This window comes from Atractosteus spatula, chromosome 16 (genome assembly GCF_055471065.1).
Source record: "Atractosteus spatula isolate fAtrSpa1 chromosome 16, fAtrSpa1.hap1, whole genome shotgun sequence".
NCBI classification, from domain to species: domain Eukaryota; kingdom Metazoa; phylum Chordata; class Actinopteri; order Semionotiformes; family Lepisosteidae; genus Atractosteus; species Atractosteus spatula.
In genome coordinates, this window is record NC_142721.1 from 2,991,013 (window position 1) to 3,519,493 (window position 528,481).

The following is a 528,481-nucleotide window of genomic DNA, read 5'->3' on the forward strand; positions in this document are numbered from 1 at the left end:
TACAAAAATAGATCCACAAATCAAACAGTGACTCCTTTCAGACAACAGAAGACATTAACAATTGAGAAAACATAGTTTTAGTTCTACATTTCCCCTCCATTGCGGCATCCCCCGGGTAGCTAGGAGTAAAGTCACAGAGTTCATTAAAGGCAGGCATGCTGTCCCTCATGCTAGGCAGCAGGAATTATTTCTCAAACCCAGTTTCAGTTAAAAGAAGTCAGCAAATCGAAAGTTAGTGCCAGGTGCTGTATTTGTATTTACAGGAAAAGAGAAGAAGGAAGGTTTATGTCGGGAAGCATATAACAATGAGAAGAACCGCAATCAGTCCTTGACTGTAATAGCTAGGATATTCTAATCTTTGGACGGATGACACTAGTCAAGTTCTAGATTTTATGGCTACAGTATTACAGTATTTCAGTATTTCAGAACCTGTGTTCCTGTCCATGGTTTAGATTCCTGTCGTTTCTTTAGATTTCAAAATATTTAACATTTTCCTGTGCCTTATGTCTACTAAAAACATCAAGCACAACTCATGTTAATTGCTGAGAAATATCCTGCTTTATTTAAGAAATTACAACCATTTAAGGATAAGAAAATCTATAATAAAAACTTGTAATGCAGTCATAGATAATTGAACAGTACCTATTTTTTCCCATTAAAAACATTATTCATATACTGTATTTAAAAAAAAGTTACCAGTCACATGTATATAACTGTTGACTTAAAACAAAAAAAATGGGTTTAAGTCTTAAAAAAGTTTAATCAAACAGAAAAACATTTTATAGGTTTTCTTTTTTCCAATTGCCATAAGAAAATGTATTTTTCAGTCTATGCTTCAGTACTAATTTTAATTAACGAACTTCAAAATATGCACAAAGAAATTAATAATCTGTGAAGATGATTAAAATGTAATTTCAGTTTTCTTTTCTGCCTACATACATCACTTATTTATCTTAAGGGTACATATTTTATTTCTGCTACAGTGTGTATGTAATGAAGTTTTAGGGTAATGCTCCAGTTACAATCTAATTTTTAAAAACTTATTTCATCAGTGCTATTTATGTAAATCAAAAAGTCAGAGTTTCAAAGGTTTGTCCATAAAAAAGTGCATCCCATTCATAGTTTTAAAATTCAAATCTCAAAATTATTTACCCCCTGTGGAAAACCTACATGAGCTCCGGTGCACAAAATTACTCTAATAGGTCACAAAATTAATAATTGTGTTACTTTTTTACAGTAATATTGGTTTATACAGGATAATTTCAAAGTAATAAGTCCCTCATTATATAGTATAATTTTAGACCTGTTTCTTTAAGGTCTCTCAGTCAAGTACTGAATTTCAACCATGGATTCAACCATGAACACCAAGGAGTCTTCAAAACAATTAAGGAATAAAGTTGCAGAAAGACCAAGAGAAGGGTTTATAATTTTTAAAGTACATAAATATCCCTTTGAGCACAGCAAAGTCAATCATTAAAAAATGAAAGGTGTATCTGTACCAGAAACTGCCTAGATCAGACTGACCTAGGTCAAACCGTCTAGATCAGAATGAAATGAGCAGCTGGGCAAGGAGAAACCTGGTTAGGCAAAGGTTAAGGCCTATTTCATCTTTGAAAAGAAACACAGAGATACATGGCAGAGATTGGAGAACATGTCCATGCTGTATGTCAACGATGTCCTCGAGTCACTCATCAAAACTGGATTGTATGTACTGAAATGAGCCTATATGAAATCCTTTATAGAGTTTGTACCATTTCAGTGATTCTTCAAACATACTGTAGCAAAATGATTTGTGGTTAGATCACACAGCATATCACCCAATCAACAGCATCCCTGTTGTCAACCATGGTGGTGGCACAATTATGCTATTGGTTTCTTCTCCACAGGGAAGCCAAATGAGCTAATATGAGTTTGCATGAGTGTCAACTCGTGGGCAACTCCACCCAATATTTTGTCAAGTTCAACTTCCACCCCACTCCCTTACTGCCATGGGTCAAGGCAGGTGTCACCACTGTAGCTTGCAAATATTAATTTAAGGTAATGTTCACCAACACAGTATCAGCTAAATACCTACAGTACGCTTATTCCACGCATTCTTATAATGCTTGAATGTTGTGGGTTCAGATCGCAGGTGAGACTGATGTTATTCCAACAAAATAATTGGGTACAAATGTCTTGAGTACAAAATAGTTTTGGATGAAAGTGTCAATGAAATGAGAAGCTTAGTTTTGGTTATCATTTAAACAAACTAAACAAATATTGTTTTAAAAAATGAAGTTCTATATGATTTATATACTTTACTTTGTCAGCTGTTAAAATGCAGCTCATTGAAAATGTATTGACTAAATAAAAAGCAAAATCAATCAACATGATAATAGGTTTTTCCAGAGGTGGCCATCCCTGATCCTCAAGACCAAGTCATCAAAAGTTTTCTCAAGTATCATGTGATAACGACCTGATTGAGATCATACAAAATAAGCAGATTAAGGGTTCAATTGGAATAAAAACTGGAAAACCCATAAAAATGTCAGACTGGCCTCCTCATCTCCTCGATTTGGTGTAATTTATAGTTGTTAAAAACTTTGAAGTTTTACATTCTGCTACTAGGAAATTCTAGTTTTATAACTCCCAGCGATGTATCGTATTTGAAGTGTGTGGAGGGTTAAATAAAACACATGGAAAATGTTCTGACTGTTGGGGATATACATACATATATTTATAGATTTAAATATTGTTTTGACAGACAGAAGAGAGGAAAGATACAGCTGCTAGCTAGCAGCTGGCAAAATGCTTAGAGAAGCTTTGAAAAAAATTGTCTTCTGAATGTCAGCTATGCTCAGCAGAAAAAAAGAGAGAAATAGAAAAAAATAGCACATGATTTTTTCCACGGGCAACAGTTATAATTGTTTTGGTAAGAGACTGACCAGATATGAAGGACTGAAAAGACACCTGACATTCACTCATGCTGACAGTTACAAATCAAAAATCGACTCCTCATGTCAAGTACCCATTGTCAAAGATGCCAGCCCCACTCTACTCACCGCCAGCCAGTGACAAATCACAATATTCTGTGTGGAGGACACGTTAAACTGAATTATTCCTCATCGAATGACAAGTCAGATGCTCAAGAATAAGTCAGAATCCGAAATGTGGAAAGATATGCAATATCAGTTGTCACAAATATCTTGAACGTAAGCCAAAAATAAAGAATTAACTGTAAGGCTAGTTGTTGGATGGTCTGAAATAAAAATGAAATATTTTATGCACTTAATATCTTGATAATGGTGCAGCACAGTGGACACAGGGCTCGGACTTTGATTTCTGTGGTAGTGCCTGTGTGGAATTTGTATATTCTTCCCTTATTTATGTATGTTTCCTCTGGGTACTCTGCTTTACTCCCACAATTCAAAGATACTGGTGGGTTTTTTGGTTTCTGGGAAAAACATTTCCCTGCTGTGAGTGTGCTTGTGTCTGTGAGTGCCCTGTGATCCTGGCATCCTGTCCAGGGTGTATCCTTCCTTGTGTCCATTGCTTGCTGGGTTAGGCTCCAGCTCCCCAGCAACACTTTACTGGATAAAGTGGTTGGAAAATGGATGAATGGCTGGATATTCAGGAAAAATCTAGGCACTGATACGGTGTTATGGTTAGGATTCTTAACTCCTGGCCAGATTTCTGTAGGAACAAATTCAAGGTAGTATAGTGTTATTTTTCCCTGGAGCAAGGTGCTTTGTGCAAATTGTTGTAATAAATGCCTTTAAGTATAAAGCTGTACCTTCCAGATCATGATTGTAAATGGGAACATTATAACACTCAATTAATGTACTGTATCAGCTTAGATAAATAATGAAATGACAAAGTTTGGATATCTTTTAAGAGATGAGTCCTTTAAGCAGTTTTTGTTTTGCTTACTTGTTTTTTTACCGCTTGAAATTGTCATACAGAGCAGTTGGCAATTCATTGCATATAAAGGTCTTAGCATGACTGCAGTTTTCATAAATGACCTCCCGACTGTCCTCAGCAATTGCAAATTCAGCATTTTCATGGCTGGCATGACACCTCTCTGCAACTGTGTGCATCCAAGCATTGAAGGAAAAAAAACATCAAGCTGTTTTTTTCAATAAAGCACACAGCTGGATTATTAAACAGTGGAGAAAATGAGCACTATTATTTCAAACTCAGCACACTCTTGATAACCATTGAAAATTTCCCTGTTTTAATTTGGAATGGAGAAGTTGATTTCAATATAAACACTTCAGCACAGATAACAAGCATTTCACTGTCTAACTTTATCAAGGCAATCTTGCAAAACAATCTTGAAGTTTATGGTGTGTTAAAATTATTCCAACACTATACCTTTATGGTTCTTTTCCAAAATTAACCTCTGTGCACTGCTTTCCCCCATACCAATGTTTTCTAATTTAGTTGTCCTACATGCTTTAGAAATAGGCAATGATTGGAGGATGTTACCCTGAGCTGATCATAGCAAAAAACTATTTTTTTCATGTTAACAAAAGAGGGAGGGGGGATTAATAAAGGAGACCTGATGCTTGACATTTTGCTACTAATGAAAAACATTTAAAATGAAGGTGGATACATGATTAATGATATCTTCTTGTTCTTGTTTACAATAGCACCCATAATATATGCCAGTGAATTCTATTTCCGATAAAATAATCTGTTTTCTGCTTTGTAGTTAATTTACACTCTGTCACTTAGTTTATAAACCCCAATGTTTTGGATTTTTTTTTATTTACAACAGAGGCTCTGTGGTTCAATACAACTAAATTAATATAGAAAACACATAGTGCTGCATCTTACTGTAAATTACAATTTATATACAATGAATAGATGGCTATTAAATTGTACAAATGACAAATGTTGATGGTTAAGCAATAAAAACATTTTGAAAATATAATTAGGAATGGGTATGGTAACTATCTATCATCACATGCCTTATTGTGTTTTGAATTGTTGTCTGGTTTTATCAGAAAGCTAAGAATTCCAAAAATAAAAGTTGATTTGGAAAAATCATGATTGGTGCCTTCATTATGTCTGCTTCCTACATGCAAAGGAATTCCTGATGTTAAGTTTCTCCCCATTTCATCTGATCCTAGTGCCTAGAGGAGGTATAGATTTAACTGAAGTACAGAAATAGAGAGAGGGGAGATGTGTACTCCAGGATGTGCGCAATATATTCTTCAGGGATGTTGCCAAGCCATTTTTCTGCAGCTACAGTACATGTAATAAGATGAAATCAGACAGGCTGATTAATTTCTCCTTTCTTTTTTGATTTGGTTGAAGTGCGGACAAAGATACCCAAAGAGTCATTGGCTGGTATAATTGGGGAGAAGAAGCCTGCATGAGTAAAATATTTCACAGGAGATGGTGGGGGGACTGATAAACGGAGATGGGGGCTTAAGCTCAAAGAGCAGTACTCCAGAGAAGATTTCTAATTTGTTGCCTGCACAATGTGAGGAGCACTCGGTTAACCTGAAGAAAAACTCTTCTTCCTTATTGAATGTTTAACACTTTGTAAAAGTGTAAAGCGAGTTTAGGTTTGTTATGTTGATGGAATAGCAATGTGAGGGACCTTGACACTAACAGACAATGTCAGTTAAAAAATTCTATGTGCTCAGCAAAGACCTAGCCCACTGAGCTTCTAATGATGTTATGAGTCAGGGGTATACCAGTTATACTAATGTGGTATTTTGCGTACACAAGGAGAATTTTGACTACCACTCAGATCAGCACAGCCAAATGACAGCTGTGAAGTTGTGGTAGATTAGAGCATATATACTAAACGTTAAGCCTTCTTGGAGTGACAGGTTTAAAGAAGTGGGGACTTGTGTATAAGATACCCTAGTATAATTAACTCATAAGCTATTTCTCTGCCTCTGATGACATACTGTGAGCAGTTTCACTATATAAGTGCCAACCTCTTTTAAATGCCTCACTTCCAGCACCTTGAGCACCTCCTTGAAATACAGATCTGTACTAGGAAATTGAGAACTAAGAAGAAAAAATTCAAATTTAGAAAGGGGGCTGTATTCTTTGATTTGCTTTTTGATAAAATCCGCTGGGCAGAAGAATCCTTCAATGTATTTTGATGGATTTATTTTGTTGCAGGGTTAAAGATTCCCCTGGTTTAGCATCCACTGTGGAAAAACAAATTTGGTCTGCATAAGGGCTTTTGTTTTAGAAGCATGATTTTATCTTCCTTTTATTGGATTTGTGTCACTTTCAGATATGAATGGGATTGAGACTGGTAACTTTTGCTTCTCCAAAAACCGCTCAAGCTTGGAACCCACGCTTATCATAAATATTTGTAAATAAAACTGCTGTGTTTTACTGTAAACAAATGCATGATCTGTGTCTTTTAAGTTGTTGTCTGCTGTTTTACTTTGAAAGCACGCTGTGCTGGGAACAAAAACCGCCTCCATGCCCACATTCTTTCACTAGAGGGTTGTTTAATTATTTATCTTTTCGAAATTAGTAGCCAAGCATGTATCAGGATCTGTTTTAAAAGCTTTCATTTTATCTTCATTTTGAATTTCCTTAGATCCCCTGTATTACAATTGGCAGATATTAACCTAATCCTGAGAAAACCTTAATTTTTAACAATAATGCAAATGTGAATTTATATCAGTGATACTGAGAAAATTGTATACATTGTTAAATTATAATTGACTTAGGGAACTGGAGTTAAATATCATAATCATTCTAGTAACATTACACAAAAGGATGTTTTATGACAACAGTTAGCTTTGTATACAATCTGACAAATGCCCTGTCCTGTAGCACAGCCTCCTGTCACTGTACCATTTCAAAATGTAGGAATTCTGTTCCAGAGGGAAGCTGCTCCTGGTCCACTAATAGTCTCCTTACTGGTTTTCCATCCCGGTACTGGTGAGGCCCAGCCCCACAGAGCTTATATGATCTTTTGCACTTTTGCTTAAAGTTAATATTGCTGCTGAATAACTACAATGACAGTTTTTTTCTTAAGTTAATTTTGTCAGTTATCTAATGAGCTCAACTTAGCAATTAAGATTTGAATCAAAACTAAAAGACCATGAAAGGACTTGACTATCTCACCAGTGAGCTACAATTTGTTTGCCTAATATATTTGTCTTCCAATCAAATATTCTCATTTATTGATATGGGGTAAATGCAAATTGAGATACAAAATGCTTAGGATAATGGACCCCTGTGTTACTGCTTTCGGGTTTTGGTAGTTCTGTATAAAGGCCTTATGTATTCCTTTATACAGCTAACCAGAATGACACTTACAGTACATATCTGTAAGTGTAACAAAAAAGCAGATTCTTAAGAAAACTCTGAACTTAATAATAAAATTGTTCTAATCGTATATAAAAAAATAGCAATCAGAATAATCAACATATACTGTAATTTTCCTGCACTGTTCACCTTGCTTTAACTGCAGAAAACATGTAAAGGGATCTGTTTCAGTGGACTTATTTACTATTGCAGATAATTGGTTAAAGCATTGCAGTATTTTCATTGGGTTTAGTGTAAAACTGGACTTCTCAAATAAAACTTAAACAATAAGCAAAATGAGTTTTATAGTGTAGGTAAGGGTATTTTAAAATACAATAGATTGTAGTGCATCAAAAGAAGTAGCATGGAGTTTTCCATGCTAGGGTCTTTTATACTGAGTCAAAAGAAGAAAGCAGCCAATTTAAATACACTCTAGGGGATGATTTTGATTGAGTGAATAAGACAAGAGTGTTAAGCTACTAAAACTGCATGACAGACTGCTAACAGCAAAACTAGCTTTTTCTTGTGATATTTAGTAATTTAACTTTTTTCAGTTTACAGTAGAAAAAAGCCAACTTAATGTGCCCTCTGTTTCAGGAAAATAACATTCCCTGTGAATTTTATTTTTATATAAAATATAACATATATTACAATTTTATATTTTAGTTAGATTTTCCAGGTCCTAACAATGTGTATTTGCATAATATAATAGGAAACATCTATATTAGATATGAAACTGCTAAGAAACCACTTGTAAATTTTGACATTGACATGCAGTGGTAACAGAAATAACAATAGACAGTGCAAAGAAAATGCCAATTGGTTAGATTCAGTCTACGTTAATAAATCAATGAATGAACTGTAGATGTTAAAGGACATAAACTGAAAAACATGAAAAACATTAAGCAAAAATTGATCTTTGTAGCTTCTTTAAGATGTGATGGATGATCACTTTGTTATTACAATAATGAAGAGAAATGTTGAGAGATTAAAATAAACATTGCTGAATTTTTTTGAAAACATGTGACTATTTAAGCACCCCTACAGGTTTTACCACTTCGGTTAAAGTGATGGTGAGGTACTCAAAGACACACTGCCAGAGAATGCTGGGATAAAAGATCCTCTGGAGCTTTCAGCTAGAATCCCTTGTCAGTCATCACACAGTCCTGCGTCAGCTCCTTGCTAATTCTGTTCTGTGGTAGGGGACGGTACATAGAACTTATTAGGTGAAATAACATTATAGAAATGCAATAAGGGATGTTGGGATTTTATTTTAGGAACAATAGGATTACAAAGACTGTCATTTCACACACAGCTTAGGGTTTAGAGGGTGGTACGCTGACAGAAGAAACCATCGATTCACTAACCCTCATGCACGATTCAGATTAAAGCAAAAAAAATAATTTTGCGGTACAACACAAAAGTTTCAACAACAAAAATGTACATTCCATGGATGGCCATGGAAAGTCGAAATGACAATTTTTGTAATATTATTTTACAAAAGAGTCAGAAGCACAAAGCAACCCTTACTCAGACTGAAACTGAATGGTTATAAATATACAGGCCTTTCACCTTCTTTTTCACTGTCAGGCATCCGATTCACCTGCCTAAGACTGTGTGTCTGTATCTTACATGTATCCACCTCTTTACTCCATCCACAGTAGTCCACCTGCTGCTGATGCTTGCTCTGTCTCTGAGTGGACTGCAGATCAGAATGCATCGGGGCTCCTCTTTCAAATCAAAGGTATTGATGCAGTTCTCCTGCCTGCATTAATGAAGACATCTCATGCAGTACCTCTTACTTCTTTCCCCTGCTCCACAGAACCTTGCATGACCCACTAAGTTATATACTGTACAACCACCCACATATACTGTATTCTGTTTAAATACACTTTGTTGTTGATCTCTTTCTGCTTCATAACTTTCCTGTTTCTTCCTTCACGATGCAATTAGTTGAGTTGAAAGAGTCTCAATTTTGTTGATCAAGCAAAAATAACAGTGGGTTCACAAACACAAGATTTCTTCAGTTTCAGGAAGAATATCGTGGACAGAATTCTGTACTTTACTGACTCACTATCTCAGCCTGGCGTCTAGAAGAAAAGTTTAAGTCCTGACTTGGACTGCTTGCAGTCACGTTGCAGTAAAAGTCAGTTGGCTAGTTCAGAGAGAGATTTTAAGTCAGTGAGTTAACAGGAAAAATGACTTGTATTCTAGTTTACATGGAGCTAAATCAGCATTTGGTGATTGGCCAAGATGCTATCAGGTTTGGTTCTGGTACCCACTGTACAATCCTCCAGTGGGTGGTTCTTCCTTTGGGTGATAGATAGTGACCTTTAACCTGTGGTGTATGGGAAGAAACCAGCCTGGAGACTTGTTGCAGCCCATCTGCACTATATCATTAAATGTACAGCATTGCTACAGATTTCCAATGTCTCTTATCAGAGATAAGAGCCACATATATAGCCACATTCTTGTGGCATTCACAGATAGCATCAAGCTGCTTAGTCAAGGCACTAAAATCTTTAATGAAATTAATTCAATTTAATTTCAGTGCTTTTTATTTTACATTATTGCAAAAACAAACTGAAAAACACAAACCAAATGCCTAAGCTACAGTATCTTCTTCTTCCAAACCACAGTGGCTCAATGAGTTGACAGTGAGTGACTTGCCACTGGTTCTTGCACCACTTCCCTGAAGTACTAGCTAAGCCATCTTCAACACCACATGCACTTCGACCATTTCTTGGATTGGTGCAAAATTCTCCACTGTTCACTGAGTAATGACAAACTGTGTTTAATCTCTTGAGAGCTGCTCCTCTGAAATTACAGAATTTACATCAAACTCGAGCCCAAACCACTTTAAGCATACTCACCATGTTCTGCAATAAAAGATTATCCTTTGCTGTTAAAGGCTTCTCATGCATTCCCTTTACCCTCATGCAAACACAATTCTCTGCAGCAGCAGATTCCAAACTTTCTCCCTGGTTGATTTGGAAATGCTAATAGAGCTTCCTTCGAAGCTTTTATTTCTGTATTATGCATTTGAACTGCTAATTGCACCCTCATTCATATTCTGACTTCAGTTATTTTTAGTTTAGTTATTCCTGTAACTCACGGATTCTGCTTAAGCGTTAGGGGGTGTCTGTTATTTCCTTTTGGCGTTCTGACAGCCCCAATTTGTATTACCCAAATAAAGTTAGAATAAACCCACATATATTATAGAATTATTTCTGCTTTACAGGCAAGAGATTCCATTCCACCAAATCCTTCACTTGTCTAAAAACAGAAAGTACATCAGTGCTGATAGATAAGTGGTCAACTGCAAAACAGTTCTATATGTGTGCAATTAAATACCTTGCAAAAGAAATAATCATGTCTAGATTGCTTGTGCTGACCTGGAAGCAAGGTTTTTTTGTGAGTTTAAGATTATAGGATTATGCAACACCTTTCGGTATTAAAAACATTTATGCAATGTTACAGTTCGCTTGTATTCCATATATCTAATATCACATTTCCTAGTTTCATTAATTCTTTCCTGAGGCTTTTTTCAATGCACTGATGATTTAACATCTGGTTAAAGTGCAGTCGAATGCCTCTGAAAAAAAGCTCTCATGAATGTATTCAGAAACCTGGTTGCTTAAGCAGGGTTTAGGTTATCTCTTTTTGCTAAACCAAGACTCAGGGGTGCCTAATACATACTGTAGGCTCAATGTGACATTTATTCTGTTTTAAAGCCTTTCAGAGATGGGAGAACAAATCAAACAGCTTTCACACTAGTGGTTAATGTCTCTTCCTTGTGATATTATTATACAGGATATGCATCTCTACCAAAATCAAATAAAGATTTTTTTCCAAGACCTCAAAACAATTCACCATAATTTCCTTAAAAAATATTAAAGCGAATCCTGTGGTTACTTGATTTTCAGCCAACAATAGATCAAACTCATGTTTGATAAACATATGATATTATAAAGTGTCTTGGTTCAGTTTAAGAATCACGTGTTTATTAAGTAAATAAATGTATACAGTAAATGCCTTATTTTCAGCAGAAATAACTGTAAAGTTATATTTTTAAACAGTAGCTAGTATTTTATGTGTATAATACATTTTTATTGTATGTAGCTATGTATTTTATGTGTTGAGAAAACATGTGAATTATATTTTCAAGAAGCAGAATTATTATACTAGGAATAAAAGATTAAATGAAGCTATCATTGCACTAGCATTTAATGCAATACAAGTGCCACCTATTGATCTTCTTTGAGCAGTAAAGAGCTACATTCAGTATGCTGGAGCAGAGTGCAGTATACAGCAGTTTGCTTACTGCTGACACAAGATTTGATGTGCATTGTACATGGTTGCATCTATATGAGAGAACATTTTTAATATTAATATTACACAACACAGGAATTCAGAATTTACTCAATTTAATAACACGGGAAGCTCTCTAAAATAAGATTTTATTTTCCAGATTACTTAGCCAGAATGTGGTTTCCAAGACTGATAAGAACAAGGTACTTTCACATGGCACACGTTTCGAGGAAAAGGCAGGTGATGGTGATGTTCCTTCTTTCCCTTGTCTTCTCATCTCTTTCTCTCTTTTGCTCTCTTCTTTTGTCCTTTCTTGTCTTTACTCTCTCGCCTTATGTTCAGTGCTATGGCTGTTTAATGTTTTACCCTTTATTTTATTCTACTGATTCACTATAAAGTTAATTATCTAGAGCAAACCATTAGAAACTCCCTTTGATCACCTGTTTCTACTTTCCCCTTAACCCATCTACAGTACAGCTACAATATCCATTGTTTTACACTTTCTGAGGAAACCCTCAAGAAGTGCACTCAAAATGTGAACTGCAAACAACATGCCCTAGGGACATAACAATATATGCATAATATACATCTGTTTGTGAATACTGATGTACTGCACAGTACCTCTAGGATGTGTGCTTTCTCCATCATTCTATTCCTTGTACAGTACCTCAACGACTACACCTCCAGCAACTCTTTCATCAAACTAATTAAGTTTGCAGATGATATCATTCTTATCATCATCACTAATGATAATATGATCAAGTACAGGAGGGAAGTGAGTCAGTTGGCATCATGGTGTGTTTGCAACCACTAGAAGCTTAATACCATTAAAGATAGCTGATGACCCCTCCCACCCAGGTTATTGCATGTTTCATAAACTTCCCTCAGGAAGGAGCTTCCTGTTTATTAAGACCAGAAACCTTGAAAAGCTTCTTTCCTTTTTGCTTTAACAGAATTCCTAGCTATACAGTATGTGCACTGCCTTAATGATGTCTATTGTCATGTTTGTGTATGGTTTATGTATAATGTTTTTCCAGCACCAAGTACACCAGACTAAATTCCTTGTACAGTACATGAAAACTACTTGGCAAACAGGTGATTCTGATTCTGAAAACAATCATAATTATTTCAGGAACGATGGACTAAAGGCATACGTTGACAATTAATTTGTGCTATAATGTAAACAAAATATCAGGATGGAAACGTACGGTACAATTTGAATACACTGTATATGATCAAATGTGTTTTCTGCATGTTTGATGTATTGTACAGTATGTACTCATTTATTCTGAGTTCTCTTTTTATAAATTGAATTCAACAGCAGGAGCTCATCATCTTAGCCATGGTGCACTTATCCTGATAATCATGATAATCTGCTTTTGGGCCCATGACATTAAACAGATAAAAGAAGAAAGGAAGAGTGGTTAAGTCTTCTGTTTCCTTTGATCTCAACAGCAGTACAAATAAATGAGTAATATAGCAGATAGGTGCCTTCCTGAGAGATTTCCATTTATCATGTGACTTAGGGTGAAGCTTTAAATGCCACAGGTGTATATTGCTGTATAAAACTCAAATAGGTCAGACACTTATGTGTTGGTCCTTAACACATCTTTCTATAATTGTACTATCCTATGTACTTTGAAACTATTACAGTACTTCTGCAGAAATCTACTTCTACAATTTGCAACCTAAATTTTATTTTTGAATACAACTTAAAAGAACAAAACACTGTTGAAAGCCTAGGAGAAAAATATGTTTCTAGCGATAGTCTGAAATATGTCTGAAATTTCTTTTAAAAATGACTGTACCTAACTTTTCAGAGAAAAAAGAAATATCAATAGCAAACAACTGACTAAATTTTAAACCAAACACTGGCCCGTGGCTAAGCTTAATGAAATGTTTCAGAGGCTGTTCAATTACAGTAAATCAGACAGTGACTAGAAAACTGAAATGTCCCCTATCCAAAGTAAAAAATATCAACTAGAGAAAAAAAACTAATCTGCACATATAAAGTATAAACATAAAAGGCTCTGTGGAATCAGATATATCTCATTGCCATTGTCATGAGGTTCCAATCCTGTCACTAATGAAATTTTCAAAAATGAAAAAAATGAAAAATAAGTGTATTCCACTAGGACTTTAAAACTAAAATTCTTTTTTAAAATTAATATTGAGATTTCTGTTCATTGACAAATATATGATAAACTCCTGACAATATTTTCTAAAAGTCTGAGCATTTTTTTAATAGTGGACCTTTCCAAAATGTGTTCTTTCCTATTAAGTCTGGAACAGCCAAATGCTTAATCACTGTTCAGGACTCCCCATGTGATGGAAGCTTTGTCACTTCAGCTACCATTTTCTTTTAAATACGGAGAGATTTTTCAGTATGGGGCAATTTTCATAGCAGCACCTTGTAAGCGAGAGAGAAATGCAAATCTAAAGGGGAGAAAGCTTTGGAAGCAGCTCTACACTCCCCGGTGGTGATTCAGGAAGAAAGCGGCCATGCCTCTTTGATACAGAATTCTGCTCACTGAGGGATTTACTGTGTGATCCCTCAGGGACTTTCTGAAAAACTGATGCTAAAGCTGCATGCAACACTCTGGGGACTATCCAAACTGCCTTCAGAAGTTGGAGGAGAGGAATTCGGCAGTTCTGTCATTCACCAACAAAGACATTATGGGGATGGACATACTGTAGGTGGCACAGTACTGCAACGGTGTCAGAGTTAGAGAAGGATAGATTTCTTCTTAAATATCATTTGGTCGATATAGTGGATAGAAGCTGTCACTCTGATTGTATTCTGTTGCCCTGCTGAAAGACACAGAAGGTTATGGTCCTACTATGTTCTTACAAATGTTTCTACCAAAATGTCTGTTCTTGCTGGCCACCATCAGATTGATTGAACATATGGATTTGCACAGGATTTACGACCTTCTAGGGCACAGATAGGCAATTGAGTTTTATTATATATAATCTATTTTATGTATCTCAAACTCAAAGTTGAGTTTGGCACCTGCCGGTTACCAGTTCAGCAGCTAACCTGATTCGTTCAAAAGTTCAAACTGCAACAGGTTTAGTCTTACTGTATCTCTAAGAATTTCTTCTCTTCTCTAAAATTAGTCTGTTCCGACAGTATTTATCTGAGAGAATAAGATAAACTAGATAGTAGTCCTGATCTGAAAGCAGTATGGGACAATTCCTCTTCCTCTGAGGAGATGCCAGCTAATCTGTTTAACAATTTAACCTAAACGTAGGCTGAAAGCACCACAATACCGGTATTTCTAAATGAAGTCGCTGTCACTGGGAGAGTGACTGCAATCCAAAGAGCTACAGGCTCAATTCACAAAACCACCATTTAATGAAATACAGAAGAAACTGTAAGGAAAACAATGCATTTTTATGTTGATTACGTGTAATTGCAGAACAGTCATTTGTAGTGTTAATTTTCTTTTACACTTTTGTTTGGCCAGGTGGCACCAATTTTTAGGCAGACGACCCACAAGGCATGCACTGTATACAACTGTGGGAAACGTTAGCCTTTAAATATCTAGTAAAACTCCTCAAGTAGTTTATGTGTCTAGTCATATGTCTGTCATTTGCTATTTACATGGATCTGAAAGACCACATGAAATACAATTACATTATTATGCATATTATGCATTATTACAATTATCTGATTTGCATTCTTACTGTACTTTGAGATGGCTTAGCCCCCTGTGCTTTTCTGCTCTTCAGAAACATTTTACGTTTTTGATTATGATGGGTCATTTTCTTTACTGTTCTTCCATTAGAATAATCCACAGCAGCAACATAAAGAGGCACTATAGTGAATATTTTGCTCATATTTGAATATGCCAATTAAAAAAGTGTTATTTTGAACATTGAGGGGCCCTCTGGTGCCTTAAGGGCCCTAGGCAGTCACCTAGTTCGCCTGTGCCCAGGCCCAGCCCTGTACAGGGGAAAACATCATCTAAAGCAGTTCTAAAGCTACATATTCTGCTCAAATAAAACAACGAGAAAGCACTGCAGCATAGAAACCAGAGCAACTGACAGCTCTGGAGACAACCTTGTCCATACTTCTGTGGTGGCTTCTGTCTGCTTCCTGAGAACAGAAGAAGTACTGTAAGAAAGGCAGCCCAAGCAAAATGTTCACAGTTGTCCCAGCTGCCAGGTCTGACACCTGTCATAAATGAAGCCACTAATACACAGATTAACTAATCCTAGGTGTCAGAAAGCAACTAATGCAGCTAATTAACAAATAATTTATGTAAATGGTTGATGATTGGGTAGAAAGCCGAGAAATTGGCTGCCAGCCTGTTCCTTTCCCAGGGTTCTGAAATGGAATATTATTTGGAGTTATCTTTTCGCGGATTATCACAGAGGTCAGGGACTCTCTAAACAGAAAAATATATTTTTTTTTATATGAAAAAGTGATTCCTGAGAGCGATTTGATTATCAAGGGATTGACAAATTTGGCACCATATTTAGGTCAATTAACAATAATGAAAAGGCCCCATTTTCATTTGGAATACAATAGATTGCCATAGACTGCCTCTATGACAGAAATAAAGAGACACTGTATTTAAATGAGAGGGGCCACTCTGTATACAATTCAAAAAACACATTTCTAGGTGAAACACCCTCCTTGCCTTTAACTCTTTGTGGTCTCACATCAAAATTGTACCCCGATCATATTAAAACTTCAACCCACCTCCAAATTGTAGATTGTTAACCTGGTCATTAATATGCTTTTCATTAGGTAGAAGCAATAATTCACCTAGTAAACAAAAAATATTTTAAGGGATAATCAACATGAAATTAGAAAAAAAAGGCAAGGCTTACTTAACTAACTTGACAGAATACTTTGAATAAACAGCAGTCTGTTCAGTAATTAATCTTTGCGTTATTTGTATTCATAATTCACAATTAGATTTTAAGATATAGTAGATTTAGGATTTTTGGAAGGTTTCTTATGAGAAGATTAAGTTCCTCACAAAGGATTAGTTCTCATATTGCAGGTGGTAAGCATTTTAAGGTCATGTCTGTATTTAGATAAAGAATTGGTAACGGGCAAAAAAAGGAGCTGTATACAGGTAAGGGGTTAACACTCAAACTGTGGTGATGTGCAGTAATTAGTGGAATGCCTCAAGATTATGTATCAGGACCACTGTTCTTCCTCATTTACTGTATATCAGTAATATTGATTGTAGTTTAGATATCAAACTAGTCAAGTCTGTAGATGATATAAACATAAGAGGAAAATGTTAAACAAATTCAAAATAATGTAGATCAAATCACAAAGATGTATGCATTAATAAAAAAATGAAAAAGCAGAAAGACCTTTGTTTAATAAAATCCTTTCTCAAAGTCATTTGCTTATAAAAATACTTTATTAAAAAAGCCAACAGGACAGAGCAGAATTAAAGAAATTAGTTTAAGCACAAGTGTGAGAGGCAAGCTTGGTTATGACCTCTCATTTAATTTCACACTGCATTAATGTAAATAGTTCATAGTCTATGCAGAGGCACTAGCTGATGCATACTAATAGCCTCCTGACTAATGTTATCTGTGTTCAGGATCTAAGGACTTTGCATAAATTAACCCCTCATTTCTTAATATTTCAGCCCCAAAGGAATCAAAAGGGCCCCAAGTTCGGACAAGCCCTATGGACACATCTTTTCCTTCACTTAGAATATTTCATTTTGCAACCTGCAGTTCAAGGAAAAGACTATATTTGAATTGTTTTTTTTCATAGGATTGTATTTCATTTCATTTTTAATACTTTGTATTCCCATTAGGTATTCTCCTTATCTAGGTCAAGGGTATGGAAAGGAAACAGGTTACTTGAGTGTGTGGGGTTGAAGGAGTGTTTCTACCACTCAGACTTTGAAAAATCTCACATTTGATCAGGAACAAAAGATAAAGTAAATAATCCTGCCATGATTATAGATACAAAATCTTTGATTTTTTAGACTTAATAATAATTCACGCACATGCCTTTTTTCCTGCATTTTCTTTGATAAGTAAACAAAATATACTGTTTCTCAAATAAAATATCTAAAATTATCTACATATATTTGGCCTTGGCCAGTAATTTGCCCTGGAACAGATAAATAAAAGCAAATTTTGTGAGGGATATAAGAGGTAGGATAAGGGGTGTCAGCTGTGGAATATAGTACATCACTTTCTGAAATACATAAGTCCGAGACAAGGAACCCATAGTTCTGTTGCTTAACAGCAGTTGTAAGTCTTACTAAGCTAACATTATACAGATAACAGACAGAGATAAAAGGCACAATTGAGATTTAGGTCAGACCTCGGGATAATAAAGAGAACAGTCACTTCTGTTTCAATAGATTACACCCTAGAAACAATGTGACGTTCATACTTTGGTTTAGAGCGATCCAACAACTATAAGAAAGAATAATTGTTTATCATCTCTAGTTTTTTCAAGAGATAAAACTTCTGTTAATTTTACACACACCAATAACTGCATTATCTGTCCTATTTCAATCAAGTGACTTTGAATCATCTTCCTGAGAGCCAGATGTAATAAACAATCAGCCTAATTCTCAAACTTTAATTTTCCCATCAATGCTTCATGAATAAACTCACCTCAAAAAAGCTTTCTTCCTGCTTTTTTTCCAGAAGTTCCAGAATTTATATACTTTAATGTATACAAATATTAATTTGTAATTTACATCTGCACTTCTATAATAGAAATAACCTTCCCTGAGATAAAATAACAGTATTTAACACCACAGGGTTTTCATCACAATATTAAATCAAATTGTGGCCATGAATTTCTCTTTTGGACACCAAGATGCTTTCTGATCAGTAACATAGAGCTTGTAAATAAGCATGAAAACAATTGGTATTCTATTTAAAACAAATTTATATGGACATGAATTAAGTAGGAGACCAAAAAGAGAAAGCATTGTCCTCTAACTCTTTATTAGGTCATATTATAGTTCCCCTATATTTCTGACTTACGATGATTTTGGTGATCAGCAAGTCAAATATAGACACTATGTTGTCAGGCAGAAAATCTGCAAAAAGTGTGTCTAGTTAAATTTACAGTTATCTTTCTGAAAATGAAAAGACCACAGAGTACTGGAGATTGTAGGTGTACTCTTAGAATCTTAAAGGAGTATCATCTTAATTTTCAAATCAGTTCTGAACAGTTAAATGTGTGATCAGTTTGCTAAAATATGTCACCAGTAGAAATGCTGTCAGCTAGGTTTACATATAAAAATGTTTTTTATGGTTGCAGTTAAAGTATGTAATCCTCAATCTTGATTGAACATAAATAAGGAGTTGGATGTCTTTTTAAAGCTCTACAGGAAAATCATAATAATTGATTTACTTATAGCTTTAAGCATGTGAGGAAGCTATGAAAAGAAAGCATTTGTAATGATATTCAGGTAAAGGAAACTGTCTATTGAAAAGTTTGACAATTTAAGAAGCACCCTAAATTACTACAGAACTTTGAGCATTGATGTTTAAATTGACTTCTGGATCTCATGAAGAGTGCCACTCAGTATGAATAGATACATTATTACAGCTGTGCTTTTTCTGAAAGAAGCATTACCTACTTCCCTCAACAACTATTTTGCAGATCAAGTAGTATAAACCCCCTCAAAATCAATCTTGTCCTCTGGTAATCAGCTATACAGTAGCTCAATCAGCTAATGTGAAACAGAATGACCTTGCAGCCAATGCAGAGATAAGAAAGTACTGTATCTGTCTGCAGAGACGAAATTGATGAAACATGACTGTGGCCTCCTGACAAGGGGTTTGTGCCCTGTTTGACAACCCATCGATGAGACAAGAGAGGAGAATTAAGAGATTTAATGGTTAATTGAAAGGTTCTGCTTCCTAATGATTGAAATCTACAGTACATTAATAAGAACCTGCATTTTCTCTTCTGGGACTTGTGTAGGAAATGTTACATATGTGAATTTTCATCTACTGTGCATTAAAATATTTGTAGGGGAAAGTGAAATCTTTCCTTTCAACACTGAAAGCTGTGAACAAGAAATCATAAAAGACTACAGTACGTGGCACCAGCTCCGGGATCTGTCATATCATTAAGAATGGATCCATAGGCTGACACACATCAGTAGCCCTGGAGCCGCAGAATCTTGTTTTCTTTCTCCTGGCTGATAAATTAGCACAAAAGCAATGACTAGTTTTAATAATGCTTTAAAGTTATGAGATATGAATGGTTTCATCTTCATGTCTACAGTATATCAGACAATATCAATTAACTTCTTTATTACATTCTTTGTTCTCTGTTCTTTAATGAAAACTTGGCTAATTAGATGAAGTACCCGCTGAGTTAAATAGAAAAGACCCAGGAGGTGTCCATCCCATTATTCTTGGGAAATTATTTCAAATGCTTTCTCTAAATGATGAAAGAGCTGACATGGCTCAACAACTTCTTGCATTAACAGTTCCAAGGGTGCATTCCAACACTTAAAACAGATCTGTGACCATGTTTAAATAAAATGATCTGTCCTTTTTTAATGCTCTGTGCATACACAATGACCTTTCAGCAGGTAAACAGCATGAAAAGAGGAAACTGCAATGAATCTGTTCTCAATCTAGCTTCTCCTTTTTCTCTGTTGAGCAAGAAATGGAAAGACATAAAATGAAGTATCTTTCAAATCTTTCTAAAGGTCACAAGATTTGGACCCATATTGGTTGCAGACAATGTCTGTCACTTACAGGGAATTAAGTTGTGACCGAACTCTGGTCATCAACAAGAGGCTTTTATCTCTGAGATCTTGAAAATTGAGTTACAGCAGAGTATGGGTCACACAGCAGGTAGCTTCGGAGTTGAAAGATTTTCCATCACCATCTTAGAAGAATCCTGAAGGGACCAGAAGGCTGAGGGGAAGATGTTTAAGTACACAATTCAGGTCAGAGTAGCAGCACCCCTCTTTGAATTTTCACTAAAAAAAAAGCTGCATTACATTCATTTTGGTACAGTAAGCAGCAAAAGTAAGTACTTGGCAGACATCTTACTGCATACTGTATATCTTAACTTGGTTAACTTGTGTGGGACATCTCTGGCAATCCCTACAGTGGCCATCAAGTCATCAAGTAATAAGCTAATAAAATTGTGAAGTACTTTTTATCACTATAAACATTTGTTCAACAAAGTTTTGGAATCACCAGTTGTTTTATGAGTTTGCTCTATGGTACTCAAAGAACAAATGGGTTTAGATAGGTATTATACTGTATATATTGATTGGCACAGTGGTGCAGTTGTTAGCGTTGCTGTCTTGCAATGCTAGGGTCCAGGAATCAATTCCTGTGCACCTGTGTGCATGAAGTTTGTATGTAGTTCCTGTGTTTGCATGGGTTTTCACTAGGTGATCCGGTTTCCGCCTACAGTCCAATGACGTATGGTCAGTTAATTGACTTCTTTGAAAATTCTCCCTGGTGGTTACATGCTTGTGTCTTTGCCCACTACATGGCTCCCCCCAGTCCTGCACTGGATACAGCAGTTAGAAAATGGATGGATGCATATATATTTATAGTACAGTATACATACTTTTAAATACTATTTATATATAGTATAAATACAGTATATAGTCAATAATTTGTTCTTGATTGTCTTATTTGTTCAAATAAAGGATTTAAAAAAGGAGTTACTTCCTACATATTTTTCAGAAATGCTCACCAGTGAATCAAAACTAAAGAGTGTGTACAGAAACATCTAACCACAGTCAGAAGTCTGAAAGTCTTATATGTCCGAATAAACATACTGAATGTCTAAAAATTAGAAGATCTCTAAATGTATATGCTCTGGATCTGTTAAATGATTGCCAGTACGTTCAAACAATACAGAGAGAAGGAAATGAGGATATAAATTGTGTGATTAGACGTGTCTGATTTGCATGGAAGTTCACATGAATGAAGAGAAGGTATAATGAAATTATTCATAGTTAAAGGTGGTGTGCAGCATTATAGATTTACCTCAACATAGAAACACTCCAGGTACACAGAAGCAGCTGCTGCTTTTAAAAGAAAGAAGAACAGTCCACGGACTGAAGGGCAGAGATATTCAGAATTTATCAGGTAAGGCAAATATTAATGTAGAAATAATGCCAGTGGAAGAACTGGTCCCGAACACTGTTAAGGCAGTATAGTGAACAATCACCTCATCTGCCAGCTCAGCTTCATCATCTTTAAATTCTGGCCTCTTTTCCTACTTCTCTCAGTTCTGATATGTGTCTAATTCATTTTTCTGACCAGCAATTGCTTTTATACATTTTTTTCTGGCATTCTCAAACTCAGCACCACCATTTATAGTCAGTAGCCAAGATTTGCATATCTTCAGGTGCAGTGTTTGATAGGGGAAAATATTCTCTTTAAAACTGTGTTTAAGTTACACATTCTTGTAAGTTGAATGCATATAGTTGTGTTAATGCCTTTCAGTGTATGCTAATGATTTAATTTGCACTTGAATACATTAGGAACGCTCACCTTTGTGAATACAAGCTTACGTGGGGTTGTTACATGTGTCTAACAGGATCATGGCTACAGGTGTCTTTTTCAATAAATCTTTTTGAATTTGAATGCATGTGTTGCAATCTACAGTTTAAAACAGTTCATTTGAAAAGGACTTTAGACCTGTATTAAAATCTACAAATCTTGTTTTCTATTCAAATAATTTAAAATGATGATGAAAATAAATGATAATGAACAATAAAACATCAAGGTCCAAGTAGGTACAGTATGAGAAAAGTCATCCTGCACAATAAGTGCAGGGAAATGAGTTCCCAGCTGACCTCTGTTATCATGCTGCTCTAAATAAATATACCAGAAAAATTAAGATCAAAGCACTTGGAGATTATGTCAGTACGCTCATTTTCAAAAATACTGCAGGTTTTAACCATATTGGTGTGAATCTTGAAGTTCCCACTCTGCACCTGCAGGATTCCCCTCCTGATCGATAGTAATATGCAGGAGCTTAAATTACCTCCTCCTCTGTATTTGACTTTATTACCATCCAGCGTTCAATAACCTCCCTCAGTTTGGGACCATAGATTAATGTTATCACATTCCTTATTCAATGAGCTGTTGCAATTTACATGTCTGAGGTGAAATGGTAGTTGGTATCTCCTGTGCTGTAGGTTTTTGAAGCCTGCAGATTTTTAATCTATTTGGTTACAGGTAAAGTAAATGAGGTGGGCACAGATCAAATCTTCACTATTAGGATACAGAAGTCTTTCAGGACAAGAATGACAACAAGGCATGGACAGAAATATTGAAATTAATAGATTGACTGGAAGACCCTGACCCTAATTGTGTCTGTAAGAATCAGGGAAAGAGATTGAAGAGACTGCGCAGTATAGAAAAAAATGCACATACAGTATAACCTGTTTTTCCTAAGCCGGTGAAGACTTTGTGACTGACTAATGGACATCTAAATCAAGAATTAACGCTGACATTTGCAAAATAAGTCAAAATATAGTGGTATAAAAAATATATACTTCACATGAGTTGTGACAGTTGTGGAGAGTCCATGCTGTCTTCCCAGGGGTCTGGGAGACAGCCTAATGAGATACACCCTTCAGAAGCAGCAGAGGCTGGCAGGAATAGTTTCCGGTGAAACAGCAGGGCTGGGCAGCAGACTCATTGTCAGCTGTTGAAGCTCTGGGTGATGAAAAACCCCCCATGGATCTTCTCTCCCATGTTGTCATGCCTGAGGATAGTAGGTCAGTGCAGTTTGGTGGGATTATTGCGAATAGAGTTGATATGAACTGGGAGTGTGGATAATGAATATGGGAAGGAGAAGATGCAGCCTATATTCTCCCATCTCAGATGAAAGAAGATTTGGAGGGACTAGCAGTGCAGCTCCTGAATCTCTGGTGTTGAGGGGAAGTCTGGCATGTCTTCACTGCAGGGACAGAGAAGGTCTTTGTCAGGGGTTGAATACATGCAAGACTGGATGTTACTGTGAAAAAAAGTGTAACATGAGAGTTAAGAAGAATTAGAGCTGTTTGTAAAAGGTAGTAGTGCTGTACGATTGAGGGTGACACCTGTCTGGCACAGTGGTGAAAAAAGTATAATGAAATGCATATTGTCTTGATTTGGAAAGCTACAAAAACTCATAAATGTGCTCTTTGAATTAATTAATAAACATTGGCACAGCATTTGTAAAATAGGTGTGGATTTTTTCAAAAAGTTTATTTAACTTTTCATATGTAAATACATAAACGCTGGTGCAACTCCTTTGTGCCCAGGCCTCGCTGTCTCCACCGCATGCCTACCACCAGAGATCAGTAGCCAGATAGTGTATTCCACCTGTATTGCACATGTGGAGTAAGGACTCCTCTACTACATGCCTGCCCTCTGGTCCTCAGACTCACATGGTGTAACTGAGCACCTCAGACCTCACTGTCATCACTGTGTGCCTACCTCTAGGGGTCAGAAGTCAGATTAGCCCTTTTTTGCCACCTTATACCCCATATTTCCAGGATGAGGGCCCCTCTGACATCACCAGTTCACTCACTTCATTTGTAAATCTCACAATAACTTACACAGCAGACATTTCAAACAGCCCTTTTCTCTTAGTCAAGAACAGACTGGCTCTTTAAATTCAAAAGATGTTTAACTCTCCATTTACCTTTGAAATATCTGCTCTTACTCGGCCCCTTCCGGGGTAGCATTAACTATTGCTCATATTGTAAATGCACAACTCAGTTCTCTCTGCAATTGCTATTCTAAATCCTCCCCTTGTGGGGCAACATTAGCACCATAGAGACAAAGCCTGTTATGTTTAACACACAAGAAAATGATCTTTATGCAAAGCTCTACATATTTCAATAAACTAATAACTGATAACTTTTACCAGCTTTCATCTATCCAAAATGAATGATTGACAATTAACAATGACTGCCATGAGTGCAAGCTAGAAGTCGTGGTAAGAATGATGAAAGACTTCTGTAATTACTGGTCTTTTTCTAGTGTGCCTTGCACTTCGGGGGCCACCGTATACAACAGATCACAACTATTACCTGTACCTGTTAGATCACCAAGTCTACTATTATCTCACAAGATACTGTACAATTTAAAACACAAATTCGGTTAGATAGTACAAATAACTTTTTATTCTTGTTCTCTTAACTGCACTACATCTGCTCTCAGTTCTAAACATTATATCAAATCAAAAATTTAATACGCCCTAATTTTCATTAATGTACATACTTTTAATTGCCACTCGTGATTAATAAAATTATCATGTACTGTTGAGATTATCATTTGCAACATTTGGTCTTTCAAATCATCTACCTGCATTGCACTGTTTTAATTTTATAATTTTCTGCTCCCTTACAGAGGCTATAACCTCACAGAAGTAACTTTTTACTTTTAAAAATATGTGTAATTCACTGGCTAATAGATCAATTACAGAAGTCACAAAATCTGAAAACGATACACTGTAATGGGAATGTTTCCTCATGCAGGGAGAATTGGTACCTTTTTAGTTAGATAAAATGGAAAGGAAGATATCCCTCCTTATTCCCAGAGTACAATGGTCTATCTGCAATTCCTTTGGCTCTAGTCATACTAAGACAAGTGCAAATAAATGTTAGTGAAAACACCTTGGAGACCTAAAATGGCTTTACATTTTAACTCATGTATAACTGTCACATCCTACATAGAACTGCCTTTAAGAGTAGTAGTTAAGCTTTTATGTGTAAGCAGCATAAAATGTGCTCTTGAATCTAAGCTTTTGGAAATAACAGTCCTACTCCATGGGAGGAATTCCTATTGCTGTAGCTAGTAAATATGAAAGGATATATTAGTATTATTTTTTTGCTAAACAGATGCTCTTATCGAGGGCATCTTAAAAATAAATAAAAACTCCCAAATTAAATTAAAAAAAATCAAACATAATAAACATTAAAATACTGCTGACAAAAACAGGAAGACAAAAGTGAAAACAAAAAAGTCCATCAAGCAATAAATAATGTTTAGCTCAGGATTAAAGAAGTAAAGAAGTAATGACACTAAAAACATGGGCAGTCAGTAATGGAATGGGAGACCTCCAAGGAAGTCCTCGTTCCTGGTCTTCTACAGCATGGGGACCAGGGACAATGTGCAATGCTTCTGATGAGAGGCCAAAAATAGGCCCTGACCACCTGACCATTAAAAATCCAAAGACTGTGTTTGAAAATGTCCTAGTGCCCTGCCTAAATTCTACTATGGGATTAACTTATAATTAAACGGATACTGTAAATCTTCTTGAGTATTTACAAAAAGGCGGTTGGAGACAGAGCAGTTTTAATTTTAATGGGTAGATAATTCCCCCACTGCAGAGCCGGTACAAGATTAAATGGACCCTGGAAGTGAGGAAAATACAGTATATCGAGAACCACAATAATGGTGTGAAGGAAAGGAGGCAGAGAAAAGACCAGGTGGGTGGCAGTATTGAGAATGGCTTGGTGAGAGTGAATAGTCCAGGCAGGAGAGCACTAGCACCTGAACTAGAGTGTAGAGACTTTAGTGAGGAAGGGGTGGATCTTGTGGATATTTTTCAGGAAAAAATTGCTGGAGGGTAGATGTGTTAAATGGGAGAGAAGGAGTCAAAATGAAACAAAAGTTTTTGGCATAAATAGGGAGAGGGTGAAAGAGTTAAGGAACAGAAATGGAAGATTTTATACAGAATAAGTCGAAGGATAAATGAGGTCAAATTTAGAAAGGTTTTGCAGCTTGGGAGGCTATAAAAATAATTTGAATTTTAATAATACTCCAGATCACAAACCACAATCCCCTAAGAATGTTAAACTTTGTGCTGAGCCTCTGCTTTGACAATCATAAACACACTTTTGTTCCTTTATCAGTAACATCTGTCAGCTCAATTAAGCTTTTCTAAAGTTTGTTTAATTTATTTTATTAAATCTATTTTGAGTTTTTTGTTTTCTCAATCTTCGTCTAATTCTTCCTTCACACATCATTGCTTTATGTGGATTAATATTGTGGCTTGATTGCTTAGTTTACTTGAGAGGGCAACAAGATAATGAAGCCATTAGGGGTTAGGGTGTTAATAGAAACCTTCCTTAGGAAGATTCAGTTGTTCCTCAAGTTTGTACTTTGTAGTAATTTCAGCTCAATAGTGCTGTTAGGTGTCCTTATGAATATTGTAATATTGAATATTGAATTGTAAGATCCACCACTTCAAAAAAACGGTACATACTGTTTATAACTCAATGTGACTAATAATGTGTCCTCAATGACTTGCATATGTTGAAGTACAGTATATACTGTATCTGTTCAAAACTATACAGTCTCCACCGACAATTGTCGATAGTAATGTGTCATATTTCTGTTTGTATGTGTTCCAGGTCTCTGTCCCACATTGCAGTTTTACAATACAATTTTTGCAACAGGCCAATTTCATACTTATCCTGCTTTTGAAAAAATATTTTTTTTGTAAAAATAAACTGTGTTTTTCTTGACAAATGCATGTCAAGCTGGAGCATTATTTGGGCATGTCTTCTCTGGTGTGCATTGTATGTTACTTTATGAGTGAGTTCTTAAGAGTGGCTGAAGCCACTCAGAAAGCATCTAGATCAGGTCTTCTGCATAAAGGGAGGCCAAGAGGTGTGGGAGAAATGTACAGTATGCTTTGAACATACAATGCCCACCTGATGTACTTCAGACTTGAGACCATTATGACAGATGCACAAAGACAATACATGCGCAATGCCACACTATTATACTATACAGTATATTCCTGTACTCCTTGGTCAGGATTTTCTTTTTTTGTTATTTTTAAATTTAATATTTTATAATTTCCTGTGCAAAAGTTCTAAGTACTGTAGGTGTAATAAACCTCTGTATATCACAATAATAAAAACCTAAATTATAACAAAGCTGTTAATACCCGATTACTACCCATCACCTGTCAAAATGGTGTCCCTTGAAAATGCTGCATGTTCACATTTTGAAGTTTCATTAATGTAGAAATTCCACAATTATAATTACTAAGAACTATTTTTTTTTCTATTTGTAGTTAGTCAACTTTTCTAAAAGGTAACAGAGCTTTACTGGAAATTGCCTCAGCAATAGTGCATGTGAGTTGAAAAGGGTTAGGATATTGTAATATTTTGGTTGATTCTTGGAATCAACACTGTATGCAACTGAAGATGAATAGCGATAAAACCCTGAGAACAAGGACATGAAATAAGTTTCAAGTCAAATTTTAAAAATGATAAATTTTGGCCCACATTAATACTTACATAACATGTAAAAACAGAACAATTTAAGTTTTGTTTTAAAAAATGAGATAGAACATGATTGGTTACAAATAAGAGGAGGCTCTTCAGCCCATCTACAAATAGGATGTTATTTGTTCTGTAGAAATAATATCATGGTCACTGCTTAACTATACTTTTGAATGTGCCTGTGAGCATGATTAATTGTTTACTATAATTAGAACAAGAATAAGAGTTTTAATGGGGACAAACCTAAAATTGACATCAGCATTAAAAGTGCTTATAAATGCACACAAGTCATGTTAGTTAAATCATGATTATTTGGACTGAGATGACTCCTAAGACAGGAGAACAGTGTTTTTTTTACTTTCAACTAAATATCAGTATACATTTGAATTTGTCCCATATTACCTCCTCAGTAGATGCATTAAATAAATACATTGGCACATGATAATTGATTATAATTTAAGATAAAGCAATTTAGTTTCATGTGGTAATCTGCATAAGTGCAGTATAGTGCACTCAGCCAAATGTAATAGTACACCACTGAGGCTAATTAGCTTAACAGAAGCAATTTCTATCCATTTGTTCTGTTGAAAGGATAGACTTGCATCTGACATTGGTTCTCATTAATTCATTCTTCTCCAGCTGTCAGGGTGAGACAGAAATAGGGAATACAAGTAACTGGTAAATTCTTCACCATCCTCCAGTAGGAGCAAAGCAGTTGGCAGCTCAAAAGAAGGACTTGATTCTTACCTCTAACAGAAGAGCTTCAGTAACACAAAACAAACCTGCATGATGTCAGAAAATAATTTAACAATCTCTCATCTTTTTTCCTCTTACAATTGCACAACAGAAATAAACCAGTTTGGATACTTTTTCAGTTAGCCCGGACTCCTTTATTGCAATGAATAACACATTTTGCTTATGCTACAGACTATGGTAGGCCATTCTGCGCGTGTACAGATGAACGAAAGAAATACTAGAGGTATACTTGTTGTGAAAACCTAGGCTCTTCATTAGCAGTTGGCTCTGGCTGACAGGGAAAGAAGATGAATGAGGAGTGCAGTATAAAAAATAGAAAGGATAACATGGCTGTGATAAGTGCAGTGCGTTGAGCTGCGTGGAGAAACATAGGAAGGGTGAGCCTTCAGAAACTGCTGTGTGCTTGTCAATAAAAAAACTGATGAAAGGAGGCACCGGCTTGATAGCTCCTGCACTCCTGATGTTTGTCACACTCAGACTTCAGGGAAGACAGAGAGCAGAAGCTCATGCTTGGAACTTCTTTTCAGTCCGCACAGTGGACCAGGGGTAGGAGGTGAGGAAGCATTAAATTGCACGCCGGCTTCTTGTTTTGTCTACACTGGGACCTTTGCTGGACACGGCAAAAGTATTGTAGAGGTGGTTCATCGTGTTAGGGACCAGAAAGTTGTGACTTACAGCAAAGTGATGTATATAGACGCAGGCATACAGAATGTGTGTCAAAACCTGTATCTGCAGTAAGCTATCTGCACCATACCACAGTATGATTCAGAATGCCGAATTTAGCTTTTCACATCTTCAAGAAGATCAATAGGTGGTGCATTAGATGTTAGTGAAACAGTTGCTTCATTTAATCTGTACTACTTCTTTACTGTAAATCCACTTAATATGGAATATTAATATGGCATCGTGTAACTAAAGGAAAGTTTTTTTGGCTGAAAATAAAATAGAAAATAACAGAAGTGTGACACATTTCCAGAATGTTATCAAAATATTAATTTATGAAAATAAATCTAAATTTACAATACAGTATATACAGGTAGCATTTTCTGCATTCTTTAACTTCTTTCTTTAATGAATTAACTTGTTATGAACACAAGGCTCAGATTTAAAAAAAATCATACCTAAGCAAGTTATAAATTAAAAATAGTTTCGATAATATACTGTTTTTAGTATTTCTCAATTTGTGTAAGTTTTCTTTTAGTATTTTTAATTCATAGTGTTTTATTTCTAAATACTTCAGGTTCATTTGGTTTCACTTGTTCTGCAAGCAATTATAACTTCAGTAATGTTAATTATTGGTGTCAATATATAATGTTTATATATTATATCTAATGTTTCTTTGTAGTGTAATAGATTTGATTTAACTTCTGAGCAGAGTGACACATTTGTGGTTCAGTGGTACAATTCATGCCTATTCTTATGTGTCATGGTATAAACTTCTATCTTTTGATGGTGATATTTCCACTCTAAATCTGACACTAAAGTAACTATCTGTGTGCCCATACTGTAAATTGCATGGTTTAGGAAACAAAAATGTTTTTAAATTGACCAAAATACTGTACATCTGAATGGGGTCTCCACCTCAACTACAAAAATATAACTTTCTATGCATTACTATTGATGTCTTTCAAACTTAACTTTCATGGTCATCTTTGATCCCAGTTCAATATAATGACTGAAATATTTCAATACCCTTCTTGTTGGGACATAAAATAATATCTTACAGAAAATACAGAATATATATTTAAAACTCTCAAACTATAGCACTGCTAGGACCCTTCACTACTTTGCATTTTGCAATTCATATGACACCTGTCTTGAAAGTGTCTCTACACTGGCTTTCTTTTAAAATCGTTTTTTTTTACTAATGAGACCATGAAGAATACCACGTATCTCCGTTTGTATTTCTGACAATGTCTTCTACAAAACAAAGTTTTCTGTTCTTCTATTTCTTCTAATTCTTTGCATTGTATTGTGGTTGGAAATTGACTGGCAGTGTTAACAGGTGCAGCAATCAAAAGTTGTCCTCCTCTTTCCCTCAGTAAATCTTTTTTATTGGTTTTACAAAGGTATTCTTGGAAAAAGCAACTTTGTTAACACCATTTGCATGAAAGCAACTATGAAGAATTGTCTCACTGGACTCCTATCAGCCATCAGAGAGCTGGGCCTGCATCATCACACGTTGGCAATCAATACATTCCCATGGAAACCAGGGAAAAATCAATGTACTGGGTGCTCACCTCTAGCCTGGAGAGTCACAAAATGTGTATATAATGTGCATACTGTACCACCTAACATACTGTAGCTCATTTTTACTTGTTTAATTTGTACTATATTTTTATCAGACTTTCACAGGGATTTAAGAGTCTTTAGCAAGGTTCTTAAAATTCATAGCAACGTACAGTACATCACAACAAGCTACTATGATATTTTAAATAACCTGTGGGATTTTTAAAATATTTTTTTATCACTGAGATTTTTTTCTTTATCTAATAAGCTTATAAATTTGTAAGAATACGGACCTCAAGGTTTACAAGATGACAACTTTTGTTCAGGCAAGGGGTGTGTCAGTGAGATTGCTGTCTGTCTGGTTTAATGGAGAAACTATTGGAGAAACACCATCTAAGGCACTGGTGTGTGGTAAGAGCTGCTGGGGAAATCAGACTGACCGCAACCTTGAGGTCACACCTCAATGAATGTAAACTAACTTGAACTTGAAAATTACTGCAGCAACTTAATCATATTATCCAATAATGTTGACCATAATTACTTATAACAAATAATTAATTACTGATAATGAATATGTATTCTAATGTTGAGTTAGGTAAAGTAAGTTCTTAAACAGAGTTTCTATCCACTATCCTATTCTATCTCATAATAATTTCAAATAAACTACAGTCAAACTATACAGATACTGAATATATTTAACAATGTCTACCCTAATATGTTTTAAAAATATGCAGCATGTGGACAATAAAAGGAATAATTATAGACATGTTAAAGAGTTTTAACAGTGTCCTGTAACTTATAATCTTGCTCTTATAAAGAGACCTACAAAGCCTGCTTTACAGCCGCCTTCAGCTCCACTATATATTATTCACTATATATTATTCTCAGCTAACAGAAGTTTCACAAGCTATGACCACAGCACCTGGACTGGATTCATTATAAAGGACTGCTTTACTGTATGTATGGGAATAGCTCAAGTAGGGATGGTGACTTAATAATTGAGATTCCATGGATGGGCCCATGCCAAGTGTGTCGGGTTGAACTGAAAAAGCTTGAAAATAAGTAGAAGAATAGACATCTTAATAGAAACTGCTAACAAAAAAAATGTTTGCTTCCCATGATACTGTCATAAGTGGAACGCCTCTATTCACAGCACCAAACTTGAACATACCCTTATACTGTGCTCTATCCTGTGTTTCTCCTCATCTTAATTTTAACTAGAATCTCAATTCTAAAACCTAACCCTATAACACAGTAGGCATGCCATCAGTAGGATCTCGGATACTTCAGCAGAGTTTTCAAGTTTTGCAGTAAATAAAATAATAGTATTAATAATAGATGCATTTTATCCCCAAAGGCACATTTCCTTCATTGACAAACTGTAGATTCAGTAGATTTCTAAGAAAAAAAAGGTACATAAGATAACTTCCCAGTAGGACACAATGTTAGGTGGGTTCAAATCTGGGCCTGGCTGACTGATAATGGAGCATCAGTCTCAATCTACAGCCTCCCAGAGAGCAGATCTATGAACAGCACTCCTCATTGAAACACTCTTTCTTATTCCTGCATCGCTCAGAGGTGAGCAGTTTTAATGCCCTGTCAGTGTCAGGCTTCTGAGCAGATGGGATCAGCTGTGTGTGCACTTAAAGGCAAAAGAAACAGCCTTGACTGCAGAGTGATGGTTGTTTGAGAGCTTGTGGAGATGTCTACAAGGCCTGAATTTGAAACTGTCATTATTTTCTAACCACTATATCCAATATAGTGTCCTAGGGGAGTTGGAGCTTTCCCAGCAAGTAACTGGCGTAAGGGAGGATACACCCTTCACAAGACACCAGTCCATCGCAGAATCTGAAATTGTGTGCAACAGGAAAAAGTCTGTTGTCTTTGTTATGGCTGAAAGATTGATAGCACTGAGAATGGAAATATCTTTCTCATAATACCTGAATCAGTGTCCTTGTCAGAATGACACAGGCTGATAGCAAGATCAAGAATTTTAAAGTGTTGACCCCAATGTACTTTCACAAAAAAAAAAGACTGAAAAAGAACCATCATCTTTGGGGAGCCGTATAAAAATAAGGTTGATAAAGAGGATTTTTGCAATATATTTTAAATTATGGTTTAGAAATCCAGGAAATTCACATCCATTATTTCTTCCATGAAACTCTGGGGAGGCTCAGTAAATCTGGAGCTGAAGCAGTCACCACATGAATGAAAGAATAACCTTTCCCTGTTATTGAAAACCCTTTTTGCTCAGATTTGGCAATATTCTATTAATAAGAACATCGACTCTAAAAGATTAGCATAGCATTAAATAAATCAAGTCAATCAGAGGAAAAAGACACACACAAAGATGTTAGAATGTAATTGATGTGCCATTTATGATGTTATGTTGTTATTCTTGAGGGAAAGGATTGATATTTTGAAAACTTTTCATGTTGTATTGAAGATTCAGGACACACGATCCAATGCCTTTTTTACAAGACAATAAAAAGGAAGAATCTGACATGCTGCAAAATTTGTTTTTCCTCTGTATCTTTTCTTTAGGATTTCTAGTGCTTGAAACTGGCTAGAAATATCACTCACACTTAGGTACCATGTAACTACAGTATGTCAAACACTAGATCCCTTTAGTCTCCATCCTAAGGTGCAGAAGTAACCAATATACTGTAAAAACCCTTTTCAAATGTCCTTAAAATGATCATGAAATATATACACTTCTGTTAACACAATCATATCTCAAAATATATGTTCATTTAAATTTCAAATGCCCATTGCTTTCAAACAGCCAGTGGTCATAGCACCTTTTAGGCCTATTTTCTCAATGTTACAATACGAAGCAGGACTGGTTCTGATCGCTGTTGGAATGGAAGACATCACATACTCATTCTGAAATTGGACCTTTTCAGAGACATCCCTGAGTATTACTATAAATATTTTCATATTTGTTTTGCTGCACTAGACGATATTATAATCTGTGTATAAAATCATGTAGTGTAAATATTTACAACCCAGGAAGTCCAGTTAAATCTAAATTATTAAGAATATCCTGCAGTGTAACTCAATAAGTTAAGTACAAAAAAGATTAAATCTATAATATAAACACTACAATTGTAAAAAAAAGAGAGAGGCAAATTACCCAAAGGGCCAAGCCAATAAAAATGGTGAAATTGCAATGGATGAAGGATTTCCAAAGAAATCATTAGGGTAAAGTTTCCTTCAGTTATTCCTTGTAACCTAATTTCTACTTTTTTTGTGTTCATTGGATTTTTGTGATAGATTATGTCAACTAAGACCTTAAACTAGAAACAAAATCCTCCATCTCCCTTTAGACACTGATTTTTACAATCTCGTCTTTCAATCATGACAGCCAGCTTTTTGAGTCTTTTACTCTGATGCTTCCCTACCAGCAGCCTCATTATAAAAACAGTGTTAGTCTCGCTGATGTCAAAAAGGTTTTATTTTCAGTTTACGGAGATTGCTGCAAAGTACTTGAAAGGATTTCTTTGACAGTTTAATGGATTCACAGTGAAGGAGTTAATGGTAGTGGTTTGATTCCCTAAGGTGATTTGAGAATATTTAGAATACTGTGTTGAGTTTTTCCCACTGCATTAAAGAAAAATCAATACATAATCCTTGGAATCACAATTAGACAAAACTCAGCACTAAAAGGAACGTCATGGACTGACAACATAGGAGAAATTACATTTCTTTAACTTAAAAAATAACATGTAGAAAACCATAAGATCTTTCAAAAACATGAAGCAAAAGCTGATTTCACCTTGAAATTAAGTTTAACACTGAGCATTGAGGCCTGAAAGTAAACCTGTCAATTAAGTCTGAAATTGAAAATGAATTATGTCTGACATTGAAAACCATTATGTTAAATACATTGGAGATGGTTGAATGACAGTGATTATCTATGTTATTATGGATGTTGCTTTATTTGAAAAAAAAACATTTTGATGAGGTTCCTTGCTCAATACAAACCTAGCAATGCCAGTGTCCAGGTGTGTGTCTTGAAAAAAGTTCAATATATCATGAACAGGGAAAGGGTGCATAAAACACTCAGACAATATCAAAATCATCCTAATTAATCCTTTAACTAGAAACCTCTAGCCAGAGCCAGTTTATTGATGAAAATTAACTGTTCAAGTAAGGCCCTCTTTATTTGGCCTATCTTATCAAATGATGGTCAGATAATTTAAAGGACTAGACAAATTTGAGAGAGAGAATGGCTGATACAGAGACTTTGTTTGCATAGAAGCAGAGCAGGTTGACAGATTTACACTTTGTTCTTTTTTGTCCAACTGAGTGATTGAACAGCTGTCTTGTGGTGCTAGGGCAGTGTGTGGGGCCTGTCTGCAGTCTAATCCATTGTCCAAAAGTCAAGGACGCCTGCTGAATGTAAAATCCCAGCTCTGAGGCAGAGTGAACAGGCAGAAAAAGGTAATTTCAAACAGTTATACTTCACTAGTTTTGTTCATTTGACTCCTATTAGCTCTGATAATGTATCTCTGCCAATAAACTGCTAATAAAGAATTGCGAGTGTGTTCATCTCAGGGGGGAATAGGGGTTTAATTCTTGTCTAAAAAAACTTCATGTCAAAGGAGTTTTAAAAGCAAAATAGAGTAAAGGTGACATTGTAAAATCTTTAACTGGATGCCCTTACAGAACTGAAAAACACTGAGGCTTATTATAGAACAAAGTTTAAGACACAGTGTATTGTACTTTCAAGATATACTATACAATTTATTGCATAAAGTAAAAAAATAAATTATTTAATATGCATTCAGGATTTCCATCCATGCATTTAACAGAAAGCCACTTATTTCTGTATCCGTAAGGTTTAAGGCAACTTAAAGGCTGTCCCTGAAGCATAGAACACAAGGCTGGACTGCATGTGGAGTGAAATGTTAGTCTATTGAAAGGCATACAGTACATGCAAGAGTACTATAGACACACCTATTACTCTTGCCAGATCGTTTTTAGAAGTTGGGAGAAAAGCAGAGCAGTTACAGAAATCATTTGTGTTTTTTGCACTACACATTTACCATTTTATTTATTGTTGTCTTCACCTCTCTGTAAACAGAGAGATCAAGCACGCATAGGAATTCAAATGTAAATGTTACAAATGGCAAATAAACTTTGGTCTTGAACTTGAAATCCCATGAATCCCATGAAGATGTGGAGAACAGACTCCAGCAGAAGCCAAAAGTCACCACAGTCTGGAATAAAACCTAAGAACCAAAGCTGTAATTATAAGTGCTATCTGCCACCATGCTGCTTCACCCACCCACATACAGAACAAATCATTGTCTATGGGACTCTCATGGCATATTTAATTAGATATATCTCATGATATGTATCCTATAGATTTATCCTTTTTTTTGTTTTCAAAGTACGTCACATAAAAATGTGAACCATCTCTAGTATGCCTTGTAAACGTTCTATTTCAAAATGGCCTTTCTGTATTCAGTTTTCTCAAGGACAGTTTGAAAAAATAAAATAAAAGGATCATGAGTCCCACAGGCTGCATGAGTTATTCACTTTTATGTCAGTGTTTTTTGGAATTTCTTAATGTTTTATTTTATATGTGCTTTTTCTAATATTGTAGGAATGTAAAAAAATTGTGCACAAGAAACATTGATAGATAAATACTCTAATTTCTAATGAGCATTGGAATGTAGATTTTTACATATTGGGTAATGCATTTTGTTTATAGATACAGTATTTAATTCAAATTCCAGTCACACAGATTGTATCCTACACAAATTCTCCTGATTTTCAGATTGCTTCATCAGTACACTCTACCTGTAGGATCACTCTTCAGACATACTAACAATATTCAGTACATTAACAGGTGTGCACCCTGAGACCACATACAGTAGATTACACTCTCTTTATTATTTTAAATGAAATATTTAAAATGAAAGCAACAATATTTCCATTAATTCAGTGCAACTATTTCTCTTTAAATGATAAACAATTTCCATGTGATTATGCTAGATCTATTTATATAATGGCCTTTATACTTGCAATTTGTACACCTATATTTATAAAATTATTGCCATTTCACAGTTTAATCAAACATAATTGACAAAATGGGTTAAAAAACTTAACTTAAGCTGCATAGTTTATAGCAAGCAATTTTCCCTGATCTTATATTAAATATTGTATAGTTATAAAATCTGTTGGGTAGGAACCTATTTTTATTAACCTTACAGATCTATAATGTTATCAAAATGACGTTTTCGTTTACAATATATGACTCAGAAACAACGGGCATGACGTAGTGAACATTCTTAGAAAAGACAAAAGATCAAGGTAGAACAATAAATCAGTATATAAACCATTTCACAGTTTTGTAGTAGCAAGAAAGAAATAAAACCACTTTCTAGGATTCATTTATTTAAATTATGACATTATGTAATGATGTCTTTATCTAAGGTGACTTACAATATAAAAATAACAAAGCAAAACACCTTTGCCTTCGCTAGAGTCAGTAAATGTGCCACAGCAGACATGGCAAAACCTGCTTGAAAAATCACAAAATGTTTCTGTTTTTTGTCTTTTGAAATTAATAATTTAATATAATTTACACCATGCTGGATATGAAATCACACCAGATGAGGAATCAAGTCATAAAGTTTTATGTGGAAGGCTCTGAAATTCCTCACCTACAGTACACTGGTCTTCAAAAAGATTGATTCTGTACTCCAGACAGGACAAAACTAGTACAGTATGTCACAGCTCTGTCCGTGAGACTGAAAAGAGAAACCTGCTATTATTAACTTCCTCTTCTTGATTCAATCCTTTTCATTCACACATTTTAATTTTGTTTCTTTTCTGCGGTCATTGCACCCATTTTGAAAGTCTTAAAGTACTTCCACCAGATTTTTTTGATGTTGTGTAGTAGCTCAGATTTTTCCTTTATGTGAATTTAGGCCAAGCAAGCCTTTTAATCCTGTATATCAGATCATTCTGGATTTACTTCAGACAGCAACCCAGAGTTACAAAGAGGGTGTTTGGATTTCTGACAGGTTTATAAACTGGTTTAATGGAAAGATTGGAAAGAGAGTTGATGCATATTAGCAGGAAGCTTAGTTGTATTGCCATTTATTTAATTTTGTACCAGAAACAGAGACTATATGATACCAAGACGGGTGTTATTATAGCTTCTGCACATGAAAAATTCTATGTTAATCTAACAAGTAGCTCACATTAACTGCAGATCAAGTTTTGCGGTGTTATTATAGTATTACAAACAGATCTTTTATTTAATTTGAGATTGACTTAACCACGAACAATTAATGCAGTACTCTGAAAAACAGCTTTTACTTATTAGCTCTCATTAGAAATTAGATTCAAGGGCATTTGAACTTTAAATCCTCGAAACAAAGAAAAGATGTTATAAATCAGTGGGAAGATTTAAAAAAGCTTCAGATTTGCAAACAAGATTCCAATTCCAGACAAGAGCAGACCATTTGGCTGTCAACATTTTTTCAGTGACACCAGGACAAGAAAATGGTAATTGCTGAAAAAAACCCAGCAAGCAGCAAGAGCATACAGCACGTAATCAGGGGTGTAAAGTAATGAAGTATCTCTTTCTGAGATCAGCTCTTAAGTACTTTATGCTGGGGATATAGTACTTAAGTAAAAGTATGTTTGCTTGGAAAATTCTTCCTTTTACTTCACTACATTTACCAGTCTTGTCATTCCTCATTCCTTTATCATCAGGGTTTTTTTCTCTGGATGCTGATTAGGTAAGTGTCACACTACATGTAAAATGAAAGTATCTGAATTACTTTTTATTTTCTGTTTTACTTGACCATGTACAGCCATTCTTTTTTAAAAGGTGCTATCCTTCCAAATTGATTCCTTGTGTGCATTGGCTGTACTTAGGCACATCCTTATTGTGCACCAATATCTCTGTTGTACATGTGTGATATTATTATTATTGTAGTTGACAGTGATAAATAAAGACATGCTACAAAGAAAATAATGTTTTGATGTTTCAGCAAATTTTATAATTTTATAACAGCAAAGGTTATAATACTAATTAATGTGAATATGCTGATATTTATTACTGCCAAAAAGTCAGAAACAGTTGTGAAGGGATAAAGTTGAGCTAGAGTATATATATCTATCTGTGGGGAGGCTTGGTGGTACTGTGGTTAGCATTACTGCCTTGCAGCAGTAGGGTCCTGTGTTCAATTCCAGACCAGGAATGCTACAGTACCTGCATGGAGTGTGTATGTTCTCCCCATGTTTGTGGGTTTCTTCTATTCTTTTTCTGTTAGAAAACAATTTATTTTCTGTGTTCAAATTGTTTTGAGCATTCATTTACATTCATTTATACTGAGCGTTTTTTAAATTTGCCTGAAGTTGCGGCTGGGATGCTGAACATAACTGTCCTCTATTGTACATTCTAGTACTTTTTAGCAGTGCCAAGCAAAAAGACACATGGCTAGCCACCAAGTCATTTATGCAAAATATAATGTTACACTCTTGTGCCATCACAGATGTTTTTCATTTTACTGTTGTGGTTACATGGAAAGCAAATAACAGATGTGGAGGAAGTTATTAAATATTTTTTTTAACTAAATAGTAAATATCTGCTAATTGCTGTAGTCTTACAGTAAAATTAGCCACACTTAGCAGTTTATTAAGTAAGTGTACTGTATATATTGACAGTTTTCAAACAGTTTTACAATACAGTATCACAGTTGATACATATCTACACTTGAGGCATACAAAATAGTATGAAAACACAAAAAGATTTTGTATGCTTTTGTATTGTAATGTTTCTTTCAGTTGAGTTAAATAATGCTTTAGTTTCTACCTCTCTCTTGCTACCTATTTTTCTTGGTTTGGACAGCTTTTAATTAAAAGGAAGAGGTAAAATGAATGCTTGATTAGTCAATTGAGAAAGAGCCTAAAATAATAATAAACAAATTGGTTTCATCAAATAACCCTTTGATGTTGTCATGATTTCTCCTCCAGTGATTCTTAATTAAATCAATAACCCCTCGACTTAATTGAAATTGTTTTTTTTCCATTTTGAGAGCTTTCTTTAATTCAGAACATCGGAGGCACTTCTATACAAAAGGTGGTGTGGGTGAACTGGAATCTTTACCCTGCCACGTACTCTGCAATTCTTCAAGAAATGATCAGATGAAACCCACAAAATTATATTCTACCAGCCAAATGATGTACATAGAATAAATGGCCTCCTTTTACAGTTCTAAAGTACCTTTTAAGGACTTTTTTGTTCATATCTTTATATTTTGTTTCTTTCTTTTCCAACCACACAGAAAATAATGCATCATTCTTTGCTGCCAGGTACAGAATTAAATATGTAGAGATTGCATTCAGATATTAGAATTCAGAATTAAAAGATTCAAGTGTATTTACATGTAAATTGCCTTAAGCGACTACTGAACTTTGGACCAAGCAAAGAAACTAGGACCAGAGGACACATAATGAAGGGATATGGAAGTGTTTCTAGGAAAGAAAAAAACATTATTATATGTGGAGCACATTACCTAGATATACAGTACTGAATGGTGAAACATAACTTACTGGAATCCTTCAAAAACATTGCGATATGATCAACTGACAACTGCACAGACAAGAATGGACAATATGAAAATACTATTTTACATGTTACTTTCCTTGACTATAATAATGCTTACACTTAGTGCATTTCTGGACACTTTGCTCAAAGCACTTTACAGGTAATAGGGACACCCCTCCACCACAACCAATATGTAGTGCCCACTTGAATGAAGTGCGCCAGTACAATCACCACACATCAGCTACTGTATCAGTGGGGAGGAGAACAGAGTAATGAAGCTTGTTCGTAGATGGGAATTTAGAAGGTCATGATTGGTAAAGCCCAGGGGGTAATTTTTCCAGGATGCAGGGGTACACCCTTATCTTTTCAAAAAAGAAAGTCAGGACCTCTGTTTGCAGTCTCACTTGAGAGACAGCACCATTTTTTTACAGTATAGTGTCCCCATCACTAAACTGTAGCATTAGCACCCACACAGACCACACGGTGAGCGCTTCCTACTGTTTTCACTATCAAATCTTTGAGCAGCAACCTTTGCCTTCTCAGGAGGTCTCTCATCCAGGTACTGACAGGCTCTAGTAAGATACTGTATGGTTTTAAAGCCACTGTAAAACCGTATGTGTGAAATATATTTTTGTAGTTAAAATCTAAAATATCTATATTCCATAAGACTTGTTTCCTAATTACGTGTTGCTGAAATTAACATTAAAGATTAAAGACAAGATATACATTATTCTTATGCAGACCTGAAAAAAGCACATTATGTTAAGAAAAAGCTATAATAATAAACTATTTTATATATACACTGTATATTGTCTATCCAGATGAGTAGTTTTGCTCTGGTAACCAGACCTACTTTTATTTTTAATATTAATTTAATATTTAATATACTGTGATGTATAGTACAAAATTAATAAAAGTCAAAACAGTATAACTTCAGGGACAGAGGAGGGGCCTGGCATGGGAGAGTGTATGCCAGACTGGGATATGCATATGATTTTTGTAGTAATTTAAAAAAGGGAGTGGGGTGTGAATGAGGGGGTGGATGGGCTGAAAGGGTCACCCACTGAAGTAAGGAATCTGCATCTGAGGCATCAGAGGGCAGGAGTGGGACAGAAAGGATCCCAGCCCATGTAGCAGAACAGTAGCTGGGGTTGCCTGTCTACCTCTGGCTCTCTAATAGTGCAATTTGTCTGAGAAACATGACCAAGGTAGGTGGACCTGGAGTGTGTGAGAAGCAGACTAGCTGGATGCAAGACCAAGGCATCAGCAGTCGTGAGATAACTTGCAAAAGAAAAGAGAGAGTGGAATTTTGGGGTGGGGGCTGCAAGAGCATGACAATTTGGTCTGTATTGAGTTGGAGTTTGAATAAAACACAAATAGAAGAGCAGTCTGAAAAGAGTGAAAACATAACAGAGAAATTATATTGGAAGTGCAGGAGATTCAAAAGACATGTATAGAGCAGACTTACAACAAGCTCTCTCATTGGGGTGGGGCCAGTGTCTATGACAATATATTATTTTATCATTTATAATTTCATGTGGTGTTTACTCTGTGAAACTAATACTGACAGTTTTCTGATAAAGGAGTTTTTAATTTCACAGGAAAGCATAATAGCTGTGATCATCAAACACTCCAGGAAACAGAGCTTCACATAAGCTTGCTTTTGTTTCACTTAATTAAGTTGAGGAATTAAGATCTTAAACGCATTATCCACTGGAGTAAATACACTGTGTTTACTTACATGATGGCCCAATTAGCTGCATAGATATGTTCATATTTCTCAGGATTCAGCATGTCTTAAAGATGAGAGTGAACACGTTAAATATCTACTATACTTAAAGTAAACAGTACATAAGAAAACTGACATTATACAGGAAGGTAAAGTCCATTGGTGAAAATACATTATTTTGAAAGTACATTAATCATTTAAAACTGAATGATGTACTGTACTTTAAACTTTCATATGTTCTGCTAAGTTGAAATTAGGTTCCATAATAAACTTGTAAAAATGTAAGTTGTCTCCCTTCTCAGAACTTGAAAGAGGATATTATATTACTCCCTCAGACCCATAATTGCATACAGACTTTCTTCAGCAAGAAGTCAGCCATTTAGCATAGAGGGTAGAATGTGCAGACTGGGCCATGGAAGGTCGAATCTGAGGTCTGAGAAAAACAAACCTCATTGACCAAAAACTCCTTTGCACACGGAACTTTTTTAGAAACTAGAAAGGATTTTTTTTTACAGTAGCTTAAATGTTGTTCTTACTGCACATCTCAGGTGCGATGCAGCCATCAGCCTTGACTAGATGACTGCGGACATCTCTCTCTCAGACCCCTGATGAATAGCCTAGACTCCTTCATATTTCAAATGAATTTGATATTTTATTCCTGTCAGTCTTTTAAAGTGTCTGGTCTCAACTGAATCCAAAGCAGCAATATTTTGCTCTTCACTTGAACTTTATAGTTCAAGTAGTTACAGTAGCTATAGTATGTCAGCATGTGTAGGCTGCAAAGGAACAAGTCAAGGTTTTGGCTGTGAAGCCTTCTTCAGGTGTGATTTTTTAATGTATATTGTAGTGAGCAAAAGTGAACATAATACTAAAAGAGATTTTATTACAACTTTTTACAATTATAATAGAGCATCCTTTGTTTTAAATTCTATGTTAAATTATATATGTTAACATTTTATTGATTCCTATATATATATTTATTTGGCCTTTAATTTGCAATTCATAAAGATTAATTCAGAAGTTAAAGTGTGTATTAAACTACTAAAAATCTCAGACATTAAACAGCAATTCTCGAGTCTCAGATTTCTACTCTTTTTCCCATAAAATCAATTGTACAAGTACCATATTGGTGGTTTTACAAACTTTGACACTGCGTGAGCTTTTGACAGCTACAAGATGTAATATTCACAGTTCAGCGCTTTGCATTTGTAACTTCAGCCTACTCAAGTATATTTCGCACAAAACAGCAGACTGGAGCTCATTTCCACTGGAATCCCTTATGTACCTTGAAAGTGCATGGGCAGTGATGCTTATGCTAGAAATTTTTAATCTTATGGTCGGTCTCCCAATTGTTCCGCCATCATAAGTTATTTTTTTTGTGACAGGCAAGAAATGACTTTTCATGTTGAGACATCTACTCTCTGCATTAAATTAAACAGGAAAAACACCTTTGTAAGGGGTGAGGGTTGAAGAAACACTGAAATTACAACTTTGAATTGAACTTAGCAAATATGCATACATATGCAATATACAGCATGTACGTTATACACATGTATATGCTGTATGTATGCAATTAACAAGCGCTTCAAAAAACATAGAACATAGGTAGTAGTATAGACAAATGCAAAAGCAAATGGATTAACTCTTACATTTCAAGAAATGCAGTCTGATTACCAAAGAAATATAAAGTACTTTAATGATTAAATTGTTACATAGAAAGGAAAATTGTATTGTTTCAGTATTCACTTTAATTTTATTTTAAATTTAGTAGGACAATTTAGGGTTGTATCCTACTGCAATGGTAGACCTTCATCAACTTGCCTAATGTTACATTCTATCGTCCATCATCATCCTCAATAATATCATTAGCCATTAAATCATAACATCATTTTACATAATAAGAAGATAAGAAAGGTTGCAAATGGTCATTTGGCCCATTTGGTAGTAATTGATCCAAAGATCTAATCCAGCCGTTTCTTAAAAGAAGCTACAGTAGACCTCCACACCTGTGGCTGAGTATCTTGTTTCATATTGGACCTACAACCCTGAGTTTAAAAATCTCATAGTCCATTAATATGAGCTAGCAGGATACTCATTCTTTTGTCCTCTGGCTCAATTGGGTTGACTGTCAGTAATTTTAAGCAGTTTGAATACCTAAATTGAACTTCCTCATAGTCCTCTTTGTTGAGGACAAAAATGGTTCAGCTCTTTTTGCCTATCAGAGTAGGATATTCCTTTAAGCCCAGGAATGTACTGTGCATGGTTGCTTAATCCCTGACTCTTTCAGGAAGAACATGAAGTGAAATCCCAAGTTGTTTACATTATCAGCACAAGAAGGGCCTTATTTGCCTAGCTTGTGTCGAAACACTGCAATTGAAGTGCATCTTTCTCGCTGTTGGAGGCTAGATTGAAGTTAGACTGATAAATTAAGGGAAGTTAATGTGTTCAAACCTCCATGGGATTATCTGATTACTGCACTGGTAAAACAGGGTCACCCCAACTGACTGTCCCTAAAAGCCTCTGCTTCCTGGTTTATAAACAGTCACCTAACCAATTGTCTCCCAGGAGCTAGTCAGATGACTTAGAGCAGCAGGGGTTTCTGGGGAATGTGGTCCTGACAAAGCTGTTATCTTGTATGGACTGGCTGTGCTCTTACAACATTCTAAGCTTTTTACGTAGTATTGAGTATTTTATAATCTCCTTTATTTTTGTGGTTATCTCTTCAGAAATGTTTTAGGATGTATTAGATACAGACCTTACACATATGCAAGTCCTGTATACAGCAGAAGATGGCGTTACAGCAGACTAGATGGTGTAGTACCCTTTGTTAATGTTCGGTAGCGTAGTCATATACCAGGCAAGAATAATTATTCTTTATTATTGTTTGAGAGCTTTCCCCTTAACACGACACCTATCCACTATGCAATACAATCAGTCACAAGAAGTTAACTACAGCCAGCTCTTAGGTGTACCATTTGAAAAGGACTTGCTTTATTGTTTTCATTTATATTAATTTAATCTTAGTACTTCATTCAGAGGAGACACCCCATGTTGTCTCTGACCAGAAAATATTTGGATCTCTTGCTTAATACAAACAAAAGAGATTTGTCACCAAGACCTTTAATGGGCGGTTGAGAAAACACTACACTGAGACACAAGTATCTGTCCAAGATTTGCATAAAATCCATGACCATCATTAGGTTGTCACAGAAGACAAAGCAGGGAGTTGTGAAAATCATAATGTTATTACGTACACAAATTATAACTCCCTTCAAGCACTAATCAATAAACAGCAAAGAATAGTGGTTATTAAAATTGCAGAAGTACATATGCCTAATATTTCCACATCCTCGCCTCATAATTCACCATGTGAGAAATAGAAGAGCTGTTTGACTGTCAGTCATCCCTCTTGAGATTTACTATTGAAAAACTAAAGTCTATTAACATTATAGTGACTGTTTGTCACCTAATTCAATACGTAATTAGTTATATGGCATTTCAGTTGGAGAATACTAATTGTTTCTAAAAGAGCTCTCTGTCAGGAATAAGAAGCTTTATGCTAAAAGAGAAGAAAGACCGACTGCAGATGAATGAACAGAACATACATGGTTGGAAATTGGGCTGGTGCATATTTTATCAGTAGTGTACTTTGCTAAGTGTTATGTAAAGGTGATTAGACATACTGTAAAGTATTTTGTAGTGCTGTATTAGCAATAAGGATAACTACAATAATTATAAAAATTCTGTTGTCACTAAACTCTGAACAGATAGTTCTGTTTAATATTTTTTGCACTTGTCTTTATTATGAGCTGGGGGTGTACAAACACTTTTTCTGCAACAAAAGTTTTAGAGAAAAAAACATTGTCTCCCTTTGTTAAGCCACCTTTCTCATTTCCAAAGTCTTGTTAAATTCATTCCTCAGTTCACACATTAGATGAAGCAGATTGTCTGGGGTCCCACTTTTTAATTAGCCAAGGAAACTCTGCTTCAATTAGATGTTTAATGAAATTCAATAATCATAAAACACAATTAGTGCTTCTATGCGGTTGTTCATCGACACCAATTACACTTGGGGTAACGAGAGAGGAACATGGCTTTCATCATCTACAAAGGAAAAAGAAAACAACAAAATCCTAAGATATTAGGATTGCTGCAGGCTGTACTCACTCAGAAAATAGTCAGAAGAAGAAATGATCCAATTCAGCATGGAAGCTGATATCTTAAGACATACAATTGAAAAGCAACCAGCTTAGCAGTAAGGCTTGGTCAAAGCAATTTATTGTCACGTCTTTGGCTTGGCATGAAATAGACTTTTTCAAGCCTTTTTCAAGACATGCAAATCTACTCAAAGAATCAAAATCTATATTTTTTGTGCCATTTATGTCAATTTTGTGGTTATTTTAATTTTAATGAGGTATAGTACACTATGTGAGATAGAGTCCATACAAGATTCTGTTACAAATAAGGTTTTTGAATATAGAGAATATCAAAATGGACTGCGTGGATTAATCAACACATAAATTAAATTATCATAGCCCCCAGCTTGTAAATGCTTCAGGAAAGAATGTACTGTACATGAGCAGTTGGTATAATTAAATGCACACAAGTTCTAGAGGTGGGATCAGTAATATCAAGTAATAAGTAATATTAAGTAATACTGTGAAATGTTAATGAATGGTTTTTGCAATCCCTAATCTAGAACATTATTTTAGCTTCATTTAATATAATTTCCAAATAAGCCCCCACTATAAAATTAAGTTGTTTATACTTAATTCCCAAATCATCCAACAGGATATGCTATCATCGCACTGTATCACAAAATGAAAAAGGTATCATGAATATGACAGAAAGTTTGAGACTATATTTTTAACTGTGAATAGAATATCATTTTTTTTCACCCCAACTGGGATTTGAAAATTAGTCAGACAACAGCACCAGTACAAGAGGAGTGAGGATCATGTTCCCCCTCCTCTGAAACATGCATTTGTCAGACATTTTCCTCATGCAGGCTGCCATACTGACCTGTGCACTGATGACCAACCTGTTTAACTGTAGCAAACCCACTATGGCACCACTTCACTGATTTTGTGGGAGACCCAGTCAGCTTTCTTGTGATTTGCCCTGACTGAAGTCAGAGATATTAAGACTACAGAGCCTTGCTAGTCAAGGTACTGTGAAACTCTTTACTACCCTAAACTCTTACTAGGAAGCCTGTTTGTGTTTTATAGTTTGATTCATATGGACCGATGAAGAAACAATTATCTCATTCAGGTGTCATTCTAGACTCAATCTTATTAGAGGCAATATCTTGTTAATAAATAAAGTGACCGCCTACCTCTGTTGTCACCGGTAAAAAGCTCATTTAAGCTCAAGGAAGTGAAAAACACTTTTACCAAACAATTACTGTCTTTTCAGTTTAATAAAAAACTAGAATGACTTAAAATGTGCTGAAGACATAAAAAGAACAAGTGTACTAGGTGGTGGATCTGAATCAGTGTAATCAGTAGTCTTACACACTGTACATTGTCTGTTTGCTGAAAATCTAATACCCTCTTCTGTGATCTACTGTAAACTAAATCCAGACATTGAGTAAAGTTGATACAGAACATAGCATGAAAGAAAATGCATCACAACAGCAAACTATGTTCCACAGATAGAGTACCTGCAATCATCGTGAATGATTGGTCAGTCTTGTTTAGGAGCCAAAGCAATTTTAACAAATGGGGCACAATATAGGAGGAATCAATTTCTCCCATGGGCAATGATGGATGTACACATGGCTTGACAGTTACTGATATAATACTACAAGATGCCCTGGGATATATTCTATTCAATATTAATCAGCCTCAAATTGCTTTCCAATATCTCAGATTTCTACTGCTTGCCAATGGGCTCCCAGAAGAATCATTTAAAGGGAGCATATCCACTTTTTCAATGAGTCAGTATTATATTACTATGGATGAATAGTGGACAGACTCATATGATATCATTAAGAGAGCAAGGGAGCTAAAATATGAATTCACATCATATCTACTCTCACTAGTTTGGTGTGATGACACACATAGAATTTCAGCCGCCAGTATTTATTACAAACTTCTCTTTAAATTAGGGAAAAGATCAATCTGCTCTTCAGAGTAAAATATTAGGAAATGTTCTAAAACCACTACTCAAAGTAATGTACTAGAATACACAATGTGTGACTGAACTTAAGAAAAGCATCTGTTGAATGAATCACACAGGTAAGAAACACCTGCTAGCAGAAAAAAAATTGTCCAGGCTAATAGACATACGAATCAAGAACTTGGCCAGAATATGTCCAGTTAACCATTATTTAGAAATATTAGAAGAGAAAAATAGACTATACCTTAAATCTAAGTATTCGGTTTAGCAAGTCCAGAAAGAATGCACTGGAGTGGGGAAGGGAGTTTTGGAATCCCAATTTTCTAATAATTAACCACTCATCACCTGTTGAGCCTATTTACAAGAATAGAGGCCCTCTGGAATCATCTAGTGGCAGGACTGGTGTTATCTAATTCTCTTCAAAGACTGGCCTGTTGCATAGTGATTTACATGTATTTAAATATCCAGAGTTAGTTGGGACCTTCTTAGGCATCCCATACTGCAACATCACAAAATGATGCGGACAGTTTTTTTTACATAATATTTTATTCAAAACCTGAATACTCAGTAGCTGGAGACTTGAAAAAATAAGATACCTTACAGTGAATGTCAGTAATATCTAAAGAGAAAAAATGAAATATGCAGACTGCATAGCAGCATAAACTGCAAACACCTGGTGGAAGCAATTTTGGTACCATTTATAGCCACAAGTCTCATCAAACATGTACACAGGCTGAGTACAATGTGTGCACCATCCATTCTTTGTTTTTTGCTTTGAATCTTTGGAAAAGGTTGTTTATGTAGCAACACCTGAAGAAGGCTTCACGGCCGAAACGTTGTGTTTTCTTTCTTCATTTTTTCAGCATGGAATAAACCTATTACTTATTAATTAGTATTACTTCAAAGAAGCAAAATGTGAAACCCGTACAATGGTCAAAATATGTTTGCATGGACCTGTGTGTATTGGAGGGAACGTACATTAAAGTAAGACAGAGCAAAAAAGACTACAATAATTAATCAAAGTAAGACAGGTTTTAACTAAAGTAGTACCAAATGGTAAATAAAAAGTAAAGTATATTTATAAAATATTATTTTAATGTAAAGCTAAGAAGGCCCATACATTTATGTCCCTGTGCAACAGGAGGATAATGTGAAGGATGACTGGAACCAAGTATTGGAGTGCAGCCACTTAAAAAGTACTGATGCTGGATAGAGTGGAGGTGAGAGGAGGATGGGTGCAATAGGATAAGACCCTATCCATTCTCTGAGGGAGGAGGTGAGAATCATGTCTCACCACAATGATGGATAGCCATTCTGTAATGAAGCTGTCTGCTGTAATGAAGCTCATTCCTGCCTGACTTGCCACTGCTACATGTGTTCCCATTGATCCGAGGATGGTCCCCTTCTGTTGAGTGAAGATACAGTCATGATGAAGTGGTGTCCTTTCCGTGCTTCAAACTACAGAAAATAGTAGGCAGCGTTCCAAAGGCCAGGCTGAGCAGAAACACTTCAGTTTATAACATTCATGTGTTTCTGTGAGGGCATGTATCCCATGGGGATAGCTTTTGTGTCGTGTATGTTGAGCTTTTGGTTAGATAGTGATGTGTTATAAGTGTTAGAAGAATAAAAATGGCAGTCATGTGACACATCTTGCACTGGTCTGTGGCTACACTGGTGGTTCTGGAAAACATAAATGTTGCAGGGGAAAGGGGTTCTAAGGGTCCTAACACCCTTAAAATTGAAAGGAGGCGTAGTTAGCTACAAAGGTAAAGTTTCAAAGTTAAAAGCAATTTCTGCAATTAGGAGTTAAAATCTGTGACATTATAACACGATCTTTTAAATTGACAGGTTTATTTAAACACACACTAAACACAGTTGTAAGGTAAAAACACCAGTGCAATTTATTAATGGTGCAGGGAAAATATTTAATTTGAGTTCCTGACTATACTTCTTCAAGAAGTCCCTATCATATCGACGAACTACAGTAAGCTGCTATCAGCTTCAAAACAATCACAATACCTCAGTCTCTCCTCAAGACTCCTCAAGACTGTTCTCAAAACTTTCAAAGATGTCCACAAACTCACAGTTCCTTCTGTCCCCAGCCAGTCCTTGTCCCTCTGGTGAAAAGCACGCATACAGTACCGTATGTGCCTTCTGACATCCAAATAGCAGATGAATCCACTGACTGATCCAGAAAGCCTCAGCTTCCTGCTTTTTAAAAACTCTTCTGACAATTGTCATTGCCCTAACTGGTTAGCTGACTGAGTACAGCAGCTCATTCCCCCAGAAGTTTCTGAGGAATATGATCCAGATGAGGCAGTTATTTTGTCTGGCCTGACCATGCTTTTACAGCACACACATTTGCCTATTTCCAATGATAAGACATCCTTGTTCCACAGGGACTGTCTTGGCTGTTCTCTACTACCTGCAGACTTTCTGTACTATATTTGCAAGGTTACCTGGAGTACATGAGCAAGATTTGATGTAATATTGATTGTTTGCACAATTTTATTTGGCAAATGTAGAATATTAATGCAATGTACCATAATTGGAATGGTTTTCTCTGAATTGCAAAAATGCATGTTTTGAAAATGATATGAATCTGATAAAATATTGAACTAAACAATATACCATTTTAATTGAAAGCTGAGTTTTAATGTTCAACTTTGACTATACAGTAATGAAAAAATTCATAGTTTCACAAATGAGTACAGGGTTTTGGTATCCTTGACAATAATTTATGTAACTTTATTAAGATAATAGAAAACAAACTATGATATACTGCATCCCATTTTTATATGTAATCATATGACCATAATCCATTTGTATTTGTTTAATACATATTTTTTAGTTTTTTTTTTTCTTTCTTGGCTTCAGGAAATAAGAAAAAATAATTTTAAAAAAGAACACATAATATAACACTTTATTTTCCCTTTTTCTTAAAATCCCTTTGCAACTTTGATTTAATACAATGCACTTTTTAATAGACATTAAATCTTAGTTACAAAATATTCATATACTGTATACAGTATAAGGTTTTTTTTTGCACCAGGAGTGCTCGTAAAAACACTTAAAAAAACACAGTAAAAACAAACAAAAAAAAACAGCTAGGAGCCTTATAGTTATAGTTTTAGAGGAGCTTTCCATAGGCATTCAGTGATCCTGTAAACATCAAGAAACATGGGTTGCAATTTCACAATTTGTCCCTGGAGTCTAGTGAGTAGATTACAGTATTCAATGCTACCCATGGTTACCCATGTGCACATCCTGTCTCCTGTGCCTTTGTGTTTGGCAAACACTACAGCATTTCCTGTCCAGTGTCTTATGCAGATTACACATGGTTTATGCCATGTGTATAGCATAACATTATCTTATGTTACAAATACTGTATCAAAATAAGGTCTGTGCTACAAATAATGAAAATATTTAATATTTTATATATACAGTATATATATATTTGTAAGTGCATTTGCTAAATAAACTTTGATTTGATGGAGATGTAAATTTCAGCTAGAATTAGACTGTTTGCACTTTCCAGTTTGACTTATTTTTAAGAGTTTGAATGAAGGGTTATGTTTTCCTATTTTTAAACAGCTTCCAGTAAGAACAGGAAGGGAAAAGGTCATCATCCATCAAACTTATTTTCCTTTTTTCCAAATTATATGTTATAAGATCGCACCTCTTTCTAATCAGACTGTAAACCAAATTCAAGCAATCTGAATGCTGAATGAGTATTATTATACAATAGCTTGCATTCTTATTTTTTTGGAAATTAAGATTTTTTTATTGTGGAATCCTCAGTCTAAATCTCCTATTTAAGTAATGCATTTGTTTAGAATATGGAAATTGTTTCCCATTCAATCTGTTTAGAGAATGAGTTTTAATCCTGGGTAGAATCTATTTTATTAAGATGTAGGTTCTGTGTTAGGCCTGTTAAGGCTTTGTGATCTTTAAATTATAAGAACAGAATTCTAGACTTTCTAAATCAGGGTTCTCATCAGTAAACACTGATTTTAGGGGGGGAATTATTAATTATCTTTACAAAATTCCTTGTGTAGCCAAGTTGATGTCAGGACCTGATTTTAACATTCATTTAATAATCTCCATTTTTTGTAATTTTATCACATCCAGGAACTGTAACAATATAAATAATGGGAAATGATTAGGAACTTTTTAGCAGACATGGCCCTGTGTAATAAGTCTTCTGTTGGAGGAAAAAATAATTGCATGCTGTGACACATTCTAAAAAGAGGCACTGAGATACACTTTTGGCCTGTCTGCCCACAACCTATTCCATTCGGAAGTCAGATACTGACTTGTTGAAATACAGTATGTGCCAGTTGTTCTATTTCACTTCCTCTGCACTGCCAATCCAGTGACGCCAGTGTAAATGTGGTCTGATATTAATTATTGCTGCTGGTTTGCTCTTCAGTTGTGGCATTGTCTAAAGTTACATTAGGTGAGTTGGGACTGCTAGTCAAATTTCTGATTCAGTGTTCTGTGTTTGTCAGTGTGAATTTCACTTTGACTGGCGTACTGAATTGCTATTGTATTGGCATGAATGTTTGTTGCTGATGAAGAATCGCCCTGCCTGCACCTCTGCTCACTACTCTTGGATGCTGCAATACTTTCAAGACATCACAAATTCTAAACGCTGTCTGCACACTGGCCTTCTAAGCCATCCCCATCATCTATCTATTACCATTAATCACATTTTCAGTTTGGATTTATTTCTGTTGGCATTCCACCATCTTATTCACTAGCATGGATACAGTGCAGTTGAAGTGAATGAGAAAGCCAGCTGGACACTTCCACATTTCTGTCAGCTTTCCAAAAGACTGAATGCTCTCAGGTATTATTTTTTCAAAGTTGACTTCAGTTATGACAAAGAAAAAGAGAAATAAAGTGCACTGCTGAATTTTATTCAGAAAAGAAGTAGACATCTGTAGCACTTCTTTGAAATTAAAGTGCTTCCCACAGTGTGGTCTACAGTACCCCTTTCTTCAATGTTATACTTTGTGCACATTATCACTAGTTTTCAATAGAGGTCACACAATGACATCTCTGTTTCACTGATTTCTAACTATAGCCCAACATGAGGCACAGTCGTCCTCTGTTCCATGATGATCATAAATTCTTAAAATGTACAGAAATAGCTCACTTTTCACAAGTTCATACATCATATGAAGGGTGTCTCTAATCATAGAAGAGTTGTCATGATGTGCAGCTTGAACATGAGGTCAGCAGAATACTGAAGCAAAAAATAATGAACATACTGTAGCCAAAAGTAGGAGACTATTGATTTGCTAGCCCATTTTGTTGGAATATATCAACTAGTAAAACTACCTAAACCCCGGTCTGATTTACACCATTTAAAATGTTTGTAAGCATTCTACTACTTTAATTTTTATCTTTTAATCATTCAACAACTATCATTTTGTCAGCTTTGCTTGGAAAAAGGTTCCCTAGAAAATGTGTGCGGAGTTTTGGTCCCTTTGGTATAGGGGAGCATTCTTTACAGTATTTCAAAGATGAGACATGCAACTGGGTCTTTATCCACATTATTAAAAATTTTAAATATAATTTCAATTTTAAAAATCTGATATACTTTATTTGCACAATGTAGACACTAAAAATCAATTGTTTTTGTCAAATAGACATAATACCATGTCTTTTCAGCTTGCTTTCCGTTTTTCACTGTAGTAGTTATTTCAGAGGAAAAGTGTTGCTACTGTAGTGAGTGGGAAAACAACTGTCAATTACATCAATAGGGCAAACATTAAAACACAACACACTGAAAAATATTCTTTTAAATAAGTAATGTCTATTTATGATATGCATCCTCATTTCCAAGCACTGAGCAAAGAGAAGAGACATGTCCCTTCATGACTGGAGCAGCACCTACCATGTTGCATGGACACCTGGGTCAAAACCTGGGACAGATGATTTAAAGCAGCTAATCAAGCTTACAGTATATTTCTTTAGGGAAAAAAACCCACAAGCTTCAAATGGACAGACTTTCAATGCTGGAATTACCTGGGTTATGAGGTATCATCCATGTTGCTCATACTGTATTGTATCATAAAACGTATTGTATTATTCATATTATAAACTTACATAAAACAACACTTCCACAGACCAAACTGCAGAATTTATTGATGCTAGTCCGTACTTACTGTATGTAATCAACGTAATTTTAATTGCTCCCAATTCATTCAAATAATTCGTGTTTTCTTGAAGTAAGATGTGTCTTGAGTCTAATATGTATAAGTGTACAGTTGTAGAACGAGACTTTATGTGGGAAGCTGTTTTTTTCAGGGGGTTTGAGTGTGAGGCTACATGAGAACATGAGAAAGGTTACAGATGACAGGAGGATGTTCAGTCCATCTAGCTTATTTATATGCTGGTATCTACAGATGCAGATATCTAGAATGCACATAAAACATTTGTGCCAGCAGAAAGCACACTGCAGTTGTCTTCAGAAATGTTACAGCACATACAAAACTGCATTCCACCATCTTCATAAACATTTTCTGCATCAAATACTTTAACTCTGTCACTTGCTGTCATTGTTTTTAGAAAGTTTTGATGTCCTCATATTTAACTATATTACCCATGAACACCTGCTAGTTTTAAATTATAAACAACAAAGCATATAATTCCACAAACATAAGTTATGTAACCACTTATAAACCAGTATGCTTAGACACATCCAAGGAGGCAGAAATGTGGATTTCTGGGAGAGTAGTTTTTAAGGGCACTAGAAAGACTGGGCCATCTATATTTATTTGTTACAGTTTATTTTTTTAAACTGAAAAATAAGAAATATCATGGCAGAGTTTTATTGACAAACTGTTACAGTAACCCAGGACACAATTACAGCTTGTGGGGAATGCTGATTTAGATTATAGTTAAGATTTTTGCTACTTATAACAAAAGTAATAAACTTTATTTCCACCTTCAGGGATATTTTAACCTGCAAGTAATGCTTAATTGGAATATAATAGCCAGTGTATTACAAAAGAGAAATGTACCATCAGCTACACATTAATCAGGGATTGTTAATTAGGGTTGAATCACTTATCTTGACTGTGGTAAAATGGGTTCATGCTTGCTAATAAGCTTCCTGCTGTGTGTGTACCTTTTGAATTTCAATTGCTTACCTTCATTGAATTTATGCATTAGGAACCATCATTACTCAGTTTCTTTTGTTTCTAGTCATGCATGCATTCCTATAAACAGTCTTGTTGTGAAGGAGTCCATGAATTGATGGGCACTGAAGTAGCATTTATTCTGAGGGAATGACTGTCTCTTTGCAACTCTGATAACAAAGACACAGCCACAGCGTTAAATGTTATTCATCGAACACATTGATAGAGTCACATGCATAACAATGTTTGAATATGTTTTTAACAATATAATGTTCAGAAAATAAAAATGTAATTACACAAGATGATTTTTGTCTTTCACAGTGATTTAATTAATAAAAATCAGTCACAATATTACCAACTCCAAACTGATCGTACAGTTCCCTTCCAAACTTTGATTTAAAAAAATGACAAAATTTGGACAGTGGAGTTTAAAGTGGGATCTTTTGCTTACTGTGATTGAAAAAAGTACACTTACAAATAATTTTTTTTAATAAAGCAAATTCTCTTCTACTATTTTGGATCAATTTCACAAATTTATAGTATTAGATCTCTTGATTATGAAGGAAAGAAAATTAATTAGGACAACTGACTGGCAACTGACTGACTGAGAGGTGTCTCCTAGTTGGTTAAGTCTTTATTAATGGGTAATTAGGCTTAAAAAATATGTGGACGTCTTATCAACCGGTTTTGCATTGATACATAAAGAACAAAGGACAGAAAAGTCAAATTAAAATTTACTCTGAAGTACAAAGATGACTGAAGAAAGTTTTGGAATAAAGAGATGAGACCAATGTACACCTTTACCAACATGATAGGAAGGTTTAAGTGATGCTCCAGAGTACAGTATATCAGCTACTGTATGAAGCATGATAGATGTAATGTCATGGCTTGGGCTAGAATTTATTGACAATGTAGCTAATGAAAGCAGAGACACAATGAAATATGAAGCAATCAATTTACCTACTTATGGACCAAAGACCCAAAACATCAAGTGTATGAAACCAAAGATTCCATAAAGTTTATTAACAAAAGTTCATAAAGAAAAAAAAATGGAAAGTGGTAGACTGACCAAATTAAACTGACATACTGTTAATCCAGCTGAGCATATACTTTACAATACTGTGACAGAGGAGTCTGTCACGGGGTACAGATAACAAAGAAAATACAACATTCATACACCTTTCATTGAGCGGTTGCTAGATAAGTTCCTGAGGGTGCACACTCAGGGCTTGACTAGTAACTGCTGTTACTTAATTTCATATACATTCACGTACATAGACATACCTAATTTCACATACATTCAAATACTTATACACAGGTATGAGTGAGTATTGTGGTGTGAATGGAGAGCGCTGTCAAAATGGATGATACTCACTGTTTGTTTGGTGTCAGTACTTCTGGGGTGAGTCAGCCTATGGTGGCCTCAAAAGGCCAAACCTAACCCCAGTTCTCAAGGGTTATTTATGGAAAGGGGAAAAACTACTTTGAAGTAGAGAAATGGTTTGTTCCAGGGGGGGAGAGAGAGAGAGGATTTACCTTTATTTGAATAATTTGTTTCTTTTGTGGGGTTTTGTTTTCTGGTGTGGGGGACTGGGAGCACTGTGAATAGACTGCACTTGTTTGCTTGGGTGCTTTTGCGATGGAGCCAGTTTGAGATAGAACGGATCTACTTTGGCCTTGCTCAGGACATTGTGTGACAAGTACATACTAAAGAGCAAAATGAATTTTAAAAACCTTAAGAACAAGCAGAAATCCACAGTGGGTTGGAGACATCATAAACTGTATTTATTGCCCCAATGGGCATATGCAAATAAATCCTTAAATGTATGCTCCTTTTCAAACCCTTATTGGGTTGAACACAAAACATGTTGTTTTCTAATATGGTTAAATATACAGTATGCCTGAGATTGCCCAAATATAAAACATTTTGTATGTTATTTATCATTCATATTTATTTTATGATCACAAATACAAATTAACTACAAAGCAAAAATTGAAATTGATTCTGGCTTTGCTCTCCTAATATCTTTAAAAGGCTCTGTACATACACATTAGTAACCTGGACTGTTTTTCTGAAATATCCAACAGAAGAATGAATCAACATGAACTTATTTATAACAACTATATATATATTATATAACTGTATTTATCTTTTTGTGAAATAGTACGTTTTGCACCTTGTTTTACATTAAACCTTCCTCATTAAAAAACCTCAATACCGCAATATGTCACAGCTGCACCATTTATGGGCATTCTGTTGCATAGCTGTAGAAGTGTATTACAATTTCTTATTGTCTTCATACTGTAGTAGCACTCATCTTTCAGAGTATATTTCTACTGATTGTGTTCCTTTGAGCAATCTCCCATCAAGCTCACCCAGCCAAAAATGTTGTTTTGCTAAATAATTGAGATTAAGTGTTTATGGTTATTATCATGTTCCAGAATGAACTTTTCTCCCTCGAGTTTCTTTCTTGACTTTGAAAAAATGTAATGGAGAAAAGTATGCATGCTGTTCACCTATTTACATATGTTTTTTAATAAGGGAAAACATTTACAAAATGTAAAGTATACTTTGTAAATGGTAGGTGGAATGTTTTGTCCACAGCTGTCTGATAGTAAAATAATCCTTTAAGTGCTTTGCTTTCTCTGATGAGCCGTAGCACATAATAGCAATACATAAGAGACTAATAACTTTGAGCAGGTACCCTTTACTGAAGGACAATATAATCTAGCCTGCTATTCTACACTAGAAAAAAAGTCAGTTTATGCCTGGAATGATGTCCCCTAAAAAACATTTTGTAATATCTCTGGAAGTTTATACAGAAGAAGTTGGGTTTATGGCTTTAATTCAAGCTAAGGGATCAGCTTTGTCTGACTGAAAGAATAGACTATGGCATTGGGCTTCTTACAATATATAAAAATAGAAAAAAATAGACATCCTTAGTTTTCATGTGCATTTATATATTTCTGCATGTCTCTAATGATTGTATGTTTCTACTACACGAGCATTAAAACCATTAAAAAATTCACTGGTAAAGTGTATGTAAAAAAATTATTGATAAAACATAAATACTGAGCAAAATTTTGAACAAGCATTTTCAGTTGTAGACAAATGCAGTGTTCTTAGTAGTATCATTATCTTTTCACAGATAATGCTGAGATCAGCAATAGACAGCTCCATTAGGAACTTAGCCTTTTGGATAATTGGTAAACAATTCTGGACATTCCAACTCTGCACTTAATTCAGTGGGCATGCATTAAAGTCAACAGACTACAGGCTATTGAGGAAACAACATTATTAATTCATCAGAATCTGACATTCGGTAGGTACTTTTACTCAAAGGACATAGTGAATACTCACTATGAAATGAATGCTCCTCAGATCTATACACAATTTTGCTTTACTCACATTCTCGTGCATAATCTTTTTGACCAGAGGTGCACCCATTTTGAGTCTCTGCTCAAAGTACTTAATATCACATGAATCACATGCTTCAATAACATAAAAAACACAGAATTAATCATTTTTCTTTGGCTCTATATATGAAATACCTGTAAATCCAAAACAAGGCTTACAGGAAATTGTGTCTCCATTATGTCGGACCATTCCTGAGAATAACTGAATATATTATTTTATTTTACAATGGCAGGCTTCTTAAAACATGTTTTTAATGTTTGATTTTTCTGGATTATTTAACTAAACTGACTGGATTAAGAAATAAGCATTACAGGAATTAGTTTTGCATGTACCAAATATTTTATTAATTTTGTCCAGTGATTTTTCTTTCTAGACCTTCTTTTTTTTATTTTACACCCAAAAAGAATAGCTGTTTTCCTGAGAATTGGTCTAAATGCAATACATGAACTTCTCTAGCATGGGATATGACAGGTGGAACAGAACCTGTGCACACTCTGCTGCAACATGACCAATATTTCACACAGAATAGCTTAAATGGTGACTTTCTAATGCAAAAATGAAATGTACTGTATGTTGTAGCTTAGCCAATTCCCCTGTTTATTCACTAACAACAACTAATTCTAATTACAACGAAAATCAATGTCATTGTGAAATAACAAAATCACTGTTATTGTGAAATAATCTATACAGTATAATCAAGTATTCTTATTTTTCATTTAACTTATCATTGAGTCCAAAAAAACATTTATTCAAGGCTTTCTCTTTTTTCTCTTTTTTGTTTTGCAAGGTTTGAGACTGGATAATTATGGAATAGGGAGAAAAATGGATGGCAACAGTGTGAAGATATTCTGCTTAAAGTGCCAAATAGATTCATACTATGAATAAGTAACTTTAATTACTGAAAGCAGTGGTCAAAATAGTTAAATACAACTATTAGGAAAATAAGGTTAAAGAAATAACTTCAAATAGTAATTAACTTGATACAGTTAAAGAACTGCAAGAAGAGGTAAGGATATTAAAAAGGTCAAGAGAGAAAGGAATATTGCAAAGGACATTAAACTAAATAATAAACCTTTTGTTTCAATAATACAACAGGTAACAAATACAATAAAGGATGAAGTATAATAGTGGGTTATGTTTGGACAATGAAAGGGAAATTACTAAAATATTTAATGTATACTTTATTCAGAGGATTGTCTGTATCAGGGTGAGAAAAGACAAAGATCACTTTATAAAATATTATCATAAAAGAGGCAGGTACAGGTACAGCATGGGAACAAGTAATAGGTTTATTCCATGCTGAAAAAAAGAAGAAAGAGAACACAACGTTTCGGCCGTGGAGCCTTCTTCAGGTGTGAGGCACACCTGAAGAAGGCTCCACGGCCGAAATGTTGTGTTCTCTTTCTTCTTTTTTTCAGCATGGAATAAACCTATTACTTGTTCCTTTGCAGCCTATGCATGCTGACGCAGCTCCCCACCTGAACTACAGGTACAGCATGTTACATTGTAGATTGGAAAATTGCTAAATGATGTGCCTGTCTATAAAAATGGTTACAAACCAAGTAATTACCAATTAATAGTACTTTAGTTAAAATGCATGGTTATGGAAACAATAATTTGAATAATTGAACTAAACTCAAGGATCACCAGGACGACAGTAAGGTTTTTAGAAAAAAATCTATATGGATTTAGGAAACTTGGCTCTGATTTAACAGCCTGTTAGAGTTCATTTATTGTAATGGGTCCAAACAGAACATGTGATACAGTTGTAAAAGAAAGAATTCTACAGATTTTGTGAAGTTCCTCATACAAACCTAATACTGCAGTGAATAACACAAAGTGGAATTATGATTATTATAGCAGTACATGAAAACTGCTTTTGAAAAATAAGTGCTAAAAGATTAACTAAACCACAAAATTTAGGTCTGAAATGACATCCACCATAAGCAGATAAGTGGCTAGTTGCTATTTTTAGATATGTGACTATAAAGGTTGCTGAGGCACTTCTAAACAATTGGAGAAAAATGGGTTCCCGGATGTTTATGAATGCAGCAGGAGCTGCGCCCACTCTGATTAATGGAAGTGATTTGTCTACCTCACTATGGTTTAATATTATTTTTCTGTAATTCAGCAAGGTATTGCCGACCACGCTGGACTGATTAAATTCCTTTCAAGCTGAGCCTGATAATGACAAAGTGTCTTCATTTCCTCTCCTGCAGAGAAACGCAACCAAGCATTGAAAAGAAGAGGTAAAAAACCTGTAGCCTGAGGGAAGGCGAATGAAGGTTCAAGACCTTATGTCTTAGACAAAGGACCAGATTCAATAGCCACACACTCATGGGTTCAGACAGTGCAAACAATTACCCATACGGTACCAGGACAAAATCATGTGGTAGCAGAATCGGGAGCACTTTCTACCTGTCACTGTTGTAAAACAGTCTGCTAGCATCATCTCACGTTAATCAATCTTAAGTTTACAAATGCTAATAAGCCGTATAAAACCACAGATGACATCTTTAATCCACTTTGTTTCTGGATAAATGGGAGTCAGGTATCACATCTTGCATGGGAATGGTGCAACATACTGTACGTGAAGAAGGTGTTGAATCCCAACCCATGGCATACAGTCTCAGAGCCAAGTCAGGAGTTACAAATAGCTACAGGACATCTGTTTCGAGCTTTTCTCTCAGATTTTCATTTTTGCAGTTGCGAAACACCTGTTGGTCCTGTTGACTAATGAATGATCCCCAAAACAGGTGACTGGAGAAAAATGGTCTCAATTCTAGATGAGCCTGCCACCCTAACAATGTCTATATAAAAAAACATGCTGTTGGTTTGATTATAATGTATTATTTATTTAGATGGGACCATTATGTAGAGGCTAATTAAATGAAAAAAGTAAGGATATTTTCTGGGTAGTTTAGCCACAATGTGTAGAAGGTTACATGGTGTGTAATAAGGTTGCCGCTGAGCATGTTAGATAAGATGTGAAACAATGTTTTCAGCAGGCATGCACACCTGCAGTATCAAAAGGTTGTCTCAACTGGAGAGGCTGTCAGCACAGTGAATGGATTCTGTATATCTGCAGCAGCTCACCATCTTCAATCGTCTCCCTCTCAATTTACAATTTCAATGAACTTCACAACCCCTACAGTCAAGAAATGTCAGTTCTTTGTTACAGAGACATTGAGCGAAACTACATCCACCCATGAAACAAAACAATTACCTTCTTGAACTTCACTTGCACTTTCATGCTTTGTTGTTTTTATTAAACTTGACAGAAAAACTTTTCTTTCATGTAGGGGGTAAACACACAACTTCTTACATTTTTTTAAGAAAACAAAAGTTTCGTATCACAACTCCATGCCTACCAAAAATGAATGTGTGAAATGCAACAAAGTTTGAGAATGTTTGATGAAGACCTTTTAATGAACCAATAGCATTCTTTTCTAATTTTGCAAGGAGAAGAAAGCTCAAGTTTGGTACTGTATATGAAAGGTTAAAATTAGTGAATTTATTATAATAAAGCATGTAATTTAGCTTCAATACCATGTTATTGTGATATATTCTTATTGCTATGCTTTTGAAGTCACGTTACCATCTTTGTGCTATATACAGTTCCATATTGAATGTGACATTACAGGTCTTCAGCTCATCTAATTAATTATGTTCATGTGAGAGAAAATGAATTTGATAATTACACTGAGCTGGATGTCATTCAAATATGGGGCCTGCAATATAAAAGTCAACATGAGCAGCAATTTTTAAAGCATGCAGGCAACATATTTTAACAAATAGGCTTGTGCGATTAAATGAACAGTTAGCTTGTCAACTCTATTATCACTGTATGTTGATTTCTGTTCAATCCTCTTTTTTAAATTGGCCAAAAATGTCTTCTGTGCCTGAACACCTGAGGGCAATGACAGGAGAATATTTGTAAATTTCAAATTCAGTCTAATAATAAAGGAAAGACCTTAAGAGCTGTTACAAACCTGAGAAGCCAAGTAATATGAGATTATAATTATAAATGAAGTTTAAAACTTTTTGACCTATTAAGAGAAAAATCATGTAACTGAGCCTTGCAGCCAATTTATTTACAGTTAAGTTTTATACTGCTATAAGGAAGCAAACTTTGAATGAGGAACCTTGAAGTGTTGCTGGAATCACAGGTGCATTTCAATCTGATATTCTTTCAGTCTAAAATAGTCTATGTTTTAATTTAATAATGTGAAGATGTTGCATATTTTGGATATTGGCTAAATATAATAATAGGTTGAATTTTTAAAAAATGTTTAAAATTATAATTGTGAAAAGGGGGAGACTTTAGTACTGATGTCAGATTGGGAATCCAATGTGGAAATTGTAGATTAAAACATGATTTGGGTAGGCTGAAGAACAAATCTATCCAAAAGCATGACCAATGTCTCCATAATCCATGCTGTCATTACTTTCGCTTTTATTATTTGAGATGGAGACCTGTTCAACCTAATTCATAAAAGCATGTTTTGCAGAGGTTTTTACTGTCATTAACATATACTTTACCTATATACTGTAATTATACCTCCATGCAAATATTTGAAAGTTACATTGCGTTTCAGTGAGTTACATTCACTGAAGCTATATTTCAATTGCCAGATACAGTATATCTACCCACTTTTATACTGTCCAAATCCCTACATATCAACAATTCTGTTTGTTGGCCAATCTTCCAAATTTTTTATTTAACTTTGTTAATTTGTTACTGACACCTTGATCAATATATTCTAATCACAGTATACTCTATATATATGGAGAACACCAATTCCAGCTCCATTCCATGTGGGATTCTAATTTGCATGTTTGCCAATCCTGGTGTTTCTACAGATATTGTTACTCTTCACTGAGTTTCTGACTTCATTCCCTGTCACCTTCCATCCCAAATCCATCCATTCCATCAGCAGGAAGTAATGGAAAAATCAGTAAAAAATATGTCAAAGTTGTGGATTCAAATCCTGGGTGGGACTTTGCTTTGTACCCTTGACTCAAGAATGGAAGGTGCTTTACTAAGCAAAAGGTTAAGGAAATATAAAATAAACTACCCAGCCATGTCATCTGTCAAGAAATAACTGTGTCATATCTACTCCAGTGAGAGAAATTAGTTTGCACAACCCAAACACCACAGCAGCCAGTCAAGCCTCTACTCAACCTGCCAATCAGCCAGTTGCCATGACAATGTGCTCTGGCAGGAGATCGATTCCATCTGTTCACAATTACTGCATCACTTAACTTTAACCAGCAAGATATTCGGCCCGGCTTTGGACTGTCTCGTGTGATATGAACTTGGCTTTATGGCATTAAGAGAACTCCAAAGTACAGTGCACACTGACAGTTAACAAAGTAAAAAAACAGTAAGATCCATTTTAAAACCTCTGTTCCTATGCAGAACATTGGCGAGACAGACTTTTCAGCTGGGGCTTTGCATATGCAGTATATAAAAGGTATAAGAATAACGAGTCCTTCATTGAAGCATATACTTTGAAAAGAGTATTTGCACTGTTGCATTCAGTTTATTTATAGTTACACTCAAGGTAGAAATCTAGATTGGACTGCTGAACAAAAAAAAATAACACTTTAATAATTTCCTGTACTAGAAGTAAGAAAAAGAAAGACAATGAGTTTACTTCAAAACATTATGGTGAGTATTATACCCCTGTTGAAAGAATGCTAGTTTTTCAAAAGTTGTCTTTGAAATAATTACTGCTGAAAAGTAGGTTATATTTCCTTTGTTTTGAATGAAAAACAAGTCATTATAAAGATCCTGCAGTAACATAGCAGAGTAGACCTGGGGCAAAAAGTTTCCTTGTTACTACACAGTCTCATCCACTGCTTTTATTTGTATGGATTATGTGATCCAGGACCATCACATTTTAAGGAGTTGTGTTTATGTGAAAGAGGTGGTTAAATAACAAAGTCAAAATGCATTTCCTTGAAGTTATTAAAGTAAATGATATGAATCATGCACAGTTTATTACAAAAATGTAAAACTAGGACTTCTCATTTTACTAGAACCTGACTGAAAGCACATTAGACTAAAATAAAAAAGACATCGGCTTTTCTTGGGATCGGGTTTCATTTGGAAAATAAAAATTACATACCATAAGGAAAAACAGCAAATGATAAAGTAAATGTAAATCCAGCATCAGTGGAAGCAATAATAACATAGAAACATAGAAACATACAAAGAATAATTAACATTCAATTTCAAGGACACCTCTGCTTCCCTGCTTATACTTTTTATTTTCAGAGTGCAAACCGTGTCCTATTCCTTTGCAGACCTTGACAGCTCTTATCTAGACACTGTTGGAAAGAAATTAACAAGACCAACATAATGTTTGGATATCTAGACAAAAACCAAGACAGCTGAAACTGACTAAACGAAAGTTAAAATTATACAGTGAACTGTTAAGACCTCAGTTTGCATATTTCTAAGTTGAAAAAAGAAAGTTTCTCCCCTAGAAAAAGTCCAGATCTATTGTATATCACGCATAGTCAAGTAAAAAAAAAAACAACAGAATATCTGGATTATGTGGATACATGATTAAAGTGTTCAGAATGCCTCTAAGACAAATTAGTGAATTTACAAGACTATTTAAGCCAGAAAAGGCAGCAAGGACCTGAGGACAGAGGATTAGCAGAAACTGAGTGCAAGTTTTTATAAGACTGAAAACAGAAGACATGTACAGTAGTTCTGTGTGTATTTGTGAGCATGGGCATATAAAGCAACAGTATGACTGGGAGAATAAACAGACCATCTCTTTTTGATGGGGTGGCATCACCACAAAGTAAGTGACTTTCTTATAGACCATATCTCCTTTTAATTCTAAATCTATTTAATCTTTAGGTAATAGAATTTTAGAACTATTTGTAAGTTTTTACTGATTCTTCACAAAGAAATGTGAAGTTCTTTTTAGTGATGATTGGAATGGTAAATAAATTACCATAAATGAAGGTTTCTAGATTATTTCCAGTGATATGATATTTATATATATTCAGGAATGATGTGATGAGAGTTATGGATTGGGGAGCTATAAAGAAAACAAGAAACAGTAAAATATTTTCCTTGATGTCCATAAAATAATAATTATTATTATTGATTTGTTAAACTCTGTTGCAACCCAACATCATGACAGATTCTTTCCTTGCACTAGCAATAACAAAATTGACTAAATTCAGTTAATCACTTTTATGAATGCAGAGTTTTCTCCATCCCTTCCATTTTGTAAATTCACTTGACATTAGTATCTTGTGCTCCAACAGAAATTATTTCCATTTTCAAATACAGCTGTGAAAAATATATACATATACATATAAAAAAGGAATACCAAAAGGTGGGTGGTGAGAAATTAACTAAGAATAAACCAGGGCCTCAAAACACTTCTGTCCAAGAAACGGACAAACAATCAAGGTAGTGATAAACATGACAAAACCTTGAACAGAATTGTTAACGGAAGGATATCCCATAATGTGACTTATCCAACTCCTTCAAGCATATCCTGAATCAAACCGGAATATTACTTTAGGGCACAGCACCTTCTGTGTCATTTTCATGATTTCAATCAAATTTGAATAGTTCACACTCAGCAATACCTAGTGGAAATCCATTAATTATTGTAGCAACTTCAGAATGCATTCAGATATTCTAATCAGACAATACACTGCTAATTACACAATTGACATGAACATTCACAGGGGTGTGCAGTAAAATTCAATAACCAGTGGGAGCTGGCTACGTTAGTGGATTAGTAAATGCCTAATCACCTGATCACCCTAAATTTAATTACATTTTTACATGAAAAAATGTCATGTCATGTCATGAAAAAATGACTGTATCAAAATAGCTACTGCTTTCTTCAACAGGCCTGTGTTTTCAAGGAATTCTGCTAGTCTTTCTCCTCTTTATAATGTGTTGTATTGAAAAACACTTGCTTTTTACCACACTGGCTTCATGGTTTAGAAACAGTAATCCCTTCAATTTACTTGCACCACAACAGCATAAATCTTTATATACACCTAGTTTGAAAGGTACAGCCCTATCTTTTGACTGAATGATGTACTTTTTGTCTACTTTTCCCAGCTGTGGGAATTCAAGATTTGGCATGTTTTTCTTTTCGGAGAAAATAAGAAGACAGCAGGGAAGAGAGACAACTTTATCTCAAGGAATATATCTATTTGATGGTTGTTATTTGAATGAAATATGCAAGTGCACAGAACTGTTGGAAAAGCTCTAAAGGTGTTACCTAGTATCTGGGGACGGAAATGACTTTTCAAAAGCCCAGGAATGTATCTGGACTGATTTCAGGCTGCAATACATTTGTAATATTGTGGTGAATATAACTGTACACATTGTTTTAAAGGAGTACAACTGTTTAATAATAATTTCACAATTTAATATCCATGCTTTAAACTTTATACTGTATACCATGAATTTTGTCCAAATATTTGTTCATATTCTTTGCAGCTCCCAACAGTTCTTCTTAATCCTTGTACTTTGGTATAATCTACAAACTTCACAGTTCACTAACTATACCAGAGCCTGGGTCATTGATATAAATTAGGAAGAGCAGTGGTGCCAAGAAATGTGCATTACCTTCAAAACCTATTGCTTTCCATTTAAGAAACATAGCTTTAAAGAAAGGTTTGGAAGGAAATCATAACTTAATCTCACCCACTGCAGCCTATCTAATAAATATCACCGCTTTTACTTGCTTGCATGTTTCATTTTCATATCCCTCCTTCTGCCCCATCATCACCTTGCAATAGCTCCCTGGTTCCTCTCTCAGTGGGGGACAGCTCTGGGGATAGCCCTTTCCTTACAGATCACTTTCTGTCCTTCTATTCTAATCACTTAGGAAGATTCTGATAATAGCCCTACCCTAACAGATCAGTCCCCCTTCTCTTCAGACATGTGATTTACCACAATAACTGTTTTTATTCCAGTCATGCCTCCTCTCTTTTAATTAGTTTGTAATGGAACTTCTTTATTGAACCTTGTTCATTTATTTTTGTGGAACTATTTTAAGTTTCTTTTTGCAAATTTACCAGGCAGAGTTTGTGTGTCATGTTTAATTGGTTTGTTAGAGACCAAAGGTTCACTACTTTTAATCATCAGTCAACCCATGACCCTCTAGTTCAATTGTAATTATAAAGAAAAAAAACTACTGGTCTATAATTACTTGATTTGACTTGTTGCCCTTTTTATGGATGGATGCTACACAGGCAATTTTCCAGTCCTGAGTGACTGCTGATAGTGTTTCCTTAATGGCCTTTGACTATTATTTCATGTCTCCTTAAATACTGTACATTTTGTAGAGTATCATCAGACACTACAGACTTACAGTAGGTGATTTGTATATCCATAATACTCTTACCTCTTGTATGCAAAAAATTATTTTATGTAGAACTTTGTCTTTGTTCATAAAAGGACTTTGTTCAATCAAATGTTTGTTGTCAATTTCTTGCTAGATATAAACTAACAATTTAATCTCACTTTTATTCATGATAAATTTTATTTCATTCTTTACTTTTCTTTTACAATTAGTATACTGTAAAAAGTTAATATTTATTTTAGTCTCTGTTGCACTATTTCTTATTTTCTTGTGCCAATTCTAATTTTTATTATTTTAATATTTTATTAAATATTGTTTTACTGTATTACAATATTTTTCTCCTTTAATGTGACTTGATGCTGCTCATTTTGAATTACAATAAAGTCCTTTCTTTCTCCTCATTTTTTAAAAATAGATGAATAAACCATTCTATCTTTCTAGACTTTAAGAATCTTAATCTTGAGATGAATTTGCTCTGTGATTAAATCAGGGCATCTATAAATTCTTTAAATCTGTTATCTACAAAGTCCATGGCCATAGAGTTTCAGTCTATTTCTTTTAAAGTCTCTAATTTCATAATATATTCTAATATAGAAAATCTTTGTTTGGGGGGGGGTCCCAAAGTAAACATTTTTTAATTAGGTGAGAGATGTTGTGTTAATGAGAGAAAAGGGGCACCACATTCAAATCCACAAGGTTTATTTTGAACAGAGTGCAGGTGTTCAGTCCTGGAGGACTAGTGTGTGTATGATTTTCATTTCATTCTAGCTTAGCTCTTTAATGAAACCTACCTAAACCTACTGGTCACTATCCCACCTGGAATAGTGTATCAGCTTCTCTTTCTTTTTGTGGTGAAAGAAGATTACTTGCAGATGGTAAAGTCCACCAGGAGCAGTATTTGCCACCCTGATTTATGTTCTTTTCCTGGCCTGCCTTTCCTCTTTAACGATTAATGAATGTGTTGTGCTGTGTACTATAATTATCAACCACCCACTGTGCAGAGTGTCCCAAACCTGAACACTGGAACATGAGTGAAAGCACAAACAAGAGGGGGCCACTTGGCACATATTGCCCATTTGTTGGAAAGGAGCTCTGTGAAACAAAATTCTCATCCAGTGTCCAAGAAACCTGCTTTGACAAAATGACTGTGGTTTGTTCTAGACCTCCACGCCCCTTTGTGTAAAGAAATAGAAAAGAAATCCTTAATTCATTCCTAAAAGAACTCACTAACTGTTAATCTAAAACTGTATGTTTTGGTCCTTGTTTCAATGTTGGTCCTGAATTAGTCCTCTGAATTGGCTATAATGATCCTTTTCAAGATTTTAAAAAAGCTGTATAACGCTGAAAGAAACCTAATGTTTGTGTGTGTGTTTTCCATACAACAAACAACTCCTACCTGAATACCTACAGTAAATACTGTACAAGGTTATAAGCTTGAATTTTATTTACTCTGCCAACAAGTCGATGCCAAGGCCAGCAAACATGTCTTGTTTTAATGTGAGCTGTCTGTGCATTCATTAAAGGAAGATGCAGTGCATTCGAACATCAATACACAGAATGCTGACTAATCCCAGTATCTCAACCATAATACCTGAAATGATTGTTTGATATAAGTCCACAATATAATATTATAATTAAGTACTTCTAATATAGAAATACTTCTAATTATTATTTATATATAATGTACTTCTAAGACTCCTTGTCTTCTGGTAAATTAAGCAATCTACAGTACATTTCAGTACTTGGTTTACACATATCTTTCATTTTTTAATATACAGTTTCAAAACAATTTCTGTTTTACAGTCTTGTGAGATAATACAGCCAGGTGGCAAGCCTAGCTGCCTGTCTCATCAAAACTTAACCACACCTTCTGAGCAGGTGCTCAGTGCAACCAGGCAGAATACAATCCAACTGTGAACATTCCCCCAGGGTGCAAAACTTGGCAACATCTGCTGAATTACAGGTTTGTTGAATTGAAAAATAAACCAAGGAACCATCATCTGCCTTCATCCAACTTTGCTTTGACATGGGCAGTGGTTTAAGGAATGTCAGAAGAGAAAAAAGCACATCTTTCTTTTTTTAAGAAAAGGTATGGTGGCTGTTGTTAATTTCTCATGTAAAAGGTATCATCATTTTGTATTTTTTAGAGTGTTTCTTCATTCAAAAACAAAAACAATATTCAGTTTATAGCCAAACAAAACATTTGAAACAAATGCTAAATTTATTATTTTTCCATTTTTGTGCTTGGCCTTCTGTACTCCTAAAATATATTTTTGCTTATATACCTGTTTTTTTCTGTTCTGCATCTTTTTTCCAGGTAGTCTGATTCTCAGCCATGCTTTTCAAGTATCACAAATCCAGATGGAATTCTTACCTATTTCAATATGGTGACACAGAAAACAACTCCTCTACAACTGCCTGCTCTCTCTGAGATATCAATAGGAAGTTTCATGCCCTAGGAAAACAATTTCATGTAATGGACCCTGACCAGGAGTGTAAAAAGCATTTTTTTTACACTGATGATTAGTGAGAGCTTATGATCTATTTGTATTTTTTCTCTGAGAAGAGTCCTAAAAAATTAAATGTGAATATGTAAATATTGTACTTCTCCACATGTTGCCACAGCTGTTTAGTATTCTACCCGTCATGAGATCAATTCTTGACAACTGTTTATATTAAAAGCTTGATGTCTTATTTTCATTTCAATGTCTCCTCATGCTCCTACAGTATAGGACCTCTGTGTACAGTATGAGAGTGGGGTGCTTTCCCAGTGGAATGAGACAGACTTTAAACTTGCACTGAAAGTGCAAGAAAGCCACCTCAGTGATCTTCTGTGTCTGGTGGAGAAAGCTGAAGTTGGAGGAGCTCTGAACTCGCTGGAGACAGCTGAGGATGAACAGAGATGGTGATAAGTAATGGCAGACAGGAGTGTAGTTGTGAGGAAGGTGAATGCTACAGGACAACAGATGGTTGAGGGGAAAGACACCACTGGATTGATGCTGTTCTGGACTCTAGTGTTCTAGGTGTCAAGATTCAGATTCCAGGTTGATGCGTCTCACAGGCAAGTACTGAATGTAGCACTACTGTGAGTATCTCAATGTCAGAGCACCATTCCAGTGGTGTAACTGGGTTGAAATAAGGAGGCAGAAATTGGGTGATTAATTGCATTATGAGGGTTGCACCAGGTTATGTTCTGGTGGTCTCAGGACTAATGCACTCATGGGAATGACAGGAGTACAGTAAGACAGTACAGGGCATGACAGGAGTACAGTAAGACTGAAAGTTACCCCAGCTTGCTCTCCATGAGACACACAGATACACAGACAGGGAGAAAGCCTGGGGTCAGAGCGCAGGGTCAGCCATTTATACAGCACCCCTGGAGCAGTTGGGGTTAAGGGCCTTGCTCAGGAGTTCAATGGAGTAGGAATCCCTTTGCCGGCCACGGGATTTGAACCAGCAACCTTCCGGCCACAGGAGCAGATCCTTAGCCACAGAGCCACCGCTCCACTTAAACAGGTAATATGAAAGAACTGCCCTGCACATCTATAGAGCACAGTACAGACTCCCTTAACTAGAGTATTTCATTGCTAACTTCTGAATATACAGTTGTTATACTTCATATTGTATATTTTTCTTAATAATGTAAGAATAATTAATATAAACTAAAGGAACATAAAAATGGCAAATTTCAGCTGGATTCGACCTATTTAGCAACTTGCCAAGCATTAATAAAACTATTTTTAAAGCACAGATGAGAAAAAATTTGCTTATGCCTTTGCAAATTCAAGAGCAGCAACTTACAAACAGGGACACTTCTCAGGCAGGATCTCTTTTTGCACTCTTTATTGAATCAACCCAGCCTCACCAGTCTTAGTCCATGTCATTATGTATCATATGTTCTGCTGAAGAGTCAGAGTCTTGTTGAAAAATACAGTATGAATCAGTGGATTCAATGATTCATGCAATGAATAATATTAGATGCCAAAAAATGATTTATTTTGCTCAGAATGCTGCAGTTCCCTTGTTTAAAACTAATTTATAGCCTCCAGAGTGGTTCACCCAGTACATATTTGCCTGAGTATGATCACAGGTCTGAGCCTCTGTTCCAGTTGGTGTTCATTCATGGGGTTGTGTTGTCTGTTATGGGTTTAAGGCCAAGTGGTTTGAATTGGGGGGCATTGGTGGAGGCTGCCTACTGTGGCAGCCTGTTGGCATGCCATAACGGGATCTTTAAAATACACAAGTCCAGGACAGCAGACACATACACACATAGCTGTAAGGTTAAAAAAAACCAGTGCTCATTACTGTATATACTGTATAGTGTGGGAAATCCAACTAAACACACCATAATAAAACCTAGGCTCCTTTAGAGCTACTAACTGTCCTCCAGACGGATGGCATTATTCCACTGACTGACTCAGGGAGCCTGTGCTTCCTGCTTTTTAAACAGTCACCCGATCGGTTTTCTTCCAGCAGCTGGTCAGGCGACCGAGAACAACAGCTTATTCCCCCATAGGTTTCTGGGGATTTTGGTCTTGACAGGGCTATGTTCTGACACTACATACAATATCTTTATTCTTACTAGTGTATTTACAGGATTCATAGCTATAAACCAAGATGTGAAAAACACATAACTGGTTCTTCCAAGCTAGATTGGTTTAACAAAAACAACTGTTCTAATTATTTAAAAATATCCCATACTTTGGCCAAAGCTTTTTGATACCTCTTGGGAGATGCACCATCAATACCTACCATTAGATCCCTTTTAGGTCTAAAGGATATTTTGAGTCTTGTTGATCTCCAACCCTGTGCATCATGTGTGATACTGTTGAAGCTTCAAGGACATTTCAAGCTCAATTGTACCTCTGGACCTTGCTCTGCCTTTTGTGAGCCTAGGGTCATAATGCCCTTTGTGGGATTCTGAAATTTGTTCTGTAGTTACAGCAATGATATTTCCTCCTTCTGCTCATTATAAGTAACATGGAGGTCTTGCAAGATCATATTCCACTCTCCCTATTTTCAATCAAGCCCCACTACTCAATATATCTAGTGCATCTGTAAAGGAGAATCCTCACTGATTACATAACAGATTAGTCCTTATAAACCTGGATTGAAAGAAAAGGTTTAGATTTGTACACTTAGGAACACAATCGCATCCTTAATGAGAAGCCATAACCATTTTCTGTGTAATGAAAAGAAAGATTTGATAAAAAGCAGTTATACTGTAAATACAAGTCATTATTCTATAAAGGTATAAAGTCAATTTCTGTACTTTTGCCTCATATTAATCTTTTCACCTCAAATCCCAATACCTGGGTATACAGGAAAAAATAGCATTTTTTACTTCATTGTTCCAACTCTTATGTAGTGCACTGTATGTGTGTAGTATTCAGTGCCTTGCAATAGTGTTCATACCCTTCCTATGATGTCTCATTTTATGAAACTACAAAAAGATTCATACACATTTTTAAACTCAATATTTTATTCAAAATCTGAACACTCAAACTGAAGGCTTCAAAGCCTTCGAAGATTTTCCCTGTTTCCCTGCATTAGTAGCGGGTGCAAAAAGGGGGACAGAATTTATAAGCCTCACAGACAAAACTGAGGGTCTGAGTACCTTGTTGCTACTGTATATGCAGTTGACTCTTCATAAATCCCAATCTCATACATCCCCACCAAAGTGCTAAACCTTGCAATGGAGGGGGCAGGGTAATAAGGGGGTGGTACTGCAGAAAAAGGTCACATTGGAGAGATAAACTTACAGTATGTGTAAATGTGCCCAGCAAGTAAAATAGTAGAAATAATAATGTACTGTACAGTATAAAAAATTCAATGCTACTTTTCCACATTACCTTACACTTACAACACATACAGCTCCATTTTCTAACTGCCTCTTCAGTGTTGCAGGGGAACTGGAGCCTATCCCAGCAAGAAAAAAGCATGAGGCCATCACAGGGCATGCATGCAGATACAAACGCAGACACAAAAGTTCACACCTAGGGCCAATTTACAGATAGCACCCCAGGTCTGCAATTGAACCCAGCACTGCAAGATAGCCATGCTGACCGCAGTACCACTGTGCTACCCCCAGCGCACACTGTACAACTACACCTGTATAAAAGAAAGGCTTTTTGTTGGGGAATAATGGTTAGGGCTCTGGACAGTGAAGCCACTGCTGTTGTACTCGTGACTATAATACTTCAGTTAGTCTGTTCCACTAATGCACCCATTTGTTTAAATACAGTAGGTAGAAATGTGAACACTCTAGATTAAATTGTCAGCCTAAATAATAATGTTGTCTTTATTTCTGCTTCACGTTTTTGAGAAGGATAGACAGACAATTTAACATTTATAAATGAATCTGTGGGTTTTTAATAAACATTCCACTTTCTAAAGTTTAGAATTCAAAATAAATAATGAGTCATAAAAATAGATTCTTTTAGACAACACTTTGATATTGCTCTGGATAGCTTTTTACAGTCATTTATGTTGCTGCTATGATAGTAACTAGTGTTAAAACATACATTTTATTTGAGACATTTTCATAGTTCCATTTTGTTAATTACAACAATCAAGAGATAACAAGACACCTACTGATTTCACTGGATGATTACTTTTAAAACTATTAGGAATGACAATGAGTTATGAAAAGCAGCAAGTCCTGTTTTGATAGCATGGAAATGTACTGAAACACAAACAAGCATTCGATAATTCCGGAAATGCAAATCGGCATGATAAACACAGCACATTCACAATATTCCCATAGATAGATTCAGTCTCTGCACAAATCTGATATTTTTGGACTGATATGTTATCTTTTTCTCAGAACAGAGAAAGGGGGTAGCAACTGACTTTGTTCTCGCTTTGATGCAAATTGAGCTTAAAAATTGCTGACTTGTTTGTTTCCTTTTTTTTAGGAGTATGTCATGGGATGATTTGTGCTACTGCAATGTAATCATTACCATCACTGTCTCAGGGAGATAGAGATCCAGAGCTGCTATTAAACAGAGATTATTACTTTTGAGCTGATAGAGAACATGAATGAAGCGTGAAGAGACTTTATTGTGTGCTGATTACCCCAATTCCAATAACCCTTATCCACTCACATGGGAAGTTGATGAGGTATGACGATAATTACCCACCTGATTTGGAAAAAGGCAAAACTGCAGAATGGACAGAAATTGTTGCTGTCTGGGTACAAAGGACATCTGGCACTTAATATAACCCCTCACTTGAGGATCTCTTCTTCCAGTGCCCCTACTATATGTTGTGTTGGTTTCCATACTGCACGTGTGCAGCTTAAAATTAACAATATGGCATCCTGCTCACTAAGAATGTCAGACACAAATATTTAAATACCTTTATCATAAGGACTGTGATAAGTAAGTAAATAATAACCAAACAAAATAACTTGTTGTTTGTTCTTTGAGCTGGGGTAGAATTATGTCATTCTACAGTCTTAATAGCTGAGATTGCTATTTAAGCTGAATGACATAATTCAATTTCTGTGTGTATTACTGAGGTAAAACAACATCATATGCCTTGGAGTTAATTACTCCCTTGCACCAGGAGCAGTACTCATGTGGTACTCTGCTGACCAGGTGCTCAAACGTCTACCTCTGACAGAGGTTCAAATCCAAAGCTCAACAGCACATGTTGTTCTTACCGTATGTTATGTAAGCTTATTGGTCTGATATTTTTCCATTTTATTTCTGTAGCTGCCCTTTACATTAATAAATAATAATAATAATCTTCCATTGCAGTTAAGTGATGCCGAACTACAGAAGTAGTGTTATTTTTATAACTAGAAAGATTTTGTAGCTGGGAGGAATGGTGAATCCGAAGATAATTTTGAAAAAGCCAATGTAAAATAAAAGTAACAGTCTACAAGCAAAGAATCATTGAAAATTGTCTATTTTATTCTCTTCTCACATTTTATTTTTTACTAGTAAAGAAACAAAATGCCCCACCCACCAAAAAGCACAAAATAATAAGACAACTGCCAATACCCATGTGGCAGGGTGTCCCTTGAAAGCACTCTACTGACAACAGGGCTGCCACTAAATGTTGCCATAAATACATTAAAGAAGAAACATTGGAGTTGGGGTGTGTTTCATGTGCAAAGGTCCTGATCCATATTACCAGCGATAGGGACCTTTCACACCTAAACCTTATCAGTATATTGATAGTATATATGTATTGTACTGATATCCATTGTGCTGATAATTCTAATGGTCACTCACTTAATACTTCTCACTAGGCAGTTTTAGCCAGTTTATTTATGTGTCTTTAAACATGAACTGACGTGCTAATTCCGGTTTTTGAATGATTTACAACTTGGCTTTCTGAGCAAGGAAAGGTCACTCTCTAAATCAAGAATTCTAAATAATTCAGACAGTTTGCAGTTGTGTTAAAAGATATTCATCACTTGACTGCTGTTTGTTTTGTACAGAACCTTTTTTCTTTCTTATTTCGCAGAAGCTTTTCTGCGGGCAAGCATCTGTGCATATAAAGTGCTCATGTACCACTAGATCTAATTGGAGAAATAACTTCTAATAAATAATAGCTAGTGGTTTAATCCCCAGGCAATGTGTATGCCAACATCCTTGTTGCAAAAGGCAAAATGAAAAAAAAAAACATGAATTGCAAGTTAGTTCCACCTCATTACCAAGTCCATGCATATCAATGGCTGTGCATCAGATGGGGCTGTGATTGTAAATGAGCCAGGGCTGTGCTTCATGGCAGTGCACAGCTTATTGAAAAGCAGTGGTACTGAGGTATTGAGAGGGGTGGGGGACTTCACTCTGATGTTTGAGGCCCAAAAATTAAAATGGCATCTGTCATGTTTTACTTAATTGTACAATCACTGATCATAACAGCCACTGGGTGAAATGACAGGGAGAATAATAAAACCTGACAAATTCCAAGTCCCTAGTGTTTCTCAGAACAGGCTCATTGGCAATGATCATTTTCTCTCAACAAATATTTTTTTTTTGTAAAAATACCCCTTTGGTAAGGTTTAACCTGAGTTAGCACTTAAAGTACTGTATACTTGGACTAATCTTAATGCTAAAAAAGTATATTCCATCAAAACTGCAAGATTTATGTGGCCTAGTTGCTGAGCTAATGTTGTGCAAGATCAAAATTTCTTTCGTAATTAGTGACAACACTTAATTACATTTAATGTAAGTAAATGTATCTAATGTATTAAAACATGTTGTCTGGTGGAAGTTTCAGTTTAAACTGGTGTATAATAAATGAGTAAACACACTCCAGCAGCACAAAACAAGATCAACAGAAGATTTATCCCATAATCATTGTTACCAATATACTAACTAGATTAAAAATAATAATAATAATATAAACATTTTAATTCACTTAATAAGATTTGTAACAGTTTTCATTCTTTCTTGTGTCATCTTTAAGATTGTCAGGATGGAAATGTTGTAAATAAGTTTACAGAACAAGGAAGATGTTAACCCCTGTCTTCAATGGTACAGTATGTAAAGTAATTCCTTTCTTTCAATACAGTAGGCTTTCAACCCCATTTGAAGATTAGGCTCTTTAGGTGAAAAGGCAAGGAAAAATTTTAACTTAACTTTGAGCTTCATTCACTAATTTTCTGATGAGTTCAAAAAGCAGAGCAGCTCTGTTTTGATCTATGCTGTAAAGGCTTCTGAAAAGACTCCAGTGCTCTCTTGAAACAGCAGGAAAGCAGACTGAGAAAGTGAGATTGAGGTGCGTGCAGTCAGAAGACAAGTTACAAGTCTCCCACTTGAGCCATGTCCTTCTCTTCAGGTACTCCGGACCTACGGGTTTTTATTACAACTTTAAAGTTACATCATTATTATCTTAATTGGTTAATGGTTTCTCTCAGCTCTTCTGCTGCTACTGCTTTAAAGTATCCTAGGAAACCTACAGATACTTCAGCCTTCAAGGACAATGATTTAACATCCCTGCCTTAAATGTTGTTTACTTATTGATGAATATTATTTTCACTCTGCTCTGCACAGGTATTGCAATTCTAACATGTTTTCCTGCAGCAAAGAAACATGGGTCAATTCCCCAGGGGCAGGGACATCTCATTTAGGAGAATCACATTCTTCGGATTCTCATGGGGAAATCATTAAATTGGCTGCACCTAGTGACTTTACCTCCCTATAAAAGCAGTTCCTAGGACAATCATAGGTCACGGACTTTCATCGTTTAGTAAGACAGTGAGTTTTCAAAGAGACAATTCAGAGATAATGGTTTTGTTAAGCACTACAAGTCAGAGAGGACTTATAATGAGATAAAACTGGTAGTAGCCACGGTCGTTTTCTGGGTTCTGGCTGGTAAATAAGAAGTTAATGAGCATACCTGGCCAACCAGAATGGACCGAGAGAGGTTATTGCCACTGCTATCCAGGGAAAATACAGTTATGGTTCATGTGGAGACCCCTTGCCACGCTATCTAAGAGGGTGATCTTCCACATTTCCCTAATGCCATTTATGATGTATAATGTATAAAAAGTATTTCTTGTAAGTCACCATAAATAAGCGAATCTGCTAAGCAAATAAAGCACAACCTCCTTCACTAAAATTGTTTAAAGCCACGACACAGCTTTTCCTCAACATGCTTGCAATTATTTTTAACTAAACATCTTGTGATGCTGTGAGGGGTGTAGTCCTTAGGGGGTGGTACTTTCCCAGAAACTTGATTATTTTCAAGAATCAAGATGGTCTCTAAAGCACAGGTAACAGCTGCATGCCCAAATTAAGTAGACAATACACCCAAACATACCAGTAAGTAGTGTTGGAGCCCGGTGTTCATTCAGGAAGAAATAAGGTTTAGTCGGGAGCTAGACAAAGAGATAAGTTTATTTTAGTTTTTTTTCAATTTTATTTACTACTGTACCAGCAGTATAAAGAAAAAAAATAGAGGACATATTTTCTCTTTTCTGGAAATGGAATCATTGGTACAGCAACCGGTTCAAACCACCTCACCTCAATCAGAGGCTCTTTGAGTACAATGAGACAAATATATTAAAATTGGAGGCACAGCACGTGAATTATCAACAGTTACAGGCATTTATGTTTCAACGCATAAATACAGAACCTTTGAGGCCAGGAAGCAGTTCTCAAACTCAAATCACCTGCATATTTGATTCTGACCATGTTACTGTCTTTATCAAGATAGGTGACTCCTATTACATGTTCTGCTGGTTTGAATCTAATACAATCCTGTACCAAGTGGATCAATAATGCTCTCATTTGCAAACTTTGTTCTCCAAATGTGAATGACTATTTGTGTATACAAAAACCAAGAAGGACTTCCTTTATAATGTGGCAAAAACAGAATTTGTCCACTGTGGAACTATAGTCTATATTTCTATTGTGTTTCTGTGGTGTTTAATACCTTGTGAAGCTGCTCAGGCAACATACAGTAAGTAAAAAAAAATGTTTGTGGTATTGTAATGTGTGAAAATAAATACATTTAAAAAGATGCAAAGTTTAATGTTTTCATGAGGATCTGCACTATGTTATAAACAGCTTGACATAATGGCTTCCAGTTCTCTTTAAGCTGATATGTAGCAGGGTGGCCAAAGGCTAACAACAGCCAATGTATATCACCATTAGTGTGAAGCCCAATGCAAAGTCTCTCACTAATATATGGAGCTGGTTGTGTAGAACTGCTAGACTGGCCATCACTCTTCCCACTCGCTCCCAGGAGCTCTCTAATGCTGCCATTTTCTCTTGTCCTTTCAAACAATAGAAGGGTAATGGCTTCCCCAAGGCTTTCTATTCAGCCTTATTAGGCAGCTCACATCAGGCTCTGGCAATAAAACAATTAGCTCCATTCGTCAAGCTCACCTCTAAAAGGAGGAAGGGAAGAGAGGAGTGTGATGAAGAGGCTATTGCTGTACCTTTACCTTGACACACTTTACTCCTTCCTGTCTGTTAGACCCCGATTTCTGTCTGCCTCATCTTATTCATACTTTCATTACTGATTCTTTGGGGTTTTTCCCAACTGACCACTTGATACTGAATTCAATTAGTATTTTCATTTTTTACTAATTAAGACATTTTAAGAACCGTGTATCTACATAATATGTAGAATAAATTTAAAAGCTTCCTTTTCTTTAATGTGAAAAATTTGTTCCACTATTTTCTCTAACCCAAATTGAATAATAAAACATTAAGCAGGTAACATATTTTCCTTTTGAAACTTTTGTTTTCTGTTCTTTTTTATAAGTATTTTCAGAAAATAATGACTTTTTTAAATCAGAATGGTAATGCTTTATTTCTTTAATTGGATGTTATCACTATTGATTTACATAATTGGCATTATTTAATTTATACTAAAATACAGAGGAACTGTTGTTAAAAATCCAAGGAATTCATTAAGCTAACTTCCAAGCCGCACTGGAATAAACCATCGGATTATTAAAGTGACATTTTACAACTTTTTATTCCAAGGAAATTGAGGTCATTAATTGGCATTAAGATAGAACAGGCCAAAAATTAGGTTTAAGAAGAAGTAAACCAGATACACACAATATGAAGAGCAAATACTTTTTTAGAGTTTAGAGCACTTTTAGAAGATTAGATACATTTACAAAGAGAAATAAGCTTTTATGTTTTAAAATAAATATCTTAGACTAATACAAGTAGGTAGCTGCATCAGCATGCGTCGGCTGCAGAGGAACATGTAAAGGTTTATTCAATGCTGAAAAGAGAAGAAAGGAAACACAAGAATTAGAAAGAAAAACAAGAGAAGAAGAAACACAATGTTTCAACTATGGAGTGTTCTTCGAGTGTGACACCCTTCCTTTCTTCTCTTTTCAACGTTGAATAAACTTTTACCTGTTCTGTAGACTAATACCTACCACCTGTATTAACACATGTATGGAAGAGAAATGTGTTTGGATTTAAAGAAGGAGACAGAAATAGTCACATCTTTATGTTAGTGGCCTAAACAAACAATACTTACAAATCATCTTCATGGAAAAGAAAATATACTAGAATATCAAAAAAAACAAAACCAAATGGTAAACTACCTGTTGGCCAGGAAGATGACATCAATATTCCTATGAAATCAGTTTGGATGAAGACAAGTCTGTGGAAAAAGTTTGGAAAGGTCTTGATCTAGTAGTGAATCCATAAATGCTAGATACAGTATGAGAGTGGTAAGATGAATTTTGTCATAGAAGCTATTTTTTAAAAGAAATCCTTGCATAGTACTCTTAGGTAAGAATGAATATTACGTTCATTTACCAATGTTAGAAATTGCATAAACTATTACTAAAGGCATATGGAAATGTGTTTTATTTTTCCTAGGTCTTCTTTCTGAGAAGTACTGTAGTTGCTTTGGGTCTATAACTTTGATTTGGCTTTAGAGCTTGTTTTATTGAATATAGTATCTTATTTATGAGCCAGTGGTCCTTTCTCTACATACGACAAAGACAGAACATTAATCTGTGCTATGACAACCTGCTTCTGAATTTCAGACTAGGATAATAAAATTAAAGGATGTCACCTGGTCAATCTAGCTCATTTGACTGCTTGTACTTAAGTGATACAAGAATCTCCATATTGTTGTACAGAAACCATGTATTTTTTGAATGAAGTCAAAATATCAGCTTCAACAAAATGGCTAGGTATAGTAGCTTGTTCCAGACTCCCACAAACATTTTGTGTACAATGTCTTAGAAGTTTCAGTTTTCATCATCAGGTCCTTGTGTCACTGATGATCTAGATCTGGCACACTTGGATAGTTCTGTCAATATTTTCTTTGTCAATACAGGATTTTAAATGTTTGTATCACATTTAAACAAACTTTTGTTACAGGGCAACAGTTTTTGCTGATTGAGGCATGTGGAGAAATATATTTAGGTTGTAAGTGTTAAAATAAAGAGGTTTTAAGGAGATCAGTTAAGTGTTTAACATTCTTTCATGGGCAGAAGGTCAAAGACCTTAACTTTAGAAAACGAGAAAATCTGACCTAAGTCATGTTACGAAACCTAACATGGACCTAACATGAATAAAATAGATGGGCTAAAAGTGAGAAAAGAGCCTTAGGCCCATGTAATTCATTTTGTTGTTACATATAAACAGTTAAAAATGAGAGGAGGCCATTCTCTAATTCATGGTGGCTAAATGATCCAAGCATCTCATCCCACTAAATTTCCTCTTTTGTCTTCAGGTGGTCCTACTTCATTGATGAGCTTGAAATAAATGTAGTAGAGAAGACAAGAAAAAGATGTTCATACCTTGCAAAAAGGAAGATAGTTTTAACGTGTGCTTCATTAAGAAAATCAAAGAGACAAAATGACTTAGACAATGAAGGGAATATTCATCTTCACCTAGACGTCCTTTATCAGAAAACTACTGTACTCATTCCTGGTAAGAGCCATGATAACCTTTAATGGCAGTGCAATTGGGGCTCATGCCTCATAAGTAGAAGGTTGTGGGTTCTAATTCCATTCTACTGTATCTGAGCAGGTAAGAGGCCCCAGCACAAATTAAAGTCACTTTGCATTAAAGCATCAGCCAAAAAATTAAGAGCAATGACTCAAAGGCTATTCTGAAAGTATAGGGCTCTTGGCTAGATGGCATTCTGGGTGAGACAGCAGTTAATTACAGGGCACATATACACAAACACACAAGTGCACAGGGACAATTAAAAGGAGACACCAATTAACCTAGCCAGCATGTGTCTGAGAAGGTAAAAGGAAACTGGAACACTTGGAAAAAAACTGACATTAACATACAAACTCAACACAGAACTTGCTGAATTAGAACTGGAGAACTACCAGAGCTGACAGCTGTGCAGGTTAGTAATCTTATTTATTTTAAAAAATGTGTTTTCTTACATTACCGATTCTTTGGCTGGGCGGCATGGTGTTGCAGTGGTTAGCATTGCTGTTTCCGAGGACTGGGGTCCTGGATTCAGTTCAATTCTGTATCTGTATCGTTCTGTGTATCTGCATGCAGTTTGTACAGTAGGCTCCCCCCATGTGTTTTCTTTGGTTGCTGCGGTTTGTGTGGGTTTCCTCCAGGTGCTCCACTTTCCTTCCATAGACAAAAGACATCCTGGTTGGTGAACTGGAAGGTTGGCTTCTGGTAAAACTGTCTCTGGTGTGAGTGTGTGAGTACCTGTGTGTCTGTCCTGTGGTGGACTGGTGTCCCATCCAGGGTGTACTCTGCCTTGTGTGTGATTAGATTTTCAGATCTTTTCTTCCAACTACTTTTCACTTTCTATACACTGTCTCCACATTACATGTATTTGACTCTAATACTTATTCTGATCAGTCTTTTCTTATTTTGATCAGTCTGGCAATTCATTGGAAGTCTTGACTTGCAAAGTATCTGGAATCAATGCAATCTGAAAGCTAATGTCATCTCCTCCTGCATTTACAGCCAGACTTCAGGTCACAGAACAATACAGGACTAAAATAAGAGGATTCTTCTTGCTGGCTTCTGCCCCTAAATCCTCTAACTATACTTATTGAGTGGGGAATCTGAACAATACTTGCTGGGAATTTATATGTATTCATACCTCAATGCATCTTTCTCTATTGCTCTTCCTTAATAGCCAACATTAGCTGCCACAGAACAGGAGGAGGCTATTTTAGGCTTTGGCAGTGAGCTTAATTAGCTACATCTAAGCTTAATTAGGCACATTCTTGAGGTCACAGATTGACAGCAAGACCTGTTCTCTCTACCTGAAGAGAACATAAAGCAAATGAGTGAGCACAGTGCATGAGCTACAAAAAAAGAGCTGAGCTACATGAGCTCTGTGACATTGCCGACCAGAGCAGTAATTTGTAACAATATATAAAGAAAAAAACGCAAACAAAAATAAACACATCCGCTCCGAGCTTCCGAAAGATGAATAGCTGGCAAGACCTGTCCCTCTGTAGAGCATTTCAAAGATTTATGATTCAGACTTTAAAAACTGAAGGAGATTTTTTTTTCTTTTTGGTACCTAAGTGTTTATTGTAACAACAGTGTAAAATGTCAAAGAAAAATGAGCAGTGTTGCTTTCTGCTTTATTAGAGTCGGCAGAGCATTACAGAGGCTGAAGGGAAGTGTGGTGGCCTTCTTTTTCAAAGACACCCTTGTAAATGATTTTCCATTCTGGCAGTTTGTGTATGTTGGATTTTTGCTTTCCAATTTGTCTTATCTTCTTCTTTCTGAATAAAAATCCCTAAATCACATTATGTTATGATACCAAACACATGGAGTAATTATTACGTCTTGTCCTGGCAGGAAATTTAATAAAATATTTTACTGCAAAGTTAAACCCTAGACTGAAATGAACAAAAAACAAATTTGCCAAAAAAACAACATGAAACACCTGAAATATACTCTATACCTCGGACTAGATGGTCTTACTTGTCATTCTAAAATAGTAAATGGTTATTTAAAGTATTTTAAATTTATGATCCTAGTTTATTGAGCAAATGCTTTTATTCAAGATGATATGCATTCAAAAAGCTCAATGGACTGTAAAAATGTGAAGAAAACATGTACTGTATACTACCATAGATGATATAAAGTAAAGGAGATCAGCCATACAATAATTGAAACAATTAAAGTATAGCAATTACACTGTTGGGATTTATGATAGGCTATAAATATTTTCTTTACAATAAATTTATATTTTTAAAGGAATTAAAAGCTATTCTATAGGTGAGCCATAAGCACAGGCTGAAACAGATCAATAAAAGCTCAGCTGAGAACAGGGATCTTCCTGCACTAAAGCTTGTAAAGAAAAGTGTGACCAGACCTGTAAATGCAGACATTGCAGACATTCCAGCTCTTGTTGCTTTTTTAAAAAAAAGAAATCACAAAAAATAGTGATTAAATAATTAACAGTTTTGTAAACCATACTGGAAAAAGGCAGGGAAATGCAATTAAATTTTGTATATCATTTTTAGTTATACTTACCTTTTTCATTAATTCATCAAATTCATCAATCTGTGAATTTCTACATGGATTTCAAACTACGTTCGGGTGTGAGGAACACTAACCAGGTCACTCTTGTATCTTAAACTTCCCCAGAATTATTTTATGATATTAAATACAAGACCAAAGTTTTAATCTGCAATAGATCTTCATTAGGACAAAGGACTTTTACACAACTTTCCATTTAATCAAAATATTCAACTAAATTAAAGCCACATCAAAGGGTTTGAATACTTTTGCAACTGTGACATTTCCATTTTTCTTTCAGATTAATTAATAATTATTTACTTCGTTTTGCTTTTTCTTTGAACATGTGGAATAGGTTGTGTATACAACAAATATTAATGACTTTTTAAAAGTTTCATTGCTGCAAGCTTTAATATAACTTAATGTGAAAGGGGTCTGAATACTTTTATATGGCACTGCATGCACAGTATATGTATATCTCAATTTTTATAGCTAGAATTTAATTTAATTACATCTGTCCTTTTGTTGACTTAAATATTATTTTTATCTTAAGTTCTCGCACTCATATCTCAATACCCCAATATTAATTAATTGGAATCCTGAGAACTACTTTTTTGGCAGTGCACAGCTTTGTTAGTATTCAAAGCCTAGGAAGAGCCCAGATTGTGATTTAAAATAACTAACCAACAAATCATGAGGAAATATTTAAAGTCATTTCAAAACTATTAAAATACAACTAATGAAAAATGGTAAAATTTGCACAGGAATCCAACAAATATTTTAATTTGTACTGTTAATGTACACTATGACTTTCTATCACAAACTCTTGCTTAGTGTTTAAAAAACATAATTGATATAAATAATATTAGTTTCAAAGAACTAGTTTAAGAAACATACTGTACATATAAAAAGACAGTTATCATACCTATTTTTACAATAACAACAAAGTTAGCAAAGCCATGAAAAAAATACAACAATTACAATACAACAATCTCCAAAATTCAAACAATTGTCAACTTACAGTATATGAGGTTTTGTTTTTAGAAATTAAACATAATGTTGGCGTTTCTGTGATTCATGTATTTAAAAACCCTTACTAGACAGCAGCTTTTTCATCTTCGAGGGCTTTTTGCAGAGGCGTCAAGTACTGGGTTTTGAAATTTGCATCTGGTCATTGTTGAAGTTTTGATTTAATCGGAGCTGAAGTGTGAACATCTTGGTTTTTCGACCATATCAAAATACAACAAAGCACAGAAATTCCCACTGGACTGTAGATTTATCATATCTTTCTGTTGCCTGTGTAACAGGGGTCATTAGGCACTGAGCATCTTAGAGGTGACACCACCCCCCTTGGAACCTTAATAGCACTGAAATCTCCCATAGCAGGAAGCCAGGTCTTTTAGCGGAGCAGAATTCTCTGCTGTCTGGGGAGTGGTGCTGCGTAGCTCAGAAGCCGGAAGTTGCCATAAGAAGCCATGATTGAATCCCGTTGGGGACAGAGCTACACTTGTCACATGTTTTCGGAAAAATGATTTATTGCACCTGAGGCCCTCCCTCTCAATTCCCTTAACTGCATCCTCCATCATGTCTAGTAGATAAAAACAAGTGATTTAACAATGTTATTTATAAACTAAAAACAATCACTATGTTTGTATTCTTGTTTCTTGTCTGAATGCAGCTCCAATTTCACAGCTGAGCTGCACTTTGAGATGTACATAGTTGCCACAGAACAGGCATAAATAGATTTTGCCACTTGAATGGCAGCTAATGGTACAGGTTGTGGCAGCTGGGAGTTGCTCGAGGATGTGTTTTTCAAATTATGTAATTTTTATTATGAATATTTTTATAACCAAGCACAACCTGACATTTCATTAAATGATGCCTTGGATATGACAAGTATAGTGCTTGATAAAAAGGACTAATTTGAAAACGTATTCATCACAATGGCTATGATAAAACACCAACCAATTTGTTGGCAGTTGTTCTCAGATTGTATTAGTCCCTCACACCTGCTGCAAGACATCCTACTGGGGAGATCTCTAAATTTTTATCCAAGGCTGTAGGTACTCAGTAGGTACTTATCAAGGCAGGCACCTGAGTTGACATTAAATGACAAAATGCTGTCATGAAAATGTATTTGAGTTTCTTTATGTCAGTATAGAAATGTTTTACAAAAGTTCACTTCAAGTCATACTAAATTGTAGTACCTAATTTCTAGTACTAATTAAATTTCATGTAATTAGTATCACTTGGTGGTATTCTTGCTAACCCAAGGGTTCTCCATTTGCTTTGTTTCCTTTAAGCTCTTCAGAATGGCATGGTTCAAAATTCTTCACTATTTTGCTGTAGCTTTTAAACAGGGTTAAACCTGTTTCAATATGAGTTACTGACCAAGAAAATATGAGGTCTAATGACCAAGGAAACAGAGGAATCGCTGTATTTTAGAAACTATCCAGAACTCTGCATTCTCACTGTAAGTTGGTCATCTTTAGCCTGTGTGCTCCTGTGTGCTCCTTAAAAATGGTAGTGCTGATTAAATAAACTCATAATACATTGAACAAAAAATATCAGATATAGATAAGACACATTTCTTGTTATCAATTTCCAGAAACTGGGAAATGAACTACCAGCAGTTAATGTCAACAGCTGTCAGAGAGCCACTGACTGAAAGGGCTCAGGTTTACACCTCCTATGGAAGATGGTATCTAGGAACCCGATCATGCCATGGGTGTATGGTGGAGCTCAATGGCAAAGCTGGGTCTTGAACCAAGAATGTTCTGCCTTTTCTTTTCTCCAGGATTTTTTTCACTGATCCAACACTTGTATTGCTCACCTTTGCCTTAGTTGGTGGGTCCTCAAGGACAGGAGAGCACATGATGGAACAATGTCCTGTCCTTTACTTGTAAAGAGTCAGAAACTCCACCTCACATGCAGCTCTGTAATGCTCACTGTCACTAAATCCATCCCTGGGCCCTGATCTGTGGAGGAGTAGACCGACAGATTGAGGGTGTCAGTCTGCAATGATGGCACTCCCTCACCTTTCAAAAGAACAACAGTTCTAGCAAGATTAATTTTTCCTCAGGGCTGCTTCTTCCAGTCAAGCAGGCACCCAGTGGTTGCGTTCACCTTCGTGTTGAAACACTGGCAGTGTCCGATATTATTTCTGGAGGGCCTGGGGCAATCTTCGCCCTCCTGCAATCCTTCACTTCTGGGCACTTTGACATGTTTTATATAAAAGCAATACATCAAAGGAGTGATATTTCAAAGGTGGCGCTTACCACTGACTCCGGAGCCAAGCAAGGTGAAGCCAAATAATGGCAGTGATACTTCAAAGCAATCCTTTGCTACTTTTATTAGCTGCTAAAAAAGAAACAAAATATATAAATCTAAACCCGAAGAAACAGTCGTGAAACATGCTACAGTTATTTTCTTCTCTGTATCATTTTTAAGAAAATATACCCTGGGCATGGCTGTTTGTGATCTCCTGGTGTTTAGAGACACACAGAATGTCCACTTCACGTTGTTAAGAATTGAGGTCTTTTAATTTCTGTAAATATTTGTTTACAAATATGATGATTATATGCCTCTTCTCTATGCACAGCCATGACCTTCTTTGCAATTTCATCTTTTTTATTTTAAGTTCTTAAACATGTAATTAACTAGTATGCTGTGTGGGAAATCAAACATATGTATCCATAATTCAAAGCCTCAGTTGCATTATTTGGGGAATTAATAATAGAGGCTGTTCAGTGGATGTCATCAAAGCTTTGAAGAAGGCTTGTACTTCAATACTTGGTTTAGAAGAGCTTCCTTTTTTAATAATTAAAGCATTGCTCATGCTTTATAAAGAGGTCCTCAGAAGAAGCAGAATTATTAAAAGTATTTCTCAATTCAAAACTAGCCCAGACTCAACCAATGCAGGTCTATACTGAATCCAACAAGTGCTGTGAGCATACAGTACTCCTAGGAGAAAAAAGACACACCATATCTGACCTGCTTTCCCAGAGGTGTTTGCATAACACAATGGATCACTAGATTTTTCACCCTTCAGTTTCTACCATACTCTTGGAGATATGGAAACAAAAAACAGATATCATAAATAGATTTAGGTATACAAAATATTAACATAAAATAGAAGATAAATTCTGTGCTGTAAAAAATCAAATTTAAAATGACACTTTAAGTTCAGATCTTTAAACTAAGTGAACATTTACAGTATACTGTACATGAGTGCACCTACAGTACGTAAATAGCATTAGTCCATATGCCAACAATGGAATATGGACTAAGTGGACAAAGTGGACCCTCCTTTGGTAATTTCTAAATGTTGTACTTTCTTTCTTTGTTGATGACAGCAACTTTTGTGCATTCAGTAAGCCCCACCGTCAAAATGGTATATTCATAGCTTTGACTTATAAGTACCCTCTGAAATGCTAGAAATAACAAAAACATATCTTTCCCTGTCTAGCTCCAGCAGCCTTTTAGATGATGTCTACATCTGGCTTTGTCTAGATACCAGAAGTAGATGTAGTGCTTGTGACCTAGGCTTTCAGTTACTCAAGAGAAAATACGTGGGCCAGGCCTTTTTCTTACTGAACCAAGGTAGATAATCATACACAACAATCTTTAAACTGAATGGACATTAGTTCTATTTAAACAGAAGTACTGTACAGATGCCTTTCAGAACATTCAATCAGGAGAAACATTTAAAACAGTTAATCTGCTGGATTTTTAAAATGAAGAAAACCTCTTCACATTCCAGACTCCAAAGTCAGAAAGTTTGTCTTGAGCCATTCAGCACTTAAAAATTCTTGTGCTCTAATTGGCAATTATAATGCAGTCTAAAAGACAGCTACTCGTGCATCACTTACCGATTAGGCGCAAGATGTTTTTTAATGATAAACAATCTTTCAACAGCTGGAAATTATCATTACAGTGGTCTGTTTCAATATCATCAAAAACATTCTGCTTCTTCGGCCTTTGATGTTACAAACTCAGGGTTGAAGCAATTAAGAGGTCCTAAATATGGATTTTGGATCACATGCATATTTATGTACATCTATAGAACTATATACTGCACATACAGTATATTTCCAAATGTGTTCTAAATCGTCTGTATAAGGGATAATAAGAATTATCAGTATTTTTGCCAAACAGAAAACATTATTTACAGAACCTGCTATACAGTAGGTAATTCATTGAGACTAGTTAGAAGAGAAGTATAAAACTCAGCCAAAGGTGTATTAATATGCATAAAGATAAGGTCCAAACATTAATACACTAGTGAGAATAATGAGGGCAAAATGAACTGGAGCCACAAATGTGATTTCACAAAGGAGGGTGGGGTAATGTTCTACCTGTTGCTTGGTTTAGAGTGATTGTTTTCTGTTGGACATGCAGTACAATTTAGAGTCAGCATCATGTACAGAATGTAAAAGAGCTACTTTGGTACTTCAGTTAAATAGGTTGATTGTGGTTTAGTTTCTATGTACTTAATTATGGATAGCTCTGAACACACCTCTAGGTATCTGATCTACACAGCCAAACCTAATGTTAAAAACACTGTGGCACACACCCAGTCTTTCACCACAGGGGGCCTAAAGGCTATCAGAACTTCAGAAGTCCTGGGGAATGACATAATCATAACAGACATATCGTACAATATGAGACCCCCTTACACAGAATCATTGTTTTCTGTTGCTTTCTTTACTTCTGCTACAAGATTAATACAAAATTGATTCGAAACTTGAGAAACAGACACAGGGAATATCTTGTTTTTCGATTTGCAAGGCTGCCTTCCTTTTCTTATCTTATCTCTCTCTACAGAGCATATGAAGTTATGTAATGTTACAAGTACTAATACTGCTTAATATGTATAAATATAATAATGTATTTAATTTGAGGCAAAGCACAAACTGTACAACTCTCAATTTACTCTCCACTCTTTCAGTTCTTCACTATCTTGCTCTTTTTCTCCCTCAGAAACTTTGTTCAGACATCTCCTACAGTATATCTTTGGACTACAACCCTACCCTTCACATGTCTGTTTCAGCAAACTGTCCTTTGTCAGCACTCACCTGGGCATCACTGGCTCTGCTCCCATCTGGATCTCATTCCTATTCCCATCACATTTCAACTCCAGCCCTCTTACGCCGTTTTTTACTGAACCAAATTCTCTTGACCCACCCTTTCCTCATTAACTTGTCGGTACCACTTTTAGCTCTGTCCCTTGCCTGGACTATTGCAACACTTTCCAAGCCAGGCAGACGACTGCTGCTAATCTGTATTTTTTGTGCCTCTTTTCATTATGCTACATTGTTTCTCCAGTCCCTCCATTTGCTCCCTGTAGCTGCACACATCTGTTACAAAACACTTGTTCTCCCCTACCAAGTCTTAACCTTTGCCCCAGTCTATCTCTTGTCCCTCATTTCCTCCTCTACACTCTCCACTCCTCTGCCAAAATATCTGTTCCTTCTCTCCATTCCCCAACCTCCGGGGTCATTCATTCTCATCCCTTGTTCTGCAGTGGAAAAATTGATGACATTAAAATCAGAGCTGCTCAGTCCCTGACCTCCTTTTGGCATCTCCTCAGGACACATCTGTTTAGATATCACATGTGGCTTCTCTCATACTGCTGTGAATTCTTACCACTAGGTGATACTGTACAACACCCTGTTTAAATTCCTTCTTTGCTGCAATCAATGACTCCTTTCCTACACAATGTTTACGGCTCAGTGGACATTGATCTGCTCAAGCTTCTAACGTGTTATATTTTTCTTGTCATTTGTAGTTTAACCTGTTTTTTTTATTTTTTGTTGTATTGGAATTATTTCCTTTTTGTATTTACTTTATGTCTTATTGCGTACTGCATATCATAAGTCAGTGTGAATATGGACACTGGTTAAGTTAACAATAATAAGAACAAATTGATCGAGTTGGATTTAAAAACACCAGTCTTCAAAACATGACCATTGCAACTTTATGGCTATTATAAGCTTAAATATGCATTGTTATAATTATCTAACTCAACTTAAGTGAGGAGAATTACTTCATATTCCATTTCATAAACTGATATGGCCTTCACCCCTGCTTTCAATGGCCTTGAAAATGCAGGCATCTGGTCTTTCAGGCTGCAGCATGAAATAGACATTAGATTCCCCTTGCTATCTACACAATGCAGAAATTGTATTAATCATTCACACGCATTCTACATCCTTCTCGAGAATAATCAGTCTTAAGAAATACAAAACAGCATGAATCCTGTATTTTTCTCATCAATAACATTTAATGCATATCCTACTTTCAGGTTCCACTAAAAAGTGAAATATGACCATTTAGAAACTGACGTAAGTCAAATATTGAGCAAAAGCTTGCAGGTTTGTAAAAGTGAGTATGGCAGCCATGCCATGCTGCTCTTCCACAAGAGCTGCTAACCACTGCTTTCAAAACAACCAAAATTCAGAGCCAGGCACTCACCATGACACTCTGAGTTTTTAATAGTTATTAGAAGAGCTTTGAGATGCCACCTTTAAAGGCGCTATATAAAATAAAGTTTATTATTATTATTATTATTATTATTATTATTATTATTATTATTATAATTCACTGCCAGAAATGTAAGACTGTTGAGACATGCAATCTTTTTGAAGAAAATAATGTAAACCCCACATTTTATTTGTTTTCATTCCAACTTAAATTCCAGTAACTTTCCACTTAACTGAAACCTTTTTCTAAGACTGTTATCTACTAAAAATGGAAGATTTTAAGTTATTTCTGAAATGTATCATGAAACATGTTAATGAGCAATTGTTGGAGTTTTAAAGCCATGCTCAGTAAGCTAATGGGATCAGGGCCAGACCCACAGAGACCTCTTTAGTGTAATCCAGTGGCCAATCTAATCTAACTTGTATGTCTGTAGTAGACACCCATGTAAACGCAAGGTAAAACATGCAAATCAACACAAATAGTGACCCAATCTTGAATGAAACCCAGGACCCAGGTGCTGTGAGTCAGCTGTGCTGAATACCAAACCAAAGTGCTGCCCTTTTTTTTAGGAGGTAAAAACAGTTAAATATTTCCAGCAACTCACATTATTATGTGTGTTCATTTACATAAATGAGAGCTAAGACGGAAAACAAAAAATTCTGCAATAAATACTCATACTTGAATTTAGTCCTTTCTGCTAAACTTCATGTAACTGTCTAAAGATATTCTTCTTGAAGCACTGAACTGATTCAAAACAAAGAGTATGTAAATCAAAGGCTATGAAGCAGTGGCCCAGAAGTCAGTTAAGAAAAATCAGAACATAAAATGAATAAAAAGAACATCCTTCAGTTAAAGAAAATGAATGTAATGGATTGCAAATAGTGGTAAAAAGGGATATTAGAAAGGGAGAGAGGTGAAAGAATGATGAAATATAATCTGACAAATTACATTTAATGCAGATAAGTGCAGAAATATAAATGTAAATGAAATATAAATGATAAATATAAAGTAAAAATAAAGAGAAACATTGATCTGAGGACCCTATGTATATAAGTCTTTGGTGTTCATACAGATACAAATTTAAATCAAAATATGTTTGTTAAAATTGTACAAAGCAAGTAAAATCTCTAGATTATAGTTTACAATTTTGATCATAATGATACATTTAAGCATTTCTGCTCCAACAGAAGAATAGAATGATCGTGTGTGGGACTTTGAGTGAACCTGATTCAAGTATTCATAATATTCAGAGTGTGAAACCATGTGGCCATCACTTTAAGGGTATGATTCAACCTGTTGGGGAAACATTTTTTCACATTTTTCCCCTATTACAAGCCCTCTCCTCTGAGAGTGCTGCTCACCTCCTCTTTTGGGTAACTAGGAAACAAGGCATGTTTTATTGTTTTTTAATGCTTACTACATCTGTAGTTTGTCCATTCATTAAGGGTCTCTGAGCCACTGGCTCACAGACTCTCAGGCTCGATATCACATACTCATGACACTGCCCTCAGAGTCATCATATAATTCTCACATGCTTCAGTTCTTTTATGACCTCCTGCAAGATCACCTTGAGGTTCTATCACACTGCTTAACCCTTTAGCTCATGGATACCTGGGCTCAACAAACCTCAAACCTCTGGTACTCATGTAGTCCCTTTTGGGAAACAGCAGTAGAGGACCACTAACTTGGTCATTCCTCTATGAACGGATCCACTCTACCAGCCTTCATTGCCTTCATTACCAGACAATGACCAAGGTTTCTACTCTTCATGAGGTTTCCTTGAACTTTGAGGACTCTTTACCTTATCTGTAGGACCCTCACTTCTTCTAGACATCTCACATGGGGCCTCCTGATCTCGATATCACACATGCAGAGTCCAGTTCTAATCAAGGGACTCTGCTATCCTCCCTCTCCCTGCTGTAACTCACTCACAATGGCTATTGGCTCACTCTCTTCCAGTCAGCCCTCAGAATCAGGTCCGCCTCCAGCTGCTGAGGTCTCCACTTTACGCCATCAGGCTTGGTCTCAGACTCACAAACCACTAAGAGTCCCCAGTGCTTCAACCTCGTGCCCCAGAGTCACATAACTCACAACCACTCACAACCTCCCAGTGCCTCGGCCACACACTGCAGGCTGTACACTTGCAGCTGCCGGCACACCTCTCTGTTGTGCCCAGCCACCTCTGCCTTAACTCTCAACTTACATTACTCACAGTTTCTGGCTCAACTCCCTCATGTCTAGACCTCACTGTCTTCACCACATGCCTACAGCCAGAGGTCAATAGCTAGATAGACTTTGCATCACCACATAAGTTGTATTTCTAGAGTGAAAGCCTCTCTACTACACCTCTACTCTCTGGTTCATTCATTGCCAGAGGCCAGTAGCTAACTTGCTGTCTTTCTCACACAGCCTGCAGCTGCCACCCTTCTGATATAAATAGCTGCTGTGCACACAGATAGCGGCTCGCAGCACATAGCCTGCACACAGACACTAACAAAACCCATTCTCTCCAGTAGCTTCTGCCCAGCTGCTCTCACTGCTGGGTTTCAGCCTGCTAGGAGGACTCAAACACACACACACCAGAATCTCACTCGCTCTGCTCAGCCAGTTCTTCTACCTTGCCTGTGTGTGCTGGGTGAATTACTCAAAGACACTACATATAACATGGTAGCTATGGTCTTGACCACCTCTGGTGTGACTCTAGCACAGATTGACTCCTTAACTGTTTCTGCTCACAGGAAGCATGCAGCTGGTGATTATAAGACTGCTTACAGCTGTGGCTCGTTAGATTACCAAGTCTCCACAGTCATGGTCTTTTAACAAGCGATGTTTCTCTAATTCTATGCCTTATATTCTATCACAAGAGGTATTGACAATGTCAAGCCAATGGAGCAGACTTACAGTCAGCTGTGAAAAATGTAGAAATGCATTTAGAACTAAGAACACATGGCAATTCTGCAAAGCTGGAGGAGTCTGGAACAACATATCCAGGCATGATGATTGGTCCTCAGATTAATTATCAGTTAAGTATAGTACTAGCAACCAAATGAACTAAATAGTAACACGCTTGTTACAATTCGTATGTTCTCATGAAAGGGTAATTTAGCAAATTACAATATCTAGAATAATGTTAGGACCTTCCAGGAGCTGCATTTCAGAGAGATGCGAATATGATTAAAATATTAAGTCATCTCCTCCAAACAGGTTCATTTGTCCATCGGTAAATTTCTATCACTTCCCTTGATATACATGGCACTTCATGTTTCATGTCCCCTCAGTCTTCACCCTAACCTAAAAATCCTGTTTTCCCTTGAAACCTGTTCATGTCTCTTAAAACAAGCATCAGCCACCTTCACCGTCTGTATAAAGCAACAGAAAACAACATTAATCTGTTTTTGCTGTACTTGAAAATGTTCTGTTTTCAGGCTTAGACTGAACTCATTTTACATCTTATTGCATAATTGAAATATTAAAGTACATATTTAACATCACAGTGCTTCAGAATATTATAAAAGGGCCCAGCTAGCCATGGCTGCTCTATGTTAGTGGTAGCTTTTCAGAATGCTATCTACTGTAGTTCTAAGATAATATATTCAAAATGACTCAAGAGTATTGAGATTAATCAGTGGTATTCCAGTGATCCTGGTTCCGTGCCAAGTGTGCCAGCTACTGTAGTTGTATATTTTATATATTTTTAGGTTTGGAGTATTTTATATTTTTAAATAATTTAATAACCTCAGACAGTTTATTGCAGAATACCCTGATTTTGATTAAATTTACCAAAAGGGCTCTGTACAGTCTATTCTCAATGGGTTTAATATAGCTACTGTACCTTACTGCTTATAACAGATTAACAATAGCTGGAATCAAATTTCTGTAATCACTTCAGGTCCTGTGGAGCTTTTTTGGTTTTACACAAGAATTTGATTGCTTAAGCTAATTCAACACTTGTCTGAAATATTGTCTTCATCAGATATTTTTTTTAATTGAGCTGTGCTTCAGGTATACAGTAACTGTAAGTAAGAAATTAACTAATTTGTTCAGTTTGTCCTCACCTCCATAAACTGACATTATTTTTAAAAAATACTGATAGGTTAACAATGCATACATATCAAGATATTTAACATGACGATCATTTAAGCACAGTTTTGCAATAGCTACTGTAAGTCATTTATTTTTTTGCAAGATCTTCAAATGATAAAATGTTACAAATTCTAAAAGCTGGTAAACTTAAAGGCATTATCGTGTAAAAAAATACTGTAATAAGAGGTTTAAAAACATCTTTGCTATACGAAACTAAGGATATTGTTATATGCAGTTACTTACAGATGAATCTGTTTAAAGCATAACCGGCACACAGGCTCGAATTCAACCACTTTGTAGCTCTGTGCTCATGAGATCTCAGAAATAAGGAAAGACTGGGACAACTCCGTACTGGGATAAGAGACCTCTAAGCAAACTCAGGTTGCTACGGCACTTCCTTTTTGACCACAAATTCCTAATGACTAAACCACAGTACGTGTAAATACATCAGACACTGTCATCCTTCAGATAAACTTATAACTACTTTCTCATTACAACCTATGCCACTTTTAGAAACAATACAGGTGTTAACCCCTATCTCCTTATCACAGCCCACTGTTCTCTGCAAATTACTTAATTCAATTAGTGAATATCTGAACTAATTTATAGAGGGGATGCAAGCACATCACGCAGGTGGTTGCTGCACTTCAGTGGTAGATTGTGTCCTGTAATACTAATGCTAAACACTCTACTAAGCCATGCATTTGACTAACATTATTTGAGCTTGGAGGCAAACTCAGCTCCTAATTTTACAATCAATTCTTAAAGTGTGCATTCCTGTCTTCTGCAGGTGGGCAAGGAACTGACTGCCATTCCTCAATTGTTTTTTAGCACTCCATTTTCCTCAACCAGCCATTTAGCTTACTCGTATACAATGGATGACATGCAAGTCCACACTCAAGGATGAGGTTGCTTCCTTGCAATAATGGCAGTTTTCTGTTTATAAGAGGTACATTCCTTCTTCCAGGTGGAAATTTACTAAAAAGTGCTGGGTTTATGGTTTGCAACAGGCAGCAAGCGGCACATTATTTTTTTTTTTATTTATTTGGTTCGTGTACCTTTGTGAGGAACCAGTGGCTGCCGATAGTTATCTAAGTCAAGCTATTTCTGGAAAAGCAAGGTTTGAAATTTGGTACACACAAAATGGACCATGGGGAATACATATCTATGAAAGGTGACAGCACACACCTGAGGATGAAAAATGAACTGAGGTGATGGTGATGGCTTACCTTTAGAATACACTGTGAGCCCTCTGCTGGTGACTGGTGATATCAGTGCCTTCTCCTGAGTGCTATTGTTTACTGCTAAAATTTCCTATATAATTTTATATATATATAGTCCCCGTGTTCCAACTGAAAAAAATGATTGGATTTTAAAATGAACAATTTGACGGGTAAACATTACTAAAGGTATTAACTTATAACTTGAATTGTAGTGAATTACCAAGACCTGCTGATGACAGATATTGCAAGCAAGAGCAAAACCCACCATTACCAAGGTGTTAGTATCTTCTCATTTTTTCCAATTTATAGTTTTGTCTTGGTTTATCTGGTTAGGTTTATTGTGGCATATTTGTAAAAAGTCTTCTCCATATGAATTGTGTGAACGAAGCTTTCCTTTAAATATTCTAATACCAATATTTATTCTTACATATCCTTTCTTCCTAAGAAAAGAAAAGCTCTGAAAAACTGCCCATTTCCGATGCAGTGATAAAATGCAGAATAAGAGAATGCATAAGATATGTAAGACAGGGCTGAGAGTGTTCAGGAGATGGTGGTGATCCAGAGACAGTGTGACAGATACAACAACCTCCATTACTTACTGAAATTGATCTTAATAAAAAAAAGGCTGAATTTTCTGCAGCCAAAAGTGGAAGGTGAATTCTCCTTGGCAGGATAAATTAATGATGAGCGGAGTAGCTGATAAAATAACAGAGCCTGAGACAATGTGCTAATATCCCTAAGGCATACTCCAGCATAATGAAGCATTCCTGTATCTTCTGTCTGTATCCTAATGCATGGTGATTAGAAACTTGGTCCCTTTTAACTTCCCCAAATATGGGAGACCAAACCATTGCATATTTTTATTATTTGAGCAGTGCCATGTAGTATTTCTATATTTACAAACTATTTTGCACATAATAAGCTCAGGCTTTGGTCACATAAGGAGTCCATGTACAATTCTAAAGCTTTAATTTCAAGTTATTTTTACTATACCTACTTGATCTGGAATACGCAATAATGTGTTTTTATACATCTTGGCTTGTAACTAAAAACCCTTCAACACAGAGGAGAACAAGGAATTGAAGACTCACACAACACAGAACCCTACCAGATATTGAGCTCCATCTGGAGGAGAGGGGTGTCTCTCGCCAACAGTGACACGTGATTGCAAGTACGCTTAAGGCTGCAGGGCTGGGGTCACAGAAAGAGCCCTGTCTGACTAATCCTCACCGGTGTTCAGCCATTTGTGAAACACTGTTGGAGAATCAAAGTCAGCTATTGACTTAGCTTAGGCTTAAACCCAGGATCACAGATCTCAGCCTGTGCTCTGATGAGCATCTCTACTAGATACAATACTTGGAGGGCCATTCACAATAACTATTTATTGATATCATTCTTTCAGAAAAAATGTGCCAGCTGTTTTATAATTACACCAAAGCACCTATCATACTGTACATGTGTTTTACAAGGTGCACTGTAGCTCCTATGCAGTGTTGCTGATCTTTATCAGAGACGAGTAAGAGACGAAAAGCCCTGTGGACAAATACTTCTGTATACAGTATTACAGTAGCTGTAAAGAAAACAATAGTCAGCACGAGAGGAATCTGCTTCACACATAACAGCAAAAACCAAGGTAAAGATTTCTGAGTGGAATCTGAGCTCTAATAAGACATCCAACAAATTAATTAAACAGATTAGAACAAAACAGATTAGAACCTATCCAATGCAATAAATATAAACCTGATTAATTAAGTTGGTGCTTTTATCCAAAGCAGCTCACAATTGTAACCATTTTTTTTAAAGTTGAACATTTTACAGGAACAATCTGAGTAAAGTACCTTGCAATAGCAGAGCCCAGTCAGGGATCTGAATACACGTCCTGCACAGTAACAGTCAGGAGCCCAGACATGTACTACACCTTATGGCATAATCAAAAGAAAAGAGGACATTTAGAAATGCAAATTCCCAGCATGCCAGTGCTGGTAATAATTATCTCCAACAAGTCATGTCACGAGATGTGTCCAACATTTTAGAGCAATGGCTGAATGGTAACTGATGGCTGCACATTACATTACAGTACTGTTACAATACATGCAGTAAAACTGAAACCTTTGTCATTTGATTTGTGGTCTATAATGCAAAGGTTTGGAAAAGTAACAAGGAATGTTAAAGCATTTGGAAAGCGTGTTCCATTGAGATGGAAGTCTTTTATGAAAGCAGAAACCTAAACAATGACAATTTCTTCTTTCTCTCTAAATTGCACAACCATTTACACTCACCTTATCTCAGAAAGTTCAACAAGGCGGTGCTCGGCTAGGAAGAATACAAAATAAGATTTAGTAATGTTGCTCTTCTTTCTGGAACAGAAATTCCAAACTAAGGATATAGTGAAAATTATAGTGTACAGTATATTGTGAAAGGGACACTGAGCTCTTGAAGCTCTTAAGGCACTGATTTCTTGATATGATGGCAAACTAAGGTTCTGACTAACCCAGGGGTGTCCAAATCTGGTCATGGATGACCAGTGTTTCTGCATTTTTGTATATCCATCTCAGCTCTCAAGGAGCTAAACATACCAGTCTTGTGGTGTTTAGTTACAGTTTTTGCCTCTCTACACTTTCTCCAGTAGTTCAGTTGGCAAAATAATTAGTCCCCCTGATTCACTTCATGATGAACTGTTTGAACACAAGAGGCTAATTACTACCTCAGGGAGTAGGATGCTGTATAAACTGAGACCTCTCCTACCTGTAAGGTGGTATGGAAGTCTTTAGAGTGATTAGTTCTGTGTAAAACCAGGAATTATCATCATTAAAATGTGTGATCGATTACTAACATCTTAAAGGTGTTTAATTTACAGAATGAGAGGTTATATAGGAGAAAGGTGACAGGGTTCAATGGAGAAAGACATCCATTTTCAGTCTATTTGTTTTGATGAGGGTTGAGGTGTTAGAAAGACAAAAAAGTGAGTCGAGGGAGCATGATATAAAAATAAAAAATGCACTAATGAACTACTGTACAGTATGCCTTTAATCTGAGAAACTTTTTTTTCAGAAATGGCAAGTTAAATTAACAATTATCTGCAGATATGTTCACTTTGCAGGTCAATCTGTGCTGGCGTCAGTACACAACCTTGGAACTGTGGGAGACTATTTGTCTGAGACAAGGACGGATGTCTGGGTGTGACTGTAGATGATAGATGAAATGGTTTTAATTAAATTCTTTATTTCCTTTCCAAGCTCACCTCCTTTTCCTTCGTTTAAAGGAATTAACACGTCTAACTGCTTTATGCCTTTCAAGAGGTCCTTTATCTTTTAAGCTCGCTCATTAATGGAAACAGCTCTACAGAAAATAACCACAGGCTCAGTTATGAATGATACATGACTTGGCTGACCATATATTGAACAAAAAAAATTCACTGTCTCTCCCAGTCCACCTCACTAAGAGTTCATTTTTTTAAATGTATTGTACTCTGCTGCCATCTTCTGTTTTCGTGTATATCTACATCAAATTTAAGGTCTCGGGCAGATTCAAGCAAGTCTCTCATAGTAAAGAAAACTTTTTTTTTCAGAAACATTTTCTAACAGCACTTGATTTATAAGGAAAAGGCATAGAAAACATACAATGTGTGCTGAATTTGAAACTGCTTTTCCAAAAATTACACTTGTTTTACAGAATTATTTTTCTGGTTAAGGTCAACCATGCACTGAACCATATTACTAAACCAAATTCAGCGCCTATTGTTGCTTGGACTATCCAAACGTGGTGATGACCATTGCCCATTGTAAATACAGTAAAAACAGAAATATTCTACAGGATATGATACATTAATTGTTTCAAGAATCAGCTAGGAATGATTCAACTCTACCACCAAAACAAAATATTTTATGATGGAAATCCCAGTTGTCAGCTGTTAGGATTACAAAAGAGACTATAAGAAATGACCCTAAAGACTGGGAACAGTCAGGCTTATGGATGCATTTGATCTTAACTGATGCAATGAAAGGGAAGCAAGGGCAAGGTTAACTCTACACTGATAGTATTGTTTCACAGCCTCAAATCACACTCATCTTATATTTTGGAATGGACTTCCTACGCAAAGTGCGTACCTCTTGGTACCTGATTGTGCTCTTACCAGTATTGTTTTCTTTCTCTTTTGTGTATGTGATGTAAAGGTAAAATTATTCAGATTCAGGTGGACTACAGGAGGTGGTAATTATCCTGGTTTCTGTAGCATAAATTGACTTACGAGTAAAAAAGCTGGATAGGATGGTATACTCCTTTGCAGGTTAAATTCCTAGCATAGATAGCACTAATGTACACCTTCATCAAGAATATGATTGCAGTGTCTGCCCACATCTCTTTGATATGAAGATCAATGCTCTGCACCACTCAGTATAAGAGTAAGTATAAGAAATATGTCTTATACTGTATTTCTGTGTCTTTAGAGCTATTAACTTCTGGGTTAACCATAACAAGTTACTCTGGCTGTGCCTTTACATCACTAGCAAGAGGATTTTACATAAAATCTCTCTCAGACCCCCTACAACTCAGAAAACACCTCAGTTCATTTCTTGCTCTGAAGTTCCCAAGAACTGCAAATGTTGACCATTGTCTCTAAGAATCTTAAGACACTTCAATTGCCACTTCTAATAACTGGAACAATATTTTCCAAGATGAACAAACCAAAATTAAAAAATATATATTCTCTACCTAAATATCCCTGTTAAAGTATACTGGAAACCAAAACATACAGTAACACATACTGAATAAGAACATCATTCTCCAAAAATAAAACAAGTACATGATGGCTGCTTAGGAGGCTATCAAGAATTTGTAATATGGATGTCCGATGTTAAAACTGTTTTTCTTCCATTTATGGGATCATGAGAGCATACAAATATAATGTATGAAGAGTGGAATCCTACATGTTTTATGTGAGTCACTTTAGTCCTGCTTGTGTAAGATTGTGAGTCAATTTAGTAACACAGAAAAGTTAAAACAAAAAAGATTCCACTGGGCCCCAGAGGGCTGGATTTAAAAAGCCCTACTATAAGCTTATTACAGCTCTGAATTTCATAATATCTCTTTTTTTTGTATTTTATAAGCTGGACATTGAATTACTTATTAGGGTAAGCATTAGCTGCAAATGAGATCTGTTTGTCATTCATGCGGTGGAGCAGTCTTTTCAGGCTTTATTCTCTTTTTTAACAATCATTTAATTCATTTTGAAAATGGACCAGCAAATTAAAGAACAAAAACAGGAGCTCCATCCCAAGGATGAAAAGCGGCTAATTATGCTATAAAAATGAGAGAAAACATTTGACCACTTTTGCAGTATTAGGACTTGCAAACTTGTGCAACTAAGTGTCACTTAAAGTTATTATAGCTGCCACCCAACCTTCAAAACAACTTTTGTGGCAAACAAAAGTCATTGTGCCTGAAGACTGATAATAACTTGGGACTCATCAATGAGAAGGAGCGGTTGAGCACTCAACAGTACACTGGCCTCATCTAAAATCACATTACGGCTTCTTAAACTTTTATAGACAGACCTCCTCTAACTGAACTCTTGAAGGTGTTGAGAGTCTGTGTGTTATACTATGCTAATGGAAAAAAGAGGAGCAGGAGCATGGTTTATTCCTGATCAGAAATATCTTCTAAAGACTAAAGGATCTGTATTTAAAATGTTAAAAAGCATTTAACAAAAAAACAGTAACTAACTCACTCAGGAATAATAGTGCAATGCACTGCAGGAAATGTTTATAGGGACACACCTTCTTAATACAGCAACTAAATAATTAATGACATGTTCCCCTGTGTGTCGCAGAATGCCCAGTTTAGATTTTCACGTTTTAAGAGAGTTTACCTAACAGAATGTGGCCTAATGATCTGGGATCTGATTTGATCAATTTCACTGTGCTAAAAGAGACAATATATTTATACCTTTTTTGTGGTCTGTGTCTTTATACAACATTATCACAGAATTGTTTTAAAAACTCCTTAATCTTCCTGGTTGAACAAGTTAATGGTTACTTTAAAGTATAATGACTGCAAATTTTAAGGCAACAAAATGTGAAAGCTGATGGATTTTCAACTTTTTCAACTTTTAGGGTTGAATGGTACTGTCGTGCTAAGCAAGGGGTCACAGTTGTCATCTGCGTCTGCTGATTTCATGGCTCTTGGTCTTCTGCTTCAGCAAGATCAATCACACGTGGAAGAAATCTGCAAGGACAGGTGTCAGTGTGGCGGTAGGTTGAGCGCCATGCCTGGGATGTGAGCATGCAGGAGAGAGATATACATCCCACTGCTGCTGAATTCCTTCAGCACTGTTTCTGCAGAATTATAGAGATATTAGTGCAGCTTCAAAACCGAGGTACATTTTTCTCTGAGCCATGCAGCACCAGACTGTCCTGCAATCAGGCTGTGAATTTAAAAAGTTACTATCACTGATTGGATCTATCAGTCAGCTTCTAGATCAGTAAAAAATACACAATCTATTTCTAAATCAGGGACCTGGAGCACATGTACAGTATATGAAAATAATCTTTCTAAAAAAGGCACTGAGATTTGAAGTCTCTTTTACCTACTTATTAGGTGAGTTTTCACATATAGTATACAGTACAAATTATTATTTAAGCATTATTTACCAATACAAAATTTCAATTAATTTTTAACCTTAATTGTGCTTACAGTGTGTAACTACAACTGCTAAAATAGCTGATTTGTTGTGAATGTATTTTTGATTAAATACAAGAACATACAGTACTGTAGGTAAAGCAAGTTAACAAAGGAGAAAGCATTTTGTTAATTTTGTTGCTATTAGCTTAATTACCCTAGAATTTCATTGAGCTATTTCCTAAAAGAGTGAATGGAGTTTCCTCCAAAAATGACTAGGAGCTGATGGCACACTTCTCAGCATAAAATCATAATTCCTGTGCTCTCAAATGTACTCCCCAACTAAATATGTTGTGTCCCTTTACATTCCTGCTGATCTTTAGGAGCTCTCTTGTGTTGTCTTGGTAAATGCCTTTCAGGCTTAAAAAATACCTGAATCAAGTCAACATATAGCCTTTCCTATTTAAAAATAAGATTTACCATGTCCTAGCGGAGCATGAAATTCACTTTGGATCAGGAATTTGCCTGTTTATTGTCCTTTGTACTGCCACTAGAACAGCAATGTACAGTATTCCTTATGGAGTGGTGACCAACACTGACCACAGTGTTTCAACAGGGGTCTGTCAGATACCTCCCTCTATCTCAATTTTCTAATTACTTTATGAAGTAAACAAATTAGATTTTTAAATCAAATCACCTTTAAATTTCTGTTCCAATGTCTTTTGAACACTCTAGATTTCAGCCAGCAACCAAACACCACCTAAAAAAACCCTTTATATACCACAACCTGGCTGACTGATACCCATGTGAGAATGGGGCTCTCACCCTTAACCAATTATGTAATTAATTAAATAATTAATACCATGCAAATCTATGTACTGTACATGTGAACAGCCTCCAGTGGCTGGTTGGTTGCAACTAATATAATTGCTGCTGGTCTACAAATGTGCTCTTGTTAGAGTATTTGCAATTACAACTAATTCTGAATAATCTGGAAATATGAAAGATTTACAGAGCCTACTGTGTGTAAATAATTTTCTGTACATTAGAAAGAGTACAGGTCCTCATACTGTTTCCTGTGCTACCCCATAATGACCTCACTTTCAGTCTGAATTACAGTAACTCTCCTTACTAGTATCCCTCATTATCTGCACTTTGCATCAGCTCGAATTCTTACAGCTTTCAGATGGAAGATCAATCTGTCATGCAGGACTTACATCATGTTGTCTTAAAGCTGAACTGTATTACTGTATACCACACACTTAAGACTAAACACTGCAGACCTAACAGATTTGTTAGGCAATATCTTTTTAAAACAAGGTGATCATGTCCGGCAAAAGAGTTTTCATTCAGATGATCTTCTAAAGTGGCTCTTACCACTGGGTTATAGTGACTGTTGACAAAGTCTGCACTCCTGGGATTACCATGTGCCAACCGCTGGTCGCTTTAATAAACCAACGGATAACTCACAAAGGAGATGATGCTTGGCAATAGCATGCTAATTGCTAAATTAGATTGATCTGCTTTTGCCTTATTGTCAATGTTTGTGGTGTTTTAACTAATTCTCCAGTGCTTGGTGTGATTGTCACAGTTTTTATAAATTTGTGTCATGATTGTCTGCATGTGTTTATCAAATTGTATATGCTAATATTGTGTGAGAAGCATTATAAATATTGTAGTTATTATTTTCATACATTGGAGCTGTGAAGTCAACAGATGTTAACAATTATGATTCAGATGTTGGCTGCTGTAAGAAGCAGGTGACAGCATGTCTCATGGTTACAAAATGAATTGGATTCACTACCGGCTATTATAAGCCATTTCCTTGCATACCTCACATATAATGCAAATAAACTGTAGCCCTTATAACCATTTTGTCTACTTAAAATTCATGGGGAAGTATTATACTTCAGATTTATCCAAAAATGCATTATATAATATCAGTAATTAGCCTTTTATTAAAACCAATGCATGCACTGGAACCAATGGAAATGTGTAGAATTTAGTTTAGAAATTAGCACATTGTTGGCGAGTCTTACCTCCACTTAAGTGTTTTTGTTGGTTTAAAAAAGATTCAAGGGTTGTCGTGTGGCAATTCTCCAACATCAAACCAATCTCTTACAGTGTGATCTTAGCCGATTAGTCTGTAGTTCCCCGGACTGGTCTTGTCCCCTTTTGTTTTCCACTTTATTTTATAAATGTGCATTCACAATTGTCCAGTGTGTGAAGTTGATTTACACACACTGGACACTGGTGTGTAGTGTAGTTGCTTGTGGCATCATTGTTCATGAAAAGCATTGAAAACTGTAGGGATTCTAGGCCTACACCAGAGGTTCCTATCTTATAGTATGGGCAGAGAATCTGAGCTCCCTGTCACTGTCATGAAGAATGTTTTCTGAAACTTCCACATTTAAAAACTTTAAAATGGGTACCAGTTTTATAGTTTCATTCAACTTTTAAAGAAGGTGTTAACAGTGACAGTGACACCATTCCCATCCATCATCCATTGTATCTATTACAGGGTCGTGGGGATGCCGGAGCCTAAACCAGCGAGCAATGGGCACACATACTGTACTCACACCACGGGCGACTGTTGTTTTTATAGAAACTAATTAACCTTACAGCATGTCTTTGGACTGTGATAGGAAACGGCAGCACCTTGAGGAAGGAACATGGCAAGAACATACTGTACAAACTCCACATAGACAGCACTCCAGGGACTGAAAACAGGGCCCCAGTGCAGGCCACTGTGTACTGTGCCGCCCCAAGGCAGCTATAAAACTACCAAGATAGTCATTCATGAAGGGCTCCTCATGTCCAAATGCTCATGCATTTGTATCATACTGTATATGGATATTTAACTTTACCCTTGCACATACTTTTATTAATTTGAATGCTTTTATTATCATATGCTCTTTCTGTTCATAAAAAAGAAATAGCAGCTCATTTTCTAAAAAAAAAATATTTCTATATAAAATTCTATAAGTGGTTCTTAAATAGTGGCTTGTTGTTTTTACCTTAAGTTGAGTTTTAGAAGACTCAATTGCCATCATTTTACTTTCTGGAAATAAATTTGATGTATGAATGATATTTTTGACAGGTATTCTTTTTTGCATCATGTGTTTCTTCAATGAGATGGCTTATGTTGTCAGCTTTCCATCATTGTGATATCTACCTTCCCCATTTTCTCTTTTTACGGTCTTTAAAATCAAAAGGTTTTTTTTCTCCAGGGCTGAGTAATGAACAAGAGTGAATGTGGAGAGCAGATCATTGATGTCAGTAAGAAGGAGTGTCGGGATACTCCTGTCTGTATGATTTACTAATCCTTATTTTAACCTTCCAGTTTGCCTCTTTTGTTAGTATTTGAGTTACAGTGGCTGTGAAAGTAGAGAATTTCTGTAAATGTAATTTACACAGAAGTGAATATGTCCAAACTTCTTTTGCACAAATTGCATGGTGAAAAACAGAAGCCTATTTTCAATTGACAATACTTTTCAGTAGCGATCCATCATGAAAAAACTTTCTATTGGTAATCTGTATTAGATAACTGTCTCATCCAATGCTTATACTTACATCTGAGATATTTAGTTTTTATTTCTTTCAGAAGTTAAAAGTGACACAATGAGCAAGGTGACAAGCAAAAGATACTCACAGAGTAAGTTGATCTATTGAAATAACCGAATTGTCCAGGGTGTATCCTTGCCTTGTGCCCGTTGCTTGCCGGCATAGACTCCAGCTCCTCCAGGACCATGAACTGAATAAAGCGGTTAGAAAATGTATGATGGTAGAAGAGCTGCCTGATTACATTCCATTACCATACATTTGTTTTACTCAGGCTAACAGGATATGGGTACTGAAATTCTGTGAGGCTCAATTGTCTCATGGTTTAAGCATAAGAAAGCAGTTTGACCTACTGTACCTGTCACGTGATCCATGTGCCATGCTTCTCCTTCACCAAGAGCAGTTCGTGCGATATGTGCTGTGTCGCAAAGTCCTCACTTTGTGAAGGTGATTTTCAGGTGCATGCAAACCCCAGGACAGCTATTCATCATAACCATCAGCTTCAGATACTTCATCAAAAACTCCCCATGCAGAGAAGAAACATAAAGAGAGTACTTTCAAAGAGGACTGCAATATTTTAAAGAGTGACCTGGAAAACTAAATATACTGTAAGTACATCTAAAAAAATTCAATACAACCAGTATATATAAAAGTTTTTTAAATATGTTTCATTATAGTTTCTAATATGTCTGTTGTTGACATTTTCTTTTTCACATATGGATTTTCTTACTGTCTGTGGGTCTGTTTTGTCACCCCGAAACCTATACCCTCATTTCAGCTTACTTAGGTCCACTGTTAGGGACTTTGATTTTGGTCACCAAGTCTCTAGATCCCTTCCTGTCTTCCAGTTCCCTCAACACAGCTCTACGTCTTCACTGATCACCATAAGTGCTTCATCTGTTTCATTGTTTTATATATGCTTCCTCTCCACAACCTATTTATAACATTTAACCAGCACCTGTATCACCCTGCAACCCATAAGTGGCAACCCACAAGCCAAGCAGGTGTGAGCCTGGCCAGCATCTGAATAGGAGACCTTCTGAGAAAGCTAAGGCTGCTGCTGGAAGAGGTGTTAGTGGCACTAGCAGGGGGCACTCACCCTGCAGTCTGTGTGGGTCTTGATACACCCGTATAGTGATGGGGACACTATACTGTAAAAAAAGGTGCAGTATTTTGGATGAGATGTAAAACCGAGGTCCTGACCCTCCATGGTCATTAAAAATCCGAGGGCATATCCCCACATCAGTGGTAGTCTCTATTGCATGTAAAGCACATCGAGTGGATTATCACTTTTTTGCTAGTACTGTAAGTAGCTGACCCAAGAATCTAATACAGCCCTTTCTTGAGAGAAGCCAGGATATCAGCTTACACAACATGGCTGGGCAACTGTTCCAGTCCCCCACAACCGTCTGTGTAAAAGAGCACCCCCTGCTCTCAGTTTTAAATGCATTTGCACAAAGCATCCTCCTGTGCCTGGGGCTTAATATTTCACTGATTCTGAAGTCCAAAGAGTTGGCTTTGCCAACTATTTTAATACGTATTAAAAGTGAGTCGGTTCCTTAAACCTGTAAGTGCAGGACATTATCTTAAGCCTTTTAATGGACCCACTGCTCTTCTAGACTGATTCCAGAAGAGCAGTATCATTTCTAAAACTTGGTGACATGATGACTAAAATTGTATTTGCCCATAATCTGTGGCTTTGCATTGCATTATACAGTAGAATTCTAACAGAATATCTCGTGTTTTAATTCTACACTTTTGATTATATATCCTAACACTTTGTTTGATTTTCCTCTTTGTCTACTTGTGAATAATGTGTCAAATTTCATCAGTAACCTCTTGTATTTATAGTTTATGTTTTTATTATCTGCTTATAAAATCTTGCACTTTTCTATATTAAGCATCACCTGTCAGGTGTTTGCTCGGTCTTAAATTCCGTCTATTAAAGAGTTACAGTGTCTTGGAACTATTTTCCCCTTTTGGATGGTGTTCTATTTTGTTGAATTACAAATTATGTACAGTATACATATTATTAAAGTAATGTTTTTAATCAAAACGTTTTTAATCAGAACACATATATGAGTGACAGAAGGAAAATGTCATCAAGGAACAACAAAGACATGAAAAACTGTCTTATATGTGTATAAGAATGTGTTACAAATTCAAGGATGGTTAAATTCAATTTTTTTTCAAAGACACTAGCACAGCAATACACCAAGCCTATCTTACCTGTCGCTCATACCCAGTGCGGGATTTTCACATTAAACCCCCAGATGCTTGCCACAGTTGATCTAGCCATTATCTACCGGCAGCATTTATTAAACATTCATCTTGATGGTTCACCTTGAAAGAGATGGTGTGACCCCTAAAATAGCTCCTGAATTATTAAAATCAGCAATAAAGGTTTATCTTTCATCTTCATCAAGCCTCTTTCCTCACGGATACAGCAAAAGATCCACTGGCTTCAAAGTAGTCATTTCCAGTTGTCTTAAACCAAAATGAAAACCATGAAGCCCACAGAGCCCTCCATTAAACTTAGACCAGCAGTGTTTGCTTCAGACCCTTAAATCGTGATTCTGAGCTAATTAACTTTGCTCAGAAAACAAATCAAAGCCACAGCTTACTTAAAAGCTTTTCACACAGGGTAAGTAAGGCAGTCAAAAACAATTTTTATGATTGTAGTGTTGCATTTTTGCTTTAAAAATTAAATGAGAGGCTTTTTTTTTAAAACAAGGTCCACAAACTGTTTTCCAAACAGTATTAATAGATGAAATATAAATAGGTTCAATGAAATCTTACCTGACTAGGCTCTTCATTAAGAATTATGTAACAAAAATGCTTGTTAAGATACTTAAATTTCCACTGCTAACCAAGGACAGTGAACACACACAAATTCAGTTTTGTTTGAGTACTGATTAGGAAGATATAGTTTGGTACAATACATCCCATATACTCACCCAGAAATTTACAAGTTCCTTAACTACATTAAAGTTCTAAAATTGCATTCCCAAGTACTGTACTGTAAGTCATATGAAGCTAGGAAAAAAATCCTGAATTCCACACTATACTGTACATAACAGTACTGTCACACCCTGTACACTTAGAGAGCGCTCAACTTCTGCCCTGTTCCTAGTTCCCTGTGATTATTCATGTCTTGTGAATAATCAGCCAGTGTGTCTGGTTGTGTAACATATTTACTTTCTGTGTCTGTTCTGCTCCTGGCTCAGCACTGAGGGTACAGATGTCCTGAGACCCGTCTAGCACCAGGTCACCCCACGTCCATGGCCTGAGGGCATAGGTTTAGTGTTTGTGCACAAGAATCTTTGTTATGGCCTTATTTTGTTACTTATATTTCTGGACATAGAGAGCCTTTTAGACAATATATGATTTATAGTAGGTAGACCGATTTAAATGTTCAAAACTTTTTTAGCATTAATCTGTTGGTCATGAAAATAATTTAACTTCCTTCTTTATAAATAGACATTGTTATGTTAGAAAGGGACAGTAGATGGCTTCATAGAAGCATAGTGCATTTCTTCCTTCTTTCTGCTCTTCAACAGAGTGCTTACACACACGTAGTTTCTTAGGACCTCTTGGCACAGTGTGGGAAGTGTTAATTACAAGTGGCAGCATAAATTTTGCTCTGGTGCCGCAGGTCAAGCTGCAGGCACAAGGGCACATTGCGTGGACCACATCTGCAAGACCAGAGACAGACAGAAAGGGAGGCATCATAGTATTTTTAAACACCCATCTGCACTACTCACAGCATTCTCCTTCCAGCTGGATGTGACAGTGCATCAATCAGATGGCTCCTCTTTCGTCGGTCCCAGAGGTGTCCTGCTGTTCTCTGCACTTCTTTGCGATGAAAGGCCTATAACAAATTCAGCTGTATCAGATCGAAGGAACTCAAGCAGCTGGACTTTCAACTGATTCTCAGCAGTCCAAAGAACAGCAGAACTATCGGTTCCACTCTTTTTTAGCTAGTGCAAGAATAAAGATAGGACAAAGTGGATCAAGTATTTTCCAGTTGATGTGGCAGACCCAGAACTATAGGTGTACTGAACAAAAGAAAAGAGAAACAATTTTATATGGGGAAAAAATGTTTAACAGCCGCAATACATTAATGAGGAACTTTCCTTAATTCTTTGTGAAATAAAAAAGAAACACCTGATCCAGTAACAAACAAAACATTAATTTAATTAATTAAACTTTAAACATCAATTTAAGCAGCATGTACTGTAAATATTAAGTTTGTTTTTTCCAAATCGATTTTGAGTTATGTTTTTATATTGTTTCAGTGTGCTATTGGAGCTTGAATCTGAATTGATCTTGGGCAGATAGGGAATAAATTGACAGCCTATAGAACTGTGGACACGCCAACAATATCAAAACAAATTTAAAACATAAAAAAAGAATGAGAGAACTACAGTCTAGCTTTTGTCATAATCTCAAAGGTTATTAAACATGGTGCCCCGCTATTCTAGGATAAAACTAATATGCACTTAAAGATGGGTTTTAAACACCATTGAACCTGACTCAGATTAAGACAGCCCCATCCAACAAAATGGGCTCAAATAGCATAAGCAGAAATAAGTAAATGGTTCAATGATGTTAACTGACACATAATGGCAGAAAGATGCAAAGAAATAAGAAAGATGTCCATTGGATACACCTAAATACACCACAGATCCCATCTGCCTCCCATTTGGCATCTTATACTGGTGGTTCCACTCTGCACCTTGGTTTTATCTTATGCTTGTTGTTAGGGAAAATGAGCATCTCTAAGCTTCTTAGCTTTAAATCTCTAATGCTTTATCAAGCAGTAGCAAAGAGAGTGGCATTAAAACAGCAGCAGCTGTACAAGCGGCACAAGCTCTGGGCTCTGAACAGTGTTTATTACACTGACAGTTTATTTTATATTCTTACTTCAAACAGTGACCATTGTTGAGTGAGCCTTAGTCCAACAACAGAAACCACTTAATCTAATCAATAAGTGTTGGCAATTCAATCTCTTTTGCGTCTGCATGGTTTGATAACACCCAGTCCCTCAACTTTTCATACCTTCAATTTTGTATATCCCAATGTATTCAATCATGATAACTTCACAACATGTGGGGGTGAGTTATACTATTGTGAGTTAATCACTTCTAGTCTATCTGGGCCAAAACAGATCCTTTCTTTGTTTTGCACATTTTTGAGGAATTCTTACTGAAGTCTGTCCTCTAAGAACACTGATTCTTTAAGTTCCTTTCCTTATACTAGCTGTAATTGATAAGAAATTAAGTTATTTTGGTGGGATTTCACTGCAGATAGGACAATGGTTTGAAAAATTATTTTTGATAAACATGTTTTGATAAACCATTCAACAACAGGATTTGGATCTCTCTTAAAATGAAATAGTTTTAACTTCCACTAAGATCAGTTTTATCAAATGTTGAATACCCTAAATCACTTTTTCCTTCTCTTAATTGATATTATTCACTCTATTTAACCAGTTAAACCATATTCCAACTTTAAAGCAGATAATGGTCTAAAATGCTCTATAAATCCTTCAGGACTACAAGCCCTTGAAGATTGTATGATAATGGTTTTAATATAGCCTGTTTGCTCAGAAGAAAAACTGTTGCAAAATTACTGTATCTTTGCAGAGATTGTATACATTAAGCAGCTGCAGTATGTCAACAGTCAAAAAATGTATAGCAATTCTTAAGACAAATTGGGCTGACTGCCTACAAGTACATTGACATGCACAGTGCACAACATGTCACTGTTCACAATCAAAAACACTTCTTGAACAAAACATGAAAATTAGATACAGATTCTGGGCCACTGCCTTGATATGATGGATTGACATGCTGCTATTTCTGCAAATGGTGGTTGACATCTTGAAAATGAATATGATGCATGTATAGCATGTAAATTGAAAGGGTTGCCAGAATATGAAAAAAAAAGACAGAAAGACTCACAGAAACAAAATGCAATAATAATGTAGCATGATGTTTTCTGAAATGTTTCTACCTGCATTTGTACAATAGTATTTGCTGTATAAAGTGAGCAAACACTTGCAGACATGAAGCCCTTGATCACCAAAGCAGCACTCATTTGAAATTTTACCTTGAGAGTGACATTACTTCCTGTTTTGTGATTTCTGGAATTTACGATGACTTTATCCAGACAGCTTTTACAGAGGCTCCCTCAAAGCATACATAACAGCACAGAGAACTGTACGGGAGGGATTTCTGGAACAGCAGTTTGGAGGTAATGGTTTAAACCATACCATATGTCCCTGGCTTTATTAATTGAGTGGCAGCCATTCAGACCCAAATGATAGATAATCTTTAGCAGTTAATAAACTGGCATCTATTGAAGGACTGAAGCTTGAGCTCTTACTGTCTAGTCTGCCAGGTGAAGTGAGGTAAACACTGTCAGGGGGATAGGTGTTATTTTAACAGGCTTAGCTCTGTCTAGGACAAGCATCATTGTTTATCAGGATTTATAATAGGGTATCATCTCTAACAATTGTATTTCAAACACGCTTTTTGTATTCTGGCAAATTTTGGTACTGTAATGTTCTCATTTTCTTAGGCCAGATCTGTAATACTGTATGAATAAAGCTAAGAGGTGGTCTAATTATCTTTTTGTATTTGTTCTCAGAGACACAGGCTTCACACCTGTGTGGCAAATATTAGAAAAGCTGAATGCAATTTCATGAATTGCCTTTTAAAGGTCACTGATTTAATACCAAAAAACAAAAAAATAAAAAAGTACTAACCTTGCTGGGGTCACAAACACTTGCTCTGTGTGTGCTCTGGCCCATTACTCCATGAAGCTCCATGGGTTATTTTACCCTCTGTTATGCACTGTTGTCAACTTGTATGTGCATGTTCAGTTTAGAATACATTTTATATCTATTCATTTTGATTTTCCAATAAGATTTTATATGCCTAGATTGTAGGGATAATCTGTACACTGAACAGCATGTGTATTGATTGAGCACCAAAAATCTACTAATCTACCAAAAAAAACAAAATATACTAATGCATATCAGCTTGCATTTTAAATTTTAAAACCGAAGTCTTAACTCTCTTGGGTCATTAAAAATCCCAGGCCATTTCTCTAAAAGAGTAGGAGTGTTACCCTGGCGTCCTAGACAAATTTCCCATTGGCCTTTACCTCTCATGGCCTCCTAATAATCTCCCATCTCTGAACTGGCTTCTTCACATTGTTCTCCTCTCTACTGAGAGCTTGTGTGTGGTGAGCATTCTGGAGTACTATGGCGGCCGTTACATTATCCAAGTGGATGCTGCACACTGGAGGTGTAAAGCTCTTTGAGTGGAGTGTCCAGGAAAGCACTGTATAAGTATATGGAATTATTATTATTATTATTATTATTATTATTATTAATTATTAGGAAAAGAAATCTGAGAGGGCATTCACCTTAAGAAGATTAGACATGCTTTATACAATTTGATTTCTACAGTATATTCAATCAACTCCTATTTAACCATTATCTTATCTTGTGGCATACAACATCTTTCCTTTTCCTTTCTTGAATTCATTTTAGAATGCCTCCAAGGTTCCTTTATCTTGTTTGCTATTTCTAATCAAGGTATCATTCTAGACATTTCATATTACTGCTCAATAGGAAAGTGCTCTTTGCTCTGACATACTGTACAGTCAAAGCTTGCAGTTTTTGAAACTTTCTAAATGAAAGCTGGATTATATAAACTTGAATAAAACTGAATAATAAGGACAGTTTATAAATGTTATTACAACATTGTTATAACACATTATTTGTTTTTTTCCTCTCTGCCTTTTTTAATATGTGGCAACTACAATGCAGCAGATAGGAAATGGTCTATAGGCTTTTCCTCTGCCAAATGTGAACTGTAACAGGTCAGTGATCACAACACACTTCTTTTCAAAATGTGACTTTTTTCTCATTTTGCTGTGAATTGTGTAAGATTTCTACCTGCTATTACCGCTCGAGGCTGTGAAATTGATAACAAACTTTTTAGTAGGGTCTCAGCCTTGAATTGAACGTGAAAGACAACAATATTTTTCAGAGGGACATGTACTGTAAGGCTCAGGTTTAACAAAAAGTTGGTCACATAAACCTTTCTTGTGACTTTACTACTGGGCAGTAAAGAAAACTGCTTCAAGGCACCATAAGTAGATAAGACAGCCAGATTAAAGAGGGGATAGAGAATACAACTCCCACAAGAGAACAACTGTGGATGAAATGCTGAAACATGGATTCCCCAAGATCAGAGACTGAAACAGTTCAACTTGACATGATGATGTACAATAGTTTACAGCTGATGATAAGTGCTCTGGTAATCCTGCACGTACAGACTAGGTTAATGGAAAAGCCACAGGGAAAATTTCAGAATGACAGCTGTGATTCCCTCACTCAGCCCCCACATCCCACCACACACATACTTGCACATTACAGACCCCTGGTTTTAATCCATAGTCTCTTCCCCCTCAGAGACCTAGAATGCCGTACAGTTACTTTCTTCATTTTAATGCTGCATGACATGACTTGTCACTTTGATGGCAGGTTAAATCAGCGATAACTCTGAAAACCTTCACTTGTGTTGACGTGACTCCTTGAAGTACACCGTTTTCAATTAAAAGATGTAAGCATGTGTTATTGCTAATTGTCACATTATCATGCCTACACACATTATCCGATACAGAAGAGCAGCCCTATGGGGATGTATCATTCCTGGCACTCTGGAACTTCTCTGGTGCTTTAGAGAATTAAGATGTTTTTAGCATTAAGTACAGCTTAGTGTCAAAAGCATTTGAGCTCAAAAGCTCTCTGAGTGATATTTTCTTCTGGTTTCACCTGTCATCATCTTACTCCTGCCTCAACACATCTCTCTGTTTATTTACCTACAGTATGTACCTACTGTATCTGTCTATTTGTTTTGTTTGGGACTTTTTTCATGTAATTCCAGACCTTATTTATCCATTCACTTCATCCAGGTCTTTTATACTGTAAATCAGTACTTTCTAGAGTATAATAGAGTATTTCTCTATTCATTCTATTCATTCAGTTTACACTGTAAATCTGTAACTTACAGTATGTCCTGTGGTTGCCCGTACTGTTTCTTGTGTTTTTGAGTCACTGTGATATTCACTGCCTAAAGCTTTGCTGTATGCCGCAGATTGCTGAACCACTTCACCTTGTACTAAATTGCACAATGTTGTTGCTACATGAACAAGAACAATTTTGTTGTTTTGGATACATTTGTCAGAAAATAATTGCCATCAACAATTGATCTATTTGGATATAAGGTCCACTGTCATTTTTCTTTATTTGGTGATCAATCTTTTTGGAAAAAAAACTGCTTTGACAGCCGCTAACAGTACAAAATAGTGTGTGAAGCAAAGGATTCAATTATGTTATCTACTCAGTTATGAAACGTAATATACAGTATTACAGGAACTGGAAACACCAGTTAGGACCCTCTGAAGCGTCAGTGACTCGAGGAAATATATTCACTTTCAACAGTAAAAATATGCTATTTACTGTTCATAATGTTCTGTGTGCACTAATTACCAAAATGTTTTAAAAGATTAGAGCAACTAAAATGATGTATCCTCCATAAATGCAATGCTTCATTGACGTATAAATTACTCCTGAAAGAAAACATTATACATTAGTTATGGTTAACAATATCTTTAAAAACTCTTGGATAAATTCTATCATTTTACTGTGACACATTAAAAGCAATATGATAAAATGTTCTAAATTAAATGCACCACCACAAAATAAATGAAATTAAGATCACATTAATTAGGATAATGGTTAGATTAAACCATTAGATGTTCACTGATAGCTTGTTCTGTTCATTCTAAAGCCAGCATTAGAATAGAAAATGTCACTTCATCGGCCTGTAGTTCTATGTCTGTATATAGCCATCAGCTTGTGTCTGATTAAAAAGCCACAGCAGTGGGGAATAGATGGCTTGATGAGCTACAGCTGTGGGCTGTCCTATTTCTTCTCCTTCTCCTTAAATAGCAGTGTGAGTTGATGGAGAACGCTCTTGAATCCCACTGAGAATGAGTGTTTGTTTGTGATGCAGACATGCATGCGTATGACAGAGGCACTGGTGATACAGGAGTGTCTTTCGTCACCAGAGTAGACGCCGGCGTCTACAGCGCAAGAAAACATTAATTAATAATAATCGTAATTAACCAGGTTATTTTTAACAACTTACAAGTGATCTCCAACATCTTCTCAAACAAACCATGAATCCAGAACAGACAAAAAGTCTTGTTTCATTTTAGTAAAAAAGCTTTTTTAATGAACCATCATCATAAACCGATAACAACAACAATCCCACACACCAACATACAACATCAAAATCAATCGCTGAGCAAAATATATAAAATGAAATGTTATACGGGACTGAAAAACAGGTTACATACCTGCTAAACCACTGGGTCAATGGAAACCGAAAGAGTAAATTTGTTTGGCTAACCACCATGACCAAGGGGGTCTAATTGATTCAAATTGCTGTCATTCATTATTTTTTGACCATTTAGAGCATGAGGAGAAGCGACTGCCTCTGTTACATGACTCAGGAAAGAAAAACCCTCAGCAACAGCAACCCATAGCAACAGGGGTTGTCTATGGTCAACAACTCACACCTGCTGATAAGCTGGCATTTAAAAAAATGAAAAATTGGCTCGCACTGCCTAGAGACTTTCTATAGTAATTGCAATATCTACTATAGCTTTTACTATTTTAAAATATTTTTTATAAATGTTCTGGGTATGTGAACATTATCATTACATATAATTTTATATTATAATTTAATTTTGTATTTGTCCAATTTGTCTCAAATTTGTATTCAAGCTAGTAGACACATCTAGATGGCTGACAGGGTCACAACTTGAAAAATTCATGTTTGAAGACAGGAAAACAAATTCTGTTTCTTGTTTTTTTTTCTGGATATTTCTGTCTAGTGAGTGGACACAGGAAGCTGGTTTACACTTAATGATCAGGGGCTTAGCTTGAATTCAAGCCATAAACCCGGCCTCTACAGCATAAACTTCCATAGATATTACAAAATTTTTGACATAATTCCATGTGGAAACCGATTCTTTTTCTATCATTAGGATCTTGTCTCCATCTCATCTTCCACCCTGATAGCTTGCTGTCCAGGTTCTCAGTTCCAGGTTCCAGTTGCAGAGATGTGAATGTAGTTTCAGCTGCAAATGCCATGTTACAAGGAGAGCTATAAACCACCTTATTGCTTTAGAAACGAATTTTATTGGTATTGTTATTCCTTTTCTGGTTCTCATGAAACAGACATTTTTCTAATATTGCACCAGAGAGTAAGGTCAGTATGAAAGATTTAACAAGTAAATTGGTGTTTCTTGATCTAATATAGGAAATAGATTGGAAAAATATCTGAGCTAATTGAGGGTCATTCTCAGCTCACAAAAGTAGTTCCAAGGGTTGGGCAGAGATTATGGCTTCTTATTAATGGCTTCTGAGCAGGATATATCTAAAATCCATCGTTATCTACTTCTACCCATATTTCTTAACAAAAGCCTCCTTCATTTGCCAGCATAATCTGAAAAATGCAGGAAGCAGATACTTTTAATTCAATTACCTCAGGATTTCAAATGATGCTTCTCTGTGATAACACTGTTCTGTGCAGTTTTGATAAAATACAAACTTCTCTGTGGCCTTGCCAGAAATTCAATTGAAATTGCCTTTCTGTTTGCCTTGTGTGGCCTGCAGGCAGAAAAGCCTGGATTCAGTCCTGAGAAAAACAGATGCAGTGAAGGAAAGAACATGAAAATGGGGCATTAACAATACCATAATTGTACAATGGGAGGAGAAAATATTCTTATTGGAAGATCTAATAGACATTAACTGGTAAGCAAAAACATTTAAACAGAACCCTTCAACACCTTTATGTTAATTCTGACTTCTACAACCACCATAATGTGGTAAAGAAAAAGCTTGTAGGTAGAGTTACCAATGGTAGGCAGGATTTATAAACGTAATGAAATCAGAAAATCATTGTGTTGAGTCTTAAATACAGAGGTGCTTACCACTCCTTTCCACAACTGTAACAGCCTACTGCTGTATAAACCTGCAGAACCCAAGAAAGAATGGGAGACACCTTCTTGCATTGCATCCGGAGCTATCTGATCTATGATTGTCTCCTGTAGGAGTCTGAATGCATTTTAATTTATGAAGACATTTTATATTATTTTGGTTTTGTTATTCTCTAATTATGTTCTTTCTTTTTAGGTCTATTAGTGAATTGAATAACTTATAACTACTGCTGATGGAAATACTGTCTTGAAGTTAGAGCCCATCTGATCTCTGGTGCTTAGGAAATACTGTACGTACAGTACTCGCAGAGTTGACTTTTATGAAGAAATCTCATCATATATTTTGAAACAATCCTGATTATTACAATTATTCACTGCAGTTTTGCAGAACAGGTAAGCAGCAGTCTGTAAGAGATGTGAAATTATAAACCACATGCACATACAGTACTGTATCTTCCTCAGATCACACATAGATAGAAACAATATCTCTGTACCTCAGGTTATTTAATTTACTTCAGCACACAAACCTTTCTTTGTTCTTGAATATTCTGCTGGAGGTTGATTTAGCTGGGAATTGTAGCTGTGACCTCAACTTTACTTGTCCTTGATATTCAAGCCCAGCAAGACCTGTGTTAGCATAGACATTTTTAAACCATGACCACTGATCCCCAATAACATGTCTCTCTGATGTAATTAGTGATGGCAGCAGCAGAATGATTTTGGAAATCAGAACACTCCCAGAATAGGAAATAAGGCATAATGGCTGCAGTAAATTAATGAAATACAAATTTATAATTTCTGCTAATGAAAAAACAAATTTCTTGACTGCAAAGCAAAAATAAGTGTTCTTTTTCTCTATTGGGATGTCAACATAGTAGCCATTTTTCTAGGTGGAGCTGGTGTTTTGACAAAGCTATGACAGCCTTGCATGCAGTGCTGGTAATTGGATACAATGCCAGCCCCATATTGCATCTCCCTAAAGTGTCACAGCATTTAAAATATTGCCTGTAATTTGATATTGCAACACTGTACCGACAACAAAACATTTCCATGCAGTGTCATATAGTCCAAAATGTCAGAGGAGGTTTCTTAATGGAATGTAGAACATTTTCCAACCTTGTTGATGGAGACTGGGGAAATTAGTGGATACAGATCAGTGAACCACACAGCTTATTCCAAAGATACTGAAATGCGCCTTCTTTATTGTTCTTCTTCTGAAATCATGTATCAACTTGCTGTGGACCCCTCAGGAATTATTCAGAGTATTCCCTCTTCCTATACAGTATATTCACAAGCAGAAAGATGAATGTGTCCACAAACAGAACAGCAAAAACTTTTTTGCAGCATTTTGCTGGAAAAAATAACCCAACTTTTCATTTGGGTTTAGAATTATTAGCCCCCACATTTGATAAAGGATGACCATAAAATTCAAAATCAGAGTGTTTTGGATTAATTATTTATTGCTTATTTGCCGAGCAGTCGCTTAATCCAGGCTTCAGAAAAGAGCACTTCTCAAACAAAATTTCGCTGAAGTTGACCAGTGATCAATGTCATTGCTAAAGTGTGACAGAATGAAATTTAAAGAAACCCAAAAATTAAAAAAAAACATGTATTAAACTCTACAATACTCCAAGTGCACTGCCTTTCCCAACAGGCCATCAGACAGTATGTCTTTCTACAGCAAGAGTGATCTGCACAGATGCAATGGCTTGCCTCTGAATGAGAAGGGTGCAAATCAGCCTGGGGCAGAGATTTTTAGAGGAATTCAAAAACGGTTAAATTGGAAGAGAAGTGGAGATAATCCAAAGAAAAAGTGCAAGGGACACACATAGGGAATATAATCCAAAAGAAAACCCAAGGGAAAAACAAAACTTGGAACGACAGAAAAGGCTAACAGAGTGATGGTGAAGAGTGCAGCATCAGTGGTACATAGCATTCTGAAGAAGAAAGAAGGATGCAAGAGGCTGATATTTAGCTCAGTAAAACATAAACACCATTCCAGTACAGAAAACCAAGCTAGAGACATTGAGGGTTTCAGAAACGATATGCGTCAGATCACAGATGAATCATTCAAAATCAAATCAAATCAAAATCAAAAAAGCATAATGTTAGGATAATACCTCAGGTCACCATATTTAGACAAATCATCACGTATATGAAAAGCTGGGACGGAAACTGAAGACATAGCTATTGTTTGCTTTTTTTAAGGCCCTATTAGAAGTGAATGCCTAATGACCTAGTCTTGAAAAATGCAATAAAGGAGATTTAAATTTGCTTCATATTTTCAGTCATGAAACTTCATGACTCCATTTTCTGAAATTAGTCACTGTTGTGATCATCACTTAAATACACAGCTTCTACAAAATATATAATTGAATAAAAGCAGGCAAGCAATCAGATTGTAAATGAATGAAAAATATGTGACAATTCCCCAAGCACTGGAGCTTGAGTGAAAACATTACATAGTTTGAAAAGGAAACAGAAACAGAGCAGTATCTTTACTGATAAAGGGTGACAATGTTGTCATGTATTGCCTCCTTTAATGAATATCTGTCAGTTTTAAAACTGAGGTCTGGGGGTTGACATGTGGCAATACCCTGACTGCATGCTTTTCAATAATCATGGCACACCACTGGTACTACATGGTAATACTGTACTAGTGTGCAGTATACGATAAACAGTTCTTCAGTGTCTACAGTACGTCTATTCAACAAAAAATACTAAGGGAAATGAGAGATGCTAGTTACAGACCATTAACAAAACTGTCACCCAAGACAAGGGCTAAAAATAACAACTAACTGGAAAAATGCTTTGTAGTATCCATTCAAATAAAAAAAAACCAAAGTGATTGTATTTTAATATGCCTTCTCTTCAATGTGAAATTATAGACATATCATCTTAAAAGGGTTGGTCATAACTAACTTGTAAATGTTGCTGACAAGTGACAGCATTTATGGATAAAAAAAATATATTAGTTTTTCATTGCCTTATTAAAGCTCCACATAGAATATTGCGAAATTGGAGACAGCAGGGATCCTAGGCAAACCATAACAAATGTGTTCTACAAATTGGACTGATAACCCTAGCCAGTCAGCAGAGCATTGTGTTGAGATTGTCTTTTACAACTATTTCCCTTTACCCCTGAGTCTTTACAGATGGCACAGCTCACCAGCAGTCAGAAGAACAAGAGAAGAGCTGTTGTGCTCCAGGCAAGAGGTGGCTAAGTGCCCTGGCACTGGAGAAATGGAGAAAGCCATTACCCCCTACTCTGTAAAAGCTTTTCCTTATGACTTTATGTAAACAACAGATGCTGCCAGTGCCTACCTGAACTTTAACTTTGTATATACTGTATATATGCAGTGCTGAGAATGAGGAAACATAGTTTCCATACAGCCTTCATTTATTATATATTATGTACTGTAGGAGTGAGTCAACAGCTACATTATTTTGTGAGTAATCAGAGATGGTACTTAACCTCCAGGAAAAATGTGTATCAAAATACATGCTACTTAAATGAGTTAACATGAGTCATTTCTGACATTTGCGTAGCTTTACGGCTACATTATGTACAATAATTCTAGTTTAATCTATGGATATACAACAGTGTATCGGAGCATGTGGCTTGTAACAGGGTTGAGTTTCCAGAAGATGGAATCACCCCTATCCAGAAAATGTAATTCATGTAATCCTGCCCTGATATATCTACTGTATGCGCAAACTGCCTCTTCTGTACCTGCGTGCAGAACACTACCACTCAGAACAAATCTGTCTTTCTCTCGTTCACAAACCCATCCTTTTTTCCAGGAAGGCATAGGGCATTTGAGATGTCTGTGCTCCCTGTCTTGGGCTATGGTGGTATGGTTTACAGAAATGCCTCTAAATGGCCTTTAGGAAATTTAATTTCATGTACCATTCTGCCAAAAGATTTATGACCAATGCCCTCATATACTGTAGCACTCATCATTATGACCTTTATTATTTTATTGATAGTACTCTCTGCAAATGCTTAACTAGTTTAAATTAATTTTCAAATCTTTATTTGGGGAAAAAACCCTTCCCACTATAATGTAATGTAGTTTACAATTATTGATGACGTTTTTTTTTTAAAAAAAAGTTACAAAGAATGACATTTGAACTTTGAGTGCAAGTCTCTTCAATTTGCCATTGAGGATGACTGGAACAATCTGCAAAGTGAACTGAAACTATCAGTTTGGTTGTTTTTAGTTGTATGATTATTTTTTTATGATGACTGTTTTTCTAGTTAACACTGCCACATCCTGTAATGTTATGTCCTGACTGGGGCACCCAGAGAAAACAGCACAAACATGGAAAGAACATACAAACACCACACAGATAGCACCCCAGGTCCAGAATTGAGCCTAGAGCCTCATTGCTGCAAGACAGCAATGCCAACCACTGGCAGGCAATACTTACTCCAAAAAAGTTTTATTTAAAACATACAAACATGGGTAAATTGAGTGAGATTATTAGATTATAGACTACATTTTTACACTTTTTACAGAACACAAATGGCTTTTTAGTGACTTATGATTTGAACTTTTTTCATCTGATTTTTTTCTTCCTCTTGGCTTAAGATGAGCACCTGCTGTTTAAGCCTTGTGCCCACAGAGATCTAAATAAAAATGTCCTCAATTAAAAGCCACCTGTTTACTTTAAGCTCTTTAACTCCCTGCTCTCCCATTATGTGATGAAGCCTGCAGAGTTGCATGCTGGGCACTTGCACTCATCTGATGGATGAGGTGAGCTTTAAAGGGTGATTACATGTTTTTTTCTTTCAGGAAGCACCCTGAGACCCCGCGCTCAATGCTCTGTGCAAACACCATTATCCCCAGGTTGTCGAGCACTTATTGCAGTCTCTTAGCTTGCTCCTCTGCTCACTAAAACTACCAATCATGGAATTAGAAATTAAAAGAATGTCATCAATATGGAACAGGGTGGAGAGCAATAGGCAGATGGTAATGAAAACCACTGGGTCTGGATGCATTCACATGCCTTCTGAAGCACAAGAGAATGATAAAAAGAACAATACCAATTAAATTTCTGTGCTTCAATGCTTCAGTGGCCCACTCCTTTTCTCTGATGCAGGAGTAAAAACATACAGTCAGCACACTTCTTAAAATTCTCGTATTGTTAAGTCATTACACTTTGTTTTCTGCCCCAGGAGGGAGGTTGTACTGAACAGAGGTACTGTAGCTCCAGAAGCTTCTTTTATAGCCATTTTTGCAAAGATGTTTGAATTCTAAAAAAAATAGTTTTCTTAAACAGTACAATTAAACACCAATTTGACTGTCATCTCCTGGCTGCTTTGAATTTGTTATGATGTGAAGTAATGTTAAGATTCAGGGAAATATTGTTAAATATAGTAATACATTATTGGCATATAGGTTTCTTCAGGTTTTTTTTCTGGCAAATATCTATAACATTAAAATATCAATATTTTTTTATATTCTTGATATTCAGTTATAGTTTGAAATATATGCATTCAAGCACCAGTAAGCCACCATTTAAATTAGATTTAAAAAATGCAGAATTGTGTTGCATTTAAGATTGAATGCTTGGTGTTTTTTTTTTCATTATAAAAGCAAAGCATGATCTTGCAGCCTCAATCAAAAGGCATCAAACAGTCCACAAATGTGCATGCATGGGAAATAAGATAAGCTAAAAAAATACCTTCAGAAAAATTGATGGTGTTTATGAAGAACTGCAGAATGGTAGATAGTTTCTGCCACAGTACTGTACATTAGCATTAATGAAGTGTAACTGATGAATACCATGATTATACTAATAATGTATTGCCACTCTCTAGAACTTGTATATAAATCAGCAAACTAAAGGTACTTCCACATTATTATGGCCTTTAATACCATTTTAAAGTATTTCAGTTGTGTATGGCATTCATTTCGCAGTCTTCAGACAAAACTCTACAGAGCACATGAACAAGGAAAAGGCTCACACATTTCAATTTTTTAGAGCCGGCTATTGCTTTTCCATGATTACCAGCAGACAAATCCAAACCATCATCTTAAAAGATTCAAAGTTCGTAACATCTGTCAGGATGTGAAAAACAAAAATAAAAATTATATTGTAATGCTTATGGAGCCCAAAGTCTAATAACAGAATTTCTATTATAAGTAATTCATGTTTTTCTTCCCCAGTGTGTTGCTGTGTTCTATCCTGCAGTGGATGCTGGGGGATGTGACCACAGTGGGGGACTGTTCAGCACATGAGACCTTGAACTGTGAGCATCCAGTAGTCTTGAAACACCACTGGGGAGAGAAGGATGTAATTTAGAGGATCTCCCATCATAATGTTGATGTATCGTTAGCAAAAGAGGGTCTTCCTGGAAACCTTTTTTTCCACTGTGCTGCTTCTCACATGGGGTGGACAAACAGGGCCAGGCTTCTTCTTTTGGAAGTCCAGGGTGGGAGTCCAGGGTCTAGATTGCATCTTTGTCTGTAAGGTCCCCATCCTGCATTGTGTGCTGAGTTCTGAAATAAATGTTATTGTCACCCATGGACATCATGGAAGTTTTATTACTATTGGCAAATTATATAAACAGCTTTAGCACCATGTAGTTATGTAAAAACACTTCAGAAAATTCATAACCCCACAATTTGCTTTTTAAAGCACAAGCTGATAGAGCTATGATAACAAGGAATGTGGCATATATTGTATAGAATTTAATTTTACTTTGGCCTGTTGAGCAGATGGGTATAATTACTTGGTCTTTGTTACCATTTCTTATGGGCCTGATGTCTTGTGGGACTCTATGCAAAGTCATGCCACAACGAATTACATTCTCTTGTTTCTAGTTAATGATATGGTGTATCAAGAGGCACAGTGCCAGTAGCATATTTTAATCAGTCTTGGCATTTAAAGATTCACACTCTTACAAATGTAAATTGTGTCCTCTGACAGGTCATCATCTTAACACAGCATTTTTGTGTGCATGTGGACTAGTTTGCATAAAACCTCAAAGTAAGACCCAGTGGCCTCAATGTGACAGCCTTCATCTTTTCAGGCCTCTATACAAGAGCCAAAGGACAAAGGAGAAAGTTTTAACTACTGTACTTCAACAGCCAAAAACTATTCAATGACAATAGAGAATTAATACATAAATTAGAAGTAATATACTTTTCTCTATAATGTGAGAAATTGGGCCTGTCATATTTAGTCTTCGCCGATGGATTGTTATGAAGAGTGACATATGCAAAAACAGATGAGTGAGAACAATGCTGCTAAACTACGACCTTTCTCTAAAGACATGAGACCAGACTTTTAAGAGTTAGAGTACTGTCAACGATGACTTTTTGCTTCTAAAATTAAGATCACTGCCCTCTTGTTTCATAAAACTGAAACTGGACAGTTTATTAGAAATTGCCACTAAAATTAAATTCATGGATGCATAACTAATTTGTTGAATCTAAGTCATGGATACAAAGAGGCATCATTCTGATATACAGCTGTATAAACCACAGAATGATTTTTATGTGTCAAGTTCTTGCTTACTTCATAGTTAATGTTTACCCTGGTACCTTCTTTTAAAGGATTATGGTGGTAGTTGTGGTAAGAAAAAACTAAAGCAATCTCAATTTAATTTGGGTATTTTCACTGCGAAAGGGCTGTGAAAGGGCTAAACTGTCTAAAAGTTTGAACTGATCGTTTCAGAATTATTGGTACTATGGATGCAATTTCATTTAATGCCAATACATTCTGTTCAAGATACCACATAATGATTGCTAATGATGATGCAGTAGAAAATGTATGACACCACCAAGACCCTGCTTTTCAAAGTTCTGCACACTTAAGGCTACTGAAAGTGATCATAGCATCTCTATCACGACCTACTGGAAGTCTCTGCCGGTGAAATTAAACTGTTTGAAGAAAGTGGCATCTTCACTACTCTCGGCATTTGGATCAAACTATTCCTGTGAACAGGTATTGTATTTTCACACATGAAGTCATACATGAAGTCAGGTCTTTGTCCCTCCTGTAGCCAGTTATCAACTAAGTACTCAGAAGCTTGCTTGCTGCTTGGAGTGTTAAATTGTTTGCCTGAAATTGGATAACTCAGTAAGAGCAAGAATCACACTAAATGGTAAGACATGCATATTAATATATTAATTTTAGATATTATATTTTGATATTTGATTTTATTAATCAATATGTAATTGTTTGTGTGCAATTTCCCAGCTATTCCCAACTCTGCTTACCTTGACAACGTAATGAGATCATGTTCATATTAAAGGTCTTTTTGCATAAATTAAGAACATAAAAACAAAAGAAAAAGTACGCAATTCAGATGTAAAGAACACTAGCTGATAGTTTTTAGTTTAAGCGTGCAGATGATTTACCTTAAGCATAGACATCATATTTCTATATCATAACAACAGTTTCACAACTTTCAGGCATGCTCAGAGAATGCATTTATTCAGCAACTTATCACCGTTTTAATGTCACTATGGGTTCCTAAATGGGACATAACTGTACTAGCAAGAACATTTCTAGTATACTAGTATACTAGAAATATATACAAGAAAATACCTTTCTTCTCCTATCTTATTTTAGTCTCTGTGCTCTACTGGAAATACACTGACAACACTGTTGGTATTGGTGCTGCAGCCTGCCCCAGCATCATCCATGGGAATCTCTGCATCACTTTACCACCTTCCATCCATCAAATTCAATTTCACTGTTGATGTTTTTCCCACTATCTTTTCAGGGCATTAATCTTTCCATTATAAATACAGGTCTGAAAACCTCTGTGTATATCCATTGATTCACACAGTTATCTAATTTGCATCTCCTTCCATCCCAAACAGACTATTCCTTTCTCACAGTTCCTCAATTTTCATCATTTCTGCTACAACGAAACTGACGTCCAAAATAAAGTTATCAAAATGCAATATTTTATCGTTGACAGGGGATATCTTCCACACACCATTGACAAAGCCCTCATCCTAGCCTTAGCAGCATAGACCCCAAGAAGATTTAACATATTTAGAACTGAATTCCACTTGCTCTTGCCTTTCTCCCTTTTCCCAAGGTTATCAAACAAAACTTCTTGTCCACATTTCTCTTAACTGTTCCTGGTCACCATCCACAAGAGACACAACAGAAGTGGCTATATCACCTATACATACTGTACCTATTCATCAGCACACATACAGTGCCTTGCAAATATATTAGGAGCCTCCCTATGGTGTCCCAAACTGCTATATACACATTTTATAAACATAATATTTTATTCAAAATCTGAATGTTCAACCTGAAAAATTCTAAAGTCAGTATAAGTTACAGTAAATGTACTTGTAGTCACTTGTAAATGTAATCACTAAAGAGAAAAATAATGTTTAATTTGTTTATTGCTTATATATTCAAACCTGTGAACTCAATATTTAATGGAAGCACCAAAGCAACAAAATATATACAAGGAACTGAATACTTTCTAGACTGTATACATGGTCTCTCTGGTCACATCCGAATTCAGTGCATCAGTGTATAACATGCTTGTCCAGCCATCTCATTTGTTGCATCTTTTCTGTTTATTCTGCCATTTGTGTCAGGGCACTTGTCAGAGCACCGATGCACTGATGATCAAAGGTGTCTCAGGTGGAACGTCCAGCATTTCACCAGCCCTAGTCATGGTGGGATTGCAAAAACTGGTTTTGTGTGGTAGCGTGATTATTATCAGGCTGAGGGCTACAGAGCGCCATGGTGGGCCAAAACTGACAGCTGTTGTTGGGGTTATCTCCCTTTCTGTGACATGCAGAGTAGGTAATTGTGAGCAGGACTGAATGTTTGTATTGGTGTGATCGGAACGCCCAAAAAGGAGGATTATTTTGCATGAGCTAGTTTACCCTTGGTGAATTATAGAGGTTGATGTGCTCCAGGTTGAGTGGTACATGAGCTGTTGACACAATTTGGACACTGGATTTCCAGAGAGTACGAATAGATCCTGTGGGGAGGAAGTGAGGACTTATACTGTAGGTACAGTGCGAGTATGTGTCTATACTGAAACTCAATATGATTTACAAAGGACTGACTGATAGACTAAAATTTATTTTCTTTTAACAGTTTCCAAATGAGGTCATCAGTTAAAAATAAAGAGTTTCACTTTTTTAAAAATACATAAGGCACAGAAACTCTGGTGGGGAAAGTCCCATTCTCAGTTAGAAGTCATTAGAGGTGTCTGTAATTACAGTAAGTCCACAAACAAGTACCCTTAAGGTTTTCTTCATGCCTCTTCAAAGGCTTCTTAAAATATTCTGTCTTAAATCTCCATTATCTGTAGTAGATCTCTGTTGTGTTTGAACAGAACCATGTATCTAAAGTTATGTTTATTCTTCTCTTACCATTCCAAAAACATTTTGCATAATACTGCTAATGTTTCTGTGGTGAACATTTTTTTATGAAAGCATTGTTTTTACATACAGACTCCATCAACTATCACCTGAAAGTCAACCCACCGCAGCTCCATCAAGTCATCAACAATGATCAAATTCATTTTCTCACGAGGTGTAAATCATCACTGTTAAATGTGGCGAGTAAACCTTTTTTTAAATTGAATGAATGGAAACTTCATGAGTAAATCAGAATAAAGAGGTGAGCAACACCTGTGATGTTTTTAGGGGCCATGTCCTCGAGAGGTGCCGCTCTCCCCAAGAATGTTTTCAAAGCTTTTCCTCTACCTAGGATGGCAGACACATGATGACAACTGGCTAACACTGGCAATCACTGAAGCAGTGATCAACAGTGCTCCCTGCTCCAGCCCACATAAATGGAGCGCCAAACCAGGAATGGTAGGAGACAATGGGGAGAAAAGGTCAGAACATCAGCAACAATAGTCCCTACATAAGCCTCTGCCCCTGTACAGGGGCTGAAGATTTGCTGTGCTGCCATTGCCTCAGCCTCCCCATAGCAGCATTTACTGCTGATACAAAAATACAGGCACCAGGCTGAAGGCTTCAGTGTCAGGGCTGAAGAACTGGCTGTGCAATTATCAGACCAGCTGCATGGTGATAATGCAAGCTACTGGCTACCCGACAGAGCCATAGAGTGTAAGACATGTGCCCTTACTACTATTTTGGCAGCCTCAGAGAGGACATCAACCACCCCTGTTGCTACATGATTCATAACAAAAAAGAAGTTTGATTTTAAGACTTGTGTGCAGGGTGTGTCTTTGTTTGGTGTCCTGCCTAGAACTTATTCCCCAGTTGTGAGCCGCCTCACACTGCATCACACATAACACAACATTGTCAGGCTTTCAGTACAACACAGAAAGTATGAGTACAGTTTATTTATTTAAGCACAATTTATTTTTGCATTTGTAATTTGTAAAAGTATTAATCCCAACAATGTTTACAAAATGATTTTGTCCCACACTTAATCACACCAGAAGCTTTTCTATCAGTGTCTCTCCAGACAAAAACAACTCCTACAAAATTTTAGTTTTCTGACTCAATTTCCCATAACAATGGATCTAAAGAGGTTTTTCACATTTTAACATACAAATATGCATGTCTGTAGGCAGTATGGCAATGTTTGCAGAAACAGCCTGAACCCACAAAGCCTTTGATATTTAAAACCCTGTAATAATATTCATCATGTAAGAGAGCAAACAGAATTTTAGATTCCTTAGGATTGGGACAGGTTGTAAAATATTTCCACTCTCTCTGGACTCATTGTAGACATTGTACAAAATTCAATGGTGAACTTTAAATTGATTTCAAAAGCTGCAATATTGATGAACCAGTTCTCTGCAGCTTTAAATGGTTTAAATGAACATAGGAGAGTATGAGAGAAAACAGCATTAATGTCTGAACGTTAACTGTTTTTGTAAATATTACATATAACGTTATACAGTAATTATTTTAAATAGGTTATTTTTTACTACTCACAAATTGCAGATAATTACCTTCAGACAGCTGCTTTATTTTTATTTTGCTTTATTCTCTCAGTATTTATTTTTATTTTTGTATGTTTATGTTTCTTTTGAATTTGTTCTGGACTTCCTCATAAATACTCCAAAACCATAAGACAAAAAAAGGGTGTGACACCTGTCAAAAAGTTTCATGGAAATGTGTACATCTTCACTGCTCCAGTGCTTGCCCAGACCTACAGACTGCTAGTAAAAAGTCCAGATACAGGGTCAACTCTTTTGAAACTACTGTATAGTTGAAGAACCTGCAAAAAAAAAAAAAAGAACCTGCAAAATGCTGACCAAATTACTCTCAGCTTCTTCGACAACTTTGTTATCTGCTTTATCAGTGCAGCATTCATCGTTAATGTGAATAGCTAGGCTTTTTATTGTAGAGTTTTGTGAAAACATAAGTACACCCCCTTAAGATTTTATGGTTTAACATATTTAGACATATTTGATCTCCATCTAGTCCTCACCATGTCCTAATAGTAGGCAAAACTAACCTAATTTCTCAACACACACATATTGGAACTTTGCTGTTATTTATTTACAAAAAATTAGCTAACATTCAGCATTCATCTCTGTGTGAAAAAGGACAAACTGCACCTTTTGATTCAGTAACTTGAGGCACACTGCCTCAACATTATGATGTTTGAGGGTTTTCTGGCTTTCTGATATGAACAGCTCTTTTTGTGGTTCCACCACAGCGTGTCTATGAGGTTTAAATCCTGAATTAGATTTTTTTAACCATGCCAAAATCTCACATTTCTTTTTCTTTTTTTGAGCCATTCTGTCATAGATTTGCTTGGGTGTTTTGGATTAGTGGAGGTGCCAGCAACTGCATGTCGGCACAAGGTCGAAGGGCAGCTTGACATTACACCAGGTGAACCTGTAGCTGCTAGGACAGTATTGTTAAACTAGGAAGCCAGGAGCTCTAAAACTAGTAGCAGATGGAATTATTGCTGTGTTGGACTGCTGGTAAAGAATGGGACTGATTGAGAGTCTGGGTTTGAAGTGCTACTATCTGTGAAAGACCGGTGTGCAATACAGCTTTTGTACCCTGAGTCCGAGAGTCTGCAAGTAAGGAGACAGGGGGCACGGGCAGTGTCAAGGGTAGTGCCTACAAGAGTTAGGAACTAATGCCCAGGACACTCAGCCTGCGAGACCGCGAGTGAAGGGCTCAGTGATCCTGTGTTCTGATCTCAAGCATGATCCTGGAGGAGTGCCAGAGCATTTAGAAATAAGTAATGTCTTGCCAGCAAGAGCGGTATAGCTTGGTGGATGCATCTCTAGGCCTGGGTAATCTTGAGCGAAGAGCTCAGAGATCCTCAGAGCGTGGAAAAAAAAGCCTGGAGGCAACATGGTTAAAATATTGGAAGCCTTGAAACTAGTGTATACCTCAGAAGGGGCCAAATATAATACTACTCTTGGAGGACAGTATGTGAAGAGGGGAAATTAGCTCCAAATTGGAGCAAACAATTTTCCTGCCAGTCTGTGGTGGACTTCAAAACACTTGGACCTGTCAGGATCAATGCCCCTAAGTGTGAGCCGTACCACGTGACATCACAATATGTATGAACCTGCTGTATATGTGCTAATATAGACATAAAAGCAAAAATTAAATTAAGTCACCCAGATAGTATACTGTATTTTGCATGGATATTTCAATATTAAAAAATGCCAAAAATACATGAAAGTGCATTTCAGACTTATTTATTTGTGTATTTAAACATGATTCATTAGAACAGTTTTTTTTCTTCTGAAACGACATACCCAACCATGTTGAGGAAACTGATACCCTGGACGAGGCTGGACAAGATCCTCTGATAAATTAGTTTCTAGCAACAGAACAAACTAAACGGGCCAAATAGCCACCTACAAAGCCACCTTTGTTATCTTCTTATCTTCTTACAGTATGTTGCCCACTGCTCCATGAACGTACTCTATAATATCGGTATTTACAGTATTTAGTATAAAATCAGTATTTACAAAATGGATGTGTTAAATTTTTAAGCATTTTCAGATGTATGCCTACAGTACATACAGTACAATACATGTATATCTCATTCTAAAAACTGGAATTTTAAACACAGTAAACGCGTGTCTTAAGCTTAACGTTTACAGCATATTAGTTCACATGTTTGGGTCCAGTGTACTGTTCTAGCCTGTTGATGAGGAGACTGACTGGTATCTAATCCAGTCACCTTCAGGATGATGTCTCTGGAATGTAAAGTCTAGCTCACAAGAGCAGAGTGAAAGGGCCAGAGCAGGAAAGGTAATTTCAAGAGTTTCACTTCACTGGTTTTCTTCATTTGACTGTTATTAGCTCTGATAATGTATTTCTGTCATTAAACTGCTAACAAAGGGAGAAAAGCCAAAGTATCTGTGTATGTCTGGACAGCTACTGTGAGTGTTCTGTCGAGATACTGAGGGGATTGTGGTGTTGTAGCCAGGTGACTCTTTGTTTACTGGATCCCCTCTCCATTTTTTTGATCTGTGAGGTCTGCAGTCAGTTCAACTAAAACATTTCTCTGTGTCCATGCTACCTGAATTGCCTTGTGTTTAACTTTCTGTGTCCTTCTAGGTGCTAGCTGTAAATTGAATCTTACAGGCTATTTCCAATTTTCCCTACAGAAAGGAAATAGGAATAAGAGGAGAAATAAGCTCCCAATAATTCAGAAACTTGAGAGAGGGGGTAAGGTAGCTCTTTCAATCTCATCTTGAAATTATTTTCTAATTCACTTACTTATAACTGCAGTCAAACTCCTGAGTATGTGTGTAACATGTGTTTCATGTACAGTACATGTAATATTGCAGAGCTGGGAAATAAGTTACATATTCTTAAGCTAGTGTGTTTAGCATTTAGCATGTGTTTCAAATTTTATTCTACAGCTCTATGTGAAAAAAAAATCACACTTATTCACTGACAATCCTGGTAATTTTAAATAGTTAAAAAATAACTATTACTTAAGCATGTAAGATTTTTAACGTGAAAAATGATAGGAATAAAGCCAAGCATTTCACTGCATCATCACATGGTCCCCATCAGATCCCCACCACATGTCAGATGGTGCAACTCCAAGGGTACTGCATCTGTCAGCAGACCCTGAGCATTTCTTCCTCTACCCACTCATTGTTATGTGTTTCTATGCACAAGCAGAAATTCTGTACTACAAGGTTCCCTAAAGTGTAATAGACTATTTGTCATCAAAAGCAAAATAACGTACCTTGTGGGTTATATGTTCTTGTCTATCTCTACTCCCACTGCAAGTGGGTGGTCCACACCCTCCAATTCGTCTGATTTATTCAAGTAGCTTCAAATCCCTACACATCTGCATCGATTTTTGAGTTTGGCACACCCACCTGTGGCCCACCAGGCCCTTAAATCTAGCCTTCACACTGTGTTCCTATTAGTTGACACCTGTGCACAAGACAATATGTGTCTCATTTTAATACACTGCAAAATATTGCCTCTATAATGTAAGGGAAAATATACTTTTGCAACCATCTATCATGAAAGGGTATTTAGATTTTATATATACAGTAAATAAATAGGTATTATTAGGCTAGAATAAGCACCCAATAATAATAGAAAATAATAAATAATTTTAATAATAAAAATAGAGGAACAGTTTCATTTTAAAATAGAAAAAGAGAAAAATAAAGAAGAGAAAATGATATGCAAGCACAAAATTCTTTTTTATTGTTAGACTTGTTAGAATTTTAGTAATTTCACTAAAATTCACTTGCATAGTAATTCCTAACATAGTAATCAAAGTATCAAAACTTATCAAAACAAATATTAAATTTAATTCTTTATATGATTTAGTATTCTGGATACAATCCAATATTTTTTGCAGATAGTTTATGCATTTGGTTTTTGAGCATATTGTTCTCATAACACTTTAATTTGTGTACTTACAATATCGTCACATCCAGATAAAGGTTTTATTACAGTTTTATGTATAGTATGTAAGAGCCCTCCAGAATGTTCTTATGTTGAGTACCAAATGCAATAACAGCACAGTGATGGTAAATTTATTCTTAAAAGGTTAATCTTTTCAGAGAACATGCAGGGTCATCTCATCATACACATATCCCTGTCTTACACTATTTGACTCATACATTCTTCCTCCTCCATCTCTTCATTTGTATATACTCTTTGGTTTCCACGTCACTCTGCATGGTGTTCCTAGACTTCTTGTCCTATGGCCAGGGGGCTGGCCCTCAGCCAACAGGTTAAGCCAAATCTCTCTGTACCTAAACACTCATAATATAACCTCAAAGATATGTAATTCTTGAGAGCCGTTATTCCTTGTAAAGTCTGCTGCTGCTCTAATGTGGTCAAACGCATACTCGAAATCACAAAAAAAAACCAAATGTACAGTATATTATATTGTACTTATCATTCATAATAATCTCATCTCAAAAATACAAATTGCTTGATTGTAAAACAAAAAAGAGACCTTGTGGTCTAAATACATTTGAATTTATCTTTATCTATAAAATGTACAGTAGAGCACTTCATAGTACCACTGTTTGGGTAAGTCTATTGATTTAAGTAGATGCTACTATTGGATTTGGCTCCAGGGAATCAGATATTACTGTATATTTAATGAAGAAAAAGGAGGGGAGATAAAAACGTTTTTGTCACTTTAAGATGTCCAACTGTTCAGTTTAGCATAACAATTCCTTAAATTTAAGCACTCCATAAAAATGTTAATTTCACAGACAAGAGCATCTCCTGATAATTATGAATCAGTGAAGCATAGAGAGATTTTAGCATGTAAACAAACACTAGATAAAACAACAATTATTAATATTATTATTTTACAGGAACCCTACAGACTGACAGCAACTGCTATTACGTTAAGAATCGTCACCCTGCATTCCAGGGATTAATTATTTGTTCTGACTCAATGATTTGCTCCACCAGAATGAGAAATATATTTGTTAGAATCTTGTCAACAGTTAAGATTAAGATATACATGTTCATTGGGTTTAGAATGTTTTTATGTTCAATATAAAAAATATTTTAAATTTTAACTGACTCTATGTCCTTGTTTTACTATTGAGCCCCCAGGTCTGACCTTGTCTATACTCCTTAGAGTTGTACACCATATGCTTGAATAAAATCTGTCAATCTCTATTGTTCTAGGCTAAAGAGAATGTGGCTGTCTGTATCTAATACCCCCCCATAATATAATAAGGTCATAATATATTTTTTGTTGTATGGTGACCAGAACTAAACACAGTAATTTAATTCAGTAATAAGGTCTTAATAGAGTATTGGAAAGCTTTAGCATAATGTCACTGGATTTGAATTCCATACATTTTGATACTGTTCATCACAAGCATTATTTTTTTTTCTATTTCTGCTACTGTACATTGCAATATTCCGCTACAGTTCCACATTGTATTGTAATAAAGAATATACATGGAATATACAGTATTGTACATAGAAGTACAGTATAGTTTCCTGCAGCTCAGAAAGCATAGTGTTTCCTCCTGCGAATGGTGTGGTCAATTTATACCTACCACAAAGTGTACTCCATTTAATCTCTATTGCCTTGTCTTTGTAATAACTGGCTCTAAAATACAGTTTATTATTAACAGTAATAATATTTCTACTTTATTTATCTTAACAATACTCAACATTGCAAATCACTCTACAGTGACAAACTATTGTTACAAGTAGAGATAGTGTCTCCTAAACCATGCCTAAACTGCAAACTATTTTTTGATGATTCTGGTGCTCTATTAAAGTACAAAATAAATGGTTTAATGCCTGCACTGTTGCTGTTAAATTGTAAAAAAGAAATCTGATTGTGCCACTGATTTAAAATTTCAGGTTGTAAATATGTAGATACACACATTTTCCCAATTCTCCTCAGGATTGTGTTTCCTTTATAAATAGTACTGTATGTATATCTTCGCTTGTTTTTTTTTTAATTCTGTGATTTCTCTTTCTCTTCCCTTAGGGTATTGGGATAGAGTGCATGCTGAAATTTCTCATTTCAAATGGATATGAAAGAACTGTGTACTAAACTCTCCTCTCTGCAGTGCGAGGGATCTGCAGAGGGCCAAGCTGTACCAAACACTCAATTTTATTTCTACTTCTTTGTTTTGACATCACTGTTGAGTTTAATCCTGACATGTCTGTATCTCAACGTTCACTTGAAGGAAGTTTTATCTCTCCATATAAACTTCAGGATTTCTATGTGCTTCTTGTGTGTGATTTTCTTCCCAGGAGCCATCACATTACCCTCAAGATCTATGCTAAAATTATATCACTGCCTACTATTCATATATATAGGCTTTGTGCTGGTTTGGCACTTTGATTGGTTGACAGACAAACAATCATAATGTTCCATGTCAGCATACCAATTTATTAGATAAGATTTCGTTCTTATGTGAAATACATTCATCACTGCACTGTATTTACACCTCATCCTCTGTTTCAATATTTTTTGTCGAATATCTCATGTTCCCTGTTTTGGAACAATGCTTATGTTGTAATGACAGATCCTCAGTTTCTTTGCCTGCTATTAGGATTTGCCCCAAGATGTACAAAGCACAGGGGTTTGTGTGTGTGTGTGTGATACTGAGTGAATAAGCTCTATATTGGATATCAGGTGCTGGGCAGTCCTCACTGTGCAGCTTTCCCCCAGCTGCGACAAACAAAGTCATTAATAAAACACAATGCAAATGGAATAGTAATGCCATAGTACAATCCCAAACACTTTTCTTATTTGTGTGGTAATACACAAAGCAAAACGTAAGTTCCAAAATCAACTATGGAAATGGTAAAGCGCTGTTTTATAGTTTATATTCTAGGGAAGCTGTGAAGCAGTGTCAGAGCTTGCTCATTAACTTGGAAGTTACAATTAATTTAGCCTTTACTGTAGCAGCACGGTATGAAACAGCATTCCCCCTAAGGCTGTCTTAATCCTGCTCCCTCACACCATTCCTGTCTCCTGTTCTCCCTGTCTCCCTTATTCTCTTTATTGTACAGCCTCCTTCTCCTCGGGTCGTTTGTTAGCAAAAGTACAAAATGTTTTTTGGTTTACATTTTCGTGTTCAGAATGTCTTCTCTGCAACTTATTACTTGGTTGATTTTGGTTTTGACCTATTTTTACAGATTTATTTTCTGCACTGCTCTATCTGGCTCCTCTTCTATGTGGCAACAGTGCCACCCAGGGGCCATGTGGTTCTATTAATTGGATCAGTTTCCTTGCTCTGCACAAGCTTTGGCAGGCTAGCGCACACCTGGGAGCTGCAGGTGTAACACAAATAAACAGGGATCCTCTTGACATTATCCAAAATACGTCATGGTAGAAACTTGATTTAACAATTTCACTTCTTTTTTAAAATGTCCTTACTAAATCCTGGATAGCTGATATTTCTTGTGCTGGAACGATCTTGTGAGTCAGATTCTATCATATTGGAAGTACAGGAGTTGACGCCAGGTTGACATACTATGTGGTCTAAATCGAACTGACAAAAAATTAAATGTTAAAATATAAAAACTTCATTATAGGTAATGTGTGTCTTTACATACAATAGGTCCTGGACAGCATTGTTTTTCAAATAAATTATAGTTTTTGCACAGCGTGTCACTACCAGAAATGAGACATAATGCTTTTAAATTTTAGCTCAGATGTGAAGCATGGCTTATGCTGATGAGGACTATTACAGGAGGGCTATTTTTTAAGCCAATAAATTTAATGATAAAGTGGGCTCCATTCTGATGAAATACAATGCACAGAATGCAACAGATGCCTGGGAGATACTGGCTAATGACTGGGCCTGGGAAATGCGTTACTGAGTCATAAACACTCATAGCACTGTGCTTCTTTATTTTTTTTGGTTTCTCCCTCATTTAACCTACCTAGAGAAATTTAGGAGAATCTTCCTTATTAACATACAGAAAAATAAAGCTCTCAAATACTTTTCTCTAGACCTTGATGCGATGAAAGTGCCTCACTTCTTTGAGGAGTAGTGGGTGACATCAGCAGGCAGTACATAGGAGGCTCCTCTGTGATGCTGTTAGAGTTGTCTCTTATAAAAGCATGTCTAGATAGGAACAATAGAAAAATACCATCAAGGACACTGCTGAAGTAGCGGTGGCAAAGCTCTTGTAAGGGGTCAAAGTAAGGTGATTTGTGTGCACCACTCCTGAATTACAATATTTGATTTGTGTTGTGGTGTTGTATACTGTTTTATGGTGATCTGTCTTATTCAGGCCATTTGAAGAGTAACTTCTGAAGTTAGTTGCCCAGCTAGTGCATCTTTGAGCCACTGTACTATACATTATCTAAAGGATATGGATCTGTTGAAGAGTATCCTATACTGTATATTGCAGTTACATAATAAACATAAAGAAGAAATATATGCTGGAAATATTGAAGAATATGTAGTATGTTAATAAAGGATTTTTTAATGCCGAATGTATTTATGAAACGCAGTCTCAGGGTAAGATTGTAGAGCAGTAGTGTATCAGAAATTGTGCAGCAATAATAGCATTTTAATTAAATATTTGAAAGTTTCTTTCTGTGTAATAATATGCCTCGGGCTAAGAAAAACATTGGAACTCATTATGATTCCCAGGGTTTTGTTTATATTTTTCCTGGAATCAATTTCATTGTTAATGTAGAGTCTCTTATGTTTTTGAGATTTAATAAGATATTTTTTAGTCAAGAGTGCAGCTTTCTGTTGTATTTATTCTCATATTTTTTCAAACCTCCCACCCCAATAAGGCTTTTTGTTTTCATTGCTTAAAATGTAATAAAATGGTCATTAAACAGACCATAAAGCAAAAAATTGATCAAAATTAAATACAAATGTCATTCTACTCAGTCTTGTTAAAACACAAAAGCAAACAAGGGACACTTTTTCACTAGGGGGTTCCGATGAATCACCAAAAAGTAAAGATGAATATATGAGTGCCTGTGTGTGAATTGGTGCATCATTCAGGGTTTTTCCTGCCTCATGCCCATTGTCTGCTGAGTTAGGTTCACCGTGACCCTGTACTGAAAAGAATTGGTACATAAATGTAATAGGTGTTGTTTGGTACTAATCCTGTTAGGCAAAGTATTATTATCCCCAAGGAACCTGGATTGCATTGAATTATCTTGGTATAGAATTTGATCTGTGTGAAAGGGATCGTTCTAAATTTCCTTTTTTCAAACTGAAGCAGGGAGACAGACATACAGTGTGTGTTGTACAGTATGTGGCATTTCAGAGTTACAGGAAAGTGGGGATAACAGGTGTCAAAATTAACCACTGTACTATGTATGGAAATGTTATGCATACAGTATGTAAGGGTCTCTTTCCTAAATGCAACATTTATGGTAACACAGTGACCAGGGCTGTACTCCGATTATAAAAATCCTTTGAGAATGATTGAATACAGAGCATTGCAGGACGATGTACGGTACTTTCTGTGTGTGTTCTTGTGTGTTCTCTGAAAATAGCCTTTTTCAATTAAAACTAATTTCAATCCATTGCTTAACAGAGCTCTGACTTTTTCCAACCCTACACCAGCATGTGGGCATGGAGTTGACTCCATGATTGACTCCCAGCGGGGCAAACCTGAACTTGTCACATTGATGTTGTTATATGGAACACGCAGACTGGAGCCTGTCAACCACCGATGTTGCTGCAGATAAGAAAGAGGAGTTAACTGGAGAATGAAACAGGTCCATTCAGTACTGAATCTATCAGAGAAGGTGAACACATTGTATGTGTCACGCCCTCTACAGCTAGAGGGCGCTCCTAACATCGTCTGACCTCCTGTGCCCGGGCTAAACCCCGTCTCGCTGCTACGCATAGAGTCTTTTTTCACTCTCCTGCCATTCCACGGCATGCTTTCTGACATCTGTGACAGTATGATGACTAAGGCACCTGGATAGTAAAGAATTCTCCCCCAGCAGGAGGCCTAGCCCTTTTGGAATCCTAGAGTTCTCCACTGTCTGGATAGTGGCACTGTGTGACTCGGGTACCAGAGTGAGGAAGCCCGGGGAACTGTGTTCTGTGGAGGAAGTAAAGCAGTGGCCAACCCACTTTTGTGCTCTGGGTCCAGGTTTAACAACCTTCTGTTCATTCAGGTGGTCAAAAATCTTCCTTTTAAGACACAAAGGCCTTTTTTTCATTTTGAAATCATAAGCAATCTTCTAAAAGCATGCAGTACTGTTTTAGAATAATCACGTTCTGCTCATGTACTGTACTTAACCAAACCTTCTTAATAACTTTGCTTGCAGCAGGCCTTATACTGGACTGATTTGGTAAATGAGGAGATGCTTTACTTTGCCTTATCACCACTTAGCAGTTGCAGGACATTGACTACTCCATACACATGTCAAACTAACAAAATCCTATTACATTATCAGTACATACATATCTTCTATACAAAATGAGATGATATACCCATAACAGTATTATATAATGCTAATAAGGTGTGCTGGAAAATAATTTGTTGTTGAACAGCTGTTGAATGTACCAGTTCTATGGCACACAAAAATGATTGTTTGGTGTTTCTAACACATATATTATTGAGACAGTTCTAATAACAAACCATGTAAATTGTGTAATTCATTTTTCTACCTATCCATCCATTTTCTAACTGCTTTATCCAATACAGGGTTGCGGGGGAGCCGAAGCCTATCTCCTCAAATGTAATTATTTTTTGTCAATTAACATTTATAATAGCATGATTTTATGTTGCCATTTTTAGATCATCTGGAATATATTTGCAAACATTGTGGCTGCCTTGTCTTCAGCTTTGGAAACAGATAAACTTCCTCAACATGATATGGACATGAAAACTTGTTTAGAATTTACAATGCCAATACTCTCATATTCATTGGGCTAAAGCCATTGGGTGCCCTGTGTGGTTTGATTGGTAGCTGGATCTGACTCATTTGCAGGACGTTTAAACATGATGAAATGAGAACTTTTCAGGTGCCTTATGTACACTGCAAATCCACAGCTTTGACTTGGGTAGAACAAAAAAAACACCATCAATTATTGAAAAGGGATAAACTGTACACTAATTAAACTCACAGAAACAATCAAATTGGGTGAACTGGGAAAACATAGTCAGAGTCTGCTAACATAGCCTAGTTACAAACAGTAATGTCTGGATGAGCTCAGTCTCTGTAGTAGAACCCCTTAGCAGCACCCTGAGGCATACGTTGAGTCAAGCAGCAATTTTTCATTTTTTTAATTCCCTACATTTGACCATTTTCTCCATGTAGTCCTCTGTGAAAGGGTCTGACTTAATTAGTTTGAAAGGGACTGTGAAGGCATAATTTGTAATTGTTTGCTGAACTTTCCTTATTAGCAGCAGGAAACAGCTGGGGAAAGAAAGAATTGCACAAAGCCCGCAGGCTGTTGGTACTCTTTGTTGTCACCCTGCTCCTGTTTTGATAGCAAAATTAATCTCTGTTAAGTAAAGGATGATGACTTGTTCACAGTGGGATAGTGCCAGCCAAAGAGAGTGCTCTAAATTATACACAAGAGGAAATTTAACCTTTAGAAACAACACAGGAATTGCCCATAAGTATCTAAAAATATGTACATCTGTGTTTTTTAAAAAAAGCTGAATTTCCAGTAATCATTTGGGGATTTCACAGAAATGTAACAGTGCAGTTTTTAAATGATTGGGCTATGTGTGTGTTTAATGAGACTTTAGTGGTCAACATGCAAAGTTTCCTGTCTTGAGGTTATTCAGACCTGTGTGATTCCTGTTTTTTTTATTTCCTGGGCCTGAAGAGGAATTTTAAGGTCAGATGTATTGCAGATATTTGATTTAAATATTTTTCTTAAAGGCAAAGGCAGAATATTTCGCTCTCTGGGAGAGATCTAATTTTTATTTCAAGCCTTCCACAGTGGTAGAGCCTCAGTGCTCTATAATTATAAGCAGCCAAACAAAATAGTTTAAAATGGCATTTTCTGCATTCTGGCTTTATGCTCAGTATTTAAGAACATATGAATGTGAAATACAGAAAAAGTCATATAAGAGAAGAGACAATTTACGTCCCTGCACTTATTCAGTCAAACCTTATACAGTAATAAGATAGTCTGAATCTTTATTTCTCTTTTTGTTCATATTACTTTTGATATATAATCAAATTGTGCATCATATACAGTATACTAGATTTACGAACATATTTTCTTCTACATTTACTGCATTTTACTGGAGAGAACACTAAAGAAATAAGGTTTTAAAAAACAATTAAATTGAAAAACTAATAAACCACTGGGGTATGATGTTATTTTCCTTGTCATACCTAAGAAAAAAAGGGATGATATTCATAGACCCTTGGCTAGGATTTTTCAAATTTCTCTTAGAATTGAAGTGGTAAAGAATTGCAGATTTAGTACCAATTTATAAAAACGTGGAGAGTACTGACCAAGAAACCAATTAATCTTATTTTTTTTTACTGTATTTACACTTTCAGAAAACATTTGATAAGGTCCTTCATAAAAGGTTGACTCTTAAAAATCATAAGAATCCAAGGTAATGTATACAATTGGGTTTGGGTGGTGTACTGTTTGACAAACAAGAAGCAGTTCACAAAAATTAGGGGCTCAGCTTCTAATTCGGCAGCAGATGGAAGCAGTGATGTACCGAAGGGATCTCGAGGGAATTTCGGTGTATTTTTACATTACATTGTATAAACCATCTCCAGCTGGAATAAATAGAAATGAGTTATAGTGCCACTTGTAGAGATTCAGTTCATACAGGGTGGGCTGAGGGCATGGTGGTTAGCAATACTTTCTCATGGCTCCAGGGTGTGATTCTGGCCATGTGTGTCTGTCTGTGTAAAGAGTGCCTTTGTGTTTGTTTGCATCCCACACTCAATGTTCTTTTGACTAGGATGGTTTGACAACTCTAATTGTCAGACGGGTCAGGTATGAAATACTGGCTTGGACGCAATTGAATAATGTAACAAACTAAATTAAACTCTTTGTTCTTTTCTATGTGTATGCATTGCCTTTTGGCTCAAACATTCATATTTTCTTGAATCAGGCTTTTTAAGTAATTTAAATGTACTATCTGTGTTGTTAGAACAGGAAAGTATTGTTATAAGTGGGATTAACAAAAATGGTAAATATCAGGAAATCGGCGAGCAGCTTAGTTAATAACTAAAATAAATAATCATAACCCCCAACTTTCTCCAAGAATGCATCCAAGCAGTTTGTATAATTAGTGAAATATGAATTTGTTGTTTTCTGGCACATCTTTGGTGAACAGAAATAATTCAGGCACATCTGGTTAAACAAATATCTATTAATGACTAAAACTACACTACACACAACACGAACATACAACACACAAGTTTCTCTATGTACAGTATACAACACGTACAGGAAAGGCATTTCAGAGACCTGTGTCTAGGCCATCAGGGAAAACCCAGACTGCTACCAAGTATTTGACTCTTAAATAATGGCTACAGAGGCCCAACTAAGAGATAAACTGCCTTCTAATCTAAATGCAATACAACCTATGATTAAATCTCACTCTGCAGATCAGGATTCCACAAAATAAATTTCCCTTTCCTAAAAATCCACCCAACAAGCAGTAAAGGCCATTTTAACTGAAGTATTCTTCTCTCAGGAAATTCATGTTCTTTAAAAACACAGAATAGCAAGCTCTCAAATACTCAGCTCCAATCAGGTCCTTTCATCTCAAACAAGGACATCTAGCTAGGCACACGCTTCAAGTTCCATCCCTTCCTGCCTCCTCTCTCTTGTGGTCTTTTTTCTTCTTTTCTCCCTTTTCTCTGTCTTGAACTTATCTTATATGGTGTTTCTCTATACTGTTGATCGACAATCAGTTACCCAGAACCTAATTAATTAAGATAAAGCAGGAGCTTCTTTTGACTCACACCCAATATCACTAAGTAAATATCTCTTGGTTTGAAGATCTAGGAAGTGGAAATATTGACAGTAGTAAGATATTACCCATCGTGTCTAAATTTTTAGGATCCCCTCCAATGTCAACTACCTCAGCCTATAACAGTATCATAGGATTAATAAATAAAGCAAATTTGAAAGAAATGGAACAATAATTCCATGAACCTGTTGCCCTCTCCATCCAGGAATACTGCTGCTGTGCTATAGATGCTATAGCTCAGGTTTTATAGTCACTAAAATCATCAGTTGTCTTGTTTTTTTTTAGAAATTCTTGATTCCGAAGGGACAGGACTACTATCCCTTGGACTGCTGCTGTACAAATTAAACACTGATACTGTATGACTGATTCAGCTGGATGATAAATTAACGAACATGTATCTGTTACGAAGCATTTTCAGGACCCAATGCAGACAGCAGAATCCGGAAGGAAGTGAACAGACACGGGGGGGAGACGAGAAACTTGCTGGTAGACGAACAGGAGGGCGTGACGAAGGTGCACAGGTGCTTGAGGGGGCATGGTCCAGGCAAACACTCCAAGGGGAGTCCGAAGGGAAATCCAGTGTAGGCAAAAGTCCAGAGCCGGGCGATCCAATCCAAGACAGACATGACACAGTTAAAAACCAGAGCGGGATCTGGCGAAGGGTCGGGGAGATAAGTGGGGTAACGGGACCAGACGCTCCAAGTCCCGGACTCGGCAGGTTCGGGACGCCGATAGAAGGTCTATGCCCACGAGCCGCAGACATAGGGCGACTCAATGGGAGGCGGGCCTCCGGGCGTCCGTGTTCCAATGCAGAGCCCAGAACAGAGTGTGCGTCTGGCTTTTGTAGGGAGGAAGGAACTGGGAGCAGGTGCACAAAATCAACTAAACCGTGAAAGAGCCAGAGCGCCCTTAAGGGGGAGGGACTACAGTTGTGACAGTATAATTTACAGTGTAAGCAATTCATTTATTTGTTTAGTGGGAAAATTATATAAAATCCCTTGTGACCCATTTCCTTGTGTTACAATACTAAAAGTCAAGAACTGGGGAGTTTATGTGGGAAACGTCTAATTATCTTCTTATCACATTATCAGATGAATTGGCTTTTGTGAAATGATAAGAAAGAACACAAAATAACCACTGTTTAGAAAAAGGGACAAATGAATACAAAGAAGAAAAGATAACTTTCATAGATAACTATGAAAAATGCTTGAACATTTAATTGTTTCCTGCTTTCCTGCTTGTGATAAATGAGTTTATTTCATTAGTAATTGCAACTTTTCACAAGTATAAAGCCCCATGATCCAAATCTTATGTCCCTGGAAGTACTAAAGAAACCTGAATGGTGGCGATTGTTACTACATTCAAAACAAAAGGTAAGGTAACATTATTGGGAAGCTAATTTTCTTTTAAGACATTTAAACTACTCTGATTAACTACAGTACTTACTGTATACTATTCTGTGCATGACTCAATACCTAGTCTGGTTAGTCTAATATCTGTTGTGAAAAATGCATTAATCTCACTCTTTATAAGCATTTAATTAAAATAACATTTTAATAGGTAATAATGCTGTTCCTGAAGGGCTTAATATCTAAAATGTGCATTTATCCCCATCTAGTGTTCATATTGAATAAAAAAGTAACATCTTGATTTAAATTAACAAAGGACATGCCACCAATACAATAATAAATATGTACTAAATATGTACATATGTTGTAATACAGATTGGGTTATTTTTATGACCTCTTTGCAATTATTTTATATATGAATATATATTTACCCAAATTAAAGCAAAGGAAAAAGTGTGTAACTTCTATGCCTTTAAATATGCCCTGACTATGAAGTGTTACATGTTAGAAAATGGGACTTATAAAGCACAGTCACAGTATACAACCACATATATTTAAAATTATTATATCTATAATTATCTCTTGAGTGCCAGATGGTATAAACTTCCCAAGTTTTCTGAAAAAGTAGACCAATTTCCACAAATATAAAAGATTTTGAGGTTTTAACGTCCTTTACCTGTGTTTGAATATGTTTCCAAATTCCTAAATACTACTAGTAACATACAGTACAGTATATATCTGGGAAAAGTATGTTCAAAGCTGACTTTTCCCAGAAGGCGAAGGGGTGTCACCCTGGTAAAAAGAGTTTAACATTATTGACTGTAAACCTTTGTACAGAGATTTCTTGTACAGCTTTTTAGTTAATTAACTGTTGAGCTTTCAAATCCGTCACGCAGTATCACGTCTACATGTGCGTATACTGTATGTGTACAAAAAAAGTGGATTACAGAATACAGTTTCGATCTTTTCTATTTAGATTTTTTTTAACCTGGAATTGTCTCCATGGAAACCGGCCACATTCGCACAAGGAGTGAAACACCTTCCGGGGGTATGAGGACTCGCTCCAGCTACTTGTCCCAACCGCCTATCTCTAAATAATGGGTGATTATCCCACCAGTCCTGGGTATTGATCTTCTACTGATCTCCATGCCCTGTCATTGAGATCAACGACCAGGGTAGTGTTTGCATCACAACAAGCCCGCTTTCACAAAGGATATCCAGTCTGTCTTCAGCCCCAATATTTGTCTTGTTTGAATTCTTTACTGTAAAAGAATGAACTGGAGATCTCCGTTCAGTTTTTTTTAGCCTTATTTAAAATTAGATCAGCCCAGTTCTGGACTTGCTGGGGTTTTATATATTATTTTCTATAAACAATCAAAAAACATCATGACTACAACAATGATAAGAATATTAAAACACATGGAACATACATATAGAAAAAAACTTAAAAGGTCACGTAACTAATATAATTAAAAGATAATTACTAACTCTTTTGATTAATTATCAGTGTTTTAAGGCTATGAATACAGGCTATGAAAAGCTGAAAGGTTTCAAACAGGTAATTAGACTTTAAATGTGTCAACAGTTGGAATCCTACCACACATTCCAATAATTATGCTAAAAATGTCACCCTTGAAATGGTCCTAAAATTTGAAATTTTAATTCAATTTAAAGCAGAGATTTTTTTTCAAGGGTTTTGGTTATTTTAGCCACTTTCAACTGTGGAGGAAATAATGAAGAAGGCTGGAAAAATGTATTTTAGTGCAAATAATAGGGGGCATGCTGAGAAACACTCCATGAATACTGGTGGAAGAGCTGATGACAGTTGGTCAAATTCATTTCCAGAGCTTAATGAGTCACAATAGAGGGTGACAAACCAAAAATCTAAAAGCACTGTTCCAGGGTAACGTTGAGAATAAAAAAATATGCATGTAATGCAAATTGCAAAATTGTGTGTATCAAGTGTGTTGGTTACACTTGAGTTAGTAACCCTGATTATGTTGATCTTATTCTGTAAATAATCAAGGAATGTTTTAATAACTCCTCAAGGGGAATTTGAGATAAAAGTATTAATCCGGTTTAGACATTGGTTTACCACAGTAAGCAGCACAAGCTGAGCTTAGGGCCTTATTGCAACCAGATAAATGGTGTTTATAAGCCTCAAGGTGAACACAACAGTTTTCTTCCACAAGCACTCAACTCTGCGACCATGTATTTTCATAAGGCAGAACTCATCACTGAGCCAAGGAGATGACCTAGTTTTTGATATCAATCAAGTTTTAAAAGCAAAAGAATGAGGACTGAGTTCAATGTTAGTAAAATATTAAAACAGCTTATTTAGAGAATGTTGACTTGCTGGCCGAGACATATGCCCACATATACTTTAAGTGAAAAACACAGCTTTGATTATAAAGTGGAGGAGCAACATGCTTCACATTCCAGAAAGTGACTATCTGAAAAGAAATACAGTAAGTCAAACTGCACCATGGTGATCAGAAATGCCACAGAAATGTTTTTTTCTGGACACTCCACTCAAAGTTTTTTACAGGTAATGAGGACTCCTCACCTGTTTGATGCGACAGTGTTCAAAGTTGTCAGTATGCCCTCCACACATCAGTGGGGAGGTGAACAGAGTGATGAAGCCAGTTCATAGATAGGGATTAGTAGGAGGCCGGGGGAAATTTGGAAGAAATCCTAAAGTTCTTCCAACAAGCAGAAAATATAGTAGATAAACCTTAATCCTATTAAACATAAAAACTTAAAGGTTACAAAGTGGACGATTCTATTTAGCCAATTCGTTAATTTGGTAGTTTGCAGCGGCTTGATTTGACAATGTCATGCAGCTGTTTCCTTGAGAAATCCAGGGTATAAGACTTTAACAACATAGCCAGGCAGCCTGTTCCAGACTTACAATTATTTGCGTAATGTGCCTCCTGTTCTCAAATTTAAATGCACTCCTACATATAGTTGTACTAGTACGTACAGTAGTTATTAGTTTGTTATATTACATTTTAGATTCAATGAAAAATGTTTTTTGGGAGTTCCTCATATGCAAGGAGGCACTAATATTATCTTCCTAAAAATCAATACACCAAATAAAATGAACTGCCACTAATGCTTATGGGTATGTTTTTAATCATCTTACATTGTGACTCTTAATGTAATGTTGTATACATGGAAAAACAATCTTTTCTGGCCTTCTTTTACTCACCAACTACCCGTTTTCTGGCCCAAGATGTTTTTATCTTTTATCCACCTCTGTTGACATGTGTCATTAACCATTTCCTCATTTTAAATGTGCTTGATTTTTTCTGAGTATCATACCACCCACTCCATACTTGAATTTAAAGTGTTTGTTTCCTGCTTAGAATTTCATTTAGCACATTCCTCCTAGGCCCCTTGCTTTGCTTGTGCTGTTGACTATTTGCAACATGCCCCCTATATGTGTATGATAAGCGCTCATAATTCTGCCTAGATTCTAACTAGAGATCTCTGACCCACAGAAGATCCCCTGTATTATCCCAGTTAAGCCACTTTGGAGTCCCTTGAGATTACCTCTTTAAAACTATATAGAGGTGTTACTGATGTAGGAAGAGCAAAAGATTTTTGTTGTTGCTGTTGTCTGAAGCTGCTGGCAGATGGCAGCCATGTCCTACTTAAGCACCAAGGACATTGTCACATTCTCCGTTGAAGTGTTCAGCTTCAAGAACCACAGTTTAGAGAATCACAGTTCATTTCTTCTGTTTTTCTCCTGTTTCTTCAATTCTCTTACGTCCTCATTGGCAATTGTTATTGTGCCTTCATTCCTCATGGATCCTAACAAAATGAGCTTGTTGCAATTAAACCACAGTTCTCTATTACTTTTCTTAAAACAACTGCAATAATGAATAGTTTTCCGAGTTCCTCAAACCCAGAACTATTAATTCCATAAGCTACAAGCTGCATTCTAAAAAAACAAAATTGTTGAAGATTCATGAACATTTGTCTGTGTAAATGCACTGCCCTGGATGTCAAAATCCTAGGCTTTTATTTTTCTGAATGTGATAATACACTCCCATAGAAAGTTGGCATTCCTCAGAATTATATTGCCAATTCAATTCTTCTTTTAGCATCACTGCTATTCTTGGTAGTATCAATGATTTTAATTTGGCTAAAACCTAGACAAAAATATTAAATTCTGTACTTTCACTACCTAATTGGAAGCTTTTAATTTACACTTCTGCTCCTTCTATCTTTGTTTTCAACAAAACTGGAATATTGCTTACAATTACTATAGATTTTTTCTTTCTTTATAGAATTTTCTTCTTTCTCATACTCACAAAATTAAAAAAAAAGCTTTGTTACATGTGTTCGTCAGGATTAATATAAGATTGCATACATGGAAACTCAACTTTCGTGGATTTACACAGGCCCTGACATTGCTCCAGGAGCTACAGTACATCTAAAATTTGTTCTTTTCCCTTCCTCAGTTCTCTGTTTAATTTCTTAGCTATTTCTTAGCTTTCCCTTCGTCATTACACAAGTAATAATAATTCTTAAATTCTTCCACAACACCCCAGAAAACATCCAGCTAATTTAATATCTGATCTATAGTACCTTCACCTACCACAGAATAGACATTCAATGGCATTTCAACTCTCATCAAGGCTCAACAGTGTAATATGAGATTTATGACTTATGTAATATGAAAGTTTTGGCACAGAAATTCTACTGTTAATTTTCAAAATGTTTTTCAACATGTCCTTGACACATTAGGTATGTCTTTTTAACTAATTGTAGACAACCTGTGGTTAAGGCACAACAGAAGATTCATTATTATGTGATTGCAATAAGGATACTGGAAAGACCAATGAGTAAATCTGACTGAGCTAACATGTTTAAAAAAGTATTTCCTGGTCTGAAGGGAATGTGATTCACAGACAGATTAAGAGAACCTGAATTGTTTAAGCCTGGAATATAGAACATGACATGGCAACTTGATTCAGGTGTTCAAAATCCTGAAGATCAAAGTCAGGGGACTTAAACTATCAAAGGACCCAGTGTTACAGATAGAAGATTACAGAGTTTTGGAATATTCAAGTCAAAACCTAACAAAGGACAATTCCCTACAAAGAGCTTTTTAGGAGTTTAAATGGAGATGGAAGACCATAAAATCCTTAGAAGAAATTTCTGTCTTGATGGAATTCATGGATTATTATGAATTATTATTCTGCTGGAATCAACACAAGAAAGATGGCTGCATTTAGATTACAACCCTTTTATGTTCTTTTGACAAACATTTTATATAAGTACAGAAGAGGTTATCTTGGAATTACTAGCTGGTAAGACCACTAGAGTTTTTCTCTTTTGATAAAGGTCGACATCCTCCAAAAATGATCAAAACAACTTAAACATTTGATTTGTTTGGCTATTTACGAATCTCATTGTACATTTGGAAGAATTAAGTGTCATGTGAAATCCATTCACATAACATGTGCAAAGTAGTATTTAGATCAATATATTAAGCACAAGGTAATATTATAATTAACACCTGAACATACAATATTATAATTAACACCTGAAAATACAATATTTTGACTTTAATGTATTGAAGTCAGTACACCATCTTAACATCATCCAGTATCTCAACCAAAATCTCTTTTCTCCAGTCACATTAATTTTTATTTTACATCACAACAAATGTTCTCTCTGGAGATGTACCTAGAGAAATCAATTGCTAAGGCATGGCCAGGCTCCTGCCCAAATGTCATCACAGACACCTTCCCTAACCCTGTCATAAGGCCAGCAATGATATACTGCAGTTAAAGAAAAACAACTCACCTGGACTGAGGTAGGGAGTGCAGCATAGAAAGAAATGTGCGAAAAATCACTGTTGTGTTTTCAGCGTTACTATCACCTACAGCAAGAGAACATCTACCTTGATCTTGTAAAGAAAATTGTAAATGCACTCAAGAGTTACTGTATTGATGTCTTTATTACTGAAAATGTCACAAGCATGCCCACTGCTACAGAAAATATGCAAGCACAGAGAGCTTCGAAATAGCAGAAACTGAGATATACGCTACAGACAAAATTTCTAAAAATCAGACAAATTAATTTCCAGGTCCTGATGGAAGATTGCATCAATCACATCAATTTGTAACCGTAATTTCCAGGGCTCATGTGCTGGGCAAGTTACAAAAGAGACATTGCCCCCGTCTGTCAGGTACTGTAGGTAGTGTAAAACCCCATCTAGATCATGGTACCATTTGGATCTGGCAGTGGCAGAATAGAGCCACATAGGTTAATGAGTCTGCTACATTTTGTGAAGAATACAAGTGGAACACAAGAGGCCTAAAAGAATGAATACGTTTTGCATTTGATATTCTCTTTATGAATTTTCACCTTTGACAAGATTCCTTACTCATGATTCATTCGTAAACTTTGAACTGTGGGAATTACATTAAGAGTTAATTATTGACAAGACGGACACTGTTCTGCTTACAAAATAATAACTCTATTCTGAACTATGATATATGTTTAATTAAGATGTTATTCTTTTTTTATTTGATATACCCTGAATAAATCAGTTACTGCTAATTTTATAAATAAAGTATAATCTGTCATTCACTACATGCTTAGTTTTGATACTTATCTTGGAAATTATTCTCAGTACTGCCTTTTTAATACAAATTATTATACAAATAATCAGGAACTCCCGCCGTAACAACCGCATTCCTTTGGTGCTTCCTTACCACCCCAACACATTTCCTATCCCCAGGACCATTAACCACAACTTTTCCATCCTACAGGATGATCCCTCCATTGGGGCCCTCTTTTCTGATCGCCCTATCATCTCATATCGCCGACCACCTAATCTGCGTAACCTACTTGTTCACAGCTCCCTTGACTGCCCTCAACAACCATCCACACCTGGCACTTTCCCTTGCAACAGAACTCGCTGTATCACCTGCAAGTACACAGCCACCACCACACTCATTCAAGGCCCCTCAGGACAATTCCGGATCACCCAGACAGCATCTTGTACCTCCAGCAACCTTATTTACTGTATCTCTTGCAGTAAAACACAGACGGAGAGATTAGGGTGGTCGTGGCCGTCAGAGGTGAAATGAGAAACAATGGGCTTGGAGAGATCTTTAATCTTCACAGCCCTGACGTGTTCTCTGAAGCGGTCTCCGAGTCTCCTTCCTGTTTCTCCAATGTAGATGGCTGGGCATTTACTAACACGATATAAAACTTACCCCAAACATACAGTAGATATCACAGCCTTAAACTTACATCTGGTCTCTTTTGTCTTCAGAAATACCATGTCAGGTGGCTGACTAAAAAATTTCTGCTCCTTCCTCACAGAAAATGCACATTCCCTGGGCAGATGTTTTCTGCTTATACGGTACAGTATACTGTATGTTATTGGGCATTTTCTTCCCTTTATTCGTGTGATTATACAGCTCCAGGTCTGCATCAGAGGCATCCATTTGAACAATTAATTTTTGAGAAATCAGGACAAATCCATACACAAAATGCTACTTGTAAATCCAGGAAGGCTGCATCTGACCATTCAATGTCCCTGGACTTCCAGTCCCTCGAGATATCTGTAAGGGCTTCTTCCAATAATAAACTGCCTATGATAACCTATGAGGTCCCAGATCACTGAAAAGCTGTCTAATTACGGTACATCCATTTTGCCGAGTTTGGGTTCCTCCAGGAGTGCCTGTCACCTTAACAGATGAGTTTCACAATCTGTACTGTAAATAACTAAATGGTTTAAAAATGAAACTGTGTTCTCTGCATATGAACAGAGAATACAGTCCATCATCCTTTGAATTTTTAATTAAAAGGCAATAAATTGGAGCAGCATATCTGGCATAGCAAAGGCAGCTATTTTTTTCTTGAATGGTTTTCTAGTGACACTTGCCAATAACTCTTTAGACTTAACCAAGTTGACGGTGCCCATTTTTTCTATTTTTGACCTTGTTTAACTTCCTGAAATCATTCCAGATTCTTCTTGACCCAGGTCAGGTCTTTGAACTAGGAAAATAAGGGAGCATCAATCACTCTAAGAGTTCTTCACCCATTTCTAATTCTAACATTGCCTGAACTTCTTTGGAAATGGTTCTAGCTTCAGGACTCCTACATAATTGTAATTTCACTACTTTTACTTCTGGTTCAGTAACAATCTTGTGTTATATGACCTGCTTTCTTTCTAGCTTCTCTGAAAAGACTTCTAAAAATCATTCAATCTGTTTTGGAAAAGTTTTAATTTATATTGTTCACACTTGTTTTTAGATTTCAGGACCATAATCCAGTTTGACTGGAGTATGTGAACCAAAAAACAAAAAACAATCTTGAGCTGATCATGTAATGTAATGAACTTTGTAGTTCACAGACCTAATATTTCAGTGATTTCAAATGCTCTCTGGCATTTTTCCAATACTTTGCTCTCGGTGGCTGGTAGCAAAAATAAAACCTGATCCCCAAATCCAGACTGCCACTCTCCTGTCCTCTTGTTGTATGTCTTGTTCCTCCTGTCGGGCTCATTTCTACCGTTTGTTGTACTTTTGACATACATTCTTTCGTTTGGAAAATTCACTCAACTAAGATTTTGTCCTGATTTGCTTGTCCTTCCCAAATTTCCTGTGCATTGTCTAGGATCTCATGGGGCTGTCTATCAAATAATTTGGAAGGAGAGAAATCAATAGAGGATTCAGGTACCTTGTGAATAGCAAAAAGAATATAAGAAACAAAAGTATTCAAATTTTTAAAGTTCAGTTAAACCATTCTACGAGGCCATCAGTTTGGGGATAGTAAACTGATGTTTACAGCATCTTAATTTTTGAAAGCTTACACACTTGTTTCAACACCATAGAAACAAACGGACTGCCCTGGCCTGTCAGTATTTTCTTTTTGTAGTCCTTCATGAGAAAATCTTTCAATTAAAGCCTTAGCAGATGTCTGGGATTTCATGTTTCTCAATGCTTATGTTTCAGGATACCTTGGAGCATAATCTACTAGCACGAGTGTAGACCTTTCTAGGAGACCTACCAAAATCCATACCTCATGTCTCAAATGAGGTACAATATAGATTATAGGCAATGGAGCTAGTGAGGTTGGAATATGAGAGGATAGTGCCATTACTTGACATTGTCAGCAACTCCTACAGATTTTTGGTTCCATGGTTCTACAGTATATACTGTATATGTTTGGTCTGTAAAACCTGAAGAAAATGCAGCTTCATGCCTTTTCAAGTCCCAAATGTCCTCCCAGTAAATGGGGTAAATTATGGGCCCGTTCCAGCACCCTCTGTCTCAATGGCCAGGCCACTACCATTTGTTTCAGTCAGTTTCCAATTTTTCTACATAGATATTCTATATAACAAATCAGGATATAAGATAAAATGTGGAGTAATTGGAAAAAGGTCAACAATATTATACTTTGTTGAACAGGGTTCTGTACTTGAGATCATGTGGTTATATCCAATCTAAACAAAGCTCCAAAACTGAGAAGACCCTTTTCCATTACAGGATATTTTAACTATACCAGCACAGGCACAGTTACTTTTACATTCCTCTGGTCTACTACTAGAAGACCGCTGTAGGAGTAGACACTCTTGTGTCCATTTACAAATGTGATCTTAATCTTAATGTGATCTCACCAGGATGATGAGAAAATTTGCATTTAGAAACCAACTTTGTCCAGACTAGGTTTATTAGTGTCTTCTCCAATCATCTTCATTGTTGTGATATACAGTATGGAGGTTTGTCTATTTTTGAAACCCCTTCAAACATGCAAGAATTTAGTTGGACCAAAACAATGTCCACATCCACCTGATTTGGGCAATGTTTTGCCATATGACCCCAGCCTTTAAAGTTGTAATAATGTATACCACATCAAGGAAATGACATGGGTACAGTATTTTAGATTTATAGGAACTTTGTCCCTTTGGTGTTCTCTTGATGTTCTTCAAATCCTAAATGTTTAGGAACAGACTTATACTTGGTTTACTGGTTCCTTAGGTGGCTTGGTGAAAAGTCTGTCTCATAATTATAGCATCTGTGACTGGTATCCAGGTATCCAGCATTGCAAGACCATGGGCAGACAGTCCGTGATTTGTTCAAGCAAAACCTCCACTAGAGCTTCTGGTCCCCTTCTTGGAATGTAGCCAAATCGACACCCGTATGCAAACATGTTTGCCTTTCATTAAAAGAACTGTTCATAAGTCATTTTACATATGACATTTGAATAGGCTGTAAAAAGACTGCTATTGACTGCTTTTCTCAGAGCACAGAGTCTCATTGATAGTATCCATGACTGTTTATTTGGAGTGCTACTGAGTTCTGAAATACAGAGGAAAGGGACAAAGTTGCATAAACTGCAAAGGCAATTTTAAAATAAAGACCTTATACTGTAATTCACTTGAAAATCCTCCTGAAGGTTTCTATGTCATTCTGAATCGGATACATATTATTAATATTAATATTATAATATTTTACTTGTTAAAGTGCAGTTTTGCAAAGAACAGAAAACTTAAGAATTCTGCTTCCGATAATAACATATCTTAAGTTGTCCTGCATGTTCTTAGGTAAAAAGATTCCCGGGACAGTTTAAGAAACTCGTGCAAAAAAAAAAGGGAACTGATACACCTTCATTGCACTGATGGTTTAAATGCACATACAGGTATGTGTTAATGTGTTAAATGTTACTATGCTCTTTGTTGTGATGTGTGTTTACAGTGGTAGCTTATACCTGCAGTTATTTACAGAGCTGTACAAATGACCGATCACTGTTACAGTTCAGTGTTTGGATACATTAGAGTATACAGTATACATTGGATACTGTGTGCTTTCTCTGCCTTTAAATTTAAATTATGTCTTGTTTTTTGCTAGTGTATGAATTTTAATGCACTCGTCCTCTACTTTTGGTTTTATTCACAAATCTACAGAACCTTGACACAGCTGGACATGGTATTGAAATGTTGAAATCTCACAAACACAGTAGTTAGAATAGATAAGAGTCCACAGATCCCCAATTTCTGGCTCTTCAAGTTCTTCACATCCTAGTTAGTCCCTCAGACTTCATCTTTCTGTTGGCTGTGAGGCTACCCTGTTTGGTCTTCTGGTATCCATTTCAGAAGTTCCTTTCTTTGCTTCTAGCCTTTTTGCCCTTTTAGTTTCAAAACAAAGTAAAAAAGTGCAACAGATTAAGTAAACTTTACTGATCACTACCGAGAACTGCTAATCAAAATTGTCAGTGAATTGACTATAAAGTTGTTTTGAATCAGTTCACAACAATTGACTCCTAAAGAGTCTAATAATGTACTACAGCTGTGAGAGCGAGGAATGCAGCTGCTCTGATGGAAAAGATGCACACATTCTGTAAAACCTGCAGGAATGCAAGCATGCCGCTGACGTTTCTTCAGGGAAGCCTGTCGTATGTTTTGAATACTAAAGTATTTGAAATGTCAATTTTCCAGTGCTACACTAAAGAACTGTAAAAGCAGCAGTAAAGATTTTTATAATAATATTAAAAGACAACAAAGATACAGAGAAAACGCTGAATATATATTTTACATGGGTTTTTACAATAGCAGACTTCAATAACAAGCCCCAAAGTAAAACACGTTACAGTACATAAGTATTGATGTATTTTAATGTAACTAATATTGTGATTTACAGTAGTTTGCATAGCTCAAATGTAATAAATCACTAAGGTCTGGTGGTATTTTACTAGTCATATTTCTGAAACAACAACAAGGGAATTACAACATGACAGACAAGGTCATGGACTGGGCCGACAGAAAACAAAATTTAACAGTGACAAATGCAAACTGATCACACATAGTATACTGTATCACATGAGTTAACTGGAACTGCAGAAAGTTACACATGAAAAGAATCTGGGTGCTTATCTAAATTTGTTAATGTCCTCATTGAGAAGTGAAACACGGACAAAGGGTCACAGCTGGATGTTGAGAGGGAATTTATTTAGTATGAAGAACTGGATACAATTTGCACAAAAAGTTGTCTGTCTGGAATAGTCTTCACAGTCATGTTGCTGAGGCATAAACACTGGGAACGTTGAAGAAAATTTTAGTTTCAATTAAGCTACTGAACTAGGAAACAATCAAGGTGTCCTTATATAAATGTGTCTTGGATACAAATGTAGTGTTGGCATTTCATTCAAAAATGAGGCTCTGAACTTTCAGAGAAAATCCGCCACACTTTTACACGTCCTTTGGGTAGTTATTTAGCAGGTTTTTTATCATCATTCTGAAAAAATCCAACTTTGTTCTCAGCTAATTTTGACCAAATAATATTGTCTTTCTGCTACTGTCCAAGATGGAGCCATCGTTTTGTTGCTTTGGCTGGTATTGAGGATTGAAAAATCTCAGGAAAGGAAAGTTACAGGTATAATCCATGATCCCTGGCCATGTTTTTAACTGACAGTGACTGAAACTACCCAAGTGACAGTGCAAATCTACATGAATATGACAAGAGCTGGGTAGGCTTTTGTTAGGAGGGGTTTCCAGGTTTTGAAATTTGTGGGACCTGTCAGGCACCTAGACCCTTTAATTGGTTAGGGCCTCTGTCAACTGACTGATGTACTGTAGGTGAGTTGGAGGAGTATGAACACAGATTCTCATTTTCACCAGGAGGTACAGGGGCTAATAATGCAAAGCTGATTAATAAAACAAATACCTAAAATGGATGGGGATAAAATAAGAAAGACCTGCAGATTTTAACTTTTTTTAACACTAAAATTGAAGATACCGTTTTTACTGTCAACTGTCAATGTCAACAAATCAGCAGATGGATATCAAAAGATATTGTGTAAGTTAAAATGTCTTTCAAAGGTGCTCTGTTCTTTACAATCAAATAGTATCACAACCTGTAAACTATTACCAGAGTGAGTGCAGCTTTCCAAATCAAGTACAAGGGATAAAACGTGAATTGAGGGAGATCTGGGAGCTGAGTCCAGCATTTCTGGAAAAAAGGGAGTCCTGGCAGTATTTATACAGTATTTCTATAAGACTGTCTTCAGTAGATTCTTCATTCTCGACAGGAAACAAAACTCACAGTCATTGTTTCAACATTCACACTCCCTTAAATAATTACAGTATATTCAATGAATACAGTACAGTATATAAGCTACAGTATTTCATTAGAAACACAACTAATCCAGTTTTTGGATTGGTTGCCTTTTAAATACTTCTCAGACACAGAGCCGCATGCTCTAGCTCTGCAGCCAAGAAATGTTGGGACATGCTAGGTCTTGCACTGTCATCTTTGCAGATGTTAAACAAGGTGAATGCTTACTGTATTCCTACTCATTTTAATACTCAGTCTAAATGTCAACACTGATACTAACAACTACAAAGTAAATGTGTGTTTATTTTAATCAGTATAATTAATTTATTTTAGTGGAAGTCTAAATAATTTTACTGTCAATTCATAAAAGAGCACCTGTGTTTTAATAGAGTTGCAAAAAGACGGGGCATTCACTTTAAATATAAGAACATGTTTGTCTTAGCACAGAGAATGAAAGTAAGACAGAGAGAAAGTCCACCTGTGTCAGGTGTGTTTTCCTTTTGCCTCCCTATGCAAATGATTACCTGGTCTGAAACTGCAAAGTAACCAATGAACTTGAGAAGGAAGTGAGTACAAAAAATCCGATTGGCAGAAGAGCATCCCCTTTAAGCTGTCACATTTTTAGAGTTGTACAACAGAAACAGACCTTCAGCAATACGTGTGTGAATCCACACTGACTTGTTGCATTGCAGAATCTCTGTATACTCAAACAGGACACCTTCACAATAGACATTCTAATATTAGACCCCATTCTTCAAATCTGGTAAGTCTTGGTTTCTATTTTACTGTCACTTCATCTCTTCAAAAAATATGACCAAAAACTCTGCCAATGTTTCATTAGGCTGATACTCTTCTGATTAGCAATAAGAGGTTATTTTAATTTATTAGAGCAAGGCATTTTCCATGGAACATTTTTAAATTAATTTTGATGTGAGTAAATACAGTATATTATTTAGGATTTATAACAATGATTGAAAGTTAAGACTATAAACTTCATAATAACTTTAATATCGTTACCTGCAGTCTGTAGGTAACGTCAACTTATACATCAGGCATAATTGTAATTTTCAGAATGGATGACAATTGTCTTTGTTTCTAATACTAATAATATTTGTTGAATACCAGCAAACTGAATTAATATAGATTGTTACTTAGTGTGTGTTTTACGTTGCTATTGTCCATGCATTATTTGTACTCATACTGTATATTGAAAAATAAATGCAATGTCAAATATTTCCATTTCTATCCAAATTGGTAGTATCCTTATGTTCTTGCTTCTTATTCTTTCTAATTCTCCTTCTAACTCATCTTCTGATAAACTTTTTTTTTCATGACCTCTAACAGCATAACTCTCTGAATAAGTCCTCTAAAACCACAGGCAAATAAAGTTTATCCACTTAAGGTCTGGATACTTTGTTCAGTTGTTCTAATTAAGTACATAATTAGTTCAATTAATTAACAAGTGAAGTTAAAACTAGAAGACCTTTTGTTTGTAATGGATTAGATCTGAAAAACACTGTCTGGCACAATACATTTAAGTATTCATATTTAAAATGTATTCCAGATGTGGAGTTTGCATATTGTCTCAATGTTTTATGTGGATTTTCTCCAGGTGATCCATTTTTTTCCTGACTCCCAAATACTTCCTTTGGTTCACAGCAGCTTAGGGGAGTGGTCAGGGTTTTCCACACAGGAACTGGAAAGATGTGGGTTGAAATCCCATGTAGAGCAATGCAATTGGACCCTGGAGCAAGGCTCTTTACTCAGATTGCTCCAGTAGAACACTCAGCTGTTGAAATGGGTAACACTGAATTGAGCTTTGAATAAAAAGCACCTGCCAAATTAGCAATAATAGTAACATGCTGGCCAGGTTAGATGGTGTTAATAAATTGTGTGTGTGCCCTGCGATTAGAAAATGCAATAATACAAAGAAACAGGACTTTACAATTTGATTCAGGAAATAATGGCGATGATCTGTTTTACACCATTGATGTACTGTGTTTGAAACAGTCCTAGTTATTGGAATACATCATGAAATGTTGTTAGTAAAAGTATACTTATCACTAGTATCATACAGAATTACACAGTTTATCACAGTTTACAAAGTGTTTCATTCTGTTGACATATTAATTGCATCAATATTATTTTCTAAACAATCTTTCCAGAATTGCAGTCAGTTTTTCAAATTTTACTCAACATCCAGTATTTTCATTTGTGTGTGCAGTAATATAAAAAAGCAGAGACCCTGACCTGTAACAGAATCATTTTAAACTGTACTAAGATTAGATATACTATGCTTTACAATGTAGATGATGGAACCTATGGAAATACACTTTCCAAAGGCCTCTGTACTAAGCAATGTCTCCTAATTTAGCCTTGGTTCTGTAAAAAAAGCACCTAAATTATTTTATTGGCCTTAAATAACATGTTTTGTGGTAGTTCTTTACTATTGAACTCTTTGCTTGCTTTGGCTGTCATTTTACAGTAATTGACTGTGGATTCTGATTTCATGTCATTTTTCTCATACTTTGCTTTAGGATTTATTGCTATGAAATGTCTGAAACATAAGAAAATAGTCTGAAACTATTTTGTATAAGAGAGTTTGTAACTAAAAAGAGGCAAATCAGGCCATCTAGTCCATTTGGTAGTCAGAGGCTTTGATTCAAAGTTCTCTTCCAGCCAAGAAGCCAAAGCCTCAATAACACAGATGGGTAACTTGTTCCATACGCCCACAGCAACTTACAGGGTTTTATTTCCACTCCAGTTCATTTAATCATTGCACTAACCATACTACAGTACAATAGTATTCCAAAACTGACTTTTACTACAATAAACCAACAATAAACTTGCTACAGCACACTATCCCAAACTTTTCTGCAGTACTCCAACATTAACCTTTCTACAGGACACTAACGTAAGCAATGGGCATGAAGCAGACAGAAGTACTCTATTCAATAGCAGGCACATGAAATGTGACCTTTAGAGGCATAGAACATTACTAGTTGTGACAAAATTAGAATTTTGTATTAGAGAATATTTTCCCAAAGAAATGTTATACTTGGCAGGTTTTAAAACCGTACTTGAGAAGAAATAAAATGCTCCCTTTTTGTAAGGAACGAAGAGGAAATGAGAATCACTCAGGAAAGCTAGCTAAAATAATATTATAAATTCTTTAGCCCAAGATATTTAAAATTCCTTCGTCGTAGCTTTTTACAGACAAACATAACAGCAAAAAGAACATATGAAAATGTGCAGATGATCCACTTGGCTCATCTAACCTGTTTAGTAGTTAGTTACTATTAATTAACATCCAGCCATTTCTTGAGAGGATCCAGGGTATTGGCTTCAACAACAACAACAGTAGTTGGAAAGGTTGTTCCATACTGTCACAAACCTTTGGGTAAATAAGTTCCTCCTGTTTTTTGGGTTTATGTGCACTTCTACGTAGATTCCACTTGAGTTTTGTGGTTCGTTTCACTATTTATTCTGAAGAAAATGTACAGTGGAATACTTTGCAGTATTTATTGAGAATTTTGAATCTATACAACAAATTGTTTCTTAAGGACAGTTCAGGGGTTTGAGAGTCAGTACAGCAGTACAGTGGTATTTAAGGCAATTATGAGGAGATTTGAATCAGATTTTCTCATAGTCTTTTCTGTCCCAAGACAAAAACAAGTTCAATTCATTCAGCCTGTTAGTGCGGGGCATTCTTCATAGTTCTTTATACATTAAATGTTTGATTGATTGTGGTGTTTGATTCCATTGATGTTGTACAGTTTGAGATTTTTTATTAAAAAGTAAAGAATGCTGTTATAGACATTGTTGCAGGTTTAGAAGAACAGCGGAGCTCGTGTGGAAAAGTGCAAAAGCTGAAAAATGACATGATATGATGGCCTACATAATGAAATAATATTGCTGTGTCAAGGTCAAGGTTGAAGTTGCCTTAAGGAGTTGCGTTGAGGTGAAGGACATACCGTCCAGATGAAATCTGTATATTATTTGGTTGCTGTATTGAAAATCTGTAAACTGAGAATATGTTTTTTTTCAAGATTATTTCACCCATGATGGCACATGTATTAGATTTCATAGCAAATGTAAACTAAAGGTGTCATATTATTAAAGACAGACATTCCATAACTTCCCTGTAGTCAGGTATTTCTGGTGAACTCAGGTATTGTAAAACACAAACTTTTAGTCTGATGGGCTGTTAAAAGAAAAATAAGTCAGGAAACTATTTATGAAGATATGAATAAGGAAACAGTTGAGTGCTCACTCATTAAAATTTAAGGAAAATTTAAATTTTATTAATAAAACTAGAGATTCTAGATGAGGCTGTCCCAAATAAATAATTTTAGCAGTCTCATTCACTCTTTCCATTTTTTTAATTTACAAATTTTTCTACATTGAGTCAGTTGATTTCTGTTTTGAATTTTTTTTGATTCTGAAGACCATAGTTCAGGAGTTTGTGATTCAGTACATTGGTAATTTTTGGAAATATGAAACTCATAATTTGAAACATACTTTAAAGTTCTTGGTTTCAACACTTTTGATAAATGTAGGTTTCTCCAAAAAATTTATCAAACTGATGCAGCAACTTCAGGATCACATAAAGTATCACTGTCATCTTGGATGTCCATGCTCTTCACTGAATAGCAATGAAAAAAACTATGACAACTTTCTGTCCATGTCCTTATTCATTGCTTGAGGTTCATTGATGAGTGAATAAACCTGGGAAACGAGTGTGATAATCTTTAAAAAAAATAGATCATGCACATTCACAAAATAGTTTCTGAGCTGGGCAGACATTAAAATTATCCTAAGGAACAAAATAATTTTAAATTATTTTTTCTTCTAATTTATGTCTTGTTTTTTTTTTATTTTTAAAGGCTGTTAAAACAGGTCAAGTTGGTTTACTCATAAGATCTTATTGAGATAGAAATAGTATTGTTTCCTGGTATCTACAGTGAATGAGAAAATGTGAATGTTTTTTTATCTCTTCAAGTGTGACTCTTTGAAGTATGCGTGGAGGAAAAAAATAAAAATAAATTAATTAATGATTTGTTAAAAAAATAAAATACTGTTTTTAAACTTTAGTTTTAAATTTATTTTATAAATTATTTTATTAAATGCTTCCAAAAGTAATGAGTGCAAAATGGCAATGTCAAAGTTTTCACTGTGGTTGAATGTATTGGTATATTTGCAGTTGTGACATTACGGAGAACTACAGAAAGAGCAGGAATCTTCCTTCCATTCATTATCTAACCACTTCATCCAATTCAGCTGGAGCCTATCCTGGCAAGCAAGTACACTCTGAATGGGATGCCAGTCCATCGCAGGACACACAGACACAGGCACGTGCAGTACACACTCACCTATTTTGAATCTTCTCTTCTCTTCTCTTCACCCAGAAGACAATTCATGAGATATTGAGGAAATTTTGCAAGGGAGCCATGAGCTTTTGAAAATGATTCCTTTTTGCAAGTGTCTTTTTAACCATCCGAGAAGTCATTCAACTGTATAAATAGTACAATAAAATGAATATAAATAGTACTGTTTCAAATACAAGTCCATCCAGACATTTTTTTTTGCCTGCTGGGGAATACTTCTTTCATTTCACTAAGAGACTTGTTATAATGTTACTCTTCTTGACCCATGTATATATCAAGAGCAAGAGTACCACCGTCACAATCTGCAGTAGGAGGTTACAAAAGTAATTTATTACACGTGAAATATAATAATATGTATTAAATATAGTGACTCCATCCAGTGAAGGTCATACAGAAGAGCTGCAACAATGTTTACAATAAAAACAGCAGTAAGAGCAAAAGTGCTGTAGGAGCTTCCTGGGTTACTAAGCTTGTTTCACTGACATTCCAGTGGACAATAAGAGTGGTACAGTAAACCCTTCAGTGAAACCAGGAAGGTATGGGGTTTGGGATGTTCCAAGAAGCAGCATATAGTAGTCGGTAGGGCTCCTGACCTCCAAATGCAGGGCCTTAGTCTCTATTGCAGACTTTCCTGCCTGGAACAAGGCACCTTACCTTGATTGTAATAGTCTGACCGGCATGCAGAAATGAGTCCCAGTATTGCTGAGGACCCTTGTGATGGACTAGGACCCATAAGGAGGTACTATGTACTCTATACTCAGGTCAGATAACACGACAGAACCCCAGATAAGCTCTGGCCTGATGAGGCAGACTGACCACAGTCTCAGCATGAAGGCTGTAAATTGCATTTCCATAGATAACACCTACACCATAAAACAAAATGTAGTATATTTCACTCATCACTTTTTATGTGTTATAGTCTGCTTCTGTTTGGCCTGAAAATAAAATAAACCTGGAAGTATTATATCCATTAATGTGTGCTCACAATTGAGAAAACAATGAATAAAATACCACAAAAAAATGTAGAATCATCACAGCCTGTGAGTTTAAATTGAAATTCCTTGATCGTATTGAGATCATATCGGGCTTGTATTTTAAATGACAAATTATATGATTATTACAATCAAATAAATCGATTTCCATTTTTTTCTAAGCACTCCTCACATTAAATTGATGCCAGCTTTATTCTCCTCCCTATTACTGTTTCCACAAACTAAAGACAGGTTAGGAGTTAGACTCTCTGACTCAACACAAACTGTAGCTTTTCAGTCAGACTAATGTGAGTGGCCCGCTAAAGTAATCTTGACTAGAAAAGCTCTCACTTTGGTCAAAAATGTCTAATGTGGTGATAAACAATATAATGAAACAATTTAGTGTTTCCACAAATGTACAAAAGAAAGTTTGTATTGCTCAGTATTAGAAACTGAAGTTCACTTGTTTGTATCCCTATTAAATACAACAAACCTTGTTCTTTGTGTAATTTCCTCATAAAAGACGATCAAATAGAATAAAAAAAAGCAGCAATGAAGTCTCAAAGAAAGAATAAATCTGGCAAATCTCACAAGTCTTCGTGCAAGGGAAACGTTCCTTCGATGAAGTTTCATCTGATCTAATTGAATGTATTCGCTTTGGATGAGCTGTGCCTTTAAAGCAAAATGTTTTCTTTGGTTGTTATTACTCTTATGCCTCATAGGCGAACAGAAAGTGTGTAAGACTAACTGAAAGAAAAGATCTCTTAGGTGACTAATTTAAACATATTTAGGCAAAGCAAATGTAATTATGTCTGTAGAGGGCTATGATTACTCCTGTCACACAGGCTGCAGGGTGTATGAAGTTTCCTTTGTCGATTTACACTTAGCACCTGCCAGTAGAGCACATCACGAAACAGAGTTTAGAGTGTCTTGCGTTCTTGGCACTGACATTGCATGCCGATCTGTTCTAGAGAACAATGTTTAACACACAGGTAGATCTTCTTTAAGGGGGCTGATTTCTGGTAAATTAGACACTGTTACACTGTCTATGTTCTTCCCACACATGGGAAGACAGAAAACAAGAAAGCCAACAGTGCCAAAAAAAATGACAGATTATTTTATAGCATTAGAAAACAAGTACTAAAATGTGGCTACTGAGTTTTTAACAATCAGAAGTTACACAACTTCACATATTTAATTTATATTTAGTGCTATTCTTTACTGTGGCAACTTCCCAAGTCATCCCCATAATAGGTTCACAATTGTGTAATCATCGAAACCACTACTTTTAGCTTAAATGTAAAGCAAAGTGTTAAATGAGGAAAGATTGCGTGCAATAAGATCCTTCTTTTTCAGGGCCACATATGTTGTCAGAAAATTTGTAAGCATTCTAAATGCCAAGAGACAAACAATAATGAAAAGAGAAATGAAATGGAGGGGAACTGAAGTCTTGTAAAAGGTGTTGTGGGTCTGGAACTACCCGCCTAGCCATGTTATTGAAGTCAATACCCAGACTTCTTTCAAGAAAGATCTGACTGAGATTCTCAGGTAAATTGACTAGAAGCTAACAAACACTGAGATGGGCTAAATGGCTCATTTGTTACCTTTTTTTGTTTTTGTTTTTGTTTTTCTGTAAAACAGTTCTACAAAGTAATTTTAAAATTACTGTATTCCTTGTCCTATGGGATATATAATATTTTTTTTCGCTAGATTTCCTTACTGACTGTCATTTCCTCCTCAGATTGCAAAACGGGGAATTTTTATTTCTTCTCAAGTGTAGGACTGTCAAGTGTAAAATCTCTTAGGGAAAATATTCTCTAATTCATAGTTGTCATAAAAACAGTGCTGTTCTATGCCTCTTATAGATCAAATATTAGGCTATTAATATTGAATTTGTCTGTTAGTTGCTTAAGTTTTATGTACTGTACTAAGGTTATAATTATAATTTTATGTTAAACTTGATTAAGTGGAAGAGCAAAGCTCTTCATTAATTCTGTAGCAATGCAGGTTGCTTATGCATTGCAATATTGGATTAAATTTGTAGACACTGGGAGCTTTAATATGTAGCTAAATAATTTGCATGCTAATCTTGTGTATCATGCAAAAAAGGGCATGTTTGGAAACAGTGCTGATACTGAGAAATACATAAACAGTATGTTATGTAGTGTGAACTATATAGTAGTGTAGTAGTGTAAACTGTTACACTAGTTTAAACTAAAATAAATAAAGTAATTTATTTATAACCCTTAGGCATTTTTAAGCCAGTGAAGGACAAAGTAAAGAAAAATGTTAGGGGACCTTAAGAAAGATTTCTTTGTTTTTGCCTTTTTTCAGTGTGTCCTTGCCGGATGTAAGATGAGCAACTACTGTGCAGGGTAACAGACAGTTGATCAGCAGTTGCAGTAATTTGCCACAGGGGAAATTTGCTCCTACAAATGAAGTACATTAGAGGTTTGGTTGATTTTGAGTTTAGTTTTATTGCAGTCATTTCAGGTGTCATAGGTAAAAATGGGAATGCTGTTTTCATTTAAATCACTCCCAGTAATTAAACATTACTTATTAAATTTGCTTTTAATACAACATTTTCAAGGGTGCTGAAGTATGATTTAAAGATCCATTGTTGTGGGGGAACCTATCTTTACTGCTGTCCTTGTGATAAGTGGGACAAGTCTAGAGATATTATTGTTGTTTGTCATTCTCTTTGTGTTGAACTGGCAAACAGTGTTCTTAATCAGATAATATAATTCTGGGCAAAATGTATCAAACATACTTACAAAGTGGATTCTCTTGCTGCTCCATCACAGATGCTATGTAGAGTAACTGAAGAGCATTTTAACACCAGGAAAGCAGTTTTTCTTTTCTCTCCTCTATCCCTGCTGGTCACACTATTACTCTAAGATATGCTGAAATTCTTTACATTGCTTACATAATTTCCTTTTGATTAATTTAATTGTCTCTGCAAATAACTGCAAAAGCACGTTGTAAAGACTTGTTGTGAAGGCACTATACAAAAAAATAAATTGAAAATACAAAAGTGTTCTACTTAATATTTGTGAGCAAACTTATTTATGCATTTCAGAAAACTACAGATCAGCAGTGCTGATTTTATGATAATGTACTACACAGATATTTGTTTTTCATCCATAGAAAAAATAAATAGCAAATCTTTTGGCCCAATCTTTTTCCAGCAGTGCACAGGAACACTTTTCATAAACAGAACACAATCTGGAGCAGTTGGCTTGTTGTATTTGTTATGTTTGTTACAAGCAGTATTTAAACATAATCATACTTAGGTTAAACAGGAAGCATGCATGTAAAGTAATATGCAGTAAACTGCAGATGATTACTGAACATGCTTAAATATTAATTTAACTCTACAAACATAGGTAATAATCTTCTAGATTTACAACAGATTGAACTGTTGAACTGAGAAGACTGAACTAAATCTATTTTAAGTTGCAACATATATTTTACTTAAATTATTACAATAATTACATACAACAACAAAAAGACAAAGTATGCTTCAAAGTGGCAAAAAGACAACTTTGAAGAAGTTCACATATGGAGCTGCGTCAGCATGCGTAGGCTGCAAAGGAACAAGTAAAGGTTTATTCCAGGAAGAAAAGAGAAGAAAAGAAACACAACAAACACAGCCGAAACTTGAATTTATCAAGTGTAGGCGCAAGGTATTAATGACAGCCTGTGTGTGTGGAAAAGAAACATATCCTTAAAGATTTTTTTATTGATGTTGCAGTATCTTTGGGGAAAAAAACAAAATATAACAAAATACATTTTCAATGTGTGATACCCTCTATAAATATACTGTATGTATGAAAACTAATGAATATAATTCAGATATACACACATATCACTGACAGATTTAAAACATTTTGTTTTAGAAAACCCAAAGACTTATTAAAATTCCCAGTCTCCCAGTCTCCTTTATTCAAGTCCTACAGTAGGTATCCAATGCTGATCCTGGAGGATTGATGAGACCGTGAGTCTTTAAGTCTCTTTAAAGCATTTGAAGAGCTGAAAAGAGCTGAAAAACTGCCAAATTGGTCCAATTAAACCAATATTGTGTTAATTTAGGTCATTAAGAATTGAATCGGAAGAAAAACCTACAGACACACTGGTGTGCCAGGAACTGGATTGGTAACCCCAGTTCCCCCAGTTCAAGAGGGATTTCTTTAACATGCTCTATATGACAAACCGCCAAGTTCTTGGTACTCTTATCTTAACTCTAAGACTATAATATCCATTTTACTTTGTGGTGAACACTTGCAGGCAGTGCTGTGCAGTTGGGGCAGTGCTGTTGGAGAGGGACCTGCCTCTCTTCCAACCTATCTGAGACTAATATGATGAATAACTCTGATTACATGGCTCTGTTGGGGTGGGATGTTAGAACAGGGGTTCCCAACTTTGGTCTTGGGGACTCACACACCTGCTGCATTTCATTCCAGCTAAGGATTTGAAGGTGGGTGGGATCTCAAATGTGGGTGGTATCTCGAAGGTGGGTGGGGTTTAGAAGGTGGGAGGTATCTCAAATGTGGGCGGGATCTCGAAGGTGGGTGGATCCACCTACACTTCCTCCCCTGTGGAAGATCACAGGGATCAGAGCTCTGAGCCACAACGTGAATCCAAAAACACACAACTGACTGTCCCAAATATGACAGAAATACAAAAATAACTGGTGACTAAGATTGCTTTAAAATAAAAAATTAAATGGGGCTAATGAAAAATATTTAAGATACCATTTCCTTTTACAGTATATAACAAACTTCATTTTTTCATTTAACGTATTATTATGTTGTCTACAAATAATTAGGTAGTTTCTTCCATCTAGCAAACAATAATATTCAACATATGTGTTGACTATTTTACATTTAAAGGCAGAGAAAAGCAACTGCAGTCTGAAAATGTCTGGCTAATCCATTTGGCAAATCTGTCTGTTTTAGATATGTTGAGTTAAGGTTTGTGAAGGGAACATTCCATATTAATAACATTTTAAAAGAAAATATTATCAACATGATTCAAAAACGTTAGAATACAACATATACTGTGTATTTATATTTAGACACTTATGAAGTTGTGATGTCACTCTGGCTTCAGTTTTTCAGAACCATGTTCACGGTCTTCAAACAGTGTAATGAAAGTTAACAAACAATACAGGGGCAGTTTGAGAACAGGTTGTGCAAGTGTTGCTTTCATTATCAGTTGCTTGTAAACGTGCAGTACACAATTTAGCCAAAAACAAAAAAAAAAACCCAACTCCACTTTAAAGTGCTAAACAACCAAACTGGAAATTAATAAATTGCTGGATTGATCATCACACTTCTTAGCAATCTTCAACCATATAAACCTTTCAGCTTGCTCTGCGCCTGCAGCATAGTTTTGCAAACAGACGTCTCTTTTTCCTTCTCTCAGACGCAGGACTGCCCTACCCTTTTTAAAACCTGCATCCCTTTTTATTTTAAACTCGGGGTTTTCCATAGCTGGCTCAGGTGAAACTCTGAGGGCTTGTTGGGAAATTTACTTTTTTCATTTTCACGTTTTTCCAGGACTGTACTATATGTCCACTTGTTTGCCTTAGTCCTACAAGGAGTATGTTGTGCACACCATATGTGAGCCAAAGTACCAACTTCCTATATTCCAGATTCTGTTCTTATAAATATATACTGTATGTGTAGGACACATACAAAATATTGTATATTATATATACACTTATATATAATTATTCTACATGTATAATTTTTATTTTATGTGAGGTTTAACAATTATTATGAGTTATGAATGTGAGGTTATGATCCTGTTTTGTATTGTGAGACAGTTCTGCTATTACAGTAGCAATTTAAATGAAAATATTTAACACTGTTGCTTGATGTTTTAAGCTGTATCCTGTTCCTTGCATATCTCTAGTATAAGCAAAAGACTAGACAAATAGAAAATGAAAAGGAATTTTTGTTTTCCACAAAGCATATTTTAATATTACATTTGAACATATAAAATATATGATTGTTCTAAAAAAAAACTATATTTTAAAATATTCGAAACATGGTCACATAATAAACCAGCTGTTTTACTATTATTTTTTACCATCAGATCCATGGACTTCTTTATATTCTTCGAAAGAACCCATCGTGCGTACATTTTAAACCCTTGTTAATTTTACTTAAGTTAACAACTTAACATCAATATTAAAAGGTCACAATACGCAAACTACCTACTTTGTCATAGACTGGCGAAGTGGTGTGGCATTTAAAGTAGCTTCCTTACAGCTCTTGGGTCCTGGGTTTGATACCAGGTTTAAATGTTCTTTCTACATCCATGTGGGTGTTTGCCCTTTGGTCTGGTTTACCCCAAAGTCCAAAGATACACTAAGTTAATTGGTTAATTGGCATTTCTCCATTGTTCATTGTTGGTGTGTCCTGGTTGTATTTGGCATACACCATAAGTCTGATAGGTAAGGCTCTGACCCTCTATTGGACTTAGTGGTTATTAAAAATGGATGGATAATGTATCGTGCAAAATATATAAACTGTACTCAGATACATACTGTATACATACATGACTGTTTCTCTGCATGTTTGAAAGTGTATAAGTAAAACTAAAATGCAATTATGTTAAATTCATTGTGCAGAATCAGCAAGAGTGTGCACTTGCAGAGTTTCAAGTTTGCTCCTGCCTCTGGTGTACTGCACTGTGTCATTGTACTGCACAAGAATGCTGCTGTGATGTTTTTTTGTCTCACTCATTCCTAAATCTGTCTCTTCTAGAGTGCTAGTTCAAGTGGAGCTTGAATTTTACTTTGCTTACTGCCCTCACCTAATTGTGAAAAAATGCCCCCTTTTGTCTCCCTATTCATAAAAGAAGACCCCTCTTTTTATCATGTTTTTCCTTTTTGTACAGCCTTGTGTATGAAGGCTCTTCATGTGATCTCAAAAGTGACACTTTTGCCACCATTCTCCAGACTGAGATTTAAATTTGAGTGATTATTTTATTATTGCAGTAGTGGGTGTAGCAGAGGTCCTGAAATCCTTCCTGTCTCACTCTTTCAGCAGCACTGGACCATGGTCCGAAACACCAGCTGTATCATGAGCATCCCCTCCAGCGCCAGTGTAGACAGCCAGCTGACCGGACCTTGGGGTTCACACTACACCAGCACAGACGGTATGGGCTCAAAGCCCGAACGTGTTCTCTCATTCATCCTCAGAAAATAGACTTCCTAAGTGTGACATTACGCGGGGCCGTGTCCAGGGTGGAGGCGGAGCCCTGGTAGAAGGGGGACACCTCGCTTTTGTAGTCATAGCTGTCCCGGCTTCTAGATGATGAGCCACAGCTGGGCAGGTCCTATAAAGGCATGCTGGACACCCCCTGTTGGCAGGAGCAGGGACACCCCCGGAAGGGGGAGTTTTCACCAACAGCCCCGGAGGGGATTGCACCTACGTAAGGTGTTCTTTTTCTTTTCGTTTTCTTTTTTTGCCTGTCCCAATGTGCAGTACCACCGGGGCAGGCTGTTCCTTTTTCACACACTCTTATTTTGTTTTTGCCTTACGCACCCTGCTCACCTGACAGAATCCCACTAAACAGGGTCAGTCCAGTCTGGTCCCCGCTGTGCTAGCAGTTCTTTTTCCCAGGCTGGACCCCGTTAAATTGGGTAAGCCCAGCCTGGAGGTCACAAGGCACAGTGGTACACTTTCTTTTTAGCTTTTTGTTTTATTTTCACTCTTTTGAGTTATTTTTGGTCCCTGCTAACCTCACACCAGTGCTTCTGTCCCCTCACCCGGGGCGTTAACCTTTTACCGGTGCTCACTGCAGTGTCTCCCCCACCGCACTGTTAAAAACAACCTGTTATTTCTCATGATGTCTGCATTTTACAACATTACACTTTTTTTTACATGTAATTTTTGGTTATTATAAATACAGTACAAAGAAAAAAAGTTGTATCTTCTCCAAAAACAAACTAATCTTTAGAGAATCTGTCTCCTATCCCAGATGGTGTCAGAATTGTTTCATACTGTTTATTGCGTAAGTGTGATTTTTGTGTCGGGTTGTTTTAAATTTGCTCATTACTTTAGTAGGCATGTAAATAATGTTTTCCTGTACCTGGTTACCAATTGTAATACTTTATTCTTGTTCTGCTTGCCTGCTTTCAGATGTTGTTGTTCAAAACAGGTAAGGTAATTTAAAACTGGGAGCATGAGTATGTGAACAGGTACATCTGTGTCCAAGATACAGTACATGCAAGCACAATTCTATGTACCTGAGAAAATAGTGAGAAAAAGTGATGCTCATACCGGCTCTGTGATTCTGTGGGCCTGAAATCTGGCTGCAAGTTGCGCATATATTACTAATGTAAAACAAAATGGACAAACTGTGAACAGAGCACCGCCCAATAATTTAACAATGTCTATAGAATCTGAATTGCATATTTGTTGCATTTTAAACAGACCTTGGGGACTTTTAGCTGCTCCGAGAATAATTAAGTTAACTTGGATGTGCTCTGTGGCTGTTTGCAAGACGCACTGGATGATTAGTGATACCCAACTCTATTGTTCCTAGTGCCAACTGTAGCCTCAGGTTTCCCAGGCCGACTGTGGCAGCAGGAGACCCAGCCTCAGTACTGGACTAAGTTCCAGGTGTGGGAGTGGCTCCAGCAGACGCTGGACGTTCACCAAATCGATGCCACCAGCATCCCATTCCAGAACTTCGACATTGATGGCCGGCAGCTGTGTGCCATGAGCTTCCAGGACTTCACCAGGGCAGCAGGCAGCGTGGGCCCCCTGCTCTACCAGAGCCTCACAGAGCTCAGGTGGAATGGTATGTGGACCAGCACTGTGGAAGGGAGACTGCTCCCACACATAAAATTAATTTAAAAATACAGGATATTTTTAAATCAGGGATGGGGAATTCTGTGAGGGCCTGAGGTTCCTTTGGATTTCATTCCCCCACTGATCTGTCAAATTACATATTGAGATCTCAATCTGTGAATAATTGAAAAGCAACTATTAAATTGTCCATTTGGGGTACCTAAAGGGTAAAGCTCATACCAGAAAAACTTAGCAGTCCCAAACATCTCCTGCATCCTGTAGCATCAGGTAGACTAGAGATTGTGTGAAGCTGGCCCACTGTAGGGGTCACCGCCCAGCAATACTGGTCCTCACGTATGCAGCTAATCATTCATCTTGGCTGTTGGGAATATACAGCACTGGCAAGTCTTAAAGGAAAACCTCTGCTTCCCCCCTAAGCCTGGGAACTAAATGCACCTTTCAGAAGGACAATGACCCACATGGCCAAAGCTAGATTGGAGTGAGTTAGTAATAAGAATGTGGCCCACTCAAAATCCTGACTTGAATCCTATTGAAAACTCTGCCCATAAGCAATCCCCAATCAACTTAAGAGAGTTTAATAGAGACTTAATAGACACCAAAAACATCTGTGGCTGTATCTGCCATAGATACTCCACCAAATACTGCGTTTATGAGTCTGAAAATGTCATACAATTAACATAGTTCATTTTTTCTCTTTAGTCTTTGCTGAAATTTGTAACTTATCTTACCTTTAGAACTCTTCAGTTGATGAATTCAGGTATAGTATGTTTGGAGAAACTAAAAATTAAAAAGAGTGCACACAAAAAAGAATATCCTGCGTCTTTTGTTTTGTCAAGAAATATTTTCATCAATAAAGAAATCATACTTTTATTTAATCTTCATATTCTTTGAACTCTTTAACATCTCCATGTCTGCAAAATTTATCACAGAATAAAATATTATCAAATGTCACATATTTGTCCATTTGGTAACCTGCCAACCAAACTGTATCTTTTCTGATCTTGTAGGTCAGTATGGCAGTGAGCTCTTTGCACCTCTGGATATTAAGACAGAAGTAGACGGTAAGTATAAATTGATTTGAGATGTGACTGTGTTTCAAGTCATTATTTCTCCCACAATAGATACCACAGATCATTGGCCTGAGGGACTATCTAGGTTATCTCTGGAAACAGAGAGGCCATTTTCTTACCAAACCTAGTAGCTAACACACTTGACTAGTAGCTCACATGACAGGTTTATTTTGAAAGCATTAGTGGTTGACTGGCATTTCTGCTTTTCTTATCAAAGCAGAATGTTTTTGTTTAAACTGAAGGTCCTTACTGAAAGTAAAATACAGTATATGAAGCCACAGAAGAGTGAGAACCCTTGATCTTAGAAATGTGTGAAAGAGAAGATTCAAAAGACTTTCATATCAACCAGAATGGTGCTAATTCATATACTCCAGGACTGGTTACAAGGAAATTTAACACATTCTGGAAGTCCATCCACCTTCATGCACAAGGATTTTTCTCTAACTTATTAGGGTTTTACTGCTTCTCACTTCCCTTTCTAGATTTTTCATGCTCCATTCTTCCTTACAAAGAGGAGAGCTGCTTCTACAGCTGCACAAACACAGGTATGCTATATGGGGTCTATACATAAAAAAAGCAATCAGTTTGAACTAGAATACAAACTAGGTTGCTCACATCATATTATGAGTTAAAGACATAATTCTAGATGTGTCATAAGCATGTGTAAGAGGAAGAGGGACAGATCTATTTTGTTACAGTGTGATGCAGTAAGTGCTGTTGACAATTACATTTAAAAATGTATTGAAAGACAAACCTGAAACATTTCTTGATTTCTGAATTGCAGATCTTTTCGAAACCAAGGATCCATTTCCTTCTTCGATTGCTGTGTCAACACCGGCTTCTCAGGGTACAGGTAAGAAGTAATTAACTGAGGGTCTGTTATCTTACAGGATTCTCTCAATAACATGAATTCAAGAGCACTGAAGACTAATGAAGTGCTGGGCAATTCAATTAATTTGAGCAAGCCTGTGGCTAAGTACTGTTCACCATCCTGAAACTTTGCTTTCAGACCAGCCAATGTTAAAGTTTCATGTTGTTAGATGCAAGGTCAATATTTTATTATTTTTCACAAATCTTCTCAAAAATGGTTTGACCACCATTAACATACACCTCGTTTGTCTAGTTGATTTTGGATGTCTCATGAAAATTCTTAATACAAAACAAATAGCAAAGTTATATTTCATACTTTTCATATTTCATACCAGTTATTATTTCTTATTCTCCATGGCCTATATGTACAAACTCTGTCTGCTTGGACATGCAGGCCTATCTAGATTCTAAATTCCACTTTGTATGACTCTCCATTCTTGCTTCTCAGTAAAGTGAGAACACATGGCCTGACGAAGTGCATTTCAGAAGATACATGAATGGTGTCCTCATCTCACCTCCTGGGGCTATAGCAAAGAAAATACCTGAGTAGCAGGAAGCAGTTAAAGAGGAACTGATATGATATTTTCATATTTTGAGCATAGAAAGAACCAGCATTGATGAGTGCATTTCAAACCACAGTGAAAGTAAAACATACACAGTAACATGTAAAACCTCCAGTTTACATCATGAAATTTCCAGGTATGCACAGTGCCATACAGTATTCTACAATTCAGAGCAAGGCAACAAAACTTCCAGAGATGTGAAAAGGCCCTATTGCATACATCTCAACTTTGAGACGGTTTTGCCGACAAATACTGCTTACTCATTAAATCTACATACAGATCAGGTTGGAACATTTCTGTGTTGAAATGTCTGATGTACAACCTGTACTTGTCCGCTCGTATATCACATTACAGTAGTCATTACGGTGACTAGTGAGCAGGAAGGGCCGCTTCACATCACAGTTTGCACAAGCTCTCGCTCTCTCCCGGAATGGAAAAGGGCAGCCATACAGTACTTTCACATATTTCAGGATTCTGTGCTTAATGCGGAATTTGTAAAGTTTTGATACCGTCGATTAATTTGATTTGTTACCGAGATTTACAGTAATCACCGATCTGAGAAATTAGGACTGCAGTTCCCTGTTAAATTCATTATTAAAGAGAAAATATGAGCAGACTCTAAATTTAAATAAACAATACATTCATTTTTTGTGAATCCACATACTGTAGTTCTTATGTTAAAAAAAGAGATGAAGCCACAGGTGAAGACCTAAATTCTTTGTTGTAACAGCTCAGCCATACAAACAAAACCATAAGTGTGAATTGGAAGAGTCATTTTAAAAATGGCAAGTTTCTCAGGTCCTTGTTCCTCCCTACCCAGAGCGGTGGGTCATCCAAGAAAACTATCTAATTGTGTGATGTATAGTAAACAATGTCAAGGAAGGCTACAACCAACCCAGCCCATCTGGGAGTGAGTATCTGAATTCCACAAATCTCATCCAGCTGTTTCATAAAAGAAGCCAAAGCCAAACAGTCCTTTGTGGCGACTGTGACTCCTGCCGTCAGCTTTAAATGAACTTCCAGCGTTTTTTCCATTTGTGTCCTCTGATTCATTTATCAAAGTTTATCTTAAATGAGTCATCTAAGCTCACTTTATCAATGTCTTAGACAAAGTTTGATATTCTCATGTGGCAAAGGTAAATTTGGATGTTACAAAAACTAATATACAAAGACTTTTTAAAGACGTTTTTTGCAGATTTGCAGTTTGACAGCTCTCAGGATCCACAGGATGCTGCTCTGGGAGATTTGCATTGCACAAAGAGTCTAATTGTCTTTTTATTGTCCTGTCTCATGTTCCCAGATACAAAGAAGCTTCACAGCAGACCTCAGACTTCACAGATGAAAAAACACAGTAAGTCTAATTTCTCAGCCATCATTGATACTCCTGGATTACTTGGGTTTATCAAGCTTCAGCATCTGTTATGTATACCTAGGCCTGTTTTTTGTGTTAAGACAGCGAGATGAAAAATCTACTTTATGATGATAATAAATCACTCTCCTGAGAATGTAAACAGTTGACCTGTGCACTGCATTTTAAAGTAATGCGGTGTGTAAAATTAATGTGATTTCCTGTTCATGGCCTAGATTTTGAATCTCATCAGCATATATTATATATATATATTCTCTAACTACAAAATATATTTAAAATAAGAGAGATGGTCAAGTATGTCATGGAGCTTCTCTTTCGTGTCCCCTTCAGATCCTCGTGGGACACACCTTTGGGAGTTCATCCGGGATATCCTGCTGAATCCTGAGAGGAACCCTGGGCTAATTAAGTGGGAGGACAGGTCTGAGGGGGTGTTCCGTTTCCTCAAGTCAGAGGCTGTAGCACAGCTCTGGGGCAAGAAGAAAAACAACAGTAGCATGACCTATGAGAAGCTGAGTCGTGCCATGAGGTAGAGCCATATAGATTTCTCTCAAAAAGCAGCATATAAGAACCTAAGATATGTTTTTATTAATTTTTCAAGTTCATAGACCATCATAGTTTTGAAGGTCTTACAATGTGATTCTATTAGGGCTTGAATTTGCATTAATCAGTAAGATGGTAGTCTCTCAAAATCCAAATCTTAAGAGTGAACAGAAAATAGAGCTTCTTTATTATATCCATGTATCTATTCAATATCTACTATGTACTCAAACTTGGTTTTGGATATAATATGCAATAATAATTATGCAGTGATGACATCGATTTCCAGAACCAAGCCCTGTACTCCTTTTTCATCAACAGAGGATACCCTAGCAGTGTTATTGACAGGACCCTTGCTGAGCCAAAAACACCCCCCAGACCCCAGACCATCAGCTCAATCAGGAACTCCCGCTGTAACAACCGCATTCCTTTGGTGCTTCCCTACCACCCCAACACACTTCCTATCCCCAGGACTATTAATGACAACTTTCCTATCCTACAGGATGATCCCTCCATTGGGTCCCTCTTTTCTGATCACCCCATCATCTCATATCACCGACCACCTAATCTGCGTAACCTTCTTGTTCACAGCTCCCTTGACCACCCTCAGCAACCAACCACACCAGGCACTTTCCCTTGCAACAGAGCTCGCTGTATCACCTGCAAATACATATCTAACACCACACTCATTCAAGGCCCCTCAGGACAATTCTGGATCACCCAGGTGGCATCTTGTACCTCCAGCAACCTTATTTACTGTATCTCTTGCAGTAAATGCCCAGCCATCTACATTGGAGAAACAGGAAGGAGACTCGGAGAGCGCTTCAGAGAACACATCAGGGCTGTGAAGATTAAAGATCTCTCCAACCCCATTGTTTCTCATTTCACCTCTGACGGCCATGACCACACTAATCTCTCCATCTGTGTTCTCAAAGACGGTTTTCCAAACTCATACTGTACATCAGAAAGACTACAGAAACCAAAATTATCCTGCATCTAGGATCACACATTCCCCCTTCTCTTAACGACAGACTATTTTTCTTCTAAACTCTTCTCTATTCATTGTAGGTTTCATTTCACACCTCTCTTCACCTATCCTGACTTCACACCTCCTGACTGGCCTCTCTTTCTGTCCCCTGCTCCCACCCCTCGCTCCTCCTCTCTCCCAGCTTTTGTTTCCCGCTACATTACCTTTGCTTACTGCCCTGTCTTTCTCACACCTGAAGAAGGCTCCACGGCCGAAATGTTGTGTTTTCTTTCTTCTTCTTTCAGCATGGAATAAACCTATTACTTGTTCCTTTGCAGCCTACGCATGCTGACGCAGCTACCCACCTGAACTACTTTGGAAATAATGTTTGTAAAACAGTTCCGGGAGTTAATCACTGTTGAAATATTTATAGTGGTGTTACTCATAAATTTATGGTTTTGAAAAAGTGATACATATTGTAATTTATTAAAACTTTGGTTTAAGAAATAAGTCTGTAATTGTTTCATATGTCAACTTTAAAAATGTATAAACGTTTCAAAGAAGCTTTTTATTAGCAAGAATACAAACCTTTTTCCTGGATAATATAATGGCACTATTGTCAAGATTTAGGTGGCACTTTTCCAACAGTTATATGTGGCATTAGATGAACAGCAACCTAAAGGACACACCCCTGCTGTACAAATAAATGCTCACATCTTGAGGAGATGGCAGAGGCAGTACTTCAATAAAGGATTTTTAAAACTTTCTATATACCCTGATATAAATCATTTGTCTTGAACCTTTCAAATGGATATCTTCTTTAAGAACTTGCAACAATTTCTTGTTTTTGTGTATGTGTGCCATTGATCGTTCTTCTGTCAAAGTCATTGCCAGCTTGAAAACTGACATTTGACAAAAACCGAGAAAAAAATATTCTTTCAGATCGGCTGTGGAACACACTCAAATAATAAAAATAATGATTTCCTCTTTTCTTAAGTGATATAACTGGGCAGAATGTGAACAACGAGGAGACCAAAAGCACATTATTTAAATATTTAGTACCAAAATCTAAAGGTATAACCTATTTTTAAGAGTTGACTTTTTAAGCTCTTTGGTTGGCTTGAACGCTGTTTTCTGGAAGGGTACGGCAGTGTTTTCCCAAAGCTGATGATCAGAGGTGGTCAGCGCTCATAATACATCTCTGTCCATATTTTTCAGATACTACTACAAGCGAGAGATTCTTGAGCGCGTGGATGGAAGGAGGCTCGTATACAAATTTGGAAGAAATGCTCGGGGATGGAAAGAATCAGACAAGTGATGGCAATGTTTTATCTGGAAGCCATGAAGACTTTAATTTATGATATGATACAATGCAGCTATCTTTTACTATGAAGAATATTTCTTTGTGTGTTCACTTGCTTTTTTTTTGGTATTTGGTGTGCTTTGCGCTTCATGCGAAAACATGGACAATTTTGTTTTTTCACTTTTTTCTTTTGTTCTGAGAAGATTTATTTTCCAGAGAATATTGGAATGGTTTTTAATATGCTGATAGCCATCTCTGGGAGGGCATGCTTGAACCTGAGAAACAATGGAAAATGTGGACAATAATGGAAACCACACATGGATGTGCCCTGCCTACCAATAATCCCCAGCAGTGTACATGTTATTTAATCTTTTGTCAAAATCCACTGTTCTGTGTTATATTTCATGGTTACAAGAAGGTGCTCTGAATTCAACTTAAGAATTTAAGAGCTTTTTGTTTGTGTTATTTCTATTGAATCACCACACTAAATAGGCCAAGTTTAATTTTTTTATATGTGTTTACAATTTGATGTCTCTGTTCTTTCTGAAGTAACACTAACCCTAATCCATTTTTCACGGGCTTCCTCACAAAATGAATCATACTGTTTGTCACAGAAAAAGCCTTGATAAAAGTGCTGGATCCAGATAAAGCTGGATTTTTCTTATTTTTGGTACATGAGTAGAACAAGTTGTTCAGCCATAATGAAACTGATTCCATTAGACATTTAAAGAAAAGGTGGAAAATCAATTAGCTGTTATAATCAAGTGATTAAGATGGGCTGAATGGCCATTTTTTATTTGTAATATTTCATATTTTCTTATGTTAGGATTCCATATTCTCTCCCCGTTCACTGGAACATTAATTTGACAACTCTGCAAAAATGAAAGCACCATACATGAATATAATATGCCAAGCACTATTGACAGTGTGCAAAGCTCACTCTTTAATACTTCCCAAGCTCAGAGAACCAAGGCTCCCAAGCCAATTTCAATCCATTTGTTCTCGGTGACATTTGGTTAACTGCATCCACTACACTGTTGAAGAAGCATTACCAGAACTGAAATTAGTGATTCTTGACTATACAGCACATCTTTCACTTTGAGCCATTATAAACCCCCTGGAAATTATCTAAATCAATAAGAACAATTGACTTCTTTCTTTTCTGTTGTTCTTTTAGCAATATGTCAGCCAAAGGAAACCATTAATTACTTTTGTCCCTAAGAAGGAACATCGGTCCTATTCATTAGTTCTTTAAATGGCATGCCATTTAAACACTGCAGCCTATTGATTTTCAAAAATGACCCGCATTACTCCTACATTTGTATTATTTATCATTGAAAGCATTTAACTCATACATCTTGTGATAATACGATCAATTCACCATTACATAGAGAGAATGCAAATTATGTTCTTGTTTACTACAGATGAAAAATGATCCCCTTGTTCTTAAAAACAAATAATATCTTGGGTTATTATAATTAAAATATAGATGAGACAGGGCCATTTAGCCCATCATTTCATTTTTCAGCTGGTAATTAGTTCCGGATTCTAACTGTAAGAAATCTAGCTAAAAACCAAAGAAAAATGAAGAATCAGCTCTTATGTTGATTAAGTGTTGGATGATCACCGACATAGAAAGAAATCAAAACAAATTAACTGAAGGGCAACAGAGAACATGCTTGCTGAAGGAGATCTCTTGCATGTGCCTTATAAATGAATAAATGTTTTTGTTTGAAAGGACATAAAAAAGATATGGAATGAAAGGACATAAAAAGAGATATTGAAGAGTTCTGTCCTGAATAGGGATTTTGATACAACCTCCAGCTGTCTCGCGTATATGACAGCCTTCTAAAGAAATAGCTTCCTGCTGGAAGAGGAGTACACGGTCAAATCTTTGCTCTTCATTTCACTGATCTTAAAGGTTCAATACTACTGCAGCATGAAATTGTCTGGCTGTAGTGCTCAGTGAAGATTCAGTAGCATGTATGAAAAGAGAAAGCATGGTAACAGGGATGTTTTTTTGTCATTTCCCCATGTGAATCAGACCACCCCGATTCGTCAGTTTTCCAGACAATGTTGCATTTTGCAGTTTTCATCAGGTTTGTAATACATACCAAAGATCTGATTATTTGAATAACCTCTATGCACTGAAGAACTGTTGAAGGACACTTGAAAAAGTGTTTGCTCCATTATGGAGTGCAAATATTTCACTTGGGGGGCATTTAGTGGATTTGTAGCTGTGTCTGATAAACCTTTACACTCTTTAAAACCTAGATTACATTACCAGATTCAGAGTGTCAATTGCTAAACTTCCAATTGTCTCACAATAGAAAAAAATACATAAATGTATAGAAGAATATCATGTAATAAGAAAGTCAATTACACTTGAAAATGGTTCAGAGTTTTTAAGGAAAATGTATATATGAGAAATCTTGCACTTCACACAGTACAATTTTCCTTTGTTACACCCTTTTCCACAGCACCAGCAGTCAAAAAATCTAAACCAGAGTAATTAAAGGATTTAATTAATATGCCAAACTCTCTAGTTAATTGTGGCTCATGAACCTTGAACAGCCACCGATGTCTGTGTGTTTTTCAGAAAGAGGTGTTTCCCATTGTAGATTTCATTACTTCAGTCCTATCTTTCTCAAAACAGGGACAAATTAACCAAACACCTCTATAGTCTGAAGCCAAGTGGGAAAAAAAACAGAGGATGCATTCAGGGAAAGCTTTATTGAATTGGGATGAGGTGCTTTACCCAGAATAATGAGGAATGTTAACAATTTGGACCAAGTGAATATTCTTAGGCCACTGAGTATCCAATCAAGCAGACAGTCAATCTGTATTTCTTTAAAGGAAACAAATATAGCACTGGGGAAATGTCTTTTTAAATGTTAGAGTTTGTAAAGAATTGTACAGATGTGAACCATGTCATCCTTGAAATAAAGTATATACTGTACATTATATATACTCGAAATGCTTTGTTGCAATGACTAACAACTGCCTCCACAATATCTTTATTGATCATTGTCATTTACAGATTTAAATCTGTAAGCAGTGAAGCACATTGTGTGAATTAACATTTTGAAGGGTGAAAGAATCTGCAAAATAAAACTAAAGAGAGTAAAATTAATATATACATATTAACAAAAAAGTTTTTTATCAGAAGCTATTACTCTTTGAAGTATGGAGGTAACATAAGACATTAACTCACAGAGATTTAACTAAAAATGAGACTTGACTTTATAACAAGTTGTTATGTTATTTATTATCACTCCCCCCTTTTTTCCAGTGAAGAACGATCACTTTGGAGGTTTCAGTCGAAAACTCTAACCTTAAGAAAAGAAGCTGAGCTTTGAGGATTTTAACACCTACAGGAATCTTGCTATACTGAAGCTCAAACTCTTACCAGTAAAAAACACATAAACAAACAGTACAGTTCCTATAGAAAGTCTTCACACACTTTCCAAAGTAACACATTTTGTGGCTTCCTAAAGAAAAAAAAATATTTTTAATGTAATAAATAATATAAAAAAATAGTAATTCTAATTACTTCTCAGAATATTTGAGCATTTGATTTTCACTTGAAGTTTGTGTGTTACCACAGTATGTGTGACTAAAGGTAAAACAAATTCTTATTTAATGTGTCTTGATTTCAGGATGTTAGGCTACAAAATGTGTTACTTTGGAAAGAGTGTGTAGACTTTCTATAGGCACTGTGTACTAAGAGATACATTAATAAAACCTTTAAAGCTATTTACAGATAGCATAAGTCATCTGTCATCTTTCTGCACCTTGTACCTGGATTCTGATACAGAATGTATATTAGATCTACTCAGTTTCACTTCTCATTGTGCTGTTCTGGATGGATTGTTCTGTTAAACAAGCCTTTCTCTTACCAGAGTCACCATGGAGTCACTGCAGAAGTTGGCTGAACAAGCACTCACTTCTTTTCTTTTGCTCCAGAAATGAACCGAAATTTCCAAAGATGGACAATAAAACATTTCTTTGATTCATCTTGCAGAGGGGATTTTATACTAACGAAAGAGATTTTTTAAAGAACATGCAAACCAGAAAAATAATCCTGCTATGCATATGTTTAAAAAATTAGAAATGAAAAAATGTTAAAGCAAAATAAACAGTAGACTCAACAAGTGATGGAGTTCCAAGTGACACAGATTTACTATGTGTGCTGTATGCACACAACATACAGTTTATCTATTTTTTATAGAGAAAGTCTGTTGTGCATCAAATTTAATGTTTTTAATATAACATACAAAAATTAAAAGATTAATTTAATGTGATTGGTGTTATATTACTGAACAAACTAGTCTTCCTTTGTGTAATGTTAGGTGCAATGGCAGTTAGTCAGATTGCCATTATCCAGAAGAATGTATTTACATTCTTATGAAAGAAAAAACTATGCACGATGATTAAGCAAGTTTCTATTTTTGTAAGTTATTTTCTTCAGTGCTGTATAGTGCTTGAAACCATTGAAACGAGAACATTATGCAAAGCTTCACAGACGCTGTGTTACAAAATTATGTATGTTTTATAAATGCATGTAAAATCATATAGATAAAACCTTAGTATCAGCTCAAGTTGTTTTGGTTGAATTGTGTCGCTCTCTGGATCCTATAATTACATAGAGCATAACAGCGATAACTGTATAAACCTGGAAATTCCACTGAAACAGTAGTGAAAGCCAAAAGTAATTAAAGGTGTCTGTGGTAAATGAAAACTGTCTAGCAATGCTAATACACTGAGAAAGATTAAGTATTTCTCTCTCTTCTTTAACATTTTGAATGTCAGCTTTCTCCAGACATTAGACAATGCCGTTTATAAAGCGGTTGACTTCTCAAGTTGTGGCCTTGATGGATCATTGATTGACTGTGCTTGGCCATAACATCTTAACAGGACAGAAATGATTGTCTTTGAGCAATTCAGTTAGGAGCCACAGTGTACTCACTTACCCAGCCTCCACAATGACAAAACGTTGTTGTTCTCTTGCTAAGTTGGGCACATACAGTAGGTTCCTGTCTGTACTTTTCATTCTTGATTTTTACTAAGCTTGTCATTCAACAAGTTATTAACTCTCATCATCTGTGACCAATTGGCTGTCTCATTAATTAGGCGATTTAGTGGTTTTGCAACAGCTAAAGATTCCCATCCTTTATCCTGAGTGTCCCAAAGCCTCTCTCTAGTGTCTTGAACCAAGATGGATATTCCAGGATTCAGTTGTTCCATTACATTTAAGAAAAATACATTCTATAAATATAATAATTAAAATTCAATGTAGCAATTTGCATTGCAGGTTTTCTACAATTTACATAATCAGAGTTTGTAAATATGTTTTCAGAAGATGTTGTGCAATAACCTTATTAATTTTACATAAACAAAATAATAGCAGTAATCTCCTTAAAATCCTTAATTATAATGTATTGTGACTGTTACTGCTTGTAACTAATGAGCAGTGATTGTCAATAAGCATTTTTTCGATAACCAGATTTCTTCTTAATTATCTTGATAACTGGGTTAAGCATGTCTGCCATCTTGATGAAGGGAAGTCTGTTTTGACATTGTTTCAGTTGTTAGTTACCTGTCTAATAAAGACAGATATGGCTAATAAAGACATGTTAATACCAGTGTGTTGCATAAGGTAAGTTCTCCAGTGTAGAAATAGCTGGGTGTAAAACAGATTTTATTTCAATATAACTGCTAGTATCATTTGTTATTTGCTGTGAGAAGCAGTTCTTCTTGAGTAAATGAATAAATTTGTTACCTATTTCAGCACCAGATATTCACTATTTAACGTTCAGATCATCGAAGATTAAACTAGCTCACTTGGCAAAACACAAAACTACACCAAGTAACTCTACTACATTATAAAGTCATATTTCACAAGTTCTTTTTTCTGCAGTCATCGTTAGATCATTAGTCATTGGTGCATCCTGTGACCATTTCAATTCTTTAATCAGTCCCCCATTTTTCAACAGGAAGTCAGGCTGGACTGAAAATTTGCTACTTGTTTGCATTACATTTGGTGGAACTAATGTGCTAATGCAATGCCTCTGGTGTTGTTTTTAAGCCACTGGTTCTGTGATACAAGGTGCATATCACTGATAGCATGAGAAGTCATGAACACAAATGTCCTTTGAAGCTGCATCTGAGTCGTCTATCATCGCCTCAGTATGAGTGATAAGAGCTTTGGTTTAGATAAAAAAGATGATAGCCTGTCAGTTAACATTATTTTAGAACCATAAATCACAAACAAATAGGCTCCCTCCCTGTATGACAAATGATTAGTTGATTTGGATAATGGCATTTGCTTCAATCTTCTTTTATCTCACTTGCTGAAATGCAAATTTTCAGATACAGTAAATGTTAGCACTACAGTCTCCTATCCCAAGGCATTTTTCCCTTAGTGCTGAAACACTATTGTTTTGTGATTGACCCAAAAAGTGAGGACAAGTGATCTCAACAAATGTTAAGAGGATGCTGGCACAACATACTTATGGTTACAGTAAAACCTCTGATACAGTGACTCTGATCTCTTCATTCCTCTTGCCGTACCAAATACAGTATATTTCTAGCAATATTTTCATTCTCAGATCTTCACAATTCCTTCCAGAAAAGGAGAAAAAATTCACTGAACCAAAAAAAAAATGTTGCAACCTGCACATCTATTTTACATCTTATTGTTATTACTCTACATGAAGAGATATTCTTATCCACAGTGTAAATACAAAGCAATATTGAGATTATGGTCCGTAGCTAATGATTTGACTAATAGCTTAACATTTTATATCTGATCAGCTGGACACAACAACTCTATACTCATGTTCAACAGGGTAATCTGTACAAAACCTGGATTCATCATCAAGAGGACTTGGCTCTACTTTTGCTGAGACCACCTGAGGTGTTAATTTTGCCAGTGAACACTGGTAAGCACCAGACCCCCTATGTGGTCCACTGCATCCAATGATGTTGTACTGTCACTGGGTCATGGGTTACTGTAAATTGGTATTTCCAATGTAGTGTGAAAACAATCAGAGTTGGAACAATGTTGTGTCAGTCTTGGCAAGCTGTCATGGCTCCTGGGCTTTCTAAATTATGGCCTATTATTAACAGGCTGAGTTTGGCTATAGAAATCTACCTCTGTGCTTAATTTATAATGGAGGTTGCAGATTTGCCAGATACGTGCCTAGAGATCCCAGGGTATTGACACATCTCAATTTGAGACAGTCCTCACCCTGGGTCCTCTATATCCATTCCGGCAGCTCCTTGTGACATGAAAGATTTAAAATATACATAGAGTTCAGCTCTCCTTTGCCCCAGCTGTCACAGTCACTCACAGGCTCTGAACATTCATAACAATGCTCCCAAGCCAGGAGATACCTCCACCACACCAGACCAGCTCCACTGTTATAGCAAGTTTTAAACTGTCTTGGGGAGGTGTGGTGGGTCCTGAAGCCCCATGAATAGATTCTGAAGTCTAATGGGAAACATAACATTTGGCAGTCATTTTGCCTCTTTAAGAGAATGTAACATGTAAACTTTGCGTGTTGTATCAATAGAATATTTTGTTAATTAAAAATTAAAATTACAAAATGATTTCATACTTTATGTACAAAAATAAAACACAGCCAAATACTTAATAAGCAAAAGTGCTTTTTTGGGACATCTTTAAATTGAACTGCATCTTTAGCCTTATGCCAGATTACCAGAGTGCACTGGAAATTTAACATAGTATTTAGCAGGTTTTCTACATTTTATACATTTTCCCCATGTTTATATCATGCATTTACACAGCATTACCTTGGTTTTCCACACTTAGAATCAAACTTTACCAAACCTCTGCTCAGCTTTTACTATGACTTCAGTGTGCTATAAAAAATATCAATTTTCCATGGTATATCATGGAAAAAAATACAAAATTACACCTTTAAGACACAATGTGCAAAGATTCAAATTCTGGAAAATTACAATTGTATGCTATTAACATATCTGTGTTCATGTGAATACAACATTTCCTACAGCACCTTATACTATACAATCATTGAAAATGAGAGGAGTACCATAGGGCTCAATATGGCTTTAGCAAACAATATTGTTTCTTTCCAGCAATAAACGCAGTCTTAGGTCTTCCTTTATTTAATCAGTAGCTAGCTGAGGTTTTGTCCCCTAGGCAATTCTATCTTGATTTTAACTAAAAATGGCTGTTGTTACACATGTGGATTAGGAAAATCTGAATAGATCAGAGTCAGAACAAATGATTATGAAACTGTTAGGCAAATAATCTTGTCTGATTAAAACTCCATTGTGTATTAACACACGGAACTGATTTCCCTAACAGTTCACTGCCTGCCTTTAAGTGTGAACACAGCAACAGATATTATGAAGCTTTAATAATTTAATTTAATTTTACCACCAACATGATATCACCACTCAGCACTGCAACCTGCAAAGCTGGAATCCTGCACTTTCATTCAACTGTATCAAGGGCAAATATTCCTACTTTGGGAAAACAGTTAAAAAGGCAATTCTGAAATTACAGTATATCATTACACAAAATGCACAAAACAGTAGAACTCCGTTTCATGGTCATCAGAACCAAAGCAAAGTGAATTACTTGCAACTTTACTTCAGGTTGCTGCCAATGGTCAATGATCGTTCTCAATGTTAACTACTGTAGTTTGAACATTAAGAATGTTCTAGCAGTGACAGTTCATGTGACAGCAGCCAGGCCAGCTCTGGAACTCCCACTGCCTGTTACTCTGTTGTTTTTATGTGTCTCTAAGGTTTTGGGGACATAAACAATTGAGAATCTCTACAGTACGTGTTTCTTCCAGATTCTGAAGAAACTGAAAGATTTCCATTCTTCTGAACCTTCTCAAATAGCCGCTTCACTCACATACAGAAAGTGATTAGGGCAGCTGGTACAGCCATACAGTCTCAGATGCCAGCTACTCAGCAACAGATGCTGAAACTAGCTGGAATTAGTTTTAGGTGAACAAAGAGAACAGGAAAAGGTGTGAATGCTTATGCCGTGAAATTGGATAGTTTGAAACTTAAGTTGTCAAGCTGGAGGACAACAACTGTTGTAATAACATCTGCATAGTGGGTCTTCCAAAGAGGAATTGAACTAGACAATCCGGTTAGATTCTTGGATAAATCAGTCTGTTTATTTTGGCATAGTGGGATATGGTAGTGGGGGAGGTCTCTGTGGTACCTACTCTTCTGGGGGCTATGACAATCAAGTTTGAGGTCTATATCCTCAAACTTCTCCACTATATTGACAGACAAGATATATATTTAAAAAAGAAAAGTCTTGTAAGTACATGTAAGTCTCTGAGGAAAACCTGCTTCACCTTTCAGCAGAAAAATTATCCAGAGCACAAGGCAAAGGTGAGCAGCTTAAGAATAAGAAAATGGATGTCCTTGAGTGGCCCAGTCCTGACTTTGAATCCTATTGAGAATCTGAGGAAAGACTAGAAAACTGCTGTCCTTACATAATCCCCATGCAACCTGAGTCAGCTTGGTCAAATTACTTGTCTATTATTTTAAACACTTCTTTCCCACGAGGAATGGGCAAAGATTGCAACAAGTCAGTGTGCAAAGTTTGTAGTCTTACCCAAAAAAATTGTGTGGCTGTAATTGAGTTTACAGGTCTGCTTATGCAATCAACATTTTTACTAAAACTTTTCTTACAAATCTTCAATTGAGCACTCATGTTTTTAATAACGTCTTAAAAAATATCTATACATTATTTTGTTACATCATAAAATGAAACACCATAGGAAGGGTCTCAATACATTTGAAAAGCACTATAGATAGTGCTTGAGGTGGAGTGGTGACTCTGTGGCTAAGGATCTGTGCCTGTGGCTGAAAGGTTGCTGGTTCAAATCCTGCAGCTGGCAGAGGAATCCTACTCTGTTGGGCTCCTGAGCAAGGCCCTTAACCCCAACTGCTCCAGGGACACTGTACAATGGCTGACCCTGTGCTCTGACCCCAAGCTTCTCTCCCTGTCTGTGTGTCTCATGGAGAGCAAGCTGGGGTATGCAAACAGATGAATTCCTAATGCAAGAAATTGTATATGGCCAATAAAGTGATCTGATCTGATCTTATAGATACACAATTTGTCAATTAATCTGTTGATAACTGGGCTAATAAGGATTATACATATCTCATAATTAAAGCATTTTTATTCATTTGTGAGCTCCACATGGCAATCTACTGTAGAGGAGGTGTCTATAAAGTGTAAAGAAAGAAAAATAATTTGCTATCACTCAGTACTTTTAATTTCACATACATGTTATCTTATTAAAATATGTTTATAAAATATGATAAAAATGTGGAATTTGAAGTTTTAGGAAAAAGCTTTAAAGAACTGGGCTAATAAACTTGAAATGTGTCAAAAACGACTTAACGAAAAATCATTTACAACTGCACAAAACTAAACTCAGGTGCATGGAAATAGGAGACTTGGCCACTCCTTGAAATGAGAAATCAACACAGAGCCTCATAACGTTTGTTTTTTTTTTTAAATGCCACATGCTGTAAACAAAACTACTCATGTAAGTTGGCTCATCTCATATCTCCAATGGCACCTTGCCAGCTTTAGCACAAAACCACAGTTGACTTCTTAATTCTCTGGAAGTATCTGGAAACCGGTCTAGTGAGAGTATAAATTAAAACACTCCTTATTGAATGTTGACAGACTTGGCGCAAACTACAGCACCTGGCAATTCGCAGCCATGCAACCAAACTGGTTGTAAAGGATCTCAGAGTAACATTAGACTGAGACACAGAAAACTGGGTAATGTAATTGAGGTTTTGGTATTTAATTAAGCTTGTCATCATCTCAGAAAGCAAGCATTGGCGACGTTTTCACACATACACAGTGCAGAAAACATTTTCTTGGATAAGTCTTTACTAGTCTCGCTGTACCTTCCAGCTCTCAGTCCTTATTTCTGAGGGTGGAGTGTTTCAGACACCTGCTGTAACCTGAATAATTATGAGGCAGAGCCAGTAAACCTGTTGTTTATATGGAGCAGAAACAAACATCTGATACATTGTGGATGACAGCACTTCCTGCTCACCAAATGCACAATTCAGTAGAAATCTTCATCAAGATCTAACAATAAATATTTTCATTAATGAAGTTTCAGTTTACATATAAAACTATTTAAAAACAGATCTTGTAGTTGATTATAAAGCAGGGGACATAAATATATCATAAATACTTCTCCAAAAATGTTGTTTATTTGATTATTAAGTGTAATAAAAAATATTTTTAAGCTGTAGCTATTAGTGAATGGTCTGTCTTATATGTCTATAGAGATGCATTATTTTTGTTCCAAAGTATTTAACTTTGTACACACAAGATTTTGGATTATTGTTTTTGTCCCCTATGAAAATGCTCACTAGAAATGTTACTCTATGGTCATATATAGCAGATTTAAATATTAGTTGACATGTGATTGAATATTTTGAATATGAATTCAAATGTTAATATTCTGTAGGTTGTTTTAAAATTGATTGACAATGAGGTGATAATAGCCAATGAAAATCTTAAACATGGCTTTACTTGACTAGACTTTAATTATAATAGAATCAGTTATGTTGTTTCTTTCCCTACAGCATAATCAGCTGGAGAATGTTGTGCCTTGTCTGTCCTCATATATCTGTAGAAATCTGACTCTGGCTTGGCATCATTACTCCTGGCTTTTTCGGTGAATTTTAAACAGACACCTGTTGTTGTATATGATGTCTCAGAAATTGTCGAAAGGCTGGATAAAATAACAAGGAGTAGCCACTGGGTCATAAGTAGGATGGTTTCTCATAAACCTCCATTCCTGGACCATGGCTGGACTCAGACTATAAAACCCTCTGCAATTCGGGGCACTGTGAGAAATACACCTTGTGTTTATCTCCTTCAGTGTTCTCTGAAAATGGCCATTTTCATCACAATTAAACTCATCACAAACCTTTACTGAACTGTGTTGTGACTCCTTGCATCCCAACATATCCTACCAAAACTGAACACTCTCCAAATCAGAGAAATGATGGAGTCACGTTAAAAAAAAAATCTTGGGTAGTCTGTTCCAGAATTTTTTTACAGAGAGAAATGTCTTCCTTCTATGTGTTTAATGCGTTTATACGTTTCCACTCTCCCACCAGATGCTTCATAGAAGGACTGAATACCTTCTGAAAAGTCATGTAGAGGTCTCAAGACTTGCAAACTGCAAATTCACAATCTCTTACTTAAGAAAACAAAATGACAAAATTCTGAAAATTAAATTCCTGAGAAACTGGTCAATTAAAAACTGTTTACAAGTTAAGAGAAGGGGTAATACTAAAAACTAATTTACTGTGCATATGACACACAACACACAACTGAAATGAACTGTTTGGAGTTTTGCATAATTTACAGTACAGTATATCTTGATCCTGAAGCCTAAAAAAATTCAAATAGATTTTTTATGTGAATTTCAAAAATTAAATAATGGGCTATTTTGATTTTTTATCTTTTTTTTTCCATGAACAAAATTGACAAATACATTTAAAATAGTGCTCATGTAAAATACACTCTCACAATATCAAGGGAGAAAATTTACTGTAGAAGAAAAAGAAAAGACAATATACAAAAAATCTACAAATCAGTCACTATTTTTGGTTTGATATAATAGGAAAAATTGCTCTGTATTTACAGTGCTTGTTGAGATTTGATCAAAGATATGGAGAGCAGTGTTCATTTATCAGAGCCTTGGAGTGAAGTGATTTGGTTAGTTAAATAATGTGTAACATATTGAAAAAGCTGGCAATAGTGATAGATCTCATTCTTTTTCTTTATCACCAATCCTATTTGACAGTCAAAGCCTAATTCACAGATTTGAATGGTCCCTTTACTTCCTCTGAGCAGCCGATATGATTTCATTCTTTAAGAAAATCTCCCAAAACAAACCGTTGTCACTTAGGGAAGCAATTTCAGATAAACGTGAACATGAAGATAACTTTTGGCAAGCTTTTCTGTCATCCAGTGCTGCTTTAGAAAAGCCATTGTTCGTACAAGAGATACTGAATGAGATGTTTCTTTAATAGCTCTCATTTTATTGGGGGCTCAAAGGTAAAGTATATATATAGTGTTGCGTTTCAGACATTGACATTTTTTGTATTTTAAAGTTAACGATATGGGTCACAGAAAAGCCGATTTTATTTACTTCACGATATTTGACTATTTTAAAACAACTTAGAATTTTAGTTAACAGATCTCCGATTGATACTCCAATTCTTTCACAGACTAAAATCTCTTTTCTAGATTTTACTTTCTACAGATGTTTTTGGAATTCTTAACACACAGGATGTATGGATGCTAGCATGGATTTGAGCCACTACTGAGTTTTACTTTGGCTCTTCATAAATTTCTTTAGTAAAACCTGTGTGCTAAACAACACATGAAGTATAGAGTGCAGTATTGTTTAAATCATGGACATAATGCAGAAACTAGTACACTGAAGTCTAAACACATCAATTTAAAGACACCAATGTTTAAAATATTATATGAAACACTTTCCACCAAGACCCTGAATTGCGTTTGTACTCTAGATTGGTGGAAAGTAGGGTTTGACAGCTTTATTTATGAATAATTCTAAAACAATTAGCTTATGCCAAAATAAAGTGCTACTCCACCTAAAATGGTAAAAGTAAATTTTGCCTATCAAAATACTGAGAAAACTTTATTGTAAAAGAAGTGAAGGTATATACCTCAACATGAAATTAAAATTCTAGCTCTAAAAATAAAAATGTTTAAATGCGGTAGATCTATGATCTCTGCTTCTTTGTCAAAATTCAAGTGCCAGAAGGAGACCCTCCTCTTCAAAATTCTTCCTGGAATGTTAAGTCTGGCCAGTCTGGCTGTACTGGTGGGGTCACGGGAGTCCACTCTTCTGCCACAGAACAGCTCATGTGTACCCAGCACCGTGAGTGACCTGAAGGCAGGGTAGCATGTCAAGGTAAATTTCCTATCTTCACATATCAAGCACGTTTTTTTTCTTTTGAGAGGCACTATTCTTTTTTTTAAAACCTATTAAGTTCCAAACCTTAGAAGATCGATTTACCACTCATATAACCTCCTTTTACTTTATATTAATTTCACAGAAATTAAATACTGTTCCATTCTAGTTGCGTCATCTGATTAGTCCACAAAACAAATGAAAAAAAAGTGTTTTGTATCCCATCCCAGAAAGAGATGTTAAAATACACAGCATTTGGGACTTATTTATACCCGGGGAAAACAGCAATGGGAGAAAAAGTTTTTGTACCGCAGAGTTGCAAAGCAAATAAAACTACGTTGTTTCGGTGTGTTCTGGTCCATCATAATTTGAATAGCCATCACAGAAAACACTTTTTAATGTGTTTATTATTATAGCAAATTATTTGCTGTACACGATAACCCAGTTTTATATTTAAAAACTAGAAGATTTTGCATACATTTCTACAGTAAACCTCTTGTTTATAAATTATCCTTAATATTAATCATAATATGTAGCAAGAGTTTTTTTAGCTCATGTTTTAAAGAGCGGGTGTGAGCACTCTGCAAAGCACTTATACTTACAAAAGATCTGAAAGCTGTTTAAGTCACATTTAGTCATTTTCTACATTATATTAGCACATTCTCTCATTATAGCGGAGAATAATATTTAACTGACTTAAGAGCTCAGATGGACAAAAACATAGTAAAACCCTTTGAATTTGAGAAGACGCCAACATCTTGTTATACAGTATATGGAGCATTATGTTACCTAATGTGCTACATCACTTCAGGAGAGCAATGATGTCAAACCTGGTAGTTTGGTCTCTCGGCCATCCATTCATTTCCTTACTGTTTTATCCAATACATGGCCTTGGGGGTGCCAGAGTCTATCCCAGCAAGCACAAAGGGCGCAAGGCAGGATACACCCTGGTCAGTCCACACAGGAAAACACAGAGAAGCACACTCACACCAGGGCCAATTTTTTGAGAAGCCAATTAACCATACCAGTATGTCTTTGGGCTGTGGGAGGAAATGAGCACCTGGAGGAAACCCATGCCAACATGGGGAGAACATACGAACTCCACTCGGACAGCACCTCAGGTGCCGAACTGAACCCAGAGCCGGCTAATCACTGCAACCCTATACCACCGTTTGTCTCTTATATTGGAGTTTTTTAAAGCACCTACTCTGTTTCCATGTCTTGCTAATTAACTAATTAACATGCTAATAGCAGCTGGGCTTGATAATTGAATAGCTCAGTATTAAGCTAAAATGAGTTTCTGAATATTTTCTCCATGCAGTATATTAAAACCTTTATTTTTGTGGTGGTGGTGGGGGGGGGGACTGAGAAATAAAAAGGCAAATTTTAATTAACTTTCATTTATATGACGCAACATGTAAAAATTTCATTGTCTTCACCACTCCCCAATACACATAATCAAGAACATATTTAAAACGATTTGTTAACCTGCAGTGCTTTATACAAAATACAGGTGATAGGTCATATTTTTGTTCTGACGTACTTTTCCATCGTTTAACATGGGTTGTTCATACTAATGCACACCTTTTTAAATGAAACACGAATTACTTGTCACTTTGCAATATACCCCATAATTCATTTTTCCACATTGGAAATATTTAATGCTGCCACCTACTGTCAGTAGATGAAACTTGAAATTTTCTTTCTTCAATTCTTGATTGCAAAATGCAGCTCCTCAAGCCCGCCTTCCTTGTGCCAGCAACAGGCACACAAAGGAAGAGCTCCCCTTGGTACAATCAGAGGCCTTTCTCATCTCAAAATAATCTCCCCAAACCTTCTGTGTGGCAGTTACATCAGCTTCCCCTGTTATGGTTTCACAGCTCAGCTTCCGATTACAACATGACTGGGGAACAGCTGGACTTGAATACTACATTTAAATAGAGTACTGGATTTATAAACTAGAGCGGACACGCTATTTGGGAAAACTGTTAAACGAATTTAATAATTAAATGTAATAAGTAAGACAATGATCAAGGTTAACTGAAACAAATATCTTAAAATGGAGTCTTTTTTGGTAATCTGTATTTGCTTAGGTTCTGTAGAGTTAAAGTTCAGCACTAATAGGCTTCTTTTGTTACAGATAAAGGTCAGGAGAGAAGAGAACACATACACTGTAGGGTACAGACCAGAACTATACTCTGGACTTGGTCTACAGACTAGTAAAGGCTATGTGTTATTTGGTACAATGAGTCAACTTGCTTTGCTTGTCTGCCTATACTGAAAATAAATACAAAATATGCCAGAATATCACAGTATACATACTGTATATTACATTCTCTAATAAAAAAACACACTGAACTACAATTAATGGTTTATTTCCTTTTTTAAATGCACGGATATATTTATATGTACAGTATATTTCACACAGTGACATGCATTCTTCAAGGTCAACTTGTTCTTTATATACTGTAAATCCTAATATCCTGTATATTAGGAAACATTTTAATCTGCAGATTTAGTTAAATTTATAATCAGCTATTTTACGATGACTCATTTGAAGTGATCATTTTGCTCTGTCAGTGTACCTCAGTTCCAGTTCCGGTGTAACACAGCTGGTCTGGTCTGTGAACCAGGAAGCCAGTGGCATGTGATTTGCGTGGCTGAGAGGTGTGTGCAGAGGAGGGGAAACACCGAGCTCAGCCCGGGCACTCACATATCCGTGGAGTGCTGGTTTATTTCCAGCAAGAACACATTTTGTGATCCAACTTCCTCATTTTGTTTTCACACTAGTTTTTTGATGTGCAAAACAGATGCGTTATCTTGTTGAATGATTAGAGCTATGCTAAAGGCAGGGCATAGCGAAGTCTTCAAAGACCGCGCTCTGAATCTCTGCATTAGCTTCAAGTTCACTTCTAGCATGCCCAACAATTAAAAACTGCGAGCTATGCCTCACACTCTATTACATATTGTTCTTTGCCATCCTTTTCTGATACACGAGCACGTTATTTGCGTGTTCATTGATTTGTGATTTGTGAGTTCAGAGCCTTTATACAGTATCATTATCATTTATATTTGGGTAAACAACAGAATAGCTTTGTTTCCTTTACTAAGAGCTAGAATGCCTAATACATCATGAGGTGACAAATGATTACCTCTTCAGCCCTTTAACTTAATCCAGACTCTGATCAACATTAACAAAGATGCAGTAAAGATCGATGATTCACACCCCCACCCAATAAAGAACCCCAGTCACATTCTTGTGGTGCTGCTTTACAATCAAACACCTCAAATCATGTTTGAGATGCCTTTTTTCTGAGATGTGCACTTGTTTATCACCAGTGTTTAGAATAGCATTTTTCTCAACGTACTTACACGACAGTTACCTCACTGAAACAATACGTTTACCTACGTTTTAGTTCTCTACACATTACGAGGAATTTTGGAATATCTGAAATGGAAATTGTGAATGAGTGATTCATGAATGAGCAACTGAAGTGTTTTGAGAGAACTGTGGGGTAAGAAGGTTATCTATCGTAAACTATAAACATACGGTGTGCTGCAGTTATATTCACCAGCTGTCCATAACATCACGTTGTGATGAATTACAAGTTTTTTTCAAATGAATGAACTCTTCCCATTGTTTCTTATGTAGTGTCAAACTTCTGTTTTGCATGTTACCTTTCAAACTACTTCTTTCCACCTGAACTTAAGTAATGCATTAACAAACAGGGTGCTTACATCTAATTGTATTTATCTAATTTGCATAGAGTAGGACTGTGCAGATCATGGCTTCTTTGAATGTGTGAAAATATCAAGATATCAGCAAAATGTGGAAACTCCGCAAGGGGTGAATATTTTTGAAAGGTACTGTAGATGTTTGTACACACGTCAAATACCTATACAGTAGGATAATGACCTTATGATTAGAAATAAAATTACAATGCGCTCAGAGGGAAAAGATCAAGCAGTTTTGAATTAAAAGCATGTTAGGGTTATTCAGACTGTTTGCACCAGGAACAGCTCTAAGCTATTCTGGCGTTTCCCGCTCCTGGGATATCCCTGTGTTTCTGTGTTTCATTTGTGCAGAACACTGGGAAGGCAGCACAGAGGCACAGTGGTGAGCAATGCTGCCTTGCAGTGCTGGGGCCCTGGGTTCAGTTCCTGGGGTGCTTTCTGCATGGTGTTTGTATGTCCCGCTTGTGGTCCCGTGGGTTTCCTCCAGGTTCTTGGGTTTCCATTGGTTCTGGAAACCAAGTACTGGCTTGGTGTGTGTGTGTGTGTGTGTGTTGTGATAGACTGGCATCCCGAGCAGCATGGATACTGCTTTGCACCCTTTGCTTGTCAGGACAGGCTACAGCTCCCCTGTGACCCCGTATTTAATATAGTGGTCAGAAAATAGATGAATGGATGAACATTGTGATTTTGGCTTATTAAGCTCTTAAATTGAACTATCTCAGTTCCTACATAATAGATGGTCAGAAACAAAGGTTTTAGCTGTCCTCTTATTAAGGTTTGTTTCTTTGACTTGTCTTTATTTAACTAATGGGGATATGCAGCACCAAGAACACTTATTCCCATCTCTGCTCATCATTACCTGAGTGACAAACCATAAGAACTGTTTAGAAAGCAACAGGAGAAAATCAATTATAAAGAAGATCATTTGTGCAGAAACTGGTTAAAAATGATTCAATTAAATGTTCAATAAGCTTAACTGATTAAGAGTTCTGACTCAGAAGATGGAGAAATACTCCAGGTCAGGGAAACACTCCATTACTCCAATTGTGCAACAAAGCGAGAGCTACTATTTAAATAAAAAAAACAGATGAAACCAGGCAGAAATCTGCATGCGTATGAAGAATTCCTTTCTGCCAAGTGATTCAGTTTCTTGCATTTCTTCTTTTAAAGATTGCTAATCAGTTAATCTTCAGTAAGGTGTGAATATTATCTCTTCTAACCACTGGGCCCAGAAAACGACTCCAAAATTAGAATAATCGTTTCATCCAGCGTCTGCTCACTGGGGCTGTCCACAGCTCCCATCAATCTTCTCTGTCCAGAGAGAAGCTTAAGCAAAGTGAGACCATATCTTCTGGGGACTGGTGCCTTTCACCAAACATTCACATTTTCCATCAATCACATGTGACTATAAAGTTTACAGGATTCCTTTCTCTCCGATGGGGAGCTGAGAAGGGTTCAGGCCACACTGTTTCATCTGCACAGCAATATCGAAGAGGTAGTCGTAGCACTCACACCTGGAGGAGAGCCAGAGATGTGAATATTAACAAGGAGTGTGACACATTTTGTCTCACAAGTGTTTGTATGGCAAACCTTTGAATAACAGTAAATATCAACAGATAAATGACTAAGTCAATGCAAACTCTTTAAACTATGCCAAAATTGCCTTCATTTAATAGGTCAAAATGGAAAATGAAATGTTTGTTTTGTTCAAGCGTCACGCTTTTTTCCTTAGTACTCCATAGTCCATATATAATGAGCAGCTTTCAGTGTAGCCAGTAATTGGTTAGTTACTAGATTTATAAACAGGGATATTCTTAGTGCTCTCTAACATCTAGAGTGAACAAAGCGCTCTGAACACATTCACCTGGGAAACTGGTCTGCACACTTATTTTAAATACACTGAGTCAATGTCTTGTGGACCAGAGCTGGTGATAAGCCCAATCGAGAAAGAAAGGCTTGCGTGACTCACGCAGGATCAGGACCCTGGAGTGCCATCAGAGCTCACTGGACTCCTGGGCTTGAAATAGTTCTGCATCTCAATCAACTCACCACCTTTTCAAATTATAAATTGGTCTAATTATTTAACTAGGAAGCTGAATGTTTCACTTCAACCTTTTGAACATTTTGTGGCTGTAGTGAAATGGAGCCGGTTACCTGCACATCTGTCTGCTGCTCCTAGGCTCCCCTGTTAACTCTGATCTCCACCCGATTATGTGATGTAATTAACGCAATATAATTTCTGCTTAGTCCATGGGAACATCATTGCTCATGGTTGCTGAACAGCAACTGCAGATTTACAGTATGCTTCCATTTCTTACATGTCCTTACTGTCCTGTGTGACCAACCGTAAGAATGACGTGTGACCTTGATTATCAAACATGTCTAAAGAACGGTAAAAGGGCCTTCTGTTTTCATTCAGAACAAAATTCTGAAATTGAGAATTAACTAAAAGAACATATAAAATTTAGCCCTCTTGAGAAAAGAGGAGTGTGCAGACGTGAGACGGTAAAGAGAGGCACTCACATGGTCTTGGCCTTTTCCCAGGTCTCCCCCCAGACGTACACCCCGTGTCTGCGAACCAAAACCGCACAGGAATCCGGGTACCCCTCCATGGCACGGGCCATCCGCTCCTTCAGGTCACACTCCTCGGGGGTGTTCTCGATGATGGGCACCACCAGGGTCTCATCGTATCTACAGACAGAGAAAAATACACAACGCAAACTGCACTGAATACAAAAAGAACTCATGCTGAAGCTAAATCAATTCCCTGCATTTGATTTATGATAAACAGGACTTTTGGGCCACACAGCAAAATTTAGAAAAGGACTTTAGGACTGAACATAGCCAGCCCTTCTTCACATTTGTAACACATCTGTAACACATTTTCCTAGCCGATGTTGCAGCATTTTGAGAATTGGGTGGATGAGACATTGAGGTAAAGTAGTTACTGATAAGCATGTGAGGAAAACATGGCAAAGGACTTCATTTTCTATGTTCTCTAGAATGCTGTAAGGCCTTCTATATTTTTATTTAACATTCCAGCTGAGCACTGAATGACTTCATTAGAGAACCTCCTGAACAAGTATAAGCTGAACACCTTGACTAGGCATCTTCCCGGTCCGTCTACGAAAATCTCAGGATTCTGGTCCCTTTGGACCAGCGACATAGCCAGACCGCACTGTCTCTACTCAGTACAGCTGGTCACCATTACTTAAGTTACTTACATATACATGAACATTTACTAAACACACAACTTTCTTAAAAGTATTCTTATATCCAAGACTGACTAAATGAAAAAGACTGACTCAAACCTAACCAATAAAGATTTAGCATGAAGTAGATTCTATGTGACTAGCAGAGATGCTGTGCTTTTGTTTCCTGTCAGAGTAGAGTAAAAAAAGGCAAGGTGGTAGCATGATGTGAAGATTTTATATTCCTAGATTATATTTTTGTTATTGATGACAATATATATTTAACAAATAGAAGCTTTTGAGGTTCAAACAGAGGGCAACTGGTAGATAAATCTGTGTTGCTTTTATGCGCTACACCCCAAAGCCATTTCAAACGCAGCACAGCTGACAAGTGAGCTAACAATTTGTTGAAACATTATATATTACTCCAACTAGACAATTTTTCCAGCTCCTAAAATTACAGTAAGACCCATCTGGTGGGATTCTATCATTTCCACTGCTTTTTATATTACTGCCATTCCTTTGATGACATTGGTCACTGTACTGTAAGACATCTCGGTGTTTCACACTTGCATGGAGATATAAAATAGCCCTGCCCTTTATTGTACTTGAAAACAGACCTCACCTCATACCTTAACATAGTCATCAGGAGAGACTGCATAAGAGCTCTAGGATGTCTAAGACCTGCTGTAACTAGTGGGAGGAAGCAAGACAGATCTTTAATCAACACTAGTTCCATCATAGCACTCTATGCAAACCACGCTATTTTATTGCTTTGTCCAGGCTTGATTTCTCCTTAGCTAATGATTCTATTCTTAATAAAGTTTCAGAATAGGTATGATTCACTGCTTTAATTTGAAGAGGTTTCTGACTGAATCAGCTCAATCATGTTGTGGCTTGAGTATATCTTATAAGAACCGGATCCAAATTGAACAAATTACTTTAAAAAAAAGTGACATCTCTTACCTGGAAAAATATATAAAACATATCATTTATCTTTGGTTTAACTTTAAATAGAGTGTACATCACAGTACTAATGTCTGAAATGTCAAGTTTTATTACACTGCACCATGAATGTATGTCAATGGTTTAGTATGTTTTTTTAGTATGTTTTTGATAACACCATAGCTGTCTGCTTGCAAGTTTGTGCTTACATTCATTCCCTTATTTACATCACATGTTTCGCTATTTTGTTACTTTTATTTATTGGCATAGAGGGCAGTGGCTGTATTTTTACTGTTTATTCATTGCTAAAGATTAGAACAAAAGATATGCTCAATGTACGTATCATTTGAACTTGATATTGCAACTTGTTTGGAGCAGAAAACAAAGAACATGGTGCATTTAATGAGCTATTATGTGTTCTGCTAAACCCAGCCAAACTATACTGTGCAACCGCAGGGCTTGAACAAAAGAATTAAATACAAAATATCCGATACTCAATGACCATTTTCATCAGTGAAGATACTGAAAAATTGGCCAATACAGTTAGTATTGTATTGTGTGGGTATAACAAAAAATAACTGGTGATCCCTAATGTAAAAAAAGATGAGTGGCTCATAGCTGGATGTGTCTGCATACTTGTCACTTGGGGGTTCATGTGGTTGGCAGATGAGCACAACAAAACATTATTGGTGATTCTGAAGTATTTAATCAAAACTGACTCAAAATCACACCGACACTGTGAACCTGAAGGGGATTTGGGGAAAGAATCCCATAGTCTGTGTGGCAACAGAATGTCCTATAAAAAAAATAAATCTCTCCAAAGAACACTAAACTAAGAACTATGCACGCATGGGATCTAGCAGTTAGCAAGAAATAGACCCCATTACATACACCATCAGTTCACACTTCCCCAGCTCATTGCCTTTTAGCTTTCAGTTTATGTTCCTGGAGGGGACGTGCTTTGCAAGAAAGTGGTTTGATTACTGGCTGACGTATCTGCAAGCTTGTCGTGCAGCTGTACCTGTAGTTGGTTCCCGAGGAGCCTTTCCGGATGCCTTTGATCATTTCCTGGTGGGTGATCCGGAACTCCTTCCCAGGGAACAGCAACGTTGCCATCACTGCTGCCTTGGAGTGGGTGTGGATCACCGCCCCTGCCCCTGGTTGGAGAGGGAAGGCATGTGACGCAGAGGAATATATCAATATAAGCAAGAGGAATTAAACGGAAGGGGAAATAAAAGCTAAAGCAACATGGGTTTCTGAATACATGCATAAACACTCACCTAGAGTGTATGGCCACCTGGGTCTGCACATCTGGGTCAGAGATTTGTCATTTCTAACATATCGGGTGCCTATAAGAACTACTGGCGTCTAATTTTTATCAATTTCCATACATTAGGACAGTTGACCCTGAAAGAACTGTGAACAAAAACAAATTTTTTGTACTTCTGTACTGAACACATTTAGGGAGATGAAAGTGAGGAAAAAACAATTCAAGAGAAAATAGCGTGCTGAACATGAAGAAACTTATCACTGGGCATGGTCATATTCAGAAGAATTACGTATATAGATTTTGAATAATGATTAAGTGTTTTCAGCATCATTTTGTTTTTGTAATATCAAAGTCATTCCTAGCTGTCATAGTCACCAGGATATTTATTGTAGAAGCACTAAACCACCTCATTAGTGATAGGTTTGATTGGCCACTGGAATGAGGCGATTTAATCTGTTTAAAGTCTGGTGAAAATGAAGAAAGAAAAACATAGCAACTAAAATACCCTTATTATCAAGTGAAGAACTGTTGGGAGCTGTAGGGAAGAGAAGCAATAATCAAAAGAAAAATATTTAATAAAGCAGACTGAAGAGCATTTGCACAGCCAAACCCTGTGGCCCAGCAGATGTACACCGGTATACAGTTCTGTGGAACTACAGTCACACCCTTGTTAATTTTCGGAATGTTTTGCATATTGCCACCGGAGTGGTGGCACTGTGGCTAAGGATCTGCACCTGTAGCTGGAAGGTTGCCAGTTCAAATCCCATGGCCAGCAGAGGAATCCTTCTCCGTTGGGCCCCTGAGCAAGGCCCTTAACCCCAGCTGCTCCAGGGGCGCCGTATAAATGGCTGACCCAGCGGTCTGACCCCAAGCTTCTCTCCCTGTCTCTGTGCCTGGGTGTCTCATGGAGAGCAAGCTGGGGTATGCGAAGACAAATTGTATATGGCTAATAAAGTGATCTTATCTTAGATTTTCACCACTATTTTTTTCATTTAGTGATTTAGTTTTTGTTAAAGAGGTTGTTATTATAAGTACGAGTATACAAAAGTCACCACCTACATAACTCAGTGACCACCTGTACTTGTTCAATCTGGCTCCCTTTATACATCCCTATGAACTATGTGACGCTCTGAAAGCGTTCGATGGTGAAAATATGAAAATATTTTTAAAAAAGCGAAAGGGGCAAATACTTTTCTGATGGAGCTGCACCCTACCTCTCATGGTGTAGGCGTTCATGAAGAGAGGGGTGCACTGGCTCTTCTTCAGGCTCTTCGTGGGAGGGGGGCAGCTAATGTCCCTCTCCTCCATGTCGCACACGAACATGTCCTCAGGCTGGAGGGCAAACACACACACCCATCAGCAATCTCTGATGGGCTGTTTATTCATTCCTACCTCTGTCCACAAAGTTTGAAATCTGTGCTCCTCTTTTAGCAGGCTATGGTGTGCTTCTGATAAGAAAAACCTGCAATTATGTGTAGAAAATTCACCCATTGCAAGGTACAGATGCAAACCAAACAAAAAGTTCCTTTTAGCAGTGGTGGTTTTCAGGTTTTTAAGAGTTTTTAATCAAGCTCCTAGCTCGCCTGCCTGTAACAGCAACTCACCCTCTCCAACTGCACCTTTTCACTTAGCATTCTACCAAACTGCAGTGCAGAACTGATTGATGACCTTGTTGATTCCGCTGTTCCCTGTTCCCTTCCAAGACTTAGCCTATCTGTCGCCAAGTCCCCCTCTTTGCCTTATTTTCCCTCTCATCCATCCTCCCTTGTCATCCCCGCTCTGGAGCCTGATATCCAGAAACATTGGGGCTACAGTATACCTTCTCTGATGGCTCCCTGGCACCTCCTAAAACCCTACAGTACAGGAGCATGGATTCTTCTTTTGGGTGGCTTCAAAGTGTGGCCCCCAATGCCTGCAGAGGCCATACTGCCAATATTTCTTAAATTAATCAGATTTAATTGCTAACATAATGAAGATAAATAAAACTAAATTACAGAATGATGTGGGGAATAACCTGCTGCCTTTTATCACCTTACTAGTAGCAGGAAGATGATTTGCCAAGTGATGACCTAAAACAAGGAAGTAAAGGCTTTCAACGCCTGAGAGCAGAATCTACACATGACAAGTAGGACAATGATTAATAAAATATACAGACATAAGATGGTGCTAGTAAACAGTACTGCTGCCAAACTTTGTGCTCAGCAACAAACTCAAGAAGAGCTTTGTTAGGGCTCTAAAACAGCTAAGTTTTGTTTTGTATTTTGACAATTTACTGCTATTTTCCTTTCTAATTAAAGACACTAATTCAGCTTGTGCGTCACGCATGGAAAGAGCTGTAAAAGAAGATACCTGAGTGAATTAGTTATCATGGGTTGTAACACACAGACGTTTTTTTTTTGTCCTGGGTAGTTGACCCTAAAGTTTATGTTCTGGAAAGGGTGGAAGATACATTAACAATTAATTTGCGGTGGAAGGAAGTTTGCAAGGTGATGCAGAAAGTGGAGTAGTTGATTGCTAGCACTCTAGAGATTAGGAGATCTTAGCATTAATCTACTGCTTCCATGCTTGGAGAAAGACAGCATAGAAGATACAGCATTCTGCTATCCAACACACTTTCTCCTTAATACACCACAAATATGTCTTTATTTTACTTTTTAGTTTAACTTTTAATTTGAAGCTCACATGCCAACACAGCTCTGTACTCTGAACAATCTGGGTATTTTATTGGTAAAATTGTTTTTTGTACTTAAAATTGTACTAGGATATATCTGACTTATATGAAAGCTAAAAAATTATTATCTGACTAGATACCTGAGATAAGATACATTAACCAGACACCTAATGTCAAGGTGAGAAAAAAGGCATTAAACTCAAAAGGTATTCAGTTACAGGTCCCAGGCAGTTCCTCAGAGATCTTTACTGACCTGAATCCTTTCCTTCTGCACTCCTGAGGGGGCAATGTAGATGTGATCTCTGAAGGGGTAGGCCAGAGAGATACAGTCAGGGAGAGGGAGTGACAGAAAACCAGACAAATGTGTTTGTGAAATGCAGTGAAGCGATTTCCTTTAACAGAATCTCATTAAGCATTTGCTTCTAAGTGAAGTAACAAGAACCACTTGCTTTCATAGCGTTTAGTAAGTTACACGATGAGAGTAAGCTTTATTTTAATTGAACAAGACAGTTACTGCCTTTATCCAATGAGAAGTTACACCTGTCTTCTCCACAATAAAGAATGTAATCTATATCACCTGGGCACTCTTTTTTTCCTCTAACACATGAACATGATAAAGGACTGTCTCCACCTCAACAAAAACATACCAGTATAAATCAGACACATTTTAAAGTAACTTACAGGAGGGATTTTATCTTGATGAAATATCCCTGTTACACATATTCACACCCGAAGAAGGCTCCATGGCCGAAACGTTGTGTTTTTTTCTTTTCTTTTCAACATGGAATAAACCTATTACTTGTTCCTATAACACTGTTATCCTGTTTACCTCTTGACAACCTCTTTATAAATTTGTGATATAGATGCATTAGTAGTGCACATGCTACTACTGCTTCAGCCTCAGTAGATATAGCACACTGTTCATTGACTATTTAGGCTCACAGCTGAGAGAGTAGACGGTAGTCTCCTGTAAGAGGGCAGTGACTCCAGACAAAATGGAGATTCAGTTTGCCAGGACAAGTGGTCAGGTGAGAAATTAAAAGGGCTGCGGCTTGACAGGGTCAGCCTCTGGCTTCCTTTCCTCACGCCCTCTAGCGCAGCATGCACAGTGAAGGATCTGCGCTCTGTCCCCAGATGGCAAGGTGAGTTACACCTTGAAGACATTTTGTCTGGAGTCACCGGCGTCTCACACCTCCCCAAACCTGAATGGGCACAACTGAATGAAGATTGTCTTCACTTCATACTCTTGCTATGAAATGGCATTTGTTCTCTGAATTGGTGCTGCACACTGGGTGACCACACCAGATTTCTAAGCTTCAGGCTTGGTATACTCACCCCTGTCTGAGACTGATACCCCCTCCTGTTCCTGTCACCCAGCCTAACTGGTAGAAGAGTTTGCAGAGCTCAGGAATCAGCAACCTTGGGTTGTCCTTGTCCTGGAATGGCAAAATATTCACTAAAACAAACGGCAATCTCATTGTGTCTCAAGCAAATTCCATTACTGTCCAGTCAGTTCAAGGAGTAGGGCACTAGGCACTAATCTTGACCACCATCCGGTGCAGAGCAGCTCAACATCTGTGCTGTTGCAGAGTTTCTGTTGCAATATACTGCTCATTTCTTAATTGTGCAAGGCCACAACTCGCAAATAAAATAAATGTCGAAGGTATCTGTCACGTGAGTGATTATTTAATTGTGGAACGTCATAATAATTCAGTGCCAATACCACAGAATAAACGCTAAAAGGGACAATTTGCACACTGCATCATGTGCGCCTGTTGCTTGTAAGTTTCTAAAAGCAGGCTGACCACATGGCAGCGTAAACGACGTTTATATCATCGACATTCGCGTTGTCCGGATTTAAAGGGGGAAGACTTCAATATTGTTACGTAACGTAAACACATTTTTAATATTTCTGAGAAAGCAACTTTGGATAAACTTACCTCAATAGATTGGGCACATTTAGAGCAGTCGCGATTATAGACCGCTGAAGACATTTTTAGCAATACTCTTCGGCAATTAAAAATTAAAGCCTGCACTCTGAACAACAAGGCCTAAACTTGCTTTCGTTCCTTGACCGCGTACTTGGTCACAAGCACACCTGAAAGAACAGGACGATGAAAACGAAAACTGCTCACCACCCACCCCTCACGTTTTTGAGGCACAGAAAGTCTAAACAGAACAGCCACTATGTTGGTTTTCGGTGGCTGCTGCTCCCTGCTGCACAAGTCTGCGCAGCGTCTGCACAGGGTCTGCTTCGTGTGACGTCGTATGTGACGTCACTGCGCAGCCCCGGTCAGTAAACTCGGTAGCTCTGGAGGACAAGAGGCGCATGTTGCTGGTTTCATCGTGAGGCACAGCTTGCTGGATCATCTGCAGCTCTGAAAATCTGAATCTTATCCAGCCCACAAGTACCAGAATTAAACTAACTGAACATATTTTTTTGCTTAAATGATAAACAAACGAGTGTTCCTAAAATGCTAATGATTTAACCTATTAAGGCTAACGGTATTGGGGTTCTGTAGAACAGAGAAGTAAACTGACACCAGAGATGAAAATACTGACACTGCACCTGTAATTACTGTCAGAAGTGTTAAATAACCTTAGGTTTGCCTCCAGTCTGTTTTTCCCCCCTCACAATGTATTTTTGTGAAACAAAGGTTGTCACAAATACAGCAGAGAAGCAGGCACAACATTGCAGGAACTCCTGCTACAACCCCTTCTCATCCAACACAATAAGAGATGGAGCAGGTGACCACTTATTCAACAAAAGATGAGGTAAGCAGGATGTAGATGTGAAAAGGTATCATCCCAACCTGCTTTATTTACTGTACATTGTGAAATCCACATGTTACAGAGTGACACACTGCATTCCTGTGTCCAAGGAACACATTTTCACAAGAAAACTCCTGGCTTGAGTTGGAGATTACATCAACTACAACTCAAGGGCAAAATGTACCTTGGTGCACAACTCCAGTCCTCAAAAGAAGAATCCAGCAAGGGTTAATATCCTACTTCCTACTGTTTTTTTTAGCTTGGGTCTACTGTTTGGGTACCAACTGATAATGTTTTAAGTAGGGAGCTGTATAACACACCTGCACTGAATTAAACTGGAAGGGCTGGACTTTGCCTGCTCATATACAACAGTGCGGAGTTTGCAGACTTTTCTGGCTAAGCAGTCGGAATTTGCATACAGCTCTGCTCTTGCCTGCCCGACCGCCGAGTGCAATGAGATATGCGCAGATCTGCAGTCTTTACGCATAAAGGAAGCGACAAGAAGGGCGAAGGACCTCTTCTCATGGATGGGGTCCTTCTTTTACAATTGTCGTTTGTTTTTGTAGTTGGTAATCCTGCCTAAATTTAAATTGTTTTATTTAAAATCAGTGGGAAAATGACATATTTTCGTTAAACAGCACTAACGTGAAACATGTAGTAAAAAAACGTTACCATTAATTTCCGCACTCAGAAACGCAAAACTTTGGAAGGCAGTAGGGTAACTGGTAATTTCGGAGGACACAAAGATGGCTGCCTCCTTGCGGCTGGGACATCGGGGGATATTGAGTGGTTTGAGGTTAATAAAACTGAAGAAATGCACCGGATTAACGCAAACTCAGGATGGATATTATCGGAACTTTTTTCAGTCCTCACCACTGTTAGGTAAGTGTTGGCGTGTCACATGATAAAAACCAAAACGCACATCGCTGGCTGGGTTATAATGGAAGGTTGTGTGCTACTTGTACTGCTGTATTTTTTTACACCCTTAAATGTAAAAGTTTTTAAAGCGTAAGACTAGCACGCATGGTTTCCTTTCTAAATTTTAGTACACGTACAAGCCAGAAATAGACAACAGACGGGGAAATTTAACAGTGATCATCTCAAGTTACTGTATATATTAGGCGTTTAGATTTAAATCATAAACATAACATTGCAGTTCTTTATATAGTGCATCATAATATGCATTAGATCAAGCAATAGGTTTATTCCTGCTGAAAAGAGAAGAAAGAGAACAACGTTTCGGCTGTGGAGCCTTCTCCCGGTGGCACAACCTCCCTCCCACCTTCCACACCCGAAGAAGGCTCCACAGCCGAAACGTTGTGTTCTCAGGAATAAACCTTTACTTGTTTCTTTGCAGCCTACGCATGCTGACGCAGCTACGCACCTGGTCTACTTCACAATATGCCTTTTATGTGTATTATGTTATATCCGTTTCAGGGTTGGAATAGGCTGCGGTAATTAGCATGTATGCTGTAGCATTAGTTAACGGCAACCTCACCACCTTGTAGCCGATCCCTGCAGGTTTTCTATTACATAAGCTTTGTAAAATTGAGTATATGAACAAAACTATATTAAACTGCATAGTCCACTCAACACCATTTCTACATTTCTTTATGTTATGGTGCTGCTTGTCTAAAGGAGAAAAAAAGGCTTCTGTCTGCTAAAGAGAGACAAAGGCAATATGAAGGTTATGTGATGGAATAGTAGCCAACCTAAAACTGGGATGAAAACTCACTTTTCATCAGAGCAGTGACGCACAAAATGAGTCCAAAGCTACATTCAAGAGTGGAACAACAGAAAGTGAATGCTATTGAGTGATCTGGTCATGATTCTGACTTTCATCCAATGGAAAATCTCTGCCAAAACTTTGAAAATTGACCATCAATAATAAGTGTTGGTGAGAACAGTCAGGTGCAGCCTATGGATTGTATACATCCTGTATTTTATTCATTATATCTTTCCAGGTAGTGGGAAGATGAAAGAGTAATCCTTACCAAGTGATTATGAGCTCCTATCATTTTTCATACATGATTTGTGTCATATTGTTACTACTTTGTGATTAGTCTTTAAATTCTGCAGGAAAAAAAGAGAGCATTCAAAGTGTGCAAAATTAAAGTACAGGATAATTAGAGGGCTCTTTAATAGAACTTAAAAATTTACAGTTTGTTTTTGCTTTTCTGCCCCCTTAGAGCATAACAGTCCTTTGTATGATCTTCTGCTTCAGGCCCTGCATCACACAGCGTCAATTAGTAAAACTGGGTTTGGCTGTACATGTCTTGTTAATGCTTAGGTTACTGTTCCATTGCATGGCCTTCATATTTCCTTCATCAGTGCTACGTTTTAATTTTGCATGGCTGTCTCTCTAATGCAGTTTGCTTTGTCCTTATGCATTATACCATGCATTATACCTGTCGGACTTGCTAGATATAAAGCATCATGTACTGTTAGGATATGGTGTCATTGACGTGTTAATTTGATCATTTCAATAGTAATGAAAAATAATTCCATTCTGTTGTGATTCTCCAAAGAGGCTGCAGGGGGCAGCGGAGTCTCTTTGCAACTGTTTTTTAATCACGGTTTACTTTTCATACTCGTGCACTGCTTTCTGGAATAGGTAGTTCAGACTTTAAAATGGAAAGACGTTGTTCATGCTGTGCATCTATTACTGTTTTTATTCCCTTTATGTTCTCATAGCAGCCCGGGCACTTCAGATGAGCTTGGTGAGAATATAGTCTCCAATTATAAGAACATGAGAGAACATTTTTAGATACTTTATTGATTCCATGAGGGAAATTGCACTGCAACAGCAGCTTAGCACAGTCAATGCAGCGCAGTGTAATGAAATGATACAAAAATACAGTACAGTCAGTGAGAAGTGCAGTAAAAACTAAAGAATTGATTATACAGAGTTGGTCACAGTACAAAATATACAAAAACAGACCCAGGAGTACAGTACACAAATCCCTAGCATAATTGCACAAAAAACAGTTGTAAACAGGAATAAAAACAGATGTAAGCAGTGTTTTATGTTAAGCCCAAAAACAGGTCAATGTTGCCCCGGCCCAGACACGCAGTGGATGAGTTGTACAGTCTTACGGCAGAAGGCAAGAATGACCTTCTGTAGCGCTTCCTGTCGCACAGTGGTTGGATCAGCCTATTGCTGAATGTGCTCTTCATTCTCATAAGCATGTCGTAGAGGGGATGGGAGATGTTGTCCATGATGGCCATTTATTTGGACACCCCTCTCCTCTCAGCCACTACCTCCAGGGGGTCCAGGTCAGACCCAATGACAGAACTTGTTCAGCCTGTTAGCATCGCATAGAAAATGGCGCTCACCACAACCGACTGATAGAACACATGGAGCATCTTACTACACACATTGAAGGACCTGAGCCTCCTCAAGAAGTAAAGTTGGCTCTGACCCTTCATCTAGATGGCCTGAGTGTTCTTAGACCATTCCAGTCTATCGTCGATTTTTTTTCTTGGAGGTGTTTGGGACCTCAGCTACTTGGTTGGGAAAGCAGAAATCCACAACTCTTTTTGTCCAGAAGGATCCTGTTATTTCTGTAGTCTACCTTAAATTAATTCCCTGCTACTTTCCAATTGTGATCCTGTATTCATTTTTGCTGATGTAGTCCCCGGGTTAACTATGTTTATATTGTACCCATTACAACTTTATACACATGTAATACATTTCCTCTTACTCTGTTGTGTTAAAAACAAAGATATGCTGCTGTTTTAATCTGTCTGAATAAACCACTGCCTCTTTAGGTAAGGACTCCTGTTTGTCTTGGTTGTCTTAACTCTTTCCACGGCTGTGATATCCTTTTTGTGGCATTTAACCAAAGCTTAGCATAATATTCAGACTTATGTGTTACAAATGCTTTACAAACCTTAACCATAATCTTCTTTTAAATTAAACGCTTAATACTGTGTGGTTTGGGGTCATCCAAAAATCTGCAGGAACACCCCTTCACGTGTGGTTTCCCACTTTGGAATCATCCAGTCAACCTTTTGTACAGTGCTCTCTTTCTTTTTTCTTTTTTTTTTGTCCCGTACCATTAAGGCTGTTTTTTCTAGACCTGGACTTTTTGCTCCAGGGAATTTTTTGAACCTTTAACATTACATTTGTTTGGGTCACATAAATAGTCCCGTAAAGTTTTTGTACAATTCATAAAGTGTGAGAATTAATTTCTTTAGTGGTAACCCTCCTCCCCCCACCCATCTCTGTGGCTGCTACTGCTGCTTGTAAGAGTCGGTGTGTCTCCTTCTGTCCTTCAGGAGTGGCCCCAGTCAAAGTGATGATGCCAGCTCTTTCCCCCACCATGGAGGAGGGCAACATCGTCAAGTGGCTGAAGAGGGAAGGTGAGAGAGGTCCTGTCTGCTGCAGCTGTGTCATAACAAAAGGAAATAAAGGAGTGCTTCTGCTGCAAAAAAATAAGTTTGGAGTGTTTTGTCCTACAACACAATCCACATGTGGTCTTCCTTCTTTATTTCACAAGTTCATCCTGTTGACGGTTGAGCTTATTAAAAAAATGAGCAAAGTGAAATTTGAAAAAAGAAAAACACACAGAAAGGATCCTATAACCCCCTATGTGTCATCCATATCTGGGGAGCTGGGCTATGGCAGTGCATTGCCCTAGATGTTATGGCCTGATGCGGTCCATCAATAATAGGCTGTGATCTGGGAGACCACAAAGTCATAGTACCTTGTCAGGATTGATGGGGAGGCCCTTGTGGAAAGGTCTGGTACCATTTAGTTGTTGGAGCTCCACTTGTAGCACTGTGCAGTCCGAGTGGGCCCTCACTCTCCCAGGTGAAGGATGTGGTCTCATACTGATGTGACAGCATTTCAGTAGGGTAACTCGCATGTGTGCGTCTGCTGCTTCTTGACAGTGGCTTTCTTGTGAGAAGAGAATTTTGTAAGAATGCTGTGGCTGGGTCCTGTTCATTTTTTAGTTTCACACACCAGTGAAATAAGGTTCTTATGGATGACATTTGGATGGTGGTCTTCTCAGCCATGATTTTATTCTTAATTATTTTTTTGAGGGGGAGGTTAAGCAGCTGCACTTTATTAAATTTGAGAAGTGTTCATTGGCTTTTTTTTAAACTTAGTGCTTTTTTTCTTTTGTCTGCCCCAGGGAAATATGTGGACAGTCAATAATCATTAATATTTTAGCTTTTCAGCACTAGGGATGACCTTCATATCACTCTTTTCATCGTTGCTTAACAGAACTATTGGGTCTAACAAACACCTTCTACTGTTTCAATACTCGAGTGCTGCCTCTCTGTGGACAGTCACAGTATTTTATACGAACTGGGGCTGGCTCAACCAGAATAGTGAAGCTCTGGGGTCAATTGTAATAAGTTTTTAAATAATTAACATAACGTAAAGTTAAAGTTACAAATCAGTGCATGAATATACCTGGCAAGTACATTTCTGAAAGTAAAATAAGTAAACAACACTCTAGTAAAGTGTGTGTATGTGTGTGACACAAACATCTGTTTACAAAATCCAATGAAGAAGGGTGACTGGTAAGCAAAATAGTTAAACATGTGACAGTAATCACAAGTGCTTAGCCCCAGCCTTTTAAAGAACCACATTCTCAACGTATTTCTGTGATAAACAGATCGGGCGTCTAAAAAGACCTAAATTCAGAATAAAAAATAAAATAATCAATTGGCAATGGAGATGCAGATCTCGGCAGGCACAGACATTGTTCCTCCAGCATTAGTGTTGGGAACCACTACTCTTAAGCTGATGTTAGACCAGAGGCAGATAGACTCTTTTTCCCCTGTAACAATAAATTCATCCGAAAAAACAATTTTAATGTTTATTTTGCTGAGAGAGTTTCTTCAAAATTTAAATCGATACACCTACAAACAAACGAATACAATCTGTTTTCTAAATTCATACTTGGTTTCTTAGGGTCTAAGTTACCTGCAAGCTTCTGTTTTTTCAGAGTGAAGGCACCAAGTACAGGAGGCGTGGCTTGTAAAAGAGGAGCTGCTATTGTCATCTGAGTTAGAACTATGATGGCCCTTCACCTCTTAGCTTGTAATACCATTACTGTATTGGAGCATCTTTTCACACGTCTGCCTATTCATACCTCCAATTTAAAGAAGGGTGTTGGTTCAGTTGGTGTGAGTGGTCTTTGCATTTTCAATAATCACAGAAGGTCTCCTTAATGCTGCTATGACCCATAATAAATGTATGTCAGATGTATATCAGTTGTATGTCTTATGTATACATCTGATGTATGACAGTTGTATCACATATACCAGACATGACAGTATTTCTTGCGTTCTGTTGAACGTTGTCTTTCTAATTCTTCGTGTTTCTGGTGTAGTTGTGAATGTTAATTCTCTATTAAAAGACGAGAAAATAAGACTATTCAGCTGCTGAAAATGAAAGCAATTTTTTTTTCTTGCACTACTCCCTGATCTTTTGTGCCTTCTTGGAAACTTGATTTTCTTTTAGGAGTGCAAGGCTCTTTCAAAACGTGTGTTTTTGAAAATAGGAGCACTGACCCAGGGAACTGCAGTCAAGCTGTTTCTTTTGAGCTTAAAAGCAGCAGAAGAGGGCGCTGTTGTTTGTGAAACATTATATGATTGTTTCTTGCCTCGTGGAAGCAAGTCCTAGTCTTTTACATCATACAGTCATTGTATAGTTTTTGATTTTGCTTTTGTTTTAGAAACCAAGCTAAATTAAATGAGTACCTGTTCACCAGCTTGAATTGTTAATAAGGTCAGTTAGGCCATCAAACTCCACTTCTACTCCTCCTTTTGAAGAATTTTCCCCAAACTTTGATTTCTCACTGTGCATGGGGGAGAAGAGACGTTCAAGAGACTGGAGAGAAGAAAAGAAAAATAAGAACCTGGTTTCCTTGAAGTCATCTCTGGATAGTGTGTGATGTGCCTTACAGAGTGTAATCTCCCAGCCGAAAAGAGTATGGATTTAAACAATAAATTAATTAGATTTATCACAGACAAAATCTTTTAAAATTAATTTATCTCTAAAAATTCATAGTTTTCATAGCCAACATTTACACTGTGTTGGGGCTCATCAGTTACACTGAAACATATCTCTATCTCTTATCTGTTCTAAGAGAGAACAGAAAAAATGTTTCCTAAAAGTGTGAATAATTTGAATACTTTAAAAGCATGTAAGGAATACACTGTCATTATTCCACATCTTCTCGAGGTTTGATAATGTCAGTGTTAATGTTTTTAATGCATATGTTTGCTGTCATTTCAATGTCTTCATACTGAAACAAAATCAAGTACACATTCTAAAGTATCTTTAAATTTATAAACATTTAACTTTGTCACATTTTACTCTGGAAGAAAATACTTTGAAAATCAGCATCTTCCATCCATCCATTTTCTAACTGCTTCTTACAGTTCCGTGTAGTAGGGGAGCCAGATCCTCTCCTGGCAAGCAGTTGGCATGAGGCAGGATACAACCTGGATGGGACACCAGTTCAGCGCCGGGGACACAGACCCAGACGTGCACACACTCACACCAGGACCAGTTCTCCCACAAGCCAGTTAACCTACTGGTGTGTTTTTGGGCCGTGGGAAGAAGCCCACGTGAGCATGCGAGCATGGGGAGAAGATACAGACCCCATGCAGATAGCGCCGCAGTGCTGGAATTGAACCCAGGGCCCCCGTGCTGCTAGCCATTGCCCAAATCATCATCTTTTATGACTTCATTAAAAAGAACTTAATGCACGTCACCATTAGTTTGTAGGATACCGGCTCATATCTTGGGACTTGACAGATGGAAGCCTTACACAATGTTAAATCTTGATTAAATTTGCTGCGATTGATATTTTCCCCCAGGATTTCCTCTCTACTACACATTTAAGCCTTTTTGTTTCCTCGGTTTCTCTAGTGAATAAGACTGGCTTTGTGTGGCATTCTCTGGCACAGAGAGAGATGTGTGCTTAGTGAGCTCTTCCTTTCCTGCAGTGTGGGTGTTTTCTTTTTACTTGCCTATTACAGGCATGTGGCGGAAGCACTTTTGGGATCTGGAGGAGTTCTCAGTCATGTTTCTCCCAGGCACTTGCCATTCAAGCCTCTTACTGGGAGTAGCCCCAGCACTCGTGGAGTCCACACTGAGGGCTTAAAACAGTAGAAGCTTTAAAATAACCATCCCGTGGGATTGGAAAGACTACATTATAATGTAGTACACCTCTGCATGCTATTGAAATTATTAAAGGAACGCTTCTAATTTGTTTTTCAGCATACACTTCCTGGCGGGATTCAGAAACGGATCTGAATCCACCACCTTCACTGTGACAGTCTTACCTCTCTTTAACTCTCGTTGAGCTGCGGTTCAGTGTGTTAGCACCGCTGACTCGGGCACAGAGCCGGCTATCTCTCTTTTTCTCATTCAGAGGCCAGTTTTATACGAATCCACACAGGCTAATGGGCGCTGGTTGCAGGCATTCTCGTGGTTCTCAAAAATATGTCAGGTGTAGTCAACTTTAACTGAACTTGTTAATGATTAGTTTCATCATTAGGGTGATTAGGTCAGATATGATTCTGTCAGTCTGCAGAATGAACCAAACAGCCACAGCTTGGAAGGAAGGATATAATGCACACCCTGCTTGTGCTTCTCGTGGCACAAGGTCTTACTTGTGTTTTTCTATTTACTATATTTTATTAAAATCTTGCAGTTTGTTTATGTATAAAAAATCTGGACAGGTTGTGCTGGCAGTGTAAACAATGAGCCCTGTTGTAACTTCACTAATATTCCAATTTTATCCAGTCAGTCACCTATGATAGCATTGCTGTGCATAGAAACTTTTTTTTTAATTAACAGAAAAGATTTATTGTCTTTCGATTTTACCGAACGTTGTAGATAATACGCAGACTAGATACTCTCAGTTTTAGCCACCACATCATGAGTGTATTCACAGAGGGGATTTTGGGGGTTGTGATTGGCTGCAGATGAGGCACAATGATCGAGGTTCTAACCGTTGATCTCTGAACTGAACTCCAAACAAATGGCATTCTTCTACTGAGCCACTTAGAGTGCCTCATCAGCACTACCTTCGAGCTGCGTGACCTCGGTGGATGTCTGATGTATTGTGTGATCTTGATCTAGATCTTGTGATCTAGGTGCTGTCTGTCGATCTTTGCAGGGGAGGTGGTACAAGCTGGAGACGCACTATGTGAGATCGAGACTGACAAGGCTGTGGTTACCTTGGAATCCAGTGATGACGGCATCTTGGCGAAGATCTTGGTGAGTTTGTTCTCATTGTAAAACAGTGTTTTTATTGATCTTGCAATCAGTCTGTAATGTCCAATATTTGGCTGTATCATCCTGGGCTTGAAAAGTTAGTAACCACTCACCAGATCTAACAATGATGACCTGTCTTGCTTAATCTGGTAGTCTGGCAATATCTGCAGATAAGTTTCATAATATGAAAGGAGCCATTTGTCAAAACACTGAGAAAAGAGTGCCAGGATCTTCCATGGTCTGAAGGTCATTTGCTATAATGCTCTGGAACAGTGAATTTTGAGAAGAATAAAACATCCCCTGTCCCAGAGTACTAGAAATCAAATAAATCTGTGCGCCGTCTTGTCATCCGGTTCAAAATGTCAATAATAAATTGAGCCATAGGCAACAAGGAATGTTTTTTCCAAAGGTTTTATTGTGTGTATATTTGACAAACTCTGTTACTAGTCCGTCATGTTATACTAGTTTTTTTTCCATCTTTCAATAGGAATGCATGCTTTCACTGGGAATGCAACTTGGCATTGTTATTGATTAACAAAAATAGCAATCAAGACATTAAGCACAAATGCTTTTTACAGAGTTAATTCTGCTTTGTCTGATTTTATACAATTGTTCCGATAGCGCGTGGCTAGATGTATGCTCAAGCTGAAGAAGGTGATGTTCCTCACTTTATTGAATGAAATTTAATTATAAACCAAAGAAACAAAAAAAGCTCTTGAATCTGATAAAAAATGAATGTGTAGATATGGTATGTCAGAGATGTCACGTTTTTTACAAAGTTTTCTTACAGTCTCAGACTCCTCCAATCCTTCCAGGTCCCCTGAGAGTTTCTGTACCGTCTCTCTCTCCTGCTGGTTTTGCATTAGCTGACAGATGTTTTTTCAGTCTTTCTTTTCAGAATGGTTTTGCCTTTATTTAGAATATTAAAAAAAAAACATTGCTGACTTTATTTCTTTTCTCCATAATTAGAGCTTCTTGTTGAAACACAATGCACTGGGGAAAGAGACACTTAGCTCTTCTTTTTCTTTTATGTGGTAGCTCTGCATATTTAATGCCAAACTGAAACAGATCACGCGTGTCTCTGAATTTCAAGGGGAAAGCTTACTTTGCATAAGCAGACTTATTTTTCTGAAGACTGAAGTGCACTGTTTGCAGATAACAGAAGATTCAGTCTGCCGGTCTGTCTATTGTTTCTTATCTCTGATGTGATTAATACTACTCTAGATGCACACTGTGTTGAAAATGTGAGGATTGCCCCAAGTATTGTCAAGACTAAAGATGCAAATGTGTTTTACTAATCACATTTATTTGTTAACTTACATATTAGCGCACTAAAAAATAAAGATGGATTTTGACTAAATTGTAATGATTTTGTAAGAAATGTCATGTCTTAATCAAGAGGCATACATCTGCTATGTGGTTTATACTGATCAACCACTCATGTTTCATGTCCATTGCTCATATGGTGCAGCTGTCATGAGACCAAAGAATAGTGTTAATCCTGGTGACCTTGTTTCCACTCTGATTTTAAAAGATGGCCTACCTAATGTTCTTCCTCTATTCAACTGGTGAATGGATTGCTTCTAGGTGTCTGGTGTCTAGGTGGGCAGTTGGTACACAATGACTGCTGCACATCATTCAGATGTGTGCTGCACTTCAGAAGTAAATAAATTACATATCCACCTGTAAGTAAAATACTTTAGGATCCTATGGGATGCAAATTGCTGTATACATGTAAGGGATTATTATTAAGTGTGACTTGTATAAATCAGTAATATTTCACAGAGATTTACTTGGTTTTACAGAACGTTCAATTGAAAGCCTTTTTCACTTCACCTTGGATTCTGTCTTGTTTTGATATTATTGTTGTGTATTATTGGGGTTTAAAAGCAGTAAAGACGTTGCAAAGCAAGTTAAGGTAAATTCCATTCCACAGGATCATGTGGTTTTCACACATCTTTCGTACTTAATTATTTGGATAAGAATTTGATTCAAAAGTTTTTTCCTAATGATCTTTGCATGTTCAAAGATACCTGTTAAATGTACAGGATCTGATCCTTTAGATCTTAAATTGCTCATCCTTGCTTTAGAGGGTTCACAACAGGCTTAGACTTAACGTTTGACATGCAGTTAAAATTTAACATTATCCATTTAACTGCTCTCCACTGGTGACTGAAGCTCGTACTGCTATGGAACTGGAGTGTGCTACAGTATATAATACTCATGCATATTAGAATAGCTACATTTCTGACAGCTTCACCCCACTAAAAAAAAAGATGTGTTTGTCATTTTGGGAGAAACATTTATGAAAAAAGAACTGTTGTATGCAGCAGACAGAATATGGAGCTTAACTGCTGCGGTACAAGAACAGTACGCTCAGCTGTGGTTATTGTCTGTCATGTTAAAGACACCAGAGGGACATGATTCACAGTAGGCTCCATGTCTGCTTGCTCATATCTGCCCACAGTCCCTTGGCTAAAGGATTGTTCTGTTCATTATTGTAATTGAAACCACTTTCTATTCTTGACTGCTGAGTGGCATTTTATAAAACAAGTATTGTAATGCTTATCCAATTATACAGTCATTTGCATGCATTTATAAGGGATTGCTTTTCATTTTAATCCAATCAAGTCAGAATGCTGTGGATTCTGCAGAGAAACCCTTTTTTTTCCTCATTGAGCATATTGTGGGTTGGCCTTACTTTTGTTAGGTTAAGAATGGGTTCTTGTAACAGAAGGGGCATTTGCAGCCACTGATTGGTAATTGTTGCTGTATAGAAATGAGTGTACTGTGCTTTTGAAATATACAGATACAGTCATCTAGAATGCATGTCAAAATTCACTCTCGCAGGAAGCACTCCTTGGCATACTATAGTGCTGTCTGGAACACCGCAACTCAAGACAGATCACAACTCAAGACAGATCGCTAGGTGGCACTTGTGTTGCATTAGATGTTACTGAAATGGTAGCTTCATTTAATCTTCTTTTTATTTACCCTGATAATCATATTTCTTATAATAATGATAATTGCTTACAATTATATAGCGCTTTTCTGGACACTCCACTCAAAGCGCTTTACAGGGACTCCCCTCCATGCACCACCAATGTGCAGCCCCACCTGGATGATGCCACAGCAGCCATAGTGCCATAGTGCGCCAGAACACTCCCTACACACCAGTTCTCAGTGGGGAGGAGAGCAGAGTCATGAAGCCAATTCATATGGGGATTATAAGGAGGCCATGATTTGGCCAGGACACCGGCGTTACATGCCTACTCTTTTCCCTGGGGATTTTTAATGACCACAGAGAGTCAAGACCTCGGTTTTACATCTCATCCGAAGGACGGCACCTGTTTACAGTATATTGTCCACTTCACTATACTGAGGCATTAGGACCCACATGGATTGCAGGGTGAGCACCCCCTGTTGGCCCCTCTTCCCAGGAGTTTTTCCCAGGAGGTCTCCCAACCAGGTACTGACCAGGCTCACACCTGCTTAGCTTCAGTGGGTTGCAGAGTGATATGGCTGCTGGCTACACTTAATATGGAATCATGTAACTAATGGGGAATCTTGATAGCTGAAAATAAAAAATGACCAAAATATGATAATGTTTCCATATATATTATTAATATTAAATTACATATTTATATAACTGATAGTGGTAGCTGAAGATTGTTTTAAACAACTTCAAAATTAAATCTGAGCATGTAGACCCGTAGAACACGTTTGTGCCTAGTTTAATTTAAGCAATCACTGTGCTTAAAAAATAGTCTTAAAATATTCCTTTTATTGAAACTTGAAAAAAAAATATGCTTACATAGTATATCAACAACTATTAAAAATATTTTAAAAGTCTTTATTGTGGTGTGGCCAGGTCTGTGTCAGAGAGCTGAAGCAGTGCAGTGGGCTCTGTTTTCTCTGAATGGCTTCTGTTGTGGTTTCCATGGAAACCCGAGGTGGTGGGGGAGAGATGGAGGCAGGTGAACAAAGATTGATTGATAAGGTGCAGTACAGTACTATGCCAAGCAAAAACAATGAGGAGACTTCTCAAGCATTTATACTAATATACACTCAACACTGAGATGTTATTTTCTGTGTTTACTGTTTGTTTACAGTTCTGTAAAAAAATACATGTAGACGCTCGTAGTCCAAGTCTGTTTTTTTTTTTTAATGTTTGTTCTATGTTGGGGGATTTTGAATCCTGACCAAGTTCAACAAGACTTAAATAAAAGCTGGCCCCTGCTGCACCCTGACTTAGTGTTCAGTCTTTAAGTCTGGAGAAGGGTTAGTAGTCCTGCAAGGGGTGATTGCACACTGTCTTCTCCCCTTGGGCTCTGCTTGAGCCCAGGTGTCAGGGCCTTAAATGGATTCCTGTCCAAGTGGTAACAATAGGGCTTTTAAAAACAGCAGCCTCATAAATTATGTAGTAACCCCTTTCCCTTTTTAATAGCAAGGTTGTGCACTTGCACTTACTGACTATACTGTCGATTTGTACAGTGCCCTCCAGGTTTATTCATCCCAAAAAACATAATGTAACAAAATGAGCAATGGGTTGGATAAAGTGTAAAACCATAAGCGCCATCTATATAGTTCCAGAGGCCTCCACTTCCAAAGAAGGAAGTGTTATTTGTAGATTTGATTTTGTTGGATTTTATTAAAGAAACACAATTATGACAATTATGTGGCCCTCAGGATTCCTGGGCTTATTTATGACAAATATCACTTTTGTTCTATGCAATGATGTCATTTTTACAGGACAACCTATTTCGATTCTTTGATAGCAAGATATGTTGTCCAGTTCCTACATGTTTTTGTTCCTGGAGTAGGAATAAATCATAGGACAACAGAATTTGAAGTTAAATATGCCTTTTCACTGGATGCTAGGGATTTGCCACCATTTTCAGGCAGTTGTGTGACTAAGCAGTCATATAATTTACACCTGACATTACATAGTTGAAATTCGTTTGGCATTTGGAAGATGCTTCCAGTCAAGAAATACAGGCTTGTGAGTGCACTTTGGCTGATCCAGTGCTGGTGCTGCATAGCCGTTTACACTAAGAAAACATTCGCATGTCGCCTGATGGACAGTCAGGAGTGAGCCACAGGGAAGGAAGGACAGAGCGGGGTCTTGACCCCAGCAACAGTCTCCGTTTGCAAACCAGTGGAAACCATCTCATGTCCCATTAATAATGAAATATTGTTCATTATAGTCCGTCAGGCCAGCTGCCGAGAGCTCACGCCGTGTTGTAGGGTCTGAGTTCCTCGCCTCCTGTGTGTTGTTTATAACGGGCTGACAGCCTCTGGCAGTGCACACAGGTCCTGCACTCGGGAAGCGCAGGTTGTGGTGTCCCTGGTGCCTCAGCACACTGGCAGGGGAGATTTATTGGGGCTAGGCACACAGCAGGCCTTTCAGTGGAGCTGACCGGCAGGGAGAAGGCCTCTCTGGCACTGCTTTCTGATTTGTGGGCGCTGTCAGTGTAAAGATTACACTACCCCCCGTGTGACCTGTCCGGGCTTTAATCTGAAAAACAGCCCTCACCCCTGTCAGACGTGCCCCATTAGGTTGATATCTGCTGAACCGCAGGTCACGCGTTGGTTCTGTGTCTTTAGGCTACTGAGAACCACTGATTTATTTATTTTCTTAGAACCCAGGTAAGTGATGCGGCTAAACTGGAATTTCATTTATTGAGATTTCCTTGAAGTGCACAGGGGAAACACTGCAGTATATCATACAATGACTTAATATCCCTAATTACATTCATTGCATTTACGTTTTAATTGTTCTGAGCTTATAGGTAGCTGGGAATTTTAATTAAGTCTAAACTTTTACAAATGTCTTTTGATATGCACCTTTTTAAGAGTAGGATGGTGTAATAAAAAATATTTTTCCAGTTAAGACTCCAATGAAGAAACTGATTCTGCCAGTTATACTAACCCATGTGGATTTGTTAGTGTCATAATTTTTAAACTTAGTTAAAACACTGCTGCCCTATATGAATACACAAAGTTGTGCAAATGTTTTGGTTATTTAAATAAAACAGACCTTTATTGTAATACAGGTTGCTACAGTTTCTATTGTATATAATGTAAAACACATAAGTTGAACCGTGTAAATATCCTTAAATAGTTTGACTAATATTTCATGTTTTCTTCCTCTGCTTTTAAGCCTCTGTGACTTTTATTGCTTCCAGGAGAGCCTGGAAGGGAGGAAGAAGAGGTCCTTTAGTAGGGACAGTTCTCATTAGAATCATATTGGGCTGGTTTACAGGCCTGTGGAACGTGGTGAGCAAGCAACACTTGCGAATATGCAGTTTAGGCTGTACTGATGGATGTCGTAGAGGCAGGATGCTTGGGTGTAAATAGTAATTAACAGGATTGGCTGTCTGGACCATGGCTGGCTAGAGGCATTTGCACCTGGAGGAAGGGGGCATCTCCTGGCAAGTTAGCAGTGCACCTTCACTCCACAGCTCAGGGGGAGAGGAGTCTAAATGACACAGGTTGAATCCTGAGTCCTCCTCGGGCCTTATCTTCAGGAGATAGACTAGTAGTCTCAGAGCGTGTGAGAAGTGCGAGGTTGAAAACACCAAACTGGCTCCTGCAGTTTCAGGGGCACACGTGTAGATTACAGAGAGGTCTCCCTGGCCAAACAGGATCAGCTAGGGTTAGATATTGATTGTGAAAAGTTAATGATTCTTAGTGAAGGTCTGGTGCTTGGTAAAAAGTAAGAGCGAAGAGCTGAGTTAAAGTGATTATTTTAGTGAACATTGTGATTGGGCAACATGTTGCTACTTGAGTTGAACACTAGTTCCTGGTGATTAATGAAGACAAGGAGTTAAGAGTCAATGAGGAAATCTTCTGAGTTACATAAGTAGTATAGAACCAAGTGTAGATCATCTGAGAAGGAAGATGACCATGCGGTCCTCCCTGAGAGTGGAACAATAGAAGAATTGTGACGGACATCTGAAAAGACATAGGCAGACCACTTCAAATGCAAAAGACTCATGTAACAGTAACAGGATGTAAAGTATGTATGCTGCCAATTATGACAATGTTCCTGATTTGATTGGTTTTTTTTATTTTAATTCTGGTCTTTTCAGGAAAAAAAAATGGTAGTAATAATGCAGCGCTAAAATGAAACTTTCAAAGAAAATGATCCACAAAAATCATACAAAAACAACTCTAGGTTTGCTTTTTTAAAACAAAAGTGGTTGTTTTTTGTTTCAAAGTGTCATGAGTTAATGAGATTATCTGACTGCCTTTACACTCAGCCAAAAACTTTATCAGGCCTTGCTAGTGTAGCTTGAGGAAACAGGTGCATCAAGGAGGTGAGGGACAGAATAATCAGCCAAGAGAAGAATTCAGTATATGAAATCTGTCACCGTGTAAACAATATGAAGGAGACTGCTGTTGTAATGTTCTCACGAACCATCACTGCATTTAGTTTAGAGGCACAACATGGTGTGTGTTTCAACACATTTCTATTTCTGTGAGCTGTGAGACGTGGCTTTTTATTTTTTCACCTAGGCAAGACATGCTGAAATCCGGTCCTCCATCATAATTCCATTGAACAAAATTTCTTTCATCCATTGAGGAACACTTTTTACCTTTTTAGTAAGGACAATGTCTCCCCTTCCCTTCAGGGCTTCTTCCCAGTCTGAGGGGTTTCCACCAAACCCACAGCTCTGCTCTCAACAGCTGGTGTGTGTGCCTCAGATATAGACCATGCAGAGCAGCAGCTGCCCCTGTGGGCTGTCTGCTCTCGGAATTCACATGATTGCAAGGAGAAAAGAAACATATCCGTTGAGGACCATGGGCATTTACTGATTGAGCTTTTCCTGGGTGCTCATGGACTTCTCTCTGCTGCTGGGCAGCTCCATCATTGTGGATCTGCTGGGTATCACAGGGGGACATGTCTGTTTCTTCTTGGAAGACGTCTTCCCACAGCGAGTACAGCCTGGGGCACTTGCTGCCATTCTTCAAGTGTTTGTCATCTGAAATGATATTGACTTTTTTTTTTTGCAGCTATTCAATCACGTTTCCAAGACTGTGGAATAAGGCATCTCACAGCTCTGTTTTGGAGGCTTCACATTTTATCTATTTAAAAGAAATACTGATAAGTGTCCAGAACATGCACTGATCCTTATAGAGTCCACTCGATTCTATGTTGCATGCTATGTAAAGATGTTGGGCTTAGTTTAATTTCGGCTCAGATCAGGATCTTACTGTGCTGTCTCTCAGTGATCTCCTTTGAGATCAGTGATAACTGTGAAAACTGTCAGCAAAGTTTTCACAGTTACCACTGATCTCAAAGAAGAAGTCGACAGTCAGTTGTGTGGATTGCCCACGGGGGGGTGGCTTCCACTTGGGTGGCAGATACTGAATCCAGAGGGGGATCAGCTCAAATCTGATACAGCTTTGGCTTTCACTCCTGCACAATACCGCAGCTTTGCAGTCAAAATGAGAGTCATTATCAGCTTTTTATAAGGGCTAATGAAATCAGTGATTAACAGCTCTTTTTAAAGACTATCCATTGGGGGTTATCCTGGCTGGCACAAAATATGTTTTTCTTTCATAACTGTTCATGCTGAGCAGCCAGAGCACAAAATCCTCTTACGGCAATGTTGCCTTCCATTAGTTTTAAGATTTAAGTCATTCGGGCATTGTGAAGTTCTTATATGATGCATTTCAATTTTCCTAAATGGTTTGTCTGACCAAATACTGCAGCGAGTACTCCAGAAGGCTTTTACAGTCTTTTCATGCTCTATATTTTTTTCTAATATAGATTATTTTGGCCCTACAGTTGTTTTTGTTATTGTGTTAAAGTACCTTAAACCCTGGATTAATGCAGTAACACTACTGACATAACAAAAAGGTAGTGTTAATAAATCACTGCAGTATGGTTTCATATTGTTCATATTGATTTCAGTATTGTTGGGAAAATTACTGCAGGTGTGCGACAGAACTAGAAGAATAGATAATATCAGTTCATTATTAATTGTGCTATCAGTGACTGACAGATAAATGTTGAAGAGCCATTTTCTTAATCTTTACAGCAGAAACAGGTTTTGGAAGCATAACTTTTTCCCAAGGCATGGACTTAAAAAAAAAAGCTGTATGCTGAATCGGTTTGTGTTAGTGGGAAAGCTGACAGGTGGGAAGATCTAATTTGAGCAATGATGACTCATTGTACACTGATACTTGATACAGTCGATGCAGTTTGTGATAATTGCAGTTACAATACTGCACTTCAAGATATGATCATGAAGGTTCACATTGTTTTTATTTTATGATAGCAGCTGACAAGCAGTAGCAAGTGAAGAGTTCTTAAAGTATTGTAATATAATGGAGTGGGAGTTAGTGTTAATAGAGATTGAAGGATTCTGTATAAATTAAAGATCACCTCAATTATGTTGCCTCAGTGAATACAAATATATCTGATGTATTCTGATTTGGTAGGCTGTTTACCTATATCTGAATGTTTAAAATATTTTGAGATTTGTGAGTTATTTCACTTCAAAATATAATACTGTATTTTTTTAACATGTTGTAGGTGATTTAGATTGCAATTAACATTTTGTGTTAATTTAAGGCACTACTCTTTTTCATAGAGAGACCAGATAAACCTGCAGGCATGGTCAGAGAAAACTGAAGAGCATTATTAATGTTACAATTAAGAAGAGGCTTATTTGGTTGTTACTGGCAATTCAATCCCGATAATATCTTCAAGGAGCTCAGATATTCTTTAGAAGTTTGCAGATTTAATTCTGTTCAACCTAACGATAGCTGGATGAGGCTGTATTGAGATGGTACCACTTTGCAGTTGTAGTCTGTGAGTTCAGACAGTTAAGCACATTAAGCCCAGCTATGATTATTGAAAGCTTAACCGTAAAAGCTCTGAAAAATTTACTGGGTTTAAGGGCAGCAAGTCATAGGACGTATACAGTAGCTGATTTATTACAATCTGATTAATTATAACTACCTAACACATTGTTATTTGGTTTGCTTAGCAGTACAGTGACCTTATCAGTTGCATATAGTCAGCACAGTGATTAGATGCATGCTTAAATGTGTAAATGGAGATGCTTCATTAATCATCACCTTATGAAAATGCTTTAGGGTTAAGTTCAATGACATGGGCAACGTGGACACTCTTATCCCTTGAGGTACAGGCTAAACACAAAGCTTTTTTTTACTTAGTTTTCCAGAACAGTTTTGATTGTGTCTTAAGAGAAAGTATAGGAAATCAAACTGAGTAAAACTATGCTTGCTCTTAATGGCCCGACTTCGTCTTCAGTCTGCCTGGTAACAGGCAGATAAAACCTTTAACCTGCATTTGTTAAAACACAAATGCATTCTTACAGAGTTACAAACTGTCATTACATGTCGATTTTTGAGCAGGAAATCATGAACTCCCTTGAGTGTTTGTCTCTGGGGCAGGTGTGGTAATTGCATCCTTGATGTTGGATGTTTAATGGTCCGAAATGCTATTAGCCAGGGGAGCTCAATAAATATCTCTCTGTCAGAACTCTGCTACACAAACCAATTCCTCATCCCCAAGAGTGCTTTCTGTGACATGATTTTGCATTGCTGGGTGGAAAATCGGAGACTATGTGATCCCTTTCCTCAAAATACAACACCCTAATGTTTTGTGATCCCCCACTCCCACATAAGGCACATAAATCAGTACAATTCATCAGCCTTTCACGGAATTGTGCTCTTAAACTGGGACAAAGGGCTTCTACTGCAATATAGATTCATGACACAACAGTACAGTATGCATAAAGAGCAGACAGAGAAAGCAACGATTAATACAAATGAAAAACAATCTTCATTTTCATTTTCTGCTGAAAGCTTTTCCTTATGTGTCTGCCCGCATTTGAATCTTATGGTTACTGTAGTTGTAACGCTGTACTGGTTTCCTGCTCACAGCTCACCTTTGTATATTGTACTTTTAACTGTAGTGTGCTTGTGTGCAATATACAAACTCTATACCTTGCATTAGAAATTTGGTAAATGCTGTTTTTACTAAATTAGAAGTGATTAAATGGCTTTTACTGTTTTATAACCTCGACTGCACAATTGCTTTTTAGTGTGTTGTGGTGAGTAGTCCAGTATAGTGACAAGCAGTGGGGCCAGGATGAATTAGAAGAAAAAAGCAATGTAGTCACGGCTACTTGTGCTGGGGAAGACAGTGAGCCATAGTGCAATGTGTTTCTCTCTGGAACCTTGATTACACAACAGCAGCACTAAGGACTACTGATGGTATTACTTATTATAATTGGAATCCCTTTGTGCAAGCAAACCAAAAACACATGAATCTGCCTTCTGTCCAGACAGTAACCATAGCTGTGAGCCATCTGTAAGTTCCAAGTGGCTTAGATCTCCCAGTTAAAGAGCTGGAGATCTAGTCTTTTGTTAACCACCTCAGATAGCAGGTTAGGGAATATTAGGTCTTTGGGATTCAGGGCTGCTGGGATGAAAGGAGGTGAAGAAAAGACCACAGCTGTTAGAAAAGGGTTAGATTTAGTGGAGAGGAAGTTGTTCTTACTGTTGCTCCAACAGAATAGTGCCTGCACTGCTGCAGGTGATAATCGTTCAGAAAAAAATACACATCATAGCAGTGTGACAGGAATGAAGGAAACAGTAGCTCATGTGGTCACATGCGTCTAAAACTGTCAGTCAATTTTCATTAAATTTCTTTTCATAATGCTCATTTTAGTGGTTTTCGAAGATTTTATGGCTGTTGACGTACATCAATAGAATGGGAAAACAAGTGCAAATACATTATTGTCAAGTGTGAAGTATCATTCATAACACATGATGATTAACGTAATAAAAGAAAGTTTATTAAATGTATTTTGTGTTTCAAGAGGCTACAATAAGTTTTAAAAAAGTACAAAAACCTGAAAATATCCAAGTCACAAAAATGACTAAAAGACTCCGCAATCCAAGAATGCAGTATTTTAACTTGCTGCATTAATAAGGCATTGCATTGCAATGGATGGTACTTCTGTTGGACCTTCTCTTCTTTTTTTTTAGTCGGGGTTAGAAAGACAGTTTGTAATGCCTCAGACTTGTCACTAGTTTTTCAGAACATTATGCATTTAAACAGGACAGGGACTGTCTTGTATTTTCATGATGCTGCTCCTCATCACATGGATTAAAGGCTCTGCTGTTGCTAACCAAGTGTTGTTGCTAAGCAAGATTCTGCTTTATTTTAATGACAAAGTTCTAACAATGTTTTTGGAGCTGATAATGAATCTTAAGAAAATGAAAAGGTGTGCCCTTCAGCTTAAGTGAATTCCTTTTTCACCAGCAGAGAAGTAAGCAGTGCTACCCCACAGCATGAAGAAATTTGAAGACTGGATGGTGAACAAAGAGGACTGGACACCAGCCTCCCTCAGTGCTTCCTTATCCCATAAAAGGGATGCCGCATCTGGGCAGTTATTGGGCTATAATCTGTATAAATTTGCTGTAAGATCCTAAACCAGAGAAGAATGAGCTGTATATCTCAGTTCACCAGTGACACTATCTGACCCCAAAGCAGGGATGCATTTCTGGATAATGCATAAGATTTTGACTCTGACATACGGTATATTTCTATTGAAACACAAAGCAAATGCAGCAGTCTGCATTTTATATCAAAAGCTCAGTTTGTACATACATATTATAAAGCTTGCAGATATACAGTATCTGTTGATGGTTTTGGAAGACCTACTCTTTGAGAGAGTGAAATACATTGGTCTGATCTCTCAAGGTGCTCAGTGTTTTGTATTAGAGTTTAATTCAAATTTCCAAAGTGAATTAAGAATGCATATAAATAGCCATTAAATGAACCTAAGGACAGAGAATAATAGGGCTATGCCCCATGTGAGTAATGACGTTTGCCTGGCTAGTGTCAGTATGATTAAAAGCAGTCTATCTGTGTGAGAAGTGTCCTGGAGAATGAGTTTCAACAATTAGCAGCCTGGTCTAGAGGAATCACTGCTCTTTCAGGGATAGGCCAACTTCTGTATGTCAGAGGGCCACCACACCATCCCGACTTCTGTTCCAGCTGCATGGTCTCTTTCTAACTGAAGTGGTGAGAGTGGGAGAAATATGTGGGTGAATGAATCAAGGATCAGTAGAGTGGCTGTTTGGCTAGACATTTGGTGGCTATTCATTGGTAACGATGAGAGATGAGAGGAAAAACTACTACCTTCTGCGGGCCGGTGAACATATGAGGTGGCTTCAGTGAGAGTGTTTACTTAGTAATCAATGTAGTTTTGTTCTTTACAAACGTGATGGAGGCCAGTGCGTTTGAAAGTAGTCTTAACACGAATAATGGCTGCTGGATTGTTCATACAGCTGGAGGGATTGTGGAAGTGTGGCGATAAGTTAATAATCTTTAGTACTTATCGAGGATAAACTTACTGCTGATTAGTATACTGACAGCCCCATTCAGCAAACAAATGTTTTACTGTTCCTACAAACCCCAAAATGGGGCATCCATCAGAACATACGTGGGACCGACATGTACAGTAAATGCCATCAGAGGTAGATAAACACAACCCGCCAACCTTCACCAGCTAGCTGCTGCTCCACAGGACATGTGGCAGAAGATCCCACAACAGTCTTTCCAATTGCTCATCAGGTTTGTGTGTCACTGCTACTTTACGTCAATGCTCAGGGTAGTCCTGCAGATAATAACTTTCTTTGGTTTGCGTGTTAACAGTGTATCACATTCTTTACTGAAAATCTTTTCATTTTATCTTCTTGTTCATGTTATCTGTGATGTTGTTAATCTATAACTGGAATTTGTAATTGCATAGACCTATTTCTTTGGTCTTTAAGATGCTGAATGTGAAAAGGGGATCCCTGCATGTACTGTACTGATGCTTTGCACGTTATCAATTTCTCTTTCCTACATTTCTGTTTTTTGTTTTTGATCATAAAATCATGTCTGACTCATATCAAAAGTTCATGTCTGTGCGTGAAAGTAACAAGTTTCCAACCTAACAGAAAGATGGAAACTGTTTGGCAGAGGCTGATTGCATCTGCTCAATGTTAGGGTGCCAAAAAATTCACGAATCTGCGAGTGGTAGGTCGATTAAAAGTTTATACATTATAAGATATTGCGTGGAAAAAGGATGAATGAATAACTTTGCCAGCTGTCCAGAAACATAATTAGGGTGAAATTACTGGGCTGGTGTGATGATTAATTGCTGCCTTAATCACACTTCCTGAGATAGCTGAGAGAAGTCTATTTGTAAGATATGTGGTGCTAAAGCAGGTTAGTTAGAATGGAAGCCTCCGTCAAACGCAGCCTAACATCTATAATAGGAAGAGGCAGACGCTGCAGCATAAAGTATTCTTGGAGCCTTGTACAACAGTAGCATATAACTTGCAGTGTTTTCTAGCATCTCTTCCTCGACGACTACAGTGTTTCTTCTTTCATGTTGCACCATGCTGGCTTGATCGGAGCGGAATGCGGAAGATGATAGAACGCAGGCACGATGGAGGAGATGCTGTGCTTTCCCGAAAGAAAAATAGAAATCAAAACAGAAAGCAGCTGAGTTGTGGGAATTCAAAGGGACCTGCGAAGCACAAGTGGCGACACTCTGAAAGGTGCTGGAGCCGCAGTCACTCCCTCATGCCAGATGATGGCAGTCTTGTGCTCTGGGAGAGCAGAATAGATTGATTTATTGTCAATATGGCATTCTGTGATGTAGAAAAATCCAATAATTTAAAAAAATTACATTGTGCCAAGAGCACCTCACGGGAATGCATTATTAAGCCGCGCTATAAATATACTCACTATAATTACTCTTGCTTTGAGTTACTAATTATGTGCTGTGGGTATGGGTTTGCTGTTACACTGGCAGAGGGAGTGGAGGGAAACTGGAGCCAGCCTCATGAGGTTCTTCACAACAGTTTAGAAAATGGCAAGAGCTCTGTTTAGAAATGGGGAAGAGTTTGATTGAAAATCTGGTGGTTTGTAATTTGGGAGTCAGATGTGTTTTCCTTTTGAGTACTGCAGACCCCGTTTGGATTAGATATAATGATTTAATTAAGTATTTTATTCTGCTTAAGGAAGTCTATATTGGGAATCTAACACTTTATTCCTCAAATAGATGTTAAGTTTTTATATGCATTTTTCCCTGATTTATCCAGACTGTTGAATTTTAAAGTGCTGTTTATGGTTAATAGGGCATTTGGTAGTTTCCGCATTGTGATGTAACAGAGAGGTGCTGTGAATGATTAGCTCACCAAAGGATGGAGTAATTTAGCTCAAGAGAATAAGCCCCACAAGGAAGATCCTAAATACTTAAGTTCCATCTTTGTTTGTAAACCTCCCTGGCATAGACAGAAAAGATAATACGATTAAATTTAATTAGGGTTTGTGTAATTTAAAAACAGTTATTATCAATCTTAATCTATGTTGTGTTCCCAGATATCAGATTACGTGTGCTTTAAATTTGATATTGATGTCCTTTAAACCAGCATCTCAGAGGTTATTTACCTGTTGGATTCTGGGATGGTCAACTAAAAAGAGGATGTCACCTTGAGGCCCCTACTTGTGCAGAGAGTGTCCAGTGTGCAGGTGTGCAGTGTTCAGAGGGGCTCAAATGGAGAAGCAGGGAATTAGATGAGAACAGTGTCCCCTGGGAGTGCTGGGAAAGGGTGCTGCGCGCGTGCAATATGGAGTGATGAGAAGTTGTGGGCATGGAGTTGAGAGGAAACATGACAGCACAGCAGGGGTGCCAAGCAGCATGTTTGATGGAGGTAGATATAAATGGTGTCGAATGTGTTCTGCATTTTAAACACCCTTTTCAAGCACGTTTAAGAAAAAAAAGGCATTTAACTTTGATCTAGGGAGTGCCTGAATGGGAAATATGCCTTCTTTCATAATTGTGGTTTAAAAAGAGATTACAGTTAGACATTGGTTTAATATACTATATATAATATACTATTATATACTATGCTACTATTATGTACTATATAATGTACTATTGCTATATTATATATTATATACTGTTCTATCATGTTTTCAGCTGACAGAAGAACTATTGCATGTAGCAGAAAGGAATGGGTCAGATTAAGACCTCTGAAAAACAGATATTACACTTTATAACGTGAGGCCAATATTTGACATGGCTTTGAAGAGACAGATACAAGTCCATATTAAGTCACAATCTCAACAGAATGAGCTCAATCTGGAGTGAAAATGTGTTATCTTTTATGCTATTTTTTTTTACACAAATGCCAAACGGAGCTTTCAGTGTTACCTAGTTGCGGGTGTTTTGATCCGATCCGCCAGTTATAAGAAAGAAGTAAGTCTTGGTTGTGCTGTGCCAAATGGTGGTTCATGTGAGAACCTGGTGAGTGTGTCTGAGAATCCCCAGAAGAGAGCAGAGCGGTTTCACTGTAAAATTCCATTGATTCCATTGACTAGACCGTCATCTATTGGAGTAGATAATCATCATCAAATGTAGGACCATCATTCACCATATCTGTCTCTCCACAGAAAGAGGAAGGCAGTCGCAGCGTACGTCTGGGCACCCTCATCGCCCTCATGGTCGAGGAGGGACAGGATTATAAGCAGGTGGAGATCCCAGCAGAGGAGAGCAGCCCGACACCCCCTGCCCCTCCCCCAGCACTGTCCCCTTCACCCCTCACTGGGGCAGTTCCTGTGGTCCCACACAGAGCAGAGACCACGACCAGCACTGCACAGTAAGTCTTAGTTCATCTTTTATGTGGTTCATTTTACCCATTGTCTTTCTGTATCACTTCTGGTATTTTCATTCGTAAGTTATTTTGATATATTTCCGAGTTTTCGAATTGCCGTGCTGTTTCACCAACACCACACCTACGCTGACACACGATGAGTGAGAAACTGTGTGTTCTTCCAATATGTCCACTGTTGGGCTGCTTGTCTTTTTAAACTCCACTGCTTTTAACAGGACGATGTGAAGCACTGTGAATCGCTGGGAGGAGTGGCTGCAGTCTTGCCGGGTGCAGGCAGGTCACTGTTACATGGCAAACCAAGGATACAGTGGTTGGCTTAAGTCCTCCATTTTGGAGTGGTGTTCAAACACGGGTGCGCACTCTTGAGGAAACACAGACACACTTATAGCCCTGGTTCAGGCATTCTGTGTTGTGAGTGTCTTTATTGGCTATGTCAGTCAGGAGCTCCTTTTTTTTTGGTTAGTCTGGAGTGACATGATTTGCGACATAATACCCGTAAAACTGCACTGTATTCAAACAAGAAAGAAGTGACATTTGTTCCCTTCAGTTTATTAATTATTACCAAGTAACCAAGCATGGACTAATGTAATAGATGTCAGACAACCCATCAATTTCTCTATGAATTGATTGTGATATCCTGGTGCGGAAATTCCATTTGCTCTTAAGTTGCTTATTCAGTGAAAAGAAGCAAAAGAGGTCATAAGGTAATACTGGTATTGACAAGTGTAATTTGTAGTTAGAGTTTTGATTCATGATTCATTTTTGATTCATGCTTATTTGAACTACTCCCCAAGATATGCAGGGTTCTCTTATTTGCTTTACAGCTGAGAACCCAGTTACTGAATTCAGTTAATAAGCATGTTTATTCAGTCTTTATTACGCTGGTGATGATTTAAAGCTTTTGGAACAAAGGAATAAAACTATTACATAGCAAATGTATTCCTTTCCAGGATTTGCTAGTTACATGCTCTGATGAAGCATGTAGCAGGGATTTAGTTAAAATTATCTTTTTTTTTTAACATATCCTCAGCATTCACAATTGAAAACCACCCAGCACCCAATGCTCTCTTTCATATGCAATTCCTCTGCTCCTACTAGAGTAAAGAAGTGGTCTGAGGGTCATGAAGAGAACCTAGGAGCAGGCTGGCGCTGGTAGCAAAATAAACAGCAGGACCAATGGTCCAAAGCGTATTTGAGAGCAAAGAAGAGTTCATGCCAAGAAATCACAGTTCAAACACAAAGGGAGAGTCCAGGAGCAAGGTCAGGACAAAGCAAGGCCAGAAATCCAGAATGTTGCACAAGCAGAGAGGTTGCGATTAGAGAACAGATCTAAGGTTCTCTAAGGTCCAGTGCCAGACAAGAGTAATGCACAGGCAAGTCTTAAATAGTCTTTTCCTCATGATACAGTCGTGATTGGTAATATAACGCAGGTGGAAGACGTCCGGCCTGAGCAGGTAGTCACGATAACCAGTAGATAGGCAAGTGGGTAGTGGCTCTGACTGTTGCCGTGGTAATGGTAGCACATCCTACAGCGCTCCAGCAGGTGCGAGAATGACATCATTAAGACAAGCTGTTCATAAAACCTGAGAGTTTGATCTGATATCCTGCTGGGCAGCCAGGTTTTGCAAGAAAAAGACACCCCTGGACACCCCTGACTAAAGGAGTCAAAGGATAGTAACAAATCAATTCTACAGATTGCTGTATGTAACTAAAAATAAGTAAAGGAATCCATAGTTTTGAGAAACGTTGGAAACAAAATGACCAATATTACAGATAAGTCATGTAACAGACAGCTGTTTGCTTATTGCTTTTATTAAACTATAAATGTTTTATAAACAAAAAAACATTCTTCATTATAATAATGCTCTGAAATATTAGGCTACTTCTTTGTAGGAGAATTTTCAGTGAGGGTTAATATATCACAAAGGCAGCTGAACACAGGGGACAAAATGCGCTTTACTTACTGAATTTGATTGATGATATGGGTATAAGTGCTGCCAGTACAATGATATCCTTCTCTACCAGCATTTTTATATCTGTTTTTTCAGTTACACACATGAGTTGGACACATTCCTATGTCTAGAATGAATAATCTATCCATTCATTTTTCTAGCTGTATTTCCAAAGCAGGGTCAGAGCCTATCCTAGCAAAGGCAGGATACACCCTGGACGGGATGCCAGTCCATCACAGAGCACACAGAGACACATACACACCAGCGCCGCTTTTCTTGGAAGCCAATTAAGCAAAGCACAGTCTTTGGACTGTGAGAGGAAACCAGAGAACCCGGAAGAAACCCACGCGAACATAGAATATCCGGGATTGAAGCATGCTAGGAATGGAACCCGGGGCTCGTACTGACAGTGTGCCAGCCACAGTAAATCAGGTCTACATTGTTTAAAAATGTAGAACTGGCAAAGACATAACTGAGGAGACCACAGGGTTTTGCAACATGGACAGTTTCTTTTGAAACCCCAACACTTGCTTGTTAGATTTTGAGCAATTAAACATTTTATTGGTCTCAATTTCTGTCTAGTCCCTCTGTTCCTCGTTTAGTGGCATGAGAACAACAGAAAGCATACAGCGTGCACAATTCCAACAGGCGTGCTTGGTGTTCTTCTGTTGCCTTTGTGCCTCGTGACAGGTTGACATCCCTCCTCTTTATGCTCTGTGTCCTTGACACTAATAGTCAATGTTTGTTTTCTAGGCATAGGATGAGTCCAGCTGCCCGACACATCCTGGACACACATGGGCTCGATCCTGGCCTGGCCACAGCATCAGGACCCCATGGGATCATCACCAAGGAGTGAGTTTGGGCTCCAGTCTCAGCAGAGTCTAGGAGAAATCAGAGAAATGATGGTTTAAATTTAATGAATTTAATGCAAAGTTTTGTTGTCTTGGGGCAGTTAAATGAGTGAAGTAAAGCAATGTTTTTAGGATCTTAAAGGGATAGATAAAACATGCAAAGCCTGTAAGATAGACACCAGCAGTTGGCAGTGCAGTATTAATTTCCACAGAGGCGTAACATTTTCTGGAGAAGGTTATGTTTCAGAGCTGTTGGTGGTGTTATCTGAAACAGCATCCCTTGATAGGCAACTGTGAAGTCTGTATATCACCTCTAATAGCCACATCTCAGCAGTAGCAGGCTGGGGACAGATCATTTCTCATTCGCTGACTCTGTGAGGGCCAGTGTCAGCTGTCCCACTGGGACCTGTGTGCTATTTTATTAAGGAGTCCTTGTTTCTATGGATACTAGCTGCTCAGCTGTAGCCTTAGAAACTGCCAGTACTGCTGTTTTTGTGTATGTATGGGCAAGTGTTTGGGGGGAAGGGTCGCTAAATAAAAAATGCATATCGTAATAGCTGCTTATATTTGAGAATCAGTACTGTACAGATTTTGGAGATGGTAAGGCTGTAATGATGATAATAATGTAATCCTGTTAATTTAACGAAAAAGACACATTCTAAAAATCTAGACTGTTCTCTAGAACCTGGTTCTGGAAAATCCCTATCCACTTTGGTCACTTTTTCTCCAGTTAATATATTTATATAGCTGGATCAGCCTGAAGGCAGCAAAATCACCCAGATCTGAAATGTGGTGTACATTGCAGTAGATCTAAGTGAGAAATATATAAACATCCAGTTATGTATATTATATGAATACTTGCAAAATTTATTGGACAAATTGGATCAGTCTTTAATCTGATAATTTTGTGGATTGAGCAGAATAGCCAGCAGTTTCCTGATAATATGTATGTATATGTATAACACTGGCAAATAAAGAACGATTATTTTAAAGTTTTACTACTTTTAATACACTTCAGGTTTTTCTCCACATGCCAGTTCAGGCTCCAGTGTTAGATATACCTTCTCTACTTAGTATACCATTTTAATTTAAAAATGATAAATCACCGAACCAGCCGTTGACTTTAAGGGTTAAACTCTAGCAGATGAGAGACAGGTGAGTAAGCAGTTTGCACAAGTAGTTCAAAGCCACATCAAAGATGTGTCTCTAGCAGTTACTGTTAATTTTTCTCTGAGTCACAGTTGGAAGCACCAGATGATTAGACCCCTGTTCACCTCAGCTGTCTAATTTAGACTATAATTTCAACTTTTCATTTCCCTTTGGACAAAGCAGAGTTGGCAGTATTACATAAGGAGGGAAACATTCTTTTTATTTTGTCTTGTTAGCAGAATGGCTAATCAATCGATCAGCTAATTCTACAAAAAGACTCCCAGACTGGCTTGAGCTTGAATTTCTGCTAGAGACATTGCCCATTTCACAGAGTAAAAAAATGGTAACAAATTTTAACATGTAGGACCAACATTCAGATGATTGAAGGCATAATGACTTGAAAACAGACCTAAAAATGGGAATATAAAATATTATCCTCAAGGAAGACAGTGCTTGGAAAAGAGAGGTTCCTGCTTATGCTAAAGGATGTTAAATCTGGATATTGAAAGCAGAAATGTGGCAGGGTCTAATAGTACTCTGATCAGGCTTGGACCAGATCTCATCACATCCCTAAGCCAGACAAAAATGTTGAAAAGTGGTGTTGGTTGGCCAGTGGGTCAGTTTATTCTCCAATCCTGAAGCCTCTGAACAGCAAGAATCACACTTTTAGGGGGTTTATGGGGTTTGGCAAAACATTTTCCTGTTTGGCAAACAACTTACTGCGCCAAAACTTCACCTGCCGAACACCTTTTCACCTTCACTAGGAATTAAGTCTGACTCTTCCAGGTTAGATATCTGTCCCTGCAGATATTTGTCCAGCTACAAGAAAGAATAAGTGTCCCTTTCTGCTTCAGATGTACCACTTCTGTATGTAATTGTTGGCTTTTTCTCCATTATAGGGCACATTCCCATTTGTTGATTTGCTATTTAAGTTCTCCTCTCCAGTCCGCTGGTAGTCACATTGGCTGTGTATCTCTTCTGCAGGTGGCATCATCTTATTTTCACTTTTGTTTTTAGCTATAAGCCTATAACCCAAAAGCAGCGTAAGCAATTTTCTTACTCTTAAAATATTAAATTATTCTGTCTACATATTTTCTGCAACTGTACTGTATCACAAATACTGTTTCAAAACTACCTTTTTATCAAAAGTCCCCTGACAACTGTCCTGAAAGCACCAAGCTTCAAGGTTTCTCGTGGAGTTTAAGACTTAAGAAGCCAGAATACTGTATAAGACCAAATTACTGTACCTGGGCAAGTAAAATGTATTGTTTTTAGATTACTGGATGCTGCAATGAATTAACAGGATAACCTTTTACAGATGCTGTCAATGTGGTGAACCTCCACAGTTTTTTTTCTGTTTATTGGAAAGAAAACATCACACTGTTGAAAACAAAAGGGTATTGACTTAAGAACATATGGGGAAGCACATCAGAATTTACATTTCCACAGTAAGACATTACTGGACAGTAACTTCTGTGTCATCATGACACATAGTCTGGAATTCTCCTCAGCTTCCCAATCAAGTAATGAGTGAATATGTTAAGGAAGATGACTATTGCTAATAAAAATCATATTGTTTCATGTTAAAAAATATATTTTTATTAACAGGAGCTTAATTAATTTAAGCTATTATTGCTTAAATTATGGATTTCCAACAACTTGTCCTGGATCTGAATGAAAATAAGAAGAAATGTGTTTAGAATTGGAATCAGAAAATACTTCTTCAGGAGGTTGTATGTATCTGGAGCCCATCAGATTCCCTAGAATCTCTAGATTCTCACCGTTAAAACTGGATGAGGTTTGTGGTTCAATCAGCTACATCAACAAAATTTGCAAATAACCTCTAATTTTTTACCTGTCCTATGTTGTAGTGGTCTTTTTAGTGAGATGAGGTGTGTTTTTCAGTATGAAAGTACAAGAAAGGCTGAATATATGAACTCCAGAGGAAAAACGACTCAACCTTGTGTGTCTCCACACTGCAGATCAGCCACCTGAAGGTCACAGATGTTTTGATGGAGGCTTTTCAACGTTCTTGTGTCTGAAGTTGGCATGCTTAAAAAGGCATGAGAACCTTCCCCGGCCATTTTGCCCTCCTTTGTCGCCCTCTATTGATTGAAGTTATTGAAAGACTTAAGCATGAAGGAGCCACACATATATAAATATACATATATACATATATATACATATATAAATAGTCTAGATAGAAAGAGCAATACCGACACAAGATGTTAAGGCTCAAAATGGTTCCTGGCTTTATTGTGTAGGTTCAAACACAGACAAGAAGCTGCGCAGAAACCAAAGAAAAAGTCTAGTTCCCTTGCATCTCCGATTATATTCTGTGACATTAACATGTCCAAACCCAGTATGAATGACTACACAAAAAACTAATCAGGCTCATCAGCTGGAGATAACACCACCTATTTTGGTCTCCCATGCAGTAAATGACTGCCTCAATTTTTATACAGGTCCTCTCAATGATTTACACCATGTTCCCATTAAATACTCCATTCAGTTAATAACACTAGCAAATGAACTAAAGCACAGTCTAATTGTTGCTTTTGTGGCCCCTAATGGTCATCCCGTTGACTTGACATCCTTCAGTTCTAGGCTCAGGTGATGAGCCTCCACATAAGGTATTCCCACTAAGGTGTGCTCATAGAGCAGAATCTAACAAGAGGTTGAAAATAAGGTAGATTATAGTTGAAAAGAGCATTTTAATGATTTGTGGCAGCCACACGTAATACCGCATCTTATTTGGGAAAATTAACCTACAAAACTCCTTTTCGTATTCAGGTTTGGCATTGTCCATTGCAGATACAGTGATGCTGTATTGTAGCTCTTTTCCCAGAAATACCTGTATGGAAGCCTTAGGCTTTGGCATAGTGAAGTTTCTAAGATTGTATGCTGTCATGTTAAGAATATCTTGGTCATCTTTAGCTGCACAAGGCAAACACGTAGCGTTGTGTTGTGATTGAGTCAGAAAATTACTATTTATGACCTTTACTTCTAGTTGTAGAATTGTACTTCTCAACTTGTCAGAGGCAAAATACTTTGTTGTGCAAAGGAATGAAGATTAACTTTGGTCCCTTAATACAGAAGGTTTTACAGTAAAGGTACATGGGAAGGAATTCCTTATATCAGATATTTTCAAAGGCACTTTTGAAAGATGCACCCAATTAAACCAAAAATAAGTGTAACAGTTTAAAAAATCAAATCTATACTAAAGGATAACATGATAACAGAAAATCGGAATTTTATGATTAGCTAAGGTTTATTAGAAGATGGAAAAAGAGAGCATATTTTACACTAAAAAAACTTTCTTAGACCAAATCTCTTTTAAAAAACTGCTTTTTTGAGCTGTAACTCCGTTAGGAAAAGCAGACATTTTGTCAACAGTGCCTGGAACACTCTGTACTGTCTATGATAAATTGAATTGCCGGGAACTGCACTGTGAATCAGGCATCACCGTGTGCAGTTTCTCAGTCAGAAGCTCAAAGGATTTAGAGTGTTGGTTTAAATTTCAGATGTTCAAATGTGGGAACACAATAAGAAGAAAAACAATGATGGCAAATATTAAATTTTAAAACTATGAAAAATAACAGTGGAAAAAGTTACATTATTAATGCTTACTCTGTTTTATATGCTGAGAAAAGTTTGCAAAATACTGTGCTCCAGGCTGTAGTTTTTCATCTATAGTTCTGGATTTGTAAATACGCGAATGTTTGTGTTTTGAGAGCTGCAGTCTAGCATGTTGCTCCTGAGAGATCCCAGCTCGGCATGCGGCCTCACTTCTGACCTGCTGTGCTGCCAGTACGTCAGGGCTGGTACAGAACCTCTGGCCCTGGCTGCCAGAGTGCAGGCAAGAGCACAAGCAGACGGGTATCGATCATTTTTCAAAGGAACACAGGGTGTAAAAACATGAAATATGTCATGTTTGTCTTAAGGATTGTACAGATACTAATGATTTCCCATTATGAAGAGACAAAGTCTTGAGAAAGAGTGTAAGAACCATTACCAAGGAGAGGATGTTATTTGTCCTATCTGGTGCATTAGGTCATTGGTAGCTAATTGATCTTCACACTTGATCGGCTGTAGGGTATTCTGTTGTGGTCTGTTCTTTATCTTATTACGTTGATTCACAATGAAATATACAAAACATTTGATACAAAATTTACTAAAACAACTTCAGCTTTGGACATTTTGGTATTTTTTATTTTTTTATTTTGTTTCAAGTACCCTTTCTCTCAAACATTTTTTTTTTCAAGTGAGACACAGGTGTTGCCATCAAAGTTACATTTTAATGCAAATATCATGTAGCATAACAACCATTCAGGCAGATTAATTATCCACAGATTATCTTCCATTATTATGTCCACAGGCATATAATACATTTTAGCACATAAATAACATATTTAACCTTGTATCATATAGCACAAAGAAGTTCAGAAATCATCTTCCTAATACAAGAAATTATATATGGCTAATAAAGTGATCTTATCTTATCTTTACAATGCAAAAAGGCCATGGCACACAAGCAATATTATCGTGAGACAAGACTTTAAGCCAGTTTCACAGGATTATTGCTGCATGGATGTAATGAGATAAACATCTTCTTTATTGCAACCATTTGCTGTTCATTACCAAATATGTGAGACAAAAAAAAATTCTGAATCTAAATGCAGTATATATTTATTCTTACACGGTATATGTTTAGACTTATTTAGATTTTAAAAAACATCAGTCAACTTTGCAGGTATGCTCAGACAGGAGCCCTGCTCAACACCTCTGGAAATCGTCGTCTATAAAGGCAGGCAGCCTGTGGCTGTGGTGTCGCCATAGTCCCCCACGTCCATTTCACCACCGTTAGTTATAGCTAGAGCCTGGAGTCTTTCTAGGATGTATATCAGTCCTCTGTTACTAAGAGGTCGATTTAGCCTCTTCTAAAGTCATCCATTAAACACTTTTCTCATCTCATTTAGTGATGTGCTACAATTTGCGTGCATGAGCTATTAACATTTAAACACACATCCATTTTGTTTAATAGTATCACAGATAAGATGGCAATAAATTAAAATCTTGGATCAGGATCATGTATTTCAAGTGAGCAACATAATGTTGTTGAAAAGCCTGTATGAAATCAGAAAGTGAGTATAAAATCATTAAAAAAAACTTGTTTTCAGCATCCATGAAATTAGTTAAAAATCACAGCTATTATTTGGCCTTTTGTGTTAAGTGGAAATATTTTTATATTAATACCAAAATTAACCTAAGCACACTCCAACTTGAATTTAAATCCATTACCAAAGCCTGGATTTGTATTTAAATTAAGTATATCCCCATACAAACAAACTGCACTCTTATTCTGGGTCAAATATACTGACTGCCTTGAGAAATTTGTGAGCTTGTGAAAAATGCCTTTCTTTTTTAATTGATCCTGGTTGAAGTATGCACCCATGTTTTTCAGTAACTTGGGTTGCTTTGGTTTTTGGTTGAAAAATACTGAAGGTTTGAGGTACTGTCTGTGCTGTGGCAATCCTCAGTTAGGCATTTATTTCCTCACTTTTATTTCATGTTGAATGGACTCTAACTTGCATATTCTCAAACTACCGTATTGGATCAACCAGACTGCTGTCATGTCACAATCAAAGAGAGATGTGTTCCCAGGCCCTGTACATCCTTTAGCAATGTTCTCATCTGCTTTAACACAACCAAACTAATGTATTTAGAAAGGTATACTGCATCAGAATATCAAGTGCCCTATCGGGCTGTTAGTGACTCAAGAAGCAGCTTTATAGGAAGAGTATAGCCTATCTGTTTGATAGCATCTCTCAATTTTCTGATTTTATCTAAATGTTTTTTAAGTTTGTTTACTGGTTCTGCGGTGTTTGCTAATTCTATTTTAGTATTGTGTGCAAACTTGACTTGTTTATTGACTATACCAAAATCCATGTCATTAATATACATTATGAAGAATAGTACTCCCAGTATTCTACTAATTACATATCCTAATTTGAGCATTTTCCCTTATCTGTACACTGCTCTGTAATCATTAACAATTTCTCAATCCAAACAGATGTATTTCCCCATGTAACTATCCTGTTATTTGAAAAAAATTACATTTGGAGCAGTGTTTTTTTGTAATCACTAGGTATTAAGTTGTAGTTATTTATCAATATATGCTATGAAGCTTTAGTCCGGTGAGTTTATCTGAGTTCAAACAGGTGATAACAATTAATTACAGTATGTATGATATCTGAAGCTCTTATAGGAATGCAGTTTATGAAGTGAAGAGTCTGCACCAGCATGAATAAACCTACAGGGTCCAATAAAGGCTTTCAAATATAGTGCAAAGTAGCAAACACATTTAGGAATGTTGTGGGACTTTTTGGAGATTGAGTCAGGTGCTCAGAATCCTGAAAGGAGCTGCCAGAGCTGGACCCAAACAGCCATCTCAGTTTCTGTAAGGAGCAGAGGACACAAAGCAAAGTTATTTGGGAATGTTGAAAGAGCCATAGCTGTTGGGTCTTTAGAACAGAAGCCGATTCACTGGGATTTTAATAAGCTACAAACAAACACCTACTGAGTTCCCTTCTCTTGTTTGTATCCTTTCTTATTGACTTTTGCTGTTGTGAAAGAGTAGGGGAGGACTGTGCAGACAAGACTGTCCGAGTTTGTCAGGCTGATTGGATAGCCACGGAGGGCTGTGCAGATCAGTCCGGCTGTCGCCGGAGTGAAGTTTTTATTTTATCTGAGAAGTTTTCTTTTTAAAGTGCAACGGCTTGAAATGTGATGCGATGGAAGTCATAGCATGACAGGATATGTGGACAAGGAAGTAAACATTTCTGTCATGCTGGTTTGGTAAATAAGGTTAGGTCAGTAAGTATTTTGAACAGCATTGGAGTGAGTGACAGCTACCAGAAGCCTTTACTTTGATGAGGTGAAAAGGGGAAATTTCCAGGTTAATTTCTAAGCTGTTCCAAACAGATGGCAGTATTGAGCAAGAGTTTCAGACGGTGCAGGGGAGGTGTTTCTTTCTTCTTTTTTTAAATTCAGATCAGCCTCACACTCCTTTCAACACACTTTTAAAATTCCTGTCAGTGAAGACTATAAAAAGCTTGCTTTGAACCACAGCTGTCCACAGAAAACCTCTTTGCTCACCATTCTGTACTGTATTTAGTCCTTTAATTTTAATCAGTGATGCAGCCATACAGGAATTAAGTCTTTTTTTTTTTAAATTAATTTGGTATCTGTGAGAAAGTGTTGTTTTTGTTTTTTTGTTATGGGTTGTGGAGGAGGAATGTTTGAGTGTTCTCTTCCTTTTAAGAAGTGTATTGAACTACAAAACATTACCTGCCATGTCGTAAATGTGCATTTAGGTTGTAATATGCTGATGCGTAGCACATACAGCATGTGTGAAGAGAAGAAAGCTTTTCTTTCCAAAGTAAAGAAAAGAGAGAGAAGTCTGTAAGGAGGAAATATTACTCCCACATTTAATCACATGCTTAATAAATGACATAATTTAGCACTGCAATATCTAAGGAAAATCTTTGTGAGCTGGAAACATTAGCTTTCAGGTTTCAGATTGGATTAAATAAAGAGCATTTTCGCAAGCATGAGTGAAATGCTCATGTAATGTTTCCTTGATGCTGTAAGTACCTTCCCAGAAGAGACCTAAGAAGTGGCAGAATCTGACTGAGCCCCGTGATTGTTGACTCAGAGAGCAAGTTTGTTTTTGAATTGTTTTTAAATGAGCTGTGAAGGCACCAACCTTTTTAGGTATTTGCAGCGTACCCTCATTTGTAGCTTTTTTGTTTTCTTAGTTTAAGCCTGACATCCAGCATTTTCTTTATTTAGAATCACACATTATATATTATTAAGTACACGCCCAGTTTATATCCCATCTCATGGTGATGAACCCTTTACCCACACAGGGAGAATGAAGAAGCACAGATACACTCACTTCATACTACTTACCCATTGAGACACTCATCTTCTGAAATGTTACAAGCTACACAGTGATGCACAGTTTGTTCCTCTATGTTGAGGCTGATTTGATGTGATGAAGGTGTAAATCACTAACCTGCTACGTATGACATCTGGAGCCTTCCCCAAACGGGGATCTTTACATGTGAAAAATATATATTTTTTTGCTTTTATTGATATGGACCTTTTATATAATGTTTAAAGATTTAATTATAACAACATTAAATTAAAAATACACTGTTTGTTTTAATTAATTTAATTATATAATTCATTTTTAATTCAAGATTAATTAATTCGTAGTTAACGTTGCTGCCTCACAGCACTGGAGACTTGGGTTCAATTCCTGGGGGTGCTGTCTGTGTAGAGTTTGTCTGTTCTCCCTGTGTTCGTGTGGGTTTCCTCCAGGGGCTCCAGTTTCCTCCCAAAGTCTAAAGACATAATGGTAGGTCAGTTGCCATTTCCCTTGGAAGGATTTTGAGCCTGAGTTTGCAAAGGTGGGATATGTTATATTTACGGGCAGGTTATGCAGGAGGCTGTAACCTGAGAGACTGAGAAATATGGCTGCGTTGCACATTGTAATGTATGGCACAGTGAAACCACATTCTATTCCATTGCTTATTTCCACATCAGGCTCACTCACAAAAACTTGTCTTGATGAATAAATAAAATCATGATAGATTCTTCTACTTGGCAATTTCTAACTAGCTGTTGCTCTGTGGATGTGACAGGATAGTGTGGGTGAAAAAAGTTATGCTAGGTTATACTGGGATCTTCTGTAAGCAGGAAACTTGGTACGTGTATTGTATGTTTATATAAATGTAGCATCAGGAATAGAGACATTATTTTATTTTGAAGAAACAGTCAAGAATTAAACCTCAAAGCGTGTAATTACACCTTAAATTAAAAAGTTTTTTTTTCATAAAGATGAGGGCAAGTTAAAGTCGGACAATTATATGCCCAATTGCTTTGTTGTATTGGAGTTTTTTTAACTTAAAACAGCCTGAGTTCTTTTACCCACCTTAAGCTTTTGTACATTTTATTTCTGGTACACCTGCCAGCACTGGTATTGAATGAACACCCCACCTGTGGTCTCCCAGAGTATCCACTGGCAAATGATGACTCCTGTGTTTACTGCATACTGTGAAAAATTAATTCACTCATTGTCATCCTGGGAATTTTCAGTGTGGCATTCCCAAACAAATACATTCTTGCTACATTTTTTTTATTTGAAAAAAAGTGCTCGTCAGTCATGTTGCCAGTCATTGTGTTGTAGGGTTTTTTATATAACATCTCGCTTATGTAAAGTAGCTTTATGTAAGCTAGCTTATGCTAGTTCCTGGAATGTCATTTAAAAAATAACAACACATTCTACAAGAGCAGTACCTTAGCTGGGAGCAACTGAAATAATGAACAGAATCATATTTAAAATGTGATCCATCTGCTCCAGTTCTAGTGTGGGCTGACTTTTTTGGGGAACTGGAAATTGGAAACTGGAAATGTGCTTTTACATTTCTTATCTGGACAAGAGTAAAGTTAATTCTGAGACCATTCCAACATTCCAGCATTTTGCCTTTTCAGTGAGTTAATGCTTAGAAAGATCTCTGAACTTTTTGGGTTTATTTTCAGTTTTTTGTTTTAAATATAATGAAATCTGAATTTCCAGGGAAAAAGTAGGTTTCTGTGGTATACAGTACTACCAGTAAATCAAATCACAGTGCAAGCATTGTTGTGAAAACAACAGGAGAGTGGAGTGGAGAGGGCGGGCTTGTCAGTTCTCCACTAAGTCAAGTGGAGTACTTACAGTAAAAACTTTTCACAGCCCAATAAGAAAAATACAGGTACCCAGTAGTCTGTACTTGACCGCATAATATAGGAACATAATGAAATTTTATTGTGTAAAACATGGATATGATTTTGAATGCTCTTAATCTTGAGCTACATTTAAAATGCACCCCTTAATTAAACCAAGTAGAAATGAAGCAGTAGTTACAAATTAAAAGTTTTGCAACACTTTCTCACAAAAGCACAAGAAAAACATAAAACATTATTCATATGATGCAGCTGCCAACTATCACATTAAACATTTAAAAGTTTGCTAAAATATGCTTGATTCTAAAGATGAAATCAAATTCAGTTGTGCAGATGGTTGGCAGGAAAGGTGAACAGTACATCAGTTTTGCTTAGGTTTTTGTAAAATAATTTTTAAGTGCATGGAAACAAACTGGAGATAAAATAATAACCTATTTTCTCAAGTGGATTTAAAAAATATATATAACACTTTTTTAGAAAAATAAAAATAAGCGCATGCATGGGTTAAAAGCTAATTAGATAGGCCAGGATAAATATAAAAAGGAGACTAAATAAAATTAAAGGGCTCATCAGTATTGCAACTATAAAAAATAAGCAGTGTTTCGGAGATGGTAATAGAACATTTTAGATGATGGGAGAGAAATGACTAATGTATTAAATTAATATTCAGTCAGTTTTTTATCTAGAAAGGATCAGACTCAAGCCTCAGACTGAGCATACAATGAGTTCTATATTAATACTATCATAGAAGAAACAAAAGAGTTACAGGTACTGTACTTAACGCATGATAAAATGCATACCTTTTTTGCATTTTTTCAATTACACTTCCCTTCATTTAAATACCTCAGACTTTTATTGACATATTATATTGTTTTTTGTCATTGCTTCTATGCATTGTCCAGCTGACAAAACACTTTGTCACAAAAGGAAACCCCTAGAGCATCTTCTTGTTTTTCTTCTTCCAGCTCAGTAATACCCATTTGATATAAGTACTGTATTTAATATTCTTTTTTCTTGGATATATTACCTTGCACATCCATGTACAATTTATTTTGCTGGATGTCAAACCAGTCCTGATTTTTTACCAAGTTGCGTTGCTTGTGCTGTAGTCAAAGTTTTTGCAATATCACCTTTTTTAGATAATCTCTAAATTTCAGTAAATTCTCTTGGAAAGAGCAGCAGTCAGTCCTAGAACCAAATTATTGTTGTATTGACATAGTCTGCTGTTACTCCCAATATTGATTTCCTTTTTTTGCTTTATAGTCAGTTCTTAATTACATTAGATTTATGCAGCTTTACATCTGAGGATTTGTCTTCCATTCAGTCCTTTTTAGAAGGTTATTGAACATGCAAATATAACTTATACCCTAGATCTGGTGAGCTAATTATTTCATCTGATAGGATAGTTAGGCGTGATCTTCTAAATCCATGTAGATAATCAACTAGAGCACAGCTGTCATTTAGGAATTGTACAAATTGTCATTTTTTTTATTTTTAAGAAGTGTAGATAAAATTGAAGTGAGACTGATTGGTCTATAATTCCCTGACCTTATTTTGTGTTACAATTGCAAATGACAAAGGTATTAGAAATATTATGTTGTTCAGGCTATTTGTTTTCATGTTCTCCTCTCATTTGCTAAAACAGTGGGACTCTAAATCTACTAGTGGGACTCACATAAAAATATGTGGGACTCATATAAATATATGACACTACAAATTTAAAACCTATGTGTTATCGGTTTTCTTCTGTGTGAACATCTGTGTAAAATAATGTAAATTGCCATTTCCTGCTTGTCAGACTCGTTTGTATCCCAGAGACACGTCTTGCTGAATTGTTGTAATTGGAATATTGAAACTATCCCTTGGCATCAGCTTTGGCTGCATTCTATATTTGTATCTCAATTGTAGGTTTACTGATACACTCCTGGACAACAATGTCTTGTATGTTATCAAAACACATGGAGTTTGAGCAAACAGCTGTCCAGATGTAGAGGCCCATGACATGATTATTTCAGTTAATACATTGTGTTACTGGGAGCTGACTGGACACTGCCAAATGATATTTTAACTTCTTTCACCTTTATAAGTGTTGAGTTTGAGCGTTCAAATTTTGATTACAAATATTTGCTTTAAAAATGAGTATACTGTACATCGTTTGTAGCTCAACAAAATGGAACATCATTTTAAAGGATTGAACAGAAGATGTATTTGTACCTAAGGAATAGTGCAGTTTGTTGGAACAGATACTTATAAATCACAAGGGCTTTATAAGTTGTGTTTAAACCTGAACAGGGAGTTAATTATGTGACTGGTGTCTTTATTCACAATTATAGCCCATGCTTTGCAATGTTTTTATTTTAAAGTAAGCGACTAAAAATAAATTATAGGTTAAAGTTTTCAAAACAACAGCAGGCGCAAAGTATCTGAAAGTGGGTGGTCTAATATGAAGCAGATAAAAAACTGCAGGTTAACAGGAATTGTTGCATGTGCTCAGTTATTAGAGTTTGGCTTCAGATCTTGCACAGAAAGGTGTGTGTGCTATAAACATGTCTGCCATCGTCTTTAGAAGATTTTCAGGTTGCTCAGATAAGAAGAGATACGGAGTTATGAATGCCCATGTATGTCAGATAATACACACATTATAAACCTTCAAATCTGGACACGTTGAGCTGCCAGATTTCTGAAATTTCTGCAACAGAATTCTAGGGTGCATTTTTGAAAGGCATTTTTCTGTCCAAGGACTCGCTATATTGTGAGTCATTTTTGCAGGCTCTTTTTTTATGTAATACTGCACCAAGACTAGGTGTTGGAGTACATAATAATTGCTCTGTGCTGTCACTGACAAGAGGTCCTTGGTCCTATCATGTGTCCAAAAGATGGGCACATGCATGTTCAATAACTTGGATTCTTCCATAGAAGAATACATTCTTTTGCACTCAACCGTAGTCACCGTATTAATCATTGGTCATTTTAAACATTTTAACTCTGCAATGGGAAGCTGAATTGTAACTCAGCAAAAGTGACACTTTAAGATTTGACTTTTCATATTCGCAAGACATTTGTGTCGAATTACCATTCATAGATTTGGTCATAACAGTTCAGTACTAAGAATGTTGTTTTTATAAGAATAAGTCTTTTAATCATGGTATGTATTTTGCAGGACATTTGTTTTTTTCTTTCTGTGGTTCAGATCAGACATTCATTATTCATTCAATTAAGTGCTCAGTTGGAATAAAAACCAGAAAGTGTTTGGGTCCTCAGGACCAGTATTGGGAAACCCTGGTTTATATTCTTTAAAAAATGCTCTGCAACATAGTTTCACTGTAACACATAAAGCCCCATTGTACTAAGATTGCTTGTTTTTTTCCTGATAACACTGGTGAATTTAAAAGCACATATTTTAAAGCAATTTAAAAGACTGAGTGTTTTAGCTTTGCTATAATAGCTTTCAAGCATTATCATGAAAATTAAGGCATGCCTGCGAGAATTCAGAAGACAGCATGTAGAAAGTGTTGGAATAAGCACTGGAGCTTCAACAGGAGCAGAAGACGATCTTTTCTCTTCCATTCCATGCCATTACAAGGATTTGAATCCTGCAATAAACTAATCCTAAAATGCTTATTTGGACATCACATTGATAATTAATGATTTGCTGGCACACAGCCTTGGAATGAAATGAAAAACCCCAAGGTTTGTCTGCTCCCATCCTGTAGACTTCACTAGGCATCTCCAAATCTGGTCCTGGAGCCTCAGCCCAGTAGGTTTTATAGGCAAGCATTTCATAATCAATTTCCAGAGACCTGGAACAATTTAATTGAAATTAGTTGGTCAGCTGATTTGTCGAATTAACAATTTAGAATTAATTTTGAACAGATGGTGTCAGCCATTAAGGACCTCAATGTAGCATCCTGCTTGCTTAATTGAGCAGTAAGTTACATGTGTTTCACATCTTTAGCATAAAGTGGATTATTGGGACCTCTAACACTTACTGGGTTGTTTCTCTCTAGACCTGTGCTTGTTGAAGCACATCTGGACATTAGGCAACTAACAATTGATGCACCTCCTAGCTAATATACAATGAATTGTTCCTTAGAAAACAGTTACTGTGATGCATGAATGTTGTCTGTAGTTGTATCTTTTAAGTGCAGCAAGTCATAGACTGATGGGCTGGTGTTGGTGTGGAGAATTCATGTCCTGAGTGGAAGGCTGTTTCACTTCTATCCATGTAGTCACTATAATTGAATGGTTGTGTAGAAAAGGCCCATAGCATTTAAGATGAATTAATTATAATTAAAAGCTTTCATGTATATTCTAATTGCAAAACTACATTGGCTCAAAATGTTTGAAATGTAAAGGATTTTTTATTAGAGTTGTTGCTTTTCCCTGAGTTCTGTTCTTTCAAAGATTTTCACCTGAAAATATGCTGATAGTAAAATGAGTTTAATTTCTGTGTACAGTATTTTCTAACAAATAGTTTTAAAATTGGTCAGGTGTTTTTTCTTCACAGGCAAAATTTAGAATTTGTACACTGAGTCAGATTATATGAAGATTAAAGAGATACTTTGTGCACCTTTTTAGACCATATCCATGTCTCATATGTTTCGCAGATCGGTGGTTTGTAGGATGTGAATAAATGCCATTTAAATACAGTTTAAAAATATTTTCAGTGGTTATAAAAAGGGGGAAGTGGATCATCCCTGGTTATAGGGACAGACACCATACCTATTCCAAGAGTCATTTTGAGGTTCCTCAGAAACGGTATGACAAGTTGCTTTAACCAAAATGAAGAAACTGAGATATGTTCATTGCATAATCATTCAGACCTGTAAAACCCAGTATCTTGTGGAAGCACCTTAGGAAGTAATTAAGTAATTAAGCTGCAAGTCTTTTTGGTCTCTACCCAATTTTTACCAACCAGCTTGGTGTGATTCTTGTCAATGCTTCCTGGCATGTTGCTTAGACTCTCTCATATTGCTTGGGGATCGCTAATGGATAGCCGTTCTCAAGTCTTTCCACAGATTCTCAATAGAATTCAAATCAGGACTTTGGGCCACTCAAGGAGTATACATTTTTTTTTCTGATTAATATCAGCAAGTTTATCATCTATGGCCAGGTTTTCCTCCATTGACACTCTTCTTTTTGATTCCTGTGTACTGGTGCTGATAAAACTGCATCAACTATACTCTCAACCATAGTACAGCCATTGAAATGCTTAAAATGTTTCAATCTCATAGCAAACACCAGTAGTCATAGTTGTGCCTGTTCAGTTCTCCCTTCTTACACCCAGAGTGGATTGTACTAGCTTTTGTTGGGAGTCAGTAAATATTTTCAAGAGGTTTTTTTGAGTAGTTCTCAACCCGGAAAATATCATGCACACTTTTAAAATGTTTCAGCTTTAAGTGGAACATGCCCATATTTCATATTTCTCTTAATTTTAAGGCAATGGTATATCCTCAGCAGCTATTCATCACCAAAACCGAAAGATTGATATGTTTTAATAAGACAATCGATTTGGATTTCAACCAAAAGTGAGGTGGGCTTTGAGTGACTTCCACCTTTTTTGAGCATCTGACCAAACCTGCTTGGCTTCAAACTTACATTTTCCTTTATCCTCCGGAAGTAAAGGGAAGCTGAAGAGACCCTTTGCTAACTTTCTTTCTCTTCTCCCTCCACAGAGATGCTTTGAACCTGCTGAAGAAGATGGAATCCAGGGAGCAGGTGGCTTCCAGAGCACTTCCAGTTTCTCCGGTACCTCCTCAGCCATCTCCCGTGGTATCACCCATGAAGGGTTCAGTTCGGCCTTCCGATCCTCCAGTCTCCATTCCTGGAAAACCCGGTACTCCTGTGAGTATCTGTACCTCCGTTCCTAAATGAAATTAGGCTATTATGTGGTGCTGTGGATACTCACACACTCATTCTTTAAAAGACTGGTTCACATTTTGTAATTTGGTCAGATTTCTGAAGATAAGCAAGACTGGGTCTGGTCAGTACTGGGATGGGAAACCTCTAAGGAAAACCCAGTTGCCCAAGCGGATGCTACACGTGTTGATCAAAGTTGGTCCTCTTCTATATTTTAAGAAATTTTAGGTCTCTGTAATGAATGATTACTGATGCAAAACTATTATTGTTTTTATCTGATTAACTGTATTAAATCCAGTCTCTCAAAAACACCAAGATACCTGTTTCAAGATGACCATCAAGCAGTAATACATTGCTTTGCCCCATTTTAATGTTATTGGATTAGTTTAATTGGATTGGATGATATTGAAGATGCGTATTAATTTATTTGGACTGAATGACATAAGAACATAAGAATGGTTACAAATAAGAGGATGCCATTCAGACTGTTTGACAGTAGCATGTCAGTCCAAACATCCAGCATCCACATCCAGTAGTTCTTTGAAGAAAGGCCGGGAATCAGTTGGACAGATACTGGATAAATAGCTTGTTCCGTATTCCCACAACGCTGCTGGTAACGCATTGCCTCCTGTTCTTGGATTTAAATGCATTTGCACCTATTTTCCACTTGCCTCCTCTGGCTCATGGTTCACTTTGTCAGTGCTTTTGGGAACTTGGAATACTTGGATCAGGTCCCCTCGTAGTCTTTTGTGATTTAGACTTAAAATGTTCAGCTCTTGTAGGCTGTCAATGTAGAACATTCCCTTAAGCTAGTGAATGAAGAAAGGGAAATCCAGAACAGAACTACGGTATGTTTTTGTAACATGGTGACCTACATTATGCACATGATTCTAAATGAGGTCTTGCTAGTGCATTAAGTTCCATATTTTTCACTATATAACCTAACATTTGTGAATCATTTTTATTACTTCAACAAATTGTCTAGAACAGGGGTCAGAAAAAGGGGATTTTTAACGACGCGTACTATGAAAATACAATAAAAGTCCAATAAACCATGCATAAACTACATAAAAAAACAATAAAAGCTGTGCTTGACTGTTCTGTAATTCTCTACAGTATGCTACCTAATTCTTTGGCATATAAAAAACAGTTTACTTGGTTTGTCTGCTGCATTATTTTTAGCAGGGCCAGCCTGTTGTTTTCACAGGAAAACTCTCACTTAAGTGTAAAGACATTTTAGACAAAATTGTGGTTGTATATAAAGCAAAGTTAGTTGCTCAATCGATTTGTTCAACATAAAGACAGCACAAAGTACTGTTTGTGTGCTTATTAATGTGATGACTGCAATGGTGAAGACAGAGAATTTTTCTGTTGCTCAATCTGCCTTGGCTCTTCAAACTCTGCTTATGGTTGTGACATTGCTGTCTCTCTGTGCTCAAATGATAAAGGTCCCTTAATAAGTATTTGATTGTACATGGTTTTGTGATTAGTGGTCAACAGCACCCAGCTGTACAAAACAGGCTTCATCCTGTTTTCTTAGAGTTCTTATGACCTCAGAAACACTTCTTGATTGCACTACCCAAGCCCTTACTCAGAAAGCGTAAAACAGTGGGTATCTTTAGAAATGTTTGCTTACTTGTGAGTTTACCTAGCCTAAGAGGCAGGTAAACACACATGATGACAGGGTGTTTCTGATGCTTTACCCTAGGACCATAATAAAGAATGAATATTCAACCGGTCGTAAATACAAAGGCTAGGCTGAGAAAACAGAGCGTGGTGTCACCTTCTATAGTGAGCGCTACTGAAGTTTAAGCATAAGTGTTATTATTAAGAATGTATCTACTTAAAAACAAAATATGAATGACATGGCTATAATCTGAGAAATTCTTTAAGGAAGCAGAATTTCTGCACAGCAAAGTAGATAGTTTGTGATTCCTGTAAAGTGAAGGCACATATCTGTGAATGTGATGTGAAATATTAATTTTGACAGGTTGCTCAGCATGAGGTCTGCATGGTTTACACATTTGAAACTGCTCTGCTGTATTGCTCTGTAGTACAGAGGGCACTGGAGAATAATATTGAACTACACTCTCTTCATAAAAAAAGGAGAGGAAAAAGTGGTACTCCTACAGGCGTGTAATTTCACAGCTTGTTAAAGTTGCCCTTCTTGACTTGGTGTTCGAATGTTACTATACCAATCCAGCAGGTCTGAGTGTGAGCAGGGAGGGTTGCCTATTTCAGGACAGGTTTGTAAGAGCTGCTCTTTTCCCATGTGCAATGCTGAACCTGGAATGATGGGATTTCCCAGATCCCATCTGGTGTACTAATAAGTATTAATAAGTATTACTATAAGTGATCTAATAGTAATGCTTTTGTTAGTGTGTATATTAACTACATGTTTTCTATTCCATTTTTAGAAAAGTCTAATCCAGTGATTCTTCTGAAGGAGTCTTAAGATCCAGGGGGTTTTCTGAGACAGGGTGTTTTCAAATCCAGCGAGAGCTGTAAATATTGTTTGAAACATTTTCTACTTTTCAATATTCTAATCGGAGCTCCTAGTTGAGCTCTGATGTTTCATGTTTTGCGTATGCTGTGGACTTTTTGCTGTGCATGTGAAACGACAGGCTTTCCAGCTGTGTGATTTCCAGTCATATGTGAATCTCCAGCATGAGCAGTAGTCTTGTCTGGAACCTTAAAGGTAAAACACAGCAGGAAGTGTGGTGTGAAATATTCCCAGAGTAACTTCATGAGGCCCAATATACTGGAGAAAACCTAAAAGAGTCTCCCTAGGAGACTTTGGGTTTTTTTTAGGAATCTTTGTGTTCCTTGTTTTTTTTTTTTGCTTCCTTGAATATTTTATGTTTGATTTTGTGCTGTTGGTTCTACTTCTATTATTTGCCTCCTCAGATGCCCAGAGAATCTGAGGTTTCCATCAGTGTGCAGCCACTGATTAACGAACCTTTGCACAGTTTAATGAGGCATGTTTTTCATTTTTGGACCCTGCATCTTCAGTATAATCCCAGAAAAGATCAATGTTGCCTAACAGTCTACAAAGGGGATTTATGGTCAGCTGTCTTTCACTGCTTGTCCCCCTTGGGCTCTTTTTCGGAGTTGTGGTGATTTGTATGCCACAGGCTACTGAAGCAGAAGAACTGCTGTGTCCCTTTCCTTTCAGCAAGAGCTCAGTTAACTCTCTTGTGCACGGGCTCTCGTGAAGAGGGCTGCTTCGCTGTCCACTGTACTGCGAACTCGCAGTGATAAGCTTCAGCCATGTCCACTTCTTGTGTATTTACTGGCCCAGTCTTGTACTGTACAGCAGGATCTGCAGAGAACTGTCAAAAATAGCCAAATCCCCATATAACCAACTCCACCCCTATACTGTTGCATAATGTGTATAGTATTTACTGTATGTTTAAAAGAAACAGGACACTGGGGCGGATTGTGTTTTACATTATCAATGTAAACAAAGCACAGTTTCTTTTTGTTTTCCCAGGAACTTTTATAGTTAGTAGGCTATTGATGTGAGGAATTCCCCTAACTGTAGGGCAAAAACTTGAAAAATGTTTTTCACATGAAGCAACACTTCAGAGCTGTGTAAGAGGCGTGTTGTTTGGAAGGAATCGGGCATGGAGGAGTTTCCCGGTGACAGTAGCAGCAGTGATTAACAACAGCAGAAGGCAATTAAGAATGACCAATAAAGCTTGGTTTGGCAGCAGCTCACGGTGGCTCAGAAATAGGTACCGAGACAGCAGCAGCAGCAAGGAAAATAGCTGAAATGTAGAAGCTCGTTTCATATACATGTACAAATACGTACCATTTGAGGTGAGTTTCTTATCTGTTTTGTTGAAAACAGCAGTAAGACTAAATCTACCTTCAGTGTGCTCATATTTCACCCATTGTGCACCAGCTTCAGTAACATAAATGCAGGTAAGAGCAAAATGGTATCGCCAATTATACAGCTGCTGCAACATTCCAGGTACCAAATTATAAGGTATCAAATTGCTGGTTGCCAGAAAATAAAATAACATATCTGGTTCCAGGCATTCTACAGTGCAGTGCTCTTTGGTTGGCCAACCACTATCACGTTTTGAAGATATCCTTCAGGTATACAAGCTAATGTAATATCTTAATATTCAGTTTTGTTATTGTGTGGATTATAATTCAATTTTACAAAAAGGAATAAACGTTTTCTCAGGTACTATTTTAATTTTGCAGGAGGACCAATGACTAGCAACTGATATAGTCATATTGTATCTTTTTGTATTTGGAGACGTAGAGACCTGGAGCTGAATTCTGGTTTCGAAGTCTGTGTCCACCGTTAGAAATTATAATTGTGATAATTGTGTCATTACGCCAACATCCTGAAATTCTTAAACATCTAATTTCATGAAGTACCATGTTTCTTGTTTTTACTGTACCATGTACTTTTAAAAAGGTCACTGAATATGACTGAATACTATATGCATTACAGTATTCTGAAGTTGTAAATCATATTACTAGAATGAAAACACTTTTAATTCATCTTCCTTTTTTTCCCCAATTGCTAACACAGCATGCTGTCACTTGTAGGTGTTTCCACAAGCACTTTATGTCATGTACTTGCCCCACACAGGATTGGGCAAGAGTCAGTTTGCGTCAGTACATTATGAGGTTCACCAAAAGACATGTCTGCGGGCTGAGGAGGCTTCCCCGATGATGATAATTTGACTAATTGGCAGTATGCCATAATGTAGGCCTTTTGAAATGCACAATTAGCTTACAAAGAACACTGTCAAACAGCTGCGTAGATTTGTGTTCCTATTTCGCTGTAGTCCCTATGTGGCCTTTGAGACGTGGATGTGCAATAGAGCCAAGGGGGAGTGAGATTTGATCTCTTGTAGAGGCTTTTAAGTCTCGCCCTTTTTTCATCCCTCTCTTATGTAGACGACAGGTAACAGAAACAAGTTAGTCTCGGCTACTGCATTTGTGTTCTTACCTGACATCTAAAAACCAATCTCTTCTGTGGCATTTGTTTTGTAAAGTGGGCTGAATGTTGTTTCCACAGGGCACTTTCACTGAGATCCCAGCCTCCACCGTGCGCCGTGTGATTGCCAAGCGGCTGATGGAGTCCAAATCCACCATCCCTCATGCTTATGCCTCTATCAGCTGTGACGTGGGCGCGGTGCTGCTGTTGCGCAGACAGCTGGCCAAAGGTAAAGCCGTGCAATAGATATTGGCAATTTAATACTCAGAGCGCATTAGTAAAATCTCATTCGGAACATTGTTTACACGTTGCCATGCTGCTCTCCAACCTCTCCAGAGAAAAAGGATGTTAAAGGAATGCCTAAAGGAAGTTAAAGGACCACGCCAACTAACCTCTGTAGTCTCTTAAATAAAAGGAGATTAATTGTAGCTTTGCAAACCCAAAATGTATTGACAAAGTCAACCTTGTAAGCTATTTAGAGGCAAGCTTGTTAAAAACGAAACCATTACAACCAGAAATAGGTACTCTTGAGTTGTGTGCCAAAAACAGGTTTCATTTCTTCAGAGTTGTGAGATTCTGGAGCAAACTGCTCAGCCACATTATTGAAACGTTACCTGAGATCTTTCAAAAAGCTGACTGAGATCAGTAATTAAATAAGGAAGACGAGCGGAATAGCCACCTCTTGTTGGAAACCCAATCTTTACTCAGTTTGCAAACTCCTGTCATCACTTGACTTCAAGAATGTATAGAACTGTTACAGAAGCAGTGAAGCTATTTTGTCCTTGTTCATTTACAAGATGGTAGCTTATTGAATTAAAGACTTCATAAAGATTACTTCTATCCAGCACAGAAATCAGAGCTCTTAACAATGTGCTCCCAGTGTGATGGCAAATGTTTTCATATATGCCTCCAGCCATTTACTTTTACTTCAGCTCTATATATGCCAGGAAACCAAATTGATTAGCAGTGAAACTGGTTGTAATGAGGATCCGTTCGCTCCATTAAGAAACAGTTTAGTGTGCTAGGCTGACATCATCTTTGGCTCCACAGGTGCACTGCATTGTTGTTTTTACAACAATATTGTTATCATTGAAAATGCATGCTCTCCATTTTCTTTGGTGTTTCTGTATTTGGTGTTTTTCGCTACGTTTATGTAGGGCTTCTTCAACCAAACAATCTGCCTTTTTACTTATTACATTAGTGTGTAATGTTTAAATTTTTAAGAGAGTGGATCATTTCTGAAGTCGCTAGCTTAAATAAAAGTATTCAAACTTCTTTCATTATTGGAGAAGAGTGATGTGATTAAATAAAGGATGCAAATTAACAATGTTAATTGTAGCTGTAAGCACAGGTGAAGGGGACAGAATTGTTTAATTGTTTTCTGTTTTTCAGTTAGATGCACTCAAGACAATGCCTTTTAAATGATCACTGTTCAAAAAGAGTGAACGAAAGTCGTTCACTACCCAATACATCTGAATGCTTAACAGATTACACTTTTTTTTTTAAAGACACATAGCACAATGATGAGGCATAATGCCTCCTGCTAAATAAACGTTTAGCATATCCTCACATAAAAATGTGAGGATCCCCCATTTTTATGAAAGCATATCAGGAGAGAGTAAATATGCACCTATCCTCCAGTTTTGTTAAAGTTATACACAGGTTTTATTGAGCTGTAGAATTTGAAACATAAATATGTAAAATAAATATCCATCACCTTAAGCGTGGATTGAGAATGCAGTTTGCCAATGTTATGGTCAACTTAAACAAAACTGTGAAATATAACAGGTGACCATTATGGACATGCAAATCTAAAAATAGAAGGCCTCGCTAGAATTAATGGCTGTTACTGGGGACTTATTGTTTTTCTTTAACCTTTTTTAGGTGATTTAAAAAAAGATCCAAAATGCAAAATGTGTGTCATTAACAGTAAGGCCCTCACTTACAATGTGATGTGCAATTACAGCAGGACCAATTAGACATAACAAATTAATTTGTTTAAGCTTTTTACTGTTAGTAGTTATCATGGAATTATTTCCTTTTTTAAACATTCAGGAAGAACCTTCAGTCATCAAGGGTGTGATTCTGAAATTATTCAGGATTTTACTCTGACGTAAACACAGCTGTGGTCCATTTTTCATTTGAAATGACTGAAAAGCTTGGAATTTCATCATTGCTCAATTCTGGGGAGCACCTATTTAAAACTGGAAAATGACACAGCCTCTATTTAGAACCTTGTCTTAGGATTTAGGAGAGCCTCTTTCTTGGTGTTACTCAAGAAATTGGCATTATTATATGATATAATGCTTTCTTGGCATTATATCATTCAAGACCAATTTAACTTGTTGAGCACTTTTATCACCTCATTTATGAGAATATGTTTGGGCAGAAGTGATGAGGTGATTAAATCTGTTGAATATCAAGCTTTGTCAAAATCAAGAAAGTAATACTCAGAAAGAAACCAATATGCCAAAAACCAATATGCCCTGCTTATCAAGAGACCAATGTCTAGAGGATATAGTAAGTCAGGGCATTGTCACTCACCATCTTAGGTGAGTGATGGCTGAACACAGTCTATTAATGATAGGGCAAGATCTAGAAGACCACAGGTCACGATACCTTGCCAAGATCAATGGAGAGGTCCGAGTGTGATCGCCTAGTCGCTACAGAACTCCACTTATAGTGAACGATGGCAACCTGACTGCAAAGAACTACTGTCTATTGACCAAAACCTGTGACCTCACTTGCTGCTGTGGGCCCATCCTGATGTGGCACCAGACGTCCTCTGGCTGTTCGTGTAACATCAGCGTTAATGCGAGATGAGAATATGACAGTTATGGCATGGATGCACTACTCCCATGTCGCACTACTTCAGCCCCACTGAACATTTGCAAGATGAGCTGGGATGACATGTGGCATCTGGAGTTCTGGGAGGAGTAAACAGGCACAGACGTGTGCCTATTGTGCAAGAGGAATGGATTGGAATCCTACAAGACTGTATCTGCAAGGTAGTGCAGCGCATTCTCTGCAGATGTGCAACTTCTGTTGCTTATCCACCAAACAATGTAGTGGACAGAATCAAAACCAGAAACATCACTGCCATCTTTCACAGACATGCTCTAAACCACACTGTGTGCATGTGTGTGTTTGTGCCCACACGGTTCCTGCCTTAGGCTCTGTGCTTCCAGGATAGGTTTCAAGCTGCCTCCACTCTTAGCAGGAATAAGAGTTTTTCTGATAAAGGGTGGATGGGTTATGTTTGATATAATTCTTATTGTTCAGTCTTTGAGAAAACAATTTCACAAGATGAAAACTGTCTCAGAATTTTCCGATTTGAAAGAACCGTAATGGTGCCGTTAACGCACTACTTCCATTCGTCTTGGGCTCACTTCAGTGCTGTTCACTGCTACACTGCCTCTCTTGATGTAGTCCTGGTTGTTTTAGAGAAAAGCACATCTGATTTCCTCATGAAGGCGGCAAAACAGCCAAATTTATCATTTTATTTTTCATAGTTTGAATATGCTGTGCAGAGAAAAGCAATGATGTACATCCAATGGGATTCCTCCCTATAAAATTGAAACAGTATTTTAATAAGGGGTATTAGTAACAGTAGTGGCTAATTGTTAGAAGATAAATGTTGAAAAATGTCAGGATTCCACAACTTTAGGCTAAAATTCTTAAGAACTGACACATACAGTATAAAGGTTGTATGCTATCTCATAGCACTTGTTTGAGATACCCTAAGACCTGCATACAGTAGTGTGTATAGTATGCATTTGTAAAAACAATTAATTTCATTAAGTAATAATTTGACATGTGTCAAAGATGATGTAAACATTATATAATACCTGGTAATCATGCCACCTGTAAGACAAAATGATTCAGAAAAAAACATGGCTACCGTGGTATATGACGATCGGTGTGCAATGTCAAATCCATTCCTCTGACGCAGGGCCTCAAGGTTTAGTCCAGCCTGCATGTTCTTGGTTGAACTAATTATTGACCGGAGTTATACAGAAAAAATACTACTTTTGTGCCAACTGCAGAGATGTGGAGCCCCACCTGTGAGAAAAATCTCTCTGTGGCTTCCTTGCCGTCATGCTCTCAGGGCAGCTGACTGTGCTACTCACCGCAGGCGTGTACAGCTTCTGCAGCGCTACAGTTAACACCTGAATGCTGTAAACAACAAAATGTAATAATGCAATACATCCTGTGCCATTTTATTAGTTGATTAGACCCCCTGTTCTTATAGATTTTGGGGGGTTACTGTGCCATCTAAACATCCTGTCTATTATATGGTTGTAAGAAAGTGTCCCACTAAGAAGAATGTGGCTGTATGCTGTGTCTTTCTGCAGCATGGTGCTGCCTGTCGTGCCCCCCATCACAATACCGGGATGTATTGTGTCCAGTGGGAAGTGCAGCAGTGATAAGGCCCAGTTTCTCCTTTCCTTTTTCCAGTTTTGAACTCTGACATATACATATGGGGATGTGTAAATGTAAGCAGATTTCAAAGAGTGGGCAAGCGGTATATATGTATGCAGACAGGATACTTCCCTAAGAAGCCTGGATGTCAGTCCGGAGCTAACCTCAGGACTGATAGGAAGCAACACCTGCATGAAGTGCAGTGAGTAGACCTAGCGCAGGCAGAGGATCTGGCTGATCCAGAGTGTACAGGGTGGCGGTGTGTGTATAATGTGTCCTCCTAACTCAAGAGGAGGCATGGCAGGGAGCGTGACCAGGCCGAAGCTGAGTGAGAAAGAGCAAATCTGTGTCGACGCTGACGGTTTCACAACATGTAATAATCTCACGGTGTCGTCTGTGTGGGAGACGCTTATGCAACAGGAGGCTTGCAGCTGCTGTCGGTCTGCGGTGAGAGAGTGGACGGCTGTATGCTGTGAGCTAGCAGGCTCGGGATGCAACAGCCACTTATTCAGCAGAAGACTCCACGTGTGAGTTGTGTCTACGAGGCTCTGATTGATTCTAAGGGGTAGCGCTGCCCTAAGGAGGGTGTGTGGGTGCTACAGGTTGCCCATTAGGGTGTTGTGGGTTGAAGGCATGCAGTGACGACGGGGTGGTGAGGGTTGTCACCGTGGCCTTTGAGTGTGAAGGCAGCAAGGTCCAGGCACAAGGGAGGTGAACCAGAGGCTATAAGTGAGACGAGTAAAACCGTGATGTCCAAGATAAAGTATAGTATAAAGGCGGTAGGGCAGGTCTAACCAAATAGGAATGCCCATGTCGAGAATATTACACCGCTAAGTCTCAAAAGGGACTTTTAAGAGAAAAGATCAAGAGAAGTAGGGTTCACTGAGCCCCGGTTACTTTGAGCAAAGGGCTCATTGGCAATGATGTTTTGTAGAACCTGGAACTGACCTCAGAAGAAGTCATGGAAGGAGCGAGAGGTATGAGAGTTGCAAGGTATTATGGTATTTAAGCAAGGGCGGTGCGTCTGGAGTACAGGACTTTGAGCCTGGGGTTCCATAAGCAAAGGGCTCAGAAGTCCTCAGTATTGAAGTTAGCTCATAGAGGGCGAGTGTGAAAATGATATCGTCCGCCTTGTGTCCTAAAGTAACCTCAATGAGGGTACTGCACATGGAAAAGAGTGTGTGTACAGGAGGAAAAGTACTGCGAAAAGTTGCCTAACAAGCTGTGACAGGGAGTGCCTTTTTCAACCATGGGAAATGTCTTTCAGTGCCTTACAGAGAGACAACATGAGCTGGTAGAATGATGCAGCAAACTCTGCAATAAGATGCAAATTACCTCCTACTCCTATCAGTGTTCAGTCAGATGTTTACAAGTAAACTGTGAGTAATCACAGTGGCTGCCAGCTAGCCAGGATTAAGTCTAGCTTTCAGAGCTGATTTGAAGTGCATGTACTCCAAATGAGTACCTTTTACTGTTTGAACTTCCTGAGACCCCTGTAAATACTTTCTTTGATCTTATACTGTTTAGTGGCAATTAGTACTTTCATCTCTGTCATTAGATGACTGATGACAGAAACAATGTTAAAAAGAGTTACAAAGTCCTTGGATTATACTGAATAATAGATAAACCTAAATAAAACTGAATAAAGTTCTGGGTTAAAGCTACACAGTGTGTCATCAGACAGAAACCAAAATTAAGGGATGTCTTTGGAAATTAAGAGGAACCAGAAATCTAGGAGGCACAGTGTTTGTGTGGGAATAAAATATTTCAGCATGCCTGATTATGGTCTGATTTACTGGTTTCTTTCAGCTTAATGAGCTTCTTGATTCAATAGACTCCTGGCATGCAAAAGGAGCATGATGTACCATGCTGTTGTCTTTCATAGCATTTCTTGTTTCCTCTTGCTAATGTGTTCATTCTGGTGTAACGCTAAACATAATAGAAAAATAATCTTTATTCAGCCATTGCAGGATGAGTATGTGTTTTTTCTTGTGTTGGCAAAATGTGCCTTTAGGCATATAACAAGGAACCATGAAGATAAAAACCTGAATCTTCATTCTCCAAGCAGCTTCCAGTTGGTTATTGGAGTGTGAGATTTAATATGTATATGCACTTAATTCTTTGTTCAAGATCCGAATCTCTTTCAGGTTACAGATTAATTTGTCGATAAGGCAACATTTGTATTTCACACAATCACCTTGGAACTGGTCTTTGGCGTCTGAAACCAGTTTAAATAGTGAGAACCCTCACCCTTAAATATTAAACCTTTGAAAGTACTAAGAACGTCTTGAGCAGGAGGTGCAGTATTCTCTCAGGTGCTGTAATATTTGCCTCTCAGTCCCACCCCAGTCTTCTGACATGATTGCCTTTAGTTAAGGTTGTGATGACAGGTAAGGGTTATGGCGTTGAATTGCACATTCCTCTGTGCCCAGTGTTAGAATATAAGCTTTGTTCTGGCCTGGGAAGGTGAAGCCTGTCACAGACTCTGCAAGCCAATCATGCGTTGTCTGCCAAAAGCAATCTGTTTTGTTTGACAGGTGATTCCTAATATTTTGGTAAGTGCTGGTACTCTGTATACAGTAGCTGAAAATGTTCTTTCACAGAAACAAAAATACACTAAAGAATGTTTATTAGTAATTTTTGGTGTCACGAATATTTAGCAATGCAATGAGAAGAAAACCAATATGTTCAGAGTGCAGGTCGAGCCCTATGGAAGAGAAAGTGCTGATTTGGATCTGGGTCATGTCAATAGCAGGCTGTGTTTCAGCAAGCAGTGATGTCACTACCCACCAGACTAAAAGTGTTGCCACAACAGGGCATGACTCAGGTTGGCTCTTCTCTGCTTTTGCCAGAATAGCACCTCCCGTGACTTGTTTATTGCCTGAAGGCTTTCGGTAACATGAGAGATGTCCCACATTTCCACTGCTAACTCTCCGTATGGCGCTGTACAGCTTTCGGCATGTCAGAAGATGAGAATTTCTGATGGATGGATACATCAGAGGAGCCTTTCTGAAGTTCCACATCATCTCCATATATAATAGCAGTCATTGCCAGGACCAGGTCTTAAGGCTTTTGTAATAACCAATTATGTTGGGCTTAAAAATCCTTTTTAGATTGGTTTGTGTTGGAGAGGAAAGTGAACATAAGCTGATTGATTGAGAATAAAATCCTCAAGTATTTGTTTTTGTGTTCATCTTGAGTGAATCAGGGAGATTTTAAAAACAACCCTTGAATTTCTGCAGGAACCTGCCAGGTACTTATTGGCCAGAGTGATCAATCCCTTTTTAATTAGAACAATTAGAATTGGGGGGGGGGGTGTCCTCCAGGTGACGGTCCGGGCGGTGTTGACATTTGCTTCAGAAGTGGTCTGACTGGACCTGCTCATTAATCTGCTGGCTGTCCCACACAGTTTTGCCAGTAAACACAGCATGCACAAAAGCCAGCACTCTGAGGTATTTCGTTAATCCGAAGCCTGCTTTCTTTGAGGCGATTAGGCGCTGGTGCCCTTTAAGAAGGCTCTGCTGAAACACTCAAAGATGACCTTTCCACCCCTCACGCGTGCAAGAAAAACAGGAAAGGGGATATGAGGTCTCATTCACAGTGGAGGTCGATGGAGGTCTCTTCAAAATATGACCCTTTTGCTCAGCAATCCACAGGGAGATGTGAATGGAAAGGAAGAAGGGATTGGGAGTTTGCGGTTAATGTATTGACTGTCGGGAGGAGCAAGACTTGTTTTATTGATTATTTTCCCTTTTATCTGCTATTAATCAATCGAACTTTCTCTGCTTGATCCCATGTCTCCTGAAGAGACCATCTCACCCCTTCCTGTACCTCTAACAGGCCCCTTGCTTGTTTTGCAGATGAAATCAAGGTGTCAGTCAACGACTTCATTATCAAGGCGGCTGCTGTTACCCTGAAAGTAAGTCACAAGAAGTGGGTTTTATTGAATAATCAGACTTCATTTCAGTTCTCTAAGTCCTTTTGTGTTTTTTAAGTAAGAGTGGCATACATCTTCTCTAACTAAAGACTCATAAAAGTATGCCAAATTTTCCTAGTATACATGAACCTATAGTATAAGCATTATGCTTTTGTCCAAACACAGAGCAAAAACTATATAAACACATTAGGGCATAAACTATCAAGCTTTTTTATTTATTTTTACAACATACAGTTGTCAGGGTATTTAATTTCTCAGCCATTTCTGTGACCCAGGAGGACAGTGCCACCATTTTAGTTTTCATCAGCTGTTTGTTGATTATTTGATAACAGAGTGGTTTCGGGACAACAACAGGTTTGTTTCGGGAGGTTATTACATCTGTTCTCATTCTGGTTTACCAGTCAGCGTTTCTCACGGACAGCAGTACCTTCATTTTCATTATAGAAATGAAGTAAGGGACTACTGTAGTTGTCACATACTGTATACAGTGTGCACATACAAGGAGTGTGCATATTAAAACTTTACATAAATAAGAGTTTTCAGCTGTACTACAGAGCCTTTTTTTAATTTGAGAAAAAATTAAGTGACAGTATTGCATGATTTTGAGCTGACATGGAAGTTAAGTAAAAAAAACACTCCTAGCCATACTTGTATCATCTCCTGTGTAAGTGTTAGAGTTGGTTGATGTTTGTTCCCTGTTGAAATGTGTCAGTGCTGATCTGCTCTGTTGCACCTGGGTGTTTTCAGCTGTCCTCTCTGCTCCTCCGGGACAGTTCTGCGAGCTTGCGGGATTCAGAGTTAGCTTCATATCTACAGTCTTCTTTGGAGACAAGGCTGCTGCAGAATGTTTAGTAATTGTTCATTTCTGTACTGCTTTTTGTGCCTTCAAATTTCCATGACGATTTCCCATAGTGGCAGCAGCAGATGTGGCATAAAAACTTGAAGCACTAATTGCAGAACTCTAAAAAAAATGTCATTCATTCCTACAACTGTTTGTGATGTACTTACAATTTATCTTTACCTAGATAGTGTCCAGATTGCTTTTGACAGGAAAGATTTTAAGTTAATCTCAATTTGTTTCCAAGCTGTTTTCTTTTTATGCTCTTTGTTTTTTGGTCTGTGGCATGTGTGGAATATTGTCTGAAAAAAGATAGAGGAAACACCTACAAGTGCATTTTATTATGTGTGTAATGCTTATTATTATGAGGACAATGTCTCTGAACTGGTAAGTCGGCAATTACAGTCTGGCAACAGAAGTCAAAGCCCTTCTTTGTTTTGTGCTTATTAAATTCTTCTACCAGAAGAGGTCAAAGGACATTCCATAAGGGCACTCTTGCACAGATGAGATCTGTTGCTCTCAGACCAATATGTTTGACAAAGATGCAGTGAGTGGCACGTCTGGTCTTAAAGGCTTTTCACCACCTGTCCATGAGGCCCCCCGATGTGTTTTGGGTTAGGTTTCTTCAGCCTAATTCACATCAGATACACAAATGAGCTCTGTGTCAATGAGAAGACATACAATAAAAAAGGCTGACAGTGGTGAATCTCAAAGGAAACAAAAAGTAATGGCTTGGGAATATAATTTTGATACAATAGACAGAATCATCAGCCATTGTTTAGTTTGAAAAGGCCAACAATATCGCATTTTATACTACCCCCTCCACTCTTGTTTGCCTGGTTCTTCTGAATTTTGCCAGGTAGTTTTTGCGATACAAATCACTGTGAGAGCTGGCCCTTTAAAAAGAAACCCTTGCGCGTTTCTGAGAAAGACCACCTCTCAGTGTGTCTAAAAAAAAAGTGGGAATGAGCTTTAATCAAACAGCATTACAGGCCTGCTCCATGCTCTCATTAAAAAGCTTGCTTCAGCAACATCCATGCATGAAGATTTCTAGGCAGATGCGTCTTGTAAAAGTTAGACCGCCAGCTTTTCTGCTTTAAAATGTTAATCTCTGTTATTACTTGTTTCTTCTAATGGTTGAGAGAATATTTCATAGATTTACAGGAAAGAATAACTTCTGTGTCTCAGAGTCTTGTCTACAAGGAAACATTTTGATGTACAGCACAAAAAGGTCCGCCTCATTTCTTTCCACTGGAGGCATTTGACATTCATTGAAAATATATCAACTCAAAAAAGGGCACTGCTGAACAGGTATTTTTTCCCATAGCGAGACAGTATGATAATGATCAAGACCAGCTGGGATGGCTTGACCTGAATTTTTGTTTGCTCATAGTGTCTGATAGGTTTCCTTAGGCTGATGTTTGAAAATTCGGGGAGATTGATCATTTTCTTTTAGTATCACAGCTTTGCTGTATGTTTTGCAATCACAACATACTTGATCTAGATATTAAAAGAGTCACTCCTGACCGCAGAGGAACAGAAGTGGCAAAATTACCTCTCATTGTCCCATTGCCAGTATCCATGGTTGGAGAGCATGACAACCAGTGTGCTGCGACAGTAGAACAGATCAGGCCTGTGTTTAATCTATATTATTTTAACTTTATTAAGCACTATTCCAGCTTCTCTTTTGACTTGTAATTAATGGTAAAGATATTTAACATTCAATCTACAAGATATGTTTTTGAATTGAAGACGAGGGTATTTTATTGTTATCGCGTTGCTCAACCATTTGCACATAAGGAGCTTATTACCATGACAACACACAGTTAACAGCTTGCTTATCATGAATCTGTGTACTGAAATAAAGAAAATGTAAAATACAAGGAAGAGTTATTGACTAAATGGGCATTGAATTATCTTACGAAATTCCGTGATCTTTTTTTGTTTTGTATTTTGTCATTTGGTTTCGAAGAAGTGCATATTCCTTTAAACCCTCATTAAATATGACATAGTGCATTCATATTAGTGCTCAACAACCTATATTTTTATAAATAGATGATATGAAAATATAATTCTTCCATTAAATCCTACATGGAAATATTAATCAATGCATTTCCTGAATATTTATATATAAATCTAATTTTTAAAAATCACATGGAAAATGTAAATCAATTTAAAAAATATATTCATTTAGAAATTTCAAACAGTTGAATAGTTTACTATAGTCAACTATAAGTATAGTCATATAGTTAAAAATCGACTATAGACTATAGTCATACAGTATAGTTAAAAATCGACCATGAAGACGTGAGAGCTTTCAAACAGAGGGAATCAGTGATAAAATGGAAGAGAGGCTCTGAGCTACAGGGTTACGTATCCCTCTGAATGCAGTGTAGCCTATAATTAACAAGTGCAAGTTCAATGTCTCATAACGGCAAAACACTACCTACATAAGGCTGCACCCCCAGGAAATAACATGGCTAGAGACACCATTGCAAAGTCAACTGAAAGATTTGCCAAGTCTGAGATGCTATTCATGGAAGCAGGATGGTGATGTGCTTATCAGCGTTGGGTGCCCTGGATTCAACTCTGGACTCGTGGTGCTATCTGCCTGGAGTTTGTGAGTTCTCCCCATGTTCCTGGGTGTATCCCGCCTTGCTTTGCATTGCTTGCCGGGATAGGCCCCTGTGACCCTGTATTGGATAAAGCAGTTAGAGGATGAATGGATGAGTCACCGTTCATTCATCCACACCATCCCACTCTCTAAACAAAGCTGACCTGTATGGGTGAGCAACAAGAATGAAAGCCTTTGCTGAAAAATCCCAAGGGGGATATACTGCATGTAGCAGAAGGGTAAGGTGAAGGTCCAGACTTGAAATGAATAGGAAATTTATGGCAAGGTTTGATGATTGCAATCCAACTATCTCCCACGTGCTTGTTAGAACTAGAGCAATTTTGTCGGGACGAATTGGCAGCCTTACACAACCCTACTGTACAAAGCAGGTAGAGACCTGTGCAAAAACACTGGCAATAGTAATTGCTGTTGTTGTCAGTGGTGCAGCATGTACTGACTTAGAGGGCTAAATACTTATACAACCGGCAAATTTCTGTTTATATAGCTTGTTTCACATTTTGCCCTCTGTTCATTCTCCTTTGTATAAAACAATGTTCAGTCTGGTCCTAACAGTTTAAAAATATAAAATCTTCATTTTAAAAAGTATGCTTTGCTTAATCAGAATGTGATATCATTGACAGGAGTAGTGTATACTTACACAATGAACTATATATGTCAGTTTAAGACTGAAATATATTTGAAATTGAGTGTTTAACTGTCATAATAGTGACATATGTACACTTTCAGGATATTCAGTGCCTTGCAAAATTATTCAGACCCTATCAAAATTTTTAATTTTTATTGCTTTCAAATTTTCTGTCATGACACCTTTACATAGCTATTCACATTTATTCACACAACCTGCCCTGTGCATTCAAAGCAAAAATCATGGATAATTAATATGAAATAAAAATGGAAACTTTATAATTGCATAAGTGTTCAGCCCCTTTGCTGTGACAAATCTTAATTAGTAGGTGCACAAAATTACCTTAACGAGCCACACAGTGGCCACACACAGTAGCATCTGCCTGCTATAATAGTGGTTCACATAAGTTGAAATTTAATTCACATATCCCTGGAAAGGGGAATGGTATACAGCACTTCAAAGATCCTTGGTATCTCTTTGAGAGTGGTGAAGTCAGTCATTATGAAAAGGAAGGACCCAGACACTGCCTATATCAGGCTGTCCCTCCAAACTATACAGCCACATCTGGAGGAAACGAAACAGGTCTGGGATGCATGCCGCCATGAGGCCAGTGGCAACTTTAAAAGAAGTATAGAGCTCAGCGGCTGAGATGTGAGAAGATGTCCAAGGGGTTACCAATATCCATGTCATTCTGCTTGTACAGATCGGAAATGAAGTACGATGTCTGACACAAATCCGACATTGTGATCATTCATCATTCAATCAACACCATCCCCACTCAATCATGGTGATGGCTGCATTATGCTGATTCCACGCCCCCCTCTCACTTGCTCACTGTTTTGCAGGAGATGCCAGAAGTGAATGTGACATGGAGTGCAGAAGGGCCAAAGGCTCTGGACACCATCCACATCTCCATAGCTGTGGCAACGGATCGGGGACTCATCACTCCCATCATCCGGGATGCTGCTGACAAGGGTCTGCAGGAGATTGCAGCCAGTGCGAAGGTGGGTGGATTTTTCACCCACACGGAAAAGGCACATGACGATAATGTCAGTGACGGCATATTTTACAGATGAGTGTGTAAAAATATATACTGATGCCCAGAAGAAATTCAACATGTAGGTCTAAAGGATTGAAAGGATTTGGTGATGTTTGCCTTTACCTCTGGTTATCCTGCACAAATGGCAATCTGGTATTACGGCACCAAAAGCAGATCTTCTTAAGTTTGTGGTGAATTCTAAGGAGAGAAAGTGATTCCAAAATTGCTTTGCATAAACCAAAATTGTCGATGAGTCACTGAAAAGTCATATTTTGGTTAAACTCCAGAAAAGTGAATAGTGTACGAACATGTAAAATAAATCATTATCATTAGATGATAACGGTACAGTTCTCCACTCCTGCCTCTCTACAAGCAGGTTCATGTGGTCTGCATGTGAGTGGTGAATACACAAACAATATTTTAAAGCACTTCTAAAGTTTTATCGTAGGTTAAATATACACATATTACATATTTACATGTAACATTCTGGAGTAATATTTCATTAGCCGGCATATTTGATTAAACCACACCCTGTTTTTCCAGTATCTGGGGGCTTGATGACAAAACTTTTACTTTTGACTATTTTAAACATAGATATAAAACAAAACCACAGAAAATGCAAACAAAAATACAGAGTCATGTTTTAATATGAAACATGACACACAGTCAGAAGTGTATTTTGAGATCATGCTGTTGTAGTTCCAGTATTGTGTGGTCATGCATTGTCTTGCTGGAAAATGTACACCTATGGGTGTTGGTTTGCAGCAGTAGTACAGTTGCCCCCACTCCCCAAAGGCATTTTTATTGACTAAGGATGCAGCTCATTAATCCTTTGAATTAGGAATGTTTGGCAGTTAAAGAGAAGGTTAGTGCAGAACAATAATGTCAAAGCAAAAAGTGTCTGTACAAGAGCAGCTGAAACCGAGTGATCTGGTATCCAATTAGTCTAAAAACGTAGGTGTTGATTGTGTCTTTAAATTTAGATTGATAGATACTTTATTGATTCCGTGAGGGAAATTGCAGAGGGAAATTTGTTGAATGAGCTATGAGATGGATAAACCGTGAAGCAAAATTCAAGAGAATTAAATTGTATAGTTTACACATAGTAAAAAAAATTAAAAGGGGCATTGCATTCCTTACCTTAATTGGAATAATAAGTTGCATAATTTTGTTTAGTAGTTTTTTAGTTACACCTTATAGTTTTTATTTGCATCTCAGTAGATATTGTCTCCTGTCTTTATTAATGCCTCTTTTCTTGATATTGTCTCATTTCGTGATATCGTTTCCTGTCTTTATTAATCCCTCCTGGCTTTATTAAGGCCTCCTCTGTTGATGTCATGCTCTGTACTGCTTAGATCTATAACACTGGAGGAGGCTCCTGCACAGTTGCTCTGTTTTAGCTATGTAGTGCTGCTTCAGTCTTCCTTTGAGCAGAAACTTTGAGAGAGTACATGATGGAAGGGGACTATTGTATTGTACTGTTCCAACAACTTTTATTCTTTCTTTGAGAACTTTAAGTTAATATACATGGTTCAAAAAGACAAATATAGTGTAGTAAGGAATTTTTTACTCTTATTCTTAGCCTTTCAGTATAATTTGAATATATTAAGTACAGTACTTACATTAAATCCAGTTTGTTTAAATACCCATTTTGGTCTCAGAATAACGTACTGTATTATTTTCTAAATTCTGGAAATATAATTTTTTGGGAGGCAAGGTAGCACATTGCTGCCTCACAGCGCTGGGTTCTGGAAAATTCGTTCCTGGTGTGAGTGTGTACATGTTTGTCTGCCCTGCTGTGGACTGGTGTCCCATCCAGGGTGTATCCTGCCTTGCCCCCCGTTGCTTGCCGGGTTAGGCTTTGGCTATAACTGTGACTCTGTACTGGATGAAAGAATTAGAAAATACAGTAGATGGATACAATTTTGTCTTTGATTTTAATGTAGCACATTAATGTTGCACCCTAACAGAGCAAGAAGGTGGTTACACAGTTTTGTGTATGGGTATCATGACATAGTCAACGTAATCTAACACCTCCAAACAAGGAGGTGGTCTGCTTCAATAATATTGTATATATTATACTGCTGTGCTACTATAGTTTTCAACAAGCAGGGCCTCTTGATGCACGGATGAGCATGGGGTTTTAGTGGTGGGTTTGTCACTGTGAAGAAACACTGAGTCAGTAAACAAAAGAAGATGATGCAAGACGCAGGGAAAAGCCTGTAGCTGTTTGTGAAGGTGTGTCATGTACTCTGCAGTCATTTACCATCAATGACTTCTACACATTTGTTCCACTGCATGAGCTCTGCTGCTCTACTTTCTGTCACTAAAATCCAGTAATTAGGAGTGTTACTTTCAGCAAAAATGTTTGTTTATTCCCCAAGGTAACTGCAAGCAAATGGAACTAATTGATGCTCATTAACTGCAAGTACATGAATCGTCAGCTGTATTTTAATTAGTTTAGGCATTTTTAATAGGTGAGCTGTTTACCAACATCTGCAGTAATTCCTTTTCTGTGCATTTATTTTTAACAGTTTATTTTGTTTGTTTTATATATATTTATATTTGTTTGTGTTAAGCAGATCCATTTTTGGGCATGCTTCGTATTTCTCAGTTTCTCCTGGTTTTACAAGGCTCATTCTCTATTGAACGCAATGTGTTCTCTAATGACTCTAATGACTCTAATCTCTAATGACTGACTCTGTGGCAGTATACCATTCCTCAGCATGGCACAGGAATAGGTGCCACTGTTCTTTAGCATAAAGGAGTGATATTGCTGTATACTATGAACAGGAGATTTGTGGCAAGTTGTTTTTATGAAGGCTTGTTAGTGTTATTGTGGAGGACATTAGAACCTATTTATCCTCGTAGCCTGTAAGTGTGGTAGAAGTAACTTCACTGTAGCTCTTTCTGTCACCAACTCATAATGGGACTTTACTTTTCTTCATCAGTGGTTTTCCCATTGTCACCCCTAGAAGCACCTCGGGGTTCTATCAGCCTTGTTATTCAGCCCTTCCAGAAAGGCTGAGGCAGGCATGAGCTTCACAAACCACCCCGATCCCGTAAACCTGTGAATGCAGAGAGCCAGCTCATAATCTGAGCTGAGTAATTTACCAAAAAATAATGACTCCCCTTTGGAGTCTTCCCAGAGCTGCTTCGTTGAAAGTACTGTCGACAACATGCTCAATTAAAAAAGCTCACGAAGGGCTTCTGATGCACAGCTCGGCAGGTGAATCCAGACCCAGCCTCTCTCAGGGTGGCTGGAAGACAAGAGCAGCTCTAGGTGCCCTGCGAGATGAAGAGAGACTGCCAGTCAATAGACATCAGTAGAATCAGACTTCGGAAAACAACACAAGACAGCATAGATATCCTGAAGGGTATATATGCACATTGTATGCTGTGCATACCTGGGAGGTTCTGCTAGGGAAAAAATCATTCTGTACTCCAAAATACTGCAGTAAATATACTTCTTTCCGGTGCTTTTTTGCTAAACAGCTTGCACTTTATGTAGCAACAGCCAATAAACTGCAGCATCAGAAGTAAAATGAGTTGGCTGGTTAGTTTTCCCTGTAGTTTAACCATAATAATTAATCATTAAATTACTTTACTAAACACTGTTAATTAAAATTTAAACTATTGTAAGCAATTCAGTAAACAAAATTATTTATATCTAAAGGCAGCTGTCAGTTCCTAAACTGTTCCTAAACATCTCGTGTTTTCATCATTGTCTTAAAACAGGTAATAAATTAGAACTGAGTTTAATAAGAATAATTAAGCATAATAATAATAATTAATAATAATAAATAAGCTTCAGTAAAAGCCAGACCCAGAAGTTCTGCAGCACAAACTTAAGCTCATGTATCTTTCTCACCACTGTCCGTGACAGCTGCAACACAGATATTGAGCGAGTTAACAGATGTGTTTCAATGCTCACCTTACTCTGACTAGATTGAAAAGCTTTTAACCGTGTTCCCTGCAGCAGAGAGAATTGAGCTGCACATAGAGAGCCGAGCTGCAGACTTGAATCATTTCCATTCACACTGCCTTTGCACTACAGTGCAACAGTTTTCACTTCGCTTTTAAAAGAAGCATCTTAAGTGGTTGTATTTAATGGACACACCATCACATTTACTCACATAATAACGGCATCTTACAAACAGCAAAATGCTCCATACAAAGCACTGCTTACAATGTAAAATAACAGTGTAAAAATGGTCGCCAAGTGTAGGGTGGGATTAGTCGGACAGTCTCCCTCAGGTCTCGGCTACAGAGCAGCCCTTCTCCACCACACCACACTGCCACTCCTGCGCATAAACAGGTACTTAAAAATCTATTTTATGTTAGTCATTATGGAGAGTTTAAACACAGTTTCTTTCACTTCATGGCAATGGAAGCTTTAAATAATTTTTTGATGGGAGACAGTTTTCTAGCTTTCGGGCAGAATTTAGTTTCTTCTCAGCTGTTGTGTTATTGCCTGATTTCTGTTAAAAGAAACAACTTTAAGAAGTTCTATCTGGGAAGGACACTTAAATCCCAGTTTAGAAATTAAATCACTGATGTGTGACTAGATTATGTTTTCCCATAAAAAAGTCATGGGAATTACCATGCTGGGTCTTTGTCATTCTACCGTGATCTAAAGGACATGACTCAGCTTGAATTGCAATCATGTTTTCTCAAAGCCTTTTTAAAATACTAGGCGAAAAAGCAGGCTTGTGTTTTTAGCGTAAATGTGTCTGATTCGCAATGTACAGGTTTGTGGCAGTATTCAGTTGCATTGCTATGTGCATTGGATTATGCTGGATGTGATCTTGCTCAGTTTCTGAATAAGGCCTTAGTCCAGGTTCTCTCATGTATGGAGGAGAGTGTAAGGCTATTCACATGCTGTGAGCTGGTCACAGTGCCTGTGGTTCCCTCAGCTCCCTGTCTGGATACACAGTGACTTCTGTGTTGCTCACAGTGGGGCTTGGTGCTTTTTATGTTCCAATTTGTAGTCATTTTGACTCCTGTTGGCCAAAAAAATTTTTCAGTCTTGGGTGGGTGCGAGACATCTTAGTGAATAGGTGGTAGGAGGTGGGTATGTTCCACAGTAAATATAGTACAGATGTACCACCGTCAGCATTTAAACAACCAACAGCAAGGGCAAGGTTCACCTTTCCACCAATTTCAGCTCACACTATAGGATCTGACAAAGCCAATTCAGCCATCTAGTGTATTTTTTTAAAATATATTGATCCGAAGGATCTCATCCAGCCATTTCATGTATTCAATAGAATGGTTCTGACAAGAGTCTTTTTATGAAATCACGGCAGTAGTCAGTCTGGGCTGCTCACGAAGGGACCTGCCTAGAAGGTGATGTGTCGTGTCTTTGTGCTGAGTGCTCACAAAGTCACAGAGTAATTCCCTTTCATGCACAATCTGCAAAACTCTCTTTTCATGTAATTGCAGGTCAATATGTAACTAATGTGTAGATATGTGTATAATATGTCCACAGTAGTGGATAATAAAGTACGTAATATAACACAGCAGTGCATATACTTTATGAACATGCAGAAATTAGGTGTCTTTTTTATTTTATCAAACTATTAATTCAACAGAGCTGATGAACCTTAAAGGTCTTCAGTGTAACATTTTCAAGTCACATGCAATGGTCTGTGGAGTAATTAACCAATCTACTTGTTTCAGTCCACAGTTAGTTGTGAGACCTTTGTAACAAAGACAGTGCCCGTCTGTCTGTAGGAGCTGTGGCTGTCTGGATTACCTGGCACTTTCCCATGGGAGGAAAGCCCTGTAATCTAAACACCAGCTCAGGGCCCTGCTGATGAAGCACAGTGAGACTCGGACACAAGTCAATACTTTTAGGTCAGTATATCCGTAGATCCTTCATGGCACATGGCTGTAAGTGAGCAAAAGGCTAACTTATTAATAACTATTTGTGTTTAGAGTTTCATTCTGTACTGTGGTTATGAAGGCATTAATGAAATGTAAGCACTGTCTAAAACACTGCAGAGAAACACTAGCCTGAAGTCACCTGTAATACCTGAAGCTCTTTGTTTCTTTATTAGCCTCCCACTTTGGAATTGGCAGTTGTTAATCAGCTTGTTTACCGGGGTTACATAAACAAAAAAAGAAAATGGATTGCATGATCACTGGAATAGATCTGATTTATTTGAAGTGTTTCTCTTGCCTTTGTACAAGAAAGACTCAAAACCTGTTTGTTTGATGTCATTTAGGCTATTCAGACTGGCACTGCCTGTGTGCGTTTATTAAAACAAGTAGTTCAGGTGGGTAGCTTTATTAAAACAATACCGGTTGGCAGTGACTGGGGGTGGGGGGCGCAGCAGGCAGTGTGGTTGCAGGCAGGAAACTGTGAGATAAGGCGTGCACGACATCCTCAATCTGTCCACATCCAGGGCATTGTGAGAGACCGGCCCCGCCTGCCTCTTCGCATTACTTTCGTCCACTGACTGCCTCCTGGCGCTTCTGGTAGGCAGTGTCGTAGCCATCCCAAGCTCACAGAGGCTGAGTTACTCCTGCATGTGCCTCACCACGTCAAGTCATGAGAAAAAAATCATGAATAAACAAAATAATTTAACAGACGTGTATCCAGGCATGTTCTGAGAGTATATAGAGAGGATGATAGCATAAGCAACCATGGCAACACTGAAGTAGTTCGAGTGGAGAACTGCATCAGCATGCGTAGGCTGCAGAGGAACCTTTACTTGTTCTTGTACCCTGGATCACCAAACTTACTAAGTATTGCAGAGACGTGTTATCTGTGGTGAAGGAACATTAGAGCAGTCCCCAACACAGGAACTTAAAACTTAACCTAAACCCTAACCCTGCAGTCTGGAATCCAGAGTACGAACTACTTCTCCACACTACCCTCAAACTCTACCATAGATGAATAATGTCAGTGTGTCTTCTGATATACCAATAACTGACCAGAAATCTAAAATACATAATAAATATCATAGCTAATTACTTAGCAATTATATGTATAAATCTGAAAGACCAAGGAAATGGGGGGATTTTGTTAACTACACTAAAAATCAGTATCAGTATCAAAATCTCTTGTGACAAGTTCTCACTTGAGATCAGCAGAGATGACTGCTTTCAACATTTATTTCTGTTCTTTCAACCTGCCTTTAAATCTACATTTAGAACTGCTAAATAGTATGACTTGTTAATTTAATTTGAATATTAATAGTACTTGAAGTTACATAACAAACTTATGTATTCTCCTATCTAAATGTCTATTCTCATTCTAAGATGGATGTAATTTTGTTATATGCTGTATAAAGTAAGAGTTGATCTTTCTGTAAAAAATAACTGATATGCTGAAAAAGCAAGGAAACAACTGGGAGGACAGATTATCGGCGTTTGTAAGATCTCTATGCACATGACAAACTGCATTTTATCAATGAAATCAAAACGGCATGTGGCAGCAAGTGACTTTTCCCAGGCTCAAATACATGGACATAGAGGTCCGATTGTGGTTCTGTGAGCCACTTGGAAGGCTCTACATTGTGTCACTGTAACACCCCTGACCCACTGTGATGTCAAGGTTTGCATGAAATATTTATTGTGAAAATTAGAGACCTGAAAAAGTAGCATGTTCTGGGCAGAACCATTGCGATGTGCAGATCAGACATTCCTGCAATAGGACAGGAAATGGAAAGATGATGATTGCTAAATCATGATACAACATAGTGCTGAGCTGGGCTTTTGTCTACCGTTTTTAATTGATTCACTTATCACTTATTTTGGATTTTCTTCTGTTTTCAGCTGACCTCTACCTGTGGTGATCTATTTTTGTACTGTTTTTTACCTGCTGTTACAATCTTGTCAGTCCCTTGGAAATGGAAGTAATCTCAGGGGTAACCTATTAACATTCACATGTACTCTTATTTCTTGCTTTCTTTCTTCAGTGCAGTGAGGCTCACTGAAAGGTGTGGTTGATGGAGGAAGTGGCTGTGCTTATTTAACCTTGAATTCCTTTAGGGGTTTGACCTGGGCTTTGCTCTTAGATGTCTTTCATATTGTGGGTTTGTGGTGCTTTTGCAAAATACCTCAGACTTCAGCTCAAACCAAGCCATCCAGAATAGACTTGTTTGAAATGTACTATTGCTTTTTCTGTAACTAAATAGGTACACAGCATGACCTCCTACCATCCATTTCCTCAAGGCTGAGAAAAAACCACAATGCAAAACCACGTTGCAATATTTAGCCCAGGTTTTAGTCATTATTCTGAGATGTGTGTGGGAATGTGTATAATAAGTACAACATGTACCTGTCAGTTATGTTTAAAATACAAAGTTCTTAAAAATCACACACATGAAAAGGCACTTTGTAAAGAATGTTCACTTGATAATAGTTTAATAATAGGTTGACTTTAATTTTGTGTGAACATTATGTACTGCTGTAGTGAGTGTATTTCTGGTCTGTATCACTGCATCATCTCTAACACCACAGTCATAACGGTGTTGTTCGGGTTTCCTCAGGCTCTGGCCCAAAAGGCTCGAGATGGAAAACTGCTTCCAGAAGAATACCAGGGTGGATCATTCAGGTAAGCCTTCTGTTTGTTTCAGCAGATCCCCATGCATACCGGTATCAGAGTTGCATGTGACACAGTCTGTAACGGGGTCACGCAGAGGAGCAAAGTAAAAATTTTTATTATAAAGCACCTCTAATTTTGTTCTGTTCAGAATGAAAAGTATATTGTTGTGTTTGTATTAGGCCCACATCTGGGATTTAACGCCATAAAACATTCATCTTCACGGTTGCAGTCCCTGTACAGCACAGGGAGAAAAGTAACTTTCACTTTTCCCCAAACACACTCACCTGTCTTAGACATTGACCTTCCTGACGGGCTGTGAGCTCCACAGTGCCTTTCAGGGAAGTCATCCAGAAAAGCGCAGGAGTCCATTGGTCCACCCAGAGGGGCTCAGTTTCCCTGCAAGTGAAACACACATACAGTTAGCTGGTGGCATAAATCAGGCTCAGCCAACGACATCTGGGCCAAACACCTCAAGTCTCTTCACTGCAGGAGCAACGGAGGAGCCCCTAGACTTTCCTTTCTACTCTAACATGTAGTTGCTGTTACTGTTTTTATGATGAGCTCTCAATCCCAGTGTATGCGGAAGGGTGGTTGTAAATTATCAAGATGCTGTGTGCATTCAAGCCAAAATTGTACTCATTAAAATTAATGACCCAGAGGGACAGAACAAATTTATATTAAAAATTGTTTCCTTAAAGTAAGGCTTCTCTTTTTGTGTTTGACGTATCTATTACTGCTGAAAATACTGTGGTTGCTTCTTTATTGAAGCAACAATAGATTACACATGCTTATTATTCCTCACAGCAGCTGTGTTTGCCTCTTTAGCACAAAAGAGAATTGTCCTTCCATTGTACAGTAACCATGGTTGCTTCATTTCAGAATTGTTGAAAAAAACATACAAAATACAATTAGTGTTTTCGTCAGAAAAATATCACCCATTGTATAGGAGGGGCTTTTCAATCCTAAATTACAGTAAAATTCTGCAGTCTGCATTTTCATCTGTGTAAAAATGACAAAGGGAAGAAAAGTCATTTTTATCAATTCCATGTCATAATATGTTCAGGGACTCAGCAGGTGAACACACACAGTCCATACTGGAGCCTAGAGTCTCATGTCCAGAGCTATTTCCAGTTTCTGTGATGTGAAGTGGACCACAAGCACAAGACTCTCTTCTTTGACAAGATGCCAGTTCATTGTAGGGTACCCCTCTATACAGGTGGGACTGGAGAAATGGAGGCTATGATCTTGCCCAAGGGCAAGGACTATAACAAGGGCACAAATACATGACCTTTGACAGCATATACATTTCTTTTGCCATTGGTATCCTTCTTCCTGAAACATCTGGAGGTATTGAACATACTTTTTTATTTTAAAAGCCATTCTTCTATGTGATAGGAAAGGCTCAGATATGAAGAGTTACACATCAGTGTTCACTTTAGTCATTCTATTCTGTTGCTCAGGTGGTTTAATGCCCTAACCACACCAGTTATAATCTGCTTCACAGGTCCCACCCTAATGTAGCAGATAGCAGATGATGTTTTGTAGGTTAATTATTTCACTGAAGACTCTCATTTTCAATCATATGGAACAACTTGCTGTATTACGCCAGCATTCTCAGGTATGCAGGACTTTAGGAAACATGGAGTTGTTCAATGTCATCTGTATGCAATTTATTGTTGATTTTTTATGAAAGAATTGTTCAGCGAGTTTGGTGGCAACTTATTTGAGCTGTTGACACCAGCCCCTCGTTTGTGAAACATACAGCTAAAACAAGGCCCTGTGCACATCGACTGTGTGCAGCCACACGGAGGACTCCTGAAGAATTCCATGAGTAGTTTTCCATGTGACCCTCTCATTCTCTTTCCTGTTAGTTTCCAACATCACGTCAGCTAGCTAAACTCTTCTGATGAGTGCTGTGTTGTTGCTTGGTGTGTGGACTGGGTAGAGGGGGTTGAGAAGATTAAAGCCACCCATTCCAATCCACAGAAAATATCTCCATCAAAGGGATGCCTAAACCTTCTTTGTTAGTTGTTTACCCTTTAATGGAAGCGTTTAATGTAATCACAAAGGGAAACAAGGTGCCAGCCTTGCTATCCGACTAACAGCTGATACTCATATTTGCATATCTCATTCTGATCGGCATTGAAGGAAGTCCTGCAAGCAGCTACCTGTTCTGCTGGCGGAGGATGATTCCAGAGACTCACTGACTTCTTACTGCGAAAATCACAGGAACCTGGGCTTTGCTTATCTTCTCAGAGCAGGAAACCCAAATAGAGCACATCATGCCTTGCTATTAAAAAACACTATACAAAAATGTACGTGCTGATTACTAAACCTCAGGAAAATTTCTAAAATTTCTGGATCTATTTTGTTTAATTTTCTAATTCTTTATCTTGCAAATGTATGTCATTGGATTAGTGTCAATGGCATAAAGAGAATTTTGTAATCTTTGTCTTTTCCTTCAATCTCTTTTGCTATTCATGATGATTCTCTGCAACAAACTCTCCCAAATGTGGAGACACTGCTGTATTTATATACACTGTATTCCCTTGTGATTAAGACACACCATGACTTTAGAAGGAAATATTTAGAAAATACTTTTTTGGGTGACTATACAGTAATTTATGTAAAATCACTATCATTTCACTGCAAATGCATGTACACTATGTGATGCCTGGATTGCCAGGGTTGTGTCGGCCAGGTATCTGGGTGCTTATCTTGGCCTTCCTTGCAAGATCTGTGTTATTTGTGGTGTGGGGCTAAAAAGGAAAAACAAGCGAATGGCCTGATCATGCGTTACAGACAGCAAGTGAAGACCTCTCTTCCGATATGAAGATCTTAAATAATACGCTTTTAGTTTTACCTCAGGCGGTTTTTAAAGTAAAAAAAAAACGAATTTAATGGGTAAGTGCTGCAGTGCCAACGTGACTGAAGTCTTTGTTTTGCAGAAAATAGGCAGCTATTCTTTTGCAGTCTGCTCTTCAGCATTGCAGTGCTGCTCAGGGTGGTTGAAAGAGTGCAGCATTATAGAGGGGGGGTTTGCTGCTGCTTATGTAAATAGAAGATGTTCTCCTGAAATCTGAATCCTGCATAACTCCCACTTTCCCTAGGGATACTATACTGTCAAAAAGCCACAGTCCTTCTGTGTACACAGAATTAAATTGATTTTATTGAACAATAATGATGATTATTCTTACACAACATATTATATTTCTAGTTCTGAGTTATTTAAAACGCCTTTCCTATCATAATATGGAAGACTAATAAATATACTATAGCTTCTACTTCTCTTTTGTGTGGAATATATAGACGTTAATAGAAGCTGATAATAATAAAGGCAAAACATCAGAATTACAAATTGTGAGGGTCTGACCGCTTTTTACAGACCTTTGCAAAACTTCAGTCCAGCAACAAAAGCGGCTGTTATCACTATTGCTAGAATTTGAGATATAGTGCAATTTTTATCCATTGTGTAAACATCCATCTACCCATTTCTTACCAGACACTTGCTTATTCCTGGTAGCTCTGATCCTAATCCACAAGCACAGGGGTACTACAGTCTGGACAGGGCATCAGCCCTCCACAGGGCACACACACAGAAACACAAAGGGACAATTCAGACTAGGAGGAAACCAGAACACTCAGATTAAACTCTGGACTAGACATTTTTAAGAACAGTCATGTGACACTGATTTCCCAAACAATTCACACTTCAGCTTCCATCCTCACAGAAGATAGCAATGCTGAATGTAACTGGTTCTGATCCGTCCTGTCTGTGGACCCTCTAGGGCACTCATTTTAGATTTCAAACCAAAATTCTGCTTCTTGAAAGTACTTAATTGTGTTGTTCCGTGTGATTTTGTGGTGGTAGATTGCAACAAATGCTTATCTGGGAGACGGATACCACTGAAATTGTTCAGCTCCGGGAAGTCCATATTTTCCTCTTCCCATATCTGCCCTTCCCAGTGGCTCACACCCTCAATACACAGTACAAGGTTATGATCTGAACTGGATTTGCACTGTTTGAACTTTGCTGAAAAGAAGGAAGGAAACACAGCGTTTCGGCTGTGGAAACATTGTGTCTCTTTTCTTCTCTTTTTACCATGGAATAAATCTTTAACTTGTTCCTTTGCAGCTTATGCATGCTGATGCAGCTGCTTACTTGAACTGTTTGAACTTTTATTTATTGTAACCTGTCTGCTTCCTGCTTCCTTGTTTTCTCCATCATGTAGCATCTCCAACCTGGGTATGTTTGGCATCAGTGGCTTCAGCGCAGTGATTAATCCTCCTCAGGCCTGCATTCTGGCAGTGGGGCGCTCACAGGCCGAGCTCTTCCCCTGCCTGGATCCAGAGGGTGGGCCTACAGTCCAGCAGCGGCAGCTCTTGACCGTCACCCTGTCCAGTGACGGACGGCTCGTGGATGACCAGCTGGCCTCCCAGTTCCTGGACAAGTTCCGTGCCAACCTGGAGCGGCCGCAGCGCATGGCGCTGGTGTGAATTGGCACTCCGATGCCATGATGCGGGCAAGGGGCACTGACAGTCTTGCAAAACCCAGCACAACAGGGGTTTGATGGGCAGTTTTGTTGAGTTGGAGAAGTCAAATTTATTTTGTTTTTACCCCCTCAGTTTGTTTTATGCAGTTCACGATTCTCTGTTTGGATTCTACAGCAGTTCCATAGTAATATTCCCCTTGTGAGAGAGGAGTGACAGAGATAGAGGAGGAATTTACCATCTCTAAATCCTCTCCTAACACATTGAACTTTTATATCTAACCTGTATGGATCAAGAGTAGAGATCTCAGATCCTGGGGGTTTTACTCATTGGGGGGTGCTGTTATTAATTGAAATTAGGAAAGTCTTCCTTTTCCTTCCCTTAAAAAATAATAATTAAGCTCCAGTGAGCTTCCCAAAGGGGATGTTGGTCTTCAACCCAGGTTCCTGAGAACCTCGATACTTCTGGCTTTTATAGATGTTTGAGTCTTTAGCTAAAGATCATGTTCTCGACCTGAAGGCAATAATGGGTACAGTTAAGCAACTGGGACTTTAGTTGGAATACAGACCAGATCTGGAAGTCTTGTGTCTTTCCATTCTGGGAACAGACTTGGTTGGGCATCACACTATACAAAGCTTACAGTTTGTTCAGAAAAATAGCCTAATTTATTATCATATTTATTGATAACCGTGTCTGACTTATTACAGGTTTTCAGAAGCACCTTTCTTCACCAATGCATATCTTCACTGTAGCTTAGCAGCTGCGCACTTCAATGTAGAAGCATTTACATATTTATAAAGCCTTGAAAATTTCATTTTGCACTGGAATGCAGCATTTGGAAATTTTCATATGAGATATAAAAATAAACATGAAAACAAACATATACTGTATGTAGTTAATTTTAATTAATATAGTAAAATGAGCAGGTGCATACACATACACCTAAGATGACACTTTTGTTCCCCGGCAGAAGAATATTGTTTAAGCCCACTTTTTGTTCATAGTCCCTTAAATAATTTGCTGTAACTCTTTCTGACTGCGTTTTGTAATCCTGTTAGAGAGCCCTAAGGATGTTGCACGTCTGTGACCTCTTCCTGGGGATTCTGTCCATGAAAATCTCATGCGGACAAAATAAGGAACCGTTAGAACTTTCATAAATGCAAGATTCCTATCTGCACAGTGGTTTGTAATTTCTGTAATTTTAAATGAGTAAACTAATATCCATGACGTAACATGGCAAATATGTGTGTTTTTCCTTCTTTCCAGCTGCATTACATCACTTCAAAGATTGCTTTTGTTGTGCTAGTACCATGAAACCTTAAATTAATTGCACGAGGTGAAAATATGTATTTTTTCCAATATTATACCTGCCAGAAGTAAGAATCAAACATGATCATTTGCCTGCAGTCTTCAAAGAAGTGTTAAACCTTAACAATGGTCAAATGCTTTGTCCTAAATGCTGAAATGTGCTACTACTGGAATACTTTTGTATGTTACCTCAGGGACACTCAGAACATTTCGTGAGCTCAGTATAATTTCAGAGGTTTCTGTTGCACTTCCAAAAAGCACAATATTGTTGTATTGTTTTTGTTGGATTTTATTTAAAGAAATACTCAGAGACGTGAATAAATGTGGCCCTCTATTTTAATTCTGGAATTCAGTTAATTATTTATGGAGAATATGACTTTGCTCCGTACAATGTTATTATGATTACAATATAACATTTATAATTTTTTAAATTCAAAACACATTATCCAATCCATAAATCTTTCCAGTCTTTTTTGTCCTTTTTTCATGGCTAATATGAAAAAAACTGTAGGGTGCTTCAAATGTGTATGCAGATATTCATAGACTTTGGGTTCCTGAACAAAAGATATCATTAATACTCCAGACTTTAATAGGCTCAGCCTGTAGGCTCATCATCTTGTACCTTAATGAGAATCAGAAACCAAGAAATGCATGAAAATAATTGTTAAAATTCCAATTTGAAATCTTTCCACCTGCAAACACATTTATGCCTGCAGATAGACAGCTCTCCATGCAGGTGTAAAATCACAGAACAGCTGTCTGGTTGAGGCCCATCACAAAAAAGAAACTTGACTCAAAACTGAAATCCTCTCTTACTGAACAAGCAGTATGTGAGTGCCATGTGGCAGAAAACAGCACGTTCAGGTTTGCTCTTCTCATCCTCTGGTGTTCCCTTGGCCTGCTTGCGTTTTTCCTGCTGAGCTATTAACCTTATTCTTGGCTTTAATAAGGCTAAATGGCCCCTTTTAATTTACCTGCTACATTCTTTGTTTTATTTTTTAAAAATATAATTTGTCTTGTACTACATAATTGAAGTCATCCTTCAATTACTTCAATAAGAGCCCTAATTAAATCAAAACTGTGACTGTCAGCTGCTTGCAAACCTAGAACTTACCTGATGCCATTTGCTCCTGTGCAAAATTGCCAAACTTGTGCAAAGATGGGAATTGTGGCCAGCCACTGCGTGACTGCATCCATTCATTTCTGTCTACTGTATCCAATATAGGGCCGCAGGGGAGCCCGAGCCTCACCTGACAAGCAGCAGGTACAAGACAGGATACACTCTGGACAGGACAGTAGTCAATTGCAGGGCACCCACAGATATAAACACATACCAGGGCCAATTGTCCCAGACGCCAGTTAACATAACAGTATGTTTTTGGTCTGTGAGAGAAAACTGGAGCACCTGGAGAAAATCCATGTGAACACAGGGAGAACATAACAAATCCAAGCAATAGCACCCCAGCAATTGAACCCAGGGCCCCAGCTTTACAAGACAGCAATGTATTTATATGGGGCTTTATATGAAACTGAAGTGTATCACAGGAAATTTGGAATAGGTTTAACATGTACTGTAGACAAATAGGGTGGCATGTTGCATTTGCAGACACATTTGTGATGTGGTTCCTGACACTAATTACTGTATATGTTTATAGAATGTGTCTCCTTTTGATTTAAGTAGTATTAAACATGGTAATACCTTGCATTTATAGTGCGCTTTTCATCCCAAAGTATTCCTAACCACTTTACGTGTAGGAGGATGTGACGTGCGCACTACAAGTCAATGGTTTGGAACGAACCTGTGGTATGAAATGTTAGTTTAACAGAGTCCTTAGTGCTAAAGTCAAATAATGTGCTCTCTGCTTGACTCCTTCCAGAACAACCTGAAGCAGTGAACTGTTGAGGGGAACAATTTTAATACAAGGCACAGACATAAGGCAAATTGTAAGTATTTGTGAAACAATCCCGCTGCTCGGATTGGGAGTCAAAAGATGGACAAGAGTGAGAGGCTAATGTGCTGACAGAGGCCGCAGTGCGGTGCTGTGTACAGACAGGGGCGCAGAGCCGCAGATGGGATAGTGGTGTAGCAATGCAAAGGTGCAAAGCATAAATCACAGGCGAGCAGCTACGCAGCCAGGTAGCTGCACAGCAGTCGCAGAGCTGCAGGCATGCCAGTGAGGTGAAAACTAGTGAAATCACCGGGAAAAGGTCTGAAATGGTAAATCCAAAACAGGCGAGACGTTGTAGCGCTGCAGAACATTAGGCTAGGTCAGGTGATCTGGGCCATACACAGGAGTCGACACAAAGGGAACAAGCTTGCAACCAGGGAGCTTCAAAGTCCAAACTATATCATAGCTCTGAGGAGAGTCCGAGCAGCCTGCTCATGGGAGAGATGATAACTGCCTCCAGGTGATCCAGGTCTCCTGTCATTTGGTGTCCATGGCAACCAGCCCTGAGTGACAGGTGGGTATAACCGAGGCTGACAGTTTGGAGATATTTTCTCTTTGACCTGTCTGGCTAGATATGCTTTACATAGACCATTTCAGTTTTACATCTTTCGTATTCTTTTTATATGATTGTCTCTCTCTATTTGCTTTTCTAAAAGATTCTTCTATGAGCTTAACCAACCAGTTTAGACTTAATATTTGCATTAATTACAATGCAACTTCTATTACCCACTGCTAAGTCAATACGGTTGTGTGTAAATGATGGTAACATTAGCATTAATTTTCCTCTCCATGCACCTGATTTTTGTGAGCTAACTGTCCTCAAGTGTCTTACAATTACAAAGATTAAATATTTATTTATAATATTTATAGTAGCGTGATACAGTGAGTCACCAGGTAAAATGCTTCTATGTGATTTGGAAATGGTAAAATAAATTTGCAAATCACAGATATTTTTGTTACTACTATACTATACTATAAATGTCAAACAGAGTGGAATATCATGTAAAAATAAAACGTAAATAATATATTGTAAGTGCAGAAATACCACCAATAATCTCCACACTAGTCTACTGTAAGGGCATTCCTAGTGTAATTCTTCCACTGCTAACCCAGAAGTGCTTGTTCTGTGGAGTGATTGCAGTGCACAGAGAAACACTGTACGTCAAGAGACAAAACGAAATTCAGCTTTCGGTAGCTGGCCTTGCAGGTGACTCTGTACATCCTGCACCCAAGTAATTTTGCATTCAGCCTGTGCTAGCTGACGTACGAGTGCCATGCAAGCTCTCAGCAGAGTCTCCTGCATCTGTAACAGGAACACTGCGTACTTCCTTTCAGGTCGTTGTTTTGCTTCCAAAGAAAGGAAGTATATATTCGATGGTGGAGAGACAGCTTTTTGGCCACATGCAGCTGCGGCGACAGAGCTTCAGTGTTCTGTCCTCTGCTTCCACCAGCCAGCCTTCCGCCGTCGCCTAGTAACAGAAGGACTGGAAGGTGCTGTAAAAGAAAAATGAAATAATCATCCCTCAGTTACAAGGCACTGCCTTTGAACTTTGCAGTCATGGGGAATGTTTGCCTTTTAAGCGGTTTCTTTTTTTTTCTCTTAGCAAAATAAAACACATGAAAGGAATTTAGGGAGTTTGCGGGCTTAATGGGCTGATAGAACAGTCTCAGAGTTTAAGCACTACATATATGTAATTATCTCAGGTGGTCCACATTGTGATAGTCATTCCTGCTCCCTTTGAAAGAATATTATTGCACATACAGTATGAGAGACTGTATCCTTTCAGCACTAAATCTTATTTTTGTATAGAAAGGCAAGCAGATTATACACTCAGAGATATTAAAGGAGGAAACAATTGCTCTACCCAGATCAGTAACAAATGACACCTGTTTTCTGTAGTTTGATTTATTGTTAATATTTCATTTTCTAGATTTATAATTCTGTTTATCTGAATCGGTCAACAGGCTGTAGCTACAAGAAACAGTAGATAACTCCTCGGGCTAATATTCTCTTGAAAAGACTTAGTATTAATAACAAACGATGCTAAAGCGGATGAGCTGGATTTTTTAAAGGTTGCTTCTGATGGCTAGACATGTACCAGAAAGCAGAATATACTGTTCTGCTGATAATTAAATATCTTGGATCATCTGGAGAGTAGTAGGAACTTTGGCAAAGTCATTGGGAAATATCTACATTTATGCACAGTGAGGATATTATGGATGAAAGTGCGATAAAGATTGCAAGGAGGAATGTTACTCATTCTGAGATATGGTTCTTGGCATCAAAAACAATTACATATTTTCAATCGTGACATTGATGCTCTTCGTAGTGCATGAAAGAAGACTGATTCAAGTGAGCTCCTCGACTACAATCTGAGGAGGCATTCACCATGGGTTCTTATACACAAGTTTATTAGTGGGATACTTCATTTAGAGTGAAAGACTGGAATTTCAATGTGTTCTCTGATCCACTGAAATACAAGTTTCATGCACAACCTAGATGCCCTTCCAGCATCCAAAGGAATTGGATCACAAAGTTCCTAGAAAACTATAGTCTTGTGTGTGCCATAGAGCACATGACCATCATTATGAGCAAAAAAAAACAGCAATTACCATTTGCATAATTCTCTTTATTAATGATTCTAAGAAAAAAAATATTTTTTTGATGTAATTTGCTACAGATTAAATGCCTGTAACACAGTCTGCCTTTGAATAAATAACATGGCACAAAATCCTGTTAGTTTAAAAATTCAATCACAAGTTAAGTAGTATGCAACAAAGCAGAACTAATTTCATCATTCCATTCTGGCCCCTGGGCAGGCAACTGACATTTAGTTTTCGGGAACTGCAATACAGAAACGGTTTGCTAACTGAAAGCTGACAGAATTTTCCTAATGTAATTTTGAAAATTAACAATTTATACAATCTGAAAGAAGTATGAACGATTTTTTTTCCTGCATGGTCAGAACACTATCTGAATAATACAGTGTTATTGGAAAAATGTAGAAATTGAAAATGAAAGAAGACAGGATACAGTATGTAATCTTACAATCACAAATGTTTTTAATAAAGTCCTTTGCGTTTTAAGGGGCATCTATTGGTGTAGAAAAATAAGATTAATTTTAAAAATGTGAACATTTTAAAACAAGTCTGATTGATATACCTACAAATACCAGTACGATAAGAGTCTAGAGGATTTAAGAATAAACGTGGAAAGGTCAAGCTTTCACTATCCTTGGAAAGTGTTTAAGAGTAGCCTTGAATTGTCTGTAACAGTACACTAAGAGCTGAATGAAACAAAAGCAGAAGCTAGCGTCTTCTGGTAGCTTGGTGTTGTGTGCCATGCAGGGCCTGACATAGACACCCATGAATAATGCTGACGCTCATAACAATCTTTTAAGTGTTATGGTGCAAGCTTTTTGCTCATTTTGGTATTTTAATCTGCCTGGTGTCTGCATTACATTGTATTACATTGACTTTCCATCACCAAATTTTAACAAACATCCATCACTTAATTTCCATCACTTAATTTTTCAAACAAAACAAAAAAACATACATGCAAAAAAGTCAGAAACAGATCATCAGAACAGATCGTCATCAGATCAGCGATGAAAAGAGGGTTAATAAGTTATAATGTCATGAAAACACCTGTGATCGCGCTGTCGCAGTTTACACGACAAAATCGCATCCATAACAATATTTTCTGCAAATTAATGAAAGCAGGTGTGACTGGAAATGTATCTGAGTTCCTTCCTAACCTCAAGAATTATATTTTGCTCTGCAGTTAGACCTACAATAAAAGACTGGTCTGCTCTTATGTTTTTGCTTGCATTCATGTGCAAGTTTAGACTTCTAAAGGATGTCTAAGTGTTGCATTCCAAACTGCTTTCAAATCAGGACTAGAATCTGAAATTATCTAGTGCACCCTCCTATCTACCTTTAAAGAGATGTAAAACATATCAGTGATGGACAACCTGTTCTCTAAGATCTGAACTGAAAACATTAATAAACTGCTTCAAACATGAAACATATAGTGAGAGGGAAAAAAGATAGCTGTAAAATACAGTATATGGTTTCAGCCAGGCAGTCCTGCATCACCTGTGTAATAATGTATTGACGTAAAAACAGCAGTGTGAGAATAATAGTAAAGTGCAGTATTATAGCTCCCTCTCAGAAAAAAGCTCACATGCTTTCTCTGTTCTCTGAACCAGGTCATCTGCTTTGAAAATAAAACCACACACGTGCTGTAACATCAGGATTAGAGGTAATTCATGGTTTCTTTATGTGTAATTGGTGAGGTTAGATTTTGGGTTAAAGTTTAGAGTAGTTGTAGGTTTGCAGTTGGAATTCAGTTAGGTTTTAGGCTGAAGCTTAGAGTACTGTTTAGTCTCCATAAGTAGGGTTGTTACCCAAAGGTACTTGCATAAAGATTTTATTCTTACACTGTGTACCCCGTTCTATAGATTGGATGTCAAGTCTAAAGTCTTATCATAAGTTACCTTGAAGCATTAGTTGTCATGCATAGCTCAGTCTAGACTTTCTTAGTCTTTTTGGATAAAACAGGCATGCAATGACTATTCAATGTTATTAAAAGTGTGATCCTTTATTTATATTTAACTATGTACTTTCTGATAGTAATGGGTGAATGCAAAACAAGGAGAAATATGAGAATTTAACATCTGAACTATTTTTTGTCATACTACAGTTTCATGTGCAAGCTGCATGTTTCAAAGTGTTTCAAAACATTCATGCTGGGCTCCTGTTGAAAAGAAAAGAGAAACAAAGGTCAATACAGTGTCTTTTTCTAGAGGAGGTGCAGGAAGTAAAGAAGGGTGGGGAGGATCACATTTCCTTCATTTACTGTCATACAGTACTGTAGAAAATTATCCACACTGATTCAGCCTATATATTACCCAGAGGGCAATGTACAAAGTCCATTGTCAGAAAGAGGAACAGTATGGAGCTTCAGGTCCTGTTTCCTCTTTCCTTCTTTTGCGCACTTTGCAGACGAGATGCGTTCTGGCATGCTGAAGACTGCAACTCAAGTGATATCACACATTCCATGAAGAAGGAAAATCTTTCCTTGTAGTTTTATTAATTGTTTATTTCTATTTTGTACTAGGGCATGTTAAGTCTTATTGACCCATCAAACAAATATGCAGACATGTTAAAAAGAGTTTTAAATGTACTGTTTGTCCTACAGAGTTTAGGAGGAGCCGATTTTATAGATCACTCTTAACCATTATTCTGAAATCATCCGTTTCAAACTGAAACATTTTTTGCATGAGCTTAGCAAGAGCTTTGTTCTGTTTATTCTGGCCAGCTGTGGTCTTATGTGTTGTCCTTGTGTTTTCATTACAAAATAAATGCCATTACTAAAGAATCGATATGGCAAACTTCTGCTTCTTACAACTTGACAGTTTATGACTGATCTGTTTATGAGTTTATGAGCTCCTGGTAAGGCACAATTTAGTTCTTATAAATAAAGCTTCCTCTTAAATGACTAATAATAAATGACTAATGACTAAAAGATGTGCAGATACTTTTTTACTACTTCTTGCTTATTCTTCATAGCTCTTACTATTAAGCATAGTAGTCACAACTTGCAGAACATAAATTAAATTAATTCCTTTATTATTCTTCAGATCTTTCTGACAATGAACAGTTATTGGCTCAAGCACTTTTTGAAAGCTTTACTTACATATATTCTTGAGGTACAGAGATTTTAAACCAGTTGTCTGTGCATTCTCTATCAGTCTTTACTGAGACTCAGATATTTATATCTAGTGTCTGACCAGAGTAGGCATGTTGCTGTGCATGAAGCACTGTGATAGCAACTGCTTGCATGCATACTCCACCCTCACTTTGCACAGGATTTCTGAAAGGGCTTTTTTGCTCTGACCTACCTCACTTGGTCACCCAACAGATAAGGCTACAGTGTTGCACTGGGCTACATGCCAAGAGAAGAACGAGACAGACTCTAAACAAAAACACAATCCATGGAGCTGACTAGAGATTTGACCCCCAACCTGAATAATGAAATTCTTTTTTATTATTATGTAAAGCCAGCCCTTTTGAAGCAATTTGTATGTGTGCTGTAATAGTACTAGCTTACTGAAATACAGCATTAGGTGCCATTCATGCACTAAAAGGCATGAACCATGTTCCATTGTTCAAGCATAATACGTCATCTATATCTCATTGAAGCCACAGAGTCAGCCTGTGTTTAGCTTTGTGTCTGCTGCTTTGTTATTCTTTGCTGCTAAAATCAGACTGCAATCAATATTTCTTGGGTCAATGCTGATAGCATGTCATTATCATTCCAGAAACTCTCCAGCTGAGATATAATGATTCATTTCAGTAGCATCATAGTGTTTACTTCTACCAAACATTTGCCTATCTACAGTAAACTGCTGTGATGGTGTTCATATGTAGGGGTTTTACATATGTAAACAGTGAACAGTTCTTTAGATTTGAGTTGATTTAAGTATAAGAGACAAATATAATACATCCATATCATATTATACAGACTTAGAAAAAAGAGAATATCCTCTACTCAATATCCAATCCATTTCAAGTACAGATTCCATTTAAAGCTACAGTATGCTGTCAGTCTCTACAACCAAGCTTTGAATGTGTAATAGATAATTATAATGTGAAATAGATATTATAATCTTTATTTTATCAACCTCACATTCTCAGTTAACAAGGTTTGAGGATAACATCTCATTCCATATAGGAAGTGTGAAGAGATACAATAGGGTCAGAAGTCTTGTTACTTGTGTTATGGCAATGGTGAAGAACAATAAAAATGTTAAGAAAGGAAAAGTAAGGATTCTATTTTCTTTAAATAAGCCAATAATAAAAAGAGATCTCTTTTCAATTTTCCTACATTTATTTGAACTGAGAAAACTCTTGAGTGTCTGAATAAAACTCTTCTGTCTAAAGATTTTTCAAATGTGTGTAGCCCTGGAAATGTTTCAGAAAATTAGTTTCTTAAAGTAAGGATTTTTCTAAAGATAAGTTTGTTGATAGGATGATACAATTCTTTGTTTCTTCTACTATAGACAATAATTGTTCATCCAGGTAGATGCCACCTCTTTCCTGGTCAGATTCCAGCAGCTACTGTAAGTAAAACTGGACAAGTCAGTAATAGAGTACAAGAGGAACTTTCTTACACAAAGGGTTGGAGTAAGCTACACATTGTCAAAGATGATACCATAGCTTATTTCAAGGAACAAACGTATTCTTTTAATAAAGAAATGTTTCTTAAAATCAGACAATGCACTCCAGGTCATCACAAAGCAAAATAGTAGCACATACTGTGCACATACACATACTTAAAAGGAATTGGAATGATTTTGACTATTTAATAATTTTCAATATACTGCTCAACTACCCTAACATAAAACATTCTGATTTGTGACTGAATTATAATAATCAATGTAACTACTGTATGTGATTCTATTTTTCCAGGTAAAGACAAAAACTATTGAATATATTTACCTCTCTACTATTTATGCAGGTTACAAAGTGTAATCACATTGGGAACTTTGGGAACAATCGGACGCTTTTAGCAAATGAAATTAGATTTATATCTAATGATACAGTAGATTTATGTTCAGAAAGTGAAGGTTTTTTTTGTCGCTTTTTCAAAAGCCAGGCTCACCATAGGTGTTGCAATTTCTTTGCCAATAAAATGAATCTGCTGTGTAGAGTAGAGAGTGGGTCATATATTAATACAGCAGACATACAGTACTGTAGAAAAAGGCTTGTGAGCCTGACTGGATACACAGGGAAGTCAATCAAATGAAAAAGAAATTACAGTGGAACATTATCTGAAAAGCAGACATATTCCTTCACTACATGAGTGTTTATTAAAAGAAGGCTGCTTTGTGCAGTGAGTATCAGAAATCTATTAAATAACTAATGGGAGAATTGTGAAAGAATCACAGTCTCATTTCATACTGGAAGGAAAGAAAAGAAAAACAAGATTCCAGCTGTGCAGCCTTCTTCAAGTGTTTAAACTGATATGGCCCCCTCTCTAAAACTTGTGAGAGGTGTAATGTTCCTCAAAATGATGGAGAACTCCCCACCATTGTAACTATAACAGAAGTAAATACTAATGAGTGTCAAACTGAATATTAATATTAAAAACATTAATAAACTATTAATCTATCTATTCTATCATAAGAATTGTTTCAGTAAAAACAGAAAAAATATCATCAAAAACACCTGACAAAATAAAACAATATTCAATTAACAATATATTACATAAAACCTATAGAAAGGCCATTTTAATGGCAGAACAACTGAGTTTTAAGGTGAGAAACAAATTCATTTTCTAATCTCGCAATAAAGATGTCCATAACTCGGACGCACTGCAGGAAAAGTCTTTGTCATCCATAGTTCAAAATTGTGTTGAAGATATATCCAAGAGATACACTAGAGAACAGGAGAGTGCAGCTACAGGAATAAATTATTGGGAGGTCAGGAATATAAGGGGACAGATATCTTTGTCTTAAATCTCAAGATTAACATCTTGAAGTCTATTAAAATTAAAGTCTAACCCAGCACACGGGCAGCACTCTCACCAGAATGAGACCTGTTCATAATTCTAGCTGATGAATTCTGACCATGTTGGTGTTTCTACAAAGTGATCTTTCAGAACCCGGCAAGCAGGATATTGCAGTAGTCATGTCTGGACAAAACAAAAGCTTTCACCTCATGAATTCACCTTTTAGTGCCCTTTGCTTTTATATGTAACACAAAAGCACTTAAATTGATGTTCTGTGAAGCATTCTCTTTCTGCTTTAAAGACTTAATAAAATAAATTTTGTTCAACAGTAAGATTTGCAAACCAGCCATACTGTAGTTCATCTTTTATTCTTCATAATAAGTAATTGCTCTTTCACGGTCTTTCACGGTCTCTGTACACCTGTGTTGTAGGAAGTTGGCTCCACTGAGTCAGAGATTTTGAAGGTGGGAAGACAGACATTATGGGAGACCCTGGTTCTGAGTGTCTGGGTCTATTTTGTTGACTTCCATTCATCCATTTTCAAAGTACTTTATCCAATTTGGTGTCATGGGGGAGCCAGAGCCTCTCTCAGTAAGAAACAGGATACACAAGACACAAACGAATACACACTCGCACCAGGGCTAATTTTCCCAGAACTCACTTAACCTACCAGTATGTCTTTGGACTGAAACCCCACACAGACAGCACCCCAGGAATTAAAGCCAGTGCCCCAATGCTGCAAGATAGCAATTCTAAGCAGTGTGCCTCCATGCTGCCCTCTGGTCAACTTCTTCCAAAAGATGCGATGTGAACATGGTTAAAGTGTAGTTTTCCCCTGCTTATGTATTCATCTTTATTGCTGGAGGTCCTCTAGTTTATTTTCCTGCTGACTACACAGCTTCCTAATTGAACTGATAATTTGCCTAAATGTATTGCTTCGGTTGTTTTTAATTCTTGAGACAATGCCGACAAGATGCAAGAATAAATAATGAAAAAGTAATTTAATCATGGAATATGATGCTAAAAGAGCTGTATTTTATATAATTGTCAGATCGAATTTAGACGATAATGTACAATTCTGGTTACCACATTACCAAAAGGTTTTTGCTGCCTTTAAGAGGGTTCTAGAGCAAACACAATATTATACAGAAATAAATAAGAGATAACAAAAGACTTGATAGAAGTATTGAAATACTGAAAAACGCTATCAAAGTGTATCCATAGAATACTTTGGGATAAACAATGATGCAAGAACCTGGGACCTTTTCAGAAACATTCTCAAAAAGAATTGAGAATGGGGAACATTCTTTACACAAAGCACTGTGGCATCTGGAACAAGGTGCCATGTTGTTGATACTGATTTAATCAGATCCTTCTATCAAATGCTTGATGAGATCCTAATGACTTTAAAGTACTAGTGAGCAAGCCAGCAAGATGAGATCAATGGTATTTTCTCAATTGCTAGCCTTTTTCGATCAAGTTGTTTAAATCTCCAATATCTGATAAACTGAAGTGATTAAATAATTAGTAAACTTAAGTAAAGAGTTGCTGATGACGTTTTATTGTCTATTGTAGGATTTCAACACCTTAGTATATTATTAACAGAGTAATATTGAACAAACAGCCACATTTTAGGAGAAGGACTGAATTCTTCAGTTCTGCTGTATTGTTGTGAGGTATTTGTGTTCACCACAAACACAAAATACAACAGAGACAGCTGATTTTATTTCACAAAGACTGCAGGATTTATAGGTCAATTGAAATCCTCACCTCTGCAGAATGAAAGCTAGCAGCTCTGTCCTAGAGATCAGTAACTAATAAGATTGAGATCCTTTTTCATGACAAACTGAGCTGCTATGAGTCTTTGTTTCAGTTCCTGTCTTCTCCACAAACTCCACATAGACACACACCTGTTTGTCCCAGTTTGAGTGCCTGTGGTGGAGTAGCTGTCTCTCTGGGTTGTGCTTGTCAGTTAAAGTTGCTGGAGGGCAGCTTTGAGACGGTTTAGAGAAGAAAGGAAGTGCAGGCATTCACTTGCAGGCACAACAAAGGGATCTAGTACAGCTTTTTCCAAACAGGCTTTTTTTCTATAAAGAGATAGAGAGCACAGAATAGTTTTCTTGGTGAGGTCAATCTCTAGGTGAAAACAGTTGGTGAGTTGGCTCTGTAGTTGACGGTTCAGTGCTCACCTGTTGACTCAGGGTTTAATAAATACAATATGGTCAATTATGATGGTGTTTGCCAATGGTTAGTGAACAGATTATTTTACGGAGGAAGAAGCACGATTTTCTCTCTCAGCGTATTAGTACAGTTGATCACTCAATGAACTCAACTACTCAACCAAGGAAGTTGGAGCTCTCAGGTAGACCTATGGGCAGAAGGAACCGATTCAGGCTTTGACAAAAGGGGAAACAGATAGGCAAAGTGGGTTGTGACCCAGATGAGGGTGGGGCAGTGCTTGTGGAACACCTGGGATCGAGGCCCAGCCTCTTCCCTGGCCCAGAGATTCCTTGTGCAGTTACTTTCTGTCTAGGGGTGTAAACGGTGCAGAGAATCAATTAGCAGGCAACCATCACACCACAGGGGGACCTGCCACAGAGACCCAGCTGAAATCATTGTTGTTCTGGCTATGAAGGACAAAGTATCACCTGTAGTCCTAAGTAGTCCTGTGCTTCAGCTCCACTGTAAATACCTTTCACAGGCTGCTCAGTAGTAGGTTTCATTTCACTAGATTTATTCTTATGGAAATAAATAGAAAAATATAAAACAGGCATGTTTCTAAACATATACATGCATTAATTGAATCCTAATTAAATCAGCTAAATAGCTAAATGCTAAATTAAACAATGCACATGTATACAGTTTAAAGTAAGAGTACTTTCACAGTACAGTATATAAGTTTCATTTTAGAAATAACCATCTCCACATAACCAAATTCTTTTTGAATCCATACCTACTCTCTTTAGTATGCAGATTCAAAAGATATGGCTGCATTTGCACTGAGGTAGAGTGAGGGATGTGAAAAATGAAGAATAAAAAGAGGAGATCTAAAAGCTGAGACAGGAGCAGGTAGGGCTCAGTAACAAAAGCCACAGCATTGAATCAATCACAATGCAAACAGGATGTTCTTTTTGCTTTTGCCACAGTTATTTTAAAAAGCTGTTGCTAGGATGATGACAGCGAAAGGCAGTTGAGCTAGAATGATTTCTGTCTGTTCCTTGTGCGCTATATCAGGTGTATAAACTAGCTGCCTAATTTTAACGTCTTGTATGTCAGTAATTACTTCATTGATTACTTCATTACATTATATCATTTTATCAAAATTCTTTTTAAGGTCACTCTATTGCCTGTTCTAGTTTACCAAAACTATCGTCATGAGAATTTTAAATCACTTAGAAGAAGATTTACTCAATCATTAGGACCTGAAAATGTGCAAACGGACAGACTCTAGAAATTGGCACATGCACAGAGATACTATTTTACAGTATTGATTTATTTTTAAATATAAGTGCTTTAAGTATTTTGTAAAATCCTGGTTACCCTCTGGTTTCCTCTCAACTTTTAGAACATTTGTATAGGAGTAGTTTAGGACAGCTAACCAGTTCTATTCCAAAATGTCAACTGAAAGGTCCCTTGCGTGTTCGTGGGTAGATGAGAAAAGAGAGAAAATGAAAAGGTCAGTATGTAACACTAGGACTCCATTTCAGAACCAAACCAGAGACCCTGTGACATAACATAGTATCCCGTTTAGTGCACTAGACTATGTCCCTCATATTCACATCATTTGGTCTTAGGGTCAAGCACCTTTTTAAATAATTGAACATGGCTCTCAAAATGTAAAAACTTTGCAATTAAAAATTATTATAAAGTTTTCAGTGAGGATAGGGTTCATGAAAGAAGAACCATGCTGTTATACAGTAATTACAGGATCATGCTCTTCTTGTTTCAGTAATTCACTTAGTTTTTAATGAAGCCAATGTATTCCCCAGAGAAGCCATGTGCAGTAACCTGCCACTTGTGTCACTTAGTGTTTCATTTCATGTCAATATTTCTCTCTACCTGAAATAACGCTCCCCTCATACATGGGCTCATTGTGCTCACATTGAAAGCAAAGCAGACACTCTAATAGAAATATGCCTGGAATATTCAATGCATTTCTGTTTTCAGAATGCATGTCATGCTTTGCAGTTGGCTTGAAATTTAATATTTGATTTCACTTCTTTGCAGGACAAAAGATTCTTTGCAGTACGGGACAAGAAGGGCTTTGATAATTAATATGATTATTTAAAACATTGTGTTTAATAGAAAGGTGAAGTACACTTCACCTTCAATTACACTTTGCTCAAGAAATGAGGAAATATTATAAATATAAGACATGCAACAGTAAACTCTGGTTTGTGTTTCTCTTTGTCTCTCCTTGTCTCCTCGACTATGTCAGGAATTTGATATATCAGTAATGATGGAGTATTCAATCTCGAAGAAAGAAGAGTTCAAGGGGAACTGATTCAAAATCCTGAAAAGTGCTGCAAAGTCAAGCCAGTGGACTTCTTTAAAATCAGCCGTGACACTCATAACAGATGACACAGATGGAAACTAATCGAAAAATAAAATTTAGAAAAGCCGGTAAGTCTTTTACAGAAAGGGTTTTGGTTTTCTGGAACAAGTTATCCAGTCATGTTACTGAAATCCAATTGTGTTGCTTCTTTTACAAAAGTCTGGATGACATCCTTGGATCTATAAGCTACATCTAGTTAGATATTTGGTACTGAATGCTCTCTTCTTATTTGCCAACTTTCTTATGTTGTGTGTCCTTATTTTAAATTGCCTTACCTATTATATTTTCTTATACATCTGCAACTTTACTTGATGAATTACTTAATTCATCCTTAAAATGACAACCCAAACTAAATAAAAGAGGGAAAAAAAAACAAAAGAGAAATACAAAAGTATAAAATACACAGAGAAAATACTAAACAGACCTTGACCAGCTCTGCATTGTTCAGTCTTAGATTTCTGGAACTCTGTCTGTGTGATGACAATAATACCCACTCCATTTAGACTAAATGTCTTCAATTGAAAATGATAAGAGTTAATGAAGCACATTAAGTAAGTATTGCCTTGGTAGGAATGCCTAGAGGTCTTGACTATTATTGTGCCACCCAAAGCCTTAGTGATTCCACCTAGAAATGCAATAGTTTGCCAAGATTGGAGATTGGGGACAATGAGGCACTGATGTGTGAGTGTTTTTAAATTGACCATAAATCTACATAACTATAACAAAGGGCTAATGGTTCACCTTGACCATGTTGGCATTCAAATGCAACGAGCTTTATTGCTATGACAGATGAATCATGGTATTGACAAAGAGTAACAATTTACACAACATTAACAGACAATTCCAGTAAAAATGTATTAATGAAATGCTCTCTCTCTGATCCTCAGGCTGTGCCAGAAGACCAAGTACTGGGCTGCCAGCTCCATTCAGTTTCCTCCCTCCTTTCCCAGAAGAATTGGAAGCTGTCCTGATTCTAGAAGGAGTGGTATTTCTGGGATTAGAATAATTATTTTAGGGAAATTCCTCACAAAACCCTCAGCGATTATAATTCACACTCTTACATTTTCCAGTCAATCCTTAATAATTACATGTATTTCAAAACAGGAGATCAAGTATTTCATAGGCATTACGCCATTTTCCCTTACAATGCTAGAGTGGTTTGTTTACAGTAAATATTAATAGAAATAAAAGACTTTCCTGAATCTCTGGCACACTGGGATTGATTAGCCAATGGGTCAAATACTGGGTTTACAGTTTCTAACATCACCTTCTGGTGGTCCAGATTTTTCTTTTCCTTAGAATCATGTTTTTAACAGATTAAAGTGTTCTGGCTTGCTTTAAACAATTCTTTTTCACACTTTTAAAATACAGGTCTTTGAAAGTCATTCTTGAACTGGAAGAAAGCCAGCTTTGAACGTTATGTGAAGGTGATCTGCACATACATAAAAAAGTAGACAACCATCTTCTGGGATTACAGATGTTTACACACCAGGTGGGTAATAAATAATTGACTTCATTTGTACTTATAGATGTTTTCACCAATGGTGGATGTCATTACGAGGAGCCACAGAGGAAGACTGCAGGATCCTCTCTTAGTGGAGAGGTGCTGTATCTTGTGAAATGTTTTTAAGTTTTGTGTCCTTTATGCATATAATCTCCAGCAATGGGGGACTCGAGCAGTTTAAAGAAATTGAATATTCACAGTTTTGAAATCAGATGCAGCTGTTGAAGATCCTAAATCATACTGGCAAAGTCAACACAATCTTTAGGATGAGCACTGAAAAATGGACCCAGGCTATTCTTGTGAAGGGTTGGGTAACGAATCAAGCTCCTCAGTCAGCATAAGCGGTTACTGAAGGTGATGTGAAAAAGTTTTTGTTTAAAATTTATTTTTGTGTTTGATTCTGACCATGACATTGTTCTTTAATATCATGTTTTAGGTGGCAATTTTTTTTTTCAATCTGCTGACTCTAACATGACTCTTTCTTTCCACTGCCTTGTAACTGTCAACTGCTACATGTACATGACAATCTGTATCCAGGTGGCCTGTAATAGACCCAGGGTCTGGAGTTTGTTAAACTCCAAAAGATGTACTTAGATTTTAGACCAAGTTAATAACCCTCTTATCAGTGCCTCCCGGGATAAAATACCTAAGGACTAAAGGACAATCCAGAACCTTCTTTTTCCACATCATAAAACTCATTGCCCAGACATTGGGCAGTCATTGTGTCTTGGATCCACAGTGATTTAATTTCTGTATTGGGGAAATTGTTTTTTTTCTCTCCTCCAAATCCAATGACCTACTATAAGTGTACATAAAAAAATCTGATCAAATTTATGAAAAGTGCTTTGTTTTCAGTTTCTACTAAGTGGAATCTCTGCCTCTTTTATTTTTCAGGTATCTGCTTCTGATAGTGATGGTTAACTAGCGTGTAAACATCTCAAAAAGTTAATAATCAACACAAAATTAAATCAACTACCTTATCAGACATGCTAGTTCTGTGAATGGATGATAAATATAGTGTGAGAAAAAAATAAATACTTTTTGGTGTTATTTACAACTAACACACAAATCTCACACATAAAAGACAAGTGCTTAGGCAATCCCTATGGTGTGAATTTAGGTACTGTATAAGTCTGTTGTATTTAGGTATAGTACTGTTTGTGAACTTCCAAGTACTTACAATGCACAGTTGTACTAAAAGCCTCCATCTATATCTTTTTGAAACTCATTTAGAGATGGCAGAAAATGCAGTGGTACCAATCATTTGTCTGAAAGCTGAATATATTCTATTCCTAAATGTGTTGTGGTATTCTTATATTACTGTGACTTACTGTAGCTTACTAAATAGTTGTTACTGTATACTTTCTATAAATGATGAAGTGGCACCCAATGTACAGCCGCAATAAAAAGCATGTAGCACACAGGAGGAGGTTGAATATCATCAGGGTACAGAAACGGCACTAAAGGAGGTGCTGTACAACACAGGAGGAAGGATCAATAATCAACAGGAGTCATCCTGTTTGATGAAAGGGGTCCAGAAGGAGGGAGATGTGGAATGCTTGCAGTTTTCCAGATTTCATTCATTCACACTCTGTTAATGGATGACTATTTCAGCTGAGATCACTGTAAAAATAATTGAGAACGCTGGTTTAAGACAGGAAGTGATCGCTAAACAAAATCTGAGTATGAAATCCAAAACATGCAAATGTATTTATCTCGCTTGGACCTTGAACACATCAAGCTGTGAGTACACAGAATTTAAAGTTCAATGTCTCAGCACATATGGTTCACAAATTTGGTGAATTGAGAGTGATTAAATTGCCCCAGATACTACTCTCTTCAATAACTATTTGATAAAAACAAAGTAAAGAGATTAAATCCAGTCCATAAAGAAGACACAATGGGGGGAGGGGCTGACAAGTAAAGGAGAAAAAGAAAGGGTGAAGTTTTGAACTGCACAGGGCGAGGTGTTTGACCAGGATGACACTCTGTTATACACACACATGTGATTAATCTAGATAGAGAGGGAGGGGGAGAGGGAGGGTGAAACGGAGGGAGAGAGAGCACCTTTTTGAGAGGACTCCTTTTGTCTGGGTAACATAAATGTGTTGCTACCAGGGCAGGAGAGAGCTGGGGAGAAAAAAGGGTGTGAACGTACCAGCCTCCTCCCTTCACATGTGTCACTGGCTGAGTTAAGTCCCTTCTCACACAGAGAATATAAAAAAAAAGTTCAGTGAAAGTCTCCAGCAGCTTCACAGCTACAGACCGACACAGTCACTCAGACGGTTCATTGCTCACTTGTTTAGGAGGAGAAAAAATGTTTTGGACCTGCTTGCTCTTTCTGGCTTATGGATTAATTGTCTTTCCCAGTTCTGTGAAGACACAAGGTAAGCCATTTTGCTTTTATTCTTTTTTTTTCCTATTTGGAATTTAAATGCTTTGGGCTTTTGTGTGGAGAGCTGGGTGTCTTAAAGCAGGGATGCTGTGACAAAAAGCATGGATTCTGCTGCTTAAAGGGGAATGAATGAGAACTGCGAGGCATCAGCTACATAGACATTCTCCGCAGCGCTCAGATATCTGTTGCTGTGTTGGTGCCAGGCTGGCTTTAGTTATGCCTTTGATGTGTCCAGGTTTGTCAGGGACTGGAAACAAAAGGGATTTTTCTGAGGGTAGTTCATTCGAATATTTAATAGCCTATTTATCATTGTCACTCAGTTTATAGCATTTTTATGTTCCAGTATTCAGCAGGTTCGGGGACAGAGCTGTTGAAGTGTTCATACCTGCCTTAGCAATAAAAAGACATGTAGCATTTCATTTGTTTCCTTTCGAGTATTGAGAACTTGGTACCAAAAATCAAACAGGTTGGTTTGATTTTTTCTTCAGCGCCACAGCATCCAGACTGGCAGAGGGCTCACTGTATTGGCCGCTGGAATGGTGCCAAGGTTTACTTGTCTTAAGCAGTGATTTTTGGACGGTGGAGGGATGGGGGCCTTGAGACTGGGGAGGCATCTCATTGAAATTCCTAATGGAATTTACATTTGTTTGGCATTTTAATGCCCAATGAGCTCTGCTGGGATTTCAGCTACTATCTAAAGAGGTCATTGATACAGAAGTCCAGCTGGCTTTCCTTTCCACTAAATGGCAGTGATTTGGATTTTTAAAAAGAAGAATCAGGTGCTGAGAATAATCTCCTGGACGTTTTGGTTTTGAACTCCAGTGAGGCTGTACTTCATCGCTCACACAATGGAAAAAAGGTTTCTGCATCTCCAGAGTCACTCTTTTAATTTTAAGACTGAACTTCACTTCTTGAATGAGCTAATTCAGTTTAGAAATGCTTTCAGAAATTAAAACTGTCTTTGAAAGGTAAAATGACTTAGGAGATCAAAGTGTGAATTTCACAAAACTTCTAATGGACATCTCCTGAATACACATTTTAAACCTGATAGACTTTCTAATATTGGTATTAGCAATGTTGGTGCTGTAACCCAGACAGAATACTCATCTACTGCAAGTGATTTTATTGCTGCTTTGGTCACAAGGCACCCCAAATAGCCTGTTTCCACTCAAAAATTATGATTTTATTTTACTGATGCTTTTTTTCAAGTCACTTTGTATTTTTACCCATTTATAGCACTTTAAATTTATTTTAATTTAGTGTAGCACCTTACTCAGCAGTTAAATAGTAGTGCCCCACCAAGAATATGAACCAACAACCTTCCCAATATGTGTTCTGAGCCCTAACCTAATCACTACTCCACACTGGAGTGTGAGAAACTAGGTCTAAAGTCTTTTACAATTAGTCATCAATCTTGTCCAATCTCATACTTGTGCTCAAACAAAGAATATGTTACTTTCTCGATAAAAAGAAAGTGTTTTTTTTTCTCTGTGGTTCACCCGGTGAATCACACTACACATAACAGGCCAAAACAGGTAGGTACGACTCCCAAATGGCCAAAGCTACCTAAACTTTTCCATGATGTCAGACTTTGGCAAAGGGAATAATGATAAATAAGACAAGAGAAAATATAGAATGAAAAACAATCAAATTTTCTGAGAAGTGTTTCAATACTGTATGTGGAAAATGTTTTTGGGTTGCTCTGCACAGTTACAAAATTTAAGTGAACATTGTGAAAATATTTTGGTTCTACGAATTCCCCTCCCATTTCCTGGGTAGTACTATGTTTTCTGCAAAAATAGTTAGTGCTTTATCACTACATAATCAACCACACTGAGCCTAATGCCTTGGAAATTATATTTTTCTTTCTTTTGTGTTGTCTTAACTTATCGCCTTTTAAGTTGTTTTAAGCGTCTTTTGAATTAGAAATTAGAAGCCATGAGTTAATGTGGAAATGAGAAGAAGTAATGATATTAATTTATATTCAGCATTTCTACTTCAAACACCACCATCTATATCCAACACACAATACTAGCATCGCACTGTTGAAGTCAACACGTTCTGTACTAACTTGTTTATGCAATATTCAACACATATTCACAGAGATGTTTTCTGTGTTCCCAATCTATATTTCAAAAATGCATTTGTATGCAGGTTCAGTTGTATGAAAACATACTATAACTGTTGGCTATGAACTGTTGAGAAGTGAATCTTAATCCCAAACCTATTTCAATGACTGTGTTCTGGAAATCCTTGGAAAGACAAAAAATAGGAGCAACAGGTGCTTTACCTAAAAAGATTCAATGTTCAGCACTTTTGACAGACAAGGTGAAAATACAAAGTCTGGAGAAGGAAATATGTTTGAAAGCCACTCATTGGGCAGGTCTGTGGTACAACAGCTATCCATGACCTGAATGGGTTGTCTCTTTCCAAGCTTGTGTACAGTTCTGTGTGAAGCTCTGCTGAATTTTAGAAGAATTGCCTCACAAGTCACAGTGTCCTGTTGATCATCCATGGTTTAATGTTATTATTATAGTAGTGGTAGTTGTATAATTATTAGTTCTATTATATGTAGATACAGAGGTGTGGCATTGATGCATTAATATTTTTTGTACACTGCTTTGAAAGCAATTTATCTGGAAAATCCCAATGAGATCATATGACTAGTATTGTTCACAACCATTACTTAGCTCAAGGGATATTACCTCCGAGTACTGATCAGCTTGTGGATGCTTAGTCTGTGGAAAATGGGGAAGTACTGCATGTATGAGTAAATATGCAACATGATCTGAAAGTTATGGTTGTTTCACTCTATCACTTATAGTGAATAGCAACATCATTAGTTATCATCAGGAACCTCAGTTTAATGCTTGTAAATGTTGTGGTGAAAAAAAATAAACATGAAGATGTAGGTTCAGATTAAGTCTGTTAATGAGCAATTTGTGGAGAATACGTGTGTAGTATGTCAGAAATATGTGTGTACACAGGACGTCATGCATGCTGAAGAGCATTCTTTGTCAATTTCCATTTGAGTGTACCAATCTTATAAAACGGCCAGAATCCAAAGGCAAGGTTCTTGCATTTTGTAAGACACTCTGCTTGCTGAGAGCTCACATTTCAAGGTGCTTTTTTTCCTAAGTGCCTAGCCAAGTTAACAAAGCAGACTTTAGGAAAATCACCAGGAGCTGAGTCATTCCTCATGAAAGCGACATACACACGTTCGCTTGGTAGTCTGAAACCACATGAATGACCCACTCTAGCAGAATTCCTAAAATCCTGTGCATTAGATTTTAAGCTCTTTTTTGGTTTACGGTCTCGTATTTCTGGCTTCTCTTGATTAAAGATTCTGATCTCCCTTCAAATGGACTGAGATGAAAAAGTGTCTTTCATGTTCTTATCCATAAATTCCATTAAGTGTACTGCAACATTTAGAATTTTTCCCTCCCTTTTTCTTTAATGCCTCTCTTCACTTCATCCTCACAAACGTTTTTAAAATGCTGCTTTATAGAATCTTAAAGACAAATACTTAATGCACATTAAGAGACTTTGTATTATCAATCTGTAATGTGCACATAAAATGCTAGACTGTCTTCTGGTTCATTCTCAAGTTTAAGCACTGTACAGTATGTGGCAATATTATTCTCACTAATAACCTAACATTGTACGGCCTTGTCAAGAAAAGTAATTTTGTCAGAATGTTACATTCATAAGACATTCAAATGTTACATACATAAGACCTCAGAAAGCCTCACATTTATATTCCTTTAATTGTCTTTGGATATCCTCACACATTTAAAAGAATACAAAATGTCCCTGTTATGGGTATCAAATTAAGATATAGAACTGTTGGATATAATGTGTTATCAATCACTTCCACTGTGTTGTTGTGGCTGGTTGATAAAAATAAAATAATATTAAACTTTGTTCTGGGAGAACATGCCTATGTAATGGCAAAGCTGTTCCTTGGAAGCTCAGTGCAGGGCAGGCTAGCCCATTTTAAGGAATTAAAAAGATAATGCTGCATGTCATTAAAGAATGCTGACATTTTTTTTTCATTGCCATTGCATAAAAAATGTTTTACTCAATAAATGACCATTAACTTTGTAGAGCGTTCTGGAATTTGCCCTCTGGGTTTTTGCCCTTTACTGTAGTTGTACTTATTTACTGTGAATAACACTATTCTTGCAATCTGTATTAATGAAGCCACAACAAACTGTATTTTATTCTGGATAAAACATGGTTTTCAAGTTTGCATGGGTCACATGTCTTTGAAACGAGGACTGCTTGTGTTTCTTCCAAAAAGTCATCTCAGAGCTACAGTATTGTCGTTTTGTGATGACGCACATGAAGTTCACCATGAAGACAATAACAAAAAAAACTATATGGAGAGGCCAGGTGTCTGTGTGAATATAAAACTGGCAATCTGAGTGGAACAAATAGAGAGCAAGGAGCCCCAGTTGAATTTTAAAAAGCTGTATTTTATTTTGTCAGATATACAAAGAGTGTTTCATGTATGGCTTGCTTTTGTTCACTTGTTCTAGTTCATACTGTAGAACACTAAAACTGGTTAATATGACATCAAGCATCATTCTGACAACATTATACCAATTATCCCTGCTCTCCCACGGTCCGCAAACTGCACCACAGAAAGACAAAACTGGAAATATAGAAATAAACCAGGGAACAGCATTTTGGCCAATGACAAAACGAAAAAGCTAAAGTTTGCATAATTAAAGCTTTGGTATCATATGACACACATGACTTGTCATATAAAAATACTAGGAAATTTTTCTAAAATACTGCTTTGAGTATGCATTCAGTTATTGGTATACTGCATTGCACTTCAGAAATAAAGATGTGCAAGATCCACCCACATACCTTCCTTTAAATGCAACTTACAATGCATGAGAGTAGGTGTGAAAAAATGTTGCATGTTAAGGCACATTAACCTACTGATACTGACTACCATGTGCAACCTTTGCCTAATTAAATGTCAAAAGTGTTGGATTTATGCCTTTTATCCAAATATCAGCAAGCATTCACAAGCAAATTTTAATGCGTGACTGATATTGAATGGGGCCTGAAACATCCTCTACATTAATATTTTGAAAGCAATTAATATGTAATTTTTAATAACAAGGTGTGCTAGTGATAGGAAGACAGTGTACATTAAAAGCCAAGCTCAAGCCTGTCTGTACTGGCAGCAGCAAATTCACTAAACCTATGAAAACAATCCTTAAAAGAAACTTCATATCACTGCTGATCAAAGATGGAATGAAAAAAGTAGCATACAAAATAATAAGGACAATTTCCTTTCACCTGACTTCCAATGCAATTTAACATGTTCAGTTATTTAATATAATGCAATGGATTACTCATTACTAGCAATGGATATATCCATTACTAATGGATAAATCTGCATATCGTTCAGATTTCCAGGTATTTAATTTATGCAAATTTATTTGTATAGAGAATCACACAAGATTCCACATGCTTGCTGTACTTACACAGCTGAATATTGTTTGTATGGGAGTATGAAATTATTAAAATGAAATGAAAGGGCTTAAAGCCTATTCCATATTCAGTATGTTACTGGCTGTTTTGGTTTCATTGATCTAATTCAATCTGCAGTAGATAAACTACTTGTCGCTAAGCTAAAAAACTTGTGTATGTCTTTGTACATGTATTAGAATTGTTACATACATTACAAGCAGCAATTCACCTAGATATTCTAGGCTCTTGCCTGTGCTTGCTTGATTAATTTTGCTTGAATGACCAAGTGGTGAAGTGATTGGGTTGGACTTGGATGGAGGCAGAGAAAAAAAAAGACATAACATGAAAGACTAGCTTTATGAGAGGTGAAGCATATTGCGCTAAGCTGTCTATGTCCCCATGTCGCCTTCTTTCACAAAGCCCTACAGAACAACCAAGAGAAGACAGCTACTGTCCTATCCCCCCAAAAATACAGCTATCGTGGGGTTGTGAGGTAGTGGGAGGTGACTTTGAGAAAAAGCCATCTGTGGATTAAACAAATACCTGTAGAAACAATGCAAGCCTGGGGTGACTGAATAGTTGGCACTCAGAATTAATGGAATTCCATACAAGAGAAAAGAGCTGAGAGGACAGGCTCTGTGTGGTTTGGTCATCAATAAGAACAGCCAGGATTGATTGATTTAAGCTGTACTGATGGGCACCGCAGGTGTTAAACAGACTGTACGGTGACCAGGAATGGGACTGTTGTGACCTGCTTGACAGACGTGACCGAGTTGAGGGATGCAGTGCAGGGCCAGAAGGTGAGGGAAAGAATCTGCTTGTCCAACATTTCTAATGCATAGCAATTATTCCGCCTGGCTTGAAGTGCACTGCCGAAGGACTTGGAGGCATTGTTACCTGGAGGAATGTGGCATGACTTGGCAATGTGCAGTAGTAGAATAGTTTCTCCCTAGAGTCTAAATGGCATAGCTTGAGAGCCAGGTACTCCCTGGCATTACCTTCAGCAGACAGACATGTCTGCCGATGTGTCAGATGTCTTGGAGAGAAAAAAAAATCAAAAACCAACTGCAACAAGGGTGCAGATATTGATTACAGAGAGACCAGTGTATTTAGTGATAAGAAGAGTGACCAATTGTTTGTAAAGAGTCGGTGTTTGAAGACTGAGTGAACAGCTGAAAGAATAAGAACAACGAATTGAGTGATCAGTGATTAGTTCAGTGAGGACTGGGATTGGGCAACCTGTAGTGAATCAGTTTGAATACTCCAGCGCCTGATTTAGTGAATGTGGAGATTAAAATACGGGTGTGGCGAGTGAAAAACACAGAGTACAGAGCGACCTAAAAATACAACTGCACAGACTTCCCTGACTGGGGAGCAAGTGTGAGCTGGGGTCCTGGAGGGTGTCTTTAGGGTTTACAGTACTGGGAAACCTGAAAGTTTACCACAATAAAGGATGTCTCTGATGTCTTCACATTGTGCAGGGAGCATTCTATCCTGACCTCAGAGTGGAGAAAATAGTGGGAGATTTGTCTTTCCAAAATTATGCATTATGGTCTATATTAAATTTCATCTGCCAGCTGTTTGCCCAGTCTTGAATTTAATCTAGTTCTCCTAGAATTTCCTTTGCAGCCTTTACAGCGTTTATTAACCCTTTGATTTTATCTGAAAATGTCACAGCTTTACTACTTATATCAGAATTTACAGCATTAACATGGTCCTCATATACTGTAGATCACTGCAGTATTCTAACAATGACATTAACTCCAAAATCGGAGCCTTGCTTGTAACTTCTGTGTTTTTATCCATTACCCATTTCTAAATCTTATTTTGAGATACAGGGACCTGTCCTTTAGTTCTAATTATAATTTTGATAACCTGACTTGTAACTGAATAATTTTTAGTCTATAATTGTGTGGTTCAGTCTTAGTGAATGTGCACTACATTAAAAGCTTTACACCCCTTTCTTGAGTGGCTGATGGAAAAGGTTTTATAATGGCATATGTTACTAAACATTATTTAATAAGGAACGAATGCATTATTCAGGAATTTAGAATAAGCGCCTTTTTTTTCCTATACCACTAGACTCACAGAGCTCTCTCTGCCTTTCGACTGCTTCCCATTTAGCACCAAAGAACAATCACAAATGAGAGAAGAAATTATATATAATGTGCAGTTCATTGCAAAAGTACTCAGACCTTTGCATAGTTTTTGAATTTTGTTGCTTTAAAGCTTGCAATAAAAGGTAATTTATGGACACAAAATTACCTTAATGAGCCGCACAATGCTGCTATTTCTGTGAAATAGTGGTTCACGTGATTTCAGAATAAACACACCTATCTCTGGAACTTAGCCAGGCACTAAAATTCCATGCAGTCAATCTTTAAAACCAAGGACTTTTCAAACAACTTGGGGTTGTATAAATGTACTGATCAGAAGAAAAGTATAAATGAAAGATAATATCCCTTAATATCTTGTTGAACATGGTAAAGTCAATCATTAAATTCTGGAACAACCCAGACACCACCTAGATTAGGCTGTCCCTTGAAACTGAATAGCTGGGCAATGAGAAAACTGGTTTGAAGTGCCACAGTGAGGCCAGCTGTGTATACAAGAGTTCTGTACAAGGGATGTGAGTAAATGTCCCAATCATTCCACAAATGGGACTTGTATGGAACTGAAGAAAATTACTAATCTCATTAGGAGTTTGCAAAAAAGCACCTAAGTGATATTGCAAACAAGTGTTTAAGGATTTTGTGTTCTGACAAGATAAAACTGGAGCTTTTTGTATAAATACAAAGCATTACATTTGACACAAGCCCAAACTAATGCACCATTCAGTCAGAACCATCCCTACTGTCAAACATAGTGGTGACAAACTTGTGTTAATAAAAGTGATTGTCCTTGAGTAACCCTGTCAATGTTTATGCATAATTTTGTAATTTTACCTATGAAGTGTCTCAATACTTTGTAAAACTGTATATGCTGAATGGCAGATTCATTCCGATTCATATCGGAGTGCATCTATTCTTTCCATCGGCCACTCTAGCTCTTCCTATTTGAATTTGAAGAAAGATCATCATCACTTCATCAAGTGCCTCTATAAAAAATCAAGAAAAACATAAGATGCATCATTTTACATGCATATACTGTAGGAAAACAAGTGTGTTCTGTTGCAAAATGCAAGCATCAAAATATTAGAGCTACACCTTAAGTATACAATCCACTAGGAATAACAGCTTCTACTAATAAAAAGCACCATAAGGAATGACTATTGAGGAGTCAGGCATAAGAAACTTGGACATAGGACAAGGGAATAAGAATCCTCATACAGTCAGAGGAGTTAACCAGGGAGTAGCTGCAAACTTGGAGATCCGGCAAGGTGGGATGCAGAACGATGAATGCGAACAGGAGAGAGAGGCTTGCAAAGTTATTTATATTTTTTAAGAAGGGAGAATTATGAATTATGAGTTGTAAGCTTGTTACTTAAATCAGTGAATGCTTTAAAAGGATATATTGTAACAGAGAGCAACCTTTAATGCTCAATGTAAGATGCCACAATAATGTATACACCTGTCTCCTCTCAGGCCAGATGGAGAAGTTTTCAGCTTTCTTTTAACTGGTCTATTGCAGTGAACTTTCTGCGAATCTTCAAGAGCAATTGTAATTGGCATAAAACATCGATATCTTTAGTTTGTCACAAACTGTTGCTGTGCATTTGTTCTGTCTGAAGTGGTTGCCAAGGAAATACAAATATAGATGTGAACTGTGATCTTTTACTTCCTGTGTGATCAGCTTGTAAATCTCCTGTCATCTTTACCCCAAGCAACAGATGCAATTGTTTTGAGAATATATGTGAAACTGGAATATTACAAATTAATTTGACACCAGTAATGCAATAGGTTCTCTGAATGAAGAATTTCTTCTTTTTTTGCACAATCCAGCAATTTTGTAAGGGATTTTGTTTCATCTTCTTACTATGTATTTTTTAATTTTTTTACACACAGAGAGAAGAAAACAGAACGAAAAGACAAATGCAATTTGTTTAGTGCTGGAGGAATAACTACAGACAAACCCCACTGTTCTAAATCACAATCATAACCAAACTATAAATATATCACATGCCTCTTCTGGCTGTTTTTCTTGCCCCATCTCCACCTTTGCTGCAAACCCTTAACTTCTCTCACGGAATGGTGCACTGAGCCTCTTTATCTTATGGCCAGGACTCTGCCCATTAACCAAGAGGATTAAGCCAAAACGTAGTTTGAAAACTCAATAAACATTCACAAAGCATTTGATTCATGGATGTCATTATTCTTTGTGAATTGCTATTATCGTTATTATTCTGTGAGTATTGGTGGCTGCAATATTGCATCCTGTGTACCTTTAAAGCTCTTCCATTTGCACTGGATTTGTATTGTAACACTTATTTTTAGATGGAAGATGGAAAATCAGTCATCTTTTTCCTCTAATTAGTTCAATCACCAGTATTTAACTCTTTCTGCAGGGCTTTTACATCAGTTGTGTCACAATGTTAGCTTGCAGAGGGACAGCATATCAGGCCTGTCAGGCCAGAGTTTTTTTATTGTGGTGCTTCCCATCTGTGGGAATCCATTCCACTCACCTTTCTTGATTTGCTTATACTGTATATGAGCATGTTGTAAGCGCAGGGGATCACACTGGTGAAACATGTGGTCTTGTTCTTAGTTCTGAACAACTTTGTGGGATGTTTTGACATGGGAGAACTCCTTGATATTGTCTGCAAACTTGTCTAGTTCAGTAACAATAACAGAATCTGGGTCAGTTACATAAACTAGGAAGAGTAGTGGTCCTAGATCTCTCTGTCTCCACTATTATATCACCCCAATCTGAACATGTGCTTCCTGTTTTCTGTCCACTTACCATGTCTCCATCCAAATGCATTTCTTATCTGAATAAAGTTAGGATTTGTATTGTGGCAGATTACAGTGGTACTCCAAACAGGGCAGATTAATGTGGAAGAGGCTCCTCTTCTGTTCCTCATATAACAACTTAGCACAGCCCGTAAGCTACCAGGTATGTCTTCAGGAGGTAGGAGGAAACCAGAGCACCTAGAGGAAATCCTAGTCCCTAGTCCTGTATTAAACCCCAGAGTAATGATCCTAGACCTTAGGCCCTACAGATGGAAATACAGTATCTGAGCCCTCCAATATGAACAATGTTCTAGGAATATGAAGTACTGTATTTCAATGATGTTGCTCTGTGCCTAAAGGGACCCAGGCCCAGGACCCAGGAAGCTGGGAGAGCTGTGATTGACTAATCCCATCCCTGCTCTGACAACAGTCTGGTAAATCCCAGTCACACAGTCACAGTCACCTAGTGGAAAGACTTTCAGACAAAGCACGATTCGCTAGTCTGAAATCTGCTCATGTGTTGTTTTGCTATATGAGTAACCCATTATCCCCAAAAGATTTGCTTTTTAAATACAAAATGTCATGTAGCATGTAGTATACTTTGGCTGTGCTCTGCAATTGAAGGGGCAGTCTGCTGTCACACTAACAAAAATGTGACAATTGACAATTAGAGATGCTGCACGTTTCAATTTTTTGTGATAAATTGGCTTTTTAATCTTAAAACTGTGATAATTCATGTTTACCTTTAGTTTGTGTCCTTTGTATAATAGCCGTGCACCAGTTTTGGGTAATGTGTGTGAAAGGAACTATATAAAATCGTAGTATCAATCATTGTTTTTGTAGATTTGACCTTTGTAGAACCGTTTATAGTTGATATTATATCAATAAAAATCTGATAGGTTAGTTCCTTAATGGTTGCTTTCATTTTAGTGAGCACACTATGTTAAGGAAAGGAAAAAAGGGATGTGTGGTATATATAAATTGATTTCATTGTATGTTAAGAAAGTTCTCCCTTTTTTGCATGTATTCTTCTATATTTTAGATCTAAAACATAATTAGATCTCCATAAATCTGTAAGGTAGATTTTCATGATCTCTAGCTACTAGCTACTGTATATCTGTAACACACAAGTGGCAACCCATTGAAGCGCCGCAGGTGTGAGCCTAGCCAGTAACTGGAAGGGAGACCTCCTGGAAAAGCTAAGGTTGCAGCTGGAAAAGATGTTCATGGGGCCAGCAGGGGGCACTCACCCTGTGGTCTGTGTGGGTCCTAATGCCCCAGTATAGTGATAGGGACACCACTGTATACTGTAAAAAGACACCATTCTTCGGGTTGAGATGTAAAACCAATGTCTCTGTGGTCAATAAAAACCCCAGGGCATTTCTTGAAAAGATTAGGGGTGTTACTCTAGTGTCCTTGCTAAAATTCTCATTGGCCTTTACCAATCATGGCCTCCTAATAAGACCCTATCTATGAACTGGCTTCGTCACTCTGCTCTCCTCCCCACTAATAGCCGGTGTGTGGGGAGTGTACTGGTGCACTTGGCTGCCATCGCATCATCCAGGTGGGGCTGCACACTGGTGGTGTTGGTGGGGATCCCCATTACCTGTAAAGTGCTTTGAGTGGAGTGTCCAGAACATCACTATATAAGTATAAGAAATTATTATTAATAAAAGAGTTTATAAAAGCTTGAGATAACCCAACTAAACATATACCACAATGACAAAAGTTATACTTGAATTTATTGATTAACAAAATAACTCAACAGTAAATATTTTTATTTGAATATGCCCGTGAACCTTTTGATTAGGTAATGGTTGCACCTCAATGAGCAGTAATTTCCTATAACTGTTGATCAGTCTCTCCCATCAGCTTTTATGAAGTTTGTCTCCTTCTTATCTCCAATCTGATTCATATCAGTGACATTTGAAGGTTTCCTTACATTTAGAGTTCACTTCTGGTCCTGCCACAACGTAGTTCAGTGTAGTTTAAGTCTGCAATTTGATTTGGCCAATACAAAATGCTGTTTTGTTGTAGATCCTCTTGTATCATTGTGTTTTAGTTCAGATTAATGAACAGATAACTTCACATTCTCCTCTAGACTTTGCTGACACAATGGCAAATTCATGGCTCTGTCAATGATGGCAAGCTATCCGGGTCCTGAGGCAGAAAAGCAGCCCCAAACCACAGTGTTGCCGCCGCCGTACTTGACATTCAGACTGAGGTTCTTCTGTTGGACTGCAGTGTTTCTTTCTCATTGTTGCCACCATGCTGCCCATTCTTCCTGGACATCCTACCATAAAGAAAAAACCTTACTTAAACCTTACTTTTATTAAGCAAACTAGGGGTTCACTTATTATCACATACACTGCTGTTTAAATTTTCACTTTTTTACTTCATAAACCACTGGATCTTTTTAAAAAAATAAATTAGTAAATATAAAACCTTCTGGTTGTTTAAGAAACCAACAGTTCCGTTTAGCTGATTGTAACACGATAAGAAATTCCCATAATAAGAATGGGAAATAAACAGAAAGCCTATGGAGAGAGTGTCCGATCTATTGAAGGAAAAAAGCAGAAATGAACCTAGAAATGATATTAGGGTGCTGTTTTGAATAACCCGAGAGGAAAATTTATTGCAGGTTATCTGTCAAGATGATGATCTGCTATCTAGGACTAGAAGTTTGTACATGATAAACAGTGGAAAGTGCTGAATCAGTGAAACACTATGCATTTTCCCTTCCTGGTACTGTACAATGAGACACAGTAGACTGGGATTTAATTAAATGCTTTAAATTGTTCTTACTGGTACTTCTCAGAACAATTTGATTAAATTAACACTCATTAGGTAGTTATGATTTTGCCAAGACAGCAAACTGCACCTTACCAGTTTGAATTGAACTAAAGCTGTTTTTCCTCTTTTCAAAATAATCACCTTTATTTTGTCTAAACAGCCCTTCTGACGTATGCAACACTCTCCATCTGAGACATTTTTACGTAAGGTTCTTTTCATTATATTGCACGTGCATCCATGATTTTCAATTGCATCATTTATGCAATTATGTAAAGTAAAATTATTAAAAAGGAGAATAAGCTACCATTTGAAGAGTGGGAACATCAAACTGTTAGAATTGTGTGGGTTCTCCATGTTTATTTATGTAAAACTCACATGAGCTGACTTTACCAAGGTGCCTCTCCTAAATGCCTTGGGTGCTAAATAAGGCATTTATTAATTCATTTAGACTGGCTTCTTATAGGCTATAAAATGTACTTTAATTAGTAAAAATGAGCTAAACAGCAAAGTGATTAGTGATATCACTGATGAAAAACACTAAAATCTGTTCAAATATGATAAAATGTTCTATTCCTTTATAGGTCTGTGATGTTTGTGTAAATGTTTTGCCCAATGATGAATACCTCCCCCCTCTTTACATGTCATATTGAACAAAAAAGAAATAAAGGTTTGCATATACAGGCATAAGGGCAGACTTTGTTTATCATATTGTCTGCAGAGCAGGCACAAACATCTCTCCACAGCTGCATACCAAAGAGAGTCGAAAAACAAAATGACAGGAGGCCATAAGAAACTCCATGGAGACAGCATGCAGTCCAGGTGAAAGACCAGACAAGTTCACATTAGTGTCAATTCTTGCTTCACAGCCATGAACCCAATTACACACCTCTGACCCCGAGTCACAGGAAGATTTTTATAACAGAAGCTCCAGGTTGTTTTAGAAGAGACATGAGTATAAACTGTGCTCCCTCATCAGCAGTGAATTAAACTGAAATTTCACTTACACACTTCTTACGATTCATTAATGGAAAAAAAGCTACTACTAAGAAGAAGCTTTTCTATTACTTTTAGATAATTGTCTTAAGTCCCATCATTTTTGGGAAGTTTTTATGTTTACTTTAATATGCTGCACATTATTTAAAGCCACACTCATATGTTTTTGATCTTCATTAAGATATTTATTGATTCCCTTGAGGAAAGAAGTGAGACGTATAGTATATCAAATGATGAATGTGTTAAGGACTGGAAAATATATCTTGCTCGAACAAACAAAAAAAAATGTTGTACTGTAAGTGTATTAGCATTGCGCGGAGCAAAGTGATATTTGTCACAACTTATCTGAATTTTAGAAATCTACTCACAAATCTAGAGATCTGTTTACATGTCTAAGTAAAATTTTCTAATAATAATAACATTCTGCTCTTTGGAACAATATAGAGGCCTCCAAAGGTCTCCTGTTTCTCTGGGGTATGAAAGGAAGAACCACAAGAAGGCATTCAGTAATAACATGCATTGTACAGGTAAGGTCAGTGAGCTCTCTGAGGACTGCAGGGCAGGGGAATGATCATTGACCTCTACATGTTGATGAATACAGTAGGTGTAAAATAATCTACATCTTAGCTGCTCTTGTCATTGTTCAATTGTCTCAACCATTGCTGTGGATAAACTGTGTCTTCTACTGTATGTAGGTCAAAATTTATTAAGATGGAAGTGTGGAAATTGATTAGAAAGTGATGATTGTCCAGGAGTGGACGGGACTGCCGTTTCCACATGAAACTTCAGGTTCCTGGAAAAAAACGGCTTGATGGCTTGATTAATGGCTTGATTAACGTTCCCATTTCCTGGCATTATGATCTCTTCCATCTCTCATCCCAGCCCCTTAAAAAAAGAGATATCCCCTTAAAAGAGATAGACCATCCCTTGCCGTGGCAAAGAAAGTAATATTGCTAAATTGGAAGAACAGGATAACACAACACACTTTCCTTGGAAAACTTATCTACTCTTTAACAAATGTAAGTAATAAATGCAGAGTAATTGGAAGCCATTTTTTATTTATCTTTACTTGGCAAAGCAGTTGCTGATCCTCAGCTTCCTACATTCTAAATGATGTGTTACAAATGGAGGTTAATGATGTATAATTAATTAAATTAGTTAAATAATTCACTTTTTCTTGTGAATATATACTGTACAAGTATATATTTTCATTAATTAAGTGAAAGATGTGTGCTCCTTTTATGTTATATGTTTTCTGTGTTTAAAAACAAAATTAAAAATTGTAAAAAGAAAGCACCATGATCCATGTCCAGAGTCTCACCGTACCCTCCCTGCCTTTCCCACAGACCTGACCCGAACCTGCAGTTATGCAGGTGTTTTTCACATTGAACAACGTGGTCGCTACTTCCTGACCTACCCTGAGGCTGAAAAGCTCTGTCTGTCCATGGGCACGGTTCTGGCCAGTCGAGAGGATGTCAACAGGGCCTACAGTAAAGGCTTTGAGACCTGCAGGTAAGACAGCACAGTGTTGTGGTCCATCTTTCTGTACAGGACCTGAAGTGCTTTTATAGTGAGTGTGTGCCTTTACTAATGTTTGTTATGAGATACCATGGTAAAAATACAGTAAAGTTTACGCTAATGCAGAATAATCATGGCAAAGCAAAGAATAAATTGTGATCACTATTTGTGGAAACTATTAAAATCATAGTGAAAACTCTGGGAACCCTTTACAAGACTTGCAATTGCTAAGAATCTTTCTCATGGTTACCATTCATATGTACAATATGTTTGTGATCAGTTCATGTAAAACAGGAGATGTACAGTAGAAGTTAAGAATTGAATATGTTGTCAATACAATAATTTAAGCTTCATTTGAAAACCACTTTCAAAATATATAAAAAGTATATTTTGTAATAATTATAGTATATACAGTAGAAAAAATAATCACTAATTTTTGTTAACATCTTTACTCATAAGTTTCTTCTGATTCTTTATTTTCATCATCCTTACTGGAGTCTTTGTTGAGTTTCTTTTTCCATCTCTGAACATCTGCAGTCTGGCTGACAATTTTTGAGAAACAGTTTTGGTTACTGATTTTATGATACTCTATATCTTTTATTGGCTACTTATGATGTCAGTACACTTTAAATCCATGCCAAAACAGTAGTTGTCACTGATCTGTCCTGAAAATTATGTAATAACTGTGAAATCAAAATAACTCTCAGCAAAGTGGCTGAATAATTTAGCTGACTTGGTCTGAAATACAGTATGTAGAGCATTTATTTTCAATATACACCATATATGTGCTTGTTATATACTTAAATATTAATTTTGATATATTTCCATAAATTTTTTAAAATATATTTAAACATTTCAGATCCTTGTCTCGTACATGTTGTGCAGTGAGTGCCCCCTGTTCAGTGTTTCTTGGTGTTGACAGGTATGGCTGGATTCAGAACATCAGTGTTGCGATTATTCGCCAGCAGGCTCACGACCGGTGTGCTGCTAACAGCACTGGAGTCCTGGTCCTCTCTGCTAACCTGACTGTTCGCTATGATGCCTACTGCTACAACTCCTCAGGTATCGTTCTTAATGCTGCTCTCCAGCGCATTTCCATCTTCCAATTCTCCTCAAAGTGGCTTTAGTGTAGGTGCACTTGAGGAACTCAATAAGGCTGGGAAGCAAATCAAAACATTGACCCACCTGCCAACCGACAATTCTGCCATTATCTCTCAGTACTTCGTACTTGCCGGAGGCCTGTTGTGTATAACCAATGGGTTGGCATTGTGCTTTGGTTTCTGAATTTGTAATAGGCCAGAAGGATGAAGTTTTGTGTTCATTTAACTTGCAGTGACTGGAGGCGCTGTTGCGCATCTTGCATGTTTAGTTGAGATTTGAGTAACATTAGTTAATTGCAGCTCAAGTAGTTTGGCTGTTGAGATCTGATTGCTTTGTATTTGTGGCACCCTGTCTCAGCTCTTTGGTTGGACCTTCTCTGTCTCCTGGTTGTGCATGTTGTCAGACCTTGGCATCACTCTGCTTTAGATACTTTGCTGATAATGCATTCAATGAACAGAGCAATGGGACAGGTCTGTCCAGAGTTGTTTAACATAACTGCATAAGGAGCTCAAAACAAACTATCATCAATTAAATGAGACACATCTGGAAATAACTCTGTAATAAACATTCCTAAGCAATTATTCTTGGTTCAATTAGCTGTTTAAATTCAGCAAAAGAGAATTTTAAAATGCAGTTTTGGTGAATGGTGGAGGCAATTTCTTTCCCTGAGCTATAAAAGTGGAAAAAAGACCCAATGAAGTAAATAGTATTTACAGAAATTTTGAATGATCCAAACTGCAAATCAGAAGACAATAGATGGTCTGCGCGATAAGACTGAAAATAGCTGGTTAATCGTATTTGGAGAAGCTGGGGAAAACAAAAATAACCTTCTATAAAACAATAAAATAAACATTTGAATTATCTGTTTTATTTAATTATATTTAACATAAATTATGGTAAATACTGATTTATACTTATAAATAAGTAAGACATTTAAAAAGATATCCACAGGAAAAATTGAAACAGGAGGAAGGCACTGTGAGGATAAAAGTGTCTTTAAACTGCTGAATTGGAGTTGAATAAGGCCTTAGTGCTTCAGCTACAGTAGATAGGAATGATATTTGCTTTACTTCAAATATAGAAATTTGCTAAAAGACAAATTACTCAAGAGGTATCAGACAGTACACCTTGAAGCTCTAATTTGATGCTCTTAAATGCTCTCTCTTGATTACAGGATGTGTCAACATTTGTTTTCTTTCCAACAGATTCATCAGACAAGAACTGTGATTTAGCCCTGGTTACCATCCCACACCCCCTGGAAAAGAGTGAGGACGGAGTGGACAGCTTCCCCCCCACAGGTTCAGTCATGTCCCAGCATCCCTCTGTCAGCCTGGTGTCATTTACTGGTGCAATTAGTGGTTGATTAACATCAGGGAACCCAGCTGTTTCTATGAAGGGAACTTTTCTTTCTTCGGCTTACACACTGATGGAGAGTATCCTCGGACAGAGACTACAGTAATGCAGGAACAGCCACTTTCAAAATCTAAACTTTAGAAGGGCTAGCCATTTTTCAAAATGTTTTAGCTGTAAGTTATTGTTCTCAACAGTTCTCATATTTAAAGAGTCATGAAGTAAATAAAATATCACAACAGGTAGCAATTTGATTTGTTAATTTATATAATTTGTACTATGCTGGGTTTAAAATGTTTTCAACTTTGTATTTCAAAATAATCATGTTATTGCTGATCTCTTCGTATTATGCACTTCAATACAGTTGCCAAATTAGCAATAAAGAATCTCAGTAAAATACACAGCATGCCTCGGTAAGGCCACACATGTCAGTTTCTCATGTACTGTATTTAACAATAATTTTTTTCTAAACTTGGCTCTGCTGGCCTCTGCCCACAAAGTAAATATCAATCAATTAGCAGTTTTTTACAGGTTTGTACAAGTCGACATTATTATCTTAAAGGAAGAAGTAAAGTTTATTCCAGGCTGAAAAGAGAAGGAAGGAAACACAACATTTTGGCTGTGGAACCTTTTTTCAGGTGTGAGCACAGCCGAAACATTGTGTTTCCTTTCTTCTCTTTTCAGCAGGAATAAACCTTTACTTGTTTCTTTGCAGCCTACGCATGCTGACGCAGCTTCTTACTTGAATTATCTTAATGTGTCGATTGTCATTGGGTCCAGGATCACAAGCTGTGTATAGTCATTCTTAGAAATGTCTTTATCAGATAATGTGACCACTGCTATCCTGCCTGCAAGCTGAAGTCATATGATTACATGGCCTGCAACTAGACGTTTAGATGCATATACACATAAACGGAGCTTCTTTTCTTTAAAGAAGGCTCAGAACCTTGCAGAATTCTTTCAAAATCAAAGGTTTCATCTGGTGCTTAATTTAAATTATGTAGTCATACAGGAAGCTACAATCTTCTCGCATAAATAATTATGGTACATTTGACTCACACTTAAATCAGGGGCCTATCATGTTCTGGTGTTGAAATGGAACTTCTCTTTTTTTCTATAATTAAAGGAGGAAGTAACCTCTTTACCAAACCACTCTAAAAAAAAAAACTAAAAAAAAGATTGTACTGCTGTCTGCCCCAATCTAGCAATCCTCCCAAAAGGTCTCCTCCTCTTTTCATGTGAACTCCGAGCACGTTGTTCTCTCTGTGAGGCTTGTGCCACAGAAGGAGAGTGCTTGGTCAAGAATCCAAGAAGCACCTTTACCAGTGGATTACAGATGTGATTTCCATGTCCTGTGAGAGGAAGCTCCAGAAGAGAGTAATCTCACCTTACAGTGACGCACTTGATTCGTAAACTGCAGTCGTTTTCAATGAACCTTGCACTAAATAGTTTATATAGTAGTTTGTAGTTAAACTAGTAACGTTTGCAGATGAAACCAACTTCAGAGGAAATATCAGTGCCTTACAAAGAGAAGTTTATACTGAAGCATCATTTAACTAATTAAAAGACAAAATACTAGTAGGTATAGTTAAAAGCACACTAAATAAAATGACATTAAGTCACAATGATATTATTCATTAGTAAGGCCTTATTTAGAATATTGTTCACAATTGTGGTCACCATGTTGTAGGAGATAATGTTGCTTGGGAATCAATCCAGAGAAGAGCAACTAGATGCATTCTGGGGCCAAAGAGAATGTCCTGCACTGACAGGTTGAAGGAAATGAACCTTTTTAGTCCTGAACAGAAAACACTACAACAAGGGGACCCGATACAAGTATTCATGATCCTCTTAGTCATTGCCAAATTCAACTTCTTCAGAATAAGCCCTGAAAAAAACCTGCAGGGCTCAAATGGAAACTCCGTGGAATGACATTTAAACCTGAGAACAGGAGGCAAATTACATTAAAATTATTTTGACATAATTCTATGAGGACAAAACAAGGCAAGTCTGCAAAAACACCGAAATATTATCTTAGGCTCTTTTAAAAAATGGAATTTGGAAATTTAAAAGTTACATTAACAATTTATTCCTTTAGAATTCTCAATAACCTGGACATCCAAATGTTGGCTATGTTTCCCTCTGCTTAATGTCTTACTTTATCAATTTAGGGATTTTCTAGGCTTGTAACTTTCAGGCCTCTTTCTAAAGAACATTTTGACAGGATGTAACACTTGAGTAAATTTTGAAATCGGGTTTATCAAAGTGCTTCTAGCAGCACACTGAATTCCTGTACAATTTTATTAGCTACACCAGGGAATACTAGTGGTCTGTGTATAAATGAGATATTGCTACGTTTTTTCATTTCTATATTCTATTTGCTAGCATTTGGTGAAAATATTCACATTCTATTTATCCAAATACTGAAAATGAAATTAGTGTACATGTATTTTAAAACCTGTTGAAGAATGCAATTTTAAATGTGTTGCAAAATCTGCGTTGCTACTAATGTTGTAGTATTTAGTGTACTAAAATCGCAATGTATTTGTATTATCATATACTTCATGTAGCACAGGATATACATTTTCAAATATTCACCAAGTAACTATTGCATGGGGATTTTCATAATTAAAGGGTTAAGACCACTGTATTTACTTTGTACTTTTCTCTTCTGCATCTCTCTGGAACTGAAGACAGCTAGTTTTTTGTAATGAAATATTTTATGTATAATGACTGTGCTGTGCTTCACCTTGGTTGGTTCTGTTGGCTCTCACGAGGAAGATACTGTATATTTAGAATGTGAATAATGCAAGCAATGAAAAATATGAACTTAGTACAAGGTACAAGGGATTAATTGGTTTGCCTGGTTCCGGTAGGATATTATGTGCGCAAAGTCCTCAGTGAGGTATACAGTTAGGTGCACAAGTACTGAGAGAAAGCATATTTGAGAATTGCTTTAAAAGCAGCTCCTGGTACCATAGTCTGTATGAAATTACTTACATTATTAATTCATATCTGTTTTCTGCATTCCATATTATTTTATGCACAATACACTACTTCTGTTTACATTCACTCTGTCTTCAGGTAGTTTGTTTTTATACATCATTATAAATAACATCTGTAAAAATAATTTTAAAAATCATCTTACAAAAAAGCAAAGGTACTTTGTATTTAGCAACAAATTATTATCTTAAAGCTTCATCTGCACTCCCACACATGAAACAATTTATTATACCAGTTTTAATATATCAATAATGTGCCTACGTTTCTGAAATTAGACAGATCTTCATCATTTTCTGAAACTTTCCACTTTCAAGCAAACACATAACAATGGACTTCTGGCTGTTTATGCTGTATTTTCCTTATTTTTTTCCCCTGGGTATTTTCCATATTGCAAAATACTTTCATACATTTACTTCTAATACATTTACTTCTGCTTCTCATACATTTACCATTAAACATTTCCTTTATCCTAAAGATGTCCCCAGCTCCCTAAACCTAGGCTGTTTTCCTCAGTATAATCCCTCTCGTGAAACACAAATATAATGCAAGGATTAGCATTCACAAAGTGAGTAAGAACCATTTTAGAGAAACAACTGCCCTCAATCTTGCCTGAAATGTCTTCTTTCCTCTTTGTTTCCTTCAAACAGGTAAACCAACACCAACACCTGATAAAGCAGAAGACGAAACAGAAAGATCCCCTGGTGGTGAAGAGAAGCCAACAGCAACCACGACGGAAAACCCTCAGGAAGAAAGGCCCCAGGTTAGAACTACAATGGATCCAGCTGAATCCAAGGGAATAACTGTGCCTTTGCCCTCTGATGATGAAACAACTACCCCTGCAAACTCTTCAGGCATCATTCCCCTGGTCAATGATGGTTTCCAACATGAAAAAGAAAAAGGTGAAAACATTTCTGATAACTCTACAACTGAAATTGATTTAAAACCTGGGTTTGAGAACAGGACTGATGCAGCTTCTTCTGGTAACACCACGGGTGTAGCTCGGAGCTCTGAAGAAAATGTGGATAACGGATATAGCCCCGACAATTCCACAATGGAACCTGACCCAGAGAGTGAGGCTAAGCACGACTCTGTCAATTCCACCAAAAGTATTGACTCAAACATAAATGATAATACTCAGGTGGAGTCTACGGATGACAATAATAGAACCACTACTCCAGTCAGCTCTGACAATTCTAGAGAGGATGCTGTTCAGTCAACCACCCCTGCCATTACCACAGAGGATCCAGAAGATGTCCCTTTAGGTGGGGGAGATGATAGCACCCTGAAGGAAAAAGATACAGATACTCAGTTCAGTACTACAGTGAGTACACCTAGAACAAAAGCAGCTGAAGGTGCAGATGACTGGGACCTCACTCATTCAGTTTTGTTTCTGGACGATGAAACGACTCCAGTGTTTACGTCTTTAAGTCCTGGAGGAGACCCCGAGGCAAACGATGTCACTCCCTCAGCTGACTCACTTAGTGAAAACCCTTTTGATACAGGGACAGAGTCATCAGGAGGGAAGTTAATGGAGACTCCAAAAACCACTGCAAGAACCAATCCATCCAAAACACATGGAAGTAAGTTTTCTCTGTTTCTGTTTTTTTGCCAGCCTTTAATTATAGAAATATACTGTACACACATATAGAAGACAAAGTAATATGCAACAGTATACTGTAGAAGACTTCACTACTAAATTTACTTACAAGATTTTCTCTATGTTGGTATTTGTGATCAGAGAACTAAAAGTATTTTATTTTATATTTTCACTAAAGCTAGCCAGTAGTGGAATACCTTAAATTAATTGGGTATGCTTTTTAAAAAAGAACAGTGTCATAGGAATTAACATAATCAACTTATCACTTTCAATACCTGCTTATCCAATTCATGGCCAGAGTGGTCTGTCACCTATCCTTGAAGCATTACAGTATATGCAAAGTGGGACACACCTTGCACAGGACATGAGTCCTTCACAGGGCACACACACACCCAGGCCATCCTAGGAATTGAACCCAGGGCCCCAGTGCTGGAAGGCAGCCATATCAACCATTGGGGCACTGTGCTGCCCGTAGGTGTTTTGTGCCATATTATTTCATGGGTGGGGAATTACTAATTTCCATTGGTTTGCTTGCTGCTGTTGTGAAAGATACATTAATCTTTTACAATACTGCTCCACTGTTGGGAACATTGTCTTTGCAAAGCAGAGTTACATGTTACTTACGTGCTCAATTACTTTTAATTTTAAGTGTACAACTTTAAGTGAGGTATATTATTATAAAAATAACTCAGTTATATACAGTAGATCTTGACAGTGAGCATACTGTAGCTGCACATCAGAGCAATCTTTCAAGGCTCAACCTGTAAAGTCATTCCATAATCCAGGCATTATGGATTTGGGCCCATACCATGTTACTGCTCATGTGACTGGACTATCCCAAATGGCGACACACAATTGGCCTAACACTGCTGAGGGTAGGGCGGGCTTAGTCAAACGGGCAGTTGTGGGTGGGCCTCTTCTCCAGTTGGCACTGGGCCTGCTGGTATTGGGGCCCTCACGAGTTCAGATGTGTTTAAAGGTTGAGTGGCTCTATGAAGGGCAGATTGAGGAGTCTCCATGTGTGGCTGCAGGGTTTGGAGATAAAACATCCAGTTTGGTTTTATAAATCAGGTGGGTTTATAACAAAAAGCAATAATTGCAATGCTTAAAATAAATCCCCATCACTCATGTCTTTCATTTCAGAGTTACAGGCTGCTACAGTTTGCCTTATAAACCTAGTTGGTATCAGCCATTGGTGATTTCCTCTGATTCTTTTACAGCAATCATGAATTTTATTTTGGACTATGACATTATTACTATACAATTACTATATACTCTATGACAACGATAAAAAAGTAAAAGCAGCACATTTTAAAAATCCAAGGAAGTAACTCACTCAAAAGGAATTCAGAATTTGATCAAATAAGTATAAAACCGTTAAATTTCTTTCCCCGAGAGAGGTTGAGAGGTTTAACATTTGAAAAACAGATTTTACCAATGAGCACCCAGGTTAAAATAATCTGATTCACCTTTTAGCAAAGGATAAAAACCTCTCTGTGAATACTCACATTTGACTTTATTTTGTTGTTACTAATAAACTTTAGAAGCATTTTAACTGGACATTTCCTTTGATTATAGAATTGCAAAAATGGCAAACTCATTACATGGGAAAACCAAAATTCTATAATTTCTGTATTCAGCAGTGAATTGATTAATCCCGTTCTTCACTCTGTTCAAAAGAAGGTGGCACAATATGATAGTTGTTAGACTGGAAGCTTTTATTAAGCTGAAATTTATTTCCAACATGCTGGTGAGGTTTATTGAAGTCCCCAATTTGTGTGGGTCCTGGGACGGACTGGTCTCCTATCTAGTGAGAAGTTCTGTCTTGTGCTTCCAGGACTTTTACCTTAAATAAATGGTTTCCTGGTAATGGGAAGGAAGCTTCTGAAAGATGCAACCAACAACCAGAAAACAACAAAAAGATCTTGTACAGTACTTCAACCAGGGGCAATAAGCAAGGGCCAGATGAACAAATTAAGTGAAGTATTTAATTATTTGTGATAGTTATAAAATGACAGGATGGTTCACTAGAAAATAGTCAGAGCTGTTTTGTAGATTACAAAAAAAGCTTTGTAGTTTAATTAGTAGTTCAATTAATTAAATTCTGTAGGGTACAGTACATACTGTACTGTAGGTTCTCTTTTCTATAAACTGACATGGCTCTATATGGTACTGTATACAGTTTATGATATCGATTATATACATTGATGGACAATGTGCATAGTGACAGGATTCTTCCTAGTTTAGTTTAAAAATTGATAAATTAATATTGTTTTACTTGCCAAGGTGAAACTGATTGGGTTGTTCATAAATTCTCTAAAAGCTCTTATTTCAGAGTTACATGTTACTGGACATGGAAAATAGACCAATGCGATATTTTAAGAGTTTGAAAAGCCTTTTTGTCAGTCCTGTGCTATAGTGCAGCCAGACCTAGTTCTAGTTTAGTGAAGCAGTGATGTCAATTTTATTTCAGTTTCTTTTCACAGAAGCACAAAGAGAAGATGTGACAGGAAGTGAAAAACAGAGAAGTGACTCAAACTGAAATACAGATGTACCTTTAAGGTTCACACATGAAGTGTTACCATTAAAAACAAAGGATAACTTTTTGTTTCCTGGTATTTTCTAATGGTGATAAACAAAATGAAAAGCTCAGAGTTGTTATGGCCTGTTGGAAGTTTCTACATTTTATTCTGGGAAATTGTTAGATATCACAAATCCCACAAATATTATTTCAAATTAATGAGTTCATGTATTGGTTAATGTGACTGGCCTGCTCCTTGTTTTCTTTTATTCAAACACAAAAATGATTGTGCTTCAAAGATTCTTTAATATTTAATGAAGTGAAGTGGTTTGAGTAATGAACTGTTATAGATTTGTAGGGAAAATGTTTGGTAGTTTAATGAATACTCAAGGTGGAACAATAAACAGAAGACATCAGACACTGATGTGAACAAAGTCACTTCTGACTCCCTTCAGTAATTTACTATCTTAATATTAACATGATGTTTAGATGCTGGCTGAAAACACAGAATCATATTAGAAGTGCTGCAGACACCACAAGCTGCAACACACGTCAGGCACACAATAACCTCAATTACAGTTACCTCAGATACACAATACTGTATCTTTGTGGTTAAACTGTACAATAATCTGATTAAAAAAATAACCAGAGTACAGTATGTTGCATAAGGAAGTTACTGTGGTGTTTCAAGTAACCAGAATGGGTCAACCAATCTGTCTTTTCTCTAAGCTGTGCCAGGCTGTAATCTTTATCCTTTTTCTAAAAATGTTTCCTGAGATACAGTACGAAAGAAGGTTTCAACTATACACGCTATCACTCAAAGTGGCAAAATAGCTAATAACAATTGGTGCCCTCATATCCTTTGTTTAATATAATGTTATTGAACACTTTACCGTTGCTAATGTATAGTAGTTCAAAGATAAGGGCGGTGATTAACAGCTAATTATATACCACAAGCCACAAAGATTTTTTGAAAGTCTGAGTCACATTAGATACTGTACCACAGTTTAGTTTATAGTCTGGTTCCTATGGATATGGCTTATTTTCATGTGATCTTAGAAAACTACTCTTGAGTGTTTTGTCACACTTTGCACTACAATACCTTAAATGAACAGTAAATCAATCATGTTTTTGCAATAGTCCAGTGTCTAGATTGCCTGGATGAAGGTGATTGTTGGGTTACACAAACAGGGCAAGCAAAGGGCCTCATAAGTGTCTCAACCAGTAAAGGTACAGGCTTGATCACAGGTTTGATACCTTGTCACATTATTGATCAATGGTAATTCAACACATTCATCCACCCAAATGATGGTTACACATTTCAGTGTATTTACAACAAAAATCATTAATGAAGAATAACATCCAAGAATCATAGGCTTTGTGACTGGTCTCCTGAATACCGTATGAGGAGGCTTGAACCCCCATTCAGAGGGGGGGGGGAGGTAACATCTTGAACTTAGGGTTAGCTATGAGGTGGAGGAGAGACTGTATGCATGAAAGAAAAATTGCAAAAAGAAGTGTGTGGTATAGCAAACTTCAGCTATAAGTTCTTCTTTGTCATTATCCCTCCTGAACTTCAGTTAAGAGCTCCCATTTGATTCCAAATTAAAAAACTAAAAAAGAACCCCAGCCTGCCAAAGCTCTAAGATAAAAGAAACACAGCTGGTTAACCTTTCAACAGCTGTTTGCAGCTGCAGAGTGATATAACATCCTACCACCAGACGAGGTATCAGCACTGCCTAGAACAGGGTTAGTGTTCACAGAGGCCAAATCTGCATCAACTCTGTGATGTTTTCATTTTGTCAATGCATCATATTTCATATTTCATACTGAAACCTTTCCATGAATCCATGAATCTTTGTTTTGTTTTTGAGTGTCACATTTTTTTGGCACATCAGTTAATTTTTCAGGCCTATACAGTATATAAAGCTATATGTAATGTAAATGCACATGTTGTGTCTGATAGAAGGTGGTTGCAATGCAAGCACTGAAATATGAAGTAACAATGATTACACTGAAATACCAGAGGGCTTGACAGATAATGAGACATTTGCTGGCGTCTAGCTGGTTGGTAACTATTTAATAAAGAAACTCCACACCAGATCTCTGGTCCAATTAAATCTGAACTGAAGCCCCGCAGGCCAGCATGAACTCCAAAGCTGTCACTTGATTCAGACCTGAGACTGAATCACTGAAACAGTCATAACTTTGTATGATGAAAACATTGTCACTGGGCTCCACTGGGAATTCCCAGGAGTCCGATGAGGTCTGCAGGGTGTCTGTCGATGTTCCCAGGCAAATCACACTTGGCTGCTGGGCAACACCGTAAACACTGCTTACTGTATTTTACAGAGAAATATCATTTCCTCCTCACAGAATTGCAGTATTTCAGATACAGAAACCACGCAGCATCGATGATAAGTGGTTTCTTCTCAATTTCAGTTTAAACCTGCAGAGACACCCTCCACTCACACTTCGTACAAATTCACTATTGCATTTGCGAGGAGATGGTTAATGTTTAACCTTTTCTGTGTTTTATTTTCTTGAAATAGAGAGAAAAACACATTTCAAAATGCAATCACCAAAAATAACTAAAGCAAAAAGCACAAGAGAACAGTTTCCTTATTTAGAGCATAACTTCCACTGGTATCGGAACTAAAGCGTCTCAGCTATGGCTGTTTTATCGGTTTGTGACACAGCTGAAATTCCATGAGATATACTGTATACTGTGTCATCACAGGGCACACGGGCTCAAACAAAGACACAGACGCAACTCATGCCTAGAGCCAGTTTTCCCAGAAGCTCAATTGTTCTATGTCCAAAACCAAACTCCCACAGTCGTGGGGAGAACATACAAACTCCATGTCCAGAATTGCACTCAGGGCCCCAGCACTACAAGGCAGCAATTCGAACCAATGTGCTACAGTGCTGCGCCCACTTTTAATTTCTTCTTCAAGCTCTTTTCTTTTAATTTCACCAAATGCAGGCCGTCGAATGATTATTCCTCAGACTGCAGCTCCGCCCGATACGGAAAGACACAAGGGCCATAAAGTGCCAGGTAAGTCACTGCCAAGGAACATTACAGCAGGGTTTAGAGAAACTATGATAGAAGTAATGATGGAAGAAGTAATCTTCAAATATGGGCTTGTGAGACTGTTTTCATCTTATATAAAGCGACAGAACTTTTCCTAGTAACCGCTCCTAGTTTCTCAGAGTAATGAGCAGAATTGCTGGAATTGTCAAATTGCTTGACAAAGAAATAAAAACTAAATAAAAGAAAACAGACCGTTTTCCTTTTTAGATACAGTAGTATTTGTGAGAGCATGAAATTTATTTATCAGCAAGTAAATATCTCAGCTAAATGGAATTTTTATAGAGTGTAGAGTTTAAACAAAAAAACAACCACATCTTAAATAAAAATAAACATAAAATAAGAACAATCATAAGCTATAAAGAAAACTAAAAATAAAAACTTAATATTTTAATTGTATAATAATTAATATTATTTAATTTAGAATATTCCAAGATACTTAAGATACTTAAGATATGTGTAACTTTCCAAATACAGAAATACAGAAAGATTCTCAGAGACAAATACTGGTATACACATTAGAAATAAATGCATAGGATTATATTTGACAGCTTTGCCCTTTGACATTCAAAATGTTACCAGCTTAACTTCCTTTTCTTAATGGAAAAACCAGCTGAGTGATGTAATATCACATCCCCTTGCTTGCAGACTGGCTGATCATCCTGGCTGTGGTTGTAGCAGTGGTTGTTATTTTCCTTGTGTGCATTGCCATCGCCACCAGACACAGGTAAAACAAAGGAAAATGTACACCTTTCTAGAGCAAAGAGGTAACAAACTGATATTTTCAATTATTAAAGTTTCATTTACATCTTTTAATGTGTTCTTCTCATTTTGAAGCAATGCTGCAGCTACAGTATTACCCATAGCCTGTGGTAAACTTCTAATACCAACTATTACACCCTGAATCTGTCTGATCTGTCCTCTAAGAAAACAGCAGAGGAATGCTTGCTGATAATGTAATGCACCCATATGTAAATTATAATGATCAAACCTGTGTAATTTGTTAGAAATACTAGACAACACAACTCGATATTTAGAAAATAGATTTGGCTGTAACCATCTTGGCTGAAAGAGCAACAGCCTGACCATAAAGACAAGGCCAATAAACCTCCAAAAGATTTCCACAAGGTCAAATGAGAGAAGGAGCTGAAAGGATAACACTGGGAAGGCAGGAATGATGCAAAATGAGATGGACCTCACCTTTACTCACCCGTTTTGGATACATCCCCCATTTACTATGTATTGGGCAGAAGTAGTGTAGCTACAGATCAAAACTTGTCTGTTTTTAAAAGAAAACATGGTTTGTGGATAGTATCTTGAATCAGAAACAGGAAGAGATGAGTAGACAATGAAGGAGAGTAAGTGGGCTTTGAAAGACATGGTTGGGCGTTCTGGCTTTGAGGTTTTCCTAACCTGGAAAATTCATAACCATTCATAATGGCCAGATGTGTCTCCTCTCTCGTAAAGGTGGTGTGGGAAGAAGCAGAAGCTGGTGATTACGAGCAAACCAGGAAGGGATGGCAATGGGGCAGCAGGAAGCACAAAGGCTGATCGAGAGCAGGAGATGGTCCAGCTGATGAACAAGGAGAAGATTCAGGAGAACGGGGGCAATGCGGAGGAGTTCACCGTCATCGCCCTGGAAGACTCCCCTGAGAAATCCTAGATGGCATAAGATGCCTGTGGAGGGCCTGGGGACTGGAGCAGGGCAGGACTTGGCCTTCAGCTACAAGGCATCTGGGGGACGGGGAGGATCGGGTAGGGGGGCCACAAGAGCTCACCCAGTCTGCGGGTAAGAGACCAGGAAACAGACCCCAAGCTGGATGTCTGTGAGCGCGGACTGCAAGCCACAGGCTTGGACTTCTGAAACACATTGGGCACATTGCAAGAAAAATGATGTCTAAATTAACAAAAGGGTCACTGTCATTTGGTTTGTTACTTATCCAAACAATTTGGAGATTATTCTTTAAATCCAGGTTTGAATATGGTAAAGAATATATTTCACTATTTACTGGATTGTTTCCGAGACACATTTTATGCATTCTGAAAATCACATTTTCACTAAAAATACTCAAATAAGGTTTATATTTTAATCAAAAACATTTGAAAGTGACATTTACATTTTAAGTTAAAGTACATGTTAAAAAATTTAAAAGTTATTTTGTTGAGTAAGAGTTATGAATATTTATTTTCCTTATAAGATGGTTCATTATTTTGTTCATTGTTCTGCAAGACAATGGTCTCTAGTTCAGATTTTGTCTACTGTATTTTTGCCAAGAGAAAGAACCAACAAGATCTTTTTTTCCTGCAGGATAGAGATGGAACTTTGTTGAGTGGACAGTACTATTTACATAAAGTTTGAAGTACATAAGCAATTCTGAGGTTCATCAAAAGTGAAACATACAGAGACAATATAAGAATAAAATACAAATACAAAATAAGGTATGAAAAGCATCACAATCACTGGACGTCTGCTTCAGCAAACTTTCCTTTTTAAAAAAATGTGGTTGAAATGTTGTTCTATGAATAACACTTGAGTTTGGGCTGGATGGAAGCAGGTCAGTGAACTTACTGAAATTGTAACATCTGCAGAAACATGAAAGCACAAATCTTGAGAAATACCATCTACTTCTATCTGTTGCCAAAAACACAGTAATTAGTCATTGTGAGTGAGTGTTAGTTATTGTTTGGTACCATAGATACAATTCCACATCTTTAGGGGAAGTTCAGAAAGGGACTTTTGCAATTAATAGACAACAAGAAGTCTACAGTATGTATAGTTTTCATGTGGAACATAATTTTTAGCCATTATTTGTTGCCAAGGAGGCTATAAAACTGGAAGTAATACCTGAATGTCTTCTTACTGTATATCCCGATGTCTATATTGTATTTTAGTAAAGGGACATCTCTAAATAATATAGTGGTCATGCAAAACACCAGTGCTTTTTCCCTAGTTGGACTTCATTATTAATGTCTATTTAAATAGTTTAAATAATTTAATAAAGGGATATATTTGTTTTTACTTCTACCGTTTTATGACTAATGAGGTATCTTACAGTAGACTGAAAGATAGATGTAAGCTTTTCATATATCATATTTCATACAGTATATCCAAATCTGCAGGGATAGAGCAGAAATAAATAAGCCTTCTTTCTTAGCATTGCTTAGAAGAACAGTTAAACAGAATAGACACAACACCACTATTTTAGAATAAGATTAGTCAGTTCAGCATCACTGTTTCAATTGTGCTTAATCCATTGATTCTGCAATGATGATGGAACAACAACAACAGATACTTCACTCTCCAGGTTTTTAAATACATTAGTGGCCCAACCTGAATGTGTTGTGGGCCATACAGTACTCCTTCAAAGGCAGATTTGTTCTGTCAATGTCAGTTAAGGCTCTCTGAAAGCCATCTGATGGTTTAATCGTACGTTGTATTTAATTAGCTCTTAATAACTCTTACAATTAGTTAATATAATTTATCACAAACCAATGCAGTGCAATGCCTTGGGTGCAAAGAAACAGTGTAAGATAATCTTACAGAATTTTGCAGAAATTGGAAATGTTTTACCTACTTAACAATGGAAAGAAGAAAATTGCGTTTTGTTGTTAATTTTTAAATGTTTTTTTTGTGTGTCTTTACTGGCCTCTAATTAGTCCTTGTAATATTACTGATGACTAATTTTCTGTAGGAAATGTCAAGACATTTCAGTGCTTTTTGGGCAATTTGGTGTTTTAGGGTCTACAGTAAATTATGTTGCTCTTTTTTGTCCTTTTTGGGTTTATTTGAAAGCTGCAACTATACAGATTATTGTGTGCCTTTTATTTGTTTTTTGAATCAACCCCAGGGGTCTTGACTCAGAAATGGTATAGTAGTTCTAGACTTGAGATTTTACTAATTTAGGAGTAACATCTGCAGTATTTATTGTACTTAGTATTTACATGTTTGAGGAGCCGTATTCTGAGATTATTATTGAAAAGGGGACTGTACAGTAGGTCAGAAAAGACCAGGAAACCCCGATTTGAATAGATGATCTGACAAGAGAAACTCTTAGGTAGTGAGCGCAGTGAGAGGCAAAGAGCTGGTGTATATTCAAGAAGAAAAGAGGAATATGGGTTTGAATAGATATTATTATAGCTATTATTAGTAGTCCTGCTGAATCTGTGTGATTGTTTGAGGAGAGAAGATTGTTCAATTGTTGACATCTAAAGAGGTTGTCAACATGTGTGCAGGTGCCCTTGCGATTGGCATTGCTTGCCCTCTGCAGAACAAACTTCAGAAACAGTGTGCTGCGGAAGAGAGCAGGTACAGGTGGGGACGTCAGTCCCCAGACACTCCTCTTCAAAGCCAGGTTGTCTGCAACTGCCCAGAGACAGAAAGCCCTGCTGCCAAAGCCATTATACTGTATGTCTGTGTCATTTGTGTGGTTCGGGTTGGGGTGCTTTGGGATTTATTTGCTTGTTCCTATTGTTATTGTAATGTAGTTGGGTAAAAAGAAAGACAAAAAATTCCATCTTAAGAGATTTTAATATTGCTGTATAAATGCACTTTATGCTGTATTTTATAGCTAATGATGGTTTTGCTACTATATACTCATATGTGTAGAACAATTCTGTTGTAATTTTTATATGTACATTTCAGCTTTATTCTCAAAGCTTAAAAATTCATTTAAAACCATGAAAAGCGTTCGGACAAGTTTGACTGGTGCAAAACCACTGGTAACTGCTGCTCGCATCCCATCTCACTCCCAGAGATTAACCTAAGACACGGCTGACCCAATCATTGGCTTTTTATACATTTTACATTTCAGAGTTGACTTAAATGTCCAGTTAAAAATTCAATTAAGAAATATGTTGAAATAAGAAAAAGAGAGGGAGACTAAAACAAGATGTGGATAGGAAATCTCTGAATTAAACTGCAAAATTTCAGTCATCCTTTGCTATTCTTTAATGCATTTTCTTATTCCCCAAAAACAGAAGAATGGTCGCAAAAGCAGGACTTAATCAGACCTTTAGACACTCGATGTCTTCCAGTGTTTCCCAGCTCAGCTTTGAGTTACTAAACTGAATGCTTGATTGAATTAATACTTTGCTTCATTAAAAGAGAAGGGAGTTTCAACTTCACTATATAGTAAGACAAGGAACCTGTTCATATGTAGCTTTTTGCCAGGATCTGAAATTGATGAAAGGTCCAGTTAGATTAAATGTGGTCTGTCTATTCTTCAGGAACCTACTGATCTGATAAATCATCCACATTTCCAATAGCCTAGGATTAGCATTTGAGATTAGTGTTAAATCCAACAAGTTAGGATTGCTGTATGTTTCAGACCAGATACCTTTTCAGCCATTTAAGGTTCTGGTTAAACTTACTCAAAACGCAGTTGAAAGAACAGTCTGTTGTTAACCCTAGCATTAGAAGATCTGTGTCTGTTGTCTTAGCTTCCTGTCAGGCTCTTGATGAAGGTGATACAAATGATACAGTATCTGATTGTAGCTGTTACAGCACAATCAGTGCTTGTGTTGGGAGAATTTACATGTTGATCACAACTGAACAACTCTAGTTCTCAGTCCTAGAGCCCTAGTTTTCTGCGTACTTTTCAATTTAACATTGAGTAAGAAAACAGGTGCTTTAATTTCTTATCCCAAAAGGTAGCTAATAAAGATCAGAAGTGGAAGACAAACCACAGGACCCTGAAGTACAAGGACTAGACTTCTGCTTTGCTGATGTGGGTTACTTTAACTTCATCTACTCTACTTGTAAGTTTCTTATATTAGGTACTGCAAACTCAGGATTTACTATGGCTTAATGATTTTTAGCAACACTGTTCTGAATTAAGCTCTAGGAATAGATTCTATCCATTGTGTATTACAATTTATTTATTTATAATCTCCCATACAAATATTGCTTAATCAACATTCCATAAATAACACTCTTTAATTTGTAAAGAATTTGTTGATTTTTTTGTGGATGCAACTTTTAACATTTAAAATAAACAAAATTACACAAACTTTGGACTTGTTTTATATGTTTATATATTATTTATACACAGTACTTTGAGGTCTCTGAATGTCACGAACAAGAAAAAAACCTGCTCCGTGAGATGCAAGTGATGCAAAATGTCTATTTTACGGAAGACCTGTTGAAGTGAACCGATTTTCACCATAACGTGAGGATTAATGTTTGATGTGATTATTAAAAGGATAAAAATTACAGTTGAGCTGTGTGCAGAGGAAATAAACCATATGCAACCAAAAATAAAAAGGTGAAAGTTTAATTAACAATATGTGTAACATATCATGATAAATCAAACAATTTTAAACACCTGACTATATGTTTACACAAAATACAAACCATTCTCCCCCCATCCAATGATGTTAAGTTATATTATTAAATTCCAAATGATGTATACACATTTTTTACTGAATATTTTTAATCAAAACTTGAAGGCTTCAACTACAAAGTTTCATGGGTGACAGTTGAAGTCAAGTTAAATGTCAATTAAATGTCAAAAACTGCAAGGAAAAATCAAAAAGTAAAATATGTTGATTGCATAAGCATCCCCCACACACACACACCCCACACCCCACTTTATACCCCTCAATTTGTAGTGGAAGCACCTATGGCAGAAATTATAAGTCTCTACCAACTTTTCACAATAAAATGGTACAATCTATACCCATTATTCTTTTAAAAATTGATTTTTAGCACTGTTGAGTTAGTTAGGGAACATTAATGGACAGTAATTTTCAAACCTCAAGGACATTCACCTTTCTTCTTGTTAAGCTACTCCAGTGTAGCTTTGCCCTTGAGCTTTTAGTCATTGTCTTATTGAAATGTATATTTTATTTCCCCAGTTTTAGGTCTTTAACAGCCTGGTGTTAATTTTCCTAAGATTTACCTATACTTTGCTCTCAGTCTTGACAGGCACCCCAGTCCCTGGTAATGTAACATGATACTGCTACGATCATGCTTGATAGTAGGGAAGGTGTTGACTGAGTGATGCACTACCACAAATACATTTGTCACATGTTATAAGTATGACCTACAGTAAATGATTTTTGCAAACTCCATGCAGGATTTGAGATGGATTTGCCTCATTGTCATACAGGCAAGCTTTGTGAGGTGACTAGGATAGTGTTGATTCATGGATATTTTCTCCCCTCTTTTTCAAAGATACCATTGGCTTCACAGCAGTATCCCTTACCAGCCTCCTCCTTGCCTGGCTTGAGGGATGGAGCTGATCTAGGCAGTGTCTGGGTGGAACGATATACTGTCCACTTTTTCACGATTGACTTCACTTTTTCCAAGAAAATATTCAGTGGTTTTGTGAGATTTTTTATACTCTTCTGATCTGTGTCTTTCTTCAACTTTGTCCCCCAGGCGTTTCGAAAGTCCCTACATCCTCATTATTAAATCTTTGCTTGAAATCACTACCTGACAATGGGATCCTACAGAAACAGGCGCATTCATTCTCAGAGAAGATGAACTGCTGTTATTGCACACAGTGGCACTCAACTAAAGTGATGTCAGTAGCTTGTCAAAGCAATTTTTTTGTGCGTGAGCCAATTTAGGCTTTCGGTAACAAAGGGGATGAAATCAACATTTTTTAGGAAACTAGGAATAACACTTAAAACATGAGTGTATTGAAAGGTTTATTGAGTGTTTCAGCCACATTAAATTTGGCTTAATCAGCTTGGCTGAGGGCTAACTTCTTATCTACCAGATTATACTCAGATCACCATACCAATTTCTGCAGATCTGTATGAATCCAGATGAATCAATTGTAAGAGGAATCATTTAAGATAATTTAAGAGTTTCTTGATTTGAATAGTGGCTCAAGTGATAATCTATCCTAATCCATGGGGTGCAGTCATAGGATTCATTAAGAGTAATTTGACTGCATTTACTTCATAACTGCATACAAATGGTTTGGGTTTTTAGTGCAAATCAAGTTGGCTTTTTTTAGAACATGCCCAACAACTCACATTTCCTGGCACTACTGCATTGGAAATTTACGTTTTCGTTTGACAGACACTTTTACCCAAAGTAACTTACTTAAAGATAGAAACAGTCAAGGTAGCAAGCGTATAACAGTGGAATAAAATAATAATAAAACCACAAAAATAGACATAAAGCTATTATTACAGTAAAATATCTATCTTTATACAGTATGGGTAAAAATATAGATTTCTTTTTTGCTAAAAACTGTCAGCCAAATGAATGAGTAAAACTTAGTATCCAGTATACAGTAGGTTAAAGTGCTATCACGCCATCTGGAGGCTTTTATGACCAAATTAGTACCTAAAAGTCAGGCAGGCTGTCTTGTATCCAATGCAATTGACTGCCTTTTCCTCATTATACCCATCGATTCCTCCTGCCTACTGTCACCTCTGATGTTTGCCTTGTTTCAGGCAATCACGAGTTCATGCTGTCATTCTCTATACTGATGACAGACTGGATAGGCAATGTTTTTTGTCATTTTATTTCAGTGTACTGTCAGGGTCTAAAATCAATTGGCCCAAAATTATATTACTGCCTTTAAAATTTACAATATAGGACATTGACCTACCAATGATTTTATATTTTATTTTCAGATTTAATGTTCAGATGAACCTGAAAAGATAGACCAGGATATTATCTGAACCAGAATTTCCAATCCAGTGGTTACCAGAGACATTAGGGTGTTCATTGGTGAAAGGTTTAAACTAAAGGTCTTTAGAGGTTCCTGCTAAATTCTGTTATGTCTCTTCCCAATTTGTTCTGCACTATTTTTCCCTTTACTGTTGGTCCATAATGACTGCTGTGTGTCATACTGCTTCACTTCAGCAGTAGGTAATGCGAGTACCCTCTTAAATATAAAGAGCTTTGGCATGAAAAGCAGTATATATACTGTATATACACTGTACAGCCAATCAATCAATCAGGCCATTGCGTACGTTCAATCGAGAAGGTGAAACAGGCACATTTTTATATGGGTTTTAGTAGTTTCCAGATGTGGCTAAATTTTGTAGACAGGCTTTATTTTCTGTGTTCAATATTCTTAACACGAATGTGATGATTCCACTCTTCATCTTCCACTATAGCAGCAACAGCTGTGGTTGGTTTGTTTCACTAAAAGATGCTTGCACTTTGGGGGCAAAAACAGACCTCTTTGGGTGATCTGGTATTTATTGCATTGTACAAGTATCTTGGTTGTATGCCTGCATGTCTGGGGTCTTTAACGGGGAAAGTCTGGATTTTGTGCGGAGCTGAATATTGTTTTGTTTTATACTGGCTGTGTTTGGTTCTGAAAAATTAAAAATAATAAAATAATAAAAAATAAAAATAATTAAAATAGTTTGATCTTCTCCAGTGTTGTTTGTTACTCTAAAACAAAAAAAATATTCTATCATTCATAAAACAGAAGTAAAAGATTTTTTTGAAACAATAAATACACAAAAATTATAGCAGTCTTTTTCTGTTCTCTTCTGTGACTCAGTGTGTGACTGTGAAGAAAGATTATGGAAGAGCAGTGGTTGTTGCCATGGCACCCAAACATTGATGCATGATATTTCAGAGGGAATGGAAGAGTTATCTATATTAATCATAATACAAACTTATTAAATCTGGTGTTGAGGTTTACGTTAAAGAGTACTGGAACCAAACTTGGTGCTGCATAAAATAACTATTTGATTATTCCAGTGCTGTTTTCTGGGAGGGATTTAGGATGTAATCGACTGACTTGATTAACACTTGAAATTGAAAAATAGTATCTAGAGTTATTGATTAATCAGCCTTTATGTCTGAAGCGATGAAAGAAAGCATTTTACTTGGCAAGATAGAGAGGATTTGTTGCTTTTATTTGTGGCTCCTAAACAGCTGCAAAGCTCTTACTCATTCCATTATCTTTTGATTGCCATGATTGGAATAACTTGACAACAAAAGCACAAGAAAATCAATGTAGAGCCTCTAGCTAATCAATCACTTTTATCTCCACCTACTCAATTTGATAATCACTTCAGAACTAAGATTTCTACAGTATATAGATAGATCTACTAGGATCAAAGACCTCCAAATATTGGAGGCTGCTAATTTTTTTAAAGGGATCTTGACTTTGCCCAATGTTGTTTTATTTGGGGAACAAATAACATGAAAGCAGCAGTTCTCTCAGAAGCACAGCTGTGCCTTTATTCAGCATTCAGAGCACGTTATAGAGTCATGCAATCCTTGCTGTTGCTAGTGTTTACGTCACATAACCCTGGAAACCAAGGTACCTCTGTATGGAACAAAAAACAACAAAAACCAACAGAATATGAGATTAAATGTGTGAGCTAATTAAGAGGATGAAAGACTTTATTTCAGATTGGCAACTGCTTATCAGGTTATTGCAATTATAACCCTTAGAAACAGAATGCTTTATCTTTATTAAGTCTATCGTTTCTACTATAAACTAATTTTACTACATATTACAAGATGGATGACATGGGTGTCTTTCTTCTTTGCCCTGTTAAAAGTGGTAAAATTCAATTCAAAATACTTTAATCATCCCCAGGGGGCAATTGAAGATTGAATGAACATTGCACTGTGTGTTAATGTGGTCCTCATACCTGTATGTTGCACATATTTATACATGTAAATTTATAAATGTACATATAAATCTACTTCTATTTCATGTGAAGAATTTGTACAAAACGCTGCAGCATGTAACATTTAACATGGATGAAACTACTCTGCAAGGAATGCCTTATTATTTCCACCCCCAGAAGATCACTTGGATTTGTAAAGAATAATCTAAAAGATTCTTAACAGCAGAAAAGACTAAAATCTTTAAAACGACAAGTGATACGTGCATAATTTTAACAATATACTGCATGAAGAAAAATCAAAACTACAAATACGTTTTCAGACTTATCTGAATTTGAGTGTATCTGCAAAGGAGGATTTATTTTACGGTAGAGGATCGACACTGCTCCTGCTTGCTTATTAATGGCTCCCCTCTCTCTGCCATCATTGGATCTCTATGGCAAGGTGTGCGTACCCAATGTCTCCATGGCAACGGTTAGATTGGAAGAGAGGATGGGTGGAATTTCTTGTCTTCAGTGGGGGTGGGGAATCGGCCAAGGCCATTGTGAGCGCGTGTGTGTTCTGTATGTGCGTGTGCCTGGTAATCCTGATGCATGTACAGTATACAGTATGTGTCTTCACCGCTGTGCTAGAGAGCTCTGTAGGGACACTCTAGAACAAATGCTCTGATGGTGTTAAGCATACTAACACTGCAGTGAAGCAAGGTCTCTGTTTACTTATTAATATCACTACAGAGGTTCAGCAATCCTTCAGACGGTGCCCACAGGGGTCGAGGCAGAAACGTTCCCTGGGATGTTTTGGAAAACAAAGGGCTGAATAAATCTTGTGTCCTCCACAAAATCATGCCCTGTAGTTAAGTAAAAGCTCTCTCACACACCTACACACCTCTCATGGCCAAGCTTGTGTAAGATGGGGAAAACTATCTCTTTTCCTACCAGTTGTTTCTGCAACATCTGACAGACGCACTTAAGGGGTTTTCCTAGTTTGCGCCCTTATCAGCAACATTTTGTTGAGTGAAAGGACGCTTAACAGGCACGATGCTTAGCTCATGCAACGACTCTCTGTCTTCAAGGCAACCAAATACACAACCTCAAAGGGCAGATATGACAGGCAATGGCTGTGTGCATTCTATTGTAGCTCCAGGGCCTGTTTCCTATAGCTCATAGTCCCCTCACATATCCTTCACAAAAAGTGTTAGGAGGGTTACTTTGAAGATTTATTTTGTTAACCAATACTGATTGCTCTGCAAAAAATTCAGAATTGACAGATTTTAGGAATATTATTTTTCCTTTCTTAAAAAGCAGCCTTAGATATAAATGTAAATAACTGCCATATTTTAGGCAATACATATTGTTATACAGAAGAATGAAACTGATTTTATTCATAATACCTGTAGTTAAATGGTAATTAAAAACTCTCATGTTTATTTTATTCAAGAGTAGTCTTTGTTTTTAAGTATATTTTCTTTGCATGTTTAAACAAGTGAAATAAAAATGGAATTATTTAATATCTGAAGTTTATCTGGATCAAAGAAACTTAAATAGAGGGGTACTGCTTTTCAAATGCTTTACCTTTCATTTTGAAGTGCTGCTAATATGATCAGCCAAATGCCCACAAGACAGGGAGACTGAGTCTTCAGCACCACTGAGACGCCAGCACAGCTCCCTTCTGTCTCCATTTCCTCATGTGGGTCAGTGACTGAGCATCTGTCTCAGTGTTGCTGAGAGCATGTGTGTTCATTTCAGAGGCTGACCTTTGCCCCTTCCCTCGATCCACACTCTCTGGGAAAGGCAGCAAAATCCTAAACTAAGCTTTTCTTTTCTTCTTGTTGTGCTCCGTGTATAGTTTTGATATGTACTTTCACCCTAAACCCAGTGTTTTACTCTGCATTATTTGGAAATGTAAAAGAATGCTCCTTTTTCTGGCTGTGTTTCAGCAAGTTTTAAAAAGTGTACATACCTGGCAGACTCATTCTGGTTAGGATAAAAGTGCATCTCCTTCTTCTTGGTCTTTTATTGGTACTATGTGCCAGTTTCCTCTAGTGCCATTCTTTATACAGTAGGTTTATTTTTTCTTCTGAAAAAGAAACTTTCTTGCCTTCTCTGTTCTCTTCAAAGAGCTTTACTCTCTGTTTTGTGTTGTTTTCCTGCACCTGTCTGCTCAAGGTAATACTTCACTAGTTTTTCCTCCCTGCTTCTTTTCTTTCATGTTGGAGGCAGAGAAAGAAAACCCTGACAAGAGCAGGGAGCAGGGTGACTATGTGACTCCAGCTCTCAGAGAGCCAAGTATAACTGCTGTTCTAATGGACAAATATACCTGGCCCCTTGCACTCCCCTGCCTCTGGGCACTTATAGTATGTTCCTCTTCTCAGCTCATCTAGCTCTTTTTGATGAAAATTTCATCCAGCCATTTTGAAAAGATACCCAGATGTTTGGCCTCAACCTAATCCTCTATGAATCTCTAAATCCTCTATGAATTTCCTTCTGTTGTCCTTGGTTTGCGACTGGATGTAAAACAGTCCTCTGTGTTGACCTTCCAGCCATTGTTGAAGATTTTCTTCCAGAAACAGTAAGTGTAATAACCAAGGCCAGTGCATTTGCTTATTGTGGTAATCATGCATTGTTTGCACTTCCATCAAGCTGAAATGTGGCAGAGCTATCAGTTGGTGTAAAGACTCAGTCCTCCCTGTCTGGTCTGTGGCAACAGCCCATTGGTTGGTGGCAATTATATTTTTTTCTTCTGCACTCCTGAGACCAGAGTAATCTAAAGTTTATTATAGATGATTTAATTTATACATTTCAGAATTTCTTACAGTATACAAGGCTGCTTCATAGGGAAAATACTTTTTTTATTATAAGACTTGTCTAGGGCTTCATTTTAAGTGTGCTTATCTACAGTATATTACTTATGGATGGTTCTTAAATGTAAATTTAACATGACAATGTTAGTGTTAGGGTCAAAACAAAGTTATTTCCTGTGAGGAAATTATACTTGGTCATACTGCTGCATGCACATAAGCACCATGAAATAAAATAATAAAACAGGGGAAATTAACAGCAGGGAGACTACCAGAAATTTTCCTTGTCTTACAATTTCCTTATGTGGGCTCAACATCTTCCTAAAGTTAAACACGTTTGCTTTGCAAGTACTGTTAAAAAAAGGAAAAGGCACACTTCAAGTTGCAGCTCAGTATAAGAAACACCGAGGTAATGTAAACAGGTAAACTCAGCGGGATGCTGTCAAAACATTACTTAAAATGTTGCAGCAGCCAAAATACACCTTTAACACAGTGCTTGTTGAATGTTCACATCAGCCTGGGATTTTTATCATTCTGACATATTCATAACGTGTACAAAACATCCCCTAGTAATTTTGTCTGGAAACAGGCAGAACAAAAAAGTCTTACTGTAGCTACAACATTATATCCATACTACAAATAACCAATCTGTAAAATATTTGTCTAACATAAAAAGCATAGCACACCAAGCAAAATTTGGAAATGTTTTACAGCACTTTATATTAGCTGGGAGTAATTTCAGTATGCTTATAAATTATCACTATAATAATTATCATCAATACTTGAAAAATAACTTTAGGAATACTTTAAAACTAGTTAATTATTTTATATACAGTATAGGGAACAGGACCCATTTCATCCAGCTGACATGTGGCCATAAACCATTACGTACCAGCAAGGGAGCCAAACCCACCAGTACTGCACTTGAATTGCATGCTTGTTTCAAAATATGAAAAAAACAAATAGTCCTGCAGTGAAAATGGTAAATCTCACATCTCAAAGATAAAAAAAAATATTTCCAGCATGCATGCAAATAAAAACAATGTGCTTCAGGGGACTAACACATTCTATGATATTGTACATTAACCTGTGAATGAAACATTTTTTCTAGTTCATTATTCTTCCTCATTTTATTTTGCAAATCTTTTTGGCATCATACCACTGCATTTGAAGCATTCTAATAAAGTGATACGTGCAAACTTCAGACATTTATTTTCGCCAAATATTGTTGAAATCTTTTTGCACTGGTTGTATAAACTAAAAAAGCAAGACAAAATAAAAGTGAAGACACAAAAAATGACTGATAGACTTATCAAATTTTCACAAATCACCTGTTATTTGTTGAAGTCTAATCTTTTTTCAAACAAATCATCATGGCTTCATGTGACGCATAGAACTTTTACTTAAACGTAATCACAATACAGAGTTTACACATTTCACATTTTTCAATGGCTATTTCTTGGTCTCATTTTTGTCCACTAGGGTGTGCTGAAAATCTGATGAGTACAGTGCCTACAGAAAGTCTATACACACTTTCCAAAAGTAAAACATTTTGTAGCCTTACAGCCTGAAATCAAGGCATATCAAATCAGAATTTATTTTCCCTTTATTTATACACTGTAACACCCAACATCCAAATCAAATCAAATGCTCAAACATTCTGAAAATTAATTAGAAATCAAACCCTTGAGAAATGGGTTGGACAAGTGTACACACCCAGTTAATACTTGGTAGAACCACTTTATGCTTTACAACCATTTTGAATAACAGCCATAGCTGTTTGGATAAGTCTGTATGAACCTGGCACAACTAGATTTGGCAATGTTTTCCCCATGTTGTCTCCACCATGCTTTGCAGTAGGTGGGCGATGTTACATTTGGCAAAAACCCAATACAACACACTTTACATTTAGACCAAAAGCTTCTATCTTGGTTTCTTCAGACCAAAAAAAATTATCACATGGCTTCAGAATTTCCAGTGTCATTTTGCATACCTCTAACTCGACTCACTGTGGGCTTTTTTGAGAAGTGACTTTCTTATTGCCACTCTCCCATACAGCCCAGACCTGTGGAGGGCTGGGGATATTGTTGTGACATGTACACTGGCCAGCTTTTGACATAAAGGCCTTCAAGTCTTTCAAAGTGACCACTGGATCATAGGTGGACTCTCTGATCAGTCTGCTTTTTGCATCTATTTTAGAGGGATGACCTGATCTAGGCAAGGCCTTCCACATATTGATGGTGGTTTTGACTGTTCCAAAGGATATTTAAGGCCCTTAGAATATTTGTATATCCATCTCTTTCTCTGTCCCTTTCCTTTCTTTATCCTGGAGGTCTTTCATGACCTCCTTTTTACCCATAGTTGACTTGAGATGCACTACATATCAGAATAAAATTAGCAGTTCTCTTCTGCTATCATCTGAATTACAACAACTGGTTACATGAGATCTCATTTACAACTGCAGTTACTAAGGTACACTTATCCAACTTACTTTTCTAGGTTTAATTTTTAATTTCTTTTAATATAATGTTTGACCATTAGTTTTTCGCTTGTAGGTTGTATGTTACAATGTGTAAAGATAAAATACATGTATTTAATGTGTCTTGATTTAAGGCTGTTAGGCCACAAAAGGTGTTATTTTGGAAAGGGTGTGCAGAATTTCTATAGGCACTGTACAGTACATCTTTCAGACTTTATCGGAACCTACCCAATGTCAAACAGTATGTGAGATATTCGTAAGACATTTTGTAAGATTAACATGAATTATGGCTAAACAGTATGTAAGACATTAATTCAGAAGAATTCATGAATGTTCTTGTCTGTGTTAATTCATAAACAGTTGTTTTATTGCAGACAAAAACTGTATTGCAACTAAAATTCAATCATTTAACATTAAGGGTCTTTTCATTCCCATATGGAACCATGTCTGGTATAATTAATCAAAATTTTATCTTCTTATTCCAAGGGTGGGTTTAATACAATACATGTATAACTAGAGTAATCCTTTAATGTTTCTTATAACCCAAACCCTACACTGGCCTGAAATGCTCGGTCATTTCAATAGCATTTTTTCACCATTTCTCAGCTGACTGAAAAGTTGCCTAAAGGAGACGCATTATTTAAATCAAATTCTAAGAGATTTTTTCCCAATGGTTGTGATTGTTTTAGACTCATACTTTTTGGTTTGAGGAACATTTTTAAATCAGATGACTGGAGCGGTTCAGAGACACATTGCAGGATTGCACTGTTGAAACCCCAGCTAGGTTTAGTGTTAGTATTGCCAGACTACTTAGACAGTTTTTACACTCGGTGCTGGATTTTGAGTCACAAGGGTACTTTAGGACAAGTGATAATCGGGTCCTATCTGAAAGTTTTTTCCCCCGGAGACTTTTGGATGCCTTACTTATATATTGCAGTGTTCAGGAATTAAATTCCAAAACGGAGTCAGATCAAAAGTTGTGAGGAAACCTGTTCTACTGAAGGCCATGAATTTCCAAGAGCTTTTATTAATGGTGTTGATTGTTTTAGACTCATACATTTTGGTTTGAGGAACATTTTCAAATCTCATACCTATAGGGCTTCAGAGACAGATGGCACGAATGTTAGCATTTTCACACTGCTTAGACATTTTTTTTTTTTACACTCAGTGCTGGATTTTGGGTCCTAAGGGAACATTAGGACAAGTGATAATTTGCTCCTATCTGAATTCCCCACCCCCAACCCCCAGAGACTTTTGGCTGCCTTTGCTGTATATTGCAGCATTCAGGAATTGCATTCAAAAACTGAATAAGGTCAAAAGAAAACTGCTAAGGAAAAGCATCCCCACAGCATGATGTTGCTACCACCATACAGTACTTCACTATAGAAATAGTGTTTCTTAGGGCATTTGCAGTGTTAGTGCGACACATACTGTAGTACTTTGACTGTTGGCCCAAAAGCTCTCGGTCTCATCTTGCCAAAAAACCTTTTCTGAAATCTTAGCTGGATCACTCTTGCGCTGCCTGACAAGCTTCAGACAAATTTTGAGATGTCTGTTTTTTTTTTTGGATTAACAGCTTGTTTTTTCACCTTCTCATACAGCTCAGACTTCTTGATGGAGAGTAGCAGACTGCTGCTCCTTTAATCCACTCTCAGACACTGAATTCTGTAGGTTTTTCAAAGTAATTACTGGCCTCTCAGTGCCTTCCCCAACAAGTCTCCTTGTTTTGAGCATCAGACTTTTCTAGGCAGTGTCTGAGTGGTGTGATGCAGCTTCCACTCCTTGATTACTAAGCCAACGGTGCTCACTGGGGTATCCAAACACATTGATATTTTTTGTACTTTTTTCCTAATCCATACATTTTTAATCACTTGATCTCTAACTTAGAATACTCTATAGCCTTCACTTTTGTACCTTTCCTTTAGATTCACTGCCTGACCAATTTTCCACACCCACACTGGGGTTTTTATCCAGTAAATGTAAACAGGCTGAGGCCAATGGTAAGGCAATGATATCCTCGTTAGAGCTATCACTTCCACCTGTGTAAACCTAGAGTTCCCAGATGACGGGGGTTGGAATACTTATCCAAGCAGCATAGTTTTAGTTTTTTATTTTCTCTAAGATATCTGCTGATAAATAAATGTTGTCTTTAAAAAAATTCTGTTTGAGCATGTGAGTAAAAATGCTGATTTTAAAAAGATGTGTTAGTGTCTATTGTAATCCAGCAACATCTAAAAACTTTTAAAGGGTCTGAATACTTTTGCAAGGCACTGTGTTTGTAACTGTAGTCTGTTTTGGGTTTTTTAATTATTTTAATATCTGGGTTTTATAATTTTTTACATTCATCATTATTCCATTTCTCTCCTCCTACTGTATATAAACATGGGAAGTTTCTTTTCTTTCTCAACTTAAGGACTAATATTTGGTGCAACATTCTCTCTCTGTCTCTCTAGTCCTCTCTGTAATTAGCACGCACACCTGTTAAACATCAAAGGACAATAAAACCTGCAGAGCCTGAGGTTATCCTCTTCTGTCCTCTGCCCCTCCTTCTTCACTCCTGGACCAATAAAGCAGGATTGCTGCTGTGTCATGAATGGCCATTTTCTTTATGTATTCATGCAATGGCTAAGGAAGAGTCACTTCACACCTATTGAAGGTTCAGGTTCCATACAGGCATGAGCAAAGGACTTGTACAGTACATTACCTGGGGAGTGAGTGCACGTTAAATGATAAAGGTGTTTGCCCAGTTTTGAATTTAATCTAAATATTTTCAAATTTAATTTACCATTATATTGTAACCTAATACTTCTATTTTACTAGCATTTGCAAATTTACTAACTGAACCAAAATCTTGATAATTAATTTTAATTAGGAGGAACTGTGATCATAATGCAGATCCGTGTTAGACCACTAATTACAGTACATCACCCTAAATGGGAATTCACCTCTTATACTGTCTATACTCTTAGTTTTTTTTATAAATTAACATGTTCTTCATCCAAGCACATGTTTTCCTTAATTCCTACCACTGTAATTTGAGATTTAATGTTTTATGAGGATCTTTATCAAAAGTATTCTGAAAATCTAAATAGACTATGTCATATGCTAATTCTGTATCTATTACTTTTGTTCCAGATGCTTAACAAGACCAGCCTTTTCTAAATTCATGTTGACTATTCCCTAGTATCTGATTTCCATATACAGTACAGTAATTGTATGTATTTTTTTTAATCTAATTTACTATTTCATAGATTTGGGCGTCTGGATACCATTAATGCACATAACAATGCTACAATGTGTCGTCTAAAACTACTGGCAACACAAACTCTTTACAATAACCTTGGCCATGACCTTTGTGATATTTTTCAAACCAATTTTTTTTTTCTTTTAATACATTAAAGCAATCAAAAGTACAATATTCTGGACAATACCTGTACATGCTTCTGTGATACATTTCAAATAAGTGAAAGCAGAATAACTACTGTTACCCTGTATAGCACGATCTGCTCTTTGACAGAGTGGCCCTTTAATGTAGTTAATAACATCAGTCTATACTTTTATATATTTTCATTGTAGTTTATTTCAACAATTAAACCATAATTGTTTAAATGTAATCTTAAATTTCTCGGGAGCACATCTGGATTCTACTATTTTTTTTGTCATTATAACTACAATATGCCTGTATTTTAGAATGCATGTTTAATTGCACAGTTATTTGATGTGTATTTATTTATTTGATGGTGGTGGTGAAGGGGAGTCCCCATTACCTGTAAAGCGCTTTGAGTGGAGTGTCCAGAAAAGCGCTATATAAGTGTAAGCAATTATTTATTATTATTATTATTATTATTATTATTATTATTATTATGTGTATTTTGAATGGCAAATTGCAGGATAATTTCTTAATAGAGCCAAAGGTTTAGGTTTCAATGACAGGGTCAGGGAGCTTGTTGGACGAATGTCTGTGTAAAGATGTGCCATCTGTCCTCAATCCTGTGTCTTGTAATTTACTGTTGAGCCTGAAGAAGTCCATCTGAGTAACTTTGTCATGTGACTTCTGAGGAGTTTGAATACTTGAGTCAAGTCCACTTACAGTCTTGTTGCGCTCTGTTCACCAAAGCTTTTTTGTTTCCGACTACAGAGGATTAATGTGTGTTTTCTTACAGGCACTGTTTCTCAGTTTGGTGTACTGTACTTCACCGACAGGCTGCCAGCCAGGTGAGGGGGTTTTCCCTTCTTCCAGCTGGTGGCGCTGTTTTATTCGTGCTGCCAAAGGCCCGTGAGAAAGCGGAGCAGCGAGTTTCACCTGACTTGCAGCACAACAACATACTGCAGAAAGACGATGTTTTAAGGGAGTTGGTATTTCTCCCGATTTTGCAGTCCTCAGCTGATCATTGTGATTTTTTTCTTAAATAACCTAAATAGTTAAATCTCAACAATTAAAATGTGTGCACCCTTTTTTATTGTACTGCATGTATTGTCAGCCAACGAGAAGTCCCGTGTCTTCTAAAAGCGAAAATAAGGTTTGGAGTACGAGAGAGACCGGAAAGCACTTAAATTACTGTAACGGTTTTAAAAATGGCATCTGGGGGAAAAAAGCAAGTTTTGGACGAATACTAAAGCGGACTTTGCAGACAAGACCCAGATGTGTTGCACTCAGCTGGCGAAAAACGTACTCTTTTAATAAAGTTATGCTGCTCAGTTTATTTCAGTCTTCCGGAGACATGCACTTTCACACCGTTTGTGTTTATTCGCATAATTTTACACTTAAATGACCCCCCTCCCTACACACACACAAACATACAGTACACTGCACCCTGTCGGATTGTATAATTTTTTGCATATGCAGTCAAACAATATCATTTAACTCACTGTATTTAAAAATGCCTGGCAGAACCTCAAGTTAAACATTCACCAAGGCTAGCCCAAAGCTTTTTGTAACTGATGTGAATTTAAAAGTGTAAGCACAGCATGGCATAAATCCAATCCGCTTGGGTCTCTGCATTACTGTACACCTGTTACGACAAAGCAAACCTGGCTGAGACACCTCTTGCAAGTATGTGTCTCCTGTCCCGCGCTCCGCAGACCGAGTTCATCTCGGTTTCCTCGCAGCAGGGCTGTCGGCCATCCTTGTACTCGCACCTGTGACTGATCACGGTCTCCAGCTCCCAACTCCAGGCCGCTGGCATTGATGCGCCCCAAGTCCTCCGCCTCGCTCCACCTGCCCCCCCCCCCCGCCCCCGCATTCGCCTCCCCGAGAGTGTGTTGTACCCTTCGTGTCTTCACACACGTCCCCTTCCAGCGTGTCGGGCGTGATGTCTCCTGTTCCCAGACAGCAGGGAGACCTCTTTCTGAATGAGGTTTCCAGTCCCCTCGGAAGTCCTCCGCGGCTTCCCCGAACACTTTGCACAAGTATAGGGCACAGAACAGCTGTCATCGCTGGGATAAACATACTGTACAGTACTGTAGGGCAAACGGTTCGCTCTCCTCCGAGTTTTCGTCTTCTTCGCACTTCACCTTATCCATTTTAGATATCCTGTGTGACAGAACCTGTTCAGTTAGGATGCAGCAGCAGAACTAGTAAGGATCCACGGGTTCTGAGCGAGAATATCTCAAACTGAATGGATTTCCACACAGTACATACAGTACAGTACAGACAGTACCCTTCTTCAGCGGGTCCTGCAGTATCTGCTCAGCAGCAAGCTTGGCTTGAGTGGCACAGAGCTTTCTCTCCACTCAGGTCTTTAATGAAGAAGTTGGAAGACATCTTCACTTCTGTTACCAGCTCTGCTTAGAATCTACGGTACATCTTCTTCTTAAACTGTTGTTTATTTGTATTTGCTAACAGAACAACAACGACAACAACAATAATTATACTTTTAAGACGTTTAATTGCTCTGAAGAGGCTGAAGCGTTTCTCGTTTCGAAGTTTACCGTATCGAAACGAAAGTTTCTCTTGTCAGAAAGTGCCAAGGTTCATGAACAAAAAAAAATTAAAGCAGTTAACAGGTTAGATGCAGACATTTGGAGAGAATGAAACAGCATTTTTAATAATATAAAACGTCAACACATATTTATCCCAACTTTGTTTTTGACCCTCAAGCAATGTAATTTTCCGCAGCACGTTATTGTATTACACATTGCCTTGTATGGCTTGCTTTGTGTCGGCTGTATTAATGGTCTTAGCCTAAATCTGCCAAGTGTCTAAATATTTCGTAAATTATATCTTATGATGGAGTTCATTGTCATGCTCTTAAATATAACTAAGGAGGCAATTTTACATCTTTTGACAGCTACCTAAATTAATATTAATATTTAGTCTGCAGAACCACTTCAAAGCAATTTCTCGTGGTCAAATGCCAGGGTGAAAGATTATTCAATTTTAGGTTTTACAATTTTAATTTAATTTAAATAATATAACTGATCACTTTTAAAGAAAAATTTTACCTAAACCTGCATCTGTCTGAAATCCTGATACTATACAGCATTTTGATGGTCTGTGAGTTTTGTTCAAGTATCTGAGAATTGGTCGAATTTGGTAAGGGCAGTGAAACATACAGGAGTAATGTTGACAGTACTGTGTTAATTCCAACTGCTATAGTCAATTACCATTTAAATGGAGTAAACAGACAGTAATAGTGGAAAGAGATCTTCTTATCACTGCGTCTGTTTAGCATTTGAGATATTATTAAGGACATTAGATGCTGCCACACCAGTGTCAACTGCAATGTCACACAGACCCAATTGTGACACAGATATGACCTCAGTTCTAGAATGTTATCATCTCCAGATCATCACAGCATCATTTTACTGTTAGGTGCAACAATTCCTGGAGAAATATGACAGTCTGATAAAGCAGCAAGGGATGGGTTGTAGTGTTTCCAAATTAAAGGTAAGACTGGTTTACTTTAGAGGATTTTAAGAAGGATGTATTAGTATTCTAGGTTTACTAACTCCCTTTATCTTTTTAAGAAGAGATATAAATTAGAGGGTAGGTAAAGCTTGATGCTATTTTTAACACAGTGAAGCCAGTTTCTGTAGAGAAACTACAGAAGAAAATATTTAATGAGGATTATATTACAGTGGATAATAATAATTAAGAGAAGAAAAGCCATGTTGCATTTAAATAAAAAATTCCTACACCTAATGGCATTTAAATTTATGTGATCCAAGTCTAGTGTATATTCTTTGCATTTCATACACTTAGAATCTAAAAATAATTACTTCAGTTAAGTGTTTAATTTGTTATGTCTCTGTTCACTTACTATTTAACAAAATTAGGAGGATACGTAAAGCAAATATATGACCTCCTCTGTTTATATAGTTAAAAATTAATGTTCAGGCCTACTTTGTTTTTCTAGCAAACATGTTCTTTTAAATATCCAGCATAACCAATTTATCTCTTTACTTCTACGGTAGGGAAAGTGCTGTCTACAGCCCTTGTTTAGAGCTTGTCTATAAGAGTCTGGTTTGGGGAAATCAGGTGACAGGCACACACATGTGTGTATTGTTAACAGTGATTCAAGGCTACAGTATAATTGTTATTAAACATCTGTATTAAATAACCATCTATAAACATCCATACTGTATATTCCAGTAATTATTTTCTTATACTGTATATATACAGTATCATGTATCTTGTATCCTTGGAGTGTAAAATCCATTCATTGTCATTAAGTCAATGACATTGCAGGAAACTGATAAATCATTGCCGAAAAACTTAAGGACCTCTGTATACAGTGCAGGGTCTCCATATACTGCAGCTACAATTCAAATACACTCTTCATATACTGTATATTTTTTTACTGCTAAAACAAAAAAGCAAAAAAAGCAAAGGGGAAAAAATATCAAAGAAAAACAGTGCTGGCAGATCCATTTGCTTTCTTTCCCAAGAAAACCCGGCGAGCGGAACTGCGGATACAGGCAGCCGTGCGGATCCAGGCCTGGTGGCGGGGCGTTTCTACAAGGAGGCGATTGGATCGGAACAGGCTTCTCACCCGGGTCCTGCTGCTCTGGCACCGCTGGGCCTGGGAGACCAAGAGAGACCGGCGCTGGCAGATGGTGCGCAGGGAGCTGGTCATCTTCGCGATCTCCCTCGTGCTGATCCAAAATCGATCGCTCCTGGGGAGCCGGGCCCGGATGCCCCGCTTTGGAAACCTACGCTTGCGACGCGAGCGCCACAGCTCCCAGCCCTCAGGGCAGGACAGGAGGAGCCCACAAAACGACATGGCAGCGGATGGAAATACCCTGTAAAACCAGGGAAATCATACTGGAGATGTCAAACGAATTTCAATCAGAATTAAAATGAAAATATCATTTTAATTAAGAGTTCTATGTGCTGCAGTATTTTAACAGATAAATACCACATCCCAAGGAAAGATATACAGTACATGCTCTTTAATCTAACACATACATGTTCAAGGGTATACAGGAGATTTCTCATCTGGGACTTTTTTTTCCTTTCCCTTAAAAGCTAAATTAATCAATTAAGCTAATTGAACCATTTTTAACTTGATATAAAATTTGTTTTTTGTACTAAGTTCTTGATTTTACTAAAGTTGACGTAATGACTCTTAAGAGAGTTCAATGACGTTTGGACTTAACTGTCACACCCTCTACATCTAGAGGGCGCTCCTTCTCTGTTCTGTTCCTAGTAGTGCTTTTCTTGTCCTTCCGGTGTGTCCTTGTGTGGGGCTATATATTTCCAGGTCTCCCTTTGCTTCTCACTCAGCATTGAGGGTTTGGATGTCCTGAGACCCACTTAGCACCAGGTCGTCTCCTCTGCAGCCTGAGGGCATAGGTTTCTACCTGACATCATCTGAACCCCTGGGCCCATGCTAACCTCCGTGTTGCCCCTTTTGCCACTACGCATAGGGTCTCTACTGCTCTCCTGGCTGTTCCACGGCATGACCTTTCCAACATCCGTGACATTAACAGCTAAACATTAACACAATCAGTGCTTTGTATGGGTCCTAATGTTTAGATTCCAGAACAAGCAGAAAGTGCTGTATGTACTTCTATTTGTTACAGTAAAGATTCAGGGCTGCATGGTCATTAGTGATGTATTCTCACAGCTTTGATCCTATTGGCCTGGGGGAGCTTTCTGTATGGAGTTTTCCTGGTCTTGTCTAGGTGAGTCTTCTTTAAGAAACATTATTTTTAAAAAAAGGGGGCGGAGCCTGTGACTGGAAGGTTGCTGGTTCAAATCCCACGGCTGGCAGAGGAATCCTACTCCGTTGGGCCCCTGAGCAAGGCCCTTAACCCCAACTGCTCCAGGGGCGCCGTACAATGGCTGACCCTGCGCTCTGACCCCAAGCTTCTCTCCCTGTCTGTGTGTCTGTGTCTCATGGAGGAAAGCTGGGGTATGCGAAAAGACGAATTTGTAATGCAAGAAATTGTACAGGGCTAATAAAGAAACATTATTATTTAGATATACTGATTTCTGGTGCTGGTCCAGGGTAACTGTAGGTGTATGTTTGAGTAAATGTGTGTGTGTTCTACCATGGATTGGCATCATGTCCAGGGTGTAGTCTGATCTTAGACCTGGATGAGAGGAAAATGGATAGTAGATTAATCTCCCACTCTCCACAGGGAACAATTCAGCTGAGCCAGTTTGCTCAAGGGTACAACCACAGTACTCGGCTGGGAGTTGATCTCACAACCTTCCAGTTTCAAGACCAGAATCCCGAGTGCTACTCCCCAACCAGAGGACACAAGTGAAAGCTACTTAGAAGTGCATTTACAAAGGAGAACAGGCGACTCCTCTTCATGCAAAGGGAAGTGGGATAATGGAACAAACTATCCAGCAATACCCTGTCTTGTTTCAGAAACAGCCTGATACTGTATAGACCTTGGGTCATAAACAGCAGCTACTAAACACCATCCAGGCTAGATGGGCCAGCCGGCCTCTCTTTTTAACTGGTCTTATGTCCTTAACCTTATGGAATAAAAAAGTCACAGGTCAGATTTTTTTAGTTATGAACCAACATTTATTAGTTTCCATTTTATGTACATGAAAGGTACAATACTTAGATTTTAATAGCCTTTTATTTTATTTCACTGGTTTGGTACAGAAAGGATTTCATATAAGATTTAAGTTTTAAAACCATTTTTCCATTAAAAGTACACCTACAAATTCACAAAGTAGGAAATTCTAAAAGTAAAACTAAAGTGCAAGTGAAAAAGAAAGGGAAACAGGAAAAGACCATGATGGTTGTTGGCTCTAATCTAGGAGATTTCATCAAAAAAGAAAAATTATCAGTAGAAAAGAAATGTACATTAACTGTCATAGAAATATTGTGCCTACCATTTTCTTATTAATGTGCGCAGAGATTTTGCTTATAAAAACATGGACAGGAAAAAGCCAAATTTAAAATGAATTATTTGCAAATAAAACTGACACTGTGTATAAGCTGACCAGTTAATTACAATTAATTAATACTGTATATAATAGTTTATATAATGTTTTCTATAGAGCTACATTCACTATGTTTGGTGTGGATTACTCCAGTGTTTTTTATGCTGGTGAAGGGAGTCTGGAATACATCCAGTCAAATAAAGAATTAATACAGAATGTGAGGGGGATATGGGTGGCATCTCTACTGGCAGTTCAATGTGAGCCTCTAGCCCAGCAAATATCATACAGGAATGTATACAGAGTAAACATTTTATTAATTATTTTTTAACAATTCCTTGATGCTGCCAAAAGCACTGTCTGTTAACCTGAGGAATACTTTTTTTTTTCTAACAGGCACTGCCATGGACATCTATGACAGGAGAAAGATCCTCAAAAAGAGGAAACTAGAATAAGTTTGTTTTTCTCCTGTTTTAAAAAGATACCATTTTTGTGCTATTCAAGTTTTTTGTGCTTGTCAAGAGATTTTTTTGGCTGTGGGAAAGGCTTTGTAGGCTTCTGACTGTCTTTAATAAATTTGACTTTTTCCCTGTGCACTGTAAACCTAGTTACACATGACAACAGTACCCACACTCCACAAACCAAGTAACACAACTCCACTTAAAAACACAGCTTCACAGTAAGAAAGGTTAAGCCAACAGTTTTTTCTTCCTCTTCCACCTGTGGAGAGTGTTCAAGGGAGCATCATCAAATCTCTGGAACATTCTGAGTTGCTATTTCACATTTAGAATATGTACACTGAACATAATTCACGCATGACTTTTAATTTCATGTGATAGACATTTGAAATGTTTACATTAGATTCCCAAAAATATATATATATAGATTTATATAATGGATGTGTAACATCTATGTAAGACTATTTCAAACCACTAACCAAAATGCAAGGACAAGCAACTTTTTAGTTCCTCTTTTAAATTTTTTTCTTAGCTATTTCTTTTACAGAGCACATAGGCAGGTATCCTCTAGCAAATTACAGAATAGTCACACCAAGTAAACACTACCCTTAAACATCATTTCACAGAAATTAGACATTTCCTACCTACAATATATACACAAAGTGCAAAGAGGCACTTTAAATCATGCTTTAAGATAGTGATATAAAATGATGTTCCATCCAAACTCCGTGTTCTACAGCAATAGGTTAAAACAGGGTTTGTTGGTCTGACACTTAGTCCCCTTAGGTGGTTGCCTGGTCGGCCACAACTTTTATCGTCAAAAAAACTACCTGAAAACAAGACAAACCTACTGTATATAGACATACTTCATTCAAAATAAACGCTGAACCCAGTCTGTATAGATTTAAGACGAGTAGAGGTATGCTACTTCCCAACTTTTAGCTGTAAATTAAAAAAAAAAGATTTGCTCAAATGAAAGAGTTGTGTTGGTAAAACAACAACACCTTAAAGCAGGCAGGATTAAATTATGTACCGAACAGAAAGATACAGCCATATATAATTGGGATTGGGTGCTATAATATGAATGTTTGGTAAGTAATATTAGTAAGATTATCATGCTTTTATCAGTGATCATCATCAAACTCCTAATACAGGCTGCTCTGTTTGTAGTTCACATTTTCAAGGCAAAGCTGTCATCAAGTGAAAAAAAAAGGAAAAAAGGAGAATAAAACAATCATCGATAAAAACACACACCACCCACCCACCTCTTGCACACACGAGAACATACAAAGAATTACAAGCAAATGTCCCAGTGGTCTCTGCTTGAGAGGAAATAATTCACTTTCCTTGTGCTGCAGTACCTGTTATACTACGCTATGTCAATTATGCTACTATCTTCTGAAGTGCAAGGTTTCATATTCAGCTCTGTGCTTCTGAATCATCATGGTTTTCATGCATTTTCTATACCTTAAACTACACTGTGATGTTTGGAAACAGGACACCCTCCTCCCTGTCAGAGGCGCTAAGAACAGTCATGACCTTTGTGGTAATAGGCTGAACACGTGTTCCTGCACTCGGGGATAATCTTCAGATTAAAGGGATGGGCTAGACAACAACAACACAGCATGAAAATGTGCTTTCTTGTGATATAATTTTGGGTCATTTTAAATAGAATGGATATTTTCAAAGAAAGATAAACAGAGGTGCTCCCAGAACATTAGATTGTATGCTCTACTCTTTTCAAGCAAAAAATATAAAAAAAACATCCTGAAAGCATAGTTTTACGTTGCAGTATAAAATGCTAGAAATATACAGAAATCAATTTTAAAAAGTCTATAAATGTACTAATTTAAAATTCCATTTTAGTTCCCCATTGACAAATTTAAATGTGCTCAAAGTACATAAAATAATTTAATACATTTTATTTTATTTAAATGTATTTATACATGTTCAGATATATTTCACTATTGTTTCTGATTTTGTTCTTTAAACATTGATATATCCAAAATATTTTCATATTATTTTGAAAGTGTGATATTTGACTTTATGTCCAGCAATGGACTACCATCCGATCCAGGGTCTATCCCTTTCTCACAGCCCTGAGTTGGTTAAGTGGATTAGAAAATGGATAGATGGAATATTTGACTAGTATTTGGTTTTCATTGGAATCAAAAAAGTGTTTTGGGGAGTTTTGTTTAATTCTCTGTGTGAAGTGTCAATAACGCCTTCTTGGGCAGGACACAGGTTATTTCGTAAAAGACCAGGATAAAGTGGGGTAGCTAAAAAACCTACAGTATGTTGAAATGTTTTGGGTGAAATATGTTTGAAGAGGCAGAAGGGTTCAGGGTGTTTTAAACTTTCATTGGAAGTTGTATTCCAGCATTATGGAATTACAGATTTTCAAGAACACTTTTCTTAGCTTCTCAGCCTTAGCATCTTTTTATTTCAAAGTATGAAGGCTTTTCTTTCAAATCCTTTTCTCAACATTTAAAGTCTTTTATTCCAGGAATGAATAAGTGATGAACGAATTCGGAGTGTCTTTCTGAATACGTTTCAGTGGCTAGGTGTTTGCTTCTCTCAAGTGGTCTACACATTTCACAACAAGCATTGCTTTTCTCACACTATTTCAGAAATAAATTATCTCATAAGTATGTGCCTGATCCTTCTGTAGTCTAATGAGCCCAACCCAAAACAACCCAATACTAGAACCGTGGATTCTGTACTTAAATTATCCTACGACAACAAAATGACACATATTGCCAACTCTAAAAAATGCTAGAACAAGGCAGTACAGTTTGTTAAAATGATATGTCATGTCATAATTTTAATTTAAATGCAAGATTGATTCCGAATAAGGCTTACATATTTCTTTCATATCAGACTGAGGACAAGCAGACTAGGTAAAACTGATGTTCTTGCTCTAAGACAATGGCATTACATTTAAGTCATTACGAATTCAAAGAACCCTAATAATTTACAATTCACCTATTTCCATTTAATTTCTATTAAATTACTGCACTTAGCATGCATGCAAGCTTTTCTAATAAAACCAGTCTCTCTGAAGTTATTTGCCCCACTGTTATTAATCTTATCGATCTCCTCTAAAATTGGGTCTCAGAGGATCTATTCTCAGTATTTTCACATTTTTTCTTACTACAGCAAATATAACCACTACACAATCAATACAAATTTAATTATATACTTCCAACAATCAATACACTAACCAATACATTATAGTAATTTCATAGAGATACCAGATCACAGATGTAGCACAGAACAACTTATACCACCAAAGCTGAGAAGAGTGTTCATTAAAAGTTATTTTGTCACAGTAGAACGATGACAGTTCTTGGTCTGTTGATACAAACAAATTTACTACTGTATTTGATGGCCCCCAAAATAAATAAGACACAAAGCTCCTTTTTCTCAAAGAAAGAGATAAGAGGTGCTTTTTTGGGTTGTATTATGATATAAGGCCTTGAAGGAAGAACTGTAATAATATCTTAACTTTCAAAGGACTGTACTTGTGCACTGGCAGTCTCAGAGCTAAATGAGAATGTTATGTCAACTAGAGGGAAGAAATCTGTCAGAATCAACAGGTGAATCCATCCTCACCAATCAGTGTGCATGACTCATTGGATTCTCCTGGTAGATTGTGAAGACATGCCAAATCCAATTGTTCTTACTGTCTAGTCATGACAAGACTATGTGGTTTGTATTACTGATTTACGTATATATTTTGTCATACAAATATATGCTAATGCATGCCTAAATATTTAAAATATTATTTTCTGTAGGTTTACCTACAGACCATAGTGTACATTGTTGAATGTATCCCAGTATAATACTGTCTGCCCCCCACAAAAAAATACCTTGCTAAATATTGCCATCATATTTTGCAACTAGAAAAGATAACTGTGAAAGGGGTACGATGAAGTGAAGTTTTTCTATTGTGGAAAAGAAAATCCCAGTAGACAAAGTTTAAAGATCGGATGGCAGGTGAAGACATTGTAGGGACACCATTGGACCTGTCCAATCATTTGATTCACTCCATTCAATCATGAGACAGACCTCCCTGTCTCTGGCAGTGTAGTGCCTCTTTTCCCTTAACTAAATCCCTTGGCTAATCATTTTAACTATAGAGTATAAGCTGTATGGGGAGTGCCATAACATTTATTTTTATTTGAAAAAAAGATTCTCATCGGGCTGCTGCGCAAATGTAAGAATGAAAATGAGCAGCGCAGAAGGAGGTTGTCAGCACACTGTGAGGTAGGCCTGATGCTGCTGAACATCCAGCAGGCTGGGTCTGATTTTTCCAGTAGGAAAAATACTTGCCCCGACTGGAATTAATCAGACTGGCACAGGTAAAATAGGAGCCCCTGTCTGTAACCCTCCACTACCACCACGAGGAAAGACAAGAAATGATGATAAATGACGGCCTTGTCACTTTGTAAGTTTTTCTGTGCAAGAACTTGAGCAGAGCAATGCAAAGAAATCTGCTCTAATTCAGAAGTAAAGGCCTAAAGGTTTGCATGACAAATGGTGGTGGTTGAACAAGGACAGAGAGAAATGAGTTTCCCTGCCCCAGCCTTGAGCACAAAAATCATTTATTCCATTTGACCTTAATGAAAATCCCAAATCGTCGCACATGCTCAAGCTCAGGACAGGCAGTTTGTCAGTCTCACTCTTTTTCCTTTTGCACAGACTAGTGAGCTGCCTGAGCCTAAATACCACATCTGGTGTCACTGGAGAGAAAAGGGGTTTCTCTTTTTAGAAAGTAGACTCTATAGTGAAAATCACACTATAAAATCACAAACAAACATGCCTACGGGAGTTAGTAGGTTATTGAACTACATCAATCAGTTGGTCAGTCATGTTTTTGTGAGAATTAATAGATTAATAGATTTTGTCATCAAAACTACATCTACATCACCAATTACTGTATTAGTTTTGAATGATTATTTTTTTAGTTTTTTTATTTTAAAATTATTTTTAATTTTTGTTTGTTTTTTTCACCGGGTGGAAAGCTTGTGGAGGCTCTGGATAAGGCGCAGCTGGGATCTGTGTTCTTTATTTTTCACGTTTCCAAGGTTCCTCCTCAACAAGTGTGTATTCAGCAGTGGAGCCATTTGTGGCCAAGGTGACCTGAAAGCAATTATCAGGAACAACTAACTCAAGGACCAAGGCACTAACAAACACTTTTTTCTTAATGGTTTGGAGCAGAGAGACTGTATTTTTGTGTTTCAGAGGCAAACAGCTGGGATCCTCTGTTAGCTCATGAACACAAAAGTTAACTCTTGGATTTGCATAACAAGAGAAAAATGGAAAACTGCTGTATTACTCCACAACAGCCAAGTGTCCCTTCCTACTGTGCCAGTGGATCAGTGTTCTCCTTTATTTATTGATCAAATATCTAGGTGTGTGAAGATAACGAAAAACTATTAGGAGTGTGCAATTTCCTAATTTGTTTACAATTTGTTTTTTTTTTTGCATTTTGAAGTGATATTTTAATATTTGTATATCCATGTGAACAACACATCAAAGCCATCAATGTATTTGGTACAATGTTCACTCCCATGTATACAAAAAGTTCTAGCCACAACTGAGTAAGTTTCCTTGAAATTATTCCATTGTATTGCAACATTTGTGCATTTCCCTCTCTGAGAGAAAATGGTCAAGAGGATACCAGTCACATGCATGAATAGTAATAACAGTCTATACCAACAACTAACTATAGATGAACAAGTAATAGGTTTATTCCATGCTGAAAAAAAGAAGAAAGAGAACACAACGTTTCGGCCGTGGAGCCTTCTTCAGGTGTGTGAAGAAGGCTCCACGGCCGAAACGTTGTGTTCTCTTTCTTCTTTTTTTCAGCATGGAATAAACCTATTACTTGTTCCTTTGCAGCCTACGCATGCTGACGCAGCTACCCACCTGAACTAACTATAGATGTCAACTTAATTTCACCCTGGTGACCTACAGTATGCATGTATTTACATGAACTACATATAAAATATATTTATAAAATATGTATTTTGCTTGTACTTATATTGTGTATGTGTATTATTCCTCAAGCATTATTAAACAGAAGTGTGAATGTGACAATACAAGAGAATATCTCTTTACAATATTGCACTGTTGCGTCTCCACAGTTATGTGAGGCCTTCAGGATGAGACTCATTTGAATGGCTGCGTTATTAAAATATCTCTTCACAGTGAAGATTAGTCAGAATAATGTGAACAAATTGGATTATGTAAACAAACCATAAACTGACATGAAAATTACGATGATTGGCTATTTCTATTGACCATTAACTTTTAAGGAAAGCAGAGGAAAAGCCAAATACCACAGACATGAACTGTGTGATAATACCAGTGATTTAAATAATTGTTCACAGTAGTTTGACTGCATAGTTCTTTAGAAATCAGTTTCTCTGCTCCAGTGTACACAGGTACAATTACCTGCACAACAGCCTGATGACATTTAAAATCTATTGTTAAAACATAACACATGCTTGCTGTTGCCCAGGTTTGATAAAAACTGGCACTGACATCCTTCTGATGGAAGATTGAAAAGAAAAAAAGATACTTCAGGAATTTCATGCAATCAAAGAGACAATAAAACAGCACAGAAAATACAAAAGCATCAAAATAAGAAAAAAAGATATTTTGAGTCTTTCCCTTTGTTTCTAAAAATAGAAAACATTTGATGAGCCATGCACATTTTACAAGACATCTGAATGTCAGATTTTTTTGCAAGATTTTATACAATATATAGATAAAAAAGACACAAATCAAAATATATGTATATACACAGTGAATATAAGCATGCAGGAAGAGAAGATGGAATTGCAGCCTTTGTGCCACCTGTAAATAATAAATGATCAAACCTGTATTAGAAATAGTTCCTTTATAGAAAATAATAAGAATTTGTTTGCAAGAAAACAGGAAAGACTCTCCCTCTGTTTCAATCAGAATTGTAAAAGTGGTACCTGAGTATACTGAGTCTTCTGTCACAGTCAGACTGAACAGACAAAATACAGCTCACAGATTCCCTTTAAACAGCAACAATCAGTTCATTAAGCCTGTACTTAACAGATTTAACACTTGCCCCGAAGTACCTTACTTTTGATATTGTTCTCAGTGAAAAAGGCTTCCTTATCCCTGTAATTTAACAGGTTGTATGAGCAGACTCTGGATTATTTTCATATCTAAACACACTCAGACGAGTTAGAAATCACTTTCCAGTCCAGTGTGTAGTGCTGGGATTTAGAGCCCCTCAAACCAAGACATACTGCTTCAGTAATGAAGTGTCTGAAACCTAAGGAGATCCAACACTAAGGCCTGGATTAAATTAAACCTCCCATCCTTCATTCAGATCTTAAATAAACCCAGGTAATGAACTGGAAGGAGACCCAGACAGCAGAGACCTGCTTCTCCAAGTCACATGGTATTGTGCACGCCGAATAATTGAGTTTTTCTTTAGTGTAACAGTTACTGACTACAACTGGGAAAGCTGTGAACTTTGTGGAAATAAGCTAATAACTAGTTTGACTGGGTAATTATTAGCTCAGATGAAATGAAAACTAGAACATTCTATGGACCTCCAGAACTGGGGTTGTGCATCCTGGCTTGCTGGGATTGTGGACAAGATGCAGTGCAATTAATCCATCAAGAAATAATTACAGCTGGGTCTGTTGTGAAGCTCCATGATGGAAAATGCAGAAAAGGCATGCCTTATAATTAGATTCAGGAAACACTGTTGCATACTGACGGCTTTTTCTATCTGAATCCCGTTAAGATTTGAGCAAAATTCCTTCAGGAACTCAAATGAAAGTGTGATATTTTTGAAAGCAGAAATGGAATATATTAGATAAGCTAAGTACCAAAGCCTCATAATTGGAAATGGGATTTGATTTCTGAAATCCCTTGGTGCAACCTGGATAGGGGTTTATCTGATAATCCCCAAGTAAATTGCTCTGCTGGATGGCTTGCAGTTTTCTCCATCAGATCATCAATCCCAAAAGAGAATGACCAGGCCCAGAAAACTATGGACTGATGGATGGACAGAACTTGCTGGGCTCTCCAGCTAAGCACATCTGTCATTCTGTGCTGAAAGTCTTTTAAGAAACAGAAGGGATTGGAGTCATAGTGACCTTTGTGTTTTAAGGGCAATGAACATTTTATCATTGACTCTGCTTTAAGACACAGAAGATAAAATAATATACTTAGATAAACCTTTTGCTTTAATCTGTCAGGCTTGTGATTGTCAATTTCACCTGTATTACAGGTGTGAGGTGATGGTGCATTTATCACAATACTTTGAGTTCTGTAAATGTATTTACATGGTATTCTAATTTACAAAGATTAAGCATTTTCACATTACATTTTTAAATTACATTGTGTATTTCAAAGTGTTTGTGTTTTCATGTTAATGTTTATAAATTGCTTGAATCTTGTTTGTAGAAGTAAAGTGAAAAACAACCAATTTGCAGAAGGCAAATCCAGAACATTTGAATCTAAAGAACACACCGGTGAAACGACAGATGCACCCATATTTTCTTTATATCCCAAAGTAAATTCACTAGTCCTTGAGTAATCTGTGTTAATCCCAACAGACCTCCCCTGGAAAGACTATGTAACCTGGTCCTAGCTTTTTCAATCATATAATGGGTCACTGGCCCTTTTGTGTAAGTGGATAGGATTTATTTATTACAGTAGTTTGAGTACAAATTGTTTGCTGCTGTTGCTGTTTGAAAGCATTGTGATCAAAGTCTGTATCGCTGATCTGTGACGGTACAGTCTGAGAAGATGTCTTGAACATGTTGAAAAATAACAAACAATGGCCAAAGCTGGGTTAAACTTTGGCTATGTATTTATTATTTACATTGTTGAAGTGGAGAAAAAATCTTGTATTATGTAGAATACAATGCTTTGAAATGTATGAAATATATAAACACTGTTTTGTTTTAAACCGCAGATATTGTATACTTCAAAAAAAGATGCATGTACATATTAAATACACATTTTAATATACACCATGATCAATAATCTTATATAGTATATTTATCTGTATGTGTTTGCAGAAGTGTGTATATCCAGGTGGCATAACGACTGCTATTCCATTTCTTGTTTTTCCCTTTTTTTTTTCAAAGTACCTGTATAGAAATTTCTATAGATATATACAATCATGCAAAAAAAGGAGTGGAGCAGGCGTGCATTGCTATATACAAGTCTCTATATCCATAAGTGTGAAATGTACCTTGCACTCATCTACTAGGACAGAGTTGTGAGCAGCATAAACACCCTGGTTGGAGTTGTTTTCCCGATGGTTCAGGTCATCATAGAGGGACTGTGTTTTGGTGAGCTCAATGTCATCATGGTGACCATGCTGGGCATCCAGATTGTCCAGCTCTGCTTTGGACAGGTGGTAGACGATCCCAGCACCGAATGAGTCGCCCACCACGTTGACTGAGGTTCGGAAGCGGTCCCTAGAGGGAAACACAAGTGGAGATGCAGACTGCACTGTATACTGTAATCCATGTTCTCTTGTCAGGGATCCCTGCTCCCATCAGGGCGAGTGACCACAGGCCAAGAATGGAGGACGGTGAGGGACGCTGCACTGGGGAGCTCAACAATACCTTCTGATTGGATTATCAGTATATAAATCTGGCCAGACAAGAAACAAAATGTCAAAGGAAGTGATTTCTGCAACAGTGCCTTTCCATTTCATTGAAGGTCTCTTGCTATTTTAGAATCATTCTTTGAAAATCCTGCAGCATCCTGAAACCATATCACAGATCCCACCATGTACTGTAGTATTTGGGAGGATTTACAGTATGGTCCTGCAGCTGCATCTGACTTAAAAGCCAAACAAGAAGCAGCTTTTAAGGTTTTTAGTATCTGTATTAAAAAGAAAGGTTTTTTGCAGTGCTCTCCAGATTTATTAATCACACAATGAAATAGGAATAAAAACATCAAGTAATCAGAAATATTTACAGGTTAGATAATGTACCCTGTTAAATCCACAACAGTCTTGGTGTGATCTTGATAGCACTGCACATAGCGATGTCAAATTTGTTCTTTTGTACAGAAATCACAGGGCGGAATTTACTCACACCTCTAAATACACGTCCTTTAAATAAACTCCAACAAAAAAACTATAATTACATTCTGCTCTATGGCTCTATGAAAGTGCAATAAAAACCTCTGGAACTACATTTCTGAAGGTTTCCATGGAAATAAAAAGACAAAAACAAGCTAAAAAATGTGTTAAATAGAAACTAATTGATTCCTAGGTTAAATGGGAGCAAATGATATAGCTGAGTGAAACACAAATTGATCTTTTTGGGTAGTCTCACCAGTGGTATGATTTATTCAAAGAGGTATATATCAACCCTTCAGTGAAGTATGGCGGTACTTCTGTTTTGGTTTGGGGTTGTTGCATCTTTGGGTCCTGATGCCCTTGTTACAAATGAGGAATATATGGATTCTTATGTTTATAAGGATATTTGATAAAAAATATGGTTTTCTCTGCTTAGAAGCACATGCAGTTAACAACTATGCATTTATATTTGGAAATGGTTAATGGAACATAAAATCAATGTTCTTCATCATCGGTCATCTCAGTCTTCAGACTTACTGTATATCCAATCAAACATTACTGGTTCAAACTGGAGAAGGTACTGTAGTTCACAAATGGAGACCAAAGTGTCTAAAGGACCTAAAGCAATTCTTCCTGGAGGAATGATCAACAGTTCCCCTTCAGGAGTGACAGAGACCCATGTCACACTCAAGAAGGCATCTGATCTAATCCTGATGTAATCCACACCAGAGTAGGATTTACACAATCTGTCTACAGGGGTAGGAATAAATGTGACAACTGGGTCTTCTAGCCCTAAATTCCTTTATGACAAATACAGTATACTGTAGCTTTGCTCTTCGCTATTAAGCTATTACATTATAATACTTAAGATTTAAAAAACCTTTGTTAAATGATTTTTGTTCTTAGTTCACATACAGGCACTCTGTGTCAGGGGCATGAGTTTTTTGCTTTTGCTCAATGGTGGATGTCAAAAACCATAAGCAGATCAGATCTATTCTGCAATTTGATGGTGTACTGGGTAAAATTGACCTACAGTAGTTGCACACTTATAAAACATTCTAAAATTGTAATCGTAAATGTGAATAAGAATTTATATGCTGTATAATATTTTGTTCATTAGCTATCATAATTTTCTATCAATTTAAATTAGTAAGAAAAATATATATTGACAGCTTTAGTACTATAGGCTACTATAGAAGATTAAAAATATTTCAGCAATATATGTGGACAAATATTTCAGAAGGAACTCAGTTCAGACTTCTACACAGTACTTATGGTTCTACAGTAGTAACCCTTATTTTTATTATAGCCCAGAAAACACAATAGTATGTGCAATATTCTAGGACTTCCCATAAGCTGAATCAGTCTCTTCAATGTCATTTTCTACCATCTGTTAATCGTCGCCAGACTGTGGGAGCTTTGCTCTTTAATTTAATCATTTCTCAATTCAGAACTTGCCAAAGAATGGTGTAAAAGTGTTAGGAGACCTGCTGCAACCTTACTGGGGTGCTGCTTTAATTAAGTTGCACATCCTACAGTTTGCAGAATTTGCATGTGTAAGCAATTTAAACACTTCCTAACAAAATGCTGCCATTAACTCTGAATAACAACTTAAGATGTGGTTGAAGAAAACAGCCGAGTGTATTTGTCTAATCCAGTGGTTCCCAGCACTAGTCCTGCGTGCACACGGCCTGTGGTTCACACAGATTTTCCTCTGCTAATTCAATGACTTTATTGATCTGCTTTCTTAAGACCTTTATTTAACTCATTGCTTAGGTCAACCCTGAGAGTCAAAAATGTCTTCTTTCTTGGTTATGATTCTCAACATTTTCAACAACTTCAGAACGTAGTACTTTAAACTACCTCTCATCAACTTGCTTGCCACTCATTCTGACTTAACTACTCTTATTATCTGATCTATTTCTGATGAATAATCCTGACCCAGACACCTGTACTCCCACAATGAGTGCTTTTTCTTTTGCAGAGATTCAGCTAACTACAGGTATGTTTCAGGAAATGCCTGAATGAGGGCTGTTATAACACTCAGATATGAAAAAAAAATTTTTTTTGAAAAAAATAATGGTACAGGGTTGAAAGCAATTAAAATTCCATTTGACCTTCTTTTAAGAGCAGAAAGCAAATTTACAAACATGCCCCAAAGAGAAAAGTGAAATCCATAAGCCTGTGATTAAGAACCAAACTGCAGCAAAGAACAGAGGTGACATATTTCTTCAGGACTGTTGTTGGAAATCACTGTGTACAAGTCAGTGTACAGGCCATAACATTAAAGTAGAAGTATCCTACTCATTTTAAGGAGTGCTCCAGGTTTTTCTTGTGGCAATTACAATCTAAGCTTTTTAATTAACTCAATTAATCTAGTGAGCTTCTTTATTCATATTTTAAAGAACATTAACTGGATTCATGGTCTAGTGACTCTCAAACATGTTTCAGATGTGTAGAAATGTTAAAACTGACAGAGGAGTTGATGGGTACATGTGATGCAACTCACAGGAGCCAGTCCACAGCCACCAGTAGACTGATATCTTGTGTGGGCAGCCCCACAGCAGTCAGGATCAGCAGCATCGTGACCAGTCCAGCGCTCGGAATGCTGGCCGCTCCCACACTGGCGAGGGTGGCAGTCAGACTACAGGAAGGAAAAAGAGTTCTTGGTTTGCCGTTCACTCAAACACTTTGGCAGAAATGCTCATCCTTTAAACCACATATACAGTATAACCTCAGTACTCGTGAGGGTTAGGTACTGTCCCTTGAAGTGGCCTCTAATGGAGAAGTCATGAATATGGAACTTAATAACATTTGAGAAACATAGGGTAAGGTTCCATGGCTCACAAAACTGTAATTTTTATGTTATGACTCTTAACTTTTGCAGAAATAGTGTTACTAATCATTGGTAATATTTTTACTTAAAACAAGTACTGAAAATAAAGAATAAAGAATTTGTTTTCCCACTATAATTCTAGTTATTGCAAAAACATTAGATCAGTGTTGTGATATTATAGCTTACCCTTAGAGGCTTTTTTATTTCTTGTACAGTGCATTTTCTTTATTTTTATGCCTTGCTTTTATGATTACACAGTAATAACAGTAATTATAACAGTAATATTACAACGTTAGTAATAACTGACAAGAAAGTTTCATCACTCCCTTTCTACTCAATCAACTCATTCCTCTTCTTGCAATTTGTCTAATTCTGTTTCTTATAATTTATTTTCTTGTCCTTTTCTTCCAGACACATAAGAGCTGAGACTGTGATAACTGTTTTTTCAGTTGATTTTTTATTCTTTTATTTAACAGCACAACAAAATGTTGCGGACGTTGGTACCCACATTTATCCTCCTAAAGTGCCACCATTGAATAGGCAAATTTGGTCTGAGCATGTGAAAAAAGTGGTTACTAAAAAATTTGTGTGAATGGACGAAATCACAAATATTGAAATTGCAAATACTGGGATTTTACTATATCTGGTATACCATAGCAAAGACAGAACTAAGTGCAGGCACAGCTGGTGAAACAACATGTAGGGAAACTGTAACTAAGCAAACTTACTGCACAACTGTTAATATACAGGTTTTGCGAATGTATTTTATATCTTCAGATGCTTGATTAGGTATTTCTTTACTGTTGCAATCTGAAGAGCATTACCTGACAGTGACTATCTGTCCTCCATCCAAGTTGATTCCATTCATCTGTGCAATGAAGATGGCAGCCACAGCCTCGTACAGCGCAGTGCCATCCATGTTGATGGTTGCTCCCACAGGCAGAACGAACCTCGTCACTCTCTTGTCAATGCCTAGGTTCTCTTCCAGGCAGCGGAAAGTGACAGGCAATGTGCCAGCACTGCAGGATGAGAAAGCAGGGAGGACTGAACCCAGACAAACATGTGAATGTGTCTCTCTCAACTGTTTGTGAAGTAATGGCTGAGCTAAAGGCCACATTAATGTTACAACACTTTGCCACAGTGAAGTGGGCACGACATTTTTACATAGTTATAAATCGTTCAACACTTAGTTTAAGGATGTATGATTACTTATTAGGAATATTAAAAGATGTGATTCTTGTCAGATATCAAACAGGCAAGTGGAAAGATACTCTGACCCTAGTTCACAATGAGTTGTGTGATTGCAGGGTTGAACCTGGGTCATGCTAGCAGCCATATCACCCTGCGACTCACAACTGACAACCCACATGAGCTCAGCAGGTGTGAGCCTGGTCAGTATCCGGATGGGAGACCTCCTGGAAAAGAACTAAGGTCGCTGCTGGAAGAGGTATTAGAGAGGATAGTTGGGGGCGCTCACCCTGCAGTTTGTGTGGGTTCTAAAGCCCCAGTATAGTAATGGGGACACTAAACTGTAATAAGGCGCCATCCTTCAGACGAAGACGAAGAAACGAGGTTCTAACTCTCTGTGGTCATTAAAAATCCCAGGGTGTTTCTCGAAAAGAGTAGGGGTGTTACCCCAGCATCCTGGCCAAATTTCCCATTGGCCCTTACCTATCATGGTCTCCTAATAATCCCCACCTATGATTTCACTTCATCCCTCTGTTCTCCTCCCCACTGATAGCTGATGTGTGGTGAGTGTTCTGGCGCACTATGGCTGCTGTCACACCATGCAGGTGATGGTAGAGGGAAGTCCCCACTGCCTGTAAAGCACTTTGAGTGGAGTTTCCAGAAAAGCACTATATAAATATAAGGAATTACTATGTTACTAGCCGAGTGTGACCAGGATTATCCAAGAGGCAGCACTCAGCCAATAGAGAGTAGAGTGGCATTAATCCACCAGCCCTAAAAATCAGTGGACATTCTGTGAAATTTAGTTTTCAGATGATACCACCCTGGCAGGGCTAATAAATAAGATTAATCTCTGTACAGGAAGGAGGTCACTGCTTTGGTGAGCTGGTGCAGTCAAAACAATCTCCATCTTAATATAGGTATAGAACTAAAGAGGTAATCTTTGATTTAAGTTGCGAGAGGAAGGAATTAGAACTTCTTGTGATTGACGGTCAGTGGAGCAAGTAGATACCTATATGTTCCTTGGCATAACAATATCCTTCATCTTGAAATGGGAGACACATGTACTGTACACCAGATAGTGAAAAATCCCCAACTAAAATTAAGCAACTCAGATAGAGTAGTAGTCAATCCACCACTGCTACCTGTAATTTGGGCTTTTCGCCATATAAACATACAGTAGGTCAAGGGCTTTACTTAACTTAAAATATAGTATTGTCCACTATTGTGCCACATTTCAGTACTAAAGAGCATGTCAATGTCGTTTCCAAAAATAAAATAATTTAGAAGCAGTGCCTTATTGTTGACCATACATTTATCAGAGAGATTTTAGTGGGTTCAGGAAGGGAAATTCACACTTGTTCATAGAATTCCTTTATAATGGTATAAGGGATCTCTGGTCAGCTTTTCATTTAAGGTGGGTGATCCAGGAGAGAAACTGAGTACTTCACTACCAATGAGCATTAAAAAAAACCTGTTCATCCTTAATCAGAAAGCCACAATTCCTGGCAAAGGTCATGGGAGCAAATCTCAGGATAACAGGATAACAGTCACCTGCAGATAATACGCACAGAGGGACAATTCAGAGACAAAATGCCCCATTAGACATTCAACAATGAGAAAAACCATTAGCAGAAGATTAGAATTATAAGAAGTTTTAAAAGAAAGAAGCAGCAGTTACCTGGATGCTGTGCCCAAGGCAGTGATCCAGGCCTGAAAGATACCTATGAAGAAGGTAAAGGGGTTCTTCCGCACGATGATGAAGTAGAGCAGAGGCAAGAAGATGGCACCATGGATGATGAGCCCGATGATGACAGTTACCATATACATGCCCAGCTGGCGAGCCACCACCTCCAGATCCTTAATGGAGATGATCTTCCCACAGATCAGGCACGCGATTCCCAGAGGAGAGTACCTGGGGAAACAGAGACACTCAGGACAGGGACAAGCTGCTCCAATGTTGATCAACCAAAGTCACAGAAAGTTATGGATTCTGAAAATTAATTTCAATATGTATCTTCTACTTTTGTGTATAATTGATTGTTTTTTATTTATTTAAACAAGGATTTACAAAAATGGAACATCAATAGATATTGAATGTTAAATTCACAGATATCGAGACCCTACTCTATTTACATCAAGGCATTTAGAAAGACAACCTGACTGAAATTTAATGTTCAAGACTACAATACCAACATACATGATCTGGATTCACAACCTTTTGGTCCAGAGACTAGAAGACTAACCACTATGCCATATAATTGCACATGTGATAGACTAGATATGAAATCAAATTCAGGCATTACTTTAAGTCTAATTATGTTTAAACCGATAGAAGGCGGAAGCTACAGGTACTTACAGTGGTTCCAACATGTATTTTTATTAACAAATACTACCAATAAAATTTCTTTTATACTACCGTGTTTCAAATCACAAGCATTATTTTACTAAAAACCTTCATCCAGACAAACTTAAAATATATACATTTACAGTACATTATGTTTAAATACATATATACTGTATATATGTTTTATAAAGGGAAATTTAACTTAATGTGTTGTATTCAACTGGGCACAGGCATTTTTAGGTGTGCTTGCCAGTGTCTCACTGACCACATGACAATGATGACCAGCCTCATGACAATCTCATTGAGGATGTTGAAGAACTCCAGCATCAGCTTGGCCTTCTCCCCCATTTTTCCCATGCAAATTCCAAATGCAATGAAGAAGCCAATCAGACCTGTGGAAGCAGTAGAGTTTCACACTCAATACATTTTGTTAATTAGGTTGAACTATCACACTTTGGATCTTAGCTTTTTTTTCATAAATGACAAGAAAGTATGTTGACTGCTGAGTCATATACGCCCTAAGACATATAATGAAAGTGCAATGACTGGAGCACATTCTTTAACATCCTTCTATTAAGAAGGCTGCATGTAAAAATATTAATCTCTACAATTGCTCATTGAAGTAATTTGTAAACTACAGTACTCTGAGTAAACCTTAGTGAGCAGCGTTTATTGTAAAACTACCGATTTTAAAAACATTTTTCACAATGTAAATATACAGTACATAGAAGTGTAGTTTGCCTTATCCATCAGTACACAAATAACATTTTTTATGTAATGGTTATTAATTTTTGCACAGTGCTATTCAAACTTTTAAAGTAGGAAATTAGTTATCAGGGATCTTCTCTCCTTACCTAACACATTCATCCCACCCTTGAACTCCAGAGCTTTTTTGGTCATGTAGACTGGCTCAGGTGCCACAGTTGCATTCACCAATAAGTCATCCATGGTGGAGTTGGTGTTCTCCTCATCAGAGTAATCAGGGACAACCGGGACCTTCTTAGCAACAGTCTGGATCTGGTGAGGAGAGCAGAGTGAGTGTCAGACAACAGCACATTGATGTCCAAAACAGTCAGTCTTTGGAGTTTCTCTGTGCACTTAAAGGTCTAATGTCCTATTATACTGGAAGAAGTCTCTTCAACTGAAACTTTGTTTCACTTTTCTCTTGTTATTCCACACAGAAACATTACCTGTTCCTTTGTAACCACTGGAATCTCATGTAGCTCTGCACTCAATGTTTTACTACACTAATGGTTACTTTAATTGAACAACTGTAATTTTTCAAAGGTCTTCAGTTGTTGACATAAAACTTTCTTGGCCCACCTAATCCCTTGAGGGCTGAAATTTAAAATGGTGACGAAAAAGGCAGTTTTTTTCTAAATTTTGTATTGTATTATCTATTTAATACCTACCATTCTGAAACTGGCAGTTGTTTATCAAACCATCATCTATGATCCAAACCCAGTAGAGACAGACACTTTTATGCCATTACTTGGGGATTCCTAGCTGTAGCCGGCTAAACACACTTTAGCTTTAGCTTTATCAAAAAAGATAAAGTAATATTTTAAGATAAGATCACTTTATTAGCCATATACAATTTCTTGTATTGGGAATTTGTCTTTTTGCATACCCCAACTTGCTCTCCATAAGACACACAGACAGGAAGAAAATCTTGGGGTCAGAGCTCAGGTTCAGCCATTTATTTGGCGCCCCTGGAGCAGCAAGGTTTAAAATTACACAGTATTTAGGTAAATTATGGAGAGAGATAAAACGGCCTTGAATACATACCTGCTGGAAGCACGCCTGCACTAGATTCTCTGGAAAGAGGTTTCTGATGAGGTCGAAGAAGGCATCCAGACTGGAGACCTCGTCATTTTTGTTGCCTTCTCCCAACCGAGCCTTTAGTTTGGGGTTTCCAGGGTGGATGAGCAGCACCAGGATGACACCCAGAACGGCTGCGATGATGGTCGTTGACATGTAGTAAACCATGGCTCTGGTGCCCAGCCGGCCACTGGCCTTGGCATCCAGTCCTGCCAGGCCTGAGAAGGAAAATGGATGGTGAATCATTGCTGTCCATAGTCCGTCTGTACCACTGGGAGCACAACTGAAGTGCTACAGTCGTGTATAGTTATCATGTCTGAAGGTTTCTGCCAAATACATATATTCCTGCAATGTGTTGAAATAAAATGTCAAGAATTCCATAGCTTGAAGCAAGATTGATGGGACAGCTCTATTACAGACCTCACACTGGGTATTTGTCTTTGGATCTCAAAGGCTCCCATAAAGCTTGGTCAAACACCAGAGCTTTCAGCTTTCTTACACCTATTGGAAGTGTGTGTCAAGACTTTCCCTGAACACCAGGCCTTCCTCAGACTGGTACCACTGACACTGAGGGTGTTCCTGTGAGGGTACCAGCACTTCATTCCACATATATAAGTTGTTGCATGTATATAGTTTCTATATATAAGAAATGGTGCCACACAAAATGCAAGCTATTTCCAAAGGCCTGAGGGGTAATGCTAATGTTTCTATATAGTGTGTGAGCTGTTCCTGTTGAACTATATGTAAATTGGATTTGTACAAGTCAGCATTGATATTTTTGCTGAGAACAAAATCTTATAGTTGGACACAAAATATTTTCTACAATCATCTTTTGTTCTTCCATGGGGGACTTTTTGTGTTTTTAAAGAAATTATTATTCAATTTTGACAACTTTCGAACTTTTTTCAAACTCTCTTTTAATATAGATTCAGAAGGTATGTCAAACAGGTCATTGGTTGAGTGCATAATTCAAAGGGGGAGATTTTGAAACTAAATCCTCACAGAAATTGCTTCTGTTCCTAAGACACACTTCTTTTTTGTGCTTGATGCCCAACAAATCTTGTCTGTTAAGCCACTTAGCGCAGACAGCATAAAAATGTACCATAGCATCTGTGTTCTTTCATTGCTTCCTTTATTGACAAAGTCCCAGTGGAATAAATGTTTGCAGCAATGTAAGTAGTAATCCATTTATGTGGCAAATGCTCATTGCCCACTGCAGCATCCACTGCAGTCCCCTCGGTCACCAAGGGTTCTGAAGCCACAGACCAACAAAATAATAAATATTTCCAACTGGCAACATTGTCACAGAGCACACTGTACTTAGCCTCCATCTATTTCCTCACCAAGATCTTACTTTGCTAAAGGTCTTAAATTTGATGATGCTTTCTATAGATGTGTGGCAGGGCATTAGGAGCTCAGTTCAGTTGTAAGGTTCAACGAAATATAGTGAAAAAAACACTTCACATTGAAAGAATATCTGTTAAGCATTTTCTTTTTGATCTTGTTGCATCAAAGAAGATGTACTATAAATCCTGGTTGTGTTATCATTTGGAATTCCTACTTGAAAATGTTTAGATTTTTTTTATACCAATACAATCCTTTTGAGGTGATACACTCAACAATTCTATCATTTAATGATAAAACGTCTGAAAAACAAAAGAAAGAAACAATAAAAGTTGTGACAGCTCAACATGGAAAGAGATGTTACTTGCTGTTAGAGCAGAACAGCTTTTTAACTCCTTTCTAAGCAGGTCATTGAAATGGTTTATATGTTAATTTTGTTATCCTGTTTCTCCCATTTAGGACAGATATGCTTTTGTCTGTGAAATGTAGCAATTAAAAAAAATAAGCGCTGCCAAAAATAAGAGCTATTACCAATGAGTACTAACGGAGATCTGACCTGTGGTTAACTCCTGACCCACTGCTAGAGTTTCAGGTTTCTGTTGTATCCTTGAATCCGATCCAGAGAGAATCTTGTGTTCTAAGTCAGTTTAAGGTTACTTAAAATCTAACAAGCTTTGGTACTCTCAACTCCTTAAGCATGTGAAAAAATATAAGCTTGACCAGGCTTGGAACTATTACCTGTGATTAAACTGGAGATGATGAGTGGCAATATGAGCATTTTCAACATCCTCATGAGGATATCTCCAGGGAAAGCGATAACCATGATGATGTCTGATGGGATGGGAGAGGCAAAGCGCAGCAGGGCTCCAGCCACAGCCCCCAGAATCACACCTGGAAAAGTAAAAGATGAGCCAGAAAGTGAGTCTCAAGCAACACACCCCTGCATGCTAAGATAAAACCACATAAGCAAGGGCCCAGGATATAAACTACAGAACAACAATTTTTATTAAAGTTTTATTTTGTTATTTCAGACATTTTCATTTTTATCTGTGGGACAAGAGACATTGTCATTGTCATTTTACTGAAAACGGGTCTGACTTTTAATATACCTATAAAAACTAAGCAATTTCTAATTAAAAACAAGGAGCTTAAATGAGATATCCAGCTGCTAAATCTGTGCAGGACAAAATGATTGTAGCTTTAATGATTTCACTGCTGATCTGTCCTTTATTCAAATGATTAAGACTTTTGTATTTGGACCCTTTTTCTGTATTAACAGCTTATTGCAGAAGAATTCTACAACTAGCCCAACAATCTGGGAACATAATACAAAAACAAATAATTCAAATACAGACTGTAAAACCCCCTTGAACAGCTTTTTCAATTATAACCCATTGGTGCTTTGTTTAAGACACAAGAAAGGGGATTCATAGCCTGGTTGAGAAACAAATTCCATCATGTGTCCTCATGGTCTATCCTTCACAAATTTCACAGGAAAATAAAGGTTTCCTGAAGTGACCTTCTGACCGGTCACAGCAATTAAATGCAGTCTCAGAATCCTTTTCTGCTTGTGCGCTACAAGAGCTTTTCATAGCAATGCAGTTGATGCTGCATGAAGAGACAAAGTAATTGGAAGTTGGTGTATTCCCGCCATGGCTGCCACATGTCTTTCAGAGACACAGTGCCCCTGAGGGACAGGTGACCCTTGTACATCTGGCTTTCGCTACAAGCCAGGTCTGAAGTCCCTCTTAGTCTGGTTGGCGTTTCTCAGGGTCGATAATGCCAGAAGCTGGTATCTCAGACAATGTCTTCCCGCTTTGAAAGCCCTCTTCCTCCATTTAAGTGGTGCCAGGGATTAAACCCTCTGAGCTGTTTAATAATTCCTTTTGTAATTAAAGCCATTTCAGCCCTGGCATCTTGATCCCCAGATGAAAATTTGTTTTCATGTGCAGCAGAGCAGCGTAATATGTTCGTGCCTCTTACATAATCTCACCAGGAACAGATGATCCGCTGTTGTGGATGTGAAAATCTGACGACACCGAAAACAGCTTCCACACTACAGCTTGGTAGGGAAAGCTCACGGTGCTTTTTGCTCATCTTTAGTACTGTCACCTGACTGTAGTACGTTAAAAGTCCCTCAAAACCATCATGCCCTTATAAATCCGGAGCAGGCCTGTCAAAGCTAGTGTGACCATGTGGTTCCCTAAACAACAGCACATGATATAAACTTAAAAAAACACAAAGTCAAGTAGAATATCTTTCTTGAAATTTAAACTGTTGCTCAATGACTATCGCTCAGAAAATACAAATGGTTGTAAATGAGAGGAGGCCATTTGGCCAGTCTTGCTCTTTTAGTGACTCTAAGCTTTATTCAGCCATTTCTTGAAAGAGACAAGAGTTTAGGCCACAAACACCGAGCTAGGAAATGTGTTCTAGACACTCAACACTCTTTGTGCAAGGAAGCAGGAAATGAGAAGGCTCCTACTCAGTCCTAAATGGATTCTCTTTTGATTTCTAATTCTGACCATGTGGTTTTGTTTCAACACCATATGTGATTTGGCTTGATCCTCTCTCTACTTAGGATTTTTTACACGTGAACCAAATCTCCTCTTAATTTTCTCTGTTTGGGACAGATCAGGAATCATTTGTGTTGCTCTTCTTTGAATTTTTCTAAACATCTGTGACCAAAGTTAAACAATATTCTAAATGTAGTCTTACCAGAGTGCTGTAAACCTTAAGCATAAATAACTGCTTGATTTAAACTTCACACACTTTTTTTTGTAAATGCCCAATTATTGTTTGCTGTATTATTTCTTCTCCCCATTGGTTTAGGAACACAGAATATGAAAAGCCAATTTCTATTCATGTGTAGAATTTGGCTAATTCTGGGTTCCTGCAGCCCAGAATTAGCCAAATGTTCCTGAACGTGATTATCGCTTTGCACAGATCAAGCACTGTAAAACATCAGTGGTCATGTGTCTATCATAAACTTTTGTTTAAGTCTTTTTATAATTCTCTAGCTACAGTTTAATTTGCACACTCTCCCTATTTTTGCATAATTTTGCAAATTTAATCACAGCCCAATAAGATCACAGCAAGGTTGATCACAGCCCAGTTAGAGAGTAGGTCTCAGTTCCTTGGGACTTGTTCTACCAAGTTTTCCCAGGTCTCCATCTGTGAGCCTACATTACCATTGACTCTGGGAAATAACCTGATTTTATTAAAACCATTCTAAAAATCCAAGTGTCAAATGTTTAAGTTTTATCAACTGTCCTTGTTGCTTGTTCAAATACATTTTTAATTAGTTAAATTCTAGTTAATTAAAAAATAAAAACTTTCTATACTGGTCATCAAAACAAACTGACCAATTTATTCAAATTAAAATACACAGATTTTGGACATTGATTGCATGTTTGGGAGTCATTTTGAACAATTATGAGAGACTAGGATACACTCAGGTGACTTTAATAGTTAAAGCACATTAGCACTACCACAGTCCTGTGGCACCCTGACTGGAAGAAGGCTCCACAGCCGAACTGTTGTGTTTCTTTTCTTGTCATTTTAGCAGGAATAAACCTTTACTTGTTCCTTTGCAGCCTACGCATGCTGACACAGCTAATGTACCTACTTGAACTACAGTCCTTCAACATATCATTACAGGCTATCAAGTTTTTGTAAATATACAGGGATTAATCTCTATTATTGCCATTGTGTGGGAGCCCTTCTGTATTTTTGAGACCAGCAGTTATCCAGACTGATAAAGCTACCATGGATCTTCTATTAAATAACACAGCATTGCATCACTGAGTAACTGCAGACACTTCACAGTCATATTGATCAATGTTTCACTCACTAGGCTTGGTGGCAACAGCTGTGACCTTCAAATCAATATTATTTACTTGCTATGTAAGGTAATTGAACAAAATCAGTTTTGTTCTGAAGTCTAACACTTAATTTACAAGAGTGTTCATTCCACAGACAGATTTAAAACCCTGGTCAATGCAGTTGATGCTGCATGAAGAGACAAAGTAATTGGAAGTTGGTGTATTCCCGCCATGGCTGCCACATGTCTTTCAGAGACACAGTGCCCCTGAGGGACAGGTGACCCTTGTATATCTGGCTTTCGCTACAAGCCAGGTCTGAAGTCCCTCTTAGTCTGGTTGGCGTTTCTCAGGATCGATAATGCCGGAAGCTGGTATCTCAGACAATGCCTTCCCGCTTTGAAAGCCCTCTTCCTCCATTTAAGTGGTGCCAGGGATTAAACCCTCTGAGCTGTTTAATAATTCCTTTTGTAATTAAAGCCATTTCAGCCCTGGCATCTTGATCCCCAGATGAAAATTTGTTTTCATGTGCAGCAGAGCAGCGTAATATGTTCGTGCCTCTTACATAATCTCACCAGGAACAGATGATCCGCTGTTGTGGATGTGAAAATCTGACGACACCGAAAACAGCTTCCACACTACGGCTTGGTAGGGAAAGCTCACGGTGCTTTTTGCTCATCTTTAGTACTGTCACCTGACTGTAGTACGTTACAAGTCCCTCAAAACCATCATGCCCTTATAAATCCGGAGCAGGCCTGTCAAAGCTAGTGTGACCATGTGGTTCCCTAAACAACAGCATATGATATAAACTTAAAACACAAAGTCAAGTAGAATATCTTTCTTGAAATTTAAACTGTTGCTCAATGACTATCGCTCAGAAAATACAAATGGTTGTAAACGAGAGGAGGCCATTTGGCCAGTCTTGCTCTTTTAGTGACTCTAAGCTTTATTCAGCCATTTCTTGAAAGAGACAAGAGTTTAGGCCACAAACACCGAGCTAGGAAATGTGTTCTAGACACTCAACACTCTTTGTGCAAGGAAGCAGGAAATGAGAAGGCTCCTACTCAGTCCTAAATGGATTCTCTTTTGATTTCTAATTCTGACCATGTGGTTTTGTTTCAACACCATATGTGATTTGGCTTGATCCTCTCTCTACTTAGGATTTTTTACACGTGAACCAAATCTCCTCTTAATTTTCTCTGTTTGGGACAGATCAGGAATCATTTGTGTTGCTCTTCTTTGAATTTTTCTAAACATCTGTGACCAAAATTAAACAATATTCTAAATGTAGTCTTACCAGATTTAAAACCCTGGTCTTAAACTCAAACCTCTCAGTGACTAGTGGCAACTGCCCCCTTCAAAGTGAACAAGAACACTTTGTTCTCATTTTAGAGAGTCAATCTAGAATGGAGACATTAGGGGTCTCTAAATATATAAATCAACCCAGCAACAAGAATTTTATCATTCAATTTTGCACATGCATAGTATGGAGCAAAACTGCAAATTCTCTGAAAAGGCGTTGCACTAAATATTTTTTATTTTGTTCACAATTACATGATAAAAAAGGCTGATAGTCAAGTGCTTAATAGGCTGAAATACCCAGCAGGCATGGTTGAATTACAGCACGTAAAGCTTTCTTGTGCACTTAAATTCTTAAGCAATGCAACAGGAGTCTTGTTCCCATTCCTGTCAGTAAGCAGGTTTCTTTTGTCGATGCCTGACTGTGTGAAACGGTCACTCACCAAGCACTGTGAGAGTGAGCAGCATGTTCCTGGCCATTTTCTCACAGATGCCCCCACAGCGTGGTGGTGTGGCTTCAGGTTCAATGGGTTCAAGATGGCTCTCATGCATCCTCACCTCCACTTGCTTAGGCATGATGTTGGCACTGAGGAAAACCAAAGAGAAAGAAAGATGGTTATGTATTAGAGATCCCTTTCAAACTGTGCAATAAACTGATGCTAATGTTTACTGTTCTCAACTTACAAACAGTACCCTTTTTAAAAATATGAATTGGACATTTATCAGATAAATTCAGATTAAAATGAATTGTTAAATTAGACAATTCTGTAAACTGAACCATTAAGGAAGCGAAAGCTGAGCGAAAGTTTCACTCAGTTTTCTGCTGCATACAAATTATTTGCCACATCTTATGATTTCACTCTTAAAAAATGACATGCCAAAATTTCCCAAAGAACAGATAATTTGAATATAAATAACAAAAATGCAAAAAATATAATCTAATGATCTTTATAGAGCCCCTTATTTATTTTTAAGATTGGCACCTTGCCCCCCCTCAGTAGATATTAGGAAGCACAGAGTTATTTCCTATTGTGAAAGGCAATTCTGAAAGGCCCATTCTGGGGGTATGTCTTTTCATTTTTTTCAGTTTTGATACTGAATTATGCAACTACAGTTATTTAGTGGAACAATTCAGTCTTTTCATCAATGTAAGCCGAATCAGATGTAACCCGAAGTTGTCAAGCTCAATCGCTTTTCTTGCTGTGTTTAACATTGTCGCCTATCAGACAAGAACACATGCCATTGCTGTGGGTCACACAAGTGATTATGAGTAACCTTGTGTTGATAATTCATTTTAACATCTCATATACAGGGAGATGTTTTTTGTTATATCACAAGATTTCTTACATTCTAGGACACTAATAAGGTTGCTTTTGTCATTTTTCCAATGTGATGAGGCATGCAGGTTAATGCCCTCACCAATCCAGTACACTGTTACGATACAGAAAAAGAAAAAAATAGTCAGCGATTTTTTTATATTATATATTTAAAATAACAAAATAAAACTATAATTATAATTACAATAATTTATAATGATGAGAAAAGCACAAAAGTTCACTTATCTAAGAGTACATTTCTGTCAATTCTCTTCCGTCACTGTTCTGTAAATTGTTGTTGCTAGGATTTCCCTTTCAATTTGTGTCCACCAAAACAGATACACAAGAGGCAAAGTTCAATATCCCTTGATAAATAATAAATCCAAATATATATTGTATAAATCCTGTTCGTAAGTGCAAAAATGTACAGGTAGGTTAACTGGCTTCTGCAAGAATTAGCCATAGGTGTGCATGTGGACATGTCTGTGTTTGTGTCTGCGGTGGACTGGTGTCCTGTCTAGGGTGTATGCTTACTTGCCCCAGTTGCTTGACTGGACTAAGTCCCCCGTGACCCTGAATTGGAAGAAATGGTTAGAAAATGGATGGATGCTTTCTTACTTGAACAATCTCCTACTGAAATCAAACAAGAAAAGTGTCCTCTCACCATTAAAATGCATTCACACACTGGGGATTCAAAGATGTGTATGAAATTAGATGGAGGTAAAAAGCTATACTTCAGTATTAGAGGGCAATTCAAAAGATTTTTACTTCAAAATGGGTCAGGAGATGACACCAGCAACTAACTGTGACATTGTAGTGCAGAGCTGTACACTATCTGGGAACATCTGCGTTCAGCATAACCCTATTATAAACAACGATCCTGTTACATAATCATAAGTAACTACCTAAACAGGTAAATATAACTAATCCAGGATTTTATCAGTGATAGTGGAATAGTGCTCCTTGTCACTGTGAAGATTGGTTTACAGCAGCTGTGTCTGCTGGAATGATTGCTGACTTGTCACTTAATCTAAGCAGAAGCAGCAGCTAAGAATCACATGAGAAACACTCAAAGGCTGAAATAATGAAAAACACAAAGCAGGTGATTTAATGTATTCCTTCAAGGGAGAGCCAATCCAAAACAAAGCTTTCTCATTGCTTTGAAAAAATCTCATTTTCTACCCTGATTTCAGATAAAAAAAAAACATTTGTCAGTTTTACAGGGAATTAACTAATCACACCTTCAGTTTGGAAAAAAAAATTGTCAGGGCTGCCAACGTCTTTAAATGTTACACCAGCCTATATATACTCTGACATATTTAGCTCTGAAAATGAATATTACCAGAATATTCTCTAGACATACTGTAATTCCTCCACAAGTAATTTTGTTTTTTTTTTCTTGAGAATGCTCTGTATTGAAAGGCATTATAGATCAATATCATCTAAACAAAAACTGTATCGGTTGTCAAAGTAACTTAATTCATAAATAATGCCACTTGAATAAGACAAATAAAAAAATGTTAATTGTCAACACTCATTTGCTTTATTTCCATTGTCTGAACATTACCTTTTGTCATTATTACTTCTACCTACTGTATGAGAGAGCAGCAACACCTTGATTGTGAGTTTGTTGCTTTTATTATAAACCAGAGAGTAACTATAACAGTAAATAATGCCCTCTATAGTAACAAATAAAATGCAAAAAAATAGACAATATGCTCCACAAGGGAAAAAAAAACCCTCCATTTCTTAATGGACATCTATTCATGAGGCAAAAATTATTTATCTAAATGACTTTTGTGCTCAACTGTCAAGCAGCTGAAATCTTTAGAAGCGGAGTCTAGCCTTCACTTCACATGCTGAACACTAACCAATTTGATGTTGACACATACTGTAGGCTATGAAACTTAACGTGTCTGTGATTTTGCAGTACTGCAATACAACTGTGAGATGCATAATATGAAAATCTATTTCGTGACATAACCCGGCCTATTAAAATGTAAGAAAAAGCTTAAGCAATTTGCACTAATTAAAAGCCTTTTTCTTTTTGAAAATCTACATGTTAGGAAATAGTAGTGAGGACCCTATGCAAAAAACCAGGGCGATCTCCAGAGGTGTAGTCGATATAACAATCCGAGGTCTGGAAGTCGAAGGTAAACAAGCTGGTGCAAAAGTAGAAAAACCAGAAGCGGAGCCGTGAGGAAGCCAAGAGTCAAAACCAGAACGAGAACCAAAGTACCAAAACATAAACCAGGAGACGTAGTCGGAGAACAACCCGGGGTCAGGAAGCCAAAAACCAAGTAGTAAGTTATAGCAAAATTGAAGTAGCCAGGAAAAAACCCTAATACTGAGCACAGGGGAGAGTGTGAAGCAGCATTGAATAGGGTTAATTTGGAACCGTGCTGGAATGCGAGGTGGAATGATGAGTCCTCCGGGGGCGTGGCATAACACTACATAAGAGCAAATTCTGAACTCTGAGCAAATATGGAATATGGAAAATTCTGAAAGGTTGCCTGGTAGTTGTTGTGGCTTATTGCTCTCAGAAGATTTTTTTTTTAATAAAGGCTGTTTTCTTGTAGCACTGGCACCTCAGTTTATTAATTCACGCTAAAGTTAATGTAAATTAATCTAAACGTAGACTTGATCATTTCTCACCTCCATTCCTCTCTTAACATATCAAAAAGTCTACCCTCCCATAGTTTGTCCAGCTTATTCAAACCATCAATCTTTGCTCTTATTCAGTACCAAACAAAATAGTTCTTCCTCAGCCTTCCTAAGACTATATTTGGATAGAGTGATATTCAAACCATCCATCAAAATAAAAGAGGTATCAAGCCAGACCTATCACGGAAGCCAGAGGTTAGCTGTGGAGAGATTGGCAGAACAGGAGGACCCTATGTGGCGTAGCAGCAGGAACAGAGCAAACACGGGGCTCGCTCCAGGCTCAAGGTATTGGGTGGAGTCGGGGACGAGACATAAGTCCTCAGGTAGCGGACGTGGGGGGACCTGGTGAGGCGAGCCTCTCGACAACAGATCCCGGTTGACAACAAGACACACTGGAAGAACAAGTAAAGCACAGGGAAACTAGGAACAGGACAGAGAAGAAGCACCCTCTAGATGTATAGGGCATGGCAGTACCCCCCCCCCTTCAAGGGCGGCTCCTGATGCCCAAAAATGTAAATGAGCTGCACAGCACTGGGGGAAGGAAAAACCTCATTTAACTGAAAGGAAACCTCCGGGAGTCCACAGCTGAGAGCTACCCCCTCCTCCAGGATAAAAACCTTTATGGAGTAGAGGAAGGGGGGAGCAGTGCAGGGCTCTGGTGGAGCAAGACAAAAAACAGACAAAACACATAAAAAAGCATGAACAACAAAAATAAACGCTGACAGAACAGGGGAAAAAACAACACGTAAAAAAATTACTCAGAACAAATAGGGAGACCACGGGGCATGGGAGCCCAGACCAGAGAGACCAGTGGGCGTGGGAGGCTGGGACAGGAAGACAGCGGGTGTGGGATCCCGGGCAGACAAAACACGTAAAAAAATACACACAACATAAATAAACCCTGACAGAACAGGGGAACAAACAACATGTAAAAATAACTCACAACAGGTGAAAATTAAACCTTATGGACAATTAGCATGTTATGTACTGAAGTTGGAGATCTATTCATAAGAGGTAATTTCCCATTGACAATAAAGTACTGTCAAATTACCACCATCTGACAGGGCCAATGCTGATTTTGCAACACAAATTAGTTGAAATCAGCACTTCAGGCAGAACCACTAATGGTGTTGCACAACAAAGGACTCTCAGGAAATGTCAAAGTGTCATTAGGAGGTAGGATTAGTGAGCTGTTCAGCTAGGATTACAGGGCTCCTGAGATCAGGACTACTGGGGGTCAGTTCTGAGGTTAATTCCCGGCCCATGGAATTGCAGGGCCCAGGCTAGGACCAGGTTCTCTCAAGTTAGCCTCTTGTACTGATCCTCTTTAATTCAAACATTGTGTGTCATTAAGGTGTCTTGATTAATCGAGAAGCATGAAAATGGAACATTTTAAACACCAAGAGAAAATGTACTGTATAGTGACAGACATGTCTTGGGGTTTATCAGGAGACGTGTGGGTCTTTGATAGAGCTTTAAACCAGTGGTCCTCCAGGACTGGAGGGCCAGAAGGCTCTGGTTCCCTTCACCTGAATCCCTGATTACCAAATCATCAGTATGAAGCCTTTTCTTGTTCTATAGAAGCTGGAGATTTAACAATAATAAAATCTGCTGGACAGTAGCCCTGGAGGTTCAGAATTGGGCTTTCCCACTTTAACATGTGAACCTGACTCTGCGTGTCTTATATACAGTGATTCATAAACATACACATTTGGTACTGGGATCTAATGGCTTGGGTACAATGAACCCTGCTAACACAGAACCTTGCATCTTTATACAATGAAAATCACAGAAGTAACCTGTAGATCCTGCGCGGGACTGCTATTTTCCCTCCTAGAATATTTTGCTAACACCTCTCAGAAAACCTGCATACATACACTCCTCCGACCTGTCAGTCAGACAGTCTGTAATGCTGTACTATGATATTATTATAAATTAATACCTTTCAGCACTATGAGACGAACAATTAAAACACCTGTGTCACAGGAAGCAGTAGGCAAATCTTCTTTCAGAAGAATATACAATTATACATGAAAAATGTAATTAATTGCAGCAAACAGGTGCAAAAAAGGAAATATTATTGTATAAAGCATAATATGGAATATAGACTTGATTTAGTTGCATCATAATATAAGAAATACAATTCAGCGCTCAGGTTGAACCTACAGTATAAGCACATCAATTATTTTCTGTCAGACGATAACTACTCTTAATGTGCCATGCAGAGCTCATGTGTCCTGACTGACTAGCACAATTATGTTTTTGTACTTTTCTTAAAAAACTATCTACAGGAAAAAACACCTTCCCAATAAATATTCCAAATTTAGTGTAATCAAGTCTTCTAATACACAGAACATTCATACCAGCTCTGGGAAAACAAGACTTTGTATCCACCCTATGAATCTTCTGCTGGCAGGCCATCCGTGTCTCTTAAAAATAATGAGAACGGTCAACTCCAGAGGCTCTAATGGAATGGCTGCTCTTACATACTTTCATAACATATGGCTGCATCAGGAATAGCAGTAATATCTGTAGCTATTATAGCCATAATCATAATATTAGTTTATTTAAATAATGTATTTGGCTGGCGATAACTAAGATAATCACCATTATTTCACTCTATATGCTTATAAGGCAGGATAATTATAGGTAATAAAATGTAATATTCCATTTTATGCTAAGTTTTAAAGAGGTCACTTTCATTCCCTACACATCATGGTATTCACATATATAGACCAAAGATGAATTGTAATGCAGGACATGCTGGGTGGACGTTGATGCTGCAGGCAACACAGGCAGGAGAATGATCCGAGGTCAACAGACACAAGACAATGTTGTTTCTATATCCAGCTGTAGGTGACATTTCTCTTACACTCAAAGGTCAGGGAGCACAAAAGTTCAAAGCACACTTTAATGTCACCTACATTAACATCACATCTACAGTACATTAAAACTGAACCCTAATGTAATTAAAAGCATCTTGAGGCACTTTTAGTCACATAAAGCTTGAAAAAAAAGCTAGAACAAATAATCAGCCAGCATTATTCTGAATAATAATGACAAGGACCAAAGAAGAATTTTTACTTCTACATTGCTCTGTTACTGTAGTAGTTATAATTTGATGACAAACATAGTACACACCATGCTCAAATTACACCAGAGGCAAAATAAATGTTTGTTTGATTAATGTAATAAATATACTGTACGTGCATACAGTACAGTATCTCTTTATCTACAGTGTATAGAACACATGCAGTACACATCTAAAAAGTGACTGTACAATACATCTTCACTACATGGAAATCTTTTGCATTTTCTGAAATAATTGAACCGTTAAAGTCTGAATTACTGCATTTATTTTCAAATGAAAGCTTGAGCCCTCAAAAACTAGAGCTTTACTTATGATTAAAATATTTAAACAAAATTAAACATTGCTTCTTGCTTCCTGCATGTAAATCTGAGCACAAACAAAACATCCACTTTTGAAAACAAAATGAAAAAGAAAACCCTCTGGAACTGCACTCACCACAGCCTGCCAGTGAAGGTTACGGTAACAGGGTTACCCTGCAGCCGTGAGCTGTAAGGAGCTGGGGGAGACTAGGAAGATCACAGTTTAATTGGTTTATCCATCTGCTATTTTAGACGGGATCCTCGAAAGATTTGGCTACGGTGCACATGTGCAGTGGATTGCTAGAGAAGCAACGCAGACTAGCCGAAGTGTTTTTAAGTGCTACCTTTTTACTTAGAGAATTTAGCCCAGCCAGGGGCACACAGAAGAATACTTTCTGAGCAAGCTGTCCAGAATATGCAATGCGCTAGAACAGCAAAGCACTTGGTCATTGAGTTTTGCAACAGGCGCACACACAGGGAGAATGATAGAAGACAGTGTAAGCGGCCAGCAAAAATCCCTACTTTGTTTTCCTTTTAATCCCTCCATTTAAAAAAGTATGCTTTAAACTGCATTTGGGCTGTATGAAAAAAGCCCAGTGAGAGCCATTGGATGAGAGGAGCGAACAGCCTGGCTTACAGTAATATAAGCCTGATCTCGCAATAAGTTAGGAAGTACATAAGGTTATTTCAGGTCGGTAAACAATTTAAGGTGGCTTGGTCTCATAATAAAAGAAAAAAAATACATCTAGAAATGATGGAGGTGCAGTTCAGGGGAAGAAAGCAATAAAAATGTTTGTCCTGTTGAAGGTTTGCTTGCCAAAAAACTGACAATTGTTAACTAAAATCTATCTGCAATGCAGTCCTGCAGCAAAGAATATACAGTATATTATAGATACAATGAATTTGTGTTTCACATGCAAGTACAACCACAACTGCTTGTAGAAAAAAAAACATGTAGGGAAGTAAAGATTGGTCTTTATTGAAATTCAAAATAGCCTACCACGGTTTACCATGTTAAATAGAAGGGGGAGCAGGAGTAAAGCATGGTGACCATGACAAGCGAGCACAAAGGGATATTGAAAAGTGTGATAAAATTAAGTGAAATGATGGCTAGGAAAAGTTAGTGGTCAACAAGAAACATTCATTCTCTCAGAGACAGTTAGCTTGTGCATTTTTCAAGAGACTATTACAAGTAACATGGATTTTCTTATTTCTATGTTCTACTTTAGACATTGCAAACCCTTTGTAACATTGCAGCATCATGGTACAGGGCTTCAGCCTCTCACAACACCACACTTGGTTACAGGTGTATACTGTTCGAGATACTCGGGGTGTGACTGGCATCTACCCTCATACTGTACAGTATGCATTGTCCCAGGACAGACAACATTTAGATACACAGTATATGACTCATGAGATATAAGATGTAACTAATGTGACTCTGCCATTGAGAGACAAACACCACTTTGTTTTAAAATACAGCCTACTGGTTTGAGCTTTATGACTAAACCACACTAGTATGCCAATTAGTTAATTAGTCCCACAGTTACAACACACCAAGATGCACAACACTGCCAATGGGAACATATTAAAAACTTTCTCAATTACAACAAACTCCTGCTGACAAATGCCAGGAAGATTTGTTTCTCCTCAAATCAGTTAATTATTTCAAAAATTTCTACAAGTTGATATGCAGCTGTTAATGATTCTACATAAATTAAAACCTCTGCTCTGCTCCAAAGCTTCTTTACTCCAAAGCTTCTTTCTATCCTTAATTCTTTAAACTGATATGGTTTTACTTGAGCACTTGAGAACAACAGGCCTGTCCATCACTTTCTACAATTACTACCTTTTACAATAACCGCAGTTCTTAAGCTTAGTATGTATATTCTCACTGCTTAACATGTGAACATTAATTATTAACATTTATTTGGCTAATGATTTTATCCAAAAAGATTTAACTGTACTAATTTATACAGCTGAGTATTTTACTGAAGCAATCTGAGTTAAGTGCCAAAAGCCTCAACACTACTCCGCCTGGCTGTATAAATTGGTATAAGCCACTTTGGATAAAAGCATCCAAACAAATAAAGTAATATAACATTATCCCTACTGGAGACCTTTATAGTCAATATATGTACAGTATAATGATTCCATAATAATTCTTCCATGAGGTGAGGAATTTAAGATATGAAATTAGTTTTCACAGAGTAAAAGTCTGAGGTTTAGTGATGCTCTTCCAAATGTTTGAGATAAACACATTCTGAAACTAGTTGCAATGTTAACAGTAGTTTTTAAAAATAGACCAATTACATTAAAATTAATTTGAATGAATGTTTACACATTAATTAAAATGTAAATACAGAGCCCAATACATTACAGCCTAATTTTAATATGAATTAATATTCAGTGTGCCTAAAAACTGTGTCTACCATTACATCACTAAAGTATTAACACTGCTAGCAATAGTGCTTCTATAAGAAGATCACAAGCATGTTTTATTGAACTCTTTTAATTGGGCACAATGTTGCTGTTAAGTGTACAGTATATCCTTGCAATCCAGCTCTTCGCTTGAGGTTTTCCGCATATGTGACTCAGACTGCATGCATATTGTCAGGAGACTTCACAATTTAGGAGAATTAAAGACTAAATTAGAATTACACTAGACATGTCTCCATTTATCCAAGTGTGTATAATAAGCCATGATGTATAATAGGTAACTACGTTGTTAGGCAAATACCAATATTTCTTTATATTTCTCCTCAGTATGGGAGACTCTATGGTTATGAGCCCCAGACAGTCAAAAACAGCCTCTTAAAGGGCCACCCTCCTCTCGGTGTTGTTGGCTGTTGTGAAGCCACTTCTCCATTTCCTCTAAGAGCTCTTTGTGCTGCAAAGAGCGGCTCTGTATCCACTGCTGCCCAGCCAGCTCTGCCTCCAGCCTTGGCAGGGCCAAGGAGCTCTGTGTGCCCAGAAATTCAAGCGCATTGACCCTCAGAGGTGCCAGTGATGTCATGCCTGCCCACCGTGAGAGAGGGGCTCAGGGTGCTCTTTACACTCTTTCCGGCCACCTCAGGGATGAATAAACCTTTCAGATGATAGCCCATTGTGCTTCATAATTGAGCTGGATTATACCAATTTTATGCTCAGGAATGGCTGTGCAGCAGCTTTGAGAAGGTTGGAGTGCAGTGGGAGCTCAAGGGGGTTGTCGTAGCAACACGGCACCTTACTGAAGAGCAGAAGGAACACAGGAAGGGTTTAGACTGACTGACACTGCAGAATTCATCTCAGGGGAATGCACATGAAGGAGAAAAGAGAAAGCCTTTAGTTGCAAACATGAAAAGCGTGTTGGACATCAGAGCTGAGTAAAGATGGCAGTGTCTGACACTGAGTGCAATGCACTTCTTTTCACACTGTAGGACTTCCACATTTGCAGAGGTATATTGCAAAGCAAAGAATTAATGAATTTCTTATAAAAGATGAAAGGATGAATAATATCTGTATATTCAGTACAGGTGTGTTCAGTACTCATAATATTGCAGCTACATTCAGTAGTGTCTGTTCTGGGAGGCTATAAACTCTTCCAGCCACAAAAGCCATCATGTCTGTAGACTCTTCTGGAATAAAAAGAGCTGTCACTTCTCCACTCAGAATAGGAGATGTAGACAAAAAGTGCAAAGCACTTGAAACTTTTCTAAATACTTCATCAGATTCTTTTAGCAGCTATACAGATTGCACAAAACTCTTCCAGGTTAAGTTTTATACTACAAAGACACAGGGCAACCCATTCTGATAAAGAATTTCTCATGAATGAAAGCCACTGTTTTTCATGAATTAATTAACTGAGACAGATTCTGGGTTTCAAAGCCTATTAACATCTGATCACAATGGAATGCCTGACCTGTCCCTAAGTGATGGGGAGGTATGGGACCAGATGGAAAAGTCCACACCAGTAATTGTTCTGAGCTCCATTTACAGCCAGGGTGCAATGGTGAAAGTTTCTGAGGTGTCTTTAAGGGACAAACCTTTTGGTATAAATAATGACATTGTCCCATGTAATATGAATTTTGATTGATTAATACATTCAAAACTTTTTATCTTAACTGGGTGAAGAACATAAGATTTATATTGAACTTTCCCACACCACATCAATATTTCAGGAAAGTCCTATTCCTAATATTTTAGTGAAGATACAGTAATAAGAACACAAAGACAATGCCTGTAGCTTGTCATTCAAACGTAAGAAGTAAATGGAGTGAAAACTTAAAATGGTCAAAGTCTTAAACAGATGCTCACTCACATTTGTGATTGCTGTTAATATCATATTTTAGCCATAGATGTGAAGCTCAGTATAACAGTATAATGGTATAACAGCCACTGAATTTGGCAAGTCAGCATTTTCAGTTAATCATAGGCTTCTAGAATACAATACGGTCTAGAATTAGACAATTATTCATAACATTTTATAACATTTAAAACTGAAGTTTTATCATGGTCCAAAGCAAATCAATCTTATAATCATTAATCTTCTGATGTCTTTTTTAATGCCTAACATAATGTAATTGTATCCTGGTAAGTGATTGGTCTACTAATGTGATTCTCTCAATTTCTGCTCAATAAATTAATAAATTTAACATGCCAATATTTTTGTGCACTTTACCATTTGTCATATCTATTTCTCATATTTACCATACAGTAAGTCTTGAGCTGCTTTTAGCTAACTCTGGTGCAGCTTAAGAGCCATGTGCTGTCAATAGAGCCTTGCTGCCATTCTGGGGCAGCCCCTCAGAAGGACTAGTAAACAGTAGGGCTAACTCCTCTTTAACAATAAATCAATGCTTTGTGTAGATCATGCTAATAGACAGGAGCAAGTGTGGCACATACTAAATGATGTAACTATTGTGTATAACAAAGCAGGCAATGGGGAGATCCAAGCATCATGTTCTTGAGTGCCTAGTCGATACAGAACACCTGCGTGGAGCATGAATCCATTCTTGGCTTTGCACCTGCTGCCTGTGCTGTGGAAACTTATTTGCCCGTCCTGCCATGACTACATACCAGCAGGACTTTACATACCCTCCCACTGCTTGCGTAATAATAGCTTTCTTGCTAGATCGGGATGCAAGTGTTTTGTCACGGGTTCGAGTTTCACTGAGCATCTGTGGGACGATCTGGGACAACATGTGGCACCTACTGTAGGGCTCGGAGACCAGTGAACCAGCACACCTTTTCCCCGACTGTACACAAGGAACGGGATACAGCTTCTGCGACATGCATGTGATATTGCAAAAGATGTATCACAGATGAAAACAATCCACGTTATTTAACTAGCACTTTAACAGCAGAAGGCTGATCAAATCCTAAATGATAAATGTTAGATCAGTGTAATGATTCTACCTTCAATTCAGTAAGATAAACCTGTAAGTCAGTAAACCTGCTAAAAATCAGGAAACCTGCATCCCAATAACATTGTCAACCTTCAGTTTGTTTTTGTGATGTCTGGTATATAGAAATTATGGCACAATGTAAAAAACTGTACCTAACTTGCATTCAAAGGTTAAAATGTGTCTGGTAAGCACGACCTCAACTCAAGGTTATGAATCTTTGGCTGCTACTTTGAATTCAGACAAATAGATAGCAGGGATTCCTGGAATAAAGTGTGTATAAGGTTCTAGAACTTAAACACAGATTTATTATTAACAGACACACAATATTGGACAGCTCTCAAAGCAATAATATACCTTCATTATCAGAGCTCGCTATGGAAATTTAAATAGTATTAAAGGAAGTACCCAAGACAGGTACTCCTGCAGGCTTTTCTGCTTCACAGACAACGTAATATTCTAAACATGTACTGTATGCTCTGCCTTTTTACAGGCGGACCACAAAAATTCTGAAAATAAAATGTAATGCTTCACAACATCCACATCAATGAATACTCAATCTAAGAAAATTTATGGCACATTGACAGAATTCGGCAGTATCCATAATTGCTTGATTTGGAGTATCCATAAAATCTGCTGGCGATAATTGTAAGTTAAAAAATAGCATGCATTTCAGTACATTTTTCAATCACTGTTTCTTTATGTTTCTCTTTGATATGGGAATCACGTGAAGAACCAGGGGGCATCAATTTTACAGTCTGTTGGACAGCTGAATGAACAGATCACCCATATAAGCCAGCACATGTGACCTCCAAGCTGTCTGAAAGGATCCCAGTTCGTCTGGCTCTGCAGTGGTGTAGGAACCCTCTCTGATACACTGTAATCCCCCCAGTGTCTCATTGCACAGCCACATGTACTTCCATCCGCTCATGTTCTTAGGCAGTCACACTCACGTTCGTCTGCAGAGACCAAAACATACGACTTCACAAGCTAACCCCACCTGACTGATTACAGCCATTGTCTATAATTATCAGAGTAATCTCTGTTGATCTGCACTAATCCACAGAAAGCATACACTTGGAAGTGCCATGGGCACACAAGACATTACTGCACAGGTTGCTGGATTACTGCATCTTTGTCTCTTTGCTTCTAGGGTTTTTATCATGCCCACCCAACAAAATCAAAAGGCAGCACTCTGGTTTAAAAACCGTCACGCTGATGCCTCAAAGACTCCTCTCATGGCTGTTTACTCTTTTCCTGCACTGATACCTGTAGAGCTCAAATCCTATTTTTGCAAACATAATTTACAGAGGAGGATTACTGCATACAGAAAATAATGAGAATTTCAGATACATATTTCAACTCTGACACAGCAGCCATATCACCCTGCAGCTCTCAGCTGGCTACCCACTGAAGCTAAGCAGGGCTGAGCCTGGTCAGTATCTAGATGCGAGACCTCCTGGGCAGCTATGGTTGCTGCTGGAAGTGGTGTTAGTGGGACCAGTGGGGTGGGTCCTAATGCCCCAGTATAGTGGCAGGGACACTTGTTGCTCTTCCTGTTTCTGTTTTTGCTGATTCCTCTATTTTATGTCATTAGCACATTTTAAAACTTGTTTGTTAACTATGTTAGAAACTAAATCATTAATCTAGATCAGAATGACGGCAGTCTTAAATGGATCCCTGCAGTACACCACTGCTTACTATTAATTTGAGAATCAACCTTTGATAAGGGACCTTATCAAAAGCTTTCTGGAAACCAGTATATACTGTATGATAACTACCTACTATCCTTGTTAGTCTTTTCCAATGTATCCCATATTTATTTGAAACAAGAGGTGTCAAATTCATTTGCTATTGTGGGTGAAATGTTGTGATTTAAAGATATTTCATGCAGGCCTTACATTATCAAAATTCTAACCTTACATTACCAAAATACTAAGCAATCATTACATTGTATTATTGGAAGCGTTTCATGTTCTTTGGTATTTTTTTCAACATACATTTAAAATGCAATAAGCAGTCATTTAAACTTTAATTATTTATTTAAAGATGTAGGGATTGGCTGAGCATTACTAACTGTAATTTGAAATATCATAGTGTGGAATTACCTGGGGACACTGCTGTCCAGTGGAGGCAGAGCCCTGGATTGAGGGTTACACATTGCCTTAGCAACCACAGCTGTCCAGGCTGATTAAGGACGAGCCACAGCTTTAAGACACACTGAGCTCCTCCCCGGAGGGATGGGAAGATCCCCACGGGGGGAGGACCTTCCACTGACAGTCCCACAGGGAACTGTGAGGTGAGCATTAAGGCTGCATTTTTCTTTTTTTCTAGTGTTTGCTGACCTCACACCAGTGTCTCCGCCCCCTCGGACAGGGTGTGGACCCTTACTGGTGTTGGCTGCGGCTCCACCCACTCCTGCATTGTTACAATAGTTGTGATTATGGTACATTAGGTACATTTGTGCCGCACTGAAAACAATGATTTTAGGATGTATTGTTCACCTATTAGTAAAAATAAATGTACAATCATGCAAGAACATAAGTAAGATTACAAAGAAGAGGAGGCCATCTCCCCCCACAACCATCTGGTGCCTCTTATTCTAAGTTTGAAGTGCACTTCTACACTTGTATCCTATGCTTCATGTTTTAGTTTTTACCCTGAAGTCCACTGGCTTATTACTTGTCAGTGCCCCTGAGGATTTCAAATACTTATATGATCAGATTCCCTCATAGTCTTCTCTGTTAAAGACTAAAAAGGTTCTCTAGTTCTATCAGCCTGTGAGTGCAGGAGATGACCTTTCACAATGCATCTGGTTACTCTTCTCCGGACTTCACAGTGGAAGTATGTTAACTAGTATATTATACAATTGTAACATAACATCTTTGGGTTTGAATTTGACAAAATAGTCTAACATTTTGTTTGCCTTTGTTAGCACTTGCCCACATCTGAAAGATGCAAGCTACAGTATGTGTCAAATAACCACCCAAGTGTTTTTCATAAACAGCCTCTTTTAGCTCAGCATTTCTTAATTTGGATTTTAAGTTTATGGTTTTGCTATCTTTATAAAAAAAAACTCAGATGCCAACTGCCAAATATTTGCACAGTCCCGATTCACTAAAAAGTTTGCTAACCCTTCCATTTTGGTATCTTCAAACATGACTAGTTTACAGACTCTATTGGACTACAACCTACTGTACATGATCGATAGAAATTAGAAAGAACAATCGTCCTAATGCAAATCCCTGTAGTACTCCACTAACTACACCAGGTTTGAGCTTTCACCCTATCTTTACTGTTTTGTATTTGTATTTATTAACCAATCCCCAAGCCAAAAACACACATTTCCTTGAATGCCTAATATGAAAAAATATGTTTTAAATGATTTTGTTACCCATCAAGAGCCTTCTAAAAATCTGAAACTTGTTGAATCTTCAAAGACGTCTAACTTGTTGGCTAGCTAGGCAAACTTTCTACATCCATATTGATGGTCCATTAGGATTTTAATTCAATTTAGGTGATCTTGTTTAAAAACAGATTTTAATTTGTTGCTGCCGTTTTAAAATGAGCTAAAATTAATTTAAACTGTAAAGTGGAACTGAAATATTTTTTTAAAGGTAAGATTCAGCCAATCTGTAGTTAATTTGTGAGCCCAGATAAAACAGAATGGCAATGCATAGGTTTTCTGAGAGTGTACACAGCAGCTTGGCACAGGGGGTTAAACTATCATCAGAATTTGTTTAATCTTTCAGTTATCAAAAAAGAATAAAAATTGTGCCAGATTAGCAATGACTGTTTGTGAAACTGCTATGTGATAGAGCATAGCTGTACTAAACCTTTGCTTCCACCTAACAACTCTTCCTGCCACTACAATGTGGGGGGGGCTGGCTCTTCTAATGAGCCCCTTTGGGTCAGGAAGGAGGCGATCAAACACCAGCTGGTGGAGACTTCTGAAGCAGGATCTCTGCTGCTTCTAGTCACTCATGCAGACAGCTGCATTGTTGCTGCTAATGATACATTTCTCTCCAGCAGGCATGACAACAAGAGAGGGCTACAATTAAGCTGCTACTTTCTGGTTGGAAGGCAATCTGGGCTAAAGCTAATTTTGTTTTCATAGACTGGAAATCAGCAGATCCCCCTGCCTTTTAATTGAAGTTGTACCTTTCAGACCTTGTCTACACCATAGTGCAAGACTGAGATGGTAAGGATGCCGGGGAAAAGGCCTGCCTTCGGACAACCCGGAAAATAGGCAAGCCTTGTGGCATCCATCTTCCAATACTGAGCCCGGAACAGTGGGAGCGTCTGGCTTTTAAGGGGGAGACTGGAACAGGAGGCAGGTGCAGGAGATCAGGTAAAATGTGAAAGAGCCAGAGCGCCCTTAAGGGGTAGGGATTAGAATCGTAACAGGTGACCTGCGGGACATGTGCCATTATCGTCATGCAAAGGTATTTTTAACTGCATGTACAGTGAAAGTCTAATAAGCTACAAAGACACTAAGTTAAAGAACAATAAAAACTATGCATGATTGTTAAGTAATTCTTTACAGCATGCTTCCCAATGAAAGCTCTTTGGTGTAGAAAAAACAAATTGTTTGGTTTATTTACTGCATTATTTTTAGAAGGGCTGTTTTTTTCACAGTAAAGCTCACAATCATTAATATTTTTCACTCATAAGTACTGTATAAAGAAAAAGATTGTAAAGTCATGGGAAGGTTTTGGAACACTTTATGGACTGTCTTGATGAAATCACAAACTTTGAAATGCACCACAGTAAAGTTAACTTGCGGTTCGATATTTGCCTAATTTTTATTTTTAGGAACTTTAATAGCATCTTAACAGAATCACCTAGAGAGTGTCAAACGTCTTGCATTATTGAAGATGATTTGAGAGATGATTTCACAACTGTCACTTTGTCATTTAAATGCATTAATTTATTTTTGAGATACAATGTTTCAGATGTCAATATCTTTGCAAGGAAAATACACAGATTTCAAACCACTGATGTTTAAAAGATTTAGATGTTGGATTTTTTTCAGCATTTAGATTAACATACTTCTGTGAACAGGTATTTTCACACAAAGTCAGTTTTTTTTACCCTCCCACAGCCAATTAACAGCTGAGCACTCAGAAGGTTGCATGCTAGTTGCCTGAAGTGTCAGGCTACAAGCCTGTGATTTGCAAATTCAGCAAAGGAAACATAGACAAGGATCACTCTACATGGTTAGACATGCATACTGATATATTCATTTTAGATATTATTATATATTAAACTTGTATTAATAAAATTGTAAGGATGGTTATTATTGAGATTTAAAAAGTATCGATGTCACACAAATCCATAAAAATATGTACATGAGCTAACTCTTGGCACAACACTTCTGAGAGGTTGTCAACAACTGGTCTAAGATTACACTGAAAGGAGAAACAGAACCAAGTGCAAAGAAAAGCACCAAATAATGCATGAAGGACTGAATCAGGCTAGTACCCACTGCTAATCAATCAAATCAATGCTTACAGAAGAAAGAAAAAAAATTGTTACACCTGAGAAACAGTGGCCAAAACTGCTACAACCACAAGGTCCTACTGAGCCAATACTGCCCAGAAGAAAGCCTCCACAAGCAAGACAGCACAACTAACGCCACAATACTTTTCCCTTGATAAACTGGTGACCCTCTGGCTCAAGCCTAATTTGTACAGGCCTTTCCAAAAAGACCCCTAAAATTCTACACACCTACTGTAAGCCCTTTTTCCCATACAAATCCTTTATTTATGTACTAAATCTGAAAAGGCTATTCAGTCCTTTAGCAATGCCTCCTCTCCTTTGCAGCCTTTCTTTCTTAAGTCTACCGATTTCCTCCCACTTTCTAGGAGTAAATATGCACTAATACAATTCCTGAGAAGGCCACTGTAGACATTGTGCTACAACATTTGCCAGCTAAATCCTTTCATTGGTCTTACAGAAATATCAGCCTATGTCATTTGTTTTACCCTAGACTACTGGACAGAGCTGTGGTAGAGCCAGTTGGCAGGGTGTGTCGACCTGAACAGGGAGATCTTCACTAGGCTCTGAATTGTTCCTGCACACTATGTTGTTTATACAGTACCTCCAACAGTTTACATGCCCAATACTGCAGTCGGTTTACTGGGGGAAACCGGCACCTTTCTTTAATTCCAGACTGCCAGTGGCCAGATCTGTCTCTAGTTAGGCCTGGTAAAAGCCTCTCTCGTGTGAGTGGGCCACTCCTGTGAGTGCAGCAGTGGTCACCAGTAATGCAGTGTGCTAACTAGTTCCACCATAATCTGCTACATATTCTAAATCCATGTTGCTCCATCACAACCATCCAGCAGCATTAACAGACAAAGTCTAGCTGGTGTCTCCGTTCAAAAAGAAACATTCCATAAACTACAGACTGCAAATAAACTCATACTGCTATTTCTGTTTATAAATAGCCTTTTAAATAAGCTGAAGCTTAAAAATAGATTAAGTATTTAATTAAAAGTACTTTCATTGTAAATAAAATTAGGAAGGTGGACTGTAAAATCTGTGCTAGATCACAGATCAGCTACTGTAAATAAAGCTATGAATTTAGGTGTGAAAAAATGCACACTTAAGCATATCACAACCTGCTGCAGAAATTAAAAGCAGAACTTCACACAGCCTACCTGGTTAGTGCAACAATGTTTTTTGGTTTGAATTGCTCCCAAAGAAGTGAAAACCCACAAGAATAAAAATGCATCTTGAAGCATAGATTAGACAAGACAGTCTTCAAAAAACAGTATATTTTTTACACCAAAATAAATGATAGAGCTGAAAACAATGAATAGCAGATCAGGGATCACACTGCTACAGTATATAATACTTTGTAACATTAAAAATGAGTATTTTATACCTCTGTTAAAGAGTAAGAAAATGCAGAAAATGACAACTTACATTTGTGACAAACTTGAAATTGCAAAACTTTAAGGAAAAGGAAGAGTTGCATTCCATGACATACCTTTTCTGGAGTTTTTGGGAAGTTTTGGAAAGCTCTGATTTTGAGGTTTACACACTCTGTAAGAAGAAGAAATCAGGATTTTACAACTTCACTCATATAATATGGACAGTTGCACAGTGAGCGATGAAGGATAAGCGATAATTAGATATACTGGGCTAAGATGAGGGAAAACAGTTCGGAGGAGGAGGGAGAAGGATCTTTTTATCCAGCCCAGAGCCTCCACCAAAGGGAATGACAACCCAATACACCGTTGACATTTCTGTGACTTACCCCATCCAAATAATGAGCTTTAGAAACTCCTTAGCATTAATATTCTATCCAGCTGACAGGCTTTTCCTAGATAGGAATGGTGTACAATGTTGTACAGACACTCTATACACTCGTGTTTTCAATCCACAGAACAGTTCAGAATTCACGCCAATCCAATGAAAAATTCACTGGCTGTACAAGGACCTGTGTATTTAATAAAGCTGGAGTACACAAACACAATTACAAACTGAAGGCCATTTATGCTGTACTTCACTGAAGCCACCTTCTCATCCCAATATTAAAGATTTGATTTGTGAAATAAATCCTTTTTATTATAACTTACTGGATAATCAAGCATTTTTAAACAAGCGTACTGTACAAAGGTCTAAAGCAGGGCTTTTCAGTCTGGATGTGTGATGCCCTGACTAGCTCCAGTGCTCCTACATCAGCACCTCCAATTACCACAAAACATCAGAGCCCAGCGGTTGAAGACAACTAGACCCAGGAGTATGGAAACAGCACAATACCTCAAGAACCATATCCAGCATGTCCAACTGAATGCACCTCGCACCCTGTCTCCGGCCTCCACCATGGACACTAAACTCCCTGACACTGTCCCTGAGCCCTTCTAGGCTCCTGGTCAGTAACCACCTCAGTCTCAGGCTCCAGGTCAGTGGCCACCCCGTCCCCAGACTCCAAACTTCAATCTCTGGTCTCCAGACTCCAGACTCCAGACTCCAGACTCCAGACTCCAGACTCCAGACTCCAGACTCCAGACTCCAGTCTCCAGTCTCCAGTCTCCAGTCTCCAGTCTCCAGTCTCCAGTCTCTGGACACCAGACTAGAATATTTGGTCAATTGGAAGGGGCACGGAGCCAAGAACAGGTCCTGGGTCCTGCCGAGAGACTTATCGGTACCCTGACTGACAAGGACATTCCATGCGGGGTTCCAGAAGGAGGCCACCCCTCTGGAGGAGGCACTGGGATGCGCTGACAAGCTCCAGAGCTCCTACATCAGCACCACCAATCACCACGGCGCATTCCACATGAGGAATTTCTTACAGTTTTTTTTTCCCTGTTCACAGCCATCCAGTTCCTGACTGCAGCTGCTAATTACCCATCCTCCCCTCCTGTCTCCATCCCAGGACCGACTGTTTCCCCTCCGCATCTCAGCTGCCTGCCATTCCTCTTTCTGCTTTCCATTATTTCATTATTATCATCCACTCGCCTAGTAGACTCCGTGATCTTCACCGCTCATCAGACTCTGAGAACAATTACTTTGCCGGGCCCTTTTTTCCACCTACAGGCCCGGCGTAACAATATGTTTGAAATACCTGGTGTCTTCTGTATTTTGTTACAGCTATGCACTATATTTTATTTCAATTAAAATTATTTACTTGCTCAGAGATCAATAATAGATTACTGTTTCCATCTATTTTCATAAGCATGAACACAATTTGAAACTATATTAAGCTTCTGAGGTACTAATGAAGACTAATACATGCATTCATATAAATCGGAGATAGGCAGCTCTGTTCTCCAGAGTAGAATTTATTATTCTTTTTCTACATGTACTCTCACTATGCTAATTATTTAGACAATAAGTTATATAACCATTATTTGAAGTCTGCATCTACTGTTTATAATAGTTACACATGCCCATAAATTCAACAACTCTCTGACCCTTAAGGACAGGAATTCTCTATTTTAGCAATACCAGGAGCCAGTGTCTCCCTTCCTCGATCTAATCTCCAGATCTCAATCTTTCTGCTTCCGATAGTAATCTCCCACATATCCTAAATGTACAGTATCATAACATTTGTTACAATGCCTCATATTAGAAAACTAGAGCAGTCATGTTTATAATGCCTACAGTCTCCATTTAATTCCAACAAGATTAACTTAAAATTCAAACAACCTTTGAATTGCGACATACAATCTACTGTGTATATGTTAACCTGGTGAGGTACAGTGATCTGGTGCACTGAGCACTTATAATGTTAAATAAACCAAATAAAACGGAAAAAAGAGTTGAAAACTGTGATGGGTTATCACGAATCAGCAAGACTAGCGTTACATCTGATGTTCAATAAATCCATCCCTTATAAAGGACACTACTGTACGTTTCTTGTTTGCGTCTCAGAAAAATTAAACAGTAGGGCGCATTATATTCAAAAGTGCTTTGTAGTTTTAATTTTTCTGAAAAAAAAATTGATTCACAAGTTCCAGTTCCCTAACAGCCACTGATCTTCGACAGCTCTGCATCTTTCCACACTGAAGCGCACTGCTGCTCCTCCAGGCCTCTGCCTGACGGCCGCTGTCCCTTCAGGACCACTATCAAGGGCACCGCTGACTTCCACTGTTAGCGGATCGCTGAACAGATTAAAGTCTTTGATTTATATATTTTTTTTTCTAGTTATTACGCAAACAGAAAAGAGAAATTGCCACTGAATAGCAACAATGCCGCTGAAAAATACGGAATGTTTACGTTTAGATGTCAACACTCAGCTTTTGAAACAGGTTGTATTGACTTTTTATTTTCTAAATTTTATTAATCCAATAAAAACCTCTTAAACCTCTTCGACTCCTGGTCAAACTAAAGTTTTAGGGCGTGTTCTTTAGTTTGTTTGTTAATATCTTTAAATCAGATTTTTTTTTTGCTGTTCTGATAAGCTACGTTGAGTACAAATGAAAGAAATACTGTAACACCTCACAGCGCAACAGCGCATCCGGAGTCGCTTCTGAAAATACGCTTATTAAACATAGGGGTTGAAGTGAGTATGGGAAAAATAGTTCTAGTCGAATCTGCAGTCTCCCGAGTATCCTTCCTTAGAACGTAAAAATTTCTAAATATTATTCAAACCCTTGACAACTGCTTTGCAAATTTGACCTCTGAAAATATAAAACCTTGAGAATAGATTTTGGGATTTTGGATTTGGCACTCAAAATATGCTAGTAGTAATCCCCTTTTACAACAAAATACGCCAAATCCCACGCAGCTGTATGAAGTCACCAAGACAGTTCCTAACTCGGAAACATTATAAAAGATCGAAAGGAAAACTGTTTTCGAGTCTTAAATACTTGGACGCCATTGTGTGCGTTTGTACAGTCAGTAAGCGATTCGTTAACACGTCTTCCCTTTGAAATATGTGCGCCAAACACAAAAATGCAGGTCACAGATTACAGTTTTCGAACGCGTTGGAGCTTGGGTGTTCGTCCAGAATCCTATTTGTTGATTTTTATTAGAGCTAAATTAATTACATTAAGATTTTAGATACCATTGACGGGAATCATCACTGCATTCAAGTAATTTGTGACATGTCCAACGAAATTCTGGATTCTGCAAAGAACGAGTTATTTTATTCGCTCTGAGTTTTTAAGAGAGTCGGGTAGAAATTTCAAAGCATTCTGGGGTTCGTTTTGTAATCTGCTTTGTTCACCCAGAAAATGCTAAAGGAAGGAAGCCAGCAGCCATGCTAGTATTACTCCCAAATTTATCAAAGCAGCAGGGAAATCTTGGTGGGGGTCAAGTAGCAGATCATCTTTAAACCCAGGAGGGAATTAATCCTACAAGGTTAATGCAATCAAAAATACAAATCAAATCCACTAGTGTTTCAAACAAAACTAGTGAAAACTAACCTTATTCAGAGTCCATAGTTGAAGTAGAGACTGGTAGTAGCAGTCTGATACTGTACCTCTTCTGAATTCTGTTTTATTAATAAAGTCTAATATATTGTAAAATGCAGTTCATTTTAAAAGTTAAGAGCAGTAAAAAAAAAACGTGAAGCAGGTATTTAAATGGAACTGATGGTGTATTTTTTCAATATTCCCCAAAAGTATCATCACTGTTGATTTTTTTTCTGTCATGACACGTTCAGAAAAACAAGACAGGCTTGTTTTTGAAAAAAAGTTGTGTGCTCTAAAGTAGCTTTACCTATTAAAATTAATTTGCTGTGGCAAAGTCAAAGCCAACCAGATCACTCCAATTCCCAATTAATAAATGCTTAATCTACCATTGAATGGGAAGCTGTACTGGAAACACTCATAGCTGGCAATTTATTTCGAATAGTTATTGAGAGTGAGCATACTTAAAATGTAAAAGTCACCCTTATCTCATTTGTGCTGTTTTGATTCCAGAGAAGTGTTGACTTGAGGGGGTGGGGAGGAAAATAAACAAAAAATAAAAGATCTAAGCACAGCAGGAATTCACTCAGGGTTGCAGATGAGCACACAGCGAGAAGATCCGATGAAGTGCCAAGAGCCACAGTGTGCAAAAGGCCATTCACAGAAACGCACGACAGCCTTAAAGGGTCTCAGAGAACAAATGTCATAATGCCTCTCATCCATTTCGGAGACCACGGACTTCCAGTTTCATCCAAAAGTGTTCTCAAAATGATATACCAGATTTATTTTCCTTAAAACTTAATTTAATTTTTAGGGGGTTTGGGATTTTGCTGAACACTGCCTAATCTGTGGTTCAGTTCTGGAGGCTAGCATGGTGGATCAGTGCCAGCTGCACAGTAGAACATTTCATGTCCCTGCTTCCTGCCTTCCTCCTGCTCTGAATATCGTTTGGCAAAGGGGAATCACTTCAGTGGTGGCAGACAAATGAGGGTCATCCAAAGCAGTAGCGAGATAAGATCTGTATGTACAAACACATACAATCCAAACATCTTGACCTCCAGAAGGCAAATGTTTTCAAGAGCCTTTCATAGTCTAAAGCACCTCCTGGCTCTTATGAGATACAGGCTCTCTGGCTCTCATTCCACCTGATCCCTTAATAGAATTCATTCAGTTCATTAATTTGTTAAAGTCTTACCATTTTTAGCATGGGTTGATGGATGTTTTGACAATCCGTTGCTTCAGCCAATTACAGGCAATGACAGAAGACAATAGACTGTTCTTCTAGCAGATTGTATGGATGTCACAGGAACTCACTGTACCTTTCCAAAGTACTTTGCCCATGAGATAAATCTAGCCAGAATTATTTAATTGGCTAATGGGCTCAAACTATGTGTCATTGGAAAGAGAGACAAAATGTGTCTTCACTGCAATACACTATTTAACAGTCAGTAACACTTTACTTAATATTCATGCTCATCTTTTCTGTCTATTATGTCTCTTCATTGACTACAGCAGCCATACATTGGGGGTTTCCAAAATCAGTTATATAATGAAATAACAAAAAGCAAGCACCAGGTCCTCTAAGCATGTCAAAACTCCTTTCCTAAAAGTATCCATAAGTTTTCTTTCTATACTCCTGCTTCCATTTAAAATGAGGAGTGTCAGGCAATATACCGCAACACATGTTGCTGTATGGCAAACAGCACAGCGTAATGCTGTTTTTATTTATTCAAATAATGTGGTGCAGGAGTGCACTACTCTGTAAAACTGCCAGGTGGCGCAATGAATCCTTAATGCACCACAGCTGCATGTGGCCATCACACAAATATTATTTTGGTAATACAAATTAACTGTTTATAAACCCATTAGTGCTATCCTGACTAAAAATACTGTGCAGTAACACTAACAGATTATTTTCATTTTTTAATTGCATGCACTACACAGAATTACTAGTAATTGTGTACTGTACAAATAGTAATTAGAAAACAGATAATTTTATTTTAGATTTTAATGGTTAAAAATAAGTTTTTTAATTCACTATGTATAATATATACTATTTCAAGGCAAATAAGCATGAAAACAAAAAAATAGGCCAGGACTTTCAAAGAACGACTTACAGTCATGTACTACAATTTGCACTGGAGCCGATACAAATGGCACTTTATAAAGGATTTTCTGTAAACCACACTTTCACCACATGAATATTCATGTTTTTTTGTGTTTTTGAATCAAAAGAACTATAACTCAATTTTAAGGTATCTGAAGACGAATTGCATCTGAGATTTCCTTTTGATGATTAATTATATTGATACTTTGCCAAAGTTTTCCAATTAGCAAAATGGTTTTATCCATCCATCCATTTTCTAACCCCTTTATCTAAAACAGGGCTGTGGGGGAGCCAGAGCTTATCCTGGCAAGCAACAGAAGCAAAGCAGAATACACTCTGGAAGGGACACCAGTTCTTCACAGAGCACACAGACAAAACCATTCACAGTATGTCTTTGGACTGTGGGAGGAAAGTGGAGTACCTGGAGGAAATTAATGGGAACATGAAGAGGACATAGGAAATACAAGCAGACAGCACCCGAGGAACTGAAGCCAGGGACCCAGAAGTAAGGTAGCAATGCTACTCCATTGGCATACAAAACTGTTTAATATCCAACACAATATTGTTAACTCATTTAGCAATATGAAGAAGCAACATTTTAGATGCTGCAGGATATTGCACACACTTAAAAAAAGAATTAACAGTGTGAAGGAAGGGAAAGTGAAGAAAAAATTAAATTACAGATTGGGCAAACATGTTAAATTAGGTACAGGACACCACCACAACCTCGTAGATTAAAAAAGAATAGTAAAAAAAATGTTTCCCATGATTGTAAAAGCAATTTTAATTTTATTTCTACATAACATTTCCATTCAATCTTTCCCTATTGACAAGAATATTTGAAAAGTAGCGCGCCTACTGCAAACAGTTTACTTATTGATAAAAACATTGAAAATGAGTAATGTGCCCCCTTCAACATTAAGTTCACTGACACCAGAGCTTTCTACCTTATCAGGTCTCCTGTTCAGTTGAATGTTCCAAAACCTCTCTTTTTCTTTTGTTTTGGTCTTTCTGCTTTCTTAGACAGACCCCCATTTGTTAGCCTGTCAATCTCAGCTGATGGTTACAGCTTTCTGAACTTGTGGTTAAATACTCAGAGCCTACAGCTGTTAGAATGGAACAGAATTGCAGGTTTCCTTCCGAGTAAGGTCAGAGAGAGAGAACCTCATCTCAGTTACAAAAGGAACTGGACGGCACTTTGGCAGCCTGTGTGTTCCCAGGGAGATTACTGAGAGAGTAGTTGCTGCAAACTGCCAATGACTCTGCAGTGAGGAAGTCCTCTTAAGAAGGGTTGACATCTCTCTCTTTCTCCCTGCCTTAGGGAGATCAGGCAGTTTCAGAGACTGCAGTCCATTCTGACCTGGAAGTGCAGTATATGCTGTATCAGAGAGGACTACTGCATTGCCTTCTGACTGATATTTCTAAAAGGCAGAAATGAAGAGAAGCAGATGGCTTTTCCTGCCTACAAGTTACAGCACATCAAGCAGATCGCTGTTCTCTGGGTTTGCTCTGATGAGTAGAATCTCTGACACAATTTGTTCCTCAATCTCTTCTTTCCGCATCTGTCCTTTCAGTCATGTTATACTGCAATAATATTATTAAGAATTATTTTGAAAACCATTTTTAAACACTGTTAAAATAAACCATAAAGGCATTTTCACTACAATTGGGTGGATAATTTGGATCATCCAAAAATGCAGAGAAGAACACAGCAATTTGCACATACTTCCACATGGCAAAAAAAGAATGATGTGTCCATTTGAATGCAATAGTTTCCTATTTGTCCTTGGTTTTTCTGTGTACCTCTTGAATTGGTTTGACATCCATTCTTCAGGCCAATATTTAATCTGAATTCTAAGCCATTGGATGCCACATTTCTATATGTTTTTCAAGGATTCTGCCATTATTGCTCGAATTTGTAGAAAAACAGAAAAAATGGATATGTACTGTGTGTACTACATACAACACTGCAAGCAATTTTGAACTCAAATTCAAAAAGCTTGATGAGCTTCATAGCTCAGTGAACTAATAGCAACACAGACCAAACAGCCTCCTTTCAGACCCAAGCTCTTATTTTAATACTCTTTCTATCCATCCATTTTCTAACCACGTTTTCTTACACAGGGTCACGGGTGATCATCTGCACTGTAAAACAATCAACATACAGTAATGCAATAATATACTGTATCATGTAAATGTTTGATTGAGTAGGTCTTTCCCAGGATTTATTCTGTCTGTGCTAGAATTGAAACATCCAAAGGCAGCTTCCAAGGGTTAATAAGTACCGATACAAACAATTATGCCACTGCATAACCATTGTACAGTACAAATACTAGATCTAGAAAAAAAGTATTATTTCCAGCACGCAATGCCATTCTTTCCTCCAGTACATCCTTGCAGTGTCTCCAATTTCACCCAAGCTCCTTACCCCCTCCCCAGCAGCTCCCCCAGGCAGGAAAGGCACAAACCAAACTGACATCCCTTGCTCTGACTGATGTCTACCCTAATCAAGATAAAGGATTTTCCAGTGCTGTTCAGAACGTTTCAGGCAGAATACATTTGCCCAGCACTGGGGTAGCACAAGACCTGAGGATTCAGTTGCTTCTGTGGCGATTCACCTTTCAGAGCTGGGCACTGCCATGTGAGGACCTTCAACAAATGCCCACAGATCCATTTCACCTACTCATTGGCAAGCACACATGTTCTGTAATCACATTTACTAGCCAACCCAGTTCCATGGGCCTGGTTTCAGAATAATCCCAGTCCAGACTCAGAATGAACGAGTCCCACTGATTTGCAGTGTTTCAGATTAATCAGTAAACACAGATATTACTGCAGCCCTGGTAGGATCAAAAGGACAGCTGATGTTTACACTGGAGATGAAAAGCCATTAAACATTAGACCCTTTATCTCTAGGTTTCAAAATACATGACAGAAATATATTGACAACGGTACCAAGCGTAATACTAGCAGTTGTTATAGTACTACAAGCAGGGCAATCCTGGTAGGGGACAGCAAGAGTATTAGTAGCCAGACCTTCCATAGCAGCAGTAGTAAGAGTATTAGCATAATACCAGTAGCATACTGTAGTAGTAGTGGTAACAGCAGCATTAGCAGTAATACTACACAGAGCACCTGCTGTTGTAGAAGCAGCAGTAGTAGAAACTCGCTTTGAAATGGTCAACTGTAAAGCTTGTAAAGTACGAAACACTATTGTGAAACAACCTGCACTACACCAAAGAGAATAATGATGGCTTTACTCTTAGAAATTACTGCATGCAATACTTGTCATTAATAATAGTTAGCAATTAATTAGCAGCAACTTTTGATTTGTTAATTTAGTTCAATTGGCAACTGCAATATTGCAAGCTATTAAAAAATAAGCCATTTAGCCATATTTAACAATCTTAAAAGAGAGATAAAAGGATTTCAGATTTTACAGCATGAACACAATGCATACAAGCTGCCTCATTGTCTCTGAAATTTCTCATCTTCTAGCAAATGTATTTACAAGCAGATATCACTTCAGGCAGTAATGTCCAAACACAGAACCAGACAAATGTAAAATATATCGATTCAAATGTATTCCTTAAACATCTATGACAGAAGCAGATCTCAAACCTTATGACCTGCTGCTGTGGTCACATTACAATCCCAGGAGTGTTCAACAACAGGAATTGGCATCACTCTTTTGAGGTATTTGTGGGACTAATACATGATTTTTGCACATCTCATGCTCAGAATTGTTTTTGACTGACCAAGACATTGTTGCCATCCATCCTTAAGGGAATGTTTTACTCACTTACTCCTTTTCCCTACAAATCCTGTTTTCAGTTTCTCAGACGATTGGGATGTTTTTATTCGTTTACACAGCCCCCACATGGAAAACTTCTTTACTAGGCTAAGTGTTAATAAAACACAAGCATTCTAGATGGACAATTTAACAATCTAGCAACTGCAAATCAATTTGTACGAAGTTGCAGAAAACTGGTGAGGAAGATACCCACCCTCCACCAAACCTGCATACCTCTCCCAGCTTACATGTACCCAGGAATGCTCTCCTTCTTTTAAGTGGAACTTAAAAAATCTCAGACACAAAGTGCAGTGAAGCAATGGAGGAGAAGGAGCATACTTCAGACTGTGGCTGGAAAACAAACAGAAAAAGCTGTCTGGAAATCTGTCATGCTGAAAGGAACCCAGAACTGATGACAGCAGGGATCTCTCCTGGCCAAGATTTTAATTATGTTTCAGACAGCATGGTCTATTTCTTTTATAAGAGGGACTCTAGAGAAGTCAAAGTATAAATAAAATCTTTACTAAATTAAAGAAGAACTGTTTTGGATAACTGCTTAACACTGAATGAGGAAATAAATATGATATACTCCATTAAAAATCCAGTTGGATTCATCTCAATTTGGCTTTGTAGAAAATAGATTGATGTCTAATCCGAGATATTTTGTAATTTATCTGTACTTTAGCAGTATTAAAAACATTTTTTCATACTTCTTGTCAATATACTTTGTGCAATATCACAGGAAAATTTATAAGTAAACAGTTTGTCCTGGTTGTCATGGAATAAAATGTTACTGTACAGTATATAACTAAGTCAGAAATTAATGCATTGTAGAATTTTCTTATTATTAATTATATAATATTGTTTTTACTCTTCAAATTACATCACATACCTACAGTATAGCTGTAGGCCTGAGACTGTTGTATACACCAAAGGCGCCTCTCAGATGCGCAAAACAGCTGATTTTTAATATCTGTTTCTGAAATGTGTTTTTAATAATTTAATGCAATTGCCCTCAGTTTTCATATCTAGGAGGAAACAAACTTCACAATTCAATTCAGTTGTCTGAAAAGCACCCTGCTGTAGAAAAGAACATTTTTGCTTTTTAATGAAGTTCCTCTCAAAAAAGCTATTAGAATAACTCACACGAACCCTAATCTTTTCAATCTGAAATGTTGTCAAGATTCAGTCCTCCAGAGCTACAGCAGAAAACGGCTGCTGAAAAGCTTTGCGAAACTGATGGGAATTATGAAGCAATGTTGATGAGTTTACAAATCATGATTTATGCCATAATAGTGTTAATACTATTGCTGGGGCAAAAATAACAGCATGTTCTCAGAGAGCATATCGTGAGGAATTAGATTTTTTTTCCCCTTCATTAGAATATAACGTGATTAATCATTCCTGTAAAAACCTTCACTGTCGGATTTTGTAACATTTTCAACCAATCATACCAAGTCTATTATTGTTCTATTACGCCCTAGAGAACACAAAGCGCAGCTGCTGGTGGAAGCCCATTCACCAAGGCATTACTGATGAGTGTACTAAACCACGATGAACGTCTCGTAATGATCCTGGCAGCCATTAATGCTTGACAATAGTTGTGCTCCGCGGAGAGCACAGTGACAAACCCAGAGCGTTATGAAACTCTTCACCGAACTCGTTGGGAAAGATGCCTATGGCTTGAATCAAGCCCTTCCATCCCCTTGCGCAGCGGTCAGTCTCCACATCTCCGGTGTCCAGCTAGTCCGCACTCGCGATCGTACTGTATTTATTTACAGCTCTAAAATTCCAGTTTGCTGTGACTCACCCAACGGGGTTTTTTTTTTGTACGAGTTTGTTTCTAGTAAAGTTGGAACGTGGTCATCGCCCAGTCAAGAGGAAGAGGTATTTGACACATTAGATCAAAAGAATGGTGGAAACCCAAGAAATTATTCGTGTTCTGTACTTATTACAGAGGATGCTGCAACCTGCACCGCTCCTCTTACATCAGTAGTAAAATCTGGATCTCGAGTGTAAAACCATTAAGTAAATACGTCAATATACTGTAGTGGGACTCGTGTTTTGATAGCTGAAACCCCGGACAACAGAAATGGCGATAACCTTGACAACGAATATGCAAGAGCAGGAGAAGGAATGTCTGGGCCGGCTCGGTCACAGAGTAAACAAAACCACAATGATTATTTGTTGAAAACAACAATACAACTCCATCTAACCTTTTGAGCAGAAATCGAGTCTTGTCTCCTAAACACAATTTGCAACTCAAACGCTTCAGTTGTGAACAAATTAAACCCTTGGCCGATCAATCGGACAGTATCAGCGCATGACGATGTAGAGTAATTTCTGTTCGTTTTTCATTTCATAATACAGCGCATTAGTAATATTTCCTGACCATAAGCCTCCCCGCATGATAAAGGCGAGCCAGTGCTCTAGCAGACCAGCGGGAGCGAAGCAGAGAAGACCTTTGATAGTGCATGTCTTGGAATCTGTCTCATGTGTGGGAACTCCACCTCTAGGCGGGGACACTGAACACACGCACCACCGAATACTCAAAGCACATTCATGCTCTTTGTGCGGTCCAAGAAATTAGACACCAAAAACTGATGAATGATTGTCATCAATAAAAACGCACACACCTAGAAAGAGTGGGAAAACATGGGTGAGAATAATCAGTTTAGGTGCTTCAAGTTTTTCAACAAAATCGATGTCGTGGCCCATTTTTATTTTCACGAAAGCATTTTTTCCCCCCAAAGCACGGATGCAGATTTATGTTAATTTCTCCGCTCGGTGGCAGAAACATACTGTATAATGTCAGGGTAAATTGCCTAGAGGTGGCTTTCTTTTTGCAGTCTTGTTGCCACATATGTAATAAAATACATTAATTCGCTCGACAACCATTATGTGGAGTGATTTGATTCGAATCGACTTGTGTGTGTTTTTTGTGATTAGCCCTGCTGGCCGTGTTAATACATTGTAACCTGCAGTTAACACCTACTGTATGCTGTATATTGAGCCGTCCTTACAGCCGCTGAAAGGAAACTCCAGCCTCTTGTTTCTCAATGCCCCTCTAACTCACCCCCACTATAAATAAAACGACTTTGACCCACATACGAAATCCAAATAGGTAGACGATTTAATATCGATTTAAACTGATCATTTTGAATTTCATACATTTAAAACATATCAGAACTACAGTACAGAAGAGGAAATTCCAACTGAAAACCCGACTGTGTTATTTAGGATGGATAAATTAGTGGCATAACACAGTCTGGTAAGGGAACAAGTAATAGGTTTATTCCACGCTGAAAAGAGAAGAAATAAAACAACGTTTCGGCCGTGGAGGAACGGATATGGTGTATGGATAAATTGGATTAAGTCATAAAATAGTTTTAAATCCGTCACTGTTATATTATCTAGGATCACTATTATTTAATCTTAAATTATTGATACTACCTGCAGACCTGTTGTTGTTGTTTTGTCGTTATGGTCATTTTGTCGTTGCTGTTTTCATTGATGGCTTATGGGTTCCTACAGAAAATTGGTCGATTTTATGAGGGCTGTGCGAGCGTGCGAGGTATTTAACCAACGACGAGATGCAGGAGCATCTCCTGCACGGAGCTCATTTAGCCGTCTGACTCGGTCTGGGGGCCTGCCTCGTGCTGTCGCGCTCGCCCGCTGCCCCTGCAGCCCCTGCACCTGTGTGCCCCTCGCCACCCCATCGGCAGCACGAACATATGATATAATAAAGATTACCGCAGGTTTACAGACGAACCAAATCACGGCGGGGAATCAAGCATCGCACAATCCTGCCCGGTGCTCATTCCTAGACAGATCTTGTGCGCCACCTTCAACACTTTATTCAATCCGAAATAAAAAAAACCGACAATCCGTTACATCTTGTGTTTTACTTATAAGTAAAGAGGTTAGATCTATTTGATTTCCCATTGATGTAACCCTTTTTCGACGTTTAATTGAAATTCGACCACGGCATACGTTAAGTTAATAACTGGGCATTATCTTTTAATATAAATTAAAACAAGCATAGGTTGTAACCACCCGACCAGCTCGCCAGCAATCTTATATACTGTATTAACATATAAAAATACACCATATTATCTAGAGATGCAAGGTTTTAGATTTAGTTAGAAGGGATAACTGAATTAAGATACAGTCTTTATGTGTATGCAACCTCTAATGCCACCTAATAAGAAAACTTGTACTTAAAGTCACAAGAAAATGTAAATATTACACCTAGAAAGTTTCCATATGAGACCGTTCTATGCGCTCATTACACTTCAATTAGCATTTCGTGAGGCCTCTCAATATTTAAAGACCAAGGTACACATAAACATTTTTTTGCGTGCTGTGCGAACACTCACATTTAAATTTCTCGGGAGAAACCAAAAGTTTCTGATCCTCTCAGCTCGAAGTCCCGTGGCGTTTTGTAGCTGCAGACAAGATCTTCTGTACGGAAACCGCGATCCTTCAATGTGTCCAATTGAAAACCAAAGCAAAATAAAGCAGAAAACGATACTGGGTGTCCTGTATAATCCACACAGCTCCGCGCGACGCGATCCCGTTGAGCGAATTCCCTCTCTCTCTCGTGCTCTCTCTCCCCTTCTCTCTCTCTCTCTCGTGCTCAGGAATGCCTCCCCAACTGCAGTCAATGATGAAATTCAAGCCCTCCCTCGACCTTATTCATATCAGCTCATTGGGTTTTTTTTTCTTTCAATTGTATTTTTTTTTGACACTGTCCCCAATGCCCTCTTTTTTTCTGTCACATTCACACGCATGGACACTACACACTCGTACTCGCTAGCTGCTGGTCTGGGGTTCAGGTACTGTATGAATCTGAACTTTCCACGTGTTGGAACTCGAAGGTAAAGGCAAGATTAAGAGGCTCTTACTCTCGCTATTTCCAGCACGGTGACATCACCTGGCCGTTAGGTGCCCTTTTAAGTCCCATCTGAAGAGACAGCCTGTAGCCACAGTGTAGGCTACGGTATATCATACTGACCATATTTTCACAGCTAATGCAGTTCCGTTAGATATCAACCTTTCGACACTTTGCAGGAAATGAATTCTACTACATGTACTACGAAAGTGAATTAAGAGAAAAATAACACAAGTCGTGCTGAAAGACTGCAAACGTCGATTTGCTCCACCTGCACCGAAATGTATCTCAAAGTGAACACATTGAAGAGCCCCGTCTCCGAACAGAGTAGTGGATATACTGTAGATTGAAGTTTTGTTACTTGGAACAACGTTTTTATTTTAGCGATACAATGTGAAAGATAAAAATATATAATAATTCAAGTTACTATTTAATAGTTATACAGTATATCAATTATATATCAATAACTACAAATATTTATGCAAATATGCATACAGTAGTTCCTATATGTATTATATGTTTCAGTACAGAAAAATCACACTTTAGCTATTTATGGATTAGAAAGGTAAGATTTAAAAAATATTGTCTTCCTATCACAAATTTAGCTTATTTATTAATGGATGGGAGTAATAACATTTGATGGACGTTGATTCTTCACAAAAAGTATGCCAGCAGTTAAGATATTGAACTAAAATTCATCATTTTGTGTTTTATAATATAAAACAAGTTATGAACCATATCCGATCGACCACAAATGTTACTGTTTATGGGTGGCTCTGCAGTTGTTTTTAAGTGGTTACAAACAAAGCTTAGAAACTTTCATATTATTTTTTCATGCATTAAGAATAAGGAATAATAAATAAGGTATAAGTAAAGATAACACTGTTTACTGTATGTTGTTTTGAGGGAGTTATGAATGAATAGATGCAGTCCCCTATAATACAATTCCCTCATTACAGTTTTGTAAGTGACCATACAAGGTTTTGCTTGTATTTGGTTACACCCACTGTTTCCTCTGTCCTGACAAGTGCCCCAGACCCTCCTGCTGAAAAGCATCTACAAGGTCAAGTATTGACCTTGTAGTCATTGGTCTGAAATTCAACACCACATACAGCAGCACGCTGCTTTTTCTTTTTGGATGTCTTGATTTTCCCATTTGACTGGAAGGTCAGTCTATCGGTCAGTATAATGAAGGAGCAGAGGGCTATAATAAATCAAATAACCCTCTCAAATCTCCAATGGCCAGGAGCAGCAGTTTTGGTAGAAATGTTTCCAAAAAGTTGGTAATCTCCTAATGACCTTCCCCTGTATTAGTAATAGGTTAATCCCCTTCAATGTTTTCTGGGAGATCAACAACACATAGATTGGATTGGCAGGTTCTGTCCTCCCCTTTGTCCAAACAGGACTGGAGGACATTCTTTCCTTTCCTCTCAGCTTCTACCGAGAGTCTGCTACTGCTGTCTGCAGACAGCTTTTATGTTAGTTAAGTGGTCAGTCTTGACAAGGTCCCTGAGCCGGTAAAAAATGAAGTCTCTCAGTGAGAGGAGCTGCGCATCCGAAAGACAGCATTGTTCCCTTGGGGAATCATCTCAAGGAAGTGTAGGGTCTGCATCTGTGACCAACAGGAGAAGAAGCTGCTTTATGACTTTTTTAGACTTGGCTTTAGGAGATAGAGTGTTGACAATGAATCATTATCCTCAAGAGCTTGTGTATTAAATAAGCACAAACATATCCCAAATTGAAAGTGAACCAAATTAAAAAGGGAAGAGGGTGGGATGAGATTGTGCAAAATTTACAATTTAGTTTGACTTAACTAATTTTAGCCTGGAATTCTGTAAATGTTTACATTTTTAGTCTTCCCATGATGTATCCTTTTGACAGTTAGAATAAGAGATCTTGCAAATCACTCCTTGCAAGAAATCAAGTATTCTTAAATTTTTGTGGTTCTTTTTCTGGTTGAGTGCTGAGGCTCCAAAGCAGACCAAAGAACAGATGCAAGAAAATCCTGCCCTGTTCTATGCCAGAAACAGATTTTGGCATTTCATTTGATTCTTTTACAATCCAAATGTGCTTCACATATTACTGTACATATCAGTTTTCAGCTTAAGGCATCTGGAGTTAGCCAGTCACCTCTAAGTGACACACAGTATGTCTAGTATTTAATTGAATCAGATGTGCTTCTGAGAGTTCAAATAAGACAACAAGAATGCTATAATCAAATAAACAAATATGCTTAAGAATTTGGGAAAGAAAGAAAAAACATAATGTATAGTATAGTATAAAATATTTCCTTATGCTAAAATGTGTGTTCTGCAGGTTCCCTGAACTGCAGCTTTTGATACTCATATTGAAATTAAGGATATGACCATTTAATTAAAATGTTGCCAAAGCAATAATAGTTATCAAAACATTTACAGTCATTCAATCATTTACAATAACATCATCATCATCATCACCATCTATATTATTATTGTTGTTGTTGAATATAATAATTCGTATCAACATAAAGGAGACTATAGCAAAAGTATTCTAGACACATACTGTAATATATAACCATAATAAAGCAATACATCTAACCTGTGGTGTGAAAAGATTTGTAGTTTTTCCTCTAGGGGAGTAATGGGTCATACACCTGATAGTCACTGAAGCAGAACCACTGCTGGGAGGGCCTGATGTGCAGTGTGCAGGATACATGTGGGAGTAATTGGGAGACAAGGTTTAGTTCCACTGCTGTGGGTCATGTCAGGGAAGGGTCCACATGTGTGTTAACCACAGGAGTTCAGCAGCTCTGGAGCCACACACATCTGAGGTGAAAGTAACAAGAGTTCTAGAAGGTCTATGGAAATTCTCTTTGAAGCAGTTCCATTTGACCTCATCCTGGAGGAACCCTGTGTCTCTTGGTTCTCTTGGTTTTTATACTTACTGTAATTCCTAATTTCTTTTCAACAACAAATAATTGAACTTTTTAGCAAACCAATGTTTTGTGCTGTTATTATTTGATGTCAAGTGTGTCCAAATTTATACTTCACTATTGAAAATAATTGAAGTATACAGATTGGGTTGTCTGTGTTCATTCTCTTTACAAAATTGTTGGCTGCCCAAACACTGTTACACTGTAACCCTGTAACAAGGTTCAAATAACGTAACCCAAATCTTTCTCATGGCATTTCTCGACCTCTAGGATAACGGATCTTTGCTCTCCTTCTATGGACCTGCCTTACGATTTGGCTTTTGGTTACAGGATACTCCCTCTCTCTCTCGCTTCGACCCTTCACTCCTACCCAACACCGCGTCCTAATTTCTATCTACTGGTGACCTGACAGAATGGTGCACTAAATGAGAATAGCAAAGGTAATTGAATTTATTATTCCACTTGCTGCAACAGTTGCAGCACTCTTTTCTGTTATTTCCATGTCTCTTCATACTTTTCTCAAATCCATCTATCCATTTTCTACATGCTTTATCCAGTACAGGGTCGCTGGGGAGCTAGAGCACATGGCAGGACACACTCTGGGTGGAATGCTAGTCTATAGCAGGGCACACACAGACAAAAACACACTCATCAGGGCCAGTTTTCCCAGAAGCCAATTAACCTACTGATGCACCCAGAGGAAACCCATGTGAACCATGAAGGGAAGGATGTACAATCTGCTAACAGATCGCACCAGAGGAATTGAAACTGGCACCCCAGCACTGCAAGGGAGTAATGATAACTGAGATTCTCCACGCAGTTTTTTAAAATGACACATCCAATATACATAATTATTGGTTATTATTTTTCACTGAGTCAACAATTTAAGCGGGAAATTAAATGTTTATATCAGAAATCAATCTTCTTTATTATTATTATATCATTATTATGTTTTTATTCTGTTATAGTCAGAAATCTTCAGCAGTTACTGTACATTTGCTTATACAAAAATAAGGGGAGACTAAAAGGCAAAAGCACATTTATCCCTGTCTTTTCCATTGCATATTGTATGTTTGGAATCTTAATGTCTTTCAGCCAGGACTTAAGAGTGTGCATGTTTTTTATTAGTTTGCATTCTGGATGACTGTTCTAATGTTAGAACTCAGCCAAACCAGAATTTTTGGGAAATTCGCATCTTCCATGAGGGCAGATATATGTTTGACTGAAATTAGAAAGACGTGGATACAGACTTCTGGAATGCTCTGGCTACAGTCAAACGCTTCCAGGTCAGGCGACTAGGCAGTTGAAGAAGGAACTACAGCAGACATGTTTCCTTAAAACTCCACCATACTGTCTATGAACCTGTCACCGGTACTGGTGAGTTGTACTGAGCTGAAAGACACTGACATTTCCAACATATCACCCTCAATAGAATAAAGTGTCTTTAGATTTGAGTCAACTTCTCCAGGGTAATAAATCAGTTAATGAATGTGTAGTATCAGGTGTGACTATAAAACAAGCAAGACAAATAAAAATAAACCAATTTGCGCTGGCAAAAGAAATTATAATGAAACTCTTTTGCTGTTTTCCTATGAATGAATGATTAAGACATACTGTATACTTATAGACCAGTTTAATAAGAACATAGGGAAGCTTTCAAACAAGGTGATGCCATTCAGCCCCTCTAGTCCGTTTCGCACTAAGTAGCTAATTTATCCAAGAGTGTCATCCAGCCATTTCATGAGACAAACCAAGGGATTGGCTGTAACAACATGGTAGGCTGTAAGAAGAGTCTATAGCGTGTGGAAATCTAACAATGTCTTTCCGGTTACACATAGTACAGTATGTTCAGAAGTTATGCAAAGGTTACATCTGTATCAGACTGAGAACATTTAGAGTCTTCATTGTTTTAATCAATTTATACACTAGATTGTTCACTTTTCAAGTGGGTAGCATGATACTCAGCTTTCCTGGGAAAGCTGATAGTGAAATGTAAAAATACGGATAGACTAAGCAATCAAAAGGGTTAGGGAACAGAATGGAACTAACCTGACAGGGCAGATTGACAGTGGTACATAATATATATATTGGCAATGTTTCTGAAAAACATGACATTAATCATGATGTGACCCCAATTTGTGCAGAAGGTATTTCAGAGACCAGATAAGAAAATAAAAATATAAGCTGCAAATGATAGGAAGTTATTTGGCCCATGTTCCTACTTCAAAGGGCCAAGAGTTTGGGCCTCAAACACCTGTCTGGGAAGCCTGCTCAAGATACCTACAAATCTTTGTAGAAAAAAGTGTTTGCTATTCTCTGTCCTACATTTCCTTTTGAGTTTCCAGGTGTGACCTTGTGTCCTTGTGTCAGCAGTATGAAATAGTCCCATGATTTAACTCTGACTACACCCCTTTTAAATACTTTAATCAAATCTCGTCTGAATCTTAGATCTTTGAAGAGCTTTAACCCCATTTACATGGAATTACAATTCCAAACGTGAAACAGATTTGTTGTCAGAAAACCTGTCTTACTAAAGAAAAAAACCTGTGTTTATGATATTCCTTGAAACCACAAATCAATCTTCTTTCTTTTCTGTGCACAGTATACTAAATGACTTTAAGCAAAGCTATTGTGAAATTTAAGTACAGTATAATTTCCCTAAACTTAAGTTTTACACAGGAATGTTGCTCACAGCTGTATCGTCCCTCCGTATTGCAACACACACCAAACAATTAACTCTAGTGACTTGGTCAAAGATGGATCTGTAATCTTTTTTCATCTCATATTTCTCAGATCAGCTTTAAATCCCGGTTAATCAGTGGATCAAAATCATCTAAAGGTAATCAATTATCGGTTTACTGATACGCAGAATTAATTTCTACTTTGTCTGAAAGAATGAGGTCTGAGTGTGATGCATGTCTGATTTTGTATACTGTACCTGTACAGGCCTAAAACTGAAGGAGTGAGCAATGAGCTGAATGTCACAAACTGATCACTAAACATTCTGCAGAACAGGGAGGTAGTCAGGAATAGCTGTGAATACCTTTGCATGTCATGTGGTGGGCGGATTCATTGAGACGTTTCAGAGAGATGTTCTCTGGGGAAAGGTGTGAATGGAGCAATGGAAAGAGTGAAAGGAAAATCAAAGCGAACAAAAACATGAAGCACTTACTGTATTTTGTAGCGTTCTCTTCACGATGAGTGTTATTAAAATTAAATTACATTGAGAGAGTGTAATATTGTTTTTAAGTGTGTGTTACAGTATGTATAGTAATGCATTTCACATAGTTTAGATTAAATTGTTTAACAGTAGTACCAGTATGGAACACCAACTGGAGTTTTATTAGTACACACAGCAATTATCAGTCCTTAGTAGTCTATATATAAATATACTGTATAATAGCATAGCAACGTGTTTCTGGACAAGTTCTTGCAGTTGTGCCTGAATGGAAAACATGGAGTCGATTTAGTTTTTTTGTGAACTTACAGTATCTCTAAAACTGATACCATTAACTGAACTTATACAAAGTGCTACAACTTATTATTTACAGCCTTTTGGTTGGCCGGAGGTAAATTTCATGTTATTCTGACACACAAATGCTTTTATAGTCTCAGTTGCATGCTTACTGTATATGTTCTTTGTTAAGCATTTATGAAATGTCATTTACAAACCTTAAACTAAAGCACTACAGCTAAGCATTTTATGGGAGACTACTGCACAAAAATAATCTAGACAAAGGTACTATTCTACTATCCTAGAAGTAAAATATTAATTATCTACAACATAATAAGAATTTAAACCTGTGGTGTGAAAAGACGTGTAATGTTGCCTCCAGAAAAGTGATTGCTGACATATCTGATAGCCACTAAAGCAGGACCACTGCTGGGAGGGCCTGATGTGCAGTGTGCAGGATACATGCACTGCTGTGGGTCATGTCAGGGAAGGGTCCACATGTGTGTTAACCACAGGAGTTCAGCAGCTCTGGAGCCACACACATCTGAGGTCAAAGTAACAAGAGTTCTAGAAAGTCCATGGAAATTCTCTTTGAAGCAGTTCCATTTGACCTCATCCTGGAGGAACCCTGTGTCTTTGTTTTTATACGCAGTTTTCAATTTCTATATATTGAGATTGTTGAACCAATAATTGAACTTCTCAATAAACAAATGTTTTGTGTTGTCTGCTTTTTTGGTGTCAAATATACCCAAATTTAGATTATTGGTAATGGTTGTATCTGTCTTTATTCCGATTACAAAATTGCTGGCTTCCTGTGACTGCCCAAAACACTCTTAATAGGAGTTAATGATGTCCAGACACAGGTGGAAATCACACTATTTGTGCTAGTTTGGTGCTAGTAAAACCCATAAGGCCATAAAGAGATACCTGTACCTTCTTTATTACGCAGTGCGAAGTGATTCACACTGGTAGGATATACACCATGGCATAGTGTAATGGTGTAGCAGGATTGGGAGTGTTAATACTGGGTTAAGCTATTAGAGCTGGCAGAGTAAGCTTGGAAGGTTATAAGAAAAATTGGATTCAGCTGTCTGCAAGCTCATTTTTCTCTATTAAAAGAGGTCAACACATGACAGAGGTTGTCTACTCCAAAGTCTCTAAGTGAGACAAAGGATTGGTTAAACGGTATGCTCTTGTGTGAAAGACTGAAAAATGGCGAGGTTTATAACAAGAGAAGTACTGCTTGTTGTGTCAGGAGCAAAACTTTGGTTTTTACAGCTGTCCCTGAATTGAAAACAAAGAGTCGATTTAGTGTGGATTTTCTGTAAATGATGTGTTTAACCTTTGACAAAATGAATGCTGCAAATACAAAACATCTTGGAATTAAAGTTTTAAATCTGTATTCTAACCTCATGCTGAAAATAACTGAGGCTTTGAATCATGTTCACTTCTGTCGGAAACCCAACTGAATCATTTCATGCATATTAGGTAAAAACAGACAATATTTAAAAGCGAACAGAAAGTCTCCATAAAGTATAACCGCAAAAACAAACAAAAAAAGAAAATAACTAATTTTGTAATGGGATGTAATTTTATTTTCAGGAACTGAGGAACAGTAGCAATTAATCAAAATCGTTTTTCTAAAAGTATGTGCCCATTTAATTTGGCACCTTAGATTTGAGATCTAGTCCTGGAGGGGAGCAGTGTTTCAGACTGTATTGATCCGTACACAGTGAGTTGTCACTTACCTCAAAACTGGAAAACCATTGTCTTCACCTTAGAAAAATTCTGGTGCAACGACCCTATAGAGCAGTACTGTGGTATACTAACCAATTAACTCTGCAGTGCTCCAGGGCCAGCATTACCCAGCATTTTCCCACCAGTAGAAAAGGTTATTGCTGGTTATAATTTACATCACATGGTGAACAGTGAGGAACATCTTGACATCAGTCATTATTTGTTTCTCATTAAGAAGGGACAGCGTCATTGCAGATGACCTCAGAGAAAGCCCCAATTAGATACAAGCAGCACTGCGGACAAAGGAAAGTCAGTGAAATACAAAATTGTACTTGTCTGAACTTTGCACTCTCACCCCTGATGCTACTGAAGCCGTTATATTTAGTGTTTGACTACACTTTCTGAAGGAAAATTAAGTGGATTATTTAATGGTTAGGGATTATGGAAGTTGAGTGTGTACTATCCTAAATATTGTCTACAAATATCCGAATCTGCCATATTGAAGTGCCCATTTCAGCTGATGGTTTACATGAATCTGTAACAGATCATTTATTGGACAATGCATTGCATACACACATCAACCCCAAGAGGGCGACACAGGCACACATCGGAGGATGAAGTTGAACAGAAATATAAATGAATGAAGATCTAGGAACCTTGTTTTGTGTGCTCGTCTTGTCTTGGAATGAGCAAAGACTATCCTCAGTACATTTTTTTATAAAAATGTACAACTGTCTCTTACTGCAGTGCTAAAAAGAGAAAGCAGAACTGCCTACAAGCTGTTAGTCATTGTGAAAAATGGGAGAACGGACATGCCATGTCTTCTGTGATTTAGTGAGTCTTTCCACTGAATGCTAAATTTTATTAATGTAATTATAGCAAAAAATGCAGATTATAATATTAAAGAAGCACCCCAGTGCAAATCAGATGTCAGAAGTGAGACAAAACTTTCACTAAGTAGACACCAAGATACAAGAATGTCAGGGTTCAACCACACAAAATAGCATACAAATAAAACTGAATATGTGTCTAAGCCAGATGTCTTTCCAATCTTTCATGTTGTAAAGAGGGGAATTCATTAAGCGGTCGCTTTGTTTTCCATATGAATTTCAAAGCTCCGCATGCAGTCTGTTGATCTATCCCAGTAGCCTAAGGGCAATCATCAATCAAAAATACTTAAGCACGGGAGAACATTCATTTTTATTAAGGAGATGTGAGTCTGAAGAGAATAAAAGAAAATTAGTCAATTTGTTCAAATCCTTATCCACCTGTTTTAAGTTGTTTACTGTGATGGCATACATGAGTATGAAACAAAGTATTTGAACTGTTTGATTAGAAGCAGGTAAATGTTCTCTGCTGAAGAGTTTAATGACAGCAATACAGACCAATTCATTTTATATCTACTGTAGATAAAGCACCAAAATCTTTGAACATGCAGTAGTTAGCAGATGAGGCAGAGTGAGAAATATTTTCTAGAACAATATACTCTATCATGTGCATAAAACAATGTTATAACAATATTGACCATTACTGACAAGATCACGTATAGAAGCAGCACAATGATGAACAAGCTGAACTGTAGGTTGCAAACACAAGGCAAACAAAGAAGTGAAAATAAGCATCCCTGATTAGTGACCCTAAAAACACATTGGGAAGAACATATGTTCCCTCTTAACATCATAGATGAAATGTTAGTGCATACAATTTTTACCCTTTTGACATCACCTCAAGTGGCATGGTGGTTAGCACTGCTACCTTGCGGAGTTTGTACTGTATGTTCTCCCAGATTTTGTGTGCGTTTCCTCGGGGTGCTCCAGTTTTCTCCCACAGTTCAGCTTCTGGGAAAAATTGTGCCTAGTTGCGAGTGTGTGTGTGTCTGTGTTTGTGTCCATACTGTATATCTGCCAGGATGTACCCCACTATTGGGGCACCCTGGGGCGGTGTTGTGGCTCTGTGCCTAAGGATCTGCGCCTGTGGCTGGAAGGTTTGTATCCTGCGGCCGGCAGAGGAATCCTACTCCGTTGGGCCCCTGAGCAAGGCCCTTAACCCCAACTGCTCCAGGGGTGCTGTATAAATGACTGACCCTGCGCTCTGACCCGTACACACTATTAGTCTGTGGTTGTCATTGTCAAACCCTCTTGTGATCACTGATTTTAATCAACATAATGCTTTGGTTTGCAGCATTGTGGAGACATGGTAAGGAGTCTCTGACTTGTTAGCCCAAATTGTGAGTGAAGTACTGCTGATGTGTGCTCGAGGTTTCACTTATAAAGACAGTATACACCCTCCTGCATGAATGCGTATATAAGTACAAATTTCCTTTGGCCTTCTGGTTAAAAACATCAACCAGATAAATGCATAGTACCTGTGACATGTCTGTTCAATAAAATACTGTATCAATGCACTTGAAACACAACCATGTGAATTTCGTGAAAAAAAAACTTTTGAATTATACTGCAGTTGTATACGTTTCATGGACGTTAGGTGTATTACAGTACGCTTTGGTTTCGGCATTGTTTAAAAGCGCGAGTAACAATAAGGAGGTTTTAAAGAAAAAAAATACAATACACTCTTCAAAACAATTTTGTGTTCTTGCCGCAGGAATGAAAAAATATAATTGAACAAGAACATAATGGCATAACAGGGAATAAACAGCCTGTTCATCTTGGTTTTCTTGCATCTCAAAACTGCTTTTTGAATGCAAAAATGGATTACTGTACTTACAGCGTGACTCACAGTAGAAATCTCTAGTTTAATTGGCTGCAAGAATGGATGTGGTCTTTGTGCGTTGCTGCAGTCAAAAGAGCTCTTGGTTTGTCGTAATTGTCGATCTAAGAGCTTCACAGCTCCCGATTTTATTTTTTGTAGTTGACCGAGTAACTTCTTCTTCCAGGTCATATCGCCGATTAGTTACACGTAACGTTGTTCAGATCTTCCTAATAGAGTTCCCACAAAGATTTGAGGTCAACGCGATTTATTTCTTTTTCAAAAAATGTTTTTGCTTTTAAAAAACCACATACACCTTATCATCAACGTCTTTCAATGTTTTCAGCAATACACTGCTGACTCCTAGTGGCGATTTGCGTGGATTACAGCAATAGCTGTATATCGCTCCCAGTAATTTTGTTTTGCTTTAAACAGAAACAATTCAAAGTCATGTTTGTTTGTTTTTTTCTGAAGCTGAAGCAAAGACAAAAAACACTGTAAGAACATTTAGAAACGTGACCATGTGAATCAGGAGAAACTTTCCTGAGTTGTGGTAGGCAGAGATTTGTAATGAATGGAGAGTTATACAAGCAAAATAAGTCTCAAATAAGAGAAGATGCCAGGGAACAAGCAAAGGGATAGCAAACAGATCAAAACTCTAGTAGATGACAAGGTACTGTAGACTGCAGCAGAAACAGTCAGAGGGGGGTGGGGAGCAGAATCTACTAAAGCTGCCATCCATATTTAACCCAGAATCCGCCTCTCGTACTGGAGGTCCAAATCTGGTACCAGTTTTCACACACCCCAGTGTAACCTCATTTCCCTGCACACACAAAGAGGCTTCGCAGCAGAAACACAGCTTCTTTCTTTTCACTTTTCAACATGGATTTGACCTCCGCTCCTCAAATAGTAATATTTATAAATGACAAATAGCAAATTTTATAAATGACTGCTTTTTGTACAGTGTAGCACATCAGTGATATTTTATTACAATAATACATCACAATGTATTTACAATTTCCAAGTAAAAACCCTTAACATAGTACAAGTAGGTATTTAATCATAAAACAATGACACTAAAGCAAATGTTACAGAACTGAGTCGAATATGAAATATTGGTGGAGAACAATGTGCTTAGAAGTGATCTAATTGGCATTGTTGACTTAAGGTTACCCAGTGTTGAAAGCATTCACCCTCCTACAGGGATGATACAGATCAAAGAACATACAAAGGAGTATCCTTGTCAACATTCACTGACAATTAAACTGCAAATAAACTGCAAAGAAACTTTTTTTTGTAAGATTGCATGTGTACCCTTGGCCTTGTGACTATTTTCTTACTAAACCTTAGTGAAGCCACTACCCTCTAGAGATCCATAACCTGGGGAGTCCTTTCCCTCCCTCTGAGGAGTCTAACACATTTGTCATCAGTCTTAGACTGGTTATATCCTTAAAAATGATCCCTTACGCTGTGTGTGGAAGTCTTAAGCAAGACTTTAGTGGAAGCTTTCCAGAGCTAATATTTTCCTCTGAAAATGTACCGGATGTAGTTTTAATTTACAGGCATTCAGTTTGTTTATGTTTTCTTATTTATTATTTTTTGTAAAACATAAGAACATGGAGCACAGAGTGAAGACAGAATTCCCTGAAACTGACATGTAATTTCCCAGAAGTGTTTGTCAGTCCAACACAGTGGGATTTTCGCTGTGGTATCCAACCCCCATTCCCCAGTTATAACACAAGAAGTCTTTTGACTCAAATAAAAGCAGGAAATATACAACATATTGGAAGTCTTCAGACAGGCTTTCTACCCAACAAGAGAAGTTGTTGGTCTTGAAGATCTATGGAGGCAGATATCCAGTGTTTTCTTTTTGCCAAAACCCAAAGAAAAGACCTACTTCATGTTCCTCTCTATCCAGTCTTTGAAGTTGGCTGCTCGAGTGTAGACTGTGTAGAGACTGGGGCTGCAGGCTTGGTCGTAGCCCCAGCTCACCAGCCCCAGGAGGCGCCACACCACCCTGGAGTCCCCTTGGCCTTCAAGGCCGGAAGAGGAAGAAGGCAATACTGCAATGCCACCTGTTTCAGAGGGGCAAATGTTGGAGAAGCCCTGGGGGTGCTCCCTGGCACAGAACATGTTGTCGGTGATGCTGACCAGCAGCCCGTTTTGGGCGTACTGACTTTCGCACAACACCACATCGGCCAGCTCCATGGTCCCCACGCGCGTGGTCTCGTTGTCACGGGTGCCGGGCTCAGGAAGGATGGGCCAGCCCATCACGTAGCCCTGCAGAGCTGTGATCTCTCCTCCCTGGGCACTGGGCAGGCAGATGGGCAGCACCCTCTCGTTGATCTGGGCCTTGTCCAGCAGTTTGAGCATGGCCATGTCTGAGTCCAGGACCAATGGATCGTAATTGGGATGAACAAGAATAGCAGAGACCTGGAAGTCCAGGTAACAAAAAATAAAATAAAAAATTATAGATTTACTGTATCTATTAAATGTATTCATACTCATAATGGAAGAGAAACATAAAACATATAACACAATGAGTTGGACTGGATAATTATTTCTTAAAATAGTAAATACAGTATGTTACATTGTAGCATTGCACAGAGCAAAGTCATATTTGTCATTAATTGTTAACTGAATTCTGGAAAAAGAGGTCATATTTATTTACACCTCTAAGTGTTCTTTATAATAAAAGTCTACAAAAGCATCTATAATAACTTTCTACACAGTGGAACCTTTTGGATCAATATGGAGGCCTCTGATGGAGTTGGCACAAGAAGACATTCAGGAGTAGCTTCTTCATCATGGGTAAAGTCAAAGATCAGGTTAAAAAGTGACTGAGTTCCACCAGCTGGGTAATGGCTATAAAATGTCTAAGAAATTCTAGAACTGTCCTACTAGTATAGTGGCATCCCTGCCAGGATTAGGATGTAAGGGAATCTGGCCTCCGCAAGCTGAGAGACAATTGGTTTGCAATGCAAACGGAAATCCAAAGGCAACTGAGATTGTCTCAAATACACACTGACTTGCCTTGTCTCAGTAAATATGGAATGGTTAGACTTACTCTGAGGTGCTGCTGGCTCTTCGGCTCTTTGGCATCACTGCGGTAGTGTTTGCCCACTACCACCTTGATGTCGGCGGCCTTCAGCACATGCACTTTGCCCAAGTCGGTCACACAGTGTGCGGCCACAACCACACTGCGCTGGTTAACCAGCGCCCCGCTGCAGATGAGCTGCCAGGCTCCCTCGCTCTCTGGCTTGATCTTCGAGGCCCCATCGGTGCGCCGGTAAATAGCCGCATGCCAGGGCCAGCGCGTTTCAGAGAGCTTCTTCTCATTGAAGGCCGGGAGTTTGCCACAAACTGCAGGGGAGAAGAGAGGGCTAAGCTGGGGTGTACAGATCCTGACATTAAGACGATACTGATACTAATGTTTTATTAACTCAAAATGTAGGTTTTTAGTTGATCTGTGTTTACAATATACTGTATTGTATTCACTGTAGGACTGTATAAATGTACCCAGTGACCCAGCAGATCCTATCCATCTCTTATTAAAAAAACACTCATTCCTGGTAGGCAGCTTGGCAAACCGGAGCCTATTCCAGAAGCACTGGACACAGGGGAGGACTGTACCCTTGGCAGGATGCCAGTCCATCATTGGGCATGCTACCGCACACAGGGACTGTCCAGGGACACCAATGACCATGGCTCATAGCCAACATGTTGTAAGGAGGTGGGATTAAAGTAGTGCACTTAGAAAAAACACACACAAATACAGTTAAACTTGCAAACACCTCACAGAATACACAACTTTATGATGGCCGTAAAAACTTTCTGTTAGATTACTGTATTGTATGAAGAAATAAAAGTGCTCACAAGTGATATATATATATCTAGTACACATTGCAAATGGATAACTATGTGTACTTGCTCTGATGGTGCTTTAAGTGCCTCTAAAACAAATTGGTTGAAGAATATTTGTAGGATTTCTCTGAGATGCTTAACTTGGCTCTGGGTATGATATGATTTAAGTTTTATTTGTATTTTTGTGGTCCCAGCTAAAGAAAATAACATGCACAGTGGTTAGCATTGCTGCCTCGCAGCACTGGGCTCTGGGTTCAAGTCCTGTGGTTCTTTCTGTATGTTCGCCCTGTGTTCACGTGCCTTCCCTCCAGGTGCTCCTGTTTCATCCCGCAGTCCAAAGACATCCTGGCAGGTTCACTGGCTTCTGGTGCACACTTGGCCCTGGTGTGAGTGTGTGTTTTTGTGCAATCTGCTGTAACGGACAGGCATCCCATCCAGGCCATATCCGGCCTTGTACCTGTTGCTTGCTGGGATAGGCTCCAGCTCCTCCGCAGAGGGGTGAATGGATAAATAAAAAAGGCAATGAACTGACTTGTGGCCATTTTCTACAGCGGACTCTCTCTGGTGAATGAGCATGTCTAATGAACGTTGAATAAACCCACAGCATGACAGCATGCTGTCCTTACCTGGCAGGCAGATCACGTGGCGCCCACTCCACTTGCCAGTCTTCAGACATGTGCGACGGGCACTGCCAGTGTGCTGGTAGAATGGGGAGGCACACTCGTACTGCAACTGGGAATGCAGGTGGTGATAGCCAGGGGGCAGCTCCACTGGGGCAGGAGGGGGTTTGGTGGGGGAGACCACATTGTAGAGCTTCCCCAGTGCAGAGGAAGAGTAGTATAGCCTGTGTACTGGAGTCGTCCTGAGAACAGAAGAAAGACTTGTTTACAGTATGTAGGGGTTTGCAAAAACTACAATTTAATACAACAACACATTACCTGTTGCTTAAGTAATGTGCCTTTGACTTTATTAATGCAGACTACACCCTAATTTGTTTAATCTTATTAAAATTAAAATCCAATGCAATGTCTTTCAGAATGTCATCCTGTATTCGTGCAGCAGTGATACAACCTCTACAGCATCTGTCATCACTCCCAGCTGAAAAATGTTAAGATGCTCTGACATTGTACTGAGATTTGGAGAAGGGTGCCTCTGTAGTTATATCATGCCAATAGCAGCCTCAAGGACAAAGTCATACAGAAATGCAATATGTTACTTTAGGTGTGCATGGTTTACATCCAAGTTAAAAATGTCAGATTAATGAACAATAAAAAGGACAGGTACTATAGTCAAATACTTGCAGTGGAACATAGTGATGCATAGCACTGTGTTTAAGCACACTTCTTAGTCTTTAAAATAATCACGGCAGTAACTAAAAAAATGTCTCTTTAAAACAAATTGAGTGATTTGATTTTATTGAAAGATGCACTTCAAGACTAGTTTGATTGATAATCATTCAATGGGTAAAAAACTAGGAAGTGAATGGCCTCAATCAGTGGTGGGCAATAACTGAAATTAGCATTATAGAACAGACTTAATCTTCACTGGCCAGTTCAATCCCCTACTGAAAACCAGGGGCAACAGGGGAACATGCGTATCAAACCTACACACCATTACTCTGATCACAACCTCAGATTAACCCAATTCCACAGAGGTCTAGCCCTGTGAAACATGATACCTTGAATGGGATACTGACAGACAGGGTGTGACACTTACCTGGATTGAGTTGCAGGAGGCAGAACCTTCTGTCTCACCATGTCAGACACCTTGGGCTCCCGACAGGCTGTGAACACAAGACACATAGAAATGGTCAACGTTCCTTAATTAATACTTACTATGTAATACATGCATACACTTTGCTCAATTTTTGCTGTATGTATCTTTATTTTTTTTATTTAATTCTTTATCCACCCATCCATTTTCCAACTGCTTTATCCAGCACAGCGTCATGGGGGAGTCAGGTCCTATCCCTCCAAGCGACAGGCGCAATGCAGGAGACACGCTGGGCGGGACGTCAGTACATCGCCGGGCACACACCTGCACTCCTGCCCAGACCATCTCTCCCTATTTAGTGTATCTTGACGAAGTATTGTGTCTCAAGGTCTCATAGATGTTGTCAGACTGTGACTGGCTGTCAAATCTGGGCAGGTTAGGAACTGTTCATTGTGAACTTCCAGTCAGCGAGTGACAGTGACTGACTTAGTCCAACCTCCAACATACTAATGAACAGAGGCATTACCCTCTATACCAATGTGAGCTGCTATAAGGGCTTTAGACCATTAATAAGTTAATAAGGGACACTCTTTATACCATCAAGACAGCCCAAATCTATTAATGTATTTTCACTGGCCAAAGTTTTTAAGAGTGTTCTTATGAACATACTGCAGGACCATGTTCTAATCAAATGAGTAGAAAATCTGACCATTAATCAGCTACCAGAGGGATACTGTACCTTTGACACACTGGGGCTGCTTGCCACTCCATGTGCCATCTGGCTGACAAGTCCGCTGGGCACTACCACTCAAGGCATAGGAGTTGTTACAGAAAAACTCGACAGTGTCAGGGCTGTCCCCTGAGCCTGATGTTAGGATGTAGTAGCCATTGTAGAGCCTTCCTGGTTCAGCACACTGTATCTTCTCAGGCACTGAGTACAAAGAGGCAGGCAGACAAAAAAAAAAAGAACTTTAATTAGTAGACCTTTCATGGCAAAGTCACTATAAATATGTACAGAGAAGACCATGGAAATTGAATTAGGTAAAGCCCTGAAAGATCTCCACATACTGTAAATAGCCAAAAGAATGTTCAAACCTACCAAGGAAAATATGGATAGGTGGCATAGGTTTAATGTGTTTACAGGCAATATGAGCTTCTTCTATGCAAAAACGTTGAAGGTCTGTACAATCACCTACTTCTACATGTTGTGACAGATGATATATAGTACTGCAATGCTACTGAAAGATGCTTGCAAAAGGCCTTTGGATCAATATCTTATGGTGGTTCTTGATTCTTGGTTCTTGGTTCTTGTTCCTGGTGGATGCAAGGACTCTTAATTTCCACCAGAGACCGTACAAGGATGAATTAATTGTTTAAACTGTATTTTTGTCCCGTGGAAGTTATTTTATCCAAGACCTTCACTAAATCAATATTTTAGCTGTCATGCGGATTCCTAGTATGTGGTGGAGGGTTTCCTTTGGGTTAAAGGTGTAATATAAACTTCAACCAGGTTTGTATTTGACAAGGATGGCTGCAGGAGTGTTCATACTTTCATTCCAAAGTTCCCCATTCTCCCTATTTCAGCCAACTTAAAACTTAAAGTGTTCCTTACTCTTGCAAACTGGAAATTCAAGGAGACCTAAAACATAGCCTGGGTTTCTACTGGGGTAGTCACCACCACACCTGCTGGGTACCTGTGTGTCTAGTTAATTGCTCCTATACTACATGCCTACTACATACTAGGTATATACTAGTACCTCTAGTGCCTTTCTCACCTGGTTATAGAATAGCATGTACATTAAAGGTTTGATATTGCTTACAGACTCTTACCAAGCATACAGTATATTTTGTATAACTATCACTGTAATAATACAGTACTGCCACTAGAGACCCTACCTTTGACACACTTGGGCTGTGTGCCACTCCATGTGCCATTTGGCTGGCATGTTTGTTGAGGGTTGCCACTCAGAGTGTAGCGACTGTTGCAGAAATATTGCACAGCTATTAGCACATCTCCTGGGCCGTAGACCAGCAGATAATTGCCATTTGAGGGCTTCCCTGGTTCGGCACACTGCTTCTCCTCAGGCACTGGAATGAAGACAAGTTGTGGGGAAACTTTGAGTTCATTGTGTAGCACAAACTTCTCATATTCTGCTGTCTGAGTGAAAAACATCAAACAAACAGCAATTCGGAATTCCATTGATAATAAGATCTCTCAGCCTCAGTAACAAATCTACTTGGGAATTGCCAGCAAAACAGTTAATGCCAAACATTAGATCATGAGTAGTTCCTCCTGGAAAATCATGAGAAAAGTTTACCAACAGAAGCTAAGAGGCACTCTTAGAAAGTACTGTTCCAGGGAACTTTGGCTTCTGTTCATTCTAATAAACTGTGGTAAATTTCAGGAAGCTGCCAGCTGTGCAAGCTTCCCTGCGAGAGGATGAAAACTAGTGCCAGCAGCTATTTGCATTAATTTCAGTCTCTCTCTATGAATCAAAGTTTTCTCATTCATTCTCCTGGGGACACCCTTTGACTTCCGGGTTTCATTCTATCTGAGCTTTAATTACTCAGGGTAATTGAAGCCCTTTTTTTGACTATTTGTTTCCTAAAGCCCTTTTAATTGTCTTCAGTATAAATTAGACAAGACTAGAAATGAACATCAATCCACTACCAAGAAATGGATTTCAGTGAAGCCCAAATTGAGGTGTATTATTTCTGTGTGGAATGTAGGCAGCTAAGCTCATGCCAGAACCAAGAATGTGAACATTGGTATTGTGTGAAAGAGAATATTTCCACTTCTGTCTGTATGTCATTAGCTGGTAGCACATTACATTTGTTTAGACATCTCATAAATAGCGAAAATGTATTAAATATTCTGAATATAGACTAAATATCATTTCCTACATCTTGGCAACAATACTGTATGAATGAAACTTTTTTTCAAAAAAGACTACTGAATTTAAAAAGAGTTCAATAGTAATGCACAGAATCACAAAGATCTTTGACGAATCATTAAAAAGATATGCCCAGACAATACTGAGAGATATCTCTTCTTCACCTTTACAGTAGCATCAGAAAAGAATGCTTTTACTGACGTTTTACTGACAGCTGCTTGACACTACTTCCTACTGCTGCCAGGCTCCCTCTCCTTGAGTTATAGACACATAAATCAGGTGAATTGTAGAAAAAATACATTTTGCTGCAAAACCTTCTTTTAATATAAATGCCACCCCTTTAGTGTTTAATAAGTAACGGTATCTGTAAGAGTCATGAATACCCCAGTTTTAAAATAGAGTTGTAATGAACTGGTGGGTTATTTATAAGCTCTTTTATACTGTATGAGTCATAAATCCAGTTTGTTGACATTGAAAAATTCTCAAACACCAAACTAGAAGATCTAAATGAATAAAACACCCCAGTTAAGGGCTATGTGAGCCTGAGCTTCTAAGAGCCCCGCTGGACAGATGATCCTCCAGACTGGGGCTCTAGAGCTCTACCTCTTGTAGAGCTGAGCCTGAAGCTCTCCTCTTGCTTCTCTGAAGAGCCTCTTGTTCTTACCACACTGAGGTGAGGGGGCACTCCAGGTGCCATCCAGCTGGCAGGTGACCTTGCGGGGGCCTTTTAATGTGAAGCCAGGGTCACAGCGAAAGGTGACATGTGCACCAAACCGAAGGTCATCGCCCTCCCTCGCTCCATGGACTGGCACCAGGGGGCTCCTGCACATCACCACTGACAGTTCAGATATTCCAAAAAAATCCACTTTATTACTCACACAAGACCAGCATCACTGCATAACATGATCCTGACAGGTCTACAGCACAAGGTGGCTGTACTTTTAGTTTCGAATAAATTGTAGCAAATCCACTTGTAGCAAACTTGACCTTGAAGGGTTTTATAACATAGTGGCTCCACTAGAAACAGGTTTTCCATAATGGTAAAATATGAATAAAACATCACCTTTCTCAGGTTTGAGAGTACAGTAAATGGCCACAAGGAGATTGTAACTGGTTTCTAATTATTGAGAATGAGGTTTTAACTCTGAGAAAATGGATGCAAAGCAAATCTGGCACAGTAAGACAGGCTGTTTGTCTTTGCACACAATGATGTAAATCTTGTAACTTAAAATAATGTGAAATCATAGACAAGTGACTGCCTGTGGTGAAGGAAACACAAGGTGATTGTGGCCTCAACCTTAGTAGAGGTTCTCCAGCCACTCTGACCGGTAATAGACTTAATAGACTTAATTAGCTAGTAAAAATCAGTAGTGCTCCCAGCGCTGTTAAGGCAATACCAAGGGTGAAGCTTTCCCAGAGAGAAGTACAGTGTGTGAAGTGACAAAACCAGGAAAGTAAATCAGCCCATTGCATGTGACGGTTGTGAAGCAATGATACAGACCAATATTTTCCCTCTCTTTAAGAGTAGTTAGAAATGATTTGTACCCAGAATTTTACTTAACCCCTAAATCCAACTAAGATCAACATTTGTGTTTTCTCAGAACCCAGGGACAATTTCCACCTGCAATGATGTGCCCTTAAAATGTTTGCAATATCTTGGGAAGTATAGACCTGCTATAGGCCTGGTTCAGGGCTTAAGTAGAAGCTAAAGGGAAAACTACTGAGTGACTGTGAGTTGGCCTGACTTGTTTATGAATTTATCCTTTTAACAATCCTGCTCTTGTGCTTATGAAGCAACTAATGATGTTTACTAAGTGGTGCTTATTAAAACTTATTAAACTATAGGTTCACTTATTTATCAGTGTTATCTTTGCCAAGTTGAACGCTGGTTCACTGGTAAGGAACAGTAAAGGTTTCTGGTGCTTCATGGATTTGACGAGGTACCACGACGAATGGACATATTTGGGGTAGATGTCCATAGCTGACTGTTGCACTGCAAGCCCATAATTCAAAGAGAACAGATAACACCAATAATTCACTGTGCCAATTAAGCACTGCACCCTGGGAGGTTCTGACACATTATTATCTGTAGCATAACCTTGTTTTAACCCAACAATCTCAAGAATACAGGACACATCCATACAAGAAAGTGCAGAATTATATATGATGAGTCACACAGGAACTTAGCTCAATACTTGAGCAGGACAGTTAGAAGCATTAACAGTTAGAATTAATCAAATAGCAGCAAAATCTCTTTCCAATTGCCAGTAAATTATTTTGCAGTTATGCAGCATTTATGAACAGACCAGCTTATATCAGACAGATTTTGGTTCACCTTTTATAGATAAGTATTTGTTAAAGGGAAAGAATAAAGGGTTTATTTCTTGAGAGCTTGAGAGGCAGACAGGGCTTGGAAACAGAGATGTAATGAGAGTTTTAGCACTTCATTAAGAGAAATAAAACATAGAGCCTATTAAAAATCTTTCTAATGACTCAGGTCTGAATTGATTCTCCACCACAGTGCAACAAGTCTGGCATCACTCACAAAGACATCTGCTTCTCATCTTTGGTGTCTTTAAAGGTGCTGGTAAAAGTCACTGGTGGGCACCACATTATAAACAACTTGTGCATTCCCTAGACTGTTATGGCAGTAGTGTTCATAACAGGCCTGAAAGGTAAGTAAGACTTAACTTCATAAAGAGATTTAGTAGACCATAGCCCCTAGGGTTATCACATTAAACAGTATTGACCTAAGGGGCTTAGTACCTATGCAATCAGTAACTTTCGCTTTGTATGTCTTCTTTTCAGGTTTTGAGAACCTTAAACAGCCTTCACATACCTGTATACTGTAACAGTGTTCAGTGTTTGATGCTTACAGTTTTGAATGGAAATGTTCGTTTAACAAAGATTCACCTTACATTTAATTAATCAAAATGTGATATTATTGGCAGAGGTTAATACTTTTTGAAGGAATCAAACATTTACTTTGTTTCATACAGTATAATCCAAATGATTGCAATACATAACTCAGCGGGAAAGATATAATTTCTACAAATATACTATAGTAATCTAATTGCGTAGGGAGCCAATCTGGAATTCTTATATCCTACAACTGTATCTTAAGTGTCAGACCAGCCATGTTAAACCTTAGCATATTAAATAACCACTACAGTGTGACTCTATTCCACTAATGGCCATAATTACAGACTTAACTGTTTAAATAACTACCTGTATTGTTCATTCTTTTAAAAGATGATGCATATAACTTGCTGTCACTTGCCACATGGAGAATAAGGTACAGTATACAAGGGTCATTGTAAGAGCCAGCAGGATCCAGTTACAGCCTCCTCTGCTGTCTCCTGCCAAATCCAGGTAAGTGTATCCTTCCAGTAGAGAGGTACACACACCAGACAGTAACCAGATGCAGATTCATGGGGCTAAAACTATAAATCAAAGAGTCTTTTGTTGGCCACACAACAAAACCGAACAGGGGATGGAAAATTAAACTTTTTTGCCATTGTTTTATTTTAAATATAAGAAGCTATTCATTTAACCTCTGAGTGGTGCTTTTAAGAGGCCTCCTGAGAATTTAAACTTTTTTTATCAAAAATAATTTGCAGGAATAGCACAGTACCAATGGTTTATGCAATCCTGTTCCATTTCTGTGTTACCAGCTGCCTAGACAGCATCCTAAGTCGAACAGACAGACTCCATGTGGGTGAGGGAAAGGGTTGTTCTGATCATATTCTCATTCAGTAACAAGTAGACATGAGAAAAGGTAGGAGTATCACTCACTGTTTTCACAGTGTCTGCCAGTGTAGCCACCCAAACAGGCACATCGATACGAGTCAGTTGTGTCCAGGAGGCAGGTGCCATCATGGAGACAAGGGGAGGAGCTGCAGGCTGCAGATGGAAATGGGAAATAGGAAGATGGTCGGGGCTGGGAAGACTGGCTTGCAGAGAACGTCAAGGCTGTAAGGACTGGAGTGGGTCTGATCTGGACTAACAGATTACTTTAGAGAATAAAAGCAGTTGAAGAGTATGAAAGGTTTGTTGAGATACTGACTAAAATTATTGCCATCTACTGTATTATTTACTGTACATTAAACAGTATATAAACAACTAAAGACATAGTATTCTTCCTAATAAGTAATCTGCTGTGCAAAAATAAGGGAAATATCACAGGCCCTGTCTCTTCTTTGTCGTTGTAAAATGCAGTCTGTTGAACTGAATCTTGGGTAACTTTAAAATATAAATAAAGCAGGAATATTGTAGCATTATTTGTTCTTCCAAAAGACAGGTGACTAAGATGAAGTACAGTACAAGACGCAGAACGATCACAGGTTAAAACTGATATAAAATCCTGTTACAGTTACCTGAGCTCTCTTCAAAAGTGGCGAAAAACCCATCAAAGCTTTTATAGCCATCTGAGACGAAGAGAATGTGAAGGGAGCTGCCAGAGCTCCTGATGGGAGCAGGTCTCTCGTTCCCACAGAACCGTCCAATCACACGTGAGTCCACACTGTCGCCATCCCGCACCTCCACGTAGTCATAGCGACAGCTGTAGTCGTACTCCAGGCTGAGCATTAGAAACCTGAGGGAAGGAGTGTAAGACTGAGCTTTGCACAGTAGAAACTATAACTATGATGAACGAAATTAAGATTTTAAACCACTAGAATATTAGCACTATAGATTGATTGTATTGATTGTACTGCAAGCAAATACCTTAAAACTTCATAGGACTTGGAAAGGCATTCTCTAACAATTGTCTTCAGAACTGCTATTCTTCATCACTGTTATGCTTAGGGTTACCACAGCATGTACTCAGAAAGCCTATTCCCTATCCAAAATATGCTGGTGGGATTCATCAGTTACAAAAGGTCATTTCTAAAATTTCTTAAATTACAGCATGCAAAAAAATAAAGGAACAGATGTCCTTTTAGAAGAGGAAAAAGCATATTATATCAAGCAATTCAGATATTGGATAATGCTGGCAAAACATGTTATATTGTGATACATTATTAAACTGTTATACTGTTATATTGTGGTTCACTTAAAAGCAGGAAACATCATAGAGTAGTGGGTATGCTGTTCGGGTCCTACCTGCTGACACTACTCCTGAGTGAGGTATTTTACCCCAGTTCTGCAGTTCTCCTAGCTGTGTAGTGGGCACTAGCATTGCTAGGAGCAGTTCTCTACTCTCAGTCTGCTAGATGCTATAGTAACCAGCACACAGGCAAAAACCTTAGAGTTCTTCCTCCAAGAAAAGATTAAAACAGTATCTGTTTTTATATACATGAGATCAACCTGAATCCAGTATTGTATTAAGATAACTAGTTCACAGTTTGGAAATGTTTAAAAGTAGTCATTTGGTGTGAAGTACTCTGTACTGAATTCTTTACATTTCCTAGGGGTCTGGTTACAGTATATAAAATGGACACTGTAGCAATGGCACAAAGATCTACGAGGTTGTTTCTGTGTACTGTGTAAGATTTTGGAGAATTCATTCATGTTGTTTTATCTGTGTTGTTCACATGCCAGGAGGTTGCAAAACCCCTAGTTGACAACCGAAAATTGCAACTTTCACAACACAACACTGACACTAAAACGTTTGGGTAGGTGGTTTTACTGAGCTCCACTCTTAACTCTTAAATCATCACTAGACATAGAATAATAACTTCAGTGTCATTAAGGAAGCACAAAAGAAAAGTTTGTATTGTGTGCTGAGAAAAACAACAAAAGACAGAATAAAAAAAATGTGTAACTCTTTGGATACAGTAACATTTTTCTCGTAAAAATAAAATTTCAGACAAATCCAAACAACATCCATGTACTATTTACTAACATTCAAAAGATATTGTAGTGATCTGGCAACAGAGCATGAAATATTCCCCTTAAAAACAAATCAAGAAACACAAAAGAAGATTATTAACTCTGCCAATTTGCAACCAATGCTAAGTAACTTCAGCACTTTGTCGTGATAAATATGATTTATTACAGTGATGTATTGTTTTCATGTTAACTAAGCCAGACAGTTGGTTCAATAATCTCATATTAAAAATAACCATTCATGACTCATTTATTGATTAAAAAAGTGCGAAGCATTTATTTTAATTTCCTCCTTTTTGTGGGAACAAAATGCTTATAAATATTTGATTCCTGTACTTAGGCTGCTTGTTTTTAAACCCCATCACCAGCTTTCAAAATCTGCAGCTCCCTGCAAAAACAATTAATGTAGAATTTCATGTCATTAAGTCTGTAAGTGTTTCCAGTGAGATCATGACCATTTCCAGCACACAAGAGTCACTCAAAGCTACAGTTGTTTGTGTGAAACAAATACCATAATTGCACATAAGGCAGATCTGAGCTCAGCTGAAATACATTTTATGAAATGATATACACATATACTGTGAAAAAAACAGGAACAGATGGCACTCATTAGTTTTAATGAGGAAATGTTCTGCACATGTGAAATGATAAAGGACATTTTACCTAACTAACAACGCATAGGGAAAATATAACTTCCTTCTCCTTGGCTTTTATTTATAAACAAGGATGCTGTCCTGCCCTGTGGGAAAGTGGTATTGCTGCACTGAAATTCTCTTCCGCTGTTGTATTTTCAAGAATAAAACAAAAATCTTCATGAAGATATTGAACCATTCATCCAATTCTAGTTGCTCCAGCTCTCCAGGAGACACAGTATGAGTAGCAGTGAAAGTTACAAGAGGTGAGTTTTCTGAAACATCCTGCATGGGCTCTGGGGACAGTGAGCTCTTGGGATTTAAACATTATCAAGTCCTGCTGTCGTCTTCAGTGAGGCAGCAGGGGTGTGTACAGTACACCACCATTTCTGCCTCTTTTGAGGTTACTTACTGTATCACCCTCCCCATAGTAGTGCACAATAAAGAAAATGTGTGGTTTTCTCCTCCTTCGCCCTTGGACACACCATACGCTTTGCCAAACATATTTATTCAACTAAAGGCGCTCACCTGTTCTTTAGGATCTGTAGGTACTGTAGTCTTCAGTTCTTTCAGTGCCCTAGAAGAACTCGCTAGCCCGAGATTCTTTCTTATACTGTTTGGCATGAATGGTCTCCACTCCTATTGTTTGTAAACTTTCATGTTAATATCTGTTATTCGTATTGTAAATCTCACAAAAGTAATGTTCAATGGTCATATTTTTCACCTCTTGTGTTTCACAATTAAGCATAAATTAAGACTTTTTATATCAGTATGGGCTATTTTTTCAAAAACAGGTCTATATTCTATGACCGTGTTCCATTACAGTAAGTTAAATATGTAGAACATTGGCTTAACTATAACAATTATGACGTATGCAATGTCTGGATACTTATCTAGAAATAAAAAAACATGTTCCTTGTGAAATGTACTTCATCTAACTACTAGAACAGTGCTGATTTCATACGAGCTCCTTTTTGTTTTTCAGTTATGCATGAGTGCTGGGTACTAGTTGGGTACACAGAATTAAACAACAAAGAAGAAACTGAAACAATAAGTTACATGCCTACAAGTGTACTGTGCAATCAGAGTGAAACTGAAAACAAACCTCTGCTACTAATGAACTAAACACATATACAGCTAATAAATGGGATTACAAAATCTACTTTGGAACCCTACCCCTTGGTCTTGAATCTGTGGCAAAACAGCTAAAAATTGGCCTTGTTGGGCTATAATTAACTGTTCTTTTCCTCTTTATTTAGCAAAAACCTAAAATTGATCCTGGAGATAGGATGAAAACAGCATGTATTATCCAGAATATGTAATTATTAAATGCTTTTAGTTGTTTTAGATACAATGGATGTACAATAAAATACTTCTATTTTTAAAAGAAAGATTTTTTTCTTAAAGTTTTCCAGAGGTTTTACAGGAATATATAAAGTGCACAATTTGGCTTAGATCCCAAAACTGAAGTAAAAATACCGTTTTATAAATTCTTTATATTCTGTCTAACCATGGTAGAACATAAAGTAAAAGAGTTTTACTTCTTGAATTCTTTGTACATATTGCACTATAAGACATAAGTCTCTTTTTACTCAAATGCTTCATCTGGGTTAATGTTTGGCACTGGGGGTTAGGATTAGCTCTCAGCATCTGCAGTTGACTTTTTTTGCTTGGAAAAGCTGCCAATAGTGACAGGAAAAAATGCTGAACATAAATAATAACCAACATTCATAACATTCCCTTGGCTAATTTAAAGCAAAGCAAAAGAGGTTTCAAAACCATAATTTTATTTAAACGTCAGTAAAAAAAATGCACTTACTAGATTTCAATAATCAAAAGGTCAAACAGCAAACTTTAAGGAGAAACAATAAAACACCTGCATATTAATTCTGCTGAATGAGTGAAATACAGTATGATGCCCATGTGTCAGTGGGAATGATCCTCACGTTTATGGGCATTTGGTGCACATTACAATCAAACTTTTCACATAAAAGTTAAAAAGACAGTTCAGCTAAAAGCAGCACTGTAGATAGCAGACGTTTCGCCCAAGCTAGCATTCTAGCCTGTCACGATTTACTACCAAATCATGAATAAAGTTTTTTTCCTGCCAACTCTTACAAATGGGATTTGTAGCAAAAGCTCTTATCTTAAGCAATACGTTTCTTAAGTGGTTCATACTGTAGTCCTATTGCTGTTGGCCCAGACTAAAGGTTCTTTAAAAAAATATCCATTTCAGTGGCAGCTTTTCTTAAGGTACCTGATATGATCCTCTCAGAAATTATTTCAGTATGACATGCCTTGTCCATGGCCTCTCTTATTACTGTACTTTAGACATGTGAAATCACATTCAGACATGTGCAACTGAATTGAATTAGCTACTAGCTCCCCTAGGACTTCAGTGCCCTAGAAATGAGCCATAGCAGATTCCAGACAAACCAGAAAAGGAGACAAATTCAAGAACTCCTTCACCACAAGTTATCTTCTAATTGGCACCAAGAATAAGGAGGAAAAATAAGGCAGTTTTTTTTTGTGAGAGAAGGTTGAAACCTTTTTTCTAGACTTCAAGTTGTATTTTCTATTCCAGGACTAAATTGTCTCCTCCTGTTGTGAAATACTGGTCAATCACTGGAAGTATCATACTTACCCACTTGGAAGAATATAATGAAGCAAAACAAAACCAAGACACAGAAACTGCAGACGGGTGAGAGGGGGAATTCAGGAAAACTACTGTAATTCAGGTTTAGTTAATTTAGTTCAACTGACCATGCAGCCAAGCAATAGTTGCTGGTTGTTATTTTATATGTTTAAGAGCATATTGTTGAGATTGTAATTGTTTCCCTTTATTGATATACTTTCTGTTTAAAAGTTAGCATACTGATCATCGGTGATAAATCTGGAGAACACATGAGGCAGGTCTGGAGTGAACTGCTTCCAGTATGGCAACGTGTATAAGCTCTAGAGAAAGAGCCGCACAGTTTTTTTTCCCTCTACAAAAATGACAGGTATTTGTTTTTTTGGATCAGAGATTTAAACTGAAAACAGGTTGGTCCGTTTTAGAAATTCAACACACAAACCAATCAGCAGTCTACCAGCTGACTTGAGCTTAACTTGAGCTTTATCATTGAAAAACTCAAGTAACCCATATCTCAAGCATGCCAAGGAAGCACATGCTTTTTTTTAATTTTTATCATTTTCTGTCCAGTTAATTTTGTTTTTAATTACTGAACAGTGCAGTGTAGGGTAATGAAATATACAGTATTTTATTCATTTGTCAAAAAGTAATTCTAATGTATTTACTGTACTGTATATTTTTAAATTGTAGGGGTTTCAAAACATTTCTTTCATCTTTTTGTTACTTAATTTCTCTCCCCTACAGTATATAAACAGAAAACATTTATTTTCTCTCTACATCATGGACTGAGCTGCTGCTACAGTGCATTCTCTCCTTTTCTCTCTACCTCCTTCAGAGATTATCACACACACCTGTTGACCATTAAAGGACACTACAGCCTGGTGGGCCTGCAATTCTGCCCTTCCATCACTCCTTTCTCACTCGAGGGAAAATAATTGAGGATCTCTGCACTCTCATGAATGGCAATTCTCTATACTGCATGTATTCATGAAACATCTAAGAAAGGCTTGCTTCTGACTTACGGAAGATTTGGGTTACATTACGATTCAAGGAACCTAATCCAGGGTGTGGGAGTAATAAAAAACAAATATTTTTCAGTACTACAATGATAAACAATAAAAAATTAAGTATAGTATCCCAGAATTATGAATGGGAAGTGTTTAGATGAAGACTGATACTGATGTATTTAAAAATATTTCATTCAGGAGTTTACCAAAGAAGAAACAAGAAATATCCTTCAGGCTGTAATAACATTTAAGTGCTGAGTGCTATTTTAAGTAATATTAGTACAGGGAAGACCAATGTTTTATGGGTCAAGAAGCACTTAAGAAAAATAGAAACCAAACACCAGGGCCTGAGTGTGCTTGTATTCTGCCAATGGTACACAAGGAAACAAGACATGTTATTCCAGTCCATTAACTAATCTCTTCCAGCACTCACTCACGAAAGGCATAAAATATTGACTGGAAAATTGTTAATGGAGCACTTCATACATAAAATGGGACAAAGCTGAAACAAGTAATTGCATGCCAGCAAGTCTTACAGTAATTAAAGTCTTATTCAATGTAATGTTGTGGAAATTATATTCAGAGTCAAACTGGAGGAACAACTTTATGGGAATAGGAATCTAGGGGATAGTCAATTTAAACAAGACCCTTGCGCAATTTTCACATTTTGTTGCTTTAAAGTTTGCAGTCGTAACACTTTCATGTAGATTCAGATTATTTCAGTATAAATAGTGTACACTCCAAAAAATTCCCAAATGCCTCATGGGCTTGAGTGATACTGCAAATGGGCAAAACACATTGTGGTCAGACAAGACAAATTTGCAACTTTTGTGTCTATATGCAGAGAGCTACATCTGACACAAACTCAATATGGTGAATCACTCAATCAATACCTAAATCAATACCAATCAATACCCTAAAACCAAGCTTGGTTGTGGCAACATTATATTATAGTTCTGCTTCTCATTAGAAGAGACTGGGAAGCTTGTCAGGACTGATAGGAATATAGATATTTCTATACACACTGTACCTTAGAAATAAGATGAGTTTATAGAGACACTAATCGATTTTCCAGACACTGGGGAAACAATAAAAACCTTAAACAGAATATTAGAATACATAATTAGAATTGAAGAATCTAAACAGAGAGTTGATAAGTTCAAATGAATAATGCACAAATATTCCTTATTTCCAGGAATGGTATATACAATTTTGAGCGCCAGGTTACAAAAAAGATTGTAACTCTGGATATATCAAGACAAACCCCTGAACAATCATCTATCAGAAACAATGTCAGCTAGATTTATCAAATGGCCTGCTCTTATTTATAGCTTTTTAGATGTTCTTAAAACTGATTAATCATCTTTTGCCTTTCAAATAATGCTTACAGGAATCTGGAATCTGATACAGCTGAAGCTTACCTTAATTCAATGTTAAAGTCAGGGCTGACTTGTATTGTCCACTCACAGTGTGCATTGTTGGGGTAACCTTCTAAGGTGATGTGACCTCTTGGCAAATTGATAACTCCTCCACATTCTGCAAGAGGAGAAGGGAGAGGAACAGAGCTTTAAAACAATTTCTATGTTCAAGATACAACAGAAACTTTGAGGGTCGAACAAAAGTTAAATTCTTTTACTGCGGTGGAACAGAAATTCAGAAAAACAGAAATGTGTTCAATTAGTCTCCACATCTTGTGGACAGTATGTCACACAGTGCTAATATCCCTAATATTAGTAATAATCATTTGGTAATATAACTTAGCATTATTTTTGTATCCTGATGTATTCTTTTAATTGCAATGTAAAACATAATGAATAGGCAAATGTATTGCCAAAACAAAAACAAAAAATCTGGCATTGTGCTTTTGTATTAAGAACTGTCCAAAGTGCTGAATTTCAGTAGACTATTTACACACGTTGATTTGATTTGCTATGACACTTAATATCGGTTTGTGTCATTTATTTTTCTGAAATATATTTTTTTATATTTGACAAAGCTTTTGTCTTTAAAAAACAGCATTTTTGAATCAAAGTGTCATGCTTATAACAAACTGGCAGTTACTAAAACATCATTTCTCAGTTTTCAGATTCCTCAGTTGGGAAGATACTGAAGATAAAGATACAGGGCATATTCCCAGGTCTGAACAGAGTGCCCTGGCCTTCAGGGTGCCGGGCAGGGTGAGAGACACTCACTCATGCAATCGCCTCCAGACCAGCCCCTCCGGCACTCAGTGCAGTACTTTCCTTTGATGAAGAAGTCATCTCTCACCCCCCAGGTGCCATTGTGGCAGCGTTTACAATTCTCAAAAATACTGCAGCCTGGGAGAAGAGAAGGGAGGAGAGTAACAGGTGTTCTGGAAAGGTGTAAGGAGCTAGATGATGTAGTATGTCAGCCCTGAGCTTGCTGTGTTTGCAGAAATACTGTAAGACAGTGTGATCTCAGGTCTGAGGCTCACTCCTAAAGCATGGATGCTAGTTCACTCATGGTAAAGCAAATTCCACCCACCCATTTTCTAACCGCTTCATCCAGTACTGGGCTGTGAGGGTGCCAGAGCCCGGCCCGACAAGCAAGCAAGCCAGGGTACACCCTGGATGGGATGTCAGTCCATCACAGGGCACACAGAGACACACACACACTCACACCAAGGCCAATTTTCCCAAAAGCCAATTAGCCTACCAGTACAATATGTCTTTGAACTGTGGGAGGAAACCAGAGCACCCGGAGGAAACCCATTGAACACAAGAACATACTGTTGCACTGTGAGGTAGCAATGCTAACTTAAATGCTCAGAGCTCACTGACATCTGTTTACATGTTTACAAAAGTTGAACAATAATACTTCCTTAATGTTACCTCAACACTAAAGAAAAAGGATTTCAGACATTATTTTGAAATATAAAACACACAAATACTAGAATTCATGTCAAAAGCATTTTTAAAAATAAACACATTTAGATTTCCATTCAAATTTTAATATCAGTATACATTTCAAATGGAATGCTTAATATATTACATTTTTTCAGATCAACAGTGTCCCAGTGTTTGACGCCAATACATACTGTATTAAACTAGTGTTAACAGAAAAAGTACATGCTTTTCACTACAGGTACATCTTATTTCACTCGCAATACAATCAAATGTACAGATGTTTACAAAAATATTGACCAACCTGTTTGTTACTATTTAGGCATTTATTTTAGTGTCAGAAAAAAAAATTGAAACATTTCAACATATTTACCAGGATAGACTTCTAGTTCTTATAAAGTGTATGAGATATCAGGAAAAAAGTCTGCTTAGACTTTTTTAAAAGGCATTAACTACTTGATTTCTTAGCAAAATGAGCAAAAATCAGTATAGATCATAATATTATACAGCTCAACAACTTATCCTGAATTGTTCACGATTTAACAGTTGTGGCCACTATAGTATCTTGCCTCACTGTGTAACCCACTGCATTAGGTTTGAACTGCATTCTACAGTTTAGTGACATGACTCCTGTCTATATTTTACTATGCATCTCTTTTCACTGAATCATACAGTGACCAGTAAGCCATATGTGCAGTAACTTGATGAATAAAAGTGGTTTACAGGGACTCACAGGGTCAGCTGAGTCTTTTACCTGGGTGGAATATGCAGGGATCACATTCGTTGTCCTCATTCCTGCAGCACGGCACGGCGTAGCCCACTACCTCCCCCTGGCTGGGGCACTTGCAGCGGATCTGGTCATACTCACAGCAGCCCCGGCACATGATGTTCCACTCGGCGCCCGGGCAGTTGTCATTGATGAACTTGTATTCTGAAACCCCAAACAATCAAGTCTTAGCACACAGGCTACAAGCAAAAAAAAAAAAAAAGAATATCTAGAGGTACTGTACAGTCTATTGAGTGGTATTTTTACAAAAAGAGAACCAGTCGAGATGTCAGGAATAATTTTCACATCTGCTTCTAGCTTTTAAGCTTCACAGTTTAAACATAAATGGCAAAACAAAGCTGAGTGTCTAAGAGTATTAGGAAGTTTATAAAATTACACATCTTCCCAGAAGTTCAACAGGATGAACTTTTCAAGGGGCAATGGCCGCTGTGTGAAACCCAGCATGCACAATAGAAATATGAAGTAAGCTTTGTCTAGCCCAGAGGGGGAGTATTTTGACTGAGGTCAGTTGTTTGTCCTTACATAGCCTTATTTTCATCTCATATCTCAGTCTGCCTGTTTCATCGCCCAGTAAGGAACATCTTTTCAGAAGTTTAACACCACAGAATTCTTCTGGCTTGCATTCATTTGCGTTTTCAACAGGAATGTTTGTCGACAGCACATTACTTTTTGGGGTTTGAAAGTTTTATCCATTTCAGGCTTTGTGAGCTGCATGTTCTCATAAACACAGTTCTCAATTTTAGTGATAAAATTAACAGGAGTGTCGGCATTTCAAATAAAATCACAAAACTACTTTAAACACTTCATTCCTATTTGCAATTCTTAGAATTTGAGACATTGATAAATGATTAAAGACACAAAATATTAATACACAGCTACATCAATCACAAGACTCTGTACATTCTCTAAGAAATGTAGAGAATTCACATGGTTGTGGAATCATCTGTCAAATGCAACAAGACATACTGTACGCTCTATGGAATAACTTTGCACATTAGTTTCAAAAAGTCTTCAGCTTTGTACATTTTTATGTTTTTATCTCATCACTGCTACTCACAAATTCCTTTCAACAGTGCCATTGATTCCGTATGACACTGAACTCTTCAGTGTGTTTTAATGTGATTTAAATATGAGTGGGAAGCTTTTGTTTTCTTTAAGCCCTCTGCTAAAATTCCTGAAACACATATTTTCAAATGTGGTCTTGGAATACTCTGCAGTGGGACTTTCCACCATTTTTTAACCTAGCCACTGTTTTTCCATAGTAACATTAGCAATATTTAAACTCTATTCTTCTACTTAGGGTTCATCTGATAGATTTGATTAATAAACACATTAATAGGACATAGTGGAAATGGGTGGAACAGATGATGGTTTGAAAGGGAATTAAATATTTAGACTATTGCGAAGAAATTCCACTGAGATTATGATGCAAAATATCTCATCACAATAAAACTTTGTGTGCAGGAACATAAATTCTATTGGTAAAACACCTTATACAGTATGTTCACAGTTGGCAGTGTATAGTAACTCCTGATAAATCATGTCAGTATGGAAAAGGAAGAAAGGGTATTGTTTATGCATCTGCTCTAACATAGTCATTTAAAAAGAATAACTAATGAGCTCCTATTTGGTTTTCAAAATAAAATATTTGACATTCTTAATCAGCTTCTCTTCTGTGTACCAGAGTTCTCTCTAAAATGGAGCTTCCAGTAGCTGCTTACAGGTTCTTTACAGTCACAGATATACCTTCCAGATTTGTGTGTAGATTTTTCTTTTATTTCTGAGACATCAACTGAGGTTTCTCCCTCCTCTCCTCCATGGGGAATAATGGCACTACATAACTGTGAGAGCCACAGAAATGTATACAGTGGATGCATCACAACAAGCATCGTTTACTTGTAAAGAAAGCTAGATGTCCGCACACTTACAGTACAGCAGTTGTGGACAAAACTAGACAAAACTGTTGAGGAGTCAATTACAGCCATTTACAAAGGATGAACTGTTCCTCTACACTCTAAACAGCATTCCTTGTCAATTTGTATGATAGCTACCATACTGCAAAGAAACAGTTGAGTTCCCTGACTTAAATGTAAAATGTTTCTCTACATGAGTTCATGAGTCAAGAGTCTTTAATGAATGTGGCAGTGAAATTTCTGAAGACTAAGTAATTCTCTGTTGAGTCCATTGCAAGGAACTGACAGCGATATGATGGCTGAGTGCCGAAAAAGCTGCTCTTGGGTCAAGTCCTGTATATAATCCAGTTACAACTTTTAAAACTGGAGAAATGCAGAGTTTTGAGACAGTATCTGTCACAATTTGCAATGGAACCACATTATTTTTACAATCCTAGCAAGGGTGCACAAAACCTAGCAAAGGTGCACAGATTTTAAGCATTGTTTTTTTTTCTTTACTGTAATGTGGTTTAAAAATGGTTGGTTTTGCCTTTTGTTCATTTTAAATTGTGGTAAATAAGTGCTACAAAAATGCTCTCCTGTGAATGGGAGGCCCAGTCTCAACAGTGGGGACTGCAGTCCCCGGAGTGCAATGTGGTTGGTTTTAATTAGATAATGGATTGCCAATTGAAGCTCCTGGATTGGCCAGTGGAATTCAGTCTTTTTGAGGATTCTAGTGAGAGCCTCGATTTATGAGGACACCTTCAACCTCTCCAGCTGTAAGATACACAACTCGTATCGCAGCTGTTTTCCTGGTACCTGCAATCATTTTGTTGCCTTGTGTGTGCAATGAAGCTAAGAATGTTAGGAGGTCTATTACTAACGCAAATTAGTTGGGATGGTGCCTTACTCGCATAGCCTTGAGAATTTTATGGGTAAATACAAAATGACATTCCGGTATACTGTAAAGTATATAATGTATTGTGTTTTGACATGTTGTTTGACAGCATGTGAGCCAAGCAGACACCTGTCTTTACTGGATGTACAGTATGCAAAGTAGGTAACTGGAATTATGCCCATTGCTGCTCCTTTATGTTCTCTTCTACCACTAAGATTTCAGAAACCATAACAAACCTAATCAGTGATTTTAGAGATAAAGGTTAAAAAGGGTTACAAATGACAAAGGACAGACATTTTTAACAAGTGAGAAGAGACCAGTTGGCCTTAGTGCCATAAACAGGTGGGTTTTCCAAGGCTCTATAAACAATTTGTCCATTTTTCGACTGGTTTTTGGCAATATTAATATCTCAAAGCCTTTCAAAGACCATTTTAAGAATAATGTGTGTGTGCAGGAGCTTTATGATTCAAAGTAGTATAATGATCACTGATAGTTATATTCATTACATTTCAATACATACTGTACTGTATATACTTACACATAATGCACAAACTGATGTTTCCCTTTTTTGAATGCACCTTAACTATACTCAAGTATACAGTGCTACATTTGTAGAATGTTTTTTTTATTATTTTCTGAATAGCATTTGTAATTGCAAACTACATGTACTGTATAACCTGCTCTTGTATAAAGGTGTCCTATGAGAGTCTGCAATATGAGTACACACAATAAAACATTTTCATCCTGAGTCAGGCACTCCCTGTATACTGTGGTTCATTTGAATTATTTGGAAATACAGTAATTTAAAGCTATTTGCGTCAGACAGGCTGTAAAATGTTTTCTTTTCCTGTCAGACATGCGGGACAGAGCAATGTTGGAAATGTCTATGGACTCTGTGTTTGTAACATTTGTAAGGTGGTTGTCTTTCCATCCTAAATAATCTGCAATGTGTCTAACACGTCAGTGTACAGGCTCTGAGAAGCAGCTGGACCGCCACTCTCTCAGTGACCCCCGAAGCAGACTGACACTTACACCAGCTAAAACAGAGCCGTCTTGGAAGTGGAAGAGCAGGTCTTTGATTAACTGAACATTGAGGACTTGATTGCGCACTCTGAACCTGTCCAGGAATTATAATGAAAAGCTGTTTAATTCCCTGTAAACAAAGTTAATTTTTTTTAAAAAAGCCAGTTTGAATTACAGCATGTCCATGTGCTCTAGGGCTTAATTCCAGAATGAGACCTGGAATCCCATTGCATCACATTTGACAGGAAAATGTCGAACAAATGGATTTAATCAAATATTTAAAGAGTTTTAAACAAAAACTTTAAACCCTTTAGTTGAAGTTAGAACTGAGTATAACCTCCATGTGCTTTAACACAAGTGTAGACAACCCTAGTTGCAGTTGTCTCCTGTTAATGGCTTTAAGATGCTGGTTTCAATCTTTTTCCTCTGGAATCAGGTCTTGAGAAATACGTGACCACAACAAGACCAGGTATTGTATTCTTGAAGCTGTGCCACTGTAATCAAACATTTGCCGACCGGTCTCCAGGAATGAACAAACCTGTTGGCTCAGGCTTTGTCAATGTACCACCTATTAGCTGACTACCGTCAATCGGAACCAAAAGCATGTTTGTGTTAAAGGAGACTGCACCCCACATCATCACATCTCCAGCACCGCACCAGCAGGCTTGAACACAATGGTCCGCATAACACTCACAATGATACCGTATCTTCTCCTTTGTCTTGTGAATAAAACAATCCACCAATCATCTCTACCTCCGCTTTGGATGTCCTCTGGCTTACAGAAGAAGGTAATTTCATGTCTCATTTGTCAGAATGATCTCTGAAATTGCCTCTCAGCAATGCAGGCAATTTTCATGCAGAGACAAAACTACAGTCATTCTGCTGATGTTGGGTTATTGCTTCCTGGAATTTATTCTTTAACCACACAGTCTGAAAATGATTATGCAGATGCGTTAGATGGATGTCCTGACAGTCCTGGGTCACTGTGCTGTCTCTCACAGGGCAGACTTCCTTGTTTCCCTGGTTCCCTAGTCTGTTGATAGTTGAAGCAGAACTCCTTTCATTGTCCAGGTAACTTCACTCCTTCAATCATGCTGACAGCACCCAGGCATTCTTCATCACTCAAACTTGTCATGGTTTTATCTTTCATCTAAAATCTAAGGGTACTGTACTTTTGCTAATATAGATACATATTTAGGTAAAGCATTTAGATAAATTCCTTTTTTCAAATTGTAATTGTAATATACAGTATATTCTGTACAATGCTTTGCAAAAGTATGTAATACCTTTTATGAAATTACAAAATAACACAAAAATCTAAGTTACAGTTAATGTCAGCAAAACCTAAAGAGAAAAAAGTGGAATATGTTGATTGCATTTTTGCCCCAGTTTATAGCCTGAAGCAGGTTTTCCTCTAATATTTGCCAGAGTTTTGCTCCATCTATATTCACATTGGTCTTGACAAGCTTCCCAGTCTCTGCTGATGAGAAACAGCTGAATAACATAATGCTGCCACCACCATGCTTGACAGCAGGAATGGTGTTAAATGAGTGATGCACTATGCTGGATTTGCGTTAGGTGTAACTCTTTGTATTATCTTGCCTGACCACACAACTTTTTGTTGCATATTTACAGTATAACTTATTTACTTTGTTGCAAATCCCATGTGGTGTGTGAGATGGTTTTTTTTTTCCAGTTCTGTAAAAGCTCCTTGTGTATCTAGGATATTGTTAACCAATAGACATTTTTTTACATCTCAGCCACTGAACTCTAAACCGCTGAACCACTAACTTTTTCAAAGTCACAGTTGGCCTCATGTTAGCATCCATGACAAACTTCCTCCTTGCCCAGCAGCTCAACCTGATCTAGACAGTGTCTGGGTGCCTTCCAGTTCTTAATTATTAACTGCACTCTGCTCAAAGAGATATAAGGGTCTTTAAAATGTTTTTATCCACTTCTGATCTGTATTTTTAGACAAACTGATCTCCAAGATGTTATGAAAGCTCCGTGGTCTTAATCTTTGCTTCAAATTCATAAACCGGAATGAGATACCTTACAGATGTACAGTAAGTGTATTTATTCTAAAGTAATGTAAACCACTTATTAAGATAAACCACACAGACAGAAGTCACTCAACTAATTGTGTGGACATGAAAATGTGAAAACTGTGCATGGGTCTGAATACTTTTGCATTATCCTAAATGTGCTCAGCAGTGTTGTTCCTAAAACACACAATTATCTCTCTACTTAAGTGGCAAAATACTGTCACACTGGCAACAAAATGTATAAATATCATTGTAAGGCTTATAGAGAGGGCAAAATTGTAATCTTACTTTATTCTTTCATTTACAAAATTACTGCAAATATTCTTAGTGTTTTGCACATTATTGTAAATAATTGTTATTGTACAATTCATAATTTTATCATTTCTTTTATGATTATGTTTTAATTATTAAAATTATTTTTCAGTTTCACTAGGACAGTCTGTGGTTCATGAAAGTTAGTGGTTAAAGTGGAACAAACAAATTGTGTATTTTATTTAAATTAAACATTTGTGGTTCTCACAAGGACACTGCTGTCATGCAGCACAGCACACATCTTTGAAGATTATGTCACAGTATTCCAGGGAAACTCACAGAGGATTCTCAAGGGGTTTTCAGTAAAGTAACAAACCTCCATGTCAACGCAGACCACAGGTCAAGTCAACAAAATTTCTAGATGATTAATCAAGCCCACAGTCCTGAGGTTGTTATTCAGCTTAGGTCCAAACCAAAGATCATTTCAGTTCAGTCACTGAACTCTTGAGACCTCTTCATTGATCAGTATGTACTTAAATTTCTCAGTGAGCCAAGTTCTCCTCTTAAATCTTCACATTATAATGAATTAGACTTTTATAATTACATGCATTACACAGAGGCAGACAATCCATGTTGAGCTCTGTTGATTTTTTGTGGTCTGTTTATAGCTGCTTTGCTCTCTGGTTTATTGTGTAAGAAAATAGACATCTGCTATGTGTGATTATGAGAGTTAAGCTACTTCTGTTTTATTGCTTTCTGTACTTGGGACAGCCAAGCTTAAAACAATGCTGTAGTGGTAGAATCTAGGACACACTCTGTGGCTCAGTCACAACTATTGCCTCCCCTCTACAGCACACACAGAAATGTGGCAAGCTGAGAATCCCCAAACTGCAAGGCTAAGCTGATAGAAGAAAAATGTATATAGTGTCCATTTCCATTTAAGTTTTAATTTGGAAATATCAAATACGTTTTTGGAATTTCAAATCATTAATCAACATCGATGACACCTGCAAATTTGCACCAACATGGGAGAATTTCCAATGTCCATGGCCCCTTAAATACAGTATGCACTGCCGCTATGCATCTGATTCCTTTTAGTGCTGTAAGCCCAAAGGTCAACCCAATAGCTTTGTCTGCTGGAGGACTGAAGCGGCTGACTATGATAACTCTGCAGGCTTACAGGACAGAACCCAGAAACAATCCTCTGTTGGCAAACAGTCCAGGTTCAGATGAACCAGTTCTAGAATGTTGAGTCCAACTTCTGCTTTAAGCAAAGGTTAAAAGATTGTGCTTCTAAGAACTTTCAACAGTCTAGATACAGTATGTTTTAATACCCCTCCCCATATCTGTGCCTCCTCTCAAGTCTATCATAGTTGTATAGACAGCAGCTTGAGCTTCACAGTAGAGTTTCTGCTCTAACATGCACCATCAACATGGAGAGCTTATATTATAGACAGTTGTATTTCTTCTGAAATCATGTCAACCAACAGAACCGACCATAAGTGGACTCCATTCAAATTTAAAGTGATCTCAGAAGGTACTGTAATTAGATACACCTGGGCTCAATGTGGAGTGTCACAAAAAAGGGGTTTAATACTTATCAAATCAAGACATTTCAATGTCTTCTTTTAAATTATATAAAACAAATCCCAGATACTTTCAGATTACTAATACTTTCAGAAGGCATTATACCACTCTGAAAGAGAGTAGAAACAAATCTACTTACAGGTAAACACACTGCAGACTGATACAGAAAACCAAGTAAGCAGAATACCTCTGAATATAATCACAATACATTTCTGCAGCACTTAATTTGACTGCTTCTGGGTTTGTACTCTAAGCAAGCCCTGAAGGAAATGTGACATTCAGGTCACTAAAACCATCAGGGACATCCCATTACACCAATACTGTGTACATACAGTATTCATACATGTGCTCCTTCATGGTTTTTCCAGTATTTTCCTTTGTCATTGACTTTTACCTTCTAATATTCACTGGTACTCTGTAATAACAGCTATTGGGTAGTAAGTGTTCACGGCAGTGCCCTCCTCTATCATTCCTCTTTAGTTACTTTTATTTGTACTACCCAAAGATGTGTGTATAAATCTTAGCGTTATTTTTCACCACAAAGATTGTTTATTGTTGCAGGAATGAAATGGCACGAGTCCTTAAATCAACTGAGGGTAAGGGAGACATGCATGCAACATGTAAGGCAGCATAAACTGGAATACACCAAACAAAACCCACATCTGGTTTCTACTGTGTTCCATACAGCATATCCACTTTATGGCTTTGTCTGTTTATTCTTCAGACAAAAGTGCTGTGTAAGTGTATGAGTCAAACGTTTTGTAATGGCCAGCCTTGTCTGAACGAACACATAGTTACAGAGATCTGTATAATACCCAATCTTGTTGTCTTTCAGTGAAGTTTATGCTACAGTTCTGTGCTCTAACTCCAGCATTTAGTTTGGTTTGTGGTGTAGTTTACAGAACTGGTGTCTAAACATTCAGCTTTTAAGGCTTTAATCAATGGCTAAGAAAAATGACTTAAGCCAATAATTCACTCAATAAAATGAGATCTGGATCAAAATGGAAGCCTCTGTAGCTCCCAGGCTCCTGGTTTACAGTATTATGGTCAAACACTCATTTTCTTGCTATAAAACCTCTGAGTTTACAGCACAAAGAGCATTCATGGCAACATTCTGACTCATGTTAGCATCTAGCAGGTTATTCTCTCTTCATCAAATAAAATGGACAATTTTTGACACCAGCAGTTTGCTACTGTGCTTTCATTATTTTATTTACTAAATAAAGCAATGAAGAACCCAGTTGTGTGGAAGATAGACAAATATTGTTTTGAGAACAAAAAAGTATATACTGTACAGGATGAACTTGATGCAGGGATCAGTCCTCTCCATTAAGGACGTTGATAACTCCAGATTAATAAGGACATCTTCCCTTTAACATAAACCAGATTTACTTCACAATAATTTATATTAAAGGTGAATTGCAAACACAGAACACCACAAAACTTAGATTAAAAGGCACATCTCTAGACCTCTTAGTTATAGTTCAATGAACTTAGTTACACTTACAGCTGGACTGTAATATTGGAATTACAACGATTACAGAAAAGATTAATTGTTCTGATTTTATCATCTTTTTAAATGAGCTGTGTTCAATGATGATGCTCCAAAATAATAGCTGTACTGAGTATTTAAGACTTAGACACTGTGTTTCAACAACTGAGGTAACAAGCTAAAAATGTTGTTAGTCTGAGGTTAAAACTGAATGGGGTAACTGTGATAATGTAATGTTAATCACACAATTAATTATAATGTCACCTAAACATAAGAATGAGAAAGAACACTGAAAGTAAAAAACACAACATTTTTCTTAGTTTAAATTCATATTTAAATATAGCTGATCAGTACTGACGGGAACATTTTAGGTAAAGAAGACTCCAAGAAATTTGCAGAACATGAGCAGGAGCCCTTCCTTACTGTTCTGGAATGAGCTCAGAGGAGAGCAGCTGGCTACCTCCCTGGAAGTAAGGGAACCTCCTACACTGACAGGCTGAAAGAGCTCAAGCTTTTTAGTTAGTCTTGAACACAGAAAACTTGGAGGGGACCTATTTCAAGCAGTCAGAATCTTCAAGACCATTGGCAAAGCTGAGCCCCATATGCTTCTTCATAATCAAGAGTGAAACACGTACCAGAGGACAAAAGTGGAAATGTCTGGGAAGGCCATTTACTGTAAAACTATGAACAGGAGATGTTTTTTTATACAAAAGTTTGTAGGAGTCCGGAACAAGGTACCCTACTATACTGTACGTTAAAATCTGATGCCCTGGTTTCTTTCAAGAAACAGCTGCATGAGATCCTTGAATCATTTAGCTGAAACTAGCTACCAGTCCTCAAGGCCTCCTCTCTCTTATTTGCAATCTTTGTTTTGTGTATTTACAGTATGTTCTAGTACACCTTATTCTGGGCTCTCCAACAGCTCCCTGGAAAGGTTTTGGCCCATATTTTAAAGATATGCTGACGCAAACTAATTTTCCAGACTCAGTTCCTTGTTAACATTTATTACCTTACTGCATACTAAATAACTGCACTGAGAGTTCTGAGCCCCTTGTCCCAGAGGCTCCTGTACTCTGGAAGCTCACTTTTAACTGGAATGCCGTCTTCCGAGACTATTCATCATTTCAAAGCTACCAGCTGAGCTCATTAGTGTGATATTGGCAAGCCTGCAATGCACCTCGAAGTGCAGACAAAGTATGTTTCCAAGCTAAAAATACCGGCAAAACATCCATCTCTGACCTCAGTTCGCAAACACAATATACAGTATACAGCATATTTTACAGTTCATCATCACAAGGCAGGAATTGCAATATACTGTATGTTGTAGAGCAGAGAGTCAAAGGGTTAGTTTGAAAAACACATCCATCCATTTTCTAACCACTTCATCCAATTCAGGGTCGCGGGGAGCCAAGCCTATCCAGGCAAGTGGCAGAGACAGGGTGGGGTACACCCTAGAGGGGTGCCAGTCTATTGCAGGGCACACACAAATACAGATACTGTATGCACACACTCACACCAAGGGCAATTTTCCCACAAGCCAATTAACCTACCAGGAATCTCTTTGGACAGTGCGAAACCAAAATCACCCCAAGAAAACACATATAGATGTGGGGAGAACAGACATACTCCACGCAAATAGCACCCCAGGTCTCCAGAACGCCAAGGCAGCAAAGCTAAACACTGTGCCACTGTGCCACCCCAAAAAAAACATCCCTCTTCAGCAAAATAAATAATCAGCCAAAGGATTTAAATCATTGTTCTTTAAGAATTTGAAATATGTTGAGAATGAGAAAGTCTGAATGTACACTACAGAGTAGTTTACTAAAGCACATATGACGAGAGAGCAGTGTTGCTTGAAGTTCAGAGCGTTCCAGAGAAGTTCCAAGGTCTCACAAGACATTTAAAAACAATAAGGGTGGGATTTCTTTACCAGGCTTCGGACACTGGCATATTATCTCCTTTGTTTCACAGTGGGTACCCAGGCTTTCCATAATAGCATTGTGCAATTTTTATCTTTAATTAGAACTTATTAACTGCAACATTCAATATTTCTTAGAAATTATATCACATAATAAGATTGATTTTAAAGAATGATGGACAATCTTATTTCTGTAAAGCCCTGTCAGTACCGTGAGCTGTAAGTTACTGCTGCACCTGCCCGATATTGACAGAAAAAAAAAACAATGTACTGCACCTTTTTCATAATATTTTTATTTAACTTTGTGTTCACCGGCTGTGTTTAAACACAAGCATGAACATAGTTTAATACAGGACTGGAGGCGGTATTTAAAGTATTAATATTGTTGTAAAGTGTTTACAGTGTTGTTTCTGAATTGACATCTTAGTGACGTGTTTTTGGAGAAGCAGCTTGTAGCGTGCCACAGATACGAACATGAGTGTTACATATAAATGAATGAATATAAATATATAAATTAATGAAATAAATGAATACTCTTACCATACGGTAAAGCCGACACCTGGATAGCGAGGAAGAGAAGAGAGACTGGCGCGGTTACCCCAAGCCTGCGTCTCGCTGTGCGCAGTGATGCCTGCCAGAGTCCCGGAGACGGCATGGTGCAGTCCTTCAGCTCTGTTTACTTTCTGAGCAGCAAACGCCTGCTCTGTTATTGTGAGACATGAGTCGATTTCCGAGTTGCTTCGGATTACAGTCAGCCTCACATGGTGCGCAGTGCCGGACGAAGTTTCCAAAACTCCCTCAAACAGCCCCGAGGATCGACGTCACTTCGCTTGAATGAAACCTGGCTCTGAGAAAACCCACTTCATTTTAACCCATTCCTCACATTGTAGCGCAGTCCCGCAAACAAGGCGCATTCTACATAGGAAAATATATTTGGCTCCTCTTAATTGAAGAAACTCGTAAATTGTTATTGAAATTATGTTAAAATGATCAGTTAAATCATCAACCGAGCTTGAAAAACATTATGTTTTCGCAGTAATAGGTCTCATAAGTAACCCTCAGGCACTTATAAGTGACTAGTATTAAATTCAAATATTATTTGTATTTAAATATATCAAAGTCACACAATGTCATAATACACAGTATGTGAAAAATGTGTCAGTATGGTGCTGAAATATACCACCCAACAAAAATCCTGCAGAACAACCACTACAGTACTGTAGATCTGTTCACCTCGGGGAGTAATGACAGCTGAAACATGACACAACATTCTAAAAGCTTTACAGAAATCTGGAGATGTGGAACTATTTAGTGGTTTAACAAGACACATAAACTTCGGCTCTGCACTTTTTGTTGTACAAAATTTTAAATCGCTGGCTATTGTACACAACTGTGCATGTAGCCTTTGAAGCTGTCTATATGGGCACATTAGACAAATTTGTTCCTGCCTTGCATGATACACCAGACATATGCACAGAAATGCCCTTTGTGAAGGCAATTACATTGGTCTTCTTCCCTACAGATCAGCACAGTGAGAAGACAGTCATGACAGCTATTACTTTACAGTCCTTTGAAATAGTGAAACAACTTCATGCTGGGCAACTCCAACTGCTCTGGACAGGATTAAGTCCATCCTACAGTATGTAGCATACAATTAAACTATTATTTTGGAAGGGTAGTGTACCTTCACAATACCACACTTTACATTAAAAGCAAAAACAGGTTTAGCATAGGGATTCCTTAAAAGAACTTGTAGTAGGATTACAGTACGTGACAGTCTACAGCTTTGTTTTTGCATTCAGAAACAGGTATGGAAGAAGAGTTGAGTAAAATGTTTCACCCCCCAGTACCAGCAATAAGAATAACCTCTCAGGAGTAGAATACTGTGCAGTCAGAATGTGAGTAAGATACAGCCCTTGTTTTTCCTTTTTGGAAATGTGCCTTACAGTGTGATTACATAGCCACATGTTAGGATAGAGGCAACAGCGTTGTGAAAGCACTCCTGGTCTCTGTTTTTTGGAGGGTGGGTGTAAAAAGAGAATGTCTCAAAGCCCCCAAAATTGAATTGTTAAATTTTGCACACAAAAAAGCTCTCAGACCTTTGAATGATCTGTAGGGACCCTGTAGAAATGTTTGTTTACTTGAAACACATGTTTTAGGGTTAGCATCACAAATTGTGTTGTACGCTATGAAATCCTGGGCAAGCAATCAATATACTGATTTTGGCAAAATTATTCTTGCAAATACACTGACCTTATCTGACTGTATCAACAAAACAAAATATTAACTCTGTGTCAGAACCTTTCAGTAAGTTAAAGAAATTCATATGAATCAACCTCAAATGCTCAGGTACTCTTGAAAGTAAGAATGTTCAATTTTCAAACATTCAATTTAGAAGCGGGGAACCAGACTCCTACCCCCTTTCCACAAGATCAGGGAAGAAATAACTCACGTCTCCTTGTCTGAAGAAGAATGTGGGAATCAGCAGTGTGCTCTGCTCCCTTTTCTTTCCTTTCATCATTTTTCTAATGTTTGTTCAGCTGGTCTCAGGTTTATTAAATTAAATATTGGGTGGCAGATCTGTTTTTTCTTTCCCAGGTCTTGGACGACCTGTGTCAAGATGGAAATGAATTTGAGCAATGCTGAGTTCATGCTGCTAGCGTTTGGAACGCATGTCAAGGTGTTTTGCTCTATCGGAAGACAGTTTGGTGCTGGCAACATCATCATCATTGATGGAGCAATGACGGATTGTTCTCTTCTGAAGTCAAATATTGCCCTTAAAAATGTTCATGGAGAATACCAATAAATCATAGCACAGTGCAGCAAAGTGAAAAACTATAAAGTAAAGCATCATACAAAGAGTGTAAAACAATGACAAAGTACTGTAAACACTTGGTGCATGTTTGGCAAAGCCAAGAGAAATCTTTTTTAGACTTTTGTGATAGTTACAGCCTGAAGAAGGGGACAGTACTACCACAACAGGAGCCAATGAGCAATGACTGCCCTATCCTTTGCTCTATGGATATAGCCTGAAAAGCTGCAACATGGCTTACCAAGGTTTTTCTAGCAATTAGTAGGAGGCTGCCAATGTACAAAAATATCTGAGCTGGTCTCTTTCTGCTCCGTTAGCAGAAAGAACGGCATGTTTTTGCAGAATCAGTAAAGCTACTGAAATGGTTGAAAGGTTAAAGTATTTTCTGCAGTGGTATCGTGTTGAATTTAGCAGACAGGCACCTAGAAGGGCCTTGTGGAATTATCCCCAACTTTCCTGCTCCCCTGTGGCGTGGAATGTTTGACTCACCAGGACAACGTGGCAGGTCCACACGCTCCCAGTCAGTCATCTTTTGTTTGTACAACTACATGTTCAAAAGAAGGAAGTACTGTAGGTCCCAGAACCTTTGACTGCTTTTTTCCAGAACCTCTGCTTGCATATGAAGGACTCTGGAGCAAAACATAACACACACAAAAATGAAATTCACAGCTAAGCAAGAAGTTTTTATTCCCTTCAAGTTGTTAGACCTACAGGCCTGGCTCTTACAGGGTTATTTATTAAATGAAACATTACAATAAGAGTAACAAAGTAAAAAGCATCTCGCTGTACATCCAAGGAGCAGAAGAACAACATGCTGAGGGCCAACATTAATGCTACAAAAATGAATTGATTATGCAGACAATGAACAAGAGTGGGCTAAAACCAATGTAATACAAACCTTTACTACAGAAAGAAGATACAGTACTAATTACAGTAATTAGGTGATCCGTCTCTGTTTGAGGTATGACTTTTAAAATTTCTTTTTAACTCTTTTTTAATTAAACTAATTGAGGAATACTACGACTACTGCATTGCTTTTTGCAATACAATCTTTAAGTGTAAATCTGTAATATCAGTACAAATCAAAAGTCATGTAAAATAATCATAGTCAATAACAGGCAGTGTTGGTGTCACGATCGGCAACCCTCCTCTTAAGGGCGCTCCGACCCTTTCGTATTTCAGTTGATCATGTGCACCTGCATCCTGTTTTGGCTGTTATTATTTAAGCCTGGCGCTCTCGCTATTCCTGGCTCAGCATTGGGAGATGGACGCCCGGAAGCCCGCCTACCACCAGGTCCAGGAGAGACTCGATGGCATAGGCTTCATCACGGCGTACTGACAATCTGAGTCTGGGGCTCGGAGCGCCTGGCCTCTTTACATTGGTTTTATTCCCTGTCCCTGTTCCGGATCCCGTTCCGGACTTTAACCTTGTTTTTATCGTCTTGGAAGGATCCCCCGGTTCGGACTTTGCACTGTTCCCTGAATTCCCTCTTTGGACTGTCTGGATCTGTTTGCCGTGGCCACGCCCCCCAGCACCGGATCACCCTCTTCACACCCCCCTGTCTGTCTACCCATCCTATCCTGCTGTACCTTCCCCTGATGTCCTTCTCCACTTACTTCCGGATTACACCGTCTGCATAGGGTCCTGAACTACGCTTCACAGAAGCCTGGAACAGCTCCCGTTACAGTTGGTGATCACTGTTAGTAGCTGGTAAAATTCCATTAGCATCAAGAACTCCATTCAGCAATAAGCCATTTATGTTTTTTTTCTTTTAGAATGGTTTAGCAAAGATGACATCTCCAGAAAGAGATGAGATAAACAGCCAATCTTTAGCTAGCATAGAAAGAATGTTTGGTTGGTAACTGGCTAGCTATCAGCAAAAAAGTCCACTCTGAGTTCCTAGGTGATTGCCAAATCATGTGGAGATGTTTGTTAAAGTGAAACACAGTTGGTTTACTTAGTAATCCCGGGCACAAGTTCATTCAGTATTGGATTTTCTTGGTCAGGATGTTGACCCATGTGTTTTTCATTTGCAATATTGAGTCACTGTTCATGGGACAACAGAACCCCATTGGATAACATGACAAGAGGTTGTGGTTCCAGCCCTGTAATTTCAGTTATGGAAAGAACTTGACAGTCGGGTTAATCTCTAACAGCACCAGTCAGTTTTGTTTTGTTTTTTTTGTGAACATGTGAATGTGGATTAGAATGTAAGTTCAAATATGACTTCTTGAGGTACTGTACTATAATACCTTTTAGACTTCCCCTTTATGGTAACTTTGAAGCAAAGATAGAAGCCGGGTTTTTTTCTTTCAGAAGATTTACAACAAAACTGAAAAGGACACAAATGTATTTCAACACACTACATTTTTCTGACTAAATGTTAAGCAGCCCTCATGTCTTAAGGGATGTATCAACTTGCAGAGCAGACTTGTATTTGCATACTCACCAGCGCACACTACAGTAGATCAGAGGTTATGTGAGGTGACGGAATGGCTCAGGATGGTGAGTGAGTGCAGACGGGTGGGATGTACTTTGACAAGTGCCAGGAGGACCACGGCAGCTTACAGATCTGGACAAGATGCCTATTTTTGCTCAGCTTTCAGCCAGAAGCTCCCCTCTGTTTCTTCTTGCCACTGTATTTGAATCCAGCTCCCTAAGTACAACTCCAGCCATGTTCGTCTCCATTTGAATATTTTAAGTATTTTCCCACATCTGGTGAGACTCAGATCCATCAAGTGTTTTTCTTCTCCCCCCACACAGGAGACTGAGTCAAAGTGGAAATTTTAAGTTTTCTCTCAAAGACATGCTGAATTATAGGATATTGCCTCATAAATTCATTCTAGAAATCAATTTAGTGTTCTTAGAGAACTTTATTATTTGTTTAAAACTATTCAGTGTTGACAGTTTTTTCCTCATCTCTGTGATTCATACTGTATTTGTTAGACCGTGTTTCTCTTCTTATGGAAGTCTATTCAGTCATTTTAAAATAACAGTATAAAATAAATAGAAATACCACTGTGAATAATCATTTTAAATCAATAACCAAATATATGCCCAAAAAGCACCAGACAAAATGTAATCCATTCAAGCATTTTCTCACCGATTCGCCCAATACAGAGTCGCAGTGGACCCAGAGCCCATCAAAAACATAGAAATATATCTGAAAATATGATTTTGAAGAAGCAATAATTATATATACAATGGCAGCAGAGTGGCATAGTGGTTAACATTGCTGCCTCACATCGCTGGTTTGTAGCTTCTCCCTGTGTTCACATGTGTTTCCTCAGAGTACTTTGGTTTCTTGACTCAGTCTAAATACTGGTAGGTTCTGGCTTCTGAATTCACAATTGATCCAGTTGTGAGTGTCCTTGTCCTTGTCCTTGGAGTGTTCTGATTTCAGTTTTTTCTTCAGCATGTAATATGTAAATCTAAATCTGGAATCTGACTAGACAAGTCTAAAATGTTCCACTTTTTTTCTCTTGATTAACTGTTTGCATTGGCCATATGTTTTGGTTCATTGTCATTGTCTGTGTGGTGAAAATTAGTCACATCATCAAAACAAATGAGTGAGCTAATTTCAGGGGTGCATTCCCAGAACATGATATTATCTCCACTACGCTTCTGAGCCTCTGAAGTTCTTTCTTTCTCCAAACTCCAATCTTTTCATTACTTCACAGATTTATCTTGGTGCCACCTGTCCATAAAACTTTGCTCCAGAGCTCTCCTACCTTATCTTTTTACTTCAGTGAAAATTCAGATCTGTGTTTTCTCTTCTTCATGCGGATGAGTAGATTATATCTCGCAGCGTAACCTTTGTAATTCTGCTGTCTCATTCATCAAGATGATCTGATTGGCCTGTCATCAATTGCAGTAGAGGGGTTCCCTCACTTTTTCTTGCCTGATCCAGGTTTGGCTGACTGGTTATTATACCAGTGATTACTTCCTTTTACAGTTGTTGATTTTGATATAGCCGGTCTCTGTGTTATTGTTCTTATTGAGTTTTTATTTTCTTTAAGCTTCACAGCTGCTGACTTTTCTCTAACAGAAGGATCTTTGGTTTTTATTTTGACTTTTGACTACAGACTCAACTCGAAAGTCAAAGCAAAACAGGTTGGTAGGATGTTCAACATCTCTTTTAGGAGTGTCCATTTAAGCAACAATTAACCCCTCACAGAGACACTGTCCCTGCTTTTCATTCTCCATCTCCCAGTTTCATCCACCATCATTCCTGAGCATTCCCTCGCGGTTTCCAGAGCAATTAGCTTCTCCGCTGCAACATCCAGTTTTCCACTCTCCATGGAAAATACTGTCAGTGGCTTCCTGCGGCCACCATGATATCTGCTCTTCTTTCTGACCCTTCTTTCAACACTGACCACCACCCCCTTCAGGTGCATTCCCGTGCCATTATGTTGGGAGGTTGATTAACCTCTGGAAAAACTGGATCTGGTGTGAGTGTGTGTCTGTCTGCCCTGCAATACACTGGCTTCCTATCCAGAGTTCTCCCTGCCTTGTTCCTGTTGATTTCCTGGATAGGCTCTGATTCTCCCACACCCCTGAATTGGACGGATGGAATATGAATACCACAGAATTCTCATAGAGGCAGTGCAAATCTGTGGTTACCATAGGCAACCGATTTTGTAGCTGGCTGAGTTTTATATTGGAGATTTTTTACAAATGCTGGATGACTTGGTGCTCTAATCTACCGCACAATCTACCCTACTTATTCTATTTCTAAAATTCCATATCTGTGTAAGTACGTATTAGCAAAAAGCTCAATTTTAGGTGTCATTTGCTCTGAAAATAAAATGTACTGGAAACTGTACAGTTTTCACTTTTATGCAAATGAACTTTTATGATGGTGGTATTTGATAATCTGATGTGCATTTGGTTTGAATGGACAGATATGTTGACTTAGCAGAAAGAAAATTAAATAAAGATCTGTCTTTATCAAGGGAATGTTTTCGATTATGTTTTTTTATTTTTCATCTTACTCTAGTGTTTCCTCATATTGTGAGCAGTTACTTTGGTAAATAATGCTAGAGGCAATTGTTTCTTGAATTATTTTCACTTTTATTCTCTGTTATGCTCACACAAGCCAAACATTTTTGTGGTGTAGGCAGGCGTCTGAGTTTTGTTTCCAAGTTCATTTAAAACAACAAGGATCTTAACGCTGTGGGAAGGAATTCATGATGTAAAGGAAAGTGTAAGCCATCAAGTGTGTTAAAACTCACTGTGTTAACAAAGCTTACAGCCTAATTTTAATAATTCTGTTCAAATATTCATTTTTGTAATCCGAGCCAAGTGCAGAGGTTCCATATAATAAAATATATATTGATAACAGGATAAATACTTTAACGATGAAACAGTTGTTTAATTTTATAACCAGAAACATGCTGTTCTTTTTATATTATAAAACACTACCTACAATGGGCTTATTTCTGGTTTTCTAAACAAATCCTCATTTACGAGAATGGTTGAGAGTTAATTTTTCAGTGTTCTTACAAGTCTTCTAAAAAAGACAGTTTTCTTCAGTTTTGAATTCTAGATGTTTAACTGCACATCCATCCATTTTCTAACCACTTTATCAAATTCAGGGCAGTGCGGGAACTGGAGCCTGTCATGTCAAGAGACAGGCACAAACCAGATTACACCCCAGGCAGGACACCGGTATATCACTGGGCATACACAGACACACAAACCCTCACACCAGGGCCAGTTTCACCAGAAGCCAATCAATCTAACAGTATGTTTTTGGACTGTGGGAGGAACCTGGAGCACCATAGAACCACGGAGAGAACATACAACATACTAAAAAGTGTGCCATCATTCTGCCCTTATTGGTGTGTGAATATATAGATTTCATCAACGTTAAAATAACTCACGATGTTTCAGTGGTGGTGATCTCATGTGCAAGATGAAATAAGGAATGTAAGACAATTACGTTGTTATATCAATATACTGTATAATGTATCTAGTATGCCACATTCAGTTTATGACACTGTGTTGCATAAAACGTTACTGAATGAACACATTTTCTAAGCATATGTCTAACCACAGTGGAGTGTTGGTTAACACTGCTGCCTCGGTGTTTCAGTGTTAATAATTCTGAAGGGTGTCAGTCTATGTAGAGATGGCGAGGTCTGATTGAATTCTAGATGGCTCCTTGTAGGCAGAGAGTGAAAGTCCCTGCATTCCTAAAGATTTGTGGATGTCAATAACAACCCATCTAAGCATTTTCAGTGGAATCATTCAAGAAGACATTTGATGAGATTCAGGAGACTTAAACATCCCAATAGGGAAATTGAGCCCCATCTCTTTCATCCATACTATTTTATGACTTGACTCTTTCCATGTCTGTTATGGGAATTTGTTAAATACATGCATTTCTAAAGTGTTTCAACAGTGTTGTGGGATGGCAGAAGCAGATTAATGTACTGTAATGGTTAGTAGTTAACGACTGTGCAATAGTCACTGCTGTGCAGTGAGACTATGCTCTTTTGTTCTTTCTAGCCTGGGTTATGCTTCTGCTAAAGACAGTTTTCGTTAATGGCCATAATAATTACTCTGGTGGTGTTCACATTGACAGTTTATTGAAGCATTGCAAAAATATGGATCAAGGTGAACACAAGTGGTTATCATTGGGCAATTGTAAAGAATATAACTTTATTCCATTGAGAAATGGTCAGGGGCTGAAAGACATACTGTACTGTACCAGTAAAATCTTTTAATTCAAAACACTAGCCTTTGTTGAATTGAAATACATCCAGTATATCAAGGTAAGGGCCTAAAAAACAACCCTGAAACATCTATATGTGACAAAGCATGATCTATTCCTATCCCTCCTGACTTAAAAAATGCAACACCATTGAAAATGAATTAGACAAATATTGATGATCAAAACAGTGAGTGAAGAGTTTATTCTGTTATTGCTTCAATTTTGACCTCTTGCGTCATGGTTTCTTAATGTTAAAACCCAGACAGCCTCTATCTTTTGAAACACTGTTGGAGAGGAACCAGGATCACGGGAGAAAACAACCCTTTCCTCTCAGCGCTTGTTTTGTTATGTAATGCTTCTCCATGGTTACTGAGTTTCCATGCTGTATGTTTTTTCCAGGCATCACACTGAATGTGGAGTGAAGCCTAGGCCTTCTCCCTGGGAATTGGGTAGGAGTTGGGAAAGGGGGGAGAGGAGTATACATGCTGCCAGACTAACAAGATTCTGGGATTCAGACTCCAAACAGACTGGCAGTCTAAAAATAGAAACCACAAAATTTGAAATATGCTTCTCTATCACCACAGTTACTCCTACAATCCCCCCAAAAAACTGTGATATTGGCTTTTTAAAACTGAAATATTTTTTTTCTCTCTTGATAAGATTGAAGCCTGTGTCCTGTCACAAAGACACAGTAACAAAGACAAGAACCTCATGTGTTTTATTTTTGTATATTAAGAAAATGAGCTGCTGGTGCAAAACATCTGTCAAGGCAAGAAGGTGCTTTTCTCAATTAATGTTGTAATTCAATACAACAACAATACATTGTTGTTATTTTTATGCAGCAAATAGTGATCAAATTAGGGACAAATCTTCATCAGAATCAGGGGATGAAAAATCTGAGCAAACCAGATTTAAAAAATATATGCTGCAGCAAAACAGTGTGCTCTTGCTAACCTGAGCACCATCAGTTACTATACTTCAATTTACAACGTTTGCCAGGGGTCATTAGGACCATCAGTTACTGACACAGGGAATGTTTCACCTAACTAAAATAAATCATGCACAAACAATAAACATTTGATGTTAAAAAATATTTTTTTTTAATTTTTGTAGAATTTGTTTATAGTAATTCTTCACTGTCTTTGGAATTACCTAATAGATTTTTTTAACAGTACTGTTAATCTACTGTTCTAAAATCTTCTTGCTCTCTGTGGTCAAATTCAGTATTCTTTCGAACCTCAATGAAGGTAGATAGAAGAAATTTAAGAGGAGCCACAGAGAGTAGCATGGGCAAGTCTGTCTCTGGTGGTACAAATGCAAAAATGAGACATGCAAACGAGTAAGGAAGAAGCATCTTATATGTTATTATTAAAAGCAAGAAAAATAGAACTAGATTAGTGAGGTCCAGAGCTCTAACCATACAGTTAGGTACACAAGACTACTGAAGGCCATGAGAGCTCAGTTTATATAGAGCTGAGCTGAGGGAGGGAGGTGTGGAGCCTTAGATACATCAGTCAGTTTGCAATTGGTTCCAGCCATCTGCATCGTCTGCAGCTCTGCTGCACAGCTGGACCTGCAGCCAGTGCTTGAGGCTCCCACTAGTGGTGACAAGATCGAATCGTAACATCACTATTCAGATTACGCATATTTTAATTTGTGTACACTTTTACAAACCAGAAAACTCTGTCATTACCCTGTCATAAATGTTCACAGACAGAAACTTGCTATTATAAAATAAACTTACTATCATGTCAAATCAGAAAATCATGGCACCTCACACAAAAGTCTTGCTCAAAGCAGGAAAACGTCACTGGATCCCAGATTCAATATAAAACAAAACATGAAAGTCATCTGTATTTGATGTTTTAATATGTTTCCTTTCTGAAGTTAAAGCAATTTATACCATATACTCTAAAGGGAGCTAAGCCACAGGGACTTGGAAAGAGTTTCTGTGGAAAGCAAGTGGAATGACAGCTGGCCTTGGACTGAAACACAAACAAAATAGTTTTGTCAGCTTTTGGTTAAAAAACAAAAGGTTCATTGTGACAGTGAGAATCTTTGTGTCCCAGGACTGTTTCAGCTCAGCATGAGATACATGCCTACATGGAAGTAAAGTAGAAAGGCAGTCCAAACAACAGACTCCATTTCCGCGATTTGCTCCAGTATGTACAGCTCTGTGTAGCAATCAATGTCGAACAGGGTGAGGCCTTTTACTTTTAATCAATCTTTGATGTGACAAAAACAAGTCAGTAAAAACCAGTAAGGAAAGTTTCTGTTTTGCAATGAAGCCAAATTCACACTTAAAGCATCAGATTACAAACATTAACGTGATAGTGAAATTAGAAATAACATGAAGTAGTACAGTGTATTTTGAAATCTAAATATGTCTGGAACACCGTGCTTCAGGGAGTAGGGTAGAAGCAAAGGGGGTTGTGAGTTTCCAACTGTCAGGCAAAAGAATGCCATGAAGAAATGGAAATAAAATAATACAAAATAATGTGAATACTTACTGTACAGGAACATAGATTACTGTATTTATTCAGGAATAGTATACTGTAAGATGGCCATGTGTGTCATTTAGTATCCAGGGTTGAGTTTCTGAGTCTCTAACATCTGAAGCCACAGTCCTTCCTTTGTTCAGCTGCAGCCCCATCATTTCAAAACTCTTGCTCTGAGCCAGCACACACAGCGAAATCAATTCACTGGAAAGTATTAATGATCTCGTTAGTGTCCGGTCTTGTCCTACAGATGAAGTCAAAACAGATTTTTTTTTTTTATTGAGGAGAATACTGTTTACAGACACAGGAAATTCCTGTAGCCGCAAAAATGATCCAAAGACATTGTTATCATTTCTTGTACACAAACTACAACATAACAGTCAGAACACACAACAGAACAAAAAGAAAAGAAATAAGAAAGAAAACATACAGAAGAAAGAAGAAAGGGTGCTGTATTTTTACAGCACCACCAGATGTGAAACCTTGCATAGCTATTAGGTTGGAATCACTTTTAGATGATCAACATATACAAGAATAGGCTGCCATGCCTTCAGGAATTTTTCCTTGGAAAAATGCTGAATTTGCATTTTACTTTTCCCAATTATAAATCATATAAAAGTTCTTTATGCAGTGTGAAAGTGGGGGGCAGACTTCTTCCAAGCCAGAAAAGTCAGGTGTCCTACCAGCTGGGTGGCAAAGAATATGGTACCAGCTCATTATTTTGTGAAACGGGTGATGCTGGACAGAACTGTAAAGATATATTATTGGTAAATGGGGTGAGTTGGCCATAATAACACTAAAGATGTCACAGATCTTATTTTCTTACCATAGATTCACAACATCACTTGATACTGACTTGAGCCATTTATAACTACATATTGTCACTCACCATGAATTCGTACAACAGATCAGATTAAGCTCCTGCCTTACTCCCAAGCATTCCTATTGTAGTGGGACAAGTACACTTTCATCACAACCCCCTGGGAGTCGTGTAACTGGGACGGGGGAGGTACACTGTAGCAGAAGAGGTTCTATTATTCACACATTGTCTGCAGAACTATTTTCTATCTTGTACAGAAGATCTTATTTTAGAACGAAGACAACAAATCAGCATTCAAATGAAATCACCAGAATGCTCTGACATCACTCTTTCCCTCTGGGCCTTAACCTGAGATTGCTCTGGTGTGGAATGCCAAATGTTCTATTACACTGTGCACACTGGCCACAGAAGCTGCACACAGGGATTTACACCACTGGGATAAAAAAATATTCTCTTCTTACCATAGCTAATGTTATTCAGACAATGCCATTAATTTATAAGACTTATAAGACCATTTTGAAATAAGACTTAAATTATTCAATAATCATACCACGGGTCAGACACTAAAAGGCCGTGCTGGTTACAAAAGGCATAAAAGCTGCTCAGTAAGAAAAATTAATCGTGCAACTGGTGTCCACTAATTGAAGGGCTACAGTCAAGAAAAATCTAAAATATGAGCACGCACAGTAGGCAAGGAGAGGTTATATACTGTATAATCAGATCTAAATAACTAAAAACTTACTGCTTTACTTTGATTTCTAGGTCAAATACCCAAAGATTCCCCTGATAGACAGGTTCTGTAGGATTCGAATTGACCTAGAGGTGAGTCAGGGTCTGGAACATGACACAACACAGAGAGGAGACAGCAGCCACAGCAGTGAAGATCACTGTGGACTCACAACAGCCATAGCTAATATTCGAGAAATAATAAACTCAAAGCATAAGAACAGAAGACAGTCAATTCAGAATTAGTCATAAGAACAAAAACAATAATAAAGATAAGTATATTTAAACAAACGTTCAAACTATTTAGATGTACCCCAGGATGATGAATGACTATGATGAATGTGGATATCAATAATACAGAGCAGGGGGCTAAGCTACTGTACATACTGTACGTATTTATAAATATGATAGACCTCACAGGTCATGTGATTAACATCTGAAACAGCCCATTGTCAGCAACGTTGCCTTTTCTAGGTAACCTTGTGTCAAGTGTATTCTTGTAATCAATAAAAATGAATTAATCAAGTATTTAACCAGGCCAGTAATACTTCTCAGTTTCATTAATGAATGTAACACATTACTTGTGTATCTAAAAAAAAATCAATTAATGCTTTCTTTAAATAAATTAAAATAGCTCCATTGATATATTATTCTTACATATTATATCTTATGATATATGAAATGATCAAAGTTCTTTAATGTATTAAGTATTTTTGGAACGATACAGATGATAGCCCACAGCTGGAGACGGAGCTTTCTAAATGTGTTTGACTGCCCTCTTGAGGTGATGTTGGTGTATGGTGTCCCGACGAGTCGAGGGCTTTTTTATCCCACAAATTCCAAAGAAATGTTTAAGGAAGAAGACATGGGGTTTGCATGAATTTTGCCTCCTGAAATTTTTAAAAATCCTTTAAAAAGGATTTTGTTCAGCTGTCTTATTAACGGAAAATTGCATATGCTTAATATATATATGTTTTCTTATTGCTAGACTAAAACATTAAGTTATATATTTAACACTGGTTTTCCTGAGAAAGATAACAGTACCAGAAAATCATAGGTTAGATCAGTAACGTGACAAGGTAGGTTTTTTTTTTCAGTGCTGCCAGCATGTCCCAGCAGGTGTGAAACTATTTTACCCTTCAATTCCATGTGGCTTTAATGTTCTTTCGTTTTGCTCAGGTCAGCAGGTACCTGCTCTAGAGACAGTCGGACTTCAAGTGGCAATTAATGAATTTCCTTGCAGTTTGACCACAGGTCCTGTTGTTAGTATCAAAGAGGAAACACATGTGTGACAGGGGAGCAAACATGCATATAAGTCATTTGCAATTTCAAGGACCTCAGAACTCATTGAAGATAAAATACTTACCCAGCTGAACGTGTGGAGCACGTGTGCCAGGGACAGCATTGCATCAGTAATTGGTGTCTCACTGAAAGTGATACCGAGCCACATGAGATGACTAGAGATGTTTTCTCTCTGTCCAGGGCCTGGGACTGGATGCAAATTGAAGTTAGCAGTCTTGCCTCTCAGCACTTGTGCTCTGGGTTTAAATCCTTGCATTCTGTGTGCAGTTTGCATGTTCGTTCAATGTTTATATGGATTTTCTGGTTTCTGAATACTCTGGTTTTCTTGCACCTTCCAAAGACATGCAGGCTAGAATAACCCGTGTCTGTAAATTTCCCTGTGTGTTGCTGTAACCCTTATTAGGACTAAGTGTCCTTCTGATAATGTTTGGATATTTTATTTAAAAATGAGTTTTTCTTTATTTTCAGAAACAAATTGGCCAAATATTCCTGATTAAAAAGTCTTGGCTTCTCAGAGTTGCTTGGTTTTCAGGATTTCTAATCATCCACTTTGTCTGCAATGACCAATTTCTACCAATAGATGGAACCATATCCACAACAAAAACAATTCATCCATTATCCGGAAACTGCAGCAGAGGTACCACGCTATTCCCGTTACAGAAAAATCTTATATTATGATGAAAAGAGTTTTCAGTTTATCTTCTTAAGGTCTTTTTGCACTTTCTTTTGAGAATGTTAAGAGTTTTAGCATATCACAATTACACTAATTCTTCCCATTTCAACTGTACTTAAGCATGACAGATAACATGTCCCCTCTCTCCTAATTGTAGCTGCAGGGATGTGTCTGGATCTGTCGGAGGCACTAATTCTTTGTTAACCAAGAATTATTTGGAGTGACCACTCTTCTTCGTCGGTGCCCCGTTTCCTTGTCTGTCAAGCGCATTCTTCCTCTGTGCCTTCTGAAAGACACCTAATGATAAATGAGAATAAATAACTGGTGAGGAATTGAAGTTGTCTTGGATGAACAAGTCAGGGGAACTTCCAGCTGACTTTTAACTTGCCCAAACAATGCTCAGTCAGTTGGGTGCCGCTTGTGTACATACTGTACCCTCTCAGTCGGGTGCCCACAGCTCCGGACAGTAAGGTACAGCCTGTGCTCTAGAGCTTCACAGATCACAGACTGAGCTGTAGCATCCCCGGCTCCCACCAGCTTGTGAATGATGTAGCCGCTCTACTTCAGCAGGCAGCTTGTCTTTCACATCATTTTCTCTTCTTCCTTGTGTCCCCTATCAGGGTTTTAATAACACCTCTTTCACTGATCCGGATCAATGACCCAAAGCACTGGGTCTCTACTCTCTACTCTCTGCTCTCAAGCTGTGTTAAAGCCTCGCATAAATGGGCTGAGTGATTTCAGAAGAGACTCCTCACACTCATGTCAGAGCAGGGCACACAGAAATGACTGGCTAGGAAACAAGAATAGCAGGTAGCATTAACTTGTAAGAAGCAGAGCTTACACCACACACGGTTAAGCACAGCATGGCAATAAATAATTAAGCCTCTCTGAACATTCAAAGAGGTCCATTAAGGCTGCCACTTGCGAAAAAAAAGGGTTTTAAACCAGTGGAGCACAGATGGACAGATGTAGGGGGATAAAAGTTGAAAAACAGGTCAGCATTTGTAGGAATTAGCTGAAGTTCAAAGGGAAAATGTTTTTCAAAGCTTGGGTAAAAAGCCATTTCTCACAAAATTCCCCACAAATGCCACCGCTGTGTTCTAAATCATTCCTTTGACACTTTCACTCTTTTTTATTTTAGCTGGAATTATGGACAACAGATTTTATAATCCTCACAAATAAAAAATAAATAAATCTGTGCTTTCTGTACTTATCTAAGGATTAAACATCTGGACCCTGAATGCAAAAGCAAAATAAAAATCTGCAGATAACAGATGTTCAAAATAGCAAGAGACAGACAAAGAAAAGAATTAAAGTGTGAATAAAATTTGCACCATTGTTGCTCTGAGTGCATGCTCTGAAATTGCAGTGGGCCAGACAACAGGACAACAAGAAATGTGAATCCTTGTTGGAATAAGGAAATGATGGGAGGGGGAATCACTTATGGGCAGCAGTTCCCGAGACACAGGGGAAAACACACAAGGAACAGTCGCTTTAAGACAGCAATAAAGAAATGAAAACCCTCAGAAGATATGTGCAACTTAATCACGAGTCTCAAAGATGCAGTGTCTTGCACAAGTATTGAGACCCTTGAACAGTTTTCACATTTGATTGCTTAAATGTTTGCAGTAATCCCATTACAGAAAAGAGATAGTATGAAAAGTGAGGCTGGCACGGTGACACGGTGGTTAGCATCGCTGCCATGCAGGGCTGGGGCGCCGGGATGAGTTCCAGACCTGGGGTGTTATCTGCGTGCTGTTTGTATGTTTTCCCCATGTGGGTTTCCTCCAGGTGCTCTGGCTTCCTTTCACAGACCACAGACGTAATGGTACTGTACGTTAATTGGCTTTTGGGAAAATTGGCCCTTGTGTGTGTGCATGTCTGTGATGGACTGGTATCTTGTCCAGGGTGTACCTGCCCTGCGCCCATTCCTTGATGGTATGGGCTCCAGCTTCTCCACTATCCTGAATTAGATAAAGTCATTGGAGGGATAACATGAAAGAGAAAAAAAGCAAGTCATGATGGCAGAAATATTCAAACCCCTTGCTGTGGCAAACCTAAATGAATTCAAAGATTCAACCCTGAAGACCAAGGACCTTTCAAAACAACTTAGGAACGAAGCTGTATAAAAGCTCACATCAGAAGACGTGTATAAAACAGTTTAAAACCCCTCAATGTCTCTTTAAGTACTTTGAAGTCAATTATTAAGAAGTGGAAGACACCCAGACACTATCTAGATGAGGCCACCACCCATAAAGAACAAGGAGGAAACTGTTAAGGATGCCACTGTGAGGCCAACAACAACTCCAAATGCTAATTCAGTGGCTGCAGCACAGCACTTAAGCACATGTTTTTGTGATCATACAAGACATAACCGTACAGTAAGTGTTTGGTCCAACATTTAGTTGCATCTGCCATAGCACATTGCTCAGACAACACCATGCCTGCTGCCAATCTGGCGGTGGCAGCTTTATGTTTCAGTTCTGCTTCTCATCAGCAGGGTCTGGGAGGCTTGTCAAGATTGATGGGAACGTAGACATTGCAAGAAACTGGCAAATCTTATAGGAAAACCTGCTTCAGACCTAAAGCTGAGACAAAAACTCGGTTTTCAACAGCACAATAAATCAACAAGCTCAAAGTTACATTGGAATGGCTTTAAAATAAGAAAATGAATGTTGTTGAATGGACCAGTCCTGACTTGAAACTGCTGCCCATACGTAACTCCCAAGCAACTTAAGGGATCTTGACCAAACCTGCCATGACGAATGGTCATAAATTGCACCAGGGTGGTGTGCAAAATTGGTATGGACCACAAAGACCTGTAATTGCTGCCAAAACTACTTCCAATACATTCTGAGTTCATACACCTGGACACTTATGTAATTTCATTTTGTTTTCTCTTTAGTTTTTGCTGACATTTACTGTAACTTAATTTTAGCCTTAGAAGTCTCAGTCTGAGCATTCAGGGTTTAAATAACATAGCGACTTAAGAATATGCACGCATCATTGTGTAATTTCACAAAATGGAACACCAGAGGAAGTGGTTTATAAGGCACTGTATGTTTGCACACTCCTCATTAGAATATTTTAATGGCAGTCTAAGCAACAGAATACACAAATGAGGAGATATAAATGTTAAATCTGCACAAAACGTACATGTACTGTGTTTTCTTCCACAGTAACTGGGTGTTTTGATAAGGAGAAAAATTTGTATGCTCTACTGATTGCAATGCACTTCCAGATTGTTACATTTGTGTGCTAAAATTGGCACATGATACAATTTGACAAATTCATGAGTTCAATAATTCCTAATAAAGTTGACAGGCATAGAGTATGGGCCTACAAAATGTACATAGTGAACCATTATTAATATATTTCTGGTTCAATTGGTCCCAGAGCTATGCACACAAGGTTCTGACTTTTCTTTTCACTAGAACAAAATGACAAATATATCAAAAGCCAGAGTCTGTTCTCACAGTGGCACCGCTACAAAGAGCAATTGCAGTAGCCCAGAGAAAATATTTAAGCTGTATTAAACAATATTAATCATTTTGAAAACCATGAGCTCACTTATTTGGAAGACCACAAATCTCAGAAACTGGCAACAGCACTAATAAAATTGTATTAAATATTAAAATCCCAGAGCTCCTGGAGCGCAGTGAAATCCCAAGGCATTTCTGCTTAGCTCTACTGTTTAGATCGGTTTCCATTGCAGGTGCCAGTTCCTGACATCATCTTCTGACTTCTCATAAGCAGAAAGTTCAGAGTGAACCTATTTTTGTAATGGCTCAGAATTAATTATATTGCCCAAGTCAGCAATCAATGTTAGTTCTAATGCATTTGCATCTTTGAAACAATCACCAAATTAACCTTTTGAAAGCCTAAATAAAATCACAGTAAAACTTTTAATCAATACAACCTATATTTATGAAAAACATCCAAAAGCAAGAACATACTCTGACCCTAGGTTAGACAGATTGAGAATAGTCATGCAAACACTGAACACATTATTCTGCAAATTTCCTCTAGGTTCTATTAGATAGCTTTGCCTCTCCTCTTATACAGTGAGTAACTGGATGAATTATTATACTATAAAAGCATATTGACAAATTCCCATCACAGTGTTTTCACAATAATAACTACATGTTCAGGTGAGCAAGACAAAGGAAGACTCTGTAAGTCCTTGCTGCACACCAATTGTGTTGACTTCTATGAGTTTTATTGCTGCTTAAACAGACACATGGAGCTATAAAACTGCAGCAGCTAGGCAAAATCCCGAAATCAAGTGACTCCATGTCCTTTGGGTGTTTCTCCAGTGAGACTGAGCCGAAGCCAGCCAGCAGCACCCTGGAGGGCTGATCTCTCTTCACGCAGTAGTACCTAATATGTTGAAAGTGATTCCAGTGGAAATTAAAACCAAGATTAAGACCTTCTGTTGTAGTTCTGAACAAATGTGATTCATCTCAATACAGGATGTTCGGCCTGGTATCATTGGATCCTGTCCTGTCTTGACATCATTTAAATAGCACTCAGACTCACGTTGCCAGGGAAGCAGGAGTGCTCGGAGTGCTGCCGCTAAAATCTAAACTAGAAATGTTGCTGCACTGTGCAATTCTTTTCCCATTTTTGTCACGATTGCAACCCCTCCACTTAAGGGCGCTCCAGCCCTTCCTTGTTTGTTTCATCTCCCGCACCTGTTCCCTGTTCCAGCCCCTTTTCAGTTCCCCCTTAAAAGCCAGACGCTGACGCTATTCCGGGCTCTGCATTGGTTCCCGCATCATGCGAGCCCGGGATCTGGACGCGCCTGGCTCGTTATGGTTTTAGTTTCTGTTTCTTGTTCCCGTTCCCATGCCCCCTGCCGGTCCCGACCCGGTTCTGGATTTTAATTGCTGTCTTGGATGGATCGCCTGGCCTTGGACTTTTGCCCTGTTTTTGTCTCATCCCTGGATCGTTTGCCTCGGCCACACCTCCCCCGACCACCAGCACTCCATGGACACGCCCCCCCCCGTTTTCATCCCCGTATCCTGCATGCCTTTTTACCTTGTGTTTTCTCACTCAACCCTGGATCCTGTCGTCTGCATAGGGTCCGGAAATAACTCTTCCTGACAATTTTGTTCTGTTTTTGACATTTCTAAGTGAAAGATTATATAAGGAAAAGAACAATGAATGCGCTAACGCATGCTTTTGCAATGTATGGAACAATACACTGCAAGATGCAAAACACTGTAGCATCTGTCATGCTGGAGCTAACCTGAGGAGGAAAATATTTGGATGTCTTTCCTCTCCAGGCATAGTGTAGGTGTAGTGCCTTTGTATTTCAATTTTAATTCCTTTCAAACTTCCTTTTTTTTCAGTTTCAGATTATGCAATTTTTAAAACCTGCACAGAAGGCAACATCTGGGTTAAATGCGTGGGAATGAGCATCCTTGGAAAGTTTCCATTTTTCCATAAGGAATGGGCATTCAGCTGCATTTACGGTAGAAAGCTGGAGGGCAAACCCTAATTCCTAGCCCTACCCTACCGCAACCAGACAGACACGCCGCTTACAAGGAGAAAACCAGCACCCAGCGTCACCAAATCACGGAAGATTCAAAAGAGACAATGTCTTCCTGCAGATTTTATCCTCCCAGCTACTTTGGCCTAAATAATTGTCAGCCACAGTTCAGCTCTAATGGTAGGATCGTTCATATATTATTCAGCTCCAACAAGCGCGCTCCGACGACGCAAGAAAATGAAGGATGATGTTTTACATATTAACCTTTGGGAACTGACAGAAGGGTTTGTTTTCTGCCAAGACTTTTGGTCAGTCATTTGTTCTCCCACACGGAGATTGTGTTGGTTTTAGTTCTGAATGGCATAACAGCATGTCAAATGTTAGCTGTCCAGCAGTCTGACACAGTAGATTGTGTTGTACTACCAGGCAAAGTGGAGAAAACATGCGATCTTATTAGATGGAAAATCAATCATTATTTTCCAAGCTTCTTAAGGACTAATGATATGAATGTTGATGGGTTTAAGATGGATCATGATATAAAAAGGGCATTAGAAAGGAAAGCAATCAAAATAATTCCAAGTCTAAACTAAAGGGGGCGTAATATGGAGATATGGTAAAGGAACAGAATATCTATTGTCTTGATTAAATCATGAAGGGATTTAATACAGGTTTTCAAACTAGTTATGACGTCATCTTATTGGATTACTTCAAAGCTAATCAGTAACACAAGAACACATGGGCACAACTGGACATTACAAGGAAATAGATATAGACGCATTTAGATTTACAACTCAAAGGGTAGTGTTATCAAGAGCAAGCTGAGAAGCTCTTTGAAGACTGCCTGGGCACATTCAAGAAAACCCTGAATAAAATCCTATTTAAATAAAAAATATTAATAAAATTTATTAAAAAGTATTAATAAAATACTAGCAGCCAATGCATGTCGAGTCCAATAGAACAACACTGTGAATTGTAACATTCTTACAGTATGTTCTTAGATAAACACAGCACCTACAATGACATAGTAAAGAATAGTAAATTACTCTTATGAATGTCTACCCTGATGGACAAATCAAACAATAGTATTTGGCATTCAATAGCAATATTTCTCCTTTGTGTCTGTGAAACGTGAAACTTCCCGACACCTCTGCCCAAGCAACCACCATGGAGATACTTGTTCAAACCAGCTGGGTGTTTGGTCTCTGAGCAGACAAATAAAATGGTAGTGTTTGAAGCTTTGGAGTGGTGGGGTTCAAGAAAACATTTTTTATCCCTGATGCACACCTTGTGTCAGTCACGTCACGGCGAAAGGTGTTCACTAAATAAGTACGTACTAAGATTTGAGGAGGATGGTCGTCTCCTTATTTTTCATAAATTCGTGCAGTGCTAATTTGTTCCTTCTTTACTGTTTCCTGATACATGCTCGGAATGTCAAATGAAAACCATGAAAAGGAGAAACAGCAGAATATTTTATTTGTGCAGAATGTGTTAATGTTGTCAGTTAAATTGCATATTTTGGGACACTGTTTTTTTTTTATTCTGGCAAATCAGACATGACACCTGTATGCCATGTTCACAGATTCCGACCAAATGAATCTCGCTAATGAGTTTTACTCTTGGTCTCTCAGCATGATAACAAGGAATTTGGAGACAAGACAATACCGGATATTTTCAGGTTTGTTGCATCTCTGCGCTTTTCATGTGATTGCAGCTTAATTAGGAATGCATTTAACGTCACTATAGTCACGGAGGATGATCAAGTAAACGGAGACAAAAACAAAGATGAATTAGACCTCATTTTTCATTCTCCAGTCTCAAATGCGAGAGAAACGGTTCCATTTTGTCACGTCTCCCTTCATTCTCCGAAATCAGCTGATTCAGTGAAAAGTTAACAGGCGATTAGGCCCCTGAATGAACAGTTGGCCATCTTTAACTACGTTCAGTTTTCCCAAAGTACTACTGTGACGTTTAAAAGAAGATGAACATGAAGTATTTACTACAGTTCTTTCATAAACCACCAGAAACGATCTAATTTACCACACTAGTTGACGCTATCTCATTTTTTCCCTTGCTTTTGATATTTAAATTTCAGACTATTCTGTTTTTATTTTTAATTATAATTAGGGGAAGAAAAAAATGTTTTCATTAAGTCCATAACATTGTTAGCCATTTCGTTTGGGGGTTTTTAAGCGCCAATACAGTACTGTATATACCTTACATTTATATAATATGAAAACAATTACATTCTTTATAAATTGCGTGTAAGATTTCCCCCTGCGCTCATCTGTATTTGTGATTACTGCATACACACACAACTGGAGTCTGATTTTATTGAATTCCACCGATCTCCTCCAGGTTATTACATAACAGTCTCTGTAGAGGGAAGTGTCTGTCTTTGTAGCATTACCTCCTACATTATCCTGTTTACACTGCTTAGTTTACGCCGTCTTCCCTTTCCTTGTCACTTATCACACATGGCCGCTGTTGCTCTTTTAAGAGCTGGTGCCGGTGGGAGCCGCTTCTTCCCCCGTCCCGCCCACCAGCGTGCCGCTCCAGTCACGTGTGGCGGTGCCTGCTGGTGCCTCTCCGAGCTGAACTAATCCCAAAGTAACCAGTTAGCTGGGAGATGAAGACGGAGACCGCAAACGGGGACAGCGCGATCCACGGGGATACAAAAGGAAACAGACAGATGCAAAACAAAAAATTGCATCCTAAAGCAGGGCAGCATAAAGGACAGCGCTACGGAAGGGGAGATGACTGGGTTTTTGTTTTACGGACACTTTGGATTTTCAAAAAAACTCGTTCTCACGAACAGTGATTGCAAGCAGAGGCAGAACGCATTGCACCGACACTTGGATGCAAACCCCGTCTTGGTTTAGGTGGGGAACTCATAATACTGTTTTTGATACGCATTGAGTGTCGGGTACGGGCGTGATAGGAGCCGGGCGCACCTTAAAAGTACTCCGAAGAGATCAGCGGTCTTCTGCAATCATGAGGATCTTGTTGGCTAACTCACTTGCTGTGATCTTTCTGTGCGCCTGTGCGTCCGTGTTTTACGTTTGGACCGGACTTGAAAGGGCGTTAGGAAGATACAAGCGTGGTTTAGGGGAGCCGGGGTCGAGCGGATTCCGTGACCAGCTCGGGGACCTGTCTCGGAAAACTTTCCGAGCGCTGCTCGCTATGCCGGGGGCGCAAAGACCGCACTTGGGTGACAGTGATAATACCAATAATTTCACTGGCAGGAGATATTTTGCTGGCACCCTCACATATGGGAAACAGCCCGGTTTGAATGTAAGTAATAGGGGAGCAATGAAGGAGGTACCGATCAGGCTTAGCGATTTGGTAGAGGACGGGGTTTTCTGGAACGACAGAATGGACGCGCTGTTGTCAGCAGGCTTCAGTGAAGCCCATGCCCGGACCTGGAGACAGAGAGCCCGTGCATCTCGGGTCGTTTCCCTGGAGCAGGGCTGTGGCCGGACCTCCAATCGCCTGGCTCATTTCTCCGATGGCACTAAAGCTTGTGTCAGGTACGGGATCAACGCGGACCAAGTGCTGGGAGAGACTTTGTCTTACTACCTAGCCAGCTTGCTAGGAATCCCGAACCTCCCGCCGCTTGCCCTGTCCCAGGTTAGCCCCAGCAGTGAGCAGTGGGCGACAGTGAAGGAGGACATGGCAGACTTACAGTGGTCTGATAAAGCTGTCGTGTCCCTCACCGAATGGGTAGCCAATTTAACAGGGGTTGTCACCCCAGCGCCCCTTAGACAAGAGGGCAGAGGTCTCAACCCCTTGCGGGCGGATCTGGATAATAGGACTTTGGGAGAACTACGGGAGCTGGTGCAATGGACCGATCTAATTGTATTTGACTATCTTACGGCAAACTTCGACAGGCTGGTCAGCAATCTCTTCAGTCTCCAGTGGGACTCGCGGGTGATGGAGAGAGACACGAACAACTTGTTGAAGTCCCCAGCGGGCGACTTGGTTTTCATAGACAACGAGGCCGGGCTGGTGCACGGCTACAGGGTGCTGCACATGTGGGAGCAGTACCACAAAACGCTCCTTTCTTCGGTGTGTCTTTTCAGGAAGAGAACTGCGAGTCGAATCATAGAGATGCACCAGAAGAGAGACGCGCCGAGTCGGCTCCTGGGTCTTTATCAAGATAGCGAATCTCTTGCTCCGGTGCTGGGGTTTCTTTCTGATGAACAGGCTGGAGTTTTACAAGAAAGGATAGACTATCTATATAAACACATACTGAACTGCAAGCGCACGTACAGTCAGTTATAATGAAGCTGATGTATTTCCTTCCATAGAATGAAGAAGACCTGGAAGGTTTTTTTCCTCACCTGTTACAGAAGTCTCTCCGTTGTTAAATTTTTAGAGAGACAGTATTAACAAACTAATGAGCTTCATGTTTCTAATTTATTTTACTGTTTACATCGCTCAATGACCTACCTCGGTGAAAAATAGAAAATGATTGTTCTCTGCTTTCGATGTTTTTTTTTTAAATACCTATGGAAATTGCTACTGTAAGTATTTTCATGCGAGGGTCATCAAGCTTTGTATTAATAGAAGCCTTAAAGAAATGTTCCAAATATGATAAGTATTTTTTTTCTTCCGTAATTTATTGTAGAGGATTGTTCAGACTTGCAAAGAGAGCCACTGCCTCAGGCGGTCAAGTGCACAGTAAGCAGTTACAATGAATGCGCTTGTTTGGTGAGAACAAAGCGCCTTCTGAATTAACGTGGAGTCAACAGTAGACTTATTATGCTGTATATATGGGGAAACGGTTTCTTTGGTGGGAGCAGCATTGCATTATAATCTCATGTGGGAGATAAGGAGGGAATCGGCGAGGGCTGAAAGGTACAGCCACACGCGTCACGAAGCAGATGTTCAGAATTAGTGCGATTCTCTCCGTTTACGCGTAGACATGCTTAAGATTTGACTACTCTTAGAACGAACATCAGTTAAAAAAAGAAACGTACATAATGCGTTTTGCTTTAGCCTTAATTTGTATATAACGTAATGTAGACGAGTTCTGTACTGTGTACACAGTTCTATGTTTTTGATTTAGGAAAATGGCTTAAATTATGCACATATTATCAACGTTATTAACATTCCATTCCATTCCATGAGAAAAACAAAGCACAACGAGTTTGTGTTAAAGAAAAGGGTAAAACATGATACTGAATGGGGACATCAAGGTGAGATAAAGTAAAATCGTGGTAAGATCATGGGAATTATAAAAAATAACAATCATCTGAGGTTTCAGTGCAAAATGTAGACAATGTTTTATGATTTGTCTCATTAAACTTGCAGACATAACATCATAGTAGGATTTTGTAGGGAGACTTTCGTTTTTGAAGTATTTTGGGGGTTTCAGAATTTTGACGTTTCAACATTTCATTGAACAGCTAAAGACAGAAGAGATACAACTACCATTTTCCACTGCAACTGGTCCAGCTATAGACCCTGAAACTGTACAAGAAAAATTATTTTGTACTGCGCCACAGTTTAGTCTCCAGCCATCCAAATATAAACAAAGAATTTCTGCTACGTCCAGCTAGCTCAGTATTGTAATCATAGACCAGTTGCTTTGTACACAGCTGCTATAACCCTTGCAAAGAATCCACTGATTATGAACCACTCAGTCTATATTCATATCAGATTGTTATTCAGCAGTCCCTGCTTTGGTGTTTCAGCTACCAATCCTTGAATTATTACAGTAATTTTTCACTCTGAGTGGATGCACACCATAAATCAAGAAAGCTGAGGGTCACAGATAATGTTCACAGGGTGATTTTTTTCCACATACAGAAATATATTTCTAGTATGTTTCAAGCACCAACCACAGGTTCAACAAAGTAGAATGCACATCAAGAAATAAAAGAGGGATCAGCTATGATTTTATAGTTTATGTTGGTATGGTCCAACTGAAAATGTGTGAAAGTAGCACTCCTTCGCTGCTGAGCAGGTTGTTGCTTATATTACATTCAGAGCCTCATGATTCTGGATGTCAGGTTTCCTCCATTTCTATTGTTACATACATGTCTGTTTATTTTAGGCAATAGATGCCTGTCTGAGAAGTGCTTCGTTTTCAACTCCAGAGTTTTGATTTATGTCTGAGCCAAATAAATAACGTTGGCAGGCTCAGACAGTTTTTTTCAATTTGTAAGCATCTTGTTATTACAAATGCCCAGGCGACGTGGTCTAATTGCCTGCCAAAGGGAGGGTTGCATTGGAACCTCTATTAAGGCTTCTGGGGTGATCAATAAGGACTGAGTGCTGTGAAAGCAGAAGCAGGCCATTTCCAGAGCACAGCAGGTGCTACCACTACTCCTTTGGGTATTGCAGTGGAAGACATGTCTGCTTATGTCACGTGCTACATGAGTTCTTGATGTGTCCTTTACTCTGGAGAGCTGGGGCTCAATACCCTGAACTTTGTCGTTAACCATTTGTCCCTTTCTGAATCTGTCCCATCCAATTATTGTTGGAAAATAAACCTTTTTCCCTTTACTTACCTAATTGCTCAACCTTAAATGTTTCTTGGGTCTAATGTTAGTTTTACTACAAGAGGTAATTATATCAAAAGGGACCTGTATCTTCCTAAAACTTTTTTGGTCATGCAGGTTCTTAGACACCTGCCTCATTCAACTTTTTGGACAGTGGTTCACATTTCATAAATTACAGCCTGAGGAGAACCCTTTCCTTACCAGAGGTAAGACAATCTTTTGCTGCTTCATTTTCTCCAGACTGCCTAACACCATCATATTTGCCTCTTTGTGGGACTCATCACCAGCTTTAATATTATATAATATCACAGTTGTAGGCTGTAATCAACTTTGGACACACTTGACCTATCTCTGTTGGTACAGTAAGCAAGCATTTTCAGACAGAGACCAAGTAAAGAGGTTTTCATATAGTGGGTCAGCAAAACCTGTAAAGAAGACAGTACTTCAGACATCCCTTAGGATCAAGAGTATCACTCAGCACATCTCCTCACAGGAAGGAAAGACTTGTTGGTTAAATCAACATTCTGCCTTGATATACAGTATCTATTTTCTATTAAAACAAAAGACTGACAGTATTGGCTTGATTTGAAAAACAAACATCTGAAATAGCAAAAGGAGGCTGAAGTTAAACATGTCTTTTCACTACAAATGGTTAAAAGTAGCTGCTGTCATTGTATATTAATATCAAATGTAATTTCAGTAACTTTTTGTTGATGTTCTGTTTCTATCAGTTGCCCTGGGCATCACAGTTTAATTGATAAATGTGTGCACAGCAGTTTGTTGTATATAGTGCAATTTATAAAACTGGAAACCGTTAAATTAAAATGAATACAGGAACAACTACAGTATAATCCTTTGAGTTTTTAAGCTTTTTAATTTATTATATTAAATTCTTTCAAAGGAAATGTGTGAGTTGTTGTCTAAGTCAATGCTGTTAATAAAGCCAATTTTACAGGAAATGTGGGAAACGTACTTTAATAACACTATGGGATGTGTATCAATAGTGGTTATAGACTTCTGCAATTTCTGCAGTATTAATTCAGGAGTCAAGCATTTTTCCTGTGAATTGAGATTTGCAATATTGTGCTTTTGAGATTCCTGAAGTGGTACAGGTATCAGTTTGTGATCTGGGTACAGCAGACTGCCTTATTTCTGAAACAGAAAATGAAGTTAATGTAAAGTTTGACAAGTGTAGTTCCATGGAGATTAGAAGCTGTCCTGTCAAAAAGAGAAAACAACAAGAACAACTGGCTCTCAAAATCCCTGGAGATATTGTCACAGTTTTAAAATTATCACCTCTTTGCATATTATAGTGGAGGGACATATTTCACATTCTTTCAGCTTCTGAAACAGGGGCTCTCATGCCTGAGTGACCTCTTTATCAAATGTATCTATCAAAGAAAAGCAACTTAGCTCCACTTGGCTGAGCTTTCACTGTACTGGTCTCCAGTTTGTAGGCTGCTAAATAGGCAGTCATAAAGCTGACTTAAAAAGCTATGCAAAAGCAGCCCTTATCTAAGGCCATTTTCCGAACTGTGCTATAAAAAGGAAAAGAGGACCTAGTCTCTTGGACAGCACTTTAGAAGCTTTTGGGAAATGTTAAATTTTAAGCACTGTAAGGCACAGTAAGTGATTGTGTGTCTGTCACCTCTCATTTGAAATCTGAATAAGAATCTGTTTCTGAGGAGCTCAATGCTCCTGTCTGGGCTTGCTCTATCTCTGGCTGTAATAGTTTAGTATTAACTTAAATTAACTCCAAGCTAAGGTTTGTTATTTATTCTTTTAGATTCTATAAATAATACAAAATTACATTCAACAGGAAAAATATTAGTGAATATGTGTCTAATGTGTGTGCATGTGTCTAATGAATAGCTTCCACTCAAGATAAGACAGCTCATGGAGGCAAACATAAGAGTTTGCACATTTCCCTTAGGCTATCATTTGACCTTTTAGAAACAACTTTTTTAAATGAGTTTTTTTCTGCTATGTTATAAATTTTCTTTTTATTCCCAGACAACCACTGTGGAAGCCATTGCTGGCTGGCTCATTGGTTTACACAATGAGATTATGGAGCTTTTTATGATGCCACTGGCCTTGTAACACCTATTTACTACAGAGAAATATCCACCACTGGAAAAGATCCCTTGTTGTGAAGCACCAGATTCACACATGTTCTACCACAGTATTTTGTGTCATTAGGTTATTGTAGATATGAGATATTGATTATTGCTTTTCTAAGAATTTGAGATACTGTATGCTTCAACACTGTGATTAGAATGAGCAAACTGGCGGCAATGATTTAACAGTTTATACTTGTGTAAGAAGCAAACATTTGATTTTTTTTTTCTGTTTTGTTTGGAAATAATGCAGATTCCAGGATGGTAGTGGTAATTTCTCCTACTGTTAAGATTCTTGAGAGCAGGGAGGATTTTTCTAACATTTGGCACTGTTATTTTTCATATTTTACGATAGAAACGCTAGATTTTTTTTACTTTGAAAAGACTGAAGCTAAAACTAATTTTGACTTTTAATCACAGCTAACTCCTCCTCTCTGTGCTTTATAATCCACAAGTAAAAGCACATTAAACCACATTTTCTGTTTGCAAAAGGTTATGCATGTCTTAATCTGAAGTTCCACATGTCAAACTGTTGCTCTTAACCTAAACTTTATGCCTTCCAGGCTCACAGGTCTGATTGTTTCAGGTTCCAATGCAGACCCAGTTTGTGCTGGCTGGTATGACAGTTACTGTATTTCATCTAGCAAAACCCCTACACTGCATTTGAAAGAAAAATCCAGTATGCACACATCAGTGAATATTTAATTTGTCATGTGAGGTCATTTTGTTTTTGCATAAAATTCTGTGATGTATCTCACTGCTATTAACATATATTTGCTAATAAAATGATTATAAGCGCTTTATGTTTGTTTTCATATATACATGGATGGTGTATATTGTTTTGTGTTTATACATTTGTATCTCTTAGATTTTACCAAAAAACATACAGTAAATATTAAATCCCAAAACACAGTTGAGTCAGAAGTACTCACAATTCATTGGAATATTGGCAACATTTGTAGCTTTGTAACTTTCAAGTTCTGCATGAACGTCTCTCGGTTTAGGGAAGAATTAGAAACTTGTTCTGTCTCATAATGTTAGAGGGGTTATAGTGTACTGGTTATATTTTAGCATTGTATGAAATATGGACAAGATCGCTATTCAATAGTAGACTTAACTGACAAAGAAACCTGGGAACAAATTTCTTACATTTATATGGTACTTTTCATTTTAAAAGATCTCAAGTACGCTATACACATAGAAGGCGACACATCTGGGTGACATACTGTATAGCAGCCAGTCTGCACCAGTAGCGCCATTGCACATCAAGCCAGGGCTGAGAAACAGCTTCACCAGTGGAATTTGGCGGACTCTTTAGGAAGGCCAGATAGTGCAAGCTCAGAGTGAAATGTAGACAGAAGATCTGGCAGTAACACCCTTACTCTTACAGTATCATGTCGTGGTCAGGTCTGTAGTCCAACATCCTCTCAGTGTGTAAAAACCCGCACTTGTCAGGGGTTGTGTAATAGGTTCAGGAAGCAGTGGTCTCTATGAGCATGGCTTTTCTAAATTCTTACTGCCTCTGTAATTTATGTAATTATCTCACCTTTGAAGGATTTTACAGTGTATCTAAACTTACTGTAGCTTTCATCCACTCATTGTATTGTAGTTATGATTGGCATGTGTGAAAACACATCTGGCAGAAGTAAAGAAAAACATTTGCTCTTTTTGTAGACTACCACAGTAAGAGCTGGTAATGTACTGTACCATTTACTGTCACTCATCAAAGATACCAGGAATGTGGACACTAGGAATGTGATGAATATGAATACTATTACATCAGTATTCCTTGCAGTTCCTGATGTTTTTTAAAGAGCTCATCCATAATATTGAACACTGAGTTGTAAAACCTGTGGAATACTAAAATGCATTCTAGAAGCTCTTCTGAGTCATAACATGCTTTAACATCTTTTTCCCTGGATGGACAGAAAAAAACCCACAAACTTGTCTTCAGATTTTTTAAATCTGTCTCAGCAAAGTCTAAAGAGACTCTTTTGAAGTACAGTATTAATAATCAAGAACACATGTGTGGGTTGTGTTGGGTAATTATTATTAATGGAAGCATTTAAAAAAACTGTTGAAATGGAAAATACCTGAAGAATTTTGCAAGGAGAAAGTCTCAATTTTATCTAAAACAGTAATTTTATCTGTCGATCTAAAATCTGAATAGGCTGTAATACACCTTCAATATAGTGATCTCCAACATTATTCCTGTTGTCTGTAGACTCCACATTTTCCATCAAAATGAAATAATGTTTCTATTTGTGCCAGCATAGCAATCACATTATAAGTGATAGCTGTAGGACTCAAGTCTTCTTGCTGATCATAGTTTCACCACACAGCATTGTATTGAGAAAGTTTTGAGACCTGTTCCTCATCCATTGCCATGACAACGCCAGCATCTGTAATCTTTGAATATGATAACGCTCATTCCTGCATTGCAGAAGCTACAGTACCTAAGACTTCCAGCATCAATGTGGGAGTAGTGCTATGCACTGACTTTCTGTATTGATTGATCATAACGTAATGGAGGACTTGTGGGATGAGCTAGAAAGACACGTGTGTGAACATCAAACAGCATCTTAGATCTGCCACCTGTCTCACAGATGGAGTGGAGATGCGTCTCTCCATGTGCAGCTTGTTCATGTGCAGCCAGTCTATGCCATTGCAGCTGCATGACAGTCTTCAAGCTAGTGGCTGCACATTGGTGTGATCACCTACATACAGTATCGTAGGGTGTCTGACTTGACCTTGACCACATGACCTTTGAACTTCATATCAGAAATTGAACAGGTAAAGGTTTATTTCATGCTGAAAGGAAAAGAAAAGAGACACAACATTTTGGCTGTCACTTCTGGCTATATCAGAAATTGTCATATTTATGTCACTCATGTTTAATGATTATGATAATAAGGTCTCAAAGTGTTTTTAATATTATAAGCCATTATATGACTATATCTTTATTTTTCGTTTTTTGTTCAGATGTACAAAAAAATACACCACTATAATAATGGTTTGTCTATTGAAAATAGCAGAAAAACAGAAGACATACTGTACAATGTCTAGTACTTTACAATTGACTTCAGTAAGTTTTTAGACTATGTGGAGAAACTCCAATAGTTTGCCAAATTGTATTTCTCACTAAAAAGATTTCTCTGGGTAGCAAATGCAATGTCACTTTTATGCTGGGAATTAGCAGCAAAAACCTGTTTTTGTTTTCACAAACCATATGCAGCACAGACACTGAGACAGTTAGCCAATACCTGAGCCAAGGCAGCTGAATTACTAGCCTTAACCATGTTTCTAGAAGAAAAAGAAAACCCAGGACTTAGCCTTTTCAGCCAAAACTCAATAAATTGGACCCAAAGTGTGGATGCATGAATGTATAATATACTGAACATACTATATAAATCCAAATACGTTTCATCATCTGTCACAAGTAACTGCTCTACTTTGGTTTATGCAAGATGGTTTTACTTTTTTAAGACAGGATTTTTTAAATGTTTTCCTCAAATGACTTCAGGAAACCACAACTAGGACCTGCTAATTTTTTTATTCATGAAAACATGAAGGTTTCTTCATCGGGTCCATGAAAAAAGAAACCAGCAGAGGTTAATCCCTTATGTGATCAGGTATTTTCATCATCAAACTGTGTTGGCACTGTCTGCACTTCTCAGACGCTGTAAGCAGCCTAAGCAAAAAGACTAAGCCCACGTAATTATTGGAAATCAGTGGGATAAACTAAATGGTACACAGCTGGTGAACAGAACACTTTCTTTTACTGTTAGGAAAATGTGTCATCACTTAGGATTTATGTTTTTCTTTTAAATTTGAAAAAATTTGAAACTTTCACACCTAAAAAATGTGAAACCTATACTGCCGGGGTTTTATGAAAACCTTTAAATACTAATATGTTGGCCTAAAGTTATGCTTATCGTACTTTTGTCCTTTTATCATTATGTGAAAGAAGAAAGGGAAATAAATTATAAAACAGATTTTATCTGTCTTCATTATTCACTTTAACTTGTCTTTGGTGCTTCAATGCTCTCAGATGACAGCTCCCTTGACAAAGACACGTCCTGCTGAAGCATTCCGTTTATAATGTAATGTCTAAATGAAATGCTATTGTTTTTGACTGAAAATGCTTGAACATGGAATTGTTGATTGGCTCTTTCAATTTTGCCCTAAAGGCAATTTAAAGAAGTACTTTTTGAGAAGATGGTAGTTAAGCAGCAGTCTTGAATTGTGCATGAACTCCAGTAGGCCTGTCTATCCAGGCAATGTGGAGAGCACACTTCTGCAAAAGGGCAATAAAATAGTTCTTTTACATGTTTTTGCAGCTCTCTTTTTAATGCAGACTGGGCCTGTGGGGCATGTTAGAAAAGAACAATGTCAAAAATCCACAAACACTGGCTTATTAAAGAAACCAGAGATGCCAGAATTTCAACAGAAATCTGTAACACAGAATCCCTGTTTAATTTCTAATACCAGAGTTTGAGACATGCACTGCTGTCGCAAGTTCAGCAATAAACTATTTGAGCTTGATGAATTCACAGGTATAAGCCTAAGATTATAACTGCAAGCGAACTGCAACATGACTCATAGGACTGTTATTGTGTGATAAATGGCAAGTGTCATGGTGTGCTGTCTTTTCTCTCCATTCCCTTTTGTTTTGTTTCTATCCCTCTGTTCCAGGTCTGGTCCAAGCCCCATGCGTTGCCCCTGGCTGTGTGGTAATTAATGTGCGTCTAGGCAAATGGTGTGCTATTCTCTCTGTGAAGATTGCTGCCACCATGCTGAGTTACAGTAGGATAGCAAGAGGACCTTAAGAAGTGGAGCAGCCATAAAATGTTTCCTCTGTAAACTGGGAATTGGGTACATTTTTGATTCCATTTTAAAAGATTTGGCACAGATCCTTGAGGCTGCAGGTTCATTCATTATCTGTGCCAAGAATAACAAAAGGTTGTTGTGTTACCTGCCTTGAGTGGAGTAGAGGAGTTTTGGGATGCTCAGCTTTAACTGCTAGTGCCTGATAGCGAAGCTGCAGGACTGGACAGAATCATTCATCGATTTTCTGACTGCTTCTTCCAATTAAGGGTTGAAGGGGGGTTGGAGCCCATTCAAGGTACAAGGCAGGATACACTCTGGATGGGACACCAGTCAGCGCACCAGTCTGGACACATTGCGGGGCACAAACAGACACAAACATACACACTCACACCAGGAGCAATTTTCCCAGGAACTAATTGACCTACCAGTATGTCAATTATGTACTTTGTACTTTGAAACTGGAGGACCTGATGAAAACCCATGTGAATATGAAAAGACATACAACCTCCATGCAGACAGCACTCCAGGTCTGGAGTAGAACAGGGCCCTGGCGCTGTGAGGTAGCCATACTAACCTCTGCACCTCCACACTGCCTGGGCAAAGTCAGGAAGGGGTATTTGCTCTATCTATTTTTATGAGCCTTCTACTGTGTTAGTGGCTGGTGGGTATGTACAGTACAAAGGGTGAAAAATACAGTGCTTATAATTGTTTAAGTATATATTATTTGAAAATCACTAAAGGCCATTATATCTTTTGTACTACGTACATAGCTTGGCTCCCAGTCATTGAGTCCTGTAATTGTCACAGAATTAGACCAATTCTTCATTTTGTAAGTAAAAAACCCTCATTAACATAAAAAAGTGTAACAAGAAAGCTGGGCAAAGAATATAAGTGTTTAATTTCAGATTATAGTTTGCTTGGCAGAATGTTGCTTTGGAGACAGATCTCTCCAGTAACATACAGTGCTGGGAGGTTTCCCAGTTTCTTCAAAGTAAATTCTTGATAGATGTGAGATTTTCCATTCTCTTCCCTGGGTGGGAGATGTACCATGATAAAGTGACAAATATCCCAACAAAGCTTCCCCTGTGCAAAAAGAGAATTAAGTGCAAAACCCTCATGTTGTACACAGAGCATTCTTTATTCACAAAACAGAGGAATTTATTTCATGAATTTAGTCTTCTTTAGTCTTCAAGTTTGTTTTTATCTCATGTAATAATAAAAGAATGTCCGAAAAATTACAAACGCAGGGACGTCACTCAGTCCACCTCTCTCATTTGGCAACTAGTACAGGTGCCAGCTTGGCAGAGTTATTGGAGGTGCTTGTCTTGAAATGTAAATTCAGATTAACACACCATTTGTCTGTCCCCTGACATCTTCACTATTGACAAGAAATGGCAAATTATTTTTTACCATTAACGAACACTTCATACTGCATTGATAGGATAGCTCTATGAACTAAGGAGAATGTGTTCCTTTGTGTTGAGCTTCTGGTAATGAAGTTATTTAACGTGGACTCGACCATCCCATGAGACAAAATCTGTGTGTACAGTATGTGTATAGAGCACCAAACTGTATTTAGTTTCCCTTTAAAAAAGTTATCATTGCACACGTTTTGCTTTGGTTACAATGTTCATACTTTCAGAACCTTTATATCTGATGTCATCTGTCAAATCCATTCTCGATAAATGCAGATTCCTCCTCTGGAGAAAATTTTATCAAGCTCCTGCAATTTGCTTCCAAGTTTTTTTGGGAAATGAACCTATCAATTTCATTGTTTAAAACTAGTCATGTGAATGTGGTTGTCCTCCTTTACTGATATACAGTATCTGGCCTTCCTTATGTTTTGATCTGGTGTTTGTTTGGGGATTTTAAAATAATTGTCTTCAGCCTGTCAGGGTTATTCCTTTAAGCCCAAGGATATTACTAATTACTCTTCTCTGGACTGAACATAGAGCACCAATATTTCTTGGTTATGTTTCGGCTATGGAGCCTTCTTCAGATGTGAAGGCCCCACAGCTGAAACATTGTGTCTCTTTTCTTTTTAGCATGGAATAAACCTTTACCTGTTCCTTATTTTTTTACAATATATGCTAAATTAGGTCTTGCTGCCCTTGACATATATCCAATATGTTTATATATTTTCTTCTTGATTTTATAATACTTCCCCACATTGTCTATAATATGAACATGAAGTTTCATCACAAACACCTACAGGTAAATCTTTTTCACAAGTGTTTTCTTCAAGTTCAGTGTTTCCCATTTTATATCTAAGGTTCATTTTTTATTATCCACCCACAATAGTTTTCTACAAAAAAAATGTGTCATGTGTGTGCCTAATCTTAAAAAAAATGTGTGCTGGCTGAAATTTGAGAATTTATCTTTTAGCCTTAAAGGCCTCCTGAAAATCTAAATATACCATATCATTATTGTTTTTGCTTGTTCAGATAAATCTAATTTAAAAAACAAAACATTTTTCTAAATCTGTACTAAACAACTCCTAGGATCCTATTTCCGTTTAGGTGATCCTCTGTTTAAATTCTTCCCAGGACTACTGTGCAAATGTTCAGATAGTGACATTGCTACAGGTAATGTCTTGCACAGCCAAAGCTAGGCTGTCCAAACACAGGAAGACAAACTGAGCTCACCTCTCAAATAATCTTTTGTGAGGCAATCTAATGAAGCTGCCTATTTTATAATATGTATCGTCTTGCAAGATTAAACTTAAATTGTCATTGGGAAAAGTCAAGAGTTTCATTGTGAAATCATTATTCATAAGAAGTTAATATGAGAGACAATGTTTGCAGACATCCAGGATTCTTTTTGTCCAAACATGTATATTTGCAATGCTCAGAGCAAGAGCTGAATAATGAATTAGACCTAGCTGAGTACATTTCAAGGTCAATACCTTACAAAAGTATGTAGATGTAGGATGTGTTTTATTACTTACAAATGTTGCCATAATAGAACATAAAGCCTTGGTTAAACAAGAGGCAGAGAAGGATACCCAAAAAGCCCAGAGGGAAATAAAACATTTGCTCGAGAAAGAGCAAGAAATTTCCCATAATGGTGACTGCAAACAATGATGAGCAGCAGTTTGAGTTTAATTACTGAGTTAGCTATAGAACTGTTTATATCATAAGACGATGCGCAGAGGGCTCCTGGGGTAGATTCAGAGAGTGTGGCTCAGCTCCATCACCTTGAGCTGTTCATCTGTGCAGATTGTTCCCTGCTCTGTCAGGGAAGTAGGCCGATGCGGGCTGGAGACAGATGGTTATCTGCAAAGGGCCAGCCTCTGCAGACTGGAATGTGTGTCCCGGTGAAGACAGCAAGGGCAGGACCTGACCTGTCTGTTTTTACAAGGTTCCTTCAGTTCTTCTCTGTGTCTCCTTTGGTTGAGGTTCAAGCCGTGCAAGAAACAAAAATGGCTTTCCTTTTAAAAACAAGAAGGGTTGATCAAACGAGTGTCAGAACTAATCAATCTGACACAGGGATTCCCCGCTCTGTCATCGAGTGCCCAGGCTTAGGTTTCAAAGGCATTTCTTGTGCATCCCCTCCCCCTACACACACTCTTTGCCTTTGGGTCCAGGTGTTGCTGTGATTTACTTCAGCTCAGATCCTCCAAACAGACTCCCACAGATCAGTGAGGCTTGATGAGAGGTAAGATTTATTAAAGGGGCAGGGAGACTTCAAAGCAAACTGTTCTTCATCTGTAGGTTAAAATAGAGGTCATACACCACACCGTTGAGAGTTAATGGACATTTCATATTGTTATACCATCCATGTAAAAGTATTGTGGAATGTATTAGCATTGTTACTAATACTAAGAGCATTGTCGCAGTGCTGAGGTCCGGGGTTCAAATCCAAACCTGGGGTGCCATCTGTGTGCAGTTTGTATGCGTTTCTTCTGGGATCTCCCACAGTCCAAAAACATGGGAAAATCTGGGAAAATTGGTCAGAATACACTCTGGATGAGACACCAATCCATCACAGGCACACACAGACACAAACATGCACACGCCAGCCAATTCACCGAGCAGCATGTCTGTGGACTGTGGAAAGAAACTGGTGCACCTGGAGGAAACCCACACAAACAGAGGGAGAACGTGCCAATTCCATGCAGACAGCATTCCAGGGCCTTGGCACTGCTAGGCAGCACTGCTGACCACAATGCAATATAATAATACCATATGCTTTTAATAATAAAATCTTTATAACATTTATCAATCAGTAAATAGTTTTTAATTATATTGGTGGAATACTTGACTTAATTGTGCATACATTAAAACCAAGTTAATTCTTGTTTTTTTTTAAATAATCTCTGTCCATTCTATTTCAGTAGTGGCTGTGTGCCTGTTCTCTTTTTACTTGTTCATGTTCTTTGAACTACAGTTTAGCCTCTTAATTATTTTTCTTTTGTGTTCTTTGAGAATAACTGAATTCTTCACTGATGTGCGGTGGGCTTAACTAGACCTCACATGGAACTATAATTATCGTTATTATCTTACTGGTTATTTAAACCAGGCTTGCCTACTTTAAATCCATGTTGTCTGTCTCCTACAACCCTGCTGTAGCTGAGAACTAAAGTGTAATTATACCCCTCCATCTAATACAAGCAATACGTATTGGTCTATAATGTCTTGGTTTAACTTTGACAAACCTTTTAACAGAGAGGCATTGCACTAGATTTTTTGGTCAATAGTTGTTACCCATGTCTTGAGCAACTGCTGGCTTTATTAATGGCCTATATACTGTATAACAGCTCTCGCTTCCTTAAGAATGACATGTAAAAAAACATCAGCCCTGGAGATTTATTTTACTTTCTTCTATGTTAACATTACGTCTCTCTTGGACTTTCTAATGTCCTTTTTTTACCATTACGCAATTTTTCTTTAACTTGGACACGATCTTCTTTAAATACATTTATAAAGTGATATTTAATTTAAGGTGACCCCTAAAAACAATAATTTAATTTAAGGTGACCCCTTAAAACTAGAATTGGTTTTGCTTTGTAGACTGTGCCAATTAACAATTATAAAGGATGCTGTTTATCTCTCAGAATCACCAATTTACACACAGGCCAGCAATAGACACTATTATCATTTAAGTGTCCTTTTTATTTTTCGAAAGAACATTCAGCACTGTCTACTCAACACCTAGAGCACATTATGGTAAAAATCAACTCCAAAGGTCACCCATAACAAACCAAAATACCACATTCTAGCAGTTCTGTCCCCTGTGTAGTTTTTGGGGGGTTCTCAGCTAGGGTCTCCAGTCCTGGCCATCCTGATCAATGTGGTTCCCTTATGATCCCCTGCCTACCTTGATTTCTGCCAGTCCAATGTCGCGGAGGGGCGGAGGAAGATGAGTCCCCAGTGTCCCCTTCTGTGGGCCGAATGCTGTGATCTGTCACTGCAAACCTTCCTGCTTCCAAAACGCTTCAGTTCCGGGGCTTTTGCAAGCCATCTTAACAAAGGCTCTTGACTCTTCCCTGGGGGGTGGAAGCCTCCCTGAGATTCTCTGTGTGGGCAGAGCCAGCTGCCCAGGGCTCATCCAGGACGTGGCTGGACACAGATGGCATCCTGTCCTTAGGGCCCTCTGTCAATCACAGAAACCGTCAAACCCCACACGTTACCCCTGAATGGTGTGATAATTGCCCAGCATCAGGGTATCCTTATCAATGCAGAGGATAAGACATGACACTGCATCAAGCTCATCCATACAACTAACATCCATACAGCTCTCGACACCTGGTGCCCAAACACTCATTCTTTTCACTCCGTGACACTTACAGTTCTTTTCTTAATTTATTAAATGAGACTGTCTTAATTTATTAATATACTCATTTTTACAACCTTATTATTAATCTGTTTTGTTCTTCAAATAAAAAACTGTGAAAATGTAGACACCCATTCTCTACTGGCTCCATGTCTGTCCTGTTGCAGTCTGCTTCTCTTACAATTCTATTTCTTTTTATTGTGCTTCCTTAAAACTCTAAAACTTTGGTTTGTACTACACACTGTACACATATAGTATGTCTAAGTTTGACATATTATGATCACAGTTCCCTAATGGTTCTCTCACCTCTGTTTTCCTTGCTCTATCTTGAGTGTTCGATAAATACAGGCCTTACTTCTAGTAGGGCATCAGCACCCGATGTTGAAAAGCATTATCTGCTGTTTCATTTATAGCTGCTGATATCCCTGTTAGTTTTTCTCCCATCTGAAATGTGAAGAGCAATTAAGTCTTTGATGATAATTTGTTTGAAGTAAGGAGTGGTTATGTTAAATCTGTACAATGTACTAGCAAGACCTTATTAAGAATATTGTGGAGAATTGTCACATCATTAAAAATAATGTATTGCTACACTGGAATCAGTCCAGGTATATACAGTACATGCACAAGCTGAAGGGAATGTCCCACATTGACAGGCTAAAACAACTAAATCTTTTTAAGTAATGAATACAGAAGACTATGATGGAACTGATTCATATATTAAAAGTTATCAAAGACATTGACAAGGTCAATCCTATAGAATACTTCAGTCAATAGTGAAATATGGACCAGGAGACACACTGGAAACTGTGTACATTTAAAACTGAGAACATAAGAGTCTGGAGCCAACTACCCAGCCATGTTGTTAAAACAGATACCTTGGTTACAGTACTTTCAATAAACAACTGGATGAAATTGTGATGCTGACCCACGAACTACGGATCACAGATCGTAGTCAATGCGTACCCATGAAATTTGCACTTTTGAATGACATGTCCTTGAGTTTTGTGAACAGAAGCCCTCTGGACTCAAAAATGTTCCAGAGGTCTCCTTTTGGAGAAGCTTACAAAGTTTACTGTCCAGTTGTTCTTCCCACAAAGAATTTCGGTAGACAAGTCAATTTTATTCCTTTTCCACTCTTAAGTGTTACTCTTCCATCTTCAGTCAGTCTCAGGAAGTCTGGAACAGGTGAATTCCTCTCAATGTTCCTCAATTACATGAAACACAAACTTGTCCCTTTTACACAGAGACACCCTGGTGCCCTTAACCCTTCACACCCAGTGTTCACTTTAATCAGTACTAATGATTGGAGTATTATAAACTAATTAGTGGAATATTCTGAGTGATTCTGAGCTACAGACAGCTTTTAATAATCATAATCCTTGAAAGTCTTTTGCTCTCATACCTGTCATACCCTCTTGTAACAGATCCCCCTTGATTATACACAGCAAGGGGATCTGCACATAAAACCCAGGCCGCAGGGTGTGGAACCCCTGTTTTAAACAGGGAAATACTACAATTTTTGGCTCATATGGATAATTTTGTGTGAACATGGCCTGGATGGAGGACACATTTGTATCATGACTTCCCAGACTTAGGCATTCCTTGTTTAAAATGTTTCTCTGGGGACTTTTAGCCCCAGCACACGCACTGTTAGACATGCATTATTTTTCTTTATCCCCTTGAGTTTGAATTTCCTGGTTCTGACATCATGCTGTTGACCACTATGCATCTCGTTTTCTGATAAAACCCCTGTTCTACTGGGTTTGCCTGGCTTCGACACAACTTGGCCATGACTAAACATAGAGACTTCAGCCCGAGGGCTTCCAGACAGTCCCAAACTCACTTATTTGGTGGCTTGCTGCTTATTTTAATGGAGCGGCATAACTTGGATGCCTGAAAATAGATTTTAAGCCTGGGTTGTTGCATACTGAGCTTTGCACTTGCTGTGGCACAGATAAAATATGCCTTTTCCCCTGTGTTCTGCCCTCCAGGTCAATACTCCCATCTTTGATGTGTCACAGTCTGCATTCTGTGAAGTCGCTGGAGCCAACACAGAGATGAATCTCTGTCTCGTATGTCTCTCTGTCTGGTGGCAAGTGTAGACATGCGTTCCTCCTTTACATCAACTGACTATTTTGATAATCTGGCTGTTCCATTTCTCCAGGCCTTGTAATGAATTACTCAGACAAGCAGGAATTTAATGTTTGCAGGAACTGAAGCTAATAGGATTCCAGTTGCAGATGGTTGTCAGCTGTCAGCTCAAGACCATTTCACAATAAACAACCAGACCTCACATAACAGTAGAGTCAAGCTGTATTTAAATGAGCACCCCCAAACCAAGCAGTCATCCCTCAACACTTTCATACCCATGGAATTCACATAAGGCTTAAACATGAGGTCCAAACCACACAAAAGCTCAGTATTTGCATCTACTCTGTTTCCTATTGGATTTTGTGTCACATATGTTATCTCTTTGTCAAGGCTGCTTGTTTTGCTAGTCAATTTAAATGGAAGGAGTTTAATGAGCAGCAGGCATGGGTAAAATATATTAGAATCTTGTCAGTTTAAATGGAAACCACATCTTGCTACAGATGCACAAGTGCAAGGATATAGCTCTTAAACAGCCAGCATGTTTCTGCCAGTACTGGTGCAGCATTTGTTTTGGACTATAAACTGGCCTATTGGACCATATCCTTTCATCCATTTTCTAACTGGTTTCTCCAATACAAGGTCATGGGGAGCTGAAGCCAGTCCTGGAATGCAGTGGAAGCAAGGCAGGATCCCCCCAGGATGGGATGCCTGTCCATCACAGGGCACACACAGACACCAATATGCACACGGTCACACCAGAAGCCTACAAACCTACCAGCCTGTTTTTGGACAGTGGCATGTAACCGGTGCACCCAGAGGAAACACACATGAACATGAGGAGAACATACAAACTGCACATAGAGAGCAGCCCAGGAATTCAACCCCGGGCCCCGGCACTGAGAGGCAGTAATGCTAGCCACTGTGCCGCCTGTGTTGCCCCTGTTATAAATTAACAGAAATAAGATCCTCTCTCTTTTTCTGCTGCTTCTGCTGTTGAACAAACAAATCCTTCTAAAAACTAAACAATCTTCTTTTACTTCATTAATTATCCCTTAAATAATCTGAGCTCAGATTAATGAATGAAACATGAGCCAGATTAGTCCAAGTTAATGCATTCTTGCGTAACTACAACAGATGTTTTTAGAAGTTATGTTTTCTATTATCATCGCCCTTTTGACAAATCTCTCTTTGGCAGATAAGTCCTTCTAACGGATTCAACATATGGTAACCGTTTTGGTCATATAATGTAAAGTTTAACCTTAAATTAAGTGCAACTGGACTAAGAAATACATTTCTGGCATAGAAAACTAGGATTTATTCAAGGAATATTTAGAAAAAAATGCTGTCATATTTTAATTTTGCATTTTGCAGATATATCGGATTATAAACATTGCAAAGGTTCAGGAAAAGCAATATGTTATGTGTGATAGTAATTCATTATATGTAAAATATTTTGAGGCATCATACTGTCACTCTCATTCTTAAACAGTATGACACACAGAAGTGCAATTTCAGAACCATATCTTAATGCAGTTTTTTCTTTTATTGTTTTCTGCCTCATAATCTTATAATCTGGTTTTATCCTGAATAGTTTTGTCTTATCAAAAGATGAAACCCCACTGGAAATTGCACATGTGCACAGTCAGCTAAATCAATAAGAAGCTTTCATTCATTAAATCTCTTTTGTTTTGTAGTACTTCCTCCAATGACTTTTTGTTCTCTGAGCTGCTGAGTTTGCACAGTGTTCCCAAAGGTGCTTCAATAATTGTTTTACAAGTCTGTATTGTGCATGAAATAAAACCAGATCACTGCCTGGTGAGAGAAAAAGCAAACCATGCTTCCATTACTGTACAGCTTTCACTCACCTAAAGAGTATTCAGTTTTGTCAAGAAGTTAACACAAATTCTTGTTTTTTTTCCTTCTTCTGGGTTCATAGTTTTACAAATGTAGTGCTCCTAATAATGCTTTGTGAGCATGGGGAGTAGGGGGAAAATGTGATTGCATTTTTTGTACAGAGCAAATTTCAATACACTCTTTTGGATGTAACTGCAACAGTTTCTAAGGGCAAATTTAGCAATAGACACACATATGGCAATTTTGTCTTTCAGAATAGTTTTTGAAAACTAATTCAGTTAATTTGGAGTTATATAAAATGTAGTGAGTTGGGATCAATGCTTCTAAAGTCTTCCTTAAGGGGGTTATCCCCTTGTGACTGGGATGTTTCCATGTTTGGGCACAGCTGTCTGAGCACTTCAAGGGCTGGAAAAAGCTGAGCTAGCTGTGGTGCCACATATACTGTACCAGTGTCCCTGTCTGTAGCTGGTAAAATGGCATGAAATGTCATCACTAAAAGCTCTGCTCACTTCGTGCTTAGCACTGAATTCTTAGTCCTTGTATTTGAGTGTGTCACAACATTTATATCAAACGTTGCGTCTCTCCCAGGTACAAGAACACCAGGCTGTTTAACACTGAGACTGTAGGAAAGATAAACTAAGCAATTGTATTAAATTGTCTAATTTATTTCAGAAAAATTGTTGCATGCAGAATTGTAAATCTGTCTTCCAACACCTTTCGACATGAACATGAGCTCACCAGAGCTATTGCAGTTGGTCTTTCAAAGAATATAATTTCAGTGAAGCATAATATCAAAACTTACCGAACACTCAAACTATCACTGAGTTTCAGATGCTGTCAAGTACTGAAAAATTGCTGACAATTACTTTCCTGCTGTCTTGGTGTGTGCAAAACAGGTTCTTAAGTAGAAAAGGGAACTATAATAAAGCAGGCTGTGTCTAACATGAAATTTAGCTGCCAACAGCGTTGAACAAGAACATGCTTGCCTAAATAGATCAGTGATAAAATAAAGCAGGTCCCTTTGAAAAGCTTCTCCAGATAAATCACTGGGGATGCAGGAAGACAGATCTTTCCTCTATGTTTTTTTCTTTTCAGAGCATTGCAGTAAGTGAGACAATTCACAAAGCTACTGTTGCCACATCACAGAAATACACAGTGTATTTCTTTTCAAAAAAATCATTCTGTGTTCCTCACGAGAGCCAATTCGTATGTACACATAAAAAGAAAAGTGACCACCTCTCTTAAAATAGGCACTGTGAAGATTTTATTCAAAAACAAGATATCTTTCTGACAATGCCTAAGCATTCCTTACTGTTCTGCTTTGTGGATATGACCTTATAAAGTTGAATGTTTACAAATTTGCCCAATTCTAAAAGTCACCTGCTTGTACTAGCTTAAATATTATGTAGTTTTATTATGTGATTTTTTATATTGTAATGTAGTGTTTATCCATAAAAGCTATTTTTTTCTCACATTGAGTAGAACATATTAAATATCAGGATAATGTACTACCCACGGACACCATTCAGGTATTATTATTATCAAGCTTTTAAGCACTTGGGCTTTCCTTTTGTTATAGAAACAAAAGTAATAATAATAAAAAAGAAATATATTATGCTCAAGAAAATAATACCAAAGGGGAATATCTTCCCCTTGTGCTGAATTTTTAAAGTACAAAAGCAGTAACGATGCATCATTTTACTAAGCACAATGGAACTTGTTGGAATTTCCTCTCTGTATCTTGATCTCCATCTCCCTCTAGGTGTCAAACCAGTATGTCAAACCCGCATCACAAACATTCAGCTGCCTTGGTCCTTAACATTCAACAGGCCATATTACGGGAGTTTATTAATTTATTAGAAGAAGTAAAAAACCCTGTTCATTTATATTTAATTTACACTTTGCCCTTTGGAATTAATCAGACTCACCCCCTGAGAACATGCAACATTTAGACACCTACAGTAAGTATAGACACCAAACGTCCGTAGTTCCTCTGTTCCTGAGCAGAATAACTACAGCCATACCACACATCCACAAGGCAAAACTAATCTGTCTCAATGGTCTAAATCCGACTAATATTCCAATTGAAAGAGAACAATTTCAGTAGCACTGTGTCCATACCACAGACACTTCAAGGACTTGGAGACACACGTCACTAGTGCTTATAAGGGAATCTTAGATTTAACATGTTACAGACATACATAATATCAGTTGTTTCTTCATTGCCATAAGGACTAATTATGGCACAAGACTCCAAGGGGTAGTCTGACCAAGGGAGGCAGACAACTATTAGTCACGCCCACAGCTAGACTTAGTGTGACCTTCACATGAACCAACACTAAATAATTGCCAAGTGTACAATAAGGCCCTTAATTAGGAAATCAAAATGATAGCATTAGCAATTAAAACATGTATTAAAGAGAGAAAAAACATTCAATAATGAGGTTTGAATAAGTTCTTTAAAAGTATCCGACATTATTCCTCAGACAAAATAAATTTTGGGCATACTTCTTAAAATGAAAATCAGATGCAAGGTCTATGCATCTATAGTAGTTTCTAGAATAGTTTTTAGAAGTTAGAATTGCATTAGAATAATATTAGAATAGTCTGTTTCTGCACTAGAAAACTCCAAAAAGCAGGTGTCAGGCTTTGGACACAAGAGGTGTAACTTTAAGAAATGTCATCTTCAGTCAACCATATAATTTGAGATGCCAATTTGGTAAGTAAATTGAGTGATGAGCTGAAGCACAAAGCCGTGAGCCGTAGCTAGGAAACACTGCAAATTATAGATGTGAAAAATGAACTGTGTAATGGCAGAAAAAGATGATTAGAACTGTAGGAGCAAAAATAAAGATTAACCCCAGAGAAACTACTGTACGGAAAAGTTCATTAAATTGTGAAGAAAAGGAAGATTGGAGTAAAACGTACGTTCTGTAGAAAGATCCTTATACGTGTGACCAGATTCTTTAATAGTCCTTTGGAAGGAGAAGAACATTTAGAAACAATAGGAGCAGACAGAAGCAGCATGTGCATCCTCAAATTAACATCAGTTTCTCTTATACACTGTATAGTCCCCTGCATTCCTGGGCATGTCAGAGTGTTTTTGTCTAGATGTAGAGGGCACTCCTGCTCTGTCCTGTTCCTAGTTTCCCTGTGCTTTACTTTTTCTTCCGGTGTGTCTTGTTGTCTGGGGCTTTATATTTCCAGATCTCCCTCTCCTCCTCGATCAGCAATGGGATCTGTTGTCAAGAAGCTCACTTCACCAGGTCGCCCCAAGTCAGCTACCTGAGGGCTTATGTCTCATCCCCGACTCCACCCGATACCTTGAGCCTGGACCGAACCCCCGTATTTGCTCCATTCCTGCCAGTACACATAGGGTCCTCCCGTCTCACCGGTCTCTCTCCACGGCTAGCCTGGCTTCCGTGACAGGATGCCGAGCCTGCACTGGACACCGCAAGCGGTCTCCTGGCAACCCTGGCCTTTGTCTCCTCTTTTTTCCTGGCTTCTGTTTTCCTGGTTGCTCTGACTTCTGGTTTCCTGCCCTCTTTGGCTTCTGGTCCCCTGTCTCCCTGGTATTATTCATGTTGTTCGTCCCCCCTGTTCCGTCAGGGTTTATTTTTGTGTTTTTTTTTCTCGTATTTTGCTCGCTCGGGCTCCCACACCCGCTGTCTCCCCGTCCGGGGCTCCCACACCCACTGGTCTCTCTGGTCCGGGCTTCCATGCCCCCTGCTCTCCCTATTTTCTCTGAATCATTTTTATTTGTTGTTTGTTCCCTTGTTCTGTCAGGGCTTATTTTTTATTGTGCATGATTTTTTACGTGTTTTGTCTGTTTTTTTGTCTTGCTCCCCCAGAGCCCTACCCGGTCCCCCCTTCCTCTACTCAATAAAGGTTTTTACCCCAGAGGAGGGGGTAGCTCTCAGTCCTGGACTCCCAGAGGTTTCCGTTCAGTTAAATGAGGTTTTTCCTCCTCCCAGTGCTGTGCAGCTCATTTATTTTTTGGGCGTCAGGAGCCGCCCTTGAAGGGGGGGGGGTACTGTCACACCCTCTACATCTAGAGGGCGCTCCTTCTCTGTCCTGTTCCTAGTTTTCCTGTGCTTTACTTGTTCTTCCAGTGGGTCTTGTTGTCAACCGGGATCAGTTGTCGAGAGGCTCGCCTCACCAGGTCCCCCCACGTCCGCTACCTGAGGGCTTATGTCTCGTCCCCGACTCCACCCAATACCTTGAGCTTGGAGCGAGCCCTGTGTTTTCTCTGTTCCTGCCGCTACGCATGGGGTCCTCCCGTCTCCCTCCAAGGCTAGCCCCCGGCTTCCGTGACAGTTCTTTCATAACACATACAAATCTACTAACAAGCCATTACACAGAAGCATATTCCAAAGAAAATTTTAAACCCCATTACAAGCATGCTCTCAATAAGCATTGCTGGAAGCAAATAGCAACTTATCCAATATTACCACACTGAACAAACATGCTTAAGAAAAACTGTGATTGTCTAATACATGATGTCAGTTGTGGTAAATAACATGACATAATAACTCTGTGAATACTAAAGATTACATACATGCAGCAATTCTCAGCATTTCAGTGTGCTTGAGGATTTTAATTTAACAGAAAATGAGCCTTCATTTACTGCTTGGGTATGTAAGGAATCAACATAGTGATTTGGGAGACAGCTACTCTGTTATTAAACTCTTTATAAACTTACTGTTTTCTTGAATTAGCAGAATTGCATAGTGGGCAATAAACAAGGGAGCTGTGCAGTAAAAAAAGCTCAATTCAGGGAATAGGAAGCATATTCTTCTGAAGAAAACAGAAATAATTGGCGACCAAAGCATATACAATTATCCTGATATTGAAGCAGGCAAAAAATAAGAGTTAGGATCAGGGGGTTAGGAACTAACACAAATTGGACACCTGCTAGGGATTGCAGGAGTGAGGAATGGAGGCCTACACTCTGAGCACTGTTAAGGCAGTTCTAACAAAAGGCGAGTTTAGATGTCAGGATGAATGGACCAAAAAGTTAGAAACTGGAACCATATGTGTTACAGTCCCAGCATCCTGCCACCAGAGGGCACCCCAACCTCTAGTGCCTACTTCATCTGTGCAGCTGATCATGCAGACGGCAGTAGCCAATCCCTACTTGCCCAGTGTCCCTACCTCACCATGCCTCCCCTCCCCAAACCTAATTAAACACTGCTCTATGTTCAAGCTGTGCTCAGTATTGTTTTCAACTCTTTGAACTCTTGATCTAGCCTTTGCTGAATTCTTCCTAGACTCCTTGCCCAACTCTTGGATTTTGGATTGTGTTTCTGGTGCTTGATACTAAATTTGTCTTCTGGCTTTGGACTTTTGCTCACCTCTTGACCCTGGCCTTGGACTTCCCTTATTCACTGTCTTAGGATTTACTGTAGGTGACCCTGAAACCCACAAAGGGTCCATTCCTTGTTTCTGAGCTGTGGCCCAGCTTTATAATATGGACATCAGCACTGACAGGAAATTGAGAAGCAGGCACATAAACAGGATTATCAGAAAGAAATGAAAGGTTTAAGAAAATGGCAGAAGCCAAATACATACTGAATGCCTTAAGTGTAACAGAGGAATAGAGAAGAATAGACAAGCCTATCTTCCTCCCACGAGTCCCCAGCAGTGAGGGAGAAGACAGCAAAGGGGAACAATGGCTACGAGTGGAAACAGCAAACTGGTCGCAGCAAACACTGGGAGATTAGACTAGGGCCTTCAGGGACAGAAAAAACAAACCATAATTAAATAAACACACAGTGTCCTAACATGAACCAACAAATCTAACAATGCCATCAGTTTCATTTAACAACATTTAAACTTTTATTATCATACCCCATTATTTTTATACCTTGGTCTAATTTCAGGTGTACTGTACCAGACTGGACCAGCCCGTATCAGTTAAACTTGTTACACTGTCTCTGCATCTCTGCACCTCCAGCAGCTAAAAAAACATAGATCCCCAGCCATGCTGTTCCCCTTCAAACACACAGTTGCTTTCTGCCAGACTGGCACAGCCTTCACACACATGTCTCTGAGATAGCCCTTGTAGTCTCTCTCTCTCTGCAGCTCATCCTTCCCACATAAATACCAACTAATGCCATGTCACAACAGGATTGAATTAGGGGTTAGCATTGGAGACCAGTGCATTGGCCTCTTGGCAATTTATTTTAGCCTATATCAAGCCATGTTGCAAAATCAACATTTTTAATTAAACTGAGACTTCTTAGAGTGCCTACAGTAAGTCTTTGCACTGCTTCAAAATTTTCACCTTTTTGCCCCATAGCCTTGAATTAAAATGCATTGAAATGTTTTTCCATTTATGTAGACATAATTCACAAGTACAAAGTGAAAAAATACATTTGAAAATTGATTACAAATAATATTGGATACAGGTGTGTCCACCTTTCTTGTAATAGCAATATTATATTAGCTCAGGTGTTATCAATCACCTTTGGATTCACACACCAAGTTAATTTGCCTTCAGCTGTGTTAAATTGTACTGATTCACAACATTTTAGGATAAATTCATAAGTTCATGTGGGTTCCCAATTCTGGGTAGTGAATTCCAAAGCAAAGACTGAATTCTGAGCACCAAAGAACTTTCAAAAGCAATCCAGGACCAAGATATCAATGTTTTTCTAATAAAATGATGGTGTTGATAACAGGAAAACCATCCTCATTTTAATCCATGAACCTCTGAGGCACTGATACAACAAATTGCGAAAGGTCCAGGGTTTTCTATATGCAGCCTATAGTTGCCTCAACTTATAACATGACTGCAGTGTTTCTGTTATTTTTATAAGATTTCATTGCAAGATGATGCAGATGAATAACTGAACCAGAAAAATGCTGCTACTCTCACATTCTCATTCTCTAGTAGAGAAATCTCTTACTTTTCATCACCTCTAACCAATCAGTGATTGTTTTTCCATTGCTATGGTTATAATAACCATAGTGATGGGGGAAAGTACTATTCATCAACTGTTGCGTCCTCTACTGTTGAAAGGATATTAATTAATATCTAGTATTACTAGAAATTAAGTTTTCAAAGTGCCAAAGGAGGGCAACACATGCAGGAAAGTAGAAAGAAAAACAGAAATGGATTATGTGAGAGAACAGAAACATTGACATATTGTATTTTGTAGCTTGTAATAATTCCCTTTTCTACAAACAGAAAAGCTGTTTAGACAAGCATATACAGTACAATATATTGTATATTATTGCACAATATTATTGTGCAAATATAAAGGAGGTATCAATTGAGTTAAGGAATAAGAAATATAGAAATGCTGCAAGCCTTTTCTAATCACAATAACAATTATTATATTATATTGTGTGCCTTTTAAGCAAGCATCACAAAATTCTTAAAAAATAATTCTTAAAAAGGACATTTCACAATAAAATGAAAAAATAAATTACAAAACCAAAAAAGCAAAGCAGATACGAAAGAAAAATGAATCGCAAACAAACAGTAGGTGTTAGTCTAGATTTAAAAGGATCCAATGTGGCTGTGTCTCTGGTTCTTTTAGGAAGGTGCAATATTCCAGAGTTTGTGGGCACAGAAACACTAAAGTCACCCTTAGAGTTTAGATGAACAGTGGGAACAGCTGAGCAAAGGTTATGAGGAGGGAATTAAACAACTAACATCTAAAAACTGAGTGACCATACGCAGAAGGAAAGATCAACGTGATCACCTGCATATGACCTAGTCAGGATTCTAAATACCTGAACTTATTGTATCTTGTTAAGTGCAATCAGAAAGTCTAGTGAGTAAAACAAACACATAAACCAGTCTTTCTGGTACAAAGAGAGCATAGTACACATGCTATTAATTCTAATGTGGGAAAAAACAACAAAATCAATTAGTTCTTACAGTAAGCTCACACAGACTAGTTGGGCTGAATGACCTTTTCCTATTTGTCATCATTCTTAAGTTTCTATAACATCTTTTCAATATTCTGCACATGAGCGTCAAAAGTCATGTGCAGTATTGCAGATTACCATAAATCCTTGATTTAGGCTTGAAACCTATAGTGCTGTCAACTGCTAAAAAAAGTTAAAACATTTATTTTGCATCACTTAATGAAGGGACACAAATAATATCATCTCTGCTATGATGCAAAAATGGGTCATCCAGGCTATTGTATCTGAAAAGCTGATGCTAAAAGTAACTCTGACAGAAAAAAGTAGAATATCATGATTTACACAGGGGTGCTCAACTCCTGGAGGACCACAGTTCAACAGGCTTTATGTCTATTTAAATCTTAAGAACTGAGACAGGCTCTTAAACCACTAATTAAAAGGACATTAATTAATTCAGTTGCCTTTCTCTGAGCTGGAAAGAAAACCTGCAGACACAGCAGCATGCCATGTCTAGAGCTCTGCACCCCAGAATCACAGTATCAAATGGAATGGCCTCAAGTTAGTGCACCCAATGTAAAAGCCATCATTAGCAACTTTCATGATCCGTATCATTTATAAATGGACGAAAAATCATTCATGTTATCCAAAACCATATTATTTGGTTTTACTGGTAAATGTGGTGTAACAGCAGCAGTTTAAAAAATGTTGGCTGCTCAAGAAGTCATTTAGGGAATAGGGAATAGGGTTCAACATGCAGAAGGCGGCTTTCCTGCACATAACCGGTTCAGTAAGACAAACAGGAATAAGTTGTGTAAAGTGGCAAAGTAGCAGTGCTGAATATTGTCCAGTGTAGTTGTAAACCTTTCCAGAAAGTTTTTTGTATAAATAAAATGAAGCAGGTAATGTGACAGTAAAGGTATGATGTAGTTACACATTATTTCAAGAATATGAGAAAAATGCAAAAACTCACCGTTGAATCTCAATATTAAACCAAGGGGTCCTTTTGTAACTGAAGGTATACTCTCAAATCAGAAGTATCACCTATGTATGTCCCAGGTGTCACACCCTCTACATCTATATCGATAGCCTTCTCTGTCCTGTTCCTAGTTTTCCTGTGCTTTCTTGTCCTTCCGGTGTGTCCTTTTGTGGGGCTGTATATTTCCAGGTCTCCCTTTGCTTCTCACTCAGCATTGAGGGTTTGGATGTCCTGAGACCCACTTAGCACCAGGTCGTCTCCTCTGCAGCCTGAGGGCATAGGTTTCTACCTGACATCATCTGACCCCCTGAGCCCAGGCTAACCTCCGTGTTGCCCCTTTTGCCGCTACTCATAGGGTCTCTACTGCTCTCCTGGCTGTTCCACGGCATGACCTTTCCAACATCCTTGACACCAGGTTATGAGGCACTGCCTGCACAGAGCAGCTGATCAGTAATCCATGGAGTATAGTCAGTATAAGCAACCAACACAGAAAGTTCAGTTGAAAAAATTTTCAAGCTATGTGAAGCCTGTACGTTAGATAATATTCCACTCCACACAGACTAGTTGACTGAGTACATTCCCATGAAGAGAAACATTCCACTCGGTCTCACTCAGGATGGGTTTTCTGGCCCCCTTTGACCAATTAACAGATGCTCAATCCATCATGACCACACTTTTTAAACCCTGTTATGCCACTGATCCAGCACTCTGTCATTGAGCTGCTTCAAGACAATGGCAGTGCACGTACCAATACTAACCTGTGTCACCGGAGTATACGCCACCTGATTTCGCCTGAAAAACTCCACCTGTCCTGAACCTGATCCGCCTGTCAGAACAGACTCCTGCCCAACACCACAGCAGGGACTCAAATGCCTCTGCCGGTCCCCAGCACGAGAGTGCAGTCTCCCTGTCTGCTCCTACCCTGAAGACTGTGCCTGCTTTCAGTCCAGTCCTGATCATGAACACCATCTCCCTTCCTCATTCTCCATCCCTTCATTATAACACTGAGCCTCAACGATTTTTACTGATATGTAATTTTTTTTTGTGTTTGGGTAAAATAAAAACAAACATTTGTTCACAAAAATAAATTCGCATGGTTGGTCTGTTGAGATTGTTTGCCTCTAAACACTAAAAACATGCAAATAGAAAACAAGAACATTATTTTCTTTTGGGAAAAAAGTTGAGAAGGAAAAACTCTTCCTCCCACGTGAATCCTGATCATCCATTCAGCACAGTGGGACTCCTTTCTGTTCAGTCTCTAAGGCACTAGGTACAAAATGTTTATATTTCTGACATCAAAACCACAACTTTGCTTTCTTCAACTTTCTTCAAATTAAGGGTTTCTAGTTATAATTTTCTTGTGCATAAGAAATTATGTATTTCCAATAAACAATAATATAAATTAGTAGCACCAAGAGACTCCTATTATATACTGTATACTACAACCTCCAAACTGCATTCATACCTTGATAAACTGTAGCTAAAAGAGCTAGTTTAGCATGAAAACCAGTGAATTTCTCATGTGTACATTCTTAAACTTCTTATAGGGGAAATTTATCCACTCCTCCTCACAGAACCTTTCAGGCCCTTTCAGGTTGTGTGGCCTGTGCTTATCTGTGTTTTTCTTTTCACATATTCAATTCTGCTAGAGACTCCTATTACCAATTAAAAACATTCATTTTGTATTCTCTCTGATACCTTTGTTTGTTATGTTTCATCCAGGTTTTATGTTGTTATACTATTGTAAAGTCTGTGTCCGTGTTTCAGATTCTCAACAGAAGGCTTCCTTTCAGACTAAATAGCCTCGTAAATTTTTGGGATCCATCTGTGCCTTAGATCTAACTAGGACACAAAGAAATAAAATTCAGTTTACAGCTGGCATTAGAAATTAAGAAAAGTTATTATTCAAGATCATACTCTCTGGGAATATGTACAGCTTTCAAATATAATATAAACATACACATTGAATATTATTGTTCTGATTCTCTGTCACACCATGAAAACCTCTAATATTCTCCAGATGTCCTCACAGTCTTGCCAAATATTTGTTTTAAGGAAAATGAGATAAATTACCCTAGTCCATGTTGTAGATGCTTTGGTGCTTCGAAACTTTTGACTTAAAAACATTTGTTACAATTTTTATTAAATATAAATACACATATTTCTTCTTTTGTATCCTATTTAGTTTTTAGAGTTGTGAACAGTGTTGTAATCGTTCATATTCACTATCAATTTCATGTGAAAGAATCTCCTGTATTGTCAGGCCAGTCACTTTTTACTTTACAAAATCTTTTGTATTGATTGTGAATAACTGCTGTTTTTATACAATGAGAATATTAAATATACTGACTTTATTTTAGGTAGGGTTGTTATTGTCTTGGAGGAGATGTAAAAGGAATTCTATACCTGCTATTGACAAAAATGAATGTATTTGTACAAAACCAATGTTTTTATAAAATGACTGTATACAAGCATTGTGTTCATCTTCCAAGATACTTTCTAAGGACACCTTTCTTTACTGCTTTGTGCATCACATAAGTGAGAACCATCATGTTTTGTTTATACACAATATCCAATTATACCACTCTTGACAGAGTTAGAACTGCAAAATGTCTTTCCTTTGTTTAACTTCTCCCAGAATATGGTCTACAAAAGAATTAGCTTGATTTTTGAAATCACATGGATTTTTTAGGGACTTAGATAGTTTGGATGTTAGGTCAATAGTGATCTTCATTCAGTACAAAGCTCATTCAAAAAATAGATTAATGGTTCTTTTGCTGTTGTAAGCATAATGCACAAAACCCCCAGACCGTCAGTGCGTTTCCATAGTCCCTGGCCATGTTTGTTGCCATTCCTGATTAATTATATTTTCTGAGGGCCATTGTTATATATGACCCTCATTTCCCCCTTGTTAATGAATTGTTAATGCCTCATTTCTAGACTAATGATTGCAAATCAGACCATGGCATTGTAACACCTGTCTAGACTTTTTCTCACTATTTGTTTATGGAAAGGTGTTTGTTAAACACTTCACTAAAATCTAGGGCCTTGCTTTGAGAACCTGAAACATTTTTGATTAGAGCTTAAAAAATTAAAGAAATGCCTGCCAGTAAGTTATTTAATGTAGTGTTTTATTCATTACATAACATTTTTAATTTATTCCAGTTCAGTTCAGTTTATTGTCATATGCACAAGTGCAATGAAATGCTTATTTGCATGTAGGCTCCAATACAAAGACATTGAAGGAATTACCAAAAACATAAACACAGAACAGCAGAGCAACAACAGCAAGTGAAGAACATACAGTACATACTCCAGGCAGACAGTACCCCAAGTATTGAACTCCAACGCCCTAACACTGTGAGGCAGCTATGCTAACCACTATGCCACCCACAACATTTTTTAACATCTCATTAGAATATGAGGATACAACTTACAAAATAGTGTTATTAGTCAATAACAAAAAGTTGTATATTTCATTCAACATATTTATGTCAGTTTCTTAATCTGGTATTTGTGCTCACTTAATTGATGTGTATTCCTTGAGATATTTAAATGAGCACCCTTTTTAAATTTTTCCTTATTAAAATAGACATTTACATTAACATTAAAACATAAAGTAATATTTCAACATATTTTTACAGACTCTTCATAGCTTCTATATATAATGCATCCTCCAAATTTAATGCTTGCGCTTTGATAAACTGTAACTAAAAGCTGATTTAGCATGAAAATCTGTGAACCCTCTATGAAAGTCAATGAGGTACTTACTGTAGCTTTTTGATGGGTTCTCATAAGGGATATTTATCCTACACTCCTCCTTGCAGAACCTTTCCAGCTCCTTCAGTTTGTATGCCTTGTGCTTTCTTCAACTCACATCATAATTATTCTGCTAGAGACTCCGATTACCAATCAAAAACATTGATTTGTATTCTCTCTAAAACATTTGGTTGTTACGCTTCATGTAGGCTTTATGTTGTTATACTGTAAAGTTTGTTTGTGTCCATGTTTGAGCTTCTCAAGAGAAAGTTTCTGTAATCATACAGATGCAGCCATTCAAAGTGCGCGTTACAGACACGTACCGCAGGTGACGTCGCTCAGTATGACGCAAGATGACGCGTGGCACCGCAGTACGTGATTGGTTGACCGACAGGGGCACTCGTGGTCCGTTGGTCTGTCGTAGAAAGACAGTAAACGTCTTTGCTGTGCCCGTTGTAGGTATTGAATTTTACCACTGAAGGGAAATCTTAGTAGCTGAGCATAAAAAGAATAGGAGCATACTGTAACGCGTGTGAAGGTCATAAACGATATTAATTTTGGAACATAAACATACAGTGTATAGCTGGTCTTGGTACTTTAAAGAAAAAAATACACACCAGTATTCCATTTCTCCCTAAACATTTTAAGCTTCGAAGTCTTTAACTAACGCGATACCGGAGTCAACAAGCATACTTTTAGAATTTGATTAAAAGGGAATATAATATGGAATCGCGTATCTAAAGAATTTAATAATGGTATTCGTGTGCTGCGACAGGGCTGTGTAGGGCTGTTTCGCCTGCCTGTTCATGTGAGCTGTCTTGTAGACGTGACTACCAGCTGACAGGTTGTGTTTTCGAATCCAGCTGGTGCTGGTCTTTTCTTTTAACAAACATTTCTTCGAAAAAATAGAATAGCGATATTATGGACAATCAATTGACTTTTATATTTCAAAATATCGCAACATGATCGATATTTGCGATATTTTGAACATATCTTCCCTTCTGACAGCGGTGCCTGCTTCTATTGTGTGTGTGTGTGCAACAGAGTAAATTTTTAATAGCGTTTTAAGCGAATAGGTAATTAGATTGCTCGTAAACCTAATCGCTTTTTCTACATAAACACAGCATGATTACTCTCTGAAAATGCTTTTCCTTTATTTTTAAAGTAGGCTCAGATTTCAACTATAGATCGTATTATTATAAACTTTCTTGGAAAAATGTATTTTATGTAAACCATGTTTGCTATTAATTCATTTAGGGCTAAAATACGTTCATTGTCTTCCAATCGAGTCGAGTTGACATTGGAAGCCTGCCACACCCGGACTGTTAAACCAACGCATTAGCACGTCAAAGCCCATTGAGGGTATTGAGCCAGTATTGGCTTTAGTATTCCCCCCCTCTCCCCTCAATTCAATTCAATTCAAGGTGTTTTATTTGCATGACAGATGGGTACAAGCAGTGTTGGGTATGTATATTGTAACGCTTACGGCAGACAGGCACTGTGTAACAGCCGGCGCACCAGAGCAGCGCACCGAGGGAGCGTCTGCATTTATAACTTGGTTTTTAAAATTAGTCAAGCAATATGAAGCATCTTCTTTTACTTTTGAGTCCCTTAAATACATTGAACACAGCTTTCTCACCACTTAAGATTGCTCTTGATACCATCCTTACACAAAGCAGAAGGGAGATTTTAGTGCCTGAGCATAAAAAGAATAGGAGCATACTGCAACGCGTGTGAAGTCCATAAACGATATTAATTTTGGAACTTAAACGTTCAGTATATGGCTGGTCTCGGTACTTTAAAGAAAACATACACACCAGTATTCCATTTCTCCCTAAACATTTTAAGCATCGAAGTCTTTAAGTAACGCGATACCGGAGTCAACAAGCATACTTTTAGAATTTGATTAAAAGGGAATATAATATGGAATCGCGTATCTCAAGAAATTAATATGCAATAACTGAGTCAAGGGACTCAGAGGATCCAAGGCTAGACTGAGTATAATAGGCTTCGGGCTTCTATTGTGACATCTACTGTAAATTACAGAAATGTTAAAAGTAAACAAAATAAAGTAACTAAAATGTGGTCTAAAATCACCCCTTTAGACACCCCTTTTACTTCACTGGTGTCAGATATGAAAGGCAATAGTCTCCCGTTCTGTCTGCTGTGTGTTGCAGCAGAGGGACTCCCTGCCGCTGAAAGGGGCAGAGTAACTTGCATGCCCTCTAGTACAGTTTACACATGCACGACTTTAAAAGCTAGCAAGACAGGTTTCGATTCACATTAGCTGGCGAGCCTTGTTAAAAAAACGAATGATAATGTAACATGCCACTGTTCATGAACAAAGTTATACTGAGATTTCCTAAGATACGCGATTAAAAAATAAATAAATAAAAATTTGAATCTCCCGCGGAACACATTCCATAAGAATCAGTGGTTTTACAGTATATATCGCCTTTAAAGGTGGCTTCTCAAAACGCTTTACGGGATAAAAACAACCAGAACAGCAGCAACAACAATATTGTATTTCGTTGCACTTTGAAAACCAAGTAATAACTTAACTATACAGTACGTGCAAACGTTTCGTATGTTGCTGTCGTGAATGTCTGCGTACCCATAAGTATCTTATTTGCCTTGAGTCTGTCTACAGTATCTCTGTCCCACTACCCCCATCTCTCCCTCAATTCAATTCAAGGTGTTTTATTTGCATGACAGATGGGTACAATTCTTGTTGGGAATGTATACTTTGATATTTACACCCGGCGCGGCACCGAGGGAGCGTCTGCATTTATAACTTGGTTTTTAAAATTAGTCAAGCAATATGAAGCATCTTCTTTTACTTCTGAGTCCCTTAAATACATTGAACACAGCTTTCTCACCATCCTTACACAAAGCAGAAACTGTCCGATGACTCACAGTACAAGTGGAAAGATTACAGATTTTAATCGTCTTTAATTTTGTCTTTAATTTTGCCTGTGGAGTGTATCTTATTAAGCTCTAAATTGCATTTTGAGCGCGGTTTTTTACTTTTTTTTAATTGCATTTTGGGCGCGGACAGCACATACAAGGGTTAATGAACTGCGCCAAGAAATTTAAAATAGTATTCTTTAGGTGTGAGGGTAGGAGTGGACCGCAGCAGGCATAATCAGCAAACCAGGAAAACAAAGAACAGGACAGGTGAGATGTGTATCCAGAAAGCGAGTGATCAGAAAAAGGAAATGGAAAACGCAGAAAAAGAAAACGCTTTACAGGATAAAAACAATAACAACAGTAGTGGCTGGGCAAACGATTTTTTTTATCGAAATACAAATTGAGATACTGTACTGTATAATGATGTGCATGAACAAAGGTATACTGCAATTTTCCTTAGATACGCGATTAATGCTTCGTAGGAGGAGGCGGTCTTTTCCTCTTGTCTAACAGTTTGTCCACAAACAAAACATTCCTGTTAGACAAAAGGAATTGAAAAAAAAACAATTTTGTCAATGAAAACCGGTGTGTGTGTCTCTCCCTGCTGGATGTTCCTCTCACAAACTGCTGAATGAATAAAATAATTTTATTGAAAATGCGTTTGCGATTGTCTGGTATTTAATCTGGTCCCTTTTAACTGTTTTTCGATCTACTGTATTGCTTTGAGATGCCACTTTTAAAGGCGATATGTAAAATAAAGTTTTTTTTATTATTGTTATAGAGAAACATGATCAGATTTTCCCTGGTTCAGAAAAAAGATCTAAAGTGCTACACATAACTTTCTTAATTTGATGTATTTAAAGCAGTGAACTACTGTAGGTGTCACATAACATTCAGAAATACAATCACGTATTTGACAAATAAAAACGATTATAATCTAATCCTTCCACGTTTGATCCCAAAATCCCAAGAAATATAAATCTTGACGGGTAGAAAGCTATGCTGAAAGTTTATTAAGATGCTTAGAAGACAAAGATACTGTATCAATTTATGTTGCATTAGCCTGATTATGATTAAAAAACACATATAATTAAACACGCGTTTGCGATTTAAATCAGAACACGATTTAAATCAATATCGATTCCATATTATATTAGCAGAAAAGCTTAAAACTACCACTTTTTCACACGCTATTTCACATGCTAGTTAAATACTTCGATGCTTAAAATCGTTAGGGAGAAATGGAATACCGGTGTGTATTTTTCCTTTAAAGTGCCGAATCCTGGAATCTGACTGGCTGACACCCCTCTGAAGTGGTTCCATAAAATCTGGTATACGGAAAAGAAAGCGTTGATAAATACAAGTGTCTTTTAATACACTCTTTGCTGTGCTCTTGAGGATCCTTGTGATATTTTAAGCTCTAGTTGAATGATAAGTGTCGCATTTTAAATCATTTTCGTAGTTAGAAATTATGAAACGCCCTGTTAAAAGCAAGGAAGTTTTTATGCCCGTTGAAGTAAAACAAAATGCCTGACAAAGTATGGCTTGGACAGATTCCAAGTGCTTGTACAAATGTGCTAAAGAAATTATACTTTGAGTATACAGCTTGTCTAAAGTCATCCATTATTAATACTATTAGTAATATCTTCAGTAAAGGCTTTGATGCATAAATATTTATGATAAAGGTAGGCTGTGTACTTTTGTCCAACTGAGCAATCTTGCTTTCATAAAATATACCAACATTTTAATGACTGATGATTAACATGCTGTAATACACAGTTCAAAATTAAAGGCTCAAATGCTGTACATGAGAGGTTAAGCTCCCCCTGGCGGTTTTACAAGGCGACGCCGGATAGTTAACCACGTGACAACACGTTAACTGCGTCATACCGCGTGATACTGTGACACGCCCACCGGGGTATGCCGCGAAATACCTCACGCATTTTGAATGGCTGCATCTGTACTTCATACTAGCGTAGTAGTGAAACCCTAATGTAGAAGCAGAAGATGCTTGATCTGAAAAATTTGTTTTACTGGGGCAACTCAGTACCTGGCCATAAGACTGGGGCTGTCAGAACCTCCAAATGTACAGTAATTAGACAGACGCCCCATTGCCAAGGCAGAATTCATAAGTTATTACAGAAGAGTCAAGGAAGTGAAAGATCCAATTCTTTGGAACCCCAAACGAAGATAATGAATCTGATAAGAAGGTACAG

At 37.6% G+C, this 528,481-nt stretch overlaps 7 protein-coding genes across 9 annotated transcripts; 4 read left to right on the plus strand and 3 right to left on the minus strand.

The window, feature by feature from the left end:
* Positions 1 to 161,033: 161,033 nt before the first annotated feature.
* On the plus strand, positions 161,034 to 185,264 carry ehf (ets homologous factor). Of its 2 annotated transcripts, none has more exons than XM_088935093.1 (9): positions 161,034 to 161,195; positions 173,852 to 173,960; positions 175,353 to 175,610; positions 176,629 to 176,682; positions 177,174 to 177,236; positions 177,476 to 177,544; positions 179,425 to 179,475; positions 179,824 to 180,019; positions 182,216 to 185,264. In XM_088935093.1, the coding sequence occupies exons 2-9, from the start codon at positions 173,861 to 173,863 to the stop codon at positions 182,313 to 182,315; spliced, it is 891 nt and encodes a 296-aa protein (XP_088791219.1). In that variant the 5' UTR covers positions 161,034 to 161,195; positions 173,852 to 173,860; the 3' UTR covers positions 182,316 to 185,264. The 2 variants fall into 2 exon arrangements, with proteins under 2 accessions (XP_088791219.1, XP_088791221.1); XM_088935095.1 differs by having other exon boundaries at positions 161,084 to 161,195; positions 173,849 to 173,960.
* A 13,410-nt stretch (positions 185,265 to 198,674) lies between these two features.
* On the minus strand, positions 198,675 to 210,387 carry apip (APAF1 interacting protein). The gene is made up of 7 exons (XM_088934887.1): positions 210,068 to 210,387; positions 209,463 to 209,563; positions 208,381 to 208,429; positions 206,671 to 206,788; positions 205,208 to 205,343; positions 202,574 to 202,741; positions 198,675 to 201,564 (listed from the first exon to the last, which is right to left on the minus strand). Exons 1-7 carry the CDS (start codon positions 210,119 to 210,121, stop codon positions 201,465 to 201,467), a joined length of 726 nt encoding a protein of 241 aa, XP_088791013.1. The 5' UTR covers positions 210,122 to 210,387; the 3' UTR covers positions 198,675 to 201,464.
* Positions 210,388 to 211,410: 1,023 nt separating this feature from the next.
* On the plus strand, positions 211,411 to 289,225 carry pdhx (pyruvate dehydrogenase complex component X). Its single transcript, XM_088934707.1, has 11 exons — positions 211,411 to 211,781; positions 215,181 to 215,264; positions 220,052 to 220,152; positions 236,654 to 236,859; positions 239,580 to 239,678; positions 256,294 to 256,462; positions 261,522 to 261,669; positions 269,723 to 269,781; positions 274,743 to 274,901; positions 283,438 to 283,502; positions 287,726 to 289,225. Exons 1-11 carry the CDS (start codon positions 211,646 to 211,648, stop codon positions 287,988 to 287,990), a joined length of 1,491 nt encoding a protein of 496 aa, XP_088790833.1. The 5' UTR covers positions 211,411 to 211,645; the 3' UTR covers positions 287,991 to 289,225.
* An 18,692-nt stretch (positions 289,226 to 307,917) lies between these two features.
* Positions 307,918 to 342,570, plus strand: cd44b (CD44 molecule (IN blood group) b). Its single transcript, XM_088934708.1, has 8 exons — positions 307,918 to 308,205; positions 323,728 to 323,893; positions 324,822 to 324,961; positions 326,206 to 326,298; positions 330,001 to 330,933; positions 336,458 to 336,529; positions 337,211 to 337,289; positions 338,030 to 342,570. Exons 1-8 carry the CDS (start codon positions 308,136 to 308,138, stop codon positions 338,223 to 338,225), a joined length of 1,749 nt encoding a protein of 582 aa, XP_088790834.1. The 5' UTR covers positions 307,918 to 308,135; the 3' UTR covers positions 338,226 to 342,570.
* A 19,795-nt stretch (positions 342,571 to 362,365) lies between these two features.
* LOC148819375 (excitatory amino acid transporter 2-like) lies at positions 362,366 to 422,343 on the minus strand. Of its 2 annotated transcripts, XM_088934487.1 has the most exons (12): positions 421,871 to 422,343; positions 407,721 to 407,776; positions 388,416 to 388,558; positions 383,591 to 383,743; positions 381,476 to 381,726; positions 380,542 to 380,704; positions 379,953 to 380,079; positions 379,022 to 379,255; positions 376,977 to 377,171; positions 375,826 to 375,960; positions 372,474 to 372,702; positions 362,366 to 368,356 (listed from the first exon to the last, which is right to left on the minus strand). In XM_088934487.1, the coding sequence occupies exons 3-12, from the start codon at positions 388,546 to 388,548 to the stop codon at positions 368,282 to 368,284; spliced, it is 1,695 nt and encodes a 564-aa protein (XP_088790613.1). In that variant the 5' UTR covers positions 388,549 to 388,558; positions 407,721 to 407,776; positions 421,871 to 422,343; the 3' UTR covers positions 362,366 to 368,281. The 2 variants fall into 2 exon arrangements, with proteins under 2 accessions (XP_088790613.1, XP_088790614.1); XM_088934488.1 differs by lacking the exons at positions 407,721 to 407,776; positions 421,871 to 422,343 and adding an exon at positions 395,479 to 395,669.
* A 12,420-nt stretch (positions 422,344 to 434,763) lies between these two features.
* On the minus strand, positions 434,764 to 467,177 carry LOC148819376 (inactive serine protease PAMR1-like). Its single transcript, XM_088934710.1, has 13 exons — positions 467,063 to 467,177; positions 455,383 to 455,559; positions 453,957 to 454,082; positions 453,186 to 453,300; positions 446,041 to 446,258; positions 445,460 to 445,567; positions 442,329 to 442,499; positions 440,667 to 440,858; positions 439,510 to 439,701; positions 438,774 to 438,840; positions 437,684 to 437,919; positions 436,261 to 436,556; positions 434,764 to 435,626 (listed from the first exon to the last, which is right to left on the minus strand). The coding sequence occupies exons 1-13, from the start codon at positions 467,175 to 467,177 to the stop codon at positions 435,087 to 435,089; spliced, it is 2,553 nt and encodes an 850-aa protein (XP_088790836.1). The 3' UTR covers positions 434,764 to 435,086.
* A 23,004-nt stretch (positions 467,178 to 490,181) lies between these two features.
* Positions 490,182 to 495,031, plus strand: fjx1 (four-jointed box kinase 1). The gene has a single exon (XM_088935106.1). It carries the CDS (start codon positions 490,558 to 490,560, stop codon positions 491,845 to 491,847), a length of 1,290 nt encoding a protein of 429 aa, XP_088791232.1. The 5' UTR covers positions 490,182 to 490,557; the 3' UTR covers positions 491,848 to 495,031.
* Positions 495,032 to 528,481: the final 33,450 nt, after the last annotated feature.

Coding starts and splice junctions, on each gene's coding strand:
- LOC148819375 (XM_088934487.1), bottom strand. CDS start 388,548: ATGCCTAAGCAAGTGGAGGTGAGGATGCATGAGAGCCATCTTGAACCC. Junction 380,080..380,541: donor GGGTGGGATGAATGTGTTAG/GTAAGGAGAGAA, acceptor CTGCTTCCACAG/GTCTGATTGGCTTCTTCATT. Junction 368,357..372,473: donor TCCTAGTAGATGAGTGCAAG/GTACATTTCACA, acceptor AATTGCTTTCAG/GTCACCTTGGCCACAAATGG.
- ehf (XM_088935093.1), top strand. CDS start 173,861: ATGGTCCGAAACACCAGCTGTATCATGAGCATCCCCTCCAGCGCCAGT. Junction 173,961..175,352: donor ACACTACACCAGCACAGACG/GTATGGGCTCAA, acceptor TATTGTTCCTAG/TGCCAACTGTAGCCTCAGGT. Junction 180,020..182,215: donor AAGCTGAGTCGTGCCATGAG/GTAGAGCCATAT, acceptor CATATTTTTCAG/ATACTACTACAAGCGAGAGA.
- apip (XM_088934887.1), bottom strand. CDS start 210,121: ATGTCTTCAGCGGTCTATAATCGCGACTGCTCTAAATGTGCCCAATCT. Junction 208,430..209,462: donor GGTATCAGTCTCAGACAGGG/GTGAGTATACCA, acceptor CTACCCCTTCAG/AGATCACATCTACATTGCCC. Junction 202,742..205,207: donor TCCTCGGGAACCAACTACAG/GTACAGCTGCAC, acceptor CTCTGTCTGTAG/ATACGATGAGACCCTGGTGG.
- pdhx (XM_088934707.1), top strand. CDS start 211,646: ATGGCTGCCTCCTTGCGGCTGGGACATCGGGGGATATTGAGTGGTTTG. Junction 211,782..215,180: donor TCAGTCCTCACCACTGTTAG/GTAAGTGTTGGC, acceptor TCTGTCCTTCAG/GAGTGGCCCCAGTCAAAGTG. Junction 261,670..269,722: donor GCGCAGACAGCTGGCCAAAG/GTAAAGCCGTGC, acceptor CTTGTTTTGCAG/ATGAAATCAAGGTGTCAGTC.
- cd44b (XM_088934708.1), top strand. CDS start 308,136: ATGTTTTGGACCTGCTTGCTCTTTCTGGCTTATGGATTAATTGTCTTT. Junction 323,894..324,821: donor AAAGGCTTTGAGACCTGCAG/GTAAGACAGCAC, acceptor TGGTGTTGACAG/GTATGGCTGGATTCAGAACA. Junction 324,962..326,205: donor CTACTGCTACAACTCCTCAG/GTATCGTTCTTA, acceptor TCTTTCCAACAG/ATTCATCAGACAAGAACTGT.
- fjx1 (XM_088935106.1), top strand. CDS start 490,558: ATGAGGATCTTGTTGGCTAACTCACTTGCTGTGATCTTTCTGTGCGCC.
- LOC148819376 (XM_088934710.1), bottom strand. CDS start 467,177: ATGCCGTCTCCGGGACTCTGGCAGGCATCACTGCGCACAGCGAGACGC. Junction 446,259..453,185: donor GACTTTAACATTGAATTAAG/GTAAGCTTCAGC, acceptor TCCTTCCCTCAG/GTTTCTAATGCTCAGCCTGG. Junction 436,557..437,683: donor CCACGTGATCTGCCTGCCAG/GTAAGGACAGCA, acceptor TCTCCCCTGCAG/TTTGTGGCAAACTCCCGGCC.